Genomic DNA, 414,672 nt, shown 5'->3' with positions numbered 1-414,672 from the left:
GCCCCTATGTAAACTCCTCTCGCCCTACAATAAAAAACGGATTAAAACTGCTGGAATGTAGCCACTGCCTAGAGCCCCCAGCAGCCGGAGAAGGGGTGTTAAATCAAGTCTTCGGCGTTAGCATGCTGGGGGTGGGGGGTCGAGGAGGGGAGGGAGGGGGCTTTCTTTTACTTTCCACCGCGTCTTTTTGTGGTTTTGTGCTGAAAAGGCAAGAACTCACGCCCAAACAAACTTATTTAAGGACTGAGCGAGAGCCATGCCAGTCTACAAACAAACATCAAAAAGCAATCGCTGAGACTGTTACAACCCACAACAATCCCCCGGCCCCCTTCCCCACCTACTCCCAGGCACCCGCCCACCAGCTCCACTCCCCGCCCTTCTGCCACCGCCACAGAAAATTCAAAAATGAAATGAACAAAAATGCTATTTCCTTCCAAGGGAACTCCTCCCGTTTGGTAATCCCCGGCTGGGAGGCATCACAAAGCGGTGCCCAGGTGAAGCTGAGACACCTGGGAGTACCGGGTGCAGACCCTCAGGGACCAGGCTTAGAGTTGTTTTCTTCGGGAGGTTTCCCCTCCTGACAGCCTGGTGGGTTGCATCAGAACCTGGAGGATTGTCCTCCGAGGACACGCGGGGCAACTGGGAGTCTTAAAATAGCAGATAAAGTTAATACTGGCTGTAATGTGCATAAATTGGATTATAATCTTTAGGCGTATTGGTGACAGCCAGCGTAATCCAACTCTGGGTATTAATCCGGTTATGCTCCCAGGTGACAAACCGTCGCAAGAGTATTCCCAGAGTCGCGCTCCTGCGAACGTTCCCACTCGGGTATTGGGTCTCAGTGGCCGAGGGTTCAGCAGCGCAGTCACGCGTGGGGTAGGGGGAGGAGTACTGACTAGCTTCCTTCAGCAACGCCTACAACCTTCAAAAAGGAAACGGATAAGATCTAGACAATTGATTTGAAAGTGAAAGATGGGTGTAACTCCGGTTGGTTAAAGTAAGATCCTTGCATCTTCCCAGCCCTTATTCCTTTTTTGCCCGTCTTTGTCTGTTTTCATTCCTCCCCTTCCCTCGCCTCCCATCTTTTTTCTGAATTTTCCTTTGGCTTCATTCTCTTCTCCCTGCCTTCCTGTCTTTATTTGCCTCTTTTCCTCTTTCTGGCTCAACTTTCTGGTTTTCTTCTTTTCTTAAAACCACGAAAGCAAGTTGTCTCAGCCCTTGGATTAACGAGAGCAGTAGAGGGGAAAGGAGGTTACCTGAGGCGTCTGGAGTCCTCCTTGCTAGTTTTCAGTTCTCCCAGCTGCTGGCAGAAAGAGAACCCCAAATCAGATCAGAGCACTTCGGGCCAACTTTAATTTCCAATCCATTACTCTAAATCCAGTGGTTTGAACTACTAAAATTGACACTCTGACCTCTCCCCAGTTACAAGCTAGAAAACTTCTTTGGCTTGAGGGGAGAAACATTTTAGTCCAAATCCAAGGGCTATTTCTCGACTGACCCACATGTACACAGATGCATATTACCTTGCATATCTGTACAAGTAGGTGTGTATGTGTGTATCAAAACTAAGTTTACATAGACATAGACAAGCTGTGTGTTGGGATCCACGTGAAGGGTGGACCTTCGTGCTGTGCATTATTCAATTTTTGATGAGATAATTAGAAATCCTTCAGAATAATAAGATAGGGAACCGATGATTATCTGGATGTGCCATTACGATAAAGCCATTTCCTATAAGGCAGCAACCACTGGGCAGTGAGTGTAGTTCAACACACAGGTGAAAAACAACAATCTGATCATTAAGTTTGAGGTGACTTTAGAGTTTGGCTAACTTCTTCCAATGCCAGCTGGACGTTCTTGTGATTCTCTCTGTAACTTGTCCCCGCGCTGAGGGACTGGTATCTCTTTTTTGAATTATGTGTTTGTTGAATTAAAATTTATTCCAGGAGGCACCAATAACCCTTAGAGTCAGAGAGGGTCTTTTCCTATTACCCCTCCTCTTTCAAAGACTCCTTTAAAAACCCACCGTAGGGGTAAATTTCATTCCCTAGGCGCTGAAAACATAAATTCGGTCAGTAGATGGCGCATGGAGCCCTTCCACCAACGTCCTTACGTGACCTCTTTACAACAAAAAGACCAGAAGGAGGAGAAAAAGAAAGAAAACACAATCCTGAATACTCCGGATTCAACTTTTGGGCAAAGGAATTTATGCCAGTCTTTCATGTATCATTCATAAGCTGTTCTAACAAGTTGGCTATTAATTAAAAGCTATCAAAACAGGAATAACAGCATATTAATTTTGTCCAGCATACCTGGAGATCTTTGCACTCTAAGTGAGGTAGAAACGTGAGAAAGCTTTTTAATACTTAACAGTGCAATTATAGAAGATATTTTGCAAATCAATTTTAAGATAATATTCTCCAGTACTAAATATCACCCCACAAAAAAAAAATTTCTAGTGGAAATGCTTAGGGATAAAAATATCCAAAAAGAAACTACTTCATTGAAATTCATACTTAGTACATAGCAAATATGAAACACTGTGGGGTTAGTTTTGAGGAGCAGAAAAGAAAAGCAATTGACATCATCATTTCAAATAAAATGTGTGACGAAGAATAAAAAAAGGAGAGTGTCTGGGACAAATCTTAATTCCTGATCATCAACGTAGCTCTTCAACCGTTATTTTGGCTCCAAAACTTTTATTTACAATAGTTCTGTTTAGTGTGGAGGTTGAGGCTAGTTTGGATGTTTCCAGCACAAAATAAAGAGGTACTGTAAAGAGTAATTAGGGTGTTAAGGAGGAGTTATTTCTTCTTAATAGGATTTTACCTATTTGTTGTGATAGATTATTCATGCATAAGCTCCAATAATCAAATCAATAAAAATTATCCACTGTTCATCTTTTGCCATATGGGATTTGGGGGAAAAGGGGAAGAAGATATATGGGAGGGAAAAAAAAAACAGAATAATGGGACAGACACTAACCAGACAGCTGACAAATATTAGACTCAGAATAATTAAGGATTTTTTTGAGTAATAGTGTGCTTTTTCTGTATACTTTATTCGTGTGTTCATTCACCAAAACCATATTTTGCTCATTCCATGGGCCAGCCAGAGAGTTAGGCTGTAAGAAAATAAGAATGACAGGGTTCCTGTGGTAATAGTTTATGGCCCAGGAGAGAAGTTTCACCAAACGCTTTTTTAAAAATTTCTTATTACCTAAATTTGGGATAGAGATCTGTGTCACACATAAGCAAGCAGCATATAGATTTGTCATGAACATCCCAAGGACAAGAAAAATAGTAGCACAGGATTGGAAGTCGGATTCGTTGCCTTCAATTCCACTGGTTAATACTCAGATAAGGTGGGAGGGGCATTGATATCTTTTTTGCAACAGCCAAGTCCTAATTTCCTTTTCCTTGATCTGAAGTGTTTTCTATGTTCACCTTATTGCAGCTCTTTTAAGAAACAAATTCACAATGAAAGAAAGCTTACTAAGCCTTTTCAAGATCATGAGCATATTTTCTCAGTTGAAAGTCTCCCTGTTTCTTATGGAAATTTTTGGTTCAAAATGTTACATTTTTAACATTATATTTAATTCATGATTCTAGGATAGTGTATTGGGAACCCCAGAGTAGTACAAATCATTACTGCTTTGAAAAAACAATTGCTTTGATATCCATTTAAGCACCTAGTCTAGGACTATTTCTAGTGATAAGAAATATACAAAGCTTTTTTAACCACCAGAGCCTCTTCATGTGTAAATTATTCCCTGAGAGTAATTTAAGCAATACACTTATACATTCAGAAGACAAGAGTGCCTCCACAGTGATAATTTATTAATTTAGTGGGCTGTATTCCTAATTCAAAGTATAGCACCTCAAGGCCTGAAAATTAATCAAGGATGTTATGTAAGACCAACAAAATGAAACAAGATAAATATTGGAGGTCAGTTGATGTAGTGTGATTGAAAACGACTTCCTAACGTATACAAGAACCCCAGTGGAATATTTATAGGTAAAATACAGATTAATTTGAAACTGCTTGCTTTAAAACAATCTATCTAAAAAGTAGATTATTTGAGTATCTCTTCATGTATTTCTGGCATCTCTTCAAAGACTACCGCGTAACTTCCTTTCTTTACATAATGATTTGACCTCCTTGATTTTCAGTGAAAATTCTATTTTCATATATGATTTCACTTCTCCCAGTCACGTAGTATGAATGGAGAGTTAAAATAATCTTTGTCCAAAAATCATAAACTATACTTTGTCTTATTTGATAAAAGTGGAAAAATAACATATCAGGGTTATAAATTAATGTAGACAGGTCAAACTTCAATTAAAACTACAAAAGAGGGGGATGTCCAGGTGGCTCACTCATTAAGCATCGGCCTTCAGCCCAGGTCTTGATCCCAGAATCCTGGGATCCAGTCCCGCAACAGGCTCCTTGCTCCATTGGGAGCCTGCTTCTCTCTTTGCCTGCCACTCTTCTTGCTTGTGCTCTCTCTCTCTCTCTCTCTCTGACAAATACATAAATTAGATCTTAAAAAAAAAAACTGCAAAAGAGGGCACTTGGGTGGGTCAGTCTGTTGGGTCTCTGACTGTGGCTCAGGTCATGATCTCAGGGGTCCTGGGATGGAGCCCTACCCCAGGCTCCACGGCTCCCCTGCTCAGTGGGGAATCTGTCAGCTTGCCCCTCTGCCCCTCCCCCCACTCCTGCTCTCTCTCTCTCTCTCTCTCTCTCTCTCTCTCTCAGATAAATGACTAAAATCTTAAAAAAAGAGAAAAGAACTACAAAACTGCAAAAGAAATTTAGGAAGAAGAAATTACTCCCTCCCGTGTATTAAACAGTCTGACAGTGGTTTGAAAATAGTACTAAGCCTCTAAGAAGTGAATGATTTACCACCTTCTGGTAGGATCAAGTATCCCAGTTGGGTTAAACTATTTACAGTCAGCTCTGAATAATCCATGATTATATTATCCACTTTGTAGCTAATCTACAATGACACAATTTATGTGTCGGGGGTTTTTTATGTTAATTTATGTTACAGCCTTTTTTTTTAACTGTACAAAATGCACATGACTATATCTAACTGCCAGTTTCTTTTTTGTTTCTTTTTTTTTCCCTAATTGCCAGTTTCAATTCATACTTTTTTCTCACAGAGGCACGTGGCTACTAGTCCATTCTATCTCTTTTAGACCCCATTTTCTGACTGTTATTAAGCAATTTGTCATCCCAGGGATAGAATGCTTTGCAAACAACCTATTGATCTAGGAAGGAATACAAAGTGATGGGAAAGAAGGAATATTCATTCACCAGTGTGCTGAATCAAAAGAACTCCTAGAGGCTATAGCTAATTATAGTTCTATTATGTACCCTCTGTGAAATCAGATAAGGGAAAGGTAATGAAGGACTATCTTCTCAAGGGTTGTGATAGCGATTGGGAAATTTCAAGATGTAACAGGAAGTTAAAAATCACTTACGAATAGCCAAAGAACTTTACTTATTCCTATATAATTAGAACTTCAGTATGTATTATTTCAGTCTTTTGTCTTATGTTTCATGACTTTGACATTTTGTTGTTATTATTAATTCAATGCATTCTGTTAACTTGTATTGGTTGTCCACTGACGGTCAGCCCCTGTACTTGGTCCTTTGAAATCAGGATACAGGTACAGGACGCCTCTAACATTCTCATTTATCTCAAGGCATTTCATAATTGCCTTAGAGTTGATAGGCTGTTATAACAAATAAAGTGTTATTTCTTTTTAAGATTGATTTATTTAAGGGGCACCTAGGTGGCTCAGTGGGTTAAGCCTCTGCCTTCGGCTCAGGTCATCATCTCAGGGTCCTGGGATCAAGCCCAGAATTGGCCTCTCTGCTCAGCAGGGAGCCTGCTTCCCCTCTCTCTCTCTGCCTGCCTCTCTGCCTACTTGTGATTTCTGTCTATGTTATCTAAATAAATAAATAAAAGTCTTAAAAAATAAAAAGATTTATTTAAGAGAGAAAGAGAGTAGAGGAGGGAGGAGCAGAGGGAGAGGGAGAGACTTTTTTCTTAAACATTTTATTTATCCATTTGAGAGAGACAGAGGGAGAGGGAGAAGCAGGCTCCCTACTGAGCAAGGAGCCCAGTGCAGCACTCGATCCCAGGATCCTAGGATCATGACCTGAGCCGAAGGCAGACGCTTAAATGGCAGGCCCACCAAAGGGTCCCAGGGAGAGTCTTAAGCAGATGCCACACTGATCACAGAGGCTTATCCTTGGGGCTCCATCTCTCTACTCAGAGATCACAACCTGAGCTGAAACCAAGAATCAGTTGCTTAACCAACTGTGACATCCATGCATCCCACAAATAAAGATGTTGTTGAGCACATACCAATAAACTCTTATTATTGACTTATATCTCTATTTAAGAAAGATTTAAATCAAAAAATATTTAGTCATAACATTGGCAGTAATTCTTACTTAGAAAAACATGATTGAGGGGCACTTGGGTGACTCAGTGGGTTAAAGCCTCTGCCTTCGGCTCAGGTCATGATCCCAGGGTCCTGGGATCGAGCCCCACATCAGGCTCTCTGCTCTGCGGGGAGCCTGCTTCCTCCTCTCTCTCTGCCTGCCTCTCTGCCTAGTTGTGATTTCTTTCTGTCAAATAAAATTAAAAAAAAAAAAAAGAAAAATATGACTGAGGGGTGCCTGGGTAGCCTCAGTCAGTTAAGCATCATCCACTCTTGATTTTGACTGTTGATTTTAGCTCAGGTCATGATCCCAGGGTCATGGGACAAGCACTATGTTGGGAGAATCTTAAGATCTGGGGGCACCTGAGTGGTTCAGTGGGTTAAAGCCTCTGCCTTCGGCTCAGGTTATGATCCCGGGGTCCTGGGATCGAGCCCCGCATCAGGCTCTCTGCTCAGCAGGGAGTCTGCCTCCCCCTCTCTCTCTGCCTGCCTCTTTGCCTGCTTGTGATCTCTGTCTGTCAAATAAATTAATTAAAAAAAAAAAAGATTCTCTCTCTCCCTTCTCCTCTGCCCCTCCCCCTTAAATAAATAAATAAATGGGGGGGGAGACACGTGATTGAAAGCATTTACTAAGGTCACAAACAAGTACTAAGAGTACTTCCAAATCAAAATTTCGTTTTCAAGGTTCCAATTGGTCAAATTTGAGACAATCTGAGTCTCAAAAAAGAATCTATGAGCTCATAATGATAATTTAAAAAAAAAAAAAACAGGTAAAAGCAAAAGCTTCTCCATACAGAAGGATACTAGCTAATTAATATATGTAAGAGGAATGTTAGAATTAGAAAAATCATCATTTTGCAGGCACCAACGCTGTAACAGATCTAGTTAAGGCTCATCAATATATGCTGGAAGTTTGGAGTGAAAATTTTTGGAAAATGAGTTATTCACAATGATACAATGCCCCATAGTATTACTCCACAGATTACGTATTATTCACAGAGGCAGAAAAGGATCTTTTACAATGAAGAAATCTGGTGGACACCACTTAATGAAGTGACCAAACTCGACATCACCAATAATGAGAAGAGCTGACATCAGGTGCCTCATGATGTGGTATGATAAAAAGCATATAACATCTAATGTCATGGATGTATTATTTCTGCCAAAATGTTTGAATCTGTGAGGAAGAAATCAGACCCATCAAGATGGTGTGGGACATTTTACAAGATAACTGGCCTGGGTTTTTTCTGTTTTTTTGTTGTTATTATTCTTGTTGTTGTTATTTTAGTAATCTCCATGCCCAATGTGGGGCTTGAACTCAGGACCCCAAGACTGAGTTGCATGCTCTAATGTCTGAGCCAGCCAGCCACCCCAAATAATTCACTCATTAATTTACATGAGCATACAGATTTTTTTTTTTTTTTTTAAGTAACCCCTAAGCCCAACTTGGGGCTTGAACTCTTGACCCTCAGCTCAAGAGTCACATGTTCTATCAACTGAGCCAGGGCAGTACCTCATTGGCCTAGATTCTTGAAAAAAATCAATATCTTAAAAGACCCCCTTTGCCACCACCAAAAAGTGAGGAAGTGTTCTAGATTAAAGACAACTAAAGAAGCATGACAGCTGAATACAATTCTTAATAGTTAATTAGATTCTATTTTTAAGTAATCTCTACACCTAACATGAGGCTCAAATTTACAAACCCCAGATTAAGAGTTGTGTGCTCTACTGACTGAACCAGCCAGGCACCCCTGAAATGTTCAGGAAAGCCATGATGTCTATAACTTACTCTTAAGTAAACCAGTCAAAATCATTAATAAATATATAAGATTATATAGCGATATAAATTGAAGTAGAGAAAACAAATGAATTGAGGTGATCATCACACTGTCTTTTCTGTAGTTTGTTTTTCAAAATATAAATTTTAAGGGGAAAAGTGATCCTCAAGACTCAGAACTAAATTCTGACGTCATAGTTCATATGTTTCTTCAATAGTATTTCTTTTTGTTTCAAAAAAATGCTTAACAAAGTTAAAAGTAAGGAAAATGGAAAGAGAAAATGTTATAATCTAAAGGATTCTATGTGAAAGAAAAGCTAGAGGGTTAGAATCTTTGTTTGGCCATTTGAGGCTTTTTTTTTCTGCTCACCACCAAATTTGCTTCTGAATTATAATAGCTTGATGGCTTTTGGTTGACTGACATGTTTGATGTCAGCATCTTTGGTGATCTTAGCTTTTCTCTGGCAGTGAAGAACTCCAAAAGGGAGCAAGACACAGGACATGGGTTTGGCATAGTCTGCTGAATTAGTGACAATATTTTCATGTGAATGTTCTTTCAAAAGTGGATGCTGTGTGTGAAAGGTTTCCTTCATGAGATTACAGCAATGTAAAGGTCATTCAATTCTACAGACCACTTAATTGTGCCCCATTAAGTATTTCTCAAAATAGAAGTGTGTGTGTGTGTTAATAGCATTCAAGGACTGCCAATATCAGCATTGTCTAACTTAGAAAGATTATTTTTTTCATGGCTTTTATCAATGACCCTGTGTATAATGCACTGACTTTCCTTTTTTATTGCTCAAGGACAGCTGGATGAGTAACCTTGACTCATTTAGAAACCATCCAATGCTTTTGTTCTCAGTTAATATTTTTTTAAAAGGTCACCTACATCTGACACCTGTCAGGTTAGCACTTCTCGGAATCAGGAATAGGACCTTTTCTTGATCAAGTACAGACAACGCAAAATCTAAAGACGGGCCAGCAGTATTAAATAACAGATTAACACATTGTTCTTCAGGTTCTTATTTTAGAGCCAGACTCTTTATGGGTTTTTTTGTTTTGTTTTGTTTTTGCCAACCATGTACCAAAGAGAGGAATGTGTAAGAGTAAACAAATTTGGAATAAGGTAGAGGGCTCTGTGTTTCCTTTCCAAACTTGAAAGAGAATGCACAAAAGCACCACTCATTCCTTAAAATGTTGGTCAGGGGTAGAGAAGGTCAGTGAGTTAAATCAGTGGAGAAAAAAAAAATCAGGCCCCAAATAAAGAACTAATAAAGTAAATTCAAACCACTCTGAGAACAAAAATGTCCAAAGTAGACCACAAAATAAAATGTATGGGAATTATAAACATAATATCTATACTATGGAAAAATTCTTTTGCTGAAAAGGCAGAGCTTTTAGAGGGTTTTGGATTTTATTCAGCAACACCAATGTGATAGCCATAATTGCTTATAACACAATCCATGAAATCTTTTTTGTTTTTTTAAGATTTTATTTTTTTATTTGTTTGTCAGAGAGAGAGAATAAGCAAGGGGAGCAGTAGGCAGAGGAGAAGTGGGCTCCCTGCTGAGCAAGAAGCTCATCATGGGACTCATCTGAAGACCCGGAGATTATGTCGTGAGTCAGAAGCAGATGCTTAACTGACTGAGCCATCCAGGCGTTCCATAGTTTCTTAACTAATGAGTTATTATTGTAGTACTCACCCAAACTGTGGTTACTCTGTACTCTGTAAACAAAAGGCCTCAAAGTGTCTTTGGGGGGGCGCCTGGGTGGCTCAGTCTTTGAGCATCTGCCTTTGGCTCAGGTCATGATCCCAGGTTCCTGGGATCAAGCCCCGCATCAGGCTCCCAGATTGGCAGGAGGCCTCTCCTAGCCCCCCGCTTGTGTTCCTTCTCGCTGCATCTCTGTCAAATAAATCAATAAAATCTTGTTTTTAAAAAAGTGTCTTTTGGAGATGTCAGACCTCTTAACCTTTACTTCAGTCAAGACCTTTACTTCTCTTACACAAACCTATATTTACAACTCTGTACTTATCCGACTTTATGCCCAAGATTTCGATCAGAGAGCTAATGGCAATGGTCTTACTATAAGCAAAAACCTAAGTTGAGCTTAAGGAGGCGATCATTTGCAAATGGCAGGAAAAAGATGTAAAGAAAGTTTCCAGGTCACAACATAAAATATCCCAAACCGGGGCGCCTGGGTGGCACAGTGGTTAAAGCCTCTGCCTTCAGCTCAGGTCATGATCCCAGGGTCCTGGGATGGAGCCCCGCATCAGGCTCTCTGCTCCGCAGGGAGCCTGCTTCCTCCTCTCTCTCTGCTTGCCTCTCTGCCTAGTTGTGATTTCTCTCTGTCAAATAAATAAAATATTAAAATAAAAAATATCCCAAACCATTTTTTTAAAGATTTTATTTATTTTTATTTATTTGACAGAGATCATAAGTAGGCAGAGAGGCAGGCAGAGAGAAAGAGGGGGAAACAGGCTCCCCGCTGAGCAGAGAGCCCAATGTGGGACTTGATCCTAGGACCCTGGGATCATGACCTGAGCCGAAGGCAGAGGCTTTAACTCACTGAGCCACCCAGGCGCCCCAATCCCAAACCATTTTTGTCTTCCTTGGTTCACCAACTTGGTGCAGATTTTTTAAACTAGACACTCAAGGCTTTGATTTTTCATTGTTTTTATTTCAGGAAAAATAGGAAGCAGTCGTGATTCTTCCAGTCCTAATTAAAAGTAAAACTGGCAATCACCACAGTAGTATATGAAATTGCTTCTGCTCCTACATTCGCCCATCTGTAAAACTATTAATGGAATACACTTAAAGAATGTGAACCGGGGCACCTGGGTGGCTCAGTCAGTAAGTAAGACGTCTGCCTTCAGCTCAGGTCATGATCGCAGGGTCCTGGGATAGAGTCTCGTGTCAGACTCCCTGCTCAGTGGGGAGCCTGCTTCTCCCTCTCCCTCTGCTGCTCTTCCTGCTTGTGAGCTCTTTTAAATAAATAAATAAATAAAATCTTTTAAAAATAAAATTAAAAAAAAGAACATGAAACTGAAAATAACCAGTCTCCTTAACATTATACACTTAGCAAATATTTACGGCGCACCTATTATATGTTAAAGCACATACAGAATTACATTTTACCAATTTAGATAGAATTCAATGGAAAGGCAATTTGGCTGGAGTGATGTTGGTTAAAGGGGAGAGAAACAAATAGAAAAAAAAAAAGAGAAGGCACAGAAAGGAATACTTGGAATTATGTAGAGAAATAAGAAAATCTGCAAAAAGACAACGCTGAAAACTTAAGTTCCTTGGGATGGTGTATTTCCTGGAACAAGTCTACTTGTTTGTTTGTTTGTTTGTTTTTTCCCAAGTCTATTTGTTAAATAACAAGAAATAATATAGGGGTGTCTGGGTGGCTCAGTGGGTTAAGCCACTGCCTTCAGCTCAGGTCATGATCTCAGCGTCCTGGGATTAAGCCCCACATCGGTCTCTCTGCTCAGCAGGGAGCCTGCTTCCCCCTCACTCTCTGCCTGCCTCTCTGCCTACTTGTGATCTCTCTCTCTCTGTCAAATAAATGAATAAAATCTTCTTAAAAAAAAGAAATAATATAAATAACATAGGCATAGTTAGAATTTCATAACAATTTTGAAATGGAGAAACCAGGGCATTTATCATTGATCCCAGTTCTGTCTTTACGAACAAAAACCATCAGGGTTAAAGTGCATCAACTTCATTCTTCCAGTTGGAATAGATGAGAACATCCTGGCCCTGGCTTTAATACAGCAGATTGATTGATTGATTGATTGATTGATTGATTTGTTTGTTTGTTTATTTGACAGAGAGAGATCCCAAGTAGGCAGAGAAGCAGGCAGCAGAGAGGACGAAGCAGGGTCCCTGCTGAGCAGAGAGCCAATGCGAGGCTCGATCCCAGGACCCTGAGACCATGACCTGAGCTGAAAGCAGAGGCTTAACCCACTGAGCCACCCAGGCGCCCCAGTATACAGCAGCTATCTTTAACTTCATTTCTTCCCCCTACTCCAGTACTTGATTATATTGGTCACTTTTGAAAAGCTGCTTTGTGTATGGGCAAAAACCTTGAAAAATTAGGTCTGAAGGTAATTGCTGAGGCTTCATTATTTAATTTTACATGCTTAGAGTCAAGAGTTCATTGAACTCATATGAATATATATGAAAAATGCTACAAAGCAGTACTAAATCAGTCTTAGCAGACTTTTTTCCTTTTAAAAGTGTTGACCTAAATGTAAATTGGCTAAACCATTCCTTAATGTCAAAGATAAGATGATTTAACTCTTGGGTATAAGCAAGCCCACTTGGCAAAATTGAGGAGCATAAGAAATTGTGAGCCAAGCACATTTCTCAAAAAGGAAGTTCTTTGACATGGAGAAGTTGTCTCCAACTGGCAGAGTTCAGGAACAGCAGACTTTCCCAAAATAACAAATTGAGACATCTTATTCTATTGTAGCAAGATGTGCGGCTCAATCATCATTAAGTTAGTAGTATATAAAATATATTTAAATTAGGAATAAAGGTGGCCCCAAAGTAACTGTTAAACCAAAGGTGAAAGTAGTATTCTTAAAACCCCCAAATCAGTTCACATTTTTTTTTTCCAGTGAGTACATGTAGTTTTCCAGGTACTCATTCTCCCTGAAAAAAAAAAATCACAGTAAAACGAAAATAAGTCTGGCCTTGTTGAGTCATGATAATTCTCATCCACCAGTTACTTAAAAGCCATTTTCAGGAAAGAATACATTTTCACAAATAACAAAACCACCAAAAAATGGGAGAAATATGTAAAAAGTGGGGGAAAAATTGGTAATTGAAATTTTTTAGATTTATTTATTTTAGCGAAAGAGAGCAAGCAGTTGAACATGAGCGAGAGGGACAGAGGGAAAGAATCTCAGGCCGAATCCACACCAAATGAAGAGCCCTTTTGGGGCTCAAGAGACCAGAACCCAAACCCAGACCAAGAGTCAGATCCTCAAATGACTGGACCACCCAGGAGCCCCAGTAATTAAAAATTTTTAATTGGAAATTTTTAAATAAAAATTTGAATTCCCTCTTCTTCTGTTAAAAAAAAAAAAAGGTCAGAAGATCTGGGCACACAATGCTCACATACCTGAGTGCCAACTCCACTGACACAGAAACCAGGCTGCTCCATTAGACTAGGTAATCGTTGTCCAATTACTTATAGTTCTGCTCATTCGCTCCAACAGTCTAAACCTCGAAACCATTTCTAGGGTAGAGAAGGTAATCTTATTCCTAGGAACCCGTTATTTATACAGAAGAGGTGTGGGTAACCTCTGGTGGGTAAACCAAGGCCAACAGGCCAAATCAGGCTTTAAGAAGCCCTTTAAGCTTAAAGAAAAAAAAGAAAGAAAGAAGAAACTTGTAATTTTTAAATAAAAGTATATGTCATGACATGTGAAAATTATTTGAAATTCAAACTTCCGTGCTTAGAAATAAAGTTTTTTTTTTTAATGACTCAACCTGATTTTTTTTTTTTTTAGATTTATTTATTTGACAGACAGATCACAAGTAGACAGAGAGGTAGGCAGAGAGAGAGAGAGAGGAGGAAGCAGGCTCCCTGCCGGGGAGCAGAGAGCCCGATGCGGGGCTTGATCCCAGGATCCTGAAATCATGATCTGAGCCGAAGGCAGAGGCTTTAAGCCACTGAGCCACCCAGGCACCCCTAGAAATAAAGTTTTATTGGAACAGGGCAAAGCTCATTAATTTTGCTTTTGGGCTACAAGGGCAGAACGGAGTTACTTGACAGAGACCATATGACTCATGAAGCCTAAAATATTTTCCATCTGGCCCTTTACCCGGGACACTTGCGGACCCCTGATGTGGAACAGGACTGTTTCAGGATCGCTCTTCTCTTAGTGTCCACGGTTCTTGGTCACGCCCCTTCGAGGAATGAAGAGGTAGACCCACGAAGTGATGGGCAGCAAGGAAAGGTTCGCTGAGCAACAGCGCGCAAAGACCTCTGAGAGGGTGGGCCTCGCAGTTTCTAAGTCCCGGGGGTTTTACAAGACCAGCCCGTGTGCTCGCTTCGGCCGCACACATACAAGATCAGGAGAGTTGGGCTATTTACTCCGATTAACTCTCCACCCGTCGGTCAGCCAATCAGGTTTTTGTCCACGCGCTCATCTACCTATCAGGTAGCTGTTCACGTGGGACAGGGCGGGAGGGCTCCTTCCAGGACTCCTTTCCTAGCTTCTGGAAGCAGGAGGGCAGTGGCTGTCATAGCCCCAAGGCACGCTGGAGGCCGTCGGATAAACTCTTTGTTTAAAATCCTACTGACCCTTGAGCCAGCCCCTTGGGCCCCAGTTAGGATGCCCGAGGCCATTCCCTTACTTTCTGTAAAGCCTAGAACTGGGTGGAGTCTTTTCTCTGCAAGGGTAATTTCCTCTTAGGTCGGGGTCCCTTGCCCCCGCCCGCCTTTCTCCCCACTATTTTCCATTAGTACTGTCCAGTGGAAAGGTAATGGGAGCCACCTATGTCATTTTAAATGTTCAAATAGCTGCATTTTTTTTATATATATTTTATTTATTTGACAGAGAGAAATCACAACTAGGCAGAGAGGCAGGCAGAGAGAGAGGAGGAAGCAGGCTCCCCGCGGAGCAGAGAGCCCGATGCGGGGCTCGATCCCAGGACCCTGAGATCATGACCTGAGCTGAAGGCAGAGGCCCTAACCCACTGAGCCACCCAGGCGCCCCCAAATAGCTGCATTTTTAAAAAAAGACTCATTTATTTACTTTGGTGGGGGATGGGCAGAGAGAGATTCTCAGGCTGACTTCCTCCCGAGCACGGAGTCCCTCGCAGAGCTCGATGTCACAACACGGAGATCACGACCTGGGTGGAAATCAAGAGTCAGACACTGAACTGAGCCACCAGGGTCCGCAAGGTCTTGTTCGTCTTAAGTATTTAAGAGTGCATTAACTTTTTGCCAAGAGCACTGTTCTAGATTTGAATTCCAAGGGTTAAAGCTTCAAAACTTAAACCGGTATTTTGAAAGGGGAGTTTTAAGTCAAAAGACTATAGGTGATGGGGCGCCTGGGTGGCTCAGTGGGTTAAGCCTGTGCCTTCGGCTCAGGTCATGATCCCAGGGTCCTGGGATGGAGCCCCACATCTGGCTCTCTGCTCAGCGGGGAGCCTGCTTGTCCCTACCCCTCGCCTGCCTCTCTGCCTACTTGTGATCTCTCTGTGTGTCAAATAAATAAATAAAATCTTTAAAAAAAAAAAAAAGGCTATAGGTGGGAAGGAAAATCTAGAATCCGGTCATCCTTTCCCTTCTATAGAATATGGGAATGAACACCTCTTGTTCCCCTATAGTGGAGGAGAAGTGGCCCTTCTCATGGGTGGGAGTCGGACACTCACAGTCCTGTCATTTGTGGTGGAAGGGTACAGGTGTTAACCACATGGAAGCACCATGTGTAGAGGTAGACCGTACAAAAGCAACCCTGAAATCTGGGCCCACTACAAGATGCTATTCATGGAAAATTTGCCTTCACTTCATCTAGTTGCCCAGTTAACACTCTAGAGTGTGCTGGGGTTGTCGGCATCCATGGCTTGCAATGGAGAACAGATACGGCAATTGCTGAGTCTCCAGAAAATGAGGCGAGGGGAAGATTGGGAAGTTCCCTGTGGAAATGGCAAAGGAGAAGAGTCTCATGCTTTGCGAATGAGCACGATGGAGACCTTGAAAAGTCCGTAAATCCAGCTGGGAGCACCCTGTATTGTTTCCTGCTTTGTCTGACTGTTTTCTTAAGTTTCTGTAGCCATGGCCATTCAGGAAACTTTCTTTTGGCTGCGTCTGTCGGCCTTTTCCTTTCAGTCATCATAACAGCCTTACTGTGGAAGCACCACACTAAAAAAGAACTTCTGTCAAGGCAGGGGGACCAGAGGACAGAGAAGATGAGTGGTTGTCACGCAGACAAATGGGGAAAGATATGCCCAAAAGCTCCTTCACGTGGGGAAGGATGCAGGTGGATGATAGGAAGCGCCATCCGTAGAGCAAGAGTCCAAACTTCAGCTTCCCAATCAATCCCACACTCAGCTGAGTGGGATTCTTTTCTTGTTTCAGAAGAACTTCCAAGCTGTGGCCTTTTTCACTCTGGCATTCGAAGAGGAATGTCCCCACTCTCTTGTCTGCTCCTTCTTTAGCCAAAACCAAGTACAGAAAGAGTCAAAAACGGAGTAGGATGCTTCCTCTCTCCTGGCATCCCTGTACTCCTACACAGAAATACAGGAAGAGGAAGGAATCATAAATGCCACTTTAAAAAAACTATTGTGTTTGGTTTCTTCCAATGAGATTTTTATAAAATTGCTTGCTATGAAGAAAAGTTTAGGAAAAAATAGGCTTAATCCAGTTTTAGATATTCAAACCCAAGACACAAGAGACACCCAGTCTGTGAAAGGAGGTCAGGGAAGGGGTGAACAAGCAGTTCATGCTTGAGATGAGACAGAAAAATGACAAAGAGTTTGTCACAGGGACAAGGACAGGGACATTGGGAGGAAAGATTTAACAGAGAAGTCTGTTACTCTGTCAGGGCAGACACAAGGCAATGTGGGGCAGCAGGTACTGGAGAGAGCTCAGTAGCCTGAAGGAAGAGTGAAAAGAGATGAGGAGCCAGTCCCTGAAGGGCCCTGAGTCTCAAGCTAAGAAGTTTCCTTTCCTCAGTGCTGACAATGTGTGAGGAAAGGAGTAGCAAAATCAAATTTGCATGTTAAAAGGATTGCAGGAGGAGAATATTTGTCCCATAGTCTTAAGGAATGTGCAGGAGAAGACGGGACGAATGGTAAACTACTTATTAAATGGATCAGAAGAAGAAAAAAGAGTGGAAGATCTCCTGGAATGGGATTATAAAACTACCGAAAATGATGAAAAGATTTAAACTTATCAAACAAAATAAGAATGATTTTAAGCCACTTGAATCAACACTGTATTTAAAGATGAAGAAGAGAAAGCTTACCTAATGAAGAAGTTCTTGACCTCATCCCTGGTTCAGGCAAGATTAGGGAAGTTGCAGGGCGCCTGGGTGGCTCAGTGGGTTAAGCCGCTGCCTTCGGCTCAGGTCATGATCTCAGGGTCCTGGGATCGAGTCCCACATCGGGCTCTCTGCTCCGCGGGGAGCCTGCTTCCCTCTCTCTCTCTCTGCCTGCCTCTCTGCCTACTTGTGATCTCCTGTCTCTCGCTGTCAAATAAATAAATAAAAATAAAAATAAATAAATCTTTAAAAAAAAAAAAAAGATTAGGGAAGTTGCAGTTTCCACTCAGTCCCCAGAAACGGCAAGTAATGGGCAACACTTGGGCATTGTAAACCAGTTTTTTTTTAATACATACAAAAATCATGAGAACTGCTTAGTAGCCTTTGAGCATCTCACTGAAGCATGCTTTTTTTTTAATTTAATTTATTTTCAGCGTAACAGAATTCATTGTTTATGCACCACACCCAGTGTTCCATGCAATATGTGCCCTCCTTAATACCCACCACCTGGCTCCCCCAACCTCCCACCCACTGCCCCTTCAAAACCCTCAGATTGTTTTTCCGAGTCTATAGTCTCTCATGGTTCATCTCCCCTTCCACTTTCCCTCAACTCCCTTCTCCTCTCCATCTCCCTATGTCCTCCGTGTTATTTCTTATGCCCCACAAATAAACGAAACCATATGATAATTGACTCTCTCTGCTTGACTTATTTCACTCAGCATAATCTCTTCCAGTCCTGTCCATGTTGATACAAAAGTTGGGGATTCATCCTTTCTGATGGAGGCATAATACTCCATAGTGTATATGGACCATATCTTCCTTATACATTCGTCCATTGAAGGGCATCTTCACCAAAGCACGCTTTATCCTTTTTAAGAGATCTTTCTTTCCACATAATAATCACACAGCCATTTATTTGCATATAGGTTTCTTTGTGTGTGTCCATAGATTTCTTTTCTTTTTTAATATATGATTTAAAAAAATTTTTTTAAAGATTTTATTTCTTTATTTGACAGAGAGAGAGAGAGAAAAAACACAAGCAAGGGGAGTGGGAGAGGGAGAAATAGGCCTCCTGCTGAGCGGGGAGCCAGATGAGGGGCTCGATCCCAGGACCTGTGCTGAAGACAGACAACTTAACAACTGAGCCACCCAGGTGCCCCCATCACCTTCTTTTTTTTTTTAATTTTTTTTAAAGATTTATTTATTTATTTATTTGACAGAGAGAGATCACAAGTAGATAGACAGTCAGGCAGAGAGAGAGAGGGAAGCAGGCCCCTGCTGAGCAAAGAGCCTGATGCGGGACTCGATTCCAGGACTCTGAGATCATGACCCGAGCCGAAGGCAGCGGCTTAACCCACTGAGCCACCCAGGCGCCCCCCCCACTTTTTTTTTAAGATTTATTTATTTATTTTAGGAAGAAAGAGCATGAGAGGGAGGGGCAGAGGGAGAAAGAATCTCAAGCAGATTCTGTGCAATGGGGCTTGAAGTGGGACTCGGTCTCACAACTCTGAGATCATGTCCTGAGTCAAAACCAAGAGTGGGCTGCTGAACTGGCTGAGCTACCCAGGTGCCCCCTGTGTACATAGATTTCTAGTAGAGGAGGTAGTGTTTTGTTTTGTTTTCAATTTTAAAATGTAGAGGGAGGAAATACGTTTTAATCCTCAGTATATATTTTATTAGACATGTTGTAGGTTATTGACTTTCAAATTTCAATCTTCTCATTCTTTCCTAATGCTTATGTCATGGTTTCTTTTTCTTTTTCTTTTCTTTTTTATATTTCTTTCTTTCTTTCTTTCTTTAAGTAATTTCTCCACCCAATGTAGGGCTTGAACATACAACTCTATATCAAGAGTCACATGCTCCACTGACTGAGCCAGCCAGGCAACGCCCCCAAGAGTTTCTTCTCCAAAACCTATCTTTTCTTTTCTCTTTTCTTCTTTTCTCTTCTTCTCTTTTCCTTTCTTTTCTTTTTGTAATCAGTTCTGCACCTAATGTGGGATTCAAACTCACAACCCCAAGATCAAAGAGTTGTATGCTCTACCACCTGAGCCAGCCAGGCATCACCGCCCTCCTCTTTTTTTTTTTTTTAAGTGACTGATATTTTCTATATAGTTTTATTTCGTTTAATAATCATTCCTTGACAGGGCCACCTGGCTAGCTCAGTCAGTGAAGCATCCGACACTTGATCTCAGGGTCATGAGTTCAAGCCCCGTGTTGGGTGTGGAGCCTACTCAAAAAGAAAAAAAAAATCATTCACTGACATTTTTTAAATGGCCTTTCCCCCCCTTAGACCATGAAGAATCAATGATTGACAAGATGGACAAATCTGGCTGCTGTCCTCATGGAGATAATTGCTGTCTAGTGGCAAAGCAAAAAAAAAAAAAAAAAAAATGTTGATATGTACTAGGAACATGGCAGAAACTCACTTTGCCTACCTAATATCTGTTTACCACATCCTTCCTGCTTAGAGAATCCCACTTTTGTTAGGGCCAGGCAACATGTCCGGTTGCAGGAGATAATATTTTCCCCGAATGGCCACACCAATATCAAGATCCTACATGCTCTTCCCAAATCTTGTCACTGCCACATCAAAAAGTAAAATCGATTTCCCCTCCCTTTTAACCAGGGGTGTGTCTTTGTGTTTGCCACAATGACCAGAGTATAGCTCAAGTGATGTTGTATGACTTCTAGGCCTTGGTCATAAAAGACAACATGGTGTCTACCTGGGTCTGTCTCTCTTGCGACCCTCACCCTTGGGACTCAGCCACCGTGGTGTGGGAAGCCAGGAAGCCACATGAAAAGGTCATGTGTAGGTGTCCTAACCACAGTTCCAACCGTGTGAATCTTCTTGGCCTGCAACCAGCATCAGCTGCTCCTGTAATGATGTCGAGGGCAACACAGATAGGAGGTTCCTGTTGAGCTTTGCCCAAATGGCATATTTGTGAAGAACAAACAACAACAACATGTTTTTATTTTAAGCCACTGAGTTTTGCGTCAGTTTGTTACACAGCAGTGGATACCCCGAGCACCAGCTTTTAAAAACTATGCCACAGCCTTCCAGGTAGATTAAAGTGGCCACGTGACATAATCCTTTCCACTAAATTGTAAGCCAGCCACAGGAGGAGGCTTTGGAGAAAGAGACTCAACAGATGCGCGACTTCAGGACCTGGATCTTTAGCTCTTCCTTCTGCCAGGATGACAGCTAAAGCTCCAGCAGCCATTTTGTAAGGATGAGAATGAGGGCCACACTCTAAGGACTCCAGAATAGAAAACTAGGAACGCTGTTCAACATTTTTAGGCAATGCAATTTAAAACTACCATGAGATACCATTCCACACTTCTAAAATGACAAACATCTGGGGTGTCTGGGTGGCTCAGTCGGTTAGCATCTGCCTTCAGGTCAGGTCATGATCCCAGAATCCTGGGATCAGTCCCGCATCAGGCTCCCTGCTCAGGGGGGAGTCTGCTTCTCCCTCTGCCCCTGTCCCTGCTCATGTACTCACACTCTCTCTCTCTTTCAAATAAATAAAGTCTTTTAAAAAATAAAATAAAATGATGAACATTAAAAAGACTGACAAATGCCAGATTTGGGTGTGAACTGGAACAACCAGAGGCATTTCTAGTCGGTGTGTGAAGTGGTTACCAGCACTTTTGAAAACTGATTAGCAGTTTACAACAAAAGTAAAAATACACCTATTCTATGATCCATCTATTCAACTGGATTTTATTAAATTTAGGTTTTTATTACATTCAAGATATGAAAATATACATTTATAAAAAGACATATGTAGGAATGTTCCAAATAGCTAGAAACAGGAAACAATCCATAAGTTCATCAATTAAATTGATAAAATGGATAAACAAGTTGCAATATATATGCTACTTGGGAATACTATTTGGCAAAAGAAAAGGAAAAAAAAAGTCACTCATATATGCAACAATGTGGAAGAATCTCAAAAACATAGATTGAGGGCGCCTGGGTGGCTCAGTGGGTTAAAGCCTCTGCCTTCCACTCAGGTCATGATCCCAGGATCCTGGGATCAAGCCCCGCATTGGGCTCTCTGCTCAGCAGGGAGCCTGCTTCCCTTCCTCTGGCTCTGCCTGCCTCTCTGCCTACCTGTGATCTCTGTCGAATAAATAAATAAAATCTTTTAAAAAAATGTTTTAAAAACATAGATTGAGCCAAAGAAGCCAAACCTTTACAAGTATATGTATATGATTGCACTTATATGACATTTAAGAACATGTAGATGAATGGACTGTGATAGAAATCACAACAGTGGCCGCCTCATGGGGAGACTGACTACAGACATAAAGAAATTGACTCGAGAAATCGAGACATTAAAGAAAGAAAAATTCTGCATTTCAACTGGGGAATTAGTTACCCAGGTATATTCAGTTGTCAAAACTCATCAAACTGCACACTTTACTAAGGTGTGTCTATATACTTTATGTCATACACTTCAAAATGGTCAAAAATAAATAGGAGCTTGCCTTGCAATTGTTTATTTACTCCTAAGAACCACTCAGAGGAGCTAAGGCTTAATATTTTTGATTTGCTGCTAGAGCTAATTTATAGTAGCATTATTTAAACTAATATTAGGAATGAAAATATTTTTGTGACCAGGTCTCATTGACCAGTAAAATATTATCTCTAATTCATTTACCCAAAACAATATATTCCAAATAAAAACATATTCAACATGAGTTTTCTTTCTCCTTTTCCCCAGCTAAGATAACTCTAACAAACATTTTTAGGCAAATCTCCATAACAGCAGCTAAGAGGGTTTCTTGATAAAAAGTGATGGCTCAACTGAGATCAGAATTATAGCAGTAATAGCAAGGAAAAAAAGAGGAAAAAAGGGGAGGTGAGGTCCCAGAGGCAAGAAAAAAAATATGGTTGTACATATACGTATACATATATACATACATATGTGTATATATACAACATAGAGAGAGAGAGAAATTGAAAAATCATCAGTGGGAGCACCTGGGTGGCTCAGTGTGTTAAGCCTCTGCCTTCAGCTCAGGTCATGGTCACAGGCTCCTGGGATCGAGCCCCACATCGGGCTCTCTGCTCAGCAGGGAGCCTGCTTCCCTTCCTCTCCCTCTGCCTGCCTCTCTGCCTACTTGTGATCTCTCTGTCAAATAAATAAACAAAATATTAAAAAAAAAAAGAAAAGAAAAGTCATCAGTGAATTTATTGCAACACATGCAACCCTTGAGAAGGCTGATTTAATTATCTAAGAACAAATAATGGTTGAGTGGGAAAAGACAGAATTTTGAAGGATGTCTTAATCTAGATGGTGCTTCAATAGGTCAGTACATATGTAAAGTTCATTAAGGTTTAACATGTATATTAGTGCACTTTACATACTTCACTGCATATATGTTATACCTCAATTTAAAAGTTATATGTGTGGGGGCGCCTGGGTGGCTCAATGGGTTAAAGCCTCTGCCTTCGGCTCAGGTCGTGATCCCAGCGTCCTGGGATAGAGCCCCACATCGGGCTCTCTGCTCAGCAGGGAGCCTGCTTCCTCCTCTCTCTCTGCCTGCCTCTCTGCCTACTTGTGATCTCTGTCTATCAAATAAATAAATAAAATCTTTAAAAAAAAAAAAGATATATGTGTGGTGCACCAGGTGGCTCAGTCAGTTAAGCGTCTGCCTTCAGCTCAGGTTATGATCTCTGGGCCCTGAGATGGAGTCCTGCGAGAGGCTCTCTGCTCGGTGGGGAGTTTGCTACCCCCCCCCCCGCCTGCCTCTCTGCCTACTTGTGATCTCTGTCCAATAAATAAATAAATAAAATCTTTTTTAAAAATCAAAAAAAAAAAGATGTATGTGTCATATATATATATATATACATGTACATGTATATATATATATATATACGTACATGTATATATATAATATTTATTCAACTGTTTACTCATCAGTTCTGAATTTCAGAAGAGAAACCTGGGCTAAAGAAATATTTAGTAAACATCGATGTATATAGAAGGTGTGTTAGAGAGTGTTATCTTTCTGTATAATACAGGTCTAGCTGGATACATGGCTCCCTAGATAGAAACTCTATGTCTCAGCCTCCTTTAGAGTTAATTGTGGCCATGTGACTGGGTTCTCTTTCTGACATTTAGCGGAAATGATGTTTGCAACTTCTAGCCATGCTCTTTATAGGAAAGAAGCATGTCCCCCATTTCCGTGAACTTGAATGTCGGTATGGTAGTAAAGTAACTGAGACCACATGGATGAGGGCCATATCCAAACAGATGTCATAAGTTAAAAGGATAATGGGTTCTCTAACCACCAGACCACCATATTATTCCTGGAGCACATATGCAAAATATTACATGAGAAATAATTATCTTGTTTAAGTAATTTTCGTCTCTTGTTACAAGACTCTAGCCTTTATTTGAACTAACCCAACTATTATTTAAGCCCAGGGGAGAAAGCAAAAAATAAGACATGCTGAGAGAGTGGAATTGTGAAGACTGAGGCAAGAGACAAGAAAGGAGTGGTCAGGGGCGCCTACATGGCTCAGTCCTTCAGTGTCTGCTTTCAGCTCAGGTCATGATCCTAGGATCCTGGGATGGAGCCCCACATCAGGCTCCCTGCTCGGCCGGAAACCAGCTTCTCTCTCTCCCACTCCCCCTGCTGGTGTTCCCTCTCTCTCTGTGTCTCTCTCTGTCAAATAAATAAATTAAATCTTTTTAAAAAATTTTTTAAATTAAAAAAAAAAAAAAGAAAGGAGAGGTCAATTGTGTCAAAGGCCTTGATACATACAGCAAGGAATGGATTGTGTTTCAATAAAGGTTAACATAATCACTTACCCACGGCACCCCCTGAACAAGTCTTATCTCTCTAATTGGAACTAAATCCAGTAAATTTCTTCTAATTTTTGCTTCTGTTCTACTTGGTCTAGTAAACATTGCTTTGTCTCTGTTAAAAATCTCACCAACACTTCTCATCCATGAAGGATTTTGTCAATCTAATACTGTGTTTAGGTAGACACTCTGGAAAGTGCCAATATTAGATCTATTTTAATTTCAAACTAATTAAGCTTGGGCCAGAACCAACTACCATGACTCAAAGCAATCAGTACTCTTACCAAAAATTATATGGTATATTAATTTAGCAGAAAGACGCTATATCCATTTCTGCCAAAGTAGTTAAGTTAGTCAATAGTTTTCTTGCAAGAACAGAAACTAAGGTGGGAGGTGGGGGAGATGGGTCAGGGAAGAATTCAGTGCAAGTGTCCTGAAATAGTTTACAGTTTCTGAAGGGAACAGAGCTGTTCTAGGAGTCTCACTGGGAACCAAGGGCTCAATGCCACTCCTTTCTTTTCCTCCCTCCTCTATCCCCCCTGGCTGTCAGTTTTATGCTTACATACATATTTACATCTTTGAAGGCAAGAGCTACATTTTGTGCTTTTAGTAATCACAGTAGGCTAAAGAAAAATAATCATAGTAGGCTAGATCCCTAGAAAGGGAATTTGGAATAAAGAGTATGGACCTTTTATAAACTTCTTGATGGATGTTGCCAATTACATTTTATATATAGATATCTGTATATCTATCTATCTATCTATATCAATTTAGACTTCGAATAGGAGTATATGATTGGGCTTATTTTGGAAACAACTTCATCAACCTCAAATTTTATCAATTTTACAGTCTTCATTTTTTGATAGTATACAATGATATGTCATTGATACCTTGTTTTATAACTATTAACTGTGAATTGTTTCACTTGATATCTCTGCTTCTGAGATTTGTCTATACATTGTCATTGCACTTTTTCCCATTGAAGTTTCAGCATTTTCATTATTGATTTAAACTACTACTTGCTTTTTGTTAGATGTTTTTCCTTTATAATTTACTTTTCAATTTCTGATGATTACTTTTAAATTTCTCATGGAGTTAAGTCTTTGATTCTTTTTGATTTCAATTGATTTTATGCTTAGACAATTTTTCCTCAACTCAAGAACAAGTAAATAGTTTCCTAAATGCTCTCTGGTTCCATCCCAGGGCTCCGAGATCACGACCTGAGCCAAAGGCAGACGCTTTACCCACTGAGCCACGCGGACGCCCCTCATGTGTTGTTTTAATATCTTTTGATACATTGTGGTGCAAATCCTTGCATTAGGACACTTCTGGTTACAACTAACAAAAGTGTGGGACTCCTGGGTGGCTGAGTTGGATAAGTGTCCGCCTTTGACTCTGGTTGTGATCCCAGAGTCCTGGGATGGAGTCCCACATTGGGTTCCTTGCTCAGTGAGGATCCTGCTTCTGCCTCTACTGTTCTCTCTGCTTGTGCTTGCTTTCTCTCTCTCTCTGACAAATAAAAAAAAAACCTTAAAAAAAAAACTAAGAAAAGTGTATTAAAATTACTTTAAGCAAAAGGGAGAATATCCATGGACCAATCAACTGTGCTCAGATGTCAGGATTACTTTGAACAGGAAAGGCGGACACCGAGTCACCGTTATTAAATCCTTTGAGCTGGGGGGGCACTCAGTAGGTACTCATTATTCCCCTCATCCATTTTCTTTCTAAAAAAATGTCTTGGCTCTTCTCTATTTTTTCTAGCTAATCAATTTTAGAATCACCGTTTCAAGCTTCAAAAGATACTCCTATTTGGATTTTGATTGGAGTTGCCTTAAACCTATAAATTAATTTGAAAAGAACTGACATCTTTATAATAGTCATTGTTACCTAGGAACATGGTAGGACTTCCCATTTATCCAAGTCTTCTTTTATGTTCTTCAGTAAAATTTTGTAGTTTTATTTATATCACTCCTGTCCATTTCTTATTATGGTTATTCTGAGGTGTTTTATATCATTCATTTTTAAACCAATTACAATCTGACTTCTACCTATTAATCTTAATTCTTTCGTTACTAAAAAAAAAAAGAGGGAAGCAGTAGAAATTATTGGAAGGACATTGAGGAAACTTATAGAATTAAGAGAAGAGAATTAAGTTTCAGGAAAAAGAGACAGGACTGATATCGGGGATGATGGGATCCCTGGACTCAGAAACACCCATGCGTCTTTCAGGCTCTCTCTCTCACCATTGCTTGTCTCTCATCTCTAACATCTGTGTATTTTGACCTCACAGATTTCCATTACCTAAAAGAAAAGAGGATTTTTTGCCCACTGGTTCCAGATAGTAAGATCCTAGGCAAATGACCCATAAACGTATAAAATGATGCTTGCTTCATCTTATTCACAAAAACAGAAATGCAAATGAAAACATCACTTCTAAATTATCATATTACCAAAGATCTAAAGGTGAGTTTAGACAATTTGCTCTCATATATTTCTAGTTGAGTATAAATTGGCAATTTGGCACTATCTCACTGAATTAACAATGCAACCCAACCCCAACAGGTCTTCTTCTGGGAATTTATCCCAGACTTTATGCACTCATGTATGAAATGATGTATGAAATAGATTACTCATTAGAGCATTGTTTGCAAAACCAGAAGATGAAATCAATAGATAGTATACCTCTCTGTTGGGATACAGCAGCTATGATGATGCTCTTTATGTGGCAGGGACTGAGCTCCATGACCCAGTGTTGTTCAGAGAAATCAGGCTATGGCACGCATAACTTGCTATCCTTCGGCAAAAACAGGAGGAAAAAATAAATGCAAATTGTCTTTTCATGTAGGAATGATCTCCAGAAAGATACCCACACGCTCTTTGTACTGTATGCCTCTAGAAAATGAAACAACATAGCTGGGAAGTAGATGTAGAGAAGAACTTTCTCTTGAGTACCCCTTCATACTTTCTGTGTCATGTGAATATACCACCAATTCCAAAGTGTGACCACAATTAGATTTCAAAATGTTATTCCCCATTTCTCACTTACACAGTAGTATTTGCTTGCTGTTGAACTGACAAAGTAAGTCCAAGGCTCAATTATGATTCTTTTCTGAAGGCAAATTTGAATCTCGTGCAAACTCACAAGTGGCAGTACAGGTGAAAAGTTCCAAAGAGGGATGCCTGGGTGGCTCAGTGGGTTCAGCTGCTGCCTTCGGCTCAGGTCATGATCTCATAGTCCTGGGATCGAGTCCCGCATCCGGCTCTCTGCTCAGCGGGGAGCTTGCTTCTCTCTCCACCTCTGCCTGCTTGTGATCTCTCTCTCTCTCTCTGACAAATAAATAAATAAAATCTTAAAAAAAAAAAAAGTTCCAAAGAGGGGTGTCTAGGTGGCTCAGCCGTTAAGCCACTGCCTTCAGCTCAGGTCATGATCCCAGAGTCCTGGGATCAAGCCCCATATTGGGCTCCCTGCTCAGTGGGGTGTCTGCTTCTCCCTCTCCCACTCCCTTTGCTTCTATTCCCTCTCTCACTGTCTCTCTCTGTGTCAAATAAATAAATAAATAAATAAATAAATAAATAAATAAATGTCTTTAAAAGAAAGAACAAAAAGGAAAGAAAAAAGAAAGAAAGAAAGAAAAGTCAAGTCCAGTCCTGGAGAGCAGGAGATGGGGCAACTGGAAGGTAGAACAGAAGGCTTTAGACATTCATCTCCTGTTTGGAAAGTCTAACACATTACCTGGATGTTCCAAATATTAGTTTATCTTCAAAAGTTGTTTAACTGGGGCACCCAGGTGGCTCAGTTGGTTAAGCATCTGACTCTTCATCTCTGCTGTAGGTCTTGATCTCAAGGTTGTGAGTTCAAGCCCCTCGAGGGGCTTCACCCAAGGTATGGTGCCTTCTTGGAAAAAAAAAAAAAAAAAGTTCTTAAACTAAATTCATGCCTGGCGTGACTGATGTCACGTCCCTGAAATAGAAACATGATACGTTCTATCTTCCCACATCTGCCGCCACTGTGCTAAGCGGAACTGCTATTCGTCACAGCGAATTTCCTCAACAGTATCAGATTTCATAACCATCATTTTCAGTCACTTTCAATTACTAAAACCAGTCCCTTGAGGATGAAAAGTCCTGCTCACTTTATTTATTTTACAATATCTAGAAATCTTTTTGTACCACGTGACGCGTACGTAAAGACTCTAGAGTAAAGAGACTTCTTTCCATCCCTTACACATGGGGCCTTCCTTCCCTCTTGGTTATGCAGGTTATATACTACACCATTCTAGTCCTCTCTAGTCTCTGTCATTTAGATCAGTATTTCTCAGGATTTAACGCAATAGGAAACACCTGGAGGTCTTCCTTAGCCCAAGGTCACCATTCAGGAAGTGCAGGGTAGGAACTGAGATTCTGCCTTTCCAACAGGTTCCCAGGTGACGCTGATGCTGCTGGTCTGTGAACCACATTTTGAACAGAAAGGTCTTTTTTTTTTTTAATATAGTTTGAGTTTTGCTCTGAACACTTCTTTTTTTTTTAAGATTTTATTTATTTATTTGATAGAAAGAGACACAGCGGGAGAGGGAACACAAGCAGGGGGAGTGGGAGAGGGAAAATCAGGCCTTCCTCGGAGCAGGGAGCCCACCTCCGGGCTCGATCCCAGGACCCTGGGATCATGACCTGAGCCAGAGGCAGACACTTAATGACTGAGCTACCCAGGCAGCTGAACAGCAAGGTCTTATGTGATGGATACCCCAGGTATATAACCTGTGTGGCATCACCTAGAAGTCTTGCATTGTCCATTTCCCCTAAGGTTCCCAAGTTTAAAATATCCTTCCAGATATGCTCTATGTGTATGCAAGCATATATGTATATAAATATATATTTTTTGGGAAATGATAGCATTTTACATACATCGTTCTATATGTTCTATATGTTGTCCCCTCCCCCCAACTTACTATGTCTTGAAGCCTATCGGTACACATAAAACTGCATTCTTTCTCTCTCTCTCTTTTTTTAAGGTTTTATCCATTTATTCGAGAGAGAGTGCACAAGCCAAGGGGAGGGGCAGAGGAAGAGGGAGAAGCAGGCTCTGCTGAGCAGGGAGTCTGATGTGGGACTCTATCCCAGGACTCTGGGATCAGGACCTGAGCCAAAAGGCAGATGTTTAACTGACTGAGCCATTCAGGCACCCCTGTCTTCTCTTTTTAATGATAAAATGTTATTACATTGCACAGCTGTAAATACTATTTATTTAGATAGTGAGTTTTCAAATGGTGAGAAATCAGTCAGCCTTTCTGTCACTCCTGCTTTCAGCTATGCACCTCCTTCCCTCTGACACTTTTCTTCCTGTTCCAGCAACATCTGGCCTGGAACATCTATCCCATCTCCACCAAGGTGAGGAAGTGGAAGGGGAAAGGAATGGTCACTGCCCCTCCCCACCCCCCCAGTTCTGTTTCTCTCCTGATTGGCATTCGTCAGTTCCTATGTGGACCTAGCTGGTCCTATAGTTGGCAATTCTTTGACTTAACATGTCATTTGTTTTCATTCCTGGGCTCTGAGAATATATGAAAAACCCACCCAGGCACTCCCCACTACCATTTTACATATATGAGTTATCCTCTATTTGATATCTCACTATTTTACATCCAGTATATTATCATTTCTACTGGTGAAGTAGAATAAGAATCACGTATTTCTTATATTCTATCAAGGATATTCATTAATCTGTTTATTAGCAATAGCATTGAATAAATTAGTATAGTGTTAATGATGAAGTATACACCAACGGGCTAAAACAGGTGAGGCCCTGTTCTAGAACTGGCTCTATTAGCAGTGAAATTCTGCTCTTGAAGAAATGTTTTAAATTTGCGGGGTTCTGGTTACACAGAATCTGTAGGTGAGATACAACAGTCTATAGAGAAGAGAATTATACTATTTCATATTCATTATTACTTTCAACATAAGAACCTTGGGAAACCTCTAAAATTTTATTTTTTATTCTGATGGTTTACCTTTTTGGCTGATTACCTGCTTTTCTCCTTCCTTCATTTTTTTGACCAGAATATCTGAGCTTGATTCTAATACTTAATGCATTTTGATTAAAATGCTTAAGAGTACTGGCTATCACTAAATGCCATACCAGGCATTGAGGCTATGGTAGGACAGGAAACAAACTAGCTCTCAGTTATTAGGGAGATTGCAGTCTGGAAAAGGACTCTATGAAATGTACACAAATAATAAAAGGGAATGAGCAAGTAACCCTTTTCAGATACTGAGGGTGTGGCAGTGGTCAGAAGGTTTACAAAATAAAGTTTGTTAAAATCAAGTTAGAGGTGCCCACATGGCTCAGTCATAAGTGTGTGCCTTCAGCTCAGGTCATGATCCCAAGGCCCTGGGATCGAGTCCTGCATGGGGCTCCTTGCCTAGCAGGGAGACCCCCTTCTCCCTCTATACTTCCCCGCATCTTGTGATCTCTCGCTCTCAAATAAATAAATAAAATCTTTATTTTTAAAATCAAATCAGGGGCACCTGGGTGGCTCAGCGGGTTAAAGCCTCTGCCTTCAGCTCAGGTCATGATCCCAGGATCCTGGGATCGAGCCCCGCATCGGGCTCTCTGCTTAGCTGGGAGCCTGCTTCCTCCTCTCTCTCTCTCTCTGCCTGCCACTCTGCCTACTTGTGATCTCTGTCTGTCAAATAAATAAATCTAAAAAAAATAAAATAAAATAAAATAAAATCAGAATTGGGTATCTTTCTTGAAAGAAAAAAGTTTGGTTGCTTAAAAAATTATATCTCCTAATAGTGAACCAACTGTAAACTCAACTTCAGAAAGAACCACAGAGGTATGATTTAAGTCTCTTCTCTTTTTCCAGATCCAGTCTCATTAGCAAAAAAAAGAGGGGGGTAGGTAAAGGAAAGGTAATTGTCTCTTCTCTGTTAGACTTATGGATTTTGCTCTTCTAGGAAAAGACTGCAACTGGCCCTCAGAACAAGTCTCCTTGGAAACTGGGCAACCAGATAATATTCAGGTCTCTGAGAGTTTTCTGGATGTCACAAAAAGACCTAGTTTTCTGGATGTCACAAAAAGCCCTAGTGGCAGGGCTTTGGGAACAGGCCCTGCCACTGTCAGCATGGTCTGGGGCTCCCAGGTCCCTTGCTGGGTCTGCAGGCTGTGGTACCCTCCTGCCCCTCCCTGCCCTGGAGCAAGCATCCCTGGCTGCCCTTTCCAATGGTGAGAGACTAGTGTGTTCAACAGCTTTATGCTACAGAGGAAGCAGTCACCACTCAGGGACCCTGGGCTAAGAGATTAGGGTGGGGAAATGCCTCAAAAGATGATTTGACCATCCTAATGTATTCTGATTTAGAAAATAAAGAAATATGACATAACCTCTTCCTGAGAAGGACACAACAGGGTAAGAGAAACTTATACTGGTAACAAAATAAACATTTTGAAAGTTTCCTCCTGGCGAGATCTCCTAGTAATCACAAGGCAATCAGATCCACCTATGTTTACAACTAATGAAAACCTCGAAGATTATTATGTCTGCATCAAATTGGGCACTTGCTCAGACTGGGGTAAAATTGTGTCTTGTGGGTTTCTGGTTACTAAGGATTCTGGTAAGTAAGAAATAGATTTCTCAGGACTATAGAGGTCCCCAAATTAATCCCTTTGTGGACTTAGGTACATAGGAAACCAAGTATGTTTTCTAGTAAGACTTTCTTTCTTTAGGCATCAGACCATTCCCTCAATGAGTTGGAACAGTAGCCTTGAATCTAAAGTGGAATGAGACAATTGGGTTGTAATGCACTGGTTCAAATCCATGTGCAAACGCCATGTTTGAAAAATGAAGGTGTGATTGGCTGAAAGCCATACATCCTGAAAGCACGGATGGGTTTGTGGTGCCTGGGCCAGGCAATGTTCCAAAACTTGTGCATATAGTAACACCATATCCTTACAATGACCCTATGCCGTAGATACTATTATCATGCTCATCTTAAAGGTGGGGGCACAGAGATATTGTCCAAGGTTATTCTCAGCTAGGAAGGGTAGAGCCAGGCCATGAACCCACGCAGTCTGGTTTTTGAGTGTGTATCTTAACAACTGAGTTAATTGCCTTTACATATAGTCTGTAGTCAAAATTAGGGAAGACCTTTGAGATCCCTTATAGAGAAGATCTCCATAGAGTTAGAAGCGAAGAGGTAAGGATAAAGTCTGATAAAACACTAACATGTAGGGCATCAGTAGAAAAAGAAAACCCAGGGGCACCTGGGTGTTTCACCTTGGTTGAGCATCTGCCTTTCGCTCATGTCATGATTCTGGAGTCCTAGGATGGAGTCCTGAGTTGGACTCCCTGCTCAGCAAGGAGTCTGCTTCTCCCTCTAACCCTCCTCCTTCTCGTGTGCTCTCTCTCTCTCTCTCATTTAAAAAAAAAAAAAGAAAGAAATGAGAAAGAAGATCCCAAGCAGACAGCAACAGTTTGTTCAGAATGGAAGAAGGGAGAAGGGAGACCAGGGTAAGACCATGTGGTCAATAGTGTCACTGCCGCAGAGATGTCAAGTAACAGAGACAGAAAAGTGTTCAGTGCATGCAAAAAGCAAGAAGTAATCAACAGCCCCAGCTAATGTCTTTTCAGTGAAGTTTTGAGGGAGAGTGGTCAGAAGTCCGTGATTTGAAAAGTAAGCCAGAAGAAGAGCATGCAGAGCAAAAAGTGAAGAATCGTGGCTGGGACGACGATGAAAAAGTTTAGAACAGACTAGAGGGACATGCGAAAAGAAAGGCGACATAAAGAAGGAAGTGGTTGAACATGTTCATAGACCTTGGGAGATGAATCAGCAGAAGGGGGAAGGTTTAAGACAGTGAGGGAAAATTCCATAGCAGGGATGTGTTTGAAGAGACTAGAGAAGGAAAATTCAGGAACACCTTGGTGGCTCAGTTGGTTAAGCAGCTGACTTTGGCTCAGGTCATGGTCCTGGGGTCCTGGAGTCCTGGAGTCCTGGGATCCAGCCCCGCATCGGACTTCTTGCTCACTGGAGAGACTGTTTGTCCCTCTGCCTGCTGCTTCCTCTGCTTGTGCTCTCTCTTTCTCTGTCAATTAAATAAATAAAATATTTTTAAAAAAGAAGAAGAAGGGGCACCTGGGTGGCTCAGTGGGTTAAAGCCTCCGCTTTCGGCTCAGGTCAGGATCCCGGGGTTCTGGGATCAAGCCCCGCATCGGGCTCTCTGCTTAGCAGGGAGCCTGCTTCCTCCTCTCTCTCTGCTGCTTCCTCCTCTCTCTCTGCCTGCGTGTCTGCCTACTTGTGATCTCTGTCTGTCAAATAAATAAATAAAATCTTAAAAAAAAAAAAGAAGTCATATCAGAGCACAGCTGGAGAGTCTGACAATAGCAGCTGGAAGTTGGTGGAGTAAAGCTTGATGCTCTTGGTCTTCTCTAAGAGGTAGGCAGGTAGTTATCCAATAACTGTGTTGCAAGGAGAGTGAAATCAGAGCCAAGCAAAGCCCTACAAGGAACAGCTCTGAAGGGCAGCTTTGGCTCCTGAGTTCCCGGACAGGCTGGCAGGAGGTTTCATCGGGCTAGCTTTGGGTTCCACTCTTCCCTCTGTTCAATTCCGCTTCCTGCCCTGACTTTTGACCAGAGTTTATCTTTTATAAACCTCTTGCTCTGTGAACATCTTCTCAGAGTCAGCCCTTGGAGAGCCTAATCCGTGAAGCACATGTATTTGGTAACATTCCAAAAATTTTATTTCCAACGGGAATGATATGTAACAGCAAACCCAACAAGTGTAAACCCAAGAAGTTTACACTTAAAGGAATAATTAAAATAGCATCATATTTGTAAGCCATCATCATATTTCCCCTCCCTTTCATTTTTACTTAGTATTAGTTTCAGGTGTATAAGATGGTTTGATATTTATATCTATTGCAAAATGATTAGCACAATAATCTAATTAACATCTGACCCCATGCATAGTTATACAATTTTTTTCTTGTGATAAGGACTTTGCAATTTCCAAATATGGATTAATATACTTCCAAATATGCAATAATAGTCACCACCCTGTACATTACATCCCCAACATCCTCAACATAACCTTTTAATAACAATTCTAATAACAGCACATATGATGTATCTTGTTCTCAGCAAGCAAAATAACCATGTAACAAAAAGTTTTTTGTTGTTGTTGGAACAATGGATGCTTACAAATGAAAGTAAATTAAAAGGAACTCCTTCACTTGATGAAATATTATACCAACAGTCTACCTTACTTATCACATGTTCATACGTGTGTATGCACACAAACACAAACACTAAATTGATCCCTTGGTTGAAATCTCTCATCCAACATGGCCTTAATCATTCAATAAAAATTGATTACATGTTTTGTGTCAGAAACTATTTTAAGACACAGGTCCTGTTTTCTAAGAACTCACAGTCTAATCAGCGTTTGAATAATATTACCAGAATGCTTTTAAAATTGTGGTTTGGGGGCATCTCAGGTGGTTAGGCATCCCACCCTTGATCTCAGCTCAGGTCGACCTCATCTCAGGTTGGTGAGTTCAAGCCCTACTTGGGCTTTGCTGGGCTTAGATCTTACTTTAAAAGAAAAGAAAGAGAAGAAAAGACCTGGGGCACCTGTGTGGCTCAGTGGGTTAGGCCTCTGCCTTCAGCTCGGGTTGTGGTCTCAGGGTCCTGGGATTGAGCCCCACGTCGGGCTCTCTGCTCAGCGGGGAGCCTGCTTCCTCCTCTCTCTCTGCCTGCCTCTCTGCCTACTTGTGATCTTTGTCTGTCAAATAAATAAATAAAATCTTTAAAAAAAAGAAAAGACCACGTAAATTGTGGTTTGAAGAGAGCAATGAGTAACCTCAAACCTGAAAATCCCTTAGCTATCAGCATTTACGGAAAAAGTTTTCATTCAGGCTTCCATATTTTCTATTTTTCTAAAACACATTTAGTGTTAAAAATCATCTCAAGTATTCTTACCAAATTTATTTTGTATGATATTTTCCCCTAATCTTCGTACTGGAAAATAAACATATAGGAATTACATATCTTTCTAATTTTCATTAACATCATAAAGTAAATCAGTTGTGGATGATGTTTTTAAAAAATTTAGTAGTTACCTATTTGTATTGTTATTTTATCTTGATGAGATCAGATGAGACAATAAATTTCAAAGTACTTCTCAAGCAGTAAAAATATTATTAATTATTAATGAAATAAGATATGAGACCTTGTTTTTTCCTTCGAGATTCTGAAGAAAATGTAATTTAAATTCCACGGAGGTATGTTTTCTTTTATTTTCTTTTTTTAAAGATTTTATTTATTTATTTGACAGAGAGAGACAGCGAGAAAGGGAACACAAGCAGGGGCAGTGGGAGAGGGAGAAGCAAGCCTCCCACTGAGCAGGGACCCTGATGCCGGGCTTGATCCCAGGGCCCGGGGATCATGACGGAGCCAAAGGCAGACCCTAATGACCGAGCCACCCAGGCACCCCTGTTTTCTTTTCTAAAAGTTCTTTTAGGGACACCTGGATACCTCAGTAGGAAAAGCATATGACTCTTGATCTGGGGGTCGTGAGTTTGAGCCCCATTTTGGGTGTAGAGATTACTTAATAAAATAAAATAAATTCTTTTTTATTTATGTATAGGCCTAGGAGTATGAAATGAAATTTTATTTATTTTATCATATTACATTCATATCTATTTGTGGTAGGATATTGACCAAGTGATCTGACATCTATGATGATCATAGAAATATCTACTTTATTAAAGGAGGAAAAAGTAACAATAGTTCTATTAGTACTGATTCTATTTAAAGATTCAGAAGATCAGACCTCAATAAAAACAGTTATTCTTTTTGAGTGTGTATCATTTATAAAGTACTTTGAGTAAGACTCCCTCTGTCATTCTAAAGAGTTTATAATACGGGCACTTGGGTGGCTCAGTCGGTTAAGTGTCTGCCTTCAGCTCAGGCCATGATCCTGGAGTCTCCAGATCAAGATCCACATAGGGCTCCCTGCTCTGTGGGGCGTCTGCCTCTCTCTCTGTCCCTCACCCTACTCTTGTTCTCTCACTCTGTCTGTCTCTTTCAAATAAATAAAATCTTTAAAAAATAGTTTATAATATATTCAAGAAGAATAAGGCAAATAAGCACCAAGAGTCAAATCCCATAAAGATGAGATCATATAGTACCAAGCTTCAAATGCCAAGATGATATCTGAATTGTGATGATGGATTCAAGAGTGTATACACATGTCAAAACTTATTGAATTGCACACTTTAAGTATATACTGTTTCTTGTACATGACATCTATCCTAATAAAGCTATTTTTATTTACTTTTCGTTGATTTACTTTTTAAAAAAAAGATTTTTAAAAAAGATTTTATTTATTTATTTGACAGACAAAGATCACAAGCAGGCAGAGAGGCAGGCAGAGAGAGAGGAGGAAGCAGGCTCCCCACTGAGCTGAGAGCCCGATGCGGGGCTCGATCCCAGGACCCTGGGATCATGACCTGAGCCAAAGGCAGAGGCTTTAACCCACTGAGCCACCCAGGCTCTCCTTAAAAAAAAGATTTTATTCATTTATTTTAGAGAGAGACAGAGTGCAAGCAGATGGAGTGGCAGGAAGAGGAAGAAGCAGGCTCCCCGCTGAGCAGAGAGCCCAATGAGGGCCTCGATCCCAGGACCCTGGGATCATGACCTGAGCCGAAGGCAGAGGCTTTAACCCACTGAGTCACCCAGGCGCCCCTTATTTACTTTTAAGTAAACTTTGCCTCCAGTGAGGGGCTCAGACTCATGATCTCAAAATCAAGAGTCACATGCTGTCCTGACTGAGCCATCCAGACACCCCAGAGCTATTTTTAAAACACCAAGAGGAGATGAGAAGATTTTACATGATGCTATGCATAAAGGAGAATACTGCGTTTTTTTTAAGCAGAAAAATGGTAAAACTGATACTCTGCTTTATGGAGTGTGAACTGGTGACAATGTTAGTTAACTAAATTACAAAAGGAAAGTGATAAAGCCTGGCAGAGTATCCCAATATGAGGTATTCTGCTAGATTAGGTAGGCATATTGATTGCTAAAGGTTCAGTAGACCTTGAGTTACTGGCTTAGGGACTGTTAAAGAAAAAAAAAAAAACCTTACTTGTAGTTTTATTGAGACTGAGTATGACTCCAAGAGGTCCAAGGGCCTAGGATAATTGCACAGTTCTCCCAGTAGAAGACTATGATAGTGATGATAGACATAGCAGCAAAAAACACAAACAGCAAACTTTAACATTTCTTTTTTCTGGGAGGTTATGATTAATATTGCCCTGACTCACATTGGCTCAAGTTAATAAAGCCCAATTCTTCATCTTCAGTCCCTGTAGAATCAACTAAGTTATCTCTTCACCTTACTGGAGAATGTAAGGATGGCAGGACAGTCAAGGTACTTCCTCAGAATTGTCGTTTGTATTGTGCCAGCAGAAGATCAAACACGTGTGCATATGCTTATGATCGTGTATAAAATTGGTTAATTCCACAAATATGAGAGTAAAAGAAAGAAAATGAATAAGTATGCTGGTAAAAGGTGTGAAAATACAAGCTTAAGCAGGAGAAAGGAATAAAAATTATTTTTTTTTAAGATTTTTATTTATTATAGAGAAAGAGATCACAAATAGGCAGAGAGGCAGGCAGAGAAAGAGGAGGAAGCAGACTCCCTGCTGAGCAGAGAGCCGATGTGGGGCTCGATCCCAGGACCCTGGGATCATGACCCGAGCTGAAGGCAGAGGCTTTAACCCACTGAGCCACCCAGGCGCCCCTAAAAAATTATTTTTGAAGGGAAGAAATCTCTATTCCCTTTGCTTTTCCTAGGTCTTCATCTGCCATTATCTAGAATAGACTTGAAATATATTTATTTCATTTTCTTTCATTATTTTTTAAGATTTTATTTATTTATTTGTCAGAGAGTGAGTGCATGCACAAGCAGGGGGAGCGGCAGGTAGAAGGAGAAGCAGCTCCCTGCTGAGCAAGGAGCTGGCTGTGGGACTCCATCCCAGGACCCTGGGATCATGACCTGAGCCAAAGGAAGATGCTTAACTGACTCAGCCACCCAGGTGTCCCTGAAATATATTTTAAATAAAATATATGCCCTCAGTAAGATGAAATTCTTTCCCCACAATTCTCTTTTGGATTAGAATGAATTGCTCTATATTTAAGTTTTCATAGTTTCTTGTGTTATATAAAAAATGTCTCAATCATGTTACTTGAATTAAAAAGCACTTTTTCAAAAAGATTTATTTATTTATTTGAGAGAGAGAAAGTACAAGCAGGAGGAGCAGGGAGAGGGAATCTCAAGCAGAGTCACCATGGAACATCGAGCCTGACCTGAGCTCAATCTCACAACCCTGAGATCACGACCTGAACTGAAACCAAAGGCACTTAAACGACTGTACCACCCACATGCTCCACCGTCCATGTTTTTTTTTTTTTTTTTAAATAAAGGCTTATTTACTTATTTGAGAGAGAGAGAGAGGGTGCATGCTCACAAGTCGGGGAGGGACAGAGGGAAAGAATCTTTAAGAAGACTCCTCACTGGGGCACCTGGGTGGCTCAGTGGGTTAAAGCCTCTGCCTTCGGCTCGGGTCATGATCCCAGGGTCCTGGGATCAAGCCCCACATCGGGCTCTCTGCTCCGCGGGGAGCCTGCTTCCTCCTCTCTCTCTGCCTGCCTCTCTGCCTAGTTGTGATTTCTCTCTGTCAAATAAATAAAATATTAAAAAAAAAAAAAAAAGACTCCTCACTGAGTGTGGAGCCCAATATATGGCTCAATCTCACAAATCATGAGATCATAACTGAGCCAAAACTGGGTCAGACACTCAACCAACTGAGCCACCCAGTGTGCATGTGTTTTGAAGAGCCATTGGCTTAAAGTTACTTAAGTAAATGCGAGTTTGGGATCCTTAAAGAAGTCAGTACCAGAATAAGCTTAAATTTAAAAAAAAATTAAAAAGGAGACCAAGAAACTTAGCCAGATTTGCCATAGTCATTATTCCTGGTGTGGGAGGGTATGACCCCAAATTGAAAGCACTGTCATTTAAAACAGACTTTTTGAAATAAGATCCCCTTAAAAAGAAATACAGGTTTCCTGTTAAATTTGAGGGAGCAAAGACATGAATTTCTCTATGCCACTTCCAGAAAACACCAATGGAAATGGCAGTAAAGGAATAAAATGGTATATGAAAACCACAAGGACTGGGGCGCCTCGGTGGCTCGGTGGGTTAAAGCCTCTGCCTTTGGCTCAGGTCATGATCCCAGGGTCCTGGGATCGAGCCCCACATCGGGCTCTCTGCTCAGCAGGGAGCCTGCTTCCTCCTCTCTCTGCCTGCCTCTCTGCCTACTTGTGATCTCGCCTGTCAAATAAATAAATAAAATCTTAAAAAAAAAAATCACAAGGACAAAACACAGGAGAGGTGAGGACAACGGATCAGAGGTAGCAATAACATTTTGAGCACTGAAAAATGGTGAGTAGTATCTTATACAACAGAACTGAACCGGGAATGCCAACACGTAAGTGGATAAGCCAAAAAAGAAAAAAGAAAACCACCCCAAAGACAGAAAACTCCAGAGTTATTCAGAAGCTGGAGGCAGTTGTACATCGGAACAAACAAACACAAACAAAAAATAACTGAGAGAACTAAAGATAATTCAGAGAGAATGATAAAAACAATTATGCAATAAGAAATATTTCAGAGAGATACATTATTGTATTCATAAAATACAAACAGGGTATTATAAAAATACTGAGAGAATAAAAAAAAGACTCAAAAAGTGAAAATACCAAAGCAGAAATTGATAAGCCTATCTGTAGGCCCCCAAAGTTCTATACCTAGCTAACTATCAGTCAATATAAGAAAAATAATATGTAATATTTTCAGAATGCAAGATTGCAAAGAATTTACCTCCTAATCTTTCTTTATTTTTTTAAAAAAGATTTTATTTATTTATTTGGGAGAGAGAGAGAGCACAAGTAGGCAGAGTGGCAGGCAGAGGGAGAGGGAGAAGCAGACTCTCTGAGGAGTGTGGAGCCCAATGCAGGACTCGATCCCAGGACCCTGGGGTCATGACCTGAGCCAAAGGCAGCCACTTAACCAACTGAGCCACCCAGGTTCCCCTAATCTTTCTTTCTGAGGAAAGCTAGTGAGAATGGAAACTGAAAAAGAACATGTGGGAGCAAGAGAAAAGATGATCCCCAGGAAGAAAGAAGTGAGAAGCTTTTGATGATGATAATGCTAATGCTAATGATTCAGGATGGCAGCTGTTCCCAGGATGACATTGTACAGCTGGTATAGAGAGAAATCAGGATGATAAAGAGATTCAGGAGGGATTTGTCCCCATAAAAAATGACACCTATAGATTACCTGGCACATTTGGATATACTAAACAAAGATTTACAATTTTCTAAGAAAAGATTTACAGTTTTCTTTGAGAGTTTGAGGATGGATTAGTAATAGATACAAAGAAAAGTGAGCAAATGAAAAGAAATGAGGCAATCATTAGTGCCAGGAAAAATTTAAATATTACACAATAATGAAATTGTTGCTCTAGTGCACACAGTATATTCTATATAGATTCAGCTGTGAATGATGTTAGTAAAATTAGATTAATATAAACACTGAATATTGATTTAACCCCAAATGGGGATACAAATACATTGTAAAGATGGAGATGAGAGAGAAAGAGAAAAAGAACATTTGCAGGAGGAGACGGATATAAGAGAGATTAGTCCTCATTTTTCAAAGTAGGATGTCCATGGATATGATCTACAACTTTTCTTTTCAAAAATCAAGAAATATTGGTATAACCTATTTAACATTTGGAAGGTAAACAGTAGGAGGAAAAAAACCTAACAGACTTGAACATGGTGGTGAGTAGAGAACTGGAATCAGAGGTAAGGATGGTTAGGTCGTAAGCCTGCTATTTTTGTTGTTAAAAATCCTGCACTATTTACTTTGTGTTTAAGTTATTTACCTGTATTATTAAGCTTTTAGGTGATTACTTGGTGGAGATCATGAATATTACATATAGCATGAATAAAAATAACTAATTTAATCTTACTTAAATACTTATGGCTTAGAATAAAATTTCCAGTTAGAGCTCATATACAGATTCAGTAAATACTTAGTCTTGAGCAACCTAGATGAAAGTAAAGATGGTGTGCTGAAAATTATTATGATTTAAAAAGTGGTTTTAGGGACACCTGGGTGGCTCAGTTGGTTAAGCGGCTGCCTTCAGCTCAGGTCATTATCCCAGCATCCTGGAATCAAGTCCCACATCAGGCTCCTTGCTCGGCAGGGAGCCTGCTTCTCCCTCTGCCTCTGCCTGCCATTCTGTCTGCCTGTGGTTGCTCTCTCTCTCTCTCTTTCTCTGACAAATAAATAAATAAATAAATAAAATCTTTTTAAAAAAATGGTTTTAGTGGTGACAAAAATACTGATGTTGGAGGGGTGCCTGGCTGGCTCAGTTAGTAGAGTGTGCGACTCTTGGTCTCAAGGTTGTAAGTTTGAGCCCCACATTGGGTAGAGATTACTTTAAAAAAACAAATAGGGGTGTCTGGTGGCTTAGTCAGGTAAGCCTCCAACTCTTGATTTCAGCCAAGGTTATGGTCTCAGGGTTGAGAGATGGAGCCCCATGTGGGGCTCTATACTCAGCGTGGAGCCTACTTCAGATTCTTTTTCCCTCTGCTCGCATGTGTGCTCTCTCTCTTTCTCTAAAAAAAAAAAAAAAAAATCTTAAGAAAAAAAAAATTGATGTTGCAGATACCCATGAAGACTTTGAATAAAACTGTAATGCGAATAGGAAAATATATGAGAATAGGAAAATATGTAAACTAATAGTGGATAACATTTTTTTTAATATTTTATTTATTTGACAGAGAAATCACAACTAGGCAGAGAGGCAGACAGAGAGAGAGGAGGAAGCAGGCTCCCTGCGAAGCAGAGAGCCCGATGCGGGGCTTGATCCCAGGACCCTGAGATCAGGACCTGAGATGAAGGCAGAGGCTTTAACCCACTGCGCCACCCAGGCGCCCCAGTGGTAACATTTTAAATATGTATGTGTAAAAAGTTGAGGTTTTTTTTTTTAAAGATTTATTTATTTACTTGACAGGCAGAGATCACAAGGAGGCAGAGAGGCAGGCAGAGAGAGAGAGAGAGAGGAGGAAACAGACTCCCCGCTGAGCAACGAGCTGGATGCAGGGCTCCATCCCAGGACCCCGGGGACAATGACCTGAGCCGAAGGCAGAGGCCTCAACCACTGAGCCACTTAGGTGCCCCCAAAAGTTGAGTTTTTTAAAACTATTTTTTCAACATTCCTAAAATAATATGCATTCTATTTGGCAAAACAAATGAAGATTATATATATATATATATATATATATATATATATATATATATATATTCCACTGAAAGAGGACTTCAGCTATCTCCATTTTGACCTCAAACTTTCTAATTGATGAAGTCTTCTTTCCTATTTATCTCTGAACTCAGGCAAAAGACCCGGTGGGCAAAGCATTCCCTAATGGGATCCAAAATTACCCCCTCAGGCAATAAGGACTGCCCTGAGCCGGCAAGACCCCATCTATGGTTAACTCCAAGACAATGATCGACCTGATATTTACTGCCTATCCACATGTACCCACTGATCTTTGTACCACATTTTCTTTATGCAAACCTGGAAGTATTTTCTTTCCTTTTCTTTTTTAAGACTTTATTTAGAGAGTGAGCAAGCACAAGCAGGGGGAGGGGCAGAGGGAGAGGGAGAAGCAGGTTCCCCGCTGAGCAGGCAGACCCATGTGGGACTCCATCCCAAGACCCCGAGATCATAACCTGAGCCAAAGGCAGACACTTAACGGACTGGGCCATCTAGGCGCCCCAAACCGGATGTGTTTTCATCACTTGGGAAACAGTCTTTGAGATGCTAGTCCACTGTCTTCCCAGTGTTAGCCTCACTGAAATAAATTCTTTTCTTGTTTCCCACCAATCGCCTCTGCCCTTGGATTTTGTCGGTGACAAGTAGTGGAGCCTCATCTGTTTGGGACCCTCTCCTCACCCCTCCCCCGCCTCCCAGCCCCGCACGCCCACCCGAGGCAGGTGCTTTCGCATTGCTGTGCCCTGGCTACGCCACTACTTTTGTATCTTCTCATTAGGAAAATAGGGGTTTGACTTAAATGTGAGGTCACTTTATGTTTAGGCAAATTTGTTATTTCCTCCGTGGTTCTCTGCAGCTACCAATAATTCCATTGAAATCAACATACTATGCGAATAATTAGTTTCTCTTTCTTTGTTCATCCTATGCAGTCCCTGAAGACATGTTTATGTGAAAAGGACATGTGCCGTGTCTAAAAATCATTCACTTGTTCATTTGAGATTGAAATTGTCTTACATAATTCTCATTGATAACTGCTTAAGGTTAAAGAAAGGTCTACATATTTATTGACCCAGATTGGAGAGACTAAATGTGTGCTATATAATTTTATAATTGAGAATTTAAATTGTAAAAGAAAAAGTACCCAATAAATGGCTCATCTCCTGAGTTTTAACCCCATCAAAATTAATCCCACCCTTTTGGCCACTTCCCTGACAATGGAGTCTTTCATTCTAATTCCACAATGCTAGCCTGGGGTCCAGGAACATCCCTGAGAGGACAAAAAGGAATCACCTAGGAAACCACTACAGAAATTCTGAGTATGTTTTAGGTGCTTTACAATGGACGACGGAAGACATTTTGTGCATGGTCACTGTTGTGATAGAAAGTACTGCTTCAGGGTCGGGCTAAGGAAAACGTGCATGTGGAAAACCTTGGACTTCCAAAGAGTAAATAAATCAAAAAAACCCCTGAACAGCAGTAACAATCAAACCAGAATAAAAACCAAACTACGCATCTTCCTAATAAAAAAGGAATTCTCCCTTAATTGCATTCATCAAAATGGCCATTCTGTTGTAGACATAGGTAATAGGTCTAAATAGTTAATATTTTTCAGTTGTTTATAAATGCCAGTAAGAAGGTTTAAATGTGTTTAGACAGGGAAAAGGAAGTGTAACTTTTTCTTCCGTATCTCTTCCAGGGAGAGCCAAATCTCTCTAATAACTTCTGACTGAAATATAATTTAATTGTGTATTTTCTGTAAATAAATACATTTCCTTATTCAACATGGTAGGAAATTCATTTTTATTTGCATCTCTTTTTAGTGTTTTTTAGAATTAAACATTAAATTGTAATCACCAAGTTCCCTTTGTTTTCTTCCATTTGAGAGTTCATTACTGAATACTTAAAATATTTAGTCATAAGGGGAAAATATGATCCCAGAATTATCTGATCTTTAATGACTTCATTTTAACAACTACATACAAAAAGGGAAGCAAGATGAAGGACATCCTCTCAACCTATTCAGATGGAAATGTGAATCAAAAGGAAACATTTTATGAATGTTTATTGATACAAACAAAATTGCCTTATGTGCCAGGCAGCATTATTACACTCTGCAAGAAAATACTCTTGGTGATAAGTAATTGCTAACAGCTAACTATTGTTTTCATATTTCTTTTTTTTTTATGTTCTGGTATGAAACAACATCTATACAACAAAAATACGGGGGAAGGAAAAGGAGAAATATTAGGGTAGGCTATAAAGGTTGTAAAAATCCTAACTGGCGTGATTACAGGGTATGATGGCCATTGAATAGATCCATTAGTCATAATTGAAGCTGTCAGGAACCAGTTAAATGGCTGTCTCTGAGGAGGTCACCTTCCACACACGAGCTGGCCTACACTGAGCATTAGCTTTGTCAGGAGGTTGAATCCTGACTCATCTGGACAGACCTTAAAAAATGCTTTGTTTTGTTTTGTTTTGTTTTTATTATAGGAATGAAGAAACAAGGCTCAAAAGTAATTTAGTCTTTCTGGACTAGACTTTAGTCATAGTACATAGCATCATAGTGGTAATCACTAGATAAGTCACTTGTCTGCCTGTCCTGGTCCCAACCTGTGCTAGGTTGTCTCTGTTTGCCTCCCTTAGCCTTCTGGTTGGGTTGACCTCTAGTGGGTGCATTGAAAGGGGTTCCTTGCTTTCTGATTTCCATTTGGACTCAGCCAGTGGGATGTCCTATTGGCGACTAGAGGATGAAAGAGATTGCATTTTTAATTCCCTACTCTTGTATATTTATTAATTCTCTGGTATCTTCCTTCTTGGGTTTTGTGCTCCATCAAGGACCACCGCAGCCTCAAATAGGTCTAAGACAAGTGAGGCCTTTGGGGTACAAAATTTAGGGAGATACTCACTCTCAGGTTTGTACAAGGCGGAGTGCCCTCCTTAAATTTTGATGAACAATTCCTTACATTAAGCTTTCCTTTAACTGAGCTGGTTTGAGACAATTCTATTCGTTACAGTCAAAGCAACATAGACCAAAATAACAAAGGGAGAAGAGCCTGAGAAGTAGCTGGAGAATACCTAGTTGTTCTAAATGAATTCTGGGTTGTAGGGCCCTGGGCAGCCTAATTTATAACGGTCTAATTTTTAACTGGCTACATAATTTATAATGCCTAGTGGTGGTGGGCAGGGGGTGGAATACAAAAACCAAGAACCAAATGCAGAGCCCTTCTTGAGAAATTACTGCAAAATTCAAGAAAGCAAGAGCAAAGCATTAAACCAAATACTAGTACTTCCTGAGAGTGAGGCCCTGTGTGACTCTGCAGGGCTGGGCTATCTGCAAATGAAATGGTTAGTCTTTATGGAACTGTGGAGAATTGGAAAAATATTAGAAAATAAAGTTAAAAGTCATCTGAAAAATCTTGCAAGCCCTATGATGGCTTCATGGGTTTCTTATGCACCTCTCCAGCCTATGGTGTTTGTTAAACACGTAATGAGAACCTAACAGCAACACTAATAACCAATATTTATTGAGCTCTTATGATGGACCCAAGGCCTGATACATAGTAAGTGTTTATACTTCTTGGTGCAATGGATGGATACATACTATTTAGAAATTAGCTAAGGGTTTTTTAAAAGATTTTATTTATTTATTTATTATCTTTTTTAAAAATTTATTTTAGAGAGAGAGAGCACACGCACGTGCACTGCAAGCCCCAAGGAGGACATAGAGAGAAGGACAAGCAGACTCTAAGCTGCAATGCAGAGCCTGGCAAGGGGCTCGATCCCACAACCTTGAGATCATAATCTGAGCCAAAACCAAGAGTTGGATGTTTAACCGACTAAGCCACCCAGGTGACCTTAGGTAAGGGTCCTACATGAATGAGCTCACTTAATCCTCAAGCAACTGTTAAAAGGTGATATTAGTTTCCCCATTTTACAGTAAAGGAAATGACACGGAGAGAGTCAGAACAATTTGCCCAAGGTCACACAGGTGGTTAGCCTCTGGGATTGGCACCGATAATTTCTCTCATTTCAAAGTCTGAACCACTGTGCCCATAGTAGGCACTTTGGAATCACAGATTGGTTTTGGGATTATCTTTGGTATTAATAAAGGCATAACTCTAGCAACTTTATTAACTTGATACCAGAAAATAATGATTATTCAAAACCTTAGAAATTCCAACTAGTATATACTAACTATACAAAGGACTCTGCTTATACACAAGGCTTGCTCAAGTAGCCAGATTTACAAACTTATTTTTCATTAGCCTTCTGATCTTCTGTCAGAGGGCAATGAAATTATTATGTCATGAATATGATATATATGTTACACTGTATCATGGATACTTACAATCTTACAAGTGTGTCAGGCCAATTAGAACTCTACTCTTACCTCGAAGTACACGTGAAGATAAATTACATAGATACAAAAAGCCACACATCCCAATTCTTGGTGATGAATTTCAAGGAGTAGACGTCTTAAAATAAAGAAGAAGAAGCTCTTAAGAATGAAACACACTTGGGGAACCTGGGTGGCTCCATTGTTAAGCATCTGCCTTCAGCTCATGTCATCATCCCGGGGTCCTGGGATCAAACTCTGCATTGGGCTCCTTGCTCCATGGGAAGCCTGCATCTTCCTCTTCCATTCTGCCTGCTTCTGTTCCCGCTCTCACTGTGTCTCTCTGTCAAATAAATGAATAAAATCTTTTAAAAAGAGAATGAAATACACTTTAATATTGGTGAAAGCAAATCTTTACTTGTCGCATCATTTTAAGGAAGACCTTATACTCCAGTACCAGTCGTCTAAAATCCACAGGCTATAGGAATGGCTCCAAGTCTCGGAACAACAGGACAAGCCTCCTCTTAGGCAGATGCAACAATCTCTGAGCACCTCTATGTGCACAGCAGAAGAGCATATCTTTGAATTCATGGGTATGGTGACTGCTCAGTTTTCCATCTATTGGCCATCCTTGTAAGAGAAGAACCACTCATTCACAGAAGCAGTTCAAGGGAAACAAACCTGGTGGTTTGAAGAGGCACACACACCCCAGTGTTTATAGCAGCAATGTCCACAATAGCCAAACTATGGAAAGAACCTAGATGTCCACTGACAGATGAATAGATAAAGAAGAGATGCCCCCCCACACTAGACTACTACTCAGCCATCAAAAAATGAAATCTTGCCATTTGCAACAATGTGGATAGAACAAGAGGGTATTATGCTAAGCAAAATACATCAATCAGAGAAAGACAATTATCATATAATCTCACTCACATGTGGAATTTAAGAAACAAGACAGAGGACCCTAGGGGAAGGCAGGGGAAAACAAAACAAGAGAAATCAGAGAGGGAGACAAAACATAAGAGACTCTTTCTGTAATTTTTAAAATGATTTTATTTATTTGAGAGAGAGAGAGAGAGTGCACAAGCCGGGGGAGTGGCAGTCAGAGGGAGAAGCAGGCTCCCTGCTGACCAGAGAGCCCCATGCAGGACTCCCAGGACCCTGGGATCATGACCTGAGCCAAGGACAGATGTTTAACTGACTAAGCCACCCAGGCATCCCTATTTTTCATTTTTTAAAGATTTTATTTATTTATTTGAGATAGAGAGCAAGCGAGCATGTGTGAGCAGTGGAGAGGGGCAGAGGGAGAGAGAGAAGCAGGCTCTCCACTGGCCAAGGAGCCTGATGCGGGACTTGATTCCAGGCCCTGGGTTCATGACTGGAGCTGAAGGGAAACCCTGAACCGACTGAGCCACCCAGGCGCACCAGAGACTCTTAATCATAGGAAACAAACTGAGGGGCTCTGGACGGGAGGGAGGTGAGAGAATGGGATAACTGGGTGATGGACATTAAGGAAGGCCCATGATATAATGAGCACTGGGTAGTATGTAAGACTGATGAATCACTGACCTCTACCATATAATACATTATATGCCAATTAATTGAATTTAAATTTAAATTAAAAAAGAAAAGTAGAAAAAAAGAGATTTTATTTATTTATTTATTTAAAAAGAAAGACCATATCATCTGCAATGATGATTTTACTTCTTTTTTTCTCTTTTTAAAGTAGGCTCCATGCCCTGATCTTATATAGCCTAATGTGGGGTTTGAACTTGGGACCCTGAGGTCAAGACCTGAGGACAGATCAAGAGTCAGACACTTAACCAACTGAGGAACCAAGCGCGGGGAGCAGCAGGCAGAGGAAGAAGCGGGTTCCCTGCTGAGCAAGGAGCCCAATGAGGAACTCAGTCCCAGGACCCTGGGGTCACAACCCAAGCCGAAGGCAGAACTTAACTGACTGAGCCACCCAGACATCCTGCTGTAAAATACTTCTCGAGAATTTTTGCTTTTTTTTTTTAAGATTTTATTTATTTATTTGACAGACAGAGATCATAGGTAGGCAGAGAGGCAGGCAGAGAGAGGGGGAAGCAGGCTCCCTGCTGTGCAGAGAGCCCGATGTGGGGCTGGATCCCAGGACCCTGAGATCATGACCTGAGCCGAAGGCAGAGGCTTTAACCCACTGAGCCACCCAGTCGCCCTGAGAATTTTTGCTTTTATATTCACCGGGGATAGTGGTCTGTAGTTTTTTTATAATGTCTCTATTTGGCTTTGTTACAGGGTAATGCTGGCCTCATAACATGAATTTCTTAGTGTTCCTCCTTTATTAAATTTTGGAAAGAGTTTGAGAAAAATTGGCATTAAATTTAGTTTATACGTTTGGTAGAATTCATCAGTGAAACCAGTGCTCCTGGGTTTGTCTTTTGGGGATGTTTTTGATAATTGGTTCAACCTTCTTACTCATTATTACTGGTCTGTTCAGATTTTATATTTCTTCATGATTCATTCTTTTTTTTTTTTAAGATTTTATTTATGTATTTGACAGACAGATTACAAGTAGGCAGAGAGGAGGGGGGCTGGGGGGGGCACAGAAGCAGGCTTCCTGCGGAGCAGAGAGCCCAATGTGAGACTCGATCCCAGGACCCTGGGATCACAACCCGAGCTGAAGGCAGTGGCCTAACCGACTGAGCCACCCAGGTGCCCTCTTCGTGATTCATTCTTATAGGTAGTATGTTGTAGGAATTTTTCCATTTCTTTATGTTATTCAATTTGTCAGAATATAATTGTTGATAGTAATCTCTTATAATCTTTTGCATTTCTGTGGTATTGATTGTAATGTCTTCTCTTTTATTTCTGATTTTGTTTATTTGAGTCTTCTATTTTTCCCTAGTCTATTGGCTAAAGATTTCTCAATTTTGTTTCTTTTAATTTTTTTCTTTTTAAAATCAGTTCTTAATTTCATTAATCTTTTGTATTGCTTTTCTTCTTTTTTAGATTTCTGCTCTGATCTTTGTTATTTTCTTCTGCGTATAAATTTAGGTTGTTTATTTGCATCTTTCTTCCTTTCTTTTAAAGATTTTATTTATTTATTTGACAGAGAGAGATCACGAGTAGACAGAGAGGCAGGCAGAGAGAGAGGAGGAAGCAGGCTCCCTGCTGAGCAGAGAGCCCGATGCGGGGCTCGATCCCAGGACCCTGAGATCATGACCTGAGCCGAAGGCAGCGGCTTAACCCACTGAGCCACCCAGGCGCCCTCTTCCTTTCTTTTAAAGATTTCTTTTTTAAGTAGTCTCTACACCCAAGGTGGGCCTTGAACTCACAGCGCTGCGATCAAGAGTCACATGTTCTGGGCTCCTGGGTGGCTCAGATGGTTAGGTGGCTGCCTTCCGCTGGGGTCATGAACCCGGGGTTCTGAGATCAAGTCCCACATCAGGCTCTCTGCTTCTTTAGGAGTCTGCTTCTCGGCTGCCTCTCTCTCTCTCACGCTCATGAATAAATAAGTAGAATCTTAAAAAAATAAAATAAACTAAGGTCATCTGTTCTACCACCTGAGCCAGCCCAGCAACCCTTTTGTATTTTCTTAATGTAGACATTTACTAGAAACTTCCTTCTTGGAAATGCTTTTGCTGTATCCCGTAAATTCTTCTTTTTTTTTTTTTAATTTTTTTTTAAAAGATTTTATTTATTTATTTGACAGAGAGAGATCACAAGTAGACAGGCAGGCAGAGAAAGAGAGAGGGAAAGAGGCTCGCTGCTGAGCAGAGAGCCTGATGCGGGACTCGATCCCACGACCCTGAGATCATGACCTGAGCCGAAGGCAGCGGCTTAACCCACTGAGCCACCCAGGCGCCCCTGTATCCCGTAAAGTCTGGTGTGTTGTATTCCTAGGGATCTGAACAGGCAGTGGTGGTGGCTGGAACCAGTGGTGTGCAGACACTGGACCAAGAGTGTCAGCTGTAGGTGCCCGTGCGGTGGCAAAGGCTAGTTACAAATGCAACTGCAGATTTCGCGGTGGGGGCCAGGGAGGGAGCGAGGGCCGGGGTCAAGTGTGAAATCACTGGCAGCTGTGGGGACCCTGCGTGTGGGCGTGAACTCCATCGCAGGGTGTGGTACATGGAGGCTGGGGCTTGCCGTAGACACGCAGCAGTGGAGGCTGGTGCTGCGGGCTGGGCTGGGGCTCACATGTACTTAGATGAACAAAGTGGTGCCTGCCAGTGACTAAAGACGGGGTCCGATGTAGTCCCACAAGCAGCTGTGTGGGTCGTGGCAAGGGGTGCACGCGGCACCTCTCCGCACATGCGCAGTCTTCCCCTGAAGGTGGGTCCTTCTGTGGCATCTGGTGACGGCTCGCAGGGCAGTTCCCTGGCTCTGGCGTGTATGGGGGTGAGGAAGGGAGCTGGGAGAGACCCAGGTGACTTGCCTCTGTGACCACGGAAACCTCGGGGTGAAATCAGCCGGCTGTTGGTTTCTTCAGTATTGGAATCTGCTCACTTTGCAAAGTAGGTCACTTTGAACTGCAGTTGATCCGGCTACGTGGCTGCTGGTGGTAGCCCCTGCTTTTCTACTCTGTCTCTGGCCATCTTGGGGTGTCTCTGCTTTGCTAGTCTGGGTTGAGTGAAAATGAGATGGAACGTTTTTGCCCTGGTCCCAAAAGGCCGAGAGGGCTGGGTGCTCACCCTGCTCTTCCTTTCCTGGGGAGAACTCTTTCTAATTGGGAAGTGTCCTCTCGGCACCGAGCAATGCCAGCCTGGGGGGTGCGATGTTGCAGGGAAAGTGCAGCTGTCTTTCCTCTTTTCGTGGGTAGTTATTGTTGGTTTTTTGTTCTGTGTTGCCGACGTTTCTTAAGTGGACTCCAGAGCTGTCCCAGAACCATTTTTGTTAATGGATAGCTAATTGTTGATTTCTGTCGGGAAGCAGAAGCTGGGCTCGCCTTCCCAGACATTTTGGTGACATCATTCCCCTTTCACATCACGGTTTTAAGGCGCAATGGAGTGTGGATTACTTTGTTATCCAATTAGATGGCCAAGTATGCATGAATGGTACAGTGACACTCCACCTGTGCTAAAAGGTTATATAACACAATATACGTTAAGGTTCCCAGACTCATCACAATATCCCAAACTCATAGGAAAGCAATGATAAGAAAAATATGATTTAAGATGGAATATCTCATCACAGCAGAATTTCTTTACAAAAAAATGAAAAAGCTGTAACCAGGGTAAGTTTCCAAGGACTTCGTTTGTTTGTCAAGCAAGGAAAGCTGTTTACTGTCGGTGAGATAATTAAATCATGTTTGATAGCAGCCGCTAAAGAAATGTTTCTGCAGAAAACACACTTGTTCAAGATCATTAGCCTTTCAGCGAGAACAGTTGCTTAAAGAGTTGAGGACACTGGGAGCACCATCAATAGTTAATTAAAAAATGAAATAAATGATTTGGAGTGGTTTTCCTTAGCTCTTGATGATTTGACAGATGTTCCCAGGACTGATTAGTTGTATTCAGCAAGTCAGTACTGAGTTTGAAGGGACTGAAGAAGCAACCTCTATGAATTTTTTTGCCCAAAACAACTATAGGTGAGTAGATTTTCAGAGAAATTGAGAAAACTTTCATTCAGTACAACCTGAAGTGGAATCTGCTAAGATGCTTTACAACTGATGGGGATAAACATATGCACGGAGCAGAAAAGGCTTAGTTGAACACATTTACAGAGCTTGTGAAAATGTAGGTATTTACAGCCTGTAATTTATCACTGCGCTGTTCCTCAGCAGGTAATTTGCAGAAAGCATTTGAACTGGTTCTGCTTTTGACCCAGTAGTCTCCCCGGTGAACTTCATGTGCTCTCATGGACTTAAGGATCAACAGTTCTGTGAAATTTTGTCAAAGATAGGAGCTGGATATCCTAACTTGCCTGAACCCAAAGAGGTTTGATAGCTTAGTGGTGGTAAAGTTTTATTGCAGTTTTTGAACTCAGGGTTGAACATGAATGTTTTGGAATGAGAACTTCTTTCAGTCACTTTTATTAAACACTGAAAGGCCTTGGAAATTAGCTTTAGCTGCCGACTTGATCATGTGTCCCGATATAAAATTACAAGGCAAACAGTGCTTATATGTAAACGTTACACTCTGGTAAGTCATTTTAACAACAATTAAAGTTGCTTGAAATACAAGTGATGTCAAGCTGTTTAATATATTTCCTGTGCTATCAAGGCTGTTTTTGAAAAAAGCAAATCTCCAGGGTGCCTGGGTGCCTCAGTCAGTTAAATGGCTGCCTTCTGTTCAGGTCATCAGGGTTCAGGGTTCTGGGATTGGGCCCTACATCAGGCTCCCTGCTCAGTGGGGAGTCTGTTTCTCTCTCTCCCACTGCCCCTGCACCTACTTGCTTGATCTTTAAAAAAGTTAAAAAAACAAACAAACAAGAAACACATCTCCATTCCTACAAAAATCTGCAGAGGATATACTTTCTAAGCTCAAACTGCAGTTCCAATGGTATTTTTGGATCTCAGGGTAAATGGAAAGGAATTTTCCATATTTCAAAGTGCATTTAACTTTGCAATTGAGGATCTTCAATTGGAAGTGATTAATCTGCAATTAATGACATGGTAATTGGCAAATATCAAGAGAATCTAATAGGATTTTGTAAATTACTTCCAAGTGATAAATATGCTCAATTAAAATCATACTCTCATAGGCTGATATACGTACTTGGCCATTTCTGTGTGAAAAGATGCTCTCAAAGATGAAATGCATAAAGTCTCATAGATCAGCCTTCAGAGGTGAACATTTGCAACTGATTTTGGTGATAAGAGTACTAACTTTGAACTCCAATTTAATGAACTATTATCCCCTAGCAAAGAATTCTGTTCTTCTCCTTTAGTAGATCTATATTGGAAATGATTGTACTCAATTATTATACTTTATATTTCATCAATAAAAATTATGTGCAATTTTTTTTTCTTGTTTTTCAAGTTTCTATATAATGTCCTCAGTTTTGCCTTTTGAATCCCAAACCTAAAATATTTACTTTCTGGTTCATTATAGAAAAAATGTGTTGACCTCTGCTGCAGATTAATCACATTCCATCCACTGGGGCTGGGAACATTACAGAATCAAATAAAAAATGGGATTGTTTTAATATGGGAATTCCATTGAAATAATGTGTCTTGATATTAGCAAGGATTTGATGGTGTTACCAGGTGAATTGGGGAGACCCGGGGCCCAGAAGCCTCAATCCAGCCCATCCCAAAGATGTTGCCAAAGGTTCTGGGTCTCATCATAAGAAAGAATTCAATGACATACAACACAGTGGACAAGTGACACAGCAGGAAAGTTTATTAAAGTGAAAGTGTACTCTGGAGATGTGAAACTGGGTGGGGAGAGAAAGAGAAGAGGGAGAGTGAGTAAGTACATGTGTACAGTGCACGCGTGAGTGCACAGAGCCTGAGTGCAGGTGAGCTTCTGCTGTGCCCTGAGGTTTGGGATACTTTTATTGATAGTTGTTAACACGGGATTGGAATAGTAATTACTTGGTGTGGGGAATTCTTGAAAACAGGGATTTATGCCTTTTCCACTTTGGTTGGGTTTCTGGCCAACTTTGTCGGCCATCTTGGGCCTGTTGAGGTTGATCTGGCTTCTTCTGACTTTCTCAATAGCTGGCCATGACTTCCTCTTTGTGGGCCTCCAGATACCTGATAAAGCCTTACTAATTGCCTACTCGAACAATAGTGTCTGACAAGGAAGAAAAGTGATTGGTGGTAGTCAGTAGAGATACACGGTCACATCATCCCTATCATCCCAGCTGACATGGAGCAAACTCCCAGCTATGTGAATGAGGCCATCCTAGACCAGCCAAGCTGCCAGCTAACTGCAGACATACAAGTAATTTCAGGAGGGACCCGCAAAGCCAGCCTATAATATCAAGTAAGTTGCCTTGGCAACTTACACAATTCTGAGAAGAAATAGACATCTGTGATTTTAAAGCCACTAAGTTCTGGGGTGGTTTGTTACACAGCAGAAGCTGATGTTATGGCTCACTGAGGTAAATGTGCTGGATATCATCTATTTGCCCCTTTACTGTTCCCCAGAAGGCTGACCTATATGAGTTGTGTGAGGTTCCCTTGCTTCAGAAGATCCAGAAGGAGAAATGAGAATGACAGAGGTTATGGGATAAATTCGTGGGCTCTCTCCCTGTTGGGTCACTGTGGATTGATTGACTGTGTTCCTTGACCAACGGTCCCAGTTCCTGTCAGTAAGTCCCACAGCCTTCTCCACGTTTGTTAACTCCTTCCCCCCTCGCTCTTTGAAGTACAAGGGTGATTTTGGAGCCCCCATATTACTGAGTCTTCCTTGTTACCTCTTTATTTCTTGACCACACCTTTAGGCCCTTACTGAAGTCTCTTTCAAGGACCTGGGCCGATAGAGTGGGACTTATCCAGAAGGTAACATCTTGGCAGACTTGAGTGATTCAATGGAGTGAGTTGGGAAGGTATCCTGCAGCAGCAAGGGGGGTAGGGTGATGGGAGTAAAATGAGCGGGGGGAGGAATGTGGAAAGCAAGGTCAAAGACGGAACTGGTGTGCGTGTGGAAGGACATGGTACAGGAGAGGCACATCATGTATGGGCTTGTTGGCTTTTGTAAGGAATTTGGCTTCTGCTCTGAAAGAAATGGGAAGCCATTAGAGCCATATACTCACATCTAATTAAATCGAACGGCATTACCTTCTGTTAATATGTCGACAGTGGAGCCGGGCGACTCCATTTTCAATTTCTCCTCCCAGTTTCGTGCCTGCTGATGAATGCGTGGGTGTGTTAAGCTAGCCCAGCATGCTTGGGCCTGAGTTCAAGGCTTTGTGCCTCTCCTGATGCTGTGGGTTACGTGACCTTCCCTTACAGTACAGGATTCGGACTACAGTGTCTTTCTTTGTTAGCATATTCTTTTCAGTTCAGTTAATGATTTGGGAGTGGACACATTCTTCTTACTCTCTTTCTTTTGTTGTTGTTAAAGTCAATAGGCCCTTCTATACTGACTTCAAAAAGTGTACTTATCTAAAGGTTCTGGTACAATAGAGAACTGCCTAACTATTTCAGGGGAAATAATACACAAAGGTTAACAGAGGAATGCTGTCTGCCTGCTTACCTCTTAAAGACAGTGGTTTGTCTGGGATAGTTAAAAGGCAAAGAGTTCATTTGCATTTATATTTTAAGCCTTTCCAGAAAAATAATGTACAGATTTGAAGCCCGTTTTAATCCTTCAATTGAAAATTCCATCTGTCCTGGGGCTTTTGGTATTAAATCTAGATCAGCCTCTGTGGGTACGGGGTGAATGAGGTTGACCCTTATCCCCTTGCTCCTGTGAGGGTCCTCCCTCTCCCTGCCCTTTCTCAAAAAATCTCCCCTCAGTGAAACACTTGCATAGGGCTCCAAAAATTCCTATCAGATGTGGCCTACTCAATCAAGCAGACCTTCTTAGGTCTTACCTCAATCAAAATGTAACTGCCGGTAGTAGCTGTATTCCCTCAGGCCCCATTTTTTTGCTTTCAGCTCAGAAGGAAACCAATCTACTTAGCTAATCTGATTAATTAAGCAGGCAGGAGCCTTTTCCTCCCCACTAACAACACAGCTGGCCTATCGGAACCTGTTCTAATCTTTGTTGTCTAACCTTGACCTTGGTTTCTTTTTTAAGTTTGTAACTATCACTTAAAACAATTTCTAGCCCTGGACACAAAATGGGCTGTTTTGGGGGGTACCCAGGAGAAAGAGGACTAGACTTTGTTCCTCCGGAATCTTAGTTTCCCTCTCTGTACATTAACAATAAGGGTTAAACGAAATCCATAAAAGATCAAAAAATTTTGAGAAACAACATAGGGCTTTAAGATCATTAAAAAGCCCCAACAAATATAATCTATTCATTATTTCATACAAGAGAACATTACCACCACCACCACAGCATAATTTCAGAAAAAGGACAATTCTTTAAATTGAATCTATTTTTATGAAAATTCAATTCACGTCCTTATTTATCTGTTTTTCATCTCAGCACTTGTTAGTGAAAACTTTGTCATAGGCTAGCAGCTTCTGAGACCTCTTCTAGTTCTAGAAGTCTGTACCTCTAAAACAAAAAACAAATCTATACCTCTAGTCTTGCCCAAGTAAATCTGACTTGGCCTCCAGAATGAGCTGGCTTCCTGAGGCTCTGATTGTGTCTTTCATCCTCACTCATAGCTAGCACAGTTCCTGGGATAGATGAAATAATTTAAAGTTTGAAATGATCCCTGCTGAACTATACTCATCTGTGGAAGGAGTATATCCTAGAGGTAGCGTAGAGTATATCTCAGAAGGGGGTGAGGTGTACTTCCAGCCTAGTCTAAGATTAGGTTGGTCCTAGGCTCTAGAATTAACAACCTAAGTCTTTCATTCCAGCCACAAATTTGAATCTAAATTTTCTTTCTTTCTTTCTTTTTCTGTTTATCCATTTGACAGAGAGAGAGAGAGAGAGAGGCAGACAGAAGCACAAACGGGGAGTGGCAGAAAGGAGAGGGAGAAGCAGGCTCCTACTGAGCAGGGAACCCAAAGCAGGGCTCAGTCTCAGGACTACAGGATCATGATCTGAGCCGAGGGCAGATGCTTAAATGACTGAGCCACTTAGGTGCCTGAATCTGAAGTTTCAAAAGTGAAAAACCACAGGGGCACCTAGCTGGCTTAGTTGGTAGAGTATGAGACTCTTCAACTTGGGTTTGTGAGTTTAAGTCCCATGTTGGGCATAGAGCTTATTTAAAAAAAAAAAAAAAGTGAAAAATCACAGAGTAAACAGCACTCTTCAAAAAGACATCTCCCCTTGTACTCCTAAAAGTCACCCCTTCTATAACAGAGGCAGTAAAGTTATTTATTTATTTATTTTTTAAAAAAGATTTTATTTATTTATTTGACAGATCACAAGTAGGCAGAGAGGCAGGCAGAGAGAGAAGGGAGGAAGCAGGCTCCCCACTGAGCAGAGAGCCCGATGCGGGGCTTGATCCCAGGACCCTGAGATTATGACCTGAGCCGAAGGCAGAGGCTTTAACCACTGAGCCACCCAGGTGCCCCAGTAAAGTTGTTTATTGAGAGCCAGGGCGCCTGGATTCAAATTTTGGTTTTGCCACTAACGAGGTACATGTACTTGGTCAAGATGCTTCCCATTCTGTGCCTAAGATTCCTTACTTAGAAATGTGGGTAATAATAAGCTTCATAACTTGTTTTCTTGATTAAGTGTGTTGATTACTTAGAACAGTGGTATTAATATAGTTAAGTGTACAATTAAAATTTTGACTAATGTGTCTCAAGAAATGGAGATAGTAGAGCTTTTTAGTTGTATTTATTCATGAGAGAGAGTGTGCACGAGTAGGGTAAAGGGCAGGGGGAAGGAGAGAAGGAGAAGCAGACTCCCTGCTTAGCGTGGAGCCCAAAATCAGGCATTTAACCAACTGAGCCACTCAGATGCCCTTTAAGTTTTGTTGTTGTTTTTTTTTAATTTTTTTAAAAGATTTTATTTACTTATTTGACAGACAGAGATCAAAAGTAGGCAGAGAGGCAGGCAGAGAGAGAGAGGAAGAAGCAGGCTCCCTGCAGAGCAGAGAGCCCGGTGTGGGGCTCGATCCCAGGACTCTGGGATCATGACCTGAGCCAGAGGCAGAGGCTTTAACCCACTGAGCCGCCGAGGCGCCCCCCGCTTTAAGGTTTTTAAAAGTAATCGCTCTACCCAATGTTGGGCTTGAACTCATGACCCTGAGATTAAGAGTTGCAGGCTCTACCTACTGAGTCAGCCAAGTACCCCCAAGGGAATAGAAGATGAATTTTAAAAAAGAATTAAAATGGTCCTAAAAGAAGTTCTGCTGCATTTAGAATTATGAATACCGAAGGGGACTATGATCTGTGAAAATTAATTCAGGAAAACTTCGCTATACTGGACTTGAGATGCTTGAAGGGGAAGCTGGTAGGAAAAGTTATACCCCTTAATGGCAATTACAGACCCAACAGAAGAATCTTCAACAGGACAGGATCATCAATTACAGGCTCCAATAGGGAAAGATGTATCTTTGCATTTCCTACAAGAAATTGACTACCCCTGAAACTCAGCCAAGGAGAAACCAACATCACTCAGAACTCTTGCTTTTCTCCAATGGGCTTTCATTCAAAACAACCCCTCTCAACTTCATTCTTCTTCTCCATAGAAAAATATTCCTCTTCTTTGTTGGACTTGCCTATGATTTTGCTGTAGCTCGATTGTCCTTGATTGCCATTCTCTGCTATTCCTGTTTAAACCTACCTTTTGCTGGTAAAATTTAACTGGCAGTTTATTTTTAAGGTTAACACATCAAATTCCATAAAATCAAGAAGGCCATTATAAACCTTAGAATACTACTTTCTCTCAAAGGATAACAGAGAGTGAATATATACATAGGTTCAAAATTAATTTAGATAAATTCCTACAGAATGAATGGACAATAGGTTATTGAGGGAGCTGAAATGGCCTGTGGCATATAATTATTTTTCTAAAGTGGAGTATAGGGAGCCAAATCCTTTCTACAAATGAGAAGTAGAACTCTTGTCAGCATATTAAAATGACTTTGGGGGGCGCCTGGGTGGCTCAGTGGTTTAAGCTGCTGCCTTCAGCTCAGGTCATGATCTCGGGGTCCTGGGATCGAGTCCCGCGTCGGGCTCTCTGCTTGGCGGGGAGCCTGCTTCCTCCTCTCTCTCTCTCTCTCTCTGCCTGCCTCTCTCCCTACTTGTGATCTCTATCTGTCAAATAAATAAATAAAAAATCTTAAAAAAAAATAAAATAAAATGACTTTGGAAACTTAAGAGTACCAATGCCAAGGACTCACAGCAGAGCTACTAAATTGAGAATCTCTAGAGATGGAGCCCAGGGACCAGTATTTTTTAAAAAGCTCCCCACTTCTATATATACGTACTTCTAAAGATATACCAGTTTGGAAACGGCTGGATAAGTCAAGTTCTCTAGAGCGACGTGTCTTTACTCTCGTATATAATTTTTACACAACTAGAATTCCATTCCTTTTTTACTTGCTCATTTTTTTTTTCTTTCTGCTGTCTCCTTTAGCTTCGGTTTTACTGTGACCCGTACTTTACAGTTTTCCTATGGAAATGAGTGTTTGTGCACAGGTGGACACGCAATAAGTATTAGTCCAAAAAAAAAAAAAAAGAAGTAACAATGATGTGTGCCTGCTGTCCCCAGATTAACTGAGCAGAAATATCCAGGCTATAACGTCCTGTAGGACTATCCAATAGGTGGATGTACCAGTGTAGGTAGCATTGAGAGCTGCAGTGTGTTCTGTATTGGCCAAAGAAGTAAAAGTACGAAGCAGCAACTACAAGGGGCAAGGGGAAGAACGAAGTGGCAGGTCGGCTGTCTGCATTACATTTTCTGAATCCTTAACGTTATCGGGATTATTGTTTTCTGGGCAACAAAATCTCCAAAGAAGAACCAAGAAGCTGCTTTGCATCGCCAAAAGCTGCAGAAGGGCAGGCTGGCAAGCACGCCGCACTGGCATCCCCAAACAAGTTCCTTCAATCGGCTGTCTCGTGGGCTAATCCCCACTGCGGTGCAACTCGACAACCCCCACCTGCGCGTGCCTCTTTTCCTGCCCCCGGGTCCCTGCAGAGAAGCGCTCAGCACTGCACGCCACCCTCCAGCCGCAGTGCGCGGCCTTGGCCTCGGCCGTGCGCGCGCGCGAAAGCAGAGAGGGGCGGGCCGAAGCCGGAGGAGGCGGGGCACACGCTTGCAGTCTGCAGTCCATTGGTTCTCTCACCGTAGTCCCCGCCCCCAGGCGTTCGAGACGGCGGGGCGGGCCACGTCAGGCAGCCGGCTCGGGGCTGAGCTTGTGGCAGAAGGGAGGTAAGCGATGCGGGGTGGCAGGCGGCGAGCTGCGGGCCGCTGTCCCCTGGTTTGAGGCCGCTGGATCGCATTCGCCTGTGGCCTGTTTCAGCTTGGCGTGGAGGGCGGCTGAGGCCCTGCGGGCCTAGGGCTGTGCTGGGAAAGCCGGAAGGGGAGCATGTGGTGGCAGGGCCGCACTGTGGCGTGGGTGGCCAGGAATGGGATAGGTCTTGCTCTTTGCCCGCGTCCTGTCCTGTCTGGGCTCTGAACTGCAGGACGAGGCCTTCTGCGTAGAACCGCTCCGCGATGCCGGGTGGGGCCGGCTCCCGTGCCTGCGGTGGGGCTCAGCGGGATCTTGACTCGGAAACAGATCAGCGCGATCCTTGCATATTAACCTGCAGCAGGTTGCAGTTCCTCCACTCTTCCCTGACCTGTTCTCTAGTTAAAAGGAGTGCAGGAGATTCCGGGCCGGTTTCTGGCTGGCTGGGGAGACGGTCTTCTTACCAGTGACTCACTCAGATCTTGTCCACTTTAATGCAAAGGCTTATGGGTGAGCAGGGCCTGTTTTCAGACTTCTCGGTTCTCTGGCTCTATCCTCCCTTGCGGGCATTACCTGAAAAAAATGGCATCTATGTATGAATGTATGTTTTGAAACACCTGCAACAGCTCTGCGGAGATTTGCAGAGACCTGATTGTTGTTTCACATAGGAGTTGTTTGTTGAGTTTTAATTTCAGCTACGGCATCATCATGATCCTCCAGTTTAGCTCCGAAATTGGAGCTTCTAAAATCAGTGAAGTCATCCTATCAGGTACCATGCAATCATTCATTCATCCATTCAACAAACTTTTTGGATGAATTCCTTGATGGTCAGGGTCTTAGGTCAGAAACTAAAATGGGCATTCCCTGCCCTTTCTCTCATTTTATCTGCCAGTTTTATTGTCTAGATTTGAGATGTAATTTTGTTGTTGTTAGTGATGGTTCAATTTCAGGTTCCAGATTTAGGTACAGAAGCTTTTGATTCTATATCATAATATAGAGCTGTTCTGACACCTCATTCGGTTTTTCTTACTTTCACCTCTAGTAAGCTTCAGACCATGATGACCAGAGGTTTTATAATTCTGCTAACTAACTGTAGAATGAAAGACCCCAGGTCTCAGGTGCCTATATGTAAAGTGAAGGGATAGGATTAGAAGTGTTCCGTATCTTTTAGATATTCAAGAAGAGGGAGGGCAATTGGCATGTTTACTGAGCTGGGTTAACAGTTGGGAAGTGACCGTTTTAAAAACAGTGTGTATCATGATTATATGTTTTAATCTTTCTGAATCTGTCCACATGTCTCTTTGACTAGCAAGCAAGTGCATATTTACAATTTTGATTTACATTCAGTTCCTGCATACAAAGCACTATGACTCATCTAAATTTGGAAATGTAATAATCCAAAGCTTTTTGGTGTTATGTTTAAAGGTATGATGTAAAAACAATTGAGGGCACCTGGGTGGCTCCGTTTGTTAAGCGTCCCATGGTTGTCTTGGCTCAGGTCATGGTGCTCTGTGCCGAGCCTGCTTGAGATTCTCTCCCCCTTGCATTGCCCCTCCCCCACACGTGCTCGTGGTCTCTTGCTCTTTCTAAAAGAAATAAATCTTTAAAAAATTGGGTAAGTATACAATTTTCAAACTATTTTGAGTTGCAGTGGTAGGTTAGTCATAGCCAAAATCTCTGCCTTGGTTATCATGCTTATACTTTGGTAAAATGTTAGGTAGTTACCATCACCTGGCTAATACCTATCAATATCATGTCTAAGTTAGCATTTATTTTATCAAACTAAAATTTACTGGATTTCAATTGACTGCTACTTCCACTTGAGAAAGTGGAATACTCATGGTTATTGATAACCATAACTAAATCATTAGTTTGAGAATGAAAATGTCCATAGAGATATGCTAATAGCTTTTCTTTTCTTTCTTTCTTTCTTTTTTTATTTTTATTTATTTTTTATTTATTTTTTAAAGATTTTATTTATTTGACAGAGAGAGATCACAAGTAGACAGAGAGGCAGGCAGAGAGAGGGAGAGGGAAGCAGGCTCGCTGCCGAGCAGAGAGCCCGATGCGGGACTCGATCCCAGGACCCTGAGATCATGACCCGAGCCAAAGGCAGCGGCTTAACCCACTGAGCCACCCAGGCGCCCTCTTTCTTTTTTTTTAGATTTTATTTATTTATGTGAAAGAGAGAGAGCCAGCAGGAGCAGGGGGAGGGGCAATGGGAGATGGAGAAGCAGACTCACTGCTGAGCATGGGCTGGATCCCAAGACCCTGAGATCAGGGTTTGAGCTGAAGTCAGATGTTTAACCATCTGAGCTACCCAGGCACCCAGTAACAATAGTTTTTCACTTGCTGTTTGGTTGATGGGACTTGCAAATAAATTGTTTGGCCTTCCTGCGGGTGTAAAATAATTTCTAAAATACTTCTGAGGCATAATATTCATATTCATATCATTTTTGGATGTTACCCACACGTTATTGAATCGTTTATGTCACAATTAAGGGTTCGGAAAGTTTAAGGAAATACAGCTTTCCAAAATTTTGCTTTTGCTGTACCTTTCTAGTTCTAGAGATGGACCAGATCGAGATGGGAAGACTGAAGAGAAATGCAAAAACTGAGGGAGAAAAATCCAAGAGGAGGCTTTTTTTTTTTTAATTGGAGGAGAAAAAACACAATGAAAAATACAGTTATAACTATATTTAGAAGAAAAGTAAGGAACTAATAGTGTCAGGCTTATTGGTAGGTCTGTAGCATAACTTGATTTTTTTTTAATTGAAATATAATTGGCATACAGTATCCCTATTAGATTCAGGGGCATATCATAGTGATTTGATATTTTTATACGTTATAAAATCCCTGTAAGTCTAGTTATCATCTGTCACCATAGAAAATTCTTAAAATCTTATTCGCTGTATTCCCTAGGCTGTACTTTACATCCCCATGACTTACTGATTATATAGCTGGACTTTTGTACCTCTTAATCCCTTTCACTTATTTTGTGTGCCTTCCAGATACTATCCCCTCTGGTAACTGACTGTTTGTTTACTGTATCTATGACTTTGTTTCTGTTTTGTTTATTTGTCTTGTTTTTCGGATTCCACATATAGGTGAAATCATATAGTGTCTTTCTCTGTCTGACTTGTTTCACTTAGCAAAATACCCTCTAGGTTGGTCCATGTCGCAAATGGCAAGATTTCGTTTTTTTTATGGCTGACTAGTACTCCTGTGTGTGTGTGTGTGTGTGTGTAAATGTACCACATCCTGTTTATCCATTCATCTATCAATGGACATCTATTAATGGTTCTTAAAAAAAGAAACCCAGTGTGATAATTTAAACTTTGATCACATTACATGTGGGTAATACATTTTTTTTTTTAGGAGATGAGAAATCTATATTGTGTGTGTATATACATGAATATATGTTTTTAACTTGTATTTAAGTAATCTCTATAGCCAACGTGGGGCAGGAGCTCATGACCCTGAGATCGAGTTGCAGGCCAGGAAACCCAATATTGTATATTTTTTAAGAAGTGCTGCAGGTCTAGAGATGAGTAGTATAATAAAACATGGTATAGTTATGTAAGTATAAGTCTGTGATTCATAATTCATGATAAATTGGATCGAGGTAGCGTATACTTTTTTTTTCATAAGATTTTATTTGTTTATTTGAGAGAGAGGGCAGAGAGAGAGAGTACCAGTGAGCACAAGCAGGGGGAGTGACAGAGTGAGAGGGAGAAGCAGGCTCTTCATTGAATAAGGAGCCCAACACGGAGTTTGATCCCAGGATTCTGAGATCACAATCCAAGCTGAAGGCAGATACTTAACCAACTGAGCCACCCAGGTGCCCTACTCTGTATACTATCTCCACATGATAGGAAACAAGATTTGCTAAGGACAAAGGATGTTTATCAGTTTTTCTCCCATTTAAATTGAAACAAACTTTCAAGCAATGTGAAAGATTCCATCTATTTTCAAACAACAGATTGAACATTGTTGTTTTTATAACTTGGATCCCCAAGGCACTCCTGGCTTCATAATTTTTTATCCTATTTCAAGTCACATTGCATTTCTGATTTTGAAATTTTGTTAAATTTATATTTGCTTTCGTTCAGTTAGAATTATTTTAGTTTTTATATTTTGAAGATGTTTAAAAGCTTTGATATTAAATACCATACAGTTTTCCATTGTTCATGATGGGAAAACATTTCTTTAGGCCCAAGGAATTTGAAAATTCAAGCTGCATAGATAGTCAGTTGTTATTATTATTTATTTATAGAGATTTATCTTTTCATTTGCCTGGGGAACCAATGAAGCAACCAGGCTTCTAAACTGGAGATTTCAGTTCTTTTCAGTGCATTAAACTGTATCTTTGAACCTCATTTTGGTCAAACAAATGACTGTATGCTAATTTGGCTGATAAGCATGTTGAAAAAATGTTAAAATTGTGAATGTTGTAATTGTAGTTTTGTTAAGTTTTCTGGCTGCCAGGGTGTACTTTTGTCTCTTTAAAAATCTTTTCCTTTGGCTTAGCTGCTCTCAGAATTTTTTTTTTTTTTAAAGATTTTATTTATTTATTTGACAGAGAGAAATCACAAGAGAGGCAGGCAGAGAGAGAGGAAGGGAAGCAGGCTCTCCGTTGAGCAGAGAGCCCGATGTGGGACTCGATCCCAGGACCCTGAGATCATGACCTGAGCTGAAGGCAGCGGCTTAACCCACTGAGCCACCCAGGCGCCCTCAGAATTTTTTAAAAACAGATTTTATTTATTTATTTGAGAGAGAGAGAAAGAGAGACAGAGAGACAGCAAGTGCCCACAGGAAGTGGGGAGGGGCAGAGGGAGAGGGAGAAGCAGACTCCCGGCGAGCAGGGAGCTGCCTGCAGGGCTCCATCCCAGGACCCTGTGATCACAACCTGAGCAGAAGACAGATGCTTAATGGATTGAGCCACCCAGATGCCCTGACTTTCAGAATTTACTGTAAGTTTTACTCTATTTAACCATCATTGAACAGGTTGGTTTAGATAATGAAACCATTAGGTTTTAGTATATATTAGGACATGGGGAGGGAGTGGAGGAAACTTTGTATTAAAATTTGAATTCTTGAAACCTGTAAGTAAATTGAATTTTAAGAGTCATAGATACTAAATACTGTATTTTTTTTTTTTTTCATTCAATAAATAGTATCTGCTCTGGTCCAGGCCCTAACTTTCCTTTGAGGAACTTACACTATTGAATGGAAGCCCTGGAGAAGGCCAAAATACAAAGAAATAAATTATTATAGTTGGATGCATGCATAGAGTACTGTGGGGACAGAGTAAAACTGTATGTGTCTCAGATTTCAGGGGATTCAGAGAAGGCTTTTTGTTGGAGTGTTTGCTTGAACCGAATTTTGACAGCAAGTAGAAGTTAGTTGGTGAGGATGGAGGATAAGGCATTCTAGGCACAAGAAAGACATGAGGCCAAATCACCGGATGCAAGACAAAACAGATTCTTAATGTATTAAGGGGAGGACAGAGAGATGAGGTTGAATATGTAACCAAAGGGCCCACAATGAAAGGCCCTCTTTCTTACTGTGTTAAATGTTTTGAACTTGATCCTTGAGGCTGTGGTGATCTATGGGTAAGAGATTTTAAGTTGAAGATCAGTTTCATGTGGCAAGGTGAGGAATGAATTGTGGTGGAGTAAGGCCTATTTGATAAAGCTCCAAATTAGCAGTAGGGCTTGAGAGAATAGGATGGATCCAAGATAATGTCAAGATGATGAAACTGGTGTCCAGTTTGATATGTGGGTTGAGGAAAAGGTGGAGTCAAGATGCTTCCCAACTTTATGACATCCCACAATAGGAATCCCATGTGGGTTAGTGGGTGACTAAGATCAGTCTTGGATATGCCTTTGGGTCACACAGTTGGTACTATTCTGTGGGTAACTAGCTGCACTGGTCTGGGGATGAGAACAGGATTTTTTTTTTTTAAAGAGTTATTTATTTATTTTAGAGAACGTGTGAGATCAGGGGTTGGGAGAGAGGAAGAGGGAGAGAGAGAATCTTGAGTGGACTCCTCGCTGAGCGTGGAGCCTGACTCGGGGCTTGATCCCATGACCCTGAGATTATGACCTGAGCTGAGATCAAGAGTCCCGTGCTTAACGAGCTGAGCAACTGAAGCACCTAGAGGAGAGGATTTTTTTTTTTTTAAGATTTTATTTATTTACTTGAAAAACAGAGATCACAAGTAGGCAGAGAGGCAGGTAGAGAGAGAGAGAGAGGAGGAAGCAGGCTCCTCACGGAGCAGAGAGCCTCATTTGGGGCTTGATCCCAGGACCCTGGGATCATGACCTGAGTTGAAGGCAGAGGCTTTAACCCACTGAGCCGCCCAGGTGTCCCCAGAGGAGAGGATTTTATGCAGTATAGAGATTAGGATGTTCTTAGCATGTAGGTGATAGTTGAAACAGGGTGTGTATGGCTGTAGATAACCTAAGTGAGAGTTTCTAGAATAAGAAAGAATAAAACAGGGATGCCTGAGTGGCTCAGTTGGTTAAGTGACTGCCTTTGGCTCAGGTCCTGGGATGGAGTCCCATGTCTGGACCTCTGCTCAGCAGAGAGCCTGCTTCTGCTTCTCCTTCTGCCTTGCCGCCCCCCCTCCCCCATGCCCCCACCCCCACCCCCATGTCAAACAAATAAATAAATAGATAAAATCTTAAAAGACAAAAAACAAGAGAAACTCTGGGAAGCACCATCACTAAGGAAGATGGTCCAGTGAAAAAGAATGAGAGGGAACAGCCTAATGGACATTGGAGCTCTAGAAGACAAGGAGGTAGGGAATTTTAGGGGAGAATGGAAGAGAGAGCTCACTAGAGGTTTTAGGAAGGTCTACCAGATAGGCAAGAATCATCAGTTTAGGGGTGCCTAGGTGGCTCAGTCAGTTAAGTGTCTGACTCTTGATTTCCACTCAGGTCATGATCTCAGGGTCCTGGGATAAAGCCTCAGTCGGGTTCTGTGCTCAGAAGGGAGTCTGCTGGAGGATTCTCTTGCTCTCCTTCTGTCCCTCCCCAATCCAAGCTCTCTCTCAAGTAAATAAATCTTAACAAAAATTATCATTGGTTTGTAATTTTACTAGCTTGTATAATTGTGTGACTTTCTGTAGCAAAAGTCAGTAGGTCCAAAGATTTTGAATAGTTGGAATGATCCAGTATTTGTTTTTTTTTTCTTTTTCTTTTTTTTTTTTTTAAGATTTATTTATTTGACAGACAGAGACCACAAGTAGGCAGAGAGGCAGGCAGAGAGAGAGAGAGGAGGAAGCAGGCTCCCAGCCAAGCAGAGAGCCCGATGCGGGGCTCGATCCCAGGACCCTGGGATCATGACCTGAGCTGAAGGCAGAAGCTTTAACCCGCTGAGCCACCCAGGCGCCCCCAGTATTTGTTTTTTACTTTTTGATTTTGTTTTGTACTTATGGTAGGAATGCTTTTGAGCTCAAAGGATTAGCAAAACAATGGTTGAAGTGATGGAATGTGAGGTTTGGACCCCTTGGAGGTGGGAACCAAGCAGGAGGAGGCTGAAAGAGTGAAAGCAAGTAATTGGTTCTGGGGTTCTTGGCTGGCCCAGTCAGAAGAGCATGCAACTCTTCATCTCAGGGTCATGAGTTCAAGCTGGACGTTAGGTGTAGAGATTACTAAAAAGATAAATAAACTGAACAAATAATTGGTTCAAGAGATTAGATTAGAAGTCTGGGCAAAGTGAATATGTAAGTGTATGTAGGCATAAGGTAGATAGCTGGTAGAATATTCTGGATTCAGAGAAGAATATTGGAGTTTAAAGTTTTAGGGTGCTAATGGAATGTAGGGTTTGGCCATGGATGTAGATTGCTAAAATGGAGGTGACAAGGAGATATTCAAGAGCAGTGAGACTGGTGTGTTGGATGAATCACTCACCTTGGACATGGACCTCAGAAGATCTTGGTACCCAGAGTGGAGAGGTAGACAATGGTTTCTGAGGTTTTAGATCAAAGATAGTAGTTATCAGTATATATGGGAAATGAAGATATTGGGTGGCATGCCCTCAGAAGTATGGGGGTAAATGGTAAAGAAATGTTCTTCTGGGCCTTGGAGCTTGGAAGGATGATTAGCTTTCACTGAAGTGGCCACTCTGAAGTGGCAGAGTATAGTTTTCATTAGACCTAAGAAGTAGGGGGACACCTAATGAAGATGCTGAGCATCTAATAAGAAAGTTTGGTGACCATGGTATCAGATTGCAAGAGGTGAGGACTGGTTAGTGTTTACTGAAGAGGAAGGCCGATGAGGAAGAGGTTAGTCTAGACTTGGGTGTGAGTAAGGCTGAAGCATATGAAAATTTTGGAGTTACAGATAGTTTGCATGTCAAGTTTGGATGAAGCTTGTCAGCTTTCACCCATCAAATTATACTAGTTTCTGTTTGTTAGTAGGACAGCAGATAGAGTTCTGTTTTTGTTTTTTTTTTCTTAAAAGATTTTTATTTATTTATTTCACAGGCAGAGATCACAAGTCAGACAGAGGTCACAAGTAAGACAGAGATCACAAGTAGGCAGAGAGGCAGGCAGAGATAGAGGGGGAAGCAGGCTCCCTGCCAAGCAGAGAGCCAGATGCGCGCCTCGATTCCAGGACCCTGGGATCATGACCCAAGCCGAAGGCAGACGCTTAACTCACTGAGCCACCCAGGTGCCCCTAGAGTTCTCTTTTAAATTTAAGAATAATCTGTCACCAGTGAATGTTTGTTATTTGTCAGAGGAGAGGCAATGGCCTTTTTGCTTTTTGGACTTCTTTTTGAACTTTGGACTTCCAAAATACTTTCATCACATGGGCTGGCTCTCATGTATTATTAGTGGTAGGTGGGCATACCTGTGTTTTCCTGTGATTTCCCTCCTATTATTTTAGGACTTGAGTCACACTGAAGAGTTTCTCTCTCTCTTTTTTTTAATACTTTATTTATGGGGCACCTGGGTGGCTCAGTTGATTAAGCAACTGCCTTCGGCTCAGGTCATGGTCCCGGAGTCCTGGGATCAAGTCCCACTTTGGGCTCCCAGCTCCATGGAGAGTCTGCTTCTCCCTTTGACCTTCTCCCCTCTCATGTTCTCTCTTACACACACACGCACACACACACACACACACACACACACACTCTCTCTCTCTCTCTCTCATAAATAAATAAATAAATCTTTAAAAAAAAAAAAGACTTTATTTCTTTGACAGAGACACTGTGTGAGAGGGAACACAAACAGGGGGAGTGGGAGAGGGAGATGCAGGCCTCCCTCTGAGCAGGGATGCCGAGGTGGGATTTGATCCCAAGACCCTGGGATCATGACCTGAGCTGAAGGCAGAGGCTTAATGACTGAGCCCCCAACTCCCCACTACTGAGTCTCTTTGTTTCAAGGACCGCTCCTCACTCATGCATAATAAGATCGTATTCTTTTCACCTACTCAAGGATTTGGCTCCAGTAGCTCTCTCTCCTGCAAGATTGCATTTCCCTCATTACTAGATTATTCCCTTCAGTATGTAAACATGTGATTATTTCTCCTATCTTAAAATAATTACGTTTTGGGGCACCTCGGTGGCTCAGTTGTTAAGCATCTGCCTTTGGCTCAGGTCATGATCCCAGCATCCTGGGATCCAGCCCTGCATTTGGCTCACTGCTCTGGGGAAAGCCAGCTTCTCCCTCTCCCACTTCTCCTGCTTGTGTTCTATCTCTCTCTCTGTCAAATAAATAAATAAAATCTTTTTTTTTTTTAAAGATTTTTATTTTATTTATTTGACAGACAGAGATTACAAGTAGACAGAGAGGCAGGCAGAGAGAGAGGGGGAAGCAGGCTCCCTGCCGAGCAGAGAGCCCGATGCGGGGCTCGATCCCAGGACCCTTGGACCATGACCTGAGCTGAAGGCAGAGGCTTTAACCCACTGAGCCACCCAGGCGCCCCAATAAATAAAATCTTTTTAAAAAATTTTAAAATAATTACCTTTTGATGGGGGTGCCTGAGTGGCTCGGTTGGTTAAGCATCCGAGTCTTGACCTCAGCTTAGGTCTTGGTTTCTGGGCCATGAGTTCAAGTCCCACATTGGGCTCCAAGCTGGGTGTAGAGCCTACTAAAAAACAGTAATAGTAATTACCTTTTGAAGCCCCGTGCTGGCTCAGAAGATAAAGCATACAGCTCTTGATCTTGGGGTTATAAATAAGTTTGAGTCCCACGTTGGGTGTAGAGTTTATTTAAAAATAAAATCTTTAGGGGCACCTGGGTGGCTCAGTGGGTTAAGCCTCTGCCTTCGGCTTCGGTCATGATCCCAGGGTCCTGGGATCAAGCCCTACATCGGGCTCTCTGCTCAGCAGGGAGCCTGCTTCCTCCTCTCTCTCTGCCTGCCTCTCTGCCTACTTGTGATCTCTGTCTGTCAAATAAATAAATAAAATCTTAAAAAAAAATCTTTAAAGGGTTGGGGGGCTGACTCAGTTGGAGGAGAATGTGACTTTTCTATTTATTGTTTTTAAATCTTTAAAGTTATTTATTTATTTTTAGATTTTACTTATTTATTTGTCAGAGAGATAGAGTACAGGCAGGCAGGGTGGCAAGTAGAGGCAGAGGGAGAAACACGCTCCCTGCGGAGCAAGGAGCCCTATGTGGGACTCGATCCCAGGACCCCGAGATCATGACCTGAACCGAAGGCAGCTGCTTAATCTACTGAGCCACCCAGGAATCCTTTTTTTTTAAAAAAGATTTTAGTTACCCGTTGTCAGAGAGAGAGGGAGAGCACAAGCAGGGGGGAATGGCAGGTCGAGGTTGTAACCGGCTCCTCACTGAGCAGGAAGCCCGATGTGGAACTTGATCCCTGGACTGTGGGATTGCGACCCAAGCTGAAGGCAGATACTTAACCCACTGACTCACCCAGGCATCCCTGAGCATGTGACTTTTGATCTCAGGGTTGTGAGTTTGAGCCTTGGTTGGGTTTAGAGATTACTTAAATAAAAACTTAAAAATATAAAATCTTTAAAAACAAAATTTCCGGGCGCCTGGGTGGCTCAGTGGGTTAGGCCACTGCCTTCGGCTCAGGTCATGATCTCAGGGTCCTGGGATCGAGTCCCGCATCAGGCTCTCTGCTCAGCAGCGAGCCTGCTTCCCTTCCTCTCTCTCTGCCTGCCTCTCTGCCTACTTGTGATCTGCGTCTGTCAAATAAATAAATAAAATCTTTAAAAACAAAATTTCCTGTCTTTACCCCATTTCCTCCTTACCCCACTGCACAATTTCTGTTTTCCACTTTATGGCAAAGCTTATACTTATGTGTCCATTAATTTTCTTCTCATTCTTCCTCAGACCCTCTCTACTTCGCTTCCCTCACCACCCTGAAAAAATGTCCTCTTCTTAAGTGACTAATGACTTTCATCATGCTGAATCCAAAGGTCTGTTTTTCTGTCCTCATCTCTTACCTGGCCAATCAGCATTTCCACCCCAATTTTCTTGAGATATAATTGACCCATGACATTGTGAAAGTTTAAGCTATGGAGTGTGTAGATTTGATACATTTGTAAATTGCAAAATCGTTACCACCATGACTAGCTGCCCCCTTTAGCCTGTTATATAATTACCATTTCCTATCAGCATTTTTTGAAACTATTGATTTTGTTCTGCTTCTTGAAACATTTTCTTCCCATATTTCTCAAAGGTGCCACAATTTCTAGTCTTTCTTTTTACTGACTGCCCCCTTTGAGGTCCCTTACTGGTTCTTTCTTACCTCTCTGACCTCTTAACATTAGAATGCTGCTGGGCTCGGTCATTAGACCTCACAGTCCCTCAATCGTATCTTAAATCAGTCTTAAAATACTGGTAGTACTCTGTTAGCTGCTCAATTTATATTTTTAGCCTGGACTTCATCCTTTGAAATCCAGACTCTGCGTATCTGGATACCTACTCAGCATTTCTGTTTGGATGACCAGTAGAAATCTCAAACTTAGCTCCTGATTTCTGCCCTGTACCTGCTTCATCTGTGGTCTTCCTCATCTCAGTTCATGGAAACTCCTTCATTTCTATGACTCTTCTCTTTCACAATCCACACGTAAACTATTAGGAAAGCCTGTTGGCTGTACCTTCAGGATGTCTAGAATCTGAGTACTTCTCACTTGCTGCTCTCAGTCTGTGTGTGTGATGTTTTAATAGCCTCTATATTGGTTAGCTGTTATGACCCGCCTTCAAAATCTAGTGTGGTAAAGCCACCATCATTTTTTAGCTTGTGATTCTGGGGTTTGGCAGTTTGGGTTGGGTTTGAGGTGGGGGAGGGGGCACTTCTTTTGTTAGTCTCGCCTGGGCTCCCTCATGTAGCAAATGGGGACTAGGTTTGGAGGCTTTGTCTGGGATGACGTTTCTCTGCTGCATGGGCTTCCAGGAAGCAGCCCCATGCTACTTTTTTTTTTTTTTTTAAGATTTTATTTATTTATTTGACAGAGAGAGATCACAAGTAGGCAGAGAGGCAGGCAGAGAGAGAGGGGAAAGCAGGCTCTCTGCCAAGCAAAGAGCCCAATGTGGGGCTCCATCCCAGGACCCTGGGATCATGACCGAAGCCGAAGGCAGAGGCTTAACCCATTAAGCCACCCAGGCGCCCCTGCCCCATGCTTCTTAACATGGTGGTCTAATGGAGGAAGCAAGAAAGCAAGAGGAAGCAGCATGGCATTGGAACTAAAAGCCCACAAAGTCACTTCCTTTGCTGCTGATTAAAGCAGTCACAAGGAAGCCCAGATTATGAGGGGGAGCAATGAAGCCACTTTGTAAAGAAATGTGCATACAGGAGTTGGGAAGACTTTGGGGGCATTTTTTGCAATCTACTGTAGTCTTCTAATTGCTCTTTTCTCTCTTTGCCCCTGAAATATTGTCAGCAGAATACCCAAAGTGATTATTTTTAAAACACCATAAAGATTTCTCCTCTTGGGATGCTTGGGTGGCTCAGTCAGTTAAGTGTCTGCCTTCAGCTCAGGTGATGATCCCAGGGTCCTGGGATGAGTACTGATTTGGGCTCCTCGCTCTGCAGGGAGCCTGCTTCTCCTTCTCCCTCTGCCTGGCAGCTCCCCCTGCTGTGCTCATGCTCTCTCTCTGACCCCCCCCAACCCCAAAAATAGATATCTCCTCTCATCACTTTTCCAGAACTCTCTAATGGCTTACAAAAGTAAAAGGCAAAGTCTTTGCAGTGGTCTTTGAGGGCTGCCGCCATCTGACTCCTTTGTTGCTTCCCTGACTTCATTTCCAGCTATTCTGCCCTCAGTCATTAAACCTGCTCTATTAGCCTCGTTGCTGTTCCTCAGACCTTAAGGATACATTCTCCCACCACCGTGGTTTTTGTATTGCTACTCCTTCTGCCTGGAATCCTTTTCTTAGAGACAGGACTCCTTTACTTCAGTTGAATCTTTGCTTATGTGTGAGCTTCTCACTGACCATTCTTTGTCTGTCTCCCTTTCCTGCTTTACTTTTGTGTATAGACCTTATAAGATGCTGTATCATTACTGTTTTCCTTGTTTTTGTTTTGCTTCTGTTAGGAATGTAATCCCTCATAAAGGTAGGAACTTTTGTTTTTTATTTCTTTTTTTTTAAATTTTATTTATTAGAGAGGTGATAAAGAGAGGGAGAGAGAGTGCATGGTGGGGGAGGGAGAGGGAGAATCAGACTCCCCACTGAGCAGGGAATCCAGTGTGGGGCTCGATCCCAGGACCCCAGGATCCTGACCTGAGCTGAAGGCAGATGCTTAATCCACTGAGCCACCTGGGTACCTCAAGATAGGGATGTTTGTATCTCCAGTACTTAAGACAGCATCTGACACAAGGTAGCATCTAGTAAATATTTGTCAAATGAATGAAATGTAGGTTTTTGTTACTGAACTTTTTTCAGGTATCTGGGTGTCTCTTCCATGTTTTTATGGAAGAGCTCTTAAAACAGATTCTGGCTATTACCTGAGGAAATTTGTGGCCTCTTCTTGCAAGTATGTATGTATGTTTGTATGTATGTATTTTTGCAAGTACTTTTGTGATCCTGTTTTTTTTTTTTTTTTTTTAAGATTTTATTTATTTATTTATTTGACAGCGAGAGAGATTACAAGTAGGCAGAGAGGCAGGCAGAGAGAGAGAGAGAGGGAAGCAGGCTCCTTGCCGAGCAGAGAGCCTGATGCGGGACTCGATCCCAGGACCCTGAGATCATGACCCGAGCCGAAGGCAGCGGCTTAACCCACTGAGCCACCCAGGCGCCCCGTGATCCTGTTTTTTTTAGAGCCAAATTGTTTTTCCACATCCAAGCTCTTTATTCTTTGGAAGATGAGTGTCCTGTTCTCAAATCAGCTGCACAGAATACCTGTTTTTTTTTTTTTTTTAGATTTTATTTATTTATTTATTTATTTGATAGGCAGAGATCACAAGTAGGCAGAGAGGCTGACGGAGGGGGAGCTGAGCGGAGAGCCTGATGTGGGGCTCGATCCCAGGGATCATGATCTGAACCGAAGGCAGAGACTTAACCCACTGAGCCACCCTGGCGCCCCCAGAATACCTGTTCTTTAGGTATTTTCTAGCTGCCTCTTCACTTTGAGTTGTAAATCATAACATTTTTGTTCAAAGTGAAGCTGAAACTTTATATGTGAAAGGGACAGTCTGAGATAGAAAATTTTCAAACCTTTTCTTGAACTCTTGGACCTTTTTCTTTTGATATCTTCAGGAAAAAGAGGTATTTTTTCAGTCAAAACAGAGTTACGTTAAATTCTAATTTATAACATAGTCTTAAATCGTTCTGACCCATGAAACATGAGCATAACCTTTGAAATTAGTGATTATGAATGAAAATGATAATCTCTTAAGTGCCTCAGCCTCCAACTTATTTTTGTATTTTGGTTTTGTTGCATATTGTCAAGGAAATCTTCATTCATATTGATTGGCCGTTGCAAGCAATAATAATCTTTTTTCTCTTCAGTTTATTGTAATCTTACAGTCTCTGGTTACCTAGTTTTCCTGTGGAAAATTTGAACACACACATAAATAGGGACTATAATAAATGAACTTAAATAAAATTAATGTTTTGTTGATCTTGTTTTGTATCTCTAACATTTTTCCTCCTTCAGCTTTTTCTGCAAAAGTAATTATTTTTAATTAATATCTTAAGTTATTTTAAGTAAAAATTATTAACAATTTAATTTTACTGTTTTATTTTAAATATAATTTCTGTGCCATTGTCATACCCCAGAAAAGTAAAAGTAACACTGATTTCTCAAGATTTTCTGATACTCAGTCCCTCCCTATTTCAGAATTCTTGATTATGCTAAGAATGTCTTACTACAGTTGTTTTGTTGGAGTCAAAATCCAAGTAATGCCCCCCGATTGTATTTGATGATTAAGTCTCTTAATCACTTAACCTGTAATAGTCCCTCCAGCCTTTCTTTTTCGTATGTCATTGAGTTGTTGGAGAATCAGTCACTTGTCCAATTAAATGTCCCAAATTCTGAGCTTATTGTTCCTCCCCTGGTTTTTGTTTACTTTGTCCCTCTATGTCTTGAGTTTTCTACAAATTGATGGTTAAATATGAAAGCTGTATGGGGTGATTTTGAAATGCTTTAGGTGGGAATATTCTTAGAGGGTTCCATGTATGTCTTCTTATCCCGTCACAACAGGAGGACACAGTCTCTCGTTTTCTTACTTCGAGTGATGCTAAGATGAATGAATGGATCCCAGTGGGGTCATCCTGACCCCTTCAATAACGAAGGTCCCATCCTCCTTTAACCTAGTAGTTTCAGCAACGATTGATGTTTCGTTCACAAATCAATTATATATTAAAGTGACTTCATATCTTTTTTTTTTTTTTAAGATTTTATTTATTTACTTGACACAGAGAGATCACAAGTAGGCAGAGAGGCAGGCAGAGAGAATGAGAGGAAGCAGGCTCCCTGCTGAGCAGCGAGCCCGATGCGGGACTCGATCCCAGGACCCTGAGATCATGACCTGAGCCGAAGGCAGCGGCTTAAGCCACTGAGCCACCCAGGCGCCCCGTGACTTCATATCTTTAAAGTTTTTTTTTTTTTTTTTTAAGAAATGAGTACTTTCAAATTTTCTTTACATTTCTGTTCACAGTATCACTTTACAACCAAATTTTTCCCTCCCCGGATTCTAAATTTATTCCCATTCGTCATGGTTTTTAGAATGTCTGGGACATTTAACATAAAGCTTGGAAGGAGATATAAAGTAGAAGGGACAGGGAAGGCTGGGGGAATGGGGAAGTAAGGGTTCTCTACCTACCTACCTACCTGCTGGTTAACCTGTCTTCGCTCTCTCCTTTGGGTCTGGTGGGCCACAGGGGCCTAATGGGGATTGGAGAGTGGGCGGGACTGGGGCAGTGTGGACAGCAGCCGTGGTATTGGATATGAGCTGAGTGTAAATAGAAGCTGGAGGTAAGCATACACATTTTTTGTTGTTGTTTATTAATTTTTATTTTTAAAAATTTCTTTTCAGTGTCCCAGAATTCATTGTTGATGTACCACACCCAGTGCTCCATGCAATACCTGCTCTCCTTAATACCCACCACCAGGCTCACCCAACCCCCCGCCCCCTCCCCCCAAAACCCTCAGTTCATTTTCAGAGTCCACAGTCTCTCATGGTTTGTCTCCCCCTCCGATTTCCCCCAACTCACTTCTCCTCTCCATCTCGCCGTGTCCTCCATGTTATTTCTTAAAGCATACACATTTTTACATTTACTGAGTATGGTCAAGATTGGCCTCAGATAAAATTGAGACGTATACAAAGCTTCTACTTTGCATTTTGCACCCTTTATCATGTAGCCTTTCCTTGCTGGCACAGACAGAAATTGTACCCCAAGGACGCAGGAGACTTGTGCATGGTTGCCTTGTTTTATTTATTTATTTATATATTTGAAAATATTTTATTTATTTATTTGAGAATAAATGGGGGAGAGGGGGAGAGGCAGACAGAGGCAGAGTCAGAGGCACGAAAAAGGGGAGAGGCAGACAGGGAGGGAGAAGCAGGCTCCCCACCGGGCAGGGAGCCCCTATTGGGCTCCATCCCAGGACCCCGGGATCCTGGCCTGGCCAAAGGCAGACACTTAACTGACTGAACCACCTGAGTGCCCCTGTTGTATTGTTTCAAAGACAATCTTTAGTCTTAAGCATCTCAGTATGACTGCTTCTTTTTCTTTTTTTTAAATTAATTTATTTATTTGACAGAGAGATCACAAGTAGGCAGAGAGGAAGGCAGAGAGAGAGGAGGAAGCAGGCTCCCCACTGAGCAGAGAGCCCGATGCAGGGCTCGATCCCAGGACCCTGGGATTATGACCTGAGCTGAAGGCAGAGGCCCCAACCTACTGAGCCACCCAGGCGTCCCTGACTGCTTCTTTCTTTCACTTGTCTGAACTAAAAACCTTGGTGTCATCCTCTGCTCTCCTTGCCTTCCACATTCTATCCATCAGCAAGTGTTGTCAAGAAAGTCTGACCTAGTCTCACCATTTCTGCTGCTGTTGTTCTCCAAGGCAACATGGTTTCTCTCCCAGATTATTGCTGTAACTACCTCACTGGTCTCTCTTTTTCCATCCTTGCCCATTCTTGGTCTGTTCTTCAGAGAAGCCAGAATGATCTTTCAAATGGTAATCAAGTCTGCCATCTGTCTATTCCAAACTCTCTAGGACTTCCGGTCTTACTCAGGAACCGCGCAGGCTTACAGTGTCCTGCAGAGATTTAGGTGATCTGGGCCCCTGGTCACTCTGTCCTCTGTCCTCCGGCGCAGCTTGCTCACATGCACCAACTGTCCTGGTGTCCTTGGTGTTCCCTGAATTTGCTAAGCCTGCTTCTCCCTCAGCATTGTTGCCTTGAGTATTTCTTCTGTCTGGAGTGGTCTTTTCCTTCTGGTCTCTGTCCAAAAGCCCATATTCAAAACATAAGCCCACTCATTTAAAAAGGCTTTTCTTTATTCTTTGGCAGGTGCCAAAACACAAGACTGCCCTAAAATTTATCTATGGATCATGTCATTTCTTGGGGGGGGGTAATAAGGTTGTATATACGTTTGGAAAATTAAAAGAAAATAAACACTGTACTATAATTGAAGCAATTAGAAATACCTAACTCTTAGAAACTTTCAGTTACGCTAGAATGAGTAAGTTCTAGAGATCTCTACTGTACAACAACATGGTATTGTGCACTTCAAAGTTCGTTAATAGAGTAGATCTCATGTAAAGTTTTCTTACCACAAAACCCAAGCCAAAGACACAAGAAAACCCTGGAAGGTGTTGCACATGTATTGCCTTGATGTTGCTGATGGTATCATGGAGGTGTTGACGTATGTCCACCCTCATCACATTGTATACTTTAAATATACGTTTCTTTGTATATCTATTACTTACAATAACTTAAAAAAATACCTGCTCTCTCAACTGAAGCTAACATGCTTGATTAAAATGAGATGGGAGAAAGTTGAACACACTGGAGGAACACTTAATTTTTACAGGGACAGATGGATTAATTTGCTGGCAAACAATTTAGAATCAAAGGTAATTCTGTTAGCGTACTTATTTGGAACTCTGTAGGACCATTATAGCTGCTAATAACTCAAAGGTGTGACTTTCTCATTAAATAGCTCTTAATAAGCAGTGTAATTGGATCAAGTGAGACTTTTATCTTGGTGTGTGCTGTGGCGAGACCGACTCTTTAGACAGTGATAAAAGGCCATGGGTGCAAGTGAATAAATAAGATCACTGATTTTTTTTTTATTGCAGCCCCAAAGTTGACTGTATGGTTTTATTTGAAGAGAATTAATAATTTTTACTTGGTGTGAGAAAAGTAATGGATGCCCTTTGCCAGGGGGCGGAATTTAATGTAGCAGATAGAAGGAGGAATGTGATAGGTTATGATCTCGTATCATCCTATTCTCTGGAGAGGAACTTGTTACTATTTTCCACATTCACTTTTTTTTCGTAATCTTATGTCTTTATATATATGGTTTAAACTTGGTTGTGTTCATGATTGTGTGTAGTAATTTCTTTTTCTCACTCTATGGTAAGCATTCCTTTAGTAAAACTCTTTGTAAATGTATTTTTCATAACTGATCGGTATTCCGATCAGTTCCTTAGCTTCCTTTTTCGATCAGTGAATAATTTTACACAAAAGGTGGTTGCTGTTAAGCCTTTTGTATTCTGCTTTTGAAATGGGAAGCGAATAGGACTTGACAACTCTGTGCCACACTTCGGGTTGGAGCCGGGAAATGCCAGGCATGGGGATACTCAGCAGCTGGTACCTGGGCCACCCACTTCCGTACAGAGTGGGTCCGTTTCCACCCACCTCAGACTTTCAGCTTCATTGTGCTAAGTTCCTCTGTACTTGAGTTTGCTGGGTGGGACTAAAGGAGAGAGACTCTTCCGGTCCTGGGCGCTGTGCTGGTTCTCCCTTATTTCTTTGGCTTTGAGGACTTTGGCATCAGTTTGGAGGTAAGCCTGGTTGGGAGCAATTTCATAGTGTTTGCATTTGGGCTGGAGGCAGAAGTAGTCTTCAAGGTTGAGGGGCACCTGGGAGGCTCAGTGGGTTAAGCATCTGCCTTTGGCTCAGGTATGATCCCAGGGTCCTGGGATTGAGCTCTCCATGGGGAAGTGGGAAGCCTGCTTTTCCTTCCGCCTGCCATTCCCCTTGCCGTGCTCTCTCTCTTGCTATGTCTCCCCCTGTGTCAAATTTAAAAAAAAAAAAAAAAAAGTCATCTTTGAGGTTAAAATGAAGCTCTTTGAAATTGGCCTTCTGTGAGGTGCTGGTCTGTAAGAGCAGCTGCTGCTGTTCATGTAGTCCGTCATATACGTCCAACACAGTGTTGGAAAGTTCCATTGAAACTGTACAGAAAAAATTGTAGGTATTGGTTTTAAAACTTGAGAAATTAAAAAAAAATTCTCACAAGGAGCTACATGTTCCTCTTCCTCCTCCTCCACCTCCTCTCCTCCTCCTCTTCTTTGTTTAAATATGATCTTAAAATTAACGCTCTGAAAGACGTTCCCTACGCTGTACTCTGCCAACTGGATATCAGTATTTTCCAGGAGTCTCTTCTAATTCTTGCGTATGCTGCTTGGTGTCTCCGTGCTAACATGAAATGATTTACTCATGGGCTTCTGCCCAGGACGGTTGTGAAGGTTAACTAGTCTCTGATTATGAAGCACCCTACAAATAAAAACAGCCATGAATAATGCTGGCTGTGTAAGAGAAAATTAGTAAATGTTACTTTGTTGGGTAATTACATGCTTAAAATGCCTTTTGCCCCAGTGGGAAATCCACAGAGGTGATACTGTGGGTTTCTAACGGGTTGTAATACATAGCAGATTACGAGCATAGCTATGATAAATAATAGCTGTCAACCGAAGCATTCATGTAAAACTTATGATGTATTCAAGTAACAAAGACCCATTTTCCATCTCTATTAGATTCAGCTGGAAACAGTGAAGAACGAGTCTTGTGAGCTTTTGCATGTGGTCTTTGACCTTCCCCCCCCCTTTTTAAAAGAAAATGTACCAAAATGAATAACAGTGTAATAAAAGCTCACTACTCTGGATTCTGCTGGTTTAGGGTTTGGACCTGATACATCTTTATACTACCTATACAAAAGTTATTTGCTCAGTTTAAAAAAAAAAAAAAAAGCCGGGAGGAAGAGCTCTGTCTAAAAGGAATGAATTATTTTCAAATCCTGAATGTGATGGTAAGTGAATTCAGGTTACTGCGTTAATTTGACAATAAAGTTGTTTACATATTTATTTTTCTCCTTCTGGTTCTTATTAATTTACATAGGGTCTTTGTTTTGGGAGTCTTCATTAGTGGGAAAGATTGCAGATTCTTTGTTTCTGGGTTTCTGTTTTGGAAAGTTGATTGGAAAGCAAAAGAAACAGCAGAATTCTGATTCTAACATTTTTTGAGTCTGTTGTGTATTCGCTACTGTGCTAAACACAGCAACTCAAAAACACTGACTAACTGCTTATTGCACTCTGGGCCCAGCGGCGGTGAATAAGATAAGACCCAGCTGTTTCCCTCAAGAAACTCAAAAGTCCAGGGGAAAAAAAGGCAGCAGGCTTGGTCAGTGAGGAACCTTTCCTGCCCGACTTCTTCACTAGTGTGCGAGCAGGTCCAGCTGCTGTGGGCGTGGAAGCTAAACCCCTCTGTGACGAGATCTACATCTGGAGGATGGCTGACGATCTTCACAGGGCTGGAAGGCACATAGAAATTGTCCGAGTCTAGCTCTGCCATGTGGTCCCCACTGTACCTTATCCTCTTCTCCTTGCCTGGAAGATGATGCCAAGTTGTAGTTCAAGCCCTGCTTTGTGAGACAGCTGTGGGAACTGAGAAGGAACACACAGTGGTTTCGTTTGATCTTTCCAGAACATTCCACCATTATTTCAAACTCTTTGTTTTTACTAGTGAACTCATCTGAACAGAACTTTCCGTGTCTCGTGGAGCTGTGTTTTGACCTGTCACATGGTGGGGCTACCTGCCAGCCAAGCGTTCAGTTGTGGAACGGTGGCCATCTGTGTCTGTGTGGTAGTGTTTGAGCACTCATTTGGGCAAATAAGTCCTTTCATCTATTTCAATGAATATTGACTTATTTTTAAAAAATGGAAAATGGTTTTTTTTTTTTTTTAAGATTTTATTTATTTATCTGACAGTCAGAGATCACAAGCAGGCAGAGAGAGAGGAAGGGAAGCAGGCTTCCCGCTGAGCAGAGAGCCTGACTCGGGACTCGGTCCCAGGACCCTGGGATCACGACCTGAGCCAAAGGCAGAAACTTTAACCCACTGAGCTACCCAGGCACCCCGGAAAATGGTTTTTTAACAAATTGTGCATGCTGAAGAAAATGGGGGGAGAAGTAAGTAGGGAAGTGTTGTTAGCAGCAGCAGGAAGCTAGGACTGAACTCAAGAAGATCTACACTAATTATAGTGACAAAAAGAGCCAATCTTTATTCTTCATTCGGTGCCCATTGTACTTAAACTCAATGGTCATTGATGAAATGAAAATATAAAATCAAGAATACATACAAACGCGGGAGATGGACTGAAGGTGATGGTACCACAGGAGAGGGTAGGTTTAGGTGGATCATTTTTGTGTTTTGTGGTCGGCGTTGGACTCTCCCTCCCCTCTTTTTAAAAAGATTTTATTTTTAAGCCATCTCCACACCCAGTGTGGGCCTCAAACCCACAACCCTGAGACAGAGTTGTGTGTTCCACCGACTCAGCCTGCCAGGCGCCCTGGGACACCCTTTTTAAAAAATTTTTAAATTTTTAAAAAAGATTTTATTTATTTATTTGACAGAGAGAGAGAGATCACAAGTAGGCAGAGAGGCAGGCAGAGAGAGAAAGGGGGAAGCAGGCTCCCCGCTGAGCAGAGAGCCCGATGCAGGGCTCAATCCCAGGACCCTGAGATCATGACCTGAGCTGAAGAGCTGAAGACAGAGGCTTAACCCACTGAGCCACACAGGCGCCCCTGGGACATCCCTTTAATATGTAACTTTTGCACGTTAGACTCGCTTACATGTTTTTAGGCTTGCAGTAGATACAAAGATAGCTGTTTGCATATGCTGATGGACTACTTTGCAACCCTGATTTAACAGTAGATCCATACCCAGGTTTTCTTTTCTTAAATTTTCTTGCATTAGAGATTTGCTTAGATACACTGTTCTCTCTCTTTCTCTCTTTAAAGATTTTATTTATTTCTTTGACAAAGAGAGACACAGTGAGAAAGGGAACACAAGCAGGGGGAGTGGGAGAGGGAGAAGAAGGCTTCCCACTGAGTAGGGAGCCGGATGCTGGGTTCGATCCCAGGACGCTGGGATCATGACCTGAGCTGAAGGCAGCTGCTCAACGACTGAGCCACCCAGGTGCCCCTAGTTTTTAAAGAGAGGCTTGATTCCCTGGAATGTAGCAAGATGTAATAGAAAAAGCAAGGTGTTGGATTCAGACTCAGAACAGTAACTGATAATGTTTTGAAAAGTGTTTGTTATATGCCTGGTTATGAGGGAAGAGCTCTAATGGACTCTCTTAGTTTTACAAAAACTCTGTGTCAACGCTCCTTTCTCGAGTAGCGGTTAAGAATGTGAGCTCTGGGGGCGCCTGGGTGGCTCAGTGGGTTAAGCCTCTGCCTTCGGCTCAGGTCATGATCTCAGGGTCCTGGGATCCAGCCCCACATTGGGTTCTCTGCTCAGCGGGGAGCCTGCTTCCCTTCCTCTCTCTCTGCTTGCCTCTCTGTCTGCTTGTGATTTCTCTCTGTCAAATAAATAAATAAAATCTTAAAAAAAAAAAAGAATGTGAGCTCTGGAGGCAGATTGCACGGTTCATGCTCATGCTCTGCTTCTTACATAATTAGGCAATTAATTTTGACCTCTCTTTGCCTCCCTTGGTTTTTCACATGAAAATGAGGATAATAATAGTACTCATGTCATGGGGTTGTTTTGAATATTGGGAGCGAGAAGACGGAAAGAGCTTCGACAGTGCCTGCCTGGCACATGGTAAAGCTCAAGAAATCCTGGCTGTTAATATGGCTGTATAACCCTGGGCAAGAGACTTTCTCTCTGAGCTCCTGTTTTCTCCTGTGGGAAGTGGGAGGTAGTAATACCTACCTCAGAGTTACTGGGAAGAGCCAAGGGGATGAGTTATTTAGTGTTTTGTGGAGTGCTTGACCCCTAGGAACTGTTTTGTCCACCTTGGCCTTCTAAATTCTAGGTCTGGCTGTGGTTATTTAGTGCATCATGAACAGGTTCTTATGTGCTAAGGTTACAGTGGTCAGAAAGACCACGTCCCTGCCTGCAAAAAGTCGGCCTTTCACTGGGAGGTGCATGGGGCTCTGCACTTGGCATGGAGCCTGCAGAAGATTCTCACTCCCTCTCCCTTTGCCCCTCCAGTTCGTGCTCTCTCTCTTTCTAATAAATATATCTTCAAAACCAAAACCAAAACCAAACAGAAATTTAATTCTCATAGTCCTGGAGGCTGACAGTATGAGATTAGGGTGTCAACATGATTGAATGAGGACCCTTTTCCTTGGTTCATAGGCAGTGACTTCTCCCGGTGTCCTTATAGGGTGGAAGGCCTCAAAAACTTCTAGAAATTTTCAAACATACATAAAAGTAGAATAGTATTATGAACTTAAAAAAAAAAGAATAGTATTATGAACTTGAATGTACTTGTCTGTTACCAACCTTTAGACATTCTTGTGCCCCTTTGAGGGTAAGCGAAGTATTTTACAGAAAATCCCTAATGTCAGTATCCCTAAGTACTTCACTTTGTTCCATATTGATATGTGTTAAGAAGTAAATTATTTTAGAGAAACAGTGCACAAAATTAGAGTCATTTTTGAGGGGAGGAGTTACATGTAAAATACCTATAAAATACATTCTGTGATGGTGCTTTAATAAATTCTAGTTAACTGAATGGTATTTGAAGTAAGATTATGACTGGAGATTTGAGCTATTTAGATTAGACATTTATTCAGTGAGATCTTTATAACGATTGGTATCTGTTTTATTACAAATGTACTGTAAGGGTTATTTTGATTATTTTATGTCAACATAAAACATTTATTTTAAAAATGTAGAGAGCAATTCAAGTATTCTTTGATGGATAGATATTTAAAAATTGTAATAGAAAAAAATCATCTGGGGGCACCTGGGTGGCTCAAAGGGGCCACCCCTTTGAGGTGGGGGCACCTCAAAGGGGTGGCTCCAAAGGCAAAGACTTTGGCTCAGGTCATAATCTCAGGGTCTTGGAATCGAGCCCCCACATCGGGTTCTCTACTCAGCAGGGAGCCTGCTTCCCCCCCCCATCCTTGCCTGCCTCTCTGCCTACTTGTGATCTCTCTGTCAAATAAATAAATATGATCTTTAAAAAAAATAATCTCAAAAAGGAGCTAATCTGAAGACTCTTGAAGACTTAGATTGGATGCTGTAAAAATTCTGGAGAAGTAAATCTTTAGATTTTTAAAAATAACTTTTCATCTATATTCCCTATTATATTTAACACATATGTATACACATATATGACACTTCAAAAAGATTGAGAATAATTGGAGAAAAAATTGTAAAAAATTAGGCGTTATTCAAGGAGGTAGTTTTGTTTTTTTACTTTAATGCCTGGTTCTCCTGGACAGCAGTCAGTTCTAACTTGGAATTTCCTGCCTTTGGTCTTATTTTAGACTCCCATTTCAAAATCTGTGAGTAAGTAGCATGTGACATAAGTTCAGAAAGACTAAACTATAAAGGCAGGAATTTGATTGCAATTGGATATATTTCAGTAAATTACAACCGGTGAGATCATCAGAACTCACAGTCACCCGAATTTGGTCAGTGCTTGAATTCTAGATCCTAAAACTCCTGGGGCATGGCCAGTATTGGAATGTGCTGGTCACGCCTTATGTTACTACTGGTGGTCCAGGGATACGCTGGGTCTGAAGTGAAAAACCTCCCTTTCACCTGAACTGCCAGGTTGGTTAGCCTTTGTGCTAAGTTGCTTAACTCCCTTGACATTCAGTTTCTTCATTTGTCTAGTGAAAAAAAGGTATGGAAGGGAGATAGTCTCAGGTCTACTGTATTATTAAGGAAGTCTTATCTACTGTAACAAAGAAATCCCAGCATGCCCTAGTTTGTACAAAGTAGAAAATTCTTTCTCATAAAATAGCTGGAGTTCCAGGTCTGTAGTTCTGCTTCATGTTGTTATCTAGGGACCTGGTTCCTTCCATGTTGTTTCTTCAACAGCGAGCTAGCGGCATTATCTTCATGCAGAGAGTGGAGGAAGCAGGTGGTAGCCTGCAAGGGCCAAGTCATGTTTGTTAAAACTCTCTGGAGAGAATTTGATCACACACGTGGTCGTACCTAAGTGTGCTTGAGGCTAGGAAATGTGATGGAGCTGGTCAGGCTACTGTTTTATTGATACAGAAGAAGGAGAACACAGAGAGTGAAGGATAGTTAGCTATCTCCGCCACATCTATGCAGTTCCTGCTTTCTCTGATTATAATTTTTTTCTTTTTAAAGGATTTTTATTTATTTATTTGTCAGAGAGAGAGAGAGAGAGAAAGAAAGAGCAGCAGTCAGAGGGAGAAGCAGGCTCCCCGATGAGCAGAGAGCCTGACGCGGGACTCGATCCCAGGACTCTGGGATCATGACCTGAGCTGAAAGCAGACGTTTAACTGATTGAGCCACCCAGGCGCCCCTCTGATTATAACGTTGACAATGTGTCTTCATCACACCACCTAGCTGCCCTCTACTTTGGGTTGATTTTGAAATTACTCATTAATCTGAAAGTATTTTCTATTCTTTGCTTAATTTTTTGATGACTTAGTGGTCTCTGTTTTTCTTATACTTGCTCTGTAGTATTACAAACTTCCATTGTGATTTTCCCATGATCTTGTCATTTTTATGGATCTTACCTTGAGGAGGGCCCTAATTGTCTTGTCCTGCTAATTTGAGAGTGCAGGTGGCAGTTGGATTTCAGAGCTTTTGAAGCAAGAACAGAGACTATGTTTGATTTTTAGCAGGTATCAGGATTTGGTATAGGGTGAATGAAACAGACTCCAGCTGCCAGAATCTAAAGAGCATGTGGAGAAGCAGTTAGGGTCCAGGAAGTGGTAGGTGAGAAGCTGTGCAGGCAGGAGGACAAGGGAGACATAAGTACTGGATTGCAGAGCAGGGTGGGTGGTTGAAAAGAATAAATGGGTTTTATTTTTTTTAAGGTTTTATTTATTTTATTCTTTTTTTTAAGGTTTTATTTATTTATTTGATGGAGAGAGACACAGTGAGAGAGAAGGAACACAAGCAGGGGGTGATTCGGGGCTCGATCCCAGGACCCTGAGATCATGACCTGAGCTGAAGGCAGCCGCTTAACGATTGAGCTACCCAGGTGCTCTGTTTATTTTTCCTCCTTTAAGAAGCTGGGCAAAGTAACTAGTAGAGACAAGAATATTACCTATAAGCCAGTCTGGATAAACTTAAAAGATCAGCTCAGAGTTATTGATGGCACCATCAGCTTTTGTGTTTCTGAAACAGGGGTCTCCATTAGTGAATGAAGTATGTATTTTTATCAGTCTGCTAATGTAAACTCTTTATAGCTTTGACTTAGCAGCTGTAGATTCCTTCCCTGAGTTCTTCCTATAAAGGGATTTGGTGGTCAAGGGTGCTCAAAGTCCCGCTTTCTCTGTGATTATCAGACACTCCCTCCAACATCCCATCCCTATCTACCCCACATAATCCTGTGCTAGGGTCCTGTAGCGAGTGGGAATGTAATTAGATGGATCTCTTGTTTTCCAGATCGTGCACTTCATTGGAAGTTTGACACTAAACGCTTTTGTGTGATGTATGGTTGTGTATTTCCATATCCCAGAGAAAGCTGAAAAACTGAAGTGTGCTATCTATCTGCTGCTCCTTTATTATCTCTAGAATGCAGGTGATAGGTTTATTTTCTTGGAAATATTCTTAGGGTGCTGGAGCATCTTGGCAGATAAGGTGATAATTGCTCAAGTTAAACAAATGCTTTGATTCCCTTGGAACTTAAAGGCCTCATTAAAAATTCCCTTTCTGATTTAGGTGTAGACAGCCAAAAAAGGCACCGTGACAGGCTGGAAATAAATCTTTAAAAATCAAACACTTTTTTGTAACAAGCGGTTTATGGAGCGTATTGTGAGCGTTCTCATTCTTTTGTAAAAAATGTCATGGGAAGAAGTAATACATAAATTGTTTTCTTTAATGCATGAAATGCCCAAGGGAAGTTGAGATTAGAAATAAAGTAGGACAGAAGCTAGACTGCCAATGCTAAAGCAACCATTATGTATTCTTTTTTTTTTTTTTTTTGAAATTCCCTAAGAGAATATGATGTTCTGATACCTTGAAAGGCCAAATGGTTGTGATTAACCTTGAAGTTGAAGTCTCCAGCAGATGAAAGACAGTTGCAGTTTGTAGCCCAAGGATAGCAAATCAAGGGTGATATCAAATCGTAAAGCAGCTTGGGGAGTGGTTTTTAGAATGCTTTGTGGCCATTTATTCGAAAGGTCAAGTGGTTTTACTGGAAAAAATGTACTTAAAAAATGTATTCATTCTCTAAAGTGTCGCATGGATCTTGGGGCTGTCTTTGTAAACTTAGCTGTTTGTCACCTGTACTCAGGTAGTTTTGATGAAAACGGTACTCTCTTACTCCATTAACCTCCTTCTTTGAGACAAAGTCATTCTTTTTTCTTTTTCTTTTTTATTAACATTTTTTTTATTTTATTTTTTAAAGATTTTGTATTTATTTATTTGACAGACAGAGATCACAAGTAGTCAGAGGGCAGGCAGAGAGAGAGGGGGAAGCAGGCTCCCCGCTCAGCAGAGAGCCCGATGCGGGGCTCCATCCCAGGACCCTGAGATCATGACCTGAGCCGAAGGCAGAGGCCCAAACCACTGAGCCACCCAGGCGCCCCTTTTATTAACATTATTAAAAGATTTTATGTATTTATTTATTTGAGAGAGAGAGAGAGAGAAAGAGAGAGAGAGAGCGTGAGGGGGAGAAGGTGAGAAGGAGAAACAGAGTTCCTCCTGAGCAGGGAGCCCGATGCAGGACTCGATCCCAGGACTCCAGGATCGTGACCTGAGCCGAAAGCAGTCGCTTAACCAACTGAGCCACCCAGGCACCCAAAGTCATTCTTTCTGTATGGTTTGACTTTTTCACTGTACAGTAAGCTATTAGCCTAACCAGCTGCTCATCTGTCGCCAAAGCATTTTGGAATTCCACCATTCTGGGCCTGGATCCGAGAGCATAACCTCCCATTTTCTTCTCTTTCTCTCTACACTGTTGACATTTGGGTGAGTCTCTTCTGTGATGTGTTTATAAGCATCTGCTACCCTGGAGAGTCTGAAGTCTCCTTTTTACTGAGTTAGATTAGATCATCAGAAAACTGTCCTTGCACTCCATTCACTGAGGCTCTTTTGCTGAATTACATGGTATGTTATACCCAGGGCTTTATCCAGGGTTTGTTTAAAAAAGTCATATGAAATTCCCTTTAGCTTACGTTATTGAGAATGTTGCTTGTTATACACTCTGTATTCCATATGTAAAAGCTAACCTGAGAAATTTCCTTCAGAGGTTAGGGGCACAAAAAGCTTGTTTTCTTTGATGAAAGGTGCTTCTCCCTGCACCCTCCCATCTTTTAGATAATAAAAGATGTATTATTTACTAATACATATAATACATCTTTTAGATAATAAAAGATGTATTATTTACTAATACATATAATACATACTAATACATATAATAATACTATATAATATATAATATATAGTAATACTATATTACTATTATTTACTATATATATGTATATATATGCCATGTAATATATGTTTAAATATTATATATTATATAACATATATGTGTAAATAATATATAAAATATAACATATATAACATATAATATAATGCTATAATAATATATTTATTTATTTATTTACTTTGCTTGGGAGTACGGGGCCAAATTTGGATGTCAGTGTTAGCAATTGTGTCAACACATTTTATACATTAATTAAAAAAAATAGTCACAAATTAAACCAGGAGTCAGCAAACTACTGCCCACCCTCCTTCTGTGCTTTTCAGAAAAGTTTTATCAGGGCACAGCTATGGTCCATCACTCATGGCTATGGCTGCTTGTATGCTACTGCGGTAGATTGAGTAGTTTGCTGTCTGACCCTTTAGAAAAAGAAATATTTCCATCCCCAATGCAAATAGTCACAGGATGGTATGTGCCAGCCAAAACACTGAAATAATGTAAAACAAGGTGACTTCTAGAAAATGTGGTTACTTGGAAAAGGCTTAGCAGCAAAGATGGTCTATGAAGGAAATTTCATCTTTAAATAGTGGGAACATACAGAGAAGGGCATTTTATGGGGGCGAAAACAGGATAAGCAAAATTCCTTAGGAATGAGCACGTTTTGAGCAACAGGGGACTAATTTGAAAGCCATTGTAGCCCAGTTGAAATTAGACAGCAGTGACGATGAAGCCGACTGGGAGAGATGCTTGATGGAGGGCTTAAAGGTCAGGAATCAGAAGGTGCCTTTAATCTGACAGACTAGTGAAACCTCTGAAGTCTTCGCAGGGAAACGATGTGATGGAAATTGTGTTTTATGACAATTCGTCTGACGGCAGTGTACGGGATCTGCTCATGCGTGGAGGTCCCCGGGACTAAGCAGCTACTGAAGTGAGCGGAGCGGAGGACCTGGTCTGAGGAGGGTAGAAATGGGGAGGAGAGGTAGGCTCTCAGGTGCTGGGAGGGATGAAAGCGACTTTGTGATTGAATGGCTGCGGAGGAAGCAAGGAACTCTTGAGAGAACTGGGAGCAGTGGACCCAAAACTGTAAATGTGTTTGTGAGAGAAGATAGGTTCTCCTTCCTTCCTCTTTCCTTCCCTCCCTCCCTTTCTTCCTATTTAAAGATTTTTTTTTTTTTTTACTTACTTAAATTCAATTATTTACAATATAGTATATCATTACTTTCAGAAGTTTAGGTCAGTGATTCATCAGTCTTATATAACACTCAGTGCTCATTACATCACGTGCCCTCCTTAATGCCCATCATCCAGTTATCCCATCTATCCCTCTCCAGCAACTTAGTTTGTTTCCTATAGTTAAAAGTGTTTGTTTCCCTCTCTGATTTTGTCTTATTTTTCCCTCCCTTCCCCTAATGATCCTCTGTTTTGTTTCTTAAATTCCACATATGGGTGATACCATGTGATAATTGTCTTTCTCTGACTGACTTATTTCGCTCAGTGTAATACCCTCCAGTTCCATCCACACTGATGTAAATGGTAAGATTTCATCCTTTTTGATGGCTGAGTAGTATTCCATTGTATTTACATACCACATCTTCTTTATCCATTCATTGTGGATGGGCATCTGGGCTCTTTTCCCAGTTTGGCTATTGTGGATATTGCTGCTATGAACATTGGGGTGCAGGTGCCCCTTCAGATCACAACATTTATATTCTTTGGGAAAATACCTAGTAGTATTTTCAGCATTTTGAGGAACCTCGACACTGTTTTCCAGAGTGGCTGCACCAGCTTGCATTCCCTCCAACAGTGTAGGAGGGTTCCCCTTTCTCTGCATCTTCGCCAACACCTGTTGTTTCCTGACTAGTTAATTTTAGCCTTTCTGACTGGTGTGAGGTGGTATCTCATTGTGGTTTCGATTTGTATTTCCCTGGTGCTGAGTGATGTTGAGCACATTTTCATGAAGGTTTTTTTTTTTTTTTTTTTTTTTTAAGCACTCTCTGCATCTAACATGGGGCTCGAACTCACAATCCTGAGATTAGGAGTTGTGTGCTCTTCTGACTGAGCCAGCCAATATGTGCTTTCTTTTTGACATCTCCATTAGCTGGCTTTATAAAAGAGAGCAGGGACGGATTTGGGGGTATGGACTGGGCTCTGGGAGAGTTTCCATGAGGGGAGAGAGCACAAGGCAAGGAACTTGGCAGCAGTAAGGAAGATGGGGTACAGGAAGTGAAATGGACAGAGGAGTAGGAGTAGGTAGAGCAGTTTCCCAGTGTGTGTCCCAGGAAGGGATGGTTGTATAGACTGTTAACAGATATTTCTAGAAAAAAGGGTGCCATTGTCAGATAAGTTTGGTAAACTCTGGGTTAAGCAAAGTTAGTCAGACTTCTTGCTTTAATACCTCTCAGATTCTATAATTAATGTGCACCATCATTTATATCTTTAGCTAAGATCTGTCTCTTCAGTTGTAGATTCATGTATTTGGCTTTCTACCTGACCTCTCCACTTGGATATGTTAGACATCTGAAACTTACCAGTTTCAAATGAAATTCCCAGCTTTCCCCCATAAAACTGGTTTCCCTCTCTCAGTTGATGGCAACTCCATCTTTTTCTCTTAGTAAAACATGCCATGGTAAGTGATATATAAATTGTTTTGTTTAATTTATAAAATGCCCAAAGGAATTGACATTGAAGTTGCTCAGATCAAACACTTTGGAGTCATCTCTGATCCTTTCTTCTATATTCTCAACCAGTCGTCAGCAACCATATTGACTCTACCCTCAAATGTATCTAGAATCTGAGCGCTCTTCATCTCAAGTGATTCTGTTAAAATCTTACTACTCTTTTTCAGTGCCAGCTTACCATGTCACTGGGGACAGATACATTAATCCTTCTGGTGGCCTGCATGGTGTTTTATATACTGACTTTTTTTTTTGAGATTTGATTTATTTATATGTGAGAGGGAGAGAGAGCATAAGCAGGGGGAGTGGCAGGCAGAGGGAGACGCAGGCTCCCTGCTGATCAAGGAACCAGATTCCGAGCAACTCAGTGCTGGGACACTGGGATCATGACCCGAGATGAAGGCAGATGCTTAACCTCTGAGCCACCCAGGTGTCCCTGTGATCTGACTTCTTACTGACTTTCTGATTTCCCATTATGTTCTTCCTTCATTCAATTTTTTTAAGCTTTTATTCATTTATTAGAGAGAGAGAGAGAGAGATTGAGAGCATGAGTGAAGGGGGAGGAGCAGAAGGAGAGGGAGAAGTAGGCTTCCCGAGGAGCTGGGAGCCTGACTCGGGACTCGATCCCAGGACCCCAGGATCACGACCTGAGCCAAAGGCAGACGTTTAACGACTAAGCTGCCCAGGTGCCTCTTTCATTCACTCTTGGCTCCTTTCTTTGTTCTTTTCTAGTCCTGGCCTTAAGCACTTGATGAGCTTTGGGTTTTTGCACTCACTGTTCACTGTGTCTGTGATATCTTCCCCCAGACATCTGTATGGTTGACTCACCAAATGTCATCCTCTGCAGAAGAGACTGACCCTGGTTGCCATGTTTAAAACAGAAAGTGTTTCTGTAATACCCTAAGCTCTATGAGTGTAGGGATTTTTGTCTGTTCTGTTCCTGGAAGTTGCCTAAGCACACTGAGCAGTGCCTGATACCCAACAGGCAACTAGTAACTATTTGAGTGAATGAGTGAATGAACATTAAGTTGCCAATATATATTTCTTACAAAACCTTTTACCCTCATGGACATCTCTTCATCCTAGGTTTCCTGGGGACACACTTTGGGAAATGGTGTTCTGATATCTTACAGAATTCCAGGGAGCAGAAAATTCCAAGAAAGAGGAGATGGACACACCTGGAAAGTGGAGCAAATTTTGACCTGCATAAGCTAACGAGTAGATTTTGCTAGCAGACATAATTTGCAATCTTTGAAGCTGTTTCATTGCTGCAAAGTGTCAAATTCAGGAGTAAAGTTGGCCCTAGATGTTGAAGAAGAAGGCTAGAATGAATGATCCATTCAGAGAGTGTAGTTTTAGAGGAAAGGGAGGAAAGTAGTAGAGCCTTGCATTCAACACAAGGCACCTCCATTTGTGAGAGCAGGAGAGCTTTCTTTCACTGCTTATTATTTTTATTGGTAATCTGGACTACCTGGAATTTTTTTTCTAATATATATGTAAATATTTTTAAGTAGACTCCATGCCCGGTATGAAGCCCAACACAGGGCTTGAACTCCCTGAGATCAAGAGATCAAGAGATTAAGAGTGGGATGCTTAACCCACTAATAGCACCTTATTTTTTCAAAGTAGTGTAATTTGGTGGGTTCAGGGCTGCATGGACTGGATAAATTGAGGTCTTTAGGAAATCCTTTCAGTACTTCAGAGCCTTCTCTTGACCTAGCCCTCCTCCATCCATTTTGCATCCATTTCTTCTCTTGGTCTTTTCTCTTGCCTTGCCTTGCCTTTCCCGTTTCCTTTTCTTTTCCTTTTCCTTTTTCCTTTTCCTTTTTCCTTTCCTTTCCTTTCCTTTCCTTTCCTTTCCTTTCCTTTCCTTTCCTTCCCTTCCCTTTCCTTTCCTTTCCTTTTCTTTCTTGACAGCCCAGTAGGAATGAGAGGTGTGATGGAAATATTAAAAGTTGGTGCTAATTGCTTCCTCTTTTAGCAGACAAGCAATCTGTTTCGATGTGTGAGTTTCTAGGTCATTTCTATACCCCCTGAAAAAGCTCACCTAGGCTTCACACTTGTCACCAGCAGTTAGATGAGTGCTTAAAGGAAAGCTTGTACCCAGACCGTGGTAGAGTTTAAATAATTTTGCAAAAATGTGATTCTTTCTCTCTTAGAAGTTTTGATCTTTGAAAGAGTTTCTATTTCAAACATGTGGTTGAACTTTTAAAATCCTGTTATTTAGGCTGGAGCTTTTGGGATTTTTTTGGGTGTTTCCATAGTGTGAATTAATCTGTTCCAGGATTTGCTCTAATGGGAAAAACCAAGAGTGGTTGAGCATTTTAGTTTATTTATCAATCATGGCATTTGTGGGCCGGAGTGGTTGGTGGTCATACGCCAGCAATTATGGGGCAGAGCCCTATGCTTCATTTTCGTTGTTGTCTTTGGAATGAATTACTTTTATGTTATTTGAGGAATAATTGGTTTGAAAGCCTTTTCCAGACTAACAAATATTCTTTTCTTTTGATTACAGAGTCGTCTTACATACATGTAAGAGGAGCAAAAATGTCAGATGATATCAGGAAAAGGTTTGAATTTCCAAATTCTCTTATCCAATCACAGGTAATTTTTATATATTTAATTATTTTTGCTTCATGGTAACAAATGCAATGCTTTGGTGGATTGTTAGTAGAACTTTACAGTTTTAACATTAAATATTTTATTCTACATAAAGGATTCTACATACTTATTGCTTTATTAACTTTTATATTAGTAATTTGAAAATTTATATTTGAGGGGCACCTGGCTGGCTCCTCATGTCGGAGTGCATGCTACTCTTGATCTTAGGTTTGTGAGTTTGAGCCCCACTTTGGGTGCAGAGGTTACTTTATTTTATCCCCCCCCCCTTTTTTTTTTTTTTAAGATTTTACTTACTTGTTTGAGAGGGAGAGGTACAGAGAATCTGAAGCAGACTCTGCACTGAGCACAGAGCCTGACGTGGGGCTCGGTCCCATGACCTGAGTGGAAACCAAGAGTTGTCTGCTTAACCAACTGAGCCACCCAAGTGCCCTCATATCTTGTAAAGATTATTTTCAAAAATTAAATAAAAAACCCTGAAAATTTATATGTGACATAGGAAAGTGAATATTTGAAATTGACCAATCTCAGCTTCTTCTTCTTCTTCTTCTTTTTTTTTTTTTTTTTAAGAGATTTTATTTATTTATTTGAGAGAGGGAGAGTATAGAGGGAGCTGTATATAGTAACACAGGCAGGGCTTGGTGATAATTTATTTTGGGAGCTTTTTTATTAGGATTCAACCAAAAGTGGTTTTCTGGTTGGCCTTGCACTAACTAGAAGCATTCCGGTTGGTCAAGGTGCCGTAATAGCTTGCTGTCTTTTCTTGGGAGAGTGAAACCAGGCGACCAGCAGAAGCCGGCTCCAAGACCAAACAGCGTACAGCCTCTTGGATGCTTTCAGCAAGTTTTCTCCGGAGATGCCTGCTGTGGGAATTGACCTAGCTGGGTAGTGGGGAACCCTTCCATGAGGAGTAGAACACTCCTTATGCAAGATTCCCTTCTACCTGACTGGGTTGGAGTCCTGTCCTGTACAGCACAGGTCCTTACCGTGAAGAGGAAGATGAAGAGGATACCGTCCAGAGTTTCTGTTTTCTGTGCCTGGAGCCCCTTCATTAAGCATAGATAACTGAGAAGTGCCTGTGTGTGTTACTGTTAAATTAAGTGAGAAGTATAAATGTATGGGTTCATGGATGGAGAATGTCTCTTTCAGCTATTGTACTGTGGAAAACTTAGGTAGCAATATAGGGTCACTTATCCTTGGACTTTGTGCTTTAAAATCAGTTTAGCCTGTATTCTCTGATTTGTTAGTAGGATACACAGAAAGGCAAACTGGAGAAGTTGGACCTGGTGGGGGGATGTTTGTCAGTAAGCTGATCTTTAGTCCTTTTTTTTTTCTAAATATGAATGGGAGCTTTTTTTTTTTTTTGGTCCTGTTGTGTTTCCTACTGGTTTTATGTGGTTCTTGCAATTGTGCCCTGTTCTCTCTGAATACTTATTGTTCTTTTATAACTGTTGCTCAGTGTTAGCACCATATTTCATTGATTGACACACATTTTCCCCACATTTTAGCATCTTTGAAATTGGGTCGCATCTAGTAATTCGTGGCAGCAGTTTTTACACAGCTGGTCTTGCCTGCACCATTGTGAACTTGGCCGTGATTTTTCTAAAGGAACTCTTTCACTAATATAAAATCAAAACTCTAAATTATGAGGCACGTTATGTAACATAGGTTAATGGGCAGCCTTTCTTCCTTGGTAGTAGAAATAAAATAATGGTGCATCTCGCTGTTGATGGCCAGTTGCATTCAATGAAATATGGTGCATTTTGTAAACAGCCACCAAAGCTGTTCTCTGGTCTTCAGTTCTTGTTAATTTCCCTTGAACTAGAAGCTAAGAGACAGTTAATTGATCTAAACTTAATATTCATGTCATTGAGTGATTTATATTACAAAACTGAGATCATCAAGCATCGAGGTCTTAAAGCATTTCCAAGGTGTGAAATACAAAAAGAAACGAAGGGGGGGGGCGAGATGTTTTGCTTTTGTGTGAGCTTTTCTGGAGTTTATAAGACTGACAGCGACTCCCAGATGTATCTTATGTTGGTCCAAGTGCAGGATCAACACTTGGTGCAGTTGGAGAGTTTTTTCCAGCCCATATGTAGGAGGGCTGTCATTGTTGCTGGCCTCTGGCTCTAAGGCAGCAGAACAGTGCTGGGGAGGGGTGAAGAACCAGGGGAATGGAGTTGAGGTGGTAGGAAGGAATGATACTTACGTATTTATGTCATCAACAGTCCTCTAGAAACAGAGTCTTAGATTTAATTTTGGGCTTTTTGACCAAAGCAGAATATGGGAACATTTTAGAAATTTATGAGACTAAAAGCTTATGCAAGGGCTAAAACCTATAAGAAAATAATAAAGAAATTAAATCATAGGGCCTAAGCGAGAGAGAATGGTTGTGATACTGGCTCAGATCTGTATGGGCTGTGGTCATAAAGATGGGGATGAGTTTTCTCCATCTTCATTAAGGGCGTGATGAAGCATGATGGATTTCATTTAGATGCAAAAATGATTTTAAAAGCTGTGGAGTTTCTCATTTGTCTCCTGGTTTAATGGATGAAGCAATCGCACATTATCTTCTAATACTAAGTGACAGCAATTTGAACTGAAAATCTGGCAATTTTCTTAACATCTATGAACTGTAGTTTGTTTATTGGGATAAAAATGCTTACCTTGAGAGTTGTTATGAAGCTAAGAAATTATGTATGTAGAATGCCTAATTCAGTGCCTTCCACAGAGCACACTCTCAGATGAATGGGAATTTTATTACCACTTGACTGGTTGACACACTCATACTCCGATCACCTAGTATTTTTTTTTTCCCCATATCAACTTGTATTGACAGGCATTACCTTCAAATGCACTAACTGGAGAGATCTGTTGATTTTTTTTTTTTTTTTTAAGGCTGTGGGTCATCTTATTGCTGCGGTCCTGAAGGAAAATGGTTTTTCAGAAAAGATCCACCAGTCGACAAACCAGGTCTGTATTCACCTTTGTGCCTGAGTTCTCTTCAGACACTGCTCCCAGTGGCACGTAGGCATTCCTTCTGTTTCAGGTCGCTGTAGAAATGATCTTGAACTGGTTTTGTTTTTGTTTGTTTGCTTCTTTGGTTTTTGGTTTGCCAAGTTCTTCTTCTGAATTCTTTACAGTTTAAAATTGGTTGCAGCAGACTTGGGGAGTGAGATATGGAGGAGTGGGGAAGGGGAGTATTCTGTGACTTGTAGTGAAAAGTAGCGTGGGTAGGATGAGGGTAGACATGCCTTAGACAAGGTTGGTAGGATTACCTCTGAGGCAATTTTTTGTTTAATGGAGAAAGTGACCATAGTAGCTTTCTGTTATGGAGGAGATTTCTCTTACTTTCAGGTGATCCAAGTATGAGTTCTGAGTTGGAAAGGTCATGCTTTGGAACTTGTTGCTGAAGGAAAATTTCCGTGCATAGGGCAGGAGAATGCTAGGATCGAAGCAGTACTCCGCTTCCTGAGATGCAGACCACTTGGGTTTTGGTCAGCCAGTGTTGTACATTTTGACCTGCTGGTTGGAAACTCCACTTGAGTGGGTGCTCTCAGGTAAACTCTGTGGAGAATGTAGATGATGGAATAAGATTTTTGTTTTCACAACAGAAATAATTGATTTCCTTTCTCTCACATGGCTTTTTTTTTTTTTAACCCCTTCACATTGCTTTTGATTAGCTACTCCCAAGTCACATCTCTTTCCAGCTTCTGCTGCCATGTTGAAATCAGTGTAGAGGCAAATTTCACTAATTGGCACTTATCTGGTGTTTGTATGTAGTTGTATAAATTAGGTTTTCTGAGAACCCTCATCTTAATCCTGTCTATAATCACATTGTGTACTCAGAGGTGATCTAATGGTTTTACTTAAACAGCTGGGATTTACTGAATGTCAGATCCCTGCGACTTAACTGTTTTCTCTTCTATTAGTAAATGAATGCTCACTTCCACGAGGGCATAGTAATACCTGAGGCAGGGGTTTTTTTTTATTCATTTATTTCATTTTTCTGGTTTATAATGGAGTAATGACATGTGGAACCCTTTGATATTGGCCATACAGGTGAATAAAATTTCCTTCTGAATAAAAGAACAGGAATATAAATATTTCTTTCCTGTAGTGAGTATTAACTGTATTGTTCTGTTATAGTGGGATCCTAAGATTGAAAAGGTTCTCAGAGCCAGCTACCATGAGCAAGTGGGCACTATATGATGTTGATTTTTCACTCTTTATTCTGTGGGAGCTGAGGACCTTGTTTTTTTTCCCTCAAATTATATATTTTTCTAATAACTTATGTTAGGAAGAGGGAAAAATAGATTCATGATATTCTTTAAAAAAAAAAACAAAGCAAAACAAAACCCAAGCCGCATGTAAATCTAAATGGACTTAACTAACCCACAGTACATTCAAATATGGTTTATCATTAGTCATGAGCTTCTGGTGGGGTGGGTCATGGATTCTTGAGGATGTTCTGAAAGGTAGAAGCTCTGCTTTTATAGGATTTTTCAAAATAAAGATCTTACATTTATTTATGTTCCCTTCTGGTACTTCTCTATCAAACATGACAGATTTACGGTCTGAGTAGGCAAAAAGTCAGTTTCTTTCTTTCTTTCTTTTTTTTTTTTAGATTTTTATTTATTTATTTGACAGAGAGAGACACAGTGAGAGAGGGAACACAAGCAGGGGGAGTGGGAGAGGGAGAAGCAGACTTCGTGCTGAGCAGGGAGCCCGATGCAGGGCTTGATCCCAGGACCCTGAGATCATGACCTGAGCCGAAGGCAGACCCTTAACTGACTGAGCCACCCAGGTGTCCCAAGTCAGTTTCTTTCTTGACCACAGCGGTTTTCTAGGCATTTGTTGGAAACCATGGAAATAGCAGCTTGCTGTTCCCCCCCTTTACTGTCTTTCCTCTGGACCCACATTAGACTTCAGTAAATTGAGGCAGGGGCATTGTGGGGGATATGGGGTACATGTAAGTGATAAAGATTGCTGGTAGGAGAGCAGAAACACGTTCTGAAAATGTTGTTGCATTTCGGTCTTAAACCACAGGCATGATTCGGACGGAGTTCAGCCTAGACTAACTGCTATGCTGATATTGACGGTGTCTGGTTCAAGGGCTTGGTTGGAGCTCTGTGCGAGAGCCAAGCCTTTGTTTTGATCCCCTGTCAGTTTCCTTGGGTTGCTCAAACTCAAGTCATACCCCTGTCTGCAGCCAGCCTTATTCTGCAGCTGGGACACCAGATGAGTGGCTGTATCAGAACACATGCATTATCTCTCCTGGAAAACCGACTCTAGTTTATTCCACAAATGGTGGGACAACAGCATCATCTTTGTATGGGAGAGCTAGCCCACTGTGAACAAATTACACTTCGATGAATGCCTGGGGCTGTCCATGCCTTTGCTGCTCATCACATGTGTCTTTTGATCACCGGTTTGTTTTCAGACTCCGGCTTTGAACTTGCTGTGGGAGAAGTGTTGCAGTGATAATGTGGTGGTTCGAACGGGCTGCTGTGAGGGTCTGGTGGCCCTTGTCGCTCAGGATCACGCAGAGTTTGGCTATGTGCTCAATGGGATACTCAACCTGATGCCATCGACCAGGTATTCTTTCCTTCGTGTTTGATCAGTAAAACACATTTTTAGGAAGAAAAGTCACTGATTTGCCATTGAACATCAACATTCACTCTACTTGCCAGTTGTTTTTCTTTCCCTTAAGACATCATGCAGTTGATATTTCGTACGTGCCAATTTAAACTCTTAGAATTTGTGGTCATTTGCTGTAGTGAAGCCTCCAGGGCTTTCTGAGGCACCATTCTTTTTTTTTTTTTCTTAAGATTTTATTTATTTGACACAGAGAGAGAGAGTGTAAGTAGGCAGATCCGCAGGGAGAGGGAGAAGCAGGCTCCCCACGGAGCCGAGAGCCCAATGCAAGACTTGATCCCAGGACCCTGAGATCATGACCTGAGCCGAAGGCAGACGCTGAACCGACCAAGCCCCCCAGGCGTCCCTGAGGCACCATTCTGAGGTGGTCAGACAGGACCGTCTTTGCACCATGTTGTGGAAGTGAGTGTCTCTTGTGAAACGTTCCCTGAAAAGGAGATGCTGCTCTTTGGTTCAAAAAATGATATTGAGGGGCGCCTGGGTGGCTCAGTGGGTTAAAGCCTCTGCCTTCGGCTCAGGTCATGGTCCCAGGGTCCTGGGATCGAGCCCCGCGTCCGGCTCTCTGCTCCGCAGTGAGCCTGCTTCCTCCTCTCTCTCTGCCTGCCTCTCTGCCTAGTTGTGATTTCTCTGTCAAATAAATAAAAATAAAAAAAAATGATATTGATCTCTATGCTTTCAGTTCTGCCTGTTTTAAATCATTTGGGCATCTGTTACCTTCTCCCAGTTTTCATCCAGCCACCAGCTGCCTTCTCTGTGGGGTTGCTTGCTCTCCTTGTGTTTGTTTTTTGTGAGTGTGTGTGTGTTTTAAAGATTTCATTTATTTATTTGACACAGAGAGAGATCACAAGTAGAAATAGAGGCAGGCCGAGATGGGGGGGAAGCAGGCTCCGTGCCGAGCAGAGAGCCCAATGCGGGACTAGATCCCAGGATCTTGAGATCATGACCTGAGCTGAAGGCAGAGGCTTAATCCACTGAGCCACCCAGGCACATCTCTCTTCGTGTTTTTTTTAATCATAGTGTCCTCGGAGGTGGACACCTAATCTTTTTTTCTGCTTTCCCTGGAGAAGGAATACAGCTGTCATTGTCCTATCTGTGGAAGAAGGCATCCTGGGCTTAGAGTTGGCTAGGTTGAATAACCTCTGGCCTTTTCATCTTTCTTCACAAATCTTATTTTGTTCTTTTAGATCCTCTCTGTGTATCTTTTTGGAACCTTGAGTTTTCTTTGTGGTGTGCTGTCTCTAGTCAGAAGCCCAAACCCTTTAGCGTGGTATACTTGTCCTTCCCCAGACTAGCTCCAGCCTTCTGTTCAGCCTGTGTTTTCTGCTGTGAACCCTCTTCTTCAGCCACACACAGCCCTTCCCTGTTCCTGAGCTTGTGTGTGAGCTCCACTTCTGCATGGAGGGTTTCTTTCCATTTTCTGACACCATCTCCTTCATCCTTCAAGGTTCAGCCCGATGTCACCTGTCCAGGCCAGATAACGTCTATCTTCTTAGCTGGGCTACTTGATCTTTCACAGTATTGTTTTTTAAACCTATATTTTCATATTGAGCACATTTTTGGACAGCAATTAGATGACCAAATATTTCTGAATAAGTAAGAATTTGGTCATGACTAAAAATTTAATCATTTTCTGTCTTTTTCTTTGTGTGCAGACCCACACTTGTGCACCTGTTCACGTGTGCACACGTGTGTACACACACTTTTAAAAAAGTAATTTTGAAGAGGCTTTTAAAATGTTAAGTTTTTATATGTTTCTCTTTTAACTTATTGGTTGATTTTAAGCAGGCCATGTAGATTTTGCCTTCTGCCCTTTTTTCAGATGCAGGTATTAGTATTTGTGTCCCCCTAACTAGTTTTCAGATGCCTTAGAATTCATAAACATAAACATAAAATCTACTTGCACTGTGGAGTTGCATTATTTATATTCAGAAGTAAGTATCAGCAGGGTGATGTCTCTGTCTACGTAAGGAATAATTAGAGCAGGTTATATTATACCTTTGTTTTTTAAGATTTTATTTTTGGGGGCACCTGGGTGGCTCAGTGGGTTAAGCTTCTGCCTTTGGTTCAGGCCATGATCCCAGGGTCCTGGGATCGAGCCCCACATCGGGCTGTCTGCTCCACAGGGAGCCTGCTTCCTCCTCTCTATCTGGCTACTTGTGATCTGTCTGTCAAATAAATAAATAAAATCTAAAAAAAAAAAAAAGATGTTATTTTTGTGTAATTTTCACACCCATCATGGGGCTTGAACTTAATATAGCCCTGAGATCAAGAGTTGCATGCTCTAACAAATAACATGGAGGACATGGGGAGATGGAGAGGAGAGGGAGTTGAGGGAAACTGGAAGGGGCGATGAACCATAAGAGACTATGGACTCTGAAAAACAACCAGAGGGTTTTGAAGGGGCGGGGGGGTGGTGGGAAGTTGAGGAACCAGGTGGTGGGTGATAGGGAGGGCACGTACTGCACGGAGCACTGGGTGTGATGCCAAAACAATGAACACTGTTATGCTGTAAATAAACAAATAAACAAACAAACAAACAAACAAACAAAAAAAGAGTTGCATGCTCTACCAGCTGAGCCAGCCAGGTGTCCCAGATTATATCTTTTAATTCCAAAAGGTAGTGTTAGAAAATTCTGCTGTGTAGGATGTCCTTCACACATCAGTATAAGTCTGTCATTACTATTGTAAACTGAAAAACAGGATGGAGCACCTGGGTGGCTCAGTCAGTTAAGCGGCTGCCTTTGGCTCAGGTCATGATCTCTGGGTCCTGGATCCCTGTGTTGGGCTCCTGGCTCAGTGGGGAGCCTGCTTCTCCCTCTGCCACTCCCCTCTGCTTCTGCTCTCTCTGTCAAATAAATGAAAAAAAAAACAAAAAAACAGTGAAAAGCATGAGCCTTGTGGATAGTGAATCAACATGTCATCTGTATATGTTACAATTTGTCAATAACCTTGGATTTTTTAAAATTTAAAAGCATATATTATGGAGGGGCAGCTGGGTGGCTCAGTAGTTAAAGCCTCTGCCTTCGGCTCAGGTCATGATCCCAGGGTCCTGAGATCGAGCCCGGCATCGGGCTCTCTGCTCAGTGGGGAGCCTGCTTCCTCCTCTCTCTGCCTGCCTCTCTGCCTACTTGTGATCTCTCTCTGTCAAATAAATAAATAAAATCTTAAAAAAAAAAACCACATATATTTTGGAGGTGCCTGGCTCAGTTGATTAAGTGTCTGACTCTTGATTTCAGCTCAGGTCGTGATCTCAGAGTTGTAAAATCGAGCCCTGCATCAGGCTCTTTGCCCAGCTCTCTCTCTTTTTGCTTACTGTCTAAAAAATTAAAATAAAAAAATGTCTTTTTCAAATAAACAACACAATCACATGGAAAAAATCCAAAAGCGTATATGAGGCAAGGTGTCTGTCTTACTCCTATATTTCAGTTTTTCTCCTCAGGCAAAAGTCTTACAAGGTCTTATTTTTCTTATAAATGTGTTTATGTACATATAACTGACAATTTGCCTGTTTATTTTTCCTTAAGAAAAGAAATAGCCTTGGGGCACCTGGGTGGCTCAGTGGGTTAAGCCTCTGCCTTCGGCTCAGGTCATGATCCCAGGGTTCTGGGATCGAGCCCCGCATCGGGCTCTCTGCTGGGCAGGGAGCCTGCTTCCTCCTCTCTCTCTCTCTGTCTGCCTCTCTGCCTACTTGTAATCTCTGTCTGTCAAATAAATAAATAAATCTTAAAAAAAAAAAAAGAAAAGAAATAGCCTATTATGCACAAGATTTATTTTTCACTCTTAAGTGAAAAAATGTATCTTGGAGACTGTTCTTTAACAAAAATAAAGTGCTTTCTGATTTTTTTGAGCTGCATAATATTCCATGGTATGAATGTGCCATAATTTACCCAATCCCTATTGTTTTCAGTTATTTTTTGTAAGTATAGGCAGTGCTTCAATGAGTAATCTGATACATACAGGTGACTGTTAGTTTTCAAGGGTCATCGGAAACATGGTCACGATATAGAGGAAAGCCTTGTGTTTTATAGTAAACCTATATAGGAATTTTTTAAGAAAAGATTTTATTTATTTATTTGTCAGAGAGAGCACAAGCAGGCAGAATAGCAGGCAGAGGCAGAAAGAGAAACAGGCTCCCTGCTGAGCAAGGAGCCTGATGCGGGACTTGATCCCAGGACCCTGGGATCATGACCTGAACCAAAGGCAGCTGCTTAACCAGCTGAGCCACCCAGGCATCCCACCTATATAGGAATTTTAATGATTGGAAGATCCTGGGGGAAAATTGTTTTTCAAGTTTCCTGTCTGAGAATGTTCTTGACTAACTTATAAGCCTCAGGGAGATGGAGACAGGGTAGACCTTGAAGCGAACCAGTTTAATTTTTGAATCAATTTGATGATGAAATGTGTTATATAAGTGCGACATTTTCTTTATTGTTGCCAGTAGAGATAATAATTATGTGTGAAGAATTTTTTCATTTGCTTGACTTCAAGTAGCAGAGCTTTGTGGTTTGTAAGGATTACCAAAACTATACTTTGCATTGTTTCTGTCATTAGAAAAAAACAAAATGAGAATCAAATTTAAGAAATTTAATTTAATTTAATTAAAAACAGGAGGCCCAAACAGCCTTCTCCTTCAAATGCTGTTCAGGGAATTTTCTGACACAGAAAACCGTCTTTTTACCATGCAGATGGAAGCAGAAAGAAAACTGGGGCACCAGTCCTTACATTGCACAAAATAGCCTTTAAAACAAAGACAGTAACAAGAAACAAAGAAGAACACTATATAATGATAAAGGAGACAATCTACCAGGAGGATATAACAATTTTAAATATTTATGCACCCAACACGGGAGCACCTAAATATATAAAACAACTATTGATAGACATAAAGGAAGAAAACAGTAATACAATAATAGAAGACTGTAACACCCCACTTATATCAATGGACAGATCATCCAGACAGAAACTCAACAAGGAAACAGTGGTTTTGAATGACGTGTTGGACCAGATGGACCTAACAGGATATATCCAGAACATTCCATCCCCAAATAATGGAATACACATTTCTCTTCAAGTGTATATGGAATGTTGTCCTGAATACCTTACATGTTAGGCCACAAAGCAAATCTCAATACATTTAAAAGGGATTGGAATCACATCTTGCATCTTTTCTGTCCACAAAAGTATAAAACTAGAGATAAAAGTCAAGCAAACATTCCCTCCTTCCCCGCTCCCCCATCTTTATCTTTGGGATATAAAAGCAGTAATGACTTTGTCATTTCCCTGTGCTTCTTGACTGAGATATTTTGCATCTTCAGTTTCCAGCATTTAAGTTTCTACTTGTTTCTGGATTTCTCTTCAAAGAGAGATTTATCAGGGTCTAGAGGCACCATGGGAACAGAGCCCCACAGTAATTGCTCAGCTTTGACGTAGAGCAATAATTCTAAAGTGTAATCTTTTCATTTTGCCTATCTACTAGCACAGCATCTTTCAGGAACTGAGGGAGAGATTGAGAGAGGGAGGGAGTGAGCCATGTTGAGAAGCAGCCTTCTGTAGAATGGAGATTTAGAGAATGTAGCTTCGGGAACTTTCTCAGCATTGCAGGAAATGTTGAAAGGCACAAGGAAAGATGGAAGGAAAGGTCTGTGAGGTCATCTCCCCTAGCCTTATAACCTGCTTCTCGGCCCTTTGTAAATCTAGTCTATAAAATTCTCTTGGAACGCGTATGGGAGCCCTCTCCCCAGACTGGGCCATTCAACCTGCAATTTGAGAAACAGTGGTCTAGAGCCTGCTGCACTGTATAGTCTAACTTTGCAAAAGACTTGACATTGCAAAGCTCTGGTTGTCTAAACTTCAGGGCGTGTCTGGGAAAGTGTCTGGCTCTGTTTGAGAGACTGTTCCCTTCAAAGGAATAGTTTGATGTCTAAGAGTGTTCTTGGTTCAAAGGCAACATGAAACAATTGTAAACTAGTTTTTATAGCTTCTGTAAACAAAGAAATGGATTTAAGAGGTCTAAAATGTTCTTTTAATCAGTAAGGAAATTTGAAAAAAACATTATTCCCTAGGGAGGGTGAAGGAAAGAATGGGGACCACAAAGGAAACACAGTAAGGAAATCATTATCGCCAGTTAAAATGTGAATTTTAAAATTAAACAAACTGAAATTCAAGTGCATGATACATGGTAGCATGTACTTTTCTCGTCTCTTAAGGAACTGCTTGTTTTAAGTTTAGATTATTTTAGATTTTATTTATTTTTATTTTTACATTGAATTTATCCTGAGATAATAATTCTCAAAGCAAGTTTTTCCATTTTCCATTTTTCTGTTCTTAGATTCCACACCCCCCTCCTTTACTGCGCTAGCTTCGAGGAAGCTCGTGCAGCCATTGTTGTAGTTGCTTAGTAACGGGATTGTTCACAGAAAGTGTACTCTCCTGTGGAACTAGGTATTCCATTTTCGATACTGAGATGTCCTGACAGCCTGTAATTTCAGTTCAGTTGCTTCCCCTACCCCTTCCTTCTTTTAAAAATGTGTTTGGGAAGATGGTCATGTGCTAGATAAACCAGACTAGCCCCTGATTTGTGTGCCTTCTGTACTTTTAAATAGGGGAGAGACCTGCGATTTATGTATTTGGGGAAAATAATGTGTGTTAAGGTATGAGAGATTAAAGTCTGTTTTCTGAGATTCCTAAAGGAAAGCCTACTTTTTATTTTTAAGAGATTTTATTTATTTGAGGGGGGGACAGGGGAAGGGCAGAGAGAGAATGCTAAGCAGACTCTACACTGAGCACAGATCCCAGTGCAGATGGGGCTCGATCTCAGGACCCCGAGATCATGACCTGAGCTGAATCCAAGATTCAGGTGCTTAACTGACTGAGCCACGCAGGCGCCCTGCAAAGCCTGCTTTTTAATGAAATCTTGCATCGACTATTAAAAGTGCCCATAGTGGTCCTGACTAAAGCTGATGGATTCAGTGAGTCTTTAATCGTGGATTGATGAAGGTCCAAGTTGTTTAAAAATGACTCGAACTATTGGGAGTTGACATTTAGGGTAATTTAATGAGAAAAGTTCTTGTGTTTCAGGCTCTTCTCTTTTATTGATTACTCTGTTCCTTGTGGACTTGTTTCATTCTCTTGTAGGCGATGGCTAGCAACTGAGGAGACAGTGTATTCATATCTTGTATTATTGAAGCTTTTCTGTACTATTTAGGTTCTCCATTTTTGTTTTATTTAGCAGGAGAAGAAGCGCCAAGGAAGGATGGCTTCATGGGTTTTCCCCAAGATTTAAGGGGTCCAGTCATAGCATGCTTTCATCTGTAGTTGGGGTGTCAGTATCTTTTTTCTTTTTTAAAGAGATACAGTGAGAGAGGAAACACAAGCGGGGGAGCAGGAGAGGGAGAAACAGTCTTCCCGCCGAGCAGGGAGCCCCACACGGGCTGGATCCCAGGACCCTGGGATCATGACCTGAGCCGAAGGCAGAAGCTTAAGGACTGAACCACCCAGGTGCCCCATGGGGCATCAGTATTTTTCTTGAACTTGAGATGGTTTCAGGGTCGTATCTACATGGGTATCATTACTTATTTCACTCTTCTCCGAGAGTGACAGAATTGTTAGACCATGTCATTTTCCCGATCTCTTCTAAATGCTCCTGTAAGCTGTTTAGCTTGTTTCCAAATGTTCTCCTTTTCTTTTCTCCAATCATTTTTCTTTCCCCCAAAATCCCAGAACGTCTTTCAGCTTGCAGCTCGTAACCAGAAAAGTGATTCCAGGCACTTTTGCCGTCTAGGACATTCTGCCCTATTTCTTTTTACGTTCCTTGATCTGGTTGAAGGCTTTGTCTGTCTCAAAATCTTCCATTGTAAGAGCCATGTATTCATGCTAAGATGTTTCTAGGTGATTTAGAAAAGCAACGACTGAAACCCATGTTACTTTTATAGTGGGAAAAGGCTTCAGAATAAATCAGGCTGTTTTCTGGGACTGAGAAGATAAATGAGTATGCAGAACTTCCCTAAGCAAGAAGTCAGTAGCATTATATTTCTTAGATTTTTTTAAGCATTTTTTTTTTTTTTTTTTTTGTCATTTATGCAAGCCTGGGTTTCCCAGAACTGTTTTTGATTTCCTTCCTTTCTTCCTGGTCTTCTTTGTCTCTCTTTCTCTCTCCTCATATAATTTTATAATGAATTTCGAAAATGATTTGATCATTAATCTAGTGTTTAACGTTCCCTTATTTGCTGGTGACTTACTGTTCTTAAGGCTGACCAATTATCCTTTCTGGTGAAAGAAAGACTTGGCCACATTTGTACAATTTGTTCCCATCATACCCAGGGATGCCCCCTCCAGAGATAATTTGTATCATTCTCTTCAGCCCAGACCCTTGGTAATTCTCATCCCTGGTCCACAAAGTAGTATGGGTACTTCCTTGTACCTCATATTTGGAATATTTCAAAAGCAAAGAACCAAGTATTATTTGAGGTCTTTCCAAAAAGAGACTGAGCATACATGAGCAGTGTTTCATGTTGTAATCCAGTCACCCCCAAACAAAGGAAACCTGATGCGTGCTATTCATACGCACAATAGTAACTGTGCTATATTTACCGAGAGAAAAGCAATTTCGTGGGTGGTTTTAATTCCTGGGGTTTGTACAGCTTGACCAAAAATGTTTTCTCTTTGGTCTTATTTATTTATTTCCTTGGAACACTCAGCATCATTCCTGACCTGCAACTCCCTCTCATGTTAAGATCTGGGTCTTGGCTCTTAGGCCTGGGGAAAACTGAGGTTCCTTTTCACGTTGCCTCTTGCTGCTCTGCTTGTGGCTGAGACCTGAAACCTGAAGTCTCTGCTGCTCTCACTGAAAGGCTTTTTTTTGTTTTGTTTTTTTAAGATTTTATTTATTTATTTGACAGAGAGAGAGAGATCACAAGTAGGCAGAGAGGCAGGCAGAGAGAGAGAGGAGGAAGCAGGCTTGCTGCTGAGCAGAGAGCCCGATGCGGGGCTCGATCCCAGGACCCTGAGATCATGACCTGAGCTGAAGGCAGTGGCTTAACCCACTGAGCCACCCAGGCGCCGCACTGAAAGGCTTCTTGAGTCAAGTCAGCTTTTTCTGGAACCTTCCCAAGGAAGAACTTGTTCCAGCTGATCTTCACCGAAGGACTTTTGGCAGCAGGTTACTGAGTGTGTTAGCACTCTCTGGGCTACGAGTTACAGAAACCCACTTGAACTAATTTGAGCCTCAAAGGGTGCTTTTTATTTTTTTGGTAAATGGATGTCTCCTAGGACCTAAGAACAGGGATGCAGCCAGGCCTCAGAAATGAATTGGATACAGATTGCGTGTTTCTCCCCTCTTGCTGAAGACTGAGTCTTTCTGCTACTAATCCACAGGGCACCACCTGCACCTGGGCTAATAGCTCTTCTACCTAAGGGACAGCCAGACTGAGCTTCGACACAATTACAGATTTCCAAGGACCCGTGTATGTGTGAGATGTTCACTCTGGACCAGTCAGGTCTGCCAGAGCCTATGTGTTAGTCTCCTAGGGCTGTTTCCACAGAATGACCACAAATGTTGTGGCTTAAAATAACAGAAATTTATTATTTCACAATTCTGGAGGCTAGAAGACCCAAACCAAGGAGGCTGCAGGATTGGTTCCTCCTGGAGGCTGGGAGCATGTGTTCCGTTTCTCTCTATTAGCTGTTACAATCCTTGGTATTCCTTGGCTTGTGGCTGGGTAACTCTGTCTTTCCAGGCCCTCCTTGTCTGGGTGTCTGTCTCTGCTCTCCCTTCCCTTTCTCTTAGAAGCACACCAGTCATTGAATTTAAGGCCCATCCTGGATGAGCTGATCTCAGGATCCTTAACCATATCTGCAGAGACCCTGTTTCCATATAAAGTCATGTTCATGGGTACCAGGGGACAGGACTTAGATGTATCCTTCTGGGAGACACAGTGTAACCCTCTAGAGGCTGTGTCTTCACTGTGTGAACATATGTGTGCTAGGTTCCCTACACATGAACCACATGAATGGGGAAGGAATAGCAAGTCCCCACGCAGGAGACTGGAACACTGTTTCCAAGGAGTCTTCTGCACTGGGATTGAACTTGGAGGAAAGCCATGAGTTGGGAAATAGCTATCTTTCACCCCCTCAGCTCAGCTGTAACTTTGAACTGTAACTATGCCTATGTGACTGATGTCAGACTGGTGTTGGTCCGACAGGGCTAGACAGAGGAGCTGTTAAGTGGATAGAGAGTCATCGTCAAAGGTAATATAACTATGTTCCTGTGCTGGAGAGATGCTGCCATGTTTTCCATTGTCATCATCTTCTGGAATATTCTTTTGAAACTATGGATTACCTCTCCAAACAGTAGCAATGGCAGTAACAATGTCAAAAGCTGGGGCCCCTGGGTTGCTCAGTTGATTAAGTGTTGCCTTTGGCTCAGGTCATGATCTCAGGGTCCTGGGATCGAGTCCCATGTGGACCTGGGGTTGAGCCCCATGCTCAGTGGGGAGTCTTTTTGTCCCTCTGCCCCTTTCCCAGCTCCTGCTCTCTCTCTCGCTGTCTTTCTCAAACTAATAACATCTTTACAAAAAAGAGAAAAGAGTGTCAAAAACAAAGGGGGAGTGGTTTGAGATGAAGCTGGGAAGGTAGGTAGGGGCCAGAGAAGGCAGTTCACAATGGCTTATCTTGAGCATTTGCATCTTTATCCTGAGTGTCAGGGAATCTACCCAAGTATTTATCTTGAGGGTATCAGGGGTTTCAAAAAGGCCTCTCTGGCTTCAATATGCTCGTAATACTAAAAGTGTTGGAGGCACCTGGGTGGCCCAGTTGGTTAAGTATCTGCCTCCAGCTCGGGTGATGATCCTTGACTCCCTGGATTGAGCTCTTCTCTGTGGGCAGCCTGCTTCTCCCTCTCCCTCTGTCACTCCCCCTGCTTGGGCTTCCCCACTCTCTCTCCATCAAGGAAATAAAATCTTAAAAAAAAAAAAGTGTTGGGTTTTGGGTAGGCAGATAGAATGAATGTAAGGAGATGAGTTTAGGTGGCACTTGCTATAGATCAGGGGAAGGAAGATACCTGCTTGCACCAGGGAGGGAAGCAGGTGCATTTGGGAGCTATAGAAGGGGTGAAGTTGGGCCACCTGGGTGATGTAGTCAGTCAAGCATCCGACTCTTGGTTTCATCTTAGGTCATGTGAGCTCAGGGTCATTAGATCAAGCCCCATATCGGGCTCCACACTCAGTGTGGTGTCTGCTTAGGAGAACTCTGTCCCTCTACTTCTCTGCCTGGTGCTCTCTCCCTCTGTCTCACATAAATAAATTAAAAAAAAAAGAAAAAGAAGGGGTGAAGCATTGAGGTGAGTTGCATATGAGGATGACTGAATGGAATATGTCAAAGGTAACGCTTTGATTTCTGACTTGCCAAACAGGTAGATAAGGAACAACGAAAGAAAAGGTGTTTGGGAAGAGCACGAGTTAGGTTTGAGACATACTGAATTTGAGACACATGTTGACTTTGAGACAGAGTTCCAATGTTGATGTGGGAATATCTAGTAACACATTATGCTATGGATAAGTTAGTAACCAGATCTTTTCTGTCCTGATTAAAGCCTTCACTTTGTCTCGTTAAAGAACTCTTCCGTGTATGTATGTACATAGAGAACCTGCTTCTCTAAGGGCTAATTCCGATTTCTGAAAATGTTCCTCAGAAGTCTGCTTTTTCATATGAACATGTTTCTGTGTCCGTGCCAAACTGTGACTAACCATAGGTTGTAAATAAAAGATACTGTGGTTATTTTATTGTTTATTTAAATTTCTGTTCATATTACCCATCTAGGGGATCAAATTTCCTCTTCTATTTGTGTTCAGTGAGTCCTTCTTCACCAAGAGATTATAAATCTCTTTTGCCCTTTTTTTTACTAATAGAAAAATAAACATGGCACATACTTTTTTGAAAACCCAAACAATGGCACTTGTAGGTACTGAAAGTAGTAAATGGTATAACTTTTCCTTTTTGTCATCTTCTCGCTCTTTTCTTCTTTTTTATTTTTTATTTTATTTTTAAATTTTATTTATTATTTTTTTTAGTAGTTAATTAATTTATTTGTCAGCAAGAGAGTGAGAGCGAGTGAGCACCAGCAGGGGGGGGGCTGGCAGAGGGAGAAGCAGGCTCCCCGCTGAGCAGAGAGCGGGATCATGACCCCAGGATCATGACCTGAACTGAAGGCAAATGCTTAACCAACTGAGCCACCCAGGCGTCCCTTATTTTAATTTTTTAAAAGATTTTATTTATTTGAGAGAGAGAGGGTGAGAGAGAACATGAGAGGGGAGAAGGTCAGAGGGAGAAGCAGATTCCCCGAGGAGCTGGGAGGCCCGTGTGGAGCTCGATGCCAGGACTCTGGGATCCTGATCTGAGCCAAAGGCAGTCGCTCAACCAACTGAGCCACCCAGGCGCCCTCTCTTTTTTCTTCTTTTTAAAAAATTCAGTTTCTTATTGGGCTCTGGTGAAAACTGGAAATTAGAAGACTCAGGGCTCTTAGTGTTTTGGAGGCAACTTCAGATCTGCACTTGGTTCCCTCTGGAATGTAGAGGAAGCTGGAGTGAAGAGGACCAGGACCAGAGGACCAGGCACTTGGAATCACTTCACTCCAGTGAAGTTGGAGCCCCATTTCTAAACCTATGAAGAAAGTATTTATAAGTATGTACACTCCAAGTGTTTTAAAATTGGGTAATCCATTCCTATGTAATATACATAGTTATAAAACTTGCGTTTTTTGCTTAATAGGTATAGGATATCTTTCCATATATCCCTTTGCCTCTTTGTTAACAGCTGCAGAGTATTCTTTATTATGAATGTATCATAGTTTATTTTATCGTTATTTTTAAAGATTGTATCTGTTTGAGAGAGAGAGAGCATGCACACGGGAGGGTGTGTGCACAGGAGGTATGGGGTAGAGAGGGGAGGGGGACAAGCAGACTCCCTGCTGAGCCAGGAGCCCAAGGTGAGGCTTGATCTTAATTAGGACTCTGAGACTATGACCTGAGCTGAAACCAAGAGTTGGATGCTTAACTGACAGAGCCACCCACGTGCCCTAAATGTATCATATTTTAAACACTTGTCTATTGACAAACATGTTTTTCTTCTTCTGTTTTTAAAGATAACAAATGCAGTATAAAATCTTCTTTTGGCTATATAAGGGTATTTCTGTATAATGGATTCTTAGAAGTTGAATTTATGGATTTAAACATTTATGAATACTGCCAGTTTGCTCTCCATAAAGACTGAACCTGGCTGGCTCAGTTGGGAGAACATGTTACTCTTGATTTCAGGGATGTGAGTTCAAGTGCCATGTTGGGTGTAGAAATCACTTAAAAAAAAAAAAAAAAAAAAGACTGAACCAATGTATACTCAACCTGAAAGTGTTTATTTCCCCATTCACTCATCAACACTGGATATTTTGAACCTTATTCTTCTGTGATTTGCATATCTATGTTCTTTGCTCTCTTGCTGTTATATGATTAGTCTTATTTTGTGCTTTTCTTGTTTTTTGGATGGTAATGCTTTGTCTGTCTTGTGTGTTTTTGAGTATTTCATATCAGATGATCTCTTGTTTTAATGTTTTTTCTCCCCTGAAAAGCCTCCCCACTAACTTTGTTAAAACTATCTGGAATTTTAGTTATAGGTTGTGTTTTTCTCTTGTTCTTTTTCACACTTTCCCCTCCCCCCCTCTAAATCCTTTCTGAATAATTGCTATAAACTTACAGTCACATTTGAAAAATGGTAAAGACTTGAAGATAAGTTCTTCTGGTGTTCATTCTGACCAGTTCTTTGTAGTCTATCTTTTTCTATTTTGTCAGTTCTTCCTTATGCTTTATCTTTTTCTTTCTTCCTTTTTTAAAATAACAGCCTTATTGAGATAATATTCTCATGGTAGAAAAGTCATGATTTGAAAGTAAATAACTCAGTGGTTTGGGATATATTTACAAAATCGTGCAGTTATCATGTATTATCTTTTAACTGGAGTACTTATTTAAGAATTTCCAGAGTGTTGGGCGCCTGGGTGGCTCAGTGGGTTGGGCCTCTGCCTTCGGCTCAGGTCATGATCCCAGGATCCTGGGATCGAGTCCTGCATCGGGCTCTCTGCTCAGCAGGGAGCCTGCTTCCCCTCTCTCTCTGCTCTGCCTCTCTGTCTGCTTGTGATCTCTCTCTCTGTCAAATAAATAAATAAAATCTTAAAAAAAAAAAAAGAATTTCGGAGTGTTATGTCTGAAAGTATTTCTTTTGTCTTCATACATTAGTCTTAGTTGTTTTGGGGGAGGTTAAACTTACTAAGTTATATAAACCTTTCTATTTCCATTTTATTTCCATATATATTTCTTCATTTAGTAGTACAGATGAGAATTCTGATGACAAATTAGAAATGATATCAGTCTAATGGTTTTTGCTTTTTAATTATAATGGTCTTTATTTTATAAATTTTATTTTATAAAATCTGAGAGGTCATAGGATTTTCCTTTTATCTTTGGATTTGAGAAATGTCAGTGATTTTTTTCACATCTTGCCTAGCCCTTGGTAGACTTTTTAATTTGAAGGCATAGAATTCAGTGAAAAAATTTTCTATCTTGTCCTGATTTTTGCTCCCCTAGTGGTTATATTTTCTTGTATTTCACCATTTTAATTTTCAGGACTAATCAAACTACTACTTATTTATTTAAAAAAAATCTTAAAAAGATTTATTTATTTATTTATTTATTTGAGAGCGAGCCAGCGAGAGCGAGTGCACAAGCAGGGGGGAGTGGCAGGGGGAGATGGAAAAGCAGACTCCCCGCCAATTTGGGGCTTGATCCTAGGATGCCTAACTGACTGAGCTAACCAGGTGCCCCTAATCAAACTATTATTGTAACCTTTTTCTGGAGTCATGTAGAATTCAATAGAAGTTTAGTTGTTTTTTTTAATTTTAATTTTTTAAAAAGATTTTATTTATTTATTAGACAGAGAGAGATCACAAGTAGGCAGAGAGTCAGGCAGAGAGAGAGAGAGAGGAGGAAGCAGGCTCCCTGCCAAGCAGAGAGCCTGATGTGGGACTCAGTCTCAGGACCCTGAGATCATGACCTGAGCCCAAGACAGAGGCTTAACCCACTGAGCTACCCAGGCGCCCTAGAAATTTAGTTTTTTGTTTTTTTTTTAATTTTTAAAAATTTCTTTATTTGACAGAGAACACAAGTAGGTAAAGAGGGAGGCAGAGAGAGAGGAGGAAGCAGGCTCCTTGCTGAGCAGAGAGCCGGATGCGGGGCTTGATCCCAGGACCCTGAGATCATGACCTGAGCCGAAGGCAGAGGCTTTAACCCACTGAGCCACCCAGGCACCCCAGAAATTTAGTTTTTTAAGAGCAGATCTCGGATACTGAGTAACAGTTGCTTAAAAACAGAAAAAGAAGGTTTGTAAGGAGAGATGGAAAATACTAGGAGTTAGTATAAGTTTGGGTTTGTAGGTAGTTTTAGGGACATTCCAGTTCTGAGCATTTATGAACTCTGATGCTTGTACAAGTTTGTATAGTAGCCTCATCTGTAAAGAGGGGAAAACATTATAATCTTGGTGTTACAGTTACTTGTATTAGATTACTAAAATTTATTGAAAAAATAACCAGGTGCTTTACTGACATATTTGTATTTATTCTTTATAACAACACAAGAAGTGGGGCTGCTATCATGATTCTAGATTATATAGATGAGGGTGTTGTGGCTTCTAGGTGTTAAGTGCCTTGGCCAACATTCCCTAGCTAGTTAGAATTAAAATAGGGGTTTAAATAGTAATTAATCTGAAACCGTCCCTCTCAGCCCCCTTGAAATATTTAAATAATCTAAATAATTATTCAATTGAATTTAACTGCTGTCTGAATGGATTTGTGATTTGATTGATGCCATTATTTTTCAAAACTTACAATCTGTTCATGCTGCACGCTCACTTAAAATATAGTACATTTAATTATTTACCCATTAAGATCTTGTCCATAAATAAGGCCAAACAAGACCGAATTTAAAGGTTAGAAAACTGGGAGTTCAGGGGCACCTGGCTGGCTCAGCAGTAGAGCATGCAGCTCTTGATCTTGGGGTTGTGAGTTAAGCCCCACTTGGGTGCAGAGATGGCTAAGAATAAAGAAACTTAAAACAAACAAACAAACAAATAAATAATTCAAAATAAATAATTTAGTAATTTGAAAATTTCAAATTTTCAGATAATTTCAAATAATTCAAAAATTCAAAATTTTCTCACAGCCACATTAAAAAGTTAAACAGGTGGTGTTAATTTTAATTATACCTCTTATGTGCCCCGTGTATCGAAAATAGTATTTCCATATACAGTCAATATAAAAAGTTACACATAATATTTAATATTTTTTTTGTGTCCTGTGTCTTTGAAATCCAGTGTGTGTTTTACACTTCTGGCACATCTCAGATTAGCCATATTACATGTGCTTAGCGGTCACGTGTGGCTGTTGGCTGTTGTATTGGACAGCGTGGGCAAACCTTAATGTCAGTTGGAAAACTTCCAGTATTGTAAAAGATACACTAACTAACACTTCACAAAGCTGCTGGAAGTGATTCCAGTGAATTAAGTCCAAGTCTTGTCCTAGCCAAAAATAAACGGTGATTTGTAACTTACTCTGTTTTGGATAGCAAATGACAGTGCATGTTAAACACTTAAGGAAGTACCTAGCTTACAATGGATGCTCCATATGTATTAACAACAATGATTTAAAAAATAATTCCTTTTTTTCCCCCATTTAACATGCAATTTTTTTTTAATTGCTATTTTTCATTCCCAGGGAGAACCTTATATAAAAAGGGCAGGCTAATTTGTGACAACATGGATGAGCCCCGGAGGGCATGATGCTAAGTGAAATAACCCAGAGAAAGACAAATATGAGTGATCACACTTATATGTGGAATAAAAAACAACAACAACAACAACACAAAAACCGAACTTGTAGAAACAGAGTAGAATGGTGGTTGCCAGGGGCTCGGTGGGAGATGCGCGGAGAGGTGGATCAGAGGATACAAACTTCCAGTTAGAACACAAGCAAGTTCTGATGTGTAGCATGTTGCCTAGAGTTAACAATACTGTGTCATATCCTTGAAATTCCTGTGGATAGATCTGTAGCGTTCTGACCCCCCCAACCTCCAAAAAATGAAATAAATTATGTGAGTTGATGCATGTGTTAATTATAAAACGATTGCCTGTAATTAAGTTACTGTATGCATATATCATATTGTACACTAAAATATACTGCAATAGTGTTTGTCAGTTTTAATTCAGGAAAAAAATTCCACGTCACAATTTTAAAAAATTAATAATAAAATCAAACTTTCTTTCTTTCTTTCTTCCTATATATTATCTTCCTACTTCTTACAGAGAATAAAGAAAAAATTTAAGGTTTTCCTCCCCACTCCCATTAACTTTATTTTATGGGGGTTATTTGCTCTGAATGGTCCCCTGGCCCACTTTTTTGAGTGGCTAATCCATTTCATATGTCTGGTTATTATTCATGGTCTACTAATATTTATAAATGAAGGACTTAATTATTCAGTATGGGTACCTGATGTGGTCACCGCCTGCAATTATGTGGGCTAATGTTTATTTTCTCCTGATTGATACCCACCAAGTGTAGAGAGGTGATTGATAGGTTGGTGGTTTGATTCCTTGGTTCCACTTCTCCTCTTTTAAATGTGTGGGATGAGAGCTGTCTACCTTCAGGCCTCTTGGCAGCGCGGTAGAATGAGGGAGCTGCATGTGGGTGGTTACTCTTCAGTGTGGGTGGCAAGTGTTCAGTTATTTAAAAATGGTAGATGTAAGTACCTGATTAGAATATTCACTTGATATCTATAGCATTTAACATGTTGTTGTATTTCTTTGCAGGAATACACATGGCCTGATAAAAGCCATTATGAAATTATTACAAATGCAAGCTCTTAAGGAAGGACAAGGAGGGGAGAAGAATATTCGGAATTTGTATACTATTAGGTATGCCGTTTCTCCTTTAAAACAATTTGTGTGTGTGTGTGAATTATTAACTAAGTTATGAACAGATATGCTAATCAATTAAGAATTATTTAATTCAACAGTGATGGTGGGTGTTGGATCTCTCAGGAAGTTACTAATTCAAAGACATAGAAGATGGAGATAGAGTTGAAAACATGCTGATATCACCATTGTGGATTTTAGGGTTGCTTCCTTGGAATTGGAATCTGTTACCCCACATTCTTTCTGCTCTGGGATATTTATAACTATCTTCCCAATACTATGAAAACTGAAGAGTTGATTGAGCAGATGTCCTGAAAGCAGGAGGGGTTTAGGTTACGTAGGAGGGTACTGTACATAGTAATAGACAATTTAAGGGTTAATACCCAGGGCAAGCTTGGTAGGTGGGAGCATTGATTTGTCTTTTCTTTGTCATCTATATAATATAACATGGTAGAGTTATGTTAAAAAGAGAATACACATAGCAACAATTTTATTTTTTTTTTGGAAATACACTGGATTTTATTGAGAAGTTTGGACAAGGGAAGACATTGTACTTACTTGTGAAGTTGACCCTAACCATTGCCTTGAAGGTCCCAGAAAGCCGTTTGTTAAGAGAGGGGCTCCTACTTCGTGAGCAGAGTGCCCCAGAAGATGCCATGTAACTAGTGTATGTGGTAGAATCCTGGGATCAAGCCCTGTGTCGGGCTTCCTGCTCAGCGGGAAGTCTGCTTTTCCCTCTGCCTGCTGCTCCCCCTGCTTGTGCACTCTAGTGCTCTCTCTCGCAAATAAATAAAATCTTAAAAAAAAAAAAATTTTATTTATTGAGAGAGAGGGAGCACACGAACGGGCGGAGGGGGGCAGGGAAAGAGGGAGAAGCGGACTCCCCACTGAGCAGGGAGCCTGATTCGGGGCTCGATCCCTCGACCCTGGGATCATGACCTGAGCTGAAGGTAGCCGCTTAACCAGCTGAGCCACCCAGATGCCCCTGTTTATAATCTTTTTTATTGAGTACATTATTAAGAGTTTAAGTCGACTTTTTAACAAGGGAAGATTTTCATTTTATGTATTTTTTTCTTAACTTTTTTTTGAATATCTTCAAACAAATTTTGGAAGAATGTAGTACAATGAATTAGTTAATTCATTGTTAACTTATTAGTTAATTCAAAATTAATTTATTTTTGAACTGGGAAGCAAAAGGAAAATTATTTTTTTGAAAATACCCTAGAGACTTGGGGTATGTAGAGTAAACTTTTCCAAAATGATAAATATGCTTTTCTTTCCTTTTTTCCCTTACATATTGTGGTGCTCTGTGACATAACAAGGTTTTCATTTCAGCTTTCTCTCTCATCCATTGCCTTAACCAGAATTGAAACTAAGAAGAAGATGAGCAGATCTTAATATTTCTAGATGAATCATAGAAGAGAGAGAGAGAGAGAGAGAGAGAGAGTGTGTGTGTGTGTGTGTGTGTGTGTGTGTGTGTTTTAAGAATTTCAAACTCTTGGGCCAGAGTTCCAGGATAGAGGATAAATCCCGGGGCGTCTGGGTGGCTAAGTCGGTTAAATGTCCGACTCTTGGTGTTGGCTCAGGTCATGATCTCAGGGCCCTGAGATGGAGCTCCCCTTGGAGTTCAGCTCAGCGTGGAGTTTACTTAAGATTCTCTCCCCGCACTCTGCCCCTCCCTTTGCTTTTGTTCACTCTCTCTCTCTAAAAATAAATAAATAAAATCTTACCAAAAAAAAAAAGAGGGAAGAATTCCATTGTATTGTTCAGTGGGAGTTATTTATTTTAAAATAGGAACACCATTAAAGTTTTAAATTTTTATATAAGTTTTATTGAGATATAATTCATATACCACAGGACTGAGCCATTTAAAGTATACAATTCAGTGGGGTTTTCTTTTTTGTATAATCACAGAATTACGCAACCATTGTCATAATCAATTTTAGGACATTTTCACATCTCCCCAAATTCCTCACCCCTTAGCGGTCACTCCATATTTCCGTCCTCCCAGTGGGGTGTTTTTAATTCACTGGTTCCAAACATTAGCCACTTATTGGAACCACCGGGGTGTGCTTAAAAACAAGCATCAGAACAATCAAATGCCCCAGATCAACTGCATCAGAGTCTCTGCCATAAGGCCTGGGCTTTTGTAGTTCTTAAAAAGATTGCAAGTGGTTCTGATTGGTATGTCAGCTGCTCTAATGTGCATGCTAATGGCAGGGGACCTCGTTGAATGGCAGATTCTCTTTCTTTAGGGCTAGGGTGGGCCCAGGATTCTCATGCACCAAGCTCCCAGGTGATGCTGACCCTTCCTTCCCTCACCACATTATGGGTAGCGGAGCTCTGCCTCGGTGTTGGTGGTACCAGGGAGCCTGTTAGGAGAGTGGGGTCTCATGCTCCAGCTCAGACTACCTGTGTCGGCACCGCGTTCCTTTTAGATTTTGCAGGTAATTCACAAGCACCTTAATCCGTAAGAAGCTCTGGTTTAGATGTCGGTAAAGGGAGATTTTCTGCCAACTGAAGGGTTAGAGTTTTCCTCCCTTTCCCAGTGATTGTCCTTACCCTGTGTGAGTACCAGACCTTCAGTCAGCTGTCACGTTGCACCTGTTTTCCTGCTTTATAATTCATTTTCTCTGCTAGTTCTTCAGAAGACAGTGGGTGCAAAGTGTGGAGAGGGAACCCAGTTTGAGGAGCTGAAAATCATACCGGATACATAAATTGTGTCTTTAGAGTGGCGGCACATTGAGAGGTCCAGAATCTATCACCTGAGTTGGCATAATCCGGTAATGTTAATGGAGAGCCCTTATGTGAATGGCTGTTTGGCACTATAAATCAGGAGAGTGTAATCGAGTGTCTAAGAGCCTTAAGTTCCTCCAAGAGGGGGATCCTGGATGCCGGGGACAGAGGAGAGGTGAGCCTGAAGAGCAGACCCCCTCAGGAGAGCTGTGATTACCTGAGTCAGGCATGAAATGTCATGCTGTTTCGAACTTTCTTTGTGGTGTGTTGGTTGGCAGTACCCTCCAGCTTTGGAGAAGCAACGGAGGAGCTATGTGTGAAAGCATAAAAGGATTGTGAGAAGCCCAGAACTCCATGGAGAGGCGTTCCCTGGTTATGCTGGAAGGTGAATTTCCAATGGAAGTAGTAGGACAAATAATTGCAAGCTTTCTGGGAATCAAACTCCCCTGTTTTTTACGGTACTAAGGACCTGGTTTGCTTACAGTTTTGGAGTTTGCGCATTTTCCACTTCTTCTTGGACTGATAGCTAATTAATTTGAATTGTAGTACAGTAGAAGGTGTGGTTTTTATTTTATTATTTTTTAATATTTTATTTATTTGACAGAGAGAAATCACAACTAGGCAGAGAGAGAGGAGGAAGCAGGCTCCCCGCGGAGCAGAGAGCCCGATGTGGGGCTCGATCCCAGGACCCTGAGATCATGACCTGAGCCGAAGGCAGAGGCTTTAACCCACGGAGCCACCCAGGTGCCCCAATATGTGGTTATTTTAAATGGATTGGTGCTGAATTTGCTTACGTTACCCCAGTGTGGAAGGGAAGGGAGGATGCTGTGAGGACCGGAAATGAGAGCCTGAGCCGGTGGCTTCCCCTGATTCCTGTGAATTTCATGAAAGGAGCTCTAGAGAGGGTATTCTCTTTGTTGAACCTAGAGCTCAGTGGTTCTCAAACGTTCTGTGCCAAAGAAGTGCCTGGAGAGCTTGTTAACAGTACAGATCTTATTCAGTGGGCTTTGCACCAGGCTTAGGAATCAGCATGTTTACCCAGCTGCTCAGTGATCTGGATATAGGTCAGCTGTGGTTCACAATTGAGAAATATTGCTTGGGGCTGTGGGAGCTTAAAGGTACCACATATAAGCCGCAAGGAGCCCCTTGGGGATACACTGCGGTGGGGGGGATATTGAGGGGCTTAAGCCTGTCTCCTTGCCTCTGTTCCCTATTGGGGAGCAAAAAGCCCATTTCCCACTGAGCACCAAGGCACCGAGTTCATCAAACCACATCTGCCACGGACAATAGAGAGTTCAAGATCAGAACCAAAGAGCATTTTTAAAGGAAAAATAGCCTAGGAAGGGCAAGCCAAGTACAAATGCAAGAGACCATGTAAGAGATTTAAACCTCATCGCTCTGTTCAAAGAAATAATTCTGTGGCCCCCGCAAGTGAGTGTTCTTCATGGTCATATGATGGATACTTGTTTGAGGCAGGAAAGGAAGAGAGCCTTCCACAGCTCTCTTAAAAAAGCAACACTGGTTTTCAGTGTTTTCCGTGCATCGGGAGCTCATGCTGAGAGTTTTTGATGTGTACGTCTGGAACATGACCGGAAACCTGCATTTTTAACGAAATTGAGATGCACAGGTATTCAACTGACTGTGCTTTGAGATACATTAGACTAGAGTGTGTATGGCTGGTAAAGTTCATATGGCTCAGCTGGACCCTTCTTTAGTTTTGTGACTTAAGATTAAATGGGGATGTTTATTTTATTTTTTAAAAAGATTTTATTTATTTGACACAGAGAGTAAGAGCACAAGTAGGAGTAACCGTCAGAGGGAGAGGGAGAAGCAGGCTCCCCAAGGAGCAGGAAGCTGGACTCGGGACTCGATCCCAGGACCCTGAGATCATGACCTGAGTCGAAGGCAGCTGCTTAACCAACTGAGCCACCCAGGTGCCCCTAGATGGGGATGTTTAAATGCAACTTCAACTCTGATGATTTTTAGGATGGGGTTAGCTGGAGGAACACCACAACACATTTATACTTAGCATATGCCATGTGTGAAACTCTAGGTGCATGAGTCTTTTTTTTTTTAATCTTTTTTAAAAAAATATTTTATTTATCTGACAGACAGAAATCACAACTAGGCAGAGAGGCAGGCAGAGAGAGAGAGGAGGAAGCAGGCTCCCTGTGGAGCAGAGAGCCCGATGCAGGGCTCAGGGCTCGATCCCCAGACCCTGGGATCAGGGCCTGCGCCGAAGGCAGAGGCTTTAATCCACTGAGCCACCCAGGTGCCCCTGGGTGCATGAGTCTTGACTGTGGCTTCACAGTAGGGCCTTTGAGGGGTTTTATATTATTATTATTATCTTTTTAAGATTTTATTTATTTGAGAGAGAACAGAAGCCGGGTGGGGGTTACTGGGGTGGGGGGAGAGGAGGGGCAGAAAGAGAAGCAGACTTCCACTTATCAGGAACCCCCGCAGGGGCTGGATCCCAGGACCCTGGGATCATGATGGAGCGGAAGGCAGATGCCCAAGGGCTGAACCACCCAGGTGCCTTGAGAGGCTTTTAAATGTATGGGTGCCTGGGCTTTTCCTAGAAGGACTGGAGGGTTTGCCTGAGGCATTGGTGGTTATTCAAAGCTTCCTAGGTGGTTTCCAGTCAGCTGGTAGCAGGGAGAACTGCTGGCCAGTGGTTGAAATGAGGCAATAGGGGTTCATTGTTGCTAGACCTTCAGATCTTTCAGTATTAATAACATTTTATATGAAATCTCCTGACTACTGAATGCTGGAAAACAATTCAGATTTTTAAAAATATAGGGTAGGCAGACAAAACACATCTGTTCACAGGAGGCAATCCAAAGGGCACCAGCTTTGTGACCTGTTTTAGGCATTTAATAGTTTTCAAAATCTTAGAAGCTCTTTTCTACCTGTGAACAATTTTTATAATAATTGCCTTTTTTAAAGGTTTATTTATTTATTTTTGTAATCTGTACACCCAATGTGGGGCTTGAACTCGCGACCCCAAGATCAAGAGTTGCATGCTCTACCGACTGAGCCAGCCGGTGCCCCTCCCTCTATCCTGTCTTTAAAAAACTGCTGCTAATGTATCCTCTAGTTTAGGCTTACCTTTCTTCTCCCCCTTTTGTTTGGTCTGGATTTTCTGTTGGTCAGCTTGAACTCCGTTTTTCTTCCACCTTTTCTTTTTTTCTATTTTTTGTTAAAGATTTTATTTATTAGAGAGCGCGCGCGCGAGAGTGGGGAGGGTCAGAGGGAGAAGCAGACTTTCTGCAGAGCAGGGAGCCCCATGTGTGACTTGATCCCAGACCCCGGTATCCTGACCTGAGCCAAAGGCAGACGCTGAACCAACTGAGCCACCCAGGCGCCTGAACTCCATTTTCCTGTAACACGGTTATATTTAAGTTACTTAAACATTCTCGAATGTTGACCATAGAGAAAGCACAGCAGAGAATGGATCTGCAGCAAGGATTTCAGTTTTGAGAAAGAAATAACTAAACTGAGTTTTTACAATTCATGGAGGCTCATTTTCTTAGTTGCTTTGTAATATGCCATCCCCCCACCCCCCAATTTTATCATGTGCTTCTGCCTTTCGTTTTTCCTCTGCATATTCATATTATGGCAATCTTTTCAAGATCTCTCTTCCTTTTGCTGAAGTGAGGAAATAGCTGTGAATTCATGAGCAGTGACTGCTTGTTCCAGAATTCGTGCACCATTCTGATGTGCCAGACAGTGGCTGACATGCACACATAGCAAATGTTAAGAATCTTATTTGTGGAAAGGTTTGGTCTGATCAACATCAAGCTGTACTTTCTGAAATTAGGGAATATTAAATGCTTTTGGCAGATGGTGTGCTCTGAATGGGTGAAGAGGCCAAGGGTAATGGAGGGTTATACCCTGAGCGGATTAGTTAGGCACACTCTATATCTCTTTGGGCAGTGTTATAGTTTATTTAGATAATTTTTTTAAAAAGATTTTATTTATTCATTTGACAGGAGAGAGAGAGAGGACAAGGAGGAGGAGCAGCAGGGAGAGGGAGAAGCAGGTTCCCTGCTGAGCAGGGAGCTGGATGTGGGGCTCCGTCCCAGTTCCCCGGGATCATGACCCGAGCTGAAGGCAGACACCCACCCAACTGAGCCACCCAGGTGCCTCTGGAGAGTTAACTTGAAGAATGTAAAGATGTGTGTCCTGAAAGCTGAAGTACTTTGTAATTCATACTGATCTTTTTCACTCAGTTCTTAAGGCAAACACTTTCATCCCTAGGTCTATAACAAAGAAAAATGAGAGTCCTAAGGGAAGGACTGAGACGCAGTGGGCTAAGACCAGTTTGTGGCTGAGGACATCAAAATGTAGCCCTGGTTTTAATTTTGATAGCTAGCTTTTTCTCAGCAATAAACTCCTTCTGCGTTTTCTCTCCTACCCATTTTGAAGAATGAGATGGAGGCAGCGGTGGGAAGAGCACAGGAAGGGTGTTGCAGATCTAGGTGGAGGTAGGTGCCTCTGTGCTGTGTGCTGTGGTGAGCGAGAGCTGGTGTGTGGGAGGCCCAGTGGCTGGAGACAGAGCTCAAGGGAGGGAGAGGCCACGATGGAGGCCCTGGACAGGGGGTGTGGCCTAGGATACACAAGATCACGTCAAAGACTTGGGGTTTTAGTTAAAGAGTAGTGGGGAGTTTTGAAGGTCTGTCTTTTTAGCTTCTTTGGAAATAATTTCAAAGTTCCAGAAAGATTGTGCAAATAGTACAAAAGACTCCCATATACCATTTACCCTGATTCATGAGTTTAATACTTTGCTACATTTGCCTTATCATTCTGTCTATTCTGTATAATTCTTAAAAAACATTGGTGAGTAGATTATATGTCTTCAACAGTGTATTTTCTAAGAACAAGGGTATTCTCATATAATCAGAGAAGTTATAATACCGAAAAAATTTAACATCTATATAGCAGTCTATAGTCCATATTCCAGTTTTGTCATAGCATCCTTTTATACATTTTTCCTTTTTATTTTTAGTGTGTAAGATCTAATTTAGGATCTCTTGTTACCTTTAGTTGTCCTATCTTTTTAGTCTTTTAAATTCTGGAAGAGTCTCTTCCTTTCTTTTTCATGACATTGACATTTTGGAAATCTATAAAAGTGATGCCATGTCCATCTCAGGATATCACATCTGGAGATACTGATGTTCATCTCATCCCTAACTAGTGGTTTTAATTTAAAAAAAAAAAAAAAATTTTTTTTTTTTTTTTTTTTTTTTTTTTTTTTTTAAATAAACTCTGCTCCCATCCTGGGACTCAAACTCATGGCCCCAGAATCAAGAGTCACATGCTCTACTGACTGAGCCAGCCAGGCACCCTTCAGTGGTGTCTTTAATTTTGGTTACCCAGTCAGGGTGATGTATGGTTTCTCTACTGTAGAGTTAATCATTTTTCTCTTGTAACTAATATGCAATCTGTGGAGAAGACTCTTGGAACCATGGAAATAGACTGCTCCTCATTATGCCCCCAATCTCTCAACTGATTTTCACTGTGATGCCTTCAAAATGGTGATTTCAGTGGAGAGGTGGAAATGATAGGAATCCCTGGAAATGCACTGAATGTATAGATTCTGATTTAGAAAGCTTGGGTGTCATCCAGTGTGTGTACCTAGAATCTATATACTTTTTAAAAAAGTCTCCAGGGATTCAGATGTGGAAATAGTTTTAAGAATCACTGGATGAATGGCTAAAATAACCAAACAACATCATGGTATTTCATAGTGATTAGAAAAAGATACAACTCTCTTGCCCCCGACATCAGCATCTTTAAGAATGAGCGTAGTTGTGGCACCTGTGTGGCTCAGTCGGTTCAGAGTCTGCCTTCGGCTCGGGTCATGATCTTGAGATTCTGGGATCGAGTCCCAGTTCGGGCTCCCCGCTCACGGGGAGTCTGCTTCTCCCATTCCCTCTGCTACTCCCTATGCTTGTTCTCTCTCTCTTTCTCTCTCTTTCAAATAAATACAGTCTTAAAAAAGAAATGGGTGTAATCAACCAGGTGTATTGAGATAATAAATGAGATTCTGATTTGAACTTTCTCCCTTCATAAGGGAAATTCAGTTTAGTTTGTTTCTGTTGGTGGTGTACTTCACATGAATTTTTTTCTAAAATCAAGAATAGGGTAACTAAATTTAAGATAGTATATGACTGAATTAAATTTGAAAATTTTTTAATGTTTGTTTTATTTAAGTAATCTCTGTACCCTATGTGGAGTTCGAATTCATGAGCCCCAAATCAGGCATCACCTGCTCCACTAACTGAGGCAGTCAGGCACTCCTGAAACATTTTTTAATGCATTTTTTTGGAGATATAATTTATATGCCATAAAATTCATCTTTTAAACCATATAGTTCCGTATTATATCCACTAAGTTGTCTAACCATGATCACTATCTAAATCCAGCACATGTTCATCTCCCCAAAAGAAGCCTCATTAACAGTCATTCCCTAGTATTCCTTACACCCAATCCCTGGAAAACACTACTTTTTTTATATCTGTGGATTTGTCTCTTCTGGACATTTTATATAAATGAAATTCTTACACTATGTTGCCTTTTATGCCCTTCTTTTTCCACCTAGCATAATGTTTTCAAGGTTCATCTATATTGAATGGCTGAATATTATTCCATTGCATGGATATACCACATTTTATTTATTCTGTAGTCTTTTTGTATGCTTACCAAGTCAAGTGAATTTTTAGTGTTTTTGCCTTTTACATTTATTTTGGAGGTAAGCTGGAGGTAAGTTTGGAGGTAAGTTATGGAAATAAACTACTTAGTCTTTAAGAGTAATTAATGTTTGTATGCTTACCAAGTCAAGTGAATTTTTAGTGTTTTTGCCTTTTACATTTATTTTGGAGGTAAGCTGGAGGTAAGTTTGGAGGTAAGTTATGGAAATAAACTACTTAGTCTTTAAGAGTAATTAATGTTGGGGCGCCTGGGTGGCTCAGTGGTTTAAGCCTCTGCCTTCGGCTCAGGTCATGATCTCAGGGTCCTAGGATCAAGCCCCGCATCGGGCTCTCTGCTCAGTGGGGAGCCTGTTTCTCCCTCTCTCTCTGCCTGCCTCTCTGCCTACTTGTGGCCTCTCTGCCTACTTGTGACCTCTCTCTCTGTCAAATAAAATAAATAAAATATTAAAAAAAAGAGTAATTAATGTTATATGCAAGTGATGAATTACTAAATCTACTCCTGCAATGAATATTACACTATATGTTAACTAGAATTTAAATAAAAACTTGAAACAAAAATTTTTTTTAAAGAGTAGCTGTTTGTTTTTCATTTCTATGCAGATTTCTGTATTACATTACATTTATTTTTTTTTTTACATTTACTTTTTCTTAATGAGGTTGCTTGTCATCCTGTGATTCTTTGAAAACTTGACTGTCTGACGGGGCGCCTGGGTGGCTCAGTGGGTTAAAGCCTCTGTCTTCGGCTCAGGTCGTGATCCCGGGGTTCCGGGATCAAGCCCCACATCAGGCTCTCTGCTCGGCAGCAAGCCTGCTTCACCCCTCTCACTCTGCCTGCTTCTCTGCCACTTGTCATCTCTCTGTCAAATAAATAAAATCTTTGAAAAAAAAAAAACCACCTTGACCGTCTGGAGCTTTTTTTTTTTTTTTTTCTTTTTTGAGTCAAAGTGAACATTTTGCTTTTGGGCGAGCTGATTATTTCAGTAATTGAATATATTATCTAAAAGGATTCCCCTGAGATGTAGCTGTTTGGTTTTATTTAGCATAAAATAAGCATGACACCATTATTAAATCATCTGTACTACACAGTCTACTTGCCATAAGGGATTGGAACCAGTAGAATACATTAATATATTAAATTTTGCTGAAGTTACAAAAACTTAAGTACTTGGTGAACTACCATATTGGGGTATGTCATATATAACCTTTTTTGGGCGGGGGGAGATTGTGCTTTGTAGGTTTTTTTGAAAGCAGGAGTTTAACAAGCCTGAATTGCAGTAATCACCTTACCCATACTTTAATTCTCTGGTATTTACTGTTTTTTGGAGGGAGGGTATAGGCAAGAACCTTCTTTGAGAATCTCATAAAAGTTTTGATCCTTCCTTAGAAAATATACACACACACACACACATACATACATGTCCTTAAAATTTTGTGTATCATTTCGGACTTGTGAATTCTTGCTTTAATAATAAAGGGACATCTTCATAGAAAAATCATGAAATTAAATACAAGTTAAGAAGGGATTATCAGCATCAGATCTGACTCTGAGAAAGCCCAGCAGAGTTAATGATAAGAAAGAAGCCAGGGCAGTAAGAGGGGAAGCATAGCCATTACTTTCCAAGGGCCATCTGGCTCTTTGCAGTTTAATGCTTTCTGTTGAACTGCATGTTTTGCTTCTGTTTTCATTTCCTCTTTTCTCTCCTTTTTCCCACCCAGGGAAGTCTTTGTTCACAGTTTATGGTTCTAATCACCTGGGGTTTGCACTTGGGATTTATATTCACACCTAAAGAATAAGCTACACATATTGTAGGGTCTTCCAGTTAAGTGACTGCCCCTAGAAAGTGCTTTTAAGTTCTTCTAAAGGTGAGATGTTTAATTTAAAAATTGCTATGGTAATTTGGTGATCACTGTCTTTAAGGGCATAAAATGTCCTTCTGGCCTTCTTAGCCTATTTATCTTGTCTCTAGTTTTTAGTATATGTGCTGCTGAAGTGAGCACTTGTCTCTAGTTTTTAAATTTAATTCAACTTTATTTATATATATATGTGTGTGTGTGTGTGTGTGTGTATGTGTGTACTTTTTACACGCATGGCTGAACTTAATAATAGAAGTTTTTTTTTTTTATATTTTATTTATTTGACAGAGAGAAATCACAACTAGGCAGAGAGGCAGGCAGAGAGAGAGGAGGAAGCAGGCTCCACGCGGAGCAGAGAGCCCGTGTGGGACTCGATCCCAGGACCCTGGATCAATCATGACCTGAGCTGAAGGCAGAGGCTTTAACCCACTGAGCCACCCAGGTGCCCCAATAATAGAAGTTTTAAAACCCTAAGTATTTGTTTCCCACAGTCTTTACCTTCTACCTAGAATCATTTTAAACTTTTGACGTTGGCACACACCTTTGTTGTTAAAACCCTGCCTCTCAAAATAGGGATCCTGCAAAAGGTTCAGTATGAGGGCAGAATCAATTGTAATATGAACTATGTTTTTGAAGAAATCTCACACTTTCCCTCTCTGCCTTATGGACCCAAAGAAAATAGATTTGTCAAAATTCATCCACATGTCCACATTGAAATACTTTTTGCTCCAAAACTTTTCTTTTCCTGGTAGCTTATGTGGAAAGGAAAAATACATGTATCTTAAAAATGCGACAGGATAATTCCCAGTTATTGTGTAATTTTTCTTTTTTATTCTATATTCATTGTGGAATCTTAAATTTTTGTTAGGCATTTTTTTTTTTAATCTTAAAATCTGTGGGACTTTTTTTCTTTTTTTTAATCCCTTTTTGGCTTCTAACCAGCACTTTCAAATCAAAATTCAGAGCAGGTAGAGAAATGCTTTTAAAATGCATATTTGATGTAGTAAGTGCTATGCTATGCTTCTGAAAGGGCCTGGGTCACAGCTGCATACATGAAAATGCATGGTGACTGTAGGCATTGTTTCCTCACACAGAAAAGGCAATCTGTGTCTGTCGCTGAATTTATGATGTAAATCAAATCCTCCTGTTCCTGTATTTTGCGACGGAGCAGAAAGGTTGAGGTGACCTAAAGGTTACAAATAACTTTTGCTTTTTGATTTGCCTACCGCAAGACGACTTTTTTTTCTCCCTCTTTTCTATTAAGATTGATGTATTTATACTTGGAAAGGTGAATCTGGTTACATACCTTATTCTGTCATTGCCTCGGTGCTAGTCTAGCGGAACCGCGCGTTTGTCATTCCTTCCTGCCCCCACTCAGTTCTGTTAGGATGCGTGTACTGCGCTGTGTTGTTGACAATATTATTAAAGGGTGGGGAGGACTCAAGTATTAGGTACCAACTCTGTGTGCTTCCTCTGTGCGTTTTATCCCTGAACAATGTGGACTTTGAAACCGCATACTAGAGGCACTGTGAGACGTTGGTTTTTCATGATCCAGGGAAAGAGTTTGAAAGGTGCTTTGGGGAGAGCCTGTGTGTGTGTGTTACATTTATTGTAGTTGTGCCTCGGCACCAAGAGGGAAACCTAACAAGAGTAAGACAGATCCAGCTTTCAGGCAACTTCTGCTCTGGTTTAAGATACAGACCAACTGCCGGAGAATCAGGACGGTACCACGTTGATGGAGTGTTCTTTGTGCTCGGTACAATGGAAATGCGTTACTTACAATGGCAGTTAAGACATTTATAAATCCTGAAATGGGAAGGTGCCAAAGAACAGAGGACAAATCGGTTCCTCCGTGGCAGAAACAAAAACCACACGGTGAGGGAGAGAGCAGAGGCACTTGAGGCCAATGAAGGGTGACCAGATAGCCTGGTTTGTATTGATTTTAACCTTTAGAAACAGTGCTCTTCTCTTTTAAGAGGAAATCAGAATCTATTGGAAGTCTCGGGAGTTGGAAAATTCCGACTTGAAAATTTGTGCTCCTTCTTGGCTCCATACTTCTCTCTGAAATAAATATGGTATGCTTTATCTCTTTGAGATTAGAAATAGGAAATTCCTGGGGCACCTGCGTGGCTCAGTCGGTTAAGCATCTGCCCTTGGCTCAGGTCATGATCCTAGGGTCCTGGGATTGAGTCCCTCATTGGGCTCCCTGCTCAGTGGGGAGTCTGCTTCTCCTATCCCTCTGTGCTCGTGCTCTCTCTTTCTCTCTCTCTCTCTCTCAAGCAAATAAATAACATCTTAAAAAATTAAAAATAAAAGTAGACTCCTTTGTGAGGTCTAGATTTTATTAAACGTTGGCCTTAGAGCCACCTAAGCTTGGCCTAGAATTATTAACAGTTGAGAGCCTTCTGTGTTGCTTTCTGCCTTTCCAGGGTTTGGCTCTACCTCTAGTCTGGAGCAGAGGTCTGGAGTCTGAGAAGGTCAGGGCTTTAATGGTTGGCTTGGGTTGTATATCTTTAGCACCGGAAGGTTCTTAGTCTGATGTCTTCATTTTGCAGATAAAGAAACTTTGCCCAAGAGAGGTTAATTCTCTTGCCTGAGATCACATGGTTTGTTGCAGAACCTCAGTGTAAATCCGGAACTCTTGACCCTTTCAGTTCCTTGCTTTCCCTTCACTATTTTCCCTCTGCCTCTCTACTTGCAGTTTTTCCTGAGATAGGATTGTGGCAGCCTAACAGTAAGTGATTCCAGTGATGCTAGGTAGGCACTGCTTATATAAATAATAATGATGACTGTGTCCCACCATTGTGTTTGTTACTCACAACTTGCATAGCTTATTGTCTGCCATTATTAATTTTATAAGTGATCAGGTTGATTGTATGGTCAACCCATCTATCATTTTGAATAAAGTATTATAGTCAACTTTTTTAATAACTTGAGTAGCAGTTACAACTGCTTAACCTTAAAATTTCACTTAACTGATGTGAAATTTTGCTTGGTGTTCTTTTGTACACGTTCTTCTTTTGATCAGCAGTGCTTCTAATGAAGAGCAGAGGTGACTTATTTAAACTGTGGACCCTTCCATTTACCTTGACCTTTCTCAGTTGGATATACTTGAATGAAGTGGAATGGCTAACGAGCAGTGAATGAGAGGGAGAAGGAAAAGAGAAATCTTAAATAATCCATAAATTTAATAATCCCCACATGCATCAAGATTGAATTACACTTACCCTTATGACGTCTTAAGTGTTCCAAAGATAATATTTTAAATAGGAAAATTACTATTTTCTATCATACCCAAATTAGTAGGTATATTATTGAATACTGTTTATTTTGGAACATGATTCTGTATTTTGCAAAGGAATAATTTTCCATGAGTTTTCCCTTGAAAATTCTGGAGTTTCTACTGTGTTGTGTTGGTCTTGTGCACCTAATGTTAATATTTGAGGACTATATTTCCATAAGAAACTTACAGTTTGAGTATGATCGATTGCTTTGGTTCATTGCAAGGAAGGGTGAAGGTGGAATCAAGTCTTTTTCTTTTTTTAAATAGCTCTGGGATGGTACCATGGTTTAATCAGTTTTGTGCCTTCTCCTAAGTGCTTGTCATTTTACAGTAACGCAGTGGTTCTTAATCAGGGGGCAGTTTTGCCCCCCAGGGACATTTGGTAATGTCTGGAGACATTTTTCACTGTCATAACTATATTGAATGCTATTAACATCTTGTGGGTATAGGGCAAGAATGCTGCTAAATATCCTTCAGTGCACTGGACAACCCCCAAAAGAGTTCTCTGACCCCAGATAGTGGGAGTGCAAAGATTGAGAAAACTTCATGCATGGCAGTTGTACCATCAAGTATATTGAATTAGAAAATGCATTCATTCTGTTAAGCTTTCTATATTTGTATTCGCATACCAATTTGATGATTCACAAGGGAGAATTTAGCTCTTTGCTTCATTATGCTCAAAGTAGTAAAACAAAATCTTGGCAACTATAATTGATTTTAGGTTAGTTGTACTCAGTTGAAATAGTATAATATTATCCAATGTTAATCGCTAGTAAGATTCAGTGTTCTTATTTTGGACTTCCCTTCTGCCCCAAGAGAGCTTCTTGGAATCAAGATTGTGTATTATTCTCTGCAGTATGTGTACTTGGATCTGACCTCATCAGTTCTTTGTGTAAAAGTTAGTGTAAATCAGTAATTCATCTGGATAATCCCTATTCTCCTATATTCTACTTTGTCTTGTCTTTAATGTTTAAGTCTGAGATACTAAATAGACTTTGTTGAATCCAATGTCTAGCAAACCAGGCCTTCAGCTCCATGCAACAAAGCTAGAGTGGTTCCCACAATCCCAGTGAAGTAGAAGTGAAATTATATTGGGTGTATGTGCAGCATTTCTGATCCTACTTTAGAATTACTCCCCCAGGGGTGTCTGGGTGGCACAGTTGGTTAAGCGACTGCCTTTGGCTCAGGTCATGATCCTGGAGTCCCGGATTGAGTCCCGCATTGGGTTCCCAGCATCATGGGGAGTCTGCTTCTCCCTCTGACCTTCTCCTTTCTCATGCTCTCTCTCACTCTCTCTCAAAAAATAAATAAATAAATAAATAAATAAATAAATAAATAAATAAATAAAATCTTAAAAAAAAAAAATAAGATTACTCCCTCTGGGACACCTGGTGGCACAGGTGGTTAAGCGTCTGCCTTTAGCTCAGGTCATGATCTCAGGGTCCTGGGATCAAGTTCTGTATCAGGCTTCTTGCTCAGTGGGGAGCCTGCTTCTCCCTCTGCTTGCCACTCTCCCTGCTTTTGCTCTCTCTCCCTCTCTGACAAATAAATGAAATCTTGGAAAAAAAAAATTACTACCTCTTATTTCTTTTGACCCGATTTAATTTGGACAAAAGTTTTAAACTGTAGATAGAAAACAAAACAACCCTCCAAAACAGTAGATACTTGAGGTTTTTTTGCAGGGAGGGGGTGGTGAGGAACGAGGAGGAAGGAATGACTTACAATGGAAGAGTATATTGAAAAGCATGTAAGTGCTTTATGATCACATACAGTGTGTGATAACAAATAATGATGTGATAACTTGTTGGGTTTTCTTCTTAAATAGTCATAAATGCCACCAGTAAGTGGAGGATTAACGGATGGTCCTATGTGATGTTCCTCATTTCAGTGTGGTGCTTGGCAGGAGGCAAACCCATACCGAAAATGATAGCAGGTGTTGTTCTTTTATTTTTATTCATGTTTCCTGGAACATGACCTACTGAAGTCTCAATCTTTTAAGTCTGACTGATGTGACATTCCTGGGAGACTGTCAGGATCTGTAACGTTTGTTAATATCTGTGGCAACTAGAGTAGAAGCAATTCTAGGTGGGTTTCAGTGCCAAAGAGTTTGGAATTTGGAAATAGGATTTTTTTTTTTTTTTAAAGATTTTATTTATTTATTTGACAGAGAGAGATCACAAGTAGACAGAGAGGCAGGCAGAGAGGGAGAGAGGGAAGCAGGCTCGCTGCTGAGCAGAGAGCCCGATGTGGGACTCGATCCCAGGACCCTGAGATCATGACCCGAGCCGAAGGCAGCGGCTTAACCCACTGAGCCACCCAGGTGCCCTGGAAATAGGATTTTGATAGGATTTTTGAGTGTTGGCAGAAATCGTTTGAGTGATCCCTTAGCAATGGCAGTCATCCAATCAGTCAGAAAGAGCCTGTGCTGTGACAAACAGGAGGGTGGCAGGAAGTGACGTTAGTGCCTGGTAGGTCAGGTGAGGTTGAGGAGCACGTGAGGTGGTGGTGTAATACACGGGAACTGTGGAGTCTCGTTAGAGCCGTTCCTCTCGTGAGAGTTTCCATGTGAAGGACCTGCCATGCTTTTCTGTTTAAGAGAGCGAGGAACGCTCTCACCAAAAAACTTCCTGACTCTTCACCTCCATCTTCTGGGCTTTTTTCCTTGTAGTAGTTCTCAGCCCTGGCAACACGTTAGGATTGCTGGAAGAGTTTTTAAAAATAGCTAATGACTAAAAATGACTAATAATCCCAGGACCCTGGAATCATAACCAACTGAGTCACCCAGGCACCCCCTCTTTAGGTATCTTAATGGATGTAGCCTAAATAAAAATTCTCATTCTTGTTCAATAGAAATTTTAAGAATTTTCAGTTTGGAGAGTTTATTTTGAGATGGGAGAAATGTTTTCTTTTTCCTTAAATATGCTGGGGGAATGGAGCCACACGCTAAGAACAGGGTAAGTAGGAACTGGGAGGGAAAGAGTGCTTATAAGGTGAGGCAATGTTAAAAGAATTAGAACCTTCCAGACTTGGAAAGAGAGGAAGAGGAGGTGGCCCAAACCTTCCAGGAATGGAGAAACCAAGGAGATGGATAGGACCGAGCTCCTGGATTCAGGGCTTGGCCAAAGTCCCAGGGTTGCTGTGTGGCAGACTTTGTGCTCTAATTTGGATCCCTGAGACTCAAAGTTGATTCTTTTTTCTGCAAAACAGGTAGAGGAAAAGAATGTTAGTTCTAATCACCCAACTCTGCAACAAATGGTAGTTTTGCATCCTGGAAAAAAGTTTCTAGATGGCGTTGGCTCTTGTTGCCGTATTTGAATATTGAGAATTTGTAGTCCGGAAATCACAGCTTCCTATGTGACTTTTTGTGCTTTTCAGAAATCATCCTCAGCCTTTGATCACTATGCTTGAACACAGACCTGATTGCTGGCCGGTACTTTTGCAGCAGCTGACGGCTTTTTTCCAGCAATGCCCTGAAAGGTAATGTAGAGTAAAATAAATGAGGAATATGGAATGGCATATGCTTATTTTAGAGCTTTTTTTTTTTTTTTTTAAAGCTGCTTTGACTATGTTGTTTTCTCTTGAAGAAAAGAAGTGTTTTAGAATAGGAGATAGTTGTGTTTTTTAATAGTAAAAGGCAAAAAAACCAAAATCCACCAAAAAACAAACAAAAAACCCTCAAAAGCCCTACCAGATCTAATTAATGTTTGAAATGGTTGAAATATTGAATAGGAGAAAAGCTATTAAGGAAGTTAAGGCTTCCCTGCTTAGTTGGGAGTCTGCTTCTCCTTCTCCCCCTCCTCCCCGCTCATGCCTTTTCTCTCTCAAATAAATAAATAAGCATTAGTTACTTAGGAAAGTTGACTGGAAATATTTGGTAAGCTACTACACAACACATAGGAAAGATAGCTTCTTCCCCCTGGAAATTGATTAGTGAGTGATCTCTCCACTGGAAACCTTCTAGTTGGGATCAAGTAATACTGCCATGTGTGGATTTCGTTCAGCTTCACCAGGATGTTCTGATGGTCCTCAAAACTAACCCTCCTTCTTCCATTCATGCTGACTCATATCCTCATTTCTTTCTGTGGCTTTTGCCACCTGTTCCTAACTGGCATCTGTGCCTCCAGTCCTGTCCTGCTCAGAGTGATTCTCTCAACATCCATCAGGGTGTTATATCAAGAGAGTAGATCTTGGGACGTCTGGATGGGTCAGTCCGTTGAGCATCTGCCTTCGGCTCAGGTCATGATCTCAGGGTCCTAGGAATGAGCTTTGCCTCGGGCTCACTGCTCAGCGGGGAGCCTGCTTCTCCCACTACCTTTACCTCTTTGTGCGCGTGCACTCTCTCTCTCAGAGAGTAGACACAGCGAGAGAGGAAACACAAGCAGGGGGAGTGGGAGAGGGAGAAGCAGGCCTCCTGCCGAGCAGGGATCCTGATATAGGGCTCAATCCCAGGAAGGACCCTGGGATCATGACCTGAGCAGAAGGCCGATGATAATGACTGAGCCACCCAGACACCCCTCAGATAAATAAATCTTTAAAAAAAAAAAGAAAAGAAAAGAAAAGAAAAGACAAGAGAATAAATCTTATTGTATCACTCCCTTGCTTAAGTTAACACAGTTGTGGTTTTCAAACTGCACTTGCATAATGTGGGCTGAGGATGGGGACTGCCCTTTACCTCGTTAGCTCTTTCTGTAGAACCTACATGTTGATACCTTATGGCAGCTTTCTACCGGCAAACAATAGTGTGGCTTCCGAAATAGTTGGAAAATCCCTGGACTATACGGTAAAATCGAGTTTGTTATGCCAGGCTCTCTTTCTTACACAGTTTCAACCTATTTCCCCAGTTTTCTCTTGACTTACTGGTTTATGGATGGTGTATTCAGCGGTACTTGGACTTGCTTTCGGTTCCACACAGAGAGCCATGCTGTTTCCTTTCCTCCATGTCTTTGTTTATCAGTCCCTACCTTACTCTTGAATTTGACTCTTTCCTGACTCATTTCTCTCTTTTAAATCTCCCTGCTCAGAAGTCCTTGCTCACCAAGCTGAATGAGGCGTCTGTTTTATGTGGTCTCATGGTAACTTCAGCTGTGATTTGTAACATTATTGTACTTCATTATTGTACTTATAATTCTTCTCTGGGAAAACTTTCTGAGGTCAGGGACTATGCCTCATTAGTCTTTGTATTAATAAAACCTGGCCCATTTCTAGATGCTCTATAAATATTGAATTTATGTACATGAGGTGCGTTGCAGAGGGCTTTATAATATATAATATTACTGCATACTTAGTACCATCATGCAAGGTCATGATAGGACACCATTCCCCCAGATAATCCAACGCCTGAGTTACATTCACCACGCTAGCTCCATTCATTCATATTTTCTTGCCCTTGAAGGTCTTATCATGTCCTATCCATACAGTTTCTTAGAAAACCATTTCTGAGTCCATAATTTCAGTGTTAGATGGGATTTCTAGGCACGGTGTACTGCCACAGGAAGTTTTAAGGGACATAGAGAACCTTGGATCATCTGCCAATGAGAAAGTCAGTGTGACATTTGGATGATAGCTCAAGGAAACATCACTAACCTTTATTCCCTCACCTAGGTTGCATTTTCATTGGTAAGATATTAACGTTTCCTAAATAAGTTTTTGTTCATCTTTATCGGAAAGTAAAAATAAACTTACACATTTTTAATTTTTATTTTTTTTTTAAATTTTATTTGACAGAGGGAGACCCAGGAAGAGAGGGAGCACAACAGGGGGAGTGGGAGAGGGAAAAGCATCTTCCCGATGAGCAGAGAGCCTGATGTGGGGCTCAATCCCAGGACCCTGAGATCATGATCTGAGCCGAAGGCAGACGCTTAACAACTGAGCCACCCAGGCACACCCCCCAAACCTATATATTTTTTTAAAGGAAATTTCTTGCTCTTGTTAAATAGATTAGGATTTTTTATAAAAGATGCTGCTGCTGTTGTGCCAAATTTATTATTAAGCTTGTTTTTTTTTTTTTAAAGATTTTATTTATTTGACAGAGATCACAAGTAGGCAGAGAGGCAGGCAGAGAGAGAGAGGGAAGCAGACTCGCTGCTGAGCAGAGAGCCCAGTGCGGGACTCGATCCCAGGACCCTGTGATCATGACCTGAGCCGAAGGCAGCGGCTTAACCCACTGAGCCACCCAGGCGCCCCTGGAAGTTCTAAATTAAATTTATTTGCTAAGAATAATTTCAGTTGCCTCGTGTCCACTTTTACACTATGGGGTTACTCTTTGCAGAATGAAATTGATATTTCTTGTTGCATTTTTCAGCAGACCAACCATTAGTTTCCTGAGATTTCATTTTAGAGCAAGTTAGCTTAGGAACTTCAGTTGTTTGGAAGGTAATGAAGGAAGATTGGTGATTTAATTTGCTAAGAATATAAACAGTGATTCACAACTAGGGAAGAAGGCAAAATGTTGTGATGAGAGCTTGTATTCTGGCTCTTCCTGTGTTAGGAATTGTTGATTAGCTGGGTTCATTTTTAATATGTAGATGTCCTGACATGACAGTGTATCTTCATGCTAGATTTTTATGGGCATTATTTTCTAATTATATTCTGCATTCATTTATAGAAGGCCTGCGATGTTAAGACCTGAGAATTGCGTAAATGGTCAATGACATCATTGTCTCTAGGCCTGGTACTTCCAAGTTTATCTAGTCTCACATATAATTTCTCAGATGAAGGAATGAAGGAGAGCAACATCAAATGACTTTCTCAGGGTCACAGGATTAATTACTGGTTGAGGCCCAAAGCCTCAGTTTCTTGACTTTCATTCCAAGTTCTTCCCTACCACTTCTCCCTCTGTGAACATAAAGACACACTTGGGTGTAGATAGATGCACACACAGTTAGTTACGTTTGTAAACATTCTTAATCACTTTGGGATTTCAAGTTGTCTGTTTTATTATATTTCTTTTCTCCTTCAGACCTGTCAATTTCATACCCCACTGAAATGACTGTCATGAGATACCACCTAGGAAATACAAAATCTAAAATCAGGACAGATTAAACCAAAGAGATTTTAATTTTTAAAAATTTTTTATTTAGTCATTTATTTATTTATTTATTTTTAAAAAGATTTTATTTATTTATTTGACAGAGATCACAAGTAAGCAGAGAGGCCGGCAGAGAGAGAGGGAGGGGGGAAGCAGGCTCCGCATTGAGCAGAGAGCCCGATGCAGGGCTCCATCCCAGGACCCTGAGATCATGACCTGAGCCAAAGGCAGAAGCTTAATCCACTGAGCCACCCAAGCAACCCCTAGTCATTAATTTATTTTAAAGATTTTATTTATTCATTTGATAGAGCACAAGCAGGGAGAGTGGCAGGCAGAGGGAGAGGGAGAAGCAGGCTCCCCACTGAGCAGGGAGCCCGAAATGGGGTTTGATCCCAGGACCCCAGGATCCTGCTGTGAGCCAAAGGCAGATGCTTAACTGACTGAGCCACCCAGGCACCAAGTCAAGGAGATTTTTAAACATCATATTGTCCTAATGAAGCTCAGCATTATGTCCGTGATGTCAAACAATAATAGCCTCTTGGAAATAAGTTTCTTTACATGAAACCTGCAGTTTGCCTTTAGCATCTCAAAGTAGGAGAAAACGGATAAGCTGTTTGTGGATGTTCTTGACACCTGGATAGTGTTTATTCTTTGGGGAAGGTGTTATTAGAGACGCAGAAACAATGTTTCTTAAATTTCTCTTCTGGAAACTTCTTCGTATTCTAACCTACACATACATCGTCTGCTTGCTTGATCTATGAAGATTTTTTTAGTTTCCTCAAATGGATGGTATGATAAAAGGCGTGTTTCAGTAAGAATTATGAACTCAGAAATCCTCAGAAGTTTTTTTATAGATTGTGTAAATATTTGTCTCTTGAGAAAAAAATCCCTCCAGCTTGTGAGCTCCATCAGATTGAGTATTTTTTCTGTTTCTTGCTTTGTTTCTAGCACATAGAAGGGTGAATGGGATACTGTAGGTACTCGGTAAATTTTGCCAAGAGAATAATGAGTAAGTAAATCTTACCAGTTTGGTAACTTGAAAATATGTTAATGGTGTTTTGAAATCACATTGCTGTTTAATATATAGTTTTATAAAATTATGTGTTAAGCATAATTGAAACAGCATTTCCTCATTGAAGTATTGTCTCTCTACCTTTCTTTTAGAAGTTTTCACTCTATGTCCTCCAGTCCAGGAACAGAGCTGATTGCCACTGTTAGATTGTGTACCTCTTTTTTTTTTTGTTTGAGGGAGACAGAAAATCCCAAGTAGGCTCTGTGCTCAGGCTTGATCCCATGACCCTGAGATCATTACCTGAGCCCACACCAACATACTTAACTGACTGAGCCACCCAGGTGCCCCTAGACTATATGCCTCTTAAGGATAGATAATGCCAGGTACCTGGGTGGCTCTGTTGGTTAAGCGTCTGCCTTCAGCTCAGATGATGATCCCAGGGTCCTGCGATCGTAGTCCCACATCAGGCTCCCTGCTCCTTGGGAAGTCTGCTTCCTCCTCTGTCTCTCTGTGTCTCTCATGAATAAATAAATAAAATCTTAAAAAAAAAAAAAGATAATGCCTGTTCACCTTTATAGCTTATCTAATAATTCCTTATATATAATAAATATGAAACAGTAAAATAAAATTATGATATCTGATGCATGCTAATTGTAATACTACTCTATGATGTAGTATAACTGAATCAATTAATTTAGTAATTGAATATCTCTTTGGAGGCCTACTATGTCATTATTGGTGATCCAGCAGTAAACAGAAATCCATGCTGTCGTTTGGCTTATAGTGTGGCCTGAGATAGAGGTATTTAGTAAATGATGACAGTATATTCATTGTCCTGTGGAAACCCATGATAGGGCTCTGCCTTTCACTAGGTTAAGGGAAGGCCCTCAGGGAGTCATTTTATTTTATTTATTATTATTATTATTATTTAAATATTTTTATTTATTTGACAGAGAGAAATCACAACTAGGCAGAGAGGCGGGCAGAGAGAGAGGAGGGAGCAGGCTCCCTGCAGAGTAGAGAGCCCGATGCAGGGCTCGATCCCAGGACCCTGGGATCATGACCTGAGCCGAAGGCAGAAGCTTTAACCCACTGAGCCACCCAGGCACCCCAGTGGAGTCATTTTAAAGGCAAGAACTGGAAGGTGAGAGGAATTAGCAGAGGCAGGAACAGGAAAGGAAAAAAAAGAGGAGAATGTTCTAAGTAGAGGGAACAGCAAGTGGGAAGAACATTCAGAGAATCTGACTGAACATCTGAAAGACATTTAGTGTAGCTCAGTGGAGAGCAGAGGGGAGTGAGCAATGAGGCTGGAAAGACAAGCAGGGGATAAATTATGGAGGGTTTGTGAGTTGGGTAAATACTTTATCTTAAGGGGGCATATTCTTTTAAGCTGGTTAATGACCTGATCAAATGTATATACCTCAAGGGTAATTCTAGCTAAATTTTAGTGACTTCGGATGAGTTATTGAGGTATATTGAAATCTAAATAGATATGAAAGGTTTGTAAAGCCTTCCTCCTTTGAGTGGGAAGAGCTTAAGAGGAAGGACTTGGCAAATTACCTTTCTCCTCTTTCATTTCTGCATCTGCACAATGGGATGGTTTTATTTCATAGGGTTGTGGTGAGGACATGGATTGAAAGGCATGAAGTGCAATAGCTTGGACATCCCATGTTGACTATTTGACAAGTAAACGTTAACGATTCATGTAGTCTTCTTGGGATGTCTTTATGGTTTTGTTTTCCATAGAATTGCACCTGTGGAGTTTTTCCAAAAATGCATGCCCACGTCCTATCCCTGGAGCGTGCATCCTGACTTCTGCAATTCCAGAAAGGTTTTAGGGTCATTTTGATGTCCACCAAAGCCTGGTCCTGCAGACGCAGAAGCTATTTAGTATGCGAGTAAATGTTCTTGTAGTCCTGGGCATCAGGCTCCTGGGCTCCTGGTGTTGTCATTTCCCTCAGGGTGCAAAGACCTGCGAGGCATGGATCCTGGTAGGTCATGGTGGAATTGAAGAATCAGAAAAACAAGTTATATTCCATGGTATCCTAGCATGTCATGAACTATAAGTTGATGTTTGACAATTATTGCTTGGTACCCTGTTGAACTTGGTGACTGGCTTATGCATGAAATGATTTGCAGGTCAGAAGTTTCGTGTATCCAAATAATGGCACCATTTCTATGGTATCTCTATTGCGAACCATCTCAGTTACAAGAATACGCTAAACTACGCCTAACGCTGCTGAAAGTCTTACTTCAACCCCGGGTTCCTGGTGACCCAGAGCAACCATCAGTCTTGGAACAACAGATACTTCAGCTGTGTTGTGACATGGTTCCGTGTTTGCAGGTAAGGCCCCTCATCCTCCTCCGCTGATACAACCGCAGTGTCAATCAGTGTTGGTTGTTCCCATCATGCATAGAGTAGAACCCATGATTTGCAAACTTGGATACAAGCCTGGTTCTAGAAACGCTCGCAGGCTTTTGGAGATGAGGAAGGAACCAAATATAGATTTAACATTTACATGTATCCTGTTATAACTAAGTTCATAGACCTGTAAATCAATATATCTCTTTTAGGATTAGTAAGAAATAAAAGGTTTCTTTTGTTCAGGGAAGACTTCTCAGGGTAAAGAATTTTGAGTTGACTTCCTCCTTGTGCTAGACACAAGAGTTATAAGAAAAAAAACAAAACTGTACAAATTAGAAAAAGGTGTGCCTCTGGGCAGAGACAGCCCTGGAAATGCAGGGCATGACCAGCTGAGCACTGGCTAGAGTCCAGGTTCCACATGTCTCCTTACAACGTACTTGGTGACCCTGCTGTCTCCTGCTCTTGAGAAGCCCACAGTCTAGGAAGGGAGTTAAGACAAGTGTATAAATTCTCATAATTCGAAGTAGATGGATCAAAGATGTTGAACAGGCATGGAGAAAATGCCGGGGAAGTTCAAGGGAGAAATAAATATGAGCTAATGTCTCTATAACTGCAGATTAAAAAAAAATGCCACTTACCACTGGGTTATGATGTCAGTGGAAGGATTAAGTTATCAGGCTGTCCCTCTCATCATCGAATTGTCCCGTTTGCCTAGAATCTGAGTGCCACGCTGCTTAGCTGATGGAGGGAATCTGTGAGGATTTTTCAGAGTGATCACTTGAGGTCACAGATGACCTGTTTTAAGTTTGTGTTAGCGAAGAGTGACTATACTGAATCTTTCCTTTGTGACTCATAAATGGGCTTTCCTGTAATCAAGGCAGAGAAAAGTTAATTAAAATGAATTCTCCTGTGGCTTTTCCAAAGCTTTTGTTTTGTGTGGGCAGTAAAGCACTGTGTAGCAGAACAACTTGGACTGGGGTACACTTTCCCAGCTCGTGCTTGCATTGCCCAGTTCTGTGCTCTCTGCTAGATGTTTGCCTTCATCCCCACGAACCTGGATCTGTGAGCCTAAATAATTTCCACAAGTGAGCTCTGTGAGATATTTGGGGGAATCTGTGGCTTATTAATATAATTGAGCTAGGTGAAGAAAAAAAAAAGGAGTTAGGTACATCATTTGGAACTAATGGAACTAGCAACATAAATACATTTAATCACTTAACAAATTGACTTTATTAGAGTATGAAGAATCTGAGCGCCAAGAGGGATTTTAGTAGGAACGTAATCCATTTTCCTACTGATTACAGGTATTTCTTAAACTCTCTGAGATAACCATCCCATGACTAAATTTTTAAGGATAGGAAATGGGCTGTTTTGCAAGGCAGCCTTTTTGTTTAGTACTTCTAATTGACCTGCATTTTCCTTTTACCCATTAGTTTCTGTTCCTTATAGAACGAAACAAAATAGGCTTTTAAAAAAACCCATCTGCATCCTATTTTGTGTTTATTTCTCTTTCCTTTCTTTCTTCCTTTCCATCCTTCCCTCCTTTCTTTCCCTCATCACTGTTTTGTACTAGAGTTTCCAGACTTTTCACTGTTGCCAGGAATTCTCTAGTTTATTAGCACTCAGAATGTGTTACTATGAAATGTTCTATTTAGAGCTGAATACACTCCTGTATTTGTGGTCTGACCCATACTGTGCACATGAATAGGCTCTCATCAATTAAAAAAAAATGTTATTTTAGAAATAGCCATGCTGCCGTGTTGACCCATGGTGAAACGATGGTTCATGAAATTGCTAGTTTCTTTTCATGCCAGTTGCTCTTCCATTTAGTATTTGTATTTGTTTGTTTGTCTTTAATTTACCTGCCTTAAACTTCACTGTTGACTTTGGTCCAAATAGTTCTTTCTTTTTAATTGTGACTCTTGTCATTGCACATGTAATCCATTGCACGTAATCTATTGCTACATCAAGAAGAACATTGCAAGTATTGCTGAAAGTATTGGTAAAGATTACAGAGCCTTTAATGCTAGCTTGCTGAGGTTGTTCAAAAAATTTTTTTTATTATGGAAAATTTCAAGTATGCACAAAAAATATATTCAAGGAAATATATTGTCCAATAAACATGAGGCTTTGTCTTGGTGTCAGTCCCTTTATTTGGTGGCCTTTTGCCTTTCCCATTGTAGGTTTGCAAAAGAGTAAAATAATTTAGCTACTTGACTGTTCATCTTTACTTTTTATAAATTACTATTTTCTGTCTCTTCTCCTTTGATCTTTTAATATCTTTTTTCCCTCTTGTTTGCTAGGAATTAATTTTTCTTTTTGTATAACTTATAATCCTTTTGGGTTATTATGGTGGTAACGATTGGTGAAAGGTACAGCTGGTCAACTGTAGGCTTTCCTCTTGATAAATTTAACAGACACAAGGCTTCTGATTGAAGCAGATGGTTCATTGTTTGTAATCTCTGGTAAATGCCAATGTGTCTGTGAGCAGGACCATATCCTTAATACCAACTCCAGAATTTTGATCGGAACAGCTGGGTTTGAATTGAATTGGGATTTTCAAGAGCACCCAAGTCCTTCCTATCTAATGCATTAGCCTGTTGAGAAGACACCCTACCATTTGAATATGGTCTTTCATTGCATCTGCCAAGTGTGGAAATGGTGCTCTCAGTTAAGGTTGTCTGAGCAAATATCTTCCAGATGAAGGGCTTAGTAGTACATTAGAATAACATGCCAACCCTTTTCTTCCAGGTAACTGTGTTGGAATCGTTGAAAGGAGAGTTCATTTGGAGAGCTCAAAACCAAGTTTGATTAATTTCCTTCAACATGTTGGCACAGTCTTGTCGTTTGTCTTAAAAAAGACAAATCTTCACTCAGAAGTCAGAAAAATAAACGAAAACAATTTGTGTCAGCCAGCAGTTAACAGAAACAGTAGCAAATTTTATTTTGGTTAGTGGCAAAAATAAGGCAGAGTTTTTGCCTGGTTTAATTCTCTTTGAGTTATGTAAATGTCTTCCTCTCTCTAAGTCTTTATAGGTTTAGAACAGATTGCCAAAACTTCTTAGATAGTTTAAAATTATCCTTTGTTTTGTATATTATTTTATTTAAGTTTTTTTTTTTTTTTTTTTTGACAGAGATCACAAGTAGGCAGAGAGGCAGGCAGAAAGAGAAAGAGAGAGGAGGAAGCAGCCTCCCCACTGAGCAGAGAGCCGACTGGAGGCTTGATCCCAGGACCCTGAGATCATGACCTGAGCTGAAAGCAGAGGCTTTAACCCACTGAACTACCCAGGCGCCCCCCTGCTTGTATATTATTTTAATATCCTATAATGACTTTTTTTTAAACAGGTAAAAGATTTGATCCAGACAACAGAAGTGATGCTGTTTATTGAAGAAGTATATTTAAGCTTACTGCGTCATCCCATTTTCTGGAAAATTCAGCTTACCCAGCTGACCCTGCAGCTGCTGTGTGTCTGTGAAGTCAGCCTAACGATAACTGGGGAATGCTCATCTTTAATTCACCTTTTAGAGCACAGTGTTGAACTTTTGAAGGAGGTAAGGAGAGTACCAATAAAACCACACTCTTTTTAAAAATATTTTATTTTATTTATTTGACAGGAAGGGATAGAGAGCTCGAGCCAGTACAAGCAGATTGACTGGCAGAGGGAGAGGGAGGTTCGATGCGGGGCTTGATCCCAGGACCCTGGGATATGACCTGAGCTGAAGACAGATGCTTAGCCTATGGAGCCACCCAGGTGCCTTGAGAGTTTGACATTTTAATACATCAGTTCTCTTAATTGGGTCTTTCAGTATTGGGGTGAGTGTGCTCTTTTAACTTTATTGGTATCAAAGGTGTTTGGTCAAATATCATTAGATCATACTGTTAATGACTACTTTTGTCATCTGTTATAAAAACGATCACCACATTTGGAGCACCAGTTAAGGTGCTCCAAGTCTTGAACACCTATTATATGCCAGACCCTATAGAATACATACATCAAAAGACACTTTCTGTGAACTCGAGAGACTTCCAGACATGACCTCATTTAATTTTTTAGTCACTTCCATACTCCCAATATAGTCAGCTTGGTAGTTAGGTAAGAAGTAACTAGGTGTAGTTAGGTAAGAAGTAACTAGGTATAGTTACTTCAACATATGTATTTGTGTGGCAGGGGCACAACTCCGTTCATAGCAAGGGACTAATTAGGGGAAGAGAGTAGGAAAGAGTAGAAGAGGGAGAAAAAGAGTGGGCAAAGAGAGAGGGAGGAGATGAAATCAGTAGGGTTTTGTGGCTGAGTAGATGGTCAAGGAGAAGTTCCTTGGCTGAGTCTCAGCTGTCTCTTTTGAGCAACTGGATGGTGCCCTTCACTTTGAGAAATGGTAACTGATGTTACCTCCAACTGATGTTGGAGGGAAGAGGATAAATTTGGCTTTAGATATGCTTGGTTTGAGGTGTGTAAGGATCATGGGTACTTGGATATGTGGTCTTAAAATTCAGGATAGAAACTTAGGCTAAAGGTACAGATTTGTAGACCTCTTCTTTGGGGTGGGAGTTTTACCCGTGGAATTACATTACATGGGTTTTCTTGGAACTCCAGGGGCTGGAGTGCACTGAAAACGAGGAGAAAGTGTGGTTAGAAGGATTGTATGATAAGCAGAAGAGACCGAGGACATGAAAATCAAGGGAAGGAATATCTCAAAGAGGGGAATGGTCAACACTTATGTGGAGAGAGTGTTTAAGTATGTATGGAAAGAAGTTTTAGGGTGTAATAAGTAGAAGTTTCTTGTTTACATTAGAGGAAGCCATGTAAGTGGAGGGATGGTGGTAGGAACCAAATTAGAGTAAAGGAGTAGAAGGAAACAGAAACTAAATATAAATTTTAGTGGGAAGTGGGAGCCAAGGAAGCTCAGGTTAAGTCATTTGCCTATTTGTCAGTCTTCTGATCAGTATGGTTTTATATCTGCTGGGATTTACTACATTATATATTATAATACATTATATTATATATTATATATAATACTATGTTATATAACTAGTTTTTATATATATGATATATTGGTGTTATATATCATATTACGCAGTAATATATATCTGTTAGCTCTATTATATAACATCTGTTAGCTCTAGTATATAACATGATAATTATAATTATAATAACATTGAGAATAGTACCTATTCTAATGTAAAATTATATATAACCATACTCATTAGATACATAATATATGGTGTATATGATGTGTAACAATTTAGGGATAAGATAGAGAAAACCTGTAAAAATATAGTTCTTTTTCCATTTTGGATGTTGACCCCTCATCAGATATGTCATTAGCAAACATCTTCTCCATTCCATAGGTTGCTTTTTCATTTTGTTACTGGTTTCCTTGGCTGTGCAAAAGCTTTTTTATTCTGATAAGGTCTCATGTGTTTGTTTTGGCTTTTGTTGCCCTTGTCTGAGGAGACATTCAAAAGATCCTGCTAAGACCAACATCAGGTTACTTACTGCCCATGTTTTCTTCTAGGAATTTTGTAGTTTCAGGTCTTATAATAAGGCTTTAATCCATTTTGCGTTTATTTTTATGTGTGGTCCAGTTTCATTCTTCCGAAAGTAGCTGTCTAGTTTTCCCCAACACCAATTTTTGAGGGGCTATCCTTTCCCTGTGGTATATTCTTGCCTTTTTCATCGAAGATTGATTGTCCATATACATGTGGGTTTATTTCTGAGCTCTCTGTTCTGTTTTGTTGGTCTGTGTGTCTGTTTTTGTGTCAGTACCATACTGTTTTTTGTTTTGTTTAAAGATTTTGCTTATTTTATTTGACAGAGAAAGAGAGAAAAAAGAGTACACAAGCAGGGGAATAGTAGAGGGAGAGGGAGAGGCAGGCTCTCTGCTGAGCAGGGATCCTGGTGCAGGGCTTGATCCTGGGCTCATGACCTGAGCTGAAGGCAGACCCTTAATCAACTGAGCCACCCAGGTGCCCCAGTATCATACTGTTTTGATCACTGTAGCTCTGAATATAATTTGGAATCTGGAAGTGTGCTACCTCCTCCAGCTTTGTTCTTCTTTCTCACGATTACCTTGGCTATTTGCGGTCTTTTGTGGTTCCGTAGGATTATTCTAGTTCTGTGAAAAATTCAGTTGGTATTTTGATAGGGATTGCACTGAATCTTTAGGTTGTTCTGGGTGTTAGGGACATTTTAATAGTGATTCTTTTAGCCCATGAGCATGGAATATCTTCCCATTTATTTGTACCTTCAGTTGCTTTCATCAGTGTCTTATTGTTTTCACAGTATATATAGTTCTTCCTCCTCTTTGGTTAAATTTATTCCTGTGCCTTTTTTTCCTTTCTTCTTCTTCTTCTTCTTCTTCTTCTTTTTTTTTTTTTTTTTGGATACAATTGTAAATGGGATTTTCTTTTTAATTTTCTCTTTCTGATAGTTTATTATTAGCATATAGAAAAAACAGATTTCTGTATGTTGATTTTTATATCCTGCAACTTTACTGAATTCACTTATTCCAATAGTGACCCTAATAGTAACCCTAAAGTTTTAGGGTTTTCCATATATAATATATGTTATCAGCAAATAGTGACAGTTTTCTCCCTTTCTTTCTAATTTGGATGTGTTTTATCTCTTTTTCTTGCCTAATTGCTGTGGCTAGGATTTCCTCTACCATGTTGAATAAAAGTAGAGTGGACATACTTGTCTTATTACTGATCTTAGAGGAAAAGCTTCCAGCTTTCACCAATGAATATGATTTTAGGTGTGGGTTTGTCCTATATGTTCTTGAGAATGTTGAAGTATGTTCACTCCCTCCCCACTTGGTTGAGAATTCTTAACATAAATGATTCTTGAGTTTTATCAAATGCTTTTTCTGCATCTATTGAGGGGATCATATGATTTTTCTTCATTCTGTGAAGGTGTTGTATCATGTTAATTTGCAGTTGTTGAACCATCCTTGCATTCCTAGAGGAAATCTCACTTGATTATGATACGTGATCCTTTCAATGTGTGATTAAACTTGGTTTGCTAATACTTTGTTGATTTTTGAATATGTGTCATTAGGAATATTGGCCTGTGGAATTACACTGTATTTTAATTTAAAACAATAGTGATGCCTGTGAAAATCATACTTATAGTGTCCTCCTTTTGCTCAATATTTAACAATTTTAGAAGGAAGTAAATATGAATAGAACTGTTAAAATACTTGTGTTTTGTAATTTTCTACCCCCAACTCTGGCCCAGTGTTTCTGAGGTTTAACCAAGAAAGAAAGAAAGAAAAAGCCTAGGAAAACTAATTTGTATACCTGTATCCTTTAGGGCTATGTACACTGTAATCTGAAACAAAATAACGTAGAATAAGACATTCTTATTACTGGAGCACCTAGGTGGCTCAGTTGGTTAAGCATCTGCCTTCAGCTCAGATCATCATGATCTCAGAGTCCCAAATCGAGCCCCAACCCCAAGTGGGCCTCCCTGATCAGCAGGGAGTCTGCCCCTCCCCCTGCTCCATTTCTCACCCTCAAATTGAAAAAAAAAAAAATCTTTAAAAAAAGACATTCATATTACCTAGGCTAAGGCTGTATCTTTCCTATATCACTGAGTTTATCAACTGGATATGCAGTTCAAATGTTACATTAACTTTTCTTTTCCCCTTTATTATTTTTATGTTCTTCTATCAGAGATGTTTCATTGCGTTCTGAAAATGGATGCATTCCTTATGCTATATTAGTTGCAGTGGATTTAGTCTTGGTTATTTGTAGCACTATTTGAATGATCATAACCTAAGGTCCTTTCCATTACTCTCAAGAGCAAAATTAGGCAAAAATGATATTGATGGTGAGGAGACTGGGTAGCTGTCAGAGTGAAGCAAGAGCTAAACAGCCCATCTTTGAGAAGGCCAGGAACCTGAGTTCTAGAACACCTCGCCATCAGCTGACTCAGTTCCACCCACCTTTCTTCACTGCGTGTGTGTGTGTGTGTGTGTGTGTGTGTGTGTGTGTACACACTTAGTGCCTGCTTCATTGGTGATGCCCAGTGATAGGATTTCATTTGAATTGAGAACAAAAAGTGTGGACTCCAAGGTCTACTGCTGTTAAATGTCCTTTGACTTCTGTGGCCCAGTGTAAAGGCATTTCCTCCTCTTTTGTGTTTTCCTTCCTTGCTCCAGATAGGCTCTGAATTAGCCTGGGTTCCTCCAAAAGTCATTCCTGAGTTTCCCTAACGTCAAGAGCAGAATCCGTATTTCCATAAAAGCCGAGGTGTATGCAGCAGGAGTTTATTTGCAAGGGTGATGCCAGGAAGCAAGGGGGAAAGGGCCAAGACCCTGAAATGCTAGAAATGGGAGAGAGATAATACAAGTATCTCCATGTTGCCTAGTGCTAGGAACAACCAGTTGCTTGATCATACAGAATATTCTGAGAAGTGTTATGAAATATGTCTCAAGGATCCAGATAAAGGAGGGAAGCATTTATCCATGGGCTTCCCTTGTCATTTTGTCAAGCATCAGCTTTAACTGTCCTCTGGACCTTTCACTAGTCTGGGTCAGAAAAGCATGAGTTATAGTAGCAATACGTATAGGATCTCAAGTGGCATATGAGATGTTTAACACAGTCTTCTATTAAGAGACCTCATGAAGTTATTTGGTCTCCATTAAAAATCAATCCAACAGTAAATTTCTTAGAACTGTAAGCAATTTAAGCTTACCTAGTGTAATCCCCTACTATTACTTCGCCTTGGTGCCTTGCTTTCCAGCTCATTTCCTTTTACCTTCTACTCGGAAATCTCCCTCTTCTTGGAGAATGCCATTTTTACTTGGGCCTTCCCACCTTTAAGTTCCACCAACGTAGGGGCCCTTCGATGGCTCAGTCAGTTAAGCATCTGACTCTTAATTTTGGCTCAGTCTTGATATCAAGGTCCTGAGCTTGAGCCTTGTGTCAGGCTCTGTGTTGGGCATGGAGCCTGCTCATCTCCCTCTGTCCTGCCCCGCCCCCCCAACCCGCAACTCTCTCTCTTAAAAAAGTTCCATTCACTTAGCATGTTTCTAGTCCATGTCAGAGCCCCAAAATACTACTTTGTGGCCTTTGCAGTGGTAGCTTTTGCGAAAAAAGCTTGCCAGTGTAGCCTTAGTATAAAGTCATACTTTAATTTGTCTCTCATCTTTTTGGTAGCCAGGAAATTTGAAATTTAAATGACCTTGCTTGTTTTTCTTCTCTTTTTTAAAATGGATATGCAGAAGATGAAATGAAATTGAGGAAAAGATCACGACAAAGAATGGTGTAATGGTATATACAATAAGTGTCTTATTTTTAAAAAATACATTGGTTGTCCTCAAATAGATAGCCATTGCTTTGTTCTCAACTATATTTCAAAGCAGTGAGGGGGTATAGGCCCAAAGACACAAATGGGCTGAAGGCATATGCTTAATGACTGAGCCACCCTGGCACCCTCCATTTTGCTTTTTATGTGATTGATATACTTGGTGAAAAATAATGATTTTCAGTGTCTATGATTATTGATTTGCCACATTTAAATATGCTTAATAGATCACTGTGATTTAAGAATAATCTCTGCCTCCCTGGGTATTACTGTTTCCTTTATTAAAGTAACATAATTTATTTTCTAAAGATTTATTCATTTCAGAGAGAGAAGGCACACTTGAGCAGTTTGGGGAGGCGGGGAGGGGTAGAGAGAGAGGGAAAGAAGACTCCCCACTGAGGTGGAGCCCAACATGGGGCTCGATATCCCCGCCTGGAGATCATAACCTGAGTCTATACCAAGTGGGATGCATAATTGAGCCACCGAGGCACCCCAGAATAGCATGATTTATTAAAAATCGTTAAGTGTAGTTCTTTATGTAAGTTGTATAGATGAATCATGCCTGGGTTAGGTAATTAGACAGTTGACCTAATTTTTAGAAATGAACTGTTCTTTTAGTATTTCAGGTAGTTTTTCAGTGATTTGAAGGACTGTTTTTGAAGATGTATAGGTCTGTTTGTTGTGGTAAGACATTGTCTTTTTTTAATTTGTTTTTCAAGAATTTATTTGAGAGAGAGAAGGAAAGAGAGAACGAGTGGGGGGGGAGGGGTAGAGGGGGAAGCAGACTCCCCACAGAGCAGGGAGCCCGATGCTGGGCTCAATCGCAGGACCCTGGGATCATGACATGAGTCGAAGGCAGATGCTTAACGGACTGAGCCACCCAGGTGCCCAGGCATTTTCTCTTTAAGTTAATTTGGTGGATAGCCTCTACTCTTCAACCAGATATGATAACGTTTTGAATTTATGTGTGATTGCTGTGGAGTCCCCATCCTTCCTGTAGTAGAGCTGGCTTACTGTAAATAGCTTTGTACAATAGGTTGATGATCTTTTGTGTTAAATATACTCTTCCTGGATACATGCTATTAAAAAGCCATGGCTCTGGGAACTTCTTCAACTCCTTTCTTGTTTTTCTTTTAGGATTTTCCTGTTGAACCGGTCACAGTTGGAATAGCTTTCTTACTGCTACAGACACCAGCAAGTCAGCAGAAGCCAATCCTAAGTTTAGGTAAATAAAAATACCCTCACAAGAGTAAAATGTACGTATAACATAAGTGTGGGGGGAGTCCCTTGAGCTATGTGTTATGCTATGCTAGAAAGTCCTGTATACTTTGAGTTTTCATTCTAGAAATTTTCCTGGTTAATCATTCTGAAATAGAACTTTGTTTTTCATATCCCACAAGGAGTTTTATGCAAAGGCTCCACACATACACTATAATTTACCAAGTATCTCAGCTGTCCTACCAGTGATAGGGGGTAAAAATGTTCTATTTAAGAATATGGTATCAGGGGTGGGAGGTTGGGGCAACCTGAGGGTTTTGAAGGGTCAGGGGTGGGAGGTTGGGGGAACAGGTGGTGGGTAATGGGGAGGGCACGTTTTGCATGGAGCACTGGGTGTTGTGCAAAAAGAATGAATACTGTTACGGTGAAAAAATAAGTAAAATGAAAAAAAAAAGGAATATGGTAAAAAATCAGGTTGATACGTCTGGCCGATTGGCAACCAAGTCACACCTTTAAAATGCAGCTTTTATGCTAGTGTTGAGTCTCTTTACTTGGGGTAACATCTACATAGTAATGGAGAACCTGTCCAAATTATGTTGCATGGTGCCATGATCTGTCAGTCGTCCCCACTCTCATTTTAAAGCGTGTAAAGAGGTAGATACTGATTGTGTAGCTCATTGTGGGCATTTTAATTCATCGTGATTTTGAGGTGAATTCCTTTTCCACTTACAATCTGTCTTGAGAACGGCTGTAGCACGTGGAGGGGGCCCTTGACTTCCTGCGCTCTTTTTTTGTCTGTTGGCCTTGTCTCATTTGTGCCCTCCTCCTGAGGCTCTTTCTGAAGTGCTTTTGCCTTTTTTGTTGATGGTGGTGTTCTGCGAGTGGAGCACATGGCATCTTCCCAGAGGTATAATTTGCCAGGGCTGGTACTTCTGACAGCCATAGTTGTTGTTGTTGTTTTTTTTTCTCTCTTCCAATTTTTTTTTTTTTTTAAAGATTTTATTTATTTTTTTAACAGACAGACCACAAGTAGGCAGAGAGGCAGGCAGAGAGAGAGAGGAAGGGAAGCAGATTCCCTGCCGATCAGAGAGCCTGATGCGGGGCTCAATCCCAGGACCTTGGGATCATGACCTGAGCTGAAGGCAGAGGCTTTAACCCACTGAGCCACCCAGGTGCCCCTCTCTTCCATTTTTTAATTTAAATTAAATTTATTGGTTTCAGAAGTAGAGGTCAGTAGATTTATCAGTTTTGTATAATACCCAGTGCTCATTCCATCACATACCCTCCCCAGTGTCCATTACCCAGCCACCCCATCCATCCCACCTCCTGCCCTCCAGCAACCCTCAGTGTGTTTCCCGAGATTGAGTCACTTATGGTTTTCTCTCTCTCTCTGGTTTCATCTTGTTTTATTTTTTCCTCCCTTCTTTATGATCCTCTGTTTTATTTTTAAAATTCCACATATGAGTGAGATCACATGATACTTGTCTTTCTCTGATTGACTTATTTCGCGCAGCATAATACCCTCCAGTTCCATCCACTGACAGCTGTAGTTTTGTTTTCTTTTTCAATAGCTTTATTGAGGTATGGTTTATTTACCACAAGTTTACCATTTTTAAAAAAATATTTTATTTATTTATTTGACAGACAGAGATCACCAGTAGTCAGAGAAGCAGGCAGAGAGAGAGAGAGAGGAAGGGAAACAGGATCCCTGCTGAGCAGAGAGCCCAATGCTGGGGCTCGATCCCAGGATCCTGGGATCATGACCTGAGCCGAAGGCAGAGGCCTTAACTCACTGAGCCACCCAGGCGCCCCAAGTTTGCCATTTTTTTTTTTCTATTTTATTTATTTTTTCAGCGTAACAGTATTCATTCTTTTTGCACAACACCCAGTGCTCCATGCAAAACGTGCCCTCCCCATTACCCACCACCTGTTCCCCCAACCTCCCACCCCTGACCCTTCAAAACCCTCAGGTTGTTTTTCAGAGTCCATAGTCTCTTATGGTTCGCCTCCCCTTCCAAATTTTTTTTTTTTTTAATAAACGTATAATGTATTTTTATCCCCAGGGGTACAGGTCTGTGAATCGCCAGGTTTACACACTTCACAGCACTCACGATAGCACATACCCTTCCCAATGTCCATAGTCCCCTCCCCCTCTCCCAATCCCACCTCCCCCCAGCAACCCCCAGTTTGTTTTGTGAGATTAAGAGTCATTTATGGTTTGTCTCCCTCCCAATCCCATCTTGTTTCATTTATTCTTCTCCTATCCCCCTACCCCCCCAAGTTTGCCATTTTTAAGTGTACGATAAAGTGGCTTTTTAGAAAAATGAATTTACAGAGTTGTGCAACCAGCACTATAATCGAGTGACAGAGCATTTCCATTATCCAGTATGTTATGTTGAAGAGTAGGGAAGATGGGCTGTTTAGTATATTGGGAAAGAGTTTTCAAATAAAATAACCAAGAAGATATTGATGATTTCAAATTTGAGAAATCCACAGCATTAATACAGTGTTATACTTCTTAATTATTAACACTAGCCTTGATTGTAAATAGCAATTTATAAAATGCCTGGAAGATTTATAATATAGAAGATAGAAACGTGTACATTTCCTGTTTTATTGGAGATGATGGATTTTCATAATCTCTCAGGGACAATTATGGATTAAAATTAATATTTTAATTGGAATGATACAGAAAAGATTTTCATGCCTCCTGTGCAAAGATACTTGCATATTCGTGAAGCATTCCATATTTTTAAAACTTAATTAAAAATGACTAATATTTAGGCAGGAAAGGTCAATAAGCAGTGTTAGAATAACAGGTGTTTGTACTTCATACCATGTTCAGGTTTGACTTCCAAATGATGAGAAGAAAATATTGGCAACTCACTGACATGACTTAAGGCTTGTATACTAGACTTTTTTTGATGTTGTCGGAGACAATTAATCGATAATCTAGCTTGGAAGCCTATGAATAACATCTTTTGGTAAATTAGGTTCATCTAATAATTGTGAAAAATATATTTCTGCTTTATCTCATTCTGTTAATGGTCTAGGGGAGATTATATATGTGAGTAAGTCATCACACATTTCTGTGTGTATTTCTTTCTTTTTTTTCTGTGTGTATTTCTGATGTATAAGTTGAGTGTCCGTGTTAAAAAAAGTTCATTTATGAAAATGGGTTTGATTGTTACTGGTTATGGACTCTGAGACTTTTCCTGATTCCCTTTTTAGCAATTACAGTGAAGGACTTCCCTATTTTGCCTCCCTTTACCAATGCATCTCAATATAATTCTCACCTGGGTTTGTAAGGGAAGCATGCACGTTGGTCTTAAAATCCACTGATCAGGAACTCCAGTCTCTTGGCTCTGTTGAGGGCAGTGGAAGGACCTGGCAATAAAATACAATTCAACTTTTGTCCTTTTATTTATCTTTAAAGATATTATTTATTTATTTGTTTATTTGAGGGGAAGGGAGAGAGCATCCAAGTGTGTGTAGGGGAGGGGAAGAGGGGGAAGGACTGAGGCAGAGGGAGAGAATCTCAAGTGGACTCTGCACTGAGCATGGAGCCTGATGTGGGGCCTGGTCTCAGGACCCTGAAATCATGACCTGGGCCGAAACCGAGAGTCAGATGCTACTCAGGTGGCCCAGCTGAGTTGTATTTTAAAGAAAGTCACATTTACTTAAAGAGTTGGTTTATACTCTATGGTATGTATTTTCTCTATGAGTATCCTAAAGTTACCAGGAACATATATTAACGCTTGTTTTAGATAACAGTTAATTTTCATGTTCCTTTCCAAAAGGGTAAGATCCATTGTCTCAGTTGTGTGTCTGATCTAGTTGTAAAGGGGTGAGAAAACTTTTTTGCATATCTCTTTTGAACAAAATAGCATTTTGTTTGATTGGAGTAGTAATTTTTTAAATGCAAATTGTTGTTTTGATGAATAGCTTTGAAGCTCCTCTCTGTTGCGGAGGGTCAGAAAATCCCAAGGTCATGCTTGGTGCTAGTGATGCCGCTTCTGCAGATACTGTCTTCTACTGCCTTGGAAGACTGTATGTCCATGGATGAAGAAGGTCCCTCGAGGCAGCAGTTGGCTCTGAACCTTTTGGAAATGGTACAGCAGGAGTCCTACAGAGATGACCACCAAAAGGTAATGAGTTCAGCCTTGATTCTCATGTTTATTTTTTATTTTTTATTTTTTTTAAGATTTTATTTATTTATTTGACAGAGAGAGAGATCACAAGTAGGCAGAGAGGCACGCAGAGAGAGAGGAGGAAGCAGGCTCCCTGCAGAGCAGAGAGCCGGATGCGGGGCTCGATCCTAGGACCCTGAGATCATGACCTGAGCCGAAGGCAGCGGCTTAATCCACTGAGCCACTCAGGTGCCCCTCATGTTTATTTTTTAAAAAAATGTTATTTATTTATTTGAGAGTGAGAGAACGTGTGGGAGGAGGGGCAGAGGGAGAAGCCCCGACTCCCTGTGGGGAGCCTGATGTGGCACTCGATCCCTGGGATCATGACCCGAGCTGAAGGCAGACGCTTAACCGACTAAGCCACCAAGGTGCCTTGTTTCTCTTAAATAAAGGTGAAGTGGTAATGTGGGACTTCTGTTTGTGCAGATAATCTCACCTCCTGGTGAATATCTGTTTGGATTTAAACTCCTCTCCTTGAACTTTACCATTCTGTCACACAGTGGTATAGCTCTTAGTCTATTCTTCTAGACTGTGAGAGGGGAGTGCAAAATAAGTTTTGGAGCTGCTGTATAATTTTTTCCTCTTTGAGTTTTCTTTAAAAAATTTTTTTAAAAAAGATTTTATTGGTTTGTCAGAGCACGAGCAGGGGTGGGGATGGCTAGGCAGAGGCAGAGGGGGAGAAGCAGGCCCGCTGAGCAAGGAGCCTGATGTGTTACTCAATCCCAGGGCCCTGAGATTATGACCCGAGCTGACGGCAGATGCTCAACCGACTGAGCCACCCAGGTGCCCCCTCTTTGAGTTTTCTGATTGTATTAGTAATTCAAGGTCCTGAGAAATCCTGCAGAAAAGGAACTAATTCCATTTAACCTAGTGCTTCTCCAACACATTTGAGCAAGGAATCCTTTCTTCTTATCATACTATTTAATTTACATGTTCATGCTGCATGTTGTTACATCTGGGACAATCCAAGTGGGAAATCTCCTTAAGTGCCTGAAAGTTCTGGGATCTCTAAGACCTGAGACTTCTAGACTTCTTTTCTCCCATCCAAGTACTAACCAGGCCCGACCCTGCTTAGCTTCCGAGATCAGACGAGATCGGGCACGTTCAGGGTGGTATGGCCATAGACTAGACTTCTTTTCTAATTTGTGGCACCTTAGGCCATTTTCCTGACAAAATGGCTCTTGTTGTCTCCTCTGTCCTACCCTCCACTGCTGCCTTCAGTTGGAAGGCTGCAGGTCTATCACACTGCGTCCCCGCTCCCCCCTGCTGACGAACCTCAGTCTGCTTCGTCTGTCTGTTTCTGTCAAGAGAATGTAAAAGTATTGTCAACGTCTGGTTAGTGGCTGGGTTCTGGGCCCACGTTGGTTAGACATTTTCTCTTTTGGTATTTGAGTGTTGCCTTCAGTAAAATGTAGTATTACTTTCCCAGCTATGAATTTAATGGGGATTGAATGAGGATCAAAGAAGCGAAACTGGTGAAACATGTCACCATGGAGAGAGTATATAAACGCAGGCCAGTCGCTCTGTCTACAAAAGCAGGGTTGTGTCTCATTGCGTGTTGTTAAATGTCCTCGCAGCCCAAATGGGCACTGTAATTCCTGGTTTGAGGGTGCGGGCAGAAACCAGCGTGTAGGCAAACCGACCTTATTCTACAGCTTCGGAATTCCTAATTGCTCGTCTAGAACTTTCAAACTTGAACTGGTAGTTGACTTGCCTGAGAGAAGGAACTTCTTGCCTCCACCCTGATAGGACAGAATGTGGCCCAAATTTTCTAATATCGTTTTACTTCCTGTTGTCCTTTGGTCCTGTAGAACAATGATTGGGTTCTGGATGGACCTGGGGGCAGGGCAAGATGTCCCCGTGTCTGAGAATTCTATTTTTTCAGCTCACAAAAAGTTTTCTCATCCCTTTATGACGGGTCAGACACGTAACTGAGACGATGGATACTTCCTGAGAATCGTCCTGACTCCAATACGCTTTCCTGTTCACTCACGTGTGTGTGAATCTTACTCACTAACTCTGATAGTTAGACTGTCTCTTCAGCAGCTGGGAAGAGGGATGAGGAAGGGATACTATTAGGGCCATATACATTCTCCTGGGATAACGTGCTGCAAAATGGAAGCTGGGAGTGGAGATATGATCCCCGTTTTTAAAATTGTAATCCATAGTTTGCTGTTGGCTTTCCTTCCGCACCCGTCCAGGCCTCTCTATGAGACATACCTATAAATTTTAACAGGATGCAAACTCTCCAGTTTTCTCCCCGAATCTTTGCTTTTGCTCGTAATGCTCTTTTGTCTCCTTTGCCTGACCTACTCATTGTTCAAGATCCAGCCAGATGTTCTCGGCCTCCCGGAGTCCGAATTCGTGACCCTTTTCTTGGCGTCCCCAGCTCTTTTAGTATTACTCAGTCGTGTTGTGTCTTAAGTTGGAGGGCTACGTGTGCGTTCTTCCTGCTATGCTGCGAGCTCATTGAGGGCAAGGATCTTGACCTTTCTCGCACTTTGCCTGTGTTTTCTAAGCATGTTGAAATTGAAATTGCAACAGTTGTTGAACTTTTTGTATTTTTTTTTCCACAGAAATGTTTTTGCTTTATCTTTGTGACCCGATCATAGATGAGAGCATTCAAAGTCTTTTAGCCAGTTGTTAATTGAATACTCTACATACTGAAATAAGATAGGGTGTTATCTATTTAACTTCGCATTCTCAACACCTGACACATTGTCTACCACATGGTAATCATTCAGTAAGTTTCTATTCACTGAGGGATGTGTGCTTCTCCTAAAGATATGGAAGGTCATTTTCCTGTCTCCGTATATTACAGAAAGACCTTTGTATAAAACCACAGGTCTTGTTTTTTATTATTTCTTTTTAGATGGGTGACTCTGACTTAGTGTGTTTGATTTAGAACTAGAGCAGTTTTTAAGAAGCACAATTCTACCGGTGAATGGAAACAAGGGTAAATGTTCTGTATCACACAATTCTGTATTCCCTACCCATTTCTGACGTGTTGATAACCATGAAATGAAACACACATTTTAACTTCCAGTTTTTAAGAATTAAAAAAAAGTAAGTTATTAAAACAACCACTCATCTTCTTTTAAGGATTAACATAATCCCAGAAGCTTTTAATATTTTTTAGTGGTCTGTGAAAAACAAGATTTCTTCTATTAAGCTATTAAATGGGATATTTAAAACCACCTATTTGTGTCTTCCTAGGCCAAAAAAAAAAAAAAAAAAAAAATCAGACACTAGTTGTAAATTCTAATGTGCTTTAAATCTTTGCGCCCCGGCCCCCAGAGAATGTGGTGGGGAGAAAGAAAGTACCAGGGTATGAGTCTGGGTCTAGGCAGGAGAGAGAGAGATCCTGCTGGTAATTTGAACAAAGAAAAACTCAATACAGAGAATTATTAACTAGGAAATGCTCTCCAATGACTAAAAGTTATAAAAGAGGCTTTAAGGAATATTCATTGATAAATGTAAGGAGACGCTCCTACTTCTAGGACTGGAGAGATTACCCGAAGGAAGGAATGGAGAGGGTCTCCCTACTCAAGATCAAGATGAGACCTTGTAGGAAGGATGTGGCTGTGGCCTGCTAGATGGTGACATCTCTTGGGTGCCTCAGGCCAGAGCTCGTCTGTAGGAAACCACCTCCTGGGGTGTGAATGGGGTGGTCTGGGTCCTCCACAGGAAGACATCTCCTGGGTTCTCCTATATGCCCCGGCAGACACGGTAGGAGAAATCCCTGGACAATATTCCACTGCATAGATACACACCACATTTTCTTTTCCATTCATCTGGTGAACTTTGGGTTGTTTTTACTTTTAGGCTATTATCAGTAGTGCTGTTATGAACCTTCCTATGTGAGTTTTTATGTGGACATGTTTTCATTTCTCTTGGGTAGATAGCTAGGAGCAGAATTGCTAGATCATATGCTAACTCTGTTGGAGGAATTTCCAGACTATTTTCCACAGGAACTATGCCGTTTTACATGCCCACCAGCCCACCAGCCAAGCCTGAAGCTTCCAACTTGTCCATATCCTCACCAGCACTTGTCATTGCCTATGTTTTTGCCTCTAGCAGGTGTGAAGTGCCTTTTCCTTAGGGTTTTGATTTGCAGTTTCCTGACGACTTCTTAGAGTACTCCTTTGACAACTGAAGAACCTGAGGCTAGAGAAGTTAAGTTGCCCAGATCACACAGCTAGTGAAGAATAGAGTTGAGATTCAGATTTTGACTGTTTAACTATAGAGCCTACATCCTGCTGACTCCAGTTTGATTTTTTTTCCCCTTTTGGTAATGTGTCATCTTTGTGCTGAACTTGCAAGTAAATAGAACTGTTGCAGATGGGGCGCCTGGATTAAGTGGGTTAAGCCGCTGCCTTCGGCTTGGGTCGTGATCTCAGGGTCCTGGGATCGAGTCCTGCATTGGGCTCTCTGCTCAGCGGGGAGCCTGCTTCCCTCTCTCTCTCTCTCTGCCTGCCTCTCTGCCTATTTGTGATCTTTCTCTCTGTCAAACAAATAAATTAAAAAAAAAATCTTTAAAAAAAAAACTGTTGCAGATTTACAGGTTAACATTAAGTCATAGTACATTAAAATAAATTGACTTCTTAGAAACTTTTCATTGGAAGTTAAGAGGAATTAGTAAGTCTTAGACCTTGCATATCTTCCATCATCTTCTGAATCACATGGATACATGGGTTGTCCTTGGGTGATAAACAGCCCTCCCAAACCTCTCCACTCTTGACTAGATTCTTCATGGAGGTATAGGGCAGAAAGAGCCTCTTGAGGCTTTGTCTAGTCCAGTCTTCTGCCTTTGCTCTGGTGAGTGCTAGAAGGGTCTGGCAAAAATCTGTCCTCCTTTCAAGGGGCTCCAGGTTGGAGTTTCCGTACCCCTTCTCCTGATCAAATCGTGGCTCCAGTTTGGTTAAGCCTATTTTGGTCACTATTACAGAGGAGTGTTAATCTTACAGATTTATTTATTTGAGTGAGAGAGCACTCTTGAGAGGAGAGTGAAACCTCAGAGGGAGTGGCAGAGGGAGACGGAGTCAGAGAGAATCCCAAGCAGGCTCCATGCTCAGTAGTGCTTGATCCCAGGACTCGGAGACCATGGCCTGAGCTGAAATCAAGAGTCAGGCACTTAACCAACGGAGCCACCCAGGGTGTCATAGACGACTGTTACTCTTTAAAGTTAATGAAAATGTGTATTGTTCGCTGAACTCACAATTTCTTTTTCAGACCCCTTAAGGCAAAGAAGTGCTATCAGAGATCTGTCTTATTGTTAATACTTAACAGACTCGAACATTTTTATTACAGGGTTTTTCAAATAAAGATTCTCAACTCGTATCTGTAGATGTTTTACAACCATTTAATATTCCTTTAAATGTGATTTTCTTATGGTTCCTTTTTTCTTGTATTTTCTTACTGAGATGTAATTCACTTAACATAAACCTCCTTTATTTTTGAACACCTGCTTTCTCCTCTAAAACAGAGAGCCTGCCAGCACTTTCACAGGCCCTCCCCCGGGCTGTGGGGCCAGGATTTGGTAGCTGGTGCTTAGAGAAAGCCCTGGGTTGCATCCTTGCCCTGGGACTGTGCCAGGGGCAGCCATCACTCACTGGGACAGAGAGACTGTTCTGGGATGTCTCATTCAACACTGTGCTTTTCTGCTGCTGTTCTAACCCTAGGCAAACAGACAAAAACCAGAGCCTAACCATCAACATAATACTTCAAGTAAAACAGGATTTTCTTTCTGTTTCAGTATGTTTACTCTTACCCGTCTGGATAACGTTGCTGCTTTTGACTCAATTTATGGTGGATGGTGATTTCCAATTACTTTCTTTTATACTCCTATCCACCAGTTTTATTTTTCTCTCCTAAAGATGACAGAGATCATATTTCTCTGTGTTTTGCAACTTTAAAGACTGTGCAAGGTTCTTTATTGTGTCATTATGTACCTCAGTAATCTTGGCAGGAAAGTAGTCATTACTTCCATTTTACAAATGAGCAAAGCGAGGCTCAGAGATTTGTGTAATAACCTCTAGCTGGCATGGCTGTGCCAATGTCCTGGTGTTTTAAAGCACAAGTCCAATGCTGTTTGTCCTTAGTCTAAAGAACTTCAGTGAATTTCATCTTTGGTGGGGGAAGTATTTTTAGAGAGAAAGGGTTGTAATAAATGTGAGTATTTAACTTGTAAAATTTATTATTTAAAAAATTATAACAGATTAAAATGGTTCAAAAATTAAAAAATGGTATCAATGAGAAATTTTCTTCCCATCCTTGATTCTGGTTGCCCAGTTCCCACCCTCTCAAATGAAAAATGCATAGTAAATGTTAATTTCTTTTGTACTTGTCTCATAACTTTCTTTGCATGTGTAAGCAAATACAAATATATAGTCCCCACCCTGTTTAAAAAAATAATTAGTAGCATTCCAGGCACACTGTATGCATCTTGTATTTTCATGAGAGTTCTTTTCATGTCAATAAAGATAGGTTCCTCATTTGTTTTTAGTGGGATTTGCTTTCAAATGGTATCTCTCTACTCTAAAGCATATACTTGAGACAATTGAACACCCGTGTCCTCACAAAAACTTTTATAGGACTCTTCATAGCAGCATTATTCATAATAGCCATAAAGTAGAAACAACCCAATGTCCACTAATTGATGAATGTTAAAAAGGTGGTATATCCATTCAGTGAAATATTCCTGGCCAAGGAAAAGAAATGAAGTGTTGATACAAACCATAGCATGGATGAACCTTGAAAACATGCTGAGTGAAAGGAGCTGGTCACCAGAAAACACATCTTGTGTGGTTCCTATTATATGAAATAGCCAGAATAGAGACAAAGTAGATTAATTAGTGGTTTCCAGGGGCTGTGAGGGTGGTGTTGGGGGAATGAAGAGTGACTGTTAATGGGTATGGGGTTTCCTTTTGGGGTGATGAGAATTAGCTATGGTGATGCCATGAATTACTAAAGTTCACTGAGTTGTAAACTTTAAAAGGATGGGTTTTGTGGTATGTGAATTATATCTCAATAAAACTATTATTTAAAAAAATTTCCGAGCTGCCTGGCTGGCCCATGAGACTCATCTCAAGGTCATGAGTTCCAGCCCTACACCAGGTGTGGGGCCTACTTAAAAAAAATTTTTTTTTAATAAAGCTTAATTTTTTAAAAGATTTTATTTATTTGATAGAGAGAGAGAGAACAAGCAGGGGGTGCGGCAGGCAGAGGGAGAGGGAGAAGCAGACTCCCCGCCTAGCAGGGAGCCCAATGCTGGGCTTAATCTCAGGACTCTGGGATCATGACCTGAGCTGAAGGCAGATGCTTATCTGACTGAGCCACCCAGGCACCCCTATAAGGCTTAATTTTTACTTCCCATCTTTACAGTTCTGTATCTGCATAAGTCAGTCTCTCATAACAGGACAGTTATAATCTAGAGATTTCTAATTTGTTTCATCATGCTCTGAATGAATTGAATCTTTTTATTAGTAGGCAATATTTAATGCTTCTTTAATGTCTCTGACTTCTCCTGAGCCATGTGGGCACACTGCTCACCTTGGCAAGAGTTCTGTCTATTCTCTGTCCCTGACAGCACTACTTTATTTCCATGAGGGGTCATTTCTCAGATTAACTTAAGCATAACCTCTTCTCTGGGTATCATTTCAATTTAGAGCTGTCAGGCTGTTTCTTATTGCCAAAGTTATTCACAGTTACTAATTCCCAGGTTCCAGCTGAACCAATGCTGTTCCTGTCAACATTCTGTCTGTTACAAAAATGAATTGTCCTCAGTCCAAGCCTGCCACCTGCCCAGGGTTATCTCTTACCAGAGCTGGAGTGGGCGAATACAGTGATTTTTTTTTTTTTTTTTTTTAGTCTTCCCTCTCACGGGGTGCCTGGATGGTACAGTTGGTTGAGCTTCTTTCTGACTCTTGATTTTGGCTTGGGTCATGATCTCAGGGGCTTGGCATTGAGCCCCGTGTTGGGCGCAACACCTAGTGCAGAGTCTGTTTGTCCCACCCCCCACCCCCTGTGCATGCACTCTCTCTCTCAAATAAATAAATAAAATCTTAAAAAAAAACAAAACTTCTCTTGGGGCGCCTGGGTGGCTCAGTCGGGCATCTGCCTTCGGCTCAGGTCAGGATCTCAGGGTCCTGGGATCGAGCCCCATGTTGTGCTCCCTGCTTGGTGGGAAGCCTGCTTCTCCTGCGTCTCCCCTTGCTTGTGTTCCTCTCTCTTGATGCCTCTCTCTCTCTCAGTCAAATAAATAAAATCTTTAAAAAAATAAAGAAAAATAAATTTAAAAAAATCTTCCCTCTCACTGGTGAATACTTTTTTTTAGTGATAATAGGTTTGTTTGTTGTTTTTTTTGCTTTTCCCCCCCAACTCTATTGCCTCTGGATCTTGTACATTGATCCTTTTCTCCCCTCCTGTCGGAACCAGGAGCACATGGTAAATAGGAGGAGGAGTTGAAATCAGGTGTTCCAGGGGCGCCTGGGTGGCTCAGTGGATTAAGCCGCTGCCTTCGGCTCAGGTCATGATCTCAGGGTCCTGGGATCGAGCCCCGCATCGGGCTCTCTGCTCCACGGGGGAGCCTGCTTCCTCCTCTCTCCTGCCTGCCTCTCTGCCTACTTGTGATCTCTCTGTCAAATAAATAAATAAAATCTTAAAAAAAAGAAAAAAAAAAAAGAAATCAGGTGTTCCAGAGTTCCATCTGTTTTATTTTTGTGTAATCCTATTAGCCCAGGTATGTGCAGAGGAGTTTTTGGCAGGAATTGAAAATTCTGTACTTTGTTGGAAGGATTGATTTCTTACAATGAAGTATAAAAATAAACGAATATATCTCTGACAAATAGACTTACTTCATTTATTCATGCCTCTTTTTGTTGGTTTTTCAGCTCTCCTACAAACTTGCTTTCCCCATAACCAGCATGTATGGATCAATATTTACAGCCTGGAGGATCCTTGAAGTAATGAGAGAAGAGTCTGCGGCCAGTGACTGGCTGTTGTCTGTAGAGTCCTTGCTCCCTATTACCACAGTGATCCCTGTGCATGTTTTCCTTCTGTTGGCTCACCTCCTTGTTGAAGATCAAGGACAAAATCTTCGCCAGATACTGAAGGTCACTGCATTATTAGCCCAAGCAGATTCTTCTCAGGTAAAGTAAGAAAATAATAGAACAGTAATGGGGGTAAAGCTTAACTCTTGGACTTATAGATTATTCTTGGTTTGCGGATGGTTTTGATCAAAATCTCAAATTATGGGTTGATTCTTTTTGGGGGGGCGTTGGGAGGCTGTTTTTATCTTCTCAGTTGATTTTTTTTTTTTTCTTTTTAAAGGTTTATTTATTTGGCAGAGAGATAGAGCACAAGTAGGCAGAGCAGCAGGGAGAGGGAGAAGCAGGCTCTCCACTGAGCAGAGAGCCTGATGCGGGGCTCGATTCCAGGGCCCTGGTATCATGACCTGAGCAGAAGCCTTAACCCACTGAGCCACCCAGGCACCCCTCAGTTGGTTCTTTTTTGTCTGTACTCTGAGTTAATGAATACTTGATACAAATGTTTCTTCAATGAAAGCACATTTCACTGTGAAAGCTACACATGATGCTATTCTGGTACTACGGTTTTGGTAGATTTGCTCGTTTGTAACACTCTGTGAACTCTTGCATCCTATTCCAAGGTGAATATCCCTTAGTTCTAATATTGATCTTTTACTTTTATTTATTTATTTATTAAAGATTTTATCAGAGCAAGAAAGAGCAAGCACAGAAGTCAGGGGAGTGGTGCAGAGGGAGAGGGAGAAGTAGACTCCTTGCTGAGCACAGAGTTTGATGTGGGGCTCCATCTCAGGACCCTGGGATTGTGACCTGGGCCAAAGGCAGATGCTTAACTGACTGAGCCATCCAGGCACCCCTAATATTGATCTTTTGAAGTGGATGCAGATTGATTAATTTAGGGTAAAGATGCCTATGTAATAGGCATTAATCTCTCTTTGACTTTTGGCAGTTTGATCCTATCTTCAGTCTTTAATAAACTAAACAATACTGGGTCCTTGCTATGTATAGTAAGGATGAACACGCTGGGTTATGAGGGTGAATAATCCTTGTTCCTGTCTGCACAGAATTTGGAGTGTAATAAGTAGGCAGACGTTATTAAGGCTCCCCCTCCGCCCTTTAACCATATATTTGGTAAAGTCATCTAATTTTTTCCTACTGGATAGACTGAAGGGAAGGGTTTCCACACCAAATAGATATGGTATGTGCTTATGCTTCTTTTCAAACACAGTGAAGAAAAAGTTCATCTCTTTATGGAAAATTTGTGTTGCTTTAGGAAATAATTTAGTTGTAGAGGTGGGAGAAATACGTTCATCTAAGATCTGAAGTTAATGTATTTGGATTCTTTTTATCCCCAACTTGCATGCTTTTTCCTTCCAGTCAAGTAAACAACTACCGATCACAAAGTTTTCCTTCTGACTAGACCTCTTCGGGTCTGATTCTCCACCTGGATCTCTAATGTTCTCCAAGTACCTGTGTCATATATGGCACAGGCATCATTTGAATCACTTCACTTTGCTTCCCACTTTGTTTCTCCCTTCACCTTCTGTAATAATTCAGCTTCTAATAAATGTTTTGTTTCAGTGCAGACACCTTAGAGGATAGTATCTTTATCATAGTTAATGCATCAGTAATGCCCAGAGATTATCTAAAGAAGTGCTATAGCAAGTTACCTGACCTTTGTGTGCCACTGATATAAAACATATATATTACATCAAATTGTGTGTTGATACTCAGGAAATGCATTGGTCTTTGAAATTCTAGGGTGATACTTTGGGTTATAAGTAACAGAGACCCATCTGTCTTAAATAGCCTTTATTAGCTCCAGAATTTAGAACAAGCATGGCCTAGACAGTATATTCACTGTATAGTTTCTTTGTTTCCTCTGTGAATTGGCTGGCAGCCCAAAGCCTTATAACCTTATATTTTGTCCAAAAGGAAAGGAGATGGGGAGGTATTTGGATTGACCTTGTTGGGTCACGTGCCCACACTGAATCAACTGTTAGGGCAGAAGAATGGGACACTTTAATGCACTTTAACTGGTCATCGTGGGTAGCATGGAAGTGGGTGAAGTGTCAGCCCTGAAATTGTCTGTGCCACCAGGATCCTGTGAATAGAGGATGGGATGATTCACCAAAGGAAAAATAGTTTCCTGGTGATAAAAGGGGGAATATGCTAAATAGGCAAAAAAATGTAGTGGGGAACTTCTCAGTTAGTGTTCTGGGAAGACTGAAGTGGTGTAAGTGCTTTTCAGGTTTGCCAAGACTATCTCCCCTCCAAGCTCTTGGGCACCCAGGTACTTGTCCAAGCTCTGGGTGCTTGGCTGGTCGCCTCTGGCCACCTGGTCTTTTCAGCTGTTCTCCCCACTCTTCTTAGAAACTTGATTTTCATGTGTGCCATGAGATGGGAAAGGTTGGGAAGTACTAGAGTGACCATCAGGTTTATTCATTTATTCAATACATATTCAAGAAGCAGTGGGAGAAATTAAAGTTGGTATATTACACTTCCTTTGATTATTTCTTGGATAGGTTTGAGAGAAATGAGAGTGTCATTGTGCTGTTAGGATGAATAGTAGGGTGAAATGCTTAAAGAGCTATTCAGATTCATGCATACGGAAGGGCAGTATCATTAATAAGAACTTAGAAGTGGAATATCCTTGAACTAGGAGATACTGTGTTTTTGTTTCTAAGATTTCTTCATTTATTTGGGACGGGGAGAGAGAGAGCGCGAGAGCAAGCGAACAGGGGAAGGGGCAGAGGGAGAGAATCTCAAGCAGACCCCCTGCTGAGCACAGGGCCTGACACAGGGCTTAATCCCACAATCCCTGAGATCATGACCACAGTTGAAATCAAGAGTCCAGCACTTAACCGGCTGAGCCACACAGGCGTCCTTAGTTGGTACTGTTATTTTCCTCCCTCCTTATGTAGTGAACATGTCATATATTTTCACTGGACTTAGTTATAGGTAAAGTAGCCAAGAGGGAAAGGACTGAATATTTGGAAAAAGCCAATTTTCCAATTGTGGGTAGATACTTGGAATAGACTCAGTTGAAATGCGTTCGGTTATTGGTGGGTTGTTTCTGTTTCTTTAAGTTGACAAGTCTGCGTGAAATGTATTAATACTTCATGTGTGTTTGTCTTTTCTTGCCTTATGAAAAGAAGCTATATTATGTGTAAGCAGTTTTTGGCTCAGATTCGGGAGCAGTTGATACTAAGATTGACTGATTTGAGAGAGAGATGGAACAGAGGGACAGTGAGATGGAAAAGCAGGCTCCCTGCTGAGCAGAGAGCCCAAGGCGGGGCTCAATCCTAGGACCCTGACGTCATGGCCTGAGCAGAAGGCAGATGCTTAACTAACTGAGCCACACAGGTGCCCCTCATGGGCAGGTGATACTAAACAGAAGTAAGTCTTAGACTACTGATGAGCAGAAGCTAAGTAAACAGGGAGTTAAGAGTAGGAATTTCAAGGCTGTCTTCCACCTCTGTTTTGGTGGTCACTAAACTTCTATGATAGAATTCGTTGGCCGCCGTATGCTAAGTATTCAGTTTGTGTGTCACCATGATTTATTGAAAGAATCCTACTAGAAGATCTTGTGAGAAAAAGTATTTCAAAGGTTTGAAAGAGATGAAGTATGTTTTGGTATGCTTGTTATTATTCTAAGGTATTAATTATGTTTAGTGCTGATTAATGGTAGTACGAGTCAGTGTTATATTAGTGTTCATACCGGTAAGAAAATGGGCTTTGTCAAAAGATATGATTGTGTTATGTATCCTGCAGTCTGACGGATCCTCTTCCTCTGTGAGTTTTCATCATTCGCCCCCACCTGGTTCCTGCAGGGCATGCATTTTCCATGTGGTTTAATAGCTTTAGGACCATGGAAGACTAAATGGAGTTAAGTGGTTTGAAGGGAACTTGGCTTTGTGAGTATCATTTTAGAGTTAACTGGATGCAGATGATGATGTTGGAATAACCAGATAATTAACCAAAGCCACAGCAATAAATTGACACCTGAAAAAAATAGGGACCCTACCCTCCCCCCATCTAGGAATGCTATCATTAGTTACTACTAATCCCAATAGTTTTCTTACCTGGACATCATGAAATTCAATTTGCAGAAGACTCAAGCTAGGTCAGGCAGTGCTCAGTAAAAGTTAGGTTCCTTTTACATGCTTGGCGGGAATGTCTTCTAGTGTTCTGGGGAGAGATCCAAGCATGAGCATCCTGTGTAAATTCCCATGGAAGTCTTGAAAATTTTAAACACATTGATTTAGTTTAGAGAGAGTTTTTCGTATCATAGCCTGTGATTATAATAAATGAGAGTGCCATCTATTTCCTAAATTAGTGTTTTTTCTGGAAATGAAAGTTGATAGATTGGTGTGCTTTTTGGTTATGTTTATGTCATAGTTCCTGCCTTTCTGATACTGAGTAATGTTATTTTCCTTCATTTTGGTGGAAGTCATTTGGACTGCCTTCAGAGATGCCTGAACGACAATGGAAGCACATGGCTTCATGGCTCATGTACAGTAATGTCCAGCTGGCCTATTCTTGCCTCTTCAGAGAGCTATTTCCTACCTCTGTGAATTGTTCAGGACCCGGTTTCGTCAGGGGTGAGATCAGTGGTGGTGAATTGTGAACATGGACTCTACCGAGTTAATTAAGGGATAATGTGGACTCCATGCCTAAATGAGGACATTTTCTGAGCTTTATAAAATTAAAATTTTTTTTTCTAAGTAGTCACATTCAGTGTGGAGCCAAGCGTGGCGCTTGAATGCATAATCCTGAGATCAAGACCCCAGCTGAGATCAAGAGTCAGGTGCTTAACTGACTGAGCTACTCAGGCTCCCCTACAGCTTTTTTAAATTTGTTTTTAACGATTTTATTTATTTATTTATTTTGAGAGGGTGAGAGAGAGCAAGCATGAGAAGAGGGGAAGGGGAGAGGGAGAAGCAGACTCCCAACTGAGCAGGTAGCCTGATGTGGGACTTGATCCCAGGATTCTTGGGACCATGACCTGAGCTGAAGGCAGACACTTAACCGACTGAGCGACCCAGACGCCCCAACCCTACAGTTTTTTAGAAAGACAGATCAAATCTTATTTTGAACTCCGAGCCAATGACTGGCCAGTTTGTATACAATATGACTGTGGACAGTTGGGAAATGTCTCAGACTGACAATTTCCTTAAGGAGAGGTTAATGACTCTTAACTAACAAGCCAACTTCAGATAAACTCCATATGTTTACCCGGGACTCCCCTAACCAAACCCCCAAGATGTTTTTCAGACCCCTAGGCCCCGTGAGAAGAAAAGGCTGTTATAAAGTTCTTAAAACCTTCCCTATCTATTAGCTTAGCTATATTAACTATATTATTAACTAATTATTATAACATAATTTATTGTATTATGTATTTAACGTAATAGGTTATATGAGTATATATTAAGTATATAATTATAAGTATTTATTAGAGTGGATATGTTATTAACTATAGCTTCCCTAGAGTTGTTGGAAGTGAGATTCTCCATCTGATCCTGGAGAACAGAGGTGTGGGAGGAAGCTGTTATTCCACATCGCAGTGTGTTTATACAGAAGCCTTATTGGAATTATTAGGTGCTTAACAGTAGATCTTCTTAATATATGTAGGGAGAACACTTGACAAAAGATTTTAGTCTTTTTGGAAATCGGGACTCCTGGTCAGTAGCTTTAAAACCTGAGAAATTATGTTTTCTCCCTATCTTTCTATATATAGTAAGAGTTTATGGCAAGACTCCATAGGTATTGGCATTGAACTTCAACCACAAAGGTTAGTAATTTTTAGGTAGGCTTGGGTGGTTTAAAATGAAATCTTAAAGCTTAGTATCTCAGCTTCAATGGAATAACTCTAAATACGACATGTAACGTACATCAGTTTCTTTTTGACTAATGGAATATGCCTAAAGGAAAAGTTTATGAACTTTGACTTTAGAGAAGTACATATTCCTTTCTTAAAACCTACTGTCATTGAAGAACATAACAAATTGAGTTTTGTGAAACTTACTGCCTCTCTCAAACCCTTGGTACTTGCTTACTTTTCTCTTGTTTGGAAGTGGGAAGAGAGATACTGTTTTTTGTTTTTTAATTAATTTTTTTACTTGGAGTTTACAACTCTCGAGTCTTTTATTTCCCTTTTACGTTTTGGTTGTTAAGTCTAGTTAAAGGTTTTGCTTAATGGGAACAATTGCCTTCTTTGATAATTTAATTTTATCCTCTGTAATGTTTTCAGGGCTTAATTTTTTCCATTTGTAAACGTATACACAATTCAGGGCCATTTGAAATCACTTATGTGGCTAGGTTCATAGCCCATGACTTGCTGTTCTTTCAAAAGTCGTATATTATCACATAGTAAAAAAGCTGACTTTCAGGGCAGAATCCTGTGATAGTTCCACTCTGGGTCATAAGCCATATTTTAACATGGAAAATGAATAGGAAATGTGTGAAATTTAATGGTCTGTAAGTTACTGCTGTGAGAAAAGGAGAAAATATATTCTATAAAAGAACTTGCACAAAGAGTCTTTGGACACTTTGCACTCTGTTCTGTTGTCACCGAGTTCTATGAATTGCTACCCCCTGAAGTCAGTCTGCTTTCTGTGTTCTTCACACCAGCAAAACGAAGCCAGAATGTACAGTACTTTTAATAAAGAGCTTTACAGATAAGAAGTGCTGTTCGACTCTTCCCTCGTAGCCATAGCATTGATTATGCCTAGAGCAAAATTGGGCTGAGCCTGTCAACATGAAACAATTAGACAAAGAGAAACACAGACTGAAATTCAAGGTCAGGTATCTGTTGGGTTAGGTGGTAGTATGCTTATTTCTTCTTTATAAACCCCACATAGATACCTGTAGAATGTTTTTAACTGGCATTTGAGCCCTTCACTGTTTTTGTTTTTTCCTTTTATTTCAGAAAGCCTAGAATTTATACCCAGTAAGGAGTTCTGTATCAATTTCTTGCCCTCCCTGAGTGTTCATATTGGGCAGAGTTTCTTTTGAGGAGCCCGTAGATTGTAAATCGCCTAAAACTGTCGCGAAAATTATTTGATTGTGACTTTCAGTTCCACCCTATATCACCGTGATATTCAGTAGTTCTAATAGACTGAAACAGAAACATTTGTCTTGTTGTGTCACTGAGTCCTGAATATAGAGAGGGGGTGGGGTAAAGCCCTGAACTGCATTTGGAATAGTGGAGTCTGTCTGCTCCCCATTAAAGACGAGATAGAGTAGCTTTGTCTTCTGGTTGAGACTCTCTAACGGAATTACCTGCCTGAAATGGGCTTCTAGTGTTGGTGAAGGGGGAGATCAGATTTTGTGGCAACTTTGAATTTCAAAACTGGTGTGAGGAATTCCCCTCCACAGGGAAATGCATCGAAGTCCACTCTTGCCAAAATAAAAAATGTCGTCTTTTAATGAGCGGACAGGGAAGGAAGAAGGTGTTATTGGTCTCCTGGCTACATGTATCATGGCCAGAAAGACCCAAGTGAAGCTGCCAGTTGACATCCTTTACCATTCATTCTTCAGCTCTTCCGAGTTACCCCTCCAGATGAGAGGAGAGTCTTTAAGGAAACATTGCTTTACATCTACAGGAGCAAATCCATGCAAGCGCCCTGCAGCCAGCTTGGCACTGATTCATAAATATAAATGGATAATGAAGGCTCACCAGACTTGGAGAAAACATAACAACGTTAGTAACCGAAGAATCTGTTTCCAGAAGAAAGAGAACTCAGGAAGAAGAATATAATGAAAAACAATCTAAGTCCTGAGAGAGATTGGAAAGCTGTTCTATGATTCAGTGTTTTTATATGGCAAACAAAAATACTGCTGTGAGAAAGAAGAAATTCAATGATGAGATTTTAGAAATGGAAAATGTGATTGCCGCAGTACATAAACAGAGACAGGATTAGTGATTTACAGAACATGCAAGTAAATAGTTCAGAATGCAGAACAACAACAACAAAAAATTAAAAAGTGAAGACACTGAGGGTCAATATTGGGAGTTCTAATATCTTTCTGTAGAAATTCCATTTGGGGGGATCGGAGAAAATGAAAGAGAAATTTAACAAACGACAGAAAACTATTTCATGAGCTGAAAAAAGACACAAGGATATTGGTTGTTGGGGCCCTTTGAAAGCCGAGTAGCATATAGAAGAATAGATCAGTTCCTAAATGTGTCCCCCGAACTGAAAGGATAAAGAGAAAGTCATGAGAGATTTTTAGAGAAGAAGGGGGAAAAGAAAAACGTTAAGATTGATCTTCATTTCTTAGCAGCAGCACACTGAGTGGTGGAATACATGGGACTATTGCCTTCTAAATTCTTGGGGAGAATCACTTTGTACCCAGATTATTCATCCCCATTATCCTACCTTTTATGACTGGTAATAAAGGCTTTTCAATGGTGTGCAAGAATTCAAGAACATTTCTTGTTTGCTGATGTTTTTTTTTGGGGGGGGGAGGAAATCCCTTAAGGATGTGCTCCAACAAAATGGAAAAATGAATCCAAGAAAGCATAGAGAAGAAATGTTGAATGGTGATCAAAATATCCAGTAAACCTTACGGTTAGTTTAAAATAATTATTTATAGTGTATGAAAATTAATTACCTGGAACTAAGGTCCAAGCTTTAAAACATGGTAGGGGTAGGTAGTGATGGTGTAAAGAGTTGAGAATGTGCTGAGGGTGGAATTGTTTTGGAAAATGAGTAGTTCTTGATGTTAGAAAAAGTTGAAATACGCGCATAAGCCCTTATTTTAGTAACAATTAGTGATTTATAATTTCTAAATGAAATAACAAAAGGAAAAAGGAAGAAACCCTAAAAGGATGGCAAATGTGAACATAAAATAAGATGGTAGGAATAATTCCAAGTAGACCAGTTATGACAGTTACTGTGAGTGAATTAAATTATCAGAAGAAAGGCTCATACGCTCTATAATGTTTCTAAGAGGCAAACCTTGAAGCAAGTGACAAAAATTGAAAATAAACGGTAACAAAAGCCAGGTAGATCATTAAGATAGAAGATGTGGTAATGTTATCATCCATGGTAGATAATACAGAATCCAAGATAAAAAGCCTCACACAGGGCAAAAGTTATTTATTACCGACATAGGTAGATTCCAAGTCCGCTTTTACTTAGAAGCTGTCCCATTGAAGTTAGGAATCAGAAAAATGTGGCTAATGGTCATATTGCTATTTTTCTGGAGGTTCTGGCCGTTGTTCATTCAAGAAAAAGAACTAGAACTTACATGTGTACTACGAAGGAAAAATCCAAGAGAATTTACTTAAAGCTGTTGTTTTTAGAATGGATAAGAGAGTTTATTACAGTGGACGGATATAAGATGAGTGTACAAAACCAGTTGGTTTTCTTTACAAAATAACCCAATAAATTAGATAACATTGGCAGTGTATGGGAAAGGTGTAATGTATAAGCAGTATAGAAGCAGTAACTTGAAATGTATAGAAACATGTATAGAAACATGTATAGAAAATGTATAGACATTATAAAATGTCACCAAAATACAGTGGCATCTAATATGACACTTTAGATATGGAAGGTCACATCATAAATATTTATCATGGATTGAAATTTAATGATCTTATGATAGCGAGACATTTCATTTTGTTTTTGCTATTAACTATCTTTAATTGGTATATGGGTTCTGATTCATTACCATAAATTTGTGGCAGAAAGATAGTCACTTAATCAATTTCACATTATAGTGCCGAGGGCCCAAAAGGAAAGTGTTGGTCATGTTTGCCAGCTTGACAGAATTCTGAGTTCTGTTGAGTAAACCAGTTCTAGACCTTTTGATAGCCTGGCTCGTGCTTTGGAATAAATTCTTCTATCCTTAATCTTCAGTGCTAAATAGTTTTAAATGTGGTCTACTCATTAGAAACTATAGTTTCTCCTTGAACAAAGTAATAGCAAATAAAAATAGCTAACATTTACATATGCTTACAACATACCAGTCACTATTTTAATCACTTTATTTGCATCTATTAACTAACTCACAAACAGCTCTTTGAAGTTGCTACCATTACTGTTTAGGAACTGAGGCACAGAGTTTGCTTAAGTTCCCCAAAGTCACACAGCTAGTTATTGGCAAAGTCAGGATTTGAACCCAGCACAAAAGGTTCCAGAGTCTGTGCTCTTACCCGGTATGTTATTACTGTCTCTATAACTTTTAGTTAAACTATTAAAAACATTTTTTTGAAAGAGCAAACAAGGTTCCCTAACTTCACATTTTTAAGATTGGCCCAGTCAGTTGTAGAGAGAATTACCTGCTAAGAGAAGAACATCAATGTTTGTTTGAAATCTGGCCAGGTCTTCAATCTTGTGTGATTTTTTTTTGGGGGGGGGGGGCTCCATTATGCTAGCTCCCTTTGGACCTTCTATAAATAGGCAAATCACATTTAGCCAGATCTTTATACCTAACTAGAAAACCTATATACCATCCTAACTCCTGAAGGCATCCATCAAAGGGAAGATTGAGACAGTCCAAGTGAATCAACAAATCAGCAAGCATGCTTGCAGTTGGGATTATTGCTTAATGGTCAAAATGATTTGATACTTTTTGGTTTGTAGTGATCCTAACTGGGAGGTTCTGAAATCTAATCGAAGTCAGGTCTATTAGTAAACCAAAAAAGTAGGTTGTTGTAGTCTCTTTGAAAAATAATGTCTGTCAGTGCTGAACCAAATTATATGTTGATTATTAGGTTTGAAACCTTTAAAATACTGTTCGGATACAGAGCTAACTCAGGATCTTGAAAGGCCAAAATGGCATCAGTCCTTCAGAAAAAACTCATGGAGAACCTCTTTGGGATGCATGTTTTAACTGGAACTTGGGATACAAAGACCCTTATTGGGGAACTCACAGTGCTTAGGGAAGATAGCAGTGTCGGATCAGAATATCTTGTGGTGAGTGCGGTAACACAGGGAAGTGCAGTGTGTTGTAGGAGGGAGGGAGCCCAGAGGGGTGGAGGAGTCATAACAGGAAGACTGCCTGAGGTAGGTGATTCATAAGCTACGTTTTGCAGGTCAAATACAAGTTCAAAAAGAATATCTTTGAAATGAACTAGAAGAAGCATATATTGCCTGTTTTTACACTCTACAAAACACTACTTTTTATATATGGCATTTATATGATCCTCCTTGAGTACCATTGTTGGGCAAACAGTGGAATAAATACATTTCTGGAGGTGCTGGAGCAGTTTTTTTGTTTTGTTGTTTTTGCATATGAACCATAGGTTCCCTAGCTGTAATATATCTCTCATTTCAGATGTAATTTTTTTGTGTTGGGGTGTAAAAGTCACGGACAGTCACAGTTGTAGCTACTATGTGAAAGCTGTAACTGAAGGAATGGGTCAGGATTTGGTGGATTTGATGGGAAAGGTCTGTTCTAGAATTCTGAAGGTAGGATAGCTGGTGAAGTTCCGTTACCAGAAGTCTTGAGACTGATTCTCTCCCTTTGTTTTCTCACACTGGATTCCTACCTTACCGTGATAATTTTGAGCTTTCCATGATGGGTAGTGTTTGGCAAGTTGTCTTTGGCAAGTTGTCAGAACAGTTGTGTAATGCAGTTGGGCTTCCTGAAGTCCGTTTGTTTCAAATGAGTAGACATGGTTACAAACTCAGTGGAGCCAGCCAGGCAAGTAGTTAAGGAGTGACTTGGGTTGATTTCTGTGTGTCAGGCTTCCAGTGTATTATGGGACTTTCAGAGACCTCGTGTCCTGTTCTCCTTGTTCAGTAGCATTTTTGTGATAGTGGATCATATCTGCATTTAAGACAATTTGTGTCCCTCCCACCACCTAGAGAAAAAGATTATGTGAAAATATATGTAACCTGAGTTTTATCATACCACAGAGTTAAACAGTGCTAAAGATGATTGAATGTGAGTAAGCACAGATTAGCATTTTTAGATGTCCTAGAGTTATTTTGAATGTAATTGGTCTTCAGTGGAAGCTTTCAATAGATTACAAGTAGACTTAGAATTCATAAAAGGAGTTCCTTAAAGGAAACAGTCTTGCTTGTTTTATCTCCTAATGACCTTAGACACTTCCTGGTCAGGTTAGTTCCTGGACAGATACCTGCTTTGTTGCCTGCTTGAATAAACACATAAATGTATTAAATGCACGTATCAAGCCTACTAGAACCAACAAAACCCCATTTTCCAGTATTGTCATGTGTTATCCAGACTAATAAAGGGAACAGTGTGGAGTCCAGGGATAGAATTTAGGCTCGGTTAGATTACAGTAAAATCTTATTAAGTGAAATCCTATTAATTTAGGGTTCAGGGTAATTAGATACAGGCTGAGTTAAAACATAAGCTGATTTTGAAGCTATTGTTTTTAGGCAGTTTGGGCTTGCTCATTTGCATGAGTACAATGAATGTGCCAATTTAAAATGATCACATTATCTATTCATTAAGACATATCAGCAGGGACTGGTACTTGGCAACACTTGGCTAATTAATTTGTTACAGTATGTACATGAAAGTAATCGAATTTTGTTTCTTTAACATTTTTCTCTAATCCAGTCTTTCCTACCTTCATTGTTTCCAGGAGTCTGAATTGTTATTAGTGATAATTACACTGGTGGCATTTTACTCTATTTTAGTGTATTTAGTTGTCAAATTGTATTCAGTTTTTAATGGTGCATCTTGCTCTATGTAAGTGGAATTATCGTGAAATTATTTTGCTTGAAATACTGGTAGATACCTTGTTTTTACTAGTCTCATTTTATTAAGCATTTTCAAAACGTTCATTTTGTCACATATGCCCTCTCTCTTCCTCTCTCTCTCTCTCTGTCTCTGTCTCTGTCTCTCTCTCTCTCTCTCTCTCTAAGCAAACTTCGTATATGGTAGTTTCTGGTAATACTAAGAAGAAAGGGTATAGTCTTTGTCTTCAGAAATCATAGAGCTTAATGTGTTGATAGAGGTATGAAAGTTTACTGTTTAGTGCAGGATGTTGAGTGCCATTGTGGAGGTAAGTAAGTGTCCGTGGAACATACATGAAGGCGGGGAGCACAGGTTTCCCTGCTGCAGGGGACAGGGAAGGCAGGATGAAGGGCAGGTGCAGAGACACAAATGTGTGGCAGGTCACGGTGTGGGGAACGAGGCAGCAAGGAGTCCTCTCCAAAACTGAGGTACACAGGGTCTGGGAAACTGTTCTTTCAATATATACTGGGTAAGTATACTGGAAGCAAGATCCAGAGAACCTTGCAGTCAGGCAGGAGATGAGAATTTCTCTCAGGAGATGAAGTTATATGACAGGATGTTAGAAGTGTTGGTGGTGGCTCAGTGGGTTAAGCCTCTGCCTTCGGCTCGTGTTGTGATCTCAGGGTCCTGGAATCAAGCCCCGCATTGGGGGGGAGGGTCTCTGCTCAGCAGGGAGCCTCCCTCTCTCTCTGCCTGCCTCTCTGCCTGTTTGTGCTCTCTCTCTCACTGTCAAATAAATAAATAAAATCTTTAAATTAAAAAAAGTGTTGGCAGGAACCTTGAAATACCAAGATGCATTTTTCTTTTTTAAAGATTTAAAAAAAGATTTTATTTATTTATTTGTCATAGAGAGAGCACAAGCAGGCAGAGTGGCAGGCAGAGGCAGAGAGAGAAGCAGGTTCCCTGCTGGACAAGGATCCTGATGCGGGACTCGATTCCAGGACCCTGGGATCATGACCTGAGCCAAAGGCAGCGGCTTAAACAACTGAGCCACCCAGGCGTTCCTCTTTTTTAAAGATTTTATTTATTTGACAGAGAGACAGCCAGAGAGGGAGCACAAGCAGCAGGAGTAGGAGAGGGAGAAGCAGGTTCCCTGCTGAGCAGGGAGCCTGCTGCAGGGCTCGATCCTAGGACCCTGGGATCATGACCTGACCCACAGGCAGACGCTTAACAACTGGACCACCCAGGATCCCCACAAAATGAATTTTGAGACAGAACATCCAGCAGAACTTGGAGAGTAATAGGAATAAACTCCGATGACTGAGTACTATTGCAGTTTTTAACCTGTCACTCGGAGCAAAGGTCTAGAATTTAGGAGATGACAGGATAGATGAAGAGAAGAGGGGGGATTTTTGTGGCAAGTTGCTGGCGTTCTGAGTCCTACAATTGCCAGCCTCTCTCACCTCTAGCCTAGTGACACGGACTTCAGTGGAACCCCATGTCTGTCTGATCCAACTCTGTGTATCCCTGGCAGCCAGGGTGGGCAGATGTTTAGTGTGAATGTCCCCCAAAATCTAGCATCTGAAAGAGAGCCATGGGCTGGCTAGCCCTGGAGCGAGGGCTGAAGCCTGGGAGAGAGTCCCTGCCATATAAGGATTGGCTTGTGTGCCTAGAAGTTTTCGAAACAGAAAATGTGTGTGTTTCCAGTGAAGAGAGAGTGGGCGGTATGGGCAAGAGAATATAGTGGGCTTGTCTTATTCCATCTTACAGGTTTGCTTAGAGGGCTCTACACACTTGTGAAAGAAACAGGATTCCTACAAAGCATGTGGAACAATCAGACTGGAGGAGAGTGTCTCACCTGTATCGGGAGTCTAGAGAGAACTTAATCGTGCAGGTTTAGGCTGCTTGCCGGGGAGCCACAGGAGGGTCCTTCTGGGGCAGGTGAGCTGGAAAGACACGCCAAGTCATGCCATGCAGGAGTGACTCCTCTCCTCAGAGGGGCTGGCCCACTTCCAGCAAGGGAAGGGGGAAGCCACACCTATCGGCATCTATTAAAGGGAGTGAGCGAAGGGAACCCTGGAGAGTGTCTCCAGCTGTCACCGTGAAAGAGGACTTCAGTGTCTTCCATTTGGACTTCAGACTTTCTAATTGATTAAATTCTTCTTTCCAGCTTATCTCTGAACTGAGACAAAAGACACCCCCCTCCCACAGCAGAGCATCCCCTGAAGGGATCCCCAGTTATCCCCTCAAGCAATGGGGAATACCCTGAGCCAGCAAGACCCCATTTGTGTTTGACCCCAAGGCAGTGATGGACCTGACCTTTATTGCCCACATGCGTGTACCCACTGACCTTTGTCCTACATTTGCACTATACAGACCTGAAGTCTTTTTTTAGTACTTTGGAGACAGTCTTTGAGGTTCAAATTCACTGTCATCTGGAGGTTAGTCTCACCGAAATAAATTCCTTTCTCATTTCCCCACCCCTCAGTCTCTCTGCCTTTGGATTTTATCCATGGGTGGAGAGTGGTGGAACTGGTCTGTTTGGAGACACCCCGCCCCCCAGCCAGGGGCTCTTGAACTCCTGTGCCCCACCGGGTACAACTATAGCCTTTCTGCATTTAACCTTCTTAATCGCATCAGCAAGGCAGTGAAATGTGTAGAAATGTGTAGACATCCTCAGACTGAGGCTTCTGTGGATACTGAATGATGCCAAATCATGTATTGTTGGGAGTGATTGTGGTTGGTAAATTTCACAACTTTTCCTTTAGTTTCCACTTTTTACATTTTTTGTGCTTTCCTGAGGTTTACCAATGGCAGTCTCCCAGTTCACTTTATCTGAAGCTTTTACTGGGAATGTCCTATGGCCCTTATAATTAATGGTGAGTTGCTGAAATGTTGCGATGCATCAAAGTCATTGCAGTAACCAGTTATGCCCATTCTCTCCCTTTTCTTCTTTCTTCTCCTTGGAAGCATGGGTGGGATTTCATTTAACCCATGTAGAAACCAGGAGCCCTATGCACGTTTCTGTTGCCTGCTGAAAAATCGATGGTACCTGTGTTAAAGTGCTCAGTGAGCATCTGATGAGTTCTTAGTTATTTTTTGAAGCCAGGGAGGATTCAGGCAATGCTCTGCAAAATCGCCGAAGGAAGTCCAGGAATCTCCTTTAAAACGGTGGCAAAATGAAGAATCACGCACACATATGTTAGGTTGTCTTAAATCAAACACCGGCTAAAACAGTAGTGACACATGCCGTTCATGAAAGACTTAATCCAGTCCTTCTAATCGGTGAATTGTCTTGTTGTGCAGAAACTGTTATTACACTGTGTGTGAGACCAACCATGCTGCAGGGGGGAAATTAAATCGCCTGACTGAGAGGTCACTTGTGAATAGTAACACAAGATCTATTACCGTTATTAGGGGCTCTGGAGGACATTCACCCTTTTATGGTCTTTCAACTGCTGGAATGAAATATTTTAGTGGTAAATGACACCCTTCTGGGAAATCGTCCCAAGGATTCATTCTTTGCTGTTTGTACATTTAAAAAAGGGGGAGGAGCTTTGGGGGTGGAAATCACATTGTTCCTTTCAGATCCCTTAAAAAATTTACCGATTTTGATTTGGTGTGATGATGATTACCTTTGAATGTTCCTCATTTACACCATTCTTAATCTGGGTCTATTAGTATCACACTTTATCTTTTGTAACATGTCACGCATGTTCTGCAGTCTTTTCCTTAGGGAAATCCGTGATCGCATGGAGGCTCAGAGACCAAGGGTGTATGTGGTTTATGTCAAAATCTGGATTAAGCACTTTAAAATTCATGAAATGAGAAGTCTGCTTATTTTGCTTATTTTCTTCTAAGGCTCTCTTGAGTGTATATAAGGAAGATGATGTGAGTATATTTTTTAGTTCTGCATGGCAGCCATGCTGAGTGGTAAATATTTTAAGAAGTATTATCAGAAGGGAATGAATAGCTATTGATCTGAGGTGCAGCATTACAACATAGTTATTAAATTGGGGACCAGTGTTCCCTTCCTATGGATTACATTCATTATAAACTGTCGATCTACTCTGGAATTACCACTCTTGAATCTTCTGCCTTTGTGTTATTTTGCTACGTGCTTGAGATTAGCTTTTGTGGGGAGAAAAGAAAGAAATAAGAAATGAAGAGCCTTGCAAATAATTGGGGTGTTTTTTGGTGAATTTTGAAATCCTATTTCCTCTTCCCATTATTTGATTTTAGCATCTTTTTTTTTCTTCTAAAACTTCCTTACTTTATTGCCCCAAAGATGTGCAACTGTTACTGTGATGTGCATAAGCATATAAATTCTGTTGGATTTCTCAATGCCTGCTTTTGTTACAGGTATTTTGATGGGTTCATTAAAACCTATCTGTTGAAATAGGGGTTGGTCAGAAGAAGGAAGAGAGGGAAGGGAGAATGTTGTCAGTAGGAATAATACGTAGATATTTGAGCTTCACCTGGAAATAAAAATAATTTTGCAAAATGGTAGATAGAAACCCTTTGTCAGGTTGCTAATGAGAGGCTTGACCTAGCCGCTGCTGCTGTAGCATCTTTGGGGATGATGAGAGATGCAAAATGCACTGTTGCTAGGCAACTCTCTTGGCTGCCTTTGGAGCAGGTTCATATGTGCTAAGAGCTAATGAATCCTCATGTCTGCTCTTTGAAACTGTTCAAAAGCCAATGAAGACATACCCGGACATTTAGCATTTACAAGTACCTGAACTATTCTTGCCGTGTCATTTACCCATTAAAAATTAAGTTGACCATTTAGTGTGTACTGAATATTGCTTTATTTTTTCAAGATGGACCAAGATTTGAGCCCTAATAAATGTTTTCAAAAAGGAGCTCAATAAGAATGCCTTAGTTCCTATTGACACTGGTTAAGTTGTTCCCTATGAAGGCTTATTTTAAATTCGAATGCTCCCCCCCACTCGCACCCCTCCCCAAAGATGATCAGTTGTTGCAACTTGCCTCTTTAAGCCTCTTAGAAAGTTTTTAATTACACTGTCTTCATGCCTTGCTCAGCCCGAGGCCATTATTTCTGAAGATGATAGGAATCTGGAACCCTAAACCAATTTCCTAGGTGGCCTGTCTAAAACTCCTTCCCTTTCCATCTCCCCTGCCCCCAAATCCTGGACAGTAGCCATCAAACAAGGCAGAACATGAATTAAAGCTTGATAAGGAACATCCCCGGATCAGATAATGAATCTAAGTACTTGTAGATTCCAACCAATCTCTAGTAATAACTACCTATCAGGGGTGTTGTAAGGATTACAAGATTCTGTGCAGGAGCAATGTTGTAATGTGCCACGCGAACATGAGTTTTGACCGCGAATTCCAAGGTATTGTCTAAACCTGACAAGAATTTTGTGTGACGGGATTATTAGGTATTAGTCAGGCTTGTTAATATTTTGGTAGGATATGCGATAATTGTAGTGGGATTTATTTAAAACAGGATTTAGCCTATACCTTGTTTATATTTTGATTGTATTAACCTACGATTCTTCCTAATGTCACAGCACCTAGTATAATAACATGTGATAGATAGAAGGTATTCAGGCGGGCGCCTGGGTGGCTCAGTGGGTTAAAGCCTCTGCCTTCGGCTCAGGTCATGATCTCAAGGTCCTGGGATCGAGCCCCACATCGGGCTCTCTGCTCTGCGGGGAGCCTGCTTCCCCCACTCTCTCTCTGCCTGCCTCTCTGCCTACTTGTGATCTCTGTCTGTCAAATAAATAAATAAAATCTTTAAAAAAAAATGAAAGCATTCAGGCTATATTTTTTGCTTAAAGTTGTATAAACCTTCTGTATAGATTATCTAAATTGAATTGTTTCATTTCTTATACTCTTACAAAGTATACTGGAAATTCTGTTGTAATTCTCTGTGTTTCCTCACCTTTAAAATAAGAGTAATAGAAGAACCTACCATATTAAATTCATCATGTAGATTAACTGAGATAATCCAGAGTAGAGTACCTGGTCTATAATCAGTGCTCAATGAAAGTTATGTATTATTAAAACTGTGGTTGACTTTTATAGCCCCTTTTATTCATTTCACAATTATGTATATACTGATTCTGTTCAAAGAACACTGCTAGGCTATTTAGCAAATAGACATGTTCCTTGCCCATCTGGGGCTTATTGTTATTTATTCCCCAAGTACATGAAAAGAGAGCCACTATCTGTCTTCTACGTGTGCTTCTGTGTGTGTGTGCGTGTGTGTGTGAGAGAGATAGAGAGAGAAAGAAACTCTAGTATATTTAGGTGCATTAAGGAGATAAAGAATGGTGCTGTTCAATAGAAATATAACATGAACCCCATATATAAGTTTAAGTTTTCTGTTAGCCACTTAAAAAAGTAAAAACGGGGATGCTTGGGTGGCTCAATGGGAGAGTCTCTGACTCTTGATTTTGGCTCAGGTCATGATCTAAGTGTCATGGGATTGAGCCCTGCATGGGGCTCCGTGCTCTGTGTTCAGTGGGGAGTCTGCTTCTCTCTCTCCCTCTCCCTCTGTCCCTTCAAACCCTCCTTGCATGTGTGCTCTATCTTTAAAATAAATAATATTTTTTTAAAAAAGTGAAAGTAAACAGATGAAATTAATTTAAAAATTTACTTAATAGATCTGAAATATTTTCATATGTAATCAATCTAAAATTATTAATGAAATATTTCATATATACATACACATATATATGTATATATATATTACTAAACATTCCAAATTTGGTGTATTTTAGCCTTATAGCACATCTCAGTTTAGACTACCCACATTTTACTACTGTGTTGGATAATATAGAGGTACTAAAAAAATCCCAGTGCTCATTTATTCGATGTAAGGGTAAATATGTACTTCAAAATACTCTTTTTTGGGGCAGCTGGGCAGCTCAGTGGGTTAAGCCTCTGCCTTTGGCTCAGGTCATGATCTCAGGGTCCTGGGATTGATCGGCCCCACATTGGGCTCTCTGCTTGGCAGGGAGCCTGCTTCCCGCCACAACCCGCCCCCCCACCCCACCCTACCCCGACCTCTCTGCCTGCCTCTATCCCTACCTGTGATGGATGGATCGATCGATCTCTCTCTCTCTCTCTGTCAAATAAATAAATAAATAAATAAATAAGAAAGAAATGCTCTTTTTAAATTGGTTTTACTTGGCTAAAAATAGCCTTACAGTTTCTGCAGTGGGATAGAAGCCTAAAATGATTAAGAACAATAATCCTTTTTTTTTTTTTTTTAAGATTTTATGTGTTTATTTGACAAACATAAAGAGAGGGACCACAAGCAGGGGAAGTGGGGGAGGGAGAAGCAGACTCCCCGCTGAGCAGGGAGTAATCCCAAGACCCTGGGATCATGACCTAAGCTGAAGGCAGATGCTAAACGACTGAGCCACCCAGGTGCCCGAAGAATAATAATTCTGAAAATGGGGTTTTCAGGGAGTACTCAATATTCTCTTATCAGGTACCTTTAGTTCAAGAAAACTTAGTACTTCTCAGGGCAGCCCACTATATTAAAAAAAAAACAAAACCACCTCCTTTTCTTTCATAGGTGAGGCTATGTCCGGCAGCTGCTGTGTGTGTGTGTGTGTGTGTGTGTGAAGATAGCCAGTCTTAACCAACTGAGCCACCCAGGTGCCCATGAAGGTAGCCAGTCTTAAAAAATTTTTACTCTGGGGGCGCCTGGGTGGCTCAGTGGGTTAAGCCGCTGCCTTCGGCTCAGGTCATGATCTCAGGGTACTGGGATCGAGTCCCACATCGGGCTCTCTGCTCAGCGGGGAGCCTGCTTCCCTCTCTCTCTGTCTGCCTGCCTCTCTGTCTACTTGTGATCTCTCTCTCTGTCAAATAAATAAATAAAATCTTAAAAAAATTTTTTTTTTTACTCTGTTAACCTTTTCTTCTTTCTTCAGGTAGTCTTGAGTTTCATCCCACTCATGTTTACTGAGTATTTACTCTGTGTGTGTTTTGAGCTAATAGTACAGGAATAGGAGTAGTGTGGCTGCCTGCCAGGCAGCGTGGGCAGCGATTGTGAGGAGTAACAATGACTCAAAGTGTACTGAAACAAAGGTGTGCACAAAGCTACAGTAACAAACAGTACTTGGAATATTCTTTGGCCAGAAAGAGCCAGTGACTCCATTAGCATTAAATGTTTTTCACGGCAATAAAACAGATTTTTCATGGTTAGTTCATAAGTAGTTGAATTATTGGTTTGAAAACAGAAACACAAAGTTTCCTTGAGCAAGAGGAAGGGCTAGATGTGTCTTGACTACTAAGCTGAGCAAGAAGGCAGTCGGAGGAGCATGATCAGACTTTGTTCGCTGATGTCAAGTTCATCTTTGGGTAGGAAATCCTCCTTCCTCCTTCCTCCAGCGAGCCTTTACTGGGTCCTGTAACCACCTTGTCCATTTCTGCCTTTTCTACTAGTCCTGTGCCTTCTGGTCATTTAGTTTGGTTCCATCACTTACTACAGCATTGTCGTAAATAATTTTAGTAAAGTACCCTCTTTATTTTACTAGGGTAATATGTAGTAGTCATGTATAAAATATCTGGACAATATAGTGTACTATATACTGTAGTCATAAGCGTACATATTAATGCCACCTCTTCCCCCAAACATATACCCACAATGGCATTGTGTTTTATAAATGTTCTTTTGCAGGGCATGTGGATAGCTCATTTGGTAAGTGTCTAACTCTTGATTTCGGCTCAGGTCATGATCTCAGACTCCTGAGATCGAGCCCTGCTTCGGGCACCATGCACGGAATCTGCTTCTCGCTCACCCTCTGCTCTTCCCCTGCTTGTGCACGCATGCTCTTTCTCTCTCAAATAAAATTTTTTTTTTAAGATTTTATTTATTTATCTGACAGAGATCACAAGTAGGCAGAGAAGCAGGCCGAGAGAGAGGAGGAAGCAGGCTCCCCGCTGAGCAGAGAGCCTGACGTGGATGGAGCTCGATCCCAGGACCCTGGGATCATGACCTGAGCGGAAGGCAGAGGCTTTAACCCACTGAGCCACCCGGGCGCCCCTCTCAAATAAATTTTTAAGTTCTTTTGCAGTTTGTGTTTTTCTGTCATCCATATGTTAGACCCATTTTCCCATGGTAGTTTATACAGATCTATTTTATGATTGTTGAAGGATACCAGTGTTCCACAGTGTATCAATAGGTCTGATATGGGAGCCGGTAACCAGAGGTGACTGTTGAGCATTTGAAATTTGGGTAGTGTGGCTGGAGGAAATGGGGTCTTAGTTTTATTTAATTTTCATTAGTTTAAGTTCAAATTTAAATAGCCACATGTGGCTCGTGGCTACTGTATTGGGCAGGCCAGCTCTGGGATCTCCCTCTTCCTCTGAAAAAGAAAAAGCAGTCATTGTTACACTAGGTAGTGTTTTACACATTATCAAAGACGGTCTTGAATTCTTTTCTTGTTCTTATATTTTAATTTCTGTCTTTAGAAACTATTTTCTATATTTCTAATCTTTGGAGCTGAGTTTGGCTGACTCAGTGGTGACTGAGATTCTAATCGTTAGTTCCTTAAGTAGACTATAAACTCCTTCAGAGCAGGGTCTGAGTTTTCTTGTATCAGTAAAGCCTAACACAGCTCAACTCTCAAATATTTTTGATTGTTCCGTGTATAACTCACAGGAAAAGTTTACCGTTATTGTTGATATTAGAAAGACTCTAGAAGTTAGTCCTTTTAAAAATCTGCATAACATTTTTTATTGCTGTTTTGTGTTTGTGTTTTGTTTTTTTTTATTTTTTTATTTAATTTTTAAAAAAGATTTTGTTCATTTATTTGATAGACAGAGATCACAAGCAGGCAGAGAGGCAGGCAGAGAGAGGGGGGGAAGCAGGCTCCCCGCCAAGCAGAGAGCCCGATCTAGGGCTCAATCCAGGACCCTGAGATCATGACCTGACCTTAGGGCAGAGGCTTCACTCACTGAGCCCCCCCCAGCCACCCCTGGTTTTGTTTTTAAAGCAAAATATAGGATGATTCTGGTCAGTGTTCTCTAACGCGACCCCCAGGTTCAGTGATTTGCTAGAAGGACTGGCAGGACTCAGAATATAGTTGCAACCATGACTACGATTTATTACCACAAATGGGTAAAAAGCAAAATGAGCAAGGGAGAAGGTTCCTTGGGTAAAGGTCCTGGGGAAAATAGGTGCAAGCTTCTGTGTGTCCTGTCCTAGGGAGGTGCGCAGGCTACACTTCATTCCTCCAGCAGGGAATTGTGATAACATGGGTAAAGTTTTGTCTGCTAGGGAAGCACATTCAAGACTCCCTGCTCAAGGTTTTTACTGGGGACTGTGTAGGTACGATGTTCAGTTTACTGTGTTTGTACAAATAGTTTAGGCGCAGTCATATCAGTAAAGAATGGCAGTAGGAACCCTTAGAAAATCCACTTTCCAGGATCCCACTCAGAGGCTAACTTTGCAATGAAGTCCTGTAAAGATGGCAGTCTCAGGCCTCCTGTGTTAACTCTTTTGTGCACAAATACCTACTTAAATTTTGATTAAGCTGGGTTATGATTTATTTTTTAAGTAGTAGGTCCAGAATCAATCATTATAATTTTCTCTGATATTCTCCTTTTTGATATTTGACTATATACATTAAATGTCTTCTAAGTAGGGCATTCTCATTCTCTTATCGGGTACCTTTAGTTCAAGAAAACTTAGTACTTCTCAGGGCAGCCCACTGTATTAAAAAAAAAAACAAACCACCTCCTTTTCTTTATTAAACTCCAAATATGCCTTTTGATTTGGGCCTCAGGATTCCATAAAACAAATCTGGTTTGTCATTCATATGTTAGCCCCTTAAATATTTCAAGATACCTATTGTCTGCAAGTTTTCTGTGGTGCAGGACCACAGAATATCCTGTTTCTGTTCACCCTTTTTGTTTTGGTTGTAACAAAAAATCCTATTTATGGTATTTTTTTTCCTGGAACATGTTTTGTACACTGTATTGGTGATTTTTAATATGGATGTTTTTGTTTTCCTTATTTAGTTGATTTCGTCTGACATCAAAATAATACATGCTGTCATATATGTATTAATGTGTATCTGGGGAGATCTAGTGAATTTTATTGAATTTTTGACTTGTTTAAAAATACATTTATGTAGAAAAAATATGAGATTAGGAGATTTTTAACTTTTTGTTAGGAAAAGCTTCATATTCAGAAGTGGAGAGAATAATATAATAAATTTGACATACACATCCCTTAACTTTGGTAGTTATTACATGAGTGGTCTGTATCTTCTTTACCGTCTACTCCACAGTTGACAACTCTTGTAATGTTATTTTGAAGCAGATCTCAGATTGGAGCTGAAGGTTCTAAATGAAGTTTGAAATTCTTCATTTTAGGAACATTGTATCACATTTTAGTCCTCCAGAATTATATGAGAATGTCTGTTATACTGTATCTTTACAAACATTTTATAATTTAAAATATTTTAAGCTTCAGTATGTGAGAATATTATTTTTAGTTTTAAAAATTAATAGTGAGATTTAAAGTTCTTATTGATGCTAGATTTGTTTTATTCTGTCTGAGATTTAGATTTATGTATTTTGCCCATATTTTGTGGGAAAGGAATCTGCATCCTAAGAATTTGTTCATTCTTTGTTTAGAATATCAAATAATTGGTTGATAATTCTGTGTGTGTTGCATGTGTGCCTGGGTGTGTGTGTGTGTAATAGCTAACAACTAGTGCTTTCCTGTGTGGCAGGTATTGGGCTAGTTTGGCTAGATGTGGAATTCTGGGCTAGAAACCATTCCCTCCACCCCCCATCTTACTTGGTTTCTTCCATTGCTTCCATAGCTTATAGTATTGGTGTAGAGAAATTCAAAGTTATTCTACTTACTGAATTCCTGAGTATATGTTTATGTGAACAAATTTTTTTTTATTTTAAAGATTTTATTTATTTATTTATTTTTAAAGATTTTATTTATTTGAGAGAGAGAGCATGAGCAGGGGGAAGAGGGATAAGCAGGCTCCCTGCTGAGCAGGGAGCCCAATATGATGCTTGATCCCAGGATCCTGAGATCATGACCTGAGCCGAGGGCAGATGCTTAACCAACTGAGCCATTCAGGCACCCCTATGTGAACTAAGTTTTGTTTTTATTTTTCCTCTTAGGAAGCTCTTAGGATCTTCTTTGTCCCTGGTACTCGGTAATTTCATGGTGATGTGCCTTGATATGAATAAATAAATAAATAAATAAAATGTAATTTATATATACAATATATATAACTTATAAATATGTAAAATATATAAAACAAATATATATATTATGTATGTATGTGTGTTTATTTATTTATTTCAGTTTTTTATTTAAATTCCAGTTAGTTGACATATAGTGTTAACTGTATATAGTTATATATCAAAACTATGTATACTTTGAGGTGTTGAATTTAGTTATTCATCACTTGCCTATAACAACTGGTGCTCTTCACAACAAATGTCCTTAATCCCCGTCACCTGTTTATCTACCCCCCATACCCGTGCCCTTCCCCTTAGCAACCCTCAGTTTATTCTCTATAGTTGAGTCTGTTTCCTGGTTTGCCGCTCTTCCTCCCCTACTTCTTCCCCCACTCTCGCCATGTTCACCTGTTTTGTTTCTTAAATTCCACTTATGAGTGAGATCATACAGTGTTTGCCTTTTTCTGAACTGACTTACTTCGCTTAGCATAATACTCTCTAACTCCATCCACATCATTTTAAGTGGTAAGATTTTGTTCTTTTTTATGGCTGAATAATATTCCATGGGGTGTGTACACACACATCACACACACACACACACACACACACATTTCTTCAGTCAGTGGACTTTTGTGCTCTTTCCATTTTCATATGTTGGTCTGGATAGTTGTGGCTTTTTTTAAATCTGAAAATTCAAGTCCTTGAATTCTGGGGAATGTTTTTCATTATATTATTAATTTTTTTCCCTCTACTGACCTTGTTTTTTTCTTTCTGGAAATTCTCTTATTTGGATCTTGAATTCCTATACCGATCTCATAATTTTCTTACCTTCTTCCCCTATTTCCCTCGCTCTACTTTTTCACTCCTTGAGATATTTCCTTATCTTTATCTTTTAACTGTTATTGAATTTATTATTGTGCCAACATGGGTTTAAATTCAGCAGCTCTTTTTATTTTGGGAATATTCTTCTTCTTAAATTGTATCCACCTTAGTAGTCTTTCATTGTTTTAACTCTTAGTAGTGTCATGTAAATAGCCACTTACCATTCTGTTTTCTTAAATGGTTATTTCTCTCTGATTTTAATTTTTGAATCCATCTGGAATTTTTTTCCTGCATAGTGATGTGTTGGGATCCCTCCTCCCCATTAACCATTTTTGCTATCACCATTCATGGATTAATCTTTTTTTCCCCTCTTTGTTTGCTTCTATCGTGAATGTTACCATCAGTTTCTTCTACCATTCATTTTATCTTTCTAGTCTAATGATTTTCTTAATGTAGAGATCATGCACAATAGGAGTTTGCTAAGTCTGTTTTCTTTCATTCCTTAATGGTCCACCATCTTCTCCAAGCAGTGGAATCAGTCTTCTTATTCATTGCTGCAAGAAATTGAAATCAATCCTTTTTTATGTTACTGGCCTCTTTCATTAATTTCATTTCATCCTGGGTGTTAATCTTCTTGGCTAATAAAGCATTCTAATAAGGTCATTTGTTTACCATTATTCGTGCAGACCCTATTTCATGGTCAGTCTTTTATTTGAGACTAAGGCCCTTATATGAAATTCACAGTAATAAGATATTTACCACTTAATCTTCAAAGGATTTTTTGTCATTGAAGAAGAGGGATGATTAGAGTCATACTTTATATTCAGCCAACTTGTGTTGACCATGTAATCATTTTTTCTCAAATGTAGTATGGATTGGCTCCCCATTTACATGGTCAGTCCAGCACAGTTTTTCATATCCCAATAAATTGACCTCACTTTCATAGCTTTGGGATCTTTGAGCAGTTTACTATTTTAGTAAATTCAAAAGCATTGACTGTCTATTTTTACTACATAAGTGCTCACCAAACTGAGCTATATTTAATTATTGGAGGGCATTCAGACTTGGTCTCCCAGTTCTGATGTAAAACACATTGCCAGTGACGGATGCAATAATAGAAATTGACTGCACCTAATTGAAAGGAAAAATAGACACATTATACATAAAGGACATTGGCTTTTAACTTCTGTTCTGCTGGTCAGCCCAACAAAGATTTAGGTCTCATCGTGATAGAAATGTAAAACCTACTTTTTGTTTTGTTTTGTTTTGTTCAGGAAGGAAATTTTATACTTACAGGAATTCAGTCATTATACTTATCATTTATAGAGTTGTCAAAATGTTAGCAATCGGCAAAATTAATGGTGGTTATAATTCTTTTCCCCACTGGTGGTTGCGTGTTAGTTATGTGGCTAACCATTACTTTATAATTTAAGTTTCCTTATACCATTATCTAAAAATATGAATTATCGCCAACTCTGAGAGATAATGAAGAATCAGGTGGCTATGAGACTAACCTGGAAATCAAGTTTAGGTAGAGAAAGATCACAGTTCTTTTCTCCTCGGATTTAAAACTCCTTAAGTGATTTGATACTTGACTTTATCTGCTTCTGGTCTAGTGACATTTCTCCTGTTTTTCCATACTTGGAGTTTCTGTGTTGTTGACCTGATTTTCTATGTACTGGAACTTCTTACTTCAATTCTGATGGATGTCCTGGTAACATTTTGATATCCGGCTAACATTTACCCAGTAGATATATTTCCTAATGCTATGTTAATTTGGTCAGAGTTACTATCCTTAAGTCCTTTTCTTTGCAAGTGGTATTTTTAAAATAATTGTTTACAGAATCAAATAACTAACACTATTACAAGATCCATCTTGCTGAATGGAATCAGAGCAGATAAATTAGGAATAGTTTATGCTTTCTGAAAGCATTTTATAGTATGCTGCGAACCAGAAGAAGAAGAAGATGTTATCCCTGCTTTTTGCAATGCAGAGTGACAACGTACATGGGCTTTGGAGGTCGTGGCTTTGGTCCAGTCCTAACTCCAGCATGTGCCAGCCCTGTTAGCTCGCACAAATTATCTGGCTTTCACGAGATTCACTTTTGCCATTTGAAACACCATGATCATCATAATTTTCTATAAAATGTTTAGGAGAGTGTTCACAGTAGCTATTCAGTAGATGTCACGTAGGGGAGTCCGTGTAGATCAGATGCTCATATTAGACTGGAATAAGGCTAGAGAGAATCGCAAATAGAAGATTGCCCAGTCGGGGCCTTCATTACTCTAGACAGATTTCTTCCCTTGACCTTGTTTGTTTTTTTTTTTTAAAGATTTTATTTATTTATCAGAGAGAGATCACAAGTAGGCAGAGAGGCAGGCAGAGAGAATGAGAGGGAAGCAGGCTCCCTTCAGAGCAGAGAGCCTGACGTGGGACTCGATCCCAGGACCCTGAGATCATGACCTGAGCCGAAGGCAGCGGCTTAAACCACTGAGCCACCCAGGCGCCCCCACCCCGACCTTGTTTGACTCTCAAATGTTAGATTTCAAGACCCGAGGCCAGTTATTAACTAGGTTATGCTATAAATATAATTTGAATCACGGAAGAATAACATTGTACTGTTTGCATTTCTTTGACATTGCTCCATGCCTGCAGTTTCCTTATCAGTGAAAGAAATTATTAGCTTTTCAGCATTTCGTCAATGGACTGCTTTCCAAGGTATTATTTAAATAATAAGCCGAAACCATAGATCGTTATGTCAAGTAAGTGGGGAAAGTGGAATGAACTAATGTTCAAAGACATAATATACTATTATGTACATTAATTGTAGAATAAACAGTTTTTTAAAGTCTCTTTCAGTGTTAAAATATTAAAGAATGCACTTATGTTTCTATTTGTATGTGCCATTCAAGTATATTCATTCTTTGTTGTATAAAAACATTGTTTTTCAACTTAATAGTACCGTTTTCTTCCCACTGTTTTATAAATGGCAAATACACGTGTGTGCATAGAATTTACTTCCATTTTTTTTCACAGGAGAAAGTCTTACACAAAGATGGTTCAGCATTTATCTCATTGAAGGACATAAATACAATATAAACTGGGAGTATACCTGTGTGCCTCAGATATAGTGTTGTAAAATCTAAGTCTGAGAAGTTAAAGATTTTATTTATTTATTTGACAGAGAGATCACAAGTAGGCAGAGAGGCAGGCAGAGAGAGTGAGAGGGAAGCAGGCTCACTGCCATGCAGAGAGCCCGATGCGGGACTCGATCCCAGGACCCTGAGATCATGACCTGAGCCGAAGGCAGCGGCTTAAACCACTGAGCCACCCAGGCGCCCCTAAGTCTGAGAAGTTAAAGCAAACCGGATATTACTCTGGATTTTTGCTGAGATGACCACGTCTTAAATTATTTCTTTCCACTAGTATCTTTATTTCCGTGGATATTAATTTATTACTGTATCTTTTATATAGTCATAAAGTACAAGCTATCTCATTCCTTTAAAAAAGAGGGATAGTTGTAAACATTAATTCTATATTCTCCCATCTCATGACTACAGACTAGCAAAGCCCTTTTTCTTCCTCATAATTTAGAAGCAGATAGCACTCCTCATGATTTTCATTACAGAACTGTCTGAGGGACCAGGCTGCTTTCTCTGTAACCTCATACAGTGTTCCCAACGTGGATGTTTTTCATGGAATCCAGAGTTAAATTTTTATATTCTGTTCTTTATATGATTGACTCCTGGGCGATGCTGGTTTATGTCTCTCCAGCTTGTTTTCCTCTGTATGTTTTATCTAATTACAGGGAGAAGTCTTACTCGATAGCTCTTTATCCTGTTATAGATAGTCTGGAATGTCTGATTGCTTTCGCTCTGCCAAGTAGAATGGAGGAGTGAGCTGCACATGGACTCCACCAACTAACTTTAAGTTTTAGAACTTTGTGAACCAAGTGAGCCACCCAGGTGACCCTGGCAATGTGAGTTTTGATAATGAAACACGCACAGGGATTTAAAAATTTTTTTTTCCTTTTTTTTAAGATTTAATTTCTTTGACACAGAGAGAGAGAGAGTGTACAAGCAGAGGGAGAGGGAGAAGCAGGTTCCCCACTGAATGGGGAGTCCAATATGGGTGGAACTCGATCCCAGGACCATGGGATCATGACCTGAGCGAAGGCAGACACTTAACTGACTGAGCCACCCAGGTGCCCTTAAAAAAACATTTCAAAGAGAGGCACCTGGGTGGCTCAGTTGGTTAAGCGTTTCTAACTCTTGATTTCAGCTTAGGTCATGATCTCAGGGTTGTGAGATCTAGCCTCATGTTGGGCTCCGCACTGGGTGTGGAGTCTGCTTGAGATTGTCTCTCTCCCTCTCCCTCCCCTCCCCCACCCAAAATAAATAAAGTTGTTTAACCAAAAGAACTTAACATACACTCTTCTGACTGTTAAAAAAAACAGCCCCTTGATTTTTTTAAAATTACGGTGTGAAAAACATACGAAATATACCTTCTTAGCAAAATGTTGGGTATATGGTACAGTGTTGTGTAGAAATTTTCATCATGTAAGACCGAATTTGTGTACCCATTTAACAGCAGCTCCCTGTTCCCTCCTATCCCCAGGCCCTCTGGCAATCATTATTTTATTTTCTTCTTCTGAGACTGCCTTCTTTGGATACCTGGTATAAATGTGGAGTCATGCATGCAGTATCTGTCCATCTATGATTGGTTTGTTTCACATATAATGTCCTCAAGATTCATCTATGCTGTATCATGTGACAGGATTTCCTTTCTTTTAAGGCTGAATAGTATTTCATTGTATGTGTAGATCACATTGTCTTTATCTTTTCATCGGTTAATAGGTTGTTTCCTTCTCCTGGCTATTGTGAATAATGCTGTAGTCAACATGGGAGTGCAAATACCTCTTCTAGATCCTGATTTCAATTCTTTTGAAATACTGCAATTCTTTGAAAAAAAATTTTAATGATTTATTCATTTATTTATTTGAGAGAGACAACATGAACAGGGGGACAGAGGGAGAGGGAGAAAGAATCCTCAAGCAGACTCCCTGCTGAGCATGGACACCCCCCCGCCCCCCACAATGTGGGCCTTGATCCCAGGACCCTGAGATCATCACCTGAGCCGAAGGCAGAAGTTCAACCACCTGAGCCACCCAGATGCCCCTCTTTGAAATATTATTTAAAAGTCCCTGTGCATGTTTCATTATCAAAACTAACAGTGCCAGGGGCACCTGGGTGACTCAGTTGGTTAGGTGCCTGCCTTCAGCTCAGGTGTTGATCTGAGGGTTCTGGGATGGAGCCCCACATCAGGCTCCCTGCTCTAGCAGGGAGTCTGCTTCTCCCTCTCCTTCTGTCCCTTTCCCTGCTGGTATTTTCTCTGTCTCTCAAATAAAATCTTAAAACAACAGCAGCAACAACAAAACTAACAGTGCCAAATTAAATAAGTTAAACAGTCTCTTTATATTTCTTAAAATATTAGAGAAAGATTTGTTTGTGTTTCAATAGAGAGACCATCGTTTTAGAACAGGTACCTAAAAGCAACCATACAGTTAATGGACATTTGTCAATATATTTTAAAAGTACTTGTTCTGAATTTCCCGGAAGTGGCATTGCCAGATCATATGTTGGTTTTATTTTTATTTTTTTTTAAATATTTTATTTATTTGACAGGAAGAAATCACAACTAGGCAGAGAGGGAGGCAGAGAGGGAGGAGGAAGCAGGCTCCCCGCGGAGCAGAGAGCCCGATGTGGGGCTCGATCCCAGGACCCCAGGATCATGACCTGAGCCGAACGCAGAGGCTTTAACCCACTGAGCCACTCAGGTGCCCCTATTTTTAATTTTTTGAGGAGCTTCCGTACTATTTTTCATTGTGGCTGCACCATTTTACATTCCACCAAAAGTGCACAAGGGTTCGCATTTTCCCACATCCTCACCAACACATGTGAATTTCTATTATTATTAATAATGCCCATCCCAACAGGTGTGAGGTGGTATAGCTGATTGGGGCTTGGATTTGTATTTCCCTGGTGATGAGTGATGCTGAGCATCTTTTCCTGGGCCTGTGGCCATTGGTATGTCTGCTTTGGAAGATGTTTAGCTCCTTTGCTCACTTTTTCATTGGGTTGTTTATTTGTTGTTGTTGAGTTATAAAAGTTCCTGATATATTTTGGATATTAACCCCTTACCAGATATGTGGTTTATAGGTATTTCCTGCCATTCTGTAGGTTACCTTTTTTATTTCTTTTTTTTTTTTTAACTCTGGTGATTGTTTGCTTTGATGCACAGAAGCTTTTCAGGTTGATGTAGTCCCACTTGTCTGTTTTTGCCTTTGTCACTTGTGGTTTTGGTGTCACATCCAAGAAGTCATTGCCAAGACCAATGTTAGGAAGTTTTCCCCCTATGTTTTCTTCTAGGAGTTTCATAGCTTTAGGTCTTGTGTTTAAGCCTTTTATTCATTTTGAGTTGATTTTTGTGTATGGTGCAAGACAAGGGTCCATTGTCCTTCTTTTTTCTTTTTTCTTTATTTATTTACAGCGTAACAGTATTCATTGTTTTTGCACCACACCCAGTGCTCCATGCAATACGTGCCCTCCCTATTACCCACCACCTGGTTCCCCAAACTCCCACCCCCCGCCCTTCAAAACCCTCAGGTTGTTTTTCAGAGTCCATAGTCTCTTATGGTTCATCTCCCCTTCTTGCAGATACTCAATTAACCCAGCATCATTTATTCTAGAGACCATACTTTCTCCATTGTATTTTCTTGTCTCCTCTGTAATAAATTAATTGACCACATATACATGGATTTATTTCTAGGCTCTCTATTCCATTCCATTGGTCTCTTTGCCCCTGTGCTAAGATCACACTGTTTTGATTATTGTAGCTTTGTAATATGTTTTGAGGTCAGGAAATGTGAGGTACCCGGTTTTATTTATTTCTCAATATTGTTTTGGCTTTGTGTTTTCATGTGATTTTTATGATTATTTTTTCTGTTGTGCAAAAAAATGTCATCGGGATTTTGATAGGGATTGATTGCACTGAATCTGTAGATTGCTTCAGGTATTATGTACAGTTTAACAATAATTTTTCAGTCCATAAATGTAAAATATTTTTCTATTTATTTGTGTCTTTAACTTAAGCAGTCCTTTGTAGTTTTCAGGATACAAGTCTTTCACTTCACTGCTTTATCCCCAAGTATTTTATTGTTTTTGATGCTATTGCAAATGGGGTTGTTTTCTTAATTTCTTCTTGGATTGTTCATTATTAGTTTATGAAAACACAACCGATTTTTTTTAATGTTCATTTTGAATCCTGCAACATTTCTAAATTCTCTTACTATGTTTCTCCCCCTCATTTATTAGTTGTAACTAACTTTTTTTGGTGGAATCCTTAGGATTTTCTGCATGTAATAACATGTCATCTGTGAACTTTCTGATTTGGATGGTCTTTATTTCTTTCCTTCCTCCCTCCATTCCTCTGTCCCTTCCTCTCTTCCTTTCTTCCTCTTTTCCTTTCTTTCCCTAATTGCTCTGGCTAGTACTTCCAGTGCTATGTTGAATAGAAATGGCAAAAGTGGGCACTCCTGCTTTGTTCCTCATCTTAGAGGAAAAGTTTTCCAGTTTTTACCATTGAGTATGCTGTTATCAGTAGGCTTTTCATATAGAGCCTTTATAGTGTTGTAATTTCCTTCCATCTCCAGTTTAGTACATGATTCTATCATGAAAGTGTTGGGTTTTGTCAAATGTTTTTTCCTATATATATTGAGATGATCGTGACTTTTATCCTTCATCCTGCTAATGTAGTTTGTAACATGATTGATTTTTGTATGTTGAACCATTCCTGCATCTCAGGGATAAATCCCATTTGGTCACAGTAATATGATCCTTTTAAAGGAATTCTGTTTCTTAGTAGTTTGAGGATTTTTGTATCCATGTTCATAAGGGATAGTGGCCTGTAATGTTCTGTTCTTATATTGTCTTTGGTTTTGGTATGATTGTAATGATAGGGTCTCATGAAATGATTTTGGAAGTATTCCTACCTCTTCAGTTTTTTGGCAGGAGTTTAAGAAAGATTGGTGTTAATTCATCTTTAAATGTTTGGTAGCAATCACCTGTGAAGCCATCTGCTCTTGAGCTTTTCTATGTGGGGAGGTTTTTGGTTACTGATTCAGTCTCCTTTGTTATCAGTCTGTTCAGATTTTCAATTAATGATTCATTCTTGGTAAGTTGTATGTTTCTAGGAATTTATCCATTTCTTCTAGGTTATTCAGTTGTAGTATAATTGTATATAGCTGTCTCTTACATCCTTTTGATTTTTGGGGCACAGGTTGTAATATCTTCACTTTCATTTCTGAATTTATTTGTATCTTCTCTTTTTCTTATTCTAGATGAAGGGTTGTCAATTTTACTGACCTTTTAAAATACCAACTCTTAATTTTATTTTCCCCCCATTTTTTATTTCATTTATTTTTGCTTTTATCTTCATTTCCTTTCCTCTGTTACCCTTGGTTTGGCTTATTCTTTTTCTAGTTCCTTGAGGTACAAAGTTAATTTGTGATCTCCTTTCTTTTTTAATGTAGATTCTTACTGCTACACACTTCCCTCCTAGTGCTGCTTTTGCTGCATCCCGTAAGTTTTGGTATCTTGTGTTTTCATTGTTATTTGTCTCAAAGTATTTTTTAATTTCCTTTTAGATTTTTTTCTTTCGCTCTTTGATTAATCAAGAGTGTGTTTAGTTCCCATGCATTTGTGAATTTTTCTGTTTTCTTACTTTTATTGACTCCTAGTCTCATTTAGTTTTGGTGAGAAAAGATACTTGGTATTATTTCAGTCTTACACTTTTTAAAAAAGATTTTATTTATTTATTTGACACAGAGAGCACAAGCAGGGGTAGTGGCAGAGGGAGAGGGAGAAGCAGACTCCCTGATGAACAGGTAACCCAATGTGGGGCTGGATCCCAGGACTCTAGGATCATGACTTGAGCTGAAGGCAGTCACTTAACCGACTAAGCCATCCAGGTGCCCTGCAATTTTCTTAAATTTGTTAAGGGTTATTTTGTGACCTAACATGTGATCTGTTCTGGAGAGTATTCCATGCGTACTTGAAAAGAGTTTGTATTTTGCTGCTGTTGGGTGGAATATTTTGTGTATGTCTGTTAGGTATATTGGTGATAGTATACATGTCCTCTGTTCCCTTAATCATCTTCTGCCAGGATGTTCTGTCCATTAGTGAAAGTGGAGTGATGAAATCTGCTGTGCTGTTATCTTTCCCGCCTTTAGTTCTATAAATGTTTGCTGTGTATATTTGGGCTTACATATATTGCTCTGATGTTGGATACTTATATATTTATCATTATTTTCCTGGCGAATTGACCCTTTTTTATCATAACATCTTTGTTTCTCATGACAGTTGTTGACTTAAAGTATTTGTCATATGGTATGAATATATGGCTGTCCTTGCTCCCTTTTGGTTACCATTTGCTTAGAATATCTTCTTTTACCCATTCATTTTTAACCAGTGTGTGTCCTTAAATGTGAAGTAAATCTTTTGTAGTCAGCATATATTTGTATCTTGGTTTTTATCCTGTCAGCCTCTCTGTATTTTGATGTGGGAGTTGAACTCATTTACATTTAAGGTGATCACAAATTGAGAAAGCTTTAATATTGCAATTTTGTTCATTATTTTCTGAGTCTTACAGCCTTTGTTAAAAAAAAAAAGATGTACTCATTTATTTTTGAGAAAAAGAGCAAGTTCAGGGAGAGGAAGAGAATCTTCAAGCAGACTTGCTGTTGAGCAGGGAACCCGATGCCCAGCTTGATCTCAGGACCCTGAGATCATGACCTGAGCTGAAAGCAAGAGTTGGACACTTAAGTCACAGCCACCCAAGTGCCCTGCTCTTACAGCTTTTTGTCCCTCATTTCCTCTGTTTCTATCTTACTTTGTGGTTCATTGATTATTATTTTTTTGTAGTGACATGCTTTGACTCCTTACTCATTATCTTTTTTTGTATCTTCTGTGGGTATTTTGTTTGTGGTTACCATGGGGCTTATAGAAAACATCTTATAGCTGTAACAGTGTATTATAATCTGTTAACAACTTAACCTGTTGCATATAGAAGCTCTTTTTATTCTCTCCACACTTTGTTATTGTTGTCACAAATCACATCTTTTTGTATTGTGTATCCACTGATATATTTTTGTAGATTTGTCACTTAAATATTTTCCTTTTGACTCCCATATAAGATTTTAAAGTGATTTATGTACTATCATTACAGTATTATAGTATTCTATGTTCTTCTCTTTATTTACCTTTATCACTCAGATTCATACTTTGATAAGCTTTTCTGTTGCTGATAGCCTTTAATTTCAACTTGAAGGGTTTCCTTTCACATTTCTTGAAAGGCAGTTCTGATGGGTGAACTCCCTCATCTTTGTTTATTTGAAAAAGTATTTCTCTTTCATTTTGAAAGAAAGTTTTGCTGGTTATAATATTCCTGTTTGTTTTTTTTCTTTCAGCACTTTGAATATCTTATCTAGCATCCCTTCTGCCTATATGATTTTTGGCTGAGAAATCTGCTAATAGTCTTATGGTGGGGGGGGGCTCTTTAATAATCCCATCATTCTAATCTAAACCTTTTTTTTTAAAGAGGGAGAGAGAGGTGCAGAGGGAGAGAATCTTAAGGAGGCTCCATGCCCACCAGGGAGCCTGACCCAGGACTTGATCTCACAGCCCAGAGATATGACCTGAGCCAAAATCAGGGTTTGGTTGCTTAACCAACTGAGCCACCCAGGCACCACTCCCATCATTCTAAATCAATTGTTTATCATTGACTTGAATTCTGAAGGAGGGAAGCAAAAGCATAGAATTTTCTGAAACCAGAAGATCATGAGACTGAATTATAGGGCACTTCCCAGCTTATATTAAATTGAAAGTCAGAGAATTCATTCTTTTTTTCTGCCTCACAGTGGAATGCTCAAGAGTAGAGGAATTGGGTGCTTAGGTGGCTTAGTCAGTTAAGTGTCTGCCTTTGCCTCAGGTCGTGATCATAGGGTCCTGGGATTGAGTCCTCCATCAGGCTCCCTGCTCAGTGGGGAATCTGCTTCTGCTTCTGACCCTCCCCCAATTGTTCTCTCTCTCTCTCTCTCTTTCAAATAAATAAAATCTTTAAAAAAGCAGAGGAATCAGTAGTTCATCATTACATCTCAAGTAAGTCAATCAGTACATATGTAACTTCATTAGGAAAACAACAGTTCATACTTTATGCAAAAATATTTTCCATATGTATATATTTGTATCTGTGTTTTCCCCTATTTTGTTTTTCCCATTGGCTTTTTTTTTTTTTTTTAGAATTCCCATTCTTTTCTTTTTTAATTTATTTATTTATTTTCAGTGTAACAGTACTCATTGTTTTTGCAGCACACCCAGTGCTCCATGCAGTACGTGCCCTCCCCAGTACCTACCACCTGGTTCCCCCAACCTCCCACCCCCGCCCCTTCAAAACCTCAGGTTGTTTTTCAGAGTTCATCTCCCCTTCCAATTTCCCTCAACTTCCTTCTCCTCTCCATCTCCCCATGTCCTCCATGTTCTTTGTTATGCTCCACAAATAAGTGAAACCATATGATACTTGACTCTCTCTGCTTGACTTATTTCACTCAGCATAATCTCTTCCAGTCCCGTCCATGTTGCTACAAAAGTTGGGTATTCATCCTTTCTGATGGAGGCATAATACTCCATCGTGTTTGACAATTTACTTTGGGGTCTAATAGCCTTTGAACTGTATTAAGCTTAAGATAGGCACAGTAAAATTTTCTCACTTAGGTTTTTTCATTAATGAACTCCACGAGGAAAAAATAAACACCAGTCATACTTCTTTAAGTCTGAGGCTTATAAAGAAAATAACAACAACCTGTACTCTTCAACATAAATAGAGTACTTTATTTCTTTTCTGACAATATAATTAAAACAGTTGTTTAAAACCATATGGCTAAATGTACTATTTTATAAAATGTCAGTAAATGTACTGATTGCCTTCCCAGAACTAAGAATTTGTCAAAGTGTCTTAGTAGAAATCTTAACAGAAGGGGTAATTGAAACTTGGGCAATGCAATCTAAGATAACCTTTTGTTTTTAATTAAAATGGGGAATAAGAAGCCAGTTCAAAAATTTGTCTCCCTTTATTTGCTCAAGGTAGGGTGGTGGAACCTGTGTTCTAATAGAGCCCCAACACTTGTTAAAACATCAATTCTGCCTGTGTGCTGTGAGTCCAGCCATTACATGCGTAGCTCCAAATGCTGCCGTGGCGTATCATGGTCAGGCTCATTAATGAATTAATGTTTAACCATGACTTTTTGGTTAGCAGGTTAGTAGAGGATTTTTCTTCCTTCTTGAAAGTGAATTAAAGTAGATGTCTTCCTCAGCTTAGAAGGAACAGGCTTTTTAAGATTACAGCAGATAGAGGAAATTTAACATTTTAGACAGCAAAAGTGTGAAATGCGCTGGAAGAAAAATATTTTGGAGCTACGTTGTGCCATTAATAGGTTTATAGTAAGTATTCACTTGTAGATTTTGAATTGAATTTTTAAAAATAGCTTTATTAAGATATATGCTTTATGTTCTATATATGCTGTGTAATTCATCCTTTCAAAATTTACAGTTCAGTGACTTAGTATATTCACAGAGCTGTGCAAATGTAATTATAAATAATTTGAGAACATTTGCATTATCCCCCCCAAGAAACCTTGTACCCATTAGCAATCACTCCCCATTTCCCTCTACACCTTTCCAATCTTAAGCAATTACTTTCTGTCTCTTTAGATTTACCTATTCTGGACATTTCATGTAAATGGAATCATACAATATGTAGTCTTTTGTGACAGGCTTCTTACACTTGGCATGATGTTTGCAAGGTTCCTTTGCCATTTTATGGCTGAACAATATTTCCATTGTATGACTACACTACATTTCCTTTATCAGTTCATCAGTTGATGGACACTTGGGTTGTTTCTACTATTTGGCTATTGTGAGTTATGTCACTCTGAACATTTATGTAGGAGTTTTTTATGTGGATATGTTTTCATTTCTCTTGGGTATATAGATATCTAGAAGTAGAATTGCTAGATCATATGGTAATTCTGTTTAAACATTTGATAAACTACCAAACTGTTTTCTGAAGGGGTGCACCATTTTATATTCCTACCAGGAGTGTATGATGGTTTCATATTCTCCATATCCTTACCAACATTTGCTATTATCTTTTTTTAAATAATAGATCCTATTGGATATTAAATGGTATGTCATTCTGCTTTTGATTTGCAATTGTGTCATGGCTGATGATGGTTGAATATCCCTGTCTTTATTAACATTTATCTTCTTTGGATCCTTTGCTCTTTTAGAATTGAGTTATTTGTCCTTTCATTATTGAATTATGATAATTCTTTACGTATTCTGGATACAAATCCCTTATTAGACAATTTGTAAAATAAATTTGCCCCCATTTTGTGGGTTGTCTTTTCATTTTCTTTGTACTATCCTTCGAAGGACAAATACTTTTAATTTGAAGAAATCTATTTTTTTCTTCAGATGCACTTGCTTTTGGTGTCATATCTAAGAAGGCTTTGTCTAATCTAAGGTCACAAAGATTTACTATTATATTTTCTTTAAGAGTTTGATAGTGTTAGCCTTTACATTTGGGTCTAAAATTTATTGTGAGTTAATTTTTATGTGTTGTGTGAGAAAAGGGCCCAGATCCATTCTTTCGTATGTGGATATCTAGTTGTTGAAATCCAGCACCATTTTTCAGGGACTCTTCTTTCTCCATTTTTCTTGGCATATTTATCAAAAATCAATAGAAGATGAATATAAGGATTTATTCCTAGACTCTGAGTTCTGTTTCATTGATTTATATATATATATATGTGTGTGTGTATATATATATATATATATTTTTTAAGATTTTATTTATTTGTGAGAGAGAGAGAGAGAGCATGCACATACAAGTAGGCAGAGGCAGGCAGAGGCAGAGAGAGAAGCAGGCTCCCCGCTGAGCAGAGAGCCCAATGTAGGACTTGATCCCAGGACCCTAGGATCATGACCTGAGCCGAAGGCAGCGGCCTAACCAACTGAGCCACCCAGGTGCCCATCATTGATTTATATTTTTTGTTGTTAATGCTGCTACCACACTTGTTTGATTACTGTAGCTTTGTAGTGAATTTTGAAATTGAGAAGTTTGAGTCTCAAACTTTGTCCTTTTTCAAGGTCGTTTGGCTATTTGGGATCCCTCGCTTTTCCACACGATTTTTAGAATCAATTTTTCAATTCTGGCAAATAAGCCAGCTAAGATTTTGATGGGATTGTGCTGAATCTGTAGATCTATTTGGAAAACATTGCTGTCTTGGCAGTATTATATTTTTTGATCCACAAATGAATTGCACTTCTCTTTTTATTGTGTTATGCAGAAGGATTAAAACGGACATCTGGAGACGAATTTTTGTTCATTAACTACCCCCTTACAGTACAACTAATTTTAATTATTTTATGTTGGAATAACAGTTTCACTGCACAGTTATTTGATGTTTATATATCCTGTGTTTTAGCTTCCTTTTTTTTTTTTAAAGATTTTTTATATATTTATTTGACAGAGAGAGAGATCACAAGTAGGCAGAGAGGCAGACAGAGAGAGAGGAGGAAGCAGGCTCCCTGCGGAGCAGAGAGCCCGATGCGGGGCTCGATCCCAGGACCCTGAGATCATGACCTGAGCCGAAGGCAGCGGCTTAATCCACTGAGCCACCCAGGCGCCCCAGTGTGTTTTAGCTTCTTATTAGAACTGTAGACTTCTTTGGAGCAGGATATGTTTTAACTACATTTGTATTTCTGAGAGTTAATGTCATGCTTTTTTAAGAAAACCAGTTTTGGGGATGCCTGGGTGGCTCAGTCAGTTAAGCTGCTGCCTTCGGCTCAGGTCATGATCTCAGGGTCCTGGGATCGAGTCCTGCATCGGGCTTCTTGCTCATCTGGAAGCCTGCTTCTCTCCCCACCTCTGTCTGCCACTCTGCCTACTTGTGCGTGGGGTCTTTCTCTCTCTCTCTCTCTGACAAATAAATAAATAAATAAAATCTTAAAAAAAAGAAAACCATTTTGATTGGTATTTGGCAGATCATTATAAAAGAGATAGACTGGTAGTGGTACTATGAAATTACCACTGATAACAAATGGCTAGCTAACATTTTTTTAAGTCTTCAAAGTTTTATATATTCCCATTATTCTTTTGAAGAAAAAATAATGATTGCATTACAGATCTATTTCCTTTGAAGGCATAACAAATACATTCTTTACATTCCTTTTAGGTACCAAATTTGATTCCGGTTTTAATGTTCAAATTGGGAAGACCACTGGAACCCGTATTATATAATGACATCTTGTATACTTTACCTACCCTTGGTGTTCACAAGGTTTGTATATTAAACAGTTTGCCTGGGGACAAAAAAGAGAGTGAGGCATGCCTAATACATTGAATTTTGAGCCCTTAATTTTGCCATGACTGCTCTGCTCTGCTCTTCTCTTCTCTTCTCTTGTTGGGCCAGAAGTATTTATTATGGTATTTTAAGAATTAATACTTTGAAATCATTTAATAGCCAATTTTCCCCATAGGCTGTTGTTTGAGATAAGGTCTTATGCCCCCAGGTTTGCTAGCTAGCCCCTCCCCAAAACTGCCGCCGACCTCTGAGAAGATGGGTTGTATTGTAGTTGGCTTCTGTTTTAGTCTTTATTCTGTGATAAGGGATTTTCACATTGTTGGCATCACTTTGGGATTACCTACATTCACATTTGAGAAACCAGAGTTTCTTCAATATTTTTTAGGTGTGTATAGGACAGATTCTACGAGTGATCCAACTTCTTGGAACCACTCCACAACTAAGACCTGTCACTCTGCGCTTGTTGACATCTTTGTGGGAAAAGCAGGTAAGCTCAGGTGTACACTTGTGTATTAAACATGTGAACCCTTTAGTGAAAGGGTTCACTAAAGCAAACTAGTTTTGTCAGTGTGTGTGACAGTACTTTGATGCAGTAGGGCTGTGGAGTGGCATTGCATTCAGGCATTGCTGTGGAGTGATTGCATTCAGAAATTTTGGTTTAGCATGCTGCTTTTGATATGTAATGCAGTCGGTGGTGATTGACTCTCAAAGAGAAATTGAAAATAGAAAAAAAGGTATTTCCTTAATTCTGAACTTTATTTTTCCATCTGTATGTAAAAAGTAATAGAAATATGATTATATGTGATTAGTGCCTTTGTAATTAGGGTGAGATTCAGCTACCTTTTTCTTGTCTTATGAAATGAACAGTACATGGGCCTGTAAGAAAATCCCCAGCAATCACAAAAGCATTCTTTGCTGCTGATTAGAAGAAATGCATTACAATTAGCGATGCAAATGTGGGATTTGGAGGTAAAAATACTATGTAAAATGATTATTCAACTCCAGTTGGGAAATTACCTTTTTTATGAAATTCCCTTCTTAGGATCGTGTCTACCCTGAACTGCAGCGTTTCATGGCCATGTCCGATGTGCCTTCTCTGTCCGTGGGCAAGGAAGTCCAGTGGGAAAAACTCATCGCCAAAGCAGCATCGATCAGAGACATATGTAAGCAAAGGTAAGATGCGCTTAATCCTTGGGAGTGGATATCATGAAATATTCCTTTGCTCTTAATTTTTTTATTGTAAGGAAAAACCTAAGAATGATAGAGGGTATTTGGGTAAGAATAAATTAATTTTCAGTTCCAGTTTTCTTATTATAGAACTTAGTTAGATTGGATAATAACTTTGAGAAGCAAGCATGTCTTTTTATTTCAGATCTAGCCTTGTATCTAGATTTATAGGAAATTCATATCCTTTTCTGGATAATACTTCAATATTATGATAAAAAACGTGATGCTATGTTTTCTGGGTTTTTTTTTTTTTTGGTATACAAATCCCTGAACCTAAGCAGTGGACTATAATGAATTGTTCTTATTCTTTTTTTTTTTTTTTTGAAGATTTATTTATTTATTTATTTTGGTCAAAGTGAGAGGTCACAGGCAGAGGGAGAAGCAGGCTCCCTGCTGAGATGGGAGCCTGATGCAGGACTTGATCCCAGGACCCTGAGATCATGACCTGAACTGAAGGCAGACACTTAACCAACTGAGCCACCCAGGCGTCACTATAGTCAGCTGTTCTTTTTTATATTTTCCCTGTGTTATGCCTAATTATTAAAAGGAGTTTGAATAGGGAAGATCTCATTTGTGACTCTGTCTAGAATTGATTACTAGAATTATTACAAAGGCGGCCTGATCTTTAATCCTGACGTATGCTCTAGAGGGGAGGAAGTCATGAAGGTATTTGGGGAAATGACTCGGCTGATATAGATTTGGGATTATCCTGAAGCTGGTAATGTGGACGATTCTTGTTTCAGATTTGGGGTCAGGATGTATCTACTTCTCAGCAGTTCTGCCTCTTTTCTAAGTTCAGCCTTTTGGCAACGCCAACATAGCTTCACAGTACAAGTCACACACATGAAACCCAAGACCTGGGTGTGTGGATTCTCTTGAGCTACTGGCGTGGACGACATTTTAGAGACGAAGGGTTATTAGCCGACATTTTGATTTTACACCGTTAAAGCTCAGTGTCTGGAGAAGTTAGGTATCAGAGCAGGTCAGAGTCTGTTGATAACTCATTCCGTATTCCACCTCAAGGTCTGCCAAAGTTTTCCAGTTTTGGAAAATGATTACTGTTTTCCAGACAGTGAAATGGTAGAATCCAGCCAGGCAGATTTCATCAATTGGGAGTTTGTTAGCGGAAACTGTTCTGTCACTCAACGGTTATGAGGAAAGCCGAGGATGGACCTGAGCATTTCTTTGAGAAGTTCCAGTCATTCTGGGGCTAGCATACTGCATGTGGAAGAAAGCGGAGAAGAAGGGGAGATGGAGGAGTCAGTGAATCCAGTGTCGTGCTGGGCGTGAAGTGGGGGTTTTGTCAGTTATGATTCATATCATTACTTTTATCATCATAACGATTCGGCATCGTTACTGTGATAGGTGTAACCACCTGACTATCCCTGCTGTAATAAATTATCTTCTCATCTCCAATCCCTGCTTTTGTAGTCAGTGGCTGGTACCAGAGCATCTGGCAGGCAGGGATAGCTCTATCTTTACTGATAATCTCAATGAGGTAAGTCAGTTCTTTTCACCATTATTTCAGACTTGAATTTTTGTCAATCCAGGCAATAGCATTTACAGTTTAGGGAGAAGACAATTTGTTAGCAAGTGTCCTCTTGCTTGGATAATATTTCTTTATCAAAAATGAGCCTTACGTTACAGCAGGACAACGATGATGCGAATCTTGGCAGAAAACATATGTTCGTATGTGCGGGTCAACATTTAATGGATGTAAGGGTAAAGAAAGCTCTAAAGCTTTTTGATCAGGCAAAAGTCCTGGGAGGGGGAGAGTGCTCTTCAGCTTTAATCTTGTTTCTAAACTATTGTTTCGCGTAGGCCCTACCAACACGGTGCAGATATGTTGGCAGCCGTTTCCCAGGTGTTGAACGAGTGCACCAAGCCTGATCAAGCCACTCCGGCAGCTTTGGTGCTCCAAGGTCTTCACGCGCTCTGCCAAGCGGAGGTAGGCTTTTTAACCTTGTTTTGGATCCTTTTGAAGAAATTACTTACTGGATGCACCATACTTGTTACAAGGACATAAGTTTAGATGCAGTTAATTGAGTGCTGAATGTTCACTCCCAGAGAATTTTGTTAGGGAGTGAGTTTAGCCAGATTCTTTCTTGAAACATCTGGTCCCGCAGACATTCTCTAGAGGCTAGAGACAACCACTCTGTTTTCCCTTGTTATTTATTTTCCCTTGTTCTTTATTTCCTGTGTTATTTGTAACACGGGACAGTTACGCTCCTAGGAGAACTCATAAGTAAATCTGCTTCTTAGGTTTGTGATTAGCACGCTGTAGAAGCAAAGGAGGTGAAGAGATTGGCATACACCCATGGCAGCTTTATAGCCCGCAGAAATTATGGTTGGCTTGAAGACTGGCAAAGGATCCTTTCTTTCCTAGTCACTAGTTTGGGTAGGATGAATGGATGTCAGACTTGCACCTCTAACAATTTTCTGAGCTTAAGCCTACTCCCCAGTTGACAGCTCAGCAGACAGAATCTTAAGCATTTTGGAGAAATGTGATAGTGATGTCAAAGATCACTGATGACCCTAACCAAAGGTTTTGACGCAGTGAGACATACTTACACAACTGGACTCTTTTTGTCAAGGAGACTTTGTGGAATTCTCTTAGCGTTGGCAGTTATGGTTGGTACAGTAATGAATGTAATGGTATAATAAAACCGGCAGTGACTGTACTCGTGTTTATATGCTCATGTTCTTATGCTAAGTACTTTCCATTTATGCTCCTCATTAATTCTGCAGTATGGGGATTATAATGCCATTTTATAGATGAGGAAAATAGACCTACGAGGGCAGTTGTTTACTCAGGATCTTGATATGAGACTGAACTTGATATGAGACTGCTCTTTTGGGTAGATACTTCCTTTAGCAGAGAGTGAGCACCATCACTGTTCAGGAACCGGTGTGTGCTGAGGCCTGTACCTCTAGAGCCTGGGCGCACCGGTGGACAGAGCTGTTAGGGTCTCCTAGCAGAGGGCTGCTGCAGCAGGGGACAACTACACAAAACCAATGACTGTTGTTTGTTATTGTTTCCATTAGTCATCTGGAATTGGCAAGTGTCACTTGAATAATGATCTTGCTTTCCTGATAAAGAATTCTAAACCTCTTTTGGAAATGAGTTTTTAAATAGGAGCTTTGAGAGAAGAGAGGATTCTATACTTTCCCCTCCAAAGGGTGATCAGTGTTACCGTTTTGGAGGATTTCCTGGTCATTATTTTTTCCAAACAGGAATCAAGTCCTTTCCAAAATTAACCTTTTCTCCTCTAACAGATGGTAATTTTGTCTTACCGTGTCCGTAATTCCTTTGTGTTCTCCACCCATCCTCCGCTGTTAACACGGCTCTGTTGCCTGTAGATGCTGATTAACTCATAAGAAAGTACCAGAGGTACTTAGTGTTATTTACCATCTTGTCCTTATAGATAGTACAAGTGTCTTGAGTTGTGGAATTGTTTTTTTTTTCCTGAGTTGTGGAATTTGTTGAAATTGGCTATATCACAGTTAATTTTGGCAATAGAAATATTCTTTTTAAAAAAATGTTTTGTAATAGCTTTATGTTCATTTAAATAAATAGACATAATCTATTTCCCCTTGATGAATCTTGACGGTAGTAATTGATCCTTGTATTTTGTTTAAGCCATTCCAAACCTTTTTTGTATGTGTTCATTGTTTGTGAAGTTGCTGCTGTTATGTCCTGTGGTGTGTGTTAAAGTTGCAAAATATACTCAATTTGGTGGCTCTTGCCAGGACACATTTACAAATTTTGGGCTAATCTTTTTTTTTTTTCTTGCCAGCATGCTATCCATAGAAGCCAGTATGCGTTCTTTGAGGCCATGTATTCTGTCTTCTAATTGATATCATGTGTGAAGCAATTGATGGTTGCCAAGAGTTTCAAGAATGAAAATATTCAACATAGTTATAAATCTGTTTCCCAGTAGCATTTGGTAGTAATTTGTCTATCCACTGCTTTTTAGATCCTTGACTGTCAAATATAATTAAGAATATAGAAAGCTGGGGCGCCTGGGTGGCTCGGTCATTAGGTATCTGCCTTTGGCTCAGGTTATGATCCTGGGGTCCTGGGATCGAGCCCCACATCAGGCTCCCTGCTCAGCAGGAGGCCTGCTTCTCCCTCTCCCACTCCCCCTGCTTGTGTTCCCTCTACTCTCTGTGTCTCTCTCTGTCAAATAAATAAATAAAATCTTTAAAGAAAAGAATATAGAAAGCCAAAAACAATGAAATTTTAAAAACCAATAAGGAAAAGAGTAAAATTGAATAACCCTAACTTTTAGAAAGTGCCTCATTTGGAAAACCATTCCAAATTGAATTTTGCTGGGCTTTCCCATCCTTGCCTTTTGTAAGTAAGTAGAGCTCTTTTTCTTAAGGTCTATCCTGGACTCCTCAGTTTTTATGAAATTCATTTTTCTGGAGGGTTAAATTAAGCCTGCAATTCCCCCTCCTTAATCATTTCTCATGGCCTCCAATGAGAGATTGAAAGGATGGATTCCATGTCATTGCCAACTCTATGAAGGTGGAGATTGTGTTTCCTGTGTGGGTTTCTTCGATGCTGCTTTACTAGACAAAAATGTAAGGGGAAGTCCTAGGAATCTTTCTGAACCATAAAGACAAGAATGTAGTTTCCATTTTGGAACCGGAAAAGAAACTTACTCTTTTTTTTTTTTTTTTTAAGATTTTATTTATTTATCTGACAGAGATCACAAGCAGACAGAGAGGCAGGCAGAGAGAAGAGGAAGCAGGCTCCCCACTGAGCAGAGAGCCTGATAAGGTGCTTGATCCCAGGACCCTGGGATCACCACCCAAGCTGAAGGCAGAGGCCTTAACCCACTGAGCCATCCAGGTACCCCAAGAAACTTACTCTTAACACTATAGATACATTGATTCAGGACTTCACACCTTTTTTTCTTTTTTAATTGGCTGAACTACTTTTTACAAGTTACACCTAATATGAATTTAGACATTTGGTGATATGGGGAATCATTTAATACTGGAGAAACAGTGGCTCTGGCAATTTAAGTAACTTTCCAAGGTCACATGACTCATAAGTGAAAGAGAAGGAAAGTAGATCCAGGACCTTCTCCAAGTCTGACTTTCTTTTGTTATTTTGAGGCTTCTTTCCCTTGAAAAATATGAGCGTGAAATAAAATACTTTTATCTTCAAGCAGAGGGTTTGTCATTTTTTTTTTTAAGATTTTATTTATTTATTTGACAGACAGAGATCACAAGTAGGCAGAGAGGCAGGCAGAGAGAGAGAGGAGGAAGCAGGCTCCCTGCTGAGCAGAGAGCCTGATGGGTTTGATCCCAGGACTCTGGGATCATGACCCGAGCTGAAGGCCGAGGCTTTAACCCACTGAGCCATCCAGGCGCCCCGGGTTTGTCATTTTCAAAGGAAAATTAATAGTCTTGCATTATCTTTTCCATGTTTTTTCCTTTCAGTTTTCTAATCTCATCACTTTTTGCTTTAATTTTCTTCTTCTTAAAAAAGATTTATTGATTTATTTGAGAGCAAGTTTGCACACTCGAGGGGGGGCGGGGGGCCGAGGGAGAGAGAGAATCTTAAGCAGACTCCCTGCTGAGTGCATAGCCCTACTCAGGGTTTGATATCACAATCCTGAGATCATAACCTGAACAGAAATCAAGAGTCGGTTGCCTAACTGACGACGGCATCCAGGCGCCCCGTTTCTTTTTCACTTAATATAAAGTTATGTCTCTGAAAAGCAATATTCTCTCTCTTTAAAAAAAAAAGTTTTATTGGGACGCCTGGGTAGCTCAGTTGGCTAAGCGTCTGCCTTTGGCTCAGACCATGATCCCAGGGTCCTGGGTTCAAGCCCCTCATCGGCCTCCTTGGTCAGTGGGGAGCCTGCTTCTCTCTTTGCGTGCCACTCCCCCTGCTTGTGCTCTCTCTCTCCTTCTCTCTCTGACAAATAAAGTATTTTAAAAAAAATTTTATTAAGCTATAAATCACATGCTGTTTATTTTATCCATTTAAATGTTTACAATTTGATGGATTTAGTACAGAGTTCTACAGTCATCACTACAATCCATTTTAGAACATTTTACCACCTCCACAAAAAAAACCTTGTACCCTTTAGCTGTCACCCCTCCCCCACCCTTCACATTTGCCCTAGCTCTAGACAACCATGAATCTACTTTCTGTCTCTATGGATTTGCCTGTTCCGGACAGTTTACATAAATGGAATCATACAGGGGCTCCTGGGTGGCTCAGGTCATCATCCCAGGGTCTGGGGATGGAGCCCCCATCAGGCTCCCTGCTCAGTGGGGAGTCTGCTTCTCCTTCTCTCCATTCCTCTGCTCTGTCTCTCTCTCTCTCTCTCTGTCAAAATAAATAAATAAAAATTTTTTTAAAAATGGAATCATACAGTACATTTTTTTTTGTGACTGGCTTCTTTTACTTAACATGTTTTCAAGGTTCATCCGTGTTGTGTCATGTATCAATACCTCATTTCTTTAATGGTTGAATAATATTCTACAGGGTAATTCTGTTTTGTCCATTTTTTTAAAAAGATTTTATTTATTTGACAGAAGTTGCAAGTAGGCAGAGAGGCAGGCAGAGAGAGAGGGGGGATGCAGGCTGCCTGCTGAGCAGAGAGCCCGATGTGGGGCTCGATCCCAGGACCCTGGGATCATGACCTGACCCGAAAGCAGAGGCTTTAACCCACTGAGCCACCCAGGCTCCCCTGTTCTGTCCATTATTAGTTAATGAACGTTTAGGTTTTTTCCCTTCTTTTTGTCTGTTCTGAATAATGCTGCTGTGAACATTGGTGTACATATTTTGGTGTAGACCTATGTTTTCATTTTGGGGAGGTATACACCTAGGAATGGAATTGCTAGGTCACATGCTTATTTTGTGTTTAACCATTGAAGAAATGGCCGGGCTGTGTTCCGAAGTGGCTGTACCATTTTGCATTCCCATCAGCAGTGTATGAAGATTCTAATTTCTCTTCATCCCTAGCAACACTTCTTAGCTGCCCTTTCTTTTTTTCTAACTGTAGCCATCCTAGTGAGTGTGAAGTGTATCTCCTAAGGCTTTGATTTGTGTTTCCCTGATGACTCATGATAGTGAGCATCTTTCCTTGTGTTTCTTGGCCACTTTTTTATCTTTTTGGAGAAATGTCTACTGTGATCCTTTGAATAGTCTCTTCTTCATAGCTTTTAACTCGCCTTGTCAGCCAAGTTACATTTTGCTCCTGTAGGAATGATTAGTAAAACAGTTTTGTTCTCATACATCAAAGTAAAGGAGACTGGGAAATCACGAGCTTTTTAATGGGCCTTTTAGTACAGAGCTTATCAAACCATGTGAAATACCAGATAAAGACTTGTAAGTTCCATTTTACCATTTGTTCCATTTGTCCACATATTACATTTTCTTTATTTTTAATGAAATTAGCTGAATGTTTTCATCAGTTTATGGAAAACTATTAGAGATGTTTTAGTAATAGTATTAGTAAGCATCTGTTGTTTTACTGAGTGTTTTCTATATAGTAACCATTATATATTACAGTCACTATTATCTCATTTAATCTTACTTAAAGAAGCCCTCTACCTAAAAGGTACTATTGTCTTCTGGGAAGCTAACAGTAGTTAAATTAATTGCCCAAGGTCATATGGCTAACTTGTGGTAGAGTCAGAATTCAAACCCAGGTCTGTCTCAATTCAAAGTCTCTGTCTTAGTCACTTTTTAAAAAAAAGCCTAGCTTTGTTGAGAGGTAATTCACAAATGACCACTATGTGTTTTTGTTAGTCATGTTTGTGTTCAGTTGACCTAGTTACAGTGTGATATTATTGGAGAGATCGTTTTGTGAGCATGACATTTGGACTCATTCCCCACCCTTCTCCTCCATTTCCTTTGTGATTAGTTTACTGCAAGAGTTTATATAATTTAGCGTTCACATAAAGATCCAAATGAAAGAGATGTTTTGAGCTAAACTAGATTAATTTTTAGTGTTTTTACTGGTGAAAAATTAGATTTTGTAATTTAAAGACGTGTTGAATGTTTTTATATCACTTTTAAAGACATTTGGTTTTTATAGTATCACATTTACTTTGAATAATGAAAAAAGTAGTCTCCATCAGCTTTTCACAAAAGCATTTTCATTTTGTTTATTTTCCTTTCCATTGTATTTTTACATACATATTTTTTATTTCCATCTTCTCTATTTACTTTACATTTTGCTAGAAATAGTTTTGATGTTCTACATATTTCAAAAAATTTTTTAAAAGATTTATTTGTTTGTTTGACAGAGCACAAGCAGGGGGAGAGGGAGAAGTGGGCTCCCCACTGAGCGGGGAGCCTGATGTGGGGTTTAATCCCAGGATCCTGGGATCATGACCTGAGCCGAAGGCAGACATTTAACTGACTGAGCCACGCATGTGCCCTGTTGCTACATATTTTAATGACTTAATTACATTCCACTGAGTAAAATTATCATAAGTAATCAAATAATACATTTCATTTTTTTTACTTAATTTTATTTTTTCAGTGTTCCAAGATTCATTGTTTATGCATCATACCCATTTCTTAAAAATTTTTTTAAAGGATTTTATTAATTTATGCATTTGAGAAAGAGAGAAAGAGAAAGAGAGTGGGGGGAGGAGCAGAGGGAGAGAGGGACAAGCAGACTCTGTGCTGGGTGCACTGCCCGATGTGGGGCTTGATCTTACAACCCTGAGATAGATCACAACCTGAGCTGAAACCAAGAGTTGGTTGCTCCATCAACTAAGCCACCCGAGTGCCCCACAAATAATTCATTCTTGGTTGACTTTTAAGTTGCTTCTCCCTTTTTCCTTTTTTTTTAAAAGATTTATTGTTTTAGAGAGAGTAGACGGAAAGAGAAAATCCCGAGCAGATTCCCCACTGAACACGGAGCTGGCTAGGGGATTCAATTCCTGAGATCATGACCTGAGCCACGTAGGTGCCTCCCCACCAACTTTTCTGTCTGTATGTTTAGTAGTCTAAGAAGTAATTACCTTGTAAAATTTAAGTTCCTTTTGGATTGTTTTCTTAGAATAAATATTTTAGAGTTTTAAGGATATTTTAATGATTTTTTAAAATAAATATAAATAAAATAAAATAAATAAATATTTGACAGACAGAGATCCCAAGTAGGCAGAGAGGCAGGCAGAGAATGAAGGAGGAAGCAGGCTCCCTGCTGAGCGGAGAGCCTGATGTGGGGCTCTATCCCAGGACCCTGTGATCATGACCTGAGCAGAAGGCAGAGGCTTTAACCCACTGAGCCACCCAGGCACCCCTATTTTAATGATCTTATTAAATAGTTAACTTACTTTTGTAGTAATTTTCCATGTTTACCTGAGCCTGAGAGATGGAATGTAGCTATTTGTACCCAAGTTTCAGGCAGTATTGTTTGTTACTGGGGAGAACAGTTCAGTTGTATTGCTACTTCATTAACTCCTGGTAGCATTGCTTGTTATGATCATTGTGCTTGCTACCAGGAGCCCATAATCCCTTATGCCCCAAATTACAAGCTGTCATTAAGGAAAGATCTAAATTGTTGCCTCATAGTGAATTTGCCCAGTGTAAGTTTAGCTTTAGGGCTTTGGAGAATTACTAATAAAGGAGGCAGGGTGGTGATTTAATTCAATATGAGTTTTTAAGTGGAAGTTGTAAAAAGTTACTGTACTTTAAATTAATTTTATTTAAAAAAATTTTTTTAAACATTTTATTTATTTGAGAGAGAGTGTATACAAGCATGGGGGGGGGCATAGGGAAAGGTAGAGGGACAAGCAGGCACAACCCAGGGCCCCATCCCAGGACCCTGAGATCATGACATGAGCTGAAGTCAGATGCTTAATCGACTGAGCCACCCAGGTGCCCCTTAATTAGTTTTATTTTTAAATCATTTGTGTATTATTATTATGAGTGCCTTTAAAGTTCATCTTGTTTGCTTGAGATCTTATTAAACCCAAACTTCAGCTTTTTTTTTTTTTTTGGTTTGCTTTTATTTTATATTTTAAAAATGTCATTGTTTTGCTTTAGAGATTTATGGGTCTAAATGTAAAAGAGATCCTATTTATGTCATAATCTCATGCAGTCCCTCGCCTGTTCCTGAAGATGTTCAGGTAGAAATGATGGGTAGCCTTTCAGAAGGCTTCTGCCAAGATGTCATCTATTCATTGTCTGATGATTGGAGGTGGGGAAGAGAGCAAGGGGAGAGGGGATGGTGTGGCTTCCCCCTCAAACCCCACGGCCACTGCAACAGCAAATAGTAGGCAAGGATTCCTTGGGCAGGAAACAACATTCACCTTAAAATAAAAATACTGACAATTTAAGCTGGGATGTGCAGGGCTCTCTGGATATGAAGATTTATAAGACACTTTTGGCCTAGGAATTCACAGTGTAGTCGGGGAGAACACTGCGTTAAGTACACTCAGTGTATTTGAAATTTGGAAATAAGGGAGGGGAGAGATAGACGGCAGCAAAGGAGTCCTTCTCTAAACCTCACGCAGCAATTCCGTGGCAGAGGGAAAGAACATCTGGGTCTAGAAGGGAGAGGCTCTGTGGCTCACCTGCAGCTCTCAGTTTTTTTCTTATTTAAAAAGAAAGCTGACTTGTTAAATAGCCCTATTGAGATACAATCCACACAGTCTACATTTCACCCATTTATGGTGTACAGTTCAGTGGCTTTTTGAATATTCACAGAGTCATGCATCCATCTCCACTGTCAATTTTAGAACATTTTCATGACCCCAAAAGGAAACACCATCCCCTCCATGCCCCTCCCCCCAGCCTTAGGAAACCGCTCCTCTATTTTCTGTCTCTATAGACTTGCCTGTTGTGGACATTTCACGTAAAAGAAGCTTATAGTATGTGGCCTTTTGTGACTGGCTTTTCATTAGCGTAGTGTTTTCCAGCTTCATCTGTGCTGTAGCATGTATCCATACATTACTTTGTATAGCTGAGTAATACTGCTTTGTACGGCCACACCACATTTTATTCATTCATTAGGTGATGGACATTTGGTTTTTTCCACACTTTGGCTGTGATGAATAATGCTGCTATAAACATTCATGTACAAGGTCTTTTTTTTTTTTTTTAAAGATTTTATTTATTCATTTGACAGAGATCACAAGTAGGCAGAGAGGCAGGCAGAGAGAGAGGAAGGGAAGCAGGCTCTCTGCTGAGCAGAGACCCAGAGGCAGCCTCCATCCCAGGACCCTGGGACCATGACCTGAGCCAAAGGCAGAGTCTTTAACCCATTGAGCCACCCAGGCACCCCTACAAAGTCTTTTTAAAAATATTTTATTTATTTGCAAGAGAGCAAGTGAGTGCGCATGAACGGGGGGAGGGTCAGAGGGAGAGGGAGAAGCAGACTCCCCACTGAGCAGCTCCCCTCCCTGCCCCACTCTCCCTCCCGCAACCAAGGTCTTGTACATAGATACCCAGGAAAAATGAAACATAAGAGTGGAAGTGTTGGATTATGTCACTCTCTGTTTAGCTATTTGAGTAACAGCCAGACTGTTGTCCAAATGAGCTGTATTGTTGTACCAACATACATCTTTCATTTCCTCTCCCCAAATAATGCAGATACTCCTAGGTAGGCATGGCCACTGAAGCATAATTAGCTGTTACATACATTCTTACAAAATGTATATGATGTGGATAGGCATTTAAGAATAAGAATGTGGTAGCGTGTCTTTGGTTATATAGAAGGGTTGCTAAGAAAGAGGGAGCTGCCCTGGACAGTTCTTTCTGACTTTCTTTGGGGGATTGTTGCCTTGCTACTCAAAATGATTTCATCTGCCTTTGGGAAGTTGCCAACCCTTGTCTTATCAGGTGTTCTCTTTGACCAGTAATTAATAACAATCCTGAATGGTGCATTGTTTACCATACTAAGGATGTCTGTCTTCATAAAAACTGACATATCTATAAATCAGATTTTGGAAATGTATGGCTTATTTTGTTTGATTATCATAGAATTAATATTTTAAATTCTAATATTAATGAAAAATGAAAATATGGATACCTGGTGTCTCTTCGTGAGGCAGGAGTATCTTGCAGTACCTGGCCTGCTTGTCCACATGGCATTGACCCCTTGGTGGTAAGTAGCACTTAGCAGCTTCCTGTAGACGAGCACGTGCTCTAATTTGCTGTGGTCCCTTTGCCCTTTAGATTTACATTACTTGTGTGACCCAGATAGTCCTTGCAAATGTGTCTCGTTATTTTAATATTACAAGTAATTTCATAGGAACTTGTGTTTGTAACAACTCTCCCTTCTTCTGTCCAAACCACTCTTCAAAAAGGAAGCTGTTCTAGGATTGGATAGTAGGCATGATAAAAGGTCCACATTATTGGTCATAGGGAAACCTATATACCTCTGTGATCACTAAAATTAAAAAGACTGTCAATACCAAATATTAGAGAAGGTGTGAATATCTCCCATGTTATTGTCAGGAATATAAAGTGATAAAACCATGGTGGGAAAGTATTTAGTAGTGATGGTTGTTGTTTTAAGATTTTATTTGTTTAGGATGCTTGGGTGGCTCAGTGGGTTAAGTCTCTGCTTTCGGCTCAGGTCATGATCTCAGGGTCCTGGGATCGAGCCCGCATTGGTCTCTCTGCTCAGCAGGGAGCTTGCTTCACCCTCTCTCTGCCTGCCTGTCTGCCTACTTATGATCTCTGTCTATCAAATAAATAAATAAAATCTTTTAAGAAAAGATTTTATTTATTTATTAGAGAGAGTGCGAGCAGGGGAAGGGGAAGAGGGACAAGTTACTCCCCACTAACTGTGGAGCCCAACATGGGGCTCCATGCCAGGACCCCGAGACCACGACCTGAGCCAATGTCAGATGCGTAACCGACTGAACCATCCAGGCGTCCCAGTGGGTTGTTTTGATAAAGATGAACGTAAACCTACTTAATGATCCAGCATTTCCACTTCTAGGTATTTACCTGAGTAAATGAAGACAGGTCCACAAAAAAACTCCATAAGAATGTTCAGTTGAGCTTTATTAATGGTTACATATTTGCGGACAACCCAGCTGTTCGTCAGCTGGTCAGCAGGTGAACAGATAGTGGTGTATTTGTACAGTGCTATTCGGCAAGATAAAGGAATGCACCACTGATATTCGGGACAACACAGATGAATCTTAAGAACATGCTCATTGAAAGATTCCAATCACAAAAAGTGCATACGTATCATTTTTATGAAATTCAGAAATTGGCAGAATTAATCTATGGGGACAAATCAGCATAGTGGTTGCCTTAAGGCGGGGAGGAAAAGGATAGGGTAGAAAGGACCTTAGGAAATTTCGGACTGTGGTCTATATCTGCACTGGTCATATCATAGCTATTAGCTACATGTGACTAGTAAGCACTAGAACTATGGCTAATTAGGGGTGCCTGGGTGGCTCAGTATTGAAGTGCCTGCCTTCGGCTCAGGTCGTGATCCCGGAATCCTGGGATTGAGCCTCGCATCCGGCTTCCTGCTTAGCAGGTAGCCTGCTTCTCCCTTTCCCACTCCCCCTGCTTGTGTTCCCTCTCTTGCTGTGTCTCTCTCTGTCAAATAAATAAAATCTTGAAAAAAAAAAAAAAGAAAAGAACTATGGCTAATTCGAAGTATGATATGTTGCAAACATGAAATATACAGCAGATTGAAGCTTTATGAAAAACATGTAAAATACCACATTGATAATATTTTTAAAATCAATTCCAGATTGAAATGGTAGTATTTTGGGGTATAGTAGGTTAAATAAAATATAGTTAAGTTGATTTCATCTGTCTCCTTTAACTTTTTAAAATGAGGTTACTGGAAAATTTTAAATTGAATAAATTGAATGTGGGTCACAGTCTATTTCCACAGTCTGTCCATCTTGATCGGGGTGGTGGTTACAACAGTGTGTACATCTGTCAGAATTCATTGCACTGTAAGATTAAGATCTGTACTTTTAGTAGTATGTTATTCTACTTTGTAAAACAAAACTTACAAAAGCCATAGTCTTCATGCTAGTTACCATATTTGGCACTCGGCATCCATTATATCCCATGTGAAACTTCACGTTCATCTTATAATGCAGGTGATACTTGCTGATGAGTCTAGGGAGTCTAAATGACATCGGAATTGACGTACAGATACATGGTAACGTGATTTGCGTGCCCTGTGGTTCACCTCGAATCCTTGTGCTTTTCCCATTCCATCATATTGCTTTACCAGTGGTGATCAAAATGTGGGTCTACTCTGGGGCAGTTGGTTTTGTGCCTAAAGCCATTGATTTCTAAACCTGTGCTCCGGGAGGTGGTGAATGAGTCGTAACAATTTGGAAAGGTAATTCGGTAAGTGCCTGAGTCTGGTAGACTTGCTCCTGAAGTCTTGAGGAGGAAAGTAACTTCCTGGCTAAACAAATCGCCCGCCATTGGAGGGGCATCGGCTCCCAGCTCTAGAGTACGTAAAAATGAAAATCAGTACATTGTCCTGAAAAGCGGGGCTCATTCACTTTTAACGTTTTCTCTCTCAAGTCTTGAGATGGGACCGTGAGGCCCGGCTGGCTCTCTGTTTTCTTAATCAGCTGTGAGTCTGTTGTAGCAAAAATTAATAGGCGTTGCAGGATCATGAAGAAAAGCTCTTTCATCTTGCCAGCTCCAAGAGGGTGTTGTATTTTCAAAGCGAGTATTGTACAATTGAGCAATAGATAAGGAGGGGAGGGGCCTTTCCTGGGGATTCTTGACCGCTGGAAGAGTTCACTTCAGGCCATTTGTCACAGCAGTGATTTTCCCGGAAATCCCCTATGCCAAGGTTATGTTTTGGCTATTCTATCCTCTTTTATTGATTTATTTTCTGAAATCACGGGGGAAGGTAGTTGTCCTGCCCTCTCTTCATCATCCCAGCTCTTTGTCTAGCTGCTCCTTCGGAGCACCACAGGGTGGGAACCATTTTCAATGGGACGCAGCAGGTTTGAAAGGTTTTAGGGAGTGAGTGTGGTACAGAAATGGCCAATAGAAATCCTGGATTTTGTTTAAGCATTTTTCAGCGTGATAAATATAATTTAATATGGAAATGTGATCCATTGTCCCACGGCAGGTTTTCTCAGCTGTGTACAGTAAGGATTCTGTCGCCTACTGTGGATTTGGTATTTATTACACTCTGGAACCTCTTTTGTTGTACTGAGGTTTTGTTTGTGGGGACATTTAAAGGTGGATTGCCTGTTCAACCTTGCAGAGGAGTTGATTAAGTTTAATTTGCTATGCATTAGGGAAGGAATTTGCTGGTCGTTTTGAACTGAGCTCTACGTTATTTGTAGCTGGGGCATTTTTTTTTTTTTTTTTTTTTTTTTGATGCCTTCAGTTCTTTCTGGGCATGAAAACGCTTTTTGTACATTTGTTGAATCTATTTCCATGCTGAGCTTTTTATATACAGCACAATGACCCTTTGCACTTGCACTTGTAGTTTGGCCTTATTTTTAACTTTAAAAGGACAGCAGGAACTTGCCTTTTATTAAACATTTGCGGGATATTATAACATTTACTTTGTCACCCCTAAGTAGATGTTTCAATATGGTTTTTCATTTTCAAAATAAAATTTCAACTGTGTTATTTTTGTATGGTTCAGCACACATACGCCATGTGAAATGTGTGGGAAAATAAAAATATTGCTGGTTTTTTTTTCTTTAAATAGAAAAGACTTAAGCCTCCCACCATTTAATTATTTGTTGTTGTTTTTTTTTTAAAGAAATATTTGGAGATCATGTCAAATTGAGCACTGTATAAAAACATAATGGGAAATCTTGAATTTGAGGTGTTGAAATTTTACAATTTCTTGTAGCTTCTCTTTTTCTTTTATTTAATTAAGTTTTTGGTTTTCCTTCCAGTATCGTGGACATGCAGTGTTATATTAGTTTCAGGTGTACAGTGTCCTCTGCATGCTCAGTGTTCCTCGCAAGTGTGCTCTCTAGTCCCCATCACCTATTTCCGCCATCCCACAAACCCCTTCTTGTTGATGATTTTATACTTCAGTCTTCTTTGCTCTGCTGTCCGCCCTTCACCATACTCAGATTTGCTATGATCTTAAGATAGTTTGAAAAATTTATAATCTCAACTTCGGAGGTGACAACATTTAGGAGCTCCTCCTGCCCCCTTGTGTGATCTTAATCCCATTTTCTGTTGATGTTGTGTTTAAGGTATTTTGGTAAGAAAAGTTTTCTCCCTTGAATTGGCCCCATGGTCTCTGAGGATTATGAACTGATGTGAGTCGTCTGTGAGCGAACATGAACGCTGTTCAGGGTATCCAGCCGTGAGTTTCCGGCTCTCAGTCACAAGCCCGGGGCATTCTTTAAAAGATCAAACAAGTTGGACACTGGGAGGGTTTCAAGGATGCCAGTTAACATCAGAAGAGCTGGTCTCGGTGGTTGCAAATTGTGCTTATCTGAATCAGTGCCACTGAGCTGGAAATAATGAGATGACTCAAATGATGCTGATTGTGTGCCATTCTGCCATTCCTGTGAATAAAGTACATTGGTTTGAGCTTATACAAGGGGTGGGGTTTTTCTTTGGGGGGATAAATGTGGATATGGGGTGTAGAGAGGGAATAACTGAATCAGGGTAGTAGACCAGATGGCATTAATGTTTGAAAGGCTTTTATGGATTTTGAGGTCTGATTGAAAGCATTATTTGGGTACCTTCCAAGAATTTAAAAGGTTTATTTCTAAAAAGATTTTATTCACATGTAAAAAAGTGACCCAGAATGAAACTTTTATCAAAAATGGCATTGTCATCTGTGGTGCTTAAGCTCATCTCTGTTCAATTATGAATGTATTGATGAAAAACCGAAGGATCACACCCTCTCATTGCCTCAGATGAAATACTGCCTTTGTCATACCCCATAGGTTTTGGATGGAGGTGTTTTCGTTCTCATTAGTTTCCACGAATTGTTTAAGTTCTTTGATTTTCTGGTGAACCCAAACATTCTTGAGTAGGATGGTCTTTAGCTTTCAAGTGTTTGAATTTCTTCTAAACCCTTTCTGTGATTGAGCTCCAGTTTCAAAGCATTGTGGTCTGAGAATATGCAGGGAATCACCCAGTCTTTTGGTATCAGTTGAGACCTGATTTGGGACCCAGTATGTGGTTATTCTGGTTATTCCATGTGTGCTCGAGAAGAATGAGTGTTCTGTTGTTTTGGGGTGGACTGTTCTGTATATATCTATGAGGTCCATCTGGTCCAGTGTGTCATTCAAAGCTCTTGTTTCTTTGTTGATTTTCTGCTTAGGTGATCTGTCTATTGCTGAGAGTAGAGTGTTAAGATCCCCTACAATTAACATATTATTATCAATATGTCTATTTTGATTAACAGTTGGCTTATGTGGTCGGCTTCTCCCATGTTGGGGGCATAGATATTTATAATTATTAGATCTTCTCATTGGATAGACTTTTAAGAATGACTACAGTCTTTAGCTTAAAATCTAATTCGTCTGATAGAATTGCTACCCCAGCTTTCTTTTGAGTCTGTTGGCATGAAAGATGGTTCTCTATCCCTTCACTTTAAGTCTGGATGTATCATTAGGTTTAAAATGAGTCTCTTGTAGACAGGATTAAAAACCTTCTGCACAGCAAAGGAAACAGTCAATAAAACAGGGAACGCATGGAATGGGAGAAGATATTTGCAAATGACAGCACAGACAAAGGGCTGATATCCAAGATCTATAAAGAACTTCTCAAACTCAACACCCAAAAAACAAATAATCAAGTATGAAAAGGGGCAGAAGACATGAACAGACACTTCTCCAAAGAAGACATACAAATGGCTAGCAGACACATGAAAAAAATTTTCATCATCATTAGCCATCAGGGAAGTTCAAATCAAAACTGCATTGAGATACCACTTACACCAGTTAAAATGGCAAAAATTAACATGGGAAGAAGCAACAAATGTTGGAGAGGATGTGGAGAAAGGGGAACCCTCTTACACTGTTGGTGGGAATGCAGGTTGGTGAAGCCACTTTGGAAAACAGTGTGGGGATTCCTGAAAAAATTAAAAAATAGAGCTTCCCTTTAACCCAGCAATTGCACGACTGGCCCCAAAGATATAGATACAGTGAAAAAAAGGGCCATATGCACCCCAATGTTCATAGCAGCAATGGCCACAGTCACCAAACTGTGGAAAGAATCAAGATGCCCTTCAACAGATGAATGGATAAAGAAGATATGGTCCATATATACAGTGGAATATAACTCAGCCATCAGAAAGGATAAATACCCAACTTTTGTATCAACTTGGATGGGACTGGAGGAGATTATGCTGAGTGAAATAAGTCAAGCAGAGAAAGTCAGTTATCATATAGTTTCATTTACTTGTGGAACATAAGGAATAGCATGGAGGATGGGAGGAGACTACCATGAGAGACTGTGGACTCCAAGAAACAAACTGAGAGTTTGAGGGGAAAGGGGTGGGAGGATCGGTTGGCCCGGTGATGGGGATAAGGAGGGCATGTATTGCATGGAGCAGTGGGTGTTAAACAATGAATCTTGGAACATGACATAAAAAACTAATGACGTACTGTATGGTGACTAACATACATCATAATAATAATAATAAAAGAAATATTGCTAAGAGGCTCATTTCTGGAAATACTGTTTCCAGATTACACTTCACCTTGACTAGATGATGAAAATCACTTCTTAGTGAAAAGCCGTTAACTTGCTTCAGAAATACTTGGGATTAAGACAGTAAGAATTTGATAAGTCTCCATGTAGGTACACAATTACTCTGTACATCTGTAACAGGCATGCATATCCAGAAGTAATATTTAAAGGAGATAATATACACACTCTTTTAGTTCTTCAGTTTTAAGTTTGGGAGACTTTTTATCATTTATACTAAAGGATTTTGTTAGTCTGTGGACTATAAGTTGGATGTCATTCTAATGCCTTTTTCATGTTTTGAGTATACATTACCTTTATGATTCAGATGACTTCTTGCTATTGATCCTATGGTCTGGTTTTTGAGCTTTATGAAAAGCTCGGCTGATGTTTTCTCACAATAGCAAGGTGGACTGCACTGCCCTGGGTTCTCATTCAGCATTAATGGGTAGATATTCTCAGGAGAATCATTCTTTTCACTTCAGAGCCATGCCATACTTCCTCTGCTTCTGTCAGCGGTCATTGGAGCAATTCGCTTGCTTACACAGCCTGACATGGAATGACTTTGGTCAGAAATGATCGAAATACAGGTCCAATAAAAGAATGTCATTGACTTTGTTTCATTGTGTTATACTTAAAACTTCAATTGGAGTGTACTTCCTTCTCTTTCTCTTGTTTGGCTTAGCTACTACTATATCTAAGTTATGGACTTCACAGAAAAATGAAGGATGGCAGTGTTCAGTGTGTAGGGCAGGGGTTTCCAAAGTTGGTAGAAAGCTTGTGCTACTAAATCAGAATCTCTAGAGATGAAACCTAGGATATTTTTTTTAAGGAGTTCTCCAGTGACTTTGATGTACAGTGAAGTTTGGGACCAATGTCAAAAGCAGTGCTCTCAAAAATGGGTTGTGTGCAAGTCTACCCATGAGGTTGAGAAAGAAGATATGATATTTCTTTTTATCTTTTCTCTAAAAAGAGAGAAAGAAAACTTTAATAAGATTTAGCATACAGATGAATGGCCTCTTGCATGTCCATCAGATGATCGGGTGTCACCTGGAGTAGCCAGGTATTATAAAGGAAGAATGAGAGTTCCACAGTGAACACCAATTCTAGAACCACCTATCCTCTGTTAGAATATGACAGTCTATTAGTTTATACATATCAGTTAAAAGAATTTATAGGAAATGTATATGCATGCATACATATATACATATGTATATAGTTGTCATTTTGCATGTATTTATATTTATGTAACGTATATTATATATACTATCCTACATATATACATGTGCATATATATGTGTGTGTGTGTGTGTGTACCACATATAGTGTGTCATTTAATTAGGCATGATGATCTGGGTATGCATTGTTGAAAAGTTCATCTGAAAAAAGAAGGTTTATCTGAAGCACTGTTAACCTTGACTTTATGAATTTCTTGATTCCTTCATGTTACACCTAAGCACAACTACACACAAATGTTTGCCCTTTTTTTTTTGAACCACGTAATAGCTATGTTTTTCTAACAAGAGTGTCATTTAAAGAAAATAACAGCTTTACTGAGATATAACTCCCATATCATAAAGTTCACTGTTAAAGTGTATCATTCAATGATTTTTAGTATAGTCACCATTGTCAAATTCCAGAACATTTAAAAATCATTCCTGTGGCAGGCTGAATAATGGCATCCAAAGATATTCAGGTCCTAATCTCTGGAACCTATGACTGTAACCATACATAATCCAAAGGGATCTTGAATATCTGATTGAGTTAAGGATCTTGAGATGGTTAGATTGTCCAGTATGATCTGGGTGGTTCCTTAAATGTAATCACTCACATCCCTCTAAGAAGGAGACAAGGAGAGAGAATGTGCTGGCTGAAGCAGGAGGACAAAAGGTAATGTGCTAGGAAGAAGGCATCATGAGCCAAAAAATGCAGGCAGCTTCCAAAAAACTAGACCAGGCCAGGAAATAGCTTCTCCTCTAGGGCTCCAGAAGGAACTCTGATTTTTTTTAGCCTTGGAAGAGTCACCTGAACTCTGGCCTCCAGGACTGTAAGAGAATATGTTTGTGTCGTTTAGGCCACTACATTTGTGATAATTTGTGAGAGCTGTAGAAATGAATATGATCTCCAGAAGAAACTCTCTGCCCATTAGCAGCCTCTCTCATATTCCTTGGCAACCACTTTCTGTCTTGGTATATTTGCCTCCTCTGGACTTCTCATGTCATTGGAATCATGCAATGTATAGCCTTTTGTATCTGGCTTCTTTTCACCTAGCATATTTTCAGGGCTCACAAAACTTTTCACTCCTTCCTATGGCTGAGTAATATTCCATTGTAATGGCTATACCACATTTTATTAAATCCATTCATCACATGATGGCCATTTGGATGATTTTTACTTTGTGGCTATTATGAATACTGTTCTGAGCATTCGTACACATGTTTTTGCATGGACTTCTGTTTTCAGTGCTCTTGATACATACTTTGAATTTCTGGGTCATGTGATAACTCTTTTTAATTTTTTATGGAGTTGTGAAACTCCAAATGTAAATGTTCTGTTGCATTTTATGGAGTTGCGAAACTCCAAGTGGTCGCGCCATTTTACATTCTTCGGAGCAAGGTGTAAGAGTTTCCCTTTTTCTACCTGCTCACCCACCTTCCTTACTGTTGTTTTTATTGTAGTCATCCTATGGGGTCTGAAGCATTTTACTGTGGTTTCGATTGCAGTTTCCTGCTGGATTTATGGTGTTGAGCATCTTTACATGTGCTTATTGGCAGACTGTATTATTTACAGTATTTTGTACTGAGATTGGGAGTGTCTGAGAAATGTGTATCGCATAGAGGTTGAAAAGTTAACTGAAATTTGGGATGTGTGGGCGGCTCTGTTGGTTACGTGTCTGCCTTTGGCTTGGGTCATAATCCCAGGCTCCAAAATTGAGCCCCGCTTCGGGCTCCCTGCTCAGCCAGGACCCTGGTTCTCCCTCTCCCTCTTCCCCTTCTCTGCTTGTGCTCTGTCTCTCTCTCTCAAATAAATAAGTAAAATCTTAAACAACAACAACAACAACAAAAGTTATTGAACTTAAAATTGTTTCAAGTTTTCTTACTTTGCCTAATATTTTCCTTCTTCTTGTTCATGTATATAACATGTGAATAAATATATGTTGGCACACTTTTTTTTAACCATTAGAGCTGTACAAACAAGCATTTTTATAGGTCACAGGGTAGAGCTTGTGCCTGTGTAACATATGGTAAGGTGTCATTCAAAGGTGTCCTCTCAAGCCATCTTTATGAAGAGGTCTGTTAAGATGATTCTTTTTCTCAGACTTTTTGTTATATGCTGTAGAAATGCTTTGAAGGGGGGCACCTGGCCGGCTCAGTACATGGAGCATGCAATTCTTGATTATGAGGTTGTGAGTTTGAGCCCCATGTTGGGTGTAGAGATTACTTAAAACAACAACAACAAAAAACCCAAAACTTAAAAAAAAAAGATGCTTTGAAGGAATAAGGATTTAACTCTAAAGAAACTAGGCTATAGGGCGCCTGGGTGGCTCAGTGGTTTAAGCCGCTGCCTTCGGCTCAGGTCATGATCTCAGGGTCCTGGGATCGAGTCCCGCATCGGCTCACTGCTCGGCAGGGAGCCTGCTTCCCTCTCACTCTCTCTGCCTGCCTCTCTGCCTACTTGTGATCTCTCTCTGTCAAATAAATAAATAAAATCTTAAAAAAAAAAAAGAAACTAGGCTATAGCATTCACTTCAAGGAATTGTCTTTAAATGACTAACTTAGGAGCAAATAGCATTATGTAATAACCACAAACACAAGGAAAATAACCATTCCATTTGTTGAGTGCCCATTGTGGTCAAGGCCCAACACTAAGTATAACATGCATTATCTCATTTAATCATTACAACATCTCTATGAGTTTGGCAGTCTTGTCCCTATTTTATATGGGGATAAGCTAAAACCCATGGAGTGCAATAATTTTCCCAAGGGCACAGAGCTAAGAAGAGGCAGAGTTGGGGTTTGAACACAAGGCTAATAATCCCTTGCCTTTTATTCAGTATCTTACCATATAATGTCATTCTTGTTACTTCTATTCCCATCCTCCAAGGGGTCCTCCCTCTTATCCCAAAGGTGGGGCAGATGTAGCCTGCTGCCACTTGATAAATAAAAGGTCTGAAGAAGAATGGCTTAGAGGTTTTGCGAGCAAGAGCATTTCCATTTAGCCGTGGGAAACTCTAGAACCACTTAGAATTGGCTAGGTTTTAGAGTCAGCAGCTGTAGAATGGTATTAGAGAAGGACTTGATTCTGGTTACAAGTGACCCCATCCTTGAGCCTAGCAAGACAATCTGCTTTCTGAGCCAACCCAATAGAGGAAAGGAGAAACTGACTGTTTTTATTTATTTTCATTCATGTTCAACTAAAATTTGTCCACTATGCACAAGGCACTGTGAGATGCTGGAGATAGAATGATGTAAAGGACGGACCATTCTTAATCCCCAGGAAACTCATTCTAAGTTGGGGACCCAGAGCGAACGGACATTTAACCATTCATGATATGCCTCCCCATTTGCAGTTGTGATAAATTCTGCGAAGCAGAATTATAAATTGTTTTGGAATAAGTTTTGTAATCTATGGTAATATCAGGTAATCTAAGAATGCTAGTAAAACTTCTCTAATTAGTGAAATCTTTCCTAGTTAATAATGTAGTTAAATGATTGTTTTCTGTTTCTCTTTTATGAAATTTCCTTATCCCTTAGGTTTGTGTCCTTCTCTCTTTGCCCCAAAGCATCCCTTTCTATTCGAGCATTATAACCAACTGTAAATATTTGCTTCCCATGTTTGTGCTCCTGTGAGCTACTTTGGGGAGGTAATAAGCTCTTTTTATTTGTCTCTAGTCCTAGTTCTTCACAGAGGGGTTGGCCTATTAGGAGATTTGAATGCCAGCTTGTTTATGAGACATTCTGAATTGTCCAGGAAGGCTATGATTTCACATTCTATTCCATGCTGTCAATGAATTTTTATTTTTTAGACTATGTATATTGAGTTTCTAAAGTATTTTTTTATTGCACGGCATGTTTGTTGCTCAAAAATCAGAAAATACAGATACGCAAAACGTGAAACAAGAAAGGGCCTGCGTCAGTATCCAGGGATACATCTAATATAAACAACTTGCCATATATAATTTTGTGCCTCTTTATATATAGATGTGGCTGTCTATCTAGAGATATTCTAAAAAATGAAAGTGTATTGAGCATACTATTTAGTATAACCTGATTTTTTTTCTTAATATATTGTGAACATCTCTTTCTGGCAATATGTAACACATATTTTAGTGGGTACATAGTACCTTATTGTATGCTTCGTGTATCATACTTTTACCAATCTTTGGTTGGTGGGTATTTTGTTTGTTTCTGATTTTCTACTCCCATATTCAGAGCTGTGATGAGCTCCATCCTTGGAGCTAAACTTTAACATACATCTCTAATTATTTCCTTAGAATAAGTTTTTAGAAATGGAATTGCTAGCCCAATGGTATATATTACCATCCATAAAGATTTCTCCCTTTTATTTTATTTTATATGTATATTTTTTGTTTGTTTGTTTGTTTTAAGATTTTATTTTATTGATTGGGAAGAGAGAGACACAGCAAGAGAGGGAACACAAGCAGAGGGAGTGGGAGAGGGAGAAGCAGGCTCCTCGCTGAGCAGGGAGCCTGATACAGGGCTCCATACCATGGAGGATCATGGATCATGACCTGAGCCAGAGGCAGACGCCTAACAACTGAGCCACCCGGGGCCCCTTTGTTTTTGTTTTTGATTTCTCTCTTTTAAACTCCTACCTGCATTATATGGGAATGTTGCTTTACCTATGCTTTTTTTCCTGCATAGGGTATGATTGTTTCACATATATCTTTTTTATTTACTTTGGAAAACATGGATGATCATTGTAACTTCAGTCTTTATTCTTTTATTTCCCTACTAAATGTTAGCCTTTTGCAGCTGCTAACAGAAGTAGGCATTACTGATGATTTGGTGACAGCTGAGACTAAAGTATAAGATACACTCTAATAAATGAGAGAGCACAAGGAAATCTCAAACATTATTATTGCTGCAATAAACATTCTACATTGACACTTACTTTCTTGTAGTGTAGGATGGGGGGGGGAGTTGTGGGAAGGAATAGTGAGAAAGCCTCCAACCCTTCTCTACCCCAGTGCGGAACTATTGGGTTGTCCGCTGGGCCTTCAGGCTAGGGTGTGGCTGTTCGTGATGGTGTTGGGTGCTCTCGCCTTAGCCTCTTGTGCCCTGTCTAGATATTTGTGGTTACACTAGTTTTCTGAGAATCGAAACTCAGAAGCCATGGCAGAGAAATGCTACTCACCCCTGTGTGGGAGGTTCTGCCCCATCTTACCTTCTTCCCCTTGGCTGGAAGTTAGGCTGCAGAGAGTCAAAGGATACATCCACATTTCCTTTACCTCCCTCCCATCACATGTAAAAGTAAAACCAACCTAGGTGGAAACCGTCAACTTCCTGGTGTTCCTCTCTTCCTTCCGTGGGACCATGTTAGCTTCAGAGCAGCCAAAAGCGCACTACAGAAGGTGAGGGTAAAAGAGCGTGAAGGAGAGAGGAGAGCTTTTAAAATCTCTTTACTTCTTCTGTTCTGCCTGCGAGCCTTCTCCAGGCAATAGGATGGGGGTTTCATGGTGAACACAGCCCACTCAGTGGGATGAAACAGATACCAAACGAACACCCTATGCTTCCATAGTACTCAGACCCAGAAAAGGTGTTGAATCAAGTAAGGAGTAGAGTGATGAGGACGGAAGTGGAATTCTGATGAAGCATGCTCAGCCCAGGGCTTGAAAATGGATGGTGATCTCATGTCTGGTCATCTTTGGAAAACTACCCAAGGTAAAGAGTGAAAACAAGGATATAATATTTTTTTTTTAAGATTTTATTTTTAAGCCATCTCTACACCCAACACGGGGCTCGAACTCACAACCCTGAAATCAAGAGTTGCATGCTTCACCAAGTGAGCCAACCAGGTGCCCCCAGAATATAGTCTTAATACTTACACCAAAAATAAACATTGGCTGAGCATTTACCCATTGCCCAGTACTCCCGTAAGTCATTTTATAAAAATCATCATAGTAACCTTGTGAGGTTGATATTAGTGCTGTGATGGCTGAATTTTAGGTGTTAATTTGACTGATGTATGGGATACCCAGATAACTGGTAAAACATTATTTTGGGATATGTCTACGAGGGTGTTTCTGGTAAAGATTAGCATTTGAATCAGTAGGCTGACAAAAGGCATCCTCCCTCACTAATATGAAAGAGGCAGCATCCAATCCATGGAGGGAGTGGAATAAAAAGGCAAAGAAAGGGCAATTTCTCTTCTTAATCTGGGACAGCCATCGTCTCCTATCCTTGGATATCAGGGCTTCTGCTTCTTGGGCCGTCCGACTCTCAAACACCACTGGCTCTCTGGTTCTCAGACGTAAGGCTCTTGGACTGAATTATACCATCAGCTTTCCTGATTCATCAGGTTGCTGACAGCAGATTGTAGTAAATCCCCCCTCTCTCTGCCTCTCTGTCTCTCTCTCGCTCTCGGTCTTTATCAATCCACCCATCATCCATCTATCTGTCTGTCTGTCTGTAATCTATGGATTCTGTTTCTCTGGAGGATCCTGACCAACACAAACACTGTCCTTCATTTTGCAGCTGAGGAAACTGAAGTTAATACAGCTAATTACTGGCAGGGACAAGGTTTGAACCTAGAGTTGGCAGATACCAAAATATGTGTTCCTGTGGTGCAAGTAGGACCACACAAAATCTAAGCTTTTTTTTTTTTTTTGGTAAAAAGTTCTGAGATTAAATTCACACACAGTACAGTTTGCCCATGTAAAGTTCATAATTTGATGCTGTTTAATATATTCAGAGATGTGTGCAGCCATCAACTACAGTCAAACTTAGAACATTTTCATCAACCCAAATAGAGACTTTGTACCCTTTAGCTGTCACCCCACATTAACCCCACTCCCCGCCCCCACCTTCCAGATCCTATACAACTGATAATCTACTTCCTGTCTCTATAAATTTGCCTATTTTCATATAAGACATATAAATGGAGTCCTACAGTATCTGGTATTTTGGGACCGGCTTCTTTCACACAGCGTAATGTTGTCAAGGTTCATCCGTGTTGTGGCATGTTAAATCTAAACTCTTATGGTGCCACTGGCTACTGTTTCCTTTGAGAGCCTTCGGGAAGCTCTTCAGTCTGTCTCAGAATTGTTCCAGCTTTGTGCAGTATTATTTTCCCGGCATGTGTTTATGGGTTGTATAGTTATCACCAGCCATGTATTTATTTGATGTGGCGGGAATAGCTGCTAATTCCTGGCTTCAGCTTTGTGGGAGGAGGAGTAGTCTTCCTGCCTGGCAATGAGGGTGTTTAAGGAAACCTTTGGAATTATATTAGGCTTCCCAGGTGTGGTGGAAGATGTTTGGCTCCATTTTGTAGAGTAAGAATGGCTATAGTAAACTTTCGGATTTCCCTGTAAAATATTAATTTAGGTGGGTGGAAGGAAGAAACATAAATCTCTCTTTTTACCAAAGAGTGATCACTTTGCCAAATGTCATTTTAAAAATACACTAATTTTAGGTGTCATATGAAAATAAATCTTTTTTTAATCTTTATGTAAGCTATAGGGAAGTGGGGGAATCAAATTAATTTTAACTGTAGAGAAATGATTGAGACTCAAATGAATAAAATGGATATATATTTCCTTTAAAATATGACTCAAGTATTATATGTATGCAGTAGGAAAGTCATAAGTTATAACCAAGGAAAAGATTAAAAATCGTCTCCAAACCACAGGTATAGAACAAAAAAAAGACCATTTGATGTTAGAGGGCTGTGTTATATATTCTTTTGTAATCTGTTGTCTCAGCTAGCAGTTTACCATGAGCACCAAGTTGTGTTGGCAGTCTACTGTACTTCTGACATCGAGTTGAGTGAGCACATGGGTCTGTTTCCTGTTGTGGGATAATTAAATTATTTACTGATTTGTTTTGATTTTTTTCATATTATAAACCATACTGTAATCAGTGTATTTTTGTGTCTTAATCTTTATTATTTAGCAGGTGTATTCTGATACAATGGATAATTAGGTTTGAGAAGAATTGGGGGGTTAGCATTGCATTTCTATATTTTTAAAAAGATTTTTATTTATTTATTTGAGAGTGAGCATGAGCTGGGGGATGGGGGAGAAGCAGAGGGTGAGGGAGAGGCAAACTCTTTATTGAGCAGGGAGCCCACGTGGGGTTTGATCCCAGGACCCCCAGATCATAACTTGAGCTAAAGGCAGATGCTTAACCGACTGAGCCACCCGGGTGCCCTTGTATTCTTAATTTTTTATAATAACAGGAGAGGTAGACAGAAAGTGGTTTAATTTTCTATTTGGATAGAAAACTTTAAAAAGACGTTATTCTTGGCAAAGCTGAAGGACTCATCCCATACTTCCTTACCTTCTCTTGAGTGTAAAAAGCCACAGAAAGCTTTTTTTTTTTTTAAACAAACTTCTTGGGGTGCCTGGGTGGCTCAGTGGGTTAAGCCTCTGCCTTCAGCTCAGGTCATGATCCCAGGGTCCTGGGATGGAGCCCCACATTGGGCTCTCTGCTTGGCAGGGAGCCTGCTTCCCTCTCTCTGCCTGCGTCTCTGCCTACTTGTGATCTCTCTCTGTCAAATAAAGAGATAAAATCTTAAAACAAAACAAAAAAAACCCCAAACCTCTCCCTGCTCTCTTAGACTCCACGGCCATATCTATCTTTTCTCAATTCTCCTGTTCTGTTGACATTTCTGTGGTGTCTAAATGGGGTGTTTCTCAATCGGATGGGGGCCTCCAAATGTGCGGTGATAATCTGGTGGAAGCCAGTGGCACAGCAGGTGGAAAGTCACCTGAGGCAGAACAGAGGAGCTGGAAGTTGAAAAGTTGAGCACACCGCAGGGGAGCTGCGGGAAGTGCAGCGGAGGAGAGGCTCTCTGCAATGAGGCAGTGGGCAGGGGCTGTTTTTAAAGAGGAAACATGAGTGGGGTGCCTGGGTGGCTTAGTCGGTTAAGCATCTGCCTTCAGCTCAGGTCCTGATATCGGGGTCCTGGGATCAAGCCTCCCTGCTCAAGGCGTCTGCTTCTTTCTCTGCCTCTGCCCCATCCCTAGCTCATACTGTCTTTCTACCTCTCTCTCTCAAATAAATAAAATCTTAAAATAAAAAAGAGGGAAGATGACGAGGTATGGTGACATTTGGAATTTTCCCTTTTGTAGCCATTGGTCAGTTGGGGCCTGTGGCTTCTTTTGAGGTGGGTCCTCCAGCGGACCCAGCTGTATTCCACCTGGGGATCCCTGTGGCCCTTTCTGCATTCCATCACTCAAGCCTGTTTGCCTACAAGCAGCCTCTGCACTTTCTTGAGGTGCGCTTTGTTTCTGTATTGACTTAATATTCTTTCCTGTGGCAGGCAGACTCTTAGGAAAATCGATCATCTATGTGCTCTCTCCCCCAGTAATATGTAGCTTCTTTTCTGGAAAAGTTCCTTTACTATTGCTGGAGTCCTGATGTTTTCCTGGATTTTCTGGTGTAATTATTCAATTGCAAAGTAGACTGCTGAGAATAATTTAAGAAGACATTAGTAGCTCGTTTAGACTTGCGGAGTTCTCACGTATAATTTCAATTTTCGAACTCCTTGGTGTTTGGGGAGGAGTGGTTTCCATTTCCTCTCTCTCTCTGGAGACTTGGGTCCAGGGAGTAACATCTACAGTTTGCGATGAAGAATCCATTAAAGCTGCAGTGTGCAGACGGGCTCACATGGAACTGGACGACATCTTAAGGGAGAGGCCACCGTGGTTAGTTGTAAGTGAGGACATTGCCAGATGTTCACCTTCAGTGTATACTCCTCCTAGAATTTTTCGGCCCGAAATCATGCCATGTCTCCTCTTCCAGCTCTCCAGAATGGCTCCCGCTCTGCCATTCTGGCGTATTTCTACTTACTGTAAATATTTCTTCAGTCATTTTCTGAGGTGTAAAACCTCAAGGGCATGAAACAAAGGGACAGTTCCAAATACTGATTTTAGGGAAGCATTCCTTAGTTAAGTCACCATTCCTTTCTTCCACACGAGTTGTGCCATTTCTGGTGTTTGGGTGGTTTTTGGTTTTCTTTCTTACCTCGCATATGTACTGATTATCCCTATTTGTGGTACATAATGTTCTAATCAATGGCTGCTCCGGTGACACAGTGGCAGAGCGGGGTGGTTAATGACAGGTTGTGTGGCCCTCACAGCCCAAAACATTCCATCTCTGGTGCTTGACATGGCTCTCCAGCCATGTTCTAGCTGATGATGGGCCAATTCAAATCACTCATTCGTTCAATACGTTTCTTTCTTTCTTTCTTTTTTTGAAGGGAGTGCCTTTGTATGCCAAGCAGTGTGCTAGCTACTGCATTTTCGGGAAGGAAAAATGGTTTATACTTGTTAAAACCTTGTGAAGGAGAACCATTTTTATTGTAATGCAGGGGCTTTTTTGCACGAAAGAACAAATAATTCCTAAAGAAAACCTGCCAAAATGTGCTTGCTCGCTCTCTTTCTCTCTCTCTCTCTCTCTCTCTCTCGCACTTGTAGATTACAGGTTTTGTCTCTAGTTTTCATTAAACAGGAGCTTGTTCGTTTCTTTTATTAACAGAAAGTTGTAGATGCATCTTTTTGAGTCCTTCAGGCAAGTAAGACTGATCTGCACCATTGCTATCCACGAGGAATTCATCAGTTGGGTTATTCTCAAATCTGTGGATACACGGTGGCGGGGGCAGGGGGATAGAAGAATCATTTTTCGTGAATGTGGAATCAGGGTACATTTCAGTAATGGCAACATTGGTTATTCAGAAATGTTTTCACGGAACTCCATCATTGTAAAGGGGACTAAACTTAGTAGGCATTTCTAAAAGCTTCATCTGTGCCGCTTAGAATTGTTCTGTAAAGTGTTTTTAGAGCCTCTGTAGTGACTGCTTAATTCATCAATTATATTTGATGCCTTGCATGTTGATTTTTCAGTATGTAATGGCACTAAATTGTTTCTCAAGCTCTTTCTACTATGCACTCATAGTAGTGCCTTTCACACTTTTTAACTAATTTATGTGGGGGGTATTTTACTTTTGTTGCTGGTAGATACTGAGTTTGCTTGGCTTTCAGTTCTGTATCTGCTGAGCAACTTTTTAGCAATTTTTAAGCTATTTTTATGAATTTCTATTATTTTGCTTTACTACCTTGAAATCAAACCTCCATTTCTCTGAACAGTAGAAGGACTGACCTTTAAAAAAAAAAATTCCCTCTGGTTATTGAGGGGTGGGGGGAGTAAAGCACTAATCATTTTGTTATCAAAGGGTATTTCTGACACATTCTTACTGTGAGTTTGCTAGTTCAGGCCAGAAGAATGTCCAACATGAAGTAGATAATTAATCCGGACAGAATGTAGCAAAACTGAAAAGTGAGCATCCCTTCAGGGAGCTCTTTGTGTCATTCTTTCTGTTCCTGCCAAGAAATCAATGGAGTTTGCATCGGAAGATATTGTTCCCTATGGGGAGGGAGCTGGGGAAGCTGCAGCTTCTCACAAGGGGGAATAAAAAAGAAACTTAAAATCCCTGGCCACTGAGTAGTGAGTCCCTAGGGAGGCTTGATAATCTAGATCAGTCTGTTTAATAAGTGCCTCTCTGTTGTTGCTTGTGTCTGTTGTAGAAGCCCCTTCTATTCAGATCCTGGAATTCCCAGTCCGCAGTACAAACTGCCAGTTTTCCAGAAATACAAGACTAATTTGAAAGGTCTCTTTGGAGATGGCGTGGAGGATGAGATTGCTACTATGAGGGGAGCCTTACCACATCAAGTACAAATATTTCTGATTTACTGAGCCACAGTTGGGAATTTAGATATGGGCTTCTACGTTATTTGCCACTAACAGGACAGAAACTGAGCAACCATAATAGAAAGTCATTGGGATGACTGTCCTTTCAATTTTAAAGGACTCTTAAAAAGGCAACTCAGTATTTATTTCTGTTATTTTTCTCTGACACTGCCTTGATCCTAGTCTCAGACATGAAAGGACTGTAAAATTACTTCAATAAACCTGTGCTAGTCATTTTTTTTTATACTTATAACCTTTAACCCCATGTTATTAGGGTAAGAAAGAGTGTTATTTTTCTCATTGTTTCTGCCCCATTGATTGTGTCTGCTGAAACTCCCTCTTATCCCCCATTCCTGTATTTTGGTAACAGAAGCATCCTGTTTTTATGAATTGTGTGTGCTGAATTAGCTTAAGAGGACTTCACTGCATGATGATGCCTGGAGTCCTTTAATTGTGAAGGCAGTCTCTTTTACCTTCATTATGAAAAGGGCAAATAAGGCAGTTTTCATTGCCTAAAGGTTTTTTTTTTGTTTTGTTTTTTTTTTTTTTTTTTAATAAAGCTTTCCCTCTGTTGGAGTAAAGCATCAGGACAAAAGGAGTAGGCTGTTCCCAGGAATTTCTAGAAATAGCTTTTGGAAGTAAAATTAGAAGATAGCTCTCTGTTCTGCTGTGAAGGAACAAAGTCATTCTTATGGCACAAGAATTAGAAGCAAAGGCTTTGATTATTTGGGGAGTCGTGATTTTTTTTCCCATTGGTTATAACAGCAATCTACCATCTTTTACAGTGTACAAAGCATGTTTGCATACAATCATCTCAGCATTGCCTTTACTGTTAACCTAGTGCTATATAGAGCAGGTGTTGCTACTATTATTTCCGTTTTGCAGCTGGGGAAACAGATTGAAGGAGATTAATGACTTTGCCTGACTCACTCGGCTACCAAATGGGAGAGCCTGGGGTTTTTGATTCCAATCATCTGCTCTTTCGAGTGTACACTGCCCATGGTTGTCTTAATCTGGGCCATTTAGTGTTGTTGAGATTGTAGGGGTACGGGGACAGGACGAAAGTATCCTTCTCCCTGAGAATCACAAACATCAATAAAATATGCATAATGTAAGCACTTAGAATGGGATGTATTTTCCAAAACTCATAGACAAACTGAGCAAAATAGTCTGGGTAATTTGTGCATAAATATTCATATGCTATAATGTGCTTAATACCTGGGTGTTCCATCTATTTAATTTAATTCATATATTCTTGTTTCGTTTGCCCTTACTAGTGAATGATGGATTCAGTCTTGTAGGCTGATAGTTTCCTCAGACCTTTAAGACGTTATTGCATGGGCTCTGGGCTTGTTAATTTTGAAGTCTGTTATTATTCTGAATTGTTCCTTTGTAGACAGTCTCTTTTTTTTTTAATATTTAAAAAGATTTTATTTATTTATTTGTCAGAGAGAGAGAGAACACACAGCAGGGGGAGTGGCAGACAGAGAGAGAAGCAGGCCCTCCACTGAGCAAGGAGCCCAATGCGGGACTCAGTCCCAGGATCCTGGGATCATGAGCTGAGCCCAAGGCAGACACTTAACTGACTGAGCCACCTAGGCGTCCCAGCAGTCTCTGTTTTTTGATAGTCTCTTTTCTTCCCCATTGAACTTTGAAGATTTACTCTTTGCCTTTGGTGCTAAACAGCAATTGTATAATGTATATAGATGTAACCTTATTTTTTTCTTGATGACAACTTAGAACATTAATGTCTTTCACTGACTTCGGAAATTCTTAACCACTATTTCCTTAGGTAGTTCTCTTTTTTCTGTTCCTATCTTTTAACCTTTTATTTTGAAATAACTTTAAACCAATAGAAATGTTTCAGAAAATAGTACAGAGTGGCATTACACAGAATGGCGTATTATTTAGCAATGAAAAAGCCTACCGATATGTATTACGCCCTGAATGAAACTTAAAAACAATATGCTTATTGAAAGAGGCCAATAACAGAAGACCATATGTTGTATGATTTCCTTTGTAGAAAAGGTTTACAAAAAAGCAAATTTGTAGAGACATAAAGTAGATTTATGGTTGTCTTGGATTGGGTAGCCTGTGGACAATGAGTGATGATCAAATTGATTGTGATGATGGTCATGCAACTTTTATCATTGAAAACCATTGAATTGTGTACTTTAGGTGAATTGCATGTGAATTATATCTCCAAAAGCTGTTGTTAAAAAAAAAAGAAGAAAGAAAGAAAATTAAAGAAAAGTAGTATAGAGAGTTCTCATGTGTTTTTCACTCTGCTTTCCCTAATGTAACATTTTACTTTCATTACTGTAGCACAGCCATCAAATCTAAGAAATTAATATTGGTATAATGCTATAAACTGAATTATGGATTTTACTGGGGCTTCATAGTTTTCCCTCTAAAGACCTTTTTCCATTCCAGAATCCAATCCAGGGTCTCATGTTGCACTGAGTTGTCCTCTTACCTAGTTCTTCCCATCTGTCCCACTTCCTCAGTCTCCTCTATTTTCCCCAATGCTGATGCTTTTGAAGAGTTCTGGTTAGGTATTTGGTAAAGTGTCCTTCAGTTTGGCATATATGGTTTTTCCTCATGATTAGGTTGAGCTTTGGTGTTTTTTGACAAGACTACTCTGGAAGTAGTATTTCTCAGTGTATCATATCAGGAGTACATGGTGTTGATATGTTTTATTACTGGTGATATTAACCTTCATCACTTGGTGAATTTAACCTCAATCACTTGGTTAATGAGTTTCTCCACATCCCATTACAGTTCTTTCTTCTGTAATTATAATTAATCCATTTCTTAGGGGAGTTACCTTGAGACTATCTAATTGTCCTGTTTGTATGCATACTTTTGCCCACTAATTTTAACATCCGCCGACAGATCTTGCCTATGACTATTATTCCTGTGGTGTTTGTCTAATGGTAGTTTTTTTCTTTCTTTCATTGCTTCTACATTTATCAATAGGATTTTTTCTGTAAGAAAGAGCTGTTCCTTCTTTCTTTTTTGCTTATTTATCTATCTCGTTTTGCTTTTGTGGACTTAGGGGTTTTTATTTGTTCATTGGGAACATGTTGAGACTGGTTCCCTTGTCCTTTCAGCAAGTCCACATCCTTTAATGAACACTTCCTTCTGGCACCAAAAGATGCTCCAGACTTCAGTTACATTTTTCTTAGTCCAGTCTGGGAATCAACCACTTCTCCAAGGGCCGTTCTCAAATGAATCTACTTTAGGAACTCTTGATAAACCTAAGAAAGACCACCTCTTTTGATACTCCCTGACTTTGAATTTCTTTTTATATTTTGTAACTCTGAACTCTCTGGTCTGTAGTTAGGATAACTTCCTATCTGTTGGGTTAATAATTTCAGTGATTTTTTTTTTTTTGTCATGTTAGTCACCATAAAATACATCATTAGTTTTTGTTGCAGTGTTCCAAGATTTAAAAAAAAAGAAAACTCAAGTCACAGATTGAGAGAAAATATTCAAAATAGATATATCTGACAAAAGACTTGTATCTGAGTAAATAAGTAATTTCTTTAAAAAATAATAATTTCAGTGATTATATTCTTCATTTTGGAGATCTTACTTGTTTTTTTTTCCAGATTTGGTTCTTCTTTTCCATCATGCCATATTCTTTTACTGGTAACTAAATGCCTTGTCTGAAATCTTTAATTCTGTTTTTTTTTAATTTTTAAATTTTTTTTTTAATTAACATATACTGTATTATTAGCCCCAGGGGTACAGGTCTGTGAATTGTCAGGCTTACACACTTCACAGCACTCACCATAGTACATACCCTCCCCAATGTCCATAACCCAACCACCCTCTCCCTGCTGAAATCTTTAATTCTTACACGTACTTTTGTATTGCTGCTCTGTTATCTAAAGGTCTGAGATGTTTAGTCCTGATGTTTTTTGTTTTTGTTGATTCTTTAATGTTGGACTGTATCATAGTTTTTGAAAATTTTTTTAACATGAGCTCCTTTTTAGAGGAGCTTATTTTATTTCACTTTTCTCTGCAAACCCTTTGAGTTATGTGTTATAGGAATATCCTTTGAGAGTGATCCATATGCCCCCTAGTTCACTGCTGCTTTGTTATTTTAGTTTCTCAGCCCAGTGGTTTTCAGTCCAACCATTACACTAAAGATTCAGTTCTTTCGTGTTTGTGTGGGGTTTTTTGTTGTGGTTTTATTTTCATTTTATCTATTTATTTAATTATTTATTTATTTTAAATGTTTTTATTTATTTATTTGACAGAGAGAGATCACAAGTAGGCAGAGAGGCAGGCAGAGAGAGGGAGGGAAGTAGGTTCCCCGCCGAGCAGAGAGCCCGATGCGGGGCTCAATCCCAGGATCCTGGGATCATGACCTGAGCCGAAGGCGGAGACTTTAACCCACTGAGCCACCCAGGCACCCTTGCTGTTGTTGTTTTAAATATTTTATTTATTTTATTTCAGAGAGAGAAGCAGAGAGAGCACATACAAGTGGTGGGGGGAGAAGAGGGAGAGAGAGAGATTGTCTTATGCACACTCCCCACTGAGCACAGAGCCCTTTGGGGGCCTTGATCTCATGACCCTGAGATCATGATCCTGAGATCACTACCTGAGCTGAAACCAAGAGTTGGACACTTAACCAACTGCACCACCCGGGCACCCCAAGGGTGCTGGTTTTATGTTAGGGTCTCAGTTGCAACTCCCTGCCTTCTATAGTGCTACAGGCAGTATCTCATCTTTCCCTGTGGACATTGAAACACAAGCTATTAGGTTATGGAAACTGACAACTTGCTTACAGTTGCTCAATATAGTTATTTGCCTCTGTTTCTGGCATGGGTAATTAACACCACCACCCTCTCCCCATGCTCCCTCCCCTATCTTTTTTCCTTCTCAGCTCAGCTTTATAGAGAGAATTTCCTTCTTTATCAGTCACTTCAGCTATGGTCCATCACATTACTAGAGCTAGATGCCAACTTGTTTTCTGAAAACAGACAAGTGATTGGGTAATGAAGAGTAGAGGCAGAACGAGCCAGTAAAGGACCATGAGCCTGACTAATCTGATATCATTCAGTGGATTGTATGGGTCACAAGGGTAGTGGATCAGATCACCAGGGTTCCAGGAGGTGGATATAGGAATATGGTAATAGCTTGAACTCAAGGAGCCCTCAGGGCCAGGAGATCTCTGCAATGTAGTGTCAAGAATAGCCCAGGGTTGGGAAGGTCAGGGAAAGCAGCCAGCTTTCTTTACTAGAGGCTTCCCTGCTTCTGATTATGGGGACAAGTTTGGGTTTACAGGTATTCCCTGCACGTGTACCTTGCTTCTGTGTAAGGCCATACTTCCTGGCTGTGGTTCTGAAATACTGTCTCCTAGTCCGTATGTACAGTACCATTTCGGGCCTTTGCTTTCAAACTTTCTAGAAAGAAGACTTTTTACAGGAAATTCTGTGAACCCTTGAATAAACTTGAAGGCTGTAGCCTTCCTGCCCACCCACCCCCACCAGAAGGGCAAGGCAAGGCCTTTTTTGTACTTGTGTCATTGATGGCCAGACATCCTCTTCGTTGATCGGCAGAGTACGTCAGAGCATCTGTGAGGCCATACCTCCTCGTGGTATTTTGATTTCTAGAAATACTCGAACAACAAAGCTATTGTTGGCCAACCTCACATCTGAGCTGTAGTACTTTTCTTTTCTTTTTTTTTTTTTGGTGCTGAAACCCAGGAAGTACTTTTCTTTTCCTTGCAGGGTATTACTGTCTGAATGTCTTTCCACCAACTCACATTAGACATATATCAAATGGAACCCATCATCCCTAGTTCCATCTCCTACAAATGTGCTTCTTTGTCCAATTTTCCCTTTTTTTTTAAGATTTTATTTATTTATTTGACACAGAGAGAGAGCATAAGCAGGGGGAGCAACAGAGGGAGAAGCAGACTCCCTGCTAAACAGAGAGCCTGATGTGGGTCTTGACCCTGAGATCAATACCTGAGCCAAAGGTAGACGCTTAACTAACTCAGCCACCCAGGTGCCCCTCCCTCCTTTTTTAAATGTTACTTTTTATTCACCTAGGTATTAGTTGCAAAGCCTTTCTCTTCCCAATTCATTCTCTAGGTTCTTTTGATTCTTTCGTCTCCGTCTCAGATTTAGCATTCCTCAGGTTCTGTACGAAGAGTAGTTGATATGTACTGATGATCTGTTATATGCTTATTACCATGCTAGGTGAGTGGGGAGGGAGAACTATAAGACATGATCATTATCTTCAAAGAACTTAATATCTACTTGAGGAGACAACTTATGTTCAAGAAAATGGTGAATAGTACTAGACAGTATATAATTAAATGCTAAATTGGGTGGTGCAGAGTTTTAAGTGTTAGACGGCTGAGGAAAGAAAGGGATAAAAGGAGGGCTTGAACTGTAAGAGAAAGCTTAATTGCGGAATTAGGGTTTGAACTGGTCTTGAAACCCCCTCAGCTGGAATCGGATGGGCATTTAAAGTGAAGAGAAAGCACAATTAACACACTGAGCACGAGAATTGGGGAAAACGTTGGAGGCTCTATATGTATGTGTTGGGGACCAGTGAGAAATAGGAATTAGCAGGGTTGGGTGGCTTCTTTTTTTTTTTTTAATATTTTATTTATTTGATAGAGAGAGATATCACAAGTAGGCAGAGAGGCAGGCAGAGAGGGAAGAAGCAGGCTCCCTGCTGAGCAGAGAGCCCAATGCGGGGCTCCATCCGAGGACCCTGAGATCATGACCTGAGCCGAAGGCAGAGGCTTTAACCTACTGAGCCACCCAGGCGCCCCTGGGTGGCTTCTTTGACTTTGGCTCTAAGACCACCAGAAGATTCTTTCAAAAGTGGCATTTTAATTTTGATGTTCCCCAGCTCAGAAACTGCTAGAAGCTTCCTTTTCTTTTTTGATTCTGATTCAAACTTGTTTTAGGATCCTAGGTCCTCTCTGATCTCACTGGTACTTTGCATACCAGTTTTGTCCCTACAACACACTTTCTTTGTGTTTTGCCTTACGCTTTCCACTTGTTTGGAGTGTGTCTGCTGGATTTGTCTATTCCTTCTTCCAGTCCCATCTTGAGGCTTCCTGGCTCTGGATATCCTCTCTGATGACCCCCACCCCCAGACAGCGCTTTATACCCTACTTCCTCCTGAAACTCTTTTCTGTTGACAACAGTTTTAAATCTAATCATCTTTCATTTCCTGATGATTTAGAATTATGTACATTCTCTTCAGTAGGTGCTAAATTCTTTGAGATGTTAGATTATGTTTCATATTCCATTGTTCCTCCTAGTACTTTATGCTATGCCGGGCAGATACTCGATGTTGAATTGAGAGTTTTCAAAGAATTAGTTTATCTTTTGATGGCAAATACTGATGATTTGTAATGTTAAGGTTGCTGTGTGTAAGTGTGCCTACTGACATGACTGTCACACAGTATTCTCCCTAGTAAGTGTGAATTCACCCCAAATTTGTAGGGGGTCCCAAGTCAAAGAACATTTTTCTGCTGTTTGACGAAAGGAGAAAATAAGAGCAAAAGCATCAGATCCACGTGTTCTGAGCTACTCCTTCTGTGGTCTCCTCTTTAAGCTTCTTAATCTGTGTCCTTAGGTGTATATCTTTGACATCTTTTCACTTACTACCTTATGTAGTTTTTCCTAAATAATTTATGTTTGCAGATAGAGATAAATTGTGTGTGAATCGACGCTTAAGAGAAGAGGAGGGAGTATTTTAGAAAGATTGAGCCTTGTTAAACTCTATCTAATTGATCTATGTTGGCACTCTTTCTTGCCTGGAGTTTAAAGTTTTAATAAAATATCTCTAAGTGAAGAAATCGTCTGTTGTAGTTGCAATTGAACTTGAGAAGACACTTGAATCTCCAGAAAGCCAGATAGTGAAATGAACTAAGAACACTTGGTTTAGAAAATTGGGTCAAGTTAAAAATAACAATTTTGTTGGGGTGTCATTTTCTTTTATTTTTTAACCCCTCTTAAAGAATCTGAAGTGGCTTTTAAAGCAAAGTTTTAAAGTATTTTGTTTATTAGGTTAGTTAATTAGCTAGTAAGATCTTTGCCCAGCATGGGGCTTGAACTTACGACCACCAGATCAAGAGTCGCTTACTCTATCAGCTGGGCAGGCCAGGTGCCCAAATTATTTTAAATAATAAAGCTATTCTCCTGCCTCCTTTAAATGTTTGTAAGATGATTTGAGCATGTTCAATTTATATATTGAACATCTCAATTTTCTGAGTGCTGATGCAGTTTCAGCAAGGCTGAAAAACAACAAAAGCTGCAGATACCTGCCTTTAGAAAAGCTCTAACATTATCTTATCCTTCTTTGTTTCGAATAGTTCTTCAGCAGCACATGTAGCTAACCCCACCCACGTACGTGTGTGCGGGCACGAATGCCTGCATCCGGCATGCATGCCCGCATCCGCCTGGGAGGGTTTTACTTCCTTGGTTAGCAAAGTAGTAAAGAAACGGTCCTGAGAGTCAGGTCCTGAGAGTCAGGCTGGATCGTCTTCAACCACAGTTTATATTGGTTTAAATCGTTTCTTTTGAGGAGTGATACCTTATCAAGTCTTAACTCCTGGGAATGTTCTTGTTCTTTCCTGGTTTCCTTATAATGAGAGATAGTACTCTGTGCTAATGGCCTCCTATCAGTTGGGGTTTTGTGAGGCATTGACTCTTTCCTTTGCTTACAGGTCGTTTGCATTCGCTCCACTTGGAACGCGCTGTCCCCGAAACTCAGCTGCGACACAAGACCTCTCATTCTGAAGACCCTCAGTGAACTGTTTTCTCTCGTTCCTTCCTTAACCGTCAACACGGCTGAATACGAGGTACGAGTTTGGAGGCCAATACGTTTTCTCTCTTCACACTGGAAAGACATGGGCTTCATAATAGCTTCGGGAAAAAGATATTCATAGTCTTTGTTTGCCAAAAATCCTTTAACACTTTTTGTTCCTTAGAACATGATATCTTTATGGACTGCTGGAATAGAAGTCCTTATCAATTCTGTGTCTCTAGGGTTTATTTACATAAAGGAGACCACATTTTCATTATGAGAAGAGAGCCAAGATGTTAAAAAGTCAGGGTGTAATAAATAAAATAAAATAAAAAGTCAGTGTGTTAAAAATAGGGTTTCTAAAATAATGGAATTCCTGAGGCCAAAAGTTTAAACGCATTTTATTAGTGCTTTTAGTTCTAAAAAAAAAAAAAAGTCACAGACTTTAATAAGGCAGGGCAGAATCTCCCATAGTATAGACATACTGTCATTTGTGTGTTGCTTCTAGGTTTCCCATGAAGATTTGATTTTTACACGTTAGTTCACATTTCCTATATACATCTGTACGATGAGGATGATTGTAAAATCAGACTACCTTAGGAGAGGAAAATGACTTTATGAGCTGCTTGGTTTTGTCATTGCAGTGAACTCAAAGCCTGGGTGGAAGATCCATGTGTTCTGTTTGACATGTTCCGTATTCTCTCTTCCCGAAATGAGCAAAATGAGAGGGTGGTTAATTCATTTATTTCTCCACTTCTGTAGCCACATTCCCACTCATGCTTCCCTTTTCTTTTTTTCTATTAAAGCCCAGCAATTGATTTTCACTTGAAATCTTGGTGAACTTTAAGTTTGATTTAGTGTTTCACAGACTTTGATAAACTACCTCCCCCAGAAGAATCCAATAACGGTCCCTTCCATGATTTAGATTATGTGATAAGGCAGGATTATAAGATAATACGTCTTCTAATCATTCTTAATGCTGCACAGCAAATAAAATAAAATTTGTCCTTCCTGAGAATACAGTCCCCAGCAGGGGGCCTGGCACATAACATACAGTCAGTAAGTAGTTACTCAGTGAATGATTGAACCAATAGAGAATGAGTTTATTCTCAGATTTGGGGTTTTGTTTTAGGGTATTAAAAAAAAATCAATATAAGACTCCTAGAGTATATAGTTCACCAAAAGTCTTTTTTATGGAGGCTGTTATACATACACTCACATTATCTGAAAGTGTCCTGGGCTACTGATAAAGAGCTAAGACTAAAAGCCAAAGGGAGTACATGTTGTGTTTATCTATTTTCTGTTTTCAAGGACTGAACTCATTTACCTTTGCATTGCTTGTACTCTGAGTTACTCAGATTTTATTACAGGTTAATTTATGAACTGGTTTTTGTGTTGCTTTCTAATGTCTGCTTACCAATGGCTGTAAAAATTTGTGTGTGTGTGTGTGTATAGGGGATGCTTGATTTTTTTTTTTTTTTCTTCTTCAAATTTACATTCTTTTTCACCAGTGTCTTATTTTGGTTTCTCTTCATGCTCATGTTAATACTAAGGTTCCTCTGTTGTTCATTCAGATAGATGACTGTGGAGCCATTCTGGCCATCAGTTTCCTCCCCATAAGGGAGAGCCCTTCAGTAACCATAGTCCACTTGGAAGCAGAAGTCATGAAATGCGGTGACCTCTGTCCATCTGTCTTATGCTGTCTGACTCTGTCTCTTCCTGTTCCTCTCTTTTCCCTCATCTCCTCCTCTCTCACCCCCCAGTCCTTTCCTTTTGCCCTCCCTCTTCTCTCGCTCCATGTGTGTATTTAACAAAGTGTTCTCTGTTAACTCCTTAGAGTTTGGGTGTAATTTTCCCAAAAGATTTCTAAGGTCATTGTTTTCCCCAGTTACCTCAGTGTCTTGTGTTTGCCTAAAATGGAGTCCAGCCTCTCTATACCTAACCAGTCAGGCCTTTTAGAATCTGGCCTCACTCTGTGGTTCTGCCTCCTTCACTCCAGGAAAACTAAATCGCTTGGAATGTGTTTTTTTCTGCCTCCAAACTTTTCTGTTTCTTTTCCTCTGTGCAGTTCTTCTCTCTGCCAGAATTGCTTTTTTTTTTTTTTAATCCCTAGTTTTAAAATCTATTTTAGAGAATGAATAATTGGTTTAATTCCTCCCTATTTTTGCAAGCAGGGGTCTATTGCTATAGGCTTGACTTTTTTTTATATCTGTACTGTCTTAAGAACATTTATTTCTGTTTTATAATACAGGTATATGTATATGTATGTTTATTTTTTTCCCCATTAAACTATAGGCTTGTGGCAAATAGATAGCATGTTTCAATTTGTGTATTGCTTGTACATCCATTCATTGACTCAAAATATATTTTGTAAAACTGTCCTAGGCTTTAGAAATACTAACACATAATAGATATTCTTAAGAGCCCATTATAGTCCCAGTACTCTTCTCATGACATTGTACCAATTCATTCTAATATCTCATAGGAAGGTATTATTTTCATTTTAGAGCTAAGGAATCTGAGGTTTTGAGAGGTGCATCCATTCGTTAAATATTTATTGAGAACCTGCTACATGCCAGACAAGGAGCCTGAATATCATTGTAGTCTCTAAACAAAGGCTGGTGTCTAAGTCCAGGACATTTAGCTCCACAGCTCCCGTTTTCCCATTACACTGTATTGTCAGTCCTTGCCTTCTAGAAGCTCAAAAGTTGGGAGAAGAGTTGGACATAAGCAATAATAATTTCAATAATTTCTTTAAAAGATTTTATTTATTTATTTGACAGACAGAGATCACAAGTAGTCAGAGAGGCAGGCAGAGAGAGAGAGAGGAGGAAACAGGCTCCCTGCTGAGCAGAGAGCCTAATGCGGGGCTCGATCCCAGGACCCTGGGATCATGACCTGAGCCGAAGGCAGAGGCTTTAACCCATTGAGCCACCCAGGTGCCCATAATTTCAATAATATTTGATGAGTACACTTAATCAGAGGGGTATGAGAGTATGGTGGTGGAAGTGACTAGCATTCTAGAAGGAGTCGAATGAAACCTTACTTAGTTGGTACTATTAGAGTAGGTTTTTTTTTTTTTTTAAAGATTTTATTTATTTATTTGGCAGACAGAGATCACAAGTAGGCAGAGAAGCAGGCGAGGGGAGGAGGGGGAAGCAGGCTCCCCGCCGAGCAGAGAGCCTGATGTGGGGCTCGATCCCAGGACCCTGGGATCATGACCTGAGCTGAAGGCAGAGGCTTTAACCCACTGAGCCACCCAGGTGCCCCTAGACTAAGTTCTTAAAGAATTTTTTAAAATGTTGCTTCTCAATGAAGTCTAAGAAACAAAATGCACAAATTCAAGCAGGTATAGGAGAACCTCCTATGACTTAGAAGAGCAAGAAGTTAGATGTGATTGAAATGAAGACGACATTTAGCCAATGATGGAAGACAAATGGCTTTTTTTTTTTTTAAGATTTTTTATTTATTTATTTGACAGAGAGAAACACAGCGAGAGAGGGAATACAAGCAGGGGGAGTGAGAGAGGGAGAAGCAGGCTTCCCGCTATGCAGGGAGCCTGATATGGGGCTCGATCCCATGACGCTGGGATCGTGACCTGAGCCGAAGGCAGAGGCTTAACCCACTGAGCCACCCAGGCGCCCCGACAAATGGCTTTTTAAGCTCATTACTTATTAAGCATCTGTCATTTGAGGATCTGGGCTTTATGCCCTTTATTTTTCTGGGCTTTATGGTCCAGGCTTTTGAAATGCAAAAGACAGTCACTGTTCTAAAGTGTGTAAATCTAGTAGGGAGTTAACCATATGCACATATAATCATACTGGATGCTAGAGTGTGTCATGGGTGGTATGGCCAGTTGGTAAAGGGAGGATTCTCTCCTGGTTAAAGGATCAGGAACAGTGGCACAAAAGAGGGGAGTGAAATTTGTACTAGGTGGGACTTGAGAGGTCAGCCAAAAAATGGTTAGGTTTCTTTTTTCTCTCTCTCTCTTTTTTTTTTTTTTTAAAGATTTTATTTTTTTATTTGACACACACAGAGAGAACACAAGTAGGCAGAGAGGCAGGCACAGAGCGAGGGGGAAGCAGGCTCCCTGCTGAGCAGAGAGCCTGATGCGGGGCTCAATCCCAGGACCCTGGGATCATGACCCAAGCCAAAGGCAGAGGCTTTAACCCACTGAGCCGCCCAGGTGCCCAGGTTTCTAAGTTTAATAATATTAACATACTGTGTTAAGATGTCCATGTATTTCCATGATGCATTTCTTTCTATTGTCATGTCATGAATGATGGCTAAATATAGATTAAGTCAATCACTAGTGGTATAATTTTGAGTTTGTTAATTTTCACTGTTTTCTACTTTGGATTGTTCCCAGTCTTGTCTTCATCTTAGCAATTTATTGTGATGTTTATTGATTTTTCAGAATTTTAAAGTTCAAGTCCTCAGCTTCCTCTGGACCCACACTCAAAACAAGGTACTACCACAAGGGTGTCAGTGAAACAACCAAGTTGAGAAAAAATTGTGAAATAAGACTCTAGGAATAAGAAATAGAACTAACTTGAAATGATGGCTTTGTGATCTTTAAAGAATTGTGACATTAATGAGTTTAGGTTTTATAAATTCTTCTCAGATTATGCCGATCAGTACATTTTTGTCATGAAGTGCACTTTATTACTTTGTGTTACTTTGTGAAGCTGACAGATGTGAAGAGAGACTGCTGCTGTTGTCTCATTTTTTTTTTTGAAGGCCCTTCCCCTTTCCTACTTTGCCCCTCCCCCACCAATGAGCTCATCAAGCAAGCAGAAAGTTCAGTACATTTTTTTAGATATGGTTTCCAATCAAGGAGGACAGAGAAGAGGGTGTCTGTCAGTGATACTAGGCTCAAGAGTGTATGAACTGAGATTCCCAAGGGCTAATTTTCCTGGTTAGTAGCTAGAGAATCAGAGCCTAATTCCAACCTATCAGACTCCGTTTCCTCATACTCCTTTCAGTCAGCCCTACTATGGCATGGTGACCTGGTGATTTTGAGTTACGTTCTGTTTAATGTCCAAACTAGGATAAAAATTGAGTGCTTCTGATCTCTCTACCCACTACGGTTTTCTATTTTTAGTTGCGACACAGTAAGCAAGGCTTGAGTATCATTTCCAAAGCACTGACTCTAGAACTTCGAGGTTGGTACGGGATGGACTGTCTCCCTTCTTCCAGAGTTGATGTGTAATGTCTGTTGTTTCTTTTGTTTGTCTTACTGGTACCCCGTCTAGGACCCAGGTGTAGCCAATGCCGCGTATAAATCTCTGTCACACTTCAGTGCGGGAGAGCACACCATTCTTCATCTGCCTGAAGAAGTAAGCCTTTCTGCTTTCTCACTCGGTTTTATAACTCCCTTTGTATCTCCTCTCTTAGAAGGTTTTTACCTGATGGATGTAATTCTAAATACGCAGTCTGTAAAAGATAAGAACTTGTATTTATTGCTTGTTTAACCTGTAAAAGACCACAGAGGTCTTACACCTCACAGATAATGAATTTTAAATCTCTTTGAGGCCGATGGGAACCACTTGTGGTGCCCCCAAAGTCTCTGTAGGTGACCGGGTATAGGACTGCATGCCTGGGCCCCCAGCTTATTGTTCCAGAACATCTGTGTCCCCATAGCAACTGTTTTGCCCAATTGGTGTTCCATCTCGGACTTTAAATCCAAGCATGGCCTGCATCGGCTGAGGTTTGTGCAACCTGGGCAGCCAAAGATCCTTATTTCTGATACAAAATTGAGATGCCATGTCAAAAACAAACAAACAAGCAAACAAAAAAACCGAAACTTTAGTGTGAAAAGCCCCAGGGAACTAGATGAGGAAAGTATCACTCTTTTAGGGGTTAACACATTATGTGACACTGCCTTGGTTTTTAGACTAAAAACATAAGCCGTTTCTAATATCTCCTGAACATAACCAGCTGTAAATTATCCGGTTATGTTAAGGAGCTAAGTGTGTATTTCACATTTCGTGTTACTGTTAATTCAAATGCGTAGAAATGTTTATTGAGTGTCTCTAGAGTGTAAGGCAGACATTATGTTAGAGAAGCTATGTGAAATGTTACCCAGAGTCTGTCCTTAGGTCAAATGGCCTAAGAAGTTTGTTTTTTTTTTTTTAATTTTTTATTTCTTATTTTTTTATAAACATATAATGTATTTTTATCCCCAGGGGTACAGGTCTGTGAATCGCCAGGTTTACACACTTCACAGCACTCACCATAGCACACACCCTCCCCAATGTCCATAACCCCACGCCCCCTCTCCCACTGCCCCTCCCCCCAGCAACCCTCATTTGTTTTGTGAGATTAAGAGTCATTTATGGTTTGTCTCCCTCTCCCTCCCAATCCCATCTTCTTTCATTTATTCTTCTCCTATCCCCCTAACCCCCCATGTTGCATCTCCACATCCTCATATCATGGAGATCATATGATAGTTGTCTTTCTCCGATTGACTTATTTCACTAAGCATGATGCCCTCTAGTTCCATCCACGTCGTCGCAATTGGCAAGATTTCATTTCTTTTGATGGCTGCATAGTATTCCATTGTGTATATATACCACATCTTCTTTATCCATTCATCTGTTGATGGACACCTAGGTTCTTTCCATAGTTTGGCTATTGTAGACATTGCTGCTATAAACATTCGGGTGCACGTGCCCCTTCGGATCACTACGTTTATATCTTTAGGGTAAATACCCAGTAGTGCAATTGCTGGGTCATAGGGTAGATCTATTTTCAACATTTTGAGGAACCTCCATGCTGTTTTCCAGTGTGGTTGCACCAGCTTGCATTCCCACCAACAGTGTAGGAGGGCTCCCCTTTCTCCACATCCTCGCCAGCATCTGTCATTTCCTGACTTGTTAATTTTAGCCATTCTGACTGGTGTGAGGTGATATCTCATTGTGGTTTTGATTTGTATTTCCCTGATGCCGAGTGACGTGGAGCACTTTTTCATGTGTCTGTTGGCCATCTGGATGTCTTCTTTGCAGAAATGTCTGTTCATGTCCTCTGCCCATTTCTTGATTGGATTGTTTGTTCTTTGGGTGTTGAGTTTGCTAAGTTCCTTATAGATTTTGGACAGTAGCCCTTTATCTGATATATCGTTTGCAAATATCTTCTCCCATTCTGTCAGTTGTCTTTTGGTTTTGTTAACTGTTTCCTTTGCTGTGCAAAAGCTTTTGATCTTGATGAAATCCCAATAGTTCATTTTTGCCCTTGCTTCCCTTGCCTTTGGCGATGTTCCTAGGAAGATGTTGCTGCGGCTGAGGTCGAAGAGATTGCTGCCTGCGTTCTCCAAGAAGTTTTGATATAAATTTCTTGGTTCCCTAAGGCATTAAAATGGATTGAGTTTTTCTTTGGAATTGAGTTTACACCGAGGTTAGATGCCAGTAGGAACAAGGCAGACTTGTGTTGATTGGCTTGAATTGGAGGGACGTATAAAAGGCTCTTGTGAAACCAAATCCTAAGGCAGGATTTCCCATGTTGAGGATGCAAACATAGATTGGCCAGCTTGTCTTGCGGTCATCACAGATGGGAAGACTTATGGAGACGTGTTCTGTGACTCATAAAATTAAAAAAGATGGGACCTCAGACTGAGCTATGGTGACTAGCAATACTCAAACCGTCTTTTAAAAAAAAGGGAAGAAGAAAAAGGAAAAAAAAGCTACCTGTAAATTTTGTAGGCAAACTGCCAGTAAATTGGCTGCAACATCTGCAAAGATACCTTTTATTATTATTATTTTAGTGAGCATTTGCTAAGTTAGATTACGGCATAATAATTACTTTTACTTTTAGCTATTATTCATGAAATATCCCAGCTAGAGTACTAGGTTTCATTAAATAACTCCCACATATTCTTGACTGTTTAGTCTCTATCTCTTTACATATTGGAATGTTGATATCTCCTACTTTGGCCTTCTATTCAGTTCCTGGTTGTGCTTTTTAGAGGTTATGCTCAGATAAGTGAGCATAAACTTCTGAGCATAAACTTCCACTCAGTCAGATATTAGATACTTTCTTAATCTAATTCTTCAATATTTTCTGATCCCTGAGGATCCATAAATAGCTCTTTTATACCTTCCAACGTAAAGGGTGGTGATAGAGTTGGGTTTCTAGATATGCTTGGGTTTTCACCTTTAGAGTGTGAAGAACTATAAAGGAAATCTCTAAAATTTATCCTTTTTTTTTTTTTTGCCACTCTTCTCAGCGTTTATTTTACCCTTACTCTGTTCTGGGATTCGGCTTATTCCCCAAAGTAACAGTGGTTCACTATAGTGGATATTTTCAACTAGGTTTAAGATGAGGAGACATAAGTGATTTAAAAGAGTTCATCTTTGACCTCCAGTTTCTGGTGTAGACAGCCTGCCTCCTCATGAAGAATTACTGCTTCTAAGACTGCACAATGCATTCTTCTTCTTTTTACTGATGCCTGAGTTTCCCTTTGGCTGTTTGAATACCCAAGGACTAAAAAGTCCTGAAAATGGTCAGTGTGTTCATATCCCAAACAAGGCCCCCAAAGCTAAGGATACAACTGAGTCAGGTCCCCACCTCCATCTGGTAGTTGATAGTGAGGTAAAACTGAGGCTCATCTTCTCTAAAACCATATTTTCATGATTTGAAGGTCCCTGCCAGGTAGGGTCTTCTACAATGTAACAACCAACACTCTTCCTTGTTGTCAGAGATGACTCACTCTGCACCAAGGCTCACTCACAAAACTGAAGGCTCCCGCTGGACCTTTTCCATGAAAGTACATCCACATTCTCTCAGTTTCTGGAAACTTGTGAGATAATCTTTTAAATGAGAGTGCTGTGAATTTCAAGTAGGAAGAAATAGCAGAAAGATACATTGTATCCTGATCAACATTGCTACTTTTGTGGATAACTCAGCTACTTTGTAAGTACTAGGTCTCTTTACGTTTACTAAAGATAGACTTCTTGTTGACTGATGCATCAATTTAAGCTGTGAAACTTGTTGAAAGCTCACAGGTTGATAGAACAAAAGGTGTTAGGGCAGTGGCAGACATCAGTTAGGGTTGAATGAAACATTATAGGTAAGGCAGGATGGAAAATGTCAATGATTAGTAGAGCTGAATAAGATTTAGTGAGTTAGGCAATTTGAATATCAAATTCATTAGCTCATATTTCTTGTCATTGGTTTGTTATTAGGAAGTTCTGTGGGATTATTAATGATAGACCTTTCATACTTGGATCAGTTTAGCAATTATTTATTGGACATTCACTAAGTAGTAGGCCATTTTATAATCTGGGAATGTTGAATGAATCCATATGATTTATTGGTTAAAGGGTCATTGTTAATCACTTGAAACGTGCAAATCTAAAGTTGGTCAAAAAGTTTCAGGGAGCTTTTTTGAGGACTTTTGATTCCAATGTTAAGAAATGGACACAGATGATTTTCTCTTTTAGTTCGTATTTTTTTGTTGTGCTCAGCTATTTATCCTTCTCTTCTGTCTTCTTTAATGTGCCCCCAACTGAATAAAACAGAACAAACAAAAACAAACAAAATACAGAGAATTGTGATTCTGGTAAAACAGTCAGTAATGGATGAACCTTTATTTTTTTTTTTTTTTAAAGATTTTATTTATTTATTTGACAGACGGAGATCACAAGTAGGCAGAGAGGCAGGCAGAGAGAGAGGAAGGGAAGCAGGCTCGCCGCTGAGCAGAGAGCCCGATGCGGGACTCGATCCCAGGACCCTGAGATCATGACCTGAGCCGAAGGCAGTGGCCTAACCCACTGAGCCACCCAGGCGCCCCTTTTTTTTTTTTTTTTTAAAGATGGATGAACCTTTAGGTGGAAGATTGATTCTCACCTCTGACTTGGGTTCATTAAAAATATATTTAGTTGTTTAAAAATTAAACTTTTTATTTTAGAAATCTTAAGATAAATTGTGTTATTGATTTCTGGAGTTAATTTTAGAAGTGAGTAATATAAAAGAACTCATTATGCATCCTGGGGTTGGTATTAATATGTTGTAACCTGTTTGGCTTTGATTTAAGTGAATATCACTGCATTCATCAGAAGCTGTTTCCCTTTTTAAATAAATTTATGTGGATACTTGACGTGTTCTAAATAAAATCCTGTGTTTATGCACAAACTCCTGAGTTTTCATAGGTTATTCACTAGGAAAGGTGGTTGAAAGGTTATGTGGCTCACGACCCATAGAGGAGGCATTTTGTAGGATAAGCTTTCCAATATTCAACTTGAAGCCGATTCTAAAAGTAATTAATCATTTTATATTTGGCTCTCCACTTAAGTTTTTTCAACAAAGCTTAGCTATAATTGGAAGGGTGTATTTGTGTGTGTGTGCGTGTGTGAAATATGTATGTGGTTTTCTGGATGTTTTAGTAGCTAATGTAATCTACGAAAATGTTATAATTTTACAGGTATTTTTTATGTGACTTCTTTTGATTTTTTCTTGGTTGTACATACATTCCTCTTACTCAGTCATTACACACAAAGCAAGGGAAAAGCCTAGCACAGAGAAGCTGGAACAAGTACTTCTTTAAGAGGTGAGCAGAGAAAGGGAAAGGTAATGAAACCAAAGTCCAACAGTAAGTGCTAATACGTTCAGGAGAATTAACTCGCCTTTGAAGACACAAATCATACTGTTATAAGTCGGCAGACTATATCAGCTATTCTGAAATTACAGTACATCTGTAGTTTCTTTGTTAAAATATATGCATATGTGAGATGCAGACATATGCTCTTTACCACATGGCAGATAAATTAATATAGGCATCCAGTTATGTGAATGTAAACTTAGACAACATAAGAGAGATGAGTGGATCGTTATTTTTTATTTCCAACCTAGTAGGTCTTTCTTTAGCGTTTCTAAGAAATATTGCTGGCTTGGGTGCTATGACTCATTTTAAGTAATTTAGGTTGACCGAACAGAAAGACTGGGTGGGCTAGAATATGTGTAAAAATAATCTTATCCCTTTTACATTAAATAATTCTGGAATCGGAAGCATTTGGTCATTTGCCATAGTTCCTACACCAGTTAAGTTCCCTCCGAAGGTGGTAATAGCTTCCGGCTTCTGCCGCCCCCTCCTCCCCTTTCCTCTACCACCTCCTCTTTATAACACGCCTTCCGTCCCCCTTCCTTCCAACCTTCCTCCTTCCCTTCTTCTGTTCTTATTCAGTGGCTTTATTGAGCTATAATTCTCATTCCATATAATACACCCATTTAAAGTGTACAATTCAGTGAGTTTTTGGTATATTCAAAGAACTGTGCAACTAATCACAGAGCAACCACATTCTAATTGTAAAAGTTTTTATCAGTAGTCAATCCCCATCACCCCTTTCCCCTCCTGCAGCCCTAAGCAACTGTGTCACCAACCTTCTGTCCCTAAATTTACCTAACCCAAACCTTTCCTATAATGAAATCACATAGTATGTGGTCTTTTGTGACTGGCTTCCTTCATTTAGCATAATGATTTCAAGGTGCGTTCATCTCTGGCACACCTTTGACTGAATAGTATTCCATCGTGTAGATAAGACCACACGTAGTTTATGTATTTATCAGATCATGGACCTTTGAGTTGCTTCCCTTTGGGTGCCATTATGAATAATGCATTCACACACACATACAAGTTTCTGTGTGATTGTACCTTTTCATTTCTCTCGGTTGCATACCTAGGAGTGGAATTGCTGGGCCATGTGGAAACTCTGTTGAACTTTTTGAGAAACTGCCATACTGTTTCCCAAAGGGGCTGCACCATTTTATATTCCCACCAGCAGAGTAGGACGGTTCTGTTTTCTCTATATCCTCCCCATCCCTCTGAGTTTTCATAGTAATTTACATGTTTACGTCTGTCTTCCAACTCCCCAAATCTCCTGCCATTTGTGCATGGGGAGTACGTCAGAGCTTCCCGGTGCTTTGATACGCTGGTGTGGTAGCTGGCATTACCCGTGTAGTCTCAGGCTGTAAACATTGTTGTCTGTTTCCCTCTGTCTGCTGTTCAAATGTTATTTTCAGTTTGTACTATGATGTGTAAAAAGGAAGTAAGGCAAACAGACCCAGGACCATCTCCTTTTATGAATCTTCTTAGGCAACTGGGACTGGTTAGGATTTCTAAGATAATTCCCGATGGAGCCAAACCTGGCCAATTCAAAGTATGGGCACAGACAAGAGGCACTTGGAAAACCCCTGCCTGTGAGAGCTGAAAGGGTTGCAAATGTGCCCAAGTTCCTCCAGGAACCAGTGACACCCACAAATGCTGTCGTGCCCTATGCGAAGCATACATTATTGTTATCTCTGTAATTATGGCTGGCTCAGTCCTCTGAGAATTAGGTACTCAGTATTGAATCAGAATTAAATCGTGTCTTGGAAAGTGCTTGGGTAGTCAGGTTGCTTTTATTCCTTCACTAGTGAAGAGAACACTAGTTATGGTTGAAAGGCTTCATTGGAGTTGAGGTTATTATACTTAAGAGAAGCATTTCCTCTCTATTTTCTTTTATCCCCCTGCAAGAATCCTGACTCAGTGCAGTTCCTAAATGGAACAGTGCTTTGGGGACCTATGAAGAAGGCAGTCTGCAGGAATTGTTAATTATTTCTAAAAATAACTCCGGGAGACAGGCTAATGGTAATGACTGGGTTCTGGCACTTTATGGTTATAGCAACCACTTTTATATATTTTGATTTCCTCCCCTAATGCTTAATTATCTCCATGTGGGCATTATGATGGTGTGTCATTGAAAGTATTAAAAATTTAATTAATTGCTTGACAGTTACATCTTGTAGAAACTACAATGGTGGTAATCTTTTTAAATTTTTAAATTTTTGGTTCAAACGAACCTAACTAATCACAGAGCAACCACAAAATCTTCAAACTGCAAATTAGACACCATAAAGTATAGCTACCAATTACAGATTTTAGTGTTTTTATATTCTGTAGCAACAAACTGCCGAGCCTAAACAAAAGTCAGCTAAAGCATTCTGTCCTTTCCTGATCTCTACTATATATGCTACTGGAAGATTTTAAGCTTTGCCATAGAGATATGGCTAGAATGACAAGTTAAAAAGGAAGTATTCCGACAAGGCAAATATTTAATTACAAACCATAGAAGTTCAATATATTGAATGTGTCAGTGTTTGCATTTTATAGTCAAATGGCGTAAAATTTTATTAGTGTTCTATAATAATCATTGCTTACGCTGGCTTACGGTAATTTTCTTAGTATATTACCATTAGTTCTTTACATGGATCTGGGCTTGTAGCTACTAAGATCGAGTTTACCATTCAGCTAATCTGAAAATGAATAGGTAATTTAAAATTAATTTTTAATGGTCTTTTGACATTACGATGCAATGAGTCTAACTCAGCTTTTAAATCTTGACATAAAAAGGACAAAGAAAGGATTTTACATAATGTTTTCATATTGCCCTCTCTGTCGTTTCAGATAAGACCAGAAATCCCTACTCCAGATGAACTAGATGAAGACGAAGATGACGAGGGTGATGAAAAGGATGTGGATCTTTCTATTCCAGGCTCTTGCTATCTCAGACTGTTGTCACGTACTGCTCCTTTGGTTTTACCAGGTGACTCCTATTCAGTGGACGGGAGCTAGCATTTTTCAGGGATTTTACCTGTCTGAGGGTGTGCTTTGTGATGTGCACATACGATAGCTCACTTTAATTACAGCCCACTTTCTATCTGAAAGGCACAACATACCCATCTGTTGTGGAGGTACTGCTTGAGTTAGGAATGGTGTTCAGAACACACTGAAAAGCGTTAGGGTCGAAGAAAATTGAACCAGAAAACTAGTTGAAACAGCCATTTTCAGTGAGAAATTAAAATTCATTTCCAAAGCTATATTCTACCAGACAAATTTGCAATGGGACCTCAAGTCACTGGCTCCAATAATGGTTCTTTATCCTATAAGCTAAATGAAAGGATGGTTAGAATCTTCAGAGATTTACTGGGTACTTTCATTATGAATTTATTCTTCTTTAGAATTATTCCAAAGATGGTATCAATATTTGAGAGCTGCAAATTGATGGTTTAAAAAATAGATTAAATTGTATGATCATTCCGTTTTGATAAAAAGCTTAAAGGACCTTGACATTTTAAAAAATTATTCTAATTATATCTAATTATTCTAATTCAGTCTTAGCCAACATTTTGCCGAGCATGCTTCTATTACCTTGTTCAGCCCCAATTCTACCTTAATTGTACAAGGATGTAGAAAGTCCGTTTCTGAAAATTAAGGTCAGTACACTTAAAAAGTGTCATTTGGTCAATCGTAGTGTCAATATCCTATACCACGGGACATTTTTCCCTTGGTTTCACCCCACATGGAGATTTTCTGAGGAATTAAGGCAAATATATATTATCTATTTCTAGACAAAGCTCCTGTCCCAAATCCCTGCCTCCTTTCGTTAGAGAAAACTGAAACAATGCAGCATAGACAAAGAGAGCACCCTTCCTTTTCTCTTGATGTCCAGAACAAGCCTTAAAGATTTGTTCCCTGGTCCTCACTTCTGTTTTTACCCTTCTGAGAAGGCTCCTCAGAGTCTGGGACCCCTTTGGCGTTTTAATAGTCAGTCCCAGGAAGGAAATAGCTTTGTTATCCAAAGTTCCTCCTGGAACCCAAAATCACCTTAGAGGTAAAAGTTCTTTTGGGCTTTTAAAATGACATCGGTCCTAGTGACGTGGGGCCTTCCCTCCAGTCTTGTATTGGAAAAAGGAGAAGGTGCAGCCAAGGTGAGCTGTTGCTTCTCTCCTCTCAGGATGTGGTGGCTGTTAACCTGTTCTACATCATTTGTTCTTGATGGTTGCAAGTGCCTTTCCGTGAGAAAAAAAAGAAAGGGAGGATTTGAGTTCAGCAACTGTATCTGTTTGAGAAAATTCAGTAATTAGACTCTGGTGGGGGTGCTGTAGATGCTGGCTGTGTCCGGCAGACTGTGTCACCGCGGGCGAAGGTCTTTATTTTTCTGTGCCTCGCTTTCCCTGCAATTACTGGACTACTCAAAAAAGAACCAGGGGAAAGTACCAGCCCTAGGACTGTGGACCTTAAAAGGTACAGGGTGGCTAGTATAAGATCTCTAGTTGCAGCAGCCAGAAAACCCAGCTGCACGTCCGTGAATCCTGGTCATTTTCTTCTCTTTCCTTTCAAGCAAACACAAAAGCAACTGCAGCGTGAGTCCAGTAATTAGCGTTATTTTAAATGGGGATGTTACTGGTGTTTATTTTTTATTTTGACACAATTTTAGAATTCAAAGATGTTGTGAATACACTTTAGAGGGCTCCCGTGTACTGTCACCCAGCTGCCCAGCAGCTCACATACCTTAGTTCATTATTCAAACCAGGAAATTCACATTGATACAAAGCAGGTAACTGAAGTATAGACCTATGAGGATTTCTCCAGTTGTTGTTGTTTTTTCCATACAGTGTATATGCTTTTTGGTTTAACTTTTTTTGTTTATTTGTTTGTTTTGTTTTTTTGCTTGGCATAGTGTCTCTGATACTTATCCCAACATTGGCCTGTCTCGATTCTTCTTAATTGCTGAATAATATCCCACTGTAGTAGGCACCAGTCTGTCCACTCACTTGTTAAAGGACATTGGGGTTGTTTTAAAAATTTGTATCTAACAGTCTGTTCTAAGATTTTCCACTCTTTCAAGTTCTCACGTGGTCATCTGGAGGGACGGGGCAAGGCTCCGACAGGGTGGAAAGAATCCTGGTTGCTGGCTTAGTGGTTGGAGAAAGAGGGCGCTGTATGGATCAGTTACACTCATGGTATCATACCCTCATTTAGACTGTTTTCGGGGCTGGAGTTAATTTGAGGAACCTTAGTTCTCTGAAGAGCTTGACACGTAGACACATTTCCATTCCCGAGTTAGCATGTGTACAGTGTGTACTTACCTCCTGACTCGTGCGAGCTTTTGCCGAAATAGGACCCCTTCGGGGAAAGCATGAAATGACCTTCTCTCGCCATAGCTCCTCTGTCCTCACAAACATGAGTCTTCGCTACATTCTGGGAAGTCTGTGCTGACACTCCACGTGAAGCGGTCACCCACGTGCGTGCGTATCGGATACAGCTGGATGTTACTCATTTCTTTCATCTAGACCATGTATCCATCAGGGTCTTGACAGAAAAGGCACGCTGCGATGGAGTCCCTGAGCGTTTACCGCAGGGACTCTTGGCAGTTGTGCAATCAGGGCTGCAGGACATTCCCAAGCGGTGGTGCTTTAACCCGGAGTGGTTAGCGCCCCTCGCCTGAAGAGGTAAGGAAAGGGAGATAGCAGTTTGGAGACTGAGGGAGAGCATCCTGTCACAGTGCTGCCAAAGGGGAGCCAAGGCCTGCAGAACAGGGGTGCAGGCAACTTGTAGCAATCCCGCCGGAGGGGGGGCTGGGAATTCATGCCCTGACCTCATTCTCTTTCCATCCTCTGACCTCCTGCAAGTGTCTCCCATTGGATAAAAGCCAACCAGAAGCCCAAGGACAAGGGAGCCTGATTATTCTTCCAGGTCATGGAGCAGGGTTGAGAGGGTGGAGGTGGGGGTCGGGAGGGGTAAATAGAAAACGTCCCACATAGGTGTTCTCTGGGCTTTGAATGGAGAAGCGTGGTCGCATCTGGGAAGGTTCTATATAGGAATGACGGAACCAAGCGTGTAATAGAGGCCCCAGGGCACACTTGCTGCCTTTAATGTAATCACGGTCATTTAAAGCAGACTTTTCGGTGTATTAAGAACGAAATTCCAGTCTCGTGAGACGGACCCTTTTTTTTTGTTCCTATGAGAGGCACATGCATTGGTTTTCTTTTTTGTTTTCCATACATTTGTTAAGGTTTCATGTTTCTGTTGTTTTTGTTTCTGCATTGGCAACCTCTAGTGGTCCTTAGAAAAATAACACTTGAATGTGAACCTCTAGTCTTCTCAAGAATTTTGTTTGGGTATCCTATTGTCTTCTGAGCGCATATTTGTGTCGATAATAAGTAGAAATGTTAAGCAATAAAATTTGGGGTGTAATTAGGAGGATCACAAAGAGATCATGAACTAATATTTTGGTTTTTTAAATAATTGTCCTGATATTGCTACAGAATGATGGAGAGTCGTAAAGGACCTCTCTGATAATACCTACTGACAAGAAGGAACTGGTCCCATGGAAATCTGAGACTAGCATGTTCCACTAGTGGGAGGAATAGCACGTACAGTGGCTCGGACTTTGATATGAGCTTTGTGTTATTGCAGAATAGAAACAAAGGCCATGTGGCAGCACGCCCTTAACACTTAGCGGGCAAGGAGGGTGCATGGCAGAGATGAAGTCAACGGGAGAGTCAAGGGCGATCATATAAAGCCTTGATCATTGTCAGAAGTGTCAATGTTATTCCACGTATGGTGAAAAAATCAAGATGATCTGAAGATGTCAGGGAAGGCAAGGACATCAGATTCTGGCTTCTGGGCAGAGGATGGTTTGTAGGGAGGGTCATGAAGAGAAGAAACTAAATTTGTCCAGATGAGGAATAGAGAAGATAATAACTGGCCACGTAGCAGTGAAAATAGAGAGAGATGCATGGGTTCAGGATATATAGATATAGATACAGATATATAGATATATTTTAAAAGATTTTATTTATTTGAGAGAGGAAGCATACATGCAAGAGAGCAGGAGTAGGGGAAGGGGCAGAGGGAGGGGGGATGCAGGCTTCCCACCGAGCAGGGAGCCCAATGTGGGGCTCGATCCCAGGACTCTGAAATCATGACCTGAGCGGAAGGCAGAGGCTTAGCCACCTGAGCCACCCAGGTGCCCCTCCAGGATATATTTTTAAAGATAGATTTAGAAGGACTCGTTAATGGATTACCTGTGAGAAGTATGAGAAAGAGAAGAATTCAGAATATCTAAGTTTTTCAGCTTGAGTAACTGGGTGCCATGTTCTAATTTGGGAAGACTAAGAAAGGGATGAGGTTCAAGAGCTCCCTGCTTACTTTGTGAAGTTTGGTTTGAAATAGAGCCATGTCTGTGTGTGTGTGTGTGTGTGTTTGTATATAAGTGTGTCTATATACACCCTTATACTACACTTACACTTTATATATAAGTGTATATATCTCTCTATATAAGTATACATACATACACACACATATGTGAGTTAACAATGAATGATTGTCTCCTAACATATTGTATTTAGTCTACTTTTGATCTCCTTTCGTCTCTTTCAGCTTTGGAGGAATTTTTTACATCTCTTGTGAAGCAGGAAATGGTGAATATGCCCCGTGGAGTCTATCACTCTGCATTAAAAGGAGGTCCCCGGTCCGACCAAGGAAAAACTGTCGCAGGGGTCCCCAATTTTATATTGAAGATGTATGAGACCAATAAGCAGCCAGGTTTGAAACCTGGCCTTGCAGGTAAGTATACCACATGGTATCAAAGGACAAGTACTTAGCCTAAGGATTGCACTTCCTCTTCCGAGTTGGGTGTGATAGGTCACGGCAGAGCACACCTGTGGCTCACATTTTGACACACCTGGACAAATGACAAAAATAAATCATATTTTAAAGGCATCAGAGAAGTGTAAAAGCAAAGACAGGTAGACTAAAACTACAGAATGAGGAGATAGAATACTTTAAAAGTGATCCCCTGCTGCCCCATGGGAGATAGTCACTGATTTTTGATTGTATGCTAGGACCAGGGCTTGGCCCAAGAATAGGTCTGTTGCAGTATATAGAGAAACCAGTGGAGCTTTTATTTATTTATTTTTTAAAAAGATTTTCTCTATTTATTCCTGAGAGAGAGAGGCAGAGGCACAGGGAGAAGCAGACTCGCACTGAGCAGGGAGCCTGACACGGGACTCAATCCCAGGACCCTGGAATCATGACCTGAACCAAAGGCAGACATTTAAACCATCTGAGCCAGCCAGGTGCCCTAACCAGTGGAGCTTTTAGTGGTTTCATGGGCCTAGAGTGATGCGATGGCTCATTTTCTATGTCAGTTTGACTGGGATAAGTGATATTCAGGTAGCTGGTGAAAAATTCCTTGTGGATGTCTTTGAGAGTGTTTCCAGAAGAGGTTAGCATTTGAATGAGTAGACTGAGGAAAGAAAGTCACCCTCACCAGTGTGGATGGGCAACAACATCCAATTCACTGATGGCCTGACTGGAACAGGTGGCTGAAAGAAGAGTGAATTTGCTCTTTCCTTAGCCAGGGCATCCATCTCCTCTGAATTACACTGAATTACACCAGCACTCTTCCTGGATCTCCACCTTGCAGACAGCAAGACCATGGGACTTCTTAGCCTCCATAACCATGTGAGCCAATTCCTGTAATAAAGCTCCCCATTTAGAGAGAGAGAAAGGGGTGGGGAGAGGGAGAGGTTGGGGGAGAGAGATTGAAATTGAGATTCTGGTTCTCTGAAGACTCTGATGAACAGAGGTGAGAAACTAGAGTTTTCTCAAAAGCTAGCTGATGAATTTTGAGTTTGCCCTGAAAGTTACAGAACTAGGCTGGAGCTTCTGAGAGGCGGTGCAATCTCCAGCCTCTCTGTGTGCAGGAAACAAAGAAGAGCTAGGACAATGGGCCTGAAAACAAAGCCCACAGTAGCAGTGAACTGATACTGAAGAGCTACGCCTCTTTTCACCTGGGAGCACTTACTTATTCTGGCCTCAGCTGGAGACTGAATTTCAGGCTTGACCTTTACTAGAGGCTGGTGCAGGAGGCAGAGAAACCCATAGAGATCTTGTCATTCATGGGGTGTCTGAGCAGTGGAACCGGGGACTTGTGGAACCTCAGACACATAGCCTATTTCTCCCTCAAGATATTTGTCAAATTTTGAAGGTTTATGGGATGGGAGGTTAAAGAGATAAACTGAAAACCTCGGAGGACCCGCCTGAGTCTCTCATAAGCTTTCCGTATTGAGGAGACCAATTAGGCTGTCAGATGAAAATCTTGGGGGAGGCATGCCCTAGGAACAGGGTTGAACCAGAGGTAGACTGAGATTTACCAAAGCTATAATCAAGCCTAACCCAGTTCAGTCTCTGATTCAATTTAAATGATCATTCTTTTATTCTATGTACCTGAAAGAAGCAGCTGAAACTCCTCTCTGAGTTTAAAAAAAAAAAAAAATCATTTAGATTTTCTGTGTTTCCTTTGTATACTGTCTAGGATTCAATGAAAAGGTATTAGATGGATGAAAAAGGAAAAGCTTTGAAATGAAGGGGGCATTTCATGGAGATAAAGAAGTCATTCCATTAAGAAAATACCACAGTATCAGTGTACACAAAATAGCATCATTTTTAAACTATATGAAAACCATTCACAAAACTAAAAAAATGGACAAACCTTCCAGAAGGGAGGTGGGTGGGGGCCTGGGTGAAAAGGTGATGGGGATTAAGGAGTACACCTGTTGTGATGAGCGCCAGGTGTTGTATGGAAGTTTTGAATCACTGTATTGTACCCCTGAAACTAATATTATACTCTTTGTTAACTAACTGGAATTTAAATTTTAAAAAAATGGTCAAACCTATAATAATAGTGGGAAACTTTAAAATAATTTTTATAAGATTTTATTTATTAATTTTTGAGGGAGATAGAGTGAGCACAAGCACAAGGAGGAGGAGGGGTAAAGGAAGAAGCAGGCTCCCTTCTGAGCAGGAAGCTGGACACAGGACGTGATCCCAGGATCCTGGGATCATGACCTGATCTGAAGACAGATGCTTAACTGACTGAGCCACCCAAGCATCTCTAAAAAATGTTTTGAAGTGGGATACCTAGGTGGCTTAGGTGATGAGATCAACATAATCTTGATACTGAGAACAAGAAGGGAATATTATAAAGCAGTCTTTTCTATTATACGTAGCTATAAAAAATACCCCCAAATATATTAGAAAATTGAATTCAGCAATATAGCTAATACAAGTGAGGTTGATTTAATGTTTGAAAATCAGTATAATTAAGTACTTTAATAGAAAAAGGCATAACAATCTTTAGATAATCTCAGTAGATGCAGAAAAAGCCTTTGAAAAATTTTGTTCATTTACAAATGAATAAGGCTCATAAATAACTGATAATTTGAATACGGTAACTGCTAATTTCTTAAATCTATTTTTTCTTTCCGTAGATACTAGTAGTCAAAAATCAATTTCTAATCCCTCTATCCAAGGGCACCTGGGTGGCTCAGTTGGTTAAACATCTGCTTTCGACTCAGGTCATGATCCCAGAGTTCTGGGATCTCTGAATGGGGCTCCACGCTCAGCGGGAAGCCTGCTTCTCCCTCTCCCACGCCCCCTGCTTGTGTTCCCTCTCTCGCTGTTTCTGTCAAGTGGCTAAATAAAATATTTAAATAAATAAATAAAATCTCTCTGTCCAGATTGATTGAATATGGATTACTGAGGTTCTGGGAATCTAATTAAGTTTTTCCATAAGACATGTTTTTATAAGTTGTTCCCCCCCCCAGGTGGTATGTTATTTTGTTATGATATTTCAACCTATCAGAGTAAAGATGGCAAACCTTTGAATCGACTGATGGCCAGTAGGGGGCGAAGTTTCAAGCAGACCTCACTCGCTCTGGTACATGAGGTACGTGCCTCCCGATACTGTGTAACAGGTACTGCTTGCTTGTATATGTTTACGGGTTCCCCCTCTTCAGTTTATGGTCATGAAATTTAGTGTGTGTTTATTTTTTCAAAGATTTTACTTATTTATTTGAGAACAAGAGAGGGCACGAGCAGGGTGGGGGGTTGCAGGGAAAAGCAGAAGCAGGCTCTTCCCTAAGGGGGAAGCCTGACGCGGGGCTCGATCCTAAGACCCCGGGATGACACCCGAAGGCAGACGCTTAATTGACAAAACCACCCAGGAGCCCCTGTAGTTTGCTTTTAAAGGAAACCAAAAAGTTGACCCAGTGAATTACTACAATATTTGGATGTATTTCTGAAAGAAAGTGGCACACTTCTTCTATTGCCCAGCCTTATTATTATGGAGTGGTATGTAGGAATTTGGTTTATTTCATCATTGTTTAACTTGTATTGTTCACTATAAGTACCAACTTATTGTTTAAAGAAATAATCTTGCCTGTTCCTTGATTTGAATCCTTTGCAAGTATGTAGGGCACCAGTGTTTATATATTTTGCGAATGTTGGGAATTAACAGTAAATAAAAGTGTTTAAGGAAAAAAAAAAACCTTTGGTTTTAGTGTTTATTCTGTTTTTCCTTTAGGCTACCCTTTTAAAATAAAGTTAGGTGATGCCACGAGATGATTTGTATAAAGTCTGATCATACCAGATTATAGCAACACCAGAGGGAAGAGAGAAGCTGGACAGCGTGTGGGAAACGTGTTCTTTGGTGTTACTGTTAAACACTTGATGACTTATTGTGGTGAATATAAACTAAAATAAGTGAATAACAAAGTGTCATAGCAAAGAGATTTATTTTATGTAATTTAGACATGATAGGTTATATACCACTTATAAATGAAGATAGGACTTTTAAAACGTTTAACAGTTTGATGTTAACTTAGAGCTAAGACAATATGTTTGTACTAAATCTCATTTTGGTGTGTAATTTGTAAATCTCGGCATCACTCATTTGGCTGGACTATATGCTGTGTCTTCCCAGTTGCCACCAGTAGCATATCCAGTTTTTAGAGAGCTGTCTTTATTCGGTGCCCCCCATGCTCTTTCATGTATTTAATTAGAGTTGAAATTATGCAAATATTTGGTTCAAAGCCTTTTTTGTCTAATTCAGTGTCTTCGCTTAACTAAGGAGGGACTAACGATCTGGGACTAAGAGCAGTTTAATTTCATGAAAGAGAGAGCATAGTTTCTAGATCTGTTTTCCTTAACATCTGTATACTTGCTATGGACAAGGGAGAGATTTGGTACCTTTTTGTGTTTTTCAGCTGTGCACCTAGGAGATTGAAGGATACTTAATCACACACTTAACCAAAGTGTTAAGTAATAATGGAAAGCTGATTGGGGCGCCTGGGTGGCTCAGCGGGTTAAAGCCTCTGCCTTCAGCTCAGGTCATGATCCCAGGGTCCTGGGATCGAGCCCCGCATCGGGCTCTCTGCTTAGCGGGGAGCCTGCTTCCTCCTCTCTCTCTCTCTGCCTGCCTCTCTGCCTACTTGTAATCTCTATCTGTCAAATAAATAAATCTTTAAAAAAAAAAAAAAAAAAAAAAAAAAAAAAAAAAAATAATGGAAAGCTGATTTTAAAAGTCACCAGCAGAACAGAAACAAGAAAAAGTGTTAATATGAGGAGTAGCAGAAGGCAGTCTAATAAATTTCAGCAAATGGCATCAGAATTTATGAGGTGTGCCTTGGATATGAACAAAGTATTTGGGTTAAGATACTTGTTGCTTGTGTTGTAGAATGCCTAGAAAATTTCAAAGAGATGAAAAGATGATTATTTTAGGAGTCATTTAGAAGATATATTGGATAGAATTTTGTCAAATCTATGGTAGGATTTTAGTTTGGATTCATCTTGCTGTAATTCATCTAAAAAAAAAGAGGCATAGATAGTGAATGAATCATACAGTTCTCAAACTAGGTGACAACAAATAATACGAATTTTAAGATCTGGTTAGAATAATAGTTGCAATGATAATAGCTAATAACCAGCTCAGGTAAAACTTACGTGTGTGCTCTCTCTCTCTATATATATATATTTATTGAATATTGAATACATATTAAATATATATTGAATATATATTTATTGAATATATGTTTAAATATATATTATTTATTGAAAATTTATTGAATATTGAATACATAGATTGAATATTGAAAAAAACCTATCTATATTCATTTAATCTCTAGCACTGTGAGGCTGGTACTGCTAATGTGTCTGAGATCACAGAGCTCGTAAGTACAGAAGCCTGGAAATTGAACCCAGGCAGTGTGATTCAGGATGGTCCTTGAATTACTCTACACCATACCAAGTTAAGCAGAGAGCATTTTAAAAATATCTTTGAATCTTCCCAAAATGCCTCTAGTATTTCTTTACTCTTCTCCTTGTTTCTAGATTTTCTTTTGTTGGGATCCTTTTGGTGGTGTTGCAGGTGATGTTTCTTCAAACTTCTTTGGGTTCTTATTATTGCTTCTGAGTCTTTTTATTTTAAAAATGTCTGTCATGAGAGTTTCAGTTGGTTTATTCACCCATCAATGGACTCTTGGGTTGTTTCCAGTTTTGGGCAGTTACGATGAAGCTCTATAAGTGATTTTCATATAGTGTATGCATGGATACCTATTTTCATTTTTTTTGAATAAATGAAGATGTAGGAGTGGAATTGCTAGGTCATATGATTAGTGGATGTAACAAACTACCAAACTTTTTTTTTTCTTTTTTTAACAACCAAACTTTTTTAGTGACTGTCCCATTTTGAGTGCCTCGCCGAAATGTGAGGGAGTTCCACTTGTTCTGTCTCTTTGTCTGTACTCCCCCCCCCCTTTTTTTTAAAGCTAGCCATTCTCATACATGGAGAGTGGTTTCTCTTTTGTGGTTTTGTGTTTCCTTAATGGCTATTGATGTCGAGCATCTTTTTCGGTGTTTTTTTGTTTGTTTGTTTTCCCAGTCATACTTTTTCTTCCATGAAGTATTCTGTTGTTTTGCCTGTTTTTTTTAAACCAGGTTTTTCTTTTTAAATGAGAGTTCTTTATATATTCTGCAGTCAAATGCTCTACCCCTGAGCTATACCCCCTATATATTCTGATACAAATTCTTTATTAGAAATGTGTTTTTCAATTTGTTTTTTAAACCAAATCTGTAACTTGTCTTCTTATTTCCTTGGTAGTGTCTTTTGAAGAGTGAATGGTTAGCTTTAAAGAATTCCAGTTCATCAAGGTTTTCTATTTATAGTCCTTGCTTTTTGTTGAAACCAAAGCCTCAAAGATCTTGTTTTCTTTTTCTTTCCTGTATTTTCTTCTTTATTTTTTTCAAAAATTGAGGCATAATTAATGTGCTGTGAAACCAACTCATTTAATGTGTGCAATTCCGTGGTTTTAGCATATTCACAGATTTGTGAAACCATCCGCACAATCAATTTTAGAATGTTTTCATCTCACCCAAAAGAAATTCTGTACCTGTTAGCAGAGAGACTCCATTTCCCTCTTACCCTAGCCTCCAGCAACCACTAATCCACTATTCTGTCTCCGTAGTTCGCATATTTTGGACATTACATATAAATGGAATCATGCAATATGTGTTTTTTTTTGTCTGACTTTTTTCATTTAGTATCATATTTTCAGAGTTTATAGATGCCGTAGCATGTGTCAGGACTTCATTCCTTTTTATGGCCGAATAATATGCCATTGTATGAATCTAACATGTATAGTTTATCCATTAATCCTTAATGATCTCCTGTGTTCACGTATGAAAGTTTTATACGTTACAGTTCCATTCTTGCCTAGGATCTGTATGAGTTAACTTTTCATGAGCTATGATTTATGTTTATTGACTTATATATATAACATATATTTATTGACTTATATATTTATTGACATGTTTATTTATTATATTTCTTCACCAAATCACCTCTGTAGAAAATTGTTTGTCCATATGTATGGGTCTACTACTTCTTTTTTTTTTTTTAAGATTTTATTTATTTATTTGAGAGAGCAAGAGAGCATGAGCACGCACAGAGGGAGAGGCAGAGGATAAAGCAGACTCCCCACTGAGCAGGGAACCTGACTCCCGGCTCCATCCCAGAACCCTGGGGTCATGACCTGAGCCAAAGGCAGACGGTTAATCGACTGAGCCACCCAGGCGCCCCTGCATGGGTCTACTTCTGCACTCAGTTGTAGTCCCTTGATCTCTGTGTGTATACTTTAACTAAAACCACACAGCTTAATTACCGTTGCTTTATAAAAAGTCTTGAAATCAAGTAATATGAGTCCTCCAATTTTGTTGTTTTAAAATTTGGCTATCTTAGGCCTTTAGCTTTTCCGTGTAAATTTTAAATCAGCTTTGAGAAACCACAGAAAAGCCTGCTATAATTTTGGCTAGAAATGTATTGAATCTGTAGATCAATTTGGGAGAGAATTGACGTCTCACTAATATTGAGTCTTTCAACTCATGTACAAGGTTATTTGTATCTTTCCATTATTTTAGGTCAGTGTCTTGTTTCATTACAAATCTTATGCACATTTTGTTAAATTTAATGAGTATTGCATGTCCCTAAGTATTTTGATGCGATTGCATCTAATTAACTGTTTTTTCCTTTGTCTTAATTTGCAACTGCTCATTGCTGGTATATAAACATATAATGGATACTTTCCTATGACTTTACTAAACCCACTTACATGTTCTTGTCGCTTTTTGTAGCTTCTTTTTGTTTCTCATTGTGATGTGTGTGAATAGAGAATATCTTAATTTTTTTTCTTTCTGATGTTTGTGCCTTTCATTTTTTTCTTGCCTGATTACACTGAATAGGGCCTTCTAATACAGTGTTGAACTGGAGTGGTTAAGAGCAGACATTTCTTATCTTATACACAGTCTTGCGGGAAAACATTCAGTGTCTTAACATTAAATATGATGTTATGTTTAGCTTATTTTAGTATAAAGATTTTATAGATATCCTTTATCAGGTTTGCAAAGTCCTAATAATTTTTCCTTAAATGTTTGGTGGAATTTTCCCGTGAAACCATCCGGGGTTGGCGTTTTCTTCAGGAATGTTTATAACTATGAATTCAATGTATTTGATACATGAGTTTGTTCACAAGTCTATCCATCTTCCTACTAATTCTGACAGGGGTATGTGGGTGGCAGCAGATATGACAGTTAGTGTCTGTCTCCTGTAAAGTGTAAAGTTCATGAAATCAGGGAGCTGGTGTTGGTCACATGTAGCTCTAATGCCTGGTATTCCTGGGACACAGCACATACTTCATAGACCTTTGTCAAGTTAATGGTTTGAATCCTTTTGAAACATGGATGTGCCTTAGACTTTGTATGTGCATTTAGTGTGATGGTTTCCTTTTTCCAGAAATGTTGTTAATAAATTGATGCTGAATCTAATCATCATTGAGGTCTTACTAAGAGAGTAAGAATAAGAGAGTAATTATTATATTATTATCATTTGAATGGCTTTTATGTACTGTTTTATGTCATTATTCACTTATGTGAATAGATGTAGCCTTTCCCCTTTTCTCTCTGCCCAAGATTACATATACTTACAGGATATGCTATGGCCTTCTTAATGCCTACAACAGTAGGTGGGTGAGTGTGTGAATCGGGAAGAGAACTTTGTTTTGAATGTCCTGAAAGCTCTGCTCTTCGTATTCTGACCGATTTGCTTCACATAATTGTCAGTATTTCTCAAGAACTGTGTTCGTTAAATCAAGTAATTTTCATTATGGAGAACTAGCTATTCCATCTGTGATGAATTCTTTTGGAGATTATTATATTCCCTTCTTTCTGAAAACTTTTTTTTTTACAATTTATTTTTAAAATTGACTTTTCTTTAAGTGAAACTCTCCCATGGGACTTTCAGAAGACTTGAAAATCTAAGTCTCCTTGGGCTTTGACCTGAAATACCAGAAGTTCTGTATCATCATTGCCCTGCTTAGATTTTTCTAAACCTGAAGTGTCCCCTTCCTCTCTCTGTTTCTTTGAACAGGGACAGGCGGGGGTCATTTCAGACCTACTAGGGGTTCTCCAACCTCAGGTGACCGTCCTCTTCTGCTCCGATTTATAACTACACTTTCCCATCCTGAGACTAACTGATTGCTCTTGATAAGGAAGCTGAAGGTGAATGACAGTTTCCTTCCCTGAAATTTGCTGCCTGTCTTGTCATCCTTTGGCATTTCTAACTCTGACGTGACACTCTCACCTAAATTGGATGATTGTGATTTGTCCCTGGATGGGAATGGCAGTCTTGCTTCATTATTCCCCCCATCTTTGGGCGCATGCAAATTTTCCTGATCCTGCTGCTGCCTGTGCATTAGGTAATGAGCTCTTTTTTCATTCTTATTTCACCGCAACCTTATCTGGGCTTATTGGCAGAACTATTTTGTGAAATCCGTCTCTTCCTTCCTTCTTTCCGTCCTTCCTTCCTTCCTTTTGTGTTGATTATCATTTGATTCTTTGTCCTATAAATTAATTTTGCCTTTCTTCTGCCTTCTGTGGCTTTTTCCCCTAGATAGGTGAGCTATAACCCATCATTTGAAATACAAAGAATATATTTGCCTTTTTCTTTCAGTTCCTTCTTTATTTAAAAACCTATTTCTTAGGAAGAACGTGCAGTAGCATTAGCATTCATGCAATATGAAACAATTAGATGGAAATTCTGAATAATAATTGGGAGAAGTGGTATCTATGCTTATTACACATTCCCCTTAGAAAACACTGTGAAAAGTATGGTTTGCTGTATTTTAGAGACTCCGTAATTACCATGTGATGTGAGTTGTTATGGTAACTGGGTTTCCCCCCTCCTATTAAATAACAGAGTAAGTAAATGGTTGCTTGAGATGTGATTGAATTGTCAGCTTTCAAGCTAATGTTATCCTGATGGGGGTGGTGGTGGGGGTAGAGATAGACTGAGGAAGAAAGAGAGAAGATGAGGGAGAGAGAGGCAGGGAGAGAAAATTTAAAATGTCCAGAAAGCACCCACAAAGAGATGAGTATCATTTTACTTTAAAAATGTGTCCTCTACAAGCCCTCCCTTCTTGTTCTTCAGTCACTATTTGTCAGGAGACGGGAATAACAAAATTATTTTTGTGCCAACAAGATTACTATTGACAGAAAATTGAAGGCTGTTATATCTCATATATAAACAGTGGGGCATTGAGTGGCTTCGGGGTCTCGAACACGAAGAATGAACGGTTTTTCTTCTGGGAATGTGGGAGCAGCGTGTGTATGTCACAGCCTGCATGTAGAGGGAGTCAGTGTTTGTGGGTCTGTGTAGCAACTGACATTAACTATTTCAATTCTTTTGATAATAAATACATCTGGGGAGCATGCAAATGTCTCCTTTTTGACATCGGGGTTTTAAAGTCAATAGCAAACACTTGGTTTACCTGTAAGTTTGTACAGGCTACTCCATCTTTTTTCATTCTGCTTCAGCCTTCTAACAACCTCACCAAAGGTTATTTTACTCGAATTATAGTGTTTAATGAAAGTCTGTTAAAATGGATGTTTTCTTATAAATGGCAATTGTATTTGGTAAAATTGCATAAGAGACAGAAGACATTACCAAATTTCTGGGCAGTCTGTTCTGAACAGTAAGTTTACACGTGGCTGTAAAACGTGTTATCAGTGAGGAAACAAAATCTACTTTTTGATTTTTTTTCTTTCAACATTTCCCTTCATTTGTGAATTGTGTTTCCAAGCAAGATATTTTCTGTTGAGCTGCTATTTCAGATGTACTTGATTAAATCCTGTATGATTCAAATGAAGTTTAGTGAGGAAACTTAAAAATATAAGACATATTATAGCCACTTGAAAATTCTGCCTTGTCACTCACTGTGGTTTTAGCTGGAATTAAACATTTCCTGGCCAGAACATCTTGGAGGTGCTTTTGTAAAATTTCAGATAACTGTGTTCTCAACAACTTGTGTTTGAGTTGAGCTGTGTCTGCTTAAAAAAGTTTTCTAACACTGTTTCCTGCATGATTGAAAGTTGAACATCATAGTTTTCTGATTGCTTGTTTATGGTCGTATAGTTTTCACATGACATTTTGTCTTAAAGCAAATACTGTACATTTGATTTGATTAAACTCAGAAGGTACTTAATTGAATACTTATGTGCAGAATCGTATTATGGATCCATGGGAGGAATTCTGAGATGAGTAGGACAGGTTCTCTACCTCTAGGATTGCATGAGATGAAGGTACATACACAAATAATCTAAGATGGAATTGGTTGAATGTTACAGGGGAGGTTTGTAGCCTCCTGGAAGTATAGAGATGGAAGAAATTATTTCAGTAAGTAGAGATGAGAGGAAGATAGAGCATTCCAGGCAGTGGAAGGAGTGAGTGCAAAGGTCCTGTAGAGTATAGGACTGACTTGGGAATTGGTTTATAATCCAATTCAGCCAGAATGCAGGTTAAATAAAAGAAAGGACCAGGAAATCATCTGGGGAAATTGGTTGGGGATCTTGGCCAGCAGAGTTCTTACATGAGAACAAATTATTTCTTAAAGTAAATGGTGTGCTTTTGATTCTAAAAGGCTTTGAACATAGTACAAAAGAGTTTGGACTTTATTCTTTAATGAACCATCAAAGGTTTTTGAAAAGGAGTTCTGAGTTAATGGAAGAGTTGCAGCACCATTTAGGATGTATTAGAAGAAGGAAAGATTTTAGGCTGTTAGGAGATCAGTTAGGGGCCTCAGTACTCTAGGCAGGAATTAGGACTAAGCCAGTGAGGAAGAAAGTGTGGAGAATAGAAGAAACATTTCAGAGGTGGAGTTGGCTGTTGAGTTGGGGGCAAGAAAGAAGTCCGGGATAAATCAGAAGTTTTAAACCTGGATGGCTGGGATATTGACATGCGATATTGATAGAAACACAAAGGAAAAGAGGAAGGGTAGACTTTCAGTGCTGACGGCAAGTGTACAGGGCATGATAGACAATGGGAACTGAGGGTTTGAGAAGCATTACAGTCTGAAAGTAGTGACTTTCAAACTCTATTTTTAGTTTTATTTGTATTGAGGTATAATATACAGGCACTCGATTTCTCCTCTCTTAGTACATAGTTCTACGAATTTTTACAAGTGCATACATTCACGTACCCCAAACCCCAGTCAAAATAAGAACAGTTCTGTCGCCCTAAAAATTCCCCTATGCTCCTTTATAGTCAGTCCCTTTCCTCTCCCCTTTCTTCTGAAACCACTGATCTAGTTTAATGTCCTTCTCGTTGAAACCACAAGAGTCCTGGGGACCACCACGAATACAGTTGGATGATTAAGAGGCTGACTACCAAGCCCCCCAGCCCTCGTCCTCACTTCATCTAGATAAGTTTTGCCTGTTTTCTGTTTTATATGTTGGCGTTCTACTTAACATTTGGGGTGGGTGGGAAAATTGCATAGCTCAACACTTAAAACCTCGTCATATTCTGTGGTGTTGCTGTCACAACTCTAAGCTACAGTTCTCTCTTACCTGGATCATTGCAGTAGCCTGTGAGTAGGTGTCCCTTCTCTGACCTTTGCCTCCTACAGTCTGTTCGCAACATAGCAGTCATCATGATCTTTTTGTTCTATAGGTTAGATCATGTCTTCTCAAAATCTTATAATGGCTCCCCCTTTAATAAGAATAAAGATAAGTCCTGAGAGGCTCCCAGGTGGTTCTCAGTTAGTTAAGCATCTGACTCTTGATTTCAGCTCCAGTCATGATCTCAGGGTTGTGAGATCGAGCCCTGTGTTGGGCTCTGCCATGGTCGTGGAGCCCGCTTAAGATTCTCTCTCCTACTTCTACCCCTTGCCCTCTGCACCTGCGCACGTTCTCTCTCTCTCTCGCTCTCTCTCAAAAAAAGGTAAGTCTTGAAAAGTGACCTAGAAGTGACTTCCCTGCATCCTCGTGCTCACTCTGTCTGTCCTCCTTGATTATAGTTGGTTATACTGGCCTTTGTGTTCCTCAGACAAGTTAGCCATGTGCTTGCTTTAGGACCTGTGCCCTAACTTGTGTGTGTGTTTTTAAACTGAGGCAAACTTCGCATAACATAAAATTGACTCTTTTGAAGCTTAAAGCATACAATTCAGTGGATTTAGTGTATTCACAGTGTGTAAACCGTCACCTTTAGGTAGTTCCAGAACATTTTCATCACCCTCCAGTGACACCATGTGTGAGTGAAATAATCACTTCCCATTTCCCCCTCCCTTCTTCCCTTCCCCCTCTCTTCCCCTCCCCTGGCACCACCATCCATGGATTTACCTATTTGGGATATTTCATATAAATAGAATCATCTAATAGGAACCTTTCTGTCTGGTTTCTTTCTGTTTCGCGTAAATGTTTTCACAGTTCATCTACATCTAGGGTGCATCTGCCCGTCATTCCTTTTTATGGTGAGTAATATTCCGTTGTAGATATATTTTGTTTGTCCATGCATTGCTCATGTGGATTATTTCCCTCTTTCGGCTATTGTGAAAATGCTGCTTTGAGCATTCATCTACGGTGTTTGTTTGCATAGATGGTCTCGATTCTTTTGGGTATGTATGTAGAATTGGAATTGCTGGGTCATAGGGTAATTCTGTATCTGACTTTTTGAGCAATGACCAAACTGTGTTCCATAGTAGCTGAACTGTTTTCCGTTCCCACCAGCCCTTCTCTGGGTTTCTATAACTTCATCACGTTCCAGTCTTTACTCAGGCCTCGCCTTCTCAACAAGGTCTGCTCTGACTGCCCTGTTGAGTCCCGTAAAGTGTTCTGTCCCTGTCCTCCCTCCTTGTCCTCCCCCCATACCCTCCTCATGTACATTTCTCTAATACGGTCTTGTTTTTTAGACACATATGTAATGTTTCATTATACTTACTCCCTCTTACACTTAGAAACACTTCCTTTTCTCCAGATCACAGAACCTGCTCATGGCAACAGTCCGTCAGACGCCCGTCATTGCAAGGGCATGTGTAGATGAAGCCAAACTACATTCCACATCCCTGACAACTTGCTGCACAGTAGTGGAGAACCCTCATCCGCTGAGTAACAGGGTTATAAGTTCATGATTTGCAATTATTTAGTTGATTGGATTCCCTTCAAAGGCTTCTCAGAGTATAGCAAATTATACATAATTTCCATGCTTTAAAAATGCTAATTGTATTCTTCAGCCCAGCAACATTAACCTATATGGGTGGCTATATATTGAACTAGAATAGTGCCCTAAAATGTGTTTTTGTTAAAAATGGTCAAGGACGTCTCTTTTGCTGTGTAACACAACGGGAGTGTAAGGGCATGACTGACTTCAAGCTGTCTCCCTGAGTTTCTCTTCAGTAAAGGGAAGGGCAGGAAAGTGCGTCTTTAAGGCGATTTATTCGCAGCTGACTCCATAGAACACTGAGACTAGGTATAACCTCATAAACCAGGAGGCGTTCAGACTGGTGTGTAGGCTCGAGAGTTGAGATGGGTCCCCGCACCCACCTTCAGATGTGGTTGGAGCCGCAGCCGGAGGATTAGCTTTAACTTAACTTCAGTTTTTAACCTCCTTTCAGATAGGTTTCCGGGCACAAATGCTTTTGTTCTTAGAAGCTCAACGTTTGATTTGTTCATTTTCCTTTACATTTTTTCCATAATACTTTCTTTTTTTAAACTCAGGTTGAAATCATCATTGCCACTGTTGTCCTTCCAAAGCATCCAGTGCTCTTTTTACCAATTCGCTGAGACCACGGATCGTCTCAGTAGTGCAGTGATGTCCGGGGATTATATGGCAGGAAAATACTGAAATACTTTGAGGTTGCGAAGAGAGAAAAGTTTGGTTGTTGTGCTTGAGTGTCCTTTCTGTTAAATCCAGGTCTCACAATAGGATTTTTTTAAAGGGGGGCGGGGGATGCAGAGGAAGGGGGACAGAGAGAATTATAAGCAGGCTCCATGCCCAGCACAGAGCCTGACCTGGGACCCCATCTCATGACCCTGAGATCATGGCCTGAGCCAAAGTCAAGAGTTAGATGCTTAACTGACTAAGCCACCCAGGTGCCCCCCAAAATAGGACTTGAGAGTTAATGTATTTTATGAAACAGAAATAGAATTGATAGGAAGATGCCCCCCCATTTTGGAAAGAGAGAGCAGGGCCAAGGACCAATTAATGCCTCTCCAGCTGGAAATGGGGCCTCCGTTGGCGACTGCTTCCCGGATAATGAGAGAGGAAGCAGGAATTGGTGGGCCTGTTTCTTCAAGGATTTTTGTTGACCTGTTGACAATCTCCCTCTACCCTACTCCATACAGTGAGTATTTAATCAGAAAAAGAAGAAATCTGTCCTTAGAATTTTTTTAAAAGTTCATTTCATGGTGCAGGTATCTTTTTCAGACTCAGTATCAATTTTTTTTTTTTTTTTTTAAAGAAAAGCAGTGCTAAGATGAGAAGTGATAGGTAGCAGACAGAATAATTTTCTTTGTTCTTTTCATTCCCATAAGTTCCTCCTAATTTTGACGGATAATCTGTTTGTGCTCCTTTCTGACTCTCCCATTAGAAGGCTCTCTGCAGACACACACCAATAATCCTCATAACCTTTCACAGTACCTTAGGTATAGCAGGCCTGCACGAGGACCAGGGTTCCAGAAAATTCCAGAGGCCCTAGGAAGCAGCTGTATTCAGAGCGGCTGTTCTCTTCCCTCTCACAAAGCCCTTGAGAAAATTAATTCCCACAATGCAGTAAGATCTCCTTACACACTCTAGTTATCATAATTCTGGGGTCATTATATAGAAATTTGTCTTTTTGGCTGTTTGTTGTTGTTTTTGTATGAGAAGGACCCAGACTACAGTTTTGGTTGTTTGGGTTTAGATGAGATGGGTTACAGGAAATGTGAAATGTGAGGCGCTGTGACTGTTTTTCTTGAACGATCTTTCTTTAACAGAAGCAGACCTTGGGAAGATTTGTTGCAAGATAGCCTCCTACTAATAGGTAGAAACAGAAATGACTATGAAAACCATATGTTTTGTCTGGGCCTCTCTTCAGAAACAGGGCTTCGGCATTGGCATCTATCATTTTTCTCTTGTTTACCCACACTGATTAAAGGGCTTTATCTAGTGGTGTGCACGATTGCTCGGTGAAGGACTCATTTGCATCTCTGACCCTCATGGTTTCTACACAACATGATCGTTCTGTTGGCAGTTGGAGTTTATTACTTCAGAAATTGTCATTGTGGAAATCCAGGATGCGAGCGATATTTATTTAAAATGACCAGGTCCATTGGCTAGACAATCCCTAGTTTCCTGACATTGGCAAGAGGCTGCACAGAGTTGCCCCTTCATTTTCAGGGACACATTTGTCTTACACGTACATCGTAACTTGTGATTACTATAGAATTCTATTGGCTTTAATTTAGAAAATTCCAGGCTTATTTTGTCTTGACGTGACTCTAAACCCTTCGCCTTTGAAAATAGCTGAAAGATCTTATTTGTGGTTCAGATCGTAGACTGACTTGGTTTGTTTTAGAATCTGAATCATTTTAAAATGAAGGGAAGGAAGGAGTTTTATTCTGTTTTAATACCACATAGTCTGACCTAACGTTGTCCATTTTCCCCGCAGGTTCAGATCCAGCTTTCCGAGTGGCACCGGGCGATCTTTCTGCCCCAGGCCTGGCTTGCGTTTATGAGTCGAGCTTATCATGCCATTTTACAGGTAATGAAACCATAGGATCGGGTGCTGTAGGGGAGTGTCCCCTTCGGATCTCAAATTTTACTGGGCATATGGATTTAATATAAAAGCCCTTAGGAAAATAGCACTGTCAAAAATGCAGAGTTTGGGACACCTGGGTGGCCTAGTCGGTTAAGCGTCTGCCTTCATCTCAGGTCATGATACCAGGGTCCCGGGATCGAGTCCTGCATGGGGCTTCTTGCTCAGCGGGGAACCTGCTTTTCCCTCTCCCTGCTGCTCCCCCACTTGTGCACTCTCTCCCCTCTCTCTCTGACAAATAACTAAATAAAATATTTTTAAAGATGCAGTGCTTACTTCGCTTACGAAAGAATGTGAGTTACACACATAACTGCATTTACATTTTCAACCTTGATGTCCTCCATCTGTGGCCAGTCCAGAGCCCCCTCTTAGGTGCTCCTCTTCTACACCTCGCTGCTTTCTGAGACCTCCTAGACGTCTCAGGTGTCCCCTGCAGCCGTTCCACAGCGCCTTGACGTACACACATCCCAGACTGAGCTCCCCGTCTGCCGTGAACTTTCCAGGCTGTCCTTGTTTACAGTTCCAGCCTTATTATCTCTTAATCCTTCTCAGGAATTGTATGTTTCAGTCTTGGCTAAACTTTGTTGTCCAAACTCAGCACGTCTTCCCTAACCTCTTGACTTTTACACACTGTTCCTTCTGCTCTAGGTGCTGCTGTTTCTTCTTCACCCACCTAATTCCTGCTGGTTTTTAAATTGTTTTTTTTGTTTTGCTTTATTTTGTTTGTTTTTTAATTTTATCAGGGAAGGCACTTACCTGTGCCCCCCCCCCCGGAAACTGAATCATATGCCCCTCTGTTGTGCTTTCTTAGAATACCTCCTTCCCCATTCCCTTTTTTTTATGGTATATTTATCTATCTGTCTATTTATTTATTTACTTAGTAATCTTTACAGCCAATGTGGGGCTGGAATCCCCAACCCCAAGATCAGGAGTCATGCCCTCTGCTGACCAAGCCGGTCGAGCATCCCCCATGCTCCCCATTTTGAAGCCCTTACCACCTTAGGTATTTCTCTGGGGCCCTTTGGCTGTCTCTGTTCCTTAAAGCCAAGAGCTGTGTTTTCTTCCCTGTTGTCCCTCTGGAACGCGGCATAGTGTCTAAAACATAGTAGGTACTCCCTAAATAAATGAATTATACTCCATTTGACTTCATTTAGACCAATAATACTAAAAGTAGTGGTTTGTGGATTTTGAATTTAGAAAATTTGCAATTGGTGTGGAAATATACAAACAGTTAACAATATGAGGAAATGACTAACCAACCTTTGTTCGAAGCACAGAATTCATTTTTAAGGATGATAGAAAAAAATCTGATGGTACTTAAGTAATTTATGGCCCAGAATAGGATTTTCATGGAGTCTCAGGAAGTGTGGTATTAGGGTTAAAGGTAATAGCTGTCCTAAAAGATGGGGGGCAGTGCGGTTGGGAGAAATGACTGGGCATCTTAGCATTGGTGTTCTCGTCCTGAAACGTTGCTGCAGCGTATTTTATTGCATCTAGGGTTTTTAAGCCATGTTGCATCTTCAGAGTTTCTGGCTCGTTAGAACTGAGTCGGGACCAGGAACTCCCGTGTTTACCAAGCTGTCCAAGGTCATTTTAACAGTCTGTCAACCACACTAGCGTTTTAGATGGTTCCCCAAACTGCACTGGAATTCACATTTTGAGGATGTCCTTTTAGAACCCTCATTCCCTTTGGCTCAGCTTTCACACATTTTTGCTCCAGGTGCATCTGGGCACTCGGTTTTGAGCAGGTCCATGAGTGAAGGAATGTGTATTACACAAACATACCTGTAACCAGTTACGGTTTTTAATTCAAGAAGAGTGAGATCGAGAATCAGAGTATGCTCTTTTTCTTACATCTGTTTGCCTCGAAGTGATTTTCCAGGACTTTCCTTCAGCAAACACGTATAGACCCCCTTTCACTAGCCAGGTCTGTGCCAGGTGTGTGGGATACGAAGGAGACTGAAACACTCCTTCCTCTCTGGGCGCTTCCAGCCCAGTGCGGGAGACTGACACGGCCACCAGCAATTTTAATGCAACATCTTTGAGGCTTTAGAATAACTCCTGCTGCAGCCTGAACTGAGAATTTTATTTAGCTCTTAGCATAAGGAAGGCTAAATCGAACAGGATGGAGGTATAACTCAGGCAGATGACTTGCCATTGGTTTAAAAAAAACCCACCTCTACAGTTATTTTTTATAAGAAGAGCTACTGTTTATTGAACAACTAGTGTGTGCCCAACACTTAACATGTATTATTTCAATGAATCTTTATGGTAACCCTTTGAAGTGAGATGTTAACCCCACGTATAATGGGATTCCAGACGAAAAAGCAGAGTTAGCTAGGAAAGTAAAACAACGGTGCCAAACCCAACAGTCACAGCTGTCGGGCTCCAGGGAAAGGATCTGGAACTTCCCCTGGATTTGTCTGTCCCCAGAGCCTCAGCCTTTTCCACTGCGGCATGCGCTTTCCCTGGCACTGTCATTAGTCGTAACAACAAATCATGCAAATTGGTTTACTTTTTTAAAGGATCGCTCTATTTACGAAAAGCCGGCTGAGTATTTTTAGTAATGCAGGTCAATTATTCTGCCTTTCTGCTGTTGTAGGTGCTAGTGTGCTTCTTTGCTTATTTATTGTTTAAAACACTTTTTACTTTGGATCTCTCAGTTCCGCTGAGAATTGGTGACAATAGAAATGAAACTCAAATTGTAGACTCTAAGATTTTTGCTATCATTTAAAAGTACAGGAAGGCTTTTAGGGAATCACTATTATTTGAAAGCACACTGATGCATTTTAATTGTTTTGAGTTTTTTTTAAATGAGCCCAGACACTTAAACCGAATTTATGGTATCTTAGGAGAATTAGAGCAACTGCCAGACTCCTTGTCTATATCCAGAATTTCTGTCCTGGAGGATCCTTCTTCTAGACAAGAGTTACAGTCACTTCCATATGGTGCTAGACATATTTTGTAGCATTGAACCAGAGGATCGTTTAGAGGAGGCATGTTTTATTCAGTTAAGCCTAGGAGACATGTTGAAAGATACACTTCATATTATTTCCTGGAGGTTGATTATGATGTGAGTCAGTCTGAGATCTGACCAGCACCAGTGGGTTTAGCTTGGGCATCTGCTTCCAGCCTTACCTAATTTGCCCACAAGAACATTGGAATTTGAATTTTAAGCGTATCAATGTGGTTGACATGGGGAGGTCTTTGGCTTTCTTCCCATTAAAATTGAAAATGCAATAGATACATTTGATTGACAGTTCAGAGGCTATTTTGATAAGGAGGCCTCTCCAGCCATCTTTGCCTTGGTGCCCGTGTGGGATGCTGAGCTGGATAACATCTCCAGCCTTTGCGGAAAGGGCTCTTGTGCATATGACCTCAACCTGGAGAGAGGACTTAGAGATCAGGTTGACTGCAGACATTTGCTTCCTGAGTGGGTCGGTTGGCTATCAAATAATTTGAAATAAAAACCAGGGTCAGGAATTGCGACCCCCGGTATATTTCTGTCTGACCACTGGTAGGAGTTGTTCATTCTTAATGTCTGCACCCTTAACCACAGAAGCCGAAGTGACAGAGATGGGGGCTGCCATGACCAACACACAGAGACTCCAGGGGCAAAGTGGGTCTAAACACACAGCGTCACACGGCTTGGGTCGAAAGGGGGAGAGAGATGATCCAGAAGGGAGGATTGAGAGGAGCGAGAGACTTTGGAAGAAGAAATAAGAAATATACTTAGTTATGTTGATGGTTATACTGGGTTATGGCTCTAGAAGAGAGTAGAAACGTAGGCCTTCTCAATAGGCTGCACATATACTGAGCTCTTTTGTTTTTTTGGTTTATTTCTAAGCAGATTTTGAACATTTTCATTTCCTCCTGTGTATCCTTTTTGGAAAAACATTAGGCAAGTAAGTGTTCTTGGAGTAAAGGGGCTAATTTAAGAAGCGTAACTAACAGGGATAGGCACAAAGTACTATTTTCTAGTTATAGTAACCCTCCCTCTGGGAGGTCAGTAGCAGTATTAATAAGTATTAATATTAATGTTTTTCCTATTTGTTCACCTCTGATACTTGCTCCGGGAGACAGAGGGGAGAAGAAAGGGCCAGGATTCTATCTTTGAAAACACGGAGATGAGTGAATAAATGGAAATGATGAAGGGTGTGAATGGAATGCTCATCAGATCTCGAGTGTCTGAGCTGGTCGGCCCCAGGGCACTGAGGGCTGGAAGTTGTGCTAAAGCACAAGGACCCGTGGGCGCCTGGGTGGCTCAGTGGGTTAAGCCTCTGCCTTCGGCTTGGGTCGTGATCCCAGGGTCCTGGGATCCAGTCCCGCATCGAGTTTTCTGCTCGGCGGGGAGCCTGCTTCCTCCTCTCTCTCTCTCTGTCTGCCTGCTTGTGATCTCTCTCTGTCAAATAAATAAATAAAATCTTAAAAAAAAAATAAAGTACAAGGACCCATTAGACGGATCGACTGTCTTTGCCTTCAGTGGGCTCACAGGCTGGTGGTAACTGAGAGTTTATATATATTCATGAGAGATCATTTCCTAAGCAGATAATAAAGGGAGGTGGGATTTTGTTGTCGTTGTTAACAGTAGACCTGGTATGGTAGCTATGTGTTATCAGCCACCATACTGAATGGATATTTTCCCACATGATTTTGTGTGGTGCTCTAATGGCATGAGATAGCTATTAGCTACATTTTACAAATGAGGAAATTGAAGTGTAGAGAGACGAAGTCACTTGGCTGAATTTACATAGCAAGTAAGTGGAAATGGCCTGAGATCAAGGTATTCTAATTCCAGAGCCCACATCCTTCCCCCTGCAAGCTGTATTGTTTCCCTCTCTACAGTTTATATGGAGATATACTGTTCTTCTGTGGAACATACATTGGGACTTTACTTTTCACTTTATTTTATTATTTTTTTTTTTTTTAAGTAAGCTCCACACCCAGCATGGGGCTTGAACTCGCAACCCTGAGATAGAGAGCGCACACTCTACTGACTGAGCCAGCCAGGCGTCCCCATACCTTAGAACTCTAAAATCAGTAAGAGAAAGACAACCAGTAGAAAAATGGACACACAGGGGCACCTGGGTGGCACAGTGGGTTGAGTGTCAGACTCATTTCAGCTCAGGTTGCGATCTCAGGGTCGTGGGATGGAGCCCTGTGTCAGGCTGTGTGCTCAGCATAGAGTCTGCATTTCTTCTTCCTCTCCCTCTGCTCCTCCTCTTGGCACGTGTGCTGTCTCTCTCCTCTCTCTGTCTCTCAAATAAATAAATCTTTAAAAAAGAAAAAAAATGGACACAGTAGGAAATCTAGAAGTCAATAAACGTTTGAAAAGATTTTCGATCTCATCAATAAACAGCGAAATGAAAATTCAAACCATAATAAACACTGTTTCGCACTTGCCAGAATAGTTAAAACTCATAGCCTGACAACTCCAAATGTTGGTGACAAAGTGGAGTAGCTAGAACTTTTATTTTCACTGTTAGTGAGAACATAAGCTGCACAACCACTTGTGAAAATGGCGTCGTGTCACTCAGTAACACAGTACACGGTAAGTTCTCGTCCAATGTAGCGCTCATCAATAAACCAGTATTTTTCTTCCTTCTTTCCTCCCTCCCTCCCTCACTGCCTCTTTCTTTCTTTCATGATTTTATTTATCCATGAGAGAGAGAGCAAACGAGTGGGATGGGGGACAGAGCAAGAGGGAGAAGCAGACTCCCCACTGAGCGGGGAACCCGATACAGGGTTTGATCCCAGGCCTCTGAGATCATGACCTGAGCTGAAATCAACAGTTGGACACTTAACTGAGACACCCAGGCTCCCCCAAACCAGTATTTTAAGTACATTTAAATAATGTAATTACTGCTAGACTAGAGGGGAAAGGAGCTGATCAAAATAATACTGAGGGTAAAAATAATAGAGCAGAGAAGAAATATCTGAAGCTCTTGGTCTTAAAGGGTGATAGTAGCTATAGTTTTATTGTGTATAGTAGTCGAAAAGTGTGGTATCAGCTTTAATAAATTCATGAAATAAAAATGTCATGTGCAGATGTTTGAGAATAACTTTGGTTATATATGACCCGAATCTTAAGTGTTATATGAGTATCCTCATTTCCTCCCATTCTGTTACAGTACTGGTGCTCAGACCCCAATCTTGGTTTAGTGTCTGTTAAAATTATCAGCTGCTGACAGAGGCAGATCATTATGATAAAGATTTTTTGTTTGTTTTTTGTTTTTTGTTTGCTTTTAATGGGACCTATAGAATTCAAATCTTTTTTTTAATTCTTTTTTTTTTTAAGATTTTATTTATTTATTTGACAGAGAGGGAGAGAGCACAAGTAGGCAGAGAGGCACGCAGAGAGGGGGAAGCGGGCTCCCCGCTGAGCAGAGACCCCCGATGTGGGGCTCCATCCCAGGACCCTGAGATCATGACCTGAGCCGGAGGCAGTCGCTCAACCAACTGAGCCACCCGGGCACCCCTCAACTCTGCTTTTAATGAGCTATCCCAAAATGAAGGGCTGTGCATTCAGTTCCCCAAATCTACAGCCACTTCAGGATAAACTTCTCTGATGAGTGTTGAAATACCTGAGTGGTGATATACTTACCTCTCCTCACACGTTCTTTTTTTAATAATCTAACATTTTATTAGGAACACTGGACGCCAGTAGGGAAAGCCTGCTACATCAGTTATCAGTGTTTACCAAGAACCGTTAAGGTCGTTTCCATCATAGAGTTTGCATGCTAATTTATGCTGTGTGTCCTGCAGGGCAGGACAGGAGAGTTGGACTTGCAGCTGAAACATGGGAAGGAAGGACCCGAGGAGGTGCAGTACAAAAAAGGCACCGCCTGGCTCTGGTAAGGGGATGGCTTTCCGCTGCTCATCGTTCCTCATGGGAAACAACCAATGCGGGGCGGGGGGAGGGGGGCACTGTTTAAAAGTTTGTGCAGGGAATTTTAACTTACGCACATGCCGGAAGGTGAAGAGACTGAAGATCTGATAGGTGGATTTTCCAGCTCTAGCAAGTAGAAGAGCTTTATTCATAAATTTTAATTATTTTTAAAATGGTTTTCTAAAGCAGCATGAAAATGGGTTGCTTGCCCCCTTTTTTTATTCCCTGTAACTGATTTTTTCATATGCTTTCAAAGGAAAAATTGTTTTCCCACTTAATACATTGCCTTCCGAACATCTCCCATTTCATCAAGGAATACTCTTCCACTCCCACACTCCCCCCCACTTTCCCCAAGATATTTTCATTATTAGGAGCAACTTTAAGGTGTCAGGGTTTTAATTTCTTTGGCAGACATCCCCAAGTGAATTTCCACTATATTAGCTAGAAATGTGTGAGTGCTGGCACATTAAAAGCAATTTAAATTGTTACATTGGTTAGGAAGAATACCTTGTCAGATTAATGTGGCAGCAACCTAAATCTAGGTAAAGTGCCTAGAATCTAAATTGCTTTACCTATAGTGGCCAGGTTTCTTGAATCTAAAAATCTATTCAAAGCTTACTGAAGTTTAGGTTTTGGTTTACTGATAATTGGCATTTGTAGAAAAGCAGAAGCTGTATGGGCATGTGTGTATGCTTAAGCAATTCTATGCTAAGTTACATTTTCTAGATGAACTTTCAAAATGGCGACACAGTTTAAAACATTAGGACGTCGAATTTAAGATGAGAGGTTAAGAATTTGGACTTTGCTTCCTCTTTGTGATTCTCTTTTACATATAGTTTGAGGTTCGTCTTCTAAAATGATCATTTGGTGGGGGTTGTGTATTGGTCGTGTATTTCCAAAATACATGGAGATGGAATGAAGAAAGTGACAGAAAGATGGGTGTCCAGGATAACTCCGAGATTTTGACTATGAATAACTAAAAGTATGAACTTCCCATTCACTAAGATGGGGAAGACAGTAGAAAAGCAGGTCTCCGTGGGGTAGGAATCAGATTTGGGTCTTGCTATTTAGACCTCCAATTTGGAGATAATCAGGTCATTGCCCATGTGAGTCTAGAGTCTGGGGATGAGATCAGGGCTAAAAATATAAATTTGGGTATTATCAACATATAAGCTGCATTTAAAATCATGATGCTGGATGAGATTGTCTAAGGCATAAGTAAAGGTAGAGAAAGGGTCAGAGGACAGAGCTCCAGAGTGGTTCAACATTTAGATATGGGGCAGATGAAGGGAAAGTAGTGGGTCAGTGAGGTGGGAAAAAAACCAAAGAGAATGGAATCTGAAACCAAGGAAAGTGTTTCGAGAAAGGAGAAACCGGTTGTGTCCAGGGTTGCTGTGAGGCAGCAAAAGGTAGAGACTGGGAAAGACTTGGTCTCTTGAAAGTCCTTGGCGGCCATTATAAGAGCTGTTTTAGTGGAGCTCTGGGGACAAAAGCCAGATTATAGGAGGGTCTAGAAAGAGTGGAAGGAGATGAACTATCTTAAATGAGTTCTACTGTATGAAAAGCAGCAAAATGAGCAGTCACTGGAGAGTGTTTTCTTCCTTGAAGATGGTAGGTATTATAGTATGTTCACCTGCTAAGGAGAGTTCTACAAGTAGAGAAGGAACAGTTGGTGCAGCAGACAGAAGCAGACAGTAAGAGGTGGGAACCAGCCCACGAGTAGAAGGTTTGGCCTAGCATAGAACTATAGGCAGGTCATCATTTGTAAATATTCCCCATTGACCAGTAAAAAAAAAAAAAAAAAGAAAAACCCACACTGAATGCAGCATACTCCATTTAGGAAGACTGAAATAGGACAATATATGTTAATTTAATTTTATTTTATAAAAATATTTATTTATTTGAGAGAGAGATAGAGAGTGCATAGAGGGAAAAGGAGAAGCAGACTCCCTGCTGAGCAATGACCCAGACATGGGACTTGATCCCAGGAACCTGAGATCATGGACCTGAACTGAAGCCAGCCACTTAACTGATTGAGCCACCCAGGTGCTCCCTAGGACAATATATTTTAGAGAAATTTATTGTCAAATAATAGTTTTATAGAATGCAAGTTTATAGTCTGTAGGAACAGTGTTTGCAGCTATTTGAAAAACTTGGCTGTGAAGATCAGGTCATTCTCAGAAACTGCAGATAGCTAAGATTTTAAAAATATTTCCAGTGAAAATAATGCAGCTATAACATTTGCAAAATTTTATATTTACAAAAAGTTTGAACTTAAGAAACTTAAGGTGTATAGTGAAAATACTTATGATTGCTTCTTCAAAATGTAAATATGGCAGTCCATGGTAGTTCTTGATCTCAAGGCTTTTATGGTGAAAAGAGATTTTATCTTGTGAATATTTGAACTGAGTACACTATCTTCCAATCCACATGTGTAATTATTTTTTTTTTGACTCCGGAGTGATTTTAGAACCATTTTAATTTTATTTTCTGTAGTGATGATTCCATTAGCTACAATTTGGACATAGTAAATTGCTATTTTAGTGCGCTCTTCTGCCCCAAACGAGAGAGTGTCTTAGTTTAGACTTAGTTTAGACTGCTATACCATAGACTGGGTGGATGGCTTAAATAACAGAAATTTCTCATGGTTCTGGAGGCTGGAAAATGCAGATCGAGGTAACGGGAGATTTGTGTTGGGGAGGGCCTGCTTCCTGGTTTTCAAGTGGCTGCCTTCTCCCTGTATCTTCACAGGACAGAGAGCCACCATTGTGTTTCTTCTAAACAAGGGCGCTCATCCCCTCACGAGCTCCCCACTCTCACGACCTCCCCAAGGCCTCACCTCTGAACGCTCTACATGGGATGTGGAGATTTTAACATAAGAATTTGGGGGGAACACAAACTTTCAGCCCATAGCAGAATAAACCGTAAGGGACACCTGTACAGCCACCGCTCGGTTTAAGAGGTGACACCATCGTGACGCTGCCTGCATGTCGCTCCTCGGTTACAGTCACCTCCTTTCCTGCCTCCAGTAAGTGACCTAAGAAACAGGCAGGGGAAAGTTCTTGAAGGAAAGCCTCCATTGCAGTTTTTTCACCTTAAACTAAAGTTCCACATATGTCTTTTTAGGATCTGGAGTCATTGCCGAGGTAAGCAAAAAGATTGGGTTCTTACTCCAACATAAACTCCTGCACCTATTTTCAATCTTTATTGCAGGGTCCGAGACATGTTGACGGAGGAGATCACCAAGGCGGCGGCCAAGTAAGATCCGTTTATTCCGTTTATTCTCTTACCAAAAATTTTGTTTAAACTTTTTTTTTTTCCTGGCGGGTGCATACCATTTCTCCCTTTAGGGTATGTCCTACCTTTAAGGATTTTAAAGGATTTTTTTCTTTTTTTTTTTTTATAAATCAGTTGTTATCCTTTCTCGTGTTAATTCTTAAGTTCATGTCTTTTTTGTGAGAATACAGAGGAATCAATACAAACGTGACTTTGACATCAAGAGTCACTGAGGTCGTGCCCTTGTTGTACACCTAACAGAGTGCCCCGTGCTTTGACTTAGATTTAAAGGATTCCCATTTGGTTTGGGGCGGGCTTGGGAGCTGCTGAGGGAAGGAGAAATTCTTGCTAATGTGAATTATGTGGGTTCTGCAAAAAGGTTATTAAATCTCAACTGTGAGCCAGGAAATAAATCAGAGTACTACTACCTTTCATTCCCTTTGTGTTTCTGGGTCCAGAGTATCTAAAAATTGAATTTTTAAATACCTAAAACGAGCATGAAGACCCATGAAAATGGCAGTTTCAATCATAACCTTATGGTTGTTTTAACAAAAATAACAAGTATTACCACCTTGAGGCTTTTTATTTATCTTAAGCCAACTCTGAACAGAAAATTACACCCTAATGAACTTGCTGGAACAATCTCCTCAGGTTCCTTTGCTAACAAGCTGAGTAATTATTTCTGGCAGTAAGTTACATGTCAGTTGCCGCTGCTTCTCCCTTCCACTGTCGCCTTTAGCTGCTGCCCTTTCTGTAGGACTTTTTATTCTTATCCACCAAATAACGTGGATTGACCTTTGACCTGGAGGATTTCATGTGTCCGCATTATCAAGACATATTTAATTGCAGTATAGTTTATCCCTATCGTGTCCCAGAGCCTTCCGTGGCTAAATAGGTTTTTCTCTAGGGTAAAAACAAAGAACATGATCTACCTGAGAGTTCTCTTTCTACCAGTAATTTCTTAAGCAGGCACGTAACCGTGAAGTCTGATCACAGTACATGATCACTATTCGGCCTCATGTCTTCTGAATAAAGGGAGATAGAAGTGGTAATCCTCCCCTGCACTCAGTTCTGTGGGAGGCACTGGGAAATATCTGTTGACACATCTGTTGACAAAGTGAAAACTAAAGTACAAAGAGGCTTCGCTAGGGACTCATTTGTGTCTGCTTATCCAGTTGGGTGAATTGCAGACACAGTGGGGGAGCCCTCAGCTGCATATGGAAGGGAGGGGGTGCTGGGTCGGGGGCTGTCTTTGACCTTTACCTTTAGTAGTTTGTTCCATTATGTAGCCTACTTACATCCTGTTAAAAAGAGTGCTCTGACATTTGCAGCAAAACCCGTAAATGCTGAAGAACCTAGCAGCTTTCTATTAGACTATAATTTTGCCTCTCTGGTAGCTTTTGCATTTTCCATTCTAAAATTTTATTTCAACAAGATTTTAATCTTCAGATTTGCAAAGCATCGTTTCATGACGAATACCTAGGAGAGTGTGTTCACATTCTCAGTGGTAGGGAATAAAAATAATTCATGTTCTCGTGGTGCTAAACCTTTTCATCAAAAATTTCAAAGTATTTTATAGACCTTATCTTATTAAAGCAATGCTGACAATAGTAGGTATGACAGCAAGTGAGGTTCGGAGGTTGAGAGATTAATGATAGTGCAGGAGGAAAAAAATTACTCTGCTGCCCTCTCTTTACTTTTTCCCACTGGCTTCCTCCAACCATAGGAGGACCCCACTACCACCTGCTGCCAGCTTAGCCTTCCCTTTCTTGGATCATGGCTGCCACAGGCTGGTTTGGACCATTGTAAGACTCACTTTGTTCTGAGCTGTAAGTTAAATGCAGTCACAGGATTAGACTGATTTGCTCATTTAAGAGCAGTTTTAAAGCATCAGGGATAGGGCTAAGGGAGAATCAGAACACAGATAAACCCCAATGATTGATGTAAGTTTATTTTCATCGTTATTAATGAAATAGATCTGAACCCAAAGATGAAAATCCCCAAAGGACGGGATCACTTTACTAATATATAATATAATACTTTGTCCCTAAGAAAGCATCCTTGTAGCTCATCCTTCCCTGTGCTTTTTAATTAGGTTAATGGCATCAGTTTGTTCCAAAGGACAGTTTAATTAAAATGCTAGTGGTGTTGCCTAGATAAATACTGTACTGATGCTGACATGTTATTATGCAAATTAGTTACCACTGCCGGACCGGTAGGGGATAGTTATTTGATCCACAAGCTGATGAGTTTTTGCTGAACCCAGTTGTAGATTTTCACCTGGCTGGCTCCTCCATGAATTTGTTTCACTAAACATGTATCGAGTGTCTCCCCTCCGTAAGTCACGGTGCTGGGCATGCAGGGAAGGCCAAGTTGACCAAGAGCTGGTCACAGCACCTTTGTGAAGTGTGTAGCTTGGCCCAAGCATTCACTGCGTGGACTGTGATATACTTTTTTTTCTGTTCAAAGATTAAGGTCCAAATATGCATTTAGTCTGCAAGCAAAGATCTAATCACTAGTGACTTTAAATACATTCTTTTCCATTTTACAAGAACACTGCATGTTGGGGATGTCAAGACCGGTGGAACTTCTGAAACAAAATCATTTGAGGGCTCTGTTTTGAAACGGAGGCTAAATGTTCTTCTGGAATTTCAGGGTTACCGAAGGACTTTTCCTGTCATCTTGTCTCATATCCTTGGATTTTTTTTTTTTTTTTAAGTATTTATTTATTTGGCACAGAGAGAGAGAGAGAGAGATGGAAGGTAAGAGCAAGCATAAGCAGGGGGAGTGGCAGGCAGAGGGAGAAGCAGGCTCCCCGCTGAGCAGGGATCCAGATGTGGGACCCCATCCCAGACCCTGGGATCATGACCTCAGCCACCCAGGCACCCCTAATGATTTGACACCCAGTTTCTGGTGACCATCTGAGTTTTTCAATAGGGTAATAAAAACCAGGGATCGAATTGTGAGATCACTCAGAATTTGAAACTTTTTTTTTCTTTCTTTCTTTCTTTTTTTTTTTTTTTTACTATAACTTTAGGGATCAATGGCTGTTTTGTAGCAGGACAGGCTTCAGGATATTCTCAGCTAAAGGAAAGAGATCATATTAGAAACAGAAGATTTAATTTTGGTTTTGTTAAGTGATGTTACGGCTTGGGCGTCTTGGAGTGCACGACCTTGTCCGGCTTCCTGGTGTTTTTTTTTATTATTATCCATATCCCAGTGATCCTCACTGCAGAAGTCTAGTAAAACCTAGGTTGAAGGCATCTGCTTAACATTTCAGGTCTTCCTCCTAGTTTCTCTCCTCACCCCATCCCCCAATATAAACGTCGTTGTGTTACCAAATTATGACAGGCCTTGCAGAGGAGCGAATTAAGCAGGAGTGAACAGAATGAGCGAGGGCGCAAAGGAAGCCTTCACTGAGTTTAACCACCCAAGGCAGAAAAGGAGAGGGCGGGAGGGATTCCATGGATAGGTAAATGGAGGAACTTGATCATGGCAAGTCCTGAATCCTGTTCTTACCCACGGAAACAAAAATGCAAGAACGTGTGTGTATACTCACCTTTGAATACCCATAACTCACAGGTTCTGTCACGACTGTGGCCTGGGACTGGAGGTCCTTAGCTTGCATGGGGAGCAGAGCTGGAAGTCTCCTCACCCCAGGGATCTGTCCTGTTCTTGCACTGGGGTGAGCGGGAGTCATTCTAGCATGTACCCACAGGTTCATGTTCAGGTCTCAAATCCAGGTTTTGGGAAACAACCTCTGTAATTATGGGAACCCCCAACCAGGACAGAATGGAATGTCCAAGGGCTTGGGTGCTCAGACGGAGGTGGCCAGCCAAGAGCCTCTCATCAGCGTCCCACTGAAGGTTTTTCTTCTATATCATCATGTTGGAATAATGGAAAAATATTAAGTGTTCATTTTCAGGTGGTAAGTATATTTGAAAAGGTTCAGTTTTCTTGATACTAAATCCAGAAGCCACATTAGAGATTTTGTTGCTGGTCATAGAAAAACTACTATTTGGATAACAGGAGAGGGCAACTCTCCATCCAGATAGTTTAAAAACAGGACTTTTTTTTTTGCATCTTATCTAGGGTCTCTAGGTTATATACAAACTGCCTTTAAGGTTGCTGGCTTTGGCATCTCGAAGGAAAGAAGGGGAGGATAATGATAATAATTATGGTAACCAGCATGGCAGGTTGCTGGCAAAGGGTGCTGTCCACACACCAGCGCCCGGGAAAAGCCAGAGGCCAGTTGCATTCTACTGTACTCATTCACACAACTGTCTCCGCTCGTCTTTTCTACGCAAATCAATAAATTTATATTGGCCAAAGATGAAACAGAAAGACACAGCTGGGGCGCCTGGGTGGCTCAGTGGATTAAGCCGCTGCCTTCGGCTCAGGTCATGATCTCAGGGTCCTGGGATCGAGCCCCGCATCGGGCTCTCTGCTCCGCAGGGAGCCTGCTTCCTCCTCTCTCTCTGCCTGCCTCTCTCTCTGTCAAATAAAATAAAATCTTTAAAAAAAAAAAAAAGACACAGCTTATGAAATGCCACATCCAACGATGGAATAAAAACTTTAGAAAGAATGAACTTAGATACGTGAGCTTAGATTTGTAAGTCAAAAAAAAAAAAAAAAAAGAAAAAGCTGAATGAATGACCATACCCATAAAGGAGAGTGAGAAATCCACACCAGTGTCAGAAGAAGGCAAAAACATCAGGGCACAAGCAGACGTGTGGGGCTACAGCTCTGTGAGGGAATGGAAGTGCATTTTGACCTCATCTGCCTTCTGTGTAATAACACCTTCTCTTTTCCTCGTTAATGCCCCCAAATCCTCTCTTGGAATTTTTTTCTTTTTGAACAGGGAGAGCCCAGTGGTCAAGGGCAACGCACTGTTAGCCTTAAGCAGCCTCGCTGTGGTCGTATCCAAACACGAAGCCAGCCTTTCCTCAGACTCGGAGGGGGTCCCGGAGGTGAGTTAAGGGTGATTTGAACCAGTTGGGCACCGTTTGAAAAGTTAGAAGCCTCTTTAAGCCTGGCCCTGAATTTATGAGGTTAGAGCCCATGCCTGCGGCAGCACGGTTCGACTGCTCCATGGGTCTTTACACGGCAGGCGAGCTCGAGGGGCTCCTCAGACACTCTTCCTTGCTGCTTTTCTGTTTTGCTTTCTCCATCACAGTTAAGTGGTCATTTCCATTTGAAGGTACCAATTTTATGCAACAGGGGTTGTCTTTTTGTGATTACATCAGTGGTAACCAATCTTAGGAGGTTAACTAGGCTTACTGAAAGTGAACAATGCTGTCAAAAAATGATAAATAAGCAGTGTTTACTGACTGAAAAAAATTGTACTTTGCATTTTAATTGTAGATGTCAATGACAAAGTGCCTATTCATTTTTGCAAGGCATTTATTTCTTAATTAAACATGTGGCGAGCTGGCCAATGTTCATTTCCAATGTACTTTTTCAGATAATTCATATCTGTCAAAATAAAAAGGCATGGATTTATTCTTCTTTTAAGCCCCATTATCTAGTAGCTATCATTATCTGGAGACAATATAGCCAAGTGGTTAAAAAACATAGGCTTTGGAGTAGGAGAGTCCTGTATTTAAATCCCAGTACTTGCACTTGCTAGCTCTGTAGTCTGTTTTTGGTCACTTACCCTTGCAAAGCCCGTTCCCCCGTCTGTAAAGTGGGGATAGAGGTACTCAACAGACATGATTGCTCTGAGGATCAAAGGAATGAATATTTGTAGAGCTCGACGGCTGGTGGATACTAAGTGCTCAGTCATAGTAACCATCATCTGACTTCTTGCTGCAAGAACCGGGCTTTATTCAATGCCATTCAGCCTGTCTCTGTTCCCTCAGTATGTCTTCTGGGCCATCTGTACTCTTTTTTCATGGTGGAGTTTTTTGGTTGCAAGCAAAGGAACGAACTCTCATCTAAATAAAAAAAAGTGGAAAAATCGGGCATCCGGAAGTCCATGGAATTGAAGGCAAAGCTTAAAACTGGGTTTGGGGAGAAGCATTAAGGCACAGGAAGTGATAGGAGAACCCTCACAGTGGACGGACCACTGCCCCTGGGATGGATCCGCTCTGGTCATGCACTGTGCTTGTGTCACTCAAGATTTAGGGTCCCATGGGTCTCGTGCCCACCCCTTGGGCAGGTCGGATGGGTAGCTTCATTGAGCATTTAACCAAGCTTCAAGTCCTAGAGGAGGGAATTCTCCAAAGGCTGCCATTACCAGTAAACCAGAGAACAGAGGCTGTGTGGCAAAAGCTACAAACGTGTATTACCTGTGCAGAAGGGAAAGAGACCAGGCAATTATTGCATGAAGGATAAAAGTGTAGTTACCATAAGAAAATTTAACTTTAAATGCAGAATCTTACTTTAATGCTGAGAAAGATGTTTTCTATCCTTGAAAGAGGCATAGAGTACTTTAGCAGAGACAACATGCTAAGTGGAATCTATGACCTAAAAAGTTAAAAGTGCCTTTCTAAGATCCCTGATTTGGGGCAGTCGAGCAGATAATTTGCCGCACTGATAACCAGGGGTCTAGCTCTGAGTTTGAGTTCCAGGCAATCTTATTCTTTATTTCCCCACTCTTTGGTTCTGTGCTAAAACACACAGTACACAAAACATGGAGAAGCCACACCACTTGGAGCTCTGCTTTTGTTCTTCATCGCCTTGTCTTTGGTTGTCAGTACAGATTCACTCATTATTTGATGAACGTAGAGGTTTTCAAACTTTGTTCCAGTCTGCATATGACTGGGAGCCAAACAGCCTGGGAAGAAGGCCTTCCTTGAGTCAAGCTATTAATTCCAAGGATGCTTAACACGGCATTGACCATTGTCCTTTGCACCACCTGGGGGTGGTGACCATGTGAGTTAATGGATACTTTTGACATCCACGGTCATGAGTGATTTTTAAAACCAAGGTCTCTTTTTAATGAGTTGGGTTTTGTTGTTGTTTTGGTTTTTTGCATTCTCTTTCCTTTTCTTTTCCCAACTGAAGATCATTTGTGCTTTCATACCTAATTAGCTAGGCAAATGTTGTGATGATTCAGAATGATAAATCTGTGGTGGTAGTGAGCAGAAATGCAAAAGATGGTGATGAGAATTTTGTAGGGCTGCTTTTTATTGCCTCCTTTGTGAAATGGCAAGTCAGAGAAATGAGGCATTTTGAGTTTCTTTCTCTGCACGTCTCTTCTTTAACCCCCACGTCACCCTCACTAAACACAGGTGGACTGTGGAGAGCTCTTGGACACAGTCTGTTTTCTAATCCCCATCCTCTCACCTCTGCTTGTCGTGTATTAAAGGTAAATCTTACTCCTGTTGGGGCACAAACCGAGGATGTGTATTTGTTAAATATCTATCTGCCTCCTAATGTCCTGGCAGCTGAAGGTTACTTTTTTTTTTTTTCCAAGATTTTATTTATTTGACAGAGAGAGAGCACAAGTAGGCAGAGCAGCAGGCAGAGGGAGAGGGAGAAGCAGGCTCTCCACTGAGCAGGGAGCCCGATGAGGGACTCGATCCCAGGATCCTGGGATCATGACCCGAGCTGAAGGCGGATGCTTAACCGACTGAGCCACCCAGGTGCCCTGAAGGTTACTTTTTGATAATAGCACTGTACTCTTTAATACAAAAGGGGGTTGTGCCCCAGATCTAGAAATAATATTTAGGTTTTCTTTTCTTTTTTTTTCTATTATCATTTTATGTTTTTTCCTTTTTAACTTATTTATTTGAGAGAGAGAGAGAAAGTGAGCAGGGGAAGGGGCAGAGGGGGAGGGGAGAAAATCCTCAAACAGACTCTGCTGAGTGCTGAGCCCGAAGACATAGGGTACATCCCAGGATCCTGAGGTCATGACCTGAGCCGAAATCAAGTCTGGACACTTAACCGACTGAGCCACCCGGTCGCCCCTCACTTCATGTTTTCCTTCCTCTGCAGGTTCAGCCCAATTTCCTTTCAATGAAGGAGTGGGTTTCCATGGTGTCTGATACGCTCCTGGTCATCGTGGATAGCCATTACCAACCCAGAGGCCAAGTTTTCTCCTCATTTTATTATGTAAGTCTGAGAAAGAAAATTTTAAAAATGAACGGAAAAGTCAAGGGTTGAGGCTACTCATATTAGTTGTCCATACAAAAGCCATACTGTGGTGTGATCATTCTCAGTCTTAGCTTTACGTTGGAATCACCTGAGAAACGTGTATGTATTTAAAATCTCTGTATAGATAGAAAAAAGAAGTACTGCCCTGCAGGCCTCTCCTCTGATTTAATTGCTTAGGGATGGACCCTGGGCACCATCAGTGTTTTGAAAGGTCTCTAGATTATTCCCATGTGTAATCAGAGGCAAGAGCTATAGTTGTCCTGAAATAAATATTGGCTAAAGATTGGGAGCCCTGAGTTTCTAGTCCTGGTTTTTAAAAATGCTGGAATATGTGACCATGGGCAGTTCACATAAGTCTCTTTGGACCTTTGTGTCCTTACGTGGAAAATGAGGCAATTGAACAGTATTATCTATACTGATTGTAGCCCCAGCTCTGCCCCTTATTGGTTTTGTGACCGTTGGCCTGATACTTAACCCATCATTTTATTTTCCTTACCTGTACAATGAAGGTGAAAATTAATGCCTTGCCAACTTTATGAAAGATTTGCGAGGATCACCTCCTCTAACTTTCGAAATACTCTAAACATACCAAGGAATATTGTCGCACCTGTCACTTAGTCCCTCTTTTTCTTCATGCTAATATCCTAAGATTTGAAACAAACTGAAAGCACACCTCTTTTATTTAGGTTTTATTTCCCCTTCATTGGCTGTAGTGCATGTTTTATTTCTGTACCTGCCCAGAATTATTTTGGTTCTGCCTTATCACTCTCCACTGCTTAGGGAATTATAGTGATCATGGGACAATCAGCTGAGTGGCAGAGGATTGTAGTCGATTTGAATAAAAATATAGCACAGGTCGTGAACTGTTGCTAAGATCATGAATTGTGCCCGAAACTCCGTTCCCTTCTCTTCTCCATACAGTGCTCTGCATGCCTCTGTCCTCCTGCTTTTGGGAGGACCTGATACATATCCATCCGGGCCTTGGGGTCTGGAACTAGGATTTTTAACTATACTTGGGGACAAAGAAATGACTTGTAGATAATATAGAATTAAGTTGGAATTTGGATTTTCCTCAAAGAAATCTTTGCATTCTGATCCTTTGCTTGCTGTCGGAAGTATTTTTACTCCTTTAATGACGGACGGAAATCTAGTTTATGTGGAGGTCTTTGCAGTAGCTCTCTGGTTCAGATATTCACCAGGCCAGGATATTCTATGAGATTTCTAATCATGCTGCTTAGTTCTTGCAAACCAATAAAAATAATCTCCCTAGTAGCCAGCTCAGGGTTGCCTCTTACCATTGTGATTTTTGCATTATTCTACTTCTTCAAAGCACTGATTTGAAAGCCACTTTCTTGACTTCCAGTGTTGGAGCAGCTGGGTCATTTTGAATAGTATTGTCCTTACAATAACGCTCTGTTAACTTAAAGAATACCTTAGCACATGTTTGATTTTTGTCCTTGAAGTACTGAAGCTTAGAGAGCAAATGGGTACAGAATTAAACACACTTTTTAATGTGCTTTGATTGCAAGGGACAGAACGGCCTTTATGGTGTATCTGAAAATTTGAAGTGGATAATAATGCGGAATGATAAATGGGCTTTCTTCCCTGCTTGAGACATATTTATAAATGTATATAATGTCTGTACATGGGATTCTTGTAGAATTCATGTAGAAGCTGTTCATACTCAGCTGCCCCGCCATTTTATTAGGGCTGTTATTCATTTCTTTTCCCATAATTACATATAGGAAGGAGCATATAGAGCTCTCCATTTCGTTTTGAATAGCTGGTTATTGCTTTGTAACCAAAGGCTTTTAGGATTTCAACTTCCTTTTTAATTAAAAGGAATTAACCCCCTGTAGGAAATAATCCATCTACTGGGAAGCGTTCCCACCAAAAATTTTGGGAGATCTGCCAATAGATCCCTGTGCTAAACTTACACTTCTTCCTTCGTACTAAACTTTAACCCCCGCACCCCGCCACCGCCACCGCACACAGGCTTCCTCTCTCTCCTGGAAAACTGGCTTTCGGGGCATTTATAAATATGGCTTGGTGGTTTCTCCAAGCTTGGGTAACTTCACTCTGGTTTTTTGTTTCATTTTGCTTTGTTTTTTAGTAAACACACATGGACTTTCAAAACCCTGACTTTTTTTTCCAGGCTTTATAGTGAGGGAATTCACACCCTTTCCAAGAAGACATTTATTTTTTTCCAAATGTAAAAGGATATTACTAATCAGCTGTTTAGGAGCAAATTGTTTCAGTAAGGGAGGGTGAAAAGGGAACCTACTACCTAGACAAACACAGATACAGATGATTTTAGATGATATTTTTGATCGGCAGGGGGGAGGTGTGGGGGGGGAGTGGCAGCTCTAAGAGCCGCGGATCTTGTGGTGCGGTGCCTCTGGGACACTCTGTGACAGGTGTGCTTCCTTCATGTTTTAAACAAAAGACCAACCCCTGTTTTCTTCCTTTGGCATGTCCTAGAAATCCTACTCTGGTGAAAACACAGCTAGCGCGATCGCCCGCTCCGCTGCCGCCACGGCTTTGTCTCTCCTCGTGCCAGTTTTCATTATTTCTTGCAAAGAGAAGGTTGAGGAAATCCTGAACATGCTGACTGCCAGGTTACCTGGGAAACCGAGAGCTGATGAGTCTCAAGCCGTGCAGATCCACATGGGCCTGGCTTTGGGGATGTTTCTCTCTCGCTTGTGTGAGGAGAAACTCAGGTACAGTCGATGAAAATACTCCTCCTTTTCGTCTTTGTGATGAGGCAGGCAGCACCGCAGGCACATGCCTCGCCAACATGCTGGTGGCGGCTCAGCTTTTTGAAATGGGCACATCGGTGCTTTTTTCTCCTCTGTGGGTGCATCCGTCTTCCCAGAATGCCATCCCGAAGATATGTGTGTTTGGGGGGTTGCTCTTATGATGGTGATGGCAACTTGAAAATCATCCCGTGCTTAGCTGAATGACCTGCAGAGATCCATGTAATAGATACGAGGTAAAGTGGCCTAAAAAAAGAAAGCTGCTTTTCCCCCTGGTTTCCAAGGGTGAAAATAATTATTGATTATTGATGTCATTATAAAATGGGAGGAAAAGACTGGAGGATCCCTGCTGCCTGGGGGAGGTGAGAATCACCCAGGCTAACTGAGAACTGCATGTACCCAGTTTTAAAGATTGCTTTTATCCCGTGCCCTGGCTACATTTTTATAATCCGTAAAGAGTCTTAATCTGTGCATATTATACTGTGTGCTTTATTCCATTTGCTCGGTGTTGGATGGCTAGCTTTACCCTTGAATGGAGCTAACGGAGTAGCAAAGACCCAGGCGGAAAATTCCACGAGATGGGAAAGTTTTCTTGTTCATGAATCTACTTTGGTTGTGTTGTCCGTCCTACTTATTCTTTATTTTGAAACAAGCCTTAGAATTTTACATATCCAGGTTGATTGCAGTGTGGTACAACGTGAATATTTGAATATCATGAATATTTAGGTGTGCACTGAATTGGAATTTTCCCCCGCACCGGAAAGAGGATAGCAGGGAGAGGCAGCCTGTTGTGACGTTCACTGTCCTTAAACTTCCTGGTTGGCAGAAATGAACAGTCTGTCCGAAGCCAAGAGACAGTGTCAATGTGGGTAAACTGGATGGCATTATGCTATATTTAGATTTCAGTTTGAAACCAGTGGTTAAGTTTGCATTTATAATTTACATAGCTTTGTGCAGACACCATTATGTGAAACCTTTATGAGAACTGCTATTGATCTAGGGAAATACTGTCTTTCAGATGATCATTTTCAGCTCTTGGAAACATCTGTCAGATGATTGGGAAGATTGGCTCCGTCTCTGTGATCATAAATGAAAACGTTTCTAGAATGCTCATTTTGTTCTCTTGACCAGCATTTGTATTTATAGGCCTGGTTCTGGACATGAACACAAGGCTGCCCTTCGCATGTGAATTCACTGTTCCATATCTCGTGTGTGTGACAGAACGCAGCATGTTTTTTAAAGACTTAAAACTTGAAAGCGATTTTTTTTTTCCCTTTGCCACTATTGCTACAAACGGCAGTTTCTTCACCATCTGTGTTCATGCTCTTTCTTCAGTATCTTTCAAGCAACACGTTCTACAACTAAAAATGAGCCATATCAGTTTAATTCCAGGCAACTCATCTCTCCCTATCTTGGCTCTGGCTCCCCTCGTCATTAGTTTAGGATGAGATGCTGCTGGGTTTAGGGCTTGACAAGTTTACACTTGTGGTTAATTTAATCATGCTACCTGGAGAAAGCCGAAGGATTCATGCCAGTTCCTAGATTACCTTCCACCCCTGTCTCTCCTACTTGACTTTGCACCTGCAGAAGAGCCTGGGGAAGGACACCAGCAAGCTCTTCCCAAGACTGGACGCCCTCAGAATCAGTGCAAATTTTCACTTTGCTCTAATGATCTGTTTGGATAGCATCCTTCTTTTTTGGGCCTGTGTGTGAGCACTGTAGTGACCAGTGTAATAATTCATGGTTCCCACCTTCCTAATTTCTCGGAACAGAGCAATCTGAAATATTTGCCTTTTGGTGCTGATGAGTATTTTACTAGATAATGACAGTGACCCTAGATAATGACAATTTTGGAGAAGTTTCCATTTTTCTAAAATTAAGGCCATCATTTGAAGGGCTGTTAATAGTCAGTGACAACCAGTAAGTGGCCCAGCATGACTCCCTCAGGGGTACAGGATTAAGATAGTATGTTAGGCTCAAGAATGAAAAATCACCTTGTAGAAGAGAATTGTGACAATCCTTTTTTGTTTTTTTGCCATGGCTTATGAAAAAGTCACCTTCAGTTCTGGTCTAGAATTTATTCAGAAAAACATATTATTCCCAAGCTTGCTTCTGTCATTACTCCCAGAGGATACTAGTGGATCTCTTCAGCATTGGTTTAGGATAGTTAAGTATATTTTACTCGAGAGAACAACAATAATAGGACTTAGTCAAAGCTATTAAAACTGTGTGTGTGTGTGTGTGTGTGTGTGTACGCACACACACACACACACACAGTGTGCACAGGCGCATGCTCACTGCAGAATATAATCCCTCACCTCAGATAAAACCACTGATTCTTGGTTTGGGAAGATATTATGTAAAGTGTCTGTGGCTGGTTGGCATCCTGGGGCTGCATTCCACTAAGCATGGTCCAAGGGAGCAGTGTGACAGTTGATGTGTTAGGAGCCCCTTAACAGTCAAGTGTTGGTGACAGCCCACAACTCTGCCTGAAAACACAGCCACGAACCACCTTTTTAAAGTTTTCTTTTACTACAGAAGTCCTAGTTCTCACCAAGACCATTGCAAAACCACATCAATGACTCTCTAAAGGCAGAAAAATACGTGGCTGGGTTTCCTCCCCCACCTTCTGAAAAAACAAGTGAAAGAAAAAGGACAACAACACCCTTCACAAGTGAGACAGTGTGAAATCAGAAGTAACAGTGTCTGCGAGAGAGAGATTTGGAATGATTATTCTTAATTCCAGCTTCACGGGGTGTTAAATATTCTGAAGAAAATCACGTTAGCATTGTTAGAAATGTTTCTGGAATTCTGGTTTTGGTTTTTGTTTTTCGGTGGTTTAAAATCTGAATGGGGTGAGGAAACACAAAAGCAGCAGTTTTTGAGTTTATTATTTTACAAGTGATTATACTGTTCAGGAACTCAATTATTAAATAAATTCTCAGACTCTGTTTCTCTGCTCTGCAAAATAAGTATATGTGTATCATCAATATTATTGTTACTTTTATTTTTTTTTATGACATGAGTGTTCAGTAAAATATTAAGAGGAAGTAGTATACAGTATTTTGGATATTTGAATGATTTTAACTGACTTTTTCCTCTTGGTCTTTGCCCAGTGATATATCTGGCCAACAGATGAACCTCCTTCTGATGAAGTCTCTGGATGCCCTGGAAAATTGCTGCTTTGATCCTACTCTTGAATATAAGTATGTTGGTTCCGTTTCCTCTCTGATACATGGGGATTGACTCTTTCTCTGTCATAAACTTTACCTTCAGTCGTGAAATATTTTTAGGACTGAATCTTGAATTCCTTTGCAAAGACTTTTCAGTAATAATTAGAACCTGTAGTTAAAGGTACTTATTCTAAAAACCATGTTTCAGCAATAGACAGTTTGCTTCAATACAAAGTAACGAATGTCATTTCATGGCTGTCATTAAATTATTATTACCTTAGTTCTGTCTTTTACTTATCATATGAGGCATGTATCTGGAGACTTATGTGCATGACTTAACCTTTTTAAATAGTTGAAACTATATTTTGAATTTGATTGGACGAAGAGAACCTTTGACCCATGATTTAGATTTCCCTTGTGAAATCAAGTGACTAAAGAATCAGAACAGAAACAAATACAGGTTATGTCCGGGGTTCCCAAACTCCTCAATATTAATCACTTCTCTGTGCCCCACTGCAGACTTCATGCTTTTTAAAGATTTTGCCAATTAAACTAAATATCTTAAAACTTATTATTCCAGTTGTGAAAGGTAATCAGAACAAAAAAAATAATTAGAAAAGAATACCTTGCATTCACTGGCTCAGTTGGTAGACATGTGACTCTTAATCCAGGGGTTCTGAGTTCGAGCCCCACGTTCGGTGTAGATATTACTTAAAAATAAAATTTTTTTTAAAAAAGAAAAAAAATACCTCAAAAAACTGTTTAAACTTACTCAGTTTTCTAAATGTTTTAATTGGTCTGTGACTTATGTGGGAGAGTATAGTGTTATTAGACTTCCTGAAGTACTAAGGCAATCGAGGACTTACACTGTATCTTTTTGGACTTCCAAGTGCTTTGGAACCTCCAATTTAGATGTTCTGGTGTTCATTGTTACTAAAAAACTCAACACATTGTAAGCACTAAGCTCCAGTTATTAACTCATTTAGTTTGTGCTGTTATGGGCACTGCTCAAATGTGACTGTTTACGTTCATGGCCTTTAAGGGAACTTATGACCTAAAGTTACATTCAAGTCATCTAGCCTGCTACGTTCAGACGGAGAAAAGAGTCAATAGTAGAAGTAACTGCATATCTCAGGTATTTCATTATGAGTAGGTGAAGTCAAATCTTCACTTGGTAGGTGGTAGTTAGAGGATCTTCAGATGCAAACTAAGATTAGATAAGAATCATTGACATCCACCCAGTTTATCTTGAAACACTTTAGAAATGAAATGAGATGTTTTAAGAGTGTGGTTTTGAATATGGGAAAAGAGAGTTCAGTGGCATGATTGAAGTCTCTTGAATGTAGAAAATGATGAATGGAAGGGATAGGACCATTTAGCTGTTACCGGGTCTGATGAAGAGTTGCTATCTTGAAGCCCAATCCATGTGTTGGTGGTGTTGCCTTTTATAGCCAAGGAGTAAGATAAATTTCCCTCCCCCCACTGCCCTGCCTTCCCCCAGAGGTATTCATCATAGCTATAGGGCATGGTATTACAAAGCCGGGAGCAAATTTGTGGATCAACTTACTGAAGGCTTTTGGCCTCGTGACTTACATGTATTATCTCCACTGGTCTGTGGGAAGTTTGTTTGAACGAAGGAGAACCATAGAGATAATGGAATTGTCCATACATAGTGTGGGTATTTATGCATGTAGAAATCTCCTATGTCTAAGGACATTTAACTTTACCATTACCTTTTTTTTTTAAGATTTTATTTATTTATTTGACAGAGAGAGATCACAAGTAGGCAGAGAGGCAGGCAGAGAGAAAGAGAGGAGGAAGCAGGCTCCCTGCCAAGCAGAGAGCCAGATGCGGGACTTGGTCCCAGGACTCAGGGATCATGACCTGAGCCGAAGGCAGAGGCTTAACCCACTGAGCCACCCAGGTGCCCCCACTAACTTTTTATATTGAGAGGATTCTTATTTCTTCATTATTCTTCCTTGATTCTAGAAACAGGTTTGTTTTTGTTTTGGTTTTTTTTTTTAAATATTTTATTTATTTGACAGAGAGAGAGGTCACAAGTAGGCAGAGAGATAGGCAGAGAGAGAGGGAGAAACAGGCTCCCCGCTTGAGCAGAGAGCCCGACGTGGGGCTTGATCCCAGGACCGTGAGATCATGACCCGAGCCGAAGGCAGAGGCTTAAACCTCTGAGCCACCCAGGCGCCCCTATTCTTCCTTGATTCTTACCTCCGTAATGATCGGCTGTGCTTAGGAGAGGAAAGGGTGAGCCCAGATCGGGACTAAACCTGGAGAATTAAGTAGAATAGGGTCATCAGAAATTTCCTGTCCCTTTAGGGAAGTCTTGCCTGTCTCTCAGAACTCAGTTAAAAGCCCAGATCCTTCAAGAAACTCTCCAACTTTTCAAACTCCCATTCTTTCTACAGTTCATGAAGTTTAGTATTTTGTTGTTCCTAATGCTTTGTAGCTTGAAGCGCTTAGTTAACTGTCTCTGGTTTCAGTTCAACTAATACCACATGGCTGTGTACTGCGCTAGGCATTTTCACATCCGTTTCTCCTGTCATTCAGCCCCAATGACAATCTAAATATTGATACTAAAACAGGAACAGTCATCGCTTTGGTTTACAGATTAAGAAAATGACTGTCACACAGGAGACTGGTTCAAGGTCACACAAATAGCAGCTTGGGGAGAAGCCTAGGTTGTCTGCCGTCAAAGCCATGTTTCTGTCTCTTATATAGTTTGGTGGGGAGAGTGCATTTCAGTAGAATGAAAGCTGTTTGCTGACAATATGGTGTTTACTACTTTTTTTTTTTTAAGATTTTATTTATTTACTTGACAGACAGAGGTCACAAGTAGGCAGAGAGGCAGGCAGAGAGAAGGAGAGAGAGAGAGAGGAGGAGGAAGCAGGCTCCCCGCTGAGCAGAGAGCCCAATGTGGGGCTGGATCCCAGGACCCTGGGACCATGACCCGAGCTGAAGGCAAAGGCTTTAACCCACTAAGCTACCTAGGCGCCCCTGTTTACCACTTTTTTTGACATGTGGGTGTATCTCACTATTAAAAAGAGAGAGAGACACACACACACACACACCCCATACCAAACCACACCAGAGACCACCACCTTCCCCCGACCCCCCAGGCATAAAGTATTCCCCTGTCTAATGAGATTCAGGAGTCTTGGGCAGTCTACTCTCAAGTGAAATAGTGGAAGCATTACCAGGAGGTAGTTAATAGACCTGGGAGCTTGCTGCCTCAAGTGATAGAATTCACCCAGAGTAAATTCACCACGCTTCCGTGATTTAATAGACATGTCCCTGCTGAGAGGACCCAGCACCTGGGCTGGTAGGGGGGAGGGTGGCCTATCACTTACATTCTGCTGCCATCTAGTGGTACCTATTGTGCCATTGCAGTCCTCTCAGCCTTAACTAGTCCTGCCATCCATCAATGACCTGAGTGCTGGTTAATTGCTATTGAGCTTTTACAAATACGATAACATCTGTATAGCACTCTGTAAAGGGCAAAGCGCTATACAAATGTTAACTGTTATTAGAACTAATTATTAGACGGCGTCCTACTTAATCTGCAGGGTTGTCCACAATAAAGTCAGGAATTGAAGATTCATATCTGATTAATTTTAGAAACAATTTATCATTATATCTCAGTTGATATAGCAACCCACAGAGCAGAATTGCACAGCTTTTCTTTTCGCCAGTGATATTTTAATATACTTAGATAAGAGATTCAAAGAATAGGGCATATAATTTTAAAACTCACATTTTCTTTGTCATTTGTTAGTATTCTTTGAGATTCATGTTAGTAATTCCAAAACCCGAAATGTATACCTAATATTATCATTTTTTTAATTTCATCCCTCTGAGACACCACCATGAACTCCTTTTTGTTTTCAGTGGAGAGAAAGATGTAGAAGCTACTTCTGCCCAAGCTATTCGTGGTTTAGAGCTGGCAAACATATCAGAGGGGAGCTAAGATGAGGTAAACGTCTAGCAGTGCTGACCTAAGCACCTCGAGGAATCTTTAAGACTTAGGACCAAAAAAAAAAAAAAAAAAAAAAAAAAAAAAAAAAAAAAAAATTTAAAATATAGACCTCTTGGAAATCAGAAGAAAATATCAGGAATAAAGCTTCAGGACTATCTTCTTGGAGCATGCTGGAAAAATGAGACGGAGTAGGAGTTTAGAAGGTCAATAGACACATACATCCTAGCGTATTTATATTGGCACACGTCTGTCCATAGTTAGATTGTATGTTTACATATGACAACAGTCACTGACCATTGTAGCAATAGAATAGAATCACTAGTGAATGATAACCTTGCCCAGGAATAATTATGCTATGATAATATTAGGTAAATGTGAACTAGGAACCGGGATGTCTTTTTCTAAGCCTTTGTGCTTGCATGCCTTGGGATAGTAAAAGATAAGTTTTAGTCCAGGAGATAAAGATTTTTGCCTACCCAGGATAGCCCCCCAAAAGCCAGACTAGGATTCCTGCTACTTAATGAGAAAGATGAACCCTGAAACTTAAGTGATCTTTGAGAGGTCTCCTTTTCCTGCATGAAATCTATTTATTTATTTGACAGAGAGAGAGAGAGATCACAGGTAGGCAGAGAGGCAGGCAGAGAGAGAGAGAGGAGGAAGCAGGCTCCTTGCCAAGCAGAGAGCTGGATGCGGGACTCAATCCCAGGACCCTGAAATCATGACCTGAGCTGAAGGCAGAGGCTTAACCCACTGAGCCACCCAGGCGCCCCTCCCGCATGAAATCAGACACTCCTCTTTCTTAAATTAGTCTGGCAAGAAATGGAAATTCAATCTTGGATAATATATTCAGTGTATTTTAGCATTGGTAAATTTTGCCTCAACCTGAATAGAAGAATCCAGTCTTGTTTTTCTGTTTTACTTGTAGATCTTCTCTCTACTTTGGACTCTCTTAAAAAACCCTGTATTGGGTCTGTTCTCCAGCATTCAATATTGACCAAACTCTGTCCCTGTCAAAGCAGCATATAGCAGTGAGGGAAAATCAGAAAACATACCCAGCCTCGTGGAGCTTCCAGACTAGTGGAAGACATGAGCAGAAATCAAATTGTCCTTCAAATAATCCTCATCAGAATTTATAATTAAGGGATGCCTGGGTGGCTCAGTTGGTTAAGCATCTGCCTTCAGCTCAGGTCACAGTCCCAGGGTGCTGGGATGGAGCCTTGTTTGGCTCCCTGCTCAGAGGGGAGTCTGCTTCTCCCTCTCTCTCTGCTCCTCCCCACCTCGCTCATTCTCTCTCTAGCTCTCAAATAGATAAATAAAATCTTTATTTAAAAAATAGAAATTTAAAATAAGTAAAATCTTTTTAAAAAATTGAAATTGATAATTAAAATTGTCTGAATTAAATTAGTATGGGGCATTATGGGAGAGTCCCAAAGAGTTTCCCTGCTGGGCCAGGGAAGGTGTCCCTGAGGAAGTAACATTTGAAATCTTAATCAAAAGTAGCAGTTAAATAGTCAAGAGGGAGCAAAAGTCAAATTTTTCAAAGTATTAATCACATTTTGTCTAGCTATATCTTTGGTTCTAATTTTGTCAATTTTTAAATGAGCCAGTATAGAAAAAGCCAAAAAAAAAAAAAAAAAAAAAAAAAGACCTTCCCTGTAGATTCCAAATGGAAACAAAGATTTTAAATCCCATACTAAAGAAGAGCGCCTTTTCTCTTTCAGAAACGTGATTGGTCTCTAAAGTGTGCCGTGTTCAGGTGGTAGGCGCTGATTTAACTGGTTGGAAGTGCATTATGCTAGTGGAGCTTGTTGTTAAGTTCCTGTAAGCGGGAACAGCAGTTCTGCCTGGCTAATGATGGATTATTACTGCAGTAGCTTCTTTACAAAGGATTTCCTAATGCCAGATAGTTACACAATAGAAGCGAGAAAAACAGGCTGGAGATATGGTGCCTTCTCACAGGCATTTCATCAGGGCATCCCAACGGGGCCCTGAGAGGGGCCCAGGGCTTGGCAGATGGAGCAGAAGGCTGGGAATCAGAAGCCTCTATCTCCTGGCCATGCTCTGCTGGAAATTCTCCATATGACCTTGAACAAATCTTGTAGCCTCTCTGCCCTTTTGGGTGTCTCTTATCTGTTGTGGATGCTTCTTTTGCAGGAGGTGTTTGAGGGAAGGAGCTAACATATTCAGGAAACGATGTGAAGGTTCTTGACGCCATCCAAGGGGATAGATACTATAGACGTGTAAAGTAACATAACTTAAGGGCACTGAAATACATTATTGGAGAAATGCCCTGGAATGGCATCTTCAGCGCCAGATACCATGCCAGGCAAGCCAAACCAGAGTTGAGATGATTTCTGAAAAACAGTTCAGCATTTTCTCAGTTCAAAACACAACAATGATGACAGAAACTTTTTTTTTTAAGTAGAAAATCACCCTACAGCTGCATTATCTTATCATTCTAACTAGAAGTTTTCTGGGAGATCCCCTTTTTTTTTCCTTAAATGGATATGTATTCTTTCCCAAGAACTGGGGCACAAAGCCTAAGATTCCAATTGAATTGTCACATGGGGTAACTTTTGACAAGGCTGTCATTTGTCCCTTTTCTCTTCTGACCCAGTGGTACTCTGAGGGATCAGAGGGGAGAAGAGGATTAATGTCATTGTGCGCAGACAAATAACACGGTTTCTTTAAGAAATTCCACTTGTGGAAGTTGACTAGGAAACATGAAGCACTTAGCAGTACCCCATCATCATGGCTTGCGACGTGTCCCCCCTGTCATTAGTCAGCTGTCCTCAGCGCATATTCTGAAATGGAGTCTTTTCTCTGGTGCAGTTCATTGTAGCGCCGTCTACCTGCGGACATGGGGGGTTGGGTTCGAGGACCACAGAGCTTCTCTCAGTGCAGGGATAGAGCTGGTTTGACTTGACTTTTTATTCATCGTCCTACCTCACCATAGAGCTTAAGTCAAATCTATTTCATATTTTCGTCTGTTCTTCCCCAGTGTGTCCACAGCACTAACATGGGCCAGAGACACCTGTTCTGATAGAAAGTTTTCCGTTTAAGGTGGGGAGGGGCAGTGGGTGTGCCTGTGGTGGTTCATGGGACACACTTATATACCAGGCAGCAGACTGAGAATCCAGCCATCTCATCTCAGGTCCAAGAGCATTATAAACTCCCGTGATGAGTGAAGAGCGGTAACGTGGATTTCTGGTGATTTTTAACAGTTGTTTTTTTTTTTGTTTGTTTTTTTTTTTTTTTTGCATCCAAGCACGGGCTGTATATTGGGAGTTGGACTTGTTCTGTCTCTCATGAGCCACAGCAGCCAGACAGAGTCCCGAGTTCACGTGGCAGCATCACTTCGGAAGCTCTCGACATACCTAGATGACAGTGGGAGCCAAAGCAGAACATTTCAGGAGGTAGGAGTGGGAGGTTACCGCTTTCTTCCCTTTATTGTTTCATGTTTTCCCATGGCCATTGATTTTCTACTTCTCATATTTTGGTAACACTGAAATTAAATTCTTCCTCAGTTTCAACTGGGATAAGGAGAAGAATTGGAGTGGCAAACAACCTATATTAGATCATAAGATTTTCAAACTGTGCAGCTGTTTAAATCAACTCAGACTTAAATGTGGCCTTTAAGATAAGAGCCTTTAGTGAATGCAAAAAACAAAGTCAGCAACTCTAGAAGGCACTTTCTAAGAGATGCGATTTCCAGAGGAAGGTTCAATGGAGATTTTTAGAATTACGCTCAAGCCAAATGTAACTTTAAAAGATGGCCAGGAGTAAGTTTAAGAAACTGTGGATCGAAAAAGGCATTTGATTTTTTTTTTCTTTTCTTTTTTTTTTTTAATGTCAGCTAGCATGAAAAGTCATTGAGGAAATTCCCTTTACCACACTTAATGAAAAGATTTTTCTGTTACGGTGCAAAAATACACAGAATTGTGGATCCTGGGACACAGCTTTTGTGTGTCAACCGCGTTCAGAGTGAACGTCTGAGGTGTGTGTCTCTGTCCAGGTGAAGCTGGGCGGCCTGGGCTCTGTCTTCGGGAGGACCCAGGGATGACCTTTTGGCCTGGCCAGATTCTCTGTCTCATTAGAGCAGATTCTGTTTTCTCCGGGCCTGCCCACGAGCTATTGATGGGCACATAATGGCTGCTGTGTTCCCCTGCTCGGCTCCTCTGCTTTCAGCAATAGGACTTGTTGAATCGGTGAATTTCTTTGGGGCACAGAGGGTTGAAGTTTTGTTCTGCTACGTGCACCACATTTCCATTTTTAAAGCAGTTGCAGAGCACAGTTGAAAAGGACGTATCTTTTTAAGCAAAGGGAGAAAATTTTGCCACCGAGGGGCAGTTCAGTTAATAAATGAAAGTGGGGTTTTTAGCACTGATGCCTCGGTCTGCCTTGATGTTTTGATTTATGAAGCCTTGAGCAGGCGGTTTGGTTTTTTCCCCTCCCCTCTGATGTTTTATTATCCAATTTCTACCTTAGAAACAGCTTCCTTTTTTCATGCTGCTGTATCAACCAGGGTTGGAGTTGAACATTTCCACTTTGCCTTAACAGCATCTTTGTGAAGGAGGGCTTCATGAAGAAAGTGTGAGGTAGCAGGGAGGGGATGACTAGCCAGGATTTGCAGAAATCGGGGCTCAAGTCGATTGAGTGATTTGCCCGAAGTTTCTTAGCCTGTCAGTGGTCAGTGTGGGATGTACACCTGTGTGGGCCGTCTTGACTCCCAGCATTCTCTTTTACTTATAATTTGCTCATTTATTCATCTTTTCATGTATTAATGAGCACACCGGTACTCTGAGGTAAGGAATATTACGTCTATTTTACACAATTTATGTAACTCTAAATCCTGCATGCCTGGCCGCTATGCCCCACTCCTAAGAGGGAATCTTAATGCAGCCATGGGTCATATCTTTGAATTTCCTCTCCAGCTTGGCCTTGGATCAGAGCACATGGCTATTAGTAACATTCGCTGGTGATGAAAATCTAGCCTCTGCTGTCGATAGATTGTGTTCTGACATGAGATGGCGAGAGAACTTTCTGATTTTGAGTCTAAAGACCTGGGCTTGAGTCTTGCCTCTGTCACTGGCAAGCTGTATGTAGTCGGGCCTCAACATCCGTATGTGTTAAGTGGGAATTCTGACCCGCATCTCACACCATTGTGAGGACATGTCAGGCGTCGAAGCAGTGCCTGGTCTGTGGTAGGCATACTGGAATCCAGTCCTCATCCTGGGGAGAAGTTGGACAGAACACTGATGTCCACTAAATCGTGTTCTTTTGTTTTCCCTCACGAAGAAACCTCTCCTGCTGTCTCTTCTTCTAGGTCCTTGCCTATACCCTCAGCTGTGTATGTACCTCAGCATTCAGTACCGGGATCGTTGAGGCTGCGGAGGCTGAAGATATCATGAACAAGCTTCGGATGTTGGTAGAAAACAACCAACAGGTTGGAATGTGTGCCCTGATTACTCCTCTATTTGGGTGTCATGTTGCTGCTGAGTCCTAATCTTGACTGACTCTGATTAGACTATTATCTGGATGTTTTCATGCACAGAACTGAGGAACTACTTCTTTTTTTTTTTTTTTTTTTTTTTAAGATTAAAAAAAAATTTTACTTGAGAGAGTGTACACAAGTGGTGGGGGAGGGGCAGAGGAAGAGGGAGAAGCAGACTTTCCGCTGAGCAGGGAGCCCCATGCGGGGCTCGATCCCAGGACTCCGGGATCATGACCTCATCCGAAGGCAGATGCTTAACTGACTGAGCCACCGAGGCATCCTCAGAACTGAGAAGCTTCTGACTTTTCTCACTACCATAGCCAACGGTCACAGATGTCTTTTCTCTTGCCTTATACTTTATCTTCTGTAGATACTTCTTTTTCTTTGTCAGAGGGAGTATGAAAAGCTTTTCTCTCCCTCCACCGGTATTTATAAAATCTTGAAACATGTGGCTAGGGAATGTAAGGCTAGTGACAATGGTTTGCAAAGATATGAATACTTGATGGACTCTGATGGGTCAAACCTCTGCAAATTCAAAGCAGAGAATGTCTGCTCGTGACTGAATATGCATGGGATAATTTAAATACCTGCAAATTACTTTAAAGACCTTTAAAATGTTCCCTCTGAAATATTATTCAGCCTTAAAAAGGAAGGAAATTCAGACACACACTACAACATGGATGGATCTTGAGGACATGATGCTAAGTGAAATGGAACAATCACAAAAAGACAAATACTGTATGATTCTATTAATAGGAAGTCCTTGCAATGGTCAGAAGCTTAGAGACGGAAAGTAGAAAGGTGGTTGTCAAGGGCTTCGGGAGGGAGGATGGGAAGATATTGTTTAAGGGGTATAAGGTTTGCGTTTGCGAGACGAAAGAGTTCTGGGGATGGGTTGTGGTGATGTTGCACAGCAGTATGAATGTATTTAACGCCGCTGAAAAGTGGGGAAGGTGGCAAATTGTATGTTATGTATATTTTATATTTTATGACAGTTTCACTGAAAAGTATGTTCCCTCTGATTACACATGTTATAAAATTGCCCCATCTGGACTTTTTTTTTTAGATTTCTCCACAAAGCCTCAATATTGGCCATGGTGGATTATTGCAGGATTCACTGGTTATTAGCTAATATTGTATTGTAGTGTTACTAGTTTATGGATGTGTGACTGCTCACTTAAATTCAAAATAGGCTTTGCAACACCAAGATGTGGAAGTTTGCATATGCTGTGCTCATTATGGGACTTTTTCTCCTCTTGTTTGGGAATTGACTAATCTTGCATGATCTGCTTCAGTATTTTCACCCTTTAATTCCTTCTGAAAATTTGGATCATTGGAATCAAGTCTTGTAATGGTCCAGTATATTTTCCTAAAATAAACCGTTCACTGCAGGTGAATTCCTTGGTCTGCAATTTCTGTTGCAAACCAAAGTCTTGATTTTTTTTTTTTAAAGATATTTTCAGTTGCTGGGAGATAAGATAGATATATGTTTGTTTTTTTTAAGATTTTATTTATTTGTCGGAGAGCCCAAACAAGGGGAGCCGCAGGCAGAGAGAGAAGCAGGCTCCCCACTTAGCAAGGAGCCTGATGTGGTCCTTGATCCCAGAACCCTGGGATCATGACCTGAGCCGAAGGCAGACACTTAACTGACTGAGCTACCCAGGTGTCCCCAAAGTCTTGATTAAAAAAAAGAAAAATTCTGCAAATCACTGATTTTCAGATGGCAAAAGAACCTATCAGTAGGAAAGGGAACCCCTCGAAGTGCTTAGATGCTGTCTGTAAAATTCTGTGCCATCTGTGCTCTTCTTTTCTTAACGCTTTGTTTTTATTTATTTATAACAGACTTCAGGTTTTGCCCTGGCGTTGGGAAACCTGGTTCATGGTTTGTCTGTGTGCGGACATGGAAAAGCTGAGGACTTGGGCCACAGACTGCTCCCTGCCTGGATCAGAACTGTTGTAGCGCAGGTAGGAGGGCATGTCCTAGCATGTGATTTTACATTTTTATAATGGAAAAAAAGAGCAACTTTATTGAACCATTTATAGGTGCTGCTAAGATATATAGCCTAACAGTAAAAGAACAGGCAATTTCAAACGAAAGGGACATAGGAACTTTAAATCTCTTGTAAATAATACATCCTATCAACCATTATAGCTTTGTTTTTTTTTTAAACAGGCTACTTTCTTAGTGTTTTAACTTTCAAACAGCATTGTGGATTTGAAAATACAGAACAAGAAGAAGCCACCTCTGATCGAATAACTTCAGCCTATTACTGTATTCAAGTTGGCTGCCATTTTTGGTTTGCTCATGCAGGCTACGTTGACCCTACAAGTGTAGTATCATTTTGACCAGGGTTTCTCTAGAATATAATAAGTTTTATAGGATCCAAACCCCAGGATTGTTTGCCTCTTGACATACCGATGTTTTGTTTTCAGGGCACTCCCACAATGCTTTGTTTGGCGGCGCTTCATGGCATGGTAGCCTTGGTAGGCTCTGAAGGGGACGTAATGCAGGTAAAAAAAAAACAAAAAAACAAAGCATAAATGGAGAAATATATATGTGTGCATGGCCACAGCAAGAGGAGAGCACCGAGTGTCTCAGTTTGCCAAGGACAAACATATGAGCATGTACGAGAATACATGCTCGTAGTAATGGTTATTCTGGGCTTTTCAGTGCCTTGATATATAGAAAATTCCTCTTGGGGGAGCATTCCCCTTTAGAGGTATGTTCCTTCTTTTATCTAGTTCGTAAGAACTGAACATAATCAGGCTACGTACTTTCCACAAAGTTCCCTGCCCAAGAAATGACTGAATTGTAAGAAATTTCAGAAGTTGTCCGTAAGAACCTCCCATTTTGTATCTGTCATGTTTAAGTTTATATCTAGGTAGTTGTTTCACTTTTAAATGTTTCCCACAGTGGACATATGTATGTTCCAGTTTGCAAGTAATGCTAAGGAGCACCTGTGTTCACACAGTGAAGGCCCTTCAGCGAGTGCCGCTCACTGCACTGAACTCGTGTTAGGAAATCGGTGATAAATACGGCACGGGCCCTGCCCTCAAGGAGTCCACGGCTTTTGTTTATGAAATGTAAGGGCGTAGAGATAGATGATACCATAGCTTAGAAGATGATAGCTCATCCACTGGGAATGTCATTATTTACTTTTTGGGGGTATTGGGGAAGATATTTCTCCTTTTTCTTTCAGCTAAAGTCAGAAGCCATCCAGTCCTCTCATTTTCAAGCCCGACTCAATGAAGTCATTAAAACTGTAACTCAGGTGAGAAGAGGCATTTAAAATTCTTGGATGGGAAAACAGATAATCCGCCCCCCCCCCCCCCGCTTTTTGAGACAGAGAGTGAGAGAGAGAGAGCATGTAAGTGTGTGTGAGCAGTTAGAGGGACAGTGGGAGGGGGAGAGAATCTTAAGCAGGCTCCATGCCCATTGTGGAGCCTGATGCAGGGCTTGATCTCATGACCTGAGTTGAAAACAAGAGTTGGACACTTAACTGACTGAGCCACCTAGGTGCCCCTCAGTACTTCTTTTTATTGCCTTTCTCTTTCCTGGTACCAGCTGTTTTCCTTGAAAAATGAGGAGACCCCTGGTTATTCACATTCAGTCCAAGCAGCACTTGAGAGTGGCTTATGGCCCCACATTCACCAACAAACATGCACTGCCTCTGGGAAAAAAGCTGGCATTTTGGAGTTAACTGAAGTTGGCTTGGTTTCCTTTAAAAATGAAAATCTGACCCTGGAAGGGATGTTAGAACCTCAGGACAGAGGTTAGACCCTCAGGTCAGAGTAAAATGGAAGGTGATCAAAGGGCAGGACAGATATCTAAGAATAGTTGAGAAGTGCTAGTTCAGATGTCACCGATAAAAAGTGTTCATAATAATTGGTCCACTTTCAAGTATTCTTATTTGCTTTGCACAATTGATACTCTTACTACATATAGAACTTTGTAGATGGTCTTTTCATTTAGCATACTTTTTTCTTTGTGTAAAAACAGCTCATTATTACATCTACCACATAAACAAGTTTTAGTAATTCATGCTTCGAGAAGGAAACATAAATCTCTGAACAGAAGAAACTCTCTTTTGCATGTAGGAATGTGATTCTCAGAAAAAGAGTTATACCAAAATTTAAGTGGCTATAACTTGGGAGAAAAATCTATAAATGAAGACTTATTTAAGAAAATCTATGAGTGATAAAGCAATAATAGAACATTACTTAAAGAAGAAAACAAAATAATATCTTCTTGCATTTTTAGAGGTATTTTATTCTTAAATATCTAACACCCTTTTTTAAAATTACTTTTTGGATTTTTTCCCCTTTTTTATAAAAAAAAATTCCTTTGAGACCAGTCAGACTCATTGAAACTGGAGACAGTGTGTACTACCTTCTGTCATGATTGATTGATTCATCCATTCATTTCTTCAGCAACAATCCTTGATCACCTGTGTGTCCAGGGTTTAGTATACTGGACACGTGATATTATGTCTTGTCAGAGAACTTGTCATTAGCAGACAAGCCACCACCTCATAAAAGATAAATGATTTCCTCTGAGTGACCTTATGTTAAACAGAGTTTGGATCTTGTCCAATTGAACTGTTAACGCTTTCATCCATAGGTCATCAGTGTGTCTGGGGTGATTGGTCTTCAATCAAATGCTCTCTGGCTTCTAGGACATCTTCATCTGTCTACTCTGTCCTCAAGTCAGAGCAGAACCTCTGGTAAGATCAGAATCTTAGAATACTGGGGCTGGCAGGAGGGATTGCTGCGGGGGCTGTGTACTTGGTTAAGAGCATTAACCTTTGCAACCACTGTAAGTGGTGGGTGTTACCATTCCTCTCCCTCTTTTACGTCAGAAGAAGGAGAGGCTGTGGAGAGCCTTCCTGACTTGCCCAAATACCATCACTCTTTAATGTCAGAAGAAGAGGGGCTTGGAGAACCTTCCTGACTTGCCCAGGGTCACGTGGCTGCAGGTGGTGGACACACAGTTGAACTCACCTCTGTCAGCCCCCAAAGCCCATGCTCTTTTCATCCTTCCTCCCTGCCTCCCTCAGAGAACAGATTATGCTGTCTAACCCCATATTTCACAAATGAAGACACTGAGGCTTAGAAAGATGACATGACTTACATGCGCAGTTAGTTTAGCGACAAATCCAGAAAGTAGGAATAGGTCCTTCAAGTGCAGAAGAGAGTTCTTTTTATTTTCCTAGATGGCATTATAGTTTGTGTAATACTCGTATTTCATTAAAAGTCTCTTCCTATATGACTGGATTCCTTTGGACCCCTGCTTTTTTGTTTTGTTTTGTTTTGTTTTGTTTTGTTTTTGATGGAGAGAGATCACAAGTAGGCAGAGAGAGAGAGGAGGAAGCAGGGTCCCCACTGAGCAGAGAGCCAATGCGGGACTCAATCCCAGGACCGTGAGATCATGACCTGAGCTGAAGGCAGAGGCTTAACCTTACCCTGAGCCACCCAGGCTTCGCAGGCCTCTGCTTTTAAGAAAAGAATGGAATACATGCTTTTAAAGATATGCACATACTTGGCATTGAAATTAAAATTCTAGGTCTTACCATCACAAGGCCTTTTCTGTTTCCACATTTTTAATAAAAAGCAATAAAAAATATTTGCAATTCTCACATGCTTAATTTAAGTTTGTACTTAAAGATTTTCTGCAGAAGCCTTCCCTGTAATACATAGGGACCTGAATCTGCTCCTTGCTCTTTACAGAATTTTGACCCACTGGCTCTCTTGGACCCAGGCCAGAGAGGTTAGGTACCAAAGATTTCTCATTAAAACCTAGTTTCACATATGCCCTGACAGGTAGTCCAGAGATAGCATCACCATGAACATGTAGTACCATAATTACTGTTCCCCTCACTTTCAAACACTCCATAGCTAGGGAAATAGGACATTGTTCCACAGCATTCCCAACATAATGAACTTGAGACAGCTGGCAGTTGTCGTGTTAAAATGGGAAAATGGGGGGCACCTGCGTGGCTCAGTGGGTTAAGCCTCTGCCTTAGGCTCAGGTCATGATCTCAGGGTCCTGGGATTGAGCCCCGCATCGGGCTCTCTGCTCAACGGAGAGCCTGCTTCCCCCCTCTCTCTCTGCCTGCCTCTCTGCCTACTTGTGATCTCTCTCTCTGTCAAGTGGGTGGACAAAATCTTTAAAAAAATAAAATAAAATGGGAAAAAGGAAAAAAAAAAACAAACCACCAAACTTAGTCATAGAGGAATCCTTAAGTAATGCTAGTTTGGAAGGGCAGTGGGCTCCTAAAGTAAGATTCTGGTAAATTAGCAAGCTGATGTCAGGCTTTTTCTTTTTTACATAGATTTTTAATCATTGTGCTCTGGGTTACATGATCGGCCCCACATGTACTCAAGTCAGATGGTCGTGAACCGTCTCATACCAGGTTCATTGGAACAGAATGATTGTTATGTCTGGAAAAGTACAGCTCCTTGTTTCTGTTGGAATTTTCCAGCTGAGCCATTTGTTGTGGCAAAAAGCATCTCATGAAGCAGTTCTGGGGGACTGGGGAGGAAAAGAATTTTAGGAAACTCCCCAGACTTGCCTCACCTCCGTGTCACTGCCTCGGTGTTCCAGGTCAGCAGGCAGACCTGGTGATCTGGACATGCTGGTCACTGAGAGGTCCCCGCCTTCTGAAGTAACAGGCCAGCTGCTGTTATTACTGATTGTGGCATTTCTCTGGTTCATCAGTCTGGCTCGGGATGTCCTCAAGTCGCCCCTAGAATGGTGGTCTCAGCCTAGAGGCCAGCGGACTCCTTGCAGACACCGAAGGTCGCCAGACTGGGGCGTATTGATGTGACAGCGTGGAAAGGACTTTTTTTTTTTTAAACCACTTCAGTGAAGTTTCAGTCCCCTGTGATTTTGCAGAATCTACTAGATTTACCACAATTTTAGCTTTGCTTGCATAGCCTAAGTGATTCCTTCAAGGCCAGTCACTTAATCTAATAGAATTAGTTGCCACCATGGAGTGTTGTGCTAGATTAATGGTGTAAACATCCCTGCTTTGTCTCTCGGTTGATATGGCAGCAGGAGATCATTATCTTTCCTTCATTAGTCCTGCCAAGTTCACTGGTTAATTTGATCATTTTCTGTCTCCACAGTTCCTACTGACTATAGCTATTTGCCTGAGAGCAGTTTTATTAGAGCGGCCGTTGGCTTCTTCGTCACAGGAGGGAAAAAAGGCAAGTGAGCACATTTCTTGAATGCTATCATTCTTCTTACATGTTAGGTTTGGGTGCCCCAAGCTTCCTTCTGTAGGATTAAACCATAATCAGTATGAAGGAGAGAATATTCCCATCTGCTAGACCATCTTTGCGGTAGAAATGACCACAAGGCCAACACACTATGTCTTCTCTTGGAATCATTGTATCTGACCTTGGGAGTGGCGGGGTGGGGGGGGGTGGTCAGGGGGATCTGTGAAGACCTTAGTTTTTTTTCAAAAAGTATGAGCACGCATTTCTTTTCTTCTTCTTCTTCTTTTTTTTTTTTTTAAGATTTTATTTATTTATTTGACAGATAGAGATCACAAGTAGGGAGAGAGGCAAGCAGAGAGAGAGAGAGAGAGAGGAGGAAGCAGGCTCCCCGCCAAGCGGAGAGCCCGATGCGGGGCTCAATCCCAGGACCCTGGGACCATGACCCGAGCGAAAGGCAGAGGCTTTAACCCACTGAGCCACCCAGGCGCCCCCATTTCTTTTCTTCTTAATGTTGAGTGGGTATTGACCATAAAAGAGAAAATGCAGCTGAGACCTGACTTGGAAGTAAGTCTTCTCCCTGGACCTCGAATGATGGCTCTCTGTTGTTGGAGTCACTGGCTCTAGTTCTTAATTGTATCTTGTGTTCTTTTTCTCCGCAAACATTTGTCCCTGTGGGATTCTTTGTTGCAGCCACCCACATTAGAGCACAAGCAACCTGAAGACAGATGGACTCGCCTTTCATTTTTAACTGGAGTCCGAATAATGCCGTAGAAGTTTTTAAATAAATGCTCTCTACTGATACACATCGACTATTCAGCGATGTGAGGGCAAAATGTATCCCTCTTGAGAATTTGATAGCTCAGGAAATAGTTTCATTCATATAATATTCTTTCATTGATAGTTGTTCGTTTATTTATTGCCTGGCATGGTTGGGTCGATCTGGGCAAATCCAGTGCCTGCATTATGATAAGACCATCCCAGTTTGGGGAGGAGTTTTTAAACAAATTAAACTGAAGAAATCTGGAGAACTCAGATTTAATTAATGAAGGTCGTAAAAGAATAAAATCTTACTCTTGGAAGGGATGTTAAAGGTCATGTCATCTGATTTCCCATTGAATACAGTAATCCCTGCAGCTTCCAGATTATAAACTAGTTTCAGAGTTTGGAGATGAACTCCTTTAGTTCCTAGAGTTCTTGAAACTGTAGTATTATTTTAGGGTCATGAGTTAGCATGACTGCTTTTACATACCCTCAGTAAAAATGGATCTATAGTTATGTCATTGTTGTACATAATATAGTTATATATTAAATGTGTAGTATATTACATGTAATATAGAGCTGATTGTTTATAGTGTCATAAATGAAGTCTATTTATGGTAGTATCATAGGAGAGATGTCTTCATTAGTAAATTGAACTTAAGGAGCATCTAAAATTTCCATAGCCAGGATAATTTTAGGAATATATATTCTGTTCCTTTTTTTTTTTTAGTTTGCTCATTGATATCTTACAAAAATTTTAAATGATGACAATGTGAGTTATTTCCATGAGAAATAAAATAAAAATTCTTCAGACAAAAGAAAAGATACTTTTTCTTTTCCAGTGAATAAAATGTAATGTGGACTCCCCAGATCCCTATTTCTTGGCAGACATGAATGTTCTCCGAATCCTGTGGGAAATTCAGGATTTCATGTTGGTTAAACATAACATTTTTATGATTACATAGTCATGGCACAACAGGAAATGTTCTGCTCTAGAATTGAAAAATCAGGTGGAGCTGGCCTCAGTGACGTTACTTGCAATCTTCCCGAAAGCTGTTTTAAGACAGATAAATGAAGTATTAAAAATGCCATATTACCCATCAGATTTTTGGCATTTTCAGGTTGTGGGAGAGGGCTGCCTTCTTGTCAGGTTTGCTGACTAGATTCAGAGGAAAATCTATTCAGCCTTACACATTACTAATGATGACCCCAGAGGAGTGGGGGCCGTGGGAGGCTGACCTCCGCCTCCGAAGCCCATTTACAAAAACAAAACCAGACCCTGCTCTGTGGGTCTAAATGGAATGGCCGAATGCGGAGGTGTGCATGCAAACGAGTGTTTTCTTCTTCAATATGCCCAGCTCATTTGAATTTTAATAACTCCCTTCTGAAGCAGCTTTTGAGTTTAAATGTCTGGATGTCACTCACTAGAGCCCAGTGGGGCTGCTGATAGGAAGGATGACGACGTTGGTGAGCTCTTTTGAGGAAGAAATGGCTTTAGAGAATAAAAATCATGCGCGGCCTAGGCAGAAGAGAGGAGACTTGAGGTGTGGGATGGCTTCACTGCCTCTCTGTGCTGCTTCCTAACTCATGAGCGGAAGAAAAATATGGTGAGTTATCCTGGATCCACATTTACGCCAGGACGAGCTAGAGGATCATCAGGCTTAGCCAATCAGATTTGAGATAGAGGATGCATGGCTCTGGTGTCTAATGCTTATGGCTTTACTCCCCCTTGGATCCACATTTTAATATTCTGATGATAGAACACACAAGACGTTCAGAACATCCATTCCTTCACACAGGCCAAATCTGAAAATCCGACAGATGAAAATCTTTCTAGTTTTTAAAGACTGCAGTTAATAGCTTTGAATATAACTGGTTTTTTGCTCTGCCCCGACATTCTCCTTTCTTCCCTGATAACCATGACCTCTAATGGCAGATGTCATCAACATCATCATTATTTATTCCCATGGACATTTCTTCACAATGCTATTAACATATTAAAATATGCTCAGAATCTGTCTCTTCCTATGATGGAATTATTTTTTTTTTCCCCTTAAGAGACTCTCAATTTTGACCCTTAGTTTAGCTTCTTTTCTATTCATTTATTCTTTTTTTCTGAACTTTGTTTTTCCTCAGCTTCATAGCCATACTCAGATTTCATCAAGATTATATCTGTTTCTTTCATAAAACATTTAAAGGGGATCAACAGCACTAAATAAAAGCAATGGTTCACTTTTGGTGCTAACACCAGGTATTTCTTCTACCTAATGGCTAAGGATTATTTTTTCTTCCCATTCTGTTGCTGGGGAATGTGACTAGCTTTCCAAGCTTGTGTTTTTCTGTTAAGCTTTAAAGTTCACAGAAGTATTATTTGAGGAAAGTGTATTTAAATCCTTGTACTACGGGGCGCCTGGGTGGCTCAGTGGTTTAGGCCACTGCCTTCGGCTCAGGTCATGGTCTCAGGGTCCTGGGATCGAGTCCCGCATCGGGCTCTCTGCTCGGCAGGGAGCCTGCTTCCCTCTCACTCTCTCTGCTTGCCTCTCTGCCTACTTGTGATCTCTCTCTGTCAAATAAATAAATAAAATCTTTTAAAAAAATAAATAAAAAAAAATAAATCCTTGTACTAAAATCTCCTTGAATAGCATTTCCTTCTTGATCCGAATTCATTGGTCACTGATGCATGTGGGTAAGTGCTGGACTCTTGAATAAACTATGGGTAGGTATATTCTTCATTGGTCATTTTGGACAATTAGCATGAGATGTGTTTATTGGTGAGTGTAGTCAAAGGAAGCAGGATTAGTGAAGTCTGAGTGTAGAATAAACGATACGGGAAAGCTGTCCCGTTTTTCTGGTAAAATTATGAAGTCGGTTGCTGAATTGTGTTAAAGTATTTTAATTTAGTAATAGTTTACCTATACAAAGCTTTTGACAAGTGTTACTAGAAAGGAATACTTATATATTATACTAAGTTCAAAAATGGTTTCAGTCTCCTGTAATCTCACCACCCAGAGATAGCCGCATAGATATTACAACACAGGTCCTTCTAGATGTGTGTGTGTATTAGATGATACTGAATCATAAAATTTCTTTTATTTTGTTGCCTGGTTTTTAAAAACTTAACAACTTTTCATGTAAGTGGACATAATCACTCATCTCCTCCAAAAGAAGGTTTGGGGTAAAATACAAAAAGAATCCTTAACATCGCTTCCTAGACATTTGTTAATGAGATATGTTTTGGGAGTATTTGATGGCTATTTTTGGTTATAAATACCATGAAAAATATTCAAAAGGAAAAAAGTCACCAATTATCCCATGACTTTCAACTGCTATTGTCGTTCTTTTTTTTTAAGATTTTATTTATTTTTTTGACAGACGGAGATCACAAGTAGGCAGAGAGGCAGGGAAAGAGAGGGGGGAAGCAGGCTCCCCGCAGAGCAGAGAGCCAGACTTGGGGCTCGATCCCAGGACCTGGGACCATGACCTGAGCCAAAGGCAGAGGCTTTAACCCACTGAGCCACCCAGGTGCCCCTATCGTCATTTTAAAAAATACTCTCTTTAATTAGTTGCTTTTACGCACATGCAGTTTTTACATATTTCCAAATATACATATACTTTGAATATTTTATTATCATTTCCCTACCTTTCATTATATCTCCATAGTTATCATTTTTTAATGATGGTAGAATATTCCATCAACTTGATGGATCATAATTTAGCCATTTTTCTATGCGTCATTTAAAAAATTTCCATTATAGGGAACATCTCTGTGCATGTAGCTTTTGCTTTTCTGCATATAGGTTTCCTCAAGATACATTCTCAATAGCTTATAATTGGCAAAAGGATTTGGTGATGCTGGGGATGGCTTGGCCTCATTGTTCTTCGAAAAGATTGTACAGGTTTTGGTACCTCAGCCCTGGGTGCATCTGAAAAGCAGTATATTTTTGAGGTAAAAGGCGTGAGAGTCAGGCTGCCGTGGTTCCTGCCCCACTGACACCACAGGTAGGCTATGTAATTTCAGACAAGCTGCTTAAGTCCCGAAGCCTCAGTTGCTTCTTAAAGTGGAGAAAATAACTGAATCTTCTTTATAGAGTTTTGGAAAAAATTATGAGTCACTTTATGTCACAGTACTTAGAAAACAAAGTAAGAAACCCTTTCTAGCTATCATTTTACAAAGCAAACCAACATACAGATAAACAGGTGATTACAATAAAAATCCATCAGGTATAAAATGATACCGTAACACTGCTTTAATTTACATTTCATTGCCAGAAGGAACGAACACTTTTGCATGTTTTTACTATTCGAGAAGTTTACTTTTATTTATTTATTTATTTTTTTAAAGATTTATTTATTTATTTGACAGACAGATCACAAGTAGGCAGAGAGGCAGGCAGAGAGTCAGGCAGAGAGAGAGAGAGAGGAGGAAGCAGGCTCCCTGCCGCGCAGAGAGCCCGATGCGGGGCTCGATCCCAGGACCCTGAGATCATGACCTGAGCCGAAGGCAGAGGCTTTAACCCACTGAGCCACCCAGGCACTCCTCGAAAAGTTTATTTTTAAATTAAATTTTAGACCACTTTTTTTTTTTAATCCAATTACTTTGTTTTGAAGTAAGCTGTACACCCAAAGTGGGGCTGTGGGGCTTGAACTCACAGCCATGAGATCGAGAGTAGTACACGCTACTGACTGAGCCAGCCAGGCACCTCCAAGATTTGAACATTTTTTCCTCTTACTTTTTGTTTTGAAATGATTCCAAAAAAAGTGAAAATAGCCAGAGAACCCTATTCAAGTTTCACTGACCATCCAAGTGATATCTTTAGCAGAGAACAAATTTAATCCAGAATGTCACACTGCGCTTACATGTCCTATCTCTTCAGTCTCCTTCAATCTGGAACAATTCCTCAGTCGTTCTTCACCTTTCAAGACTTGAACATGCTTTTTGGTTCTTTGTTTTTCGTTTTTTGGGAGGTTTTGGTGGTTTTTTTATTTTTGGGGTTTTTTTTTGAGAGAGCGTGAATGGGGGTAGGGAAGAGCAGAGGGAAATAGAGATTTTTTAAAAAATTTATTTATTTTTTTCAGCGTAACAGTATTCATTGTTTTTGCACAACACCCAGTGCTCCATGCAATACGTGCCCTCCCTATTACCCACCACCTGGTTCCCCCAACCTCCCACCCCCGCCCCGAGATTTTTTTTTTTTAAGATTAATTTTTTTTTTTATTTTAGAGAGAATCCTCAAGCAGTCTCCCTGCTGAGCAGGGAGCTGGACATGGGTCTTGATCCCACACAAAAATTGTATTTCATGTAGTTATTTGCTATTCTATTATTCATTATTTCAACTTTCATATTGTTCCATATTTAATCAGTGAGAACCTCTTTAAATTGGCTTTGTGTCCTTTTGACATGACCCCATCGTTCTGTGAGTACATTGTTTCACTGCGGCCCAAGAAGACTTGCTAGGCTCATCTCGTATTATCCTCAGCTCTGTAACAGCCACGTAGCTCAGCTTCCTTTTAGTGGGGACTGATACTTCGAAAAAAAGATCTGGGTACAAATTCTTCTTGTTCCTGAGGTGATCACTGCCCCCAGGCTCTCTCAGTGAACAGTTGTTAGGAAATAGACACACACACCCTCTCTCTGTCACTCTCATATCTATATTCATTTCTGTATCTCACTATATACATTGAAAGTCACTAGTTTATACCAATATCTCTAATTCCAGTTCAACACCACAGGGTTCATTGTACTTTTCCCCTCTTTTTATATTTGTAACTCTCTTCCCTGAGAGAGAGAAACCGGCTCCATTTTTCTCCATATATCTCCTCATTTGTGGAGTCCCCCTGTATGCAAACAATCTGCTGTCCCCACTGGGCCACAGCCCTGTGGAAGCCACCTTCCCCTCTTGGGTCCTGATCCCCAATGGGCAGCCACCCTGCTTGGGAGCCTTCCTGGTGCAAAGGGGTCTGGGGATGTTATTGTAGTGATAAATTCTGAATGTTGTTGACGTGCTTCTACAGAACATCCTACCAAGTCTGAGTATCTGACCTCTCAGAACAGCTGTTTCTAACTACTGTCTGGATTTAGAGTAGTTTCTGGCAGGGGCGAAGCATCTCCTCGTCTCTGCAACTAAGCCATGCTGTTATTATCTCTACCTGTGTGTTCTGAGGACTTGGTCTAGAAAAGTCCTAGTGACCCCTTCCATCTTGGTTTAAATATCCTTTCCTCATTCGGTGTTTCCAGACTAGTCTGGATTTCTTATGTTACATTTTCCAGTGTTTCTCACAGTACTTGACATAGGAGTAGTTATTTTCTTAATTATTTCTGGCTCTTTATTTAAAGTCTCTCTTTCCCATTGGACTGTCATTTCCTCAAGGGCAGGAAGAACATAGGTGTTTTATCCTAAATGCTTTGAGAACATTTAATCATTTCATTTTCAAATATTGACGTTTAATCATTTTCAAATATTGGTTGATCTATAGCTCTGTGTGTGTCTGTGTGTGTATGTGCATGCACGTGTATTAGACAATTCTAAGCTAAGTGCTTCTAAACAACACTGAAGATGGAGAAAATAATGACATGTCCACACTACGCGAACAGCACACCGTGATGGGGAATAGACGCGCCACCGGCTGTCAGCCGACTGCTTGTTACCAGACTTTTACTGGAGGGGTTACACATGTGTGTTGTGGCATTGAGATGTGATCCTCTGTGTAGCTAAAGTATGTGTGATAATGGGTCCTGTTGTAATGCATTATGTTCGGATATGCCATTTATATCAAGGTTCTTTGAGGCTGTCAACTGGATGAGAGATTTAAAGCAACTTTGTATCTGGATTTTAAAACATCTGGATCCTGTTAACAAGGATTGTTAGGCCTTCTCAGTTCCAAAGCCATCCTCTCTAAAGCATTCCAGTATTTCTTTTTATCTAAGGCTCTTGCTTGAAAGACAAAGCACAGCCAAGAAGGGAGCTAACCATTCCCTTTGCTTAGACTTGGATTCCTGTGTCCAGCACTGAAGATCTCTGGGGAGTGAACCACGTGACTGTGTTCTCCCATTTGGGGACTCCCCCTCTTTCCATACCCTCCCACCTCGCCCCCAACCACCACGTGCTTGGAACTGCCAAGTATTTTCTCCGTTCCTAACAGTTACTATAATTCCTTTCATTCCAGTTAGTGTCAGAATTAGTTCCCTGCAAATATAGCGGAAAATTTTGTGTGGTTCTAGTTACGCCTCTCAGTACCAATGCTCTGCCCTTTTTTTAAAAGGGAAGATTTATTGTGTGGTAGCACTTACTTGATTTTCAAGCCTCTGTTTCCTGCTTCAAGGTCTTGTGTCTGACTCTTGCTTGTGCATCAGGTTAGTTCCAAAGAGTGGAGAAGCAAGGTGCAAAGTGTATAGTGAAGCATGGTTGTGTGTAGTTACATATAGTGCAAGTTGTTAGTGCAAGAGCTTGTTGTGTAAGCAATAAAATAGGGTGTGGTTTTGTGTGCGCATGTGTGAAATGGTCATATTTTGCACTGGGTCCTGATGTTAGAGCACATGGTGTCTGTCTTTCCTGATTCCCTAGATCCTCTAGAAACAACAAAATTTCCGTAGTAAATTCTGTAGAAGGACCTGGAATAAAGTGTTATGTAATTTTGAAAACACTTGGCCTGAGAAAAAGAATTTAAAGGTATCTGCTTACGAATTAATGATTTCCAATGTAAAACTGGATTCATGCCCTTAATAGGAGAGAAAAGCAGTTCTATGCACAGATTTTTGTGTCCTGTCTGCTAGTTCATCAGGACGTTTCTGAGAATCACATGCCAAAATGACCCCAAAAATGCAGCTTCATTTTCTGTATGTCATGTCTGCTTTGCTGCCCACATGGTATAGGGACAGTTGCCCCATGTGTGTAACCAGGATGGTGTTCTGGGAATGGCCAACCTGTTAATTCCTAGCACAGCATTTTGATTTTTATCACACCTGATTCTTTCCTTGTCGGTGTGTCTGTCCTCTCATTAGAATATAAGCTCCATTACTGAAGGTGCCTGTTCCGTCTTGCACCAGCAGCTTGCACTATATGTAACTACACACAACCTCGCTTCACTATACGCTTTGCACCTTGCTTCTCCACTCTTCGGAACTGACCTGAGCCGAAGGCAGACACTTAACTGACTGAGCCACCCAGGCATCCCACCATCTTAACCATTTTTAAATATATGGTTCAGTAGTGTTACATATATTCACATTGTTGTAAAACCAATCTCCAGATGTTTTTCATCGTGCAAAACTGAAGCTCTGTACCTATTAAATAATGTCTACCCTTTCTCCTGCCCCATTACCCCTGGCAGCCGTCATTCTGTTTTCTGTTTCTCTTAATTTGACCACTTAAATACCTGATATAAAGAGACTTGTACAGTATTTGTCTTGTTGAGACCGTGTTATTTCATTCAGCATAGTGTCTTCAAGATTCATTTATGTTGTATTTTTTTAAAGATTTTATTTATTTATTTGACAGGCAGAGATCACAATCAGGCAGAGAGGCAGGCAGAGAGAGAGGAGAAAGCAAGCTCCCGGCTAAGCAGAGAGCCCAATGCGGGGCTCGATCCCAGGACCCTGGGACCATGACCCAAGCTGAAGGCAGAGGCTTTAACCCACTGAGCCACCCAGGCGCCCCTGCCTTTCTTTTTAATATTGACTACTGTTTCATGTGTGTATCAATTATATTTTGTTTCTCCATTTATCCACTGACTGACGTTTGGGTTGCTTCTGCTTGTTGGCCATTGTGAATAGTACTGCTGTGAACAGTGGTGTACAAACATCTGCTCAGAAATGGGATTTCTAGATTATATGGCAGTTCTGTTTTTAGTTTTTTGAGGCGCCATCATACCGTTTTCCGTAGGAGTTCTACCATTTTATAATCCCACCGACAGTCCACAAGGGTACCAGTTTCTCTAGTTTCTCCACATCTTTACCAACATGTGTTATTTTCTTTTCCTTTCCTTTTTTAAAAATAGTAATTGTCTTAATGGATGTTATCTCATTGTGAGATATTATCTCATTGTGGTTTGATTTGCAATTCTCTACTGATTAGGGATGTTGAGCATCTTTCCAAATGATTATTGGTCCTTTGTGTATCATCTCTAGAAAAACTCTACCCCTGCTTCTCCTTTCCCATATGCAGCATCTGCTGATTCTGCTACTCTTCTGCTGATTTAACCTCTGCTTCTCCTCTTTCCCTATGCTTTTCCTTTCTGCAGCTGTTTATCCTTTAGCAGACTTTGCCCCAACTTCTGCTTCCCCTCTTCCCCGGGCTGCTGATTCTGCTGGCTTTTCTGCCTCAGCTGCTGCTTCTCCTGTGCTTCTCCTTTCTGCAGCATTTGCCCTTTTGCTGATTGAACCCACCTTAGCTTCCCCTTTGTTCAGTGCCTGCTCATTTTGCTGCCTCTTCTGCCTCAGCTTCTCCCTTTTCTTGTGCTTCTCCTTTCTACAGTTTTTGTTCCCTTTATGGATTCTGTCCCCACCTCAGCTTCCCCCTTGTTCAGTCCCTGCTGATTGTGCTGCCTCTTCTGCCTCAGCTTCTCCCTTTTCTTGTGCTTCTCCTTTCTACAGTTTTTGTTCCCTTTATGGATTCTGTCCCCACCTCAGCTTCCCCCTTGTTCAGTCCCTGCTGATTGTGCTGCCTCTTCTGCCTCAGCTTCTCCCTTGTCTTGTGCTTCTCCTTTCTGCAGCTGTTGTTCCTTTTCAGATTCTGTCCGCACCTCAGCTTCCCCCTTGTTCAGTCCCTGCTGATCGTGCTGCCTCTTCTGCCTTAGCTTCTCCCTTTTCTTGTGCTTCTCCTTTCTGCAGCTGTTGTTCCTTTTTCAGCTTCTGTCCCCATCGCAGCTTCCCGCTCGTTCAGTTCCTGCTAATCGTACTGCCTCTTCTGCCTCAGCTTCTCCCTTTTCTTGTGCTTCTCCTTTCTGCAGCTGTTGTTCCTTTTTCAGATTCTGTCTGCACCTCAGCTTCCCGCTTGTTCAGTCCCTGCTGATCGTGCTGCCTCTTCTGCCTCAGCTTCTTCTTCTCTTGCGCTTGTCCTTTCTGCAGCTGTTGCTCCTTTTGCTGACTCCACCCTTTTGCTTCATCCTCTTTCAGTGGCTGCTGATTCTGCTGCTTATCTGCTGATCCTTATCTGTTTTTCCTTTTCCTACTGATGGTTTTCCTGAGTCTGCTGCTCTTCCTGCTGATGCTGATTTCCCTTCTGATCCCCCTGCTCTTGTTTCTCCTCGCTGTTTTACTTTTTTGCACATCATTTCTGGCTCCCTTCGAACTTCATTTTATATGGCCCTCAGTGGCTACTCGGACCCTGACTGTGTCTTATGGCTCCACTCATAATTACTCCAGTGTGTCATCATGTCGTTTTCAAATTATCCTCCTTTAAAAAAAAAAAGTGCGTAAACAATGAAACAATGAATTTTGGATCACTGAAAAAAATTAAATTTAAAAAATTTTGGTAAAGCTATGAACGGTTGTAGATAACTGATTAATCTGGATATTAGCTGTATCGTAGGTGCTCACCCCTGGAGCCGTCAGCCATGGCCCAGGCTGCAGAGTCAGTGCTAGGGGGAGGGGGCCACAGGCACTGAGGGACTTCGCGGTCGTTTGAAGGGACTATGCCCAAGGAGGCAATAGTTCCCTCCTTTTCTGGAAGTGAGTGAATGAGTAATGAGGCAATCATGTGGATCAGTTGCTCTTTTTAAAAAGTTGGATGAAGTACCCACAGGCGAGGATGGAAGACCGCTAAGTAGTAATGTGGGGTGCGTCTGTCCAGATGAGAGGGGGCAACTGGAGGCGAATAGGAAAGAGAAGGACAGAAGGAGCAGGCTTCCGTAACAGACGGGGTTGAGACTGAGAGCACAGGATTGAAGGCCTGACCGCAGTTGCAGCTGTGCCGCCAAATCGTTTGAAACTGGAAAGAGGGAAAATTGGCATTTCCCCCTCTCACGGTGCTGTCAAGGTGTCTCACTAATTTTGTTTCCTTTCTGTCGCAGGTCCCGAGTCTGTGCCTCCTTCCCTTCTCAAAGTCGTGATGAAACCCATCGCAGCTGTCGGAGAAAGCTACCAGTATCCTCCTGTGAACTGGGCTGCGCTCCTCTCTCCACTTCTGAGGCTAAACTTTGGTAAATATCAAATGTTTTTAGGCCTTCGGACCCCGCTTTTAGGATGTGACCTGAATAGAGATTCTGGGTCACAGTCGGTGGTGACTGGAGAGACCTTTGGGATCTTGAGGTTTGTCTTCTTGGATGCAAGCGCTGGGTTACTTCCACCGAGTCACTTTCTAGATCGCTGAGGCTGAGCAGGAGGAGGAGGTCTAAAGACACAGGCCAGGTGCGCTCATCAAAGCAGTACTTGGCTGGCGTGTGCCTGTTGCTGCGTGTGTGGTGCAGGTCCCAGAAAGCCCGGTTTGATGGTCATCCAACTGCACAGTGAGAGCTCTAGGATTCAAGGAAGCGCCCTATGGCATGGAGCATTAGTTTTCTGTTGCTGCTGGAACAAGTTACCACAGATTCAGTGGCTTGAAGCACTGCACATTTATCAGCTTATAATTCTGTCGATCAGAAGTCCAGCATGGTTCTTGGCCATGGCATCGTTCTTTCCTAGATGCCCTGAGGAGTGCTATGGTCTGTGTTTTTGTCCCCCCAAAATTCATATGTTGAAATCCTAATCCCTAGTGTGTTATGTGGGGCCTTTAGGAGGTAAGTTGGTCATGAGTGTGGAGCCCTCGGAGGCCCCTGAGAGCTCCTTAGCCCCTCCTGCAGTGTGAGGACACAGCGAGAGTTGGCATTCTACAGCCGGGAACACAGGGTTCCACCAGAACCCGACCATCCTGGCACCCTGATCTTAGACTTCCAGCTGCCAGAACGATGCGAAGCACATTTCTATTGTTTATAAACCAGCTGTTCTGTGATATTTTGTTAGAGCAGCCCAAGCAGACGAAGGCAGGAAGAATCCGTTTCTCTCCCTTTCCCAGCTTCCAAAGGTTGCCCGCATTCCTTGGCTTGTGTTGTCCTGTGTCCTGTCTTTCCCCACCCCGCCCTGGTTTCTTCCTCTTCAAAGCCTGCAGTGGAGAGCGGAAACCTCACACTGTTCTCTTTCTGGTCCCACAACCAGGAGAGGTTCTCCACATTAAAGACTCATGTGATTAATGGGTCCATTTGCATAATCCAGGATAATCTCCCCATCTCAGCAGTCCTTAACCTCTGTCACTTCTCAGAAGTCCCTCTGCCAAGCAGGGTAATACAACATAGCCACAGCTCCAGGCATTAGGATGGGGGCATGTTTAAGGGCCGAGGCTCTCTTTACCACAGATACTTTGTGAGGAGAGACAGAGGGAGCGCACACCTGTCATTCACCCCCAGCGGCCTCCTTTATGATGTTAGTGTATGCAGATTGAATCCCATGTACTTGTCCCCCCATCTCAAGAAAAAGAGTGGGGAGAACCACTTTTTAACAGTGCTGTATTACTCTGCGTGTGTGTATTTGCCGTGTTCGTTCTGTTATTTACAGTGGGGTGCTCGCTTGCATAGGATATGCAGAAAGACTTGTAAACTGTAATTTATGTACAACGGAAAGGAATCAGAGATGATTTTGACTATACACAGTTTTTGCACTTAAATGCTTTCATTTGAACCTAATACCTCTATAACATACGATGTCACCGTACCATGTTTCTGGAGATTTTGTTTGAAAAGTATGTTCTCCCGAGCCTCCCCTGTTATGATGTGCTGTATTAAAAATATTCATGTTTTAGTGTAAATCCTTAGAAAAAAGAAGAAACGATCTGGTTGGGAAAACATGCCTGCTGATGGGAATTGGGCTAGTAAAAGTCTGGATTGCAAGAGAACGTGGTGACCATTTTTTTTTTTTAAGATTTCTATTTATTTATTTGACACAGAGGGAGAAATCACAAGTAGGCAGAGAGGCAGGCAGAGAGAGAAGGGGAAGCAGGCTCCTCGATGAGCAGAGAGCCCGATTCGGGGCTCGATCCCAGGACCCTGAGACCATGATCTAAGCCGAAAGCAGAGACTTAAAACCACTGAGCCACCCAGGCGCCCCATGTGGCTACATTTTTAAGTCCCTCCGGACATAAACAGATTTCTCTGTCTTCAGAATGAAAGGTGGCGAGGAGGGGAAAACAGAGACAGGGAGTTTATCTAGAATTTTCTCAAGTTTTTCTTAGTATTTGATTCTTTAGATTTCTTAGGACATCGCAAGAGAAATTTCCTGAGCAAGATCATGGCCCTTGCCAGTTCCAAGACTTACCCCTCTGCTGCCAGTGGGTACAATCTTTGCTTCATAGTGGCAAGGTCACTTGGCATATCTTTTGGTTCACTCAAGTACTGTTACTGGGAGAAGTCGTACCAGCGGGTGCTTTGATTTGAGACATGGAAGCCTGCCGGTGAGTCCCAGGAGCAGCTGTATTAGCCTCTATTCTTTCTCCACAGGGGAAGAGATCCAGCAACTGTGCCTTGAAGTTACGGTGACACAGGCGCAGTCATCCCAGAATGCAGCTGCGCTCTTGGGACTGTGGGTGATGCCGCCGCTGGTCCACGGTCTGAGCGTAAGTCGAATTTAAGGCTGCTGGGCAGCAGGCGGATATGGCTCTTTTGGGGGAGAGGAGCGCTCATTTGTGTGTGCATTCTCAAAGTCAAGAGTGGACAGATGTGACTTTCTAAATCTCAGGGCCTTGGCAGTCGCTGGCCAGCAGACTGGGACAGTGTGTGATTCAGACCTCTACCCTAGCCGTCGGGGTTCATGCTTTCGGCTCCCGTTGATTACGAAAAAGGAAAATGATGGTCAGAGATATTAAAGTTCCTTTCTCTAGATCGTACAGCTAGAAAATCATGGTGTTATTGAAACCTCGGCTTATCTCTAGGATATGCAGTATGTTGGTCCGGTAGGTATTAAGAGAATGGCAAATCCATATATGATCCCTCCCTTTCACAGAAAAGGCAGCAATTCAGGTGGGCCCTGAAGGCTCGGTAAGGTTTTGTTAGGCATCAAGTTAGAGGCCCGAGGCGGGGCGGCGGTGGGGAATGTAGGTGGGAGGGTATAGATGAAGGAGGAGGACATCTCTGCCGGGATGTTTGTCTTGGGCCAAGTGCTGAGGAAGAAGCAGCATAGCCCAGTGTCTAAGAAGCAGCGAGATGGTTTAAAAATGCAAAATTAACAAATCGGATAAATTTGAATATATTCAAAGCTAGGACCAAACAAAGCCAAAACCCCCCACATCCCATGATTCCTTAGAGGTTTACCAATTGATCCTAAATTAACTGATCCTGTTATTCTTCAGGAAGCTTTAATTCCTTGAGAATAGTGTAAAGTTCTCATATTTGTTCCTCGGTCTTTTAACTTCAGTTCCTGTCCCGTCTTTTTATCTTCTAAGCTCTGCTATGTATTCTAGTGCTCCTTAATTGAAGGGGGACGGACTGAGGGCTGCGTTCTCGTGTCAGCAATGACCGTGAGGTGTCTGGCCCAAGCACCTCCCATCCGGCTGCCAGTACCCAGTGCTTGCTAGGTACCCGCTACTTGTAAGCGCTCAGTGAGCACTTTTGGACAGCAGATTGAATCTCTCTTCAATTCTGGCAGATTCTTTTTTCTACCTTGAGTTATAATTTATAGTCCATAAAGTATGGCTGTGTGTTGAGCGACAATTTGATGAGTTCCAGGACATTTATACATTTTCGTCCATCCCCAGTAATATTTCTGTCATCCCCCCAAAACTGCATTGTCCCCACCTGGAGACGATCCCCACTCCCAGTCTCAGACCCGGGCTACCTCTGATCTGTTTTTGGTCTCTATAATTTTTCTCCTTTTAGAGAACTTTCCTAATAAATTTCAATTTCATATAAGCTTTAGAAATTCTTTAGAAAGACATCATACAATATGAAGTCTTTCATGCCTGGCTTATTTCATTTCTGAGAAGTCGAGTTTTTTTGTTTCCATTTTACAAGTTGATAAACTACGGCAGGTTACAATTAAACAAAGTTTATATTGCTAATAAACAGGAGTGAGTCCGGCTGACTCCAAAGTCTGTGTCTAAGACACTGTTCTATGAACCCCTCCTTCCTTTTGAGTCAGGTATACCTCAAAAATACCTCAAAAATCTTTCTAGAATTTAGTTCTCCTCCCACTTCCCTGTTATATTTTTGGCATTTGTCCATGATTGTGGACTCTCTTATTATCTACGTTAATGAACAAATGAAGTTTGTGAATTCATTTTCTTAATTATATACCTTCTCATTTACAAAAAAGATCAGGAATGGCATGTTCTTTCCAGCGAGCTGTTTAGCTAACTCATGCAACCACGCTGATACTTTTTTGAAATTTACTGGGCCGTGTCAGGTTTTCTTTCCTTTTTTTTTTTTAAGACCACTTCTTTCCGACTCGCTGCTCCTTTGGTAGCATACCTGTGTTCCTAAGAACTTCTCGGCCTCCTCTCTTAACATGTCTGGCACACAGCTATTTCAAACCCTGCCCCCTTTTCAGCTCTCATGACCTCTAGGAAGCCAAGGTCATGTCCCCATTTGTGTGGTCAGCAATGGTTCTGGCATGCCAGTCCTTTTGATTTCCTTATGTTTCCTAGAAGAAGAAATTAATAATATCAGGTATTCCGATGAGTCTCTTTCCTACAGAGGAGCCTTTTTTCATCTTCAGGATTTTGGTGCTTGCCAGAGAATGTGATCTTTTAAGACAGAATAGCAGCTGTCATGTACGTCGAGAAGTCGCACAGTATTTTCCTCCCCGTAAAAAGACCCATGGCTTAAGCGGAGTGGTTCACGGGTGGATTGGCAGATGCTGTCTATACCCACGAGGCACCGTGGGTCACAAGTCCTGGCAGCAGCAGCCAAAATTGCATTCATCAGCGGCCCATTGGACCATGAGGCTGGGGGCCCTGTGGGGCCAGAAGTAACGCGAACCTTTCTTCTCTCATCCTACCCTCAAACACGGGGACAGCCTCAAGGTTTTGAGCACCGTGAACCCAGATGTGCCTGTTTCCGACCTCTTTTCTTTTGCTTCCAGGTGAATATCAAGAAGTACCTCCTGGTGTCCACGCCTCTGTGGGTAAAACACGTCTCTGACGAACAGATCCGGGGCTTCGTTGAAAATGTGATGGTGCCCGTTTTTAGAGCAGCTTCCCCGCCTGCCCAGGCTGAGTTGCGCGCGAGTGCCCTGCAGGGGCTGGGTCAGGCCATGAAGCTGCCCAGCCCGACCCACCACCTCTGGAGTCTGCTCTCTGAAGCTACTGGAAATATTTTCGACCTTCTGCCAAATAAGATTCGGGTGAGGAACAAAAATATTTACACTCCCAATGATTTATGTTTGGGATTTTTGAAAGCCCTTTTGGCAAAGCAGGGAGGTGTATGTTTTAAAAATGTGGCAGGAAGGCTAGGAAGAAATAACCACATTTTTCACGAGGAATGTGTTCGCTTCCAAGATCTAAATTGAGGTTGAATATGTAGAACCAAAGTTGGGAGCAAGCTTAGCTGCGGGGTTAACGAGTGCTACACCAGGAAATACGCCCTTGGGCCTTCTACCAAATACAGAAGATGAGCAGGCTCAGAAGTGCTTCCACATTGCGCCTGGAGACTCTTTGGGCACAATGTCCAGTATTTTGCTTATATCAAGTGATGTAATCCTAGCCTTTCCCCTCCCCCAACAGATTCCTGAATTGTAGTTTTACAAAGAAATTAAAACATCTCTTTGGAACGATGGATTCTGATAAGAGGAAAAAAGTACAGCCACACAAATAAAATAATAGGAAAGGTGGTTTTTGTTCTGTTTTTAAGTAAGCTCTGTGCCCTGTGTGGGGCTTGAACTCATGACTCTGTGATTAAGCATCACCTGCTCTACCAACTGAGCCAGGCACGCCACCCCAGAAAGATGTGTTTTTTTTGTTTTTTATTTTTAAAGATTTTATTTATTTATTTGACAGAGAGAGATCACAAGTAGGCAGAGAGGCAGGCAGAGAGAGAGAGGAGGAAGCAGGCTCCCTGCTGAGCAGAGAGCTGGCTGTGGGACTTGATTCCAGGACCCTGAGATCATGACCTGAGCCGAAGGCAGAGGCTTTAACCCACTGAGCCACCCAGGCGCCCAAGATTTTTTTTTTTTTAATGATAAAAATTGGCCATATATTTGGTTTGATTAATGTCCCATAAGCTGCTGTTCATGGAAATAAGTAAATCTAGTAATTCGTCAGAACATGGAGACAATATCTGTTATGTTACCTCGTGTTTTGACATGCTTGTAATTTTTCTTTGCCAGAGAAATGATCTAGAGCTGTATGTCAGTGTAGCAAAATGCCTCTCAGAAATGACAGATGATGAAGCCAATCGGGTTGCCCAGATTACGGAGGTAAGAATGTATCTATATATTTATTTCCATTACTGAAGTGGGGGTTACGATTGAAGAGGTGACTACAGTATCCTTTTGACGGAAGCTAGTTTTGCTTCATATCTGTTAGTGGTTGATTTGAGGAAACGCTCTGTGTTCACTGTGGGATCTCGTGTTCAGGCTAGTGGTATGGATGGATAGATGGATGAATAACATTGTAACCTAATTCCACTTTGTCAAGATCATGTTCATGTCACCTGTGGGCAAATATAAGTATAGGACAACATCTTCAATAAAAATCCCTAAGAATGGGAATATTCTGGCTGAAGACCTTTCTGGTACATGGAAGGCATAAATAAGTAGTTCTTAAATTTGATTTTCTTTCACCTGGTACTTATTATCCTTTTGTAACGAAGAAAGGTGTCTATTTGAAAAACAAACACTATTAGTTCAGACACAAGATAATTAACAGATATTCCTTTTTTTTAAGATTTTATTTATTTATTTGTCAGGGAGCACAAGCAGGGCGATCAGCTGGCAGAGAAAGAGGGAGAAGCAGCCTCCCCACTGAGCAAGGAGCCCGATGTGGGACCCGATCCCAGGACTCTGGGATCATGACCTGAGCCAAAGGCAAATGCTTAACCAACTGAGCCTCCAGGCGTCCCAACAATTACTCCTTATACTCACACCCAAAGGATGAATGAGTAACATACCAGTAAAGTTGCACATTTAGCTAGTATAATACATGTCTTGTTAGTTTTGAATTGCCTATAAACAGTGAATTATTTTTTTTAGTATGTGTATCCCAGTGGACATACTTATACAAATGCCAACTCTACATATCAGATGATAGCAAAGATCTAGAGAACTGTGAGCCCTCACCCAGCTGGTAGACCTCTTACCATTTATTTCACCTGATGACAGATGTGCCTGTTCAGTTGAATCCTTGAATTGCTGCCTTGTATAGCCGTGATTCTCAAAATGCGTTCCTTGGGCTAGCAGCATAAGCATGGTGACTGATTAGAAATGAAAGTTCTGGATTCCCACGTCAGCCAGGTCTACTGAATCAGGGCGGGGTCCGGGAGTCTGTATTTTAACAGTCCCTCCAGGCGATAGTGCTGCATCCTGAGGTTTGAGAACTCCTGTTAGAGTATTTGGAATATCAGCATTTTGGAGATTAGTTTGTTTTAAGGAAATGCTTAAGAGAATGGACTATGCAGGGGATTGAAATCCAGCTGTGTGATTCACTAGCAATTGGTTACATTTCATAATCTCTCTCTGCCTCGGTTTCCTTATCTATAGAAGGGACATATTAACACCTACCTCCCAGAGTTGGTTTGAGAGTTACAGTGACTTAATCCATGGTAGGTTCTTGGAAAAATATCTGACATAGGGCTAGTACTCAGTGATTATTTGTTATCCTTATGATCATATTCATGTAATTTATTATATCCTGTTATTATAATATTCATGTAATATAGTTGGAATTAATGCATATAATTTCCTTCGTGGTACCTGGAGCTGAACGTTGCTGGGTTACTCACCCAGGTTCTTTTTTTTTTTTTTTTTTTTTTAATTTTATTTTTATTCATTTGACAGAGAGAGATCGCAAGTAGGCAGAGCAACAGGCGGGGGTGGGGGTGGAGGTGGAAAGCAGGCTCCCTGCTGAGCAGAGAGCCCGATGCAGGACTTGATCCCAGGACCCTGAGATCATGACCTGAGCCAAAGGCAGAGGCTTAACCCACTGAGCCCCCCAGGCGCCCCTTCACCCGGATTCTTAAAGTACCACTTAGAACATTTTTGCTAGAACTTAACTGAATAGTGTTCTTATGCTCCCAAAAGAGTTAGTGCATTTTACTGAGGTCAATGTCTTCTGTTCTTTTCTGGAAAGAATAAAGTAGTGAAGGGCTCAGACTCCCTGAATTTCAGCTCTTACTCTGCCTCGAGCCATGTGACCGTAAGCAAGTTACATAACGTCTGTGCTTACTACTGTCGTCTACAAAGGAAGGATGATGGTTGTTATCTGCGTAGGGTGATGTGAAAATTCAGTGGTTCGTACAGGACTTCTCACACTTTCTGGTCTCAGGACTACTTTAGAGTCTTACAAACTATTGAGGGTTCCAAAAGACTTTAATTTAAATGATCATATCTTTCAATATTTACCATATTAGAAATTAAAACTGGGAAATTTTTAAAATATTTACTTAAAAGTAATAATAAACCCATTGCATCGTAACACAAATAAAAAAAATTTTGAAAACAAATAAAAAATTGTATTGTTTTCCATTTTTGCAAACCTCTTTAATGTCTGGCTTAATGGAAGTCTCTTGAATGTTGAACTCTCATCGCTGCTGCTTCATTCAGTCTGTGGTGTTATTTTGGTGAAGTATGTGGGGAAAATCCAGCCTCATACAGATGTGTCAGTAGAAAAGGGAAGAGTGTGTTGATAGTTTCAAATAATTAAGGATATCTTTTTTTGTTTGTTTTGATGTTGCAATGGAACTCAACAAACGGTGTTTCCTTCAGGAAACTATGTGGAGTCTGAGTCCCTATCAGTGAACTTCACATAGTCTGTTGTATTAAAACCCATTGGTCCGACTTCCTCTCTGCATATATCACAAAATCATTTGGAAATCACTGAGTCACTGAGTTTTGAAAATCTTCCAAATGTTGATGCATTTCATTATACACTACCAAACATCACATTTGTTAAAATCATCAGGAAAGTCTTTTATGTATTGGGAAACTGCCAACTCATAGTAGCAAATACAAATTTTTCCCGAAAGTCTAATTTTCACTTGAAAGCTCAGATTTTATCACTGCTAACAAATACTGTCATGTATTTCCTTGAGTGACACTCTCACTTTCTTCTACTTAAAAAAAAAAAAAAAAGTCCGTCAAATACTCAGTTTGAAGAACCATCATTGGTCCATCAGTCATCCTTCCAAGTAGATGTGTCCCACAAAACATGGCTATTTCAGTTCACAGCCCAGACTTAGTGTTTTCCCTCGAGACAACCGTTAATACTTGGCTAGGTCCCAGAAGTCCCTTTTGCATGCTTGCCATTTTATCATCCCTTTTGTTAAAAAGATGTATACTCAAGGGCGAAGGTTTAATGAAACTAATAATTTTTATTGTTTATAAGGGTATTTTAAGTAAAAGTTATTTTAAACAAAAATTGCAAGTGGCTGTGAAAAATGCAGTGACGCTTACTGTGCCCTTGGTGCTGTTGTAAATATATTTGACCTCACAGAGCCTCTAAAAGGGTCTTGGGGACCCTCGGAGGTCTGTGCGCTGCACTTTTGCGAACTGCCGAATTAATCCGTGTTAAGTGCTTAGAGCGGTGCCTGGCACATGAGTGCTGTGTTTTTCAGTCATTGTGTATTGTGTACAAATACACAAATACTCATTATTATTTGTGTATTTGTACAAAATATCATCACCAATTAACCCCTGAAATCACACGGTTTTTAGGAGAAAACAGGAGGAGACATTATAATGCTCTATCTGTACATTCATTTTAAAATACAGCACGCAGACAGACAGGTCACATGCTGCAGGAAATGAGTGGTTTTAGCATTTGGAATAATAATCAACTTTCAACTCACCCTTTCTGTTTTGCCCTTGCCCTGAGGTTTTATAATGACTTCAGCTAATTTAATAGTAACCGAACAATTTGCTTTTTTGCAGAGCAGCCTAGAAAAGGCTGCCTTTGTCAGACTGTACTTGGTCTCTCAAGGACGATACCCCTTGATGGGCTTGACGGAGATCCTCAGCGTGGCCGTCCAGCACCGGGAGAAAGACACCCTGGCGTGGATGGTACTGCACAGCCTCTACCAGGCACGGATCGCAAGCCACGCCAACACAGGTGAGGCCGGCCTGGGCAACCAGCAGGACCAGAAGGATCTGCCATCCCTTTTAACCTGTAACTGTTTCCTCCACTGAAAAGGGAGTTTGGTGCTTCATGACCCAGGAGAGCTCTTGTTACCCCAAACGAAGAGCACCTTAAATGAAAAGACCAGTTAAAACTCAACAACCTCCACCCTGGGGATGGGAATGTGTTCCGTTGGTGATTTTTATTATTGTCTTTAGCTGTCCAGGAACCAACGAACCCATTCCCATCCCCAGGGTGGAGGTTGTTGAGTAAATCCATAAACGAGTGGATCGGGTTGATTCTGCCTGCTTCCATTTCCCAACCAGGATGTCCATCGATTCTGCCTGATGTTTTCAGGAAAATGACTTCGAGGTGGTTACTTAACAAACAAAAAGAGGAAAACAGCGACAACTAAATTAAATTGTTATTCTATAGGAGAACTTCTCAGGGGTGAGGGGAATAAAATTGGGGCTCCCTCACTACATCCTCAAGTGAGAAGCTCTAGGCCTGCAGCTCTGCTAATGAATCATACGGTGGAACTTTTATTTTTTTATTTTTATTTTTTTAAGATTTTATTTATTTATTTGACAGAGGGAGAGAGATCACATGTAGGCAGAGGCAGGCAGAGAGGGGTGGGGGAAGCAGACTCCCTGCTGAGCAGAGAGCCTGATGCAGGGCTCCATTCCAGGACCCTAGGATCATGACCTGAGTCAAAGACAGAGGCTTTAACCCACTGAGTCACCCAGGTGCCCCCATATGGTGGAACTTTTAGACCATCATAGACCTTTACCCTTGAATAATAATGAGCTCTGCCATTTCTCCTCCTGAGCCTTTGGTCACATTGCTTATGGCCTATAGTCAGGTCTGAATGGCACCTGCTTCAGTAGATCAGGTATGGTGGGGAACTCCTAGTGACCGCAGGTGGGTTACTTACATTTCGGATTTTTTTGTATGTTCTTCAGTTCTTGATGAGGAAAACTGGCAGACATAATTGTAATCCCTTTTGGGGACTAGATAGAAAATTTTGATTTATTCTTCTCTTTGGCAGTTGAGATGGTTGTCTCATCTCTGCATCAGTGCCTGCCCATGAAAAATGAACCTGTGATGAAAAATTATTTTTTTTTTTACTCTAAATCAAAAGTACATCTATCAGGGAGAAATCTAGTAGGTACTCCCAAGGAAGTGTGAAGATAACGCGAAGTAAACTGAAATAAATCTGATATTGTCTTTGGTTTTAACTAGTTGGCCTTCCAGTTTAGTTCCTGTTTTCCTCTGACTCACTGAAATTTGACAGCCTTCCCAAGTAAGCTTTACTGTGCTGGGAACCCTCATTTTTAAAAATAAAAATGGAAGAATCAGTATTTATGCCAATGTTTGTTCTCCAGTTACTATATAATAGCTGGTTTTTATTTTTCTTCTGATGTCTTTGGGTAGGTGTTCTCTTTGATTTTGACATAAAATGGGAACATGTAAGTAAAGAAGACCATAAAAACAGTAACTAGCCAAGAGTCAACATTCTGGCTAGCTGGCACACCAGATTTCTCCTAGTGTGTTTAACCTTGAGAGAGAGAAACTCCAACAAATGCATTTTATTGCTAGCAGATGTGTACTTTTGAAGAATAAATTACCTTTTGAAAATAAAGACAAAGCTACAGTTATCTGATGTGAACAGTGTCAGAGAACTGCTACAAAATCCCAAGTCTCAGGTATGGCAAGAGGATTTGTGACTGTTTCATGGAATCCTCCTCAGCTGTTCTGCTTTCATCATGGTGGCTAGTACTGACCATTAGACATTTCATAGGAAAACTGTGGTCTGGTAAGAAAATATCTCTTTTTGTTTCAGGTGTGTTGAAGAGAATGGAATGGCTCTTGGAGCTGATGGGTTATATCAGAAATGTTGCGTACCAGTCAACATCTGTTCAGAATGTGGCTCTTGATGAGGTACAGTCTATAGGAGCCATTTGTGGCTCCCTTAAAATATGGAACTTATGTTTGCTCTCCCAAAAGACAAAGAAGTTGCTGCTTGCCTTTGTTTTTCCCCCTCCTTCCTTTTACTTCGGGTAAAGCTGGTGATAACTCTCTGACATCATAAGGAAATGGATGTGCTTGCCTGTCTCTTGGAGACACCCAGGGCTGCCCTTGGAAAAATATTTTCAACAGAATAAGTCTCTTGAAAGGCAGCACACAAGGACACTAGCTGATGAGGGAACCCAGCGCTCTGTGTACTTGGGCTTGGCCCCACAGAGAGGAGGTATAGGGCTCTGGCCTTCACACTGGCCCAGAGAATGTCTTCAAACGTCTGGTTTGAAGAGGTTCCTGAAGTGTATGCAGGTGATCTGTGTTTGCACAGTACTAATGTGCATGAGAGGGGTAAAATGATCTATGACCCCCAGAAGTTTAACTACTGATAAGGGGTAAATTAAAATAGGAAAAGGTTAATAAATGAAGATAGCACGTTCCCACTTTTCTTATTTTCTTGACTTTGCTAATCACTGTGCATTTTTCAGTAGAATTTTTTCCGTAGGCATGTTTCACAGATATCCTGTTTACTGTGTGAGTGGAATTTGTATAACCTGGGATGTCATTTGAAGTGCTGACCAGCTTTTCTGAAGAGTTGCGTATATTTTTGAAAAATTTTAATTAGTGAGATTATGACTTTTAAGAAATTAAGGAGTACTTTTAAACTTTTTTTTTTTTTTTTTTTTTTGGTGACAGACAGAGATCACAAGTAGGCAGAGACACAGGCAGAGAGAGAGAGAGAGGAAGCAGGCTCCCTGCCGAGCAGAGAGCCTGATGCGGGGCTCGATCCCAGGACCCTGGGACCAGGAACCTGAGCTGAAGGCAGAGGCTTTTTAATCCACTGAGCCACCCAGGCGCCCCTTAAACTTTTTTTTTTAACTAGCAGAATCTGTCATCTTTTTCTTCTGTTCTCCTAAGTTTTTGTTAATTTTCTGTTTTCTTACAAAAAATCTTTTGAAACTTAGAAAATACAGATAGGCAGAAAGAAGTATAATTTGAATCACAGTAATCCAACAACTCAGAGGGGCCCCTTGTTACCACCATTTTATAAGTGTGTAGATTAGTCTAAACTCTGAATGGATGGATCCTAGACAGAGTATTTAAAATGGACGTGGAGGGCGCCTGGGTGGCTCATTTGGTTGGGCGACTACCTTCAGTTCAGGTCATGATCCTGGAGTCCCAGGATCGAGTCCCGCATTGGGCTCCCTCCTCAGCGGGGAGTCTGCTTCTCCCTCTGACCCTCCCCCATCTCTTGCTCGCTCTCTCTCTCTCTCTTTCCCCCCCCTTCTCATTCTCTCCTTCAAATAATTAAATCTTTAAAAAAAAATGCATGTGGAAATATGTAGGCAGAGAAGACGGCAGCATAGGAAGACCCTAAGCTCACCTCATCCCACAGATACAACTAGATGTCAGTGTGAATAACCCAGGAAATGACCCGAAGGCTGGCAGAACAAACTCCTCAACTAAATGTAGAGAAGATGCCACATTGAAGAGGGTAGGAAGGGCGGAGACGTGCTACAGAGCTAAATGGACCATGGGTGTGGAAAAGGAGAAGAAGAAGGCTATCGTACTGGGGAGCCCACATGGGGAAGATGAATCCCCATAATATTTGACTTTGAAAACTAGAGGGGGTGAAGTTTAGTGACTTACTACAACCAGCAGGACTTAAAGCCTGCAACTTTAAAAATCAGCAAGTTTGGTTCTGGGAGAATCTGGCCACTGAGAGGAAACTGAGACCCTGCCCTTAAAGAGACAGCACAAGAAACAGCCTGTGGAGATACAACATAGGAGCAGTGAATTTTGGAACACTGAAAAAAATAAAAAGGAAAAAAAAAATGTCTGGGGCACAGGGAGGTAGAGTTATTTACTCATCTCAGAGCCTGTCCTGGAGGAACAGGAGTAATGTTCACAGGGAGTATCCTCCAGGAACAAAGGAGCTAATAGGTGCCATTTCCCTCCTCTGCCTCCCAGCATAAACACATGGCCACCTGCAGCCACCTGCAGGAACCAGTTTAGTACCCACATATGCTACCTAACTTGCTTACACTACTCCCTGCCTCCCTACTCCACCCGAGCTCTGGGGATTTGCCCACTCCAGCTGGGCTTGCCTCAGTCCCAGTGTTGTGGATCCCCTCCCTGAGAAGACCTGTTCACATTTTGCTAACCATGCACTTTGTGGGGCCTCGGCAGTGGTGGTGGCAGCCAGTACCCTCTCATGGAAGATGGGCAAATGCCTTCTTAAGCTCTGTGCCCTCCCACCCACTTTTTGTGGATCCACACGTGCTGGCCCTATGATGGTGGTAGGTCTCCTTTCACAGCAAACCTGAGTGCACCTTGGTAAAAATACATGCCTTACCCCTGTATGCTTTATGGATTGGCTCAGCCATTGTGGTCTCAAAGGTAGCATCATGTCCCCTCTCCCGGTACACAAACCTGTGGGCTCTGCATACCTCCCTCCCAGGCACATGGCAGATCCGCCTCCTCCACTATGCTCTTGGCCAAAGCCCATTCAAACCGAAGCCATAAGGCATAAGAAAAGTGTGCTGGCAGCCTGGACAGGGACCAGCACCACGCCAAAGTGATTCCTGTCCTGGGGAGAGAGAAAGATAAGCACCACATTGGTTAGGATTTGGCCTCCACCATGGGTTGGGTACAGACAATTCATCTGATCGTGGGCCCTGCCCACCAATGAAGGCTTCTCAGGGGACAACACAGGGAAGGTGCTTTGCAGTTTGGTGCTATTGCATCTCTGCCAAACACCTGGTCTGGCTCAACTCAAGCACAAGGCAGCACCAGTCTGGCCCACTAACAACATAGGAGACCCCCCTGAAATGCCAGGTTCTGGGAAACAGGGGAAAGTGCCCTGAAGAGCACCACAGGCCCTCTTCTTCATAAAGCCACTACTTTCAAGAGCAGGAGACAGCTGACTTTCTTAACACACAGAAACAGATGCAGAGAGACAAAATGAGGAGATAGGGGAGTATGTCTCAGATGAAAGAACACGACAAAAACCACAGCAAGGGTCCTAAGCACAATGGAGATAAATAATATGCCTGATAGAGAATTTAAAGTAATGATTATAAACTTTTTTAAAGATTTTATTTATTTATTTGACAGAGAAATCACAAGTAGGCAGAGAGGCAGGCAGAGAGGGGCAGGGCAGCAGGCTCTGAGCAGAGAGCCCGATGCTGGGCTCAGTCCCAGGACCTTGAGATTGTGACTTGAGCCAAAGGCAGAGACTTAACCCACTGAGCCACCCAGGTTCCCTTAAAGTAATGATTATAAAGATACTCACTGGACTTGAGAAAAGAGTGGCGGACATTGGTGATACCCTTAACAAAGACATAAAGAAGAATCAATCACAGCTGAAAAACAAATGAAATAAAAAATACACTATATGAAATAAATAGCAGAGTACAGGAAGCAGAAGAATGAATCAGCAACCTGGAGGAGGATAGAGTAATGGAAAGTAATCAAGCTGAGCAAGGAAGAGAAAAGTGACAAAGAATGACGCTATATAATCATAAAGCATACAATCCAACAAGAAGATATAACAATTGTAACTATACACCCAACATGGGAGCACTCAGATACATAAAACAGTTAATAATAAACATAAAGGAAGTAATGGATAGTAATACAATAATATTAGGGGACTTTAAGGCCATCCCACTTAACATCGATGGGCAGATCATCCAAATAGAAAATCAGCAAGGAAACCAAGGCTTTGAATGATACACCGGGCCAGATGGATTCAACAGACATCTTCAGAACATTCTACCCTAAAATAGCAGAATACACATTCTCTTCAAGTACACATGGAACATTCTCCAGGACAGATCTTAAAAGAAGGCCACAAAACGACTCTCAATAAATGTAAAAAAATTGAAGTCCTACCAGACTGATTACCAGCAATGAAATTGATATGTAAAAAACCCACAGCTAACATCATACTCAGTGGGGAAAAACAGAACTTTTCTGCTAAGGTCAGAAATAAGACAAGGATGTCCACTCTTACCACTTTTATTCAACACAGTCCTGGAAGTCCTAGCCACAGCAGTCAGACAATAAAAAGAAATAAAAGGCATCCAAATTGGTAGGGAAGAAGTAAAACTTACACTTTTTGCAGATGACGTAATACTGTGTATAGAAAAGACTCTGCCAGAAAACTGCTGGAACTGATCCGTGAGTTCAGTAAGGTTGCAGGATACAAAATCAGTGTATAGAAATCTGTTGCATTTCTATACACCAATAATGAAGCAACAGAAAGCTAAATTAAGAAACAATCCTATTTGGGTGCCTGGGTGGCTCAGTGGGTTAAAGCCTCTGCCCTCAACTCAGGTCATGATCCGAGGGTCCTGGGATCGAGTCCCGCATCAGGCTCTTTCCCTAGCGGGGAGCCTGCTTCCTCCTCTCTCTCTCTGCCTGCCTCTCTGCCTATATGTGATCTCTGTCTGTCAAATAAATAAATAAAATCTTTAAAAAAAAAAAAAGAAAAAAGAAACAATCCTATTTGCAGTTGCACCAAAGATAATAGAATACCTAGAAATAAACTTAACCAAGGAGGTGAGAGACTTGTATGCAAAAAGCTATAAAGCATTGATGAAAGACAATGAAGACCTCACAGAGAAATGGAAAGACAGATCCTGCTCATGGACTTTAACAAATATTGTTGTTTTTTTTTTTAAAACATTTTATTTATTTGACAGAAATCATAACTAGGCAGAGAGGCAGGTAGAGAGAGGAGGAAGCAGGCTCCCTGCGGAGCAGAGAGCCTGATGCGGGGCTCGATCCCAGGACCCTGAGATCATGACCTGAGCCGAAGGCAGAGGCTTTAACCCACTGAGCCACCCAGGCGCCCCTAACAAATATTGTTAAAAGGTCTATATGATCCAAGTAATCTACAGATTTAATGCAATCCCTATCTTAATACCGACAGCAGTTTCTACAGAACTAGAACAAACAATCCTAAAATTTGTACGGAACAACAAAAGACCCTGCATAGCCAAAGCAGTCTTGAAAAGAAAAACAAAACTGGAGGCATCACAATTTCAGACTTCAAGTTATATTACAAAGCTATAATTACAAAACAGTATGGTACTGGCGTGAAAATAGACACATAGATCAATGGAACAGAATAGAAAGCCCAGAAATAAACTCAATTATATGGTCAATTAATTTGCAACAAAGGGGGCAAGAATATGCAGTGGGAAAAAGACAGTCTCTTCAACAAATGGTGCTGGGAAAACTGGACAGCCACATGCAAATGAATGAAAATGACCCACTTTCTTACACCAAACACAAAAATAAACTAAAAAATGGATTAAGGACCTAAATGTAAGACTGGAAACCATTAAAAACCTGTAAGAGAGCACCGGCAGTAATTTCTCTGATATCAGCCACAGCATCATCTTTCTAGATATGTCTCCTGAGCCAAGGGAAACAAAAGCGAAAATAAACTATTGGGACTGTATCAAAATAAGAAGCATCTGGACAGCAAAGGAAACAATCAACAAAACTAATGGACAACCTACTGAATGGGAGGACATATTTGTAAATGACATACCTGATAAAAGGTTGGTATCCAAAATATATAAAGAACTTCTACAACTCAACACCAGAAAAACCCCAAACAATCCAACTAAAAAATGGGCAGAAAACATGAACCAGCATTTCTCCAAAGAAGACATACAGATGGCCAACAGACATATGAAAAGATTCTCAACATCCCTCCACATCGGGGAAATGCAGACCAAACCCACAACGTGATATCACCTCACACCTGTGAGAATGGCTAAAATCAAAAACTCAAGAAAACAACAAACGCTGGTGAGGATGTGAAGAAAAAGGAACCCTTGCGCACTGTTGGTGGGAATGCAAACTGGTGTAGCTACTGTAAGGATGGTATGGAATATCCTCAAAAAATTAAGAATAGAAGTACTCTGTGATCCAGTAATTGCATCACTGTGTATTTACCCAAAGATTTACAAAAACGCTAATTCAAAGGGGGTATATGCACTCCTGTGTTTATAGTAGCATTATCAACAATAGCCAAAGTACAGAAGCAACGCAGGTGTCCAGTGATAGGTGAATGAAAAAGAAGAGATGAGACACACACACACACACACAATCCAGCCATAAAAAAGAATGAAATCTTGCCATTTGCAGCAACATGGATGGAGCTAGAGAAGAAGTGCTAAGCAAAATGAGCCTGTCAGAAAAAGACAAATACCATATGATTTCACTCATTTGTGGAATTTAAGAAACAAAACAAAGTGGGGGAAGGAGACAAAACAAAACAAAAAGCAGACTCTTCACTGTAGACAACAAACAGATGGTAACCAGAGTGGGGGTGGAGGATGGGTGGAATAGGTGAAGGGAATCAAGACGACACTTGAAGAGCAGCTGAGTAAGACATGGAATTGTTGAATCACTGTGTCCCACACCTGAGCTAATGCCACACTGGAATGAAAATTTAAACAAATCCTTGGAATTATAGGTATAGGTCAGGAGCCAGACCCTGGTGAGTCTCTTTCAATTCATGACGGAACATACTGAAAAAATCGTTTTTAAAAAATGCCTAATGATTTGTTGTAACTGACTCCCTTATTCCAAGAATGCTTGTTGGTAGTTTGTCTTCATGCTTACGTTTCAGCATTAATGGAACAAAAATCAAGTGTTTGCCTCCCAAATGTTTTGATTAGGTAATGAGAACAGAAAAAGAAAATGCCTGGGGAGAGTCATTTGTTATTGTTCAAAAGTAGAATCAGACTGTTCCTCTTTTTAAAAATCCATTTTGGCCACATAACAATAACTCTAAATATCCCTTTCCCTCTCATTCCTAACAAATTCTTTAATCGCGTTGGAAAGACCAGAACAGAGAGGATCTGGATCTCAGTGTGCTTAGGAATGAAATAAGGTTTCTCCTGCATTATTGGAGTAACAATAACGAAACTGTTGTGGCTTCTGTCTTACCAAAGAGGATCCCTAAAACCTTCTGGAGCCCTGAAATGTCTCTTCATTAGGCATGGAAAGGGAGTTTCGGTTCAGTCCGGTTCCTCTTCTGGGGTGAAGGGGAAGATAACGTTGCATCTTCCTGAGAGGGGCTGTGTGTGTGAACATGTGTTACTCTGAATTGTTAAAACCTGTGACCTAACTTTGTTTCCATTTCCTTTGTAGACTGTGGACTTCTTGTTGCTGCTCTTTGCCGCCGCAGTGGTGACATGGGCAGACCATGCGGCCCCACTCCTCCTTGGCCTCAGTGCCAGCTGGTTGCCATGGCATCGGGAAAATGGCCCAGCTGGGTCAGCCTCGAGCTTCCTTGGCCGGAGTCCAGTGCACAGGGTCACTCTGCAGGAGGCCCTCACTCTCCTTCCCAGTAGCATGCCTCTCCTGCTGCAGAAAGAACCATGGAAGGAACAGACCCAGAAGGTGAGGTTGGCAGCCTCTTGCCTGTCAGGGCAGGCCGCCATCTTCTCTTGAGGGATTTCTGCAGTAGAATTGAGGTTGGAAGTTAAGTGAAACTGGAATCACCCCACGGGCTCTCATCCTCAGCCCCAATCGCAGCCGGATGCAGAGCCTCAGAGAATGAGGCTGACTGCTGGCCAAAACCAGCAACGACAATGGCAGCAGCTTGCTTACAGCTGGAGGTGAGGCGGAAAGAAGAGCCTATACTTGCCCTGGGATCCTGAAGGCACATGTGTTCTTGATCCTGGGGGTGAAGGGATGAGTGAGGCTCCGAGTGCTCAGAATGTCAGAGTGAGGACAGATAGGAAGGCAAGTTCAAGCCTGCAAGGTTGGGGACGATCCATCATGCCCAGGGGTAGGTCAGGGAAACGGGCATCTGGAGCAGCCACATTCCTATAGCCCAATTAGGGTTCCTCATAGCTCACTCAGTCCTATAGCCACATTTCAGGGGCCGACCCTGCTCCCAGCCTGTGCTCGACGACATGGGGAAAGTTGTAGAGGACATCACCTTAGCCTTCCGGAAAATCCAGCCTGTAGGAAGCACCTTTTGGTTTTTAATGTTGAGTTTCCCCAGACAGCTAGCTGCTATGCAGAGCATATGGAAATACGCTTCCTCTGCTCTCATTCCATGGCTCTGAACAGCCTTTAAGACAGTTGATTGAAAGATTCTTTTTTGAATCCCTTTTAATGAAAACTGGATTTTTATGAGGTTGAGAGCTTAACGCCAGCTTTTTGTAGCTTATTGTTAAAATCCGAACATTAGTCTTTAAAATATTTCTGAACTATGGACCCACAGGTTAGCCCTGCACAACTCCACTAAGCAACTCAATTAAAAGGCCTTTGTTTTCTTAAGCATTCATATTGTCCCAGGTTTTGTGTTTTCTATCTCATTTTAAATCAAAATCGATTCAAATGCATTATCCCTTTGTGTTTTTTTCTGGCTTGGGACACCATGATCACCGTGGCCGACAGTGCAGACATCTGTGTCTGTTAGATATTTGTAGTGCTTGATTTATTTACTTACCAGTCAGATATTATAAAACGAGAAAACAATGTTTTAATTTAATCAAAACAGAGAATTAGGAATATTTTCTATCTGACTTATTCTTGCAAGCCAGTCTCTACATCCCAAGTTAAAATACCTAGTAGCTATGACTAATGTATGTGTTTTTTAGTGAGTCGAGAGTGGACCATTCAGTCATTAATGAAATTACCCTCCATCTAATTCAAAACCAATTTTGGCTGTACCCTGGGAGATCAGTCAAACTCCTGAGTAGTCTGAGTTTCTACATCATTTGTAGGATTTATTTGCAGTTAACACACTTGGCTCTACCTAGTAAATTACTTTTTGCCTTTCTCTTGCATTTTAACTTCCTGTTTCAATTCCATTTGAGCACAGATTATTCTCAGCTACAGAATATCTGATTTTAGAAATGGGGGCTTATGTCTGATGAGTTTCCTTCTTTACCACCCACCCTGTGAGCCTGGGCCTAGATACCTGCAGCATCAGGCAGCAGGAGGAAAGGAAGGCTCGTGAGGTTCTGAAGTCAGGTGTACCTGGGCTGAAATCGGGATTCTGCCGTTCACTGGGAGTGGACCTGGGCAAGGTTCTTAACCTCTCTGTGCTCTCGGAGTGATGAGAGAGGAAGTTATGGCACACCGGAGGCCCACTGGGCCCGTGTTTGCCTCAATGTTAAAATCCACAGCAGGGGGGCACCTGGGTGGCTCAGTGGGTTAAAGCTTCTGCCTTCGGCTCAGGTCATGATCTCAGGGTCTTGGGGTCAAGCCCCACATCGGGTTCTCTGCTCGGCAGGGAGCCTGCGTCCCTTCCTCTCTCTCTGCCTGCTTGTGATCTCTGTCAAATAAATAAATAAAAATCTGAAAAAGAAAAAAAAATACACAGCAGGCTCAGGGTATGTAGCTGGGAAAGGGGTTTTGACTTGGCTGGGTCGTTGGCTGAATGGGAGCTGTGTCCAGCTTCCCCGTCTCTTGGGCCTGGTCTTCCTACCGCCAGTCTGCCAGCTGCATGGAGATGCATGTGTACAGACCCAAGGGACCGATCGCTCTTGTACTGAGAGTGCGACTATCTTCACTGACACTGCTCTTCTTGTGCACCCTAGTTCATTGACTGGCTCTTCAGCATCATGGAAAGCCCTAAAGAAGGCCTCTCAGCAAAATCCAGGGATCTTTTAAAAGGTATGACTTCCGTGCTGCACCCCCAACAGAGGCAAAAGCCCCCTATGCTTGCCTTTGCTGCAGAAATAGCATTCTCGTGTATATTGGCTCCTGAAAGGGTTCATCTGAATTCAGGGTAGAGGAGTAATCTGGAGCTGCCATTATGTCGCATTTTGAAGCAGAAAGTCGGTTTAAAAAGCGTTCCATGCCTTTAAATTTAACTTTTATTTAAATAGCTTTTAAATGTTTTATTATGATGGCCAACTATCACTTTAATTAAAATTTAGAAAATTCAGGAAAGAGCAGAGAGGAATCCAGAGTCCCATTGCCCAGTGGCAATTTTGATAATTTTTTCCTAAGAAGTTTTTGCCCCTCCGTGTATGAGTGTTGTTCTAACATATTTATAAATCATTAAACAACTGAAAAAATAGACATAGATACTTCGAACACTGCCTTTTTTATTTAAAAGTTATTTTTAAAGCCTTTTAACCTATTCCTATATTGGCTTCTTTAAATAGTATTTGTAACAGCTGCGTGGTATTTTGCCAAGGGAATTGGACATTTCTCATGCTTTCAGGCGTTTGAATAGTCTTTGTGCTTTTTATACTTCTCTCTTGATTTGTTGAACTATGACTATAGGAACCACAAACATAGAATACCTTCCTCTGAAAATTACGTACATTATTTTCCTCAAATCTGAGAAGTCCATTGGCCATTGGTTCTGTGACCTGAGATCGTGTGTACTGTCACCTGTGTCTTAGGGCTCAGGGGTCTGGTCCAACCAATGGCTGTTGGTGAGATGACCCCAGTTTGCTGTAAGATAGTGCACTGGAAAGTCTCAGCTTGGGAGAATCACCTCCTGGCCTACACATGTGGTAATTTATCTGGCCAACCTGGAGTCTTAGGATGACCATATTTTACTTTAAGTATGGTATGATTTGTTGGTTGCCAAACAAGTAAGAATTCCCTAACCGGTTGGTTCTGATCCTTCTCTCTACCCCCCACTTATTGAAGGGCATATGTAGGAAGTGGATTGTGATCAAGCACAGAACTTCACAGTGGTCTGACATACCTTTACTTGATCTGTCCCTAGAGACTTGCTAGGATTTTCTTTTTTTGTTTGCCTCAGGAAGACTGAACTCATTCTTAATGGCCATAGGTCTATAATATCATTAGTTGCTCCAAACATACAGTGTTTAGGTCATGAAGATAGCAAACAACTTGATACTGATGAGAATAGTTATTTGGGTCAAGGAAGTACATGTTCACTTGATTAGATAGTCAAGGGCTTATTAGAGTCACACACAAGAATTGTGTAACTGGCTTCCCTACATTTCCTCCCTATTATATTTTAAATGACATCTCAATATATTTATATTAATATTCTAAAATAGGATCTATAATGAGTGACCTAGAGGAATTACACAGAGCTGGCCTACCTTAAATTGATCCCTGAGGGACCCGCGATGAATAAGAAAAGGTGTGGACTTGAAAGCTCGCAGTTGAATACAGATTAGCACAGTCATGCCCACTCTGCTGAGCCGCAAGGACCTAACTTCATTGTAGGATCAGTTTTTTATTTTTGTTTTTTTACCTTTTAACCAACTCCTAATGAAAAAAATCACATTCATGTAGAAAAAATACACAGATCATGAAGTTGCTTTTTTACAAAGGGAACACACCTATGTAATCATCACCCAGATAAAGAAAAGAACCAGCATCCCAGAAGTCAGTTTTTGTTAAACTCTGCAGAATTTCCTGTTAACTGGTTGCAGAATAATTTAACAACAAAGAAACCCTTTCCCCCAGATTTTATTAACCGTGTTCTACTATTCAAATTCTGCCTAAGGCTTGATGGGAGTTCTCAGTCTTGAAGATGAGCCAAGTAAGAAAAAGCCAAGTTCTGCTCTGACACGTTTTCCATCTAAATGACCTTTTCAAGTGCAGTTTCACCAAATGCAACAGTGCACTTTACTTTTTTTGTCCCCTTAGCCACCCTGCTGTCCTTGAGAGTTCTCCCAGAGTTTAAGAAGAAAGCTGTGTGGACCAGAGCCTATGGTTGGTGAAGTTTCGTGGGTAGCCAGCAGCCTCCTCAGATGGGTGAGGAAAACCATAGAAATGGAAGAAGGTTTTCAGAATTCATGCCTAGGATCACCGAGCCATGATGCAGAGGGTCAAGGGCATGAAAAGGTGGACATAAAACTGACCCTTCGACAAGTACATGCCAAGAGAAGGGGGCATTGCTTCAATGCCCAGGCCGGTTGGGAACGAAACCAGAACTTGAATTTTCATTTATTTGGCTGGAGTTCAACCTGAAGATTTTCTTTGTGAAAACTTGACTACATTATCTACTCCCCCTAAATTCTAGTAAAATAATCTTGTGAATTTCGTGCATGTTTCTTCTTTGTCTTAAGGCACAGGGAAGGTTTTGCTGGCAAAGCGAAACTATAGTGGTGACAGTGGCATCATGATTGATTTCCTATGAAGTTTCTAGAGGACATTCTCTGACTCAGTGTTTTCTTATTTTTATGGATAAAGCATGGTCTTGGAACTGCTGTCCACATTTGAACAATAAGTATGCTGTGTGTTGAACATTAGCCAAATCCGATTCATTAGTGGTGGCTGTAATTTGCTTATGCTTGGGCCTCTTGAACACGACTGAAAGTTCCCCAATTCAGAAATGCTCCAACCAAGGAAGAGAATATTGGGTCGTAAGCCAAGAAGTTCAAGAGTAGATCTGATCAGGTCAGTCAGCTGCATCCAGTGAGTCGGTGCCATTAGGGGCATAGATAGGATCACTCCTCGTAGTTGGTAGGATGGCGACCAGCCAGCTCAAAGGGAAGGAATGGCATCTTTGCTTGTGGGTATGGCAGAAGCAACATGGAGAGGACTCTGGTTCTGCGTGGGTCGTGTGAGAGTCCCTGCACAACTATGTGGGCTTTGGGAGGTGGGGTAATCTAATTAACCGGTCCTGGTCCTACCTGAACTGGCTTTCCTCCAGGAGGAAGATGGTGGAAAGCTGGGCGGATACCTCCTTAAAAGAACAATGTGTTTTATTGTAAGCACACATCTCTGTCTCAAGCAGGGGGACTGCTGGCCTAATGACATGTAAATGAAGTCTGTGATGGTGTCCTCTGGGATAGCAGTTTACTCAAATGTGTGAGCATCAGCCAGCATTCGATCTGTTTGCTGCTTGTTTTTCCTTCTCGGAGGCATTCATCAGGGCAGGCTTTAAAAACCAAGTATAGGAGTGTACTGCCAGGGCTCTGTGTATATACAGGGTCTCTGGGAAGAAAGGCTGTGCCACTGGAATAATATACCTTTGTGTCTTCCAGGCCATAGTGGTGCCTGCTCCTTAAAAGCACCTTAGAACCTTCAGTATTATTCCCGTGTGACACTTACATTCACGTTGTCACTAAGTGAACCCGCCGATGACTTAGGTTAAAAATAGCTCTCCTCGATTTATTTTCCAAATATGTGGATTTATGATTCCAGGTTTCAGATATTTGTGGTTCACTGTGTAATCCACACTCCGTTTTTTCTTTTGCTGAACTTCAATATGACGTGGAGATGCTCACAGAAAAGGGAAGGGAGGGCGAGCTCTTAGGGAGTCACCTGCAGGATCAACATTTCATTTTTATTACCTCCTCAGAGGCCGGGCTAGAGGGAAATGAATTTGAGGGAAGCAGCCGAACATGTTCTGGGAGCAGCCAGCTTCTCTTTCCTTCCCGCTGTATGCACTTTGTTTTACTTCCCACCAAACAGTGATTGAAATTGATCTCACATTTATCGTTAGGTGCCAGATGGTAAGCTCACCAGAACTTTCACTTGTATTATCTTATTTCACTCCTACAACAAGACTGCGAAGAAGCATTTCTGTTTTAAAGTGGAGAAAATACATCTCATAAGAGGCAGAGCTACATAGAACACCAAAGCCTTAAAGCCCCAGGTCCAGTGCCCTTTCTGCTGTATCCGGGCATGTAGTGCCCATTTTCAGATAAAAACTCCTATTAAGGAGGAAGCCTCACGCATATGTCACATAGATTGCTGTCATCGGACAAAAGAAAGAACCCTGTAGCACAGGGAATAGTCAATGATATCGAAATAATGGTGGTGAGGGATGGTGGCTACACTTAACCATGGTGCCCGTTGTGTAATGTGTAGACTTGTCAAACGCCTGTATTGACCCCTGAAAGGCATAGAATGTCATACATCAACTATGAAACCCCAAATCGGAAAAGGACACTGCCTCATGTTAATAAGCTGCTGGAACTGGGAAGTTGAGGAGTTGTAGTGTTAAGGAACAGGTCTTTGCCAGTTGAAGGACTTAAATCCCTCGGCCGGCTTGCAGACATGTGTGGCAGAGAACAGTGAAGGGGAAGTGGGCACTGAGGAGCCCGTCTGCGCTTCCGCCCTGGTCGGCGGGCAGAGCTTGCTAGTGCTGGAGGAAGGGATGAAGGATCAGGCCCCGCTTCTAAACCCAGCCTGCCTTTTTCTCCTCAGCCTGGTTTCTTCTCATTCAAACTTTGTCCCTGCTCCTGCCCTAAAGAAAACAGAAGTACAAACAGAGAAGAAAAGAAAAAGAAAAAAAAGAAAGAAAACAGAGTACAAAATGGAGGAAATAAAATGTATCTGTATCCCTTCTTCCCTAGCTACACAACCCCCCCTGCCCCGCCCTGCTCCTGTTTTTGTTTTCGGGGGTCTTGAGCTTGAGATTTGTAGGATTTTTCTATTCATGGTCATCTCTGAAGAGTCAAAAATACAAAGTGCTAGGGGTGCCTGGTCCCTCAGTTGGTTAAGTGACTAACTCTGGATTTCAACTCAGGTCATGATCTCAGGGTCATGAGATCAAGCCCCAGCCAGGGCTCCACACAGGGCTTTCAGCTACTTGAGATTTTTTTTTTTCCTCTCCCTCTGTCCCTCTCCTGCTCGCTCGATCTCTCTTAAAAAAATAAATAAATTTCAAAACCTAAAGGTTCTAAAATCTAAACTCACTAATATATTAGGTCACTGAAATAATAACACTCTTTCTCTTCGTTCCCTGTATGACTTCAAGTCAGAATTAAGTTATTTCCTCAGAAGTCTCTGCCTTTTTAGACCAGATGTTCCAAACTATGTATGGAAACACTTCCTTCACAAGTCATCCTCCGTTGGATTTTGAAATCACAAGTTGCCAAGACAAAGAGCAGGCTGGGATATACTAACAAATGAACATGTGGGGTTAAAGCCTTATTATGTGTCTCAGGACACTCTGACTCTTGATTTGCAAAAGTGTGCATTTGGAGCAGATGTTGGGATGGGATCTGTTCAAGGGCCTAAAATTATCCTTATGTTTTGTCATGTAATGACTCCATGGTAAGTAACTACAAGGCTGTTAATGACCTTTTTTGAAGGTAACTGTCAGAAGTTCACTCGAAATTATTTTAACCAAAGATAGTGATATTGTAATTATAAAAGGAGTAAGACTTTTTGTTAGGGATGCAACTAGTATCTCGAAATAACTTAGTCACTTTGAAAATAAGCAGTTTTAAACTTTTGGTAAACATTTTCATAAATTGCTGTTTTCTAAGGGAGATCAGATCCTGGGCTTAGGAGGATGGGGCTTTCACTAAAGCCAGAGCTGTAGGCGAGGCCTCTGGGTGAGTCTGAGATGCCCCAACACGCCTATTCCCAGCCGCAGGCATTTCGGATGAAACCAGGGGACCCAATGTGGCCAGAACAATTCCCATCCTCCATCCTACCATCGCAGAAAAACACCTCATGCTGTCATCTTTATGTACAAATGTGTATCATCGTCACTCCGGTCCTAGATGATGTAATATGCTTTTATATTTTCTGGAAGGAAATGGTTTATACTGATGCTAAACTCTCGAGCCTCATTTTTAAAAAATGTATGATGTATGTAGTAATTATGAAGTTGCGAGTGTTGCATGGAATGTGTTAATCTTCATAAACAGTATGGAATTCTTTAAAATTGCCACTAAGATTGTCTGGTTCTTGTCAAACATAAGGAACTTGTGAAATAATTTCTAGCTAAATTATTGGATGTGAAACCAAGTAAAAATGACAGGGATGACTCCCTGACTTTGGTTTTGTTTCTTGGACACAAGGAATAACTTAACTCACAAGGATAAAAGAGTACAGAAATATGGTTTATAAATTCTAAAATGTAATAGAAATGTTATCACCTTTATATGTCTCGCTGAAAATAGTTCTAACGCTTGGCGATCTGTATGTTAAGACTTGGGAAGATAATAGAAATTTAACCAGTTCTTAAAACATTCTAAAAGCAAGTAGCACATTAGGAAAGGATACTTAGAGAAGCTAAAAAACAAAAGTCCTTTTGTGTCTTTTAAGTATGAACTGCCCTTTGAGAGTAACCAAATACAATGGAGACATCACGGGACGCCTGGGTGGCTCAGTGGGTTAAAGCCTCTGCCTTTCGCTCGGGTCATGATCCCAGGGTCCTGGGATCGAGCCCCGCATCGGGCTCTCTGCTTGGCAGGGAGCCTGCTTCCTTCTCTCTCTCTCTCTGCCTGCCTCTCTCCCTACTTGTGATCTCTATCTGTCAAATAAAAAAAAAAAAAAAAATCTTTACAATGGAGACATCACCTAGTCAATCTGATATTTTTCAAAATGTTTTATTTGTTTGACAGAGATCGTAAGTAGGCAGAGAGGCAGGCAGAGTTGGGGGGGGGGGGAAGCAGGCTCCCTGCTGAGCAGAGAGCCTGACATGGGGCTCGATCCCAGGACCCTGAGATCATGACCTAAACCAAAGGCAGAAACCCAACCAACTGAGCCACCCAGGCACCCCTATCTGATAGATTTCTTAAAACAGTTCTTTTTCTGGAGGTACGGGTAGTAATCTATAAAGTCAGAGCTGCATAATTATGAGTGTGTACCATGTGCCCAGAGTGAACAAGGCATGATATTGCTGCCCTCACAGAATTTATATTCAGAAAGTATAAATCAGTAGACAGATAATTTTAATGCATCCAGGAAACGTGTTACAAATTTCCTGCTTCTGTGTAGCTGTTTATCATTTAGAGAGGTTTAGTTTACCACATTGCATTTATTCTTTACAACACCGTGGTGGCAGTGAAGGAAAGGAACCCTGGGTTCATTCACTTAGTAAACATTGGAGCTGGATTTCATATCAAACCCACTGCTCTTACTTCCATCCAGGCCACGTTCTCACTCACAGGACCCCGTGGCTCAGCGGAGTACTACAAAGTAAGTACGCAGTGGACGCCTACGTTTATGTGGTGAATTAAGTCATGTTCTCACAAGTTGATTTGCAATATGGAATTGATGGTTACCTTTACTTGAGGTTTTAAACTCTAGCTACCCTTAGCAAAGATAAATCCCTCTTTAACATCTTTAAAAACCAAACATAAATGCCACCATCTCCGTTCTGAAAACAGAAAACTACATTGTATGGGGGCTTTTATATAAGTTATTAGCAGATTTCTGTCCAAAGCTGAGATACTTAGACTCAAACTGTAGTATGCAGGAGGGGCATTCGAGGAGCCTGACAACATGTAGGTTTCTGGGTCCCAGTGGAGCCCACGAGTCTGGGTCCTAGGTGGCACCCTGTCCTGGGACTGTTGCTCCCTGGAATATACTTGGCAAGAGCACCATATCGATAGGTAACGTAGCAATTAGACCTGGAAGTAGAAAGTAAAAATTAACAAGGGGGCAAAAATGTTTACAAAGGAAAAATAAGCCAATGAGAGGAAGATGTGGGGGAAAGGGGAAATCATTTGTAGCATATTTTCATTTTAAATCATTGATACTTTAGCACAATAAAATGTAACTGTTTTCTTTGTACATCAATAAATGTTAAGATTCTCTGTGGAAATATTTCAGATACTGATGTTACAGCTACATTATCTCTTCAAAGAAACACAAAGTCTTATAGGTGACAACTTGCTCAAGGTAAGCAGAATAAGGTACCCTAAAACAAAATGGTTTTTCTTGGGGGCGGGGGGGGGGCTTCAGTGCGATGTGGTACATTCTTTGGTAACAAGTGTGTTTGCAGGAAGCCTAGTAAAGTTTTGTAATTTTGTGCCTTCAGGCGTCCCACAAGGTGTTTCTTGAACAAACGTAGACACTTATGCAGCAACTAAGAATCAACTCATTCTAATGCTAACCTGTTTATTGAACAAAAATATAAGACCAGGATAACTGTGTGATTCTTGAAGAGCATACTGGAGGGAAAGAAAACACATTAATATTGAATGGATACTTTTGGCAGAAGTGTTACTGCTTTTCATTCAACTGTTTTGGTAACATAAAAGCCCAGGGACTTTGATGATATTACAGTGTCTGTGTGTTGTATTTTTTAGGCAGACTTTTGCTGAGTAAGGAAATTCTTCAAAGTAGTTTTCATTCAGAGCAGTTTTACCCCCCACTACCCTACCCTTTTAAGTCCCAGAGGCACTGCTGATGTTGATTACTACGCCTTAGCCTAGGTTACTAGGAACTTGAGGCAATGGAACTTGGCATTGAAAGGTCCCAAGAAAGTTGGGGGTTTTTTTGTTTGTTTGTTTTATAGAGAGGGAGAGAGAAAAGGGCTTGGGGAAGGAGAAAGAATCTTAAGTAGCTCCACACCCAGCACAGGACCCAATCTCACGACCCTGAGCTGAAATCAAGTCAGACACTTCACCGACCAAGCCATCGAGGTGCCCTAAGAAAGATCATTTTAAAAGTTATGTGTTATGCTTCTAAAATATCTAACGGTTTGCTATTTCATCTATATTTATTATATTTGAGAAACCAAACCTTTGACAACACTGAACAAAATGAAGTAGAGATTTGATAGACATACAGTTTAAGAAATCAGCCAAAAAAAATCAACTTTGCAATCTGGGTAATATCCAGTTAACTAGGTAGATGTTTACTTGTCTATGTTTCTTAACCTGGGGAACATGAACTTGAGTGGAAGAGAAATGACATCCTTATGTCCACTAACCTCTAATGAAATTTTTCTTTCAGTTATGAATACAGGTAACCACCCACAATAATAAGTTGTGACTGTGTTACCAAAGGAATCACAGAGCTTTGTTACAATTGTTGCAGAGACCTGATTTTCAATCCATAATTATAAACTGTGCTTTTTAGTCTAGTTTGAGAACTAGGCAGGCTCTTAAGGTAATGTGGTTTAAAAATTAAATAACAAGATTTTAATTTCTTATAATAGTCCAGTGCGATATAGTTTCTCTAATTCTTACTCTGCAACTTTAGTGATGCACGTAATGCTTCAGCAATCTACGTAGCCATATTGACCGAGAGGAAGCTTGACTGAGTCACCTAAAGTTTGCAAATGGATTTTGTTCTCTTTGTACACCAAAACTTTCAGTATTTTTTAATTTTGAAAAACAAGCTTTTTAAAAAGTTTTTGTTGTTGTTGTTGTTAAAGTTTTATTTATTTGACAGAGATCACAAGTAGGCAGAGAGGCAGGCAAAGAAGAGAGGTTAGGAAGCAGGCTCCCTGCTGAGCAGAGAGCCTGGTGCGGGGCTCGATCCCAGGACCCTGGGATCACGACCTGAGCAGAAGGCAGAGGCTTAACCCACTAAGCCACCCAGGCGCCCCTACATTTTGTTTTTAAAGATTTATTTGAAAGGGGCAGGGGTAGAGGGAAAGGGACCAGTAGACTTCCTACTGAGCAGGGAGCCCAATACGGGGCTCGATCCCAGGACCCTGAGATCAGGACCTGAGCCAAAGACGCTTAACCAAATGAGCTACCCAGGCACCCCTATTTATTTTTTTTTAGAGGGGGCAGAGAGAGAGAGAAGCAGACTCCCTGCCGAGCATGGAGCCCAACATGCAGCCTGAACGCACAACTCTGAAACCACAACCTGAGCCAAAAATCAAGAATCGTATGCTTAACTGACTGAACCACCCAGGTACCTCAAATGTAGCTTTTTAGAAGGGTAATTTTAAGTATTTTAAAATTCCAAATAGGATACTAAATTTACAAAGATATCAATTATCTTTACCTAGTTACCAATTTTTTTTGTAACTATATTTTACTACCTGGTTTTTATATCATAAAATATTTAGTAACCTTTTTATATAGTTACTGGATAATAAAATTCTAGACTCCTTTCAAGAAAAGTGAATGTATACTGATAATACAGAAGTGATATTAGTCAGTTTTCAAAACTCTGTGACTTATGTGACATAGTAATTAGCAACGATAATTGAATAGTAATCTGAAACATCACTAGTTAACTGCCTTATCTCCTTGAAAATAATTTACTCTAGATTTTTACCTTTTGTCTCCCTGTAAGGTAAGTAACATGGCCTGATTTCAATCCCCACCCCAGAAAAGGAATATGGATCAAATAAATATTTGTATATTTACCAAAGATCCATTCTGTTTTCATCAGTCTCCTCTTTGAAGGCATCAAAGTCCAAATATCAATGAATACTTTCTCAGGGCTTGGAAAATGTAGAATTTTCTCAGCGTGTCTAATGTGTAAGATGGGGATGAGCCCTGGCGAGGGTGACATCTGTCTATAAAATGTTATTCTAGACAACTGCTGAACATATTTCACATTGTTGCCCTCCCGTGGAGTTGCTATTTACAAACTCCGAAGTGAAAAGAAAAAGATGTAAACAGATAAAATCCCAGCTAACAACTTTGGTTTCTCAATTTCATTGAATCCATTCCAGTGAATCTATTTCTCATTTGCCTTACAGGAAAAGAATCAATGTTAAGTTACTTGTATAAAATCCACAGCTTTGGTAAAGTAGGTTGCGTGGAATATGCATTTTGAAAACATGCGAGGATAAGAGTGCTGCGATCTGCCTCAAGGTCGAGGAGAAGGCGGTCGTCGCAGAGCTGTGTCCAGTAGCAGGTGTTTTTCCAGCAGGCTGCTTCCTGTGCTGTTCGTTGCAGCTGAGTCCACAAGCCTGTCCTTCCTTCTCTCGCATCGGAATGCTGTGCTTCACATTTTCTTTTTCTTAAAGGGAAAGACTCCGAGGACGTCTCTTCTTTCTGAGTAAAGATGACTGTAGGTATAATACATGCCTAACACGAGGAAGGAAGTGGCAAGAGTAAGTAAGGTTGATTAACCATTTCTCTGGAAAGAACCATGGTTTTAAAATATAGTCAGAGTGCTGTTTGGAGTCTAAGGACAAGACACTTGCATGGGGGAGACTCAAAGAAGGACCATGTAAACAAGAGGCCAGGAAAGGGGAAGTAAAGTGAATTCCTCTACCCTCCTCTTTTGTTTAAGGCAAGGAATTAATGTTTCCCTTTCTGGAGGGCAGCACTCTCTACCAGCCTGAAGTTCCACATCTGTCTTCTTCCTGATGCATTGTTCCTATCTATCTGATGATGACTCTAGACCAGCTACCCTGGGGATTTGTGAAGGTCAGAGCTGCAGAAAGTGAGATGTAATCACAGAAGTCTTTTGCCAATTAAATTTTCTTGACTCTTAAGTTTTTGTTCCACACATTTTTCTTGTGTTTTTAGCACCTACTCCCACGTGCCTGCTGGGAAATGCTAGCACAAAAAAACAAACAAACAGGAAACAAATAGATATAAATGGGAAAACCAGAAATGGCCCAGCCTGCTTAGTTTGACATCTAGGTTTTCTCTGTAGATCCCTGTATCCAGAGTCAAATTTCTACATTTCCTACACAATACAGGTATTTTACCTGCTTATAAACCTGTTCTTTATACAGTGAAACAGTGACATACTTGGTCTTGTGAAAAGCATCATAACTTCTAGGTGCTTTACTAACAAGGTCTAATTCACCATGCTGGGTGTCCTCCTCTGTTTCTCCCGTGTTCACAGACCTTTCTGTTAAAGTAGATAGCAGCACAAACCAGAAAGCAGAGGAAGAATGCAGAAACAAAACAGAAAAGCCACTTACCTATAAAGAGCATCATGAGATATATTTTCAGCACGTATGGGAAATAGATTGATAAATCAAAGGGCAGCTTTGTGGAGTAAGTGCCAAATGATTCAAAATAAGGCAGCGACTGATAGATGGCAAATGCTGTTTAAAGAACAGAGAAGGAATTGTGAAAGTTTCCCCTCATACTGCTACAGGGATGTGTATATATAAATGTCTACAGAGCTCAAGGATATTTTGAATTTTATAATAATGGTTTTGACAGATGCTGAATCCTTTAGCTAAAGCTAGAGCTGAGTCAATTGGCAAGGCCGTTACGGCAGTGTGACTTGAACTTATATCCATTTTATACTTGGTTATACCGACAGAGAAATAATTTGTTTCTTAGAATGGTATCCCCCAATACATATTCCATTCTCACAAACAGACAAATGAATTTGAAAAATGCTGCACAGAGTTACTTCTTAGAGTTTCAAAACACATTAGTACAGTAGAGATTCTGAAAAGTTCTGCAGTAAAGAAACTGGTTTTCCTCTACAGTTTCTCAGTGTAACTGGCCTTGGAAGAGCTCCTTCTCCCTCCTTACCCACTAGGAAAATTTAAAGAATGCTGAGGAACTCTGGGAGAAATGTTAGCCAAAACATTTTGAGGGGGGAGGCTGGTGTCAGAGAAAAAGATACAGAGGTTCAGAGGTCAGGGGAAGATGGAGGAGGAGGATCCTGAGCTCACCTCATCCCATGGACACCCCAAGATAACAGATATACATGTACATCTATACAACTCTGAAAACAACCTAAAGACAGACCAGACCTTCCACAGCTAGCTGCAGAGACAATGTCACATGGAAAAGGGTAGAAGATGTGGAGTTGTGGTTGGTGCCCGGTCAGACTAACCACAAAAGGGAGGGGTACCACAAGCCTGAAGAAGCCAGGGGATCACAACCCCACACCAGAGACGCCTGGCATTAGGGATCTGCACTGGGAACAGGAGTCCCTATAACATCTGGCTTTGAAAACCAGTAGGGCTTATCTTTGGGAGCCTTAGAAATCAGCAGGATACAAGGTTAGTAGGAGGAGGGAAATAGAGACTAAAAAAAAAAAGAAAAGACCAGTAAAACCAAGAGCTGATTCTTTGAAAAGATAAAATTAATAACTCTACCCACGATCACCAAGAAAAAAGGACCAAATAAAATCAGAAACAAAGCAGCAGAAATAATAACTGCTCTATATAAATACAAAAGATTGTAAGAATTATGAAAATTGATATGCCAAGAAATTGGGCAACTTAAAAAAACTTGACTAGACTAATACTTAGTAACGAAGTTGAACTGATAACTGAAAAAATCCCAACAAAAGTCCAGGACCAGATAGATTTATAGGTGAATTCTAACAAACATTTAAGTTTATACCTGTTCATGGCAATTTATTCCAATAAATAGAAGAGGAAGGGAAGCTTCCAAATATATTCTATAAGGCCAGTGTTACCCTGATATCAAAACCAGGCAAAGACACTACCCCCACGCCCCAAAATACAGGCTATCATCCATAATGAACATAGATGCAAAAATCCTCAACAAATTAGCAAACACTTATTCAATAATCTTTCCCATGATTAAGTGGGATTGCTTATGGCGATGCAAGGGTGATTCAGTATTTGCAAATCAGTGTGACACACCATCATCAATAAAACAAAGGATAAAATCCATGATCAGTAAATGAAGAAAAAGCATTTGACAAAATTCAGTATCTACTCATGATAAAAACTCAACTAAGTGGGTTTAGAGGAAACATTCCTCAACATAATAAAGGGTATATATAAAAAGCCTAAGCTAACACCATACTCAATGCTAAAAAACTGAGTTTTTCTTCTAAGAACAGGAACAAGCCAAGATGCCCACTCCTCCCACTTTATTTAACATAGTTTATAGAAGTTCTAGCTCCAGCAATCAGATAAGAAAGTAAGAGGCATCCAGATTGGCAGGGAAGGAGTTAAACTTACTGCACATGACATGACACTATACATAAAAAATCCTAAAGAAGTCACAAAAAAAACTCTTAGTACAAATGCAGTAAAGTTGCAGGATACAAAACTAACATCTAGAAATCAGCTGCATTCCTATACACTAAGAACAAAGCAGTGGAGAAATTAAGAAAACAACAATCCCATTAATAATTGCACCAAAAAGAATAAAATACTTAGGAATAAGCTTAACCTAGACGGTGAAAGACCGATACTCTGAAAACTCTAAGACACTGATGAAAGAAACTGAAGACGACACATATGGAAAGATATGCCGTGCCCATGAATTGGAAGAATATCACTAAAATGTCCATATTACCCAAAGCAAACTATAGATTCAGTGCAATCCCTATCAAAATACCAATAGCATTTTCCATAAAATTAGAACAAATAATCCTAAAGTTGGTACAGAATCACAAAAGACCTGGGGGCGCCTGGGTGGCTCAGTTGGTTAAGCATCTGGCTTCCGCTCGGGTCATGATCCCAGGGTCCTGCGATTGAGCCCCACATTGGGCTCCCTGCTCAGCGAGGAGTCTGCTTCTCCCTCTCCCTCTGCCGCTTCCCCTGCTTGTCCTCTCTGACAAATAAATAAATAAAAATCTTAAAAGTAAAAAAAAAAAAGCTAAAAAAAAAAAAATCACCAAAGACCTCAAGTAGCCAAAGCAATCTTGAGAAAGAACACAGCTAGAGACAGCACAATTGCATATTCCAAGGTATACAACTAAGTGGGCGTAATCAAAATAGTAAACTACTGGCACAAAAACAGACATATGACGGGGCACTTGGGTGGTATAGTCGGTTAAGCATGTGACTCTTGGTTTTGGCTCAAGTCATGATCTCTGTTCATGAGATTAAGCTCCTCACTGGGTTCTGCACTCAGTGCGGAGTCCGCTTAAGACACTATCTTCCTCTGTCCCTCCCACTGCTCTAAAATAAATAAATCTTTAAAAAAAAAAAAAAAAAAGACAGGTGCCTGGGTGGCTCAGTGGGTTAAGCTGCTGCCTTCGGCTCAGGTCATGATCTCAGGGTCCTGGGATCGAGTCCCACATCGGGCTCTCTGCTCAGCAGGAGCCTTCTTCCTCCTCTCTCTCTCTCTCTGCCTGCCTCTCTGCCTACTTGTGACCTCTCTGTCAAATAAATAAATAAAATCTTAAAAAAAAAAAAAAAGACATATAGGGGTCATCTGGGTGTCTCAGTTGGTTAAGCATACAAATCTTGATCTCCACTTGGGTCTTGATCTCAGGGATGTGAGTTCAAACCCCACCCTGGGCTCCACAATGGGCATGGAGCCTGTTTAAAAAAAAAAAAAAAAAAGACATATAGATTAATGGAATGGGATAGAGAGCCAAGAGATAAAACCATACCTATATATCTTGTCATAACAAAAAGGTAAGAATATACAATGGGGGAAAGATAGTCTCTTCAATAAATGATGCTGGGAAAACTGAATAGCCACATTCAAAAGAAAAACTAGACTCCTTATGTCATACACAAAAATAAGCTCAATGGATTAAAGACCTAAACCTGAAACCATAAAATTCCTAGAAGAAAACAGGCAGTACACTCTTGAATACTTCCCTTAACAACATAGTTATGGACAGCTCTCCTCAGGAAAGGGAAACGGAAGCAATATTAAACTATTGGGACCACACCAAAATAAAATTTTGCACAATGAAGGAAGCCAACACAACAAAAAGGCAACCTACTGAGTGGGAGAAGATACTTGCAAATTATTTATTTTATAAAGCATTAATATTCAAAATACATGAAGAACTTATACAATACCAAAACCACAATTTAATTGGAAAATGTACAGAAGACATAAATAAATAAAATCTTTAAAAAAAAATAAATAAAATAAAATAAATAAATAAAAAGTGCTGACAGGTGCCATTTCTGTTCCCCTCTCCCAGCCTCGATGGCTAGTCACTTAGGGGAGCCAGTGCTAACACTATCTTGCTAGCACCATGTGACTGACCTGACCCATCCAACCTGCCCCCTTTAGCAGGCAACCCTCTAAAGGGGCTCCTGCCTCCCACACCCTGCAGAAAGCCCTGGCAGGGACAAAGCTACTCCAAAATGACTCCTTCCCTGGGGAGGGAAGAAATAAGCCCCACAAATCAGTGCACCCACAGTTTCAGCAGCCCGGGCTCTTAGCTGACTGTGTAGGAAATAAGCCCTCTGCTTTGGTGAACAGAAGATGTGGCAGCAAGGCTAACTGCAGACACCTAGGCTGACTGCTGATCTTCCCACTGACTAGTCACAGAGGCCTCAAACAGCCCTCTCAATAGTGTAAAGACCGGGGCGCCTGGGTGGCTCAGTGGGTTAAGCCGCTGCCTTCGGCTCAGGTCATGATCTCAGGGTCCTGGGATCGAGCCCCGCATCGGGCTCTCCGCTCAGCGGGGAGCCTGCTTCCTCCTCTCTCTCTGCCTGCCTCTCTGCCTACTTGTGATGTCTGTCTGTCAAATAAATAAATAAAATCCTTAAAAAAAAAAAAATAGTGTAAAGACCAAACCCTGCCCAGTGTGCCTACAGCAGGCAAAGTGGGTCATGGCAGCTGGATGAACTGAAAGCAACTGTGGTTCAGCCACAACAGTGGGGCATGTTTGGCCCACACAGTGGACATTCCCAAAGTGCCTGATTTTGAAGACCAAGAGGAAGTTGTGTTATGTTGAAGGATGCCTTCAACATAAGGCCACTAGTTTCAAGACCAGGAGACATAGCTAACTCACCTACTATACAAAAACAAACACAGAGTTAGACAAAATGAGGATACAGAGGAATATGGCCCAAATCAAAGAACAGAATCACAGTAGAAGAGCTAAATGAAATAAACAACCAATGTGCCTGATAAAGAGTTCCAAGTAATGGTCATAAAGATACTCACTGAATGTGAAAAAAGAGTGGATGACCTCAGTCAGAACTTCAACAAAGGGAAAATACAGAGCTGAAGAATTCAAAAAATGAAATAAATACACTGGAAGGAATCAAGAGCAGATCAGAGGATGCAGAAGAACAGATCAACAATCTGGAAGACAGGGTAACGGAAAGTAATCAAGGTGAATAGCAAAAACAAAAAAGAATTAAGAAAAGAGTTCAGTAAAGGGAACTCAACAACATTGTGTTGAGTAACAACATTCACATTATAGGGATCCCAGAAGAGAAAGAGAGAGAAGGGAGTAGATAACTTATTTGAAGAAATAACTGAAAACTTCCCTACTCTGGGAAAGAAACGATCTATCCATCACATTTCAGGAATCAAAGAGCTCCTAACAAGATAAATCTAAGGAGGTCCACAGAAAGACACATAAATAAATGACAAGAAGCAGTGATATAGAGGGAGTTTTCAAAGCAGCAAGAGAAAAAACCATTACACACAGGGAAATCCCCTACGGCTATCAGCTGATTTTTTCAGCAGAAACTTTGCAGTCCAGAAGGGAGTGCCATAATTAGACCAGAGGGCCCTAACAGATATATACAGAACATTCCATTAAAAAAAAAAAAACCCAACCAAAAAACCCCAATATGCATTCTTTTAAAATGCACACAGAACATTCTCCAGGATACATCAAACGTTAGGCCATAACGCAAGTCTCCAAAATTTTTTTAAAGAGACTGAAGTCCTATCAGGCGTTTTTTCAACCATGACAATATGAAACTAGAAATCAATTACAAGAAAAACTCTGGAAAGGATACAAATAGATGAAGACTAAACAACATGCTATTAAACAATGCATCAACAAAGAAATCAAAGAAAATTAAAAAAAATACACAGAGACAAATGAAAATGGAAACATTGCAGTGAGAATCTTTGGGATGTGGCAAAAGCAGCCCTAAGAAGGAAGTTTATAGCAATACAGGCCTATCTCAACAAACAGTATGACTCTCAAACAATCTAAACTTATACCTCAAGGAGCTGGAAAAAGAACAAAGCCCAAAGCTAGCAGAAAGTACAAGGAAGGAAATAATAAAGACTATAGTAGAATTAATTGAAAAACTAAAAAAAATAAAAACCAAAAAATCCCAGATCAATGAAACCAAGAACTTGTCCTTTGAAATAACTAAAATTGATAATTCTTTAGCCAAGACTCATCAGAAAAAAGAGAACTAAAATAAAATTAAAAACGAACTGATAGCAGAGAAATACAAAGGATTATAAGAGAATATGATGAAAAATTATATGCCGACAAATTGGACAACCTAAAAGAAACAGATAATCCTAATATACATCTCCCAAAAGTGATTCAGGGATACCTGGATGTCTCAGTCATTAAGCATCTGCCTTCGGCTCAGGTGATCCTGGGGTCCTGGGATCAAGCCCCGCATCAGGCTCCCTGCTCAGCAGGAAGCCTCCCTCTCCCACTCCTCCTGCGTGTGTTCCCTCTCTCACTGTGTCTCTCTCTGTCAAATAAAATCTTAAAAAAAAAAAAAGTGATTCAGGAAGAAATAGAAAATTTGAACAGACCAGTCACTAGTAAAGAAATTGAATCTGTAATCTAAAACTCTCAACAAACAACAGTCTGGGACCATACTAGCCTCACAGGTGAATTCTACCAAACATTTAAAGAATTATCCCAAAAAGCAGAATAGGAAGGGAAACTTCCAAATTCATTCTACAAGGCCATCATTTCCCTGACTTCAAAACCAAAGACACTGTTAAAACAAAAACAAAAACAAAACCCTACACCCCAGTATGATGAACATAGTGCAAAAACCCTCAGCAAAATATTAGCAAACTGTACACAACAATACATTAAAAAGATCATTCACCAGAAACAAGAGAGATTTATTCCAGTGATGCAAGAGTGATTAAATATTAAATATTTGCAAATGAGTCAATCACACTGACAAAAAAACATAAAACCGATATGACCATTTCAATAGATGTAGAAAAAGCATTTGACAAAATATAGCATCCATTCATGATTAAAAACTCTACTAATGAAATGGGTTTAGAGGGAACATACCTCAACATAATAAAAGCCACATATGAAAAACCCACAGCTAACATACTCAGTGCTTAAGAAACACGGGATTTTCTCTAAGATCAGGAATAAGATAAGGATGTCCACTCTCACCACTTTAACTCGACAGAGTACTGGAAGTCCTAGCTGCAGCAATCACACAAGAAAGAGCAGTTTCTGGGGCGCCTGGGTGGCTCAGTGGGTTAAGCCTCTGCCTTGGGCTCAGGTCATGATCTCAGGGTCCTGGGATTGAGTCCCGCATCGGGCTCTCTGCTCGGCAGGGAGCCTACTTCCTCCCCTCTCTCTCTCTCTGCCTGCCTCTCTGCCTGCCTCTCTGCCTACTTGTGATCTCTGTCAAATAAATAAAATCTTTAAAAAAAAAAAAAGCAGTTTCCAAACTGGCAAGGAAGAAGTTAAGCTAACACTATTTGCAGATGACATGCTATACCACATACAGAAAACCCTATAGACTCCACCAAAAAACTATTAGAACTGATAAATGAATTCAGTAAATTTGCAGGATACAAAATTAACAGAATTTTGTTACATTTCTTCTATATGCTACTAATCATTTATACGTGCACCGAAAAGAATAAAATACCTAGGAATAAACTTAACTAAGGAGATGAAAGACCTATACTCTGAAAACTATAAGACTTTGAAGAAAGAAACTGAAGATGACACAAATAGGAAGATATACCACGCTCACAGATGGGAAGACAATCATTAAAATGTCCATACTACCCAAAGCAAACTAGATTCAATGCAATCCCTACAAAAATGCCAATAGCACTTTTCATAGAATAAGAATAAATAATCCTAAAATTTGTTTAGAACCACAAAAGACCTTGAATAGATAAATATTGAGAAAGAAGAACATAGCCAGAGGTCTCACAATTCCAGTTTCAAGATACGTGACAAAGCTGTAGTAATCCAAGGATGGTAAAATAGATACACAGATTGATGGAACAGGATAGGGAACCCAGAAATAAACCCATGCCCATACAGTTAATCACAAAGACAAGAATTTAGAGTGGGGAAAAGACAGCCTTTTCAATAAATGGTGCAAAAAAACCCAAACAACAACAACAAAAAACACCTGGGATAGCTGCTTGCAAAAGAATGAAACTGGACCCCTTTCTTACAACCCACACAAAATTAAACTCAAAATGGATTAGAGACCTAAATGTGAACCCCAAAACCATAAAACTCCTGCAAGAAAACATACGCAGTCATCTGGACCTCACACTTAGCAACATATTATAGATGTCTCCTCAGACAAGGGAAATGAAAGCAAACTTATTTGGGAGTACATCAAAATAAAAAGCTTTTGCACATTAAAGGGAACTATCAACGGAATGAAAGGCAACCTACAGAATGGGAGATGATTTTATTTTTTTAAGATTTTATTTATTTTATTTGACAGACAGAGATCACAAGTAGGCAGAGGCAGGCACAGAGAGAGGAAGGGAAGCAGGCTCTCTGCTGAGAGAGCCCGATGCGGGGCTCAATCCCAGGACCCTGAGATCATGACCTGAGCCGAAGGCAGAGGCTTTAACCCACTGAGCCACCCAGGGGCCCTGGGAGATGATGTTTGAAAGCAAAATATCTGACAAAGTGTTAAAGTCCAAAATATATGGAGAACTCACACAACTCAATACCAGACAGTTGGTTAACTCTTATTAAAAAATGGGCAGAGGATCTGCACAGCCATTTTTCTAAAGACATACAGGTGGCAAACAGACACATGAAAAGATGCTCAACCTCACTCATCATCAGGGAAATGCAAATCAAAATCATAATGAGATATTACCTCACACCTGTCAGAATAGCTGATATTAACACAACAAACAAACAAACAAAAAAACCAACCCAAAAAAACACATGCTGGTAAGGATGGGAAGCAAAAGAAACCCCACACACTGGAAAACAGTATGGAAGTTCATCCAAAAAATTAAAAATAGAACTACCATACCAGTGAACTCACTAGGAAATTTCACATTCAAATACTAATTGGGAATAGGTTGAGCAGTCTTATAGAGACCCTCAGGTTGAATAGACACGAGTGTACTATATGTGTGAATGCTTCAAATACACCTAAGATTTTGTCTTAGATTTTTTTCTTCTGAGAAATTACTGCTTAGTAAGATGGGTAATTACAGTGTTAGCTTAAAAAAATAAAAGCAGTATCATATCCTCCAGTAATTCCACCACTGGGTATTTATCCAAAGAAAACAAAAACACTAATTGGAAAAGATAAATGCACCCCTACGTTTACTGCAGCATGATTTACAATAACCAATATAACCAGTGATAACCAGTGTCATCAATAGATGAATGAATGGGTAAAGCAGATGTGTTTATGTGTTAAAGATACACGCACAGTGCAATGTTACTAAGGCATAAAAAAAAAAAAAAAATGAGATTTTGCCACTTACAAGAACATGGATGGACCTAGAGGGTATTATGCCAAGTGGAATAAGTCAGATAGAAGAAGACAAATGCCATACAATTTCATTTATATATGGAATATAAAAAATAAAAGACTTAAATACAGAGCACCAACATATGGTTGCCAGTGGGGAGGTATTTGGGGGACAGACTAAATAGATAAAGGGGATTAAGAGGTATAAACTTCCAGTTATAAAATGAGTAAGTCATGGAGATGGAAAGTACCGCAGAGGGAGTAGAGTCAGTAATACTCTGAGAATGTTGTACAGTGACAGATGGTGGCTACACTTACTGTGGCAAGCAATGAGTAATGTATGGAATTGCTGAATCAATATGTTGTACGCCTGAAACTAATATAACATTGGATGTTAATTATACTTCACTGAAAATAAGGAGGAGGTTCTATGAAGTTATATCTCACATACAGATTTTTATGACATTTTATGAAATGATAATGTACTATGGTTATGTAAGATGCTGTTAGCATAAGCTGGGTGAAAGGCACACGTGAACAATACACTGTTTTTGTAACTTCTTGTAAGTCTAAGATTATTTGTAAATAAAAAAAAAAAATTAGAGACAGAAGAAACGTTGGGCAACCAAGGCCACTAGGGCTATAGCCCAAGCAGGATGAGTGGCTCGGCCACAGGGTCCGCAACTGACCTGCCGTCTAAGACTTCCAGATGCTGCGCCTAAGTTTCTAGCAGTTAATCAGCATAAACTGACGATCTGGCTGTCTACACACCTTGCTTTTGTCCTTGATGTTATTAGATGGGAAACTATAGTTATTTAAAAATATTAGAGTCATCAAAAGTCAGCCAGGTTTTCTTAACTACGTCTTTTTATACTTTAGGGCATTTAAAATATAAAGAAACATGTGAAGGTTAAACTGCAGTGACCCATTTTCTGCCACCGAGAATTATTAACATTTTGTCACATATGCTTCCAGACTCCTTTTCTGCATATACACTTTGCTTTTTAATTGCAATAAGTTAATGAATCTAATTTCAAAAAAAGAAATGGGTTTTATGGCAAACATCCTGGAACATGGCTTTCCCAGAAAGGTGAAGGCATAACGTTATCAAATAATGAGAATGCACAAGTTTTCTATAGTTATTCATCCTTTATTTTTAGGAAAAGATTACTCCTGTCTCTACCTTAGTCCTTTATAATATATTCTTTATGGTATTTTTCATACAATATAATGAAGCAATTTACTTAATAAATGTTTCAATGAGTGAAGAATTTCATTCTCAAAGAAATGAGCAATCCAGTTTTTTTTAGTTTTCAGGAGTATTCTCTAGATTTTTGGGGCTTAGTCTGTTCTAAAAATTAGTAATTCTGTTGAAAGCAAAACAAATTTTAAAGTTCTACCTAATATGAGTTACTATAAATTTTTCTCTGGTCATCGGTACAAAACATGTGGGTAGACTATATACACTTTATGATTATCACCAATGTCACCATTTTATTTTAAATTCCTTTTTCTATGTTTTCCCTTAGTTACTATAATATGCTCTCTTAATTTCTTTATGCCTTCTGTTTTCAAAAATTTCAATGTTTCAGAAAGTTCCTTATCAGTCTGCCAAATCCATTATGGAAGGAAGCATATATTCCCCTAATATCCTCAAGCTTTTTGTAAATCGATAAATTTTATTTAAGTTTTCGGTTTACATTTAGGCTAAGTAACTAGCTGAGTTCATACTGTATTCAATAATTTATTCAGTGTTTATTGAGCATATATATTGGGTGCATGAGAAAAAGGGAAGCAAGGAAACAACAAACCCATATCCCCAAGTTGCTTAGAGGCTAGACAGGAAACAGAGATTATTCAAAGAATCACACAAATGTCTAATCACACCTGAGACAGGTCTTATGAAAGAGGGATTCATGGTACTGTACTGCGGGCAGGATGCAGGGGGTGGGGAACAGACTTAGTTGAGAAGGTTGAGGAATGCTTCCCTGAGAAACTGATGACTGATCTAAAGGTAGAGTTAACTCTTCCTGACAGACAGTGTGATGCATGGTAGATGGTTAAGTAGGAAAGATAATCCAGCCAGGGGGAACTGAATTTCTATGCACTAAAAATAATCATTGGGGCGCCTGAGTGGCTCAGTTGGTTAAGCATCCAACTCCTGATCTCAACCCAGGTCTTGATCTCAGGGTCATGAATTCAAGCCTCACCCTGGGTAGGGAGTATACTTATTAAAAAAAAAAAAAAAAAAAAATCACTGAGTCACTAAATGTTAAGCCCCTTTTGGATGAGTAAAGTGAGAGAGGTTAAATGATTTGCCCAAAACTCATACAGTGAGTTAATGAAGTTAAGGGCCTGTACTCAGATGTCTTCATTCCTCATCCAATATTTTGTCTACTGTGCAAAGTTACTTCCCCCTCTAACTTTGTTTCTTAATGCTTTGCTTTTTTGCATCAAGAGAAGTGTGCCAGGAATGATCCATTGAGTCAGCTGTCCGCTAGCAGTAGCAAAAATAGTAATTTAATCATCAAAAAGTTAAGCGAACCATTATAAGTAGATTGCTTTTGTCAGGAAGCAATAATGCAAAGTCACTCTTACCTTCAGCAAGAACACACAGAGGATAAATGGGCATCCACAGTGACTGACTGAGCCAGGTCAAGATGGCATAGGATATCCCTATGACTGACAACATGCTGTAAGTGTACCTAAAACAAGACAAGGAGTTCAGAAACATCATTTCCCACTGATATCTGGGAGAAGAAGAGAAGAAAATACCTTACACTGTAATTAAACACAGAGATACAAATGGAAAATTTAAATTCCAAACTTTATTTTGTACCATTTAGGCGTGAGGTAAAAAATTTAAAAAAAAAAAAAAGGGGAAGGGAACTATGTCAGTCTGGTTTGTCTCAGGGGTTGGATCATGGATAATTACGGAAGTAAACAAAGAAAATGGAACCCTTAGCCCTCAGCAAATTACACGATTCCCTGATGAGTGAATTTAGGTTCACTCAGAAGCTAAGCCCATTTATCCAGCATGCAGCTGGGTTTTTAAAAACAGACAGACTTGTAAATATTTAGGTAATGAATTTTTAAAACACAAGTGTGACTTCCAAGTCCTTATTAGTCATCTTTCTGCTCATGCAGTTGGGCTACGCTGTGTGATCAGTTAAAGAGCGAGCCTTAGAAGCTTGTTTTGAGCGCAATAGGTGTTTTTTTTTTTAATAATAATTAATCATTATTGTTAGAATTTATTTTTTTATAAACATATAATGTATTTTTATCCCCAGGGGTACAGGTCTGTGAATCGCCAGGTTTACACACTTCACAGCACTCACCATAGCACACACCCTCCCCAATGTCCATAACCCCCTCCTCCTCTCCCAACCCCCCTCCTCCCAGCAACCCCCAGTTTGTTTTGTGAGATTAAGAGTCATTTATGGTTTGTCTCCCTACCAATCCCATCTTGTTTCATTTATTCTTTTCCTATCCCCCTAACCTCCCATGTAGCAATAGGTGGTTTTAAAGCTGCCTTCGTGATGTAATGGAGGAAGCAGTCTGCATCTTTTTGTTTCTCTGACTAGTCAGTGGTTCTTAAACTTAAGCGGACAGCAGAATCACCCAGAGGTCTTGCTAAAGCACACACTGCTAGGCCTTATGCCCAGAGGGTCTCATTCCGTGGGTCTCAGGTACAGCCTGAGAATTTCTATTATAAACAAGTTCCAAGTAATGCAGATGCCACACAGGGCTACGGTCTGTACTTTTGAGAACTACTGGAATAGGCAGTATATAATATGGCAAAACAAAATCCAAAATCTTGAAAACATGAATGGAGAAAACTAAACCTTTCTCCCATTCTAGGACCTCGATTCCATTCCTCAGAGGCAATGACCAATGCCAGTTTCTTATATATCCTCTCAAATACTTTTGCAATTGCTTATCTGTGTATATAAAAACCATATACCAACAGTGCAAGCCTTCACTAAACACGGCATATTATTAAACTTGATCTGTACCAATCTCGAAAATGGCATCTATTTTTTTAAAAGATTTTATTTTATTTATTTGACAGACAGAGATCACAAGTAGGCAGAGAGGCAGGCGGGGGTGGGGGGGGGGAAGCGGGCTCCCTGCTGAGCAGAGAGCCCGATGTGGGGCTTGATCCCAGGACCCTGAGATCACAACCTGAGCCGAAGGCAGAGGCTTTAACCCACTGAGCCAGAGCCATCCAGGTGGCCCCAGCATCTATTTTTATTACAAGAGTAGATAAGCATCTTATATGTTTAAAGCCATTTTTGATGAAGTCCAGTGTATCTTTTTTCTTTTGTTGCTTTGTTTTTGGTGTCTGAGAGTCCTCTGCCAAATCCAAAATCACAAAGGTTTACCTCTATGCGTTCTTGGAGTTTTATAGGTTTAGCTCTTACATTTAGGTTTTTTGATCCATTTTAATTTTTGTATATGGTGTGAGGTAAGGATCCACACAGATGGACATGTCATTGTCCCAGCACCATTTGTTGGAAAGACTATTCCCCCACCCCCATTTAATGGTCTTGGTCCCTTGTCAAAAATCAATCAACTATAAATGTGAGAATTTATCCCCAGACTATCAATTCTATTCTATGCTATATCCTTATCCAGTATCACATTCTTGATTATTATTGCTTTGTAGTGAGTTCTGAAATTGAGAAGTGTGAGTCTTCCAACTATGTTCTTCTTCAAGATTGCTTGGGCTAGTCAGTTCCTTGAATTTCCATATGAGTTTTAAAATCAGCTTTGCAATTTCTGCAAAGCAGCCAGCTGGGATTCTTTTTTTTTTAAAGATTTTATTTATTTATTTGACAGAGAGAGATCACAAGTAGATAGAGAGGCAGGCAGAGAGAGAGAGAGGGAAGTAGGCTCCCTGCTGAGCAGAGAGCCCAATGCGGGACTCGATCCCGGGACCCCAAGATCATGACCTGAGCTGAAGGCAGCGGCTTAACCCACTGAGCCACCCAGGCGCCCCAAGCTGGGATTCTGATAAGGATGGCACTGAATATGTATATCAGTTTGGAGAGTGTTGCAGTCTTGTTAAGTTTTCAACCCATAAACATGGGTTATCTCTTAATTTAGGTATTTTTAAATTTCTCCCAATAGTATTTTAAAGTTTTCAATGCATAAGTTCTGCACATATCTTGTTAAATTTATTCCTAAGTACTTTATTTTTTGGATGCTATTATAAATGAAATTTTCCCTTAATTTTATTTTAGAATGGGTCATTGCAAGTGTATAAAACACAATATACAAAAATAGTTTTGTATATTGGTTTTGTATTCAACAACCTTTCTTTACCGGTTTACTAGTTCTAGTAAAAAGAAAAAGAGAGAAGAAAGCTTATGTATATACAAAAGCTTGTACATGACTATTCACAGCGATATTCCTCATAACCAGAAAGTATGTCCATCAACTGAAGAATGGATAAATAAAAGTGGTATACTGCTATAATGGAATGTTATCCATAAAAGGAATAAAATACTGATACAAAGGAATGAAATACTGATACATGTTATAACATGGATAAACCTTGAAAACATTATGCTAAGCGAAGGAAATCAGTCACAAAAGGCCACATACAGTATGGTTCCATTTATGTGAAATGTCTGCAATAGGCGAATTCATAGAGACAGTATGTTAGTGGTTGCCAGGGGCTGAGAGGACAAAATGGGGATTTTACTGCTAAGGGGTTTGGGGTTTCTTTAGAGTGCAGTGAAAATGTCCTCAAACTAGTAATGATAGTTACACATCTTTAAATACATTAAAACCCACAAATTTTCTATTTTACATGTGAATGTTGGGTGCCTGGGTGACTGAGTCAGTTAAGTGTCTGACTCTTGACTTCAGGTCTGGTCATGATCTTAGGCTCCTGAGATTGAGCCTTGAATCTGGCTCCACCTGAGTGTGGAGTGTGCCTGCTTAAGATTCTCTCCCTCGGGGCGCCTGGGTGGCTCAGTGGGTTAAGCCGCTGCCTTCGGCTCAGGTCATGATCTCAGGGTCCTGGGATTGAGTCCCGCATCGGGCTCTCTGCTCAGCAGGGAGCCTGCTTCCCTCTCTCTCTCTCTCTGCCTGCCTATCTACTTGTGATCTCTCCCTGTCAAATAAATAAATAAAATCTTAAAAAAAAAAAAAAGATTCTCTCCCTCTCCTTCCACCTCTGCCCCTCCCTACCCCCACTCTTGGTCTAATTAATTAACTAATTAAGAAATAAATAAAAGGTGAATGTTAAAGTACATGAATTATCTCAATTCTTTTGTTTTTAAAGGATCAGTGGGATGTCCAAGATTATACAGCAAGTAGTGGCAGTGGGATGCATCCTAAGATCTCCTCTGTTAAAAAGACCTTCCATGACATCATGATACTACTCTCAATGTTAAAATCATTTTGTTCTCTAATGGGTTTAACTGTGTTCATTAGAGACCGAATTGACACCAAAAGAGTCAGGCATACCAGAGAACAGTCAGAAGGTCCCAGTCCCAGATGGGGCTCCTTGTCTCATGAACACAAAGTCATGGGCTACAAAGTCCATGAAATTCACCCCAAGTCTACAAAACTATCAGTTAAAAATGAGGAATAACTTACTAAATTATATATACAAAGAATGCTACTCCTTTTCATTCAACAAAACATTTCATTCTAACTCACTGTAAGGCTCAACCCATTACTTAGAAATAGTTTAATTCAGCTAAGTTACTGACAACATAGTAAATGAATAATTTACATAACTCAGCTAAAATGCTAGGGCACTTTTTGTTACCTATCCACACCCAGATCTTCAAAGTAGAAGGGGCAGTTCTCATTTGTGAAAGCCAAAGAAGCAGTTAGGACACCTCCCCAAGATGAGCCTCTGAGCAAAGGGGACTGTTTAGCCACTGCTGGTAGAGACAAGACTAGACCCATCTGTTTGCAAAGTTTTAGAAGTAGAAGGAAATTGAAGGTGATCTAGAGCAAAAGTTCTTAATCTGAGGTTCAAGGATTCCTAGGGAATCCACAAAATAACTTCAGTAAGTCATTTGGACCCACTGGAGTTGTATATAAAATCTATCATGGAGATAAAAGTAGAGTCTAGGGAATATAGTCAAATATTGTCAAATATTTCAAATATAGTCAAATTATTGAATATAGTCAAATATATTGAATATAGTCAAAATATTGTCATAACGTATGGTGACAGATGGTGACCGCACTTATCATGGTCGGTGCTGATTAATGTCAGAGTCTAGAACTGCCCAATCAGGGGCACCTGGGTGGCTCAGTTGGTTAAGCATCTGCCTTCTGCTCAGGTCATGATCCCACGGTCCTGGGATCCAGCCCCATGTCAGGCTCCCTGATCAATGAGAAGCCTGCTCCTCTCTCTCCCTCTGCTACTCCCCTGCTTGTGCTTGCTCTGTCAAAATCTTAAAGGGTGCCTGGGTGGCTCAGTGGGTTAAACCTCTGCCTTGGGCTCAGGTCATGATCTCAGGGTCCTGGGATTGAGCCCCACGTCCGGCTCTCTGCTCAGCGGGGAGTCTGCTGCCCCTCCCCACCTACCTTTGATCTCTCTTTCTCTGTGGCAAATAAATAATTTTTTAAAAAAATATACTTCAAAGAAAAACAACACAAAATAAATGTATGTGGAGGTGCGTTCTTCCCAAGAGCAATGAGGCCCTGTATTTAAAGTATTCTGGAACTCACAGAAACCAACTTTGTAAATCCTAAGACATAACAGAAGTCTTGCTTTGCTTGTTACAGTTACATGTACCAGAGCAATTTCAAGGAATGCCTTTCATTAGTAAGCAGCTGTGAGGTTTATCCCAAACTGGTGCTATGCCAAGTCTTCTGCTGGAAACCTGAATGCACTGATTTGCTCTTGTAATACTATGGGAGGTTTGCATTACCTCCGACATGCCCATTATGGAAGGCGCTAAGAATACATTTCGATATCAAGATAAAATAATTTGGAAAGGGGTTATGTTTTCCTCTCTCATTCAGGGTAACCAAATGTAAGCAGCTATTACTGGTTTCACTGCAGAAAAGCAACTTGGCTTTAAGATATTATTTTGCCTCCTTACCTAACCATATCCAAAAGATTCCAAAAGATGAATAAAACACACACCACGTATTTCTCTTGGACTTCCTCTTGACTGGTGATCACCACAAAGAGGATGATTATTCTCTCTGTAAGCTAACAAAGAAACGCAAAATCAAGAATTAGGATCATCTGTTAAGCACGTAGGTCATTTTCTAATTTCAAAAACCAGAGTTCCTCTTCAAAGTAAGTATGCTTTAACTGGAAATAGGTATGCTGAACTGTTAACATGATCTCTGAGGGAGTAGGGTTATAGGTCAATTTCATTTCCTCCTTGCTGTTTTTTGTATTCCCCAAATTATATATAATGAATAAAAACAATTTTATGTAATCAGGATATTTCTCCTCCTGCGACATATGCACACATGTTTTTATTCACTTTGGCAAGCTTTTATTATATGTCCACTCTGTATTAGATGCCAAAGTTTGTATACACACACACACAGAAAGCAAGGTCCTTGCTCCAGAGGGTAGCAGTGGTAGGAGAATGTGGTAGTAGAATTATGACACAGTGTGAATAATGCTGTCATTTAAAGTGCTCTGAATGGGAGCACAGCTGAGGGACATAACTGCCTGGGGAAAGGATGCACAGATTTATGAAGACAGGCAACACCTCAGTTGGATCTGAGAGAAGAGGCAAGAGTTTCTTAGGCAGACTGATTAGGAAAAAGGACATCCTAGGGTAGGGGAACAGGAAAAGCAAAGAGGCAGAGGTGTGAAAATGCAGGTGTATTAGGGAGTAAGAAGAACCCCTGGAGGCTAGAGTTGTGGGGAAGGCTCAGAACAGAGAATAAATAGGAGAGAAAATTGAAAACATGGCGGGTGCTGGGTTATAAAGGGTTTTGCATGAAAGGCCAAGAAATTTCGATTTCATCTAACAGGGAAGCTATTGTAGCTTTTTTTAAGGGGGTGGGTGGAGGGGGAAGAGAAGTAATATAATCCTAACCTTTATAAGCCAGTGGAAAATGAAAAGAATTCAACATCCACATTTTTTTCCAAGTCATAAGTGCAAATCATTGAGAATTCACACACTATGGCTTAGTTCCGATTACTGACCTCAAAAAATAAGTTCTTCTTTCCCAATCTAAATATAATGAGCCTCTTATATCATATTAATGCCCCCTGTACAGTTCACATTTTTTGTTGTTTTTAAACAAAACATTCTACTTTGCTCTCAATGGTCAAAGGAAAATGTACTTGAGATTAAGGGAGCATATTAGTGATAGGGGAGGACTGCTTTATGTTTTTCAGTAGGTGTCCTTATTTTTAAGGCAGATCAAAGAGAAAAGAACAGAACCATCTGTGACTTAGAATCATAGGCCGTTAATCCTGGAAAATCACCTCGTGCAGAGAAATCCGAGATTTGCCAACACTGGGCCACATGATCAGCCTTGCTCTATCAGCATAGAGTGTACGCGCTCTATCAGCAAGTGTGACCACAGCAGTGAGTCAAGAGGGTCTTTGCTTGGCTAAGGGAATTAGATATGATTCAAACCTTAGTCAATCTATAGAAGCCATTTACATAGCTGTACTGATTGTCAGTATTTCTTTAAAATGCCCTAGTTTCTTGATTTAATTATATTTACATAATGAAGAATACTTAACTGCAATTGTAATTACCAAATGATCCAAGCTTGCAGTCAATGACACCTGGTAGCCTTTGGATAAAAGATCTTAGCAGCAAACACGTACTTAGGAACCACCTAATCTTATGTTTGGTCAGTGCCTGCTAATTAGGAAAATGATCTCCTTTTTTGATAAAAATCTCAAGATACATATACATGAGTGCATACACGTAACATATATTTCTAATTATATGGCTGACTACAGAAAGCAAAAACCTAGATAACTCTTGGTAAGACGGATCTCTAGGGTCCACTCTAGATTAGCCCAACCCTACCTTCTTACAAATAAAAAATTGGGGAACCAAAGAAATGACTTGCCCTAGTGGCAGACCGGGAAACATATATCCCAAGTTTTGTAGTTTCCAGAGTTATAAGCTATCTGTGATGTCAGACTGCCCATTAACTGATGAGTACAGAGAGGGAAATCTAAAACAGAAATGGTGCTGTACAACAGAATTCATCCTGTTGAAAATCATGACTTAAAGGGGGGTCACCTGAGTGGCTCAGTCAGTTAAGTGTCTGCCTTCAGCTCAGGTCATGATCCCAGTGTCCTGGGATGGAGTTCCACATTGGGCTCCCTGCTCAGTGGGAGCCTCCTTCTCCTTCTCCCTCTGCCACTTCCCCTGCTTGTGCTCTGTCAAATAAATAAAATCTTAAAAAAAAAATCATCACTTGAGAGTGTGGCATGTTACTGATGCAATCCCAACTAGACAGAAATTAGCACTCAACATGCCCCAAACCCCACCATCACGTACATATATGTAGGTATGTGAAGACCCCTGCCACAATGTCAATTTAATTAACCAAGTATCTGATGGTTAACTCTGACTTGACCATTCAATGGCAATACAATGGAAGAATTTAGGTGGAGCTATTCTCAAAGTGGTAACAGCCATTATTTATTGGTTACTACAAGTTTCTGAAAATACATCATATCTCATTTAATCTCCATGACCCTAACAATGTTATTATTTTTTGCTGCCTTTTATAAAGGGCACTGCATTTTATAAAGTGAAAATGATGGGCACCTGGGTGGCTCAGTTGGTTAAGCATCTGCCTTCAGCTCAGATCATGATCTCAGGGTACTGGGATCAAGCCCCACATTAGGCTCCCTGCCCAGCAGGAAGTCTGCTTCTCCCTCCACCCCTCCCCACTCTTGTGTACATGCTCTCTCAAATAAGTAAATAAATAAATAATTTTAAAAAACAAAGTGAAAGCACCTTGCCTACAGATCTGCAATAAAAATCTGGACAATATGATTCTAAATCCCTTGTTCTGAAACACTAACACATTTCCCCCTTTGTTATTTTATGTGCTATCCTTATGCCTAATATCCAGGTTATAGTCTATTGTTTCAAAAAGCCTCTCTTCAAAAGTTAAACCTTAAAACAAGAACCTCCTTCATATTCTAAATCAACACCAAAACACTTCTGAAGAATAGACTTCTTAAATTTATTCCCTTTTTATGTATAATAATCTGACCAGTTATTTGGAGCTTTATGCTCCAAACTCCAGAACTTAGCACTGTCATTTTAAACAAATCCTAAGATAACATGACTAATTACTAATGGTATTTTAGTGTTTAGTGTAGCTCAAACTAGGTAGAATACAAGTACAGTAAAAAAGAAAAAAAAAAACCTATCAGGCCAAATTAAAACACTGTCTTAATGTGGCCTACTGAGAAGTATGGTAACTATAAAACAAAAATACTTTGCATTTTTAGGTTCTACTTGGGAATCCTAAATTCCAAATTAAGCAGTGACTAAACCTAAGTTGTTATTTAATAAATGGAAGCTGGCACTTCAGTTATCAATTATGTAGTTATAAACTACTCCCTCTATGGAGAGAATTTCTAGAATTAAGTAGCAGAAAAAAGAAATTAAGAGAACAATCACATTTACAATTACATAGAAAAAATAACAAAATACCCAGAAATAAATTTAGCCAAGGAGATAAAAGCTCTGTACTCCAAAAACTATAAAACTCTGATCAAAGAAATTGAAGATGACATGTAAATGGAAAGATATTCCACGCTTATGGATTAGAAGAACAAATATTGTTAAAATGTCCACACCACCCAAAGCATCTACCGATGTAACGCAATCCCAATCAAAATGCCAACAGCATTTTTCACAGAACTAGAATGAATAATTCTAAAATTTGTGTGGAACTACAAAAGACATCAAATAGACAAAGCAATCTTGAGAAAGAAGGACAAAGCTGGAGTTACTACAATCCCAGATTTTAGGATATATGACAAAGCTGTATTAATCAAAAGACAAAGCTATATTAAAACAGTATGGTACTGGCACAAAAACAGATACATAAATCAAAGGAACAGGATAGAGAGCCTAGAAATGAATCCATGCTCATATGGTCAATTAATCTATAACAAAGGAGGCAAGAATACACAGTGGGGGAAAGAGAGTCTCTTCAACAGATGGTGCTGGGAAAACGGGACAGCCACATTCAAAAGAATGAAACTGGATCACTTTATTACACAACACACCAAAATAAACTCACAATGGGTCAAAGACCTAAACATGAGACCTGAAGCCATAAGAGTCCAAGAAGAAAATGTAGGCAATCATTTCTTTGACATCAACTATAGGAACATTTTTCTAGATAGGTCTTCTGGGTCAAGACAATTAAAAGTGAAGTTGAACTATTGAGACCCAAATAAACTTTTGCACTGTAAAAGAAACCATCAGCAAAAAGGCAACCTACTGAGTGGGAGAAGATATCTGCCAATGATATATATCCTATAAGGCACTAATTTCCAAAATATAGAAAGAACTTACACAACACCAAATACACCAAATAATTTGATTAAAAATAGGCAGGGGACCTCAACAGACATTTTTCCAAAGAAGACATACAAATGGCCAACAGATACATGAGAAGATGGTCAACATCACTCGTCATCAGGGAAATGTAAATCAAAACCACAACGAGGTACCACCTCATATCAGTTAGAATGGCTAAAATAAAAAACACAGGAAATAAGTATTAAAGAGGACATGGAGAAAACGGAACTTTCGTGCATTATTGGTGAAAATGCCTGTGGTGCAGTCACTGTGGAAGACAGTATGAAGGTTCCTTAAAAATTAAAAATAGAATTACCATATGACCCAGTAATTCCACTACTAGATATTTACCCAAAGAAAATGAAAACACTAGTTTAAAAAGATATATACACCCCTATGTTTATTGCAGCATTATTTACAGTAACCAAGGTAAGGAAGCAATCCAAGTGTCCATCCACAGAAAATGGCAAAAGATGTAGTATAATTATATATAATGGAATATTTTTAAAAATTATTTAAATTCAATTTAGTTAATATAGTGTAGTATTAGTTTCAGAGGCAGAGTTTAGTGATTCATCAGTTGCATATAATACCCAATGCTCATTCCATCAAGTGACTTCCTCACCCAGCTACCCCATCCCCACCCCCAAATCTCAGTTTGTTTCCTATATCTAAGGGTCTCTTAAGGTTTGCCTCCCTTTTTAAAAATTTTTATTTTTAAATATTTTTAAAAATATGTTTGAAAAAGAGCGTGCACAAGATGGGGGAGGAGCAGAGGAAGAGGGAGAAGCCAATGGCCTGCTGAGTGGGATCCTGATGCAGGGTTTGATCCCAGGACTCTGAGATCATAACCTGAGCCAAAGTCAGGGGCTTAACCTACTGAGCCACCCAGGTGCCCCAACTCCCTGTTTTTATCTTATTTTTCCTTTCCTTCTCTTATGTTCATCTTCTTGTTTCTTAAATTCTACATATGACTGGAATATAACTCAGCCATAAGAAAATGAGATCCTGCCATTTGCAACAGCATAAATAGACCTACAGCGTATAATGCTAAGTGAAATAAGTCAAAGAGAAAGACAAGTATTGGATGATTTCACTCATATGTGGAATTTGAGAAACAAAACAAATGAACACTCAGAAAGGAGAAAAAAAACATACTCAAATTCAGAGAACAAACTGATGGTTGCACAGGGGATGTGGGTGGGGGGAATGGGTGAAATAAAGAGGATTAAGAGACACTTACTGCGATGAACACTGAGTAGTGTATAGAATTGCTGAATTATTGTATACCTGAACTATAACACGTTAATTTTGCTTCATTTAAAAAAATAAAAATTAGTTTTATTTTTTTTATATTTATTTTTATTTGTTTATTTACAGCATAACAGTGTTCATTGTAAAAATTAGTTTTAGCCTCAAAGACTTATTTTACTAAAATAATAACCCAAACTATTTTGATCCTATGAACTTTTGTTGAGAACTTTAGAAACATATCCTTAATGTTTCTAAATCCTTAAAATTTGTTTAACAAATCCAAAACTACCAATTACTTTTTTCTATAAGACATAAGCATTTACATTTTCTATTTACATATATTTTTTTTAATTTATCATTCAGTAGATACTTATTGAGTGCAGTGCTCTGGGTCCTGGGAGTTGAAGCTATGAACAAGACCAACTTTCAGCCCTCAGAGTATTTCCATCCTACTTGGGAGATACACAGTAAGCAAATTTGGAATAGTTGAGTTCAAGACAAATAGCCTAAATCCAAATTTTCACTCCACCATCTACAATATATGTGGCCTTGGGTAATTTATTTAGCTTTTGTGTTAAGTAATCATACTGCAGACAATAATTAGCATTAGCATTATATAGTAAACTATAAAGGATAAGGTTATGATTGAAGATTTGAAGATTAAATGAGTTAATGCACATGAAGAATGTAGAGAACTATGTGGCACATAAAAAGCCCTAAATAAATATAAGTTATTACTAATTAAATAAATATAATTTAACATGGTGATTAGTATATTTACAGAAAATATATTTTTCTATATGGATCATTAAAACTATCACTGAATTAAAAAAGGTTAATCTCAGAATTTTTTACAATTTTATTAAGGATTTTATTTATTTGAGACAAAGAGATACAGAGAGAGAAAGCATGAGCAGGGGGAGAAGCAGAGGGAGAGGGAGAAGCAGGCTCCCTGCTGAGGCAGGAGGAGCCCAATGTAGGGCTTGATTTCACCACACTGGGATCTTGACCTGAGCCGAAGGCAGATGCTTAACCATCTGAGCCACCCAGGTGCCCCTAATCACAGCATCTTTTAAATTATACTATAAATACAGTTTTATAAAAATCACACTGAAGAATTCCATGGATCAAATAAAAAAAAAATCTAAAAAAAAAAATCTAAAATCTTACCTACAGAGCGAATTAGGTCATTCATTCCCAGAAGGCTTCAACACCGAAAATGTCAGCTTGACACAATCCCCAGTACAGTTTTTATCTAACAGTACAAACCTGTTCTCAACTCAAAACTGGAGAGAAAACCCACATGACTATATGGAAAAACAGATGATTTAATCTAGCAATGCAAAGAGTCACCTGCTTCACAGCTAAAAAGAAATCAGGGTGAAACTTGGCTGTTTTCCTCGAAGGGTTTATGTTAAGACACCCTTGGTATTTTCTTCGTATTTGTTCTAAGAATCTAGGACTGTGAAAAATTTTTGGAGTGATTTTTGGCAAGCAGACCCTTGCCTGCCCTTAGCAGAAATAGGTGATACTCGTAAATATAAAAGCGGTTTTTGCAATTTGGGTTCGCAAATGAAGTTTTTGTGGGCACAGTAATCTGGGGATAGTAATTCCTAGTGTTCTGATTTATGAATTTTTCATGTTTTGTAAAATTAACACATGTGCGGCAGTGGTTCCTGCAATGCAAAGGACAAATACAGACTTTAATCATTTTAATTCAGTTATATATGAAGTCTTTGAATTTCAAGCATTTCTCAAAAGGTAAGGGAGTAAATAGGATTACTCAGAGGGTTTCCTAAATGTACATGGGTCGAAAGTCCCCATCCAAAGGCTAGTTTTGTGGATATTTTCCCACGTCCTGGAGTTGAGAACAACCCAAGGCTATGTCAGTAAAAACCTCTTTCTCAGGCTTCTGCAAATGTTAGAACAAAGTCCTTCAAAATCAGTATTTCAGGGTTGGCAGTGTTTCCACACTATAAAAACCAAGTTGTTTTTAAAAAAATAACATAAAATAGAAAATAAAAGCCTAGTTGATTTGATTACATCTACTGAAATATATGAATTTCCCAATCCAACTTTTTTCTTTTTTTTACCAAGCTAAGTATATGAGCCTTTTGGGAGGAAGGGGTTGGAGAGGAAAGATGTCTACTTTTCATCTACATTATCGTGTCTTAAAATAGTTATGTGTTTGGGACCTAAATTACTTTCCCATTTTATAAATTGAAACATAGAAAATTTGTTATATTTCTTTATGATTTTAATGGACATATAATTATTTCCAAAAACGGATGTCTATAAGCAACTATATATGTTATCATCTTGCCTTTTCCCCCTAAAGTATATTTTTAAAAAAATACATAAAATGTATTACTGTTCATTGTATCTTATTGTACATTGTGTATTTTGAAAATACATAAAAATTTTTTATTGTTACATTATTTTAGTCTTACTGTCAATTGTGTGTAATTTTAGGAATTCATAATGACTTTTCTCTGTCAAAATAAAGATGTGTGTACAAAACATCTAAAAATGCACAGAATGAGACACAGAAAACAAACAGACCTCCTGTACACATACCACCACCATCTGATACGTGGCTCAATTAGCTCAATTTTCCTACTGCTTTTTGGAATTACTTATCTTGACATTTTATAAGGCCAGTTTCCAAAATGAAAATTCAGTCATGCCTCAGTCTCACAACAATAATGGCAAAATAACATCACAAATACATGGGCGTGGTTTTTGGCCCACTGAATGCAGCTGGGCACCATGCGTTTTTCAAGAAACTGTGTGCACTCAGCTAGGATTACTGAGTAGCTTAGCCACATTCTTAACTATGCTTTCTTCACTTAAAAATGGGGAAACAGGAAAACCAAGAAAGGTTACACAATCTTAGAGTTTTGTTTGGTTATTTTAAAACAGAGACCTCGGAGTCACCTCATAATTCTTCTAACTGTTGGCAGAACTCAAAGGAAGGGGATAGAAAATCAAACTTTGAACATGAGGATATGGGTTTTCAAAGCTCTTTCCAGCACTGGCACCTTTTGGAAAACTACACAGAAGATAGGAAATGAGTAACTCAAATAGGGTACAGATAAAAATCGCAAAGAGATTAAAAAAAAGAAAAGGAAGCCAAACAATCACAACAAAAATTAATAGTAGCCCAGGATGAAAATGGTAGCCATCTTCCCTGATGTGGTGAATCCCTTTCCTGTTATCCCTGACAACAAAAAAGATTTAAAAATAACTTGAGCCCCATTAACAGTAGGCACTACAAACTCACTTTGAATAAAAAAGATTCAATGTGGGCTGCCTGGGTGGCTCAGTCCTTAAGCATCTGCCTTGGGCTCAGGTCCTAATCCTGGGTCCTGGGATCAAGTCCCACATTGGGCTCCCTGCTGGGTTTCCCCAGCAGGAAGGAGAAGTAGGTTTCCCTACTTCTCCTACTCCCTCTCCCACTCCCCCTGATTGTGTTCCCTCTCTTGCTGTGTCTCTGTCAAATAAATAAATATTAAAAAAATTAAGAAAGATTCAACATATATTTGCCATTATTATTTTAAATTACCAAACCAGGATATAGTTTGATTACAGCGATCATAGTTCTATAAAGCACTACATTAATATGATTAAAATCACATTTAAATACTCTGGAACTTCTGGAACTCCAAGAAATCAGATTTCTAAGTTGTATAATAATTTCTATTACTGGACAAGCCTACATAATTTTGGAAATAAAAAAGGTGCACATTGGGGGCACCTGGGTGGCTCAGTGGGTTAAGCCTCTGCCTTCGGCTCAGGTCATGATCTCAGGATCCTGGGATCGAGTCCCACATTGGGCTCAGCAGGGAGCCTGCTTCCCGGACCCCCACTTCTCTCTCTGCCTGCCTCTCTGCCTGCTTGTGATCTCTCTCTGTCAAATAAATAAAATCTTAAAAAAAAAAAAAAGGTGCACATTTTCTAGGCATCATTAAGGTGTTCTATTTTCTTTCCTCCAAGTCTACCTGTCCCATTTCTCACTTGCATTCCTCACACTGTCAATAACTAAAATAACACTACTCTTAATTTTGAAAATGCTGTTTTACTATAAAACTATTATTTAGCTTAAAGAAGTAAAAAGTCCAGGGGTGCCTGAGTGACTCGGTCGGTTAAGCTTCTGACCGCAGCTCAGGTCACAATCTCAGGGTCCTGGGATCAAGCAGCCTGTCAGGATCCTCACTCAGTGGGGAGTCTACTTGTCCCTCTGTCCCTCCCCACTCGTGTTTCCTCTCTCAAATAAATATCTTTCACACTCTCTCAAATAAATAAAAATCTTTAAAAAAATAAAAGTAAAAAGTTCAAAAAGGTATTAGCAAAAGAAAACATGCTTAGACTTTCAAGGAATTTGGTCATATTCCAGGCAAAATAATTCCATATGATGGACTATAGCTTTCATTTAACCTAGGTAGTTCATTCTGTTCTCTAGAATGAGCATGAAGTTGTTAACAAGGAATAAATATCAATAAATCTTGTTCCCAAGTAATATCCTTCTTTAGGGACAGATATATACCCCTTTTTAATTTTATAACAAAGTACACTTAAGGGAAGTCCATCTAAGTCTTGGCTACCTGGCTACTCTGTTATTAGGAGTCCAGACTAAATATTACCTTGATTTTTATTTGATATTTGATATTTCAAGACTTAAATGTCTTCATCCTAATGAATACTATTTCTCTACTTTTATTTAATATGTAAAATTTAAAATCTCCCATAAACTTGTAATGCTAAGTTCTTAATAGGCTCCTTAGGATTATATTCCTATTTCCATCTTTAAACTTTCATGGTATTTTAAACAGATTTTAGTATAAGAATCTGTGTCACTCCATGAAAAAATGTTCATCATCACTAGCCATCAGGGAGATTCAAATTAAAACAACATTGAGATACCACCTAACACCAGTTAGAATGGCCAAAATTAGCAAGACAGGAAACGTGTGTTGGAGAGGATGTGGAGAAAGGGGAACCCTCTTACACTGTTGGTGGGAATGCAAGTTAGTGCAGCCACTTTGGAGAACAATGTGGAGATTCCTGAAGAAATTAAAAATAGAGCTTCCCTATGACCCTGCAATTGCACTGCTGGGTATTTACCCCAAAGATACAGATGTAGTGAAAAGAAGGGCCATTTGTACCCCAATGTTTATTGCAGCAATGGCCACGGTCGCCAAACTGTGGAAAGAACCAAGATGCCCTTCAACAGATGAATGGATAAGGAAGATGTGGTCCATATACACAATGGAGTATTATGCCTCCATCAGAAAGGACGAATACCCAACTTTTGTAGCAACATGGACGGGACTGGAAGAGATTATGCTGAGCGAAATAAGTCAAGCAGAGAGAGTCAAGTATCATATGGTCTCACTTATTTGTGGAGCATAACAAATAATATGGAGGACATGGGGAGATGGAGAGGAGAAGGGAGTTGAGGGAAACTGGAAGGGGAGATGAACCATGAGAGACTATGGACTCTGAAAAACAACCAGAGGGTTATGAAGGGGCGGCGGGCGGGGGGGGGGGGGGTGGGAGGTTGAGGAACCAGGTGGTGGGTAATAGGGAGGGCACATACTGCATGGAGCACTGCGTGTGATGCCAAAACAATGAACACTGTTATGCTGTAAATAAACAAATAAAAATAAATAAATAAATTAATTAATTAATTAAAAAAAAAAAAAGAATCTGTGTCACTCTAATCAACAAAAATTTAAGGCATATGTTTATCCTAAATACTTTGCTAGATGTTAGCAGTAAATGCAGATTCTGACAAATTATTTTCACAGTGCCAATTTGTCAAATTTAGGTATTTCCATTTTTCCGATTTATTTTGCAAATAGTTAAAGCTATCCTCACAGAAATCCCCTTTTCTGCAGATTTTAAACACACGTTCACATAGTCACCTAACTTATCTCTCTTCATATGGAAAATAGCACTTTTTTCTCTTGCCTTACCAGCAATGATTTCTTGTATTGAATCTCCACCTGTGCATTTCTCATCTTCCTTCAACCTGCCTTATTTATTTAGATTTATTTATTTATTTATTTGACAGAGAGAGGAAAAGACAGCACAAGCAGAGGGAGCTGGAGAGGAAGAAACAGGCTCCCCGCTGATCAGGAAGCCTGATGCGGGGCTTGATCCCAGGATCCTGAGATCATGACCGGAGCCAAAGGCAGTTGCCTAACCAACTGAGCTACTCAGGCGCCCTTCAACCTGGCTTTAAAAAGGAATATGGTGGGGGTGCCTGGGTGGCTCAGTGGGTTAAAGCCTCTGCCTTCGGCTCAGGTCATGATCTCAGGGTCCTGGGATCAAGCCCTGCATCGGGCTCTCTGCTTGGCGGGGAGCCTGCTTTCCCCACTCTCTCTCTCTCTGCCTGCCTCTCGACCTACTTGTGATCTCTGTCTGTCAAATAAATAAATAAAATCTTAAAAAAAAAAAAAAAAAAGGAATATGGTGGGCGTGCCTGGATGGCTCAGTAGGTTAAGTGTCCTTTGCCTTAGGTCATGATCTCTGGGTCCTGTATCACCTAGGTTCCTGGGATCAAGCCCTGTATCAGGCTTCCTGCTTAGTGGGGAGTCTGCTTCTCCCTTTCCCTGTCTCTGTGCCCTTCTCCTCCCCACCCCCAAATTAGTGTGGGCTCTCACTGTCTCTCTTAAATAAAATCTTAAAAAAAAAAGAAAAAAGAAAAAGGAACATGGTCATCTAGTGCTAAAGACCTGGTACAGGAAACAAATAATAGCTAAAATAATAGCAATATCTTCCAGATATTGTATTCTAACTAAGCACTAGGAACTTATCCCACCCATTTTTTCAGTTACTCCATGAGGTAAGTGTTATTTTCACATCACATGAGAAAATAAGGTTCAGAACAATTTCCATGTTTAAATTCATACAACCAGTTTCTACTCCTGAAACTATTACACTATCTGTTAACTAACCAGAATTTAAATAAAAATTTGAAATAAAAAAATAAATTCATACAACTAATAAGAGCTCGAACTGGGATTTGAATCCAGGTCTGTAGGAGTCCCAAGTCTATAAATAGATGTATATTAGATATACTAGATAAACATGAATGGTCTCTCCTTTGCATCTGTATTCAGTAAAAATTGGCAAAAAGAACAAGAAATGGCTGAATATTCTATTCTTTGGATATTGGTGAAGGAAACTTTTTTGGGGGATTATTTACTTTTTTTTTTTTTTTTTAAGATTTTATATATTTGAGAGAGAGGACACGGAGGTCGGGGGAGAAGCAGGCTCCCTGCCAAGCAGGGAGCCCAATGCAAGGCTCCATCCCAGGACAGGACACTGGGATCATGATCTGAGCCATAAAGGCAGATGTTTAACTGACTGAGCCACCCAGTGCCCCTGGGCTGTTTACTATTGACCAGATATTTTGTGTGGTGTCTTTTCCCTGAAACAGCTCAATGGCTATGGATCTGACCCCACAGTGATAGCTAGAGGAGCCAGGAGTCAAACCGAAGTCTGAATGACTCCAATCCTATGACTCTCCTCTATCTTCCAGTGCCCAGGACAGTGGCACAGGTAGAGTGGCAAGTGGCTGTGAAATCCAGCTCTTAAGAGAAAATCACCTCCATGCTTCCCAAAGCAACAGCATCGTTGCCCTGAATGTTTCCAACTGCCTAGTCTACTGGTGCAATGTCTTGGAATAAGGTCATTTTTTCATAGAATTCTTATCAGTGACTTGAGTTGCAATTTTTCAGGGCTTTGCTTTTCAACTGCTCACTTTAAGTAAAGAGAGCCTGAAATAGTATAAAGTATAAAACAGATTCTATAGGGGCACAGTGGGTTAAGCCTCTGCCTTCAGCTCAGGTCATGATCTCGGGTCCTGGGATCGAGCCCCACATCGGGCTCTCTGCTCAGCGGGGAGCCTGCTTCCCCCTCTCTCTCTGCCTACTTGTGATCTCTCTGTCAAATAAATTAAAAAATAAAATAAAATAAAACAGATTATATAATACTGGTAATGTGATTAAAATCTTCCTGCAGAACCAAGATCATGAAGAATTATCATTAAAATGTCCATACTATCTAAAGCAGACTACAGACTCAAAGCAAACCCTGTAAAAATACCATAAGCATTTTCATAGAACTAGAACAAATAACCCTAAAATTTGTACAGAACCACAAAAGACGTTGAATAGACAAAGTCGTCTTGAGAGAAAACCACACAGTGGATGAATTGCAATCCCAGATTTCAAGATAATATGACAAAGTTGAAGTAATCAAAACAGCATGGTACTGGCACAAAAAAAGACACACAGATCAAAGGAACAGAACAGAGAGCCCAGAAATAAACCCATGATTATATGGTTAATTAATCTTCAACAAAGGAGGCAATAATGTCCAATGGGGAAAAGACAGTCTCTTCAACAAATGGTATTGAGAAAAATGGGACAGCTACACGTGAAAGAAAGAAACTGGACCATTTTCTTACAACATACACAAAAACAGATTCAAAATGGATTAAAGACCTAAATACCTAAATGTGAGACCTAAAACCATTAAACTCCTAAAAGAAAACATGAGCAGTAATCTCTTGGACATCAGCCTTATGCATAAAACATATTTATGCATATGTCTCTGCAGGCAAGAGAAACAAAAGCAAAATTAACCCACTGGGACTACACCAAAATTAAAAGCCTTTGCACAGCAAATAAAACCATCGGCAAAACAAAAAGGCTACCTACTGAGTGGGGGAATGTATCTGAATGAGAAATATCTGGTAAGGGGTTACGATCCAAATATACGTGAAGCACTTACACTACACCAGAAAAACAAACAATCCAATTAGAAAATGGGCAGAAGAACTGAACAGACATTTTTTCAGAGAAAACATACAGATGGCCTACAGGCTCATGAAAAGATGCTCTAATCATCAGGGAAATGCAAATCAAAACCACAATGAGATATCTCCTCATACTTGGCAGTGGCTAGAATCAAAGAGACAAGAAACAAGAAGTGTTGGCAAGGATGAAGAGAAAAGGCAACTGGTGGGAATGTAAATTAATGCAGCCACTGGAGAAAACAGTATGGAATTTCCTTAAAAAATTAAAAATAGAAATACCATATAATCCAGTAACTCCATTACTGGGTGTTTACCCACAGAAAACAAAAACAGTAATTTGAAAACATATGCACCCTTGTGTTTACTGCAATATTGTTATTGTTCATAGGCATTACTTCTAACAGCCAAGTTATAGAAGCAACCCCAAGTGTCCATCCATAGGTGAATGGATAAAGATGTGGTGCATGTACACACACACACACACACACGAATATTACTCAGCCATGAGAAAGAATGAGATCTTGCCATTTATAAGAACATGGATGGATCTAGAGGGTATTATGCTAAGTGAAGTATGTTAGAAAGAGAAAGACAAAGACCACATAATTTGACTTATTTGTAGCACCTAAAAAACAAATGAATGAACAACCAAAAAATAAATAAATAAAGGGCCCAAACAGATTCCTTAATACAGGGAACTAACTGATGGTTGCCAGAGGAGGGGTGTTTGGGGGGATGGGCAAAACAGATAAAGGAGATTAAGAGGTACAAATGTCCAGTTTTAAAATAAGTCACAGGAATTGGGGTGCCTGGGTGGCCCAGTGGGTTAAAGCCTCTGCCTTCAGCTCGGGTCATGATCCCAGGGTTCTGGGATCGAGCCCCGCGTCGGGCTCTCTGCTCAGCGGGGAGCCTGCTTCCTCCTCTCTCTCTCTGCCTGCCTCTCTGCCTGCTTGTGATCTCTGTCTGTCAAATAAATAAAATCTTTAAAAAAAATAAAATAAGTCACAGGAATGAAAAGTACAGCATAGAGAATATAGTCAATAATATCATGTGTGGTTTTTTTTTTTCAAGATTTACTTATTTGACAGAGAGAGCACACACAGAGGGGAGGGGAAGAGGGGGAGAGAGGGAACGTGAAGCAGACTCTGGGTGGAGTGAGGAGCCCAACACAGGGCTCCATCTCACAACCCTAAGATCACAACCTGAGCCGAAACCACGAGTTGGCTGCTTAACTGGCTGTACCACCCAGGTGCCCACAGTGATAAATTGTTAACAAAACAAAACAAAACCTACCTGCAGAAACCTAGGAAAGAGATGGTTTGGTTCAATGCCAACATATATGTGCAGCAACTCCAGGAGGGAAATGGACTGGCAAAGGCGCATCACAAGACCAATAGCATAGAAAGTGTCAACCATGGAATCTGTGTCCAGGAATTAGAAATAGATACAATAAAGTAAAAGCTAGGTCACAACCCAAATCTATGCAGCACTTTGAAATAAAAAGTGTGATTATTTACTTTTTTTCTCATTGTACATGTGAGAAATTTCCTAACAGCTATTAAATTACTAATACACGCAACCAAAGAAAGTACTTCGTATTGTAGTATATCTTAATTGCTCCTCCGCTAAAAAAGCAGCAAAAATTTGAAAAAGAAGGCCCATGGCCAAGCTGTAGTATTTATTCTCCATATATAATTCCCCATATATGTTATAAAGCAATTCCCAAATAAAAGTAACCCGGTAGAATCTAAACCATCAACTGTAAACAGAGGTCGGAGGTAAACTTACTGAAGAAGCTGGCATGCTCACACCTTTTTCATTGACAAGAAAATGACAAAGATGAGAAAAATATGATACTAGAGAAGCTTTATGGAAAGGACATTCATAATGATGTCATGCTTAATAACATCTTATTTGTGTCCTATACGTATTTGGTTTGGGCTTTCTAAAACTTTATTAGAACCTGGGCCTCTTGAAGTCTGCACTGCAGACTGCCCACACTGCATTTGGAAAAAAACGAAATAGGAGAAACAACTATTCCTCTAAATAGGATGTATTTGTTGGTTTTAATTTTAAAAGGAAATCCCATCATGTTAAGAAACATCTAGGGAAGAATTGGCTGTCTTTATTGCCCACATGATCATTCACATGATGGTAACTTATGGAGCACTAAGGGTTTCTATTCTCAACAGCTCTACAAGGTGAGCACTATTATCATCATTCCCATTTCACAGATGGTCCCTGAGGGACGGAAGTCTGTGCTCTCATCCACTGCCCTGCACTTGCTACAAAACTGCATTTCCCATCACACAGCTCTGGGATGGAGAAGGCAGCAGGTGTTACCCTTCAGGTGATTAGACTGCTACTAAGCTACTTAATTTATACATTGACTCAGGAATTAAACTGAACTCCCACTTAGCTGTTTTCAGTCCGCTTTCCATATGAATGGTTGTGTAACTTTAATAAGAGGCTTCTCTAATTTTAACAGTAGGATAATAATTAAGAAATAAACACACTGCCAACTAAAGCAATTTTTCCCACTGGAAAGGCCAGGCAGGATAAGAAAGAGTTCATTGCTTTTAACTCTTGGCGTGAATGACTTGTAATATGCCCACAACACCCCAGCTAATTTCAAGGCCTAGAAGTGCTGACTTTTTTTCCCTATAAACATAGAGGAAGTTTTCCCACCACTCATGTTTTTCCCTGACTGAAGACCCCAACATTCATAGTTGAAATTCAAGCCTTAGGTTGTATCTTTGGAGGTTGCTGAAGGCAAAAATTTAACTGCAGATTCACAGTAAGAAAAAGCAACCAAAGATAGTTATGGCACCTCAGAATTAGATTAATTTCCTTATGATACTGAATTGATGAGCACAGCATGGTTTTCTCGGGTACATTCTATGTGTTTGTTTCTAGCTGAAACCAGAAGTTGCTCAAACTGTCAAGCCACCCAACAGTTGTAAACTGTGATGACACTTACCCATGTGGGGAGGGAACATGAAAAGAACGTTATTTTGACAGTCACTTAGTGATTCATTTCTTAAAAATTGGAATGCTGGTTAAAATCTTTACTTTTTAGAAAACTGGAGGAAACATGACTTTACCAACTCCCATATGGATGGTGAGTCATCTAGATGGTGTGTCATTTACTTAGGGACACATTACTTCTTAAGGGGACCATACAGTTTGTCTTTCACTTATTAGTAGTCTCTAGTTATGTTAAGCCTGGGGAATAAAAAGACAAGGAAAGAATCTGGTTAATTCCTGAGTTCTCTGGGCAAAAGGTTATACTGGCATTTACAGATTTCCTCAAAACCCATCAAATATGAGAAGGTTTGCTGCAGAACCAAAAACGAAGAGTCAGATGGCACCACCCCAATGCCATGTCTGTGTTTTGAGAGCAAACTGCCTAGTCAGAGGGAAGCCAAGTCCCTCCCCCCTCAACTCACCTGCCTCCTTCTCCAAAAAGGTTTTGGTTTTTGAAATGAGCAAGAAGTATGGTTACTGAAAAATATGGCTACTAAATCTTAGAGCAGTGAAGGATATTAGGTGAAGTTCACAGAAGTTGAAAAATTAACATAAGCAGGACTAGGTGAAAACAAGTATTGAATGTTAAAAATCCAAAATGATTTCTGGAGTTTTACCTTCTCCAAATGAAAAGAACCGGACTGTCATATTGGTAAATATCCATGAGTGGCCACAGAATTGGATTAAGTAGTAGATGAAAAGATAGGTGTTCTTCCTATACCTATAAATAAAGGAAAATAGCATTAAGTACTTCCTTTATAATAATCTTTTCAGCATTACACACAAATCTTTTAACTAAACTGCTGGCCCACCTAAGCAAGCAAGAGAAAACCATTCAGTATCAGAGTCTTTATTCAGATTTTGAAAGGACCCACAGCACACATTTGTTCTCACAAAGGGCTAAAACATTGCAAAGATGGCTTTGAATACTTAAAAAAAAAAAAAAAAGGATGGTGAGGGCTTGCTTGACATGCTCAATGTGTTCACGCAACTCAGTCTGCGAAGTACAAAACCTGAAATCACGGTTACAAGAGGGGAGTAGTGGTGGTGGCATTTCCCAGTGGTGGGTGATTCAGTAGTTGGCCATACCTGACTTGCGAATGCATTCTCTGTTGGGGGGGGCGGGGTAGTATGTTGCCACTGCCCATTATATTTACAAAGGCAGACGTTTCCTTCCCCAGACACATACAGAAAGCAGTTTAGTGGCTCAGTCCAGAAAAGGGAAGTCAAGCCGGGTTTAAAACTGGGTTGCTGGGGAGATGACTCAGGGATGATTGGCAGATACACAGTTTGAGGTAGTTAGGGAAAGCACTGTTTGAAATGTGCCTTGGGGGTTCAGAAGGGTGGTGGGAGGGGCCCTGCCAGTAGAGACAAGGATTTCTTCTAGTTGGAGACGCAAAACCTCTGAGAAATAAGGCAAGTAAGCAGGAAGCAGATCCAGTGTAGCTTGATGACAGGCACCCTACAGATCATGCGAACCACTAAGAGGAGTTGGCGCAAGGAGGCCTTCCTTAAGCCCGCACCAGAATAACCTGGCGTTGGTTAAACACACAGCCCCAAGTCCCCTGAACTGTGCTCTGGAATCTACACATGCAACAGGTGTTTCTGCACCCGGCAGGTCTGAAACCCACCCTGGAACAGCGGGTCCGACAAAGTCAATCGAAGGACTCCTGGTGGCCAGAGGGGGAAGGAAAGCAGGACTGACTGGTAGAGGTCGCACAAAAGGGGTGGCAGGGTAGGCTGTCCTTCCCATTTCCTAGCCTGTAGATGGGGGTAATATAAGAGCTTTCCTCCTAGGGTTGCAAAGAGAACTGAAAACTAGCTAATGCCTGTTGAGAGTTCAAGAGCGCACTGGGCTCAGGGTTGCGCCGCGCCGCGCTGCCCTCGCAGCCGCCCGCGGGCGTTGGGGGGGGGGGGTACCCTGCCCCTGGCGCCCCACCCCCTCTCCCCTCGCCTCCCGCCACGGGCCGGGCGCCCTACCTGGGCAGCAGCCAGGCGGGTAGCGCCATTGGGTTTCGTGGACCGCTGCAAGGCCCTCCAGCGCCTTCAGGGAAGGAGCAGCTGCCCGGGAGCGCGGGAGGGGCGGCCCCCGAGGCCAACCCCCGGCCCGGAAAGGCGGGGCCTCTCCCCACTCAGCAATTTAAGAAGAAGAAAAAAAAAACCAACCTAAGGTCGCGCTGCGGGAACTAGATGAAAGCCAAGTTCCTGAAGTTCCTGGTGGGGCGAGAGCGCGCTGCACCACGAATGCCGGACTGGGGCGCGGCACGCGCGCGAGACTGGGTTGGGCTGTACGCCCGCGGGTTCATGAGGCTCCTGCCAGGACTTCCTAATCTTTGCGTTGACACTCCGTTGCAGCTGCGTGGAAACTAATGGACCCTCCCCATTAATCTCTAAAAGCTGGCTTGCAGTCACACCATCCCTAAGGATGCGTGGGCTCCAGGTGTGCGCCTGCTTCTCTTATTACCCTCATCTGTAAGAGGCGGTCAGGGAGGTAGCCTGTGGTCACACCTTCCCTAATCCCTTCTCTCCAGCAATAGGGTCTGATTCCTCCAGGATCAGGTATCCTTGCCCTCTAACCCTCCCCCGGGGTCTTTACACATGCTTCAAAAAACTTTTATTCACGTTGTGTTTTTCTTCCTATCCTATGCCCACCCCTCAAAAAAAACTCCTGATCACTGAGGCCTACAGCATTGTCTCTTTCATGCTATGAGGACCCAATGCCTACTTTGCTTCTCCACCCTCTAATGGAAACATCCCCCCCAAGATACTCAAAACAAACAAAAAGCCAAGAGAGCACTTGCAAGTAAGTGGGTCAACAACGCCTGATTTTTGGAGCTGGAAAGTAGTTCACCCATTTTACCTACAGGGAAGTTGAGGCATTTGAAAAAACGTCACTTGCTACAGTTCATGCTACTGATGAAGGGCAGTATGAAAACTCCAAGGGTGCCGTGTTTTCATTAGGCCATAGGGTCCTCCCTAGCAGTCCATTATGACCTCCCACCGCAGGGCCCACCTTTCAAGTCTACATTTCTGTGCTTTCCCCCACCCCTGCCAGAGCTTCATTCCCTCCCCTGCATCCACCAGTCCCTTTCAGATTCACTCCATGCGTCATCACCACTGCCTCCCCTCCCATCCTCAACCTCTCCTTTCCACGGGCCTGCACCACAGCGTAGGAACATGTTCAAATCTCACCTACCCTAGAATTAGACATTTTATTCTCTCCCTTTCTTTCCTGGTGATCTCTCTCCCTCTTTTTCTCATAACTGCCTGCTTCTTTCATTTCTTACCATCATCCTGTTTCATCACAACCTACACTTTGGCTTTCCTTCTCAACCCCTCCCTGAAGCTGCTCTCTCATGGAATGTCCTTAATTTCCTGATTCCTCATCCTATACTCACCATGTAGACAACTCTACACAGTCCTTGCTCTTTTGCGGGCATTTGATCTAATGGACACACAAGCAAATGCTGGTGACTAACCAGTCAACAATGCCAAGTCACAAGAGGAAGACAGTCTGGGATAGCCTGGAGTATGAAGACTGCCCAGAGGAAGGTACCCTTTATCACCAAACACAGTCCCTGTGACTATATCCGCCTCCTTGCCCCCACCAGCCTGCTGCATTTACCTACATCACATCTCCTCCCTTTTCCTCTCCAGCTCTGCATGCTCTACTCGCATGTCCTTCCCCCTTCCCCCGACGGGTCCCCTTCTCCTGCTCTATTTTCTGGAAGTTTAACACGCCCTCCCCCATCTTGTCTATTTGCCACATTATCCTCCGCACAGGCATCCGCCACACAAGGCTTTATCTCCGTGCAGACACCAGCGGACTCTACTATCTCTAGCCCCTACTATTTTTTTTTTAATGAATACCAGCTCTGGCCTTTCAACAGCTTCTGGATATTTCTGCATGAAAAGGCTATTGTAACTTCCAACTGACCCCATTTGGCATACTTTCTTCTCAATCATGGTCTTATTTCTCACATGGAAACCACTCTTTTCCTAGTCATTGAGGTTTAAAATTTGGGAGTCTTCGTTACATTTCCCCATCCAATCAAATTCTATTGATTCCATCCTTTCCAGATCCCTTACTGATCCTAGCACTCCACTTCCGTTTGTTAGGACTCAGAACCTGAGGAAAAAGGACACAAAAAGAGCTCCCTTTTACTTGACAGATAAATAACAAACTACAAACAAAAAGCTTTTACAAGTCAAGCAGTCAGGGAATTCTACTTGTTTTCAAGAAATACGTGCAGGTGAGCGCTTCCTATTCCTTTACCCATTTGGGGTAAGAAGCAGGATTCTCCCTTTCCTCTGGCAGGGCCCAGGGCAGTTCCTCTTTGGGTTCTGCCAGCATTACCCAAACAGCCTCCACTGGCCTCCCTGCCTCCTCCTTCTACCCAGACTGCCATACATTAGTGGAAGACTGCTGGAAGAATTCTTAAAACAGAGTCCTGTTCCAGCTATTTCCCTGGTCAAAACCCTTTGCCACTTCCTTGCTGCCTGTTACAGTTATATTGTTAGAGTGGGCAGTTAGGCCTTAATGGTTGCCTGAAGGCCAGCAAAGGGGGAACCGAGCCCTGTTATCAGGAAAGTTAGGAACCTGTCCCTGCAGCATTTCCCAAAGCCACAAGAAACCCAATCACACCAGACAGGCCTAAGACGAAGAAGGCCAGAAGCCCTGACCAAGTAAGGAGAAAAGGCACAAAATCCTGCTCCCAAAGAAACCCTCTACCCAAATAATAAATATTCCACCACTTACTTAACAACTGTCAATACAAGATAGAGACCCAAAACCCAGGGAACAGCTCTCCCTTGAGCTGGCCCCCCCTCACATCTCAAGAGTGTGCTCTAAGCAACCTTTCATTTGCACCACTCAACCATGGGCTCATCCGTCCCTGAGTTCTGGTGATGAGACCAAAAGCCTCTGGTGATGCTGGGGGGACAGGCTGGGTGACAGCTGCAGGGCCCAAGGTCTCTAGTTCATCTGGCAACAGCAGCTCATCTTGTCTCCAAGTCTGTTGCAGGTGCTGACATCCTGAACCATCCTATCCCCCCACCAAACAGAGCATCTCTTACTGTTTCCTGGCCACACCAGGTATTTTGCTCATCATGCCTCTGTGAAACTTTTCTCCTCTATTCTGACTTTCTCTTTTGCTTCCTCCCCATCTCACAGCCTAGCAGTTACCTGTCAAAGTTCTAGACATCTTTTAAAGCCCTTCCCAAGGCATCCTCAAGGAGCCACTCAGGACTAATAAAGGTCTATGATGGGACTTGTTTGCGGTTTGGTTTCTGCCTGCTCCACTAAATTACAGATTCCCAGAGGACTAGGCCTCTTATGAACAGTAAGAATTGAACAAATTTTGGGGTTCCTGGGTGGCTCAGTCATTAAGCGTCTGCCTTCGGCTCAGGTCATGATCCCAGCATCCTGGGATCGAGCCCCACATCGGGGTCCCTGCTCCGAGCCTGCTTCTCCTGCCTCTCCTGCTTTCCCTGCTTGTATTCCCTCTCTCACTGTCTCTCTCTCTCTCTCTGTCAAATAAATAAATAAAATTAAAAAAAAAAAAAAAGAACTAGACAAATTTTAACTTCTCTAAATAAGGTTCCTTTCCCCCAACTATACAACTGTTGGGATTAAATAAGAAAATGTATAAAACATGTAAAATATATGGTATGATTTTCCTCTCCCAAACTTATAACCAAAATAAAACAAACTTTCAGCAATACTTGCATTTTTGGAATATGTACAGTGGACTCTTAATTATCTCCCTGTATGGATGTCAGAGGCCAAGATAGTTCAAATAACTCAAAATTAATATCTCGTCTTTTGAAGCAATTTTAACATCATTTGAACATGTCAGCTTTGTTTTTATTTTTCTTTTTTTTTTTTTAAGATTTTATTTATTTATTTGACAGAGAGATCACAAGTAGGCAGAGAGGCAGGCAGAGAGAGAGTGGGAAGCAGGCTCCCTGTTGAGCAGAGAGCCCGATGCGGGACTCGATCCTAGGACCCTGAGATCACGACCCGAGCCGAAGGCAGCGGCTTAACCCACTGAGCCACCCAGGCGCCCCTCAGCTTTGTTTTTCTTAAGCAAATGTTTAAATGTGTTTTCTTCCCTATGAACACTAATGGGGAGACTAAAGTTGCAAAATATATTTCATAGCAATAACAGACTGACTCGAGATATTTTTAAACCATGCACAAAAAGTGATAAAGGATACTCTTTCACAATGATCTTCAGAAAAATTAAGTCCAGGTTGCATATCCTGACTTTGGACACTTAACATGCATTCATTTGTGGTTTTTCCCCTCCCATTCCCTGGTAAGCTCATTTTTAAATGCCAATACTTCATGCAATATTCACTGAGAGCAGAGATTCTGGGAAAGTGGCCCATTGCTCACTTTTGCTTCTATTAGCCACAAATAGCTATATAAGGAACCAGTTATAGGCTGACAACTTTCAATTCTAGATTTTTTCTTTCAACTACCTAGAATTGTCAGGGATCTCCACTCCCAGTTCCATAGAACAGATTGGAAATTTCACAGGCTGCTGGACCCAAATAAAACCGTAGAGATTATGTGGCCCAATCTCCTTATTTCACAGGTACCAAAAAGCTAGTGAAGGCTGGGTTGAGAGCACCTTCCATCCCACTGTGCAAAATTCCAGCCACATTTGTCCCATTACTTAATCTTACTCAGGCATTAGTCATAGTTATCTCTTGTAATCTTTGCTTGTACATACTCTCAGCCCTCATTATCACTCTTTTTCATCTGTTCCAAGGCATTGCTTCCACTTCTATGTTAGAACTTTAATTGTCCTTCCTTTAAATAGCTTTGACCCTTACTACTACATTCAAAAGATCAAACCTTGGGGTGCCTGGGTAGCTCAGTTGGTTAAGTGTCTGACTCTTAATATTGGCTCAGGTCACAATCTCAGGTTCATGAGATCAAGTCCCACATAAGGCTCCATGAAGCCTGCTTAAGAGTCTCTCTTTCTACCCCCCTTCCTCTGCTCCTCCTCACCTTCTTAACATTGTCTAAAACAAACAAACAAACAAGGTCAAACCCTCGGCTTGGATACCTGCCTTATTGCATCATCATTCCCCGATCTATCCCCTGTCCTATTCCAAGACAAACAGGTTCAAGTGTGTAACTGCTTCATTCAATTACACAGGAGATATTTTTAGACTGGTTGTTCTATGCCATAGAACCTCTCCTCCTCCTCCACATATCTGACTCAATCCTCAGAGAAATCCTAGGAGATGGTAACTATTCTTAGCCAATTTTACAGATGAGGAAAAAAGGTCAGAGAAGTTAAATTATCTTGTCTAAGATCAACACAACTAGTAAATGTTGGAATTGAGATTAGAACTTTAGTCTGTCTCCAGATAATGAATTCTTAACCACTGTGCTATATTAACTTGTTTCATATGATTGTTCAGTATTTGTTCACAAATACTCCATTATATATAATAGAGTCAAAATGTAAGTCTACATAAAATCTAAAACAACCCAGTAAAACTCAA

At 40.6% G+C, this 414,672-nt stretch overlaps 2 protein-coding genes and 2 non-coding genes across 8 annotated transcripts; 3 read left to right on the top strand and 1 right to left on the bottom strand.

The window, feature by feature from the left end:
* Positions 1–60,644: 60,644 nt before the first annotated feature.
* On the top strand, positions 60,645–362,616 carry FOCAD (focadhesin). 2 transcript variants are annotated; one of them, XM_046023020.1, is made up of 44 exons: positions 60,645–60,685; positions 95,147–95,235; positions 98,149–98,223; positions 100,694–100,848; positions 118,804–118,908; positions 136,870–136,971; positions 143,673–143,877; positions 147,244–147,450; positions 154,347–154,434; positions 158,373–158,575; positions 167,509–167,766; positions 208,707–208,811; positions 209,221–209,322; positions 209,878–210,008; positions 211,884–212,010; positions 250,327–250,461; positions 254,824–254,874; positions 255,662–255,745; positions 263,845–263,983; positions 268,606–268,791; positions 271,836–271,957; positions 285,537–285,629; positions 292,449–292,537; positions 295,786–295,830; positions 300,710–300,818; positions 303,790–303,906; positions 306,430–306,668; positions 309,821–309,910; positions 317,137–317,284; positions 319,195–319,314; positions 321,205–321,327; positions 321,796–321,873; positions 322,563–322,634; positions 323,984–324,086; positions 326,491–326,571; positions 338,350–338,478; positions 340,804–340,919; positions 343,382–343,642; positions 344,624–344,713; positions 348,383–348,560; positions 350,410–350,507; positions 357,765–358,016; positions 360,173–360,248; positions 362,220–362,616. In XM_046023020.1, the coding sequence occupies exons 2-44, from the start codon at positions 95,179–95,181 to the stop codon at positions 362,291–362,293; spliced, it is 5,418 nt and encodes a 1,805-aa protein (XP_045878976.1). In that variant the 5' UTR covers positions 60,645–60,685; positions 95,147–95,178; the 3' UTR covers positions 362,294–362,616. The 2 variants fall into 2 exon arrangements, with proteins under 2 accessions (XP_045878976.1, XP_045878975.1); XM_046023019.1 differs by lacking the exon at positions 60,645–60,685 and adding an exon at positions 92,563–92,582.
* LOC123953677 lies at positions 157,080–157,181 on the top strand. Its single transcript, XR_006820936.1, has one exon. It is a non-coding gene; the product is annotated as a U6 spliceosomal RNA (small nuclear RNA).
* Positions 164,111–164,239, top strand: LOC123953692. Its single transcript, XR_006820946.1, has one exon. It is a non-coding gene; the product is annotated as a small nucleolar RNA SNORA30/SNORA37 family (small nucleolar RNA).
* A 4,371-nt stretch (positions 362,617–366,987) lies between the features above and the next one.
* On the bottom strand, positions 366,988–409,407 carry HACD4 (3-hydroxyacyl-CoA dehydratase 4). Of its 4 annotated transcripts, none has more exons than XM_046023934.1 (7): positions 409,315–409,407; positions 407,766–407,869; positions 405,415–405,542; positions 389,589–389,701; positions 384,106–384,212; positions 372,118–372,243; positions 370,118–371,266 (listed from the first exon to the last, which is right to left on the bottom strand). In XM_046023934.1, exons 2-7 carry the CDS (start codon positions 407,794–407,796, stop codon positions 371,184–371,186), a joined length of 588 nt encoding a protein of 195 aa, XP_045879890.1. In that variant the 5' UTR covers positions 407,797–407,869; positions 409,315–409,407; the 3' UTR covers positions 370,118–371,183. The 4 variants fall into 4 exon arrangements, with proteins under 4 accessions (XP_045879892.1, XP_045879890.1, XP_045879889.1 ...); XM_046023933.1 differs by lacking the exon at positions 409,315–409,407 and adding an exon at positions 409,129–409,241; XM_046023936.1 differs by lacking the exons at positions 370,118–371,266; positions 372,118–372,243; positions 409,315–409,407 and adding exons at positions 366,988–367,894; positions 409,129–409,241.
* Positions 409,408–414,672: the final 5,265 nt, after the last annotated feature.

Source organism: Meles meles, chromosome 11 (assembly GCF_922984935.1).
Source record: "Meles meles chromosome 11, mMelMel3.1 paternal haplotype, whole genome shotgun sequence".
NCBI classification, from domain to species: Eukaryota; Metazoa; Chordata; class Mammalia; order Carnivora; family Mustelidae; genus Meles; species Meles meles.
Note: the sequence above shows the minus strand (reverse complement) of the source record. Positions and strands in the feature narration are given on the sequence as shown.

What these genes read in the sequence shown, in the direction of transcription:
- FOCAD (XM_046023020.1), top strand. Translation starts at nt 95,179, where the DNA reads ATGTCAGATGATATCAGGAAAAGGTTTGAATTTCCAAATTCTCTTATC. An exon ending in ACAGAGATGACCACCAAAAG is followed by an intron (nt 158,576 to 167,508) that starts GTAATGAGTTCA and finishes TTGGTTTTTCAG; the next exon opens with CTCTCCTACAAACTTGCTTT. An exon ending in TCATTAAAACTGTAACTCAG is followed by an intron (nt 322,635 to 323,983) that starts GTGAGAAGAGGC and finishes TTTCATCCATAG; the next exon opens with GTCATCAGTGTGTCTGGGGT.
- HACD4 (XM_046023933.1), bottom strand. Translation starts at nt 409,157, where the DNA reads ATGGCGCTACCCGCCTGGCTGCTGCCCAG. An exon ending in TCTTTCCTAGGTTTCTGCAG is followed by an intron (nt 389,702 to 405,414) that starts GTAGGTTTTGTT and finishes TTTCTTTGTTAG; the next exon opens with CTTACAGAGAGAATAATCAT. An exon ending in AATCTTTTGGATATGGTTAG is followed by an intron (nt 384,213 to 389,588) that starts GTAAGGAGGCAA and finishes GTCTTGTTTTAG; the next exon opens with GTACACTTACAGCATGTTGT.